The sequence below is a fragment of the Bos grunniens genome, chromosome X, assembly GCF_055505025.1.
Source record: "Bos grunniens cultivar Pamir isolate PY7600 chromosome X, Bosgru_T2T1.0, whole genome shotgun sequence".
In the NCBI taxonomy this organism is placed as follows: Eukaryota; Metazoa; Chordata; class Mammalia; order Artiodactyla; family Bovidae; genus Bos; species Bos grunniens.
In genome coordinates, this window is record NC_141194.1 from 146025476 (window position 1) to 146602191 (window position 576716).

Sequence of the window (576716 nt, forward strand, 5' to 3'; positions counted from 1 at the left end):
ATAAGCTTTGGCCACACATATGTCCACTTCTTTGCTCACCATCATCTTTTGCCTTTCCATGACTTCAAGGTCCACCCTCTTTCTCATTTCGGTATAATCTTTAGGATAAAGAAATGGCAAGTCATTCCAGTAATCTTGCCTGGTAAATTTTCCATGGACAGAGGAGCCAGTGGGCTACAGTCCATGGGGTCACAAAGAATCAGACATAACTGAGTGACTGAGTGCAGCCCACAGCATTATTATTATCATAATTTTTGTCAATTGTTTTGCTTCATTTTTAATATTCTTACCAATTGTATACTAGACCATTCATCTTTGTTCTGTTTTCCAATCTCTTTCCACATCCACATATTCATGTTTTAACACCACATTGTTTTAAAAGTGTTTTTTTTTAATACATTTTTATATAAGCAAGTATCTTCTCTCTATTTTTGTTCTTCAAAAATTTCCCAGCTGTCTCATATTTTAAATTTCCAGATGAATGTTAAAATCACTTTCTTACGTTTCAAAAATCCTCTTGGGATTTTGATCTGAAATGGCAATCCACTCCAGTACTATTGCCTGGAAAATCCCATGGACAGAAGAGCCTGGTAGGCTACAGTCCATGGGGTTGCAAAGAGTTGGACACGACTGAGCAATTTCACTTTCACTTTCTTTCACAGGTAAATTACATCTGAATTTTTGAAAACTTGGCATGTTTATATTGTTTAGTCTTCCTATCCAGGAACATGTTCTTCTATATTTACATAAATCTTGTATCTCTCCTAGTGAAGTTTTGTAATTTTCTTCAGCCAATTTTTAGTTTTTTGTTTCTGGGTATTTTGTATATTATGTTGTCATTTTAAGTGGTCTCATTTTCTAACTAGCTATTATCAGTACATGACTTCCCTGGTGGCTCACACTGTAAAGAATCTGCCTGCAATTTGGGAGACCCAGGTTTGATCCCTGGGTTGGGAAGAGCCCCTGGAGGAAGAGAATGGCTACCCACTCCAATATTCTTGGCTAGAAAATTCTATGGACAGAGGAGCCTGGAGGGCTACAGTCCATGGGGTCACAAAGAGTCAGACACAACTGAGCGACTAACACTTTCACTTTTTTTCCCCACTTATTATAGGTATATAAGAAAGCTCTTTAACCTGTTCACTGACTTTGCTTCCTGGAACTTTACTAAAGTCATTAGTTCTAAGATTTTTTATTTAGAATCTTTTAGATTTTCTGTGCAGATATTTCTTAGTGCATTCACTAGAATTTCTATACTACTATTAAATAATCATAGTGATGCAACACAATTGTTTTGTTCTTGATGTTGATTATGTCCCCAGAGTGTTGTTGTTACAGATGTTGGTTATTGTTTTGTTCTATCATAATATTAAGGGCCTATTCTTTTATGCCCAGGCTTTTAAAAAATTAACACTTGGTTTAATTAATCCAAAAATGGATGTTGAAATTTAGCAAATTAGTCTTTTGGACACCTGTTGAGATAGTCTTATATCATTTTCTTTTGACCTATGGAAATGATATATTAGAGATTTCCTGACGTTGTCCTCCTAATATTCTGAAATAAACTATATTTGATGACATTAGTTTTAAAATATTGTCCATATTTTATTTGCTTAGTGCTTTGTGTTAGGTTTTTTTTTTTCTTCTTCATTTTAAGAGTATCATTCTTTAAATCCTCTATGTTACACTTGGTAAGATTTTATGTCAGGGTTACATTAGCCTCAAAAAATGCATTTGTCATGATCTGACTTTTTAAATCACTGGTTATTTAAATACTTCATGAAAATCTGAAAAGAAAAACCAACAAATCAGTGTGGGAATTTGAATACAGCTTCCCGATAGAATATAAGCTGCAAGGAGAATTACTATCTGTTTTGTTCACTACTGTATCCGTACTGTTCTAGAACAGTGCCTGGTATTCAGTAAATGTTTGTTGAAAAAATAGAAAGTAATGAATAGTCTCCCTGGACATTTAATAGAGTTACTTGGAAGGTTTTTTTTTCTTCCTGATGTATCCTGTGTTTTGCTCTATAAAGCTCTTTCAGGGCATCACTTATGTGCGTGCACCCACACACACGCGCCCACACACACACACCGCTCCTCAAAAAAAAAAAAAAAAGGTTTATTATAAATAAACAACTCAAATATAAATATCAGTAGAAAAATCTGCATTGTACTTAAATTACCCACTGACATTAATAACAATTATCAACATTTTCCATTATTACAAGTTATAAAAAGGCTGCAAATTATATTTTAATGCAATTTTCAGGTTGGCATTTCAAAGTTTCAGTGACAAACATAACGAATTGTTAAAGTCTCAATTTGAGATGGACATTGTAGCTCATTCTCTTAGTAAAAAAGCTAAAAGCAATTCTTCTTCTAAGTCATTTAATACTTTCCAGAACAGATTACAGATCTAAAGGTCATTTAAAATAAGCTCTAAATGTCACTTAAAGGAAAACAATGTCACTGAAAATAAAATACCAGATTTAAGTATCATCATTCAGATTATATAATCTTTTTATTTTGCCTCTATTACAACATCAGGGGTGATATGGGGGTAGAGGAACAAAAAAATCTCAGGTTAGGGTTGATCATAACTATATTATCTTTATCCTTTCTCTTTTTAAGAAAAGAAATATGGTGTAGAAATTTTGACTCAATCTGATTAATTTTAAAGGGCATGTTCTCAGCAAAATTCTATGGCAATTTATGTGTAGTGAAGTCTGGATTATGCTGTCAGTGATCAATGATCTGTGGTATATTTAACATACCACTCATTTATTTGACCCTGGATTGTACAATGTGATTCCAAATGAAAGGAAGCTATAATTGAAAAGTACAAAGCAACCAGGAAAAAAAATGAAATGAAACAAACCTACCATGCCCTCTGTTGATGAAATGTGTGACTAGAGAATGTATGATTAGAGAGAAAATATTCAACATGTTTCTTAGTTCTTTTTTTTTTAAGTTTCTCTAAATTGTGTTCTAATTGAATTCCATAAAATAAGCATTTTATATTCTTCTGTTTTTACAGTATTCAGCACAAAATTATGTCAGTTAAAAGGAAAAAGTATCCATTTATAAATGGTTAATGCAGTAGGCCCAGTCACACAGCCTTGAATAGGTGTGATCTACTTGAAACTCGCTCTGGAAGAACAACAATTGGAAAGGAAGAACCATTTTTAGACAATTTCAATTAAGGCAAGGTGGAAAAGGTAGAAAGATGGAATTCTGAACAAGCCAGATTGCTGTCCTCCCTCTCCTTTTCCCTAATCTTCAAATATCAGCCAAGTCCTTATAAATGATGAAGTTCATGTGCATCTTATGGGTGCAAGGATGGGTTGGTATCCTGAGACAAAATCTAAATCTTCTCTAGAAGGTGTCAGAGAGATTGACAGACATTCTTCAATAACTCCTCATTTTCTTCTTCTCAGTAGCATAACCATAAATTTTGATTTGGCTCAGTACACAGAACAAAAACTATATTTCTTGGCCTCCTTTGTAGCTAGATTTGACCACTTATCTACATTCTGGCCCATAATGAAAGTGGTAGCATCATGTGCTGCTTAAAAGACAGGAGGCTCATCCTTCACATTTTCCACCAGCCTGGTAACAGAACAATTCGTCAATACAATTTGTCATACTGAGGATGACAAAGCAAAGGAGTATAACAAACCAGGGTTCCCAATACATTTATGAATCTCCCCTGCCCACACTGAATTGCTTGTCTTTTAATCAACTCTGTTTATTTAAGTTATTGTTACAATGAAATATTCTTCAACTTTAAAAAGAAAAGAAATTCTGACAAGGGCTACAACATGGATGAAGCTTAAAGACATACTTACATTCTGTAAGCAAGTCACAACACAACAAATATTGTGTAATTTCACTTATATGAGATACTTAGTATATTCAAATTCATAGAGACAGACAGTAGAATGGTAGTTTCCAGAGGATGAGTGGAGGGGTGAAAAGGAACTTAGTGTTTAATGAGGACAGATTTTCAGTTGGAAAAGATGAAAAAGTTTTGGAGATGGATGGTTGTACAACAATGCAAATTTACTTACTGCCACAGAAGTGTACACCTAAAATTGGTTAAAATGATAAATTCTATGTTTTATATACTTTACTACAAAAAAAATGCAAAAAAGTCAATGGTTAGCAACAATGTGTGTGATGAGAATATTTTCCAAAATCTCTGAAGTGCTCCCTTGGATATCAGTAGGATCAAAATTCAAAATTCTATTGTTGGAGACAATGTTACTGGGCTTCACTCAATTTTATTTGATGAAACAAGAAATTAAGTGTTAACCACAATTACATGCCTACAGTGACATGAGGGAATTTCTTACACATCTAGAGCTTCAATTGCTATTTACATGCAGATGCTTCATAAACCTATGTCTTCAATTATTTCACTGAGGTCAATTATTCATGTTTCAAAGTGTTAGGTTGGAAGTTAGACATGAGCAACCAGAGGAGGCCTGGCTGTAAGGGATGGAAGCCTATCTCTGAACTCCATCCAAGAAACACCCAGGAGAGCTCACAGATGCTACAAAATAACTATACTTTTCGACTCCTGCACATGCGCCCTAGGCACAAGTGGATACAAAATGACCACAGGGACTTCTCCAAGTAACTTTAGGCAGTTAGGATCTCATTAAGGGCTCATGAATATTCTACATCTAATTATTACAGAATTATGGGAAGACATAAATAATACAACTTGCTGTTATATAATTGTCAATTGGCCTTGAGCATACGCCCATTAGCATTCCCTTTCATTGATTGGTGGTGGGTGCAAGCCCTACTTTGCATCAGGCATAACCAAAAGGAGGAGACTGGAAGTATAGATGGGGGAAGCCAAGAGGGTTTGACAGGAAGGATCAGGGCAACTCTTTTGGCAGTGTTGGACTAAGAAAAGCTCTGTCTGCTTGAGTTGAATGTTCTACATCTTTTGGTTCATCACTCCAATTCTTTGTTGTGACAAAACAAGAACAAAGGGAAGAGAAATAAACCAACCTGACAAAAGTCATGTCACACTCAGCATGCCCAATACCAAATTCATGATCAGCATCCCCATACTTGGTTATTTGCCATGCATCTGATTGAGTAAGCCATAAAGCCAGGACCTTCACTCTCCTTTACATCTCACATCCTATTATATGCTCCTGTGCCATGATGTACCTCCTGTTATCAGTTATTTCATTAATACTTTTACATTATTTCTGTATTTGATTACTATTTCTCACACTAGAGTGCACATTCTGGGTGAGCAGAGACTTTAGTTTTGCTCATAATCGTATTCCCAGAATACAACACAGTGCCTGCCCTTTACATGCTCTACGGCTGCTGCTAAGTCACTTCAGTAGTGTCCGACTCTGTGCGACCCCATAGACGGCAGCCCAACAGGCTCCCCCGTCCCTGGGATTCTCCAGGCAAGAACACTGGAGTGGGTTGCCATTTCCTTCTCCAATGCATGAAAGTGAAAAGTGAAAGTGAAGTCGCTCAGTCATGCCCGACTCTTAGGGACCCCCATGGACTGCAGCCTACCAGGCTCCTCCATCCATGGGATTTTCCAGGCAAGAGTACTGGAGTGGGGTGCCATTGCCTTCTCTGGCCCTTTGCATGGGTGTTTAATAAATACATGTTAAATAAATCTTTAAAGTTGAACTCATAACTGGGAAAAAAGTTTGATATAAAAATGCATAAATGTAATTCCTCTCCTTCCTATCTTTATGAAGATGTGAGTTATTTCCCAAGCAGAGTTAGTGGGTTACAGTTTGACACTTATCTTGAGATTATACTGGCTATTGCTTTAGTACTGACTTTTAGTTCAGTGTCATCTTGTACATTTACCTGAATTTCTTGAACACTTCTAACTTGTACAATGATTTCTGTATCTGTCCCTTCTCATTAACTTATCCAAATATACTGTTCCATTCCTTGGGTGAAGAATAGTAAATATTTGTGGCTCACAAGTGTAGGTAGAAGTCCTGAGGATGGGGATGAGGATGAGGGAATGGGAGTTTATCTCAGAACTCAAACTCCGTGGATTCAAGCTGTGCTTTTGCTACTAGTTTCAAATGAGTTTACTTAACACCTGAATCTGTTTCTGCATTTCCTGAAGTAGACACACCATTAAAGATACCGATAGCACAAAATTATTGTGAGAACTATATGGAGAAATGGCCCTGGAATTACTTTTTAAACTGTACAGTGGCACAAACGTACATTATCCTGATGTGAATATAGTTAGAGTGAATCCTAAAATAGCAGCAGAGGTGGTAAGGACGTATTTGGCCACGACTCACAATATGTAGGTACTACTTTTACAGTGTATTTCTACCTTGCTTTTGAACTTGTTTTTGAAATGAATAATGAAGTGGTTGCAGCAAAGAAAAATTCTTAACAGAAAAAGGGGGGGGGAGCACTTCTAAAATCTAGCATTTAACCAGTCAATTTGGTGTTTTACTTCTACTGTGGTTCAGCTTCCCCAAAATCCCAAACTCTCCCACCATCTCTAACTATCCTAACTGTAATCAGGTGTGCGGTATGTGCTGCCTGGTTTCCCCTCAAGCTGGTGTTACGTCATCAGATTGTGACGTACCGCCCCCTGTGCGTGCTCAATTGTGAGGTCACACGCTCTCCGGTATATAAGGCTGGACGCTGCCTGGTATCCCACTTGCACCAGGCAGTGAGGGACGCTGAGCGTCCTGGCCCGTGGCTTCCCGGGCGGCTAGTGGCCCCCTGCTTCCCAACTGCCAGCTGTGTGCCTCAGTGCCCGAGAAGAGGGAAGAGATTTGAAGAGGCACCATGAGCTTCCTGTTCCTACTAGTGAGCAGCATTCTGTTTGCCTTCATGTTTGTCTTCTGGAAAACCTGGTTTCAGGTAAAGTGTGTAAGAGCAGTTGGAATTAGATGAAGCTCGACAAATACATGGCTTGGGGAGGGAGGTGTGTTTAAGAGAGTAGATAGTAAAGAAAGAGTAAGGCGGGGGTCACCCCATTCCTTTCTCCTTTGAAAGGGCTCAGATGTTGACTCTACCTCACACTTCTCCCATGTTGACCAGTAGTTCCACAGCTGTACTGTGTTGTGAAAAGCCCCAAGTCACTAGGTGATGGGGTCAGTTTTTCATCCACTTGAAAAGTACAGCAGAAAGTGTCCATCTGCCCCCTCCCATTTTAAGAAAGTGTAACTACTCTCTTCCTCTCTGGCTTTTACTACCCCCATGTAATTCTGTTTGCCTCTTCCTCCCTTGTATTTTCATTTTCAGTCATCTTTATGACAGCTTTTGGTGGGGGAGGGGGCATCACAGATAACTAAGGTCAAAATGTGGGTTTCCTGGTGATGTTTAAAGTTCCAAGTGAAGTGCTTTTAGATAAGAATGAAACAGGGTCCAAGTATAAGACCTACTGGAATGCCCAAGAAATGTAAGCCAAGGCTATGGCATTTTGGTATCAGAAGGCTACTTTTCATTTTTTTTTTTTCTCTCACTCTTTGGGAAAGACATATTTCCAAATAAGTATTCATTCAACAGATTTTTTTTTGTCTTTTTTTTAAATTTTATTTTATTTTTAAACTTTACATAATTGTATTAGCTTTGCCAAATATCAAAATGAATCAACAGATTTTTAATCTTGGGGGAGGTCAATCAGTTCATTTTGGTAAACCAAGACTAAGAATGTTATTATTTGGTGGTATTTGGACATTGCTAAAGTCAATAAACTACATATGTTTAATTTCCTTCCCTTACAGAGAAACACTGGTGAAATGTCATCAAATTCAACTTCTCTTGCACTAGTAAGATCATCCTCTTCTACTCAGTCAACTAAGAGCAATACTGATAAGAGTCTTTTGGTCAACAGTCTCTCTCGGGATATCTTAATTAATTTCCCACACTCAATAGCCATGCAGAGGCGAATATTGGTAAACCTCAGGATCGTGGACTACAAGCTGGCTGAACTGGAACAATTCCTAGTTACTAAGGGTTTAAATGGTGCATTAGTTAACCGGAAATCCACTGACAAGCCTACAGAAGTGTAATAACAATTGAGGCAATCATTAAAGGGACTTTGAGTGGATTCATTTGATTATATGTGTTTATACCAAATGAATTATTATTTAAAAGGGGAGGGGTGCCAAGTCAGATACAGAATCCAGACACTGTCAGTTTGCTTACATTTAGAGAGTTGATTATGTTGCTAACATATTTTACTGGAGAAGAAATGAAAGCACAATAGAGACAGAAACAGTTTGAGTTATTTTCTTTTTATTAGTTACAGTAAAAAGAATATAGTTGAGATATAGTGATTTTAATTTGAATTGTGAAAGTTTTTTTTTTTTTTTCTAGTGGTTTACAATACAATACTGTAAATGTCTCCAAGTTTGCATTAAAGTAAATGAGATTTGATGGAACTTTTTTCCATTATGCAGAATAGTCTAACACTATTGAATCTGTGTAATAATACTAAGAGCTATCATTGAGCACCCTAAAATGTGCCAGGGACTCTGTTAAGATCTGTGCTTTACATACTTGTAAAGATAGTCACAGAAACTCTTAACTACTCTTCATAGTCAGCTATTGAAGTAGACTACTTTTCCAGCACCACCTCTGCTACTAATTAGATATTTCATTAGAAGTGTGCCTAAATCTTCCCTGAATTGCAAGTCACCTGTAGAAGATTATATGCATTTTTTTTATTTGGGAAAAACCCACACCTCAAATAGCACCAAAATATAATGGTAGAATGTATATAATATAATATGGTTTAACATTAAAGTATTTATATGCTGTATTTAGCAATCTATTTTAAATATTTTATAAAATCTAGTAATCTGTTGACATTCACTAACAGCATTTGACCTACCCTCAAATAAAACCCTCAGAATATCTAACATAAGTTCATCTTATGTGTGTTAGTTGCTTAGTCGTGTCTGACTCTTTGCAACCCAATGGACCATAGCCCGCCAGGCTCCTCTGTCCATGGAATTCTCCAGGCAAGAATACTGGAGTGTGTAGCCATTCCCTTCTCCAGGGGATCTTCTTGACCCAGGGATTGAACCCAGTTCTCCTGCATTGCAGGCAGATGCTTTACCATCTGAACTACCAGGGAAGCCTCAAAGAAAATCCTCAAAATATCTAACACAAGTTCATCATATATATATATACATAATTCACTGAGATTCTTTAATTACAGGCCTACCTATCTACCTAACTTCATGCCCCCTGCCCCCAAAATAAGTTACCAGTATAAATTAAAGGAAAACCTTAATCCCTTACTCATTTAATCTTCAATCAAAAGGAAAAGGAATTTAAAATGTGTAGAATTTATAATGCTTAAATTTATTCTTTTATTCATCATTTGACAAGAACAAAAAGCAGTAGTATATGTGGTTCTTAAACATATTTTAAGAGTCACAGATTTCTTTTGATATTCTGATGAAAAATATGGACTCTTGCAGTAGAAAAAATGCATATACACATACATATAGAAAAATACTACATGTAATTTCAGCCTCATACAGTCTCTGAAGCCCATGTTAAGAACCTTAAGAATAACTGAAAAGTTTCTTACATAGTTTGGTAATCCTAGATTGTGATGTTAAACCAGTTGTAAATGATATATAATCAGTGTATAAATCTATTAATGATATGATGTTTTCATTATCTTTTGTAAAGAAATTGGCACATAGGACTTTCTAACTTGGGTGCCCTCATTCTTGACAAGTTTCACAAGTTTATCTCCCATAAGTATGTAAATAAGTTATCACCTGTAAATAGTAACTTATTCAAGTAAAACAAAATCATTCTACTTATCTATTAACTATATATTACAATCATAAGATCTTAGATTTGATTGAAGCCATTTCCTCATTAGTATTTTGTTCTATGTTCTATTTGAAATTAGACTTCAGGGTGTATAATGAACTACTTTAAATTTTGTGAAACACAGTAGAAATTAGATGGGTCATGTATTTATTCCAACCATAACCTACAGAACACATTTTATGGGGAAAGAAATAATCAAAGCTTCTGGATTCCATATTCTAGATTTATCACTTACTGGCCATAGTTTTCTGTCTTATTTCACTATTTGTAAATAAAGAATATAACTACTAAGTTCACCTTAAAAAAGTGAACTATGAAGGCATGAAGTTTTTAGACATGAATCAAAGATATTAAGCAATAGTCTTCATATACATAGTTCATTTTTTCCTTATATACATACATGTATGGCATTCCTAATTTTCAATTTTACCACTTTCTTTTAAATATATTTATTTTCCCCAGATTTATGGGAAAGAAACATTGTATGCTAAGAAATATAAGCAAATAGTATTTAAAAACTTTTATAATAGAAAATATAACTATTTTCTAAATAATCAGCTCAAAATAAAGCCTTCAGTATATTAGAAAAATATTGTAGTGATACAAAATTTTTATTGTGAAATAGAGGCAGCTATGTATGTGTGAACAGATAGATAAATCACATTGCTAAACATTAGTAGTTTCACATTTTTGTATTACATTCCTGTTGAAATTATAAAGCTCATAGATCTCATTCTGGTTTTCTGCTGTCACTAATATTAGATATTTCATGGTTAGTCTCTTTTTTAGAATCTGACATGTTTTCATATCTTTCCCCACGATGTTTTTCCAAGTATGGCCCCCAGTTAGCAGCTGGTCTGCAGCAGGTTGCAATGCGCTGAGAAGCAAAAAAAAAAAAAAAAAATTCATTATAGAGTGTTATGTCTTCTTGCTAACCAAAATGAAATAAGAACATAGAAAAGTAAAAACGTGATCATCTAAATTCTTAATTGTCTACAGAAAAAAATGATACTCAAATTTAACCGATTGTTAATAGAACTGTGTTAACTACAAAGCCAAAATAACTGAGTATGTAAATGAGCTAAAATGGAAGTGTGTGAACCCATTCAGGCAACAGTATCACTTCACGTACTTTCATTGAATTTCTATCCTGGCTTTAGAGTAAGGGTTAAGTTAGGATCTAAACCAGTGTATGACTGGAAAGTTTCAAGAATCAAAGGGAAAAGCCATTCATCTAGATCCACTAAACACTGACCTAAATCTTGAATCCAGTCTGACTTCTGAGCCTACCTAGACATTGTCCTACTGAGATATAATCAACTCCATTCCCTTAGGCCTCCATGAAAGAGGGATAACTCAGGGTCTAGATTTGGTTCAAGGTAATATACCAGACTTACTCCAGTTTTAACATGCTATTATAGTATGTATTATAACCAGATGAAGTTTTAAAAGTGAAAATTATAAAGGAAAAAGGTCAGTTGCTTTGTGTCATCTCAGTTCAATTCAGTCTCTCAATCATGTCCAACTCTTTTGCAACCCTGTGTACTGTAACCTGCCAGGCTCTTCTATCCATAGGATTCTCCAGGCAAGAATACTGGAGTGGGTTGCCACTTCCTTCTCCAGGGGATCTTCCCGACCCAGGGATAAAACCCGCATTTCATGTCTCCTGCGTTGGCAGGTGGGTTCTTTACCCCTAGCATCAAGATACCATAACTTTTATGTGCTAAGCATTTTAATAGGGCCTGAGGATATGACAGCAATCAAGACAAGACCCCTTCTTAAAGAAGCTTATAGTCTAGTACATGGAGACACAAAAATATACATCTAGTATAATACAATGTTATACACATAGTAACAGATAAATTGTATCAGGTGTAAAAGTTACCTGAGGGGAAGAGTGATTAATTTGATCTCATGTTCAAAATCTCATATTAACCTTCATTTTGATAATACTTTATATTATAAAGTATAAATAATATTAACATGCTTACTTGAAAGATGTTTCCTTTAGCTTGAATTATGTTTATGATAGCCATGACTGGAATCCAGATAATGCAGAAAGTAATCATACACCAGCCTAGAGCAACTCCCCAGTTAGGGTATGGAATTTGACCATACTTAGGTCTACGAAACTGTATCACTGACCAGATCAAGATTGACTGTGAAAGTAAAATATGAAAAGAAAATGGTAAAAATTAGACTTTATTGCATTAATGGTTTTAGTTGTACAAATTATTAGCAGTTGTATTCCATTCCTTAGAAATAACTTATCAAAAACAATTAAGATGAAAATACATTCAAGGTGACTAAGATAATCAGGTAACTAGCCAGAAAATCAAATTCTAAATGAACAATCTAAATAACTTGTATTTGTCTTACAAAAATTAGCATTGATACAGATACTTGTACAACACGTATTTCAGTAAAATACTTTACCATAAAGTATATCTGTTGAAAGTAAAATAGTATCTGAAATTTATATTATTGAACTTTCACTTATAATAGCATGATTTTATTCTGTGCTGTCTGGAGGAGGAAATATGGCAACCCACTCCAGTGTTCTTGTTTGGAGAATTCCATGGACAGAGGAGCCTGGTGGCCTATAGTCCATGGGGTCGCAAAGAGTCGGACATGACTGAAGTGACTTAGCATGCATGCATTCTGTCCTGTAAGCTAGCCAGCATATCAGTTAGTTCAATGAGAATGTAAGATACATTTTAGTGAACATGCCTTGTGCCTTGCTTAGCAGTAGTTTCTATTTATTTCCCACTACACAGAGTACCCCTTACTCCACACCCAAAACATACAGGCAATTCACACATGGGTACATAGTTACCAAAGCACTTTCTTATTGGAAAAAAAAAAAAAGATGTTTGGGTAACACAGTGAACCTTAAAGATTAAAACATTTTAAGGCCAAGTTTTTTAAAAAGTGTTTAAAAAAAAACCCTACTAGACTGTTGCAGCATTAAAACTAATTATATAGAAATCTGTAAAGCAAACAAAATGAAAAAAAATTCCTTTAATTTCATTATACTAAGTTTATTTCACAATTACCATAATTTCATGTAATTATAAGAGTGGATGAGGGATAGGAGTCTAATATGTATGACTTTATACAAAATAGATGGTAATGTATATCATTTAATATATAATACCTTTGCATTTTAAAGTAAATCCAGTTGTCAAACCTAGAAATCAATGAAATTAGCTGGCTAAAATGTCTAGTTAGATTTTCTAAGTTGAGAAAGGGCTTATTTTATTATGGAAACTTGTCAAATGAGGAAAACAATATTTAGTAGCACTGTCAAAGCCAAATATTAAAAACACCCTCTAAAATAAAGTGTAGATCAAATTAACATAATACCCTTTTCTAGGGAAATCATTGAAGCATGGAGGCAATGAGAACCAAAACTCATCCTCAATAAAGTTTCCCCCTGCCCCACCCCCACCATTATCTCTAGCCCATAGTAATTTTCTGTCCCATGAAGTGTTTACTTGGCATTCAGCCTTTTACTGTCCTGAACTGTTATTTAAATTTATTTTTTGCGTTCCTTCAGCTCCTGCTGCTGCTGCTGCTGCTAAGTCGCTTCAGTTGTTTCCAACTCTGAGAGACCCCATAGAGGGCAGCCCACCAGGCTTCTCTGTCCCTGGGATTCTCCAGTCAAGAATACTGGAGTGGGTTGCCATTTCCTTCTCCAATGCATGCATGTGTGCTAAGTCGCTTCCGTCATGTCTGACTCTGTGCGACCCCATGGACAGCAGCCCTCCAGGCTCCTCTGTCCCCGGGATTCTCTAGGCAAGAATCCTGGAGTGGGTTGCCATGTCCTTCTCCCTTCAGCTCCTAAATCACACTAATTTTTAACATAAACTATTGCCTCTATTGACGCACGTGAGTTTTTGTAATTTCAGATACTACTTCCCATAAAAATATGCATTAATAACTGAGTGTTGTTCCTTAGCAGTTAGTATATTTAGATTGAATTCCTTGAAGGCAGAGACTGGGTCTTAAACAGAGAGGTTAAGAACATTGTAGGTGGCTCAGCATATTTTTTACGGAATGAGCAAATGACTGGTTTTTAAAAATTTATTGTATTGATAATTTTTAAGTATCTTGTCCTAGGTACTTTTTAGGATACCTTTAAGTCTCAAATAGTAAATGTTTAAGCCTATGGCCTCATAAATAATGCAACAAAGAAGGGTACTGTAATTTTAGCAACTTGTAGGCACCAGTCATGAAAAGTTGAAAATCATTGATTGTAAAATGATATTAATTTTCTTTATTGTATTTAATGTAAATAATTCAAGTTTACCTTACAAGTGTTTAAATATATATATTATTGATACCAGATTCATGGCATGTTAATACTTACTATTAAAAGGATAGGCGTAATGACAAACCAGCAAGTTCTCCACCATAGCCAGAATATCCACCTTTTTGCTCCAATCATCATTTCTATATCGTCAATAAACCTGTTCCCTCCTAAAAACAGCAATAAAGAGTGCATTCAGCCCTTACTCATACTTTCATTCATTAATCATTCTGGCTCTAAGTTGTCTTTCTATGTCTAAACATTTTCCTATACTATAGCAATGAAGCATATAATACCTTTAACTACATTTTATTCATAATAAATTTTTGCCCAGTATATTATACTTAATTATTATAGTAAACATAATGAAAAGGAATAAAACTAAGTCATTTTAATCAAATGTGTAGATCATTCTGTAGTCACTATTTACCATAAATCCAGACGACTCCTATTATTTCCAGTATAGCTGCAATCAGAATGCCCCATCCAGCGCAGAAGTGGTCAATCAGATTAACCCAGTATATTCCAGCCTACCAAAAAAAAAAACGTCAGCTACTTTTAAATATAGTTTTAGTTACTTTTATGATTGATGAGGTACTCAGATTGAATCTACTAATTTGATTTTAATATATGCTCCTTGGTTTCACCTCTGCCAAAATGTAAAAGGGAATGTTTCAAATGTAAACACAAATGGGCCTTTACATATCTCAAACAGGCTGTACCTTTTATTCTATTATGAGTCCCTATTAAAAAAAATAAGCATTTAGAATAGTTGATTATAAAAATGAAAGGTAGTGTGCTCTTTCGTAGTTGCCAAGAAATATAGACTATATTACAGCCTACAAAAGTTAGAGCCTACAAAGTCTGTAACTTTATTGTAATTGGGGAAATTGTCCACTATTGGGCTCCCCCCACCAAATTATACATGCTATTGAAATTGTGTTATGATGGCGAAAGAATCTGGGTTAAAACTCAGAAAATCTTGAAGTCTATACTAAACATGCTCTTAAACCATGGCTTCCTCATTTAGATTATAAAGTACGTTCCAACTAATATTTTGTCTATGGAAAAATACTGTAGTATACCTGAGTCACACAGATGAGGCCAAGGAAAAACAAAACCAAGCAGCAACCCAAAGTTATGGGAGCCCTCATTTTCTTCATCACTTTGGGAAATAAATCTTGAATTGTCGTGGTAATCGTTTCTTCAGAAGGAAAAAAAAATGACATGTCAACTCATTTGCCAATAATTTTAATCATAGAAATCAACTTCTATTAATCAAATTTACAAATATATGTTGAGAATATACTCTGGGCCCAACTTCTTGCTTTTAAAAATCCATAGGGTCCTTTCTCTTGGCAGTCACCACTCATCAGTTCTGATTAAAAAAAATCAAATACAGCTCTATTTGTTGTTTTTAGTCTGTTTTATAAGGTTTTTCATTGGTAGCAATTATAAGGTAATAGTTTCCAAAGGGCTGAAGAAGTTTGAAAGAGGGTTATAGGGAAGGAAGAATTTTAGTAGAACTTTGAAATAAGGTGAATTCACACGGCTACAGAAAGGCCTTCTAGGTTTAAGAAGTAAATATGTTCATGAAACAGGGTACTGGCTAAAAGTAGAAGGATATATGAGTAAAGGATTAAGAAACATGTTTGAAATTTTTGGAGGGCTTTGAAAGTCAACTGGAGGAGGCTGGGCTTTATCCTATAAATTATTAAAATGTTTTATGTAACAGTGTGATATGACAAAAATGGTTTCTGAATTTTTAGTTGTGTACCCTAGGGCAGGAGGAGAAGAGGACGACAGAAGGTGAGATGGTTGGATGGCATCACTGACTCAATGGACATGGACTCTGGGAGTTGGTGATGGAAAGGGAGGCCTGGCGTGCTGCGGTTCATGGGGTCTCAAAGAGTCAGATAGGACTGAGCGACTGAATTGAACTGAACCCTAGGGAAAATTCCTGTGTGTAAAGAGAACCATATATAAGAGTCATTACTGCAGCAGTGCGTGTAACCACTACAATATTGTAATTAGCCTCCAATTAAATTAATTAAAAAAATTGGAAATAATCCAAATGCCCATAATTATGGTAGCAGATTGTGAATTAACTTGGTGACTCAGATGGTAAAGAATCTTCCTGCAATGCTGGAGATTCGGGTTCAATCCCTGGGTCGGGAAGAGCCCCTGGAGAAGTGAATGGCTACCCACTCCAGTATTCTTGCCTGGAGAATTCTATGGACAGAGGAGCCTGGCACGCTAAGTCCATGCACAGAGAGTAGCAAAGAGTTGGACATGATTGAGCAACTAACACATGTCTGTGTATCAACATGGATTCATAATACATATAGAAAGCAACTGTCAGAATGGTATGTATGCTATGAAACTTCACATTTATGTGAAAATTTAAAAATTTTATCTTATTTATGGATATATATATATATACAATGTACACAAATAACATATATAATCCATGGTGACAGTTGCTTTCTAGGAAGGAAGAAATGTGAATTGTATTAGGCAAAGAAACATAAAGGACTTCAAATTTATCTGTAACAGTTTATTTTTATTAAAAAATGTCTGAAGCAAACATAAAATATTAATGTCTGTTCCTTTCAAGTATCTGATACATGAGTACATTGTATTTTTCCATATTTAAAATTTAAGTTAAAAAGAATTTTCAGAAAGATCATTCTTAGAGTAAAAGCTAGACAGGGGCAACAAGGGTAAGAAAATGATGTTTTGAAATAGAGTAAAATATGAGAGGGATATGTTAACATTGGGAGTATTACTTACCAATGGAAGCGAACTGAGAGTCAAGACCCAAAGTCAAGAGCATGAAAAAAAATAATACGGACCAAAATGGCCCACCTGGGAGTTGAGCTAAAGCTTCTGGATAGGCAATGAATGCCAAATCAAAACCTAGGAAAAATTAATGGAATTTTAATTTAAGTTAAAGAAAATTAAAGAAATTCACATATTTGAACATTTTTCAAAGTAAGATACTAGAAAAATCTCAATTTGGCAATCCAATGGATAATATACAGTCTTTAGCAACTGTTTCACTATCACTTTTTAAAAGTGTTTATGTAGGTTGTTCTATAATATGATAATGTAAACGTGTTGTAAATTAAGCTAGTGAGATAAATTTTGTAAATGGTACATTTCTCACATAAGAAATCTTAACTACATCACTGATATTGGGCTGATTTTATTTTTTTTTAGTTAATGAAGAACAACTGTCTTAAACTCCAGTCAACTCTCTTTCCAATGTTTACCCAATATCACAATATGTAGTGTCATTTATTTTTTTCACTGTACATTTCACAGCTGTGTGGTGCCAACTTATTTTTTATTGAAGTATAATTGATTTACAACAATATTCTGTTAGTTTTGGTATACAACATAGTGATTCTGTATTTTTGCACATTATACTGCATTATAGGTTATTACAAGATAACAGGTATAATTTTAGTGCTATTTAAATTATTATATGGACACCTGCAAGATTGTATGTAATAAAACTATAAATTGAGTCTTATTTTCTATTTGATGTATGTTGCCTTTCGAGACACTTGTTAACATTTTTTAAATCATATTATGTGATACTTAGTTTAAGTATTTTAAGTGTCTCCAACCTCTCAGGGCACCGACCTAGGCGTCAGGAGAATTTGCTTCTAGCCTACGCTCTATCACTTCCTAATTTTTGATCTTCTGCAAGACATAACATTTCTATGCTCAGTCCCGTCCTCTGTAAATGAGGAGCTGAACACTACATGATCTCCAAAGTCCTTTCTAGTCCCAACATTCTATTCTCATTCATCAGTCTCTCCACCAAATGATACCAACAATAGGTAGAAATTTAGTAAGAAAAACTGACTTAAAAGAACCCTAGACTTCTGTTCCTAAGAGTCTTCAAAAGTGAAAGTGTTAGTTGCTCAGTTGTGTCTTTGCGACCCCATGGACTGTAGCCTGCCAGGCTCCTCTATCCACGGAATTCTCTGGGCAAGAATACTGGAGTGGGTAGCCAGTCCCTTCTCGAGAGGATCTTCCCCACCCAGGGATCGAACCTAGCTCTCTTGCATTGCAGGAGGATTCTTTACCGTCTGAGCCACCAAGCCGGATAATTAAGCATCTCTAGTTAATGTCTTTAAAGTTAAGACGTTCATTAATCAGATTCCTTTAAAGCTGGACACAGCTGTATACGCAAAGTCAGTTGGGTTTCAATCTATATGACATTTGTGCATTTTAAAAATTCAGATATAATAGTGTAATTGTACATGGATTAATTTTCATATATAGTTTCTCTCACATATTCATATATATATTAATACACACATGTATGTATATCTGTATGTATATTTATATACATACACGCAGATGAAGATAATGTAAAGTGCATAGCGTGATGCCTAATACTTGCAATTGTGCTGTAAGTAGTTCATATTAACAGTAGTTCATATTAAGCACTAAACAAAATTTGGAAAAAACTTTAAACAATTGTTCTGTAATATAGTCTTGTTTCTCAGATCATCTAAGAATTATTATATGATTAAAACAACCAAGTTATTTAAGATGAAATGAGAAAGAAAAAATACCCTAAATCTTGAGTGCTTTAATTGCTATAAAGTATATCAGTGTTTCTTAAATGAGCTATATACAAGCTATATATAGCATTACATACCTGATTTTACAACTTGTGTGACTTCCTTTCCAGATATATGAGCCATGTGTCCCAATATAGAAAAAATAGCAAATCCAGCGAACACACTAGTAAGGCAATTTGTCACACAAACTACAATGGCATCTGAGTAGCAGTTGTTATTGAACTTATTGTAAGATGATAAGGCAACCAGACCACCCCAGGCAACTGACAGAGAATAAAATATCTGTGTGGCAGCATCTTTCCAAACCTATAAAAGAAAATAATATTTTAAAACACTTAATTTTTCATTTGTATAAAATATTTCATATATACAAGTGAATAACTTATAAAAACAAAACAAACACCTAAATACCCACTACTGAGCTTAAGAAATAAAATGTTGCTAGGCTATTAAATCCTACCTGTGCTCCTTCCTGATTATATCACACTTCCAACTTCAGTGGTAACTGCTATCCTGACTACTGTGTTTATCATTTCTCTGGTTTTCTTCACATTTTTACTATCCTAAACAATATGGCATTTAGCCTTGCATGTTTTTAAGTTTATATAAAAGTTATCTTAATGCATGTTAACTAATACAACCTGCATTTTCCATTCAGTAGTATATGAGATTTATCCATTATCAATTTGAACCATATGAAATTTCAATTCAACTAAATATTGCCAAATTATTCTCTGAAGTGGTTGTATCAGTTTGCACTCCCACCAGATGGTATGAGAGTTCTCACTCCCCCACATCCTTGCTAACATCAGTCAAAATTTTGAATGCTGTCCAAACTAATGGCTGTGAAATGAGTGTTGATAACCTTAAATAATTTATAAGGCTTAGCATGTTTTTATTTGTTTATATTCTATAGTTTTTTTTTTTCCTGTGAAATACCTGTTCACATATTTTGCCAGTGTTTTAGTTGGGTTATTTGCCTTATTTGACCTCTAGGAATTCTTTATGTAGTCAGATTCTAATCCTTTATCTGTTATATGTCTTAATTTTTTCTCCCAATTTGTGGCTTTTTCCCCCCTCTTAACATTGTGTCCTTTGATGAACCAAAGATTTTGTTTTAATGTAGCTGAAGGTATCTATCTTTGCTTTTATGTATTGTCCTTGATTTCTCTGACTGAAAGAAAGAATCCTTAGCCCAAGGTCATAAAGCTACTATCCTATATTTTCTTCTAAAAGACTTAGTTTTGCTCATATCCTTAAGTTCAATTCACCTGAAATTGAATTTAACGCATATTAATATAGAAATCCAAATACATTGTTTTCTAAATGAAATATCAATTGAAGATAATTGATATTATCCATTATATTATTTGGATATCAATTGTATCAATTGGATAGTCCATCCCTTTCCCATTGATCTGTATCCCCACCTCTGCCACATATGGGGTTCAATCCCTGGGTTGGGAAGATCCCCTGGAGAAGGAAATGGCAACCCACTCCAGTATTCTTGCCTGGAGAATCCCATGGATGGAGGAGCTTGGTGGGCTACAGTCCACGGGGTCACAAAGAGTCAGACAGGACTGAGTGACTTCACTTTGACTTTCAATCATCCAGTTCTCTCATTCCATGTTTTGATTAGAGCCCCATCAGCTGGCCTTATCTCTTTAAGCAGTGCTCACACTCTTCATCTAATTCAACCCCTTCATCTTTCCCCCTTTCACAATTTACCCCTCCTATGTCTTTGCTAAAGGGCAATAATTAGTCTTAGAAACTAACCTAGGTAAATCCATCTTAATAGTGAAATTCTATAGATATAACAGTACTCTGAAGAAAAATCTAATTATGGAGACTTCAAATAATAGGGTTGGCATGTAAGTAGGCAAAAGTGTATTTTTAGTCTATCTGGAAATATGATTGGTTAATGGAAGGCAGGCCATGTTAACATGGTGGCTTAACAGTTCTAGCTCTGGAATCAAACAGAATGAAGTCTAAATCCAATACCTCTCACTTTCATTGAATTTGATTTATTTTAACATTTTCAAGCCTGTTTCATCTGTAAAATGGAGATGATGATGATAATAATAGTAGTAATAACTATGTGTCCTAAGAATGATGTGAGAATTAAATGAGATAACATATGCAAAGCAATTAATGGGATATTCAATGATAGCTATTATGTTTTTATGGAAAAGAAATATAAACTGATACTCAGTTTCATTTGTGGAAGTTAAAAACAATAATTTTCTCCTTGAAAGGTATGTAATCTATTTCCAATTTTAATAGAAATAAAGTTGTTAGGAGTAAATAAATATTTACTATGTCTTCAGAATATAGCTTGATATTAAGTGATTATTAGGAGAAGGCAATGGCAACCCACTCCAGTACTCTTGCCTGGGAAATCCCATGGACAGAGGAGCCTGGTAGGCTACAGTCCATGGGGTCGTGAAGAGTCGGACTTGACTGAGCAACTTCACTTTCACGCACTGCAGAAGAAAATGGCAACCCACTCCAGTATTATTGCCTGGAGAATCCCAGGGACGGGAGCCTAGTGGGCTGTCGTCTATGGGGTCGCACAGAGTTGGATACGACTGACATGACTTAGCAGTAGCAGCAGCAGATGATTATTATACTAAATTGCTTTTATAATGGCAGGAAGCCAGTAGAAAGTAAAATGGATGGATAAATAGATGGGTAGATAGATGCATAGACAGACAGCTAGATCATGGTTATTTCACTTATACATTTAACAATTGGTTATATTTAAGTGGTGACTCAGCAGTAAAGAATCTGCCTGCCAGTGCAGGATATGCAAGAGACTCGGGTTCCATCCCTGGGTTGGGAAGATCCCCTGGAGAAGGAAATGGCAACCCACTCCAGTATTCTTGCCTGGGAAATCCCATGGACAGAAGAGCCTGGAGGACTACAGTCTATGGGGTCACACAGAGTCAGACATGACTTAGTGACTAAACAACAAGATAAGAAAATCATGTGAGGAATAAGATGCACTCATTTCTTAGGGAGTTTTACATATCAGGTTGGCTAACACAAATGAACTTTTTGGCCAACCCATATTAAGAGATGAACAACATGCTTATGTTAGTCTCTCAGCTGCTTTGACTTGATACATTATGCATGCATATGTGAGTGGGGTGAAGGGGTCTGGAGGTGGTGTGGCAGCTCTCAGTTGTGTAAGAATGCTATGCATACCATGAATGATATAACTAGGCTGCCTAGTTCCAAACATACTTATCATCTCTATACCTACCCATCTCACAGCTATATAAAAGACTATTAGTTTAGGGATTGCTGCTGCTGCTGCTGCTAAGTCGCTTCAGTCGTGTCTGACTCTGTGCGACCCCATAGATGGCAGCCCACCAGGCTTCTCTGTCCCTGGGATTCTCCAGGCAAGAATACTGGAGTGGGTTGCCATTTCCTTCTCCAAGTTTAGGGATTAGGAAATCTTAATTCAAGATGCACAAACAGGCTATGTAAATTTAACTAAATGTGAATCTTCCTGGGTCTCAACTTTTATCACTCTAAAATGAAGGAGTTAGTAAAACAATCACTGGAGACCCCTCTAGCTATCAATTTGTGTGGTTCTCTACTCCCCTAGAGATATCAATAAAGAAAAGGAAAAATACATACTTGTGATTGCATGCTTAGAATATAAATTGGAGAGGAATAAAAAAACATCTAAGAAAAATTTTTCATTGCCAGCACTCCCAAAGAAGGGGTGAGGGCAGTGTTTGTGTTGGGATGGGGAGGTAGGAGAATTAAACTGTATGTTTCATACAGAACTTTAGGCTTAGCTCTGATGTTTTAAAGATAATAGAGACACCAAAACACAGACCAGTATAAAATAGTCACATAAAAATTTCAGGATAGTCTCATGGAGCTATAAAGCCTAGGTTTCTGAGGCTTTAAAAGCCACTTAGAGGAATATCAAAGGAGCTTTTCCACTGTGCTCAAAGATATGAGGTTTAAAGAAAATGGAGGGTCCATTTCTTAGGAAAAATGCTGCATTCTACAATTATTTAGTATTATCTAACAGAAATAATTAAAATACTTGTGTGCTCATTTATATAACAGTTTACCATTTCAAAGTATATTAACATATTTTATCTTGTTTAATAACCTAACAGAGAGAAGATGATGAATCCCAACTTCCATTTTATTTGTTTCTTATCCATCGTCAAAAATGGTCATCTAGTTGGGAAGAGATTAACAAACAAGGTTAAAAAATGTGAGGCCCGAGAAAAATGAAGAAATAAACAGTGGCCTTTGGATACATCAAAGTACGTTGATCTCCAACACATAAACAATAAAAGTTCATAGTTCTAAAATGATTTGGAGTCATCAATTTAGATCAATGATTTATTTTATTTTATTTTTTAACTGTACAATATTGTATCGGTTTTGGCATATATCAACATGAATCTGCCACCTAGATCAATGATTTAGAGTGATTTTTTGTGATTACTACTGAGTGAAAATGATTTGGACACACAGAAGGTAACCAAAGGCCAGAGACTGACCTCTCAATTTTCAAAAAGGTAAAGGATGGATTTCCATGACTAAAAATGGATAAATTTGACTTGGTTATCAGAAACATTCTACAAAAAATAATTAAATATCGATATTGTGAGTATTTAGAACATAGCAACTGCTGAAAGCATGAGTTCCACAAAGAATGCCATAGCAAGCTAAAAACTAATATCCATTTTGGCTAATACTACTAATATGATATTATAGTGTTTCTTGATTTTAATATAATATTGTGGGATTTTGCCTGACCAGAAGCTTAATGTATTCTAAGAATGTGACATGACTACTAAAAAAGTGAAAGTGTTATTAGCCTGTATCAATAGAAGGAAAGTCGATGGAGTGTACTTACTGGCAATGCCCTGTGCAGTTAAAATTGTAAAAGATTTTATGTACATATGATACACATAGCCATTATCTGAAGACAGACTAATATTAAAAGGGGTTACCAATTCATATTCACGGCACATGTTTATGTGTCTTGTATACAAATAACAGTTTTGTTTATGGAATTTTTCATTTCAAATTTATGTTTTAACTTCAGAATATTAACTTTTGAAGACAAAGTTTATATTAGACGATTAAGCCATCAACTGTAATCTTTAAATCTACTACACATTTATCTGATAAGTCACATGCATGCTAAATCACTTCAGTCGTGTCTCACTCTTTGCAACCTCATGAACTGTAGCCCACCAGGCTCCTCTGTCCATGGGATTCTTCAGGCAAGAATACTGGAGTGGGTTGCCCCTTCTCCAGGGGATCTTCCCTACCCAGGGACTGAACTCACGTCTCTTATGTCTCCTGTATTGGCGGGCAGGTTCATTACCACTAGTGCCACCTGGGAAGCCCTGGTCATCAATTTGTGGGTATTCATGCATGAAATATGCTTTTTCAGATTAAGAAGCCCCAAATCCTTTTGGTCAAATAGGATCAGTTTCAAAAAAATGACTTTGAAAATCCTGTTGCTAAAAATGACAGTCTCACTTCCAATAAGACACCTATTAGTGTCATGTTAAACACTTAAAATCAGGCATCCTAGTGGACAGAAACATTAATAAATTTAACTCCATATTCTTTTACAAGCTATTACATTACAAGACTCTAGGTAATCAAAGATTTTCAGTATTGACTTTATCTAAGGTTTACCTCCTTAGATAATGTGAAATCCAAATTGTCTTACCTCAGCATCCTTAAGTTTTGCAAAATTTGACTGTGCTCCAATATAGTATGAAATGCCTTTTGCTGCGCCTTCCAGAGTTGCCCCTCGAATCACCAGGATGAGTAGGACAACATAGGGGAAAAGAGCTGTAAAATACACCACCTACCAAGAACAACCAAAAGTTCTTATTTTTAAAACTCATGGTATATAATTATATACAAAGTTACTAGCCAGTTGAAATGTTTAGCCTATTAATGTCTGATAATACTAATACCAAAGTTGGCGTAATTTCCTCTTTCTCTGTTTACCACTCTTTGAATGATCCACTTTCAAAACACTCTGATGTATGTGGCAATGTTTCCCAGGTTTATGTTGTAAATAAACACTATTTCAGCAATGGTTATTTGAAATCCAGATGAAGTGCTTTCCTAAATGTATCCTAATAAATGTTGGTAATTTCATCTCTGGTTCCTCTGCCTTTTCCAAATTCAGCTTGTAAATCTAGAAGTTCAAACTACCAAACGGTTGCGTTCATTTCACATACTAGCAAGGTAATATTAAAAATCCTTCAAGCTATCCTTCAACCGTACATGAACCAAGGACTTCCAGATGTACAAGCTGGATTTAGAAAAGGCAGAGGAACCAGAAAAAAATTGCCAACATCTATTGCATAATAGTAAAAGCAAGGGAATTCAAGAAAAATTATCTGCTTCACTGACTACACTAAAGCCTTTGACTGTGTGGATCACATAAAATTGTGGAAAACTCTTAAAGAGATGAAATACTAGGCCACATTACCTGCCTCCTGATAAACCTGTATGCAGGTCAAGAAACAACAGCACCAGACATGGAACAACGGACTGGTTCAAAATTGGGAAAGGACTACATCAAGGCTGTATATTGTCACTCTGCTTATTTAACTTCTATGCAGGGTACATCATGCAAAATGCCAGGCTGGATGAAGTACAAGCTGGAATCAAGATTGACTGAAGAAATATCAACAACCTCAGATATGCAGATGATACCACTCTAATGGCAGAAAAGTGAAGAGGAACTGAACAGCCTCTTGAGGAAAGTGAAAGAGAAGTGTGAAAAAGCTGGCTTAAAACTCAACGTTCAAAAAATGAAGATCATGGCATCCAGTCCCATCACTTCATGGCAAATAGATGGGATAAAAGTGGAAACAGTGTCAGATTTTATCATCTTGGGCTCCAAAATCACTGTGGATGGTGCCTGCAGCCATGAAATTAAAAGATGTTTGCTCTTTGGAAGAAAAGCTATGACAAACGTAGACAGCGAATTCAAAAGCAGAGACGTCACTTTGCTGACAAAGGTCTGTATAGTCAAAGCTATGGTTTTTCCAGTACTCATGTATGGATGTGAGAGTTGAACCATAAAGAAAGCTGAACATGAAGAACTGATGATTTTGAATTGTGGACTTTTAAGAGTCCCTTGGACAGCAAGGAGATCAAACCAGTCAATCATAAAGGAAATCAACCCTGAATATTCATTGGAAGAACTGATACTGAAGCTGAAGCTCCAATATTTTGGTCACCTGATGCAAAAAGCCAACTCATTGGAAAAGACCCTGATGCTGGGAAAGATTGAGGGGAGGAGGTGAAGCGGGCAACAAAGGATAAAATGGTGGATGGCATCACTGACTCAATGGACATGAATTTGAGCAAATTCCAGGAGATAGTGAAGAACAGGGAAACCTGGTGTGCTGAAGTCAATGGGGTCACAAAAAGTCAGACACAACTTGGTGACTAAACAACAAATGTCTGATAGTGAAAATCACCTCTTGGTAAATTAGTGCATTAAGGTGGGAAGGAAAATGATTTTAAAGTAGTTTAAAAAGTAAACTTTTAACTGCAGTAGTTAGTCTATGCTCAATCCCAGAGAAGAAAGAAAATCTCCTAGTAGTTGTTCAAATCCTGTGAAAGCTTTTAAAGTGAGTACTGGACACTTGATATTATTATCCTTAAAGCTACCATTAAAAGTGTTTGAGAGCACACATATATACATGTGAACTGCTTGTATCCTAGATAACACATGGTTCCAGATGAACAGACTGCCTTTGAGGCTAGCTTTTCATTAATGTGGATAATTTCTTTGCTCCATAGATTTCCTATGTTTGGTAATATACCCAAGGAGATGATTTAAACAAACCATCCCAAGACCAGTAAAAATTAATTGCCTGGGTAAATGGAATTTCATGGATTTTTCAATATTAACATCAAAAATCAACCAAGGGTTTAAAAAATGTACAATCGCAACACTGTTTTGGAAAATTTCCACTGAATTTGTGATGTTCCTGGTATTTTTGTGATCTAACAGTATGTCCATTACAATGTAACAGTAACTGTGCTAGATATTGTACCAGGAACACAAAGATAGTATCCACAGTTATTCTTGTTCTGTGTCCTTATGAAAATTTCAGTCTGGTAGTTACAAACACACACATGTTTATTTTTCTGGGTATTGTACAGCTGCTCACAGAGAAAATTTCATGTTCTCTGATATTGCCACAGTGCTCTCTGAAAGTTTAAAAATAAAACAATGACATAGGAAATGTTTTTCAGAAGAGGACTTTCTGCTGAGAGAGGGTTCTGAGTCCATTTTGGCAAGCTTTAAGAGAACACTTGTATAGCTTTATTTTTTTCTTTCTCTCTCAGTGGAATAATGGGAATGCTGACACTCTTACCCTATATAACATATGTAACAGGGGTCTAGACTTTCCAAACCAAAAATTGTAACATATAATTCCACTCAACATGCTTCTTTATTATAATAGGATGGAAATTTTAAAAATATACTCCCAGAATGCTGTATCAGCTAGAAGGGTCCAAGTTTAGAGAACTCACACACATCTAGTACTAATTTTTGCTAGTTTTATTCTTAACAATAGCAGTGTTCTTATGTATTTTCTTAGAGTGAGGCTGCCTACTTAGAAAGCTTTTCACACATTCGAAGGCTCTCATGATAGAAAAGAACATGCATTTGATACTACTTGGCATTGAACTACAATGAAATTGGAAAACAGCAACATCACTGTCTAAGGTGTTTTCTAAATTACCTTTCCAGAAGACTTTATTCCTTTAAATAATGCTGCTCCGACTATGAGCCAAGCCAGAAGAAGACAAAGTGCTAAATACCAAACAATGACTCCAGTCTCATCCAGTCCACTTGACCGTTGGAGTGCCACTTTACTGAAAACACAGATGTCCTTTGATTAACACACAATCATTCATCTTAATACATTGAATTTTGTAATATCTTTCATACAGGGGAAGCTTCATGAGTATTTTACTAATAGTCATACTAATTCATATTTATTCATTTAATACTAATATTAATTAGTATTTATTAATGTTAATATGACATCAATGTCATATGAGCCTTTTACTGATACAGTTGTATGGAGGGGCAAAAATAATTCAGTGATAAGTCAGGCTCAAAACTTTCTGGTTAACTGCAGCCAATTCAAAATTTCAAATCATAGAATAAAAGATCCACTCATTCCTTTAGCTCCGATTTTCCCCTAAAATTTCAAAGCTCCTCTATGGAAAAAAATTAACATCAGATTATTTTACTCATTATGGTATTTTTTTTTCTCAAGTTAAAATGACAGAGAAGACATTTTAAATTGTATTAAATATTTTTGTATTCATCATAGTGTTAGTCACTCAGTCGTGTCTGACTCTTTGCAACCCCGTGGACTGTAACTCGCCAGACTCCTCTGTTCATGGGATTTCCCAGGCAAGAATACTGGAGTGGGTTGCCATGCCCTCCTCCAAGGGATGTTCCCGACCCAGGGATTGAACGTAGACCCAGGGATGAAACCCAAGTCTCCAGCATTGCAGGCAGATTCTTTACCACCTGACCCAGGGAAGCTCTAATTCATCATACTTGTTGTTATTATCAAAGCTAAATGGTCCCATTATTTATACCTTTTTCAAAGGCTTTCTGGAAAATTCCATGATTTCCACTAGGGACATATATAGATATAGGGTTTTACTTGTTAGCTTGATGTTTAGAACATTTCAGGGGCCAGATTTTAAAAGGGTCACACAGAGCAGTAACATGGAGATGAGGAAGATTTCATTACAGCAGTAGTCAAAGAAGTTATATAAGGGTAAAGGGCAGGTATACAGTAAGGAGATTAGAGATCATTTAAAATTAATAAAAGCAAATATAACCCCAAACATCTATTTTGTCATATAACGACAACTATAAACAAAATGAATAATGAAGAATTTCAGCCTTAAATAGCAATTCTGCCCCTAGTATTATTCATCACCCAACTGTTTATCATTAGAACTTGCTCATTATAGTCTAAAAATTGCATATTTTTCTTCAAAGCAATGCCCTAACTTATAGATAATAAGCACTATATAAATCATCACTGATGACCTTGTGCCCATTTAATAACTAACTTATGAATGACAATCTATTAGCTATGCGCTAATTTTGCAGGCTACTACTATTCACACAGGATAAACATTTGAGTCAAATGAAGTATAATTTGCTCTTATACGAGTTAAGGAGCTGATCAATTTTTTATTTTATTTATAAAAAACTTTACTAACATGTAGGATGTAGATAATGTAGATAATGTACTGTACTCACTTCCAATACTGTTCACTGGGAAGCTGTCCTGTCTGATAAACTTCAGTTCCATTGATGCAGGTAAGATTGTTGGCGTCTACCCAACTTTTATTCGCTTGAAAGATTTCATTTATGCTTATACTCACATTACAATGTGTCACTAAAATTAGAAAAAAAGAATACACACAGACATGTACTTAGTTTTAGACGAGTGCTTTCCTGGAAATAAATTTTAAATGGTGAAATACTTAAGGTACTGTCTAAATTCTTATTTAGTGAATGTGGAGTAGAAATTTCACAAATGGAATAAGCCATGCACACTCAGCAACTTAAATTTTCTCTACTACTAAGCTGAGGGTGAGTATGAAAATATCTGCCCTTTTAAACAGTATGTATTTTTATATTTACAGTTTATTTACAGTAACAACAGCTATAGAGTAATAGTCATTTCAATTGGGATTCAGTACTCTAGGGAAATTTTCATATGTGGACTTATTTAACCTATATAAATAAATGACACCTTTAAATTCCTAAGAAGTGTTAAATCTGTATCAATTTATTCTCCAATATACACAGCCAATCCCAGTGGTAATAGTCTACAATATTGATGCTACATTATTCCAAAGACTAGCAATACTCACCATCTCCTGAACACTACTATGTATCATAAACAGTGATTTTCTCTCTTACCACTTTCCCATTTTCTTCCTTGTCTACCACTGACAACCTAGGTCTGCAAGAAGTACTCCAAGTAGTGGTTTAGCTTTACTGGCTGCCCTCAGAAATTAACATATTGCATTAATCAACTTTCACATTATACATGACTTATTCTGATTTCATCAGTAACCTGTGGCTCACTTAAAGTTGAACCTAAATTTGTTAGGAAATGATTTAGGCCTTTAATCTTGTTAGAAAATATAAAAGAATGAATGATTCAGAGTTAACAATAAATAAATGAATTTTACCGAAAGGTGATCTGCTACAGTTTCCATCAGCCCAACTGATGGAACATTTTGACCATGGTAGTTCACGTTGAAAAGAAGCAAACAGGTAGTAAAGACTATAGGCAATTATGACATTATAATAGATTGTCACAAAAAGGGATATCAGGACCATTGTAATCCCCACACCTGGAAAAGAGAACAATTAAAAACATAAGTACTGTGGTGGATTCATTTTGATATTTGGCAAAACTAATACAATTATGTAAAGTTTAAAAATAAAATAAAATTAAAAAAATAAGTGAAATTTCTTTTGCTAATTCATACAGCTGCATTCTCAATTTCCACAAAATCTATTTTAAACTGAGAAAACTGTTTCAATGTTTTCTCTTTATTGGAGGCGTGGGAGACAGTACTGTTGTCTGAATAGCTTCTCAAAATTATTTTGATGATTGATTTTTTAGACAGATTTTGAGTTGATCAGGAAAAGGTGCTAAGATTAAAGATCTATATTAAGCCACTGAATTCACATAAAGAAAAGCCATGTTCTTTACTCATTCTTATTAAGTCTGTAAATTCTTGTCAGAGTGGGTACTATTAAAAAAAAAAAAATTTCAAAGCTCATATCCTGTCGATTCAGTGACCAATACTCCCATCTTCATCTATACCCCAGCATTTTGACAAGTAGAAGATAAAGCCTCTGAAAGAATTTCCTAAGGGGAAATGTACAGCATTTCTACAAGGTGTGTAAAGAAAATTCAGTAAATTGTAATTATCTGAATTTAAACTTCTGAAATTTCTTTAACTCTCTAGTTTGAAAATGCAGCTTAGCACACTGAATATCACTTCTATGCTAAGACTAACTTTTGAGGTAGCTTCCTTAATATTCCAGCATAATAGTCTCTTCACCTCACTATAAGTGTATTTTTGATGTTACATTGAAACTTTTACAGGTAGCTTTCAGCAGCTAGCACGTACCAAAAATGATATATAATCTTCAAACAGAAAGGCTGTTTAATGTTTAATAACAATCAAAGCATTTAAAAAAAAATGTTCCCAGTGTCCTATTCCATTAGGATCATCCAAGAAAAAAATAGTGACCTGCCCTTCAACTTTCCTGAATGAGGCATTGTAAAAGATAGGCAAAAGCAACATCACAGAGACCGCATACGGAGTAGAAGAAAAGGCAGAGCCATAAAGTTAACACACAAGACTGTTTGCCAAGAGAATTCAAAAGGTGAAAATAAAACAACTTCCTCATATCCTTCTTAACCCCAACAATATCTGCAGCCCAAGATAAAGAGAAATACATATTAACATTTGATTTCTAAATTTGATGGTGGCAAATAAAAAAAACAATGTATGTCTGTGACTTTGAAAGTTAGTTGCTCAGTTGTGTCCAATTCTTTGCTGCCTCATGGACTGTATAGCCCACCAGGCTCCTCTGTCCATGGATTTCCCAGGCAAGAATACTGGAGTGGGTGCCATTTCCTCCTCCAGGGGATTTTCCCGACCCAGGGATCAAACCTGTGTTTCCTGCATTGCAGGCAGTTTCTTTACTACCTGGGCCATCGTGTCCAAATGTTAAATGCTTTCATCCACACAGTGAGGACAGCTATACGCAGAAACAAACCCATAAGCATAACAAGGAAAACATTCTAATACCAACCTTGAAACAATGGAAGAAGCCTCCAAACTGCAACTGGACCTAGGCTAGAAAACTGCCCCATGGAGCACTCTAAGAAGAACAGAGGTAAGCCAGCCAGGGCTAGCATAATCACATATGGTATTAAGAAGGCACCTAGAAAAGGCAGAAAAAGAACCAAAGTACCATTATATGCCCAGATCTTGATGGCACTTTGACAACCAACACAACATTTTGAAAGCAGTCTGATAAGTGGAGTCAGAGAGAACTGAATCTGGGCTTCAAATCTGTAAGAAAGTTGTTGATTTTCTAAACCTTGGATTCCTCATCCATGAAATGGGGATGCTGGTATTACCTAATGAGGTTGTTGTGATTATTAAAAACAATAACCCATAAAAAGCAATTCAAAGACGTTGAATGATCATAGGCTTTGGAGACAGATAGACCGAGGTTTATATCCTGGCTTCATCATGTACTAGTTATGTGACCTGGGGCAGTTTATCTAACCTCTCAGTCTTGGGTTCCTCATAAATGGGAAGAGCAATGCCAAGTCATCAGTTTGTGGTAAGGATTTAATCACAGAGCCTATGTGAAAACACTTCACAAAATAGGCAGGCATATAGTATATGTTCAAAGCTAGTTTCCCGCCTCTCTCCTTAAAAACTAACAAAAACAATCTGCTTTTAAGACTTAGGGTTTAAATGTTAAATGTGGTTCAAAGTAGAAGCTATTGCAGTTAAGTTCATTATTCTCCAAATAGTCATGTGTCTTCACTCAATGTTAAAGAAACATTATTTTTGGTATAACAATCTTGAACCCTTGAGATGTACGCAGAATTAACATTCAATTTCATAAGGACTAATATTCCTACATTTAGATTATTCAGTCCCATTTTTGTTTGTTTTGTTGTTGTTGTTGTTGTTAAACCTTTTATTATTTTACATTTATCCTGTCTACTTTTAGGGAATACAATTCATTAAAACTTTGACCAGAATTTTGGTAGAAGCGGGTACAGAATATTAAATTTGTTGTTTAAGTATTCTAGAAGTCTTAAATTAACAATGTTTAATAAGAAAATGTGGAATAAGTGAGTAAACTAGACTTTGGGTTGGATTATGTACATTTTTTTCTTCATATACTTTTCCCATTATGATACTATAACACCATACCTGGGCATTACATTTTTTTCTAACCCTAAAAATATATTTTACTAAAAATAAGAAGACAATAAAGTACTTGTTACATGCAAGTCACTAGTCACCAGAACATAAGGACAAATATGTTTTTACAGATGTTGCAATGTACATACCATCATTACTATGACTAATAGAAGTTTAATTCCCACCAATGGTAAATATGAAGAAAAAGTAATACAAAATATCTGTTTGAAAAACAATATGCAATATTTTGCCAGCCCAGTGTAAACAGGTTTGTAGACACACACAAAAATCAATTTTCCTCAATGTTATCAATGGCTTTTCACCCATTATATTATTTCATTATTAATAACAACCATAACTGGTAGATTAGCAATACAAAGTTAACACTACTGACCTAGACCCTAAGGTAGTCTGATACTTCTCTTTCTTATAGTGTTAAAAAGCATCTAAAGATAAAAATGATTCCAGATTTTAGCAACAGTCTTTTAAGCCTGACCATAAGTTTAAATCTAATCTATTAACTTTTGACAAATTTGAATTTCGTGTTCCTGTTCTACCCTTGGGCAAAAAAGAGAAGCAACTGAGAGAGAGTAGATCATCCACTACTCAAATGATGTGATCTTTTAAAAATGAGAGCCAATATGATAAGCTAATTTTTAGAGGAAACAGTGAGAGAGGTAATAGCATACAATAAAATAATGCCATTTTGTTTCAGCTAAGTTTAAAAATTCTATATTAAACCTAGTTTGATATAGTTCCTAGAAATCTATAGTAAGTACTGGCCCTTTATGACATCAACTCCCAGGGTATTTCTTAATTTAAACCTGAACATTAGGGGCTGAAAAGGAACCTGAATGCTTTTCTCAACTACACTGACCTTAGGACATATGATTCCTGACTCATCTTCCAGCTCAAATGTATACTAAACTCTTGATTAAACACTGTTGGCTCTAGTTGGTAATTTATGTTGGTAATTTATGGACCAACACTTAAAGTGTTTCATAAACAGAGCTCCTTTCTTAAATCTTTGAAGGGCAATATGAATGTTTTAATATAACCAATTAATAAGGAATGTAAGATTGAAATATCGCCACACAAAATCCTATTGTACCAAGAAAAATAATTACAGTGGCATAGTTTCACTGGTATCCAATTTTGAAATATAAGGGAATGTCACCTCTACACTTCTAATAGGACTTGTAATTACAAGTAAATAAATATGGTGTAAGTGAAAAGTTGTTTCAACATTACTAGAGGATATTGCAATTCATTCTGTTTCCTTTTGGGTGTCACTTCAGAGTTATTTTTTTCTCCTTGTTCTAATTGAGTCTTCTTTAGTGATCTATGAGGTATAAACCATATTGTTTTACAGAAATTAAACACCTAGCCTTGAATTAAATTCTATTGCATTTTAGAAGGATCTTCTACCTGGTCAATCCAATTTGGAATATATGTAACTGATATTGCAGCTTAACGTACAAAACCTTTAATTACCTTTTAATCAACTCTTTCCAAACTTAAGTTTCCAAAATGTAATGCCTTATTTTATTTAAGCAAATGATTTATTTGAATTTCCTATTAGAATGACAATTCCCTGCCTTTTACTTAGATTCAGCAATAAATTAGGCAAAACACAACTTGAGTCTGAATACATTATTATAGGAACATGTATAAATTAAGAAGAGTAAGTCATATGAAGATTGTTTGGGATTTCAAATGAGAAATCAAAAGTGCTAAATACACAACTTTTATCAAGTTTATATCTGAAGATCTTATGAAACCAGCTTTCCAACTTGAGCTAGAAAACCATGGTCTAATAATAAAATGAAGTATGCTCATTTCCCATCCTCCCACTAACCCATATTATCATATACCTTTCCTTAGGTCTTAAATATCATCAGAGGCCATAGAGCACCTCCCTTAAAACTGAAGGGGAAATAAATTGGGGCAGCGGGTAGTACCTCCGCCATTGTTGTAGGTCAAATAGGGGAACCGCCACACGTTCCCCAGTCCCACTGCATATCCAACCATGGATAAAAGGTAATCTGATTTTTTGGACCAGTTACCACGCTCCTGATTCTCATCATTTTCATTAACATGAAGATTCTCGGGTGCAACCTCAGCATTCTAGAAAAAGAAAAATATCATCAGCTTATTTTTCTATTAAAAATTACACAGAAGCATAATTTCAAAAATTCATAGAGTGACAGTGAGAGAGAGAAAGACATACAGAGACAGGCAGACAGAGACAGAGAGAAACAAACCCTGAAAAACATAGCCAAAGAGAACGTTTTCCAGAGCTAGTGACACCTCTGTGCATGACTGCTTTTAAAATGAAAAAACCTCTGTAGGTGGATATTTTTACTAGTTCTTTGGGTTATGTCATCCAAATTTTAGTGAAAAGGTTACATGTGGCACCCAGTATAAAAGGCAAATGAAGATGGCCAAATAAAATTTCAAGTACAAATGTCTTAAAGATGAATTAGGTGAAATCAATACTCTTGAAATTGGAGGAGCTCTTTGACAAACAGGTTCAAATATAGTTTCTGCTTTTAAAAAAAATCATAGACTCTTTTTCATGCTGGCTAGTTTTGGTGTTTGGAGCTGTCAGGGAAGTTTGAGTTCCTTTCCAGAGTAAAACCAGTGCTTTTCTGAAAGCCACAAAATAATATTCAGACAAATTCTCATGTCCCATCAGGTGGAACAGCATTCTCTCCACTTCAGAGAAGAGGGAAGGGTTCCCTCAGGTCAGGTTATTTTCTTATTTCCCTCTAACCTATGGACACAGTTCAGAGAGGGACAGAACACAGAAAGTGGTGGGCATACCCAAGGCAGAAGATGAGGCGACCATAAGTCTTCTCGCTACCAGAGTAAGAGCTGTCCTGTTTCCTCTCCTCTATGGGGACATCTCAGTCACACTTGAAGGCAGTTGAACAGAAATGTGGTAAACGGAATAGCCAAAGAGAGCAAAAGCTGAGATTTGCCTCTCCTTAAGTTTTCCCTTCCCAAGCCCTCCACAGGTCCGCAGCTCACAGACTCCTACCTCCTTCCTTCTGCACTTGAAGAAGCTCAGACACTTCAACTTGTCCATGGTTCACTGGCTCCCTGGGCTGCTCTGCCTGTCTCTCAGTCTGGCCGAGCTTGACTGGTGACGGATACACACTCCCCAGTCACTAGCTGCCAGAGTGAGCCACCTTGCCCAGGGGTGGGACCATTTATGAAGGGAAGCTCCCTCCTCCCCCGCCTGGTTGCCCTGTCATGTCAATTACCGGAAGGGACTAAAGTGAGGCTCCGGTTTTTCCCCAGGTAAGCTGGCATGTAGCAATCCCCTGCCCCGGCCCCGGGAAAGGGCTGGGCTGTGAGAGAGTGGAGCAGTCGGAGCAGAGATGACTGATAGCCTTTGACTCAGAGCCTGGCAGCTGCCTTTGCAGTCTCTCCTCCTTTCCTGGGTTCCCTGCTTCCTTGTAACCTCTCAGTCTGGTCTCTGTCCTGGGGCCAAGTGCTGATCTCTACCAGTGCTTGAGGCAGAGAAGGACATGGTCTGTGGGGTTCATTCCATTCCCCAAGATTCTCCTTAACAGACTGTACTGTCCTGGGCTCTGGGATTTCCCAAAGTTTTGCCCCTCACTAGAAAGCACTTGATCCCCTGGGGCAAACACTGCTCCCAGAGAGGAAAGCTCGTGAATTGGGCACCTTGAAAAGCAGCCAGTTGAGATAAGATTACTCAGCTGGCTCTGCCTGAAAAGAGCAACTTTGAGCCTGTGTCTGAAGTGCCTTTCTCAGCCTTCAGGACAGTGTTGCCCTTTACAGGGAATGCTTTGTGTAAATTTCAAAGAGGCCAAACAAAAACAAATTATTGAGCAGGTTTATGGGAAATTCTAACCCTAACAAAGGACTCCACTCTGCAAGAAAGGCGAGGCTTGGAAAGTAAACTATGAGGAAGCATCCTGGTTGGGCCAGGGAGGAAAGTACTATTATAATGCTGTTTACCAAGGTAACACCTTTTCTTCAGAAAACTCAAAGGATTTAAACTCTATCATACCAGGCAAAAGATGGTGTCAGTTATATGAGGCACAGTATAAATCTCTGCACACGGATGAACCAGCCATGAGCCAAGTCCTGGGTCCAGCGTCCAGCTCCTCTGCTCTCCACCGGCTGACAAGAATCTTCCATTTGCAATAGAAATATGCCCTGGGGAATTTGAGCAGGTAAGGCAGAAGAAAGTCCATAAGGGAAGTGGGAAGGTAGTCAGGAGAAAATATCAGTAAGTTTCATCTAATTTTGTCTTGAATGAAGCACAGGTTGGTGTGTATGTCTGTGTGTGTTTGTGTCTGTGTGAGCATGCACATGCACGTGTATGTGGACCTATTAGTGTTATATGCCACTGGTATGACCTAAAGGCTAAAATGAAGGAATTGTATTAACCTGTTGCAGACATAAAAGAGAGGAGGGGAAGGAAGACTTATAAACCTCTTTATGAAAGGATGACCTGAAAAGCAAACCTAATAGCATTTACGAAACTATCAAAGTCACATATCAAAATTCTGTTTACATGGAGCACTGAAAATAGATGGTAACCAAAGTCACTGCAGATGGTGACTGCAGCCATGAAATTAAGAGAAGAAAAGCTATGACCAACATAGACAGCATATTAAAAAGCAGAGACATCACTTTGCTGACAAAGGTCCATCCAGTCAAAGCTATGGTTTTTCCCAGTAGTCATATATGGATGTGAGAGTGGGACTATAAAGAAAGCTGAGCACTGAAGAATTGATGCTTTTGAACTGTGGTGTTGGAGAAGACTCTTGAGAGTCCCTTGGACTGCAAGGAGATCCAACCAGTCCATTCTGAAGGAGATCAGCCCTGGGATTTCTTTGGAAGAAATGATGCTGAAGCTGAAACTCCAATACTTTGGCCACCTGATGTGAAGAACTGACTCATTGGAAAAGACCCTGATGCTGGGAAAGACTAAAGGCAAGAGGAGAAGGGGACAACAGAGGATGAGAGGGTTGGATGACACCACCGACTTGATGGACATGAGTTTGAGCAAGCTCTTGGAGTTGGTGATGAACAGGGAAGCCTGGCGTGCTGCAGTCCATGGAGTCACAAAAAGTCAGACACGACTGAGTGACTGACCTGAACTTATGGGAATAGTGATGACCTAGAGGGATGGGAGAGTCTCTCTGATGGCTCAGTGGGTAAAGAATCTGCTTGCAATGCAGGATTCACAGGAGATGCAGGTTTGATCCCTGGACTGGGAAGATCCCCTGGAGGAGGAAATGGCAACCCACTCCAGTCTTCTTGCCTGGAGAATCCCATGGACAGAGGAGACTGGTGGGCTACAGTTCATGGGGTTGCAAAGAGTCAGACATGAGTTAGTGACTAAACAGCAGCAACAGAGGGATGGGATGGGAGGGTGGGAAGGAGGGTCAAGAGGGAGGGGATGTATGTATACATATAGCTGATTCACTTTGCTGTACAGCAGAAACTAACACACTATTGTAAAGCAACTATACTTCAATAATAAAATTTAAGAAAAATTTTAAGAGACTAGGAATCTATCTATTTCAGGGATAAGTGGTAAGCAGGGGAAACAATCAGCAATTTTCCCTGCCTGTTATACAGTAGAGAAATTTCTAACAACTTGGAAAGTTTGAAAGTTAAAGTGTTAGTTACTCAGTCGTGTCTGACTCTGTGACCCCATGGAGTGTAGCCCTCCAGGTTCCTCTGTCCATGGAATTCTCCAGGCAAGAATACTGGAGTGGGTTGCCATATCCTTCACCAGGGGATCTTCCCAACCCAGGGATCCAACCTGGGTCTCCTAGATTGAAGGCAGATTCTTTACCATCTGAGCCACCAGAGTTTAGAGGCATAAAATTTAAGACAGAAGGTACTTTAAAGAATGTAGTCTTTGCTTATTTGCTTGCTTTAGGTATATTATCCCCATCGCTGTGCATGGCTTTCTGTGATATGCCTTCTTTCTAACTTTTCAGTATCATCTCTTGCCAGTCTCTGCCTCAAACTCGTGAGCTTGTGTGTCCTTTCCAGCATATGCACATAACATGTTACTCACCTCGGTGCCTTTGCTCATGCTGTTTCTTCTTCTGGAAATTCCTGCCTTCCTCACCTGGCTAACTACTACCCATTTTTTAAGACTCTGCTTAGGTATTACCTCCTCCAGATCTTTCCACAATAGTTGTGCCTCTATTACTAAAAACTAGGTTTAGATGCCTCTCCTCTGGATTTCTATGCTATTCAATACTCATTTTACATTGTGTAAAATTACTTGCCTCAAGTCCTTTAAACTGCAAACTTTCTGTGGGTAGGGAAACTGTCTTAATCATTCCTGTATTTCCGATACCTGGCACAAATCCTGACAGACACAGAACAGGCACTCAGGAAATGTTTATTAGGAAATTTTACTCAGAAAGGGCCATTTAGAACTTTGTGGTCAAAGAAGGGAAAGGAAAACTGGTCTAGAATCTATCCCCAAAAGATCACAAAATATCAGGGGCTCATTTTCTCTTTCTGGTAGTCTGACTTATTAACTGATGAACAAATTGTGTTTATGAATTTTTTAATTTATTTGGGACTTGAAAGAAGTATAGAAATTGAGTGGGTATGTTAGAGCAAGTTCGTGTGCCCAATGTAGAGTGAAGCCAAACTGAAACATCGAAGTTTGGACCAGAGAAAGGTTCATTGCAGGGCCAAGCGTGGAGACAGGTGGCTCACGCCCTAAAAAACCCTGAGCTCCCTGAAGGGTTTCGGCAAAGCATTTTTAAAGGACAGGGTACAAACGTGATCAGTTTGTGCCCAATTCTCTGATTGGCTGATGCTTAGGGAACAGGCAGTGTCACAGGGGTTGACACTGTCAGTCCTTAGGCTCCAGGAGGCCTGGCGCTACGTGCTCATGGTCGTCAAGTGGTTAACATCTTCCATTTGTTGGGGAGGGGGAGTTTTTTACCATCTGCAAAACAAGTCAAGAAATGTGCATCAAATACTGTTATCCAGGTACTTCAGAGAGGAGCTAAAGCAGAGGGTATGGGGGAGAACTCTGTCCAGGAAGCCTCCTTGGGTCCTGCTTGGTTACAAATCCCCCCTCATCTTTATACTCCTCAGTCTTGAGGAAACAAGGTCTGAACAAGAAAAAGAATAAAGGTTCAGATAAGTAGACCAATCATAAACTTGACAGAGGTGCCCATAGGGTCCCGGTCAGATACAATTCCAGCAGACACCGCTTTGAAAATGGCTGGTGGCATCAGAGTCTGACAGTTACTCCATTTTTGCTTCCAAACGCATTTCTCTCCTCAGTGGCCAAACGAAATGTCACCGTTACTGGTTTTAATGCTTTCCTAGATTTCATATCCTTGAGAAAATGCAATAATTTGAGCTCAGAAAATCTTCTGAACATATCTTACAATCTGAAAGCCTGCTCTGCCAGTTGTTCCCAGAGTATAGAGTACCTGATTCCTGATCTCCACCCTGAACTCCTTTCAGGGGGTGTTCAAAGTTAGCGGGAGCAGTGGCTCATGATTTAACCCTTGTAGAGGTAGATGGCAAGTGCCAATGTTTAGTTGGCAGAGCCCTTTCATCATAAATTTGACCATGGCTTTGAGGGCATTTCATCCCATGTGCTAGGAATGCTCATTCCCAGGTCTGGCGAATATTGCACTGATAGGCTACTCAATGTGCTATCACTGGACTAGGACTTATTAACAGTGCCAAAAGTCTCTGGACCTCTTGTCTTACTAGTTTCTTATGGTCCAGGAAAGTCAGTATTCCCTCTTGTTGCTTATTCCCATATCTAGAGTTACACTATTACAATCATTTATCTCATATGGGACTATATGTCATTTTATCAGAGGCTCAGTCACACATTTGTTAATGCAAGAAACAACTTTGTAAAACAGCCATTCACTGGTGGGTTAGGTCAGAATGTCCCTTGTGAACTGAACAGAGATATTTTTGTTTAACATTTAAGCATGGGGGAGAGTTCTCTGAGATGGCCCATCATGTATTCTTTAAACGATAGGCAATGTCCCTTTAGTGATCAACTGGTAGCAAAAGCAATAGAATACAAAGGATAAAGTAAAAGAAACAAATCCAATATGGAGTTAGATTTGTTATTGCCTATTACAATTCCCCACTGTCAATGTCCACTCTACAGTCTTGTGGGAAAGGGATAGCTCTGGTTACTTTCTGCTGAACAGGGTGATAAAAGGCGATTGTAGAAAGGAATTGATCAGCCTTGGGCAGTGAATATTCCTTAGAATCTTTAGTACATAGCACAATTCTCTTTCTTTCTTTATCTACAATTATTTGAACTGGATGAAACCTTCTATACTTAACTACTACCTAATTTGTAATTGGGCTTATATGTTTTTGCTTCCAGTTCCCATGATGTGCTTGTGAGTGCCTGCTCAGTAATGTCCAACACTTTGTGACCCTATGTACCGTAGCCCACCAGGTTGCTCTGTCTATGGGATTTCCCAGGCATGAATACTGGAATGCGTTGACACTGCCTCCTCCAGGGAATTTTCTCGTCTTAGAGATCGAACGTGCGTCTCTTGAGTCTCCTGCATTGGCAGGCGGATTCTTTACCACTGTGTCACCTGGGAATCCAGTTCCCATACCTATTTATTAATTTTAACTTTCTGTGTCATAACTATACTTAGTGGGGAGGATTTCCTTACATCTGGAAAAACACAGATTAAAAGCCAGTAATATTTCAGGCAAAACCAAAAAATTATAACCATATTCATCAGTTTACTCAGTTGTATATAATTAATCTTTTTTTACTAACAGTTTTACGAAATCGGTTTCCGTTAGATTTTTAAAGTATGTTATCTAGCTTAGCACTATGATTTAAGTTATCAGAAACTCGTTTTTGTTAAAACATCCTTTTTATGACTCTTCTTGAAGATGTGGCAGTTTTGCAAAACATCAGCTTAGCTGCTCATAAATGATAAAAGTCTTAAAAAGTTTTGAGGGTTTTTTAAATGTTATTACCACATCCCTTTTTCCTTTAGTTCCAAGCAACACAGATGTTTAGATAAGTTCCAGAGACCCCAGGTAGGTCATTTATATCTCACAGGCACAGGAAGAGAAATATCAATTCCTCCTCTAACTACTTATACAAAACCCAGCCATTTGGGGCTATTTTCAGGGAACTTTCTTTTTTTCCGGTTCCCAAATATCCCAAATACTGTTATTTGTTTAGTTTAAACAAACAATAACAGTAATAGACAAGAGCACATATCACCTGTTCACATTCTCATGCCTCATTTTCAGCAAAATCAGGATGAAAAAGGCGGATTTGGACTCAGTACTGAGACACTCGTTCACATATAAACACACACACCCAATAGCACCAACAGCAATACCGAAAGACCCACTTTGATATAATAACCAAGCCATAAGGGGCATTTGTTCTCCAGATCTTAGACAGTACTGAGGCATTTTCTTTCATTTAGGGAGCATAATTAAAGATCTCCTCAATTTACAAAAATACCCCAGGGAACTATAAGATGGAACAGAGCTCTGATCATCCATACTTAATTATCCATGGCCAGGAGAAAGCAATGGCAACCCACTCCAGTACTCTCGCCTGGAAAATCCCATAGACTGAGGAGCCTCATAGGCTGCAGTCCATGGGGTCGCTAAGAGTCAGACACGACTGAGAAACTTCACTTTCACCTTTCCTCTCATGCATTGCAGAAGGAAATGGCAACCCACTCCAGTGTTCTCGCCTGGAGAATCCCAGGGACAGGGGAGCCTAGTGGGCTGCCATCTATGGGGTCGCACAGAGTCGGACACGTCTGAAGTGACTTAGCAGCAACAGCAGTGTTATCAAATGTCAAGCAAACAATTCAAACCAGTTTCTCAGGGTCACACTTCCCTAGCCCCCCAAAAGAAGATTCCTATCCAATGCCCGATCAGTCCAAAAGAGGAGAACTCTTAACCAATGCATTATCAGAGATGAAGTTGAATGAATGACTGTGTGCATGCGTGCTTAGTCACTAAGTCATGTCCAACTCTTTATGACCCCATGGACTATAGCCCTCCAGGCTCCTCTGTCCATAGGATTTTCCAGGCAAAAGTACTAGAACAGATTGCCATTTCCTACTCCAGGGGATCTTCCTGACCCAGGGATCAAACCCGTGTCTCTCACGTCTCCTGCATTGGCAGGCAAATTCTTTATCACTTCACCACCTGGGAAGCCTTGTATGAATGACCAAGGCTAGTTCAAAAGGGAAAATCCCAACCAAAGCCATAGAGAAGGATATCCTGATAACCTGTTAATCACCAAAGCTCCGTTAATCACCAAAGGTGTCTAAACTGGTCAATGCAAACTCTAACAAACAACAGACATATGGTCCCACAAACTAGAGATCAGACAAGCCAAATTCCAGAAATTCCACTTCCATTCCAAAATGGAGGCTGCAGAGCTGCCTGGCTCCCAAAAGAGAATGGATCATGAGTGGCTCACCCCAAAATGATACACACAAAAAGACAAACAACAACTAAGCTACGTTCACACAGAAAATCAGAGGAGGTGTAGTCTAAAATTCCACTTCCATTCTCAGATGGAGGTCTCCAAACAATGGGTCCAGCTCTTGAAAGAGAGCAGACACAGTGGTTCTCTTCCCACAAGGGAAGCAGCCCAGATGGAGTGGAGACAATTCTGAGCCAGAGCAAGCTGGAGCGACTCACTCAACAACACTGAATGTGGACCATATCTCTGGATGTTTCTTGGCTCCAAACAGTCTTGTGCCATGGATGACAGTCCCTCTGAGATCTCTGAAGCAAAATGGGCTCCAACAGCTGCTGGGGGTTCAGGGAAGGGGCTGACCCAGGCCAGGGTTGATCTTCCCTGGGAACAGATTCCTAATTGTTAGTGCAAGTTCATGTGCCCAATGCACAATGGGTTCAAACAAATTGAAATGTCAGAGTTTGGAGCAGAGAAAGATTTATTTCAAAGCCAAGCAAGGATGCAGGTGGCTCATGCCCTAAAAAGTCCTGAGCTCCCCAAAGGTTTTTGGCAAAACATTTTTAAAAGCCAGGTTGGGGTGTGGGGGGTGTTGCAGGGAGATCTACTTATACAGAGTTCTCTGATTGATTGATAACAAGGGAACAGGGTGGTGTCACAGGGGTTAACATTATCAGTCCTTAGGCTATGTGCTCATGTTGCTGCTAAGTCGCTTTAGTCATGTCCAACTCTTTGTGGCCCCATGGATCGTAGCCCACCAGGCTCCTCTGTCCATGGGATTCTCTAGGCAAGAATACTGGAGTGGGTTGCCATTTCCTCCTCCAGAGCATCTTATTGAGCTAGGGATTAAACCTGTGTCTCCTGTAGTTCCTGCACTGCAGGAAGATTCTTTACCACTGTGCCACCTGGCAAGCCCCATGTGCTGATGTTTGTCAAGTGGTTAACATCTTCCATTTGGGTGGAGGGGTAGAGTTCACATCTGTAACTCAGGAAATGTGCATCAAATACTATCATCTAGGTACTTCAGAGAGGAGTTAAAACTGAGGACATGGGAGAAGGGCTGTCCTGGGAAGAGCCCATAGGGTCCTGCTTGGTTACAGGCACAAGAGAGAGAAAGCTATATAAACTGAGTCATACGGTAGGGATGGGAGACCATGAGATGACTCTGTTTGTGGGGGCAAGAAATAAAGTTGGAGAGAGAAAGCATGGCTATGCATGTGCCTTGAAATCCAGGCCTAAACCATGGTCTGGTAAGCAATAGTAAAGTGACTGTAAACTTGGAAATCACGCATAGCACATTCTATTTTTGTTGTGCAAAAATACCTCAAAATTATGACGAAGGACCTTCAAGCATCAAATTGTACAATGCTGGACTTTATGGGCCTTCTCCTCCAGTGTATGCACACCTCAGCCATGAATCTGCTTAGCTTAAAAAAAAAAAAAAGACACCATTTTAGAGATTTATTTAGAAATAACTCATCGGCAACTAAAAAACCAACTCCTAATTGTGATTTTGTCGAGGAAAAGAAACATTAAAATAAAAACTGATCCAATAGTTATGGCTCACATTCTTTCCCCTTCTTACTGAGATTAAATTTATGTCACTATTCATAGAAGTCCCTTCCATCTTATTTTGAGTCACTAAATATAAAAGAGATCATTATCTAAGGCTTTCTTCTAGCTATTTGGATGTGAAAATTTTGCACAAATCAGAAGGCAGTTGAACAATTTCACAAACTCAATTCTTACTGAGTAACCCCACTGTTTTCTACACCTCTTCTGAAAGAAGCCTCTTAAACTTCACCAGCTGAAATTGTAAGAGAAGGAATGCTACTAGTGTACCTACAGGAAAAAGAAATTAATATATTTTTTGGAAAAAGTCTCTCATAGTACATGTGTGTATATGAATTATCTCTTTAAAGTTAATAGTTTCAGACAACGACTTTATTAAAAGAATCTGACTCCATCCATAGTCAAAATATTAATAAATTATTTCTGAAAGTTTCCTTCAATCCTAGGAAGTAAAATATACTTAGGAAAGACAATCACATGGATTTCCTTGCTGCCAGGCAAAGAGATAATGATTCCCTAGCTATGTCAACTAGTGAATGGACAAAGAAAACACATACTAGTTTGCTACAGAATACTAGAGGATAGCATGCCAGAGACCCTTGAAAAAAATGAAAGCACCTGATGCATAATATCATACTGGTGCTTTCTAAACAGGAAAAGTGAATCTGCTAATTTTCATGATTTTTTAAACATTTGCTGTAGCATACTATACAGCTTTTCTTAAATATTATGTGTACAAATCATAGGTGTACAACTTGAAGAGTTTTCACAACTATAACAATCCCATGCACCAAGTTCAAGAAACAACCACGCCGGAACCCCAGAAGATCCCTCCTTACCTTCCTCCAGTTTAACTGCCATCTTGAATTTTAACACCATAAATTGGTTTTGCCAGTTTTTGAACTTTTCATAAGTGGAATATTATGGCAAGTACACTCTATGTTTGACTTCTTTTGGCTCATCATTTACATGTTTTGGAGACTCAGTTGTACCATAACACAGATCTGTAGTTCCTCTATTGTCATTCTGTTTAGCATTCCAATGTATGACTATACTATAATTTATCTGCTTTATTGATGGACATTTTGGACTGTTTCCAGATTGGGGCTGTTTTGAAGAGTGCAGTGATGAACTTTCCTGCAACATGTCTTCTATATGTATTTCTATTAGGTATAGAGCCAGATACATTCAGGATCACAAGGTATACCCTATTCAGCTACAGTGGCTGTTGCCAGTTTTCCAAAGTGATTTTTTGATTTACATTCCCACCAGCACTACTCATAGATTTTTAAATGCCACATTGAATAGAATGGGTTGTGGAAGGAACAGAAGGAAGATGGAAGGAAGAGGATGCCTGGTGGAAGAGAAGAAATAATTATTTACTGAGCGAGACACTGTGTTGAGTGATCTACACTTATGTCCCATTTAATTTTTATAGAAATCCTTTGAGGTAGAAACTAGTATAAGCCCCTTTTTACAAATGAAGAAACAGAGGCTTAAGAAGTTGTGTGACTGGCTCAGAGTTACACAACTAGTGAATGACAAGATATTGGAACCCAAACTATGTGATGCTAAATATTAGGTTGGCCAAAGTTTTCATTTGGGATTTGCCATAAGATAGTGCCAAAAAACAGAACGAACTTTTTGGCCAACCCAATACTATGTTCTCCAACAACCTTACTATGAGAACATGAAGACAAGAGGTTAGAGAATCTTTTGTTTGTGGAATTCCTGCTGCATAGGGCTTGCTACTCCACTAGCATTAATGGTGATACGGAATAATTAGGCATTATTTGACCCTCTGTAGGAGACAGGAAGAATAAAACAAAAGCAGGCCCTGGCAAGGGCTGCAAAAGAAATTTATAATTACTGATAAACTGGATAAGGCATGAGACTCTTGGAACAAGTCCACAGGGAACAGTTCATAATCTTGAAAACAAGATACGATCCTGGGGTTGGACTGGCATCTCAGAGTCACATGTTTTATGTGTCTGGTGGAAAATCTATAGATAAGAATATTAGTCTTAGTTACTGATTTGTTATTGATTACTGCTTCCTAATTACTCAATGGTTAATGATCATTTTGTTCTTTGGCCCTGAAGGCCACATGAGTTATAGCTTAACTTCCTGCTTATTCTTCCATTCACGCCTGAAAGTATAATAAAGCTGGCTTGGATTCAGTTCTGACACCTTCACCTTGGAGCAGTGCTGGTCCCCTGATCCTCGCTTTTCTCTGAATTCTTGTGTCTCATTTCTCATTCTCTTGCCATATCACGCTTTCGGAAACCCTGCTTGTCGAGCTGGTCTCGACAAGTGTCACCCAAACCGGGATCCGAAAGTGAATCCAGCCTCCGAGGCTAGCTCCTAGCGGCAGATAACGCAGGGAAATCCGGCCAGCTCAGAGGACGAGGAATGTACTTGGTAAGTACACCCCTGCAGATTTGTCAATCAGGGTAACAATGGGGCAAAATCCTTCTAAGCATAGTGACTATATGCAAGAGTTAAAAACTTTATTAAAAAGTTCAGGGGTTGAGGTTTCTCATTCCTCTTTTAAGAATTGTTTTCTGCCATTGAAAAATATTGCTACTGGCTAGATCCCGATAAAGGGACTTTGAGGCATGAGGAATGGCAAGAAGTTATGCGTTGCCTGTGCCATGCCTACAAACGCGGCGAAAAGATTCCTTTGTCTGTATGATCAGTACGGAATCTTATTAGTACAGCTTTTGAACCTCTGCAACCCAAAACCTTGGATTCAGGGAATTCTGTAGAACAAATACAAGCACAAATGGAGGAAATGAATTTATATGATAACATAGGTAATGAGGAAGAGAAATAATCCATAAAAATGAAAAATAAGAGCCAAAAGAATGATAGAAGTCAAGAACAGATCTTTCTCTCTGGACCAACTGCACCTTTGGTCGAGCCTCCTCCTTTCAATCCTGAAACCCCTTGGGATGATGGATTTGCTTTTAAACCACAGATAACTGTGCCTAATAAAATGATGCCTTTACAAAAGGGAGTTCGTATGGCACAATTGCAGGGGGATGAAGACGTTTTAGTTCTCCCTGTGACTGTAACTCAAATCCCACCAGATCCTCAATTCTCACAAGGAGGAATGCATTATGATTATAATGCCATACCATTTAAAACCATAAAAGAGATAATACAGGCATGTACCCAATATGGAACTAATTCTCCTTATACCATGGGACTAATTCAGGGACTTTCACAAGCTGAATGGTTAATTCTTTATGATTGGGAAATGATAGCCAGAACTTGCCTATCCACCTCAGAATTTTTACAATTAGGACCTGGTGGCAAGATGAGGCAAATCAACAAGCTCGCAGAAATGAGACAGCCAACCCGCCAGTTGATATAACATTTGATCAGTTAATGGGTAGTGGGGCACATTTTGGCATTCAAGCTCAGTTACAACTTGATGATCAATTATTCACTCAAGTGAGAATGATATGTTTAAAAGCCTGGGAGAGAATAAATCCACCCGGACAAGCCTCAATTTCGTTTACCCAAATTAAACAATCCGATGGGGAACCTTATGTAGATTTTATTGCCAGGCTACGTCCAAATTTAAATAAAACAGTCTCACAACCTGGTTTGAGAGATATACTGATGCAAGTTCTTGCTTTTGACGGTGCTAACTCATAATGTAAAAAGGTGATTCAGTCTCTCAAAGCACAGAATGCCCCTCTAGAAGAATATCTTAAAGTTTGCCAGGATATTGGGTCAGAAGCATATAAAATGCAACTTCTTGCTCAAGCATTGTCTAAGGCTAATAAAAACACAGATATGAGATGTCACCAATGTGGAAAATTAGGACACATTAAAATAGACTGTAAAGGAAGACGAAGGTAGTCAGTGATAAATTATACTATTGGCTCTGATGCCACTCCTATTTGTATTGGCTTTGGAAGTATATGTCTTAAAACAGGATATCAAAAGTGGCTGGCAGTTTTCAAAGAATCAAATGAGGATAAGACTTCCCTCTTTCTGTTAACTGCCCTTACTTTTTTAGAAAAAAGGAAACTTCCAGCATGATGAATCCACCTGACCTTCCTGATTGTGTTGCTGAAATTAGCCATGGTATTGAAAATTGTTTAAGATGGAAATTATGTAAATGATCAAAAGGTCACTTATTAAATGTTGCAGAAGGCTCCATTATCGACTGGGGACCCCAAGGAGCCCCTAAACTTATAGAATCTAAAGTGTCTTCCCCATGGGTATATAATGAAAAGACAATTAGTATATATAGTAGTCAACCCTTCATATGACATGGGGGTGGGATTAGCTCTTCCGTGCCTCGTCTAGATCATTATCCTATTCATGATGAATTATGGAAAATACCCATGGCATTAAAAGAACTAATTACTTGGAATGGACAATATACTGCATATATTTTAAGTGACCCAAAAGCTACCTTTAATTTTACAAAAAACTCTACCCACACTATTCAGACTTGTGTAAGAATTCCTTTTGTTTTTATGATTGGACAGCAAAATATGGTCCCGATTTGGGCTTAGTAACATGTATTAACCGTTCATTTTATAAATGTATACATAATACCATTCCTTTTGATGAAACTTGGCAGAGTATTTATGTTCTTAAAACCAGAACTGGCATATGGGTTCCAGTTGGTTTACAATGACCTTGGCAAGAAAGCCCTACATTATATGTTATTGAACAAATATTGAAAAATCTTAAACGTGTTAAACATTTTCTGGGATTACTAATTGCTGCCACCTTAGGCATTATTGCTATTACCACTACGGCAGCCATAGCTGGAATGGTTCTTCATAAATCTGTACAAACAGTTCATTTTGTACAAGAATGGCATAAAGATGCCGATGTCCTTTGGACGACTCAACAAAAAATTGATGGAAAGTTGGCCTCCCAAGTGGCCGACCTTCAACAATCTGTGATTTTATTAGGAGTTCAATTAGTCAGTTTACAAAAACAGGTGAGACTAAGATGTGATTGGAACTATACTTCCTTTTCTGTAATGGCTTTGATGACCCAGAGGGATGGCACGGGGAGGGAGGTGGGAGGGGGGTTCAGGATGGGGAACATGTGTACACCCGTGGTGGATTCATGTCAATGTATGGCAAAACCAATACAATATTGTAAAGTAAAAAATAAAATAAAATAAAAACAAATACAATAAGACGCAATTCAATTGGGATAGAGTTAAACAACACCTATTGAACCAAGGTAATATTTCTGTAGATATTCAAGATCTACAACAAGATATATTAAAAGCTTTTAATAAACATCTTGATGTAATTTCTGGATCAGATTTTCTTGATACTGTTGCTGATAATCTTTCTTCTCTTAATCCCTTAAAATAGATCAAGACATTTGGATACGGAATTGCTCTGGTTATGGGAGTGCTATTAATTATGTGTTTGTGTTTCTGTATAGTCTGGAGAAGAACAATCAAGAGACAATGAAGCCAACAACAGCAACTAGCATTTCTAACCATTTCTCATCACATGCAAAATCAAAAAGGGGGAGATGTAGGAGACAGGAAGAATAAAAGAAAAGCAGGCCCCAGAAAGGGCCGCAAAAGAAATTTATAATTACTGATAAACTGGATGCTATAAGGCATGAGACTCTTGGAACAAATCCAGAGGGAACAGTTCATAATCTTGAAAACAAGATACGATCCTGGGGTCGGACTAGCATCTCAGAGTCACATGTTTTATGTATCTGGTGGAAAATCTATAGATAAGAATATTAGTCTTAGTTACTGATTTGTTATTGATTACTGCTTCCTAATTACTCAATGGTTAATGATCATTTTGTTCTTTGGCCCTGAAGGCCACATGAGTTATAGCTTAACTTCCCGCTTATTCTTTCATTCACACCTGAAAGTATAATAAAGCTGGCTTGGATTCAGTTTTGGCACCTTCACCTTGAAGCGGTGTTGGTTCCCTGATCCTCGCTTTTCTCTGAATTCTTGTGTTTCATTTTTCATTCTCTCATCGTATTGCACTTTCAGAAACCCTGCTTGTAGAGCTGGTCTCGACAACCCTCCATATCCAGTAGAATAGTACACATAGGTGAAACTTTGTATAATTTCATCTTCAGCGAGATAGAATAAGCTTACCTGTATTCCCTCCTTGAAGGAGAAGTCACAGCTGAGACAACATCTGTGCTTCCTACCTAGTGGAGTCTCACGTTGTCAATTTGCAAGGGTCATCATTGAGAGATTCAGATTCAACTGACTCACAGTGAGGATGATTAATACTGGGTTCAGGGTGAGGGCTGGATTTCAGTAGTGAGAACTTTGAAACAAAGAGAGACACACATTTTTCTCTAAGGTACAACAAACAGATACGATTTAAAGCATCTAAAACACTTAGATACTCACTAACCATCCTATACAATGCAATTTTTCTTTAAAATATAATTTACCAAAGCACTTGAACCATACTGGACAATGGATCTAACATGGATTTAAAAAAATAAAATGAGAATGTGTCTCCCAGGACAGAGAGTATTTTTCTTCAGTATGCCAATATTCATTTTTTCTATAACCCTGAAAATTTGGTTCTGTACCCACCAGAGGTACTCTTTAAATTGTTAGTAATAATAAACACATTAATTTGACCTAGTTATCTGATACTATTATAATGATGCTTTAGAGGAGAGAAATATTTAGTCTTCACTCTTGATAATGGCACCCCACTCGAGCACTCTTGCCTGGAAAATCCCATGGATGGAGGAGCCTGGTAGGCTGCAGTCCATGGAGTCGCTAAGAGTTGGACACGACTGAGCGACTTCACTTTCACTTTTCACTTTCATGCATTGGAGAAGGAAATGGCAACCCACTCCAGTGTTCTTGCCTGGAGAATCCCAGGGACAGAGGGGTGTGGTAGGAGGCAGTCTATGGGGTTGCACAGAGTCGGACATGACTGAAGCGACTTAGCAACTTAGCAGCTTAATACACTGGTACCTTTCCTTTCAAAACCATTGCTGTAAAGCATGCTTACCACTAGTTTGCATTTACAGTAGTAAACTGTATCAAAACTATGTGCTGCAGCACTTAAATACTGAGTCATTTAGAAATCCAGGTGTCTAATCTTTTGCTTTCCCTTCTAAGGAAATCATTCACTTCACATGAACCATAGAATAATTGATCTTGTGAATTTCTTAAATAAAAGCAAGCATTAAAAAAATCATTTCTGTATGAAACCTAACTGAAATTCACCTACTAGGGGCCTTTAAGTAGATGAAATCAACTAAAGAATAGTTGCATTAATACTATCTATGTTGATGTATCTAGGATTTCTCAATATTTCTGAGAAATACTTCTCAATATTCAGGAATTCCTAATCTCTTATTCTCATTAAGAAAGATCAAATTGGGAGATGCCATTACTACATATTCCAGAGAACTGGAAAAAGAAAGGCCATGAACAAAACTGATCATGTGTATAAAGTATAGGATTTATTTTTTCTTGCTTGGCCGAAATCCTTCAATGTAAAAGTGATATGCAGTAGAATGTTGAATATGTAAACAAAATAATGCAATTCATTCTTCCTTCACCAGGCACAGCAGTGCTCTAGCTTTGTTTGCTAAAATTGACATCTGGAGGGCTATCTGAGGCCTCCTTCATCTATGCACTTTTGTTTATTGCTGAATCTCATGACAACTGATTTGTTTGTGTTTTTATACAGTCCAGCTCCATAATCAGTACTCTTACAGTTATTAACATCAGTGGGGTGCAGCAACTAGTCACTGGTGGTCAGGATTTCAGGCTGCCCATGATCCTGTGTTATTGGGATACTATTGTTTTCAGGCTTAGGAGTGGTGATACACCTGTCTTGTAATTACACAACACCAGCTAATGCCTCAGTGTGGGTTACTGACTGACTCATTTGTTTAGATCTTATGTGTCAAACTGAAATAAGTCAAGCAAAGAAAGACAAATATGACATAATATCACTTATATGTGGAATTTGAAACAAAAACAAACAAAACAAGCTCATGAATACAGAGAAGAAATTGATGGTTGCCAGGGGCATGGGTTGGGAAAGGTGGGCAAAATAGGTGGTCAAAAGTTATAAATGTTCAGCTATAACATGATTAAGTTCTGGGGATGTGATGTACAACATGGTGACTATAGTTAATAATACTGTATTGTACATTTGAAAGTTGCCAAGAGAGTAGATCTTAGAAGTACTCATCACAAGAAAAAAAATTGCCAGGTAACAGATGTTAGCTACACTTATTGTGGTGATCATTTTGCAAAAAATACAAATATGGATAATTTTGTTGTACACCTGAAACTAATATGTTTGTTGATTATACTTCAATTCTTAAAAAGTAAAGGACACATGAGGAAAAAGAAAAACAGTGCCTCAGGTATATCCCATAGTTCTGGGGTCAGTTTTAGGTATTAAAAGTTCAACCTAGTCCAACCCATTTTAAAATTTCAATTCATTATCTATTTACTTTTCATTTTCTTTCTTCCTCTAGTAATAGCCAGACTTCAGCTCAAGAGACTTGGAGTGGTGAGGAAAGACTACTGGCTCTTTTATTTTTTTCTTCTCTTTTTAGATTCCCTTTCTCAGATGGGAAGTACTCCTGATAAAATACATGTTCAGTTGTCACTGCTTCCCTGACTATGAATGACCAGTCATCAGTGACCTGTGCAAGGCACATATTCAAATTATGGGTGCATGTGAAGTCATCTAGAACCATGTGGACATGTGACTGATCTTTGCCCTAGTCTGTGACATCCAGTTGCAACCCCTGCCAAGCTCGGTAGTACACCCCAGAGCCTCTGGCTGTTGGGAACACCTTCATCAACAGGCTGTCTTCTTGGGTAGCATCCTAGCAAGATGACTCAACACTGGCTATCTTTGATGGCATCCATTTGACCAATGGGAAACCCATACATAATTTTTATGCCTCACTGGAAGTTCAGGCTGTTTCACTGACAGATCGTCTCTTTGCCCTGCCATCTCTTTTCTATTATTTTCTCCTGTTGCTCAGAGTCATAAGGGACAGACCAGAAGGTCTACTAGATAAGCAGAGGTGAAAACAAAAAACGACATGCCAGCATCCTCCTTTTACCAAGTCTTGCAGTTTCTGGCAAGCAGTTATCTTGGAGTCCTTTCCACCTTCATTTGGTAATGGAGTACCCATCTTCTTCCCCTTTAAGAAGAAAAAGCACTCACTGTGATAATAATTTTGCAATATATACAAATATTAAGTGTTTGTGTTGCGCATCTGAAACTAACATAATGTTATATTTCAATTATATCTCAAAAATAAAATTTAAAAAGAGGAAAATTAACACTCCACATGTATGAAGTGAAGTGAAGTTAAAGTCACTCAGTTATGTCTGACTTTTTGCAACTCCATGGACTCCATGGAATTCTCCAAGCCAGAATACTGGAGTGGGTAGCCATTCCCTTCTCAAGGGGATCTTCCCAACCCAGGGATCAAACCCAGGTTTCCCACATTGCAGGCAGATTCTTTACCAGCTGAGCCACAAGAGAAGCCCTCCACGTGTATAACTTTTTACGTATAACTTCACTTATCATCTTACCAATAACACTATGAAATAGGTAGCCAATGTATCATTGACCCATTTTACAAAAGAATCGAAAACACAAAGAAGTATATGATTGTCCCAAAATATGTTTTCAAAGACCCCCTGTGTGAGTGGCAGAGCCAGGAATGAACTCTGGTTCCCTGCTTCCCAGGCTTTTGCTCTTCGCTGGAGCCCCACTCTAAGCCTCACTGCAGGCACTCTGCTTTATCCTTGCAACTAAACTGACATGAAGATCTTTGGGACTTAACTAATGACATCTCCTTGCTCAGGTTGTTGCAAGACAGAGAGGCCTTATTCACAGTCCCATTGTAATATATTAAAGCAATGTTCTGGTAAAGGAAGGGCCATTTTGTATATATACATTGCTAGGTGCTTTGGGGGAAGCTGTGGTAAGGCGTCTTTCTTGGGAGAATGTTAGAGTTCAAGAAGACAATGAACAATCATGTGCTAAATGATCTAAGTACTTGGATAACTGGGTTAGCCAGGGAGAGTGTCACAGGAGATGTAGGATAAGCCTTGACTGAAAAGCTTAGGGTTTATGGGACAAGATAACAAATCAGGCAGCAATGAGCATAAAGCAGCATAATACAGGTCATACTAAAGCAAACAATTTTGTGTGGGGGAGGGGGAGTAGACGAAATGTTTGGCTCAAAGCAGTGGGATTACCATACTACAAGGTTCAAGAAGAAGGGACCTTGTCTTGTTCACCACTGGATCCCTGGTGCCTTGCAAAAGGCTTGGAGAATAGCAGGCTCAATAAATATTTGTTGCTTGCTGAGCCTAAGAATAGAGACGCTTGCATCTGGATTCCACCTTGTAGGTAAGAGGGAGCCTTTGGAGTTATCATCAGTAATAGAATCACTTGAGCATTTCACAAAGTGCCTCTAGAAATATTTCAAATTTTATTTTGTATCCAGGCTTCATCCTACATCCTTATCCTATCTAAGGAAATCTCAAAGTAGGTAAGGGCAAAAACAGCAGTCCCAGTCTGTGAAATGAGGCTGAGGAATGGTCAAAGTAGCATTCACTTTTCTTTATTTGGCTGACGTTAGAATCAAATTTATAGTAATATTTGTATAATTTCTTGTGGTTTGAAAAATGTAGATTTACATTTATTTGCACATTTAATAAGACTGTAAATTGGTATAAATTTCCAGAAGGCAGTTTGGCAACATGTATCAAAAATTTGAAAAATGTTCATATCTTTTGACCTGGTACTTCTTACTGCTAGAAATGTACTCTGAAAAAAAAAAAAATAGAAGGAATAGCTAAAAAAAAAGAAGTTAATGTACAACCATGAGAACCCAAGAGGAATTTATCTAACTCTGGAAGTATGCATTTACTTTTCAAAGGGTTGAAAAGTAATACCCCTTTTCAGTGAGACATCCCTGAGTTGCAAAGCTAAAGACAATATTCTTATCTTTCCCCAGGAGAGATTTATTTACATTCCAAAAAGTGTAATATGAAAACAGAATCTTCCAAAGGGATAAAAGTTTTTCTCCTTCCTTCAAGGATGGGAAAAGGACAGTGTGTACACAGGTATGCAGATTAATTTTTGTGGTGTTTTTCACGTTCAGCACATACCCCTTTGTGTATAGGTGACATCTAGTTCTAGTCACACTGCTCTAGGGGAAAGAATTAGGCCAAAGGAGACTCAGTACAACTATTATTATGTAAATATAGTAGTCTCTGCTCCAGAAATCTTATGGATGCATCAGATTGTTATGAATAAATATGACAATTGCAAACATAAAAAAAAAAGAAAACAAAGATATGAACAAAAATTTAGCATAATCAAGAAAAACTAGTAACACACTGAATAAACATTTTGTGAATGTTTCAGTTAATTTTATATTATTGAACCAAGAAAATTCCTGTTGTAGATAATTACATACAAAAAAAAAGCATGTACCCAAATAGACTGGAAAGTCTGGAAGAAATTATGCTAAAATATTAGGGATGGGGCCTCTCCAGTTGATGAGATAATAATTTATATTTCCAATTACCATGTGTATTTTTTATAATCAAAGAAAAACTATACTTTCTGAATTTGTTTTTAAAAATCTATCTTCTCATCCTTTCTGCAGAGGCAAAAAAAAAAAAGAAAGGGGACAGAGAAATGGAAGTAACAATAAATTTAATGTAATTGAGGAACATATCATAGGTATTTATGAACTATGCCTGGGTACCCTAAGCCCATTCTTGGAGTAATCCTGCAAATTACTTCTTAGCTTAACATTCTTGCCCCATATGACTATCCATGAAAATGAGAACAGAACAACAACAAAAATGGAGTTTAATCTTGATGGTTCTCTGCTTTCTGGTGTCCCAAGGAGGAAAAAGTGATATATGTAGCTCTAAGCCTAGATTCTCTTTGAATTCTAGTATAAACCTCTATTCTTCTGCTTCTTGCCCTTAAAGCTGGTATAAAATTTAAACAGAAAATGAAGGAAATGGACTCTAGCAGCTTTGACAGTGTTTACTCTACTTCCTCCCAACTTTGCAGTAATTGGGAGTATTAAGAAATATGACTACTAACCTCAAACAGGCAGTTCCCTGCTAGCTAACTTTCTGCTGACATCATCCAAGGTAATGCCAGGATAGCAGATATGAGGGGAGGGTGGTTCTTTTTTTTTTTTTTAAGCTCTGTGCGCTATGGCCCGTCAGCTTTCCTCTTTCTTTCTCTCTTGTCTCCTTCCTCTGCCCCATGTCCACTACTCACACGTGCTCAGTGAACCAGTTGGAGTGAAAACACTACTGACAGACGGTGGCAGTTTCAACTCATAAACCATTCACAGACTAGGTAAATTGCAGGTACACAGGTTTATTATTTAAATTAGCTCAACACTGCTTGCTTGTTAATTAGGCTCTGAAAGACGCTGTTGCTCTAGATTTTTCTCCAAAGTGGAACAGCTCACTTACTTGGCCTTCTTCTTTCCTCACAGACCAGCAGTCCCACCCCCAAGGCTGAGGTGAAACAGTGCCTTCTTTAAGTACTCCAAAATGGCATAGCATATATTATAATAAGTGAAAAATCACAGGGAGAAAATATAAGTGCACATTTCAGAAAATATACATTGAGCATAAAAGCAATATTTTGGGGGAAGTCATGTACACATTACTGTATTTAAAATCGATAACAAATGCCTATTGTATAGCACATGGAACTCTAGTCAATGTTACATGCCAGCCTGGATGGGAGTGGGGTTTGGGGGAGAATGGATACATGTATAGGTATAGCTGTCCCTTTGCTGTTCACCTGAAACTACCACAACATTGTTAATCAGGTATACCCCAATAAAAACAAAGAGTTTATAGTTAAATAAATAAATAAATATATATTTTTTAAAATCGCAAAATAAGAAAAGTATAAAGTAAAAACAAAAATCATTCATAATACCTCCACCCAGATACAATCACTGTTTTTGGGACATATATTTTGTATCTATGTAAATGTGTTTATATGTATATATGTATGTATACATAAACAAAATAAAATCAGTTTCATGTTGCTAAAAAAAGTTTTAAACACATTTTTTTTTTGCCCCTAGTATTATATTTTGAGCATCTTCTTGGGTCAACATTCAAAAAAACATGACTTCATTAGCATCTCTTTACAATGGGTATGACAATTTATTTGACCTACTGGTAATTTATAATTTTTCAAGTTTTCATTGCTATAAATAATGTTTAGATAATAATCTTTGTCTATAAACTATTAAGGATTATTTCCTCAGGATAGAAGTGTGATTTGAAATCAGAAGGAATGACTGTTTAAAGGTTTAAGACATATTTTAAAATTACCATCCAACTGAAAAACACATGAAAAGATGCTCAACATCACTCATTATCAGAGAAATGCAAATCAAAACCACTATGAGGTACCACTTCACACCAGTCAGAATGGCTGCAATCCAAAAGCCTACAAGCAATAAATGCTGGAGAAGGTGTGGAGAAAAGGGAACCCTCTTACACTATTGGTGGGAATGCAAACTAGTACAGCCACTATGGAGAACAGTGTGGAGATTCCTTAAAAAACTGGAAATAGAACTGCCTTATGATCCAGCAATCCCACTGCTGGGCATACACACCGAGGAAACCAGAAGGGAAAGAGACACGTGTACTCCAATGTTCATCACAGCACTCTTTGTAATAGCCAGGACATGGAAGCAACCTAGATGTCCATCAGCAGACGAATGGATAAGAAAGCTGTAGTACATATACACAATGGAGTATTACTCAGCCATTAAAAAGAATACATTTGAATCAGTTCTAATGAGGTGGATGAAACTGGAGCCTATTATACAGAGTGATGTAAGCCAGAAAGAAAAACACCAATACAGTATAATAACACATATATATGAGATTTAGAAAGATGCTAACAATAACCCTGTGTACGAGACAGCAAAAGAGACACTGATGTATAGAACAGTCTTATGGACTCTGTTGCAGAGGGAGAGGGTGGGGAGATTTGGGAGAATGGCATTGAAACATGTATAATATCATGTATGAAACGAGTTGCCAGTCCAGGTTCGATGCACGATACTGGATGCTTGGGGCTGGTGCACTGGGATGACCCAGAGGGATGGTATGGGGAGGGAGGAGGGAGGAGGGAGGAGGGTTCAGGATGGGGAACACATGTATACCTGTGGCGGATTCATTTTGATATTTGGCAAAACTAATACAATTTGTAAAGTTTAAAAATAAAATAAAAAAAAAAAATTTGTGCCAATTCACATAAACTCCAGAAGTATATCAGAGAACCTTGGCAATTCTTGGAAATATTTCAGTATGGTTTGAGAATCCTGACCCAGTCCCAGATATGCAAAGTTCTTATCTAATTATTTGCATCTCAGATTTACTGCAATTTGCTACCTATAAACAGAAAGACTCTCCATTGACCTTTATGAAAAATCACTTTTTAAAATGACCACGAAGTCAAATTAGTGGGTTTGCTATCTTATACCTCTTAGTCACATTTCTCTGTGAATTTCACTTACATCCTAAATCTCACCACAATGTAATAAAAATTATAGGACAAATATCCATGTGAAAATTTCACTGACTGATTTCAGATGACTGAACAAGCCACCAAATAAATGTAAATTGTAATTCCCTAATGTTTTGGGTAATTTTAATTAATGTCAGTCAATTTCTGTGAAAATTATATGAGAGAAGCCTTACATTTTATGAACAGTAACATGTGCCAGAAGTGTGTACTTCTCACCTTACATGAATAATCTCATTTAATTTTCACAAAACTCTTAGGTGAAGTTCTGATGAGGAAACATAGGCTTAGAGAGTATAACTAACTCTACTCCAACCACTAGAAAATAGCAGAACCACATATGAGGCCCTGGTATATTTGATAGTACAGCTAGAGCACTTTCCACTTCCCCACTTGACATTCTGAAAGGTAAACTGAAACAGAAATATCATCTCTGAAGATCAATAATTTTCATCTTTTTGCTATTTTTACATGTCTTTTACTATGTTTGATTCTATTTCCATCTAAAACCCTTCTACCATAAACTAGTACTACCCCAGGAATATTCTGAAAATGAATCAATAAGTGATTGCAGAGCCCATTAGAAGTCTAAATACAGCCACTCAATTTAACAACACATCTATATAAAGTATGTGACATTGAAGCTGCTGTAAAAATGACTTAAACCCAGTGGCTCCAATTTTAATGTTGTCTATTAGTTTATGTGTAGATGTACACTTTCTTATTTAACAATATTGGGAAAGAATATTTATCCTCAGATACCTTCATTGTATTCATCAGAGACAGACAGAATGAAAACAAAAATCACAGAAAACTATCCAACCTGATCACATGGACCACAGCCTTGTCTAACTCAATGAAACTATAAGCCATGCCATGTAGGGCCACCCAAGATGGATGGATCATGCTGGAGAGTTCTGACAAAACATGGTCCACTGGAGAAGGGAAAGGCAAACCACTTCAGTATTCTTGCCTTGAGAACCCCATTAACAGTATGAAAAGGCAAAAGGATATGACACTGAAAGATGAACTCCTCAGGTCAGTAGGTGCCCAATAAGCTACTGGAGAAGAGTGGAGAAATAACTCCAGAAAGAATGAAGAGATGGAGCCAAAGTGAAAACAACACCCAGTTGTGGATGTGACTAGTGATGGAAGTAAAATGCTGTCAAGAGCGATACCACATAGGAACCTGGAATGTTAGGTCTATGAATCAAGGTAAACTGGAAGTGGTCAAACAGTAGATGGCAAGAGTGAACATTGACATGTTAGGAGTCAGTGAAGTAAAATGAACTGGAATGGGTAAATTTAACTCAGATGACCATTATATCTACTACTGTGGGCAAAAATCCCTTAGAAGAAATGGAGTAGTTCTTATAGTCAAAAAAGAGTGAAAAATGCAGTACTTGGGTGCAATCTCAAAAACGACAGAATGACCTCTGTCCATTTCCAAGGAAACCATTCAATATCACAGTAATCCAAGTCTATGCCCCGACCAGTAACGCTGAAGAAGCTGAAGTTGAATGGTTCTATAAAGATCTACATGACCTTCTGGAACTAACACCAAAAAAGATGTCCTTTTCATCATAGGGGACTAGAATGAAAAAGTAGGAAGTCAGATACCTGGAGTAACAGGTAAGTTTGGCCTTGGAGTACAAAATGAAGTGGGCAAAAGCTAACAGTTTTGCCAAGAGAACGCAAACACACTCTTCCAGCAACACCAGAGACTCTACATATGGACATCACCAGATGGTCAATACTGAAATCAGATTGATTATATTATCTGCAGCTGAAGATGGAGAACCTCTATACAGTCAGCAAAAACAAGACTGGGAGCTGACTGTGCCTCAGATCACGAACTTCTAATTGCCAAATTCAGACTTAAATTGAAGAAAGTATGGAAAATCACTAGACCATTCAGGTATGACCTAAGTCAAATCACTTATTATTATACAGTGGAAGTGACAGTTTCAAAGGATTAGATCTGATAGACAGTGTGCCTGAAGAACTATGGATGGAGATTCATGACATTGTACAGGAGGCAGTGATCAAGACCATCCCCAAGAAAAAGAAATGCAAAAAGGCAAAATGGTTGTCTAAGGAGGCCTTAAAAATAGGTGAGAAAAGAATAGAAATTAAAGGCAAAGGAAAAAAGGAAAGATATACCCATCTGAATGCAGAGTTCCAAAGAATAGCCAGGAGAGATAAGAAAGCCTTCCTCAGTGATCAGTGATAGAATGGGAAAGACTAGAGATCTCGTCAAGAAAATTAGAGATACCAAGGGAACATTTCATGCAAAGATGGGCACAATAAAGGATAGAAACAGTATGGACATAACAGAAGCAGAAGATATGAAGAAGAGGTGGCAAGAATACACAGAAGAACTGTACAAAAAAGATCTTCACGACCCAGATAACCATGATAGTGTGACCACTCACCTACAGCCAGACATCCTGGAGTCCAAAGTCAAGTGGGCTTAGGAAGCATCACTACAAACAAAGCTAGTGGAGGTGATGGAATTCCAGCTGAGCTATTTCAAGTCCTAAAAGATTATGCTGTTAAAGGGCTGACTCAATATGCCAGCAAATTTGTAAAACTCAACAGTGGCCACAGGACTGGAAAAGGTCAGTTTTCATTCCCATCCCAAAGAAAAGCAATGTCAAAGAATGTTCAAACTACTGCACAATAGCACTCATCTCACACACTAGCAAAGGAATGCTCAAAATTCTCCAAGTGAGGCTTCAATAGTATGTGAACTGTGAACTTCCAGATGTTCAAGCTGGATTTAGAAAAGGCAAAGGAACCAGAAATCAAATTGCCAACATCTGTTGTATCATAGAAAAAGCAAGAGAGTTCCAGAAAAACATCTAGTTCTGCTTTATTGACTATGCCAAAGCTTTTGACTGTGTGGATCACAACAAACTGTGGAAAATTCTGAAAGAGATGGGAATACCAGACCACCTGACCTGCCTCCTGAGAAATCTGTATGCAGGTCAGGAAGCAACAGTTAGAACCAGACATGCAACAACAGACTGGTTCCAAATTGGGAAAGGAGTATGTCAAGGCTGTATATTGTCACCCTGCTTATTTAACTTCTATGCAGAGTATATCATGTGAAATTCCAGGCTGGATGAAGCACAGGCTGGAATCAAGATTGCTTGGAGAAATATCAATAACCTTAGAGATGCAGATGACACCACCCTTATAGAAGAAAGTGAAGAAGAACTAGAGAGCCTCTTGATGAAAGTGAAAGAGGAGAGTGAAAAAGTTGGCTTAAAACTCAGCATTCAGAAAACTAAGATCATGGCTTCCGGTCTCATCTCTTCATGGGAATTAGATGGGGAAACAATGGAAACAGTGACAGACTTTATTTTCTTGGGCTCCAAAATCACTGAAGATGGTGACTTCAGCCATGAAATTTAAAAAATGCTTGCTCCTTGGAAGAAAAATTATGACCAACCTAGAGAGCATATTAAAAAGCAGAGACATTACTTTGTTGACAAAGGTCCTTCTAGTCGAAGCTATGGTTTTTCCAGTAGTCATGTATGGATGTGAGAGTTGGGCCACAAAGAAAGCTGAGCAACAAAGAATTGATGCTTTTGAACTGTGGTTTTGCAGAAGTCTCTTGAAAGTCCTTTGGACTACAAGAAGATCAAACCAGTCAATCCTAAAGGAAATCAATCCTGAATATTCATTGGAAGGACTGATGCTGAAGCTGAAACTTGAATACTTTGGTCACCTGATGCGAAGAACTGAGTCATTGGAAAATACCCTGATGCTGGGAAAGATTGAAGGCAGGAGGAAAAGGGGACAACAGAGGATAGGATGGTTGGATGGCATTACCGACTCGATGGACATGAGTATGAGCATGCTCCGGGAGTTGATGATGGACAGGGGGCCTGGCATGCTGCAGTACCTGGGGTCACAATGTGTTGGACATGACTGAGTGACTGAACTGTACTGACCTTCATTGTAACTCTAGCTGACATCTACAAAATGCCACACAAATATCTGAGGGCAGAATTTGACTATCTTTACATCAGTATATAAGTTACTAAATATGAGGTCAGGACTAATCTAATGTGTGAATCAACTTCTTTCAGAGCATCTTGCTCCCTCCTCTTCCCTTAAAAGGAGTGGCTTGCTTTTCAAGTGTCTATTTCTAGTTCCTTTCAATAAGTTATTAACCACTTGTATGAGAATCCTATAAACATTTGGGAAACAATCTCTGAGACAATTCTTTTTGTCCACAGGAGCCATCGTGAGTACATTAAAACTGTTGGAATTTACAAGATAGCACCTAGTTACAGCACTGCTATTGTCCTAGATAAACTCATCCAACAAGCCTTGTAAGGCAATTTATGATTATCCTCCCAGTAAGTGTTTCTCAGACTCAACATTCCTGACATTTTGTGCCACATGGTTCTCTTTTGTTTGGAGGGATTCCTGTATTCATAGGATGTTCAGTGGCATGCGTGCATGTTAAGTCACTTCAGTCATCTCCGACTCTTTGCACTGGCCTCTATCCAGTAGGTGCCAGAAGCAACGCCTTCCCCCCAAGTTGTGATCATCAAAAATGTCTCCAGACACTGATTAGTGTGCCTGAGGGTGGAAGACCAGTTCAGTTCAGTCCCTCAGTCATGTCCGACTCTTTGTGACCCCATGAATCACAGCATGCCAGGTCTCCCTGTCCATCATCATCTCCCAGAGTTCACTCAGACTCACGTCCATCGAGTCTGTAATGCCATCCAGCCATCTCATCCTCTGTCATCCCCTTCTCCTCCTGCCCTCAATCCCTCCCAGCATCAGAGTCTTTTCCAATGAGTCAACTCTTCGCATGAGGTGGCCAAAGTACTGGAGTTTCAGCTTTAGCATCATTCCTTCCAAAGAACACCCAGGGCTGATCTCCTCTAGAATGGACTGGTTGGATCTCCTTGCAGTCCAAGGGACTCTCAAGAGTCTTCTCCAACACCACAGTTGAAAAGCATCAATTCTTCGGCGCTCAGCCTTCTTCACAGTCCAACTCTCGCATCCATACATGACCACTGGAAGGCCTTGACTAGATGGACCTTTGTTGGCAAAGTAATGTCTCTGCTTTTCAATATGCTATCTAGTTTGGTCATAACTTTTCTTCCAAGAAATAAGCGTCTTTTAATTTCATGGCTGTAGTCACCATATGCAGTGATTTTGGAGCCCAAAAAAATAAAGTCTGACACTGTTTCCACTGTTTCCCCATATATCTCCCATGAAGTGATGGGACCAGATGCCATGATCTTCGTTTGCTAAATGTTGAGCTTTATGCCAACTTTTTCACTCTCCTCTTTACTTTCATCAAGAGGCTTTTGAGTTCCTCTTCACTTTCTGCCATAAGGGTGGTGTCATCTGCATATCTGAGGTTATTGATATTTCTCTCGGCAATCTTGATTCCAGCTTGTGCTTCTTCCAGCCCAGTGTTTCTCATGATGTACTGATGAGAGTACAATCAGGGTGACAATATACAGCCTTGACGTACTCCTTTTCCCATTTGGAACCAGTCTGTTGTTCCATGTCCAGTTCAAACTGTTGTTCAGGGTGAAAGATAGTAGACAAAATCTTGCCAGTTGAAAACCACTGCTCTCACTACAGTGTCCCCAACTTCTTTGTAGCAAGGTGTTATTTCTGATTTCCACTCAAAGCTTGAGATTAAGGTAAAGAAGAAAGAAATGTCTATAGAGAGGAAAATGCTTGAGTTGGGCAAAGATGGTCAAGAGGTAGGGTATATCTGTAAGGACATAAAATATTAACCTCTTCCCTTCCCTACTTCCCATACTTCCCTCTTTCTTATTTTAAAGAAGAATCAAGAAAGGTATATTTGCACTATTAGATAGCACATATATTTGGGAACTATACTGGAATGGTTAAGAATGTGATTGCTTTAATAGTATGAATCTTTATGAAAATCCTAGCTCTGCCACTTCCAAGCTGAATGACTTTGGACAAGTTTCTTAAGCATCCTATGTCTCAGTGTCTTCATTTGTAAAATGGGGATAATAATATAGTACGTTTTCCACCAGACTGTTGTGATTCAATAATAGAAGGCAAATAAACTGCTATTAGGGAAAAACAAGGAAAACACCCCAAAAGGTAACTCCTTTTATGTAAACAACATAAAAAGGTTCTTGGAAAGTTGTTTAGGGGAATTCCTTGGGGGTCCAGTGGTTGACTCTGTGCTTCCACTACAGGCAGCAAGGGTTTGATCTCTGGTCAGGGAAATAAGATCCCGCATACCAAGGCCCTTCCCACAACAAAAAGAAAGAAAGTTGTTTGACAAATTCTTTTTCTACCTTGATGTTTTTTGTTTTGGAAATTAAAAAAAAGGTACTATATCTATTTTTAGAGCTAACATATAGAAAATTTCCTGAATAATTTCTCTGATAACCTTCTGGTTTAAATGGAATTTTAGCTTTCTTATTTTTAACAGGGAAATGATTTCTTAAATTTTTAATCCAAACCTGATAATTAAAGAATAGGCTAGAACAATGGTGGAACCACCAAAGCTGCCCAAAGGACCTGTACTTATGCACCCATGCACCCAGAACTAGAGAGCCCCAGCCACTCTGGAACCACTACAAGGATTATTAAAATCTTTTGAAGTAAGAGACAGTGCAGCAGAGGCTGGCTGGATTTTACCTAGTAAAATCATGTTAGACCTGTTTGGTTCATCTGTGATTGACTTGGCTTGTGACAAAACATTTAACTATGAGGCTAAAACTTTGACCTCTTCTAGATGACTAAGAAAAATGCAGCAATTAAATTGAAAACATCGAAGTCCAAGCTCATGTATCCCCCCTTAAATCATAACAAATTTAATATCTAAAGTCCAACTACAAAGTAGGCAGCTATGCATTTGAAGGGAAAATAAAGAAGAAAATTGATTTCAATATGCATAGAGATTTACTGGTCAGAAGTTGTGTCATAAATATCTCCTATATTTTTCAGCCCCTACCTTAGGTATCAAGTCTAAGATCCCTTAAGAGCCATGGAAATAATGTGAAAAATGTTCTGTTCTTGTCACCCTCCCTAAATCTCCTTTACATTTTAGCATCAATATTAACTCAACCAACTACATCAGTGCTTCAAGAAGTGTTTACTGGCAGAGAGATCTACACTGAGCCTTTGACAACTGCCTCTTGCACAGACCTTGAAACACAGAAGTTTCTTCTGTTGATGTCATAAAGAGAACCTGAGTTATTTCTGTAGCATTTGTCTCTCTTGGCAGACTGATTCAAATCTGTTCAACTTCCAAACATAGTATGCTGCTAAGTCGCTTCAGTCGTGTCCGACTCTGTGCGACCCCATAGAAGGCAGCCCACCAGGCTCCCCCGTCCCTAGGATTCTCCAGGCAAGAACACTGGAGTGGGTTGCCATTTCCTTCTCCAATGCATGAAAGTGAAAAGAAAAAAGTGAAGTCGCTCAGTCATGTCCGAATCTTAGCGACCCAATGGACTGCAGCCCACCAGGCTCCTCCGTCCATGGGATTTTCCAGGCTAGAGTACTGGAGTGGGGTGCCATACATAGTATAGACAGTATAAAAACTCAAGGTTTGGACTATACCTTCACAATGTCCCTGTATTTCTTTCTATATCACTCCCACACCCAATAAAGAAAAGTAAGCAGAAAATCAAAACCATCAATAATCCCATCAATCAAAATGTAACATTTTGGTAATAAATAATTTAAAACTTTTTCTATGGAGATAATGTATTAAAAAAAGGATCATTTGATGTTTTCTTTTAACAAGTATTTTTCCTTATATATTATTAATATATATACATATATATTATATATTTTGAAGAACAACATGCATGCATGTATGCTAAGTTGCTTCAGTTGTGTCCAACTCTGATCCTTAAGAACAATATACTTATAGAAAAATACACAAACTGTAAGTATACAGTTGCCTGATTTTTCACAAAGTGAACATGACCATGTAATCATCACCCAGGTAAAGAAATAAAATATTACTGGCTTCCCAGTGCCACACCACCCATGCCAAAAGTAAAACACTATCCTGTCTTCTTTCATGGTTCACTACTTTTATGTTTCTTAAATTTTTATAAGTGTAATTATAGACTATTCACTTGTTTTCGTATCTGGCTTCCTTCAGGCTGTATTAGAAGATTCATCCAAATGGTTGCATGTGGCAATAATCACCCTTATTATTGTACAGAAGTCCATTGTGTGAGTATACAACGTTATTTATTCATTCCATACTTGATGAACATTTGGAATGTTTCCAATTCTTGGTTCTTATGAATAATGCTGCTTCTGAGTATTCTTGTACATATATTTGATGTATTTACGTTCATGTTTCTCTTAACACACTTAAAAATGCAATTGCTCAGTCATAGGCTATATATTAGCCATTTTCCAAAGTTGTTGTGTAAGTTTACACTCCCACCAGCAGTTCATGGAATCCTAGTCATTTCACATCCTCACCAAAACTTATTATCTCTCTTTTCCATTTTAGCCATGCAAACAGATGCATATTTGTGTCTCACCCTGTTTTCAACTTGCAGTTCTTTGATATTGATGATATTTGATGATGCTGAGTAGCTTTTCATAAATTCACTGGTTATCCTTTTCTGTGAGGTGTCTAATCAAGTATTTTACCCTTTTGTCTATTGTGCTATCTGTCATTGTTAATGTGTAGAATTCTTTATATATTCTGGTTACACCAATTCTTTAGATATTCTGGTTACATCTCCCAATCTGTAGCTTGTTTTTTCATCCTTTTAATGATGATTTTCATTAACACCAATTTTACTGCATCTTTGGTAGTTTTTTGTGTCCTGTTTAAGAAATCTTTGCCCAAAGTCAGAAAGATATTGTCCTATTTTTGCTAGAAACTTTACTGCTTTATCTTTCTCATTTAGGTCGGCAGTCCATCTGGAATTGATTTGTATATGGTGATATACAGAGGTTAGAGTTCCTATTTTTTCTGTGTGTAATGAAATAAGCTATGAATCTAGCACCATTTTTTGAGGTCATCTTTCCCTGTTACACTGCAGTACCACTTTTGTCATACGTCAAGTAACTTTATATATATGCAAATCAGTTTCGAAACTCTCTATTCTGCTCCATTCTTCTATTTATCTAATTTTGTGCCAACATCATGCTATCTTAACTCTTTTTTTAATTTAAATTTATTTATTTTAATTAGAGCCTAATTGCTTTACAATATTGTATTGGTTTTGCCGTACATCAACATGAATCCGCCACAGGTGTACACATGCTCCCCATCCTGAACCCCCCTCCCGCCTCCCTCCCTGTACCATCCCTCTGGGTCATCCCAGTGCACCAGTCCCAAGCATCCTGTATCCTGCATTGAAACTGGACTGGCGATTCGTTTCTTATATGATATTATACCTGTTTCAATGCCATTCTCCCAAATCATCCCACCCTGTCCCTCTCCCACAGAGTCCAAAAGGCTGTTCTGTACATCAGTGTCTCTTTGCTGTCTTGCATACAGGGTTATCATAACCATCATTCTAAATTCCATATATATGCATTAGTATACTGTATTGGTGTTTTTCTTTCTGGCTTACTTCACTCTGTATAATAGGCTCCAGTTTCATCCACCTCATTAGAACTGATTCAAATGTATTCTTTTTAATGGCTGAGTAATACTCCATTGTGTATATGTACCACAGCTTTATTATCCATTCATCTGCTGATGGACATCTAGGTTGTTTCCATGTTCTGGCTATTATAAACAGTGCTGTGATGAACATTGGGGTACACATCTCTTTCAATTCTGGTTTCCTCGGTGTGTATGCTCAGGAGTATCTTAACTCTTGTAACTTTATAATATCTTGTTATCAGGCAGTCTATGTCCTCTATCTTTATTCTCTTTGTCTTGATTACTCTTGGTCATTTCTATTTTCATAAAAACTTTAGAATAAGCATTTCAATTTCCACAAAAACACCTGCTGCAGTTTTTGTTAAGACTGCTACAGAATTTATAGGTCAGTTTGGAAAAATTGTTACAATAGTGTCTTACAAACTATGTGCATGACATATACCTCCATTTATTTAGGTCTTTTTAATATCTCTTGGTGACTCTTTGTAGTTTACTATGCATTGATCTGTCATAGATTTTGTTTGATTTTTCCTAGATATGTGCTATTTTATGGTATTTTAAATATTCATTTTCTATGATTGTTTCTGGCATATAAACAGAGTTGTATGTTTGATCTTGTGGTATGACATTAATAATTCACTTATTAATTGCAATAGCTTGCTTACAGAGTCTTTTGGATTCTCTACATATACAATCTCATCTGTGAATATTGACAGTTTTATTTCTTTCTTTCCAGTCCTTACACCATTTTTTCCCTGTTTTGTTGCATTGGCTAAGACTTTTGGTACAATGTTAAATGTGCATCTGTGTCTCATCCACAATCTTGGTGTGTACTAGGGCAAGAGCCTTTCAATATTTTATGTTAAACATGTTTCCTGTAGGCTTTTGATATATCCTCCTTATCAGACTAAACAATTTCTCTTCTATTCCTAGTTTTCCATAGGTTTTATTATTTTTTTTAGTCTTGAATGGACTTTATCAAATGTTGTGTGAGATAAAATATTAATTTCATCTTGATTCTGTTGCTGCTAATTACATCCATTGATTTAAAAGTGTTAAACCACTTTTGCATTTCTGAAATAAAATTAACCTATTTAGGATATGGGCTACCCTGGTGGCTTAGGGGTAAAGAATCTACCTGCAGTGCAGGAGACACAGGTTCAATCCCTGGGTATAAAAGATCCCCTGGAGAAGGAAATAGCAACCCACTCCAGTATTCTTGCCTGGGAAATGCCATGGACAGAGGAGCCTGGTGGGCTACAGTCCATGGTGTCGCAAAGAGTTGGACATGACTTAGTGACTGAACACAACAATTTGGGATATATTATCTTTTTAAATATAACACTGTATTTTATTTGGTAATGTTAGGATTTTCAATAATAAAAAATTTTATATGTTGTGAGTATATGACCATGTCAATAAATATGGGTCTATTTTTATCCGTTTTAATGACTGAATTTGTTCCCATATTGATGTACCATAATGAAAGTTGTTTACAAAATTTTGCCATCATAAACAGCACTGTGCTTAACACCCTTGATCATACATATGTTACTCAAAGTTTTCCAAAGTACTAAGTAGCACTGCCTTTTTGGTGCTATTTGCACTCAGCAGTAATTTTATAAGTATCAATCATCAAGAGTTAGAACTCAGATTTCCTGCTTGCTTTCTATAGGTTTCTTGGATAGCAGAAGCTCCCTAAAGTATAATCTTGGGCTTGCTTGGCCCTGGCTAAAGATTGATATCTATTCAAAGGAAAAAAGACCTGGGAAGTGAAAAATCTAAACACCTTAGTATTAAAACATGGGAATATACTTTATGACACAATTCAATATGGTCTCAGAAAACTCAAGTAAGTAATGACAAGACCAAGGCTAATGACCTTAGAGACACTGGATTCACATATCAATTACCAGCTATGTAATCTTAGGCAAATTAGTGCTTGCTGTAACCAGGAGTTTCTTCACCAATAAAAGAGAAATATATTAATAGTAGAGGATTGTTAAAATATTTACTTATTTATAAGAAGCTCATACTACAGCATTATTTTACAGAGTTGGCATTCAGTAAATATCAGTTCTTTTAGTTTCTCTTTAGTTAAGAGGCTGTTTTAAAAAAGAAAAGGATTTGCTAGTTTTTCTTTGTAAAGGCTCAGGGGAAAAAAATCTCTTTTCCAACAGGATCTCCCCTTAAACTTTAAGACATGTAAATAAATAGAACACTTCTTATACTTGAAAACTGCTTGGTGAAAAAAAAAACTATACTATTAATGACATCATTTATTTTGTATCATCATCAAAATGCCCCTGTAAATGTCTTCTCTATATGACTTAAACTTGTCATGCAAGCCAGGGTGAAGTCTTAGTTCAGAGATGACTAATTAGGATCAGATTAGGTACTTCTTAGTTATGAAATAGTTGAGTCACACTCTCAGTCTACATCTTTTTATCTGAGGGTGGTGACATAAAATTTGCAGAAAGCACTTGGGGTATGATGCATTGGTTAATTATTTAAACTCACTGACACTTATGCCAGAGATACCTGATCCCTAAGTCTGTAATGCAATGACCAGATTGTGTTTCCACTCTTGGTTCTAGTTTTATCCTCTGGAGCTACTACAAGAGTTAGTGGAAATCTTATTTATGTGAAAGTCCTTCAACTATTTAAAGTCAGTACTTGGGGGAGGGATAAATTAGCAATATTGGATTAATAGATATAAACTACTATACAAAATATAGATAAGCAACAAGGACTTTATAGCACAGGGAAATATATTCACTATCTTGTCATAACCTATAATGGAAAAGAATCACAAACATATATATATATATATATATATATATATATATATATATATATATATATATATAGCTGAGGGCTTCCCAGGTGGTGTTAGTGGTAAAGAACCTACCCACCAATGCAGGAGATGCAAGAGATAAGGATTGAATCCCTGAGTCAGGAAGTTCCCCTGGAGGACAGCATGGCAGCCCACTCCAGTATTCTTGCCTGGAGAATCCCATGGACAGAGGAGCCTGGCAGGCTACAGTCCATAGGGCCACAAAGAATTGGGTCAGACACGATTAAGGTGACTGAGCACACATGCATATAGAGCTGAATCACTTTGGTGTATACTTTAAACTAACACAGTATTGTAAATCAACTATATTTCAATACAAGATAAAAAAAGGAACCTATGAAAATCTGAATAAAGTATTACTTACCTAACAATAATGTAAAAAATATAAAGTCAATGTTCATTTCTCAGTGCACTTTTCAATAAGGATTATTATATAAACCAGTTTATAAAAGAACAATAAATTTATAAAAGTACAAGCAGAATCAATTTTCCAGAAATAATTCATGATATCTGGTCCTACAGGATGGGACATTTCCAACATTTACCAAACAATCCAAATCAATACTCCTGTAAAATAAGTAATTAGTTTTAAAAAATCATGATAAAGTTGAACTTTTGTTTATATCTTTTTGTATAGTATCAACATTTGAATATCTGTACAATTTTAAAACTTCTTAATAAATGCTGACTTTTCAAAATGTTGAACTGACATTTCAGGGATAGGAAAGGAGAGGTTATAAATGCCCTTTTCTCTGTCTATGTTATTTTTGTTACAGAGTAAAGAATGATTCCCTGGTGGCTCAGATGGTAAAGAGTCTGCTTGCAATATGGGATACCCGGGTTCAATCCCTGGGTCAGGAAGATCCCCTGGAGAAGGAAATGGCAACCCACTCCAGTATTCTTGCCTGGAAAATCCCATGGACAGAGGAGCCTGGCAGGTTACAGTCCGTGGGGTTGCAAAGAGTTGGACACAACTGAGAGACTTCACTGCTGACAGCTGAAAGAACAGTCCAGGCTGTAAGAAAACTGCTGAAATACCATTGATGCTGGAAATTACTCTTCTCTAAGCCAAAAAATATCGGCGCTCCCTAGGTGGCATTCACTAGTGGTAAAGAACCCGACTGACAATGCAGGAGATGTGAGAGATGCAGGTTCGATCCCTGGGTTGGGAAGATACCCTAGAGTTAGGCACAGCAACCCACTCCAGTATTCTTGCCTGGAGAATCCCATGGACAGAGGAGCTGGGTGGGTTATGGTCCATAGGGTCACAAAGGAATATGACTGAAGCAACTTCTGGCACAGGCGCATAAGGCGAAGATGTTAGAGCTCAAATTTAGTTCAGTTCAGTCGCTCAGTCATGTCTGACTCTTTGCAACCCCATGGACTGCAGCACGCCAGGCTTCCCTGTCCATCACCAACTGCCAGAGTTTACTCAAACTCATGTCCATTGAGTCGGTGATGTCATCCAACCATCTCATCCTCTGTCATCCTTTCTCCTCCCACCTTCAATCTTTCCCAGTATCAGAGTCTTTTCAAATGAGTCAATCCTTTGCATCAGGTGGCCAAAGTATTGGAGTTTCAGCATCAGTCCTTCCAGTGAATACTCAGGATTGATCTCCTTTAGGATGGACTGGTTGGATCTCCTTGCAGTCCAAGGGACTCTCAAGAGTCTTCTCCAACACCACAGTTCAAAAGCATCAATTCTTCAGTGCTCAGCTTTCTTTATAGTCCAACTCTCACATCCCTACATGACTACCATAGCTTTGACTAGAGGTACATTTGTTGGCAAAGTAATGTCTCTGCTTTTTAATATGCGGTCTAGGTTGGTCATAACTTTTCTTCCCAGGAGCAAGTGTCTTTTAATTTCATGGCTGCAGTGACCATCTGCAGTGATTTTGGAGCCCACAAAAATAAAGTCTGTCACTTCATTGTTGCCATGGAGTGATGGGACCGGATGCCATGATCTTAAAGCTAAAAAGAGACCTTTAAAAACCACTGGTTCAGCCATCTCTCTTATCTTACTGGTGAGAAAGCCTAGCCACAGGGAAAGAAAAGGGATTTAAGGTTATTCGACCAGTCAGAGGTGGGACTGACTTTTCAATGTGAATTTAGTGCTATTTCTACCATTCTTTGTGGCTTTCTCTTGATAAGAAAAGTGGTATTATGAAATCCCTAAGAATTTGAAGGTTTTATATTTCAGTAAAGATACAGATAGCCAGACTTGACTTGTATGGTCTGGCTTTTGGTGACAACTATATGGTGGATCATCCTATAAGTAGCTTGGACTTCAAGATTCCTGGGTAAAGAACTGTAGGGAAGGACAGCATATATGAACTTTCACACCACTAGTCAAGCCTACTACAATGTTAACTCATGCATGCTTCCCTTTGCAAGGCTCCCTGGGGTATTAAAAACCACTTTCCCAGAGAGCTGACTTACAGATGTACTGGTTATTCTCCTTCTGCGCCACCTTCCCAAATTCCCTAAACTCCTTTCTCTGCCCCACATAGTTGTACTAGCAGTAGCTGTGTTCCCTTGTGACTCCAGTTCGTGCCTGGTGCTCCTCAACCCCCTCTGCAGATCCCAGCTCTCCCTGGCCTGAGGGGTGAGAGCTTCCCACTGTTAGTCACTGGGTACCTCACTATCCCTTCTTTGTTCCCTTAACCCTGTCTACACCTCTGATATAGACCTTTCATTACATTTTATTCAGAATCCAGACTGAGTATATGTTCCATTTCTTGCTGGAATCCCAACTGATACACAAACCTCTCTACCTCTTTTCCATAAAATACCTCAAATTGTAGTGAGGTTTTAGGTTGCATCCCTTAGGAAAATAAAAACAGGCACACTGTGACCCACACAGAGAGTTGGCCTCTTTTGTAGAAATCACTAGCTATCCCTATTTGCTAGTGGCAGAAAATAAACATCAAATATTAATTTTAAAAAATCTGTAAACAACAGACAGCACCAGTTCTGCACATTTTAACAACAGGCTTCCATTTTAAGAGGGTTTGATTATAATGCAACAATTTAAATGTCTCATCAAAACTCATTAAAGTACAATGCATCTGTGTAGCTACTTCCATCAAGAACCATTTTTAGACAATAACTGGCAAAATATTTTTTTAATGAAAAATAGCCATAATATTCCCCAAAGTGCTCCTACTTCTCTAGGAACTTTGGAGTATCTATTTCCCACATGCTTTAGTCTCATGGAGGGATAAGGAGAGACCTGAGTATCAACCCAAAGTTAATCAAGGCCAAAGAGAGAATAATTTACTTCTTCTGGACATTAGGAACTTAATATAGCTATTTTGCTACAAGAGCTAACAATTACACACCCGCATACAAACAAACATTCATCAAGTTCCATTAAGGATGTTCTACACACTTTTTCTCCACTCTGAAGCTTTTTGTTTTTTAGTGACATGTCTCAGCAAAAGCCCTTGTCACACAATCATGGACTTTCTGATTTGGATATTTTAGAGACCAGTCCTCTAATCAATTCATAGATACCCTCCACAAATCATGCCTGACACCCTCAACACCTTGTAATTGCTTCAAATCTTCTTCATGGGCTTTCTTCCAAAGCACTATAACAGTTTCTTAACCCATAAAGTCACTTTCCTGAGTTTAAAAAGCAAAAAAAAAAGCAAAAACCCCTTTAATACAAGGTCAGCCTGAACTAATGCTACAAATACATTTCTGAGTATATTCAAATTCCAGGGAATTAATACCTTCATTCATTAAACAAATATTTATTCAGTATTTTATAGACAAGGCAGTGTTCTAAGCATTGAAGACACAGCACAGTTAATAACACAGACAACAATCCTTGCCCTCACGGAACTTACATTCTAGGTGGGGGAAGACTGGCATAAAATAAAATGAACAAGCTATATCAGTCATTAAAATGTGATGAATCCTAGGAAGATAACATAGAGCAGGGGAGAGTCAGAGGGAAAGCCAAGAGGAGATAAAATTATAAAAGACAGAATGAACCAGGTAGATATCTCAGTGTTCTAAGTGAAGAGAATAGTCAGTGCCAAGATTCTAAAGCAAAGTTATTCCTGGGAAATCCAAAGAAAAGCATAGAGCAGTGGTCCCCAAACTTTTTGGCACCAGGGCCCAGTTTTGTGGAAGATCATTTTTCCATGAACCTGGGTATGTGGGAGATGGTTTTAGGATGACTCAAGTGCACATTTATTGTGCACTTTATTTCTATTATTGTTATATCAGCTCCCCCTCAGATCATCAGAGATAGATCCCAGAGGTTGGGGATCCCTAGCACAGAGTCCAGTGTGGCTGGGCAAAGTGAACAAGGGAAGGGAGTAGGGGAGATACAATTAAAGAAGTAGTGAAGTTGGAAGACATATATAAGGCATTGTAGACCATTGTAATGACTTTGACTTTCACTTTAAATGAGATGAGAAGCTACTAAAGGGTTGTGAGAAGTGACGTGGTCTGATTTAATGTTTTAAAAAGATCACTCAGGAAGTTGTGTGGAGAACAAGTTATATTGTATTATATGAGTTAAAATATTATTATAATAACTCAGCCAAGAGTTATTATAGTGGACCAGGGAGGCAGCAGTAGAAGCAGTGAGAAGTAGTCAGATTCTGGATGCATTTTAAGGGAAGAGTTGATATGATTTCTAACAGATTGGCTGTGAAATGTTTAGTGAAAGAAATAGGTTAACGCTTCATGACTAGAAAAATGGAGCTGCTATTAATTGAGATGGGAAAAATTGTGGGAGGAACAAGACTAGCAGAGGTAGGAATGGAAGATCATGAATTTGGTTTTTGATATGTTGACTCTGAGATGCCTATTGTATGTCCAAGTGGAGGCCTTGAGTAGGCCATTGGATATATTTGGGGTTGGAGTTTTGTGGAGAGATCTGGGACTGAGATAAACTTAGAAGCTAGCAAAAGATAAATGAAATTTAAAGCTATGATGAGGGATTAGATCACCAATAAAGTGAGAATAGAGGAGATAAAAGATATGAGGACAGAGCCACTGAAAAGTAGAGTATCACTTCAATGTTGAGAGACAGGATAGATGGGAAAGAACCAATAAGAAAAATGAAGTAGAAGCAACTTTTACAGGGAAATAATACCAGAAAAGGGTGGTGTTCTGGAAGCCCATGTAAAGAGTATTCCAAGGAAAGGTAGTGATCAGCTGATCGATGCTGCTGATAGCCAAGTGAGATGAATGATAAAAAAATGGCTATTGCTTTTCAGCTGTGGAGGTCATTAGCGTTCTGACGAGAATAATTTCAGTTCATGGTAGCAACAAAAACCTGATTAGAGTTGGTTTATAAGAGGAGGAGACCAAAAGAAATGGAAATAATGAATATTGGCAACTCTTTCCAAGACTGGAACTGACTCACTGGAAAAGATCCTGATGCTGGGAAAGATTGAAGGCAAAAGGTGAAGGGGATGCCAGGGAGGAGACGGTTGGATGGCATCACCAACTCAACGGACATGAGTTTGAGCAAACTCCGGGAGATAGTAGAGAACAGAGGAGCCTGGTGTTCTGCAGTCCGTGGGGTGACAAAGAGTCAGACATAACTTAGGACTGAATGACAACAGCAACAACAACAACATATACCTTGCTGTGCTTAGTCACTCAGTCGTGTTCAACTCTTTGCAATCCCATGGACTGGAGCCCGCCAGGCTCCTCTGTCCATGAGATTCTCTAGGCAGGAATACTGGAGTGGGTTGCCACTTTCTTCTCCAAGGGTTCTTTTCAACCCAGGGCTCAAACCCAGGTCTCCCACATTGCAGGCAGATTCTTTACCATCTGAGCCACCGGGGATACCTTGAGAAACTACTATTAAAAAGCTACACTTATACAAAGATAAAACAATAGATACATCAAAATGGAATTCTAAAAGTGTTGATGCAACACATAGGAAGATGGCGGGGGGGGGGGGGGGGGCAGACAGAGAAATGAAAACAAAGAGAAAAAAACAGAAAATAAAATGGCATATTTAAATCTTATCAAATCAATAATTGCATACATTGTAAAGACTAATGACACCAATTAGAAGACAAAGATTGGTAAAGTGGATTAAAAAAAGAACCAAATTTTATGCTGTTTATGAGAAACTCACTTCAAAGGCAATGTTATATGTGGGTTTAAATGAAAAGGATAGAAAAAGATATCTTACAAACATTAATCAAAGAAGCAAGATTGGTTATAATATCAAGGTAGAGTGTACTTAGGGGGCTTTCCAGATGATGCAGTGGTAAAGAATTCACCTGCCAATGCAGGAGATGCAGGTTTGATCTCTGGGTTGGGAAGATCCCCTGGAGAAAGAAAAGACAACCCACTCCATATTCTTGCCTGAAAAATCCCAAGGACAGAGGATCCTGGTGGGCTACAGTTCATGGGGTCACAAAGAATCAGACACAACTGAGAATGCACACATATGGGCACCAAGTGGCATTAAGTAGTACAAAGATCAGTTGATGTAATAAAGTTGCCTTGAGCAGTTACTATGCGTTGACCATTGTGCTAAACTGAGAGGCATACAACACTGAATAAGACAAAGGTCCATGCCCTCAAGCCCTGTTGTTGTTCAGTCACCCAACTGTGTCCAACTCTCTGTGACTCTATGTACTGCAGCATGCTAGACTTCCCTGTCCCTGACCATCTCCCAAAGTTTGCCCAAGTTCATGTCCATTGCCCTCAAGCCCTAAAGAATTGTAAAGCAGAAAACAGTAGAAAAATCCTAGTAGTTTCCAGTGTCTCTTTGACCTTGTCTCCTACCTTTCTTCACCTTTATCATTTCAATCCATTCCACTGGGATGGCCTGCTCAACTTCTGGGGCTTTGTTGTTTCTTATGGCTATAATTTTCACCCCTCAGATATCTCTGTGGTTCATTCCCTCACCTTTTTTATAGCTTTGCTCAAATATTACCTTACCCAAGAGGCTATCTATAATCAACTGATAGAAAGTAATATCCATCACTCGCTGTCTCTGTACTCTGCTTTTTCTCCACCACATTTAACATTTTATGAAATTTTATTCAGATGCTTGTTTAATTGTTTATTATGTGTCCCCTCCAATGAGAATGTAAACATGAGATAGATACTTTGTCTGTTTTGTTTATTACTGTGTCACCAGCATAAGCAACTATGCCTAGCACATAGTAGGAGAACAATGTTTGTTTAATGAATGATCATGCATGGGTGTGCTTAGTCTCTCAGTCATATCTGACTCTTTGAAAACCCATGGATTGTAGCCCACCAGGCTCTTCTGTCCATGGGATTTCTCAGGCAAGAATACTGGAGTGGGTTGCCATTTCCTTCTCCAGGGGAAGGATATTCCTGATCCAGGGATGAAACCCGCATCTCCTGTATCTCCTGAATTGCAGGAGGATTCTTTACCCATTGAGCTGATACTGTCAGTTTTTTCTAGGAACTATGCTAGGCAATCTAAACATATGAACTCATTTAATTTAATCTTCACTACAATCCTATGACGTAGGTAGTAGTCTCATTTTTTAGATGAAGAAACGGAAACTCAAGGATTAACTGAGTGTGATAGGCAAAATAATGCCTCCCTTCTGAAGATGTTCATATACTAATCTCTGCCATCTATGAATGTATTATGTTACATGGCAAGGAGGTATTAAGGATTACAGATGGAATTAGGTTGTTAAGCAACCTAATTTTGCCTTTAAATAGGGAGATATCTGGGTGGCTCCAATGTAAATAAGAGGGTCCTTAAAAGTGGAAGAGAGAAGGAGAATAAAAGGTCAAAGTGATATGTGAGAAGGACTCAACTTGCCATTGTTGGCTTTGCAGATGAAGGAAAAGGGCATAAACTAAGAAATATGGGCAGCTGGAAGGGAAATGGCACAGATCCTTCACCGCAGCCTACAGAAAGGAACAAAGCTCCACTCACATCTTAATCTTAGCTCAGGGACTCTGATGTCATACTTCTGTCTCCCAGAACTGTATAACAATATCTTTGTACTGTATTATGCCATGAAAGTGAAAGTAAGTGAAAGTTGCTCAGTCATGTCCAACTGTTTGCAACCACATGGACTAGAATTCTCCAGGCCAGAATACTGGAGGGAGTAGCCATTCCTTTCTCCAGGGGATCTCCCCAACCCAGGGATCGAACCCAGGTCTCCTGCATTGCAGGCAGATTCTTTACCAGCTGAGCCACAAGGGAAGCCCATTAAGCCATTAAATTAGTGGAAATTTGTTACTGCCAGAATAGAAAACAAATACACTAAGTTATGTAAAATCAATTAGTTTGTGAAAAAGACGTATTTTAAACTCATATATTTTACACTCTTTCAGATAGCACAAAATGCTATGAGAGTTCAGTGAAAATAGATCGCTTACAACCAGGGAATGAATATAGATTTCATGATAAAGTTAATATTTGAACTGGGCCAGAGTGGTGGAAACGGATCAATATGATGACAGTACTTTATGAATTAAAAACTGGGAATATGGTAGAGACATTTGAAATAGGCCTATTACAGAAAATCAGGGCTATGCAGCTGCTAAAATCATAATAAAGACTACTTTATAAAAAAAAAATTGAACTGGGCCTTGAAGGATTGGTAGGTCTTAAAATGATAAATATATCAAAACAGACCAGGAGGAGCCAAGATGGCGGAGGAGTAGGACGGGGAGAACACTTTCTCCCCCACAAATTCAACAAAAGAGCATTTAAACGTCAAGTAAATTCCACAAAACAACTTCTGAATGCCGGCAGAGGACATCAGGCACCCAGAAAAGCAACCCAACTCTTCGAAAGGAGGTAGGAAAAAATATTAAAGACAAAAAAAAGAGACAAAAGAGGGAGGGACGGAGCTCCGTCCCGGGAAGGGAATCTTAAAAAGAGAGAAGTTTCCAAACACCAGGAAACCTTCTCACTGCCGAATCTATGCCGAGCTTTGGAAGCACAGAGGGCAACATAACAGGGAGAAAAATAAATAAACAATTAAAACTCGCAGATTGCGAGCCCTACGGTAACTCCCCCAGCGGAGAAGCAGCTCAGATGCCTGCATCCGCCATTAGCAAGCGGGGGCTGGGCAGGGAGGCGCAGCGTGGGCTGCATCGCTGAGAGTAAGAATCTGGCCTGAATACCCTGAGCGCTATCTGAGCGAAATAATTTGGGCTAGCAAACCAGACTGTGGGATATCTACCACGCGAAAACCCAGTCCTAACCTAAGACACCGCCAGGCCCGCGCACGGAACAAAGGACTGAACAGAGATAGCCGGCTGCAGACCTTTCCCCTCCGGTGACAGGCAGCCAGAGCCGGAAGGGGGCAATCGCAGCCCCAGAGAGACGTTATCTATAAAACTGTAAGCGGGCTTCTTTGCTAACTAAAACTTCTTGGGGGTCTGGACGGTCAACATCTGCCTGAGAAGGTGCGCCGGTTTTACAACCAGAAAACCGAGTGGCGGGGAGGCGGTAAGTCGCAGCATTGGCGCTCGCCAAACACCTCATCACCTGAGCTGCTCGGACCTGGGAAGAGCACAAAACGCAGGCCCAACTGAGTCTGCGCCTCTGAGGACGACCCGAGTGCCTGAACCTGAGCGGCTTGGACCTGAGAGGTGCATGCAGCCCAGGGCCAGCCTCGGATTGTTCCCGGCGGAACAACCTAGAGTCCGAGCAGTGTGGACAGGGAGGCTACATGCGCCGTGAGCGGGGGCAGACCCAGGGTGGCTGAGGCACTGCGAGCCCACGCCAGTGTTATTTGTTTGCAGCATTCCTCCCTCCCTCCCCACAGCGCGACTGAACAAGTAAGCCTAAAAAAAAAAAAAAAAAAAGTGTCCTCCACTGTCCCCTTTGTGTCAGGGCGGAAACCAGATACTGAAGAGACTAGCAAACAGAAGAAGCTATAACAGAGGGAAACGCCTTGGAAGCTACAGGCAATAGACCAAAACCCTGTGGTTACTACGGACTACATAGGAAGGGGCCTATAGATCTTGAGAAATATAAGTCTGACCAAGGAACTAGCCAAAAATGAACTGAACCCACAACACCACCAAGAAAGTCCTAGATATATTTTTAGTATTTTTACGATCATTCTTTCTTTTTTTTTTTAATTAAAAAAAAAAAATTTAAGTCCTCTATTGTTCCTTTAATTTTCACTTTTATAACCTATTACTTTGTAAAAAAAAAAAAAAAAGACCCTATTTTTTTCTTCTTCAGCAAACTTCATATATATATTTTATAATTTTTTGACCTTGTTTTTTTTTTTTTTTTTTTTTCTTTTCTTTAACATTGTATTTTTGAAATTCTAAACTCTACTCTAGATTTTTAATTTTCGCTTTTTGGTATTTGTTATCAATTTTGTACCTATAGTTTATTTTTATATAATTTCTGTGACTTCTTTTTTTCTTCTTCTCTGTTTCTTTCTCTTCTTCTTCTATATAACATTGTATATCTGAATAATATCAATTTTGTACCTGTATTTTCTTTATAATTTTTGTGACATTGTTTGTTTTCGTTTGTCTGTTTTCTCTATTTTTCTTCTTCTTCTTTTTTTTTTTTTTTTAACATTGTATTTTTGAAATTCCAAACTCTACTCTAGATTTTTAATTTTTGCTTTTTGGTATTAGTTATCAATTTTGTACCTGTACTTTCTTTACAATTTTCGCGACCCTGTTTGTTTTTGTTTGTTCGTTTTTTATCTCTTTCTTTTCCTTCTTCTTTTCTTTAACATCGTATTTTTGAAATTCCAAACTCTACTCTAGATTTTTAATTCTTGCTTTTATGTATTTGTTACCAATTTTGTACCTTTAAGAACCCAATCTTCAGGACCCATTTTTCACTAGGGAGCAAGAATACTGGCTTGACTGCTCTCTCTCCCTTTAGACTCTCCTTTTTCTCCACCAGGTCGCCTGTGTCTCCTCCCTAACCCCTCTACTCTACCCAACTCTATGAATTTCTGTGTGTTCCAGACGGTGGAGAACACTTAGGGAACTGATTACTGGCTGGATCTGTCTCCCTCCTTTTCATTCCCCCCTTTTATCCTTCTGGCCACCTCTGTCACCTTCCTCCTTCTTCTCTTCTCTGTATGACTCCGTGAACATCTCTGAGTGGTCTAGTTGTGGAGTGCACATAAGGAAGTGACTACTGGCTACCCCACTCTCTCCATTATTGATTCACCTCATCTCATTTGGGTCACCTCTAACTCCCTCCTCCCTCTTCTCTTCTCCATGTAACCCTGTGAACCTCTCTGAGTGACCCGCATCATAGAGAAACTTTTCATCTTTAATGTAGATGTTTTATCAATGGTGCTGTATAGAAGGAGAAGTTTTGAAACTACTGTAAAAATAAGACCAATAACCGGAAGCAGGAGACTTAAGTCCAAACCCTGACTCCAGGGAACTCCTGACTCCAAGGAACATTAATTGACAGGAGCTCATCAAATGCCTCCATACCGACACTGAAACCAAGCACCACACAAGGGCCAATAAGTTCCAGGGCAAGACATACCAAGCAAATTCTCCAGCAACAAAGGAACACAGCCCTGAGCTTCAAGATACAGGCTGCCCAAAGTCACCCCAAAACTATAGACATCTCATAACTCACTACTGGACATTTCATTGCACTCCAGAGAGAAGAAATACAGCTCCACCCACCAGAACACCGACACAAGCTTCCCTAACCAGGAAACCTTGACAAGCCACCTGTACAAACCCACACACAGTGAGGAAACGCCACAATAAAGAGAACTCCACAAACTGCCAGGATACATAAAGGACACCCCAAACTCAGCAATTTAAACAAGATGAAGAGACAGAGGAATACTCAGCAGATAAAGGAACAGGATAAATGCCCACCAAACCAAACAAAAGAGGAAGAGATAGGGAATCTACCTGATAAAGAATTCCGAATAATGATAGTGAAATTGATCCAAAATCTTGAAACTAAAATGGAATCACAGATAAATAGCCTGGAGACAAGGATTGAGAAGATGCTAGAAAGGTTTAACAAGGACCTAGAAGAAATAAAAAAGAGTCAATATATAATGAATAATGCAATAAATGAAATTAAAAACACTCTGGAGGCAACAAATAGTAGAATAACAGAGGCAGAAGATAGGATTAGTGAATTAGAAGATAGAATGGTAGAAATAAATGAATCAGAGAGGATAAAAGAAAAACGAATTAAAAGAAATGAGGATAATCTCAGAGACCTCCAGGACAATATTAAACGCTACAACATTCGAATAATAGGGGTTCCAGAAGAAGAAGACAAAAAGAAAGACCATGAGAAAATACTTGAGGAGATAATAGTTGAAAACTTCCCTAAAATGGGGAAGGAAATAATCACCCAAGTCCAAGAAACCCAGAGAGTCCCAAACAGGATAAACCCAAGGAGAAACACCCCAAGACACATATTACTCAAATTAACAAAGATCAAACACAAAGAACAAATATTAAAAGCAGCAAGGGAAAAAACAACAAATAACACACAAGGGAATTCCCATAAGGATAACAGCTGATCTTTCAATAGAAACTCTTCAAGCCAGGAGGGAATGGCAAGACATACTTAAAATGATGAAAGAAAATAACCTACAGCCCAGATTATTGTACCCAGCAAGGATCTCATTCAAGTATGAAGGAGAAATCAAAAGCTTTTCAGACAAGCAAAAGCTGAGAGAATTCTGCACCACCAAACCAGCTCTCCAACAAATACTAAAGGATATTCTCTAGACAAGAAACACAAAAACGGTATATAAAATCGAACCCAAAACAATAAAGTAAATGGCAACGGGATCATACTTATCAGTAATTACCTTAAACGTAAATGGGTTGAATGCCCCAACTAAAAGACAAAGACTGGCTGAATGGATACAAAACCAAGACCCCTACATATGTTGTCTACAGGAGACCCACCTCAAAACAGGGGACACATACAGACTGAAAGTGAAGGGCTGGAAAAAGATTTTCCATGCAAATAGGGACCAAAAGAAAGCAGGAGTAGCAATACTCATATCAGATAAAATAGACTTTAAAACAAAGGCTGTGAAAAGAGACAAAGAAGGTCACTACATAATGATCAAAGGATCAATCCAAGAAGAAGATATAACAATTATAAATATATATGCACCCAACACGGGAGCACCACAGTACGTAAGACAAATGCTAACAAGTATGAAAGGAGAAATTAACAATAACACAATAATAGTGGGAGACTTTAATACCCCACTCACACCTATGGATAGATCAACTAAACAGAAAATTAACAAGGAAACACAAACTTTAAACGATACAATAGACCAGTTAGACCTAATTGATATATATAGGACATTTCATCCCAAAACAATGAATTTCACCTTTTTCTCAAGCGCACATGGAACCTTCTCCAGGATAGATCACATCCTGGGCCATAAAGCTAGCCTTGGTAAATTCAAAAAAAATGAAATCATTCCAAGCATTTTTTCTGACCACAATGCAGTAAGATTAGATCTCAATTACAGGAGAAAAACTATTAAAAATTCCAACATATGGAGGCTGAACAACACGCTGCTGAATAACCAACAAATCACAGAAGAAATCAAAAAAGAAATCAAAATTTGCATAGAAACGAATGAAAATGAAAACACAACAACCCAAAACCTGTGGGACACGGTAAAAGCAGTCCTAAGGGGAAAGTTCATAGCAATACAGGCACACCTCAAGAAACAAGAAAAAAGTCAAATAAATAACCTAACTCTACACCTAAAGCAACTAGAAAAGGAAGAAATGAAGAACCCCAGGGTTAGTAGAAGGAAAGAAATCTTAAAAATTAGAGCAGAAATAAATGCAAAAGAAACAAAAGAGACCATAGCAAAAATCAACAAAACCAAAAGCTGGTTCTTTGAAAGGATAAATAAAATTGACAAACCATTAGCCAGACTCATCAAGAAACAAAGGGAGAAAAATCAAATCAACAAAATTAGAAACGAAAATGGAGAGATCACAACAGACAACACAGAAATACAAAGGATCATAAGAGACTACTATCAACAATTATATGACAATAAAATGGACAACGTGGAAGAAATGGACAAATTCTTAGAAAAGTACAACTTTCCAAAACTAGACCAGGAAGAAATAGAAAATCTTAACAGACCCATCACAAGCATGGAAATTGAAACTGTAATCAAAAATCTTCCAGCAAACAAAAGCCCAGGTCCAGACGGCTTCACAGCTGAATTCTACCAAAAATTTAGAGAAGAGCTGACACCTATCCTGCTCAAACTCTTCCAAAAAATTGCAGAGGAAGGTAAACTTCCAAACTCATTCTATGAGGCCACCATCACCCTAATACCAAAACCTGACAAAGATGCCACAAAAAAAGAAAACTACAGGCCAGTATCACTGATGAACATAGATGCAAAAATCCTTAACAAAATTCTAGCAATCAGAATCCAACAACACATTAAAAAGATCATACACCATGACCAAGTGGGCTTTATCCCAGGGATGCAAGGATTCTTCAATATCCGCAAATCAATCAATGTAATACACCACATTAACAAATTGAAAAATAAAAACCATATGATTATCTCAATAGATGCAGAGAAAGCCTTTGACAAAATTCAACATCCATTTATGATAAAAAACTCTCCAGAAAGCAGGAATAGAAGGAACATACCTCAACATAATAAAAGCTATATATGACAAACCCACAGCAAACATTATCCTCAATGGTGAAAAATTGAAAGCATTTCCTCTAAAGTCAGGAACAAGACAAGGGTGCCCACTTTCACCATTACTATTCAACATAGTCTTGGAAGTTTTGGCCACAGCAATCAGAGCAGAAAAAGAAATAAAAGGAATCCAAATTGGAAAAGAAGAAGTAAAACTCTCACTATTTGCAGATGACATGATCCTCTACATAGAAAACCCTAAAGATTCCACCAGAAAATTACTAGAAATAATCAATGACTATAGTAAAGTTGCAGGATATAAAATCAACACACAGAAATCCCTTGCATTCCTATACACTAATAACGAGAAAACAGAGAGAGAAATTAAGGAAACAATTCCATTCACCATTGCAACGGAAAGAATAAAATACTTAGGAATATATCTACCTAAAGAAACTAAAGACCTATATATAAAAAACTATAAAACACTGGTGAAAGAAATCAAAGAGGACACTAATAGATGGAGAAATATACCATGTTCATGGATTGGAAGAATCAATATAGTGAAAATGAGTATACTACCCAAAGCAATTTATAGATTCAATGCAATCCCTATCAAGCTACCAACAGTATTCTTCACAGAGCTAGAACAAATAACTTCACAATTTGTATGGAAAAACAAAAAACCTCGAATAGCCAAAGTGATCTTGAGAAAGAAGAATGGAACTGGAGGAATCAACCTACCTGACTTCAGGCTCTACTACAAAGCCACAGTTATCAAGACAGTATGGTACTGGCACAAAGACAGATATATAGATCAATGGAATAAAATAGAAAGCCCAGAGATAAATCCACGCACATATGGACACCTTATCTTAGACAAAGGAGGCAAGAATATACAATGGATTAAAGACAATCTCTTTAACAAGTGGTGCTGGGAAATCTGGTCAACCACGTGTAAAAGAATGAAACTAGACCACTTTCTAACACCATACACAAAAATAAACTCAAAATGGATTAAAGATCTCAACGTAAGACCACAAACTATAAAACTCCTAGAGGAGAACATAGGCAAAACACTCTCTGACATACATCACAGCAGGATCCTCTATGACCCACCTCCCAGAATATTGGAAATAAAAGCAAAAATAAACAAATGGGACCTAATTAACCTTAAAAGCTTCTGCACATCAAAGGAAACTATTAGCAAGGTGAAAAGACAGCCTTCAGAATGGGAGAAAATAATAGCAAATGAAGCAACTGACAAAGAACTCATCTCAAAAATATACAAGCAACTCCTACAGCTCAACTCCAGAAAAATAAATGACCCAATCAAAAAATGGGCCAAAGAACTAAATAGACATTTCTCCAAAGAAGACATACAGATGGCTAACAAACACATGAAAAGATGCTCAACATCACTCATTATCAGAGAAATGCAAATCAAAACCACTATGAGGTACCATTTCACACCAGTCAGAATGGCTGCGATCCAAAAGTCTACAAATAATAAATGCTGGAAAGGGTGTGGAGAAAAGGGAACCCTCTTACACTGTTGGTGGGAATGCAAACTAGTACAGCCACTATGGAGAACAGTGTGGAGATTCCTTAAAAAACTGGAAATAGAACTGCCTTATGATCCAGCAATCGCACTGCTGGGCATACACACTGAGGAAACCAGAAGGGAAAGAGACACGTGTACCCCAATGTTCATCGCAGCACTGTTTATAATAGCCAGGACATGGAAGCAACCTAGATGTCCATCAGCAGATGAATGGATAAGAAAGCTGTGGTACATATACACAATGGAGTATTACTCAGCCATTAAAAAGAATACATTTGAATCAGTTCTAATGAGGTGGATGAAACTGGAGCCTATTATACAGAGTGAAGTAAGCCAGAAGGAAAAACAGAAATATAGTATACTAACGCATATATATGGAATTTAGAAAGATGGTAACAATAACCTGGTGTACGAGACAGCAAAAGAGACACTGATGTATAGAGCAGTCTTATGGACTCTGTGGGAGAGGGAGAGGGTGGGAAGATTTGGGAGAGTGACATTGAAACATGTAGAATATCATGTAAGAAACGAGTTGCCAGTCCAGGTTCGATGCACGATACTGGATGCTTGGGGCTGGTGCACTGGGACGACCCAGAGGGATGGTGTGGGGAGGGAGGAGGGAGGAGGGTTCAGGATGGGGAACACATGTATTGCTGTGGCAGATTCATTTTGATATTTGGCAAAACTAATACAATTATGTAAAGTTTAAAAATAAAATAAAATTAAAAAAAAAAAAAAACAGACCAATGTCCTTTAATCAAGAAATGAATAAACAATTGTTGTATATTCATACAATGAAATACAACCCAGCAATAAAAGAAGAAGCAATTACTGGACTCACAATAATGTATTGTAATGTATTGTAAAGACACTTTTTTGATGGAAAGAAATCAGACAAAACATGGTATACATCATGTGGTTTCAATTATATGAAGTTGGGAGGCCTGGCATGCTGCAATTCAAGGGGTCGCAAAGAGTTGGACACGACTGAGCGACTGAACTGAACTGAACAATAGGCAAAACTAATCTATATTGTTAGAAATCCAGAAGTAGTTTCAGAGTGGGGGGAGGGAACTAATTGCAGAGGGGCACAAAAGAACTTTCTGGAGTGATAAAAATGTTCTTATTTTGTGTGACAGTTATATGGATGTTTAGAATTTTCAAAATGGATAAAACTAAATACTTAAAATTTCATTTTATTGTATATTAATTATATATTTTAAAATATTTTTCAAAGAAAAAGCATGACCAATAGCTGAGAAGCTAGATATGTGGGTCAAATTTAGGAAATAAAAATTAGTACAGTTGGCTTAAAGAAGTTCTCAATCCCAGGTGCATGTTAGAATCACCTGGAGAGTTTTTACAAATTTACAAATCTCTGAGTCCAGAGATTGCAATTTAATCGGTTTGTCATGAGCCCCAAGCATCAGTAATTTTATAAACTCCCCAGACAGTTCTTACATGAAGTCAGATTTGAGAAGCAGGGGCTGAGAGCATGGATGATGTAAATAGACAAATTGTGAATGTCCTGGGATACATGCTAAGGAGTTTTAGTTTGCTTAGATGGAGATACAGATATACTTAAGCTTTTTAGACAGGAGGGAGCAAATAATTAGAGCTGCCCATTAGGAATATTCTTCTCATACCTGTGTCCTCTGGAGAGTAGACCCAGAGGTGGAGAGTTGAATTAGAAGGCTGGCCCAGTGATCCAGGCAAGAGATAATATGATACAGAAACAAATTGGTCGCTTTGGGAATGAAAGAAGAGCAGATGGATTTTTTTAGCCATTCAGCTAGTGAATTATTCATTTATCTAAATAGATGGATGAATAGATTAGATAGATGAATACATTCATTTGTGCAGATAATCAACATGAATTTATTGAGTGTTAATCCGTCAGCCTCTAGAAATAAAGTGGAGAAAAAGTCATACCCTGTCCACCTCAGGCTTACATTCTAATGAAAGGCACTAACATTTTAAATGTCAGAGGTATTTTGTTTATATGAGGGAGAGATCAAGAGTGGAAGAGAAAATTTAAGGAAGATTATGGAGGAAAGACTCTCTTCAGATAAAGAAGGGAAAGGAAAAGATATTTATTTTGTTTTGCTTTTACTTGTTTGTGGGGTCTGTGATATATCTAGATAGGAATCACTGCTAGATAATAGAAGATTTGGAGTTAGCTAGAATAGAGACATGGATGTTAGAGTTACCCAAAGCTGTGATGGTGATTAATAATTGTGAAAGTATAAGGAAGGAAGAGGAAAGGAACAAAGACTAAGTCCTCAGGGACACCTACCTCAAAGACTGCAATAGAAAACATCAAATAAAGAGCAATAAGTGGGAGAGTGTAGTGATATGGAAGTCAAGGTAGGGGATTAATGATGTAAAATGCTTGGATGACAATGATTATCTGGGTAATCCTGTTGAATACGAAATTAGGAACTCATTGACAAAGACGCTTCATTAAAATGGGTGGGGGTAGAATTAAGATTAGAAGGAATTGTGTGTGTGCTCAGTTGCTCATTTGTGTCAGACTCTTTGCAACCCCCTGGACTGTAGCCATCCAGGCTCCTCTGTCCACGGGATGGCATGCAGCATCCAAAACCATCCCTCAGCGTGGTACTGCTGAAGGCGAGGCTGGTCCCCATGACCCCCAGAGCCGAGCTTAGCCACTCTGACCTCAGCCTCATCCAGCAGCAGCAGCAACAGCAACAGCAGCGGGAGGAAGCTGAGTAAGAGAGGCCGGAGGTGCCCAGGATATCCTCTACAGCCACTGCTCCAGATGGAGAAGTCTTTAGGCTACCGTAAGAATAAGACTGAAATCCAGAGGCAGGAGGCTTAAGTTAAAAACCTGAGAACACCAGAGAACTCCTGACTCCAGGGAACATTAATCGATAAGAGCTCATCCAAAAGCCTTCATACCTACACTGAAACCAAACACCACACAAGAGCCAATAAGTTCCAGAACAAGACATACCACACAAATTCTCCAGCAACACAGGAACATAGCCCTGAGCTTCAATATACAGGCTGCCCAAAGTCACACCAAACCCACTGACATCTCAGAACTCACTACTGGACACTTCATTGCACTCCAGAGAGAAGAAATCCAGCTCCACCCACCAGAACACCAACACAAGCTTCCCTAACCAGGAATCCTTGACAAGCCACCCGTCCAAACCCACCCACAGTGAGGAAACCCCACAATAAAGAGGAACCACGAACTGCCAGAATACGGAAAGGCCACCCCAAACACAGCACTCTAAACAAGATGAAAAGGCAAAGAAATACTCAGCAGGTAAAGGAACAGGATAAGTGAAGTAGCTCGGTCGTGCCGACTCTTTGTGACCCCATGGACTGCAGCCCACCAATTGCCTCCGTCCATGGGATTCTCCAGGCAAAAATACTGGAGACGCTTGCCATTTCCCTCTCCAGGGCATCTTCCCCACCCAGGGATCGAACCCAGGTCTCCTGCATGGCAGGCAGACGCTTTAACCTCTGAGCCACCAGGGAAGCCCCAAAGGAACAGGATAAATGCCCACCAAACCAAACAAAAGAGGAAGAGATAGGGAATCTACCTGAGAAAGAATTCTTAATAATGATAGTGAAAATGATTCAAAATCTTGAAAACAAAATGGAGTTACAGATAAATAGCCTGGAGACAAGGATTGAGAAGATGCAAGAAAGGTTTAACAAGGACATAGAAGAAATAAAAAAGAGTCAATAAATAACAAATAATGCAATAAATGAGATCAAAAACACTCTGGAAGGAACCAACAGTAGAATAATAGGATAGAAGAGGCAGAAGATAGGATAAGTAAGGTAGAAGATAGAATGGTAACAATAAATGAAGCAGAGGGGAAAAAAGAAAAATGAATTAAAAGAAATGAGGACAACCTCAGAGACCTCTGGGACATGTTAAATGCCCCAACATTCAAATCATAGGAGTCCCAGAAGAAGAAGACAAAAAGAAAGGCCATTAGAAAATACTTGAGGAGATAGAGGTTGAAAACTTCCCTAAAATGGGGAAGGAAATAATCACCCAAGTCCAAGAAACCCAGAAAGTCCCAAACAGGATTAACCCAAGGTGAAACACCCCAAGACACATATTAATCAAATTAACAAAGATCAAACACAAAGAACAAATATTAAAAGCAGCAAGGGAAAAACAACAAATAACACACAAGGGGATTCCCATAAGGATAAAAGCTGATCTTTCAATAGAAACTCTTAAAAAAAAAAAAACTCTTCAGGCCAGAAGGGAATGGCAGGACATACTTAAAGTGATGAAAGAAAATAACGTACAGCCCAGATTACTATACCCAGCAAGGATCTCATTCAAATATGAAGGAGAAATCAAAAGCTTTACAGACAAGCAAAAGCTGAGAGAATTCAGCACCACCAAACCACATCTCCAACAAATGCTAAAGGATCTTCTCTAGATAGTAAACACAGAAAGTGTGTATAAACTCGAACACAAAACAACAAAGTAAATGGCAACAGGATCATACTTAGCAATAATTACCTTAAATGGGTTGAATGCCCCAACCAGAAGACAAAGACTGGTTGAATGGATACAAAAACAAGACCCCTATATATGCTATCTACAAGAGACCCACCTCGAAACAAGGGACATATACAGACTGAAAGTGAAGGGCTGGAAAAAGATATTCCACGCAAATAGAGACCAAAAGAAAGCAGGAGTAGCAATACTCATATCAGGTAAAATAGACTTTGAAACAAAGGCTGTGAAAAGAGACAAAGAAGGACACCACATAATGATCAAAGGATCAATCCAAGAAGAAGATATAACAATTCTAAATATATATGCATGAAACATAGGAGCACCACAATATGTAAGGCAAATGCTAACAAGTATGAAAGGGGAAATTAACAATAACACAATATAGTGGGAGACTTTAATACCCCACTCACATCTATGGATAGATCAACTAAACAGAAAATTAACAAGGAAACACAAACATTAAACAATACAATAGACCAGTTAGACCTAATTGATATCTATAGGACATTTCACCCCAAAACAATGAATTTCACCTTTTTCCCAAGCACACATGGAAACTTCTCCAGGATAGATCACATCCTGGGCCATAAATCTAGCTTGGTAAATTCAAAAAAATCGAAATCATTCCAAGTATCTTTTCTGACCACAATGCAATAAGATTAGATGTCAATTACAGGAGAAAAACTATTAAAAATTCCAACATATGGAGGCCGAACAACACGGTGCTGAATAAACAACAAATCACAGAAGAAATCAAAATTTGCATAGAAATGAATGAAAATGAAAACACAACAACCCCAAACCTTATGGAATACTGTAAAAGCAGTGCTAAGGGGAAAGTTCCTAGCAATACAGGCTTACCTCAAGAAACAAGAAAAAAGTCAAATAAATAACCTAACTCTACACCTAAAGCAACTAGAAAAGGAAGAAATGAAGAACCCCAGGGTTAGTAGAAGGAAAGAAATCTTAAAAATTAAGGCAGAAATATATGCAAAAGAAACAAAAGAGACCATAGCAAAAAATCAACAAAGATAAAAGCTGGTTCTTTGAGAAGATAAATAAAATTGACAAACCATTAGCCAGACTCATCAAGAAACAAAGGAAGAAGAAGCAAATCAATAAAATTAGAAATGAAAATGGAGGAATCACAACAAACCACACAGAAATACAAAGGATCATAAGAGACTACTATCAGCAACTACATGCCAATAAAATGGACAACCTGGAAGAAATGGACACATTCTTAGAAAAGTACAACTTTCCAAAACTGAACCATGAAGAAATAGAAAATCTTAACAGACACATCACAAGCACAAAAATCGAAACTGTAATCAGAAATCTTCCAGCAAACAAAAGCCCAGGTCCAGACGGCTTCACAGGTGAATTCTACCAAAGTTTAGAGAAGAGTGAACACCTATTTTACTCAACCTCTTCCAGAAAATTGCAGAGGAAGGTAAACTTCCAAACTCCTTCTATGAGGCCACCATCACCCTAATACCAAAACCAGACAAAGAGGCCACAAAAAAAGAAAACTATAGGCCAATACACTGATGAAAATAGATGCAAAATTCCTTAACAAAATTCTAGCAAACAGAATCCAACAACATATTGAAAAGATCATACATCATGATCAAGTGGGCTTTACCCAGGGATGCAAGGAATCTTCCCTATCCACAAATCAATCAATGTAATACACCACATTAACAAACTGAAAGACAAAATCCATACAATTATCTCAATAGATGCAGAGAAAGCCTTTGACAAAATTCAACATCTATTTATGATAAAAACCCTCCAGAAAGCAGGAATAGAAAGAACATACCTCAACATAATAAAAGGTATATATGACAAACCTACAGTAAATATTATCCACAGTGGTGAAAAATTGAAAGCATTTCCCCTAGTCAGGAACAAGACAAGGGTGTCCACTCTCACCACTACTATTCAACATAGTTTTGAAAGTTTTGGCCACAGAAATCAGAGCAGAAAAAGAAACAAAATGAGTCCAGATTGGAAAGGAAGAAGGAAACTCTCACTGTTTGCAGATGACATGATCCTCTATACAGAAAACCCTGAAGACTCCACCAGAAAATTACTAGAGCTAATCAATGAATATAGTAAAGTTGCAGGATATAAAATTAACACACACAAATCCCTTGCATTCCTATACACTAACAATGAGAAAACAGAAAGATAAATTAAGGAGACAATTCCATTCACCATTGCAATGAAAAGAATAAAATACTTAGGAATATATCTACCTAAAGAAACAAAAGACCTATATATAGAAAACTATAAAACACTGGTGAAAGAAATCAAAGAGGACACAAATAGATGGAGAAATATACCGTGTTCATGGATTGGAAGAATCAATATAGTGAAAATGAGTATACTACTCAAAGCAATCTATAGATTCAATGTGATCCCTATCAAGCTACCAACAGTATTTTTCACAGAACTAGAACAAATAATTTCACAATTGGTATGGAAATACAAAAAATCTCGAATAGCCAAAGCAATCTTGAGAAAGAAGAATGGAACTGGAGGAATCAACCTGCCTAAATTCAAGCTATACTACAAAGCCACAGTCATCAAGACAGTATGGTACTGGCACAAAGACAGAAATATAGATCAGTGGAACAAAATAGGAAGCCCAGAGATAAATCCATGCACTTATGGACACCTTATCTTTGACAAAGGAGGCAAGAATATACAATGGAGAAAAGACAATCTCTTTTACAAGTGGTGCTGGGAAAACTGGTCAACCACTTGTAAAAGAATGAAACTAGAATACTTTCTAACACCATACACAAAAATAAACTGAAGATGGATAAAAGATCTAAACATAAGATCAGAAACTATAAAACTCCTAGAGGAGAACATAGGCAAAACACTCTCCGACATAAATCACAGCAGGATCCTCTATGACCCACCTCCCAGAGTAATGGAAATAAAAGAAAAAGTAAACAAATGGGACCTAATTAAACTTAAACGCTTTTTCACAACGAAGGAAACTATAAGCAAGGTGAAAAGACAGCCTTCAGAATGGGAGAAAATAATAGCAAATGAAGCAACAGACAAAGAATTAATCTCAAAAATATACAAGCAACTCCTGCAGCTCAGTTCCGGAAAAATAAACGACCCAATCAAAAAATGGGCCAAAGAATTAAATAGACATTTCTCCAAAGAAGACATACAGATGGCTAACAAACATATGAAAAGATGCTAAACATCACTCATTATCAGAGAAATGCAAATCAAAACCACAATGAGGTACCATTTCACCCTGGTCAGAATGGCTGCTATCCAAAAGTCTACAAACAATACATGCTGGAGAGGGTGTGAAGAAAAGGGAACTCTCTTACACTGTTGGTGGGAATGCAAACTAGTACAGCCACTATGGAGAACAGTGTGGAGATTCCTTAAAAAACTTGAAATAGAACAGCCATATGACCCAGCAGTCCCACTGCTGGGCATCCACACCGAGGAAACCAGAAGGGAAAGAGACACGTGTACCCCAATGTTCATCACAGCACTGTTTATAATAGCCAGGACATGGAAGCAACCTAGATGTCCATCAGCAGATGAATGGATAAGAAAGCTGTGGTACATATACACAATGGAGTATTACTCAGCCATTAAAAAGAATACATTTGAATCAGTTCTAATGAGATGGATGAAACTGGAACCTATTATACAGAGTGAAGTAAACCAGAAAGAAAAACACCAATACAGTATATTAACGCATATATATGGAATTTAGAAAGATGGTAACGATAACCCTGTATGCAAGACAGCAAAAGAGACACAGATGTAAAGAACAGACTTTTGGACTCTGTGGGAGAGGGTGAGGGTGGGATGATTTGGGAGAATGGCACTGAATCATGTATATTATCATGTGAAATGGATCACCAGTCCAGGTTCGATGCATGGGACAGGGTGGTCAGGGCTGGTGCACTGGGATGACCCAGAGGGATGGGATGGGGAGGGAAGTGGGAGGGGCGTTCTGGATGGGGAACACATGTACACCCATGGCTGATTCATGTCAATATATGGCAAAATCACTACAATATTATAAAATAATTAGCCTCCAATTAAAATGAATAAATTTATTTAAAAATTAAGAAAAAACAAAAAAATAGTGAAATTCAGTATAGAAGAAGGAAAAAAAAAAATAAATCCCTCACAGACGGCCCAGCCTCTTGTTTCTGGAATGCCCTTGTTCCTTTTTCATTGGACCTTAAAACCTTCCAAGGCATGTCTTTGAATTTGCAAGACAGAGAAGTGAGCGATTAATGAAAAGGGAACATTCTATCAATGGTAAAATATCTATGTTCAAACTCCGACTGACACTTATTAGTGCATGAGTGTAGATATTTTACTATTAAAAATAATGTTGTGCAGGAGTGACATCAGCAAAATGGCAGTATAGGAAGTTTTGTTACTGAACCAAAGTTGGATCTGCTTGCCAGCATGCAATAAAGCCAATAAAGCCACTGACACTGAGTTGTGGTGAAGGAAAGTGCAGCGTTTATTGCAGGGCACCAAGCAAGGAATTTGGAGTTTCCCAGGTTGAGCTTGTGGTAAAGAATCTGTCTGCCAATGTAGGAGACATAAGAGATGTGAATTCAATCCTTGGGTCGGGAAGATACACTAGAGGAGGGCTCAACCCACTTCAGTTTTCTTGCCTGGAGAATCCGATGGACAGGGGAGCCTAATGGGCTATAATCCATAGGTTTGTCAAGAGTCGGACATGACTGAAGCAACTTGGCATACACGTAGGCAAACAAGGAGTTGAGAACAGCTAGTGTTGGAAGAGTCCAAACTCTCCAATGGGTTTTAGTAAAGCAGTTTTTAAAGACCAGGTGAGGGAAGGGGGTAACAGGACAAGAGATCATCTTGTGCAAAATTCTCTGGTTGATTGATAGTGAGGTACAGGGCAGTGTCATAGGGGTTAACATGATCAGTACTAAGGTTCCAATAGGTCTGGGTGCTATGTGGTCGTGGTCATGGTCATCAAGTAGTCAACTTCTATTTGGTGCAGGTTTTATTTAGCATCTGTAAAACAACTCAGGAAATATGCATCAGATACTATTATTTGGGTTTCCCTGAGAGCTCACTTGGTAGAGAATCCACCTACAATGCAGGAGACCCTGGTTCAATTCCTGGGTTGGGAAGATCCATTGGAGAAGGGATAGGCTACCCACTCCAGTATTCTTGGGCTTCCCTTGTGGCTCAGCCGGTAAAGAATCTGCCTGCAATGTGGGAGACTTGGGCTTGATCCCTGGGTTGGGAAGATCCCCTGAAGAAGGTACCAACTCCAGTATTCTGGTCTGGAGAATTCCATGGACTGTATAGTCCATGCGGTCACAAAGAGCTGGACACAGCTGAGTGACTTTCACTGACTCACTCACTATTATTTAGGTACTTCAGAGAGGGGCAAAAGCAGAGGACATGGGGGAAGGGCCTGCTCCCACTCAAGGCCCCACAGATTCCTGCTCAGTTAATTTCACCCAGGCACTGGGCAGCTCGGAGACCCCAGACAACTCCCTGACATCAGACCCCAAGCAGTCTCACATGAATCAGGAAACCTGCTCACTCTGGCATCTACCTACTCCTGCAGCCCCAAGCACCTCACATGACTCTGTTTACCTTTGACAGGGGAGCTTCCTGTGGGAACACATGCCCCTGCTACCCCTCCCTCAAGTCCAGGTAGCTCAGTGTAGAGAGAGAGACACCTTTCCCATCAGAGCAGGAGAGTAAGTGAGTGCTCAGTTTCACCGCAGACCCCAGAACAGACCACCTCAGCACCAGATCAACTCCCCTAGCCTCAGCAGCTCCCTGTGGGTTCCTGCTAACCTAAGCTCCTCCTGGCCCTGACACTTACAGGCTCCAATGGCCCCATGTGGGCCCAGCAACCCCAAACAATATCCTTGACACAGGTTTCTGGTGGGCTTCTGTGAATCCAGACCCTGGTTCACCCTGGTACTTACCTACTCCAATGGCCCCAGGTGACTTCCACAGCAGGGCTCCCTGTAGGCTCCCCAAAACTCAGACCCCTATCTTACCCCTGTAATTATTTGTTCCAGTGACCACAGATAGCTCCTGTGACAGCAGGCCCCTGGCAGGCTCACCCTACTAACTGCCTACTCCAGAGGCCCCATGGCCCCAGGAAGCTTTCACAGAAAGCTCCCTCCAGGCTCACAGGAATCCTGGCCCCTGGCTTAACACAGCCCCTACCTTCTCCACCAGCCCCAGGAACCTCCCATGGTTCCAGGCAGCTTACGTAGTAGGGCTCCCTCTAGCTCCTGGGAACACAGGTCCCTATCTAACCCTGGTGCCAATAGAATATTAACAGCCAAGTGGTATTAAGGACCCAGTTGAATGCATCATGTATTTTCATTAAGCCATGTTAGTATGGCCTTTACTTCAACAATCTTGGGATTCTTGATTGAGGTTAGAGCAAATGGTGGCTGCCCAGGTTTGGAGGTCAGCAAAGAAGTATGGGGTAACCTCAAGAGGGTCAAAAGTTATAGGGATTAAGTAAAGCACTGTTGAAATGGTTCCCCATGGGGTTCAATGGGCTCCCAGGTAGCTCAGCTGCTAAAGAATCTGCCTGTAATGCAGGAAACCCCAGTTTGATTCCTGGGTCAGGAAATTCCTCTGGAGAATGGATAGGCTACCCACTCCAGTATTCTTGGGCTTCCCTGGTGGCTCAGATGGTAAAGAATCTGCCTGCAATTTGGGAGACCTGGGTTCCATCCCAGGGTTAGGAAGATCCCCTGGAGAAGGGCATGGCAACCCACTGCAGTATTCTTGCATGGAGAATCCCCATGGATGGAGGAGCCTGGCAGGCTAAAGTCCATGAGGTTGCAAAGAGTTGGACATGACTGAGCGACTAAGCATAGTACAGCATAGCACATGGGGTCCGACTGAGGACAGTGTTAAAATAAAGTCAATCAGGATGAAGGGCTGGATAAACAGAGGATTAAAGTGACTGTAGACCATGATGAAGACAATAGTAAATAAGCACATTGAATGAATTCAGTAGATGGGAAAGAGGGGGTATGGGGAAAAGGTCATAGTGAGTTCTGATTCCTAAAGAGAAAATTTGTCTTCCTGTGTTTTCTATGGAATATGAATTCTAACATTTCCCAATACTCTATTGTACTTTATGAGAAAGAATAACTTTAGGTAATGTAAAAATCAATCCAGCCATATTAACTTTACTTTTTATTGTTGTTTTTAAGCTTTTTTATATTGGAGTATAGCTTATTAGCAATGCTGTGATAGTTTCACGTGTACAGCAGTGATTCAGTTGTACATATACATATATCTATTCTTTTTTGAATTCTTTTCACATTTAGGTTGTTATATAATATTGAGCAGAGTTCCCTGTACTACACAATAGGTCCTTATTGGTGATCCATTTTAAATATAGCAGTATGAACATGTCAATCCCAAATCCCCTAACTATCCCTTCCTTCCACCTTCCCCCTTGGTAACCATAGGTTCTTAATCTAAGTCTGTGAGTCTGTTTCTATTTTGTAAATAAGTTCATTTGTAAGCAAGGATATGTTTTCATAGTGCTACATAGATTTTTTCCCAAGATTCACTATACTTTCAGTTTTAAATCTATTTGTCTGATTATTTGATTACTCAGCACAAGCTAAACATTCAGTAAACATTTAGTGAGTAAACAAATTAATGTGATCTTTGAAAACAATATGAGCTAAAACAAATCCATTTCACTGAATTGTTTTCAGCAATAAATAAAATAGACTTTCTTATACAATAGAGAATTATACTGTTTAAATTATCTACCTAGAACTCCTTTTTGAGAAATGTCTTCAAAGCTTATGATGTAAGTCTTTTTTAATTTGTTTATTCTTTGAGGGTAGAATTGAATTTGGGCAATGGTGAAAGTTATCCATTACCTATTGTGCCTTATCGAAGCCCAGAGTATTAGAAAGGTGACTAAACAAGCAGAGTAACACCATTTGGGTCCCAAACTAAGTCATGGTCTTAACACGAGACTGACATTCCTGCGTGACTTATAAGGTGCTTCTGAAGACAATTAGCAAAGGAGTTATATACATGATTAAACAATCTCATGAGGCTGTCCAAGTTCCTGGTACACTTTTAAAAGTTGTATTTAACGTTACTTATAATACACTTATCTGCTTCATTTGGGATCTGGGAGTTAAATGAATGGTGAACATTAGAATGTATGGCAGATCTCTTTATTTTGTTGCTTGATTTGGAAAACTATAGTTTCTCCTATATTACCATCATCAATTACCCTTGTTCCTGACCCTGTATACTTTGAACTCTTCTAGCCTAGGAACAATGATAGAATCATAATAATAGTGCCAAAGCATGGCTCTGCCTTGGCTCATTCTGGTAGAAGTGACAACCCCTTACCCCGTTAAGATATCTTTCAAATATCTCTGGAAATGTACAGGGAGTATTTCCTATGTACCCTATAGCTACCCTATGGCATTCATGATGTCCCTTCCCCTTATCCTCCTTGTCTGCTCTAACTCTCCTTGACCTGTTGCCACTAATGCCAAAAAGGTACAGCTATGGTGCTGATGCTCAACAAAGGGACCACTGGTGCTGATGCTTGACAGGGACACTGCTTTCTGTTCTGGTGTCTATCCATATCTACATCAAGTCTGCCACTGTTCACTTTGGAGGGTGCTTACATCTACAGGGGCACTGGCTCTTGCTGCTGCTGAAATCACTTGCTTGGTCCTCTGTCTCTGTAGGAGCTTCTGGCACCATGATTGGTGACACAGAGCATTCTCATCTATCCAAGAGATTGTAATGAAAACAGCCCTTTTAGCTTTTATTCAATGTCATTTCAGCCTTTCAGACTAAGTCTCAGGCAGAAGTCCAAATGGCTGGGCCAGAGGACAACCAGCATTTATAGTGCATGGACTGAATTCAGAAAACAATGCATGGACCAAGTTCAGAAAACCATCTCTTCTCAAACCATGGCCCACTGTGCTTTTAACCAAGCAAGTGTGCATCTCACTTCTTTTCAGTTAAAGTGAATTACAACTTTTGGAGACGATGGGTATGTTTACAGGAGAGATCATGGTGACAGTATCATCAGTATATACTTATCTCCAAACTCATCAAGTTGCATACAATACATCAGATCAGATCAGTCGCTCAGTCGTGACCAACTCTTTGTGACCCCATGAATGGCAGCACGCCAGGCCTCCCTGTTCATCACCAACTCCCGGAGTTCACTCAGACTCACGTCCATCGAGTCAGTGATGCCATCCAGCCATCTCATCCTCTGTCATCCCCTTCTCCTCCTGCCCACAGTCCCTCCCAGCATCAGAGTCTTTTCCAATGAGTCAACTCTTTGCATGAGGTGGACAAAGTACTGGACTTTCAGCTTTAGCATCATTCCTTCCAAAGAAATCCCAGGGCTGATCTCCTTCAGAATGGACTGGTTGGATCTCCTTGCACTCCAAGGGACTCTCAAGAGTCTTCTCCAACACCACAGTTCAAAAGCATCAGTTCTTCAGCGCTCAGCCTTCTTCACAGTCCAACTCTCACATCCATACAATACATATGTACAGTTTTTTGTATGTTAATCATATAATCAATAAAGTGGTTTAGAAATAAAATAAATTAAAATGTATAATATCCATTCTATCCCAGAGTTCCTTTCAAATAAGCCCCCTGGTGCACACATTTTTAAAATTAATTTATTTATTTTAATTGGAGGCTAATTACTTTACAATATTGTAGTGGTTTTTGCCATACATTGACATGAATCAGCCATGGGTGTACATGTGTTCCCCATCCTGAACCCCCCTCCCATCTCCCTCCCCATCCCATCCCTCAGGGTCATCCCAGTGCACCAGCTCTGAGCACCCTGTCTCAAGCATTGAACCTGGACTGGAGATCTGTTTCACATAGATAATCTATATGTTTCAATGCTATTCTCTCAAGTCATCCCAGCCTCACCCTCTCCCACAGAGTCCAAAAGTCTGTTCTTTACATCTGTGTCTCTTTTGCTGTCTTGCATATAGGGTCATCATTACCATCTTTCTAAATTCCATATATATGTATTAATATACTGTATTGGTATTTTTCTTTCTGACTTACTTCACTCTGTATAATAGGCTCCAGTTTCATCCACCTCATTAGAACTGATTCAAATGTATTATTTTTAAAGGCTAAGTAATATTCCATTGAGTATATGTACCACAGCTTTCTTATCCATTCGTCTGCTGATGGACATCTAGGTTGCTTCCATGTCCTGGCTATTATAAACAGTGCTGCAATGAACATTGGGGTACACGTGTCTCTTTCCCTTCTGGCTTCCTCAGTGTGTATGCCCAACAGTGGGATTGCTGGGTCGTATGGCAGTTCTATTTCCAGTTTTTTAAGGAATCTCCACACTGTTCTTCATAGTGGGGTAAGCACATTTTATCTGATGATATGCTCAGATGTGTTATACATGAATTCTCAGGGAAAAAATGTTTCTGCTATTAATACACATCTACAATCACATGGGGCATCAAAATATTATTTAAAATACATGACAGGAGAAGGGAAAGCATCTGATTAGTGAAATTTTATGAGCTATATATCCTTTCAAAATAAAACTTCAGTTTGAGGATAAGGGTGTTAATATATACAGCATACATAAATGCTATTACGCTCTGGGGCCAAGGGAATAATTGGTAGATTATGTAGAGGTGATAAAATCAAGGCAACAAAACAAATAAAAGTGCGTTTATATAAATCCACTAAAACTCTCCTTTACTGTTCTCAGCTTTTATCTATTTAATAATACTTATTCATTATAAAAGAATTAAGTAATCTATATTTAATGTGTTATATTGAATAACCCTTGTTATGGCCGTGCTTACATAAAATCTACATATAATAATACTAATAATAATAGCTAATATTTAACTAGCCAACACAAATAACTTTTAAGAATTATATGTAGATTATTTTGCCCGATTCTTATAAACCTTTGAGATAGGTTCTATGATCACTCCCACGTTACATACGAGGAAACTAAGGCTTAGAACAAACAAGCAAGCTTCACAAGGACACAAAGCTGGCGAACAAAGAAACCAGGAATCAAACCCAGACAGTCAGACCACAAAGCCTATGTTTGTAACAGCTTCCTCTTAAAGCTGATGGGGACTACTGACATCTGAGGTGCAAGAGCAAAAGGTGATGCACTTTTACCCTGATGGACTAGAATAGATGATTTCCAGGCTCCCACTGACCTGCTATGGTGGATTATCTTGTTATGGATTGATGCTCCCACTGAAGTCAACTAGAAAAGACCATTTCTTGGGGGCATTTGAGAGGTGCCAAAGACAACTGGAACTTGAGGGAGCAAGACCTCAGAAAATGGAAACAGAGAGGTGAACCAACAAGCAGCTTTTCCCTTCAGTATATTTGCCAATTTGGGGTGTAGTTGAGAGACTGACAGGGCAGAGGGCTGTGATTAAGAGTCAGAGAAGTCAACAGACCTTTTGGCAAACTTAAAAAACTAGAAGAAGAAAAATGGATTTGGGGCTGTCAAGGGAACCAGGACTTTAAAGATCAACATTCCAGATAGAAGAGAGACAAAGAAAAGTGGCCTGACATTCTGTTCTTTTCCATCTTGAGAATTTGCTGAATTCATCACCTGTGCAGGACAGCAAGCTAGGTAAGAAGTAGAAAGCTTCCAAAAAGTGGAGCCAAGTTTTCAAGTAATTTCTTAGTTTTGCATTCCCACAAAGGAGAAGAGGCCTTAGTAATCAGAGCTGCTCTTGGTTGAGACCCATAGGGAGCTGCACTCCCGGCCTCTAGGGGTGAAACAGAGATAGACAGACTCAAAAAAAAAAAAAAAAAAAAAAATTACCCTGCAACCAAGTTCAGTCCCTGAAAGTGATCTGCCCTGAAATAGTCTGAGCACTAGAGATTAGGGTGAACCTGCTCTAGAGGAAGATGTCATCCAGAACCTCAACAATTTCTCACATACAATATCCAAGCTACTTTTCATTCATAATGTTCAGCAATTTCTCAAGCATAAAGACTAACATTCAATCTGGTAGCAGAGAAATCATCTCTTATCAAAAGACATAAATTCAGGAAAGGATGAAGAACAATGGAAAGATTCATATCTTGGAATGAATGGGAAGATTCATGTCATTTCTTAAATATAAATTAATATTGACTATATAAAAAGTTAATAGTAAAGTTTTGTGTAGTCAAAATATGTGTATAGTTAAGAAGCATCACAACAATATGAAAGACTGAAAGTGAATGAGCTTAAGTTACTATCAGGGCATGACATTATCAAGAAAGGGGTAAAAGTACTAATTTGTATTAAATTATATGAAGTCAACAATTCATGTGGAGAGGCTGTTGTTGTTTAGTTGCCAAGTCGTCTCCAACACTTTTGCAACCCCTGCCTGGCTTCTCTGTCCATGGGATTTCGCAGGCAAGAATACTGGAGTGGGTTGCCATTTCCTCTTCCAGGGGATCTTCCCAAGCCAGGGATTGAACCCAAATCTCCTGCATTGGCAGGTGGGTTCTTTACCACTGAACCACCTGGAAAGCCCAATATCTAAGGCAGTGGTTCTCAAATTTTTGGTCTCAGGGTTCCTTTACACTCCCAAAATCTATTAAAAGCCCCAGTGAGCTTTTGTTTTATGAGTTATATTTGTTGACACTTACCATATTAAAAATTAAAACTGATGTTCCTGTCTTCTATATTCTTGCACTTTTTGTCTACTTGTTTTATTGTTTATTGAGTAAGTTATCTCCTATTATGAAAGTAAAGTATTTTTTTTCAGTTCCTCCAGGTTTTTGTTCTATATATTCTGAAGCAATGAGTATAAGTTGGGACAACTCTTGGAAAACTGATTGGCATTATTTACTAAACAAGGATAATGTACATCTTATGACCCATCAATTTCACCCTCTGGTATTTACCCAACAGAAATGCATATATATGTGCAATCAAACATATATTTTTCATAATAGAAATATATAGTTTCTCATTTAAATAATCCGAAGTCTGAAACAGCCCAAATATCTAGCAACAATATAATGGATAAGTGTGGTGTATTCATACAATGGAAAATTATTCAGCAATGAAAATTATAAACTCATATTACACAAAACAAAGTGTATGAATCTAACAAACTTTATGTTGTATTAAAGGAGAACACACACACAAAAAAAAATATTCTATGGTTCTATTTATATAAAGCTCAAAATCTTGCAAATGTAATCTAAAATCATGGAAGTGCAAATAATGCTTAATTTTGGAGGTGGATAATAACTGGAAGAGGGTGTGAGGGAGGCTCTGGTGCTCTGGTAATGTTTTATGTCTTAAATTTGGTCATGATTACCTAGGTATGTTTACAGTGAAAGCTCATCAAGCTGTACACATATAATCTGTGTATTCTTTTGTATGTTTATTATACTTTGATACAAAAGTTTAGGGGAAAAAAAAAAAAAAAAGCCCTTTATCTCCATCCCAGACTGCTTTCCTCAGCTCTAGACGTCTCCACTAGGATGTTTCTTGGGTGATTCTTAACACATTCAAACCTGTATCCAGGAGGTTCCCTGGTGGCTCAGCAGTGGGGAATCTGCCTGCCAATGCAGGAGATGTGAGTTTGATCCCTGATCCAGGAAGATCCCACATGCTGCAAAGAACTGGGCTCATGTGACACAACTATTCAGCCTGTGTTCTGGAGCCTGGGAATCGCAACTAATGAGCTCAGGTGCCACAACTACTGAAGCCTGCACACCCTAGAGCTGGTGCTCTGCAATAAAAGAAGCCACTGCAATGAGAAGCCTGTACGCTGCAACTACAGAAAGCCCACACAGCAACGAAGATCCAGCACAGCCAAAAATAAATAATTTTTAAAAAATACCTGTGCCCCTCTGTTGGGGGCCAGAGTGAGGTACTCCGCCCGTGACAAAGGTCATGAGGAAGGAGGCTCGACATACGCAAAGGCGGGATCGAGCCTCAGGAGTCCCCCTGGAACTCCTCGAGCATCTACCCCCATAACCAGAGCCTGCCTACTTTACTACTTTGTGCTCACCTACACCTCTGACTTTACGGGGGGCTGTCCCCCACCACCTCTTTCGGAGAAGGAGTTAACCTAGAGCTCCAGTCAATAAAAACTCTTGGGTGTGACAAGAGTGTTTTAACCTACAAACTCCTCTGAAGGTTCTCTGGCCTGCCTGACAGGCTTGTCCGGCCACATGTGATCACTCACAGCCTCCCAACTGTGAGAGGCACAAGATGCTTTAAACCTTCTAAAAACAGGTTCCTTAGAAAAGTTAGAAAACTATTAGTATAAGTATAATGGGCTGATTAGAAATTGTGTTGGTGAAGGGTTTTTCATTTGTTGAGCCAATGTTTGTTGCTAAGTCTCCACATCCCCTGCCCTTACACACATTAATGAATATATAGAATTAACCTTTGATATTAATCACATTAGACCTTAGGCTAAGTAAATTCTTTCCTTAACTAAAACCCACTACACCCTCACCCTGTAGGAGTGTAACTTTACTTGGGTGGCGTCTGTTTTGAGAATAATCAGCCCTGGAGAAATAAGTGTCCTGATTGACTGACCGCTGTCACAAGGAGAGGGTCGTAAATTGTCAGCAGGCCCCCCTGGCCAGAAGATGATGTAACACCCCTAAGACCTCTGTATACATTTGTGTGAAGCACCTGACTTTAATAAAAGTCAGGACTGCTGTCCCCACGTGACTTTTGCATAACATCTCAGTGTATAAAAGTAGACCATGGAAAATAAAGAATTGGGATCAGTTTCTCGAAATACTGGTCTCCCCATGTCGCTCTCTCTCTCACTCTGGTTGAGTCTCCATCTGGAGCGCGGAACCCACTATGCTTACTAATTATGCCTGGGCTTCTAAGATCCGACCGGGGAGGCCTCAGTGTCTCCTCTCCTTCGGGAGAACGGAAGGACGCCTGCGGCCTACGTAAGTGGTGCAAACTTCTTGTCTTGAAGTTTTATTGGTCTCCCGCGTAAACCAAGCTACTCAGCCTCTTTTCTCCACTGAATTTTCCTACTGAGCTATCCTTATTCTATTACTCTTTATATCTTTAATTAATATCTAATTGAAGCTATTGTATCCTGATCCTCGCCTATGCCGTCTCTCCTTCGAATACCCTGGATCAGCCGGGGCTGGTCCCCGGCACCCCTCATTTTCCCTTCTTTCAAATCTGTCCCTACTAGGATATTGCTAACCCAAATGAATGGCATCCCTTCCAGCCTATTTACCTAAGACAGAAACATGGGAATCAGTTGACTCTCCTCTCTCATAACACCCTAGGCTGTGTCACTCAGTTTCTCAACAAATACTTCTCACATCTTATCTCTTGTATCTATCTAAAGTCCACTCCTCATTTCCATTCCCAATTCTCAGCATTTCTCATTTAGACTTTCAAAAGCTTCGTAAAGTGATCTCTGGGCCTCCAAGTATGTGGTCTTACTAATTCACTCTTTGCTTTTAGCACACGTGACATTTCTAGGACACAAATTTGGTCATGCCATTTTCTTACCTAAAATCCTTCAACAACTCTCCATTGCTTTCAGCACAATGATAAAACACCATACCATTGCTGAAAAGTACAACCTGTCCCCAGCCTAACTTCCCAGCCTCACCTTGCTTGACTGTTCCTGATCCCTCCTGCCAACCCAGAACTCTCAAGTCACTTTACCATAGAAACTTTGCCCTTTAGTGGTAGTGAACTATGATATGTTTCCCCAAATTCACTCTTCTTTCTTCTTTTCTCTTCTATACCCTTCAAATTTTTCTTAAGTTGAACTGAAACACCACCTCTCAAAAAACTCAACACCATTCTCCCTTCTTAAAAACCACCACAATATTGTAAAGTAATAATCCTCCAATTTAAAAAATTAATTTTTAAAAGTTATGAAGCATTCTTGATCAATAATTAAAAAAGCCCACCCCCACTTGAATCTAATTAAGATTCTAGCTATACCTGTCAACTTACAGAAAACACAGATAGCTGAGGGACATGAGGATGAAATCAGTACAACAGAGAATGTGGGAAACTCCAAAGAATAAGCTAATCAGCTCCTTCAACAGATAAGTTCCAAGAACAAAAAAGGAATTGGAAAAAGAACTCACAGGTTAGACTTAGAAAAGATACAAATAATCATATATAGATCTTAGTGTCAGAATTAAAAGAAACAAATCATTATACAATTTTGACATTTGAATGCTTATTAAATATTTGATGACATTAAGGAAATACTGTTAATTTCTCAGGTGCACTAACTGGTTCTATTTATTTTAAAAATTCCTACATTTTAGAAAATCATACTGAAATATTTACAGATGAAATGACATGATGTCTGAGTTTTGATTCAAAATAATAAGGGAGTGAGCCAGTGGGTAGGTATTAATGATACAAGATTAGCCATGAATTGATCATTGTTGAAGTTGGTTCCAAATAGGAAAAGGAATTCGTCAAGGCTGTATATTGTCACCCTGTTTATTTAACTTATATGCAGAGTACATCATGAGAAACGCTGGACTGGAGGAAACACAAGCTGGAATCAAGATTGCCGGGAGAAATATCAATAACCTCAGATATGCAGATGACACCACCCTTATGGCAGAAAGTGAAGAGGAACTAAAGAGCCTCTTGATGAAAGTGAAAGTGGAGAGTAAAAAAGTTGGCTTAAAGCTCAACATTCGGAAAATGAAGATCATGGCATCTGGTCCCATTATTTCATGGGAAATAGATGGGGAAACAGTGGAAACAGTGTCAGACTTTATTTTTCCGTGCTCCACAATCACTGCAGATGGTGACTGCAGCCATGAAATTAAAAGACGCTTACTCCTTGGAAGGAAAGTTATGACCAACCTAGATAGTATATTCAAAAGCAGAGACATTACTTTGCCAACAAAGGTTCGTCTAGTCAAGGCTATGGTTTTTCCAGTGGTCATGTATGGATGTGAGAGTTGGACTGTGAAGAAGGCTGAATGCCGAAGAATTGATGCTTTTGAACTGTGGTGTTGGAGAAGATTCTTGAGAGTCCCTTGGACTGCAAGGAGATGCAACCAGTCCATTCTGAAGGAGATCAGCCCTGGGATTTCTTTGGAAGGAATGATGCTAAAGCTAAAACTCCAGTACTTTGGCCACCTCATGTGAAGAGCTGACTCGTTGGAAAAGACTCTGATTCTGGGAGGGATTGAGGGCAAGAGGAGAAGGGGACGACAGAGGATGAGATGGCTGGATGGCATCACTGACTCGATGGACGTGAGTCTGGGTGAACTCCGGGAGTTGGTGGTGGACAGGGAGGCCTGGCGTACTGCGATTCATGGGGTCACAAAGAGTCGGACACGACTGAGTGACTGATATGATCTGATATGATCTGAAGTTGAGTAATGGGTACCTGGGAGATCTTAATACTATTATCTCTGCTTTTGCATGTGTTTGATATCATCCATTATAAAGTTTTTAAAACAACAATATCTAAAGAAAATTTGATAGAGAACCTAGCTTTTCACTAATACATTTGGTTATTTGTGTTATCATAGACTTTTAATGCTTTTTGGATACTTTTCTTCAATCAAGACTGAAGCCAATAGACTTCAAGTGCTAGTGGGTTATTTTTAGCTCTGCAGGCCCAAGAACTTGTCAGTGAATATGTAAGCAGCCCCTGAAAGCTAACAGATAGTTTGACTTCACCAAGACATATTTTAACTCAACCTTTACATCTGGTGCCCCCATGCTGCACTAACCTCCAACCCAAGTGTACCTCTTAAATCTTTTCATCACACAATGCCTTGCCTAATGCTGATTCTTTTCTTAAATTCCCCTTCAGTAACCCCACAGAAAACTCCATGAACAAGATAGCATCTAAAGAGAGATCACAAGAGGTCAGCAAGCCTGCACACAGTGAAATATGACAAAGACTCTGACCCCCTCCCCAAATGATTAACTGACACTAGCTTCCCCCTTTTCCCTTTAAAAACTTTCTTGGTTGAGCAGAGTCTTTGGAGTTGGTTCTGGAACATAAGTCTGCCTTCTCCTGAGGTTGTCAGCCTCCTGTAAAAAACAACCTCTCCTCTCCCAACCAACACTTGTCTTTCAAGTGGTGAGCAGGCAAAACCTGAGTTCAGTAACAGATTCAGAATTTCATCCCAACTCATCTCAAGTCTCTGGTCTTTAGCAGAGAGGTTTTGATCTTACAAGTATTGGTGTAAATTATTTTAGTGAGTTGTGTAGTTCTTTAGTAGCAGGTGGACAAAATGTTTAGATAGGGATTTCTACTGATGTACATGTATGGAATCAATTAAGAGTCAGTTCTTGTTGTGGGAGAATGATAATTAAGACATTATCCTAACTCCTCTGGCAGCTTATACTATAGTAATGAAAACAAAAACTATACACAAATCATCAGAAAACAAAGCTGCTAGTATGGAAAATGTACCAGATCAGAGGAAGGAGAGACTCAAGGCAGGAAGATCACCTCAAGGAAAACTCTTATACAATAATACAGGTAAAGTATAATGAGGAGCTGATGGCCAGGACAGTGGTAGTAATGGAGAGGAGGGATAAGTTCAGGGCAGGGATGTGCCCTCCCTAGATGTCATCTTCTTTGAGCCTTGGTGATAGTGGCTTTTCTCAACCCTCTGACTCACATCCTTTAGTCTCCTTAGTTCCTGTTTCAATCCAGGGTCCTTGAGTGTGTATAGCCAACATCAGGATAAACCCCAACAGTGCTCATGTTGCTTTGCTAAAATGTGTCAAGATGCAGAAACTGTCCAGACACTAAGGCATGACATCTCTTAGGGGACACTGAAGATGGTGTGCCCCACATTAGGTGTAAAAGGCATCCCCTCGAGGAGCTGTGGGTACCATTAGGGGAGGGGGCAGGGAGGGGGCCTATAACAATCATGTCCTCGTGATCCCTAAGAGAATATCAACACTAGAAAGCCATTGAAGTGAAACATCATATTAACAAATTGAATAAAAATCATATGGTCATCTCAATAGATGCAGAAAAAGCTTTTGACAAAATTCATCACACATTTATGAGTCATTGAAATAACAGCTGCCACTGACCCCCCTCCCCCAATTCCATGCAATTCACTGCCTAATAAAGTATGAAGTAATGCTGAGCAATGTGGTGTCACACTGACATTTTGTCCATTTATAGAACCTTCCAAGTTCCTCACCACTTCAAGCCATTTCAACATATCACTCTAACTAAAAAGCTTTTCTGCAAGCTCTTTGTCTCTCTCACATTCTCATTTTTCAGGTCTCAGATTAGAAGTCACAGCCTCAACAGAGGCCTCATCTCATATAACTCTAAACCAGGTGCTCTAAACCAGGTGCCCCTAATCACTTTCTATCCAAACATCCTTTTACAGTATACTTTTTAGCAGCAATCACCTTCTAAAATTAGCCTATTCCTATTTTTTATTGTCCTTTTTGTTTCTCTCCCCCATCAAAACACCAGCTTCCCAAAGGCAAAGAAATCATGCCAACCTTGTTTTTTTTATTTTATCTGCATTGCCTTTAGTGTTCAATAAATACTTATTAAATGACTGAGTCAATATTTAGGTTTTTTGATTAACCTTTGCAACTTAATGGGAGCCACCACCAATCCTTCCTTTGACTAGCTTCTTAACAATGGCTCAATCAATAAGGTATTAAATGTTTGCTTCTAATCATGATGAGATCTGTGGGTTTTTTGCATTAACAGTCTTGCTCTTCAAAATGTCTACTAAATTCACAGTCCTATAGTCTTCTGAATTCTTATGAAATAAACCTTTGGTTGAGCTATATATCAGTGCTTGTTCTAGCCAACGGTATCCAAAAGTGCTTTGACTATCATTACCAATTGGGAATATTAAAGAATATATAGAATATAAAGACATAGAGAGTTTATATTCTAAATTCTCCATAGGTCCAGCACATAGCTCAGTAACAAAATAAATACATTTCAGAGGCATTCAAAGTCAGTAATTCAACAAGCTCATGTTTTCTCTCTGCTCAGCCTACTCTGCAACTTTGCCATCTGGCTTCTAAGATTTAATCATCAACAAAACACCTCAAAGGAGGTTTTAAACTTAATTACTATTTGCGTTTTGATTAAAGAACTATAGTTAAGAAGTTAAAAAACAGAGAGGAGTCGTAAATAATAACTGGTCACACCATCCCAAAGCAACTAGTAAAGCTCCTCTAGTGTGTTTCAGGCTTCAGCAGTTCCTCTGTTTCCAATGAAATAGAGAAGGACAGAAACGTGAAACCCTGCTGGCATAACACTGAACCTCACAATACATGATTTTCCTGACAGCCCCATTTACTTCTTAAGAGGCTACTCATTGTTTTTAACATTCTTTCCCCCTAGTGTACCCTTGGAAATTCCTGTTGCCGGGGACATAGAGTCAATCTATTGTTCACCAGCTCAACAGTCCAGCCTTAGTGTTTTGAGTTTGGATCTAAGATCAAATAAAGCAGCCCTCCATTGCACATCCTCAGGGGCCCAGAAAAGGCAGGTATCCTGGAATCAAATTGAGATAACATTGAAATTTGTTTCAAAAAGTATAAAGTAATAACAAAGTAATTTGTTTTTGTAACATACACATAGATTCTTCTAGGTAATACTCAAGATAGGCTGGCAGGTATTAGTATTAGATACATTATAAGTCAAACCAGAGAAGAATTTAGGTCAAATATATGTACTTGGGTTTTATGTTCTATTCCAGTTACAGAATTACAGAAATCAAAGATCAGCTCATTACCTCACAAAGGTGATCTGTGGCCCAGCAGCACTGGCACCACTCTGTACCTTGTTTTAAATGTAGTTACAGACCCCACTCCACACCTACTACATGAAAGTTCCATGTGTCCCACCTAACCTAGTGGATATAGAGGTCATCTTTAGAAGCACCTAGTTCTTCTCAAACTTTAATGGATATAACTACATGAGAATTTGTAAAAATTCAATTACTGATTCTTCTGTAGGACTGGCATAGAAAGTGGCATCTCCTGTAGGAGCCACTATTAAATATTCAAGAATGTCTTTTATGTTAGCTAACACTATAGAATAAAAGCACCTTCATGTTGATGCCTCTCAGAGAAGTACCTTTTCTTTAGCCCTGGAGTACACTTGCTGTTAGACTTTCTGATGGCTCAGATGGTAAAGAATCTGCCTGCAATGCAGGAGACCCGGGTTCAATCCCTGGGTCAGGAAGTTCTCCTGGAGAATGGAATGGCAACCCACTCTATTTTTCTTGCCTTGAGAATTCCAAGGACAGAGGACATGACTGAGCAAATAACACTTTCACTTTTGGGGCTTCCCTGTTGGGATGTGCTTGAGACAAACACCCAAGAAATCTCCCAGTGACCATTCTTGATGAGCGAATTTGGACTGACAAGTAGACAGATACATTGACTAAAAAAAAAAAAAAAAAACAGTAAAAGTCACTCAGTTGTGTTCAACTCTGCGACCCCATGGACTATATAGTCCATGGAATTCTCCAGGATAGAATACTGAAAAAACAAATGCATGACCTAAAAGTTGAGAAATAATTTTTATTTGGTGGACAAAACTGAGGACTTAAGCATGGAAGATGTTGTTTTTCAGTCGCTTAGTCCTGTCAGACTCTTTGCGACCCCATGGACTGCAGGAAGCCAGGATTCCTTGTCCTTCACCATCTCCTGGAGCTTGCTCAAACTCATGTCCATTGAGTCGGTAATACCATCCAATCATCTTGTCCTTTGTCATCTCCTTCTCATCCTGCCTTCAATCTTTCCCAGCATCAGGGTCTTTTTTAATGAGTCGGCTCTTCATATCAGGTGGCCAAAGTATTGGAACTTCAGCTTCAGCATCAGTGCTTCCAATGAATATTCAGGACTGATTTCCTTTAGGATTGACTGGTTGGAGCTCCTTGCAGTCCAAGGGATTCTTAAGAGTCTTCTCTAACACTACAGCTCAAAAACATCAATTCTTTGGTGCTCAGCTTTCCTTATAGTACAACTCTCACATCCATTCATGACTACTGGAAAAATTACAGCTTTGACTACACAGACCTTTGTTGGCCAAGTAATGTCTCTACTTTTTAATACACTGTGTAGGTTTGTCATAGCTTTTATTTCAAGGAGCAAGCATCTTTCAGTTTCATGGCTGCAGGCACCATCTGCAGTGATTTTGGAGCCCAAGAAAATAAAGTCTGTCACTGTTTCCATTGTTTCCTCATCTATTTGCCGTGAAGTGAAGGCACTGGATGCCAAGATCTTCATTTTCCGAATGCTGAGTTTTAAGCCAGTTTTTTCACTCTCCTCTTTCACTTTCATCAAGAGGCGCTTTAGTTCCTTTTTGCTTTCTGCCATAAGGGTGGTGTCATCTGCATATCTGAGGTTATTGATATTTCTCCTGGTAATCTTGATTCCAGCTTGTGCTTCATCCAGCCCAGCATTTCACATGATGTACTTCGCATATAAATTCAGGACTGTGAAAAGCTGGATACTGGCTGCAGATAGCTAAAGTGGATATCAAAGAAGTGATTTCAGTAAGCCCAGACTCTTGCATCTTCCCATACATAGAAAAGTGCTAAATACATTAACTTAAAATGTCTGGTTTTCTTGAAATAACAGTAATCTTTGGAAGTTCCAACCACCTGGTTTTCCTATATATCCTGACTCCTCCAGTATCTCTTTTAAACAGTTCCTCAGAGCTATCTAGGGGCTCAGAGCTATCTGAAGAACTGTTTGGAAGAAGTAATAGAGGAGCCAATATATATAGAAAAACCTGGTGGTTGAAACTTCCAAAGATTACTGTTAATTCAAAAAAAAACCAGACATTTCAAGTTTATATATTTAGCACTTTTCTATGAATGGGAAGATGCAAGAGTCTGGGCTTACTGAAATCATTTCTTTGATACACTCCTTAGCTATCGGGGGCCAGTATCCAGCTTTTCTCAGTCCTGAATCCCTCAGGGTGACAGTTGGGGGTGGTTGCAAGTGGCTGATGGCTTGGTGGCAGGTGGCCTGTTTGTTTCCATCCTGAGTTCCCTCAAGGCTCACCATGGGGGCAGCTATAGTTGCTGTAGATGGCTTGATGACTGCAACATCCTTTGTTTGCTGATATGGCAGGCAGCTTTCTTTTACACCTAGTCCACATATAGGTGTAATTTTGAGCATCTCTAAAATATCCCAAGTAATATACAATTCTCTATCCATTAAGTTTATTCATAGTTTTACCAACAGGAGTTCAAGTGTAATTAGCTGATGGACCACTGACTGGAGCTCAAACCCTTAACATCGTCATGATTTTTACTATATTCTAACTGCTCTTTTAATTTCCTTTATCATAGAAATGCTTGGAAGAGTTCCCAAAAGATTTAAGAACACTGGATAGCAAGGAAAAACATATAATATTCTATATGGATAAAGTGCGCTGACAGCAGGAGCAATTTGAGACCTAACCATTCAAAATTTAGAATTAAATGTTCTCCTAACCCAGCTAGCCACAGTGTCACACTGGCTAGATCAGAAGTCAGTAGCAAAACAAGCCCAGTAGGCAGCAAGAGAAGCCTAATTATTTGGTTCATGTACTGAGGTTAGAAAACGAAAGGCTGTGAATTTCCCTAAATATCTCCATTCAAACTAACAGCCTTCAGCAAATGACATCAATTCATGTGATAGATTTTTTGGCATCTATCAGAGCAACACAAATACACATCTAAGCAGCCAGTATATGCAGATAGTTACAGATTTTACTATCTCCAAGATTAAGTTCATTCTTTATTGTGATTGTATTGTGGTCATATCCTAAACTTATAAACCATAGCTATATCAGAGGAACGTTGTAAAAATTTTTGTGGTGCTGGTTGCATGACTCTTGAATATACTAAAATCCATTGAATGGTATACTTTAAATATGTGAATTATGTCTCAATAAAACATCTTCAATAATTCATCTATATACAAACTGCCACAATTTAAAAATTCGTAAATAAGTCTTTTTTAAGCCACATTTTGAAGGCCATTGAGGATAAAAATATTATGTCTTATCCCTTATTTCAGAGATTATTAAAATATGTTAAAATTAACTTTGAGAAAACTCATTAAAATGTAAAATCTATAGAAGACCCTTTAAGATTTATATCCCCAGAAATAAGTAACAAGGTTTGACACAGCTCAGCTGAAACCAACCCACAGATCAGAGATTTCTGTCAGACTTTTGGAAGTTATTTTTATAGATCATAGAATATTGGAGCTTAAAGGGACCTTAAAGAAAGTCCAATCCAATCCTCTCATTTTCCAATGAAAAAAAAACATAAAGCATAAAGGAGAAAAAAAGAGCAGTGATGGGCTTCCCTGGTAACTCCGTGTAAAGAATCTGCCTGTCAATGTAGGAGATACAGGTTTGATCCCTGGTCCAGGAAGGTCCCACATGCAGCAGGGCAGCTAAGCCCATGCACTGCAATTATTAAGCCTGTGCTCCAGAGCCCAGGAACTGCAACTTCTGAGCCCATGTGCTGCAATTACTAAAGCCTGTGTGCCCTGCAGCCCCTGCTCCACAACAACAGAAGCCAGCACACCACAAATATAGATTAACCCCCACTTGCCACAACTAGAGAAAACCCCGCACAGCAAAGAAGATCCAGGACAGCCAATAAATAAATAAAATTATAAAAAAGAGTAGCTACTCATTAAAATAGACTCTTAAATTCATGACAGAATAATAGTAAAACACAGGCTTCCTTATTTCCAATCTGAGGTTCCCTCTAGGGAGTTGGATCCCAGCCACAAAGGGAAGCTTCCAGCATGCTATGGTCATGAAATTGAACCAAAGATCTGGTCCCTGCCCACATCTCCAAACGTATCTCCTGTCATTCTTCTCTTGCTCATCATTCTCCAACCCTATGACCACCGTTCTTTTCCTCTCACACACTATAGGACTTTTTTTTTCCACTTGCTATTTCTTCTGCCTAGAAAGCTCTTCCTCCAAATGCATCTTTGTATGACTGGCTGGTATCTATCCCACAGATCTGTTTAAGTGACAATTCTTTAGAGAGGACTTTTCTTAATACCCTATTTCCAGTAGTCACTAGCCTGTCTTCCTCCATCATAGCACTGGCCTAGTTCCATTACTTGTTCTTCTGCTCCTTGTCATGTTACATTTGTTTGTGCTTTTAAAAAAATAATAATACAGATCTCCCCCCACTAGATTGTAGCTTTATCAGAGCAGTTCCTGGCACACTGTAGCTGCTTAATATATACATGTCAAAGGAAGAACTAAATCTCTGAAGTACTTCTTGAGGAGACTCCCTATTGCCTGATGTCTAAATTCTTAAATGCCCTATTTTGATTTCCCAGGAACCAGGAAAAGCCTAGACAGAATGGGAGTCATGAACAGGAGAGCTAGACTAAGGTCTCCAGGAATAAAAAAGATTCAGAGAGGTAAGTAAACTAAGCTAAAGTCCTTAGAGACTCAAGCTTGATATGTAATGATCAGTTGAGGTTGACAAGTCTAAAGGGCAGGGACAGCATCAAAAAATGTGAAACACAGTCAAGAATCAGTAATAGTGGCACAGGAATGGAATGGCAGGCAAGTCCAGAGACACACATGTTAGTTCCTATGTGAATGTTGATAAATAGGACTTAACTTTATTGGTTTGCGGGCATGTGATGTGTGAGTGTGTAGGACTGAATTAAAGCTACAGGGTCAGGGCTAAAATGAACCATAATTTTAGAAGATTCATTTTCCTTCCCCAACTTCCATGGTGGATTGGCAGTGTGAGATTCTGTTAAAGTTAAGGGCACCAATTAGGGTCACTTCTTACCTTTGGTAGCAGTTTTACTATAAAAGTCCTTGGAGGAGAGATACCATATTTTATTCACATACTATGTACATAGTAGATGTTGAATAGATAGTTGCTAATTGAATAAACAATTGAATGAAAGGATTGTTCAAACAAATGAATGTTCAGCAGGACCACCCATGGCAACATTCTAAAATGTGCACGGGCACTCATTATCAGAGAAATGCAAATCAAAACCACAATGAGGTACCATTTCATGCCAGTCAGAGTGGCTGCTATCCAGAAGTGTACAAGCAATAAATGCTGGAGAGGGTGTGGAGAAAAAGGAACCCTCTTACACTGTTGGTGGGAATGCAAACTAGTACAGCCACTATGGAGAACAGTGTGGAGATTCCTTAAAAAACTGGAAATAGAACTGCCTTATGACCCAGCAATCCCGCTGCTGGGCATACACATCGAGGAAACCAGAATTGAAAGAGACACGTGTACCCCAATGTTCATCGCAGCACTGTTTATAATAGCCAGGACATGCAAGCAACCTAGATGTCCATCAGCAGATGAATGGATAAGAAAGCTGTGGTACATATACACAATGGACTATTACTCAGCCATTGAAAGGAATACATTTGAATCAGTTCTAATGAGGTGGATGAAACTGGAGCCTATTACACAGAGTGAAGTAAGTCAGAAAGAAAAACACCAATACAGTATACTAATGCATATATTTGGAATTTAGAAAGATGGTAACGATAACCCTATATGCGAGACAGCAAAAGAGACACAGATGTATAGAACAGTCTTATGGACTCTGTGGGAGAGGGAGAGGGTAGGGTGATTTGGGAGAATGGCATTGAAACATGTATAATATCATATAAGAAACGAATTGCCAGTCCAGGTTCGATGCAGGATACAGGATGCTTGGTACTGGTGCACTGGGATGACCCAGAGGGATGGTATGGGGAGGGAGGTGGGAGGGGGGTTCAGGGTGGGGAACATGTGTATATCCGTGGCAGATTCATGTTGATGTATGGCAAAATCAATACAGTATTGTAAAGTAATTAGCCTCCAATTAAAATAAATAAATTTAAATTAAAAAATAAATACATTAAAAATTTAAAAAAATAAATAAAATGTGCATGGGAAAGATGTAGAGTATAAGTTGACTCAACCTTCAGAAAGATTTTTCCTTTTTCAAAGGTTAAGTTATACTCTGTATTATATTTGAACACTGTATACTAGCTGTAACTCACTTCTTGGTCTGCATCATCCTTGAGTGTCTGCCCTCCTTTTCCATCTGAACCTTCTTCAATCTTTCTCTCTGGTTTTCTAAGAGGGTGTGGCACTTCCTGACTTTGAAGTATGTTGTTTCCTGGAGAAGGCATAGAGGACTATCTATAAGTTATCCGTAGACTTAACTAAGTTATGAAAATAAATATCAATTGTCCCAAAGGACACTGAATATGAAATTTAAAATAACACATAGCCCGCCAAAGGTCTATCTGTGTTATAATGGTGAATATTCTCTCTTTCTCTTTCCCTCTCCCTTTCCATCTCTCTCTTTCTTTTTTTTTTTACTTAGATATTTCTTGATTTTATTAGCATGCTTTCATCTCTCTCTTTCAATTCTGAAGCTCTGAAAGAGAAGTATCTAACAAAAAAGGACTATCCTTTGGAAGTGGTGATAGAGTTAGCTTGTTTTTACCTACTCTTAGCACTGGAGGAAATATGAACCTACTTACTTCAACCTGTTTTCTTAAGATAGCTCAAGTGTGATTCTTTTTTTTCCCTGTCTCCAAAGTCTACTGGTTACAGACACTGATCAAACAGCCCCTGTCATCCTTGAGGGCCATTAAAAGGAGCAGTCCCCTGTGGTAATGGTGTGGAGAAGTATGTTAGCATATAAGGAAGGAGAAGGAAAGAATACATATTTATTGAGCAGCTACTATGAGAAAGTCTCACGTGTATTATCTCATTTAATCTCTACAAATACTCACTGCCATAGGTACCTCTATTATTTCCATTTGCCAGATGAGAAAGTTCATTTGGAATTTTTCAGCCAAGATAGAATAATAAGGATGGGATTTACCTTCTCACTTAAAACAATCATAAAAACAAAACCAGACAAAATCCATGAAACGGTTTTTGAAACACTGGTTATCAATCAGTGAAGGGCAGTGATAACTAGGATAGGAAACGTATAAGCTGATCCCTATAATTGCCCCCAACTTACTATCTTCAGATATTTTCTGAACTATGGCATAGAGAACGGGAACTGAGGCAAAGGCAGTAAACTTCTTTGGTTAAACATGTATAGCTGTAAGTCTTATGACAGTAATACAGCCCTAGAGTCCATAGGATAGACCACTAGGGAGGAGAGAGCTGGAGAGAAAGCACTGGAGATCGGCAAAGGACCATCATTAAGTATTCAGCACAGTAATTACTGGTACATGTGTGAGGAAACTAACCAAGTCTGGAAAAGAACCATCTGAAAAAAATTAGAAAAAACTGTCTCGTGCTTACACAGGGTTGGAAATAATCCCTATCTCCACTATCCAGACTGGAAAAACTCATAACTCATGAGCACTGGGCAGAGTATACAGAAGGGTCATTCTTCAGTAGTGGGAAATTAGTAGCCCTAGACTGAACACTTCTCCAGATCTACCCAACAAAATCATCAAAGCAAGACCCAAATAGATAAAAATATTCCCAGGTAAATTAACTGCATCATAGGAAAAGGCTCAGGAATATTTATAGAGATACAACAATATCCAGCAGTCATCAAGGTGAAATCACAATGTCTGGCATCAAATCAAAGATTAACAGCCATGTCAAGAGGCAAGGAAACACGAGCCATAACGAGGAGAAGAGACAACTGAAACTGACTCAGACATGACACCAATGCTAGAATTAGCAGAGGACATGGAAACCCGCCTAGCTGGGTTTAGTACGTTCAGAAAGTTATGTAGATGCATTTGCTGTTGTTCAGAAGCTCTAATTTGCTTAAAGAGATCTCTAGTCTTTCCCATTCTATTGTTTTCCTCTATTTTTTTTTTTTTTTTTTGCATTGTTCACTAAGAAGGCTTTCTTACCTTTCCTTGCTATTCTCTGGAACTCTGCATTCAGATGGATATATCTTTCCTTTTCTCCTTTGCCTTTCACTTATCTTCTTTCCTCAGATGTTTGTAAGGCCTCCTTCAACAACCATTTTGCCTTTTTGCATTTCTTTTTCTTGGGGATGGTTTTGAACTCTGCCTCCTATTCAGTGTTATGAACCTCCATCCATAGTTCTTCAGGCACTCTGAGAACTTCATCTATTTGTTCAAGCTCACAGTATTCTATCCAGTATCCAAGCCCAGATCTTATTTCAAAGACTCTGCTCTTAGCATCACATTATACTAGGGTACCTTTTGTTAACTGTTTTTTCAGAGATTTGTAATTGAACACTGTCAGGAAGAAAATCACACACACACACACACACACACACACACACACGAGTCCAAAGAATACCAAGTTAGGGGTAATAGGAGAGATTTTCTTTCTAACCTTGACTTTGCTTCTGTTTACGCATAAAAACATGAGTGCATTAGTGATCCACTCTAGGCCACAGTGATGCTTCCACCAAATTAGGTCTTGGATGCAGAATCTGAAATGAAAGGATACAAATAAACTTATTTACAAAACAGAAACAGATTCACAGACTTAGAGAATGAATTTATGGTTACCAGGGGGGAAGAATTGGGGGAAGGGATAGTTAGGTAGATTGGGATTAACACATACACACTGCTATATTTAAAATGAATAACTGAAAAGGACTTACTGTAGACAACTCTGCTCAATGTTTTGTGGCAGCCTGGTTGGAAAGGGAGTTTGGAGGAGAATGGGTGCATGTATATGTATGGCTGAATCCATTTGCTATCCACCTGAAAGTATCACATTGTTAATGGCTGTTTGTTGTTTAGTCACTATGTCGTGCCCCACTCTTGTATAACTCCATGGACTGTAAGTCACCAGGCTCTTCTGTCCATGGGATTTCTCAGCAAGAACACTGGAGTCCACTGCCATTTCCTCTCAAGAGGACCTTTCCGACCAAGGGACTGACCCACGCCTCCTGCACTGCAGGCAGATTCTTTTTTTTTAATTTATTTAATTAATTTATTTTAATTGGAGGATACTTACAATATTGTGGTGGTTTTTGCAATACATCGATATGAATCAGCCATGGGTGTACATGTGTCCCCCCATCCTGAACCCCACTCCCACTTCCATCCCCATCCCATTCCTCTGGGTTGTCCCAGAGCACTGGCTTTGAGTGCCCTGCTTCAAGCACCAAACTTGTACTGGTCATCTATTTCACATATGGTAATATACATGTTTCAATGCTATTCTCTCAAATCATCCCACCCTCCCCTTCTCCCATAGAATCCAAAAGTCTGTTCTTTACATTTGTGTCTCTTTTGCTGCCTTGCATATAGGATTGTCATTACCATCTTTCTAAATTTCATATATATGTGTTAATATACTATATTGGTGTTTCTCTTTCTGACTTACTTCACTCTTCACTCCAGTTTCATCCACTTCATAAGAACTGACTCAAATGTGTTCTTTTTTATAGCTGAGTAATATTCCATTTGGAGAAGGAAATGGCAATCCACTCCAGGACTATTGCCTGGAAAATCCCATGGACAGAGAAGCCTGGTAGGCTACAGTCCATGGGGTCGCAAAGAGTCGGACACGACTGAGCGACTTCACTATTCACTAATATTCCATTGTGTATATGTACCACAACTTCTTTATCCATTAGTCTGCCAGTGGACATCTGGGTTGCTTCCATGTCCTAGCTATTGTAAACAGTGTGCACGTGGATTCTTTACTGCTGAACTACCAGGGAATCCGTGTTAATTGACTATACTTCAATATAAAATAAAAGTTTAATATTAACATAGGATCTTGGGAAATATCTTTCCAACAATATATGTGTACTCATTGCCACAGCCAGTATTTGACCCTCATCTAAGACCTGCCTTCCCTGTAAGCCAGGTCTTGGCACCAGATACCAACAAGACGATGCAGGAGACTATACTGACTGTACAACATAAGAGGTTCTTAGGAAACTGGAATACTGGAAGACGGGGTGTGAGCTGGTGAAGCCCTGGAGGGATGCACAGGTCTGGAGATGGAGCTGGAAAAGGCGAAGCTTATGACCTTGGAAAGGGTCCCACTCAGGTTTTACTGGGGCGATGCTAAATTCTGCCATGCAGCAGGCCTTCAGCAGCTGAGATGATGACGCATTTGAAGTTCATTTCCTGACTCCCAGCCAGTCTCAGATGTGGATCAATGATCTCCCAGCTCCCTTCCAGTCCCAACAGACCTTTGGGAATTAGGCTGGCGATGTTGCAATATCCTTGGAGAAAATTCAGCTACACATTGAATAACAGGCTTGAAATATGTCACTACATTAGACTGGGGCCATTTGAGTATTTTTCTGGATATGTGTACAACAGACATCAGCATATTCATTCAGCTAAATACATGTTTGCCTTAGGCAGAGACACAGAGAATATTTTCAAGGTTTTTGCACAGAAAGTGCTGTTCAAACATAATATTTTGAAAAATCATTAGTCCTGCCTAATAGATTCAAGTTTCTGATCCAGGGACTATTTTTATTATCTGTTGAACAGTACACACTTTTGTTTCTTAGGTCTGTGAACAAGCCACAATATCTTCTCTAAATCAAGTCTTACCTGTCTATAGCTGCCTCTAACTTTCTGTCATGGCTTCTCAAAGGTATCTATTGTTACCTGTTCCTGCTTTGGGGCCTTTCATCTTCCAACTCTCCCAGAAAAAATAAAAAGCAGCCTAATCTACTGTCTTTCCTAGTTTTCCCCAGGTTAATTGGGTGATAGGTAGGGAGGAGAAGAAATAAAGTATTCATGGAACCACAAGTGCAAATCATAGAAGCCTGGAGTAACAGCACTGTAAAAAGACCTTAGACCTTTATCTAGTCCACCCCCCTCATTTTCTAGATGAAGACTTAAATAAGCCACGTTGAGAGTCTCACAGTGAATCTGTAGTTGATCTAGGACTGGAATTTAAGTTTCTGAACATGTCAAAAATATATACTGGTTTTTGTCCACTTCATTTTCATAAATGATAGTACATTTTCATTACCTTTTAGTAATTATTTTAGTGCTGTTCATTCAGACAGGCTGAGAAAGGTTTGAGTAGTCAGACCTCTGTGCATACGTGGTTGTCAGAACACAAAACTCATAATTACAAGCAACCTATAGTTTGTTCCCGAGGTTTATTAAGACTAGAGAACTAGCAAGAAGACCCTGAGATGTGAATGTCAGTTGGTCAACATATCCTATTTTGGAAAAAATAAAGATGATCTGCTCCAGAAAGAGGTATATACCTCCAGTAAAGGTAATACCACATTTTTTTCAAAATAAAATCAGTGTTTTGGAATGGCCATACTTTACTTTCCACCATTCACAGTTGACATTCCCATTCCCCAAAATACTAGGCAAAAGTTATTAGGAAAGGTAATGCAGAAGAAGTCTTATTTTGTGATTTTATGCTTTGGGTAACTTATGCGTGGCATATACATACATATATGTTTCTGTGTATGTTGAGCAGGAATTAAGAAAACAATGTGGTCTACAAAACACTGTCATTTATATAAATTTTAAAATACATGTGCATAAAATAAAAATAGGCATTTTACAAAAAAATAAAACTATACATATCAAATGCATTAGAATGACTGCCAATGGTAAGAGAAGGATAATAGAAGTGGAGAATGGAGGTAAGAATGGAATAGACAGATGACAGATAGATGATGATAGATTGATAGATACCAAAAAAGAGCAGGGCCTTGCAGGGACCAGTGGGGATGGTGTTCTGTAACTGAGGCATGGATGAAGTCAGCTCTCAGCCTTTGAAGTCTAACAAATCAAAACAAAACTACACAACCTCTTTCTGAATCTCAGTCTGGGAAAGAGAACCAGTGAGGAACATTCTATTGTTCCTTCTGTATAAACAGATGATAAGTTTCAGAGACAAAATTGAAATGACTTACATGGTAGGTGTATTTGCATAATTCTGAAACTAGTTATTGCCTAGATTGTATATGAGCAAGTTACATTCCACCTGAGCACAACTCCAGTGTCTCTCACCAATGTACAAATGGCAATGATGCTTTTGTTAAAATTTATAAAATTAAATCTTTAACCAGCTACATATGTATATTTAATTTGATTGGGAAAGGTTAGAAGCTTTCTTTGGTTTTGCCAATTTATGTTTTAGCTAACTTTAGTCTAATTTGGTCATTTGGGTTATTGTTTTCATTTTTCTTTTCTTCTAGTTAAGTGTTTGGCCACACTGCTGGTCCATATTGCATCAATAACATGTTTCATTTTGAAGTTGTTAAACAGAGAACACATTTCCATTACAAGCATGTAATGGTATAAATTTCCATTCTAGGTCCTGAAACACATCAGAAAAGGTCTCCTCATACTTTGTTAATTAAAAAAGTAAACAGGTCCTTAGTAGAGACAGTCCTCTTCCTTCCCCAGCTTCCCAGCAATGCAGTCTTCTTGGCTAGCTCTCTTTAGTTAAGAGAAGAGAGAGAAGAAACAGGTTGAGAAGGGGGGCCCATTCTGGCTACATTTGTGTTTTTAATTAGATTTCTTATGGACTGTAAACAAAGAAAGTATTAATATACAATAAGAAAAGGAAGTATACCATGTGGTATGGTAGTTGTTAAGCACTGGGGCTTTGACATTAAAAACTCTGGACCTGAATCCAGCTCTATCGCTGAGTGACTCTGGGAAAGTTAGCTAACCTCTCAGAACCACTGTACCAGTAAGACGGGTAAAGTGCCTATAATATTCTGGTAATATTACCTATCTTGTTAAGGCTGTTATAAGGAGTCAGATGTTCATCTAAAGCATAGATTGTGAAACACATGAAAGCACTCAATATATGGTAGCTCCTACTAAGTAAATAGTAGCAGTAGTAGTAGTTAGATTGAGACAGTGATAATAGTATAGTAAAAGTCTCTGCCATAAACTGCCAAGTAGAGTTCAAAATTCAGTCTCAAAAATTGTAAGGTTGCATTATCAAAAAGTTAAATGTAGTGACTTGGTGATCTGGAAGAGTGAGCTTGCATCCATTTTCAAAAGTCCAGTTGCACTAATAAAATCCATCTGGCTCCTGGATACAGCTTGGCATCTCTTAATGGAGGTTGTCCATTCAATTTCAATACCTTTATTTGTCCCTCAGTGTCCCTATGCACACCTCAGAAAGATAACCCACCCCTATTTGAGAAGAGACTAGAGTGGAGTATGGGAGCCAATCATGAATTGAGTTATATTCATGGTTATCATGAGATTTTGCTGCAGTAATAGAAAAAGTAAGATATTTTATAGAGTCACAGATGTAGAGAACAGATTTATGACTACCAAAGGCAGGAGTGTGGGGTGAATTGGGGGATTGGGATTGACAAATATACATTACAATATATAAAGTGGATGGCTAATATGAGAGCCTGCTGTATAGCACAGGGAACTCTGCTCAATGTTCTGTAGTGACCTGGGTGGGAGGGAAATCTGGAAAGAAGTAGATGTATATACATGTGGCTGATTTACTTTGCTGTGCAGTGGGAGCTAGCATGGCACTGTCAAGCAATTATACTCCAATAAAAATTAATTTAAAAAGTAAAATATTTAACTGCTTTATTTTCATATTATGCACTGTTTATTCAACGTGGGTAAATATTACTTTTCCTATTATATATTAAAATTACGTGTCTACTATATCCATTTATGCCAGTGTTGTATTTGGTTTATTGGTTTTGAGAGGGCAAGGATACTTCCATTACTTTTGGTTTATATAGCTGATCACAGACTGCCCTTAAGTAATGGTGGCAATGCTTTTCAGTGCTGTCAAGATGGCTCTTAAGAAATAATACTGTTCCTTTCTCATAGTTGGTATCAGAGGCTACAGTTTAAAAGATATCTGTAGTTTTATAATGCTTATAGGATATTTGGAGTAAGACTTTCTTATCTCCCAGTCACCAACACAAGATTTGCCAAGTTTATTAAGATGTTTTTCATCACCTTGGCTGGTCACATGGGTCAGAACAGAACAGAAGCAAATCAATCCCATGCTGTAACAGGGAAACCCCTGTAGACGTCCAGAGACAAGAAGATGCCTAATATGCTGGTCTACAGTTTTGAGGTAAGATAACTAGATCTCGAGTTTTATTTTATAAGCTCCAATGCATTCTCAGGAATACTGGAGTGGGTTGTCATTTCCTCCTCCAGGAGATCTTCCCAACCCAGGGGTTGAAGCTGCATCTCCTGCATTGGCAAGTGGACTCTTTACCACCGCACAACCTGGTGCTGGTGCTGGTCAGCTCTTGCAGTGAAGTCGGGCACTCATTTCACTGCTTCTCCCAGAGGGATGGTGTCTCTCTCTGCCCTGGGCCACTCAGGATTGGGCCAGGAGAGGCAGGAGTAGTGAGAATCTATGTTTCCTTCCTCAGTGTATCTTTTCCTATTTCTGTGCTTCAGAAATTACTACCCAGAAATGGTAATCCCTTACCCAGAATCCTTCACTCTTGAGAAGCTAGTCTTGTTCACAGCTGTTCAAATGGATGTTTCTAGGCTGAAGGGGAATGAGCTCTAGAAATTCCTATACTGATGTCACTTGACAATTGAATTTTCTTTTCCATTTTCATGACAATGAATGAGTAAATTCTAAGGAGTGGAGACCCACATTTCATTCTTCTTTTCATGCCCCGTAGCATTATTTCATGCCCATTTTTGCTGTTCTTTAAAGTCCTTATCGAATTTGTTACAGCATTGCTTCTGTTTTATGTTTTAGTTTTTTGGCTGAGAGGCATGTGGGATCTTCACTGCCGACCAGGGATTGAACCCACACCCCCTGCATTGGAAGGCAAAGTCTTCAACCACTGGACCACCAGGGAAGTCACTTTATTTGTTGTTAATAAAGTTGTATATGACATCCCCAGCATGCAGTATTTACCTCCCATACCAACTTTGGATCATTGATTATTTCTATGATAAAGCAGGCACATAAGTAGCACTAGATATGATTTATATTAAATGACTTTGAAAACATCAAATACAAGCTCATATTATCACTAGAATGGAACTCCAAGTTTTGAGCAAAGGAAATTATTGCAAGAAATCTGGATACAGTCATCATAATAAAACTTTAAATTCTCTTATGAGGCCTGAGGGAAGCAGTTCAAAAATGGGCAAGTCGAAAATACCCAGAGCTCACAGCAAATAGGTGGAGTACTTTTAGTGAGGCCTACCTGAGGAGGTAAGGGCAGGTCAAAGGCTATAAATAAGCCTACTCAGGGTTGAATAGCGTTTGGCTTCCACTGACATAGCTCTACTTTTAGGGCCTCATTTCCCTTCAAGCATTTACCACTCTTCAGTTCAGTTCAGTTCAGTTCAGTTGTTCAGTTGTGTCCAACTCTTTGCAACCCCATGAATAGCAACACGCCAGGCCTCCCTGTCCATCACCACCTCCCAGAGTTCACTCAAACTCACGTCCATCAAGTTGGTGATGCCATCCAGCCATCTCATCCTCTGTCGTCCCCTTTTCTCCTGCCCCCAATCCCTCCCAGCAACAGATTCTTTTCCAATGAGTCAACTCTTTGTATGAGGTGGCCAAAGTACTGGAGTTTTAGCTTTAGCATCATTCCTTCCAAAGAATACCCAGGGCTGATCTCCTTCAGAATGGACTGGTTGGATCTCCTTGCAGTCCAAGGGACTCTCAAGAGTCCTCTCCAACACCACAGTTCAAAAGCATCAATTCTTTGGCACTCAGCCTTCTTCACAGTCCAACTCTCACATCCATACATGACCACAGGAAAAACCATAGCCTTGACTAGACGGACCTTTGTTGGCAAAGTAATGTCTCTGCTTTTCAATATTCAATCTAGGTTGGTCAAAACTTTCCTTCCAAGGAGTAAGCATCTTTTAATTTCATGGTTGTAATCACCATCTGCAGTGATTTTGGAGCCCCAAAAAATAAAGTCCGACACTGTTTCCACTGTTTCTCCATCTACTTGCCATGAAGTGATGGGACCAGATGCCATGATCTTCGTTTTCTGAATGTTGAGCTTTAAGCCAACTTTTCTCTCTCCTCTTTCACTTTCATCAAGAGGATTTTTAGTTCCTCTTCACTTTCTGCCATAAGGGTGGTGTCATCTGCATATCTGAGATTATTTGATTGTCATCTGCATATCTGAGATTATTGATCCCGGCAATCTTGATTCCAGCTTGTGCTTCTTCCAGCCCAATGTTTCTCATGATGTACTCTGCATATAAGTTAAATAAGCAGGGTGACAATATACAGCCTCGACGTACTCCTTTTCCTATTTGGAACCAGTCTGTTGTTCCATGTCCAGTTCTAACTCTTGCTTCCTGACCTACATACAGGTTTCTCAAGAGGCAGGTCAGGTGATCTGGTATTCCCATCTCTTTCAGAATTTTCCACCATTTATTGTGATCCACACAGTCAAAGGCTTTGGCATAGTCAATAAAGCAGAAATAGATGGTTTTCTGGAACTCTCTTGCTTTTTCGATGATCCAGGGGATGTTGAAAATTTGATCTCTGGTTCCTCTGCCTTTTCTAAAACCAGCTTGAACATCTGGAAGTTCATGGTTCACGTATTGCTGAAGCCTGGCTTGGAGAATTTTGAGAATTACTTTACTAGCGTGTGAAATGAGTACACTTGTGTTTTAGTTTGAGCATTGTTTGGCATTGTCTTTCTTTGGGATTGGAATGAAAACTGACCTCTTCCAGTCTTGTGGCCACTGCTGAGTTTTCCAAATTTGCTGGCAAATTGAGTGCAGCACTTTCACAGCATCATCTTTCAGGATTTGAAATAGCTCAACTGGAATTCCATCACCTCCACTAGCTTTGTTCATAGTGATGCTTTCTAAGGCCCACTTGACTTCACATTCCAGGATGTCTGGCTCTAGGTGAGTGATCACACCATCATGATTATCTGAGTCGTGAAGCTCTTTTTTTGTACAGTTCTTCTGTGTATTCTTGCCATGTCTTTTAATATCTTCTGCTTCTGTTAGGTCCATACCATTTCTGTGCTTTATCGAGCCCATCTTTGCATGAAATGTTGCCTTGGTATCTCTAATTTTCTTGAAGAGATCTCTAGTCTTTCCCATTCTGTTGTTTTCCTCTATTTCTTTGCATTGATTGCTGAGGAAGGCTTTCTTATTTCCTTGCTATTCTTTGGAACTCTGCATTCAGATGCTTATATCTTTCCTTTTCTCCTTTGCTTTTTGCTTCTCTTCATTTCAAAGATATTTGTAAGGCCTCCCCAGACAGCCATTTTGCTTTTTTGCATTTCTTTTCCATGGGGATGGTCTTGATCCCTGTCTCCTGTACAATGTCATGAACCTCCGTACATAGTTCATCAGGGACTCTATCTATCAGATCTAGTCCCTTAAATCTATTTCTTGCTTCCACTGTATAATCATAAGGGATTTGATTTAGGTCATACCTGAATGGTCTAGTGGTTTTCCCTACTTTCTTCAATTTAAGACTGAATTTGGCAATAAGGAGCTCATGATCTGTGCCACAGTCAGCTCCCAGTCTTGCTTTTGCTGACTGTATAGAGCTTCCTCTGTCTTTGGCTGCAAAGAATATAATCAATCTGATTTCGGTGTTGACCATCTGGTGATGTCCATGTGTAGAGTCTTCTTTTGTGTTGTTGGAAGAGGGTGTTTGCTATGACCAGTGCATTCTCTTGGCAAAATTCTATTAGCCTTTGCCCTGATTCATTCCGTATTCCAAGGCCAAATTTGCCTGTTACTCCAGGTATTTCTTGACTTCCTACTTTTGCATTCCAGTCCCCTATAATGAAAAGAACATATTTTTTGAGTGTTAGTTCTAAAAGTTCTTGTAGGTCTTCATAGAACCATTCAACTTCAGCTTCTTCAGCATTGCTGGTTGGGGCATAGACTTGGATTACTGTGATATTGAAGGGTTTGCCTTGGAAACGAACAGAGATCATTCTGTTGTTTTTGAGATTGCATCCAAGTACTGCATTTCGGACTCTTCTCTTGACCATGATGGCTACTCCATTTCTTCTAAGGGATTCCTGCCCGCAGTAGTAGATACAATCGTCATCTGAGTTAAATTCACCCACTCCAGTCCATTTTAGTTCGCTGATTCCTAGAATGTTGACGTTCACTCTTGCCATCTCCTGTTTGACCACTTCCAATTTGCCTTGATTTATGGACCTAACATTCCAGGTTCCTATGCAATATTTCTCTTTACAGCATCAGACCTGTGTCTAACACTAGTCACATCCACAACTTGGTATTGTTTTCTCCTTGGCTCCATCCCTTCATTCTTTCTGGAGTTATTTCTCCACTGATCTCCAGTAGCATATTGGGCACCTACTGACCTGGGGAGTTCCTCTTTCAGTATCCTATCATTTTGCCTTTTCATACTATTCATGAGGTTCTCAAGGCAAGAATACTGAAGTGGTTTGCCATTCCCTTATGTTGCTCCAAATCTCTCCTAATAGAGAGAAAATCTATGTGATTAACTCAACCACACTGATAAATAGGCAGATACCGACCCATTAATTCTTTATGTATTCATTCATTCAAAAATATGTATTAAGTACCTACTATGTAAGACACTGCTAGGCTCAGGGTAGTTCCCCTCTCACAAAGGAATCTACCAATACCTGCCTATTAAAATTTTATCCAAAGTTCAAGGTTATGTGAAATGCTTTCCTAATTCTCCCAACTATGAATTTCTTCGGAGTACCCAAATACCTCTCTTTTCTTTGATTTATAACTTGGCAAACTCTCTTTGGCTCCCCTACAAGATTCCAACACAGAAAACATCATGAACAAAGTCACAGTGGTAGACTTATGCATTGGATGGCTATGGGAAGATGAATAGACCATTTGGGCTGCAGCAGAGGCTTTCTGGTAGGAAGTAAAAGAGGATGTTTGCAAGGGATTCAGGTCAGCATCCTCACATGAGCTTTGAACAAAGCTTTGAAGATTAGTAGTTTTGCAATAATCAAATTTAATAGATGGTAGGTGCTCCAAAGAGAGGCAATGACAAAGGCTTATAGTTCAGAAATAAATAGGACATGATTAAGGAAGAGCAAATAATCCTGTTTGGCTGGAAAGAAAGGTACACATGTAAGGGAGTAACAGAAAATGAGCTCAGAGAATAGGAGGAGGTTCCAATGTGGAGAAGTTTGAAATTTTGGCTGGAGATTTGGAGGCTAATTTGGGTAGCATCACTTAGGGGCACAGAAAAGAATTTCCCCTCATCATTTCTTGTGACCTAAGGCATCAGTGGTATCTGTGGGAACATAAATGGATGTGATTGCTGGTAGTATGAAGTCAATGTAAACAGAGATGAAAACTGTGAGCCTGATGCCATTCGACATCTATTAGCACTAGATCTAGGGAGTAATCCTTATAACATAAGGCAGTTTTATGAACAATAGGAGGAAGTACATTGTTACACAGCAGGAAGTATGCATATGGGACCTCTTACTGAAAGATGATATACAAAGAAACAGAAAATAAACAGAGACTCATGAGTGACAGATCTGTAACAGATAGCTGGATTCTGAAAGTGGCATTTCAGGGGAACAGAATATGTCACTTTGGCAGAAGTACAAGAAGGATATTCTGACCCTCCTTGGTCTCCCTGAAAGCATATGAAGGTACCTTCCCTATAACAGGAGGGTAGAAGATATCCTTACTGCCAGAGATAGGGAACTGCATGAGAAGGCTCTATGAACAAATTTTTTTTACTTCCTTGTTAATTTATTATTCCAATCCCAAACTTCACCTTATCAATTCTTCACAAATTTATTGCTTTCTTTGTCTAAAAGGTATAAAAGTTGTCTACTTTTGTCACTTTCTTTAAGCCTCATATCTTTGGGGATCGCACACATATAAAACTAAATTAAATTTCTTTTTTCTCTTGTTAATCTATCTTGAAAAGTGAAAGTGTTAGTTGCTCAGTTGTGTCTGACTCTATAGCCTGCAAGGCTCCCCTATCCATGGGATTCTCTAGGCAAGAATACTGAAGTTGGTTGTCATTTCCTTCTCCAGTGGATCTTTCTAACTCAGGGATCAAACCTGGGTCTCCTGCAATGCAGGAAGATCTTTTACTGCCTGAGCTACCGGGGAAGCCCGTTAATCTGTCTTATGTCAATGTAATTATTAGACCAGCCATAGTACCTAGAAGGGAAGAAGAGGAAAGTTTTCCTTCCCAACAGCATAAGACAGAAAGCCACCATATTTTCCCACACAATCTCATGGCATCATTCTGCTATGTAAACAGTATGGAAGTTCCTCAAAAAAATTAAAAATAGAAGTACCATATGATCCAGTAATTTTATTTCTGGGTATATGTCAAAAAGAATTGAAAATAAGATCTTGAAGATATATTTGCACTCCCACATTCATTGCAGTATTAGCTACAATAGTCAAAAAGTGGAAGCAACCCAAATGTCCACTGACGAATGGATAGAGAAAATGGGGTATATACTATGAAACATTATTCAGCCTTAAAAAAGAAAGAAATCTTATCATATGCCACAATATAGATGAAGCTTGAATACATTATGTTAAGTGAAACAAGCCCATCACAAAAAGACAAATACTGCATGATTCCACTGATAAAAGGTATCTAAAGCAGTCAACCTCTTAGAAACAAAAAATATAATGATGGTTGTCAGGGAGTAAAGAAAGAAGGGAATGGGGAGTTGCTATTTAACAGATATAGTTTCAGTTTTGCACAGTAAAAAAGTTCTAGAGATGTGTTGCCCAACAAATCATATAGTTAACACAAGTGTACACTTAAAAACGGTCAAGATGGTAAATTTTGTTGTGTTTTTTTAATCACAAAATAACAACAACAAAATATGTGAGGAAAGGGATATTATTGAAAGACCAGTGTTGAAATTGCCATAAATTAGTTCCTAAGAAAACCATTCCCTATATGGTCTCACATACATGTGAATTCTAAAAAATCAACCAACCAAACAAACAAAACCAAGCTCACAGATACAGAGAATGATTGGTGACTGCCAGAGGGCAGGGAGTAGGAAGTGGGTGAAAAGGGTGAAGGGGGTCAAAAGGCACAAACTCTTCAGGTATAAAAATAAATGTCATGGCTATATAATGGACAGCATGGTGACTGTAATCAGTCATACTGTATTACGTATTTGAAAGTGGTTTAGAGAGTAGATTTAATGGGCCAACCCTTACTGGTCCCCAACATTAAGAGTCAAACAAGTTAGCTCTAATTTACCTCAGCTTTCAGTTATATACTTATTGAGTGCAGCACTCAATATGTCAGCGAATTTGGAAAGCTCAGTAGTGGCCACAGGACTGGAAAAGGTCAGTTTTCATTCCAATCCCAAAGAAAGGCAATGCCAAAGAGTGCTCAAACTACCACACAATTCTTCTCATCTCACATGCTAGCAAAGTAATGCTCAAAATTCTCCGAGTGAGGCTTCAACAGTATGTGAACTGTGAACTTCCAGATGTTCAAGCTGGGTTTAGAAAAGGCAGACGAACCAGAGATCAAGTTGCCAACATCCATTGGATCATCAAAAAACCAAGAGAGTTCCAGAAAAACATCTATTTCTCTTTTATTGACTATGCCAAAGCCTTTGACTGTGTGGATCACAACAAATTGTGGAAAATTCTTCACAATATGGGAATACCAGACCACCTGATCCACCTCCTGAGAAATCTGTATGCAGGTCAGAAAGCAACAGAACTGGACATGGAACAACAGACTGGTTTCAAATAGGGAAAGGAGTATGTCAAGACTGTATATTGTCACCTTGCTTATTTAACTTATATGAAGAGTACATCATGAGAAATGCTGGGCTGGATGAAGCACAAGCTGGAATCAAGATTGCCAGGAGAAATATTAATAACCTTAGATATGCAGATGACACCACCCTTATGGCAGAAAGCAAAGAAGAACTAAAGAGCCTCTTAATGAAAGTGAAAGAGGAAAGTGAAAAAGGTGGCTTAAAACTCAACATTCAGAAAACTAAGATCATGGCATCTGGTCACATCACTTCATGGCAAATAGATGGGGAAACAGTGACAGACTTTATTTTTTGGGGGCTCCAAAATCACTGCAGATGGTGACTGCAGCCATGAAATTAAAAGAGGCTTGCTCCTTGGAAGAAAAGCTATGACCAACCTAGACAGCATATTGAAAAGCAGAGACATTACTTTGCCAACAAAGGTCCATTCAATCAAAGCTATGGTTTTTCCAGTAGTCATGTATGGATGTGAGAGCTGGACTATAAAGAAAGCTGAGCACTGAAGAATTGATGCTTTTGAACTGTGGTGTTGGAGAAGACTCTTGAGAGTCCCTTGGACTGCAAGGAGATCCAACCAGTCCATCCTAAAGGAAATCAGTCCTGAATATTCATTGGAAGGAGTGATGCTGAAGCTGAAACTCCAATAATTTGGCCACCTGATGCGAAGAATTGACTCATATGAAAAGACCTTGATGCTGGGAAAGATTGAACGCAGGAGGAGAAAGGGATGACAGATGATGAGACGGTTGGATGGCATCACTGAGTCAATGGACATGAGTTTGAATAAACTCCGGGAGTTGGTGATGGACAGGGAGGCCTGGTGTGCTGCAGTCCATGGGGTCAAAAAGAGTCAGACATGAGTGAGCAACTGAATTGAACTCAGTTTTACACTTACGGGGCTAGAAAAATTTACACTGAGATATCTGAACAACAGTTATCTCGGACAGTTAGGCCAAGGGGCCTGACCTCCTTGGCTTAAACCCTACTCTGGGGATCCCAGAACTTTTTATAAAAAGTAGGTAAAATAGAGAACAAAAAGAAAAAAAAAAAAAGCCTTTTAAAACCCCTCTTCTAAGACCAAAACTTGTTGATGAGATCCTAATAAAAACTAAAGATATAAAAGTTGATGGAGTTGTGATAAAGGTATATAAAATTGGCATATTTAAATAGGCTTTATGGGCTTCCCAGGTGGGGGTAGTGGTAAAGAACCTGCCTGCCAATACAGGAGACATAACTAATGTGGGTTTGATCTTTGGGTCAGGAAGATGCCCTGGAGGAGGGCATGGCAAACCACTTCAGTATTCTTGCCTGGACAGAGGAGCCTGGAAGGTTACAGTCCATAGGGTTGCAGAGAGTCAGATACGACTGAAGCGACTTAGAACTCATCCAAGAGAGAAGATACTAACAGTGCTCGCACAGGGGGAAAAAAGTGGGAAAAAAAAATGTAATTATGTATTGTGATCGATGTTAACTAGCCTTTCTGTGGTGATCATTTCACAATATGTATACAAACAATGAATCATTATGTTGCACACCTGAAACTCATATAATGTTATATGCCCATTACACCTTAAAAACAAAAACAAAAACAAAAACAAATAAATAAGTCCACAAACCACACCTCACTCCACACCTTGACAGCCTCTGGCCTCCTTTTTCCTTTTTGATCAAGAATCTCTAACGTACCCCAAACAGTAACATAAACCTCAGTTGAATCAGAAACCAGATCTATAGGGAGCTCCAGGGAGACAGAGTCTGAAGCCCACTCTTTCTGTGAGAGGCAGAGTAAAGATGAAACCATAGAAGATGAAAATAGTAGGGGTTCTCAAGCCCAAACAATAGAAATCCATAATCCAGGATTTTCTGTACCCTGTGTACTCTGTGAAATGGAGGTAAAATTTTTTAACCTATTAATAGTGATCTTTGCTGAAATAAACTCCAAAAACAAAGAAAAGAAAAATTATTCCCAAACTTCAGAGATTTAACTATATTTAGTAATAAGTGATTGGTTTCCCAGGTGGCAGGAATGGTAGATAACTCGCCTGCCAATACAGGAGATGTAAGAGACATAAGAGATGCAAGTTTGATCCCTGAGTCAGGAAGATCCCCTGAAGGAGGGCATGGCAACCCACTCCAGTATTCTTGCCTGGAGAATCCCATGGAGAGAGGAGCCTGATGGGCTACAGTCCATGGGGTGGCAGAGAGTTGAATGCTACTGAAGTGACTTAGTGTGCACGCACACAGTAATAAGTGATTAGAGTAAGTCATAGTCTCACAATTGTTTCCAGGACCAGTATGCTACCTTGAAATTTAAAATAGCCAGTCAAGTTGGCTAGATGAATGTTATATAGAATACTTCTGAAAACAGAGAGAAAAAATTACCTGAGAGTAAGACACTGAAAATGTTTGTCTTTTTTTTTTTTTTAATTAAACCTATTTCAGTATATATTGCTTTGGAATCATAGGTAGTTTTGGCACTACCTAATTTTATTTGGTCTGCAAGTTCCTTTCTAGAGATAAAATCCCTAGTGAAACTCAATTTTTACATTGTAATAAAACCTGTCTTTGCTAGGAACATTAGATGATTTTTTTTGCCCTCTTATGGCTCATAATATTTTATATTGAGTTTTTCTTTTTTTTAATTGGTTGGAAAAAAATTATTTTTACAACTGAGGAGAAAGGCAGCACATTTTTTATTCCCTCATATTGGAAATACACAAATATTTGGGTTTTTTTCCATGTATACTACAGTGTTATATTTCAATTTCTATCAATATACTCTACAGTGTGCCACCACCAAAGCAGAAAGGCAAAACAGGTAAAGGGGGTCAGCTGGATGGTTACACTGACTTTTATATGTATTTTGAAAAATCTGTTTAAGATATATCTTGAATTTGGGGATTAAACTTAGAAACATCTCTTTAACTTTCACAGATTGAAAATAAAAACTTGTTCTAGGCAAGATTTCAATGTCTTTTCTCTGTCCATCAGTAATTTTCTATAATAAAGTTTGAATGTATAATAGTAGCAAATAACTCTTTTCTCAATCTGACTTGGCATACAAAGCAATATAGCTAATAGTAGATATGCTTCTGCAAAATATGCACACAAGACTGACCAAGAATTCTGGAGATGTGTTGTATTCAGGACACACCAGCCTAACACTTTCATAGCTCCCTTGTCCCTGTTGAAGTACTGCATGTATGTAGCAGTCATTGAGATTTGCTGTATCCTAGGGTTTACGGACTGAGTTATAGTTTTGATATATGCCTAAAGTGACCCTTAAACCAAGACTGCATCTGGACACAAATGCAAATAAATGAAGGTACATTCAGGCAGTAGCTATGCATTTTGACATTTGCCAAATAGGTTTCAAAGAGCCACTCATTCTTGCCTGCTGTATTACAATTTGGCCTCTCTGAAGCTAATTGGAGAAATAGTATAGAAAATCTAAGGCCAGGCCCTTTGTGTTGAGAAAGTCTATTTTAATTTCCACGGCAATGGTAACTCTAAAATGAGGCAAAAACATTGTTTGAATTGGATCTTGTCAAAAACTCATCACAATCTGAAATACATGTGCGCTTACTTGACATAGAAGCACGGACCGCTTTGTACATACAAGGCTTGGTATGAGAGATCCTTAAGCATTCAGAGGCAGAGTGGAGCAGTCATTATGAACATAGTGATGTGTACTCATGGAGACTTGAGCCACTTCCTATATATGTGACCTTGGGAAGTGTGTATGACCTCTCTGAAATACACTGTTTCTTTTGTATTAACTATGTATGTGAGGCAATAATAATATCTATCTGATAAAGCTGTTGTAGAGATGTCAAATGAAATATGCAAGGTGCCCAAAACAGTAGCTAAAAAGTGGTAGAAATTTAATAAACAGTAGCTTAAACCATTTCGAAATGGCAGCGTGACCAACATACTGGGAAAGAAACTTAAGTGAGAAGAAATAGCTGTACGTTACTCCTTTATATTTGATGAAATATTTTATCATAGGTTCAAATTAAACAGACTTACTGAGATAACTCTGGCTATTAAAATGCAATCTCTTTCAGTAATCAGGAAAAAAAGTATATTTCACTCCTTAGGCAAGTGCAAGAGTCTTATAAACTTATTTTTAGTTCAGTGGATGACTCAGCAGCACTGATTTATTTGAAATTCAGTCCAAACAAATTGACATCTGAACTGTCTATATAAAGCATCATTAGAACACATACTCAGTGAAACAATGAGGTGGGGCAAAGTTCCATCTTATAACATGTTAAAGATTGATATTTGCACACATTTCAGCTACTCACCTTACTTCAGTTTTAATCCTCCCTTCAAAGAAGATGGTGTGGACCATCTGCAAAGGAGCCCACTAGAGCATTTGTTTAGAGGAAAAGTACCAGGTCTGAAGTTACAGAAGGTGGAGTCAAATGAGGGTATCTTACGTAAGATATTCAGGAGTAGAAACAACCAGAAAATGACTTTGAACCAGAGTTCTTTAAAAGTTCTGAGACTGAATCAGAAACATGCAAGACTGGTGAGTACAAAGGACTAAGAACTTGGGAAAATGCCAAAGATCAGTAGCCAGAAAAAGAATGGAACAAAATAGGAGAGGGTCACGAGTGAACTGAGGAAAAAAGAAAAGGCCATTATTGTGGGGGTGGGGGGTGGGGGAAACCTATCAAAATGCCATACTTGATGAGATATGTTGACTTAATGATATAACATTGTGGTAGATGGTGCTTCAGGTGGCACTAGAGGTAAAGAACCTTCCTGCTAATGCAGGAGACATAAGAGATGCAGGTTTGATCCCTGGTTCAGGAAGATCCCCTGGAGGAGGGCATGGCAACCCACTCCAGTATTCTTGCCTGGAGAACCCCTGTGGACAGAGGAGTCTGGATGGTTACAGCCCACAGGGTTGCAAAGAGTCAAACACAACTGAGCTACTTAGAACGCATGCACAGATGCCTTCAGAGAAGTTTATGCTCTTAAGATCATTGAAGGACTTTGGCCAGAATGCCACACTTAGGCATGTGGTTAGCTCAACTAGTTAGAGTGAGTTAACATAAGGTTTGACTTTTACCTAGCCAATAAATGGTCTTCTTCAGTTGCTGCTATTAATTGAGCACATATTATATGACAGGAAAATGATATACATTACCCCGTGTGGTCCTTGCAACAGCCTATGTGATAGGTACTAGTACTGCTAGCATTTTAGAGATAAAGAAACTAAGGATCAGAGAAGTTAAATAACTTGCCCCAAATCAGCAGGCAGGAAATGATCTCAGGATTTGAGCCCTGGTTTATCTGACTTCAAAGCCCATGCTTTTAGCTATTATGTATGGTTAGTTTTTAATTCACAGAATCCGAGCATAGCCCAGGGTGAGCTGTCTTACAAATATGTATCACTAGCCATAGCAGGATCTGAATGTGGGTGGCCCAGAGCAAATCCATCACCACCCAAGGGAAAAAACACAACAATTAAGGCCAGGTCCTAATGATGACCTTCTTCTTGGGTACATGTCCTTTTGGCTGCCTAATTTCACAACAGAATGCAAATACTAAATTGTCATTTAAAGATCTATTTAATTGGTAATTTGAAATAGCTACCACCCAATATATATTAAAGCTAAGTGAAAAAAAAAAAACATATTTGTGAAGGTTTATATGTGTTTTTGTAAAGGCATTTGTGTTTTTGTTTTCTTTTGTTTTTGTTTCATTATTCAATATCTTTTTAACAGGAAATTAGAGAGATACTTCTCCCTGGTCTTAAGTATCAGTAATAGTAGTGTTTCTTCAGGGAACACTCATTAGCTTTTGCTTGTTTATTTTTGTTTTATTGCAAGTAGGTGATGGTGGGGCTTTGTGGACAAATATTCCAATGGCTTTAAATCCTGACTACACATTAGAACTACCTGGGTAGATTTTCAAAAATATAAATATTTGGACCCAATCCCCAAAGATTCTGATGCACTATGTCTAATTTGGTCCTAAGAATCAACATTGTAGGTCTCTCCAGGTGATTCTAATCCATAACCAAAGTTGAGAGCCATGATGCTGCTTATCAAGTTTAGATGCTCCTTCTTTGAGAAAATGCTTGGAAGACATAGTCAGAGCCATGGTCCCCTCATAGCCAGCATGTTAGGGCTTTGAGGTATGCATAATTTTTTTTTAGTCTCATTCCTAGCTCCATTTTATGTCTCATCTTTGTTTTTTTCTCTTTTAGTTTCTCACCTACTAACCAGAGGGGTTTTTGTAATAAAAATATCTCAATATTCTAGATTTCAATGTAAATTACATTTTTAGAACACGTTAATGTTTACAATCAAAATAATGTATTGAAAACTTTGATGTTTACAGGTTATAAAATATGGTTTAAGGAAGTTACCATGTTCACTCTCAGTTTTTGCAGAATTTTAAGGATGCAAAATTCTACTCTGCCCTCGCCTTTTCATTATTGATGTTCCAAGTAATAAAAATAAATCTAAATACTACTGGCTCAATTCACTCCTGATTCATTTTCCCATGTTTCAATAGCACATAAAGAGCCAGTATATTGTTAAAATAAAGCATGCCATATTAGACTACACACTGGTAACTATGTAGCTCTGTGATCTTTGACAAGTCAGTTAACATCTCTGTTTTTTTTTTTTAACCCTAAGGAAAAAAAACATGGAAAGTGGTGAGAACTGGATTAAATTCCTTTTCTTTTTACCAGTTACAAAATCTGTGAGTATTAGACCCAATTTTGCATTTTGGATTTTTTATCATTTTTCTATTAAATTACAGTTAGTGGAATCAGAGCATCTATAATGATAACTTTATTGCTACTAGACTTATCACACAATAATATGCATGGTTACATTTTTAAGGACTTCCCAGATGGCACCGGTGGTAAAAAAACCCACCTGCCAATGCATGAGACATAAGAGACATGGGTTCAGTCCCTGGGTTGGGAAGACCCCCTGGAGGAGGGCCTGGCAATGCACTTCAATATTCTTACCTGGAGAATCCCATGGACAGAAGAGCCTGGCAGGCTACAGTCCATAGGGTCCCAAAGAGTCAGACATGACTGAAGTGACTAAGCATGCAGCACACACATTTTTAAATAATTTGTGAAAATTCAAAACAAATGTTTATTTTATTGAGTAAATGAATTAGTCAGAAGAGAGTTTAATATTAAAAGTATATCAGGGGCTTCCCTGGTGGTCCAGTTGTTAAGAATCTGCCTTGCAATTCAGGAGACATCAGTTCGATCCATGGTCCAGGAAGATCCCACATGCCGTGGAGCAACTAAGCATGTGTACCACAACTACTAAGCCCTCACTCTAGAGCCCCACCAACTAACTAACTAAAACGCCACTAACTAAAACACAGGTGATTCTAATATCCACAAATTGTCTTTTGCATCCTTTGGTAACAAGAGAAGCCCACACATCACAATGAAGAGTAGCCCCTGCTTGCCTCAACTAGAGAGAGCCGTGTGCAGCAATGTTGACTCAATCACAACCAAAAACAAATAAATAAATGAATCTTTTTTTTTTAATATATCAGAGTACTGAAAAAGCAGAAAGTATCACTGAGATATCACATACATAGTAGCTTCAAAGGAGCAGAGATATCTCCTAGGGTTGGGGCAACTATTAAGTCAGGTGGGCTTAACTGGGGATTCCTTGATCAGAAAACTCTTTAGCAGTATTTTGAAAGGGCAAATCCTGATCAGACAGCAGGATAGGGTGATTTTTATCATATGAAGCAAATATTATTTGAAGCAAAGCCATCTCCTGTTTTCCATCTCCATTGCTACCACCCTAGCTGAAGTCACTGTCACTCCATGCCTGAACTGACTGAATAGGCTCCTACCTGGTATCTCTCTTGGCACATTTACCCACAAACAAATCACCCTCTGTTTGTGATCCAAAAAGATAATTTAAAAAATCAGATTATGTAGCTTTGCTGTTTGCAATTCTTAAAAATGACTTACCTCTTCACTCAAAAAGCTAACTTCAAATTCTCTTCCATGGCCTACAAGTGCCTATTTGATCCCACTTGTGTCTAGCTCTCTCACCTAATTTCATGGTGCGTTCTCTGCATTCCAGCCACGTTGACCCTTTAGCTCCTCAGATCTCTCATAATTCATTCTGCTACACAGTCTTTGTACATGTTGTGCCTGCTTTATGGGATGATTACTTTTCTTTCTTTTATCTAGTTAACACTTACCTGTCCTTCAGATCTTAAGTCTAAAGTCTCCTCCTCAGAGAGGCCTTCCCAAATTAGGTTGAGTTCCCCTCCTATGGGCTCTCAGGACACCAAAGAACTCTTTCCTCACTGTTTATACACTTATTTGACTAAATCTGTCTTTCCCATTAGACTATAACCTCCTTGGGGACTGAACCAGATCCATGTTGTTCACTACTATATATCCTGCATGTAGCACATGGGAGGTGATCAACACAGCTACAATATTTTTTAATGAATAAATTAATAGATTGCTTTAAGGACACAGGCTGGGTCTTATTCCCCACTGCCTAGTGCAGTGCTTACATTTCATATATACTCAATAAAGGTTTGTTAGAACATAAATGGGCCTGAAACCAAAGAAAGTTAGATTTTTTTTTCCCCCTAGTCATCCAATTGTCTGTCAGGGGTCATCATAAACGTGTTTTTAGAAGGCTCTTCATTTGATTTTGTTGGGGTGAGTGAATGATTCCTTAGCAGAGCAATTCTTACATGCAAATTTTGAAGCTATGAGATGAGCAAGAAATTCTAGTGTCTAAAAGCCTGCTCAAACATTCTCCTCTCTAACTCATAACCAGATTTTATTTCTGTGACCAGTAGCACAAATGAAAATGCTCACAGTACAAGGCAAAAAGAAAAAGATTGTGACGATATGTTTTTCCAATAAGAAGCAGAGAGATGACATGCTACTTACTTATAAATTCATTGATAGTTACTTTTTTCACATAAAAGCCAAAAGGCCAATTTATGATTTTACATTTATTTGTCAGCAAGACCACCACATTGTTGAATCCAATTTCATTGTACCTTCAAGGAGATGCAAAGTTCTTTGTCATTTGAAAAAGACAATGCAGACAGTATTAATACCAGAATTACCTGACTGCTCAAATATTTTTATGTGTAAACCCAATTAAGTTTGGATCATTAAAAGTGATCACAACAAAATTAATCCACACTAGTGATAATACTCACCTTTAATTGAATGCTTACTCTATGCTAGGAACTGAATAAGTGTTTTGGATTTATCAGTCCTATGGGATAAGTATATTTATTTAGCTTCATTTTTACATAAAGGAAACAGAAAGCTTAGAGATGTTAAAATACTTCCTGGAGTCCCAGTTAGAATCGGTTCTCTAGTTACAAACACAGAGAGACAGTGTTACTGCTAGTTAGTTTACTAGTCATGTGCTCCTGTCTTTTTCAGTAATTTGACTCCTGCCTCACCCGCCTTCCCTCAATTATCCTAACCCATGAAACAATGCTTATTTTGCCTCTCCTTGTCACTGCTTTGGGAATCTACTTCCCATACGAATGACTATAGCAAATAATTATTCTGAACCACTCAGAGACGTGATCTCAGCATGGATAGATTTTAATTTCATGTTTTTGCCCTGATAAGGCAGCAGATTACATGTAATATTTGTGTCTCTTTCATAGTAAACACTTAGGAAAGGAAAGCAAATAAGGCTTTGTGGTTCAATGGAAAGAGCTCATGTCTGGGATTCTAGTCCCCAAGCCCCACAAACTAGGTATATTATCTTAGGCAAACTACATAAACTCTCAGCATCTTCAGATTTGAATAAGTTAAATTTCTTCTCACTCTAAACCACTCTAGGTATATGATTTTTCTTTTTGCCTGTAACTGAAGTCCATCTTTAAAATTAAAGGAAGAGATATGAAATAAAGTCATTGTCATCCTACTCTGGGCATTGAAAAAGAGAATTACCAATCCTTTTTTTCCATGGCCATTTACACAGCTCAATGAAGAACTAAAATTCAGAAACAATAAAATCTCAGTATAATAATAATAATCCCTTCTGCCTTTGTAAAACATGGCATGATTTGCCCCAATGACTTGGTAAGCATAAGAGGATGGGACTCATATACCAGCACATCACCAAGTACGTAGAAGTTTATTAATAAAATTTTGTTGAACTATAGGACTTCCCTGGTGGTTCAGTGGTTAAGACTCTGCACTTCCACTGCAGGGTGTGAAGAAAAGTTACACGGCTCAAACAGCCTGGAGTTAAAACTTCCCTCCAGGCCCTCCTCACCATTCTACTGCAAAACAAAGAACTCTCTCACCCGAAGAAAAAATGGGCATTAAGGTTGATTACGCTCAGCTCCCAGCTTGTCCCAGCCTCTGGCCGATCTCCAGAATTTCTTGCCCCAGCTGTTTAAGAGATAACTAACCCGAACAACCTTGGAGAAGAACAGGCCCCCTTAAGACAGTAGATTTCCACATATATGCCTATATGCTGATGCTGCTTCTAAGTCGCTTCTGTCGTGTCCGACTCTGTGCGACCCCATAGACAGCAGCCAACCAGGCTCCCCCATCCCTGGGATTTTCCAGGCAAGAGTACTGGAGTGGGGTGCCATTGCCTTCTCCGATATGCCTATATATACTTACTCTTTTCTGAGTTAGTGTAGCACTCAGTAATCTGACTGCTGCCCCTGCTTGCCTCATTAAAGGTGATCTGTTCCTGTAAAGTGCTGGTATTGTTCTTTTTCTGAACCTCCCCTTCTCTAACTCCCTTACCCTACAATTTTTGGTGTCGAAACCCAGGAGGTTGAGGTTCCTTCTCATTCTCCATGGCCAGCTCTTCGGAGCATGGAAGCCTGCTGAGCTCACTTTCCTGCCCCGGCTTTGAACACCTCTTTGAGAGGACGTTCTGTGCCTTTGTGAGTGTTACAAGTCCTATGTAAGGGCTTTATTGGTTTCCCATGTAACCTGAGGAATACTGGTCTCTCTCTCTCTCTTCCTCTTTTCTCTACACTTTCTTTTCTGTGAGACCCACCAACTCCAGGACAGAGGCCTTTTGCCATTCGACCTCCCTCCATCCACCATGAATTCATGCCTGACCCAGTAGCCCAGGTAAGCTCAGACAGTACTCTAGGGTGCCATAGACTATCGTCCTTTCCAGGTTCCCAGGGAACCCTCCAGCCAAAAGGCCTCTTGGGAGGTGCTTGGGGGACATCCCTCCCTTCTTCAGAGTTTCTATCTTTGCCCGGTCAAAAGATTAGGTGACAATCTTTGCTCTCAACCAGACAGTCGCTTGCCATTTGCTATGGGGTCAAGCCAATCTGTCCCACAGAACTCTCCCTTGGCCTCCATAAAATGAAACCTCAAACCTCTACTCTTGACCGATCTCAAGGTTCATAAATTCGAGTTGCTTTGCACTCAAATTTGGCCTCAATACAAACTGGATAACCAAAACTGCTGGCCTAAGTTTGGGACTTTCGATTTCAATATTTTATCAGATCTCACAAACTTCCTCAAATGGAATGGCAAATGGTTGGAGGTCCCCTATATTCAAGTCTTCTAGGACCTTAGAAGCTGTCCTTCTCTCTGCAAGGACTGTTCTACCTATCAAATCCTCCTCTGCTCTCTCTCCCCCTCCATTACAAAAGAATCCAAATCTAAAGCCCCTAAAAAACCCCCTAAACCTTCAGCCCCCAATTTTGACCCAGCAGATGTGCCTCCTCCCTACCGCCCTGGAGAGAAAGCTTCCAGAGACAAGACCCCATTCTCTAAAACAGGAAGCGATGACTCCAAAACCCCCAAAAGAGATTTCCATCCCACCTCCATCAGCCAAAACAAACACATATTCCCTCTCAGAGAGTTAGTGGGACCAGAGGGCCCTACACGGATTCATGTGCCTTTCTCAATTTCTGATATGAGCCAAATTGAAGAAAAATTGGGATCTTTTTCAGCAAATCCTACTAGATATAGAAAATAATTCCTCTGCCTTACATAAGCATATCATTTAACCTGAAATGATCTGTATTACATCCTAAATGTCACTTTAACCCCTGATAGAAAGGAACGGATATAGCAGGCAGCCCAGACTCATGCTGATCAACTCCATAACCAAAATAGGACTAATCCAGTGGCTGATTATGCAGCCCCTTTAACTGAGCCACAGTGGACATATCAAGCAGGCAATGCTGGCATCCAGTACCTGCATCATATGATTACCTGTTTATTAGAAGGAATGCTAAAAAGCTCTTACATTCATGTTAACTATGATAACATTAGGGAAGTGACTCAAGAAAAAGATGAAAACCCTGTCCTTTTTCTTTCACAGCTTACTGAGGCAGTCCAAAAATACACTAATCTAGATATTTCCACCCCTGCCAGACTTCTGTACCTACACATCCAGTTCATAAGCCAGTTATCCTCTGATATTTGCCAAAAACTACGCAAGTTAGAGAAGGGCCCTGAAACCCCTCAGCAAGATCTCCTAGAAATAGCCTTTAAAGTTTTCAACAATAGGGAGGAAGAAGCAGAAAAAGAAAAGGAAACAAAGGACAAATATGCTTTTTTCACTGCAGCTATCCAAGGAAGAAATTCAACTCCTTTGGTCCATCAACCCTGGCCCACCTGTATGGGACCTAACCCTCCAGGCCCCTGCTTCAGATGTAACCAAATGGGACACTGGGCTAATAAGTCCTGCCCAAACCCCCAGCCGCCCACCAAACCCTGCCCCACTTGCAAACAATGGGGCCACTGGAAAATGGATTGTCCTCAGACACTACCCACCAAATCTCAGGGTCCACCCCAGGCCCAACAACAATGGGCCAGGAACCAGACTCAGGGGGGCCCTGGCACCCCAGACCATGGTTCTTTGGATGAGGTGAGAGATGATCCAATTGTGCCTGAGTTATTCCAATGGTGGAGCCCAAGCTCCAGATCCCAAGTCTGCCCCATACAGACGGACTCAGAACTTTGGGTAATTGGCATGGTGGCCAGACACAAAGTCTCATTCCTAATAGACATTGGAGCAGCCTTTTCACTTTTAACCTCTTTTAAGGGCCCTCTCCAACCTTCAGAAGTGGCCATTGAAGGGATCTCAGGCATCCTTTTTTATCCCAAAATAACTTCTCTTCTCCCTTGTTCCTTTGGTAAGGCAACACTAACACATTCCTTTATAGTACTTCCTCAATGCCCAATTGCATTGATGGGACATGATCTTCTGGCTAAGCTACAAACTTCTATAAACCTCCCATTCTTAGATCCCATATCAATTCTTTGCATCCAAATGGCACCCAAACCCTTGACCAGCCCTCACTCCCAAAACCTGCCCCCTGACCTTCCCCCAATAGATCCTCAGGTCTGGGACACAAAAGTCCTGTCGGTAGCCTGACACCATTTCCCAGTACAGGTCTTTCTTAAAAATCCCACTCAGGTCATAACCCAACTCAATATACCCTGACCACAGAATCCTGACAAGGACTTAAACCAATAGTCTCCCGACTGCTCAAAGTCAGCCTCTTCTGGCCTATCTGTTCTCCACATAATACTCTTATACTGGCAGTCAAAAGGGACCCCACTCCTGGAGTCTAGTTCAAGATCTTTGCAAGATCAATGAGGCGATAATACTCGTATACCCCATGGTCACTAATCCCTACACCCTTCTCTCTCATATCCCCCCTGGCAGACTCTACTTCACGGTATTGGACCTCAAAGATGCTTTCTTTACTATACCTCTACACCACTCTTCACAGCCCCTATTTGCCTTCACCTGGACGGATCCAGACACATATCAATTTCAACAATTTACTTGGACCGTTTTACCACAAGGGTTTAGAGATAGCCGTCATTTGTTCAGTAAAGCCCTTCAAAGGGACCTACAAACTTTAGACCTAGGCTCTACTATCTTACTCCAATATGTAGATGATTTATTGTTATATAGTTCCTCTCACCACAACTGCCTAGTCCACACTGCGATAGTATTAAATGCCCTAGGCAACTGGGGTTACAGAGTCTCGCTCTTCAAAGCACAAATTGCTTCCACCACTGTCAATTACATGGGATTGCTTCTCACTCCCAAATCCAAAATAATTACAGCTCAGAGACTTCGAGCCTTGACACAGACTCCCAGGCCCCAAACCAAGAGGGAACTTCCTTCTCTATTAGATCTATTAAACTTCTTCTGAATATGGGTCCCAAATTTTGCCCTCCATGCAAAACCTCTCTACCAAGCTACTCGTGGAAACTTAGATAAACCTTTATTGGCTTCTACCTCTCTCCACAGCCCAATAGAGACTCTTATCAAACATTTACTACAGGCCCCTTCTCTTTACTTACCTGATTACACCAAGCCTTTTTTCCTTTTTGTACATTCTCGACAAGGACATGCTTTAGGGATTCTGTTCCAAAAAAAGGGGGGACATATGGGGGCCTCTAGCTTACTTATCTAAGCAACTTGATCTCATCATGCTCAGATGGCCACCTGTCTCCAGGCCTTAGCTGCAACTACCCTGTTAATACCTGAAGCCCAAAAACTAACCTGAAATGCTCCTCTAAATGTATGCTCACCTTATTCCTTCAAAGATTTACTCTCTCATCGGGCTTTCTTTTCTCTGTCCCCTGCTCAACTACAGAACTTCCACGCACACCTCCTAGACCCATGCCTTTCTTTTATGCCTTGTAAACCTCCTAAACCTGCTAGCTTACTCCCTACACCAGATCTAGAAGAAGAACACCTATCTCATGACTGTGTTCAGACCTTAGATATGACACTTAATCCCTTTGAACATTTAACCAGATCAGCCCCTTACTGACCCCAAAGTCCCATCCTGGTTCATAGATGGCAGTGCCCAGAAACAAGCCCCATTTGGGGCTGGGTACACTATAGTTCAGGGACAGCTCAACAAAGTTATCCCCCCTTGCCTCATCAAGTCACCCACACTCTCAGTTCACACATCCTCACAACAGACTGAACTGATAGCTCTTACACAAGCTTTGACCCTAGTCAAAGACCAAAAGATAAACATTTACACTGACTCCAAATATGTCTATAATATATTACATTCTAACATTATAATCTGGAGGGAGAGGGGGATTCCTGACTCAGAAGGGCATACCTATTCTCAATGTTTCTTTCATTTCTGAACTCCTCCATGTGGCTCAGCTCCCAAAAACAAGCTGCTGTAATACATTGCTGGGGACATCAGTGACATAGTCCTATCTCCTTTTATATAGCAGATCACGAAGCAAAGCAGCAGGCCACCTCTATTAGTCCTGTCTTTACTATAGCCCAAATTGACAAGCCTAACATCTGCACATTACTTTCATATTTACATTCCTTTTCCACCCCTCTACAAAAGTACTTAAGGCTTTCCTTCAGAACTTTATTGAACTGACTAAGGATGATGCAACTTATTTAAATAATCTTACCCAAACTTGTACCAATTGTCATCAGACAAATCCTAATTCTAACATCCGCCCCCCTCCTTTCCCCACCCACCAAATTTATAGACATCTTCCCTCACAAGACTAGCAGGTAGATTTCACCCACATGCCACCCGCAAAAAGGGTTAAATTTCTCCTAGCCTTTGTAGATAAATTTTCTGGATGGATTGAAGCTTTTCTGACTACTAACAAATGACCCCCTACTGTGGCTTGCCTTATTCTTACTGAAATCCTCTCCAGGTTTGGAATGCCTTCCTTGCTTCAGTCTGACAATGGGCCCGAGTTCACATCCCAAATCACCCAAAATATTGCATGAGTCCTTCAAGTTCCTTGGAGGTTTCACATTCCTTATCATCCCTGGTCTTCTGGAAAGGTTGAGAGAGCCAACTGAGTCCTAAAAGAAACGCTGACCAAATTAATGATCGAACTTCATCAAGACTGGACTAAACTCTTCCCTTTAGCCCTCTTAAAAGTCCTGGCCTTACCAACAAACCCCTTAAGTATCAGTCCATTTGAGGCCATGTATGGGAGGCCAATAATACCTTTGGGTCTCCCCCACTCCCAGGACGGTCCCAAACGGCCATCTCACCTTCCTTTTCCTTTACTTGTCCAGACACAAGATGCCATTTGGCAGCATATGGATGACTTACTTCCTCGACCACACCCCAATCTTTCATACCCATCCCTTAAAATAGGAGACAAAGTTTATATGACAACTCAGTTCCACTCAGATCTAACCCTAAAATGGCAAGGTCCCTACATGGTAAGTCTGCTGACCCCTACCGCTGCAAAATTAAAAGAAATCACCTCTTGAGTACACATCACTCAGTTAAAAAAGGTTATGCAGCCCAATGATGAAAATGCTTGCCAGACTAATACTTATCAAGTTTCTCACACAAGCCCTACAACTCTAAAGTTCTCACAGCTTCCACTGGCCCCAACTGGTGACAGATGAGCCTGTCGGTTTCACAGCTGCAATTATTCCTGGAACAACTTCTGGCAGAAATCTGGGTCTCAAGTCCTCAAAGATTCACGTTTGAATACGTTGAAGATTACATTCCACCCTGTGGCTACAGGGAACCTTTTATAACTTTTACCCCTTCGAAATCCAATTCTTTTCCATAGCAGTCTATCTTATTCTCACTTCCCCAAATGTTTAACATCTTCTTATCCTCCCTACTCAGAGAAGGCAATGGCAACCCACTCCAGTACTCTTGCCTGGAAAATCCCATGGACGGAGGAGCCTGGTGGGCTGCAGTCCACAGGGTCACTGGGAGTCGGACACGACTGAGCAACTTCACTTTCACTTTTCATTTTTATGCATTGGAGAAAGAGATGGCAACCGACTCCAGTGTTCTTGCCTGGAGAATCCCAGGGATGCGGGAGTCTGGTGGGCTGCCATCTATGGGGTTGCACAGAGTTGGACACGACTGAAGCGACTTAGCAGCAGCAGCAGCAGCATCCTCCCTTCCTCCTCTGACTCACGAACTCCTTCAAAATCCTAACCTCAACTATCTATTCCGGGCCCTTAATTTAACCCATAACCTTCTCAATGCTTCTAACAGACAATTGGTTAAAGACTGCTGGATATGTCTATCTGTGGATTCAGCCCTTCCCACATCCATCCTCTACTGGACCACAGGGATTCATCCAAGACCGAACCCAAGCCATTTCCTGAGGCCAAGTCAAGACTGCTCTTTTGCTTGAGACCCTGAAGGCTAGAATAGAAAATAAACACTATGGGCCTTAGACTTTCTTCCTCCCAGACCACAAACCCCTGACCATCATTTATCAGTAAGAAAAAGCCCTGAATATTAATAATTCTCACCTCTCTTTCTCTTTTTATATATATTCCTTAGGATCTGGAATGAAGGAAAGTTACACAGCTCAAGATAGCCTGGAGTTAAAACTCCCCTCCAGGTCCTCCTCACGATTCTATGCAAAACAAAGAACTTTCTCACCTGAAGAAAAAAAATGGACTTGAAGAAACAAATGGACTTTAAGGTTGATTATGCCTAGCTCCCAGCTGGTCCCAGCCTCTGGCTGATATCCAGAATTTCTTGCCCTAGCCATTTAAGAGATAACTAACCCGAAAAACCTTGGAGAAGAACAGGCCCCCTGAAGACAGTAGATTTCCACATATATGCCTATATATACTTACTCTTTTCTTGGGTTAGTGTAGCACTCACTAATCTGACTGCTGCCCCTTCTTGCCTCATTAAAGGTGATCTGTTCCTGTAAAGTGCTGGTTTCATTCTTTTTCTGAACCTCACCTTCTCTTTTACCCTACAGGGAGCACAGGTATGATCCCCAGTCAGGGAACTAAGATCCTGCATGCCATGCAGTGTAGTAAAAAAAAGATTGCTGTACTAATAAACAGATTGCCGGCAGAAATGTCAATAACCTCAGATGTGCAGATGACACCACCCTTACTGCAGAAAACAAAGAAGAACTAAAGAGCCTCTTGATGAAAGTGAAAGAAGAGAGTGAAAATGTTGGCTTAAAACTCAACATTCAGAAAACTAAGATCATGGCATCTGGTCCCATCACTTCATGGCAAATAGATGGGGAAACAATGGAAACAGTGACAGACTTTATTTTGGGGGGCTCCAAAATCACTACAGATGATGACTGCAGCCATGAAATTAAAAGACATTTGCTTTTTGGAAGAAAAGCTATGACCAACCTAGACAGCATATTAAAAAGCTGAGACATTACTTTGCTGACAAAGGTCCATCTATTCAAAGCTATAGTTTTGCCATTAGTCATGTATGAATGTGAGAGTTGGACTAAAAAGTAAGCTGAGCACCAAAGAATATATGCTTTTGAACTGTGGTGTAGGAGAAGACTCTTGAGAGTCCCTTGGACTGCAAGGAGATCCAACCAGTCCATCCTAAAGGAAATCAGTCCTGAATATTCATTGGAAGGACTGATGCTGAAGCTCCAATACTTTGGCCACTTGATGTGAAGAACTGACTCATTGGAAAACACCCTGATGCTGGGAAAGATTGAAGGCAGGAGGAGAAGGGGACAACAGAGGATGAGATGGCTGGATGGCATCACTGAGTCGATGGACATGAGTTTGAGCAAGCTCTGGGAATTTGTGATGGACAGGGAGGCCTGGTGTGCTACAATCCATGGGGTTTCAAACAGTTGGATATGACTGAGCAACTGAACTGAACCGAATAAACAGATACTGCTATATTCCCCTAGCACATGTCTCACTCATCTCTGCTGGATCCAAATGTCATATATTCTCCAAATCCAAATTTAGTAGCCATTAGACTAGACCATTCAGGTATGACCTAAATCAAACCCCTTATGATTATACAGTGGAAGTGAGAAATAGATTTAAGGGACTAGATCAGATAGACAGAGTGCCTGATGAACTATGGACGAAGGTTCATGACATTGTACAGGAGACAGGGATCAAGACCATCCCCAAGAAAACAAAATGCAAAAAAGCAAAATGGCTGTCTGGGGAGGCCTTACAAATATCTTTGAAAAGAAGAGAAGCAAAAAACAAAGGAGAAAAGGAAAGATATAAGCATCTGAATGCAGAGTTCCAAAGAATAGCAAGGAAATAAGAAAGCCTTCCTCAGCGATCAATGCAAAGAAATAGAGGAAAACAACAGAATGGGAAAGACTAGAGATCTCTTCAAGAAAATTAGAGATACCAAGGGAACATTTCATGCAAAGATGGGCTCGATAAAGGACAGAAATGGTATGGACCTAACAGAAGCAGAAGATATTAAGAAAAGGAGGCAAGAATACACAGAAGAACTGTACAAAAAAGAGCTTCATGACCCAGATAATCACGATGGTGTGATCACTCACCTAGAGCCAGACATCCTGGAATGTGAAGTCAAGTGGGCCTTAGGAAGCATCATTATGAACAAAGCTAGTGGAGGTGATGGAATTCCAGTTGATCTATTTCAAATCCTGAAAGATGATGCTGTGAAAGTGCTGCACTCAATATGCCAACAAATGGGAAAACTCAGCAGTGGCCATGGGACTGGAAAAGGTCAGTTTTCATTCCAATCCCAAAGAAAGGCAATGCCAAAGAATGCTCAAACTACTGCACAATTGCACTCATCTCACAAGCTAGTAAAGTAATGCTCAAAATTCTCCAAGCCAGGATTCAGCAATATGTGAACCGTGAACTTCCAGATGTTCAAGCTGGTTTTAGAAAAGGCAAGGAAACCAGAGATCAAATTGACAACATCCACTGGATCATTAAAAAAGGAAAAGAGTTCCAGAAAAAAACATCTATTTCTGCTTTATTGACTATGCCAAAGCCTTTGACTGTGTGGATCACAATAAACTGTGGAATATTCTGAAAGAGATGAGAATACCAGACCACCTGACCTGCCTCTTGAGAAACCTGTATACAGGTCAGGAAGCAACAGTTAGAACTGTACATGGAACAGCAGAATGGTTCCAAATAGGAAAAGGAGTACGTCAAGGCTGTATATTGTCACCCCACTTATTTAACTTATATGCAGAGTACATCATGAGAAACGCTGGTCTGGAAGAAGCACAAGCTGGAATCAAGGTTGCTGGGAGAAATATCAATAACCTCAGATATGCAGATGACACCACCCTTATGGCAGAAAGTGAAGAGGAACTCAAAAGCCTCTTGATGAAAGTGAAAGAGAAGAGTGAAAAAATTGGCTTAAAACTCAACATTCAGAAAATGAAGATCATGGCATCTGGTCCCATTGCTTCATGGGAAATAGATGGGTAAACAGTGGAAACAGCGTCAGACTTTATTTTTTGGGGCTCCAGAATCACTGCAGATGGCGACTGCAGCCATGAAATTAAAAGACGCTTACTCCTTGGAAGGAAAGTTATGACCAACCTAGATAGCATATTCAAAAGCAGAGACATTACTTTTCCAACAAAGGTCCATTTAGTCAAGGCTATGGTTTTTCCAACTGTCATGTATGGATGCGAGAGTTGGACTGTGAAGAAAGCTGAGCACTGAAGAATTGATGCTTTTGAACTGTGGTGTTGGAGAAGACTCTTGAGAGTCCCTTGGACTGCAAGGAGATCCAACCATTCCATTCTAAAGGAGATCAGTCCTGGATGTTCATTGGAAGGACTGATGCTGAAGCTGAAACTCCAATACTTTGGCCACCTCATGTGAAGAGTTGACTCATCAGAAAAGACCCTGATGCTGGGAGCGATTGGGGGCAGGAGGAGAAGGGGATGACAGAAGACGAGATGGCTGGATGGCATCACTGACTCAATGTACATGAATTTGGGTGAACTCCTGGAGTTGGTGATGGACAGGGAGGCCTGGCGTGCTGCGATTCATGGGGTCACATAGAGTTGGACACAACTGAGCGACTGAACTGAACTGATCTGAGACTCTGTTTGAAGGACCACAATCAATCAGAATATCTGCATACTTCTGACAACTGTCGATGTCTCTATTTGAGACAAAGGTTCATTAAGCCATGGTTTATTCTAATTAGGCATGTGAAGTGAAGTGAAGTGAAAGTCAGTCAACTGTGTCTAACTCTTTGCGACCCCATGGACTTATACAGTCTATGGTATTCTTCAGGCCAGAATATTGGAGTGGGTAGCCTTTCTGTTTTCCAGGGAATCTTCCCAACCCAGGGATTGAACTCAGGTTTCCTGCACTGCGGGCAGATTCTTTACCAACTGAGCCACAAGGGAAGCCCCTAATTAGGCATGCCTAATTAGGTATGATCTAGCCTTAATAAACAAAGCATAAATGAGCCTGAGTAAACACAATATAATCTCCATGAAAATACCAATGGCTGTTTTGTTCAGCATTATATCCCCATTACTTAGCACAGTATCTGGAACACAGTAGATTACCAGTAAATATTTATTGGGTGATTTTGTGGAATACAGAAACATCATTTGTCTCCTCATTGATCATCAACATTGATTGGATCTGTATAGGTAAGGAGCCTACTAGAATCAATCAAATAAGAGAAGTACTTTTCACTTTTAGAAATTTGTACACAGACATTCTATACTACAGAGCAGAATCAATGAACTTTTTCTATCAAGAGCCAGAAAGTAAATATTTTAAGCTTTGTGGGTCATACAGTATCTGTCTCAACAACTTAACTCTGCCACTGTAGCACTGAAACAGCCATAGATAATTCATAACAAATGGGTGTAGATGTGTTCTAATAAAACTTTATTTATAAGAACAGAAGAGCATCTGCAGGTTGACCTGTGGGCAGTAGCTTGCTGATCCCTAGTAGAGAGGAATTCACATCATAACTGTAACTTTGCAATCTAATTTCCAGACCAGCAGTTCTCAATATTTTGGTCTCAGAACCTCCTTATACTCTTAAAAATTGAGTATTCCAAAAAGCGTTTTAGTTTATTTGGGTTATACCTATCAATATTTGCATATTAGAGAGTAAAATTGTAAAATTAAAGTAATATATTTATTTTTGTTCACTTAAACAACAATAATATACAGCATGCATAATTAGTATGTATTTTCTTGAAATGTGATTATATTTTCAGAACTTTAAGAAATGGCAGAATGGCACTATTTCACATTTTTTACTTTATAGAAGACAGCAGGATTCTCATATCTGACTTTGAATTCAATCAATTGTTTGGCTGAAGTATATGAAGAAAATACAACCTTACACAGATATTTAGGTAGAATGGGAAAGAGTGCAGATCCCTAGAAGAGAACTCAGGGACCTTCCCTCCTAGGCCTCCTCAGACCATAGTCTGAAAGCTGCTATTTCATAGGCAAATAAGTGTCTTTGAGTGTGATTGTATCTTGATTACAGTAATGCTTCTTATGAGAAGTCTATTTTTCCTACTTGCACCTGACCTCTCAACCCCCTTCCATCACTACAACACTAATATTGGCACATCTCACTTATTAATAATACTTCAAGAGTTTTTACCCAAAGTAAAATTGGCCTTCTGAGATGACCTGGTGGAAAGCAAAAAAGCATAAATCCATAAACAAGTCTCCAAACCAATAGCAGTCAAGGTTTTTGATTAACATACAGGGATAGAAAAAGAGCTAAACAGTTAGCTAGAGACCAGAAAAGCCTGGCATGGGGTGGTGGGGAAGAATGGGGAGAAAATCAGCATTTATTGCTAGCACTATGATTTGTTTTATAATGTGAGATCATAACAACCACAAGAGAGAGGTATTATTATCCCAATTTTTCAGAGAAGGGAATGATATTCAGAAAGGTTACCTGCCTTGACCAAAGTTATACAGTTCTTAAGGGCAGAACCTATTTTCATTCTTCTATATCACACTGGCCCAGATATTCAGTCAATGTTTGGAAAACAGATAAGCCATGTCTTAGAAGTTAGAAAGTTTAGAAACATTTGTAATTTCAGGTGATTTGGGAGTGGTGGCAGAGAGGGGTCTTCTAATTGCTAAGTCACTGTCAACAAGACAAATGGGCGAATTATATCAAGATATAAGCACTCACAACATGGACCCTCACTTGTACAGTGAGGACATTGGTTCAGCTGATTACTCATATTTTCTTCCCATTTTAATATTATATAAGTTGGTAAATCATAAATCTGATGTATACATAACTCCTTATATAGGCCCCACTAAAGTAAGAGCCAATATCTGGGCCTGACTCTACAGCTATAAACTATGATATGGATACAGTGGTTTAGAAAACGAGAGATAAGAACTATCATTTACTGAGTGCCTAGGATATGCCAGGCACTATGCTAGGTACTGCTTTCTGCTGTTGACTTACTAGGGAAGAAGAAATGTAGCTATCCACCCACCACTAATCCAGTTGCTTGTCAGCAAGAGTTTACTTAACACGTAGGTTCACAGAATTTTGAATAGGTGCTAAGGAGGTTGAAGAGTAGAAACATAAAAAATGAAAGTGTCAGTGATGACTCCCTACCTGTTTTTATGCTAATTATGAATACCATTTGTACTTGATGAAGAAACTTTTTCAATGTCCATTTGAGATGGACTAGAAAGGCACTATTTTATTGGCAGAAATAATACAATAGGTGAAAAATTAATTAATTCAGACATGAGCTAGAAAGAAGAAAATGAAAAAAGTATCAATAAATAGGGACAAGAAAAGGTTAAATTCACCAATGCTCTGAGGAAGAGGTGGAGACACCTCCCTGAGAACCAGATAGAGAACACGCCCACTCAGAGTACTGAAAGCCACCCTGCATTTGTCATTCAGAGTAAATATAGGACTTGTACCTATATAATCAATATGAATTAGCATATTTCCCCAGTGTTCGGAAAGAGAAAGAGTACAACAGAATTAAGATGAAACTTCTCCATAGGTCAAACAAGGAGGGAAAGTAACAGAAATTAGAAAAGTTATATTCTAGCTTTGGCTCTGCCCCTAGAAGTTCTATAAACTTAGAAAAATCACATCCCCCTTTTGAGGGCTCACTTTCCTCATCAATAAAATGATTTCACACATAATTTTCTATGTATAATTGTGTGATAGCTTCTAAAAGGAGGTTAGATTCCACAAAACATGCCACATACATATAATGTGTGCCTATTCTATTTTACTGAATCTAAGAAAACATTGATTCTAAGATATGCTATCATTCTACATGGCACTAAGAAAGAAAGGAAACTGTCAATAGTAATTATAAGATACCATCAATTGTAAGTTCCATCTTGATGTTAGAGCTTCTCAGATGTGAAAAATATACATTTCAAAATCAATGAACTATGGCAATTCATGCCAAAAAAATTCTTGATTCGGTAGTGAACTAACTTCCTATCCGTAATCGTCAGATGATATGCTATTGCTGAAAACTCTATTGAAGTTAAAAAAAAAAAAGAGAGAGAGAGAACTTAGCAGCAACAGTTTTTGTTCACCACACTGTACCTTAAACAGAGGCTCCTAAAACTGTGAGTTGGCATAGAGGGCACACTGGTAAGGAAAGGGAGGAAAGAAGAAATAAACATGGCACTGCCCTGGGCCATTTGTAAGGCTAATATTTTCTATTCCTAAATATAACGCTGAGAAGTCTTTGTTATTATAACACTATTGGATATTTTTGGAAAAGAATGGGATTTCAATTCAGAAAGAGCTGGATTCAAATACACGCTCTACCATTTGCAGTGTGATCTTGGATAAACCACTTAACTTTTTGAATCCCAGTTGCTTCATTTGTAAAAAAGAGGAAAACTAATACTTACCATGAAGACTAATTGTAAGGATTAAAGACAATATGTGTAAAGCATCTGGCCCTTTAGTATTCAACAAATACTGGCTATTTCTATTACAGATGAGATACAGGCAATATGGGATCAAATGACTATGAATCTAAGATCACATTCTAATGAATGGGCAGATCATGACCTAAACTGTGTCTGTCAGGCTTTCCCCAGGCCATGCTATAAAAGCTAAGAGATTCCAGCATGCCTGGGCCTTGATGTGGCATAACATAACATAACAGGCGTAACATAATGCCTGCTATGGAGTGGTTCACAATGGAAATATGGACATAAAAGGAATGTGTGAAACAGAGAGAACAATAATTCAGTGATCTGAGCAGCTCAATCCTCCCAACGTTTGAGTTTTCTTAGCAGAAGAAAATTTTAAGCCCAGCACAGAAAGAAATAACAATCTGGATTTGAAGAGAAGATAAGGAAGTGTTTCAAGCAAAAGCATAGAGTCAAGAATTAGGCAAACTCTTATGATCCCCAGCTAGGATGGAGCGTTTCCAACCATTTTCAGTCATGTCAAGTATCTCTTGAGGCTCTTGCTTGACTGATCACAGTCCTCCAAAAGTAACATGCTATTGTGTAAAAAAGCACTGAATGATTGTAGTACTAATTCTTCCCTTCATTAGTTACAAAAACCTGTTGAAGTTCTCTGAGTCCCAGTCTCTTTACCAGTAAATATGAATACTCACAACTCCTCCTCCTATTTCATGCTATTAACATAAGCATCAAATGAGACAAATTATGAAGTACTATATAAACATCAGAAATTATTATTAGGATGGCTTTAAAAAATAGGATTATCTGTTCACATCAAATCTTCCATAAAAAGGAAACCTACAAAACTTTAGGAAAGGTATTCCAAAACCCAGGAATTTGAAGGAAAAAAATTGCCTCTTCAAAATATATTGCCTCTTTCAGGAGGGACTTCAAATGCTACTTTTGTGAAATGGACTGACCAACTGAGAAGAGTCTATTCCAGGATGTACCAAAGAATTCATGGTCCCACTTAAAGTACTATATTCTGTCCTTAACAACAAAAAATCCCAATAGTTGTCTTACAGGGAACATCTCAGTTTTACTACCTTGAGAGAATCTTACTTGGTACAAGTTTTAAAACACTGATGAATTGTGTCTGAAGCCTCTCTGATTCATGTTCATCTGGTCAACATGCTTTTTCTCTAGTTCTACTCCCAAACTTAAGCTTAAGATCTGAGTAGTGCTTAAAGGTAAACACACTGTGGATATTTGAAATAACTGAAGATGAAATGTCAACACATGCTATATATGATAAAATCTAGAAAACAATAGAAAGAGAAAAGGAGCTTCAGGAAGGAAGGACTGGTAAGAAGGAAGAAAGAAGACAAAGTATCAAAGCAATGAAAGATTTAAATTTACCTATTATAAAATAAAGATCACAATGGATTAAAATTCAAAATAAGATGGTGTCAAAACTATGAATAAATAATTATTAGATGAAAGTACTTACTGTGTTCTAAGCAGTAGGCGAAACACTGTATGCACACTAAACCATATAACCTGCATTAACAGTCTATGAGTTGGGCTCAATTGAATGATGAAGCATGAAAAGATTATGTAACTTGCTCAAGGCCACAATTAGTAAATGGTAGAGTTGGATTTTTAAATCACATCTGTCAAATGCACAAGAAATAAACAAGGATAAATAATATAAATAGGAACAATAATAAGGTGATTTATTAGATACTGAACATTGTGCCTTATACAATAACAGAGCAACTTCCTTCTGATGGATTAGGCTATGATAATTTCCCCAAAGCACAAAATATACAGATCACATTCATTAACCTCAATGCAATAAAAGTAGAAATAAACAAAAATTAAAGAAAATTGAATTATGAAAATAAGAAATGCACTTCTAAATAACTTATTGTTCAAAGAAGAATAATAAAAGATACTATAATTATGCCAATGATTTAGAAAACTAATTATCAGTGATTTAGAAATCCAGTCACTTAGAAAACAACAATATATCAAAAGTATGGAATATTCCAATAGCTGTACTCAAATAATTCATTGCTATAAACACTCTTCTTAATAAATATAAAGCATGAAAACATACATTACTTCAAATCTAACTAAAAAACTTGCAAAGGAAAAAACAGGTCCAAGAAAAACAGAAATGAAGAATTAGTAAAGATTAAATCTGAAACTTATGATTTAGAGAACAGAAGAAGTAATAAGTAGTACAAGAGGTAGTTCTATTCCAAGAAAATATATAAACCTTTGGGTAATTTAGTCAAGTGTAATATAGAGAAGTAACAAATATATGAAGAAATGGAAAAAGGTAATATAAACATAGCTATGGACGCAATTCAAAATTAAAAGATAATCTAGAAAAAATGATAATAAATGCATAAGGAGAAATACTTAACATTTTACTGAAAGCATAAAAACATTTTAATAAATAAATGCATAAATAAATTTAAACACATATCTTAAATCTTGTTTAGGGATAGGAAAAGTAAATCCTAAAATTAATCTATCAGTCAGTCAGTCAGTTCAGTCACTCAGTCGTGTAATCTATACTTTTAACATAATCTCAATAAAAATTCTGAAGGATATATTTGGAACCAGCTAAGCTGATTCTCAGCATCAAACAAAAAAATAAGCACATGAAGATATCCAGGACAATATCCAAGCTGATACCCACAAGGGTGATGGCTAGCCTTACCAGATACATTCAAAAGTATTATAAAGCTCAAGTAGTTAAAATGTTTTTACACCACGAATGAAGATACAGATACAGTAATGAAACCCAAAAGAGAGTTCAAAAATAAATGCTAATGACTTGAGAATTTATCATAGGATATAATATTTAAAATCAGTGTGTAAATGGTAGAATGTAAAATTATTTTGGAAAAACTGACTAGTGCTTTGGGGGAAAATACAGCTCTATTTTTAACAAAAGAACCTGATCCTTTTTGCCTGCTAGTCTCCAGCACCACAGCTGGTGTCTATGAATTCTTCCACTCCATAGCAATGGGCTATCACAAGCCACCAAAAATGCACTGTAAATTATAAATTTTGTGGGATGGTCAAAGAACGGCCATAAAGAATCATGCCTAAGGAGCCACCCTGATTTAACTTGGATAGTAGATGTTGTGACTAAGTGGTTATATCAGTAAGGATTCTTCTGAGAGAACCTACATATATTATATGCCCTCTTCAAGCTGAAGACCCAGGAAAGCCAGAAGTGTAGTTCAACTGGAGTTCAAAGGCCAGAGACCTGGAGCTCTAATGTCACAGGGCAGGATTATAGATGAACTTAGCAGCAGCAGCAGCAGCAGGCAAAGAGCAAATTCCCTCTTCCTCCATAACTATTCTGGCCCTCAACTGATTGAAATGATGCCTACCAACTTTGGAGAGGGCAATCTTCTTTACTTCAGTCTAGGAATCCAAATACTAATCTCTTCTGCAAACACCCTCAGAGGCACATCCAGAAATAATGACTTTCCAGCTGTCTGGGCATCCCTTAGCCTAGTCAAGTTGACATATAAAATTAACTATCTCAAAGGCGGACTAGGGCTTTCTTCTATAATCTGTTTATGTCCCTTGTAGCACTTAAGCCAGTAGTGGGCACATAATAGAGCATTCATAGTTTAACTGCATCTAAATTGAGGTTTACTTTCATCATTCGACTGAATGTGAAAATGAAGAAAATTGCATTTATAACCAAAACTAGTTAGGAAAACTTGATAAAAACAGCAAGTGGCTATTTGAATTCTCTATTTGTTGAATCACCAAAAAAACAAACAAACAAACATATTTATAAGGACAAACTTCTTTTCAGCAGAGAAATATGGAAATAGAGTTTACATATTTAAGTGGTATCAGGAAGAATTGGATTAGAGGGAAGGGGGGATGATTTGGGAGAATGGCATTGAAACATGTATAATATCATATAAGAAATGAATAGCCAGTCCAGGTTTGATGCAGGATACAGGATGCCTGGGGCTGGTGCACTGGAATGACCCAGAGGGATGGTATGGGGAGGGAGGTGGGAGGGGGGTTCAGGATTGGGAACACGTGTACACCCGTGGCAGATTCATGTTGATGTATGGCAAAACCAATACAATATTGTAAAGTAATTAGCCTCTAATTAAAATAAATAAACTTAAATTAAAAAAAAAACAATAAAAATAAAAACTGAACTTAGCATAAAAAAAAGAGAGAGAGAATCATTTAGCTTCCTTCAAACTTTGTTTTTATTTCATTTTCACCAAACAGCTTTGGACTACATATAAGCACTCATAGGGAGAAAATATGCTGGAGAAAAATGCTGGCTTCGAGCATTTCAGGAACTGTGATAGTTATTTATCACTGTGAAATAATAATACTACAAATGATTATTAATTTAGTCAGCCAGATGACAGATGCTTACTTAACTCACAATATAGTTAATCATGTTTCAGGTTGTAGGAAGTAGGGAATCATGTGACATTTGATAGGAAAATGGTAATAAGCTGAAAGAACAAATGATCTCTTCCAATCCTCTTAAAGTGAAAAGTTAAAGTGAAGTCACTCAGTCATGTCCGACTCTTTGTGACCCCATGGACTGTAGCCTACCAGGCTTCCTCTGTCCATGGGATTCTCCAGGCAAGAATACTGGAGTGGGTTACCATTTCCCTTAAGATTGTAGGAAGTAGGGAATCATGTGACATTTGATAGGAAAATGGTGATAAACTGAAAGAACAAATGATCTCTTCCAATCCTCTTAAAGTGAAAAGTTAAAAGTGAAATCACTCAGTCATGTCTGACTCTTTGTGACCCCCTGGACTGTAGCCTACTAGGCTTCCTCTGTCCATGGGATTCTCCAGGCAAGAATACTGGGATGGGTTACCATTTCTTTCTCCAAGGGATCTTCCCGAGCCAGGGATCGAACCCAGGTCTCCCGCATGGGAGGCAGACGCTTTAACCTCTGAGCCACCAGGGAAACCCAGCCCTCTTACGGCATTTCCTAATATTTATCCTTTTAGACACCCTGCCTTACTGTGTCACACCCATGTTCTCTCTCCAGCACCGAACCAAAACCAGCTACTTCCCTCTACTCTAATAAAACAGAGCAGCTAGTCTTAGGCAGTTAATCAGGAACAATGTATATTATTTAACAGATTCACATGAAGTGTGAATCATTCCCCCAGAAGTATCTTCCTTTTCAAAACGTATGTCCTACATCCCTAATTTAGACAGTATGACAAATTAAAGTGCAAGTAGCAATGCATTAGGAAGAAAGAGACAGAATCTAGGGCAGGAAACCAACCACAGGTAGGCTGGGCTTCCCTGACAATTAGCCCTCGTGCCTGTTCTCCTAAACTGTCCTGCTCTTCACAGCTCAACCTGAACAACTCCTAAAAGTTCTAGGATTCTTTGCAATGTATCTTGATGAATAAATGACATCAAGACTCCATCCGTGGTGTAGAAAGTCAAGACACAGAATCCTGTTCTTTACATGTGTGTTTTGTAAGCTGGTTATTTCAAAGTCTGGGTTCACATGCATTTGTGCTAAGAGCTGCTGCCCTAGTATTAGGAATGGTCTTTCTTACTTACAAATTTTGTGAGCATCTTCTTTGGCCCAATGAGTATTTTGATTTCCTACTGATGAGGTTTCATTTATACATTGTATAAAAGAAATACGCTACTAAAACTAAAGCAAACAAATAATCAGTAAGAATAGTATATCTGTATTGAAAACAAACTTGTGGTTACCAAAGGGGAAACACAGTGTGGGGAAGGTGGGGGGATAAATCAGGAGCTTGGAATAAACATACACATACTACTATGTATAAGATAGATAACCAACAAGGAAGTCTATTCAATATTCTGTTATAACTCATATGAGAAAAGAATCTAAAAAAGAATGAATATATGCATATGTTAATATATAACTGAATCACTACGCTGTACACCTGAAACTAATACAACAATGTAAATCAACTACACGCCAATAAAATTTTTTTAAAAACTGAAGAAAAAATCAGTACATCCGCAATGCAGGAAAGCTAGCTGAACCAATTCCTTTCTTATTGCCTGCATGAAAATGGGGGTGGAAAAAATCAGAGAGCTATGATATTTTGGTATCAATAGCAGTTTATTTCTTTGGAAACTGGGAAGCAGGGGTCAAGGAAGGATAAAGCCACACTTCCATTCTCTTGGGTAACTTGTGTTTTATTGATGCCACTGTCCCCAGATTTCTGATATCCTAGCCTCTTCACTATTGCTATTTCTCACAACACACTTCCAATCCTCAGTGACTGCTAAGCAAAAGAGGGGGTGATCTGGACCATACAGACAGCACATCATCAATTAAAAGTCATCTGAAACTGGAAAATATTTGGTTGCCAAATCTCTGAGAAGCACATCCTATTAGGACTTTAATAATTCATTTATTGAATAAATCCTATTTTAACTTCCCTAAAAGGTAGTTTTAGCTTGTCTTCAAAAGCCAGTATACTTCTGAACATGTAACTTCATTTGTATTTCTATTTAACTGAGTCCAATTAAGCTTTTTTTTTTCCTTCAGTCAGTTCCTACAACAATCAAATATAGCTTGAAAAAATCCACTTTGAAGAACTACTTTTTAAATGAAAACTTGGTCAGGAAGAGGCACTTATACTATATTGATTTAAAAAATAATTACAAAATAAAATTTTACCACCAAAGATTAACAAGCTCAGTTTAACAGAACTGTTCAAATAACCTCTGACAAACAAATCAGCATATCAGGACTGTAAAGCATGGCCATTAATTTTTAAATATAACATAATGTTTCTTCCAGCCAAACGTATGCCATTGATAAATTCCTATAGTATAATCTAGATTACCACTAAGCAAGTTTCTCTTTCTCTATCCCTCTACACACACACACACACACACACACACACACACAATGCACACACACCTGTGTGATACTGAAAATTCATGTTCAAAGTCACAAGTAATTTCCTGCTGAGTTTGAGAGAATTTAATGCCATGTTGCTTATAACAAAAGTAGTTTCAGACCACAGTGGGCAATCAGGGCCTTCTTTTCCATTTCTGAAGGTGAATATTTCTCTCTAACTTTTCAAAGTGTATTCTTAAAGTATTATGTCTTCCTGTCCATCAGCTTTTTCAAGTAAAGAGAGCACAATTCAGTGAGGAGTTACTTTTTTATATCTGAGACTGCCTTTTGTCTGATTCTAATTTAATCTGAATTAATTTATATGAAAGTCAGGCAAGCAGACATTGTGTGGTGTGAACTATTTCAAAAAGAGGGCAGTGAGGAAATAGATTTAACAAGTCAATAATCACAGAGATGTAAAAGTTGACATGGAATAAGGCTGAGAAAACTTCTAGTTGACTTTGAATTATTTCCAAGGCCTCCTTGTATCATACAACAATACTATCACATGACAGGATTTTCTTGAAAGCAACACTGCATTTATTGCAACGTGTCCCTTTCCAAAAACAAAACACATTAACTGCATAAGCCCATAAGAATGAGAGGAAATATGGTCAATCATATAGCAAACATCCCAAAGAAAATTCCAAAGAAAGGCAATGCCAAAGAATGTTCAAACTACTGCACAAATGCACTCATCTCACACGCTAGCAAAGTAATGCTCAAAATTCTCCAAGCCAGGCTTCAATAGTACATGAACCGTGGAGTTCCAGATGTTCAAGCTGGATTTAGAAAAGTCAGAGGAACCAGAGATCAAATTGCCAACATCCATTAGATCATTGAAAAAGCAAGAGAATTCCAGAAAAACATCTACTTCTGCATTATTTATTTATTTGACTATGCCAAAGCCTTTGACTTTGTGGATTACAACAAACTGTGGAAAATTCTTCACAAGATGGGAATAACAGACTACCTGACATGCCTCCTGAGAAATCTGTATGCAGGTTAGGAAGCAACAGAACTGGACATGGAACAACAGACTGGCTCCAAATTGGGAAAGGCTATGTATTGTCACACTGCTTATTTAACTTATCTGCATTGTACATCCTGTGAGATAACGGGCTGGATGAAGCACAAGCTGGAATCAAGATTGCCGGGAGAAATATCAATAACCTCAGACACACAGATGATACCACCCTTACAGCAGAAAGTGAAGAAGAGCTAAAGAGCCTCTTGATCAAAGTGAAAGAAGAGAATGAAAAAGTTGGCTTAAAACTCAACATTCAGAAAACTAAGATCACGGCATCAAGTCGGATCTTCATGGCAAATAGATGGGGAAACAATGAAAACAGTGACAGACTTTATTTTTGGGGGCTCCAAAATCATTGCAGATGTTGACTGCAGCCATGAAATTAAAAGACATTTACTCCTTGAAAGAAAAGCTCTGACCAACCTAGATAGCATATTAAAAAGCTGAGACATTACTTTGCCAACAAAGGTCCACCCAGTCAAAGCTATGGTTTTTCTATGGCAAAACCAATACAATATTGTAAAGTTAAAAAATAAAATAAAATTAAAAAAAAAAAAAGCTGAGTGCCAAAGAATTGATGCTTTTGAACTGTGTTGTTGGAGAAGACTCTTGAGAGTCCCTTGGACTGCAAGGAGATCAAACCAGTCAATCCTAAAGAAAATCAGTCCTGAATATTCATTGAAGGACTGATGCTGAAGCTGAAACTCCAGTGCTTTGGCCACCTGATGCAAAGTACTGAGTCATTAGAAAAGACCCTGATGCTGGGAAAGATTGAAGGCAGGAGGAGAAGGGGACGACAGAGGATGAGATGGTTGGATGGCATCACCAACTCGATGGACATGAGTTTGAGCAGGCTCTAGAAGTTGGTGATGGACAGGGAAGCCTGGTGTGCAGCAGTCCATGGGGTCACAAAGAGTTGGACATGACTGAGCCACTGAACTGAACTGAACTGATAGCAAACATTTTCTCTTCCAACGAAGCTAGACTTTCATTAAGAAATAAGTCCTGTTTGTTTAGTTGTGGATCAAAATTAATAGTCTGTAGCAATCTAAAAAAGGGCAACAGATCTTATTAATAGTTAAAGAAAGATGGGTTATTTGTTATGTTGGACCCTTGAGACAAAATCTGAGATAATAGAGCTCCAGGTTCCCACGATCATCACATTTATTCTTTCTTTGCGTCTGGAGCAGCATTTCTCAAACTGATATTTAGTGGCACTATGCTTAAAAGTGTGTTAGTCACTCAGTGGTGTCTAACTCTTTGTGACCCCATGGACTATAGCCCGCCAGGCTCCTCTGTCCATGGGATTCTCCAAGCAAGAATACTGAAGTGGGTTGCCCTCCTCCAGGGGATCTTCCCAGGGATTGAACCCATGTCAACATTGGCAGGTAAATTTTTTACTGTGTGAGCCACCAGAGAAGCCCTTAAAAAATGTGTTCTCTGGTCACCTATGGTTGCTGTCTTCTACACATTCTATTTCCCATTGGAGATACACCATGAATAACAGCATATTTAAATTTCTAAGAATTCTTCCAGTAAAGAAATGTGCTTAGCCTAGCATTTGCCAAGCTTATTTGACAACAGAAGTAATTTTTATTTTCTTGGAGCACCAATTAACGTCTCATAGAATTATTATTTCAAGAAAGACCTTCATAGAGGATGTTGTGATGCCTTCAAGTCATCCACTCAAGGACTTCTTAACGACTGAAGGACTTATTCCCTAGTTTCTGGGAATGCCTCTGGCTGACTGCCCTCAGCTGCCAGTCATCTCCAGAAATTACTTTTAGCTGAAGAGACTGCCTCTTCTAAGTTCATAATCCCTTCCCAGGGACCAAATGGAGTAAAAAATGGGTCAAGACAGAAGCATAAATCTCATCACGTATGCCAAGTCTCTTCAGTTGGGTCTGACTTTTTGTGACCCTATGGACCATAGCCTGCCAGGCTCCTCTGCCCATGGCATTTTCCAGGCAAGAATACTGGAGTGGGTTTCCATGCCCTCCTCCAGGGGATCTTCCCGACCCAGGGATTGAACTCACATCTATTATTCCTCCTGCATTGGCAGACGAATTCTTTACCACAAGTGCCACCTGGGAAGCCCAAAAGCTCCCCATAATTTGGGACAACTCCAAAAGACTGTCCCAGTTTCAGAGCCCATCTTGGGGTTGGCCGAGGCCTTTGCTGAGCCTGTTTCACAGCCCAAGTTTTCTCTATCTGCCCACTCTGGTTTTCTTCCCTTCTCCTCCCCTCCCTTGCACAGTTGTTGGTCTTGATAACATGGCTTAATAAACTTCTGAAACTCTGAGTTTGCTTGTGGAAGAACCCAACCTACAAAACATTTTAGGATATTTAATCTAATAAAGACTGCAAGGAAAGAAGGAATGTATGCCAAACCATTTGTGGAAGAGAATATTCCAGGGTTGGAAAGATTTATAGAAAACCTAAAGTGAACAATGAACCTCCAATTATTTTAAGAAGCACAGGCTTGGAGTGCCAGCTGAAGAAGGATAGGCTATATGAGAAATCTATGAAGACAGCTGGTTTTGAGGAAACAAAGATTCTGGCCACCTCAAAAGAGAGAAAAGCTTGAAATGCTTTTGAAAAGTCAAAATGCTAATGAAAAGTCATAAGTCTTCATTATTATCATCTGAATTACTGGCTTCTTAACAAGTTTTCCTCCCTCTAATCCTGCCCTCTTTCTACCCATTCACCCCTAGGAGCCAGAGCGATGCTTTTAAAATGTAAATACGATCATGCCACATCCCTAATTAAAGCCCTTCAATTGTGTGCATTGCTCTCAAAGTTTTTAGGCTGACACAGAAGGCCCTTTGTGATTGAACCTCTTGAGTCACTCTGACTCAGTAATCCATATACCTGCTCTACTGAACTTTGGTTCCTTGAAATGAAATGCTCTAGAATGAGTCTGGGTCTCTGCCTATGCTATTACCTTTGCTCGGACCCCTTCTGGCCATTCCTATTTACTCATCATTTAGATCCCAGCTTAAGAGTCATCTCCTTTAGGAGGTTTTCCATGACCACCTGGATCAAGCCAGAGTTCAGTGCCCGTCATGCTCCTATGCCGCTCTGCACTTCCCCTGATTTCGCACGCAGCATAATGTAATTGACTGTTTAATGACATGCTCCTCCTTCCAGTAGATCGTAAGGTCATCAGTGATAGGGACTATATCTTACTCATGGAACCTGCTCAATGGTGATTAGCACATAGTAGTTACTCAATAATTATGGGGAAAAACATACTAATAAATATCTAGCTGCCTAGCATTTCTTGACTCTAAAACAGTAATGCAGAGCCTCCCTAATGGCTCAGTGGGTAAAGAATCTGCCTGCAATGCAGGAGACGCAAGAGACACGGGTTCAATTCTTGGGTAGGGAAAATCCCCTGGAAGGGAAATGGCAACCCACTTTGGTATTCTTGCCTTGGAAATCCTAAGGACAGAGGATCCCTGTGGGCTACAGTCCAAAGGGTTGCAAAGAGATGGACATGATTGATGACTAAGAACAGACATTGTGACAAAGGCCAAATGAATGTCAAATCCCCATCTTTCCTTAATAAAAGTAATGTTTAGAGATTATAAAAAAACTAGTGTCTTTCTCTGTAGTCACTCCTGGCTTAATAATCTATGTTCCAGCTCAACTAAATTATTGAGTAGATATATTTGGGAATACTATCTATTTATGTAGCTAGCTAGCTAGCTACCTAAAATACAATGTATTAAGCATTAAGTATATATTAGACACAATTCCTACCTCTAGGAAACCTGCAATTTTGTTGAGAAAAAAACTAGAGAATATATCACTAAGCTTTTTTGTTCAAATGAGCAGTTTCTGAATTGGGTGTCATGATCAGTAGTCAAATGTATCACACATAACTTATTACTAACAAAAACTATCAAAATACAAAAATTTTATTAAATAAGAGCAATTTCAAATTATTGCTTTAATATCTCTCATGATTTGCAATCCAATAGGCTTTCTTGAGTGGAAGAGGAGGAAGTTAATGCTAGTTCATTAATAACTATACCTAGTAGCAGCAGCAGCAGCAGCAGTCCTAACTGAATCCATAGAACTTTGTCTTACAAGTGAATCCATCCATGTGTGATACATGGTGAGAACCTCTGGTTTAGACTGTTAATGCAATACAACTTCATAGACTACAGAAATCAGTTTGGACTAGAGGCATGTAGGAAGGCTACAGGTAAGATGTCTGGTCTATTGAGAATCTAGCCAGTCCAAAGGTTGGCCACAGCAGTAAGTTGATACGTGTAACTTGTGTAAGTCCGTATCTGTGTGTTTGAAATAGGGAATGGTTTGGTACAATCTCACTAAATTTTAACATAGATTTCTTTATATACAATGAGATATCTAGTGGGACTTTTCATATCGCCCTGGCATAGGCAATGAAGCTTCAAAGATGGAAAACAGGCTCTAAACACTTGCACATTCTTAGGAGACCCAACAACAGCTGGGGCCAGAAACTCTCATAAAGACTTACAAAAAGTGGAAAAGCTGACCATAAAACCATTAACCACTGCCCCAAGCCTCTACTCCTTGGTCAATCCATAAAAGACCAGGAGGGTGGGAGACAAGAGTGAATTAGAGTTGTCAAGACTGCCAGTTTACAATGAAAAGTCTTTTCCCTTTCTTCACTATGTGGGAAAGGGCAAGAGTTACTCCCTCCCAAAGTCAAGTGGAGAGAAGAGCCAAGAAAATAAGGGCTCCCTGCAAGAAAGTGAAGCTGTTATCTCATTTCCTAGCTGGATACTTGCTAAGCTATAAACTACAGGCCCATCTCTGTGCTTCTATAAGTATAGGGTAGACCTTGGTGAAGGAATTCTTGGCAGAGCTTGATGTATTTCCTTATTAATTGAAGTATAGATGAGCATACAGGGGTTGGCTGCTTATCTGAAGGTGACAGGGTTTCATAAGTAGCTTGTGCAGAGGGATAAGAAAACACCATGATACAGTCTTCCAAGGAAGAGATTAGACCTTAATGCTTGAGGACATGGAAGAGGACTTCAGCTGTGCCCATGGTTCATCATGAGGAAAATAGAGATTACAGGAGACAGAAAGCCAGAGAAGAAATTAAGGATGTGGACCATAAGCAAGACATTTTTAAGAGGCCGCTCCTCAGTAAAGGAAGCTAAAGTGAAGCTGAACACTGCCCCTTCCCAAGAAAACGATACCAACTATCTATGTAGATCAGTGGCCACCAGTAGGAGATTGAACCAGATAAAACCAGAGTGAACCCAGAGAAGCCTCTTTGTCAACAACAGATGACTACTTTAAGGAGAAACCAGCCATCTCTCCTATTTCTCTTCTCAAACCCAATGCTAAAAGAGTTTAGACCTTAGAAAAGAAAGGGATACCAAGTCACCTCTAGCCCTGCCCTCCCCTCAAACCACATCATGCCTCTTTCTACTCCTTAAGTCTTCCAAACACAAGGCTAGCCAACAATTCAGTTTAGTTCAGTTCAGACGCTCAGTGGTGTCCAACTCTTTGTGACCCCATGAACTGCAGCATGCCAGGCCTCCCTGTCCATCATCAACACCTGAAGAACACCCAAACCCATGTCCATCAAGTCATTGATGCCATCCAACCATCTCATCCTCTGTCATCCTCTTCTCCTCCTGCCCTCAATCTTTCCCAGCATCAGGGTCCTTTCAAATGAATCAGCTCTCTGCATCAGGTGGCCAAAGTACTGGAGTTTCAGCTTTAACATCAGTCCCTCCAAAGAACACCCGGGACTGATCTCCTTTAGGATGGACTAGTTGGATCTCCTTGCAGTCCAAGGGACTTTGAAGAGTCTTCTCCAACACCACAGTTCAAAAGCATCAATTCTTTGGCACTCAGCTTTCTTTATAGTCCGACACTCACATCCATACATGACCACTTGGAAAACCATAGCCTTCACTAGATGGACATTTGTTGGCAAAGTAATATCTCTGCTTTTTAATATGCTGTCTAGGTTGGTCATACTTTCCTTCCAAGGAGCAAGTGTCTTTTAATTTCATGGCTCCAGCCACCATCTGCAGTGATTTTGGAGCCCAGGAAAATAAAGTCAGCCACTATTTCCCCATCTATTTGCCATGAAGTGATGGGACCAGATGCCATGATCTTCGTTTTCTGAATGTTGAGCTTTAAGCCAACTTTTTCACTCTCCTCTTTCACTTTCATCAAGAGGCCCTTTAGTTCCTCTTCACTTTCTGCCATAAGGGTGGTGTCATCTGCATATCTGAGGTTATTGATATTTCTTCCAGCAATCTTGATGCCAGCTTGTGCTTCATCCAGCCCAGCATTTCTCATGATGTACTCTGCATATAAGTTAAATACAGCCTTGATGTACTCCTGTTCCTATTTGGAATCAGTCTGTTGTTCCATGTTCAGTTCTAACTGTTGCTTCCTGACCTGCACATAGGTTTCTCAAAAGGCAGGTCAGGTGGTCTGGTATTCCCATCTCTTTCAGAATTTTCCACAGTTTATTGTGATCTACACAGTCAAAGGCTTTGGCATAGTCAATAAAGTAGAAATAGATCATTTTTTGGAACTCTCTTGCTTTTTTGATGATCCAGCAGACGTTGGCAATTTGATCTCTGGTTCTTCTGCCTTTTCTCAAACCAGCTTGAACATCTGCAAGTTCACAGCTCACATATTGCTGAAGCCTGGCTTGGAGAATTTTGACCATTACTTTACTAGCGTGTGAGATGAGTGCAATTGTGTCGTAGTTTGAGCATTCTTTGGCATTGCCATTCTTTGGGATTGGAATGAAAACTGACCTTTTCCAGTACTGTGGCCACTGCTGAGGTTTCCAAATTTGCTGGCAAATTGAGTGCAGCACTTTCATAACATCATCTTTCAGGATTTGACATAGCTCAACTGGAATTCCATCACCTCCACTAGCTTTGTTCGTAGTGATGCTTTCTAAGGCCCACTTGACTTCACATTCCAGGATGTCTGGCTCTAGGTGAGTGATCACACCATCGTGGTTATCTGGGTCATGAAGCTCTTTTTTGTACAGTTCTTCTGTGTATTCTTGCCACCTTTTCTTAATATCTTCTGCTTCTGTTAGGTCCATACCATTTCTGCCCTTTATTGGTCTACTTAGCCATAACTAAATAGTATCTCACAGAAATACATATGAAATTAGATAATAAAACCTTCCAAAGGAAATGCTATATGTAACAAAATGTTTGGCACAGATAAAAAAGTATTTTAACTTGTTTTTCAGATCTCTAGTATTAACTGAACATGTCAACCTACTTATATTTTTAACATACTAGATTAGAGTCATTGGATTTTTGTATCAAATGGTTCTTTCACTTAACTTTGGCCTGACACGATTACTGAACCAAAAATAATAATAGTAAGTAGGGGCAATGGAGAGATTTTGTTGGAAACTGTTTTCCCAAATCTCTTCTCAAAACTCTCCAGTGTGGGTGAGTGGAATACTATGATGAGGAAGGACTGAATACACAGATAAAACTTCTGGTTTTATAATAAGTCCAATTTATTTTGGGGCTCCTCGACTGCAGAGGTGAGACTCTGGGAATTTGTCAAGCTAAATGGATCCAAATCACAGCTTGAAAAGAATATATAGTCTCTCTGAAAACTAATTGTTACAATTAGAAACTTTGTTCTCTGAGCATCTCTGATCTCTGCATGTCTAACTCCTGACTCTTATCCGTCTATTATTACTGAACTTGGCATTAACGAGCCTTTTGTTTTGCGTGCTGATTTGGGCTCCTCCCTGTTTCATGGATTTAGATCAACACTGATTTCATTCCTGAGTTCAAGTTCTTTGACTCATCATCTCCTCTCCTGTTTCCATTTCAGTATGAACACTATCTGATAACCCCAGGTTCCTCAATCTCAAGTTCAATGGTACTCAACTGTGGCTGTATATTAGATTTAAATATCTATCAATGCCTGGGCCCTAGTCCAGGTACTCCAATTTAAGTGGGTCTGAGATGGGGCCAGACATTAATAATTTTAATGGCTCCCCAACTGGCTCTAATCTGCAGCCAGGTTTGAAAATTACTATTCTAGCATCTGTTTCTGTCCAAAATAACTAGACCCTACTTAGGGAACTACTCTATTTCTGTCTCCTGGCACCAGGCCCCACTGCCTGCAATGGTCCCATGAAACTCAGTAAATGTAGGTGTTAACAAGAATCAATTAGTCTAAGATAGTAACCCACTGATTTAACAAACATACAATGCATATCTACTCTTTTCTAAATAGAGAAAACTAGAATATAGTTCCTTTCCTCCAGAGCCACGCATGTTAGTGGAGGAGGCCATAATGAAATAAATATATAAGTGCTTTAATAGAGGTATGAATCAAATGCTATGGCAATACAAAAAAGGAAGTAATTATCTCTTTGTAAAGGTTTGGAAGACTTCCTGAAGCATATTTGATTCTCGAGGAGTTAGCAGAAGTTTACCAAAAAGGCAAGGGAAGATAATGAGAATCCAAGCAGAGAGGACAAACTAAGCAAAAACACAAAGAAAAGATATTTTATATAAATATACATAGATAGTTTAAATTTTTCACTGAAAAGTAGCATGAATTTTAAGAAAACTCATAGACTTTGGGAGTATTTTATATGCATATTTAAAGAAAATCAAAACAATATCCAGTGTCTGCAAAGTACTTTATCTTTTTTGTTAAGAAAGAAAACTGAGTGTTAGTCACTCTGTTGTTTCAAATTCTTTACCACCTCATGAACTGTAGCCCGCCAGGCTCCTCTGTCCATGGGATTCTCCAGGCAAGAATACTGGAGTGGGTTACCATTCTCTTCCCCAGGGAATCTTCCTGACAGTGATTGAACCTGGGTCTCCTGCATTGCAGGCAGATTCTTTACAGTCTGAGCATCACTTTTGTACACAAGACTAAATCACCTTGATAATCCAACAAAAGAGAAAGACTAATAAAACTATAATAGCAAAAAAAAAAAAAAAAAAGAATGATCACTTTAGCTTGTTTGCAAATTCTGACTTTTGGGCAATGCGAACACTTATAATGCCCTTTAGATTGGTTGATCTTTCTTTATGACTGATTGATAACCAAACTGGTGCATTTCTTCTTGGTTCTTTCTCAGATCTGAGTGATTTATACTTGGGATTGGTTGACCCCAGCACCCACCTAAAGATAAAATCTTCTGCCTTTTAAGGTGCAAGACTCAGGACTCTAACATTGTTGAATATTCAAAATGCTTGTTTTGTAGCAAACTGTTCAAACTTTTTCATAATATATTGGCTGGTTTGACTATAGAAATATGTTACTAGCACTTGTGTTGTTTTGTGACTTGGTCTTAATTTCTGGGAACCCCATGCAATACATTGTTACAAAATTTGAAAGGCATCTCAGACAACAGCAAGATATGTACCTTATATGCTTTCATTTGTCTTCTTAAAATCAAAATCCCTACCAAACTTTTCCTGTTCTTTATCTTCTAACTAAGCTTAGTACTTTATGACATTCAAAAATCCCAATGAAGATTGGAAAGAGAGGTTTTTACAAGTCAGAAATGACCTCAACAGGTCTTGTGTTATGTTAATGAAAGATAGCAAATCTAGGGAGAAGAGGAACTTCTTTCATGATCCTTGAGTTAGGGTATGCTTGAGCAGAAATAATACCTAGACTGATATCCAAACAAAGTCAAGATTATCCAGAAATATGCTTTAGAGTCACAAAGAGTTAATGACATATATATATATATATATATATATATATATAGAGAGAGAGAGAGAGAGAGAGAGAGAGAGAGAGAGAGAAAAGCAAAAATAGTATTACAGGAATAAATAAGGGTGTGGCTAATAGAAACAGGAGATTATCACAATGAAAGATGAACTTGACCGGCTTTTAAGTAAAATTATCACCTAGGTTTAAAACATACTGATGTAACTAACAATGAGAAAACAGAAAGAAAAATTAAGGAAACAATTCCATTCACCATTGCAATGAAAAGAATAAAATACTTAGGAATATATTTACCTAAAGAAACAAAAGACCTATATATAGAAAACTATAAAACACTGATGAAGGAAATCAAAGAGGACACAAATGGAGAAATATACTATGTTCATGGATTGGAAGAATCAATATAGTGAAAATGAGTATACGACCCAAAGCAATCTATAGATTCAACACAATGCCTATCAAGCTACCAACGGTATTTTTCATAGAGCTAGAACAAATAATTTCACAATTTGTATGGAAATCCAAAAAACCTTAAATAGTCAAAGCAATCTTGAGAAAGAAGAATGGAACTGGAGGAATCAACCTGCCTGACTTCAGGATATACTACAAAGCCACAGTCATCAAGACAGTATGGTACTGGCACAAAGACAGAAATATAGATCAATGGAACAAAATAGAAAGCCCAGAGATAAATCCACACACCTATGGACACCTTGTTTTTGACAAAGGAGGCAAGAATATACAATGGAGAAAAGACAATCTCTTTAAATAACAAGTGGTGCTGGGAAAACTGGTCAACCACTTGTAAAAGAATGAAACTAGGACACTTTCTAACACCATACACAAAAATAAAGTCAAAATGGATTAAAGATCTAAACATAAGACCAGAAACTATAAAACTCCTAGAGGAAAACATAGGCAAAACACTCTCCGACATAAATCACAGCAGGATCCTCTATGACCCACCTTCAGAGTAATGGAAATAAAAGCAAAAAGAAACAAATGGGACCTAATTAAACTTAAAAGCTTTTGCACAAAGAAGGAAACTATAAGCAAAGTGAAAAGACAACCTTCAGAATGGGAGAAAATAATAGCAAATGAAGCAACTGACAAACAACTAATCTCAAAAATATACAAGCAACTCCTACAGCTCAACTCCAGAAAAATAAATGACCCAATCAAAAAATGGGCCAAAGAACTGAACAGACATTTATCCAAAGAAGACATACAGATGGCTGACAAACACATGAAAAGATGCTCAACATCACTCATTACCAGAGAAATGCAAATCAAAACCACATGAGGTACAATTTCATACCAGTCAGAATGGCTGCTATCTAAAAGTCTACAAGCAATAAATGCTGGAGAGAGTGTGGAGAAAAGGGAACCCTCTTACACTGTTGGTGGAAATGCAAACTAGTACAGCCACTATGGAGAACAGTGTGGAGATTCCTTAAAAAAACTGGAAATAGAACTGCCATATGACACAGCAATCCCACTGCTGGGCATACACACTGAGGAAATCAGAATTGAAAGAGACACGTGTACCCACAATGTTCATCACAGCATTGTTTATAATAGCCAGGACATGGAAGCAACTTAGATATCCATCAGCAGACGAATGGATAAGAAAGCTGTGGTAATATACTCAATGGAGTATTACTCAGCCATTAAAAAGAATACATTTGAATCAGTTCTAGTGAGGTGGATGAAACTGGAGCCTATTATACAGAGTGAAGTAAGCCAGAAATAAAAACACCAATACAGTATACTAACACATTAAATGGAATTTAGAAAGATGGTAATGATAACCCTGTATGCAAGACAGCAAAAGAGACACAGATGTACAGAACAGTCTTTCGGACTCTGTGGGAAATGGTGAGTGTGGGATGATCTGAGAGAATAGCATTGAAATGTGTATATTATCATATGTGAAACAGATTTCCAGTCCAGGTTCGATGCATGAGACAGGGTGCTCAGGGCTGGTGCACTGGGATAACCCAGAGGGATGGGATGGGGAGGGAGGTGGAATGGAGGCTCAGGATGGGGAACACATGTATACCCATGGCTGATTCATGTCAATGTATGGCAACATCACTACAATATTGTAAAGTAATTAGCCTCCAATTAAAATAAATAAAATTAAATAATAATAATAAATGTAAAAATTTTTTAAAAAAGATTATTGAAAAAAACAAAAAAAGATATTGATGTAGATAGGCCAATGAAACTGATTACCTTCAGTCTCTTCTTCCTAAATGTCTACCGGACCTTCACTTTGCTTTTATTATATTTCAGTTTTCCAATAAATTTCAATAGTTAACCACCACTGAACCTATTTAAACAAAATTATTAATAGCATCATTGTTGGTATGCCATGTAATAAGATATGTTCAACCTTTTTCCCCACAGGTGTAACAAAGGCTATGTTTCCTTTCCTCCTTACATAAATTTGAACAATAAATAAAGAAAAGTGATGTCTCAAATGTCAAATTAAACTTGAAATGCTCTCATATAACTCCTGTATAGAATTTCCAACACAATAGGGTGATGTCCCATGATTCTTCGTATATTCATTAACCTGTTTTTACTTATCTGTAACAATACTGGTAGAATTAATAATTACATTTTTTCTCTTTTCTACAGAATTTAGTAATATGTTTCAAAAATAAAGGAATATGAAATTGTAACCTCCTCAGGCTCAGCTTTAATAACACTGGTTTATTTAAACTGCCAAAGCTGTGGAAGGTGTGGACAAGTATTTTTCCAGTTACCAATAAACCAATACTAAGAACTTGTTTTACATATAGTTTTATAACCTTTATAAAGTTTTAGTAAATAATTTACCACAATAATTTAGTAAATAATTTAGGACTACTCAACTAGCCCTTTAAGTTGAAAAGGCCAGTGTTTTTGTCCATTTTATAAAGGTAACTAAGCCCACAAACATTAAATACCTTCCTGAACCTGAAATTTTGTTATTTTTAGCTGCAAGTCCAAATGTTCCTAATGAACAGAAAGGCTTGAATAATATTAAGTTAGATAATCCACACAAGAACTTTAGCACAATTCTTGATCTGTAATACATACAATAAAAGCTGCCACTGATTACATCTACTACTTACATAGTTTTTTACTAAATTAATGATTTTGTCACTAGGATCCAAAAGCTGGTATTTCAGGACAAGTTTGAGAAAAATAAAAAAGCTTACTAAGGATCTGACTGGGCAATGCCCAACATCTGAATGGAGAAGTTTGCCCAAACCCTATCTATCATAAGATCAGGGTAAAAATCCATGCACCAAATAATCCCATAGTGGAGTCAAAAATCTTTCCTCAATGATCATGGTATTTCTAGGAATCAATCCTAAGAGGGGAAAAAATCCAAAATAAAGGGAAAATTTTATGCACAATAATGCTCATTATATTTTTATACAAGCAAAATGTTTGGGAAAAGCTAAATACATAAGACAAAAGGCCCATTGTGCAGGCATTAAAGTCAAATTAAAAAGAATATACAACATGGGGAAGTTACTACTTACTATGCTAGAATTTTTTAAAACTGTATATTAAATTATATTCCCTGTATAATCTCATTTAAATATAAGATACATAGAAAAGGAAATATGCCAAATTATTCATTATGGTTATTTATGAAGTTTTAGAACATGCATAGCTTTCATTTTTTATACTTTCAAAATTTTGCAAATTTCCCCCAAGGCACAGAGAAAAATAAATGCTAGTTCTTAAATAAATGAATAAGGCTAGTGATCATCCTGTTTCCTGTTACAAACATGGCTTTGCATGTTCTGTCTCCATGATATTGTTGTTTAGTCACTAAGTCATGTCCGACTCTTTGCAACCCCAGAGACTGTAGCCCGTCAGGGTCCTCTGTCCATGGGATTTCCTAGAGAAGAATTCTGGAGTGGGTTTCCATTCCCTTTTCCAGGGGATCTTCCTGACCCAGGGATTGAACCCATGAGTCTTGCATCTCCTTTATTGGCAGGTGGATTCTTTAACACTGAGCCACCAGGGAAGCCCTGTCTCCATGATACAAACACCTATTTGAGTGATTCTCCCAGTTTCCTGATGCCAGAATCACATTTGCTATCACTATTGACCAAGACAAACTCTTTGGGCTTTATTGAGGAGTCATGGAGTTCAAAGTAAAATATGGCTCCATTCTGAATATTACAAAAAAATATATAGAATATTCAGAAACTTGGCTAACTTTCTTTAAATTTTTAATACAACTGTCTGGTGATGTTCAGATTTGCATCAACCATGTGAATTTTAGGGCTGTGGTGCTAAGCGCACAGATGGTCTCTCAGTTGTCTGCTTCCTGATTGCTCCCAATCAAAATCTGCTTCCATTAACCGCGAAAGCAGAGCTGATAACCTGCTGTTTAGCCTATTGAGATAAGAAGAGGAAGAAGCTGTGATCATGTCCTATGCACACTAGTGCTCTTCAGTTAGTGCTATCGGACTCCAGAGTAGGTAAATTAAATGGAACCAATCACAGACATTGGAGGAAATTGCCTTCAGTTGTTATTTTATAGTGCTCTCTCTTGTCTTCAAGGTCTGTGAATAAGGTTAATTCAAATCTTAAAATAAAGTTCAGGAGGATGCCAGCTTATCAAACAGCTCCCAGAGAAACCTTGGCAATTAAAAACTAGCACAGTTCAGTCTGTATTACTATCTAGCTGCGCCCCACACCTTTCCAGTATTAGTCTCCCTAAAGCAGGAGAAAGAAACTCCTTCATATCTATGTACTTGCTAGATCTTCTGGAGAAAAATATCAGCCTTTGGGGAATGAATTAAAGGAGTATTTTTGCATTTGTTAATGTGTGAAAGTTGGGAGGCAGGAAGAAAATTGGGTGCTTAGGTTTAGCTGGTATAGCTCAAGAAAGGATGAAAATGGATCACTGGAACCCAAGGAAAGGGAGGGGTGGATGATAAGTAAAGAAAAATGGAACAGAGGATGGGGCAAATGTAGCATATAGAGTATCTGAGTGTAGTTAGCAGAGCAGCTGGAAAAGAATCCTGTGGATCTAGAGAATGTTGCTGCTCGGGAGCCTGAGCGTTCTCAGCCATTCTAATTTACTCTGTCTAGTGTGGCTGAAAGGAGACTAGAACGCCAGTCAAACTTGCAGATGAAGGCAAATTAAAAGGCGAAACAAGGATGAGAAATGGAACTTCTCACTCAGTGAACCCAAGAAGGATGTTGGCTGCAATTAGATGAGAATTGGGTCATTTGCTTTATCTAAAGTATCTTTCTTCAAGGATGGCTAACGAGTGATTACACTCACTGGCATGTTTCATCTGCCTTCCTAAAGCTGACATCACAAGGGCCCTTTCTTTACCTGTAGCAAAACTGTTTTGTTGTATTGCTCTGACTGGCCAACAAATGATATCGCTCATGACTCAGTGCTGAGGAGAGAAACCACGCCTTGAAAGTGTCTTCTGATGGTTGCAGTGGGTGTGTTCATGGCACAGGCTAGCAGCTGGAACAATTTGCCACTTTGTGGATCAGAGGCTAGGAGGTGTGGAACCATAGATCTCATTCTGTGCAGAGTATTTATAGTGTCTTTTTCATCTGAAATAGTTGCCCTCTTTCTTACAGTAACCACATCCAATTTTAGAAGCTATCAATCGTCTGCTATTTCTCCCCACAGAATTGTAATGAAATAATGTGGAACTCTTATAGTAGATGAAGTCTCACCATGCTAAAAAAAAAGGTAAAGTCTGATTCATAGAAGTTAGTTAAATTAAACCTAAACCTGGATTTGATATTTCTACCAGAATCAGACACCTCTGATTCAAGGGCTTCCCTGGCGGCTCAGTCAGTAAAGAGTCTGCCTGAAATGTGGGAGAGCTGTGTTCAATCCCTGGGTTGGGAAGATCCCCTGGAGAAGGAAATGGCAACCCATTCCAGTATTCTTGCCTGGAGAATTCCAAGGACAGAGGAGCCTGGAGGGCTACATTCCATGAAGTCACAAAGAGTCGGACATGACTGAATGACTGACACTTTCACTTCTACTTCCAGACACCTCTATTTTGGAGAAACAGCAATATCCACTCTGTTCCTAATAAGCAGTGTGATTTGACCATATCACTTGGCTTTTTTATTAATTAATAATATTAATATATGAATAACATGATAATTAGTATTAGTAATATTAATAGATCTGTTTCCCTATCTTTAAAATGAGGGGATATGAATAGATGAGGTATGATTCTATGAGTAATAGATAAGGTATGAATACATGAATGAGTGAATAGTGTGAAATAGCAAAATGACATTCTGACTCTTTTTTTATGAAGACTTGTGACAAAACTAAGTAAAACTGAGGGCTTTCAGTCAATCTGGCTCTTTCTTTAGAGCACATAACCTATGGGAGGATATTACTATCCATGATGTGACCCTTGCTTCATCTCATGCTGCTTCCAAACGTCACTGTATATTCAGTCATACAGATCTAACTACAGGACACAGATACAATGTGCTCATGAGAGGGGCTTACCCTAAAATTTATGGCTTAGAGGAGCAGAAGAAACTATGGGATCCCTGTGGGCAGGCTCACTCCCAAGAAAAAGAAAAAAGGAACTAGACTATATATGCCCAGTTTCTATTGGATGGTTGGGCTGGAATGAAGGTAGGGTCAGTTGAGTCTTACTTCTGGATCCTCTGTTCAAAATCAATTGATGTGAGTTTTCAACAACATGACTTCTGTTTGCCCACTTATTTCAACTTTTACTAAATATTTCTTTTCAGGTCTAAGTGTCTATATTCCTTAAAGCTACATATCCTTGTGAGTAAAGGGAACTGTTTGCAAAGCCAGAAAGTAAGGAGAAAGGAATAAAGCATAAAAATCATTACAGCTTTTCTGTTCCAGGACCCACACTGAGTAGGGAGGCTGTATTCCAGCAGTCTGGCCCTGGACAGAATTTGCATTAGCAACTGGGAGATGGTGTAGGGAGATTTGTGGTCACAAAGCAGTTTGTTGAGGTAGTTCTGAGTCTAGTTTTTAGTATTTTTTCTAGTGAGTCAAGTGACTGTTTATTCAGTCCCTTCCTGTTGGGAGTGCATCTAGAATACTGCTGGCTTCGATTACACTCATTTCTGGAAGGGACTTTAGATATAGTATAATTTGACATTCTCAGTTGTCATAATTATGTATCTACTTGTTAATCACTGTTTCTCCAGCCCCATGTACAGTGCCTGGCACACAGTATGTCCTCAGTATCTGTTGAATTTGCAAGTCAGGAAACTGACTTCTAGGATGATTAGGTACAAGACTAGCTACTAGCAGATTTGGGGGCCAGAACCCAAGCAACCAGCTACCTAATAGTTCCAATCTGTTTTCTAGTGAAGGAATTAAACTAAATACAGTGAACCATCTTCACTTAAAATAAAGAATTTCACAATTTCTTAAGACCTTTTAAAATTATTTGTGTGTTTTTAAACCCTTATAAGCATGGTGGCTTAGAATGTAAGCCATAGTTTGGATATGGACAGAAATCCAATGATAACACTTGTTACTCCTTCCAATTCTGGAAGCAGGCTGTCTAGGTAGAAATCTGGGCTTAGCCACTGAACCAGTCCTGTGACCTTGTTCAAGTTACTTAAATACTCTGGCTGAATTTCTTCATCTGTAAAATGGAAGAATAGCACCTACCTCATAGGGTTGAGGTAAGGATTAAAATAATAAACAAGTGTAAAGTGCCTAGAACTATGTATGATACACAATAAATGTAAGCTATTATTATTGTTCTTGCTATTATTGTTGAAAACTCAATCTATAGGACTTTGACAACTTCACATTTATTTATTAATCTTACCTTTTTGACATTTGAGGAGGACAATGATATAAGTGAGCTTCTTCAGACTCATTTTTGACTGAAAGGTTCAGAGACTACACTTCAGTACTGAAGTTACTGGATTTGCTTCACCAGCCAAGGCATATTAAGCAACCTCTCATTAGATTATGTGTATGAATCAGATCTTGGAAAGTGAGATGTAATAGCTAGAGCTTGTCCAATTGATAAAAATCCCATGTTTTATGTCTCCTTCATTACTGACAGAAACTCAAAAAAGGGAAGGAGATTCACAACCCCACCTTTTCGTTTGATATTTGAGGCAGGGGATTTGTGTGACAGTCAACCACACCCAACAGTGACAAGTGCTGAAGTAATTCTGGCAGGTTCTCAATGTCAAACCTTAAATGAAAAATTAGCTTTCCTTTGCCTGACTAGAAAAAAAAGTGAGAAAATTCTAGGAGATTGAGAAGTTACAGCAGGGTTTAAGACACATGCTTTTAAAGAAATAACTAAAATTAAGGTGAAGAGGAACTGTTTTGCACTTACCTGACTCCAATACCTGAATGACTGAAGGCTAAATGGAAGGAATCTCCAGTCAACTTCATCTTTTTCATGACAGGTCCCACAATTCTCAGAAAGACTTTGAAATAATCACAACTGGAATGTAAGAAACAGGGTGGCTTTGTCCCACTTAAAAATCCCTTGAGTGCATTTAAATTTCAACACCTGATCCTGCTGCTATGTTGTTTAGCACTGTGTTGAGAAGTAATTACTTCCTGGAAGAAGGTATGGCTCAATCTCTCACATTCTCATATATATGACAAACTTTCCTGTTCAGGCATAGCTATTCTTCTCTGAACTGAAAACAGAAACTTCTCAGAGAATGACCAGACAAGGAGGCTAAGTCACTCTACTGATATCATTATTTCCCTTTAAAAGAAATAAATGTGAAATGTTATACCTTTTCCAAGTCAAATGTTCTAGGCTCTATTCTTCAAGAGTCTTTCCCTAAGAGTGATAGGGGCTACTGAGTCTGGGGGCAAGAACATCAGACAGAAGAAGAACACAATTCAAGTCTTGGTTCTTCTATTTACTAGATATTTGACCTCAAGCAGATAATTTGCTTTATTTTCTGCCCCACCTGCCTCAAAATGAAAGAGTTGTTTTGGAATAATTGTTAAGCTCCTTTCAAGTCCATTATAAAATGACTGATTGCACTAAACCATTGTAACTACACCCCTGGGTGTCTAAAACTTTAAAAAAGGACATTAAGAGAGTGACATCTTCAGATCTCTGTGTTAGACTGTGAAGGGGGAAGAGACTTGCTTGTAATGGTACATCTTTAGCACCTATCAAATCCCTAAATCTAGAAAGCTATTTAGATGGAGAGGCAACACAGTATAGTGGAAAGCACAGGGGATTTAGAATTAGACGGCCTAGCTTTGGACTTTGGTTCATTCATTTAGCATCTTATAAGGCTATGGTTTTTCCTGTGTTCATGTATGGATGTGAGAGTTGGACTGTGAAGAAAGCTGAGTGCCGAAGAATTGATGCTTTTGAACTGTGGTGTTGGAGAAGACTCTTGAGAGTCCCTTGGACTGCAAGGAGATCCAACCAGTCCATTCTGAAGGAGATCAGCCCTGGGTGTTCTTTGGAAGAAATGATGCTAAAGCTAAAACTCCAGTACTCTGGCCACCTCATGCGAAGAGTTGACGCATTGGAAAAGACCCTGATGCTGGGAGGGATTGGGGGCAGAAGGAGAAGGGGATGACAGAGGATAAAATGGCTGGATGGCAGCACCGACTCGATGGTCATGAGTTTGGGTGAACTCTGGGAGTTGGTGATGGACAGGGAGGCCTGGCGTGCTGCAATTCATGGGGTTGCAAAGAGTCGGACACAACTGAGCGACTGAACTAGACTGAACTGAATTTTTATGAAGTATCAACAATGATCATAATAATAATAATACTTGGAAATAAAATTTGCTAAAGCATAAGAAAGCAGAGAGTTATCTGCTTCTATTTATGAAGGAGTGACTAGTACCAAACCTGCCCTTCTCCTATTTAAAAAACTATTAAGATTGAACATAATATAAAGCAAGTGTTTTAAGGCATTGAACAATATGCAGTACAGGATTTTGATCACTAAGAAAAGAAAAACATATAAGGTAAGCCCCAAATTCATGTCATTTCTCTGCTTTGGGACAATTTGTAGAACAAGACACAGGGAAATAAACACCAAGCAGATCATAAAAGCCCTGCTGGGCTGAGTGAGCAGATATTGGAGTTCAGGGAAGGATACCAGAGGGGAGGGAACTATGCAGTAGGGTTCACAAGTGACTCTATTGGGGTTCTCATAATTTATTGGCTAAGAGTTGGGATGCAGGGCACAATTGTGCAAGACCTAGCAGCAAAAGGCTGTTATGGCGTTAACAGTGGAATTCTAGAGGTTGCACAGTACTGAAAAACATTGGAATTCCACTACAAGCTGAGTGGAAAGACATCAACAAAATTTCCAGCATTCAACTAAGATAACAGAAAGGCCATACATTAGGAAAAGTATCATGTTATAGGGTAGAGGCTACTCTACATTCACCCTAACAAAGTCTATAACCAAGCCCCCACAAAAGCAATGAGAACTTCCAATAAAGGAAGACAGAATAGATAATCAGTCCCGAACAGTATATAATCTTAAATGTCTAGCAACACATTCAAGATGTTTTTCAACAGGCAAAGAAGAAAATTTGCTCCTAAATCAAGAAAAAAAATCAATATAAAACAACCCTAAGATGGTCCATATTTTGGAATTAACATACAGGAGTTTTAAAGCTGCTGTTAAAATATATTCAAAGATATAAAGGAAAATATGGTTTGAATAAAAGAACAGTTTAAATAAGAAAACAGAATCAGTCTCATCAGAGAAATGAAAACAATATAGAAGAACCACATTAAAATTCTAGAATCTAAAGTATATGAAATGAAACCAGTCATTAGAAGACCTTGAAAGCAAACTGGAGTTAGCAGAAGGGATCTGTGAGTTTGAAGAGAAATTCATAGTAATTATCCAATCTGAAAAACAGAGAGAAAAATATTGAAAAGCAATTAAGTGCCTTAGTAACCTGTGAGATAATACAAAGTTCTCAATACATGTAATTGGATCCCCAGAGGCAAGAAAAGAATGAGGCAGAAAGACTTTTGAAGAAACAATGTTCAAACTTTATTAAATTTGGTGGAAAAAAACAACCTGAATATCCAGGAGCTCAGCAACTATAATGAAAACCACGTCCAGGCACATCTTAGTCAAATAGCTAAAAATCAAAGATAAAAATCCTTAAAAACAGCTGGAGAATAATAATATATTGCAACAGGGGAATAGCAATGCAATATGAGGTCAATTGATAGTAAAACTAATTGTGTTCCTATATACTAACAATAAGCAATTAAAAATAAATTTCATAAGCAATTCCATTTAATATGTATAAAAACACTTAAGGACAAAATTTCCAAAATATGTACTAGACTTGTATGCTGAAAACTATAAATCATTTCTGAAAGAAAGTTGAAAAAAAAAAAAAGAAACTAAATGTAGAGAGATACCATACTCATGAGAGAAGACTTAATTTTGTAAAGATGTCAATTCTCCCCCAAATTGATTTATAGATTCAGTGCAATTTCAGTCAAAAGTTTAACAAAACTCTTTATATAAATGGGCACATTATATTACCGTTTATATGAAAATACAAAGAACCTAAAATAGCCAAAACAATCCTATAAAGGAAAAGCAAATTCAGAAGGCTTATTCCTAATCCATATCAAGACATATAAACTATAACTATAAAGATACAGTTAATCAAGGCAGTGTGGTATTGGTGAAAACATATTCTTCACATAAAATCAGTGGAATAGAATAGAGTCCAAAAATAGACCCATTCATGAATGCTCAATTGAGTCTTAACAAAGGTTTCAAAGTTATTTGATGTGTGAATAATAGTTTTTTCAGCAAATAGAACTGGATCAATCAGATATCCAAATGGGGGAAGAAAATGAAACTTTACTTCACACCATACACACAAATTAACTTGAAATGTATCATATACTTGAATATAAAATATGATACATATATATGGGTGGCCAAAAAGTTAGTTTGGGTTTTTCCATACTCAAAAGAGCTTTTTGGCCAACTCAATATATATCTAAGTACTGGCATCCAGAATATATAAAGGACTCTTCAAACTCAATATTAAGAAGACAAGCAAACTAATAAAAGAAAGGGATGCTAAAGATTTTGAACACCAAAAGATATATGGAAGACCAAGTAGCTCATGAAAAGATGCTCAACATCTTTAGTCTTCAAAGAAATGTAAATTAAAGCTAAAAAGAGATCAAATGAATGCTCATTAGAATAGCTAAAATTTAAAAGAGTGATAATATTAGATGCTGATGAGAATGTGAAGAAACTGGAACTCTCATACATTGTAGACATTCCTTATGAATGTCTTCGAAAAAATTTTTGCCATTTCTTATCAGTTTAAATGTACATCTGCCCAATAACCCTGGTAACTCTATATTTAGATATTTTGTGTAGCATCACAAAAGATTTTCATTTGTCCATAGCAGTTTTATTTGTAATAGCTAAAAACTTGGAAGCAACCCAAATGTTGATCACAGATAAACTGTAGCATATTCTACAAAGAAACATAAATTGGAAAGCAATAAAAACAAAGAACGACATATTAAAATGAATAGAAATAAAAAATGGACAAATTACTGATGTGTGCAATAGCATGGATGAATTTCCAAATACCAGATTAAAGAAATTAATACTGTATGATTTCATGCATATAAAGCTCTAAAGAGGGCTTCCCAGGTGGTACAGTGGTAAAGAATCTGCCTGCCAGTGCAGGAGACACAGGAGAGAGGAATTCAATCTCTGGGTCAGGAAGATCCCCTGAAGTAGGAAATTGCAACCCGCTCCAATATTCTCGCATAGAGTTGGACATGACTGAGCGACTAAGTATATATGCACACAAAGTTCTTAAAATGGGCAAACTATATTCTAATACTGCCGGAAGGTAGGGGTTACAATGGGAATTTTGACTTCAAAAGGGTAGGAGGGAACTTTCCAGGATTATGTTTTTTTTTTTTTTTCCTTCAATCATGCTGCCTGGCTTGTGGGATCTTAGTTCCCCAACCAGGAATAGAACCCAGGCCCCCCAACTGTGAAAGCGTTGAGATTTCCCAATGTTCCATTTTGTATTTCAAGAGAAGTGATGTTCAGTTCAGTTCAGTCACCCAGTCGTGTCCGACTCTTTGCGACCCCATGAATCACAGCATGCCAGGCCTCCCTGTCCATCACCAACTCCCGGAGTTGACTCAGACTCATGTCCATCGAGTCAGTGATGCCATCCAGCCATCTCATCCTCTGTCGTCCCCTTCTCGTCCTGCCCCCAATCCCTCCCAGCATCAGGGTCTTTTCCAATGAGTCAACTCTTGGCATCAGGTGGCCAAAGTACTGGAGTTTCAGCTTCAGCATCATTCCCTCCAAAGAAATCCCACTAAGGTGTATATATTTGTCAAAAGTAATTAAGCTGCACATGTTATTTTATTTTTTAAAATTAATGTATTTATTTTAATTGGACGCTAACTACTTTACAATATTGTAGTGATTTTTGCCATACATTGACATGAATCAGCCATGGGCATACATGTGTTTCCCATTCTGACCCTCCCTCCCACCTCCCTCCCCATCCCATCCCTCAGGGTCATCCCAGTGCACCAGCCCCGAGCACCCTGTCTCATGCATGGAACCTGGACTGGTGATTCGTTTCACATAAGATAATATATATGTTTCAACACTACCCTCTGAAATCATCCCACTCTTATCTTCTCCCACAAGACTGTTCTTTACATCAGTGTCTCTTTTGCTGTCTCGCATATAGGGTTATCATTACCATTTTTCTAAATTCCATATATATGTGTTAGTATACTATATTGGTGTTTTTATTTCTGACTTACTTCACTCTGTATAATAGGCTCAAGTTTCATCCACCTCATTAGAACTGATTCAAATGTATTCTTTTTAATGGCCGATTAACACTCCATTGAGTATATGTACCACAGCTTTCTTATCCATTCGTCTGCTGATGGATATCTAGGTTGCTTCCATGTCCTGGCTATTATAAACAGTGCTGCAATGAACATTGAGGTACACATGTCTCTTTCAATTCTGGTTTCCTCGGTGTGTATGCTCAGCAGTGGGATTGTTGGGTCATATGGCAGTTCTATTTCCAGTTTTTTAAGGAATCTCAACCCTGTTCTCCATACTGGCTGTACTAGTTTGCATTCCCACCAACAGTGTTAAAAGGGTTCCCTTTTCTCCACACCCTCTCCAGCATTTATTGTTTGTAGACTTTTTAATAGCAGCCATTATGGCTGGCATATAAACTGCACATTTTAAATGGGTGCATTTTATTTGATGTAAATTCTACCTCAATAAAGTTGATTTTTAAAAAAAGAATTCTAGGTTTGAGAAATGTGTACTCCACCTTCCCTGGAGCAGCATGAACACGTTTTCAGGCTGCAAGGTGATAGCTTTATTTGTAAACAAATGTCAGTTTTTACCTTGATGCCAAAAATGAAGCAGTATGCCCTTGAGGCACGTGATGGATGCGGTGTATGTGTGTCAGTCAGAAAAGGAGCAAAAGATACTAAGGAAACAGAGGGAGGGGGAAAAAAGAAAAGAAAAGAGCAGGACGGGGTAGTAAAATCATGAAGAAGGAATTTATGCATCCCAGACAAGATCATGGACCTGGAAAAGGTTATGCCAGCACATGATTCACTAAGAAGATTCTCTGAGGGTGTGTCTATGAGAAACAGAAGATCAGGAAGAAGTGGCTTGCACTGATGCACAGACCTTGCTACAGAATGCCTTGAATATGGAGTCTGGAGCCATTTGACCAAATGTGTGCTCAGTAACTGCCCCTGAAACCAGTTGAATTTGTATAAACCATTTAAATAGGCACCTGAAATGCAAGAACCCATGTATCTCTCCTTGAGATAAATCATGATGACTTTTACTAACTCAGGGCTTGAGGAGAATCCCACTGATATCTCTGACCTAGTGAGGAGAGAGGGCTGCTGTTTGAACATAAATATGTTTTGTTCAGAAACAAAAATACAGCAGAAATCTTTCCCCATTTAACCACTGGCTGCTGCTTTGACCCAATGTAAATTACAAACCTCCTCCAGCCTAAACAAATAAAAAACCAGTCACCCTCTGATTATTCCAGCTGATTTATCCTATCTTGCAAAGGATACTTTCTCTTGGCTCCCAGATCTCTGCTGAGTTCTCTGGTAAATTCCTTATCAACACCGGCATGAGATGAAAAGCAAGACATCAAAGTCCTATTGATCACTTATTAGCTAGTTCTTTACAGTGTCTCTAGGGATTTTGGAAGGGGTATTAAAATATGATGAGGAAAGAGACTGAAATGTCTGATTTCAAGTGAGATTTGGGGATCTTTTGACTTTCTATTACACTCAAACTCCCTGGCCCCTATTTCTACATATAATTGGCAGTTTCACTGAATGAGTTTTTTATGACTATGGTTGATATTTGACAACATAGCAATAGGGGCAGTGTAAGCCATGGGAAAGACATTAGCTGGAGACAAGCTGACTTGTGTTCAAAACTCTGACTCTGCCACTCTGCCATTCACACCAGCTATATGATCTAAAATAAGTCAATTGATGTCTCTGAATCTCAGTTTTGTCACCTCTAATATGGGGAAAATAATACTTAGCTTAGAGAGTTCTTACAATGATTAAATGAAGTAGCATGAAATGCATGAAACACTGTAACAGGGTAAGCACTTGGCCTTGTGAGCTATGGTTATTTATGAGTTCTTACCTTTGTTGACTTCTTAGAAGCCTTTTATCCTATTATCCTATCCACTCTTCCTGAAATTCCAGACTCTCTTATCTAAATCATTTATTACAGTGCCTTATAAATAAGCCTTCAATAAATGGTACTTACTACTAAATATTATTATTAAATTGGATTTCTGAATATGTAGTACAAAACTGACATTAAGATATCAAGTGGCTTAGAGACACCTCATCTGACCATGTTTTTTTTTCAAATGGGAATGTGGAAATCTCAAATATTTCTTTGAAGACTAGAGTCTTGGCCCAAAAGGGGATTTTCTCTGTACTTGGACTGCATAATTCTGTTTGAGCTTTGGTGACGGTCAGGAAAAGGGTTCTATCCCGGCTTTTTATCTCAGAGCAAGTTTCCAGTTAATCCCTGTTGATCTTTCCTGTGACTCATATTATCTCTTCATTGACGTCTTACTTTTTGCTTACCTAATCATGTTTTGACCAGCTCCTTCCCTCTCCAGCATAGCCTTCAACAGCTTATCTTCCTCCCCAGCAACAGAAACAACTCTCTCTACATCAGATGGTATTTTTCATCCCTTTTAAATTGCCCTTATCTAACATCATTCTTGTTCAAATCCTACACAAAGTTCAAGTCTCTTGTAAATTGTGGATCATGCTAGGTTCCACAGAGATTGTGGCAGATGAAATGTTTCAAAATTTCCTGTCCACAAAAAGCCTATGGTTTCTTTAGGGGAATGGGACAAACATTAAAAATGAATTTCATAGACAAGAACTAATTTAATTTAACATCTGTGTACAGAATACTTTACTGGGCCCCCGAGGTGAGTAGTCTAGGAGCCCCGGTTGCCTACTCTCCTGGTGAGGAGACAGAATGGACACAGCAAAGAAAAGGCCAAGCAATATGACTTACATAGTGTCAAATGCAGAGAAGTCTTAAAATGAATCAGAATTGTAGGAACAATCACCAAGGGTGACTGATCAGAGAATACTTCTTGGAGGAAGTGGAACCTGATTTGAACTCAAAGAAGGATATAGTTTAGGGAAATGGCAGAGAGGAGGGCGTGTAGGGAATTCCAGACTAGGGAGCAGTGTGAACAAAGGCGTGGTGTCAGGAATGTTGTGGGTAGTTTAGAGACAATGAGTGCTCAGTTGAGCAGCAGCTGAGAGGTAAGATTTTACATGGCCTTGAATGCAAATCTAAGGAGCTTATATTTGATCCTGTGTTTAACAGAGCCCCTTGGGCTTCCCTGGTGGCTCAGAGGATAAAGCATCTGCCTGCAATGCAGGAAGCCCAGGTTCGATTCCTGTATTGGGAAGATCACCTGGAGAAGGAAATAGCAACCCACTCCAGTACACTTGCCTGGAAAATCCCATGGACAGAGAAGCCTGGTAGACCTACAGTCCACGGGGTCGTAAAGAGTCGGACACTACTGAGCGACTTCACTTCCACTTTAACAGAGCCCCAGGGCTTTTCAGAAGACATCAGTTCAGTTTAGTTCAGTCTCTCAGTCGTGTCTGACTCTTTGCGACCCCATGAATCACAGAACGCCAGGCCTCCCTATCCATCACCAACTCCCGGAGTTCACTCAAACTCATGTCCACTGAGTCGGTGATGCCATCCAGCCATCTCATCCTCTGTTGTCCCCTTCTTCCCCTGCCCCCAATCCCTCCCAGGATCAGGATCTTTTCCAATGAGTCAACTCTTCAAATGAGGTGGCCAAAGTACTGAAGTTTCAGCTTCAGCATCAGTCCTTCCAAAGAACACCCAGGACTGATTTTCTTTAGAATGGACTGGTTGGATCTCCTTGCAGTCCAAGGGACTCTCAAGAGTCTTCTCCAACACCACAGTTCAAAAGCATCAACTCTTTGGTGCTCAGCTTTCTTCACAGTCCAACTCTCACATCCATACATGACCACTGGGAAAACCATAGCCTTGACTAGACGAACCTTTGTTGGCAAGGTAATATCTCTGCTTTTCAATATGCTATCTAGGTTGGTCATAACTTTTCTTCCAAGGAGTAAGCATCTTTTAATTTCATGGCTGCAATCACCATCTGCAGTGATTTTGGAGCCCCCCAAAAATAAAGTCTGACACTGTTTCCCCATCTATTTCCCATGAAGTGATGGGACCAGATGCCATGATCTTCATTTTCTGAATGTTGAGCTTTAAGCCAACTTTTTCACTCTCCTCTTTCACTTTCATCAAGAGGCTCTTTAGTTCCTCTTCACTTTCTGCCATAAGGGTGGTGTCATCTGCATATCTGAGGTTACTGATATTTCTCCCGGCAATCTTGATTCCAGCTTGTGCTTCTTCCAGACCAGCGTTTCTCATGATGTACTCTGCATATAAGCTAAATAAGCAGGGTGACAACATACAGCCTTGACGAACTCCTTTTCCTATTTGGAACCAGTCTGTTGTTCCATGTCCAGTTCTAACTGTTGCTTCCTGACCTGCATATAGGTTTCTCAAAAGGCAGGTCAGGTGGCCTGGTATTCCCATCTCTTTCAGAACTTTCCACAGTTTATTGTGATCCACACAGTCAAAGGATTTGGCATAGTCAATAAAGCAGAACTAGATGTTTTTTCTGGAACTCTCTTGCCTTTTCCATGATCCAGTGGATGTTGGCAATTTGATATCTGGTTCCTCTGCCTTTTCTAAAACCAGCTTGAACATCTGGAAATTCACCATTCACATATTGCTGAAGCCTGGCTTGGAGAATTTTGAGCATTACTTTACTAGCATATGAGATGAGTGCAATTGTGTGGTAGTTTGAGCATTCTTTGGCATTGCCTTTCTTTGGTATTGGAATGAAAACTGACCTTTTCCAGTCCTGTGGCCACTGCTGAGTTTTCCAAATTTGCTGGCATATTGAGTGCAGCACTTTCACAGCATTATCTTTCAGGATTTGAAATAGCTCAACTGAAATTCCATCACCTCCACTAGCTTTGTTTGTAGTGATACTTCCTAATTATCTGCATATCTGAGGTTGTTGATATTTCTCCTGGCAAAAGTGGTCCACTGGAGAAGGGAATTACAAACCACTTCAGTATTCTTGCCCATGAACAGTATGAAGTTAAATACAAGATTTCCATGCAAACCCTGGGACCCTGTAGCAAGAAAACATCTGATTAAATATGAAGGAAGCTTTCAAGCAAAGGAACAGGTGTACTACTTTGTCTGGTAGAATTTGAATTTAGGGCATTTGTCATCATTGAAGTGATGTAGGTGGAAAATATGTTTGTATAACTTATTTTAGCTGCCCCATTTCCTATTTCTAAGAGATCTTCTATCTCTTCCTCTATTGTGCTTCTGATATCTTTCCTAAGACACTATTGGAGAAAGGGAGAGGTAGACTGAGAAATGTTTTAAGAAGTAGATTTCAAAGTGTGATTTTTAGGCTGATAAAATAAGAAGAAGTTAATTATCTGGGATATAGCCCTAATGTCTTAGGGCTGATAACCATTGGGAGCACATTTCCACCTAAATCTTAGAAATCATTTTCAGTCATAGTGTTTTGTTTTGTTTTGTTTTTTTAAATCCTATAAGCATTCAAGAGAGAGTGAGTCTCAGAGGAGGAGGTGGGTCTTTTTCAAGCCTTGCAATGAGAACAGTGATTCTTGGTGAGGAACACATTCAAATTGTGGATTCATAAAGAGGAAGCGAAACCATAATGAAATTCAGATTAGAAGGAAGTGCCCAAGGCCCAGATGAGATAAGGAGGATGGTAATGTTTATCTTATTTGGATCAACAATAGTAAGCATGTGCTGGACAAGGTGCCAAACCCTTTATATGTGTTACCTCATTTAATCAACACAAATTTATGGGATAAGTACTATTATTTCACTAATTTTACAGATGAGAAAATTGTTTCAAATATCTAATAATTTTCCCAAAGTCACCCATCTAATAAGCAAAAAAAAAAAAAGAAAGAAAGAAACATAGACCTGTGTAGCCCTGTTTAACCAGTTTAGTATACTGTCTTGAGTTGATCTACCTCTTCTGGGTTCCAGAGTGTTCATAAGCAGGAGAGTAAAATGACCATATTTGGTTATATCTCAGTCCCTAAGCTCAGGTTACTATAATTTGGAGAATAAGAAGTACTGAGACTTTTGAGACAGACTCCAATTCCTGTCTTTAAATCTTCCCTTTCTATTGGTATGTCCAAAAGCTTGGTTGGGTTTTTCCATAAGATGTTATGGAAAGAAAAACCTGAACAAACTTTTTAGCCGACCCAATAGATGTTTGTTCAGGTACAACCACCATGCTTCAAGAGGAAGACTTGAAGAATATGGGTCCTATGAAGGATGCTGTGGAAGCTGGTCAGAATGATGAGGGGACCCAGTGGCATATCTTTTGAGAGACAGGTGAAGAATTGTGAGATGATTAGTTTGAGAAGAAAAGTCTATTGACACATGATAACTTACTGTCTTTAAATAGTTTATAGACTGCCACATGGAAGCATATGGCTTTAGAGGGGAAATGTGGGAACAATGGAAAGATGTTAGGGGAAGAAAAATTTTGGATCAACAGAAAACTTCATAAATGTGACAGAGTTTCATTACATTATTTTGTGCCTTGGACCCTTTTACAAATCTGGAAAGGCCTATGAACTCTTCTCAAAGGAATGTTTTTAAGTGCATAAAATAGAATGCATAAGATTATACGGGGAAACAAATTATATTGAAAAATTATTATTAAAGTCTTAAAAAATGGAAGATATAGGCAATGGTTTTAAAGTGTGTTGAAAATATCTGTGTTTTTTTGGTAACTGATAACACTGGTAGGGTTTGTTGCCTATAAAACTCAGCAGTGGCTGGTGGAAAAGATCAGTTTTCATTCCAATCCCAAAGAAAGGCAATGCCAAAGAATATTCAAACTACCACACAATTGCACTAATTTTACTTGATAGCAAGGTTATGTTCAACTTCAACAGTATGTGAACCGAGGACTTCCAGATGTACAAGCTGGGTTTAGAAAAGGCAGAGGAACCAGAGATCAAATTACCAACATCCGATGGATCATAGAAAAAGAAGAGAACTCCAGAGAAACATCTACTGCTTCATGGACTACTCTAAAGCCTTTGACTATGCGGAACACAAAAAACTGTGGAAAATTCTGAAAGAGATGGGAATACCAGACCACTTTACCTGCCTCCTGAGAAACCTGTATACAGGTCAAGAAGCAACAGTTAAAAGAGACACGTAACAATGCACTGTTTCCAAATTGGGAAAGGAGTACGTCAAGGCTGTATATTGTCACCCTGCTCATTTAACTTATATGCAGAGTACATCATGCAAAATGCCAGGCTGGATGAACCACAAGCTGGAATCAAGACTGCAGGGAGAAATACCAATAACCTCAGGTATGCAGATGACATCCCCCTTATTGCAGAAAGCTAAGAGGAACCAAAGAGCCTCTGGATGAAAGTGAAAGAGGAGAGTGAAAAAGCTGACTTAGAATTCGACATTCAAAAAACTAAGATCATGGTATCCAGACCCATCACTTATGGCAAATAGATTGTGAAACAATGGAAACAGTAACACACTTAATTTTCTTGGGCTCAAAGGTCACTGCAGACAGTGACTGCAGCCATGAAATTAAAAGATGCTTGCTCCTTGGAAGAAAAGCTATGACAAACCTAGACAGCATATTCAAAAGCAGAGACTTCACTTTGCCAACAAAAGTACATCTAGTCAAAGCTGTTGTTCTTTCATGAGTCATGTACAGATGTGAGAGTTGGACCATAAAGAAGGCTGAGGACCAAAGAATTGATGCTTTCAAAACAGTGGTGCTGGAGAAGACTCTTGAGAGTCCCTTGGACAACAAAGAGATAAAATCTTTTTTTATCTTAAAGGATAAAAAATCTTAAAGGAAATCAACACTATTCATTGGAAGGACTGATGCTAAAGCTGAAGCTCCAATATTTTGGTCACCTGATGGGAAGAGCTGACTCATTGGAAAAGACCCAGATGCTAGGAAAGATTGAGGGCAGGAGAAGGGGATGACAGAGGATGAGATGGTTGGATGGCATCACTGACTCAATGGACATGGGTTTGAGCAAACACCAGGAGATAGTGAAGGACAGGGAAGCCTGGCGTGGTGCAGTCCATGAGGTTGCAAAGAGTCAGACACAACCCAGCGACTGAAAAACAACAAACATACTTTTCAGATTCTTTTTCATTATAGATTATTACAAAATACTGAATATAGTTTCTTGTGCTATACAATAAGTCTTTGTTGTTTATATATAGTAACTGCTGCTGCTGCTAAGTCGCGTCAGTCGTGTCCGACTCTGTGCGACCCCATAGACGGCAGCCCACAAGGCTCCCCCGTCCCTGGGATTCTCCAGGCAAGAACACTGGAGTGGGTTGCCATTTCCTTCTCCAATGCATGAAAGTGAAAAGTGAAAGTGAAGTCGTTCAGTCATGTCTCACTCTTAGCGACCCGATGGACTGTAGCTTACCAGGCTCCTCCGTCCATGGGATTCTCCAGGCAAGAGTACTGGAGTCGGGTGCCATTGCCTTCTCCGATACATAGCAACAGGTATCTGTTAATCCTAGATTCCTAATTTATCCCTCCCCACCTCCTTTCCCCTTTGATAACCATAAATTTGTTTACTATGTCTGTGAGTCTTAGCGACTGAACAACCTGTATTCTATGGGTTTTTCCTTTGGTTACTTCCACATCTAGGGTTTGCTCTTCCAAATGGAACAGCCAGAATCATTTCATTCTTTCCTCAGGTTGTAGGTTTTCTCCAATATCTAACCCAGTGCTGAGGGAATCTTCCACATTGGGTAAAACTTCTAATAGCTCCAAAAATTAATCAACCAAAAACTGAATGTCCCTCTGAGCTCAGTGAGGTAACCAAGCCTCAGCTCAGTGGGGAGGTGAGGGTGGATGGGAGTGGCATGGGTGACAAATGCTAAGTGTAAGAAAGTCCCTAATCTCCAAAATGCTGCGGCTTCATTAGGTAAAGAAATAAGGCAAATTCAAAAAATAAACAGTATACATATTATAAGCAGTTTCCTTTCTAACTTGAGTTCTCTTTCTGTGGATTTTCTCTTCAAGTCCTAAACATGGGTCAAATTCTAATGCAAGTGAGTATACTTCCATCTTTTTCCATCCAGGTTCTTTCTGCTTTCTACCTTTCTCCTTCTTTTTCTCTCCTTCTCTCTCACTGTTGTTCTTGCTCTCACTCACACTCACACTTTTTTTCTCTCTCTCTCTCTCTCTCTCCTCCTTCTTCTAACCTCAGCTCACCCAAGTAACAGGTTTCTCTGCTATATCTTAAAATAAAAATCTATGGTGCACATTCCTCCAAATTTTTCTCATTCCCTTACTGGGTAAAACTTATCCCCCTTACTATGTAAAACCTAGTGAGCTAGTCTGAAGAAAGCAAATTGCAGGATTTAAAATCTTACTACTGTATTTTAGGAGCTATATGTCTTTTTAAATGGCCTTATTAATTGAAACAAATGAATCTGATACTTTTAGAGAAGACTTATTGGAGCCTTACAAATTCCATTATTGAGGGACTTCCTCCTCTGATAGAATGATTCCAATATCCTTGTTGAGGTTGTGTCTTACTTGAGGATTATTACCCCAGGCTATGTCTAGTCTTCCATACAGGGCTGCATCATTAAGTACAATGTAAGATTGGGCTAACCTAGGCATTTATCCATAAACCTTTGGACCCATTAAACGCTAAATAAATGGGTGTTAGATGTAGAATAAATGACATGAGCTATTGCGTATAAGCAAAAAAGCCTTTAGGAAATACAACTAACAGTGTACATTAAGCAGAGCATTGAAGGAAGGGGAACCTTGGAAGTTGTATGTTGTCCAGTGAGGTTCAGGAGGCATTTGGAATGTCTCTTTCAGTCTCCCAGGAATGGCTTCTTGAATAAGGTAGGCCTGTCAGGAGCTATAGACTTAAAGATTGAATAGCCCTGGGAACATTCCAGGCATATGGTACAGCTTGGGAAGAAGGCTCAAGGGTGAAAGTAACATATTTAGGTTTGAAAAAATAAAAGAAGCATTTTGCCAAACATGTTTTTCCCCTCAGTGTTCAAAGTAAAAAAAGGAAATGCAATCCATATGGTTTGGACTCCTTTATGCTCAATTATGAAGAGTTTCAAGACATTTCTAACCCCTTAAGTTTTTAGGCCCTTTTTCTCCCTGAAGAACAGGAAGTCTTATTTTTCCTAGCTTAAGGGAACTTGAAAACTAAATGATTTGTGTTGAAATTAAATATGAGAGTTCATGAGTTTAAATTCTGACAGGTTTGGTATAATCTGATGTCCAAACTGCTGCCAGTGATGTTTTTTCTATTCAGAACCCTTAGTCTGATATCTTTCAGAGAAATTCTGATTTGATTTCTGCTTTTAACTGGAGGAGAACATACTTTGAAATAACAAAATGCAGGGGGTTCAGAATGTATAATGGGGTGACTGATGGCTTCAGCCCAGTTGTACATTTGAACAAATTGCCTCCATATGCTAACATAGCCCTGTTTTTTTTCATTTCTTACATCAGCAAGGAAAAAACATGTCAGAATATACTAGTAAATGAGAATACCATTTGATCTTTAAATCTCATATAATCAGTTTAGTCCAAGAGAATTCTTCCACATAGAACTAACATTTTTACTGACTTTTACATGCCCCAACTTTAAAACATTCATTTTGTTCATCACTAAGAATTGCCTTATACAATGATATATATAGTTCATTGTTTCTGCTATAGGTTATATGAAGGGTACTCATTTAAGAAGGTAATACAGAGGGAAAGGCCAATTAAAGTGAAGATTGAGACCAATAATGGGACCACAAAGACAATATTTAGGTCTCTGACTTAAATCCAGTGTTCTTTGTTTTATTCTACAAGACACTTGCAATGACAATTTGTTCCAGGTGTTTTGAGGGGTGACATAGTGAAAAAAGTTGCTTTGTTTTTGCCACAATACTCAACTTCAATGATGAGCTTCAGCTGTACCACTCTACCCTGCCCTTCAAGCTGATCCTTAAATGAATGACAAGATAAGCTGATCCCTAAGTGAATGACTAGATGAGATTCATAAATGAATCCCTAAATGAATGACTAGAATGACATTCAGGATTCTAGTTTGCTCCTACATCTCTTCAGTTTCTATCTTGTTATGATACTTTTTAGGGTGGAATCTGAAGTCGGTAAGAGTTAACCAACCTAGAGAAGTTGCGACCAAAGGAAATATGGTAGCCTAATCCTGCTGTATGAAACAACTATTGTAAAAACTATACTTTCATACTTTTCCCTGGCTCCTCAGTTATTCCCACATTCAAATAAAGAACTTTAATCTTAAGTTTCAAGTCCCTTGAATTAATATGGTCCAATTGTTCCAAATGAGACCACTTTTTTTTTTCCTTCCCCACTAGAGCAGCTGGGTCCACCTCTTCTGTTTGATATCATTCCACCTGTCTAGAAATACACAGGATGCTGATATGTAGGTCTCCTAGCACCCAAATACTATCAATTGCCATAGTTCACCATGACTGTTATCTGCTTACATCGACTGAAGGGGCTGTTTTCTTAGAATCACAGTGCTGCATTTTTAGTGAGCCTGGAGTTTAGGGAGGGAAAGTCGGGTACAGTAGGTTCTGGTTGCGATCAAAGACAGAATGTCCAGAATTAAAATAAGGGTAGCTAGACTGATGACTTTTCACTTTACCAAAGTGAATTGTAATATATGATGTGACTAGAAACACATTAAGCATTGTTAAAAAAATCATTTAATTCATTAAATCATAGGAACAACCCTTTGAGGTGGATCCTGTTATTAATCTCTAATTTAACAATGAGGAAATGGAAACTCAGAGAGGTTCAGTCACCTGTGCAAGGTTGCATGGTTAGTAAGGTATTAATATGGGAATTAAGCCCAGGTCGTCCAGTGTTCTTTGTTTTATTCTACAAGATACCTGCAATGACAATTTGTCCCAGGTGTTTTGAGGGGTGACAGTGAAAAAAGTTAGCTTTATTCTTATTTCAATTCCCTTCCTTCAGGACATGGTTCTCTTTTGCTCAGTGTAAGGTTTTCCTTTCTTTAGTTAAATATTCCACTTTTTAAAGATGTTTACATTTTTGAAATGCATTCCAAGAGTTGTATATTTAACTATCTCATCACTTAGTTGTGGACAGAATTTAGCTTAAAAAGATCAAGTTGCTTAAGAGAAAAATAAATGAGTAGCAACAACCACAAGTCCTAAAGATCTTTATGGAACATGTCATTCTAAGAGTCCTCATAGTGTATCTCAATGAGAAATAAACTAGAAAAAGAAATGCACGAGAGGACCTGTGGAACCTGACATCTCTTTCTTTCAGATCCCAGATCTGCAGACCACCACCGTCCTGCTTGATATCAGTGAAGCCCTTGAAAGGAGGGAAGGGGCAATAAACTTCAGACAGGGTTCTCAAGGGTGATCTAGTTCAACCCATTCTTTTAAAATAGATGAGGGAGTGTGTTTTAATGATTAAAATACAGGCTCTCCAATCAGATTCACATTTAAGTCCAGTCTCCAGCACTTCCAAGTTATACAGCCTTGAACAAGTTACTTAAACTCTCTCAGCTGTAGTTTCTTCATATACAGAATAAGGATAATAACAGTAACTGATTTATAGGATATTTGTGAGTATTGAATAAGAAAATATGTGCATATATGTGTGTGATTATATATATGAAGAAGTAAAATGGTCATGGTTGAGATTAAATAGAGGCAGAGCCAACAGTCACCCAGGCATCTCCTGTTATAAGTGATTAGTATAGGAGCAGGCCTACAGGAAATAATATATTGAGGGAAAAAAACTGAAGGTATAAAACAAAGAAAAGGAGTTTTCTTTGATTCCACATTGCTGAGGGTGTTATTCCAATTGCTGTTTATGTACAGAAACTTAAGAAGAAACTTGACAGCATATTTATATTCATCTCTTCTCAAGAAAGGGCCACACCTAACATTCAGCCCAGAAGCCTGAGGATAGTTGAACAACTGGTTATTTTGCTGCAACTCTGAGGTCAGCGTAGTTCAGAAAGAGTTGTGCAAGTTAGGAAATATAATTATTATTCATTTAAATAACATTTCTGAATATCTACTATGTGTGTAGGGCTGATGGCACTAGGTATGTCAGGAGAGGAGGGGGATCAACCATAGTCCTGACATTCAAGAAACTCACAGGTTGTAGAGATAGATTATAGACAGATATTTATACATGTAATAAGAAAAGTACTATAATACAGGTATGTGCAAAAGAGAGAACAAATAATAACGGACAGTAAGTTAGGGAAGGAGTCACTGAGAAGGTGAGATTGGAGAGCTCAAAAGAAGGTAGAAAGACAATCCAGGCAGAAGGAGCATGTGCAAAAGCACTGTGACCAAAACAACAACAACAACAACAAATAGTGGGTATGCACTTGTGGGTCTGTAAGGATTTGAGGAAGGTTGGAGGTTAGAGTGTAAGAGGGTAGAAGATGGGAGTAGGTAACAGTAGGAGCTGAAACTGGAAAAGCTAGGAAGGAGACAGATCATGAAGAGTTCTTTTTCTAAAGCATGCCAAGAGGGCTCTGCAGTATCCTACAGACACAGAAGAGTTTTAATATGGGTGGGACATTATCAAATCTGTGTTTTTAGATAGATCGTTCTGCCTGTAGTATACAGAATAGATTGAAAATAGCAGAGGACTGACCCAGGGAAACCAATTAGGAGGATGTTGCAATAATGCAGATGTGAGATGATGATGATCTGGACTAAGGTACTAGCAGTGTACGTGTGGAAAAGCATAAAACATTGCCTAGGTGCAAAGTTTCTTATCTTATCAGAAATGCCAAAGGTGAGAGGTAGTAGGGAAGTAGTCTCAAGGAAGCACACCAGGAAAGTCTCAAAGCCGTACTTGTGAATGCAGATCACATCTGTTTTGTCTAACCTCCCCTGACTAAACAGAACAAGTTCATTACTGGGGCCTCAACCTGTTTTGTTTATCAAACATGATTAATAGTGTAATTCTTCCCCAAAGTATACATACTTCAGGTTACAAAACTCAAAAGAAAAACAAGACAGGATTAACATAGCATTGGTCCTCACTTACCTTTGACACAGTGTAAGCCATTGTGTTCAGCACCTCACCAATATGGCTTACACAGCAGAGCTAAAGGTATAGACTTTCTTTTCTAGAAATGTGACTTTCTAAAGGTCACATTCTTCCCTTGGGAAGCTCCTTCCATTCCTATTTATATCAAGAGTGATGGGTGCAAAGTGAGTCAATACACCAGTATTTCCTGAATGCCTCTTAGGTATACCCAGCCCTACATCAGTACTGACAGAAGTTAAGGGGTGTATGAGGGTGTGGGTGGAGGGTATAGAACCATTAGATAGATTCCTTGCCCTCAAGAAGCTCACACTCTAATTGGGAAAACATATCTAATGCACAAAAAGTACCCCCACAACAAGGGAGTGAAAAGCTCTATGACATAAACTGGAAATGTCTTAGTAGCCTAGGGAAGGTTAAGCTCAGTGTGGGCTGACCAACCTAAAGAAGGCTTCTTGGAGGAGACAAGATGTACATGAGTTTCAAGGGTGAAGGAGATCTGAATTGGCAAAGAAAGGGAGGTTTTACCCTGCAGGGGTGGTGACAGGAGAGGACACACATGGGGGGGGGGGGGGCAGTGGTAACATACCAGAATAACAGTAGAGTTTATTTCCTTCAATAACACCTTCACTTAAAGCAGGATAAGTTCTTTCTGGATTTTTTATTGTAGCTTTAAGAGGGAAAGCACAAACATGGGAAAGAAGAGATAGAAAAAAACATCCTGTGACATTTTCCCAGAATGGATTCTGTGATGACTCTCTTCCCTCACTGCTGCCAGTACAAAACACAGATAGACTTGTAGGGAAGGCAGGAAGCAGAAAGAGAGAATGAATTAGCATCTACTGAGTGCCTCTATTTCCTGATTTTTTCTTAGTTTGTCCCTCCCAGAGCTACACAGTTCTCTTGCTGTGTGCACACTGGACTTGCCCTCAAAAGAGCTTAGTTCAAGAGTTAACTCTGCCACTTAGAACTTGTGTAAACATTAATCACAACTTTTCTGAACCTCAATTTCCATATATACATACATATATATATATATATATATATATAGCAGCAAAACTATCTACCTGACTCAATCTATAAGATTGTTACAAAAATTGCATGAGAAAACTGATATGAGAATAGTTTGCAGAGTGTAAAAAATATACAAATATGTATCTTATTGTGTACTTCATAGAAACTGAGTACACATTTGATTCTGCCACTTACTTCCTGTGCAAACTTCAGATAGAGCTTTCCTCTGACATTTTCCACATGGCTGTAAAGATGAGAGCATAATGTAATGTGCATGCTCGTGCTCAGTTGTGTCCGACTCTGTGACTACATAGATTGTAGGCTGTCAGGCTTCTCTGTCCTTGGAATTTTCCAGGCAAGAATACTGGAGTAGGTTGCCATTTCCTACTCCGGGAGATCTTTCCAATCCGGGGATTGAACCCACATCTCTTGTGTCTCCTGCATTGGCAGGCAGGTTCTTTTCCACTGTGCCACCTGTAAAAATGAGAGACCCTACCAAAATGCATCCATCCACTCATCCATAAGTGCTCATTGATTATACTCTCTGCCAGGCACTGTGCTGAAAGTTAGGTATAAAAAGATTATCTGCCTTTTCAAGGAACTGCCAATTTAGCTGGAAATACAGGCTAAGAAATCAATAAACATAATAGAATAAGACTTGCTTTTTGGGCAGGTATATATGCAGAGAATGCAGTGAAGTTTAGAAAAGTCAGCTCCAACAATGAGTGAAGGAGTCAGAGAAAGAGTCACAAAGTCTAAGTTTTAACCAAGGTTTGACAGAGGAGAAAAGATTTTCCTAGGGGCCAAAAAGTAGAGTGGGAGAGCTTAGCTAGCTATAGTGTATAGGAAAAGGAGAGCCTGGGACAAAGATGAAATTCCAATATTTAAGAGATAGGCTGAAATAAAAGAGACTGTAAAGTAGACTAAGAAGAAAGTAGGACATAAATAAAAAGCAGTATCATGACACCCAAAAAGAAGGGGAGTGGTCAAGACTGTTCAAGGCTATCAAGAGTCCAAATGAGACTAGAAAAATATCCACTGAATTTTGTGACAAGGGGATCTTTAGTGACCTTGGCAAGATCCATATTTAGTAGGGTTAGGAAGTAAACAGGAATCGAGGAAGTAGAGATTATAGGTGGAGAATACTGTTATTCTAGAAACTTTGCTTATAAAAATAGCTAAAGAAAACAAACAAACAAAAAGAGACCTAATTAAACTTAAAAGTTTTTGCACAGCAAAGAAAACTATAAACAAGATGAAAAGACAACCCTCAGAATGGGACAAAATAATTTCAAATGAAGCAACAGACAAAAGATTAATCCCCGTAATATATAAGCAGCTTATACAGCTCAATATCAGAGAAGCAAACAATCCAATCAAAATATGGGCAGAAGACCTAAAAAGAAATTTCTCCAAAGTAGACATACAGATGTCCAACAAACACATGAAAAGATGCTCAACATCACTCATCACTAGAGAAATGCAAATCAAAACTACAATGAGGTATCACCTCACACCAATCAGAATGGCCATCATCAAAAATCTACAAACAATAAATGCTGGAGAGGATGGGGGGAAAAGGGAATCCTCCTGCACTGTTGGTGAGAATGTACACTGATAGAGTCACTATCGAGAACAGTATGGAAATTCCTTTTAAAACTAGGAAAAAAAAAAAAAAAACAAACAAACTACCATATGACCCAGAAATCCCACTGTTGGGCATATATCCTGAGAAAACCACAATTCAAAAAGACACATGTACCAAATGTTCATTACAGCACTATTTACAATGGCCAGGACATGGAAACAACCTAGATGTTCATTGACAGATGAATGGATGAAGAAGACGTGGTACATATACACAATGCAATATTACTCAACCATAAAAGGAATGACTTTGAGTCCATTGTAGTGAGGTGGATGAATCTAGAGCCTGTTATTCAGAGTGAAATGTCAGAAAGAGAAAAACAAATATTGTATATTAATACATATATATGGAATCTAGAAAAATAGTACTGATGAGTTATTTCCAGGGAAGGAATGGAGATGCAGACATAGAGAACAGACTTGTGGACACAGAGGGGGAAGGAGATGATGGGACAAATTGAGAAAGTAGTGTTAACATATATACACTATAATGTGCAAAACAGATAGCTAGTGGGAAGCTACTGTATAGCACATAGAGTCCAGTGTGGTGCTCTGTGATGACCTAGAGGGGTGGGATGTGGGGAGAAGAGGGGGTTCATGAAGGAGGGGATATATATATAAAATCATGGCTGATTCATTATTGTACAACAAAACCCAACGCAACATTGTAAAGCAATTTTCTTCCAATTAAAAAATAAATTCAAAAAATAGCTAAAGATAGGAAGTAATGGAGGGGAGAAATATCAATAACCTCAGATATGCAGATTACACCACCCTTACGGCAGAAAGTGAAGAAGAACTAAAGAGCCTCTTGACAAAGTGAAAGAGGAGAGTGAAAAAGTTGGCTTAAAACTCAACACTCAGAAAACTAAGATCATGGCATCTGGTCCCATCACTTCATGGCAAATAGATGGGGAAACAATGGAAACAGTGTCAGACTTTTTATTTTGGGGGGCTCCAAAATCACTGCAGATGGTGACTGCAGTCATGAAATTAAAAGATGCTTACCCCTTGGAAGGAAAGTTATGACCAACCTAGACAGCATATTAAAAAGCACAGACAGTACTTTGCCAACAAAGGTCCGTCTAGTCAAGGCTATGGTTTTTCCAATAATCATGTATGGATGTGAGAGTTGGACTATAAAGAAAGCTGAGCACCGAAGAACTGATGCTTTTGAACTGTGGTGTTGGAGAAGACTCTTCAGAGTCCCTTGGACTGCAAGGAAATCCAACCAGTCCATCCTAAAGGAAATCAGTCCTAAGTGTTCATTGGAAGGACTGATGTTGAAGCTGAAAGTCCAATACTTTGGCCACCTGATGCAGAGAGCTGACTCATTTGAAAAGACCCTGATGCTGGGAAAGATTGAGGGCAGGAGGAGAAGGGGATGACAGAGAATGAGATGGTTGGATGGCATCACCAAATTAATGGATGTGAGTTTGGGTAAACTCAGGGAGTTGGTAATGGACAGGGAGGCCTGGAGTCCTGCAGTCCACGGGGTTGCAAAGAGTCAGACACGACTGAGCGACTGAACTGAACTGAATGGAAGGGAATGTATGATCCAGGGACATGTTTGTTTCTTTATTATTTTATTTTTTTAGGTCACAGAGATTTGAGCATTATATCTTGAAGGGGAATATCAAATGGGGAGAGTAGTTGAGGATATAGGAAAAACAAAAGACAACTGATAGATTAAAATTCAAAGGAGACAAAGGGGTAAGTAAGAATGCAGTGAGTAACATTTTTGATAAGAGTAGAGATACCACTTCACCTGAAGTGGTCGGAAGAAAGTGAAGCTGAGTCTAAAATAATTGTATAACACCTACCATGTATAAGGGCCTTTGCATATACTATGTCCTCTGCTTGAGATGCTCTTTTCCCCTATGACTAGGCCAGATCCCTACTTATCATTCTGACTTCATGTCAACTGTCTGTCATTTCTGCAGTCTTCCACTTCCCAGAGACAAGGCTAGGTCCACCTATTGCTCTCGAGGCACTGTTGTCTTCCCCTTCATAGCGCTTTTGACAGTTTGTGCATTCATTGATGAGATCATTTGGATGTCTGTTTTATCCATTAGACTGTAAGCTCCATGGAGGAATGAAGTCGAGCCTTCTTTGGGTAATTTCATTATCTCTAGTAAGTAGTACACAGTGCCCAGCATAGAGCAGATATGTAATAAATATATGAATCATTTTAAATGCATACAATTAATTGTACTAGGTGCTGACAAAATAGAAAACCTCTATTTTGTTTCCTACAAGGGGCAGTTTCTATAAGGGAACTTTGATCTAGGAGAGAAGATAAGTCACATATTTAAATGTTTGTAAGGCAGAGAGACCATTTGGTTCAAATAACACTCCTTCCATAAAGTGGGACACTCATCCTACCCAGAATCAATCACTCCTTCCTCTTGATTTTCATTGCACTTTTCTCATACTGATAGTCTAGTACTATCTTTGGTTTACAATTCATTAGCTTAGTTCTTCAGTCTTCCCATCCATTCTGTACATTCTTCTTCTGTTTAAATCAAGAGTCAGGCTCAGCTGCTTTCAACTGAGAATCCTAATACATGTGATAATTTCCCTTAATCGTTAAGCCATTAGACTCAGAATCTTTTCAAAACTAGATTTTCTCTCTAGTTGTTTTTTTAAATCAAATGCAATTTTGAAACACATTTGATAGAAATTTTAAAATTTGATCAAACAAATGGATTTTTGCCTTTGCTTTTGCTTATTCAGTGGCAGATTAGATTTCTGGTGGATATTCAGGTAATTGAATACAGTGTACTTAAAACAGCTGGCTGGCTGGCATAGTTACAATGGTTTAAGATTATGCTGTGTCATGACAGATTTGGCCATTTCTTTTCTTTTCTCTTTTCTCTAAAATAAAGATACCACTAGACCTCAAAACACAAGTGCATCTATACTTCTATGTATTTTTTCTCAGTTCAAATGAGTTATAATCACCTATAAGGGCACAAATTCTAGCATTCTTTGAGGCAATTAGTGAAAGCAACAGAGAAGAAGCTGCTAGGAATTTTCAAAGTATATGAAAAGTGTTAGTCACTCAGTCATGTCTGACTCTTTGTGACCCCAGTGACTGTAGCCTGCCAGGCTCCTCTGTCCATGGGATTCTCCAGGCAAGAATACTGGAGGGGTAGCCATTCCCTTCTCCAGGGGATCTTCCCCACCCAGGGATTGAACTGTATTGCAGGCAGATTCTTTACCATCTAAGCCACGAGGGAAGCCCTAGGAATCTTGAAAGGTCTATCCAAAACCCTGGAATCCAGAAAAGGCGTTACCATGCTTCTGAGAAATATTTTAGGATATTTTGGGAAGCACTGGGCTAGAAGTTGGGAATTTATAACATTTGGCTGGAAGGCCTAAGTGTAACATGATATTTAGTACCTATTGTCTTTGGCAAAATCTTGACAGTACTTTGTCATTGCCAACAATTTCCTTAGTCTTTGAGTCAAATTTGGCGGACATCACAGAGTCATTTAGTCTGATAGGATCTGGTCTGCTGCTTGGAAGACTAGGTTAATGGTGTCTAGGGGGAGTATTTTCACCAAAATTGCCAGAAAATAGTATATAACATTATACCTGATTATTGCCAATAAACTGTAGCTGGTAAAGCTAGGAATTTCTAATTTCATCTAAGCTATGGAAAAAAATTCCCCATCTTACATTCCATGTTTTTAACCTGACCAAAAACAAACAACAAAAAAAGAGCATAGGCTCTGAAGTCAGACACACTTGGGTTTAAATTCTACTTCATCACTTAGTAGTCACCTTCAAGTAAGTCACTTTCTCTCTTTAATCCAAATGGGAATCATGCCACCTTCCTCAAGAGATTTTTGTAAATAATCCATGAAAAGTCTCTGGAACATAATATCTAACTCATAGAATATACTCTTCAAATATTACTGTTCTTTACTTCTTTTGAAAAATGGGGGTGTAATTTAAAACTTTATTTTGCTTTCATATAGAAATTAATTATATTTTGGGAGCAACTTATTGTATCCCCAAATTATCTTTGGGGAAGTATACTCATATTTCCTATGGTGGCATATAATGCATATGACTTTACATTCTAAAAAATCATAACATGAGGACTTCCGATTTTTACAATTAAAAACAGTATAGACAAGACAGAAATTAAAAACGCATAGTATATTACTTGTGCTACTTTGTCAACATACAACCAGATCACAGGTTATGTGGTTACACTTGCAGAGGGGAGGCCAACCCCTATCCAGTTCTGTCTAAGACTGGGTGAGTATATTTGCCTAATTCTGGGAATCAGTGAGCAGGCCCCCTGGATACTGAGCCTAAAGACTAATCCTCAAATTGGAACTTCCCAGTAAAGGTGATATTGCATATCCATATTAGTCTTTGTTTTGTTTCTCAAAATGTTCATAACCTGGGGTAGAAGAAAGTTGGTATTTACTGCATGCCTTTTCTCCCTTTCCCTGGAAAGTACATCATGTAAGAAAATTGTTTTTCCTAGATATTAATTAAAAAAAAAAACAACACTAACTGAATGTCATATAGATCTGAAGTAGCATGTTAACATTTGCTCTTTTAACATGTGTTGTAACATTATATCTACTACTTTTCTCCACATTTATTAGTAGGAAATTGTGATTTGAGGCTTGAATGTTCTTCACAAACAATGACTAATGCTAACTCTTTACTTAGTGAATTCTGGGGAAAAAGCCAAATCAATGAAACAGCTGAGGAAAGACTGGTATACAAGAAAAATTAATGTTCACAATTTGGAAAGAGTCTAGAATAGCATATGATATCTGGCATCTAAAAAAAACCCTCCATTTCATGATTAAAGGAACATATTTTGAACCATAACCAAACACAAATGCAGCATTAAATAGAATTCAGATGGTCACCTCTCAACCTTAAAGGGAGCAAAAGGCAGTGGTTTACTTTTTTTAATTACTGGTAAAATAAAGATAATCAATGGGATGGGAGTGTTTTAAAATGTTTCCTGAGTTCTGTAGTACTGGGCATTAAACTAGTTAACAAGGACTACTTGGTATTTTACAAAGGCCAAAGCCCAAGATTAAATTCCTAAATCATCATGTTCTGATATTTTCAACAGAAATATACTTGTTTTTATTTCTTGGATTGCAGACTATGGATAGGACCCAATAGGAGTGACTATAAAGTAATATTCTTGTCTCTAATAAACATGGCAGAACTAATATGATCATATTGCCTCTTTAAAGTAGCACTTTGTGGATTTATTTCAGCGATGCTGCTGTTCAACAAAGTATGCTCAGATTCCTCTTTTAAACTGATGAATAATTACAGCAGAGTGTACAAATCTTAAGTATATAGATTAATTTAATGTACATATGTGTACATCCATGGAAGCACCACTGAAATCAAGATGTAGAGCATTTCAAGAAACTCAGAAGTCTCCTTTATGCTAACTACCAGTCAGAACACTTCCCCCACACACAAAAAAACATTTTTCTAAGCAGTATCAACATAGACTAGTTTTGACAGTTTTTGAACTTTTCATAAGTAAAAGCACACATTATATACTCTTGGGTATCTTGTCTTTTTCTCAGCATCATGTTTTTAAAGTAACTGATGCTTGAGACTTCCCTGGCAGTCCAGTACTTAAGACTCTGTGCTCCCACTGAAGGGGGTGTGGGTTCAAAACCTTGTCAGGGAACTAAGATCCTGCATGCCTTGCAGCAAGGCCAAAAACAATTTTTTTAATTAATCCATGTTCTTGTTTAGTTTATTGCTATGTAATATTATAATGTGTGTGGCTATACCTCAGTTTATGTATATATGCTATTACTGAAGGATATTTGGATTATTTCTTTTGTAGAGTGATTATGAATCACTATGCATGTTATTCCACATTTTCTTGTGGACATAAGCATTCCTCATACAAAAGTGGAATTGTTAGGTTATAGAAAAGTATTTAGCTTTTTAAGAAAAACACTACCAACCCAAAAGAACTAAAAGCAGAATCTTGTACAGATATTTGTACACCCATGTTCATAGCAACATTAATCGCCAAGTGTCAAAGAGTGTAAGTAACTCAACTGTCCATGGACAGAGAAAAGAATAAACGAAATCTGGTACATATATACAGTGGAATCTCAGTCAGCCTTAAAAAGAAATTCTGACATGCCACAACACTGATGAAACTTAAGGATATTATGCTAAATGAAATGAGGTAGTCACAAAAAGACAAATAGTGTATAATTCCACTTATGTGATATAGCTAGAGTAATTAACTTCATAGAGATAGAAAGTAGAATGTTAGCTAGAGGCTGGGGGAGAGGGAGGAATAAGGAGTTGCTATTTAATGGATGCAGAGTTTCAGTTTTGCAAGATTAAAAGAGTTCTGGAGATGGATGTTGGAAATAGTGGTACAGCAATGTGAACGTACTTAATGCCACTGAACTGTACATTTAAAAATGATTAAAATGGTAAATTTTATGTTATGTATATTTTACCATAATTTTTAAACATTTTAAATACTACAAAATATTTTTCAAAAGTGATTATAATAGTTTATACTTCCACTAGCAATGTGTAAGAATCCAATTATTCCACATTCTCACCAAGGTGGTATTATTCATCCAATTTAATTTTTATCCATAATACTGTATACCAATATTTTGTTGTGGTCCTATTTTGCAGTTCAGTCCTTGGGTTGGGAAGATGCCCTGGAGGAGGGCATGGCAACCCACTCCAGTGATTCTTGCCTGGAGAATCCCTTGGACAGAGGAGCTTGGTGGGTTACAGTCCATAGGGTTACAAAGAGTTGGACATGACCAAAGTGACTTAGCATGCACCCAGTGACCAATGATGTTGTTGTTGTTCAGGTGCTCAGTCATGTCCGACTCTTTGCGACCCCCTGGACTGAAGCATATCAGGCTTCCCTGTTCACCACCTCCTGGAACTTGTTCAAACTCATGTCCATTGAGTTGGTGATGCCCACCCAACCATCTTATCCTCTGTCGTTCCCTTCTCCTCCTGCCTTCACTCTTTCCAGCATCTGGGTCTTTTCTAATAAGTCAGCATTTCACATTAGGGGGCCAAAGTATTGGAGCTTCAGCTTCAGCATCAGTCCTTCCAATGAATATTCAGGATTGATTTCCTTTAGGATTGACTGGTTTGAGCATCCTCTAATATGTTTATTGCTTATTTTGATACTTTCTTTTATCAAGTGTCTGTTTAGTTCTTTTGCCCCCATATTTCTTTTGGTTAGTCCTTTTTCTTTCTGATTTGTAGAAGTTATTTATACATTCCAAATAAAAATCTTTTGCCAGGTTGATAGATTATAAATATTTTCTCTTACACTGTAGCTTGCCTCAATTAATGGTATCAGTTGGTGAACAGTTTCTACAGCATATTCTTTTGGATTTCCTCATGGGAAAATATTCATATACTTGGAGGGGGGCTTTGATCCCTAGAAAAAAATATTTTAATCTTCAAAGCTGAGATGATGATGATGACGACATTACAACCTCCGCCCCAAGTCTAATTAAGATGATATAAGGACTGTGAGCTCAACACACAGATAAGGGTGGAATTAAGTTCTCATTATAAGTAGCAGACTTAGAAACTCCTTTGGCAGAAACTAATCTTTCATGTGTAACTTGTTTATATATCTTGGTTTCCTCCTTGGAGCTGAGAGGGACCTTTAAAGATGCATGACTACGTCAAATAGCAATAAATTTGATGAAGAGTATTAATAAAGTAATCTAGCCATGTATTACCATTTGGAGTTTAATATTATTCAAGAACATGAAATAACATCTGGGTGTGGGTATATGTGCATGCAACTGCAAGAGAAAAAGGGAGAAGGAGCAAATGTCCCTGAAGACAATGCAAAAGGACAAGTTCTAAAAAAAAAAAAAAAAAGACAAGTTCTAAAAATAATTTGGATGATGCCACAACTACTGAACTAGGTATAAATTTTCCAAATGAGATAGCATCATTTGGATGTATGTCTCATTACTTTTTAGTCATAAATACAGTTGGACAAATATCCACTAGCGCCTACTAGACATGGATGAATGGACAATGGTGACCTTTGCGAGGGGAATTCCCTCACCTCTTGACTACCTCACCATTGAAAAGACATTTCGATCCTCAACCAGAAACTGAGTGAAACAACTGCCTGATCCTAAAAGGAAACTAGGCATAGTTCTAGCATCTGAAATGACACACTTATTGACTGCTAAAAATTCTAAGAGTCATCTTGGAAGTTCATGGGTTGACTCAAGTTCAGACTTGAGTTAATACCAAAAAAATTATCTTCCTGTTTTATTTTTATTTTTTTGCTTATTCATTTAATGAGTGAAATCATAAAGTAAGGATAAAATAGATTGTTTTACATTATATAGAGAAATGGGACTGTTTATGGCAAACACAAAAACAAGCATCTGTGAAAAGCCCAGGAATCAATCATTGTGATTGAGACAAAACCTACATATGCACTGTCAATAAGAGCAAACGTAAACCTCTTTTGGAACATTTATTGTTCACCATGCACTGGGGTAAGTTCTTTATATTAATTATCTCACATTAGCCTTCAATAACACTATGAGTTCAACACTATGATCACCTACAATTTATAGCTGAAAGAACTGAAATATATGGAGGTTAGGTAACTTACCTGAATAAGTTACATGAATAGAGTATTACACAGCCAGAACTTAAACCTGATCTATCTCATCTCAGAACTACAATGTTCTATTGCCTCCACCATTGAAACCTACCTAACTTGAGTTGGACACGACTTAGTGACTAAGTCACCAACCTGAGTACAAGCACAACATAGAGATATTGAGGGTTTGGTTCCAGACCACAGATCACTGTAATAAAGCAGAAATTCAATAAAACACAGCACAAATTATACTGTAATCTATTAAGTGTGTAGCCATTATGGTCAACAAAAGAGTCCAAAATGCAGTACTTGGATGCAATCTCAAAAACGACAGAATGATCTCTGTTCGTTTCCAAGGCAAACCATTCAATATCACAGTAATCCAAGTCTATGCCCCAACCAGCAACGCTGAAGAAGCTGAAGTTGAACGGTTCTATGAAGACCTACAAGACCTTTTAGAACTAACACCCCCCAAAAATGTCCTTTTCATTATAGGGGACTGGAATGCAAAAGTAGGAAGTCAAGAAACACCTGGAGTAACAGGCAAATTTAGCCTTGGAATATGGAATAAAGCAGGGCAAAGACTAATAGAGTTTTGCCAAGAAAATGCACTGGTCATAGCAAACACCCTCTTTCAACAACACAAAAGAAGACTCTACACATGGACATCACCAGATGGTCAACACCGAAATCAGATTGATTATATTCTTTGCAGCCAAAGATGGAGAAGCTCTATACAGTCAACAAAAACAAGACCAGGAGCTGACTGTGGCTCAGACCATGAACTCCTTATTGCCAAATTCAGACTTATATTGAAGAAAGTAGGGAAAACCATTAGACCATTCAGGTATGACCTAAATCAAATCCCTTATGATTATACAGTGGAAGTGAGAAATAGATTTAAGGGCCTAGATCTGATAGATACAGTGCCTGATGAACTTTGGAATGAGGTTCGTGACATTGTACAGGAGACAGGGATCAAGACCATCCCCATGGAAAAGAAATGCAAAAAAGCAAAATGGCTGTCTGGGGAGGCCTTACGAATAGCTGTGAAAAGAAGAGAAGTGAAAAGCAAAGGAGAAAAGGAAAGATATAAACATCTGAATGCAGAATTCCAAAGAACAGCAAGAAGAGATAAGAAAGCCTTCTTCAGTGATCAATGCAAAGAAATAGAGGAAAACAACAGAATGGGAAAGACTAGGGATCTCTTCAAGAAAATCAGAGATACCAAAGGAACATTTCATGCAAAGATGAGCTTGATAAAGGACAGAAATGGTATGGACCTAATAGAAGCAGAAGATATTAAGAAGAGATGGCAAGAACACACAGAAGAACTGTACAAAAAAGATCTTCACGACCCAGATAATCATGATGGTGTGATCACTGTCCTAGAGCCAGACATCCTGGAATGTGAAGCCAAAATGCATCACTATGAACAAAGCTAGTGGAGGTGATGGAATTCCAATTGAGCTATTCCAAATCCTGAAAGATGATGCTGTGAAAGTGCTGCACTCAATATGCCAGCAAATTTGGAAAACTCAGCAGTGGCAACAGGACTGGAAAAGGTCAGTTTTCATTCCAATCCCAAAGAAAGGCAATGCCAAAGAATGCTCAAACTACCACACAATTGCACTTATCTCACACGCTAGTAAAGTAATGCTCAAAATTCTCCAAGTCAGGCTTCAGTAATATGTGACCGTGAACCTCCTGATGTTCAAGCTGGTTTTAGAAAAGGCAGAGGGTGGGGAGCACGTGTATACCTGAAATTTAAAAAAAAAAAAAATTAAAAAAAAATAAAATAAATAAATATTGGAGACTAAAAAAAAAAAAAAAAGAAAGAAAAGGCAGAGGAACCAGAAATCAAATTGCCAACATCTGCTGGATCATGGAAAAAGCAAGAGTGTTCCAGAAAAACATCTATTTCTGCTTTATTGTCTATGCCAAAGCCTTTGACTGTGTGGATCACAATAAACTGCGGAAAATTCTGAAAGAGATGGGAATACCAGACCACCTGATCTGCCTCTTGATAAATTTGTATGCAGGTCAGGAAGCAACAGTTAGAACTGGACATGGAACAACAGACTGGTTCCAAATAGGAAAAGGAGTACGTCAAGGCTGTATATTGTCACCCTGTTCATTTAACTTATATGCAGAGTACATCATGAGAAACACTGGACTGGAAGAAACAAGCTGAATTCAAGATTGCGGGGAGAAATATCAATAACCTCAGATATGCAGATGACACCACCCTCATGGCAGAAAGTGAAGAGGAACTAAAAATCCTCTTGATGAAAGTGAAAGTGGAGAGTAAAAAAGTTGGCTTAAAGCTCAACATTCAGAAAACGAAGATCATGGCATCTGGTCCCATCACTTCATGGGAAATAGATGGGGAAACAGTGGAAACAGTGTCAGACTTTATTTTGGGGGGCTCCAAAATCACTGCAGATGGTGACTGCAGCCATGAAATTAAAAGACACTTACTCCTTGGAAGGAAAGTTATGACCAACCTAGATAGCATATTCAAAAGCAGAGACATTACTTTTCCAACAAAGGTTCGTCTAGTCAAGGCTATGGTTTTTCCTGTGGTCATATATGGATGTGAGAGTTGGACTGTGAAGAAGGCTGAGTGCCGAAGAATTGATGCTTTTGAACTGTGGTGTTGGAGAAGACTCTTGAAAGTCCCTTGGACTGCAAAGAGATCCAACCAGTCCATTCTAGAGGAGATCAGCCCTGGGATTTCTTTGGAAGGAATGATGCTAAAGCTGAAACTCCAGTACTTTGGCCACCTCATGCGAAGAGTTGACTGATTGGAAAAGACTCTGATGCTGGGCGCGATTCAGAGCAAGAGGAGAAGGGGATGACAGAGGATGAGATGGCTGGATGGCATCGCTGACTCGATGGACATGAGTCTCAGTGAACTCCGGGAGTTGGTGATAGACAGCGAGGCCTGTCGTGCTGCGATTCATGGGGTCGCAAAGAGTCAGACACGACTGAGTGACTGATATGATCTTATCTGATTAAGTGTGCAGTATCATTATGTCTAAAAAAACAATGTAAATCCTTTAATGTTAAAATATTTTATTGCTAAAAACTGTGAACCATCATCTGAGCCTTCAGCAAGTCACAATATTTCTGCTGGTGGAGGGGCTTGCCTCACTGTTGGTGGCTACTGACTGCTCAGTGTGGTGGTTGCTGAAGGTTGGGGTGGCTGTGACAATTTCTTAAAGTAAGACAAAAATGAAGTTTGCTGCATCACTTGACTCTTCCTTTCATGAACAGTTTCTCTGTAGTATGTAATGCTGTTTACTAGCATTTTACCCACAGCATAACTTGTTTAAAAATTGGACTCAATCCTCTCAAACCCTGCTGCTACTTTATAAACTAAGGTTATCTATGATTCTAAATCTTTTGCTGTCATTTCAACAGTCTTTACAGCATCTTCACCAGGAGTTGATTCCATCTCCAGAAACCACTTTCTTTGCTCATCTGTAAGAAGCAATTCCTCATCCATTAAAGTTTTATCAGAAGATTGCAGAAATTCAAGTCACATCTTCAGGCTCCACTTCTAATTTTACTTCTCTCAGTATTTCCACAATATCTTCATTCCTTAGTCCAACATGAAAACTCACACTTAAAACCAAATTTAGGAGTCAACTATCTTTGTACCTTCCTTATCTTACCTGGTTTCCAAAGTTCTCTGGTCAGACGTCTAGTATAACATTAATAACATTTTATTTTTGCTGTTGTTCATGAATGCTGTCTCTCTCCACTAAGCTCCAAGTTATTAGTGGAAAAAAGTCATCATTTTACTCCTGTCTGTATCTATAGCAACTCGCCTTCTGCCAGATACATAATAGATAGTAACTGTCTACTGAATTGATCTAAATGGAAGTCTATATGGGAGATATGATCTGATTTATATTTTGATTTTGATTTATCATTCTGTCAAGGATAATATTACTAGTTCATTTTCACCTTTGGTGTTATTAAATTCAACTAGTTTATTATTTTTAAATGTGGTAAAATATATAATTTAAAATTTACTATTTTAACTGCACATTTCAATAGTGTTAAGTATATTCATGTTGTCATGCAACCAATGTCTAGAAGTTTTCATCATGCAAAATCAAAATTCTTTGCACATTAAAAACAGCTCCCCATTCTCCTCTCCCCTAGCCATTAGCAACTATCATTCTACATTCTGTTTCTATGAATTTGACTACTGTAGCTACCTCATATAAGTGAAAAAATACAATATTTGTCTTTTTGTGACTCCATCAATTTATCTTTAAACCCCAAAAGTGTTACATAACCAATGGGCATCAGAAGAGTAAAACTTTAAAGTGGAATATTCACATTTTAATTATTTGATTCACTCACAGAGGAGTTTCTCCTTTTAGGATATCTCCAAGCTTATCAGAATTCTCTATTTCCTGTATTTGAAAAAAAGCTAATGTGCATTTTCTTATGGTACAAGTTTTCAGATCCCTTGGAGAAAAGACAAGATAGCTGTTGATTGCCTAGGAGAAAAAATTCCAGTTAAGGACAGTAAGCTCTTTAGTGTATGCTATACAGTGGGAAAAAATAAACAAGTGTCAGAAAAGACAGTAAGCAAATTAAAGAAATTCCAGAAACATGACAGCGACCATTCTAGGGGAAAATGGGATCTGTTTCATTCACCTTCGACAATTTTTTGGATAAATGAAAAGTTAAATTTATGATTTGTCTAGAGTTGTCCTGGGGGAAAGAATAACAATGGGAAATTTGTGATGTTGAAAATTTCATAATTTAATGCCATAAATGACTATCTGTACACAATATCAAATCATCTAAATTAAAATGACAGATTCAAGCCATCTTTCAAATATTGTCTAATTTTTTTTGTATTGCTCAAGTCTCATCTTGTTCACAGTAAAATCCAGTCCTTATGATAGCCTGCAAGGCTCTATATGATCAGGCTCCTGTTAACCCACTGACCTTATTTCCTGTCATTCATTTCATCATTCATTCACTGTTCAGCCTTCACTAGTCACGGTGACAGAAACACTCAAAATAAACCTCAGGGCCTGTCCTTTTCTCTACCTTGAAAGCTTTACCACAAGGCATTTTCATGGTTTACTCTTTTACTTCATTTGTCTTTATAGTCTTTGAAAATGTCCCTTCTTCAAAAAGTTTCCCTAGACCACCTTGGCAATAGCACCCCACTCCAGTACTCTTGCCTGGAGAATCCCATGGATGGAGGAGCCTGTTAGGCTACAGTCCATGGAGTCGCTAAGAGTCGGACACAACTGAGCAACTTCAGTTTCACTTTTTACTTTCATGCATTGGAGAAGGAAATGGCAACCCACTCCAGTATTCTTGCCTGGAGAATCCCAGGGACAGAGGAGCCTGTTGGGCTGCAGTCTATGGGGTCGCACAGAATCGGACATGACTGACGTGACTTAGCAGCAGCAGCAGACCACCTTTTAAAATTAGTACCCCACCTCTGTCACTTTCTATCCCTTTACTTGATTTTACTTTTCTTCATAAAATCTATCATTGTCCAATACATTTCAGTATTTTTTTGTTGTCTGTCACTCCTTACTAGGATGAAAACTCTATGAGGTCCATTAGAGTTGTCTAATTTGTTTATGTTATATTCTAACACCTAACATAGTGCCTGACAAAGAGCAGATATTACAGCAGATATTAAACTATAACATTGAACTGATAGCTTAAACTTCCATTTGCCAAGTCATTATGCAGTAGGTAGAAACTCAGTCTCCATGCTGTAGGTGAATAAACATTAGATTCTGTCCTCTAATTAGCTAAAAATACAAAATCTCTGTGACCTTTCCTTATTTGAATTCAGGTGTTCTCCATGTATAGTTCCTGAACCCACAAAATCTGCAGCATTGGGAAACTTGTTAGTAGTAGTTCCCAAATGAATTAGAAATTTGGGGGCTGGTGCTCAGCAATCTGTATTTTAGAAAGTCCTCTAGGTAATGCTTAGAGAACTATCAGTCTGATTCAAGTCCTTTTGCACAGTGGAATTTCTAAGGGTAGCTAGAAGGAAGTTTTCTTAAGGGTAAAAAACAAAAGAGAATAAATGCATAAAATCTAAGTCCACAAAAGGCAAGACTAGAATGATAGCTGCTGCCTTTTCTAGAGTTTGTTTTATTTAATATTAACAGAGCTTTTTTTTTTTTTTTTGTATGCCTTATTAGATCTGGGTTAATATGGCTTTTGTGGATGCCACTTAAAAGGACCCTTATACCTGCCTCCTCACAATGAACCTAAGTATTTACCGTTGAGACTAAGTTTGGGCTTTCTCTTTGTAGATGTCTAAAACCTCTTGATTCTAAATGATTTTTATTTTCTTCAGAAACATGAAAAATACTTCAAGGATATAACCTGGTATTCTGGATAATGACATGTGAGTTCAGAGGTCACCATTTTCAAAATGACATATTGCAACTTGATAAGTCTGAATGTAAAGGCTAAGATCTCACTAGACATAACTGTAAATAGAAATGGTAGGCATCCTGAAAGCAGGTGCATGTCTACATCAAGGACCATTCCAGCAGGAAAAAGTGCCAATAGCTTTGAAAACTCTCCCATTGGTTTTGACTTTTTTTTTTTTTTTAAGATTGTTAAGATATTTGAATAAAATAAAGTTTGAAAGAACTTGAAAAAGTATATAGTACCATATAAGTAAAAATAATCCAAAGCATAGCTAACCATTCATTGGATACCTTTCTGTGCTGGGCTCTATGCAGAGCATTTTACATACACTATCACAGTTTCTCAGTAATCCTCCAAGGTAGGTATTATTACCTTCATTTAACAAATGACGTTAGGTAACTGCCCAAGGCCATATAATTAATAAATAGTACAGGTGAAATATGAACAAAGATCTGTCATATTTAAAATCCTATGCTGCTAACCTCATTGACTCAGCACCACTTTAACTGCATCGATAACTTATCCACATGCATACATTTAGATAAATTTCAAATATAGCACACTCTCATTGTAGAAATTAAAATATAAAAGAAGCATTTAAACCAAACAGTTAAACTTCCCTTTGCCATTAATTCAATTGCAATTCCACTTTTATTCATATTTAAAATGGGCAAAATTCTGTGTCTGCCTCAACAGGAATATTTTCCTACTGAAAGTTAAACAGATATGTTCTGAAAGCATCTATTTTAATAGCTCCCCTGGGAAAAAAAGAGGTCTGTTTTAATTACAATAAATGAAATAGTTGTTACATTTTTTAAACATGATTCAGTGAGGTGCAATGCAATTTTTAAAGCAAACATTTGGACTATTAAGATAGTACCAACTGAACTGGTTACTTGCAAAACAAATGATTTCGTTAGTTGAGCTGTCAGTGTGGACACATCCCAACCTCTGCCTTCCCATTGAGCGAGGATTCCTCCTGTCAGGTCTATCGTGACAAAGTAGTCAGAAGCCTGGCAGTCCATCCAGACTGCTTCATTCTTCAGCAAGGCAAGTGTATTTATTTAACAACTCTTCAGCAGTAGCAGTTTTCTTTTTCAGTCTGCTGAAAAAAGATTCTCCAGTTGTCTTTAATGAAAGCTGACTGATCCTAATTTGGAGGATTCTCATCCATGAGGTATCTACAAGTACCACATGTCAACCTGAACAATCTATTTCCATACCCACTACACTGATACTGCCCTTTAGGACTTACAGTAACATAACAGAGAATGAATTGGGTGAAATCTTGTCTTCTTTCTTCATTCATTTGGGCAATTCCTGTTCAGTTAAGTTCCAAGTTAGGATTCCCTGGAGGCTCAACTGTAAAGAACCTACCTACCTAGCAGGAGATGTGGGTTTGATCCCTGGGTTGGGAAGATCCCATGGAGGAGGAAATGGCAACCCACTCCAGTATTCTTGCCTGGTAAATCCCATGGACAGAGGAGCCTGGTGGACTACAGTGCATGGAGTCAACATGACTTAGGAACTAAACAACAAGTTCAAAGCTGGCTCAGTGATATTTAATTATTCTTATTGCTTTTGTGTGCCAATTAGAAGAGAAACATAGCATGCTGCCACCATCAACTTTTCCCTGCAGTCAGCAAAATGCAAGGCAGTAAATGACTGACTCAGTTCACACAATCTGGGCCCTGAACTTTCATTCAGTTTTAGTGCCCGACTTTCAAAAAGTTGGCTCCAAAACCCAATATGCTCTTATTGAGCCATCCTGTTGCCAGGCTATTCAGAGTTTCTGGATGATCCCATCTTGATCCTTCTTTTCCATAGTCAACAGGATTCTAATTCCTAGCAGAATCAATATTCTGGCTAAATATCATCTGAGCACATATTCACCTGTTCATGCCATTTGCTAAAGCTGCATATGGATTGCTTTATTCCAATGTGAAGAGAAGCAGTCCCAGAATCCTAGGAGTAAAACCTAATCACCTGAGTCTTAGTGAGGGACTTAAGAGACAACTTTATCTTACAGCCACACCCACCAAGATTTCTACAGATACTTAAGACAGAAAGGACTTAGTACAAATAGAGAAAGGGAAATACTTAGACCATGCTTATTGTGTAGTCCATTAACAATTAGGAGCAAATGGGCAGATATCAATTTCCTAAGAAGGACAGAAGTTTTAGACTCAGTAGCATAGATGGAAGTCCAACAGAGGCACTCCACCCAGTAGGCTTTCTACTGATTCCTCATCCCCTTAGTTTCTCCTCCCTCTTACCCTGAGATTTTCCAGTGGTAGACACTCTCCCCTGTGCACTTCAAAACTGCTACAACCATCTCGAAGAATCCAGATCCAAACATTAATTGAAATTCTACAAGGTATACATATGTAATGTGCTACAATAGAATGGATGGCATAATAAGATAGATGTCAGAGATGGTATTTGGATAAAGACTTTGAATCTGTGTAAAATATGAAATAATCATATTTCCACAAGAAACAAACTGAAGGGGACACAGGTGGCTTCAGCATATCAGACATACACTGATGCTCAAAACATGATAAGAAAAAACAAGTAATCCCCCCAACAAACAAAGCAAGGCTTTCTTGACCATCTCTGTGAGCTGATCAGGGAAAAGTAATGAAAACTGCATAAAGGTTAATGGAGTACCATTCAGGGAGTCCCAGTGAGCCTGCTACTCAAGGTTTAGGGAAAGGTGCTATGTGTATTCAAGTGTGGGTCAGCTGTGAGCACCTGCCACAATTGTGCTTTTATAAGACAAGATTGAGGTGAGGAAAATCCCAATATCAGTGGTCAGGAAGTTAGCAGTGAATGGTAGCCTTGAGAAAGTGCATGGTCTCTATGGCTATTCCTTGATATAATAGGATATGGAAAGATAAAGGTGGAAAAAGTGTTTGTTTTGAAAAGATACTCTACTACATCTAGGACAAGGTGCCTCACTGATACCATAAGCAAAAAGACTTGTGAATACAAAGGAACTTTGTTGTTAGATATTACCCCAGGCCTGGTTGTCTGCCAGTATCAACAAAGTGAGGTATAGGTGTGGTCTGTAAAGTTGGGAAAAGACAGAGAGGACTAGGAGGAAGAGAAAAAACAAAAGTTACAGAAGAATGACCATTTGTTCCACTACTGACTTGGACAGGAAAGAAAAATAAGCAGCTATATTCTACAAGATGTATGGCTTTGGCCAAGGCTTTAACTTCTTCAAGCCTCATTTTCTCAAAAACAGAGAGATTATCTCACGTTACCCAAATAGTACTTTTAGAAGGATTATTTACAGCCCTCTATGAAAACACTGCCCCTGCAAATGTATAGTACATTTGTTCCTTCTGGAATCCATGAGGTCATACTTTCAACTATTTCTGTAACTAGATAGGAAGGAAGTGGATCATTGTGATGTAGATTGTCCCTCCTCCCCACACCCTCTACACATACACAGAAACACACAGAACTATGCTTGGGTTGGAAGTAGTTACTGGATATGCAAACCACAAAGTTTGCAGAGGCATACAGTGCTCAGCTTGGTTCTGACACCTTCTATTTATGTGCTGTTTTTTACTTTTTGCACTGTTTGTATCATGACTGAGAGCAGTCTAAAGGTGACTGGAAAGTAATTAGAGCTGTTTAGGTCATTTGCCTGGAAAGCATGGATACAAAAGAGACCCAAGACAGGACAATTAAAAGATGGAAACATAATTCCTAGAGAAAGAAATATTTTCAGAATGATATAAGATTCCATTTGGACCCCTGCTTCCATGCTCTGCACCCCATTTCTCTTTTCTTAATGTCTTGTATACCCCTGACATCTACGCAAGAACTGGACAAAGGGTCAAGACAGCCTACTTCCAAACTTGCTGAGGAGTCACTGGGCCAAAGACTCACACAGCTGCCACATTCCTCTTTTTCTTGCAAAACAAAATGTGAATAACTGCAAGTGGCAGAGGTAATAGTGTGAAAATAATTATGTTTCTAGTAAATTGTTTAGAACCTCCAGCAACTAAAAATTATTGGTAGGAACTGACTTGTAAAATATTTCACAAATGCACTGTATTAGGATATGGTCTTTGAACTTGGTGACCAGTCTGTGGACATCCTGTCTGCATCACATATTTTAACTTGGTAGCATGTTTCATGTCCCCAATAGTATATGGGCTGCTTGAGGCCAATATTTAAATAATTCATCTTTGTATTGTCTTCAGTGTCTAGCATAGTGATGTATACAAAGTAGGTAGCCAATCAGTATTTATTTCATCCCTCTTCTACAGCTGAATAGGTTGAGTAATATTTAGATCTGTACAAAAGTAACTGCAGTTTTGCCTTGTCGACCTTTGCCTTTTGACGCTGGAATATGCTTATAAATAAATGTGGTTATGTTATACATCACTTTAATGTGCATTTCTCACTGTATGTTTTGTTGCTATTGACATTACTTGCTATTTATCTTATATTTACTTTACACTAGGGAAATGATGTTAGACAAAAAGCAATTTGAGCTATTTTCTTATTTGAGTTCAAAATGGGTTGGAAAGCGATAGAGACAATGCACAACACCAACAATGCATTTGGCCCAAGAACAACTAACAAGTGTACAGTGTACTGGTGGTTTCAAGAAGTTTTGCAAAGGAGACAAGAGACTTGAAAATGAGGAGAACAGTGGCTGGCCATTAGAAATTGGCAGTGACCAATTGAGAGGATCACCAAAACTGATCCTCTGCAAACTACATGAGAAGTTGCCAAAGAACTTAACATCAACCATTCTATGGTCATTAAGCACTTGAAGCAAATTGGAAAGGTGAAAAAGCTCGACAAGTAGGTGCCTCATGAGCTTAGTGAAAATGAAAAAAACAACACTTTGAAGTGTCATCTTCTCTTATTCTACACAACAACAACGCACCATTTCTCAATCAGATTGTAACCTGTGATGAAAGGTGGATTTTATATGACAACCAGCAGTAACCAGCTCATTGCTGGACCAAGAAGAAGCTCCAAAGCACTTCCCAAAGCCAAACTTGCACCAAAAAAAGATCATGGTCATTAGTTGGTGGTCCACTGCTGGTCTGATGTATTACAGCTTTCTGAATCTCAGTGAAACCATTACATCTGAGAAGTATGCTCACCAAGTCGATGAGATGTACCACAAACTGCAATGCCTACAGCCGGCATTGGTCAACAGAAAGGAACCAATTCTTCTTTGTGACAATGCCTAACCACACAACCAACAATACAAAACTTGAATGAATTGGGCTACAAAGGTTTACTTCATCCGTCATATTCACTTGACCTCTTGACAACTGACTTGTTCAGTCACTAAGTCATGTCCCAACTCTGCAATCCCATGGACTGCAGCACACCAGGCTTCCCTGTCCTTCACTCTCTCCTGGAGTTTACTCAAACTCGTGTCCATTGACTCAGTGATGCCATCCAACCATCTCATCTTCTGTCACCCTCTTCTCTTGCCCTCAATCTTTCCCAGCATCTTTTCCAGTGAGTCAGTAGTTCGCATCAGGTGGCCAAAGCACTGGAGCTTCAGCTTCAGCATCAGTCCTTCCAAGAATATTTAGGGTTGATTTCCTTTAGGATGGACTGGTTTGATCTCCTTGCTGTCCAAGGGACTCTCAAGAGTTTTCTCCAACACCACAGTTGAAAAGCATTAATTCTTTGGTGCTCAGCCTTCTTTATGGTCCAATTCTCACATCTGTGCATGACTACTGCAAGAACCACAGTTTTGACTATATAGAGCTTTGTCAGCAAAGTGACATCTCTGCTTCTGAATACGCTATCTAGGTTTGTCATAGCTGCTCTTCCAAGAAGCAAGCGTCTTTTCATTTCATGGCCGCAGTCACTGTCTGCGGCTATTTTGGAGCCCAAGAAAGAAAATCTCAGTTTCCACTTTTCCCCCATCTATTTTCCATGAAGTGATGGGGCCGGTTGCCATGACCTTTGTTTTTTGAATGTTGAGATTTAAGCCAGCTTTTTCACTCTCTTCTTTCACCTTCATCAAGTGGCTCTTTAGTTCCTCTTCACTCTCTGTCATTAAAGATATCATCTGCATATCTGAGGTTGTTGATATTTCTTCCAGCAATCTATTTTAAAATTAATCATTTTATTTTAATTGGTGGCTAATTGTTTTACAATATTGTGGTTTTTGCCATACATAGACATGAGTCAGCCATAGGAGTACATGTGTCCCTCCATCCCACCTCCCTCCCCACCCTATCCCTCTGGGTTGTCCTAGAGCACCAGCTGTGGGTGCCCTGCTTCATGCATCAAATTTGTACTGGTCATCTATTTCACATATGGTAATATACATGTTTCAATGCTATTCTCTCAAATCATCCCACCCTCCCCTTCTCCCACGTAGTCCAAAAGTCTGTTCTTTACATCTGTGTCTCTTTGGCTGTCTTGCATATAGGGTCATCATTACCATCTGTCTAAATTCCATATATATGCATTAACACACTGTATTGGTGTCTCTCTTTCTGGCTTACTTCACTCTGGCTCCAGTTTCATCCAGCTCATTATAACTGACTGAAATGTGTTCCTTTTTTATAGCTAGGTAATATTCCATTGTGTATATATACCACAATTTCCTTATCCATTCATCTGCTGATGGACGTCTAGGTTGCTTCCATGTCTTAGCTATTGTAAACAGTGCTGCAATGAACATTGGGGTACATGTGTCTCTTTCAATTCTGGTTTCCTTGATGTGTATTCCAGGCAGTGGGATGGCAGTTCTATTTCCAGTTTTTTTTAAGGAGTCTCCACCCTGTTCTCCATAGTGGCTGTACTAGTTTGCATTCCCACCAACAGTGTATGGGGGTTCCCTTTTCTCCACACACTCTCCAGCATTTATTCTTTGTAGACTTTTTGTTGGTAGCCATTCTGACCGGCATGAGATGGTACCTCATTGTGGCTTTGATTCACATTTTCTGATTATAAGTGATGTTGAGCATCTTTTCATGTGTTTGCTAGCCATCTGTATGTCTTCTTTGGAGAAATGTCTGTTTAATTCTCAGTCCCATTTTTTGATTGGGTCATTTTTATTTCTGGTATTGAGCTGCATGAGTTGCTTGTATATTTTGGAGATTAATTCTTTGTCAGTTGCTTCATTTGCTATTATTTTCTTTCATTCTGAATGCTGCCTTTTCATGTTGCTTATAGTTTCCTTCATTGTGCAAAAGTTTTTAAGTTTTATTAGGTCCCATTTGTTATATTTTTTGTTGTTATTTCCATTACTCTGGGAGGTGGATCATAGAGGATCTTGTTGTGATTTATGTCAGAGAGTGTTCTGCCTATGCTTTAATATAAGAGTTTTATAGTTTCTGGTCTTACTATCCTGGAAGTCTTGATTTCAGCATGTGAGACATCCAACCAACTACCACCTCTTTAAGCATCTTGACAACTTTGCAGGAAAAAAAAGTTTGTGTGTGGGAAAGCTCTTTCACAACCAACAGGAGGCAGAAAATGCTTTCCAAGTGTTTGTGAAATCCTGAAACATGGATTTTTACACTACAGGAATAAACAAACATTTCTTATTGGCAAAAATGTGTTGATTGTAATGGCTCCTATTTTGATTAATAAAGATGTGTTTGAGCCTAGTTATAATGATTTAAAATTCACTGTCCAAAACTGCAATTATGTTTGCACCAACTTAAAAGAAACTGTCTTAAGATTTGCACTATGAAAGTTTTCTTGCTTACACCCTGGTAACCATCCCCTAAAGTGGAACAGAGAGTACTGACAAGTGGAAAGCAATTATAAATGAATCAGAAATAAAATCTTTTTCTTTTAAATGAATGCTTTTTCTGGAAATTTTCTGCCTTTTGGTAGGTTGGGGAACATTCTTCTATATCAGATGGAACTACAGCACATTATGACTGTAGACTCCAAGTTGTATAGGTGACTTTTATTACTCTACCCTGAAGAGCAGTTATTACAATGCTATGCTATGCTAAGTCACTTCAGTCGTGTCCGACTCTGTGTGACCCCATAGATGGAAGCCCACCAGGCTCCCTTGTCCCTGGGATTCTCCAGGCAAGAACACTGGAGTGGGTTGCCATTTCCTTCTCCAATGCATGAAAGTGAAAAGTGAAAGTGAAATCGCTCAGTTGTGTCCGACTCCTAGCGACCCCATGGACTGCAGCCCACCAGGCTTCTCCATCAATGGGATTTTCCAGGCAAGAGTACTGGAGTGGGGTGCCATTGCCTTCTCTGAGTTATTACAATAGTAGGTTTAAAATGGAGTTTTGAGTTTTCTTAAAAGTAACAAGACCATAAATGCTGCCCTAAATTAGCTTATTTTGTTTTCTAAAAAACCCATGCAGCTCCACAGATAAGCTTATTTCTAGGTCCTCAGCAGGATGTCTATTTAAGATAATGTCTGTTTAAGATATTTTCCATCAATGGAAGTATATGTTGATTTCATAATTATTAGTTTAAGTTTCTCTTGGGAGTAGTTATAACTCTGAAGGTTGAAAGATCCTTATTAAAAAACTTTAAAAAAAAAAACCCTTCTATTTCTAAAAATGCTTTCCTTTTCCATTTTGGAAATAATTCGAACACTAGCCATCATGTTTCAGAAAGAAATGATTTTTTAGAAGCGTTTAGGTGTATGTAACAATGTAAATATTTTTTATTAACACAGATTGTTTACCACAGCTGGAGATTCATGGACAAAAAACAATAAAAAAAACTATTGGAAAATTTCCTTCACATTTCAATTAGTCTGTATCCATCTTGAAAAACTAAGGGCAGGCATTGGAAGAAGAGATGGTTACGAATGTAGATTGCTGATATTAACAGGAGACTTTCAATAAAAACGGACACCAATACGAGTTGATAAATGAGGTTAAACTGTTACATATGTGCTACCTCATTTGAGCATCTGAGGGAGGGGCTTGGATAAATGCACTTCTATGAGACAGCTCTTCAGAGGTAAAAATGGTAGCAAAGCAGCTCAACATGATATATGTCCCTCAAACTGTTGGAGAATAATTTATCTGTTTTTGACCAATTTATTTGTTAGATACTGATTGTTTCATTATTTCAAGTATAACTCATAGGGGTTAATGGAGATTATCTATTTTTTAGTCACCAGTTCCTTAGATAACAGACACCAATATCTCATAGCATGCAACAAATTAAACTAATTTGACATCCCCTAGAACTATTTCCTTTCAACACTTGAAAATCACTATGGTAAGCACTGGGGATAGCCTCTCCCTCCATATAAGTGACAGTGAAACTATACTGGGAGGAAGTGAGAGAAAAAACACCAGAGGAAGAAACATATTACAATAATTCCAAGACCAATTATTAATATAAAATTTAACCAGTAATCAAAAAACTGCCAACAAACAAAAGTACAGGACCAGAATGCTTCACAGGTGAATTTTACCAAACATTTAAAGAAGACTTTAAAATGAAATTAGAAGACGCTTGCTCCTTGGAAGAAAAGCTATGATCAACCAGGGCTGGTGCACTGGGATGACCCAGAGGGATGGTATGGGGAGGGAGAAGAGAGGAGGGTTCAGGATGGGGAACACATATATACCTGTGGTGGATTCATTTTGATATTTGGCAAAACCAATACAATATTGTAAAGTTTAAAAATAAAATAAAATAAAAAAATAAAATCATAAAAATAAACAAATAAAAAGGAGAGACATTACTTTGTTGACAAAGGTCCATCTGGTCAAAGCTATGGTTTTTCCAGTAGTCATGTGTGGATGTGAGAGTTGGACCATAAAGAAAGCTGAGCACCAAAGAATTGATGCTTTTGAGCTGTGGTATTGGAGAAGACTCTTGAGAGTCCCTTGGACTGCAAGGAGATCAAACCACTCAATACTAAAGGAAATCAGTCCTTAATACTCACTGGAAGGATTGATGCTGAAGCTGAAGCTCCAATACTTTGGCCACCTGATATGAAGAACTGACTCAATGGATAAGAAAGACCCTGATGCTGGGAAAGATTGAAGGCAGAAGGAGAAGGCACAACAGAGGATGAGACGGTTGGATGGCAACACTGACTCAATGGACATGAGTTTGAGCAAGCTCTGGGAGTTGGTGATGGGCGGGGAAGCCTGGTGTGCTGCAGTCCATGGGGTCATAAAGAGTCAGACACAACTAAGCAACTGAACTGAACTGAACTGAAAGAAGACTTAATACTTATCCTTCTCAAACTACCCTAAAAAATTGAAGAGAAAGGAAGGCTTCCAAACTCATTTTGTGAGGTCAGCATTACCATGATACTAAAACCAGACAAAGATAAACAAAAAAGAAAAAATTACAGGTGAAGATTCCTGAACTTAGATGCTAAAAATCCTCAACAAAATACTGGCAAACCAAATTCAAGAATACATTAAAAGGATCAAACATCTTGATCAAGTAGAATTTTTCCCAAGGATGTGGGGATGGTTCAATATCCACAGATCAGTCAATCTGATTCACCACATTAACAAAATGAAGGATAAAAATTATATGATCATCTCAATAGATGCAGAAAAGCATTTAATAAAATCCAACATCTATTAGCAATAAAAACTGTTAACAAAGTGGGTATGTATCTCAACATAATAAAGGCCATACACCCTGGAGAAGGGAATGGCTACCCACTCCAGTATTCTTGCCTGGAGAATTCCATGGACAGAAGAGCCTGGCAAGCTACAGTCTATGGGGTCACAAAGAGTCAGACAAGGTTGAATAACTAACACTTTCACAATACACCTACACCTAACATCACACTCAATGGTGGAAAGCTGAAAGCATTTCCTTTAAGATCAGGAACAAGAGAAGTATGCCCACTCTCATCACTTTTTTTCAAAATAATATTATAAGTCCTAGACACAGCAATAAGAGAAGAAAAAGAAATAAAAGGAATTCAAATTAGAAACAAAGAAGTAAAATTGACACTATTTACAGATGACATGATACTATATATAGAAACCCTATGAACTCCACCAAAAAACTATTATAACTAATAAATAAATTCAGTAAAGTTTCAGGATACAAACAATATATAGAAATATATAGTGTTTCTATATACTAATAACAATCAGAAGAGGAATTAAGAAAACAATCCCATTTACAATTGCATCATAAAGAATACAATACCTAAGAATAAATTTAACCAATGAGGTGAAAGATCTGCACTCTGAAAACTGCTGCTGCTGCTGCTGAGTCGCTTCAGTCATATCCAACTCTGTGCGACCCCATAGACAGCAGCCCACCAGGCTCCTCTGTCCCTGGGATTCTCCAGGCAAGAATACAGGAGTGGGTTGCCATTACTCTGAAAACTATAAGACATCAATGAAAGAATTGAAGACAACATAAATAAATGGAAAGATATATCATGTTCATGAATTGGAATAATTAATGTTAAAATACCCATCTTACCCAAAGCAATCTATAATTCAAATCAATTCCTATCAAAATGCCAATGAAATTTTTCACATAACTAGAAAAAAAATCATAAAATTTGTATGGAAGCATAAAAGATACTGAATAGCCAAAGCAATCTTGAGAAAGAAGAACAAAGCTGGAGGTAAAATTATACTACAAAACCATAATAATCAAAACACATATGGTACTAGCATAGAAACAAATGCATAGATCAATGGAGGAAAATAGAAAGTCCAAATAAACCCAAGCTTATGTAGTCAATTAATGTTTAAATAAGCCCATGTTTACACAGTCAGTTAATTTTTGACAAATGATGCAAGAATATAGAATGGGGAAAAGATAGCCTCTTTAATAAATGGTGGTGGAAAAACTGGACAACTACATGCAAAGAATCAGACTGCACTATTTTCTTTCACCATATAAAAATAAACTCAAAATAGATTAAAGAATTAAATGTAAGATCTGAAACCATAAAACTCTTAGGAGAAAAAATACGCAATATGATCTTTGACATTCAGTTCAGTTCAGTCGCTCAGTTGTGTCTGACTCTTTGCAACCCCATGAATCGCAGCACGCCAGGCCTCCCTGTCCATCACCAACTCCCAGAGTTCACTCAAACTCACTTCCATCGAGTCGGTGATGCCATCCTGCCATCTCATCCTCTGTCGTCCCCTTTTCCTCCTGCCCCAAATCCCTCCCAGCATCAGAGTCTTTTCCAATGAGTCAACTCTTTGCAAGAGGTGGCCAAAGTACTGGAGTTTCAGCTTTAGCATCATTCCTTCCAAAGAAATCCCAGGGCTGATCTCCTTCAGAATGGACTGGTTGGATCTCCTTGCCATCCAAGGGACACTCAAGAGTCTTCTCCAACACCACAGTTCAAAAGCATCAATTCTTTGGCCCTCAGCTTTCTTCAAAGTCCAACTCTCACATCCATACATGACCACTGGAAAAAACATAGCCTTGACTAGACGGACCTATGTTGGCAAGGTAATGTCTCTGCTTTTCAATATGCTATCTAGGTTGGTCATAACTTTCCTTCCAAGGAGTAAGCGTCTTTTAATTTCATGGCTGCAGTCACCATATGCAGTGATTTTGGAGCCCCAAAAAATAAAGTCTGACACTCTTTCCACTGTTTCCCCATCTATTTCCCATGAAGTGATGGGACCAGATGACATGATCTTCATTTTCTGAATGTTGAGCTTTAAGCCAACCTTTTCACTCTCCTCTTTCACTTTCATCAAGAGGCTTTTTAGTTCCTCTTCACTTTCTGCCATAAGGGTGGTGTCATCTGCATATCTGAGGTTATTGATATTTCTCCCGGCAATCTTGATTCCAGCTTGTGCGTCTTCCAGCCCAGCATTTCTCATGATGTTCTCTGCATATAAGTTAAATAAGCAGGGGGTGACCGTATACAGCCCTGACATACTCCTTTTCCTATTTGGATCTTTGACATTAGTCTTATGAAAAATTTTTGTGTCACCTCAGGCAAGGGCAACAAAAGCTAAGTTAAACAAATCTACAACAAATTAAAAAGCTTTTGCACAGTGAAGGAAACTATCAACAAAACTCCTTACTGAATGGGAGAAAATGTTTGCTAATGATATATCTGATACGGGGCTAATATCCAAATTATACAAAGAAATTTCAAAACTCAATATCCAAAAAACAATCCAAGTAAAAAAAGAGCAGAGGACCTGAGTAGACTTTTCTCCAAAGAAGACCTACTGACAGCCAACAGACACATGAAATGATGATCATCATCACTAATCTTCAGGGAACTGCAAATCAAAACCACAGGGAGATATTGCCTCACACTGGTGAGAATAGCTATTATCAAAAAAACAACAAAAAACAAGTGTTGGCAAAGATGTGGAGAAAAGCAAACCCCTATGCACTCCTGGTGGGAATGAAAATTGGTTCAGCTACTATAGGAGGTTGGTGAAAATTGGTACAGCTACTATAGCAAACATATTAGAGGTTTCTCAAAAAATTAAAAATATAACTACCATATGATACAGGAATTCTACTTCTGGATATTTTTCAAAAGAATACAAAAACACTAATTTGAAAAGATACATGCATTTCTGTGTTCATTGAAACATTATTTACAATAGCCATGAAATGGAAGTAACCTAAATGTCCATCACTAGATGAATGGATAAAGAAGATGCAGTATATTCTCTCTCTCTTTATATATATATATATATATATATATATATATATATATATATATTGGAGAAGGCAATGGCACCCCACTCCAGTACTCTTGCCTGGAAAATCCCATGGACAGAGGAGCCTGGTAGGCTGCAGTCCATGGGATCACTAGGAGTCAGACACGACTGAGTGACTTCACTTTCACTTTGATGCATTGGAGAAGGAAACAGCAACCCACTCCAGTGTTCTTGCCTGGAGAATCCCAGGGGTGGGGGAGCCTGGTGGGCTGCCGTCTATGGGGTCGCACAGAGTTGGACACGACTGAAGCGACTTAGCGGCAGCAGTAGCAGCATATATATATATATATATATGAATACACACACACACACACACCTATCATGGGGCATAGGTATGAATTCGTTGCACTGCAAACTGATAAGATTAGCCTCAGTCATTGCCTAAACTGGTATATTGCTTTTAAGTAATCGAAGAGCTGGCATCACTTATTAGAACAGGATAAGAGACCTCATCTTTCCCATGGTAATATATAAGGAATTTAAGAAGAATTACCTGTTCTTTAGCTAGAAGCATTGATTAAAATCCTGGTTTCCCTATCATACAATATCTACAATTGTATGGTATTGTATGGTAAGACATTAGCCATATGATCTTGAGAAAGTTACACACCTCTCTGAATCTCAGATTCCTTGGCTATAAAATGTGACTAGTAACTGTGACAATTACATATGATACTGTATGTGAAAGTTCCTACCACAAGGCTTAAAAGAGTCAACAAATACTGAATACCTTCCATTACTACCGATTCCCACCCCCCCCAACCCATCCCATTATATGACTGGAACAAGACACAGTCCAAGAGACAATACTGGACCAGCACCTCAGCAAAGCTAACCACATTACGAAACAGCATACCTCACCATTGGAGAGCAGGACTCCCCATATTAACAGAACTCTGTAAATTCCAATATGGAGAAAACTTCCTTCCTGGAAGTATTACAGGAGAAACTGCTGCTTATAGAACAGGTTATGGGACTTCCAGGTACTTACAACTAAACTCTTTCACTTGGCATCATTATGACGAAAGGGCTTATCAGTTGAAAGCAGTTGGTTTCCCAGTACCAAGACTAATCACTCTACCAGTAGGCAGCTAACTCAAGAAGCAACCTGGGTCTCTCATATGAGGCCTCTTGAAGACATAAATCATTGATAGCAAAGACTAATAAAGACCTTATTTCACATTTGGCACCATTTAAAATGTTTTAGTTATATTAAAGGCTAATCATTTTACATTTGAGAAAAATTAAGGCTCATAGACATTAAATAACTTAAGCTTACACAGAGATGGGATATAAATCCTGGCAGGATGGCTCCAGGGTCCACACTTCTAAATTTTCTACTGTACTGTCTATGCTACTATGACCTTCTGTAACTGAGCACTCTGCCAGGTAAGCCACATGTTTAGCATAGAAAAGTAAAATAGACTTGTTACCCATAAGAACTTTATAATCTAAAAGATAAAATTTCAAAAGACATAGATATACCATAGCTCCAGACACTGCCTAAAGGGAATGGTTTGGGCAGCAGATGTAATAGGAATTCAGAGGAAATGAGAAAGGATTTCATAGAGAAGGCTGAGCTTAAAGAGCAGTGTTTTGCGCCTGATAGACTTTTTTAAAATGGCTTTCCTCTCGTGGTATGGCTCTTTTAATGATTACTGTGGTTTACTGAACAGTTGATTCAACAACCAAGATGAGTTGATTTGCTGGAATGATTAATTTGCTGTAATGAAGCTTGGTTCCCTCATCTAAACTATACATTTCCATTCTTCTCCAAGACTGCAGCATAGCTTTTGGTATAGTTTGTGCTTTCTACGTTTGAGTTGACTTTAATAAGCCTTATCCAGGACTTTTTGGCTAATAATCAATACCATTCTACCAATAACTTTAAAAATCTATAACCCTCCAAATCTTGGCTCTCTATATATTAATATTTGATGGCAGGTTCCTATGTACCATGGTTTTTCCAAATGTGTATACTGACAGAGCAAAATTTGAAATTCAATTTGTACCTGATTAGCGATAAAAAGGATTTCTGCACAACACTGCCTACCTACCTTTGCCATATTCAAATGACAATTGCTTAACTGCCATCTTGTGGCAAACAACACACACTGTTAAAAAAAATTCAACATTTCACAGTAAGAGTCAAGATTTCCAATTTAATGTCCTCTTAATGGATGGTTCTGTATCTCTTTCACCTGTCCTTAGGATTGGATGGTTCTATATCCCTTTCATCTGTCCTTAAGATAAACATTTTCTATTTTTTCTGGTCTGAGGTCTGTTGTATGCCAGAGTAACCTCAACATCTATACTTCAGTAGTTCTTTTATGACACCAATTTTGTTCTCTATTAAAAAAAGACCTTCCACTGGTTGGATAAATGCTTATAAATGCAAAAGAATTTAATATTGCCCTTTTTTTGAGACAAACTATGAAGAAGTAGTGGAATCTGAGACCATTATCCACACCCCCTCTCACACACAGGGTTTTTTAAATAGCATTGTGTACTTCATGCTGAAAGACCACCAATTAGTGACAGTAAATGAAATCTACCTTCACATTTTACTTCCAGTGATTTTATTTTCACTGTTCCTAAAGTTGTTCAACTCAATTTTTGAGCTTTTTAAATACGTGTTGAGAACAGCCTGATTTCCACCTCTCACAAACTTTGATTTGCCCTTGGGTCTAATTATTTATTCCAACCTTTAAGTTAGTGCTTACATATTTAGATCTTAGATATACCTCTGGCTAGAGAATGTATGAAGAAGAATATGCTTCAGAATCCAGTTTGTTTTGTTGAGTTGCTGTGCAACCAAGGAAGGCAATATGCATTCATAATTAAATGTACTCTTTGTGGGCTCAGATTATTTAGATCTATATCCTGAATCCCGGCTTTCTCTTTACTAGCTGTTTGACCTTGGGCTTAACATTTTCATGCTTTCTATTCCATAAATGTGAAATGGGGATCATAATGACATCTACCTCATAGGGCTATTGAGAGGATTAAATGAGTTAACACAGATTAAAGTTCTTTGAGTGGTTCCAGAGAGTGAGTATTCAAAAAAAATGAGTTATTATGACTTGTTATTGACTGCTTATTGTTAGACATTGCTGCTGCTGCTGCTGAGTCACTTCAGTTGTGTCCGACTCTGTGCCACCCCATGGACAGCAATCCACCAGGCTCCCCCGTCCCTGGGATTCTCCAGGCAAGAACACTGGAGTGGGTTGCCATTTCCTTCTCCAATGCATGAAAGTGAAAAGTGAAAGGAAAGTCACTCAGTCATGTCCGACTCTTCACGACCCCATGGACTGCAGCCTACCAGGCTCCTCCATCCATGGGATTTTCCAGGCAAGAGTACTGGGGTGGGGTGTCATTGCCTTCTCCAGTTAGACATTGCATATTTTAAATAACATTTTTATGCCTTTTCGTCTCTCTTAAGTCAGGTCATTCTGCTGATGTCTGACTCTCAATGTTCAATCATCTTGGCCTTTTAATTGGTATAGCAATTGTTTACTGAGTCCCTAATATGTGGTCACACATAATTCTAAGCACTGGAGCTATAAGAGTGAAAAGGACAGGCAATGTCCTGGCTCAGCTCACAACTGAAATGGTATTGGATGATAAATAGATAAATTTATGAACAGCATAACTTCAGGAAGTAACTTGTACTAGAAAAAGTAGGACAGGGTGATATAATAAGTAAATTAAAAGAAGGAAAGTTATGACAAACCTAGATAGCATATTGAAAAGCAGAGACATTACTTTGCCAACAAAGGTCTGTCTAGTCAAGGTTATGGTTTTTCCAGTGGTCATGTATGGATGTGAGAGTTGGACTGTGAAGAAAGCTGAGCACCAAAGAATTGATGCTTTTGAATTGTGGTGTTGGAAAAGACTCTTGGGAGTCCCTTGGACTGCAAGGAGATCCAACCAGTCCATTCTAAAGGAGATCAGCCCTGCATGTTCTTTGGAAGGAATGATGCTAAAGCTGAAACTCCAGTACTTTGGCCACCTCACTCGAAGAGTTGACTCATTGGAAAAGACTCTGATGCTGGGAGGGACTGTGGGCAGGAGGAAAAGGGGATGACAGAGGATGAGATGGCTGGATGGCATCACCGACTCGATGGACGTGAGTTTGAGTGAACTCTGGGAGTTGGTGATGGACAGGGAGGCCTGGCATGCTGCAATTCATGGGGTCGCAAAGAGTCGGACACGACTGAGCAACTGAACTGAACTGAACTGAAGGGAATCAGAAAATATATAGACTCCAAAATAATCCAGATTATCTACAAAGTCAAAGGAATAAACAAGTCATAGGAAATGAGATTAGAGAAGGAGGTAGGGATCAGATAACACTGGACTTCGTAGAGCATGTTAAGGACTTTCGATTTTATTCTAAGTGCAATGGAAATCCATTGGAGGGTTTTAAAGCAGAGAGTTACCTGATCCACTGTATGTTTGCTTTTGAAAATATCATATTTTTTGTTCCATCATTTTAAAAGCTGACAAGACTTATCTTCAGAGAATGAAGCATATATATAAGTAAAAATAAATGTCAGAGATGACAAGAGTCCCTTCCTCAAGATGAGTTGCATTTACACCCATAAGTTCCTTGAGATACCTCTTTATAACAAATTCTCCCTTTTGTCCTTAAGATATTTCTCAATGTTTTATGCTGATTTCCAACCAGCCAAAATATTTCTAATTACTTCACTCTGCTACCTCTAAACTTGCAAAATTCATTCTCTCTGCCTGTCTCAAAATACTGATTTTACCTTTATTTCCCTTAAAAACATTTCACTGAAAAAAAATATGGTCTTTTAATGTCCTACAAGTTCAAAGCATCTGAACCTACAGTCCTTTTTTTTTTTTTTTTCCTTCCTTTTGATTGCACTGCATGGCTTGCAAGATCCTGACCAGGGATTGCACCCGAGCCACAGTAGAGAAAGCGTCAAGTCCTTCCAGAATCTACAGTCTTTTGATGACACTCCTGTGTATTCTTCTGTCTTTTTCTGTGACAGAACTAAGAACCAAATGATTAACAAATATAGGGCACACTGGGATGCTGCAGACTGTGGGAAACTGATAAAATGTCAAGTAATGGGAATAGACCCTGCCACACAGAAGAAACGTGCCCTCCAAGTAAATAAAATCACAGTCATGTGGCATGGATGAGCTGCTGACACAGTGATATTAATGGATAAAACAACTTCTCAAATGTAAGAGTACAACCACAAGGTGTTAAGGAGTGTGATATTCAAAGATTTAAGCTGGCAGGTAGCACCAAGGAAAGTCTGGTAGCTGGTAACAGGGCTTCAGTCACAGGGATATAGCTTGGGGTCAGAATGGACAAGAACAAGGCAGGGTCTCCATCCCTCAAGATTTGGTAGCTTATCAGAAAAGTTTTAGGGAACAGGTAGAGACCCAGTTACTTGCACTAGGATAAAAAGTTGGAAAAGAACTACAATCAAGTTTGCCTTAATATTAAATTCCTCATGTCTTATATAACAGCTTGATGTACTTGTCCCAAAGCAGGAGATATGCATGTATCTACAATTGGTAGGGGGCTGAGACCAAAGACCCAAAATGTAGCACAACTTACTATATTGCCTTCATTTATGAATTGAATATTTATGGAGAGAGCAGCTTCAAGCAGTGAATACTTAATCTATTTGTAGCTTGAACTACTATTCTCCTTGGTAAGGGTCAATTTTTTGAGATGCAGGTCTATTCCCTAACAACTCAAGTGAGACCAAAAAATAGCTTCTCAGAGGCACTAAACACTTCCCATTTGATAATGTTTTTCGTCTCGAGTCATGGAAACTAATGCCTTTATAGAAAAGCAAGAACGGAGGTCTGTGTGCACAGGGAATCAGGCAGGTCACTGAACACATTGCTGGCCAAACAGCTAACTGCATAATAAAGTAGTTCAGAGAAACATCACTGAGAAATTGCATTTTTATACCCTATCTTCCTCGATCTAAAGGGACCGGAGGCAAAGTGAAACCAATACATGGCCTCAAACAAAAAGCAAAATCTAATGTTAGCTTGCAAGTCTCAAATTAATGTTTATACTTACCTCCTCTCAAAATGCTGCTGCTTCAGTCAAGCAAGTAAACTTTTATGACCTTAGTGGAGCTTTCTAGTTTAAGATTAAAGGAAAAATGTATGTTTCAAATGAGTTATTGACTTTCTAGACCAGAGCAAATCTTTCTGATCTCACAATGGTTGGGCTTCTTTCCTAGGTCTTTGCAAAAGGGACTGAAATTTGCTATGAACTGCTGTTTTTTATTTTCAACTATGCCTAATGCAAAAAATCACTGAAGTGCCCAAACAAATATTACAAATGTCAGAACAGATTCTATATTCTCCATTACCCTACAATTGGAGAGAGTCACACAGAGATGGTGAAGTAATCTAAACCACATCGCCTTGAAAAGCTAAATGTAAACTGTTGACTAGGTGAATACTGCAGAAGTTTGAGGACTCTCACTTTTGGTGTCAGGTCAACACTTCCAAGGAATCTTTGCTTAGTGACTCTTCCATTAAAAAGCTTTATTAATCACATAAAGGCTGCTTCCTTGATTTCAGTATTGTATTTCCATCATACTCGTTCTGAAATCACTAGGAATGAATACATTGATGCGGAATGCTTCTAGAGATGACACATTACAGTTTAAATTAGAGCCAACCCAAATGCATGAACATTGCTTGGAGATCCTATTACATACACCATCTCCCATTCCACTGAGGCATTATTCCAAACCCTAACTGTCCTCCAGAGGGCCTGTAATCAGCGCTGGCTCCATAATTTGCAGGACCCAGTGCAAGATGAAAATGCGGGACCATTTATTCAAAAAGGAGATAAAAGCATTTTTCTTTGTTCTGCAGTTTCTGTCTCAACTTCTCAAGATGTTCTTTTTATTTTTAATTTTTATTGGAATATAGTCATCTAACAATGTTGTGTTAGTTTCTGCTGTACAGTAAAATGAATCAGTTGTAGGTATATATTTATGTCCTCTTTTTTAGATTTCCTTCCTATACAGGTCACCACAGAGCATTTAGTAGAGTTTCCTGTGCTACACAGTAGGTTCTCATTAGAGATGTTCTTTTAATTACTATAGAATGCAGCACTCCCTTAGGTACAGAGATACTCCCAGGACACTCACAGCAGTATGAGTGTAGACAATCATAGTTGCCCAGTGCCCTGCCCCACTGCTTAAGGAATGGGATGTGCACACCTGACCCCCACCCTTCAACATGCCATACCCATGCCTTTGTCAGTGATGGAGGGTGGCAGCAGAAACTGGGCAGGGGAGTGGACAGGAAAGGATCAGACCTGGGGAGGCAACTGGAGGCAAACCATGCCCGGTCTGAGTTACTTCTGTTCCAGTGCTCCAAAATCAGAGCAATGCCCCACTTTCCAATTGGAATTTGCTTACAAAATAAATTCAAAAGTAAAATGATCGAGAATTTCAAGACAGCAATCACAGAGTACAAAACTCTAAGTGCAGAACCCCCTTCTAAGTAGAGGCCCCATGTGACTGCACAGGTCACTCTGCAATAAAACTGGCTTTGGCCCTAATACACTTTTGCCCCACCACAGAGAAAATAGAGGTATTTAAGCATGGATTTCTTCACTTTCTCAATCTGCCATCAACAAAGATAGCAGTATCCTATACCCATCCTTTTCTTCTCACCATTTCATCAAGTGGCATATGCTTCCTTCTCGTGAAACCTAATTCATTTAGATGTGCTCTATGTCCCATCCAATTATCATTTTCTCCTATATTTTCCTCTATCAAAAGTATTTACTTTCCTAATTTTCAAATCTTCCTCCTTCTTGGCTCTTTTCCTCCAGGTTATAAGTATGTTTAATCATTACCACACCTTTAAAACCCTCTACTGACCCTGAATATCCTTCTAACTATCCTATTTCTTTAACTTTCTGCAGTCAGGGCTCTAGAAAAAATAATTTATCTTGAAAATGTACCCCAAATCTGGCCTCCTTTAACCATCTCCGTTATTCCCCTAGTCTAAGCCAGAATCATCTCTTTCCTAAATTACTGCAATACCCTGCCAATTAGTCTACTTGCTTCCAATTCTTGCCTTTCTAGAATCCATTCTTCACAAAGCAATCACAGTGATTTTTTTTTTTCCAAATATAAGTCAGGTCCTATTAATCTTCCACTCTAACCCCAAGGCAGAAACCATCTATGGGGTGCTTTTTATACATACAACCTTCTAAGTTTTCGGTAGTCTTATTAATCAATTTTTTTCTTTGTGATTTATTCTATTAGTTTATACTCAGAAAGTTCCTTCTCAGGTGTAGTTAAATAAATATTCACCTTTTTCCTTGGTTTAAAATTTTTTCCTTCATATTCAAGTATTTAATTATATATTTAAATTATATATTTAATTATAAACTGATTTTTCAAATATTTAAACAATTGTACCAGCAACACTTACTGAATAATACTTCCATTGCCCCTATTAAATCATAAGGTCATATTGGTCATATTCTAAATTCTTTATAAAATCAAGGGTTTTGTTGTTGTTGGTAATGGTAGTGGTAATGGTGGGGGTTGTTTTTCTGCTAGACTATTTCTTTCCATTGATGCAAATACTGATTCTTATACCTGTTCCACATCTTCTCAGCCACTAGGGTTTGAAGTGAGGCAGGAGGGAGAATGGGGTGAAATTAAAAAATGTGATGTGACAAGGTCTCTCTTCCTTTTAAGAATTTCCTTGGCTCATCTCTCTGTTTATTCCTCCAGATGATCCTTAGAATCTTTTCATACCATTCCAATATAAATTCTTCAGGAGGTTGGAATAAAAATTGCATTGGGCTCATAAATTATTTTGAAAATAATTTAGTAATCTAAAACTATTCACTGTTGCTGTCCAGAATTATAGCCTGCTTGGGCATTTGTCTTCTTTTATAGCTGTCTTTTTTTTTTTCCCCCACAAAAATCTCAATCCTTGTGGGGTAAACTTAATTTTAGGTTTTTAGTTTTTTGTTTTTCTAATCCTGGAAAACAAACTTTCTTGGTAATATTTTCTAATGAGGTTTTGGAATTTAAGTGCAAGCTATTAATTTTATATGTGTGTTTGTGCTCACTCAGTTGTGTCTGACTCTTTGCAACCCCATGGACTACAGCCTGCCAGGCTCCAACATCCATGGAATTCTCAAGAATACTGGAATGGGTTGACATTTCCTACTCCAGGGGATCTTCCTCACCCATGGATTGAACCCACATCTCCTGTATTAGCAGTTAGACTCTACCACTAATGCCACCTGGGAAGCCCCCTACATGTATATATGTCCACCTTATTCTTATTCATTCTTATTCTAATAATTTTTTTAATTTTATTTTATTTTTAAACTTTACATAATTGTATTTTTTTCAGAGAACAATGACATAATCTATGAATAATTAAAATGCTGTCTGCTTATTTTCAATAGCTTTACTTGTCATTTCTGTTTTAGGTGTATTGTTCTTACTAGAGCTTCCATAATGTGATGATAAAATAATAACAATAATAAAAATAAATGATAATAATAATAACAGCAGTAGCAGGGATAGAAGGCATTCTTATATTGTTTCTGATGTTAATGACTTTAGTATTTTACCTTCTGAATCATTGCAGCAAAACAATCTGACCTTCAGTCAGTTCATTTCAGTCGCTCAGTTGTGTCCAACTCTTTGCGACCCCATAAACCGCAGCACACAAGGCCGCCTTGTCCATTACCAGCTCCCGGAGTCCACCCAAACCCATGTCCATTAAGTCAGTGATGCCATCCAACCATGACATCCTCTGTCGTCCCCTTCTCCTCCTGCCCTCAATCTTTCCCAACATCAGGGTCTTTTCAAGTGAGTCAGCTCTTCACATTAGGTGGCCAAAATACTGGAGTTTCAGCTTCAACATCAGTCTTTCCAATGAACACCCAAGACTGATGTCCTTTAGGATGGACTGGTCGGATGTCCTTGCAGTCCCTGGGACTCTCAAGAGTCTTGACCAACATCTCAGTTAAAAAGCATCAATTCTTCAGTGCTCAGCTTTCTTCATAGTCCAACTCTCACATCCATACATGACCACTGGAAAAACCATAGCCTTGACTAGACGAACGTTTGTTGTCAAAGTAATGTCTCTGCTTTTTAATATGCTATCTAGCTTGGTCACAACTTTCCTTCCAAGGAGTAAGCGTCTTTTAATTTCATGGCTACAATCACCATCTGCAGTGATTTTGGAGCCAAAAAGAAATAAAGTCTGACACTGTTTACCCATCTATTTCCCATGAAGTGGTGGGACCAGATGCCACGATCTTAGTTTTCTGAATGTTGAGCTCTAAGTTAACTTTTTAACTCTCCTCTTTCACTTTCATCAAGAGGCTTTTTAGTTCCTCTTCACTTTCTGTCATAAGGGTGGTGTCATCTGCATATCTGAGGTTATTGATATTTCTTCCAGCAATCTTGATTCCAGCTTGTGCTTCATCCAGCCCAGCATTTCTCATGATGTACTCTGCATATAAGTTAAATAAGCAGGGTGACAATATACAGCCTTGACGTACTCCTTTTCCTATTTGGAACCAGTCTGTTGTTTCATGTCCAGTTCTTTTACTATTAACATATATTTATCATAAAGGTACCGATCTATTAACAAATGATGGGAATATAGTACACATTTTTCTCAGACAATAACTTTTTATTGTTATATACTATACAAACTATAAAATTTACTTTAATTGGAAAATCTGGTTGCTTTTAGTATATTTACATAGCCATGCAACAGTAACACTACCTAATTTCTGAACATTTTCATTACCCTCATAAGAATTTTCATACACACTGGCAGTCTTTACCAATTAGCCCCTCATCCCAACCCTGGAATTCATTAATCTACTTGCTATCTCTATGGATTTTCCTATTCTGGACATTTTATATAAGTGGAATTATACAATATGAGGCCTTTTGTTTCCAACTTCTTTCACTTAGCATACTTACAAGGTTCATCAATGTTGTAGAATGTATTAATATTAGTGCTGCATACATTTTTATTGCTGAGTAATACTCTACCATATGGTTTTACAAAATTTTCTTCATCCGTTCATTCTTTGATGGATACTTGGCCTTAGAAAGCATCACTACAAACAGACCTAGTGGAGGTGATGGAATTCCAGTTGAGCCATTTCAAATCCTGAAAGATGATGCTGTGAAAGTGCTGCACTCCATATGCCAGCACATTTGGAAAACTCAGCAGTGGCCACAGGACTGGAAAAGGTCAGTTTTCACTCCAATCCCAAAGAAAGGCAATACCAGAGAATGCTCAAACTACCACACAATTGCACTCATCTCACACGCTAGTAAAGTAATGCTCAAAATTCTCCAAGCTAGGCTTCAGCAATACGTGAACCGTGAACTTCCAGATGTTCAAGCTGGTTCTAGAAAAGGCAGAGGAACCAGAGATCAAATTGCCAACATCCACTGGATCATGGAAAAAGCAAGAGAGTTCCATTGACTATGCCAAAGCCTTTGATTGTGTGGATCACAATAAACTGTGGAAAATTCTGAAAGAGATGGGAATACCAGACCACCTGACCTGCCTCTTGAGAAACCTATATGCAGGTCAGGAAGCAACAGTTAGAACTGGACATGAAACAACAGACTGGTTCCAAATAGGAAAAGGAGTATGTCAAGGCTGTATGTTGTCACCCTGCTTATTTAACTTCTATGCAGAGAACATCATGAGAAATGCTGGGCTGGAAGAAGCACAAGCTGAAATCAAGATTGCGGGGAGAAATATCAATAACCTCAGATATGCAGATGACACCACCCTTATGGCAGAAAGTGAAGAGGAACTCAAAAGCCTCTTGATGAAAGTGAAAGAGGAGAGTGAAAAAGTTGGCTTAAAGCTCAACATTCAGAAAACTAAGATCATGGCACCCGGTCCCATCACTTCATGGGAAATAGATGGGGAAACAGTGGCAGACTTTATATTTTTGGGCTCCAAAATCACTGCAGATGGTGACTGCAGTCATGAAATTAAAAGATGCTTACTCCTTGGAAGGAAAATTATGACCAACCTAGAATAGCATATTAAAAAGCAGAGACATCACTTTGCCAACAAAGGTCAGTTTAGTCAAGGCTATGTTTTTTCCAGTAGTCATGTATGGATGTGAGAGTTGGACTGTGAAGAAAGCTGAGCGCCAAAGAATTGATGCTTTTGAATTGTGGTGTTGGAGAAGACTCCTGAGAGTCCCTTGGACTACAAGGAGATCCAACCAGTCTATTCTAAAGGAGATCAGTCCTGGGTGTTCTTTGGAAGAAATGATGCTGAAGCTGAAACTCCAGTACTTTGGCCACCTCATGCGAAGAGTTGACTCATTGGAAAAGACTCTGATGCTGGGAGGGATTGGGGGCAGGAGGAAAAGGAGACAACAGAGGATGAGTGGCTGGATGGTATCAATGGCTGGATGGCATCACTGACTCGATTGACATGGGTTTGGTTGAACTCTGGGAGTTGGTGATGGATAGGGAGGCCTGGCGTGCTGCAATTCATGGGGTCACAAAGAGTCGGACACGACTGCGTGACTGAACTGAACTGAACTGAGTTGTTTCCACATTTTGTTGATTATGAATAACGCTTCTATCAACATTCATATACAAGGTTTTGTGTAACTATATTTTCAATTCTCTTGAGTATATTACTTAGGAAGTTTTTTTTTTTTATTTGTTTCTTTAGGGACTTAGTGTATTTCTCAAGATTTTATAAGATCATATTCCTGTAAGTAGAAATAGTTTTACTCATTTCTTTATGATCTGAGTACCTTTTATTTCTTTTTCTTGCCCAATTTTCCTTGTTAATTCACCACTAAAATAGAGGTGGTGGGAGTGGACATCCTTGTCTTCTTCCTGATATTGTGGCATTGTCGGGGGGCACTCTCAGTCTTTGGTCAAGTATGATGTTAGCTGTGGGAATTTTGTAAATGCCTTTTATCAGGTTCAGGGAGTTCCCTTATATTCCTAGTTTTTATCATGAAAAGATAGAATATTTTTGTCAGGTGGCTTTTTCTATGTAATGGGATGCTTGTGGGTTTTTTATTTTTTTTTATTCTATTGATATGATATACTCTACTGATTTGGCATATTAAACCAACAATTCAACCAAACAACCATGGTTTAGATAAATCCTCACTGGTCAAGTATACAAGCTTCATATAATATATATAATCATATAATATATAACTATATAAATAAATTATTATATATAAATATATAACATATGATTATATAGTATACACAATACATATAATCCTTATATGTTTCTGGATTCTGTTTACTAGCATATTACTGAGAATTTTTGTGTCTATATTCATAAGGAATATTGGTTTACAATTTTCTTTTCATGTGATTTCCCTGTCTAGGTAATCTGGTCTTATAGAATGAACTGGCACATATTTCCTATTCTTCTGCTTTTAGAAAAGTTTGTGAAGGATTGCTTCACAATTAATAATGTTAATTGTTCCTTAAATATTTGGTAGGAATCACCAGTGAATCCCTCTGGTCCTGAGTTTTTCTTTGTGGGAAGCTTTGATTACCAGCTCAGTTACTGTACTTGATATATACATATACATTTTCTATTTTTTCTTGAGTCATTTTCAATATTTTGTATTTAAGAAAATGTCCATTTCATCAGTTATCTAATTTGTTGGCATACAACTGTTTAGTATTCCCTTATAATCTTTTTTATTTCTGAAAGGTTGACAGAAATTTCCTATTTCATTCCTGGTTTAAGTCATTTGAGTATTTTTATTTTTCTTGGTCACTCTATCTAAAGTTCTGTCAATATTGTTGATTTTTCATTCAAATTTTGGTTTCCCTGATTTCTCTCATTTTTAAATTCTCTATTTCCTTTATTTCCATTCATACTCTTCCTTTTGCTTATTTTGGATTTAGTTTGTTCTTCTTTTTCTAGTTTATAAAGGTGAAAGCTAAGGTTAATAATTTGAAGCAAATTTCCATCTAGTATACATATTTAATTTTTCACTCACCTCAAATTAATTTCTAATGTCACTTATGATTTCTACCTCAAAATAATTTCTAATGTCACTTAGGATTTCTACTATGATCCACTGGTTACTTTAAAGTGTGCTATTTAATTTTCACATATTTGTGAATTTCCCAGAATTTTTTCATTGATTTCTAATTTCACTCCATTATGATTGGAGAACATTATATCATATCAAAAATTGAATTTAACTGTGATTTTTCTATGGACCTACAGGGCAAGATTTGTTGATGGTGGTCTGTTACTTATTTACTGATATTTCTGAACTAGTTCTGAAAAGTCTATTATTTTTCATATGCAGCCACCGAGCTCTCTGCTTGGTTAGCTTAGTGGTCAGCTAATGATTAGACAAAGATTTCATTAAGCATTTGAACCAATAAATCTCCCAGTCTTTGCCAGGGGCTCTGTGTGCATGTTAAGGGAAAACATCGACTCAGGCTGCTGTATTTTTCATTTCCTGTTTATGCAGAACCTCAAGATCAGCCAGAGTTGAAAGCTTAGTGCCTTCTCAGACCTTTCCTGAGCATGTGCACAGTTGCACAGGGCCTTGGGCATGCACACAGGCTTCTAAATTTCCAGGACTGTGTCAAAGCTTTTCAAAGCCCTTATACTCCAGTGTTCTTGCCTGGAGAATCCCAGCGATGGGGGAGCCTCGTGCGCTGCTGTCTATGGGGTCGCACAGAGTCGGACACAATTGAAGCGACTTAGCAGCAGCAGCAGCAGCAGCAGCATAGACCTCATTCCCCAGCTTTTCTTTTTAAACTTCATGGTTAGTCTATTGTTTGGCTCAACTGTTATCCACAACCTCAGGCAGCTGCAAAGTTAATTACTTCCGTGTAATTGGTTTCAGGAATTATCCCTGAGGAAAAGGCTTCTCACACTGGGTTAGCTCTGGGTCAGGTCAAATGAAGATAAGTCTTAAAACTGAGGTTATCTATGGAACTGACAGACAAGTCAAATAATAGCAATTTGCCGAAAGTGGGGGTTTGAAAGTTCCAACCCCATTCTGACTGCTCCAGTGGCTGCTGAGCTGTTGGTTTTCACCATGATTGTGGGCTTTGGGGTTTAGAGGCTAACAATGGAGACTGGGAGAGGAATTTAAGAACAGGGCATGTTAGTATGCCACAAGGTTTACTGTTCTTACCAAGATCCAGCTATTTTTCTTGAATAAACACAGTACAGAATGACCCAAACATGTGATTTATATCCAGAGTCCTGAAAAAGTTGATTCTGACAATTTGTTGTCAGTGTTCTCATTTTATCATGGTGGAGAGGATTTTCAGAGTTTCTTTGTCTGCAATTCCCACTGACATCACTCTACTTGTTTTACTTTTTGAAAGAACAATCTTAACCTAAATTTTATTTTTTTTAAATATATGTCATAAATATTCATGAAATATCATTAGAAAATAAAGTGGAAAAATTTTAAATCACCCAAAGCATTACCTTCTATTTTTAATATTTGATGTATATAAGAGATGTCAAAAGTATTTCATCTCAAGTGCCAATTTTAGTTAATTTATAATAACTACATTGAAAATGGTATCAACAAAGTTTTTGAGACTGCACCTAGGCTTGTGTGCATGCATGCTCAGTCATTCAGTCATGTCCGACTCTTTGCAACCCCATGGACTGTAGCCTGCCAGACTCCTATGTCAGCGGGATTTTCCAGGCAAGAATACTGGAATGGGTTGCCATTTCCTTCTCCAGGGATCTTCCCGCCCAGGGATCAAACCTATGTCTCCTGCATACCCTGCATTTGCAGGCTGATTCTTTACCTCTGAGCCACCTGGGAAGCCACCTAGGCTTGTATGAACAGCTTGATTAGTTTTGTTTGCCATGAATGTGAAACAAGAAGGGGCAGAAAGGTGCTACATATTTGTTATCTTTGGCAAATATATTCAATTATTTGCCCGGTGTGAATGCATAATGATTTCCCCCCAATAATGAAATATTATGATGTGCATGTTACCTTCTTTTTACACATATCTTCTTTTTCACTTAGTAATATATAGTGACTATTTGTGTCAATTAATATCTATATCTGCATTTTTTAAACATAGTGATTAATTTTGCTTATCTTTTGTTATTCAATTTGCTTTCAAATTTACCTTCAAAAATAGCACTGTGAAAAAAAATAAATAAAATAAAAATAGCACTGTGATGAAAAGCTTGCATGCAACCTTTGTACATTAGATAAATCATTTCCTTCAGACAAACTTATAGAACTGAAATTGCTGGTTTATAATGTATTATAATTTTAAAATTTTTATTTATATTATTCAATGTCATTCCATAAAATTTGTAGCGATTTATAATTCTACCAGCAGCATATTAAATAACTGATACCCTAAAACTTTATCATTGTATGGCATCATTATTATAATTTTTCTCATATGTTAACACAAAGTGATTATTTTATTTCCTTATTTTTCATTCCTTTATTAATGATCTTGATCTTTTAAAAAACTTTTTGTTATATTCATCTTCCCTTTTGGAAGGGCCTATTTTGATGTACTGGAAGATTAACCTTTTTCTAATAGTCTTGAAACTATACTAACTATATTATATATTTAAAAAATTTATCTTGTATATGTGAAAACACATTTTTCAACTTGAAAAGTTTTGCTCTTAGAATTTAACAGTAAATTAAAATTGCTCTGGAATGAAAAATAATTTCTTATAAACTCTCAAGGTATACATTTGAATAATCCTGGGACTCTTTTTATTTCCCATTTGTCTACATGTAGCTTGTTATAACTTAAACAGAATTTATTATTATTCAAAATTATTTTATTTCTGACCAAAATAAAAGCCTCACAGAGATTTTTAAGCTATTACTACCACATTGTTGGACTGATGATCATCAATGTCTTTTTTTCTCCCCAAAGGTACAGTAGTCTCTAATTTTAGAACTTTATAATTCATAAAGAGTATTTTTGTCTATTATCTTCTCACCTCAAAAGGTTAATATGATAATTATCTCCTACCTAAATGTTTTAATTCAATAGTAATCCATGAAAATAAGCTTAATTTAAAATAAAAGGCATAAAGGGAGGAATATAGCAAAAAAGTAGAAATGAATCAACAATTTCCCAAACTTACTTTTTCCCCACTAGAAAATAAGCTCTATTGCAAGGATTTTTTTTCTGTTTTGTTTCATTAGTGTTTCCCAAGTGACTAGAAAAGTGCCTGGTATTTAAAAAGCTACTCCATCAACATTTGTTGAATACTTTAACAAATAAATGAAATAATAAATATTTAGGCACAATTACAGTTTGCCTTCTTCCTTACTTTACATAGGTATGTGTAAGTATACAGTTTTCCTCTTATTTTTGCCATCACACTAAACAAATTGTTTTACAATTTAATATTTTATCCATAAATTATAACTTGAACATCGCTCCACTAAACTTTGATCTACCTTATTTTTCTAAGAGCTGCATGTTACTCCATAGTGAACATGGATCACTATCCACTGAACCATTCTCTATTGACATAAATTTCCCACACAATGTTTTGTTATCTAAAAATTATGCAAGGAACATTCCTCTGTGTATGTATCACATTTCTACAGGATAGATTCATCCCTATGCGAAATTTTGCATCAATGTAGCCCAAATAGCTCTTCAAAAGTTTTACTAATTTACTCTGCCACAAACAGGGCTGATATTCCATTGTTGTATACTTGTGGAGTGCATTGCCTAATGTCCATCATTGGTCTGAGCCAGTGTCATATCAATTATTAATTTATTCAGCATCATCCCTGCTCCCCACAAAAAAATGATACAAAAGTTCCTTTCCCCCACAACACTTAATCACACCCATTTGTAATGTCACAATCTTTTAAGTTTTTAAATCCAGTGGGAGAAAAATAAGACCCATCATTGATTCAATTTGATTGATTCAATTATTGATACCTCCAATTTGATTGATTCAATTATTGATACCCCAAGTCCAAGATAAGAGAAACGCTAGTAAGAGAGTAGGCGCTGAGAGAGGGCATCAGAGGGCAGACAGATGGAAACCACAATCACAGGAAGCTAGCCAATCTGATGACATGGACCACAGCTTTGTCTAACTCAATGAAACCAAGCCATGCCATGTAGGGCCACACAAGATGGACAGGTCATGGTGGAGATCTGACAAAATGTGGTCCAATGGAGAAGGGAATGGCAAACCACTTCAGTATGCTTCCCTTGAGAACCCCATGAACAGTATGAAAAGGCAAAATGATAGGATACTGAAAGGGGAACACCCTGGGTTGGTAGGTGCCCAATATGCTACTGGAGATCAGTGGAGAAATAACTCCAGAAAGAATGAAGGGATGGAGCAAAAGCAAAAACAATACCCATTTGTGGATGTGACTGGTGACAGAAGCAAGTTCTGATGCTGTAAAGAGCAATATTGCATAGGAACCTGGAACATTAGGTCCATGAATTAAGGCAAATTGGAAGTGGTCAAACAGGAGATGGCAAGAGTGAACGTTGACATTCTAGGAATCAGTGAACTAAAATGGACTGGAATGGGTGAATTTGACTCAGATGATCATTATATCTACTACTGTGGGCAGGAATCCCTTAGAAGAAATAGAGTAGTCATCATAGTCAACAAAATGGTCCAAAATGCCATACCTGGATACAATCTCAAAAACGACAGAATGATCTCTGTTCGTTTCCAAAGCAAATCATTCAATATCACGGTAATCGAAGTCTATGTCCCAACCAGTAACGCTGAAGAAGGTGAAGTTGAACAATTCTATGAAGACCTACAAGACCTTTTAGAACTGCTGCTACTGCTAAGTCACTTCAGTCGTGTCCAACTCTGTGCGACCCCATAGACGGCAGCCCACCAGGCTCCTCTGCCCCTCGGATTCTCCAGGCAAGAACACTGGAGTGGGTTGCCATTTCCTTCTCCAATGCATGAAAGTGAAAAGTGAAAGTGAAGGTGCTCAGTTGTGTCCGACTCCTAGCGACCCCATGGACTGCAGCCTACCAGGCTCCTCTGTCCATGGGATTTTCCAGGCAAGAGTTCTGGAGTGAGGTGCCATTGCCTTCTCCCTTTTAGAACTAACACCCCCCCAAAAGTGTCCTTTTCATTATAGGGGACTGGAATGCAAAAGTAGGAAACCAAGAAACACCTGGCTGCTGCTGCTGCTGCTAAGTCGTTTCAGTCATGTCCGACTCTGTGCGACCCCATAGACGGCAGACCACCAGGCTCCCCCGTCCCTGGGATTCTCCAGGCAAGAGTACTGGAGTGGGTTACCAGTTCCTTCTCCAATACATGAAAGTGAAAAGTGAAAGTGAAGTCGCTCAGTTGTGTCTGACTCTTCATGACCCTATGGACTACAGCCTACCAGGCTCTTCCGCCCAGGGGGTTTTCCAGGCAAGAATACTGGAGTGGGGGGCCATTGCCTTCTCCCAGAAACACCTGGAGCAACAGGCAAATTTGGCCTTGGAATACAGAATGAAGCAGGGCAAAAGCTAATAGAGTTTGGCCAAGAGAACGCACTGGTCATAGCAAACACCCTCTTCCAACAACACAAGAGAAGACTCTACACATGGACATCACCAGATGGCCAACACTGAAATCAGATTGATTTTATTCTTTGCAGCCAAAGATGGAGAAGCTCTATACAGTCAGCAAAAACAAGACTGGGAGCTGAACTGTGGCTCAGATTATGAACTCCTTATTGCCAAATTCAGACTTAAAATGAATAAAGTAGGGAAAACCACTAGACCATTCAGGTATGACCTAAGTCAAATCCCTTATGATTATACACTGGAAGTGAGAAACAGATTTAAGGGACTAGATCTGATACACAGAGTGCGTGATGAATTATGGACGGAGGTTCGTCACATTGTACAGGAGACAGGGAGCAAGATCATCCCCAAGAAAACAAAATGCAAAAAAGCAAAATGGCTGAATGAGGAGGGCTTACAAATAGCTGTAAAAAGAAGAGAAGCAAAAAGCAAAGGAGAGAAGAAAAGATATACCCATTTGAATGCAGAGTTCCAAAGAATAGCAAGGAGAGATAAGAAAGCCTTCTTCAGTGATTAGTGCAAAGAAATAAAGGAAAATAATAGATTGGGAAAGACTAGAGATCTCTTCAAGAAAATTAGAGATACCAAGGGAAACTTTCATGCAAATATGGGCTCAATAAAGGACAAAAATGGCATGGACCTAACAGAAGCAGAAGATATTAAGAAGAGGTGGCAAGAATACATAGAAAAACTGTACAAAAAAAGATCTTCATTACCCAGATAATCACGGTGGTGTGCTCACTGACCTAGAGCCAGACATCTTGGAATGTGAAGTCAAGTGGGCCTTAAGAAGCATCACTATGAACAAAGGTAGTGGAGGTGGTAGAATTCCAGTTGAGCTATTTCAAATCCTGAAAGATGTTGCTGTGAAAGTGCTGTACTCAATATGCCAGCAAATTTGGAAAACTCAGCAGTGGCCACAGGACTGGAAAAATCAGTTTTCATTCCAATCCCAAAGAAAGGCAATGCCAAAGAATGCTCAAACTACCGCACAAAAGCTGAGTGCAGAAGAATTGATGCTTTTGAACTATGGTGTTGGGGGAGACTCTTGGAGTCCCTTGGACTGCAAGGACATCCAACTAGTCCATCCTAAAGGAGATCAGTCCTGGGTGTTCATTGGAAGGACTAATGCTGGAGCTGAAACTCCAATACTTTGGCCACCTGATGCGAAAAACTGTCTAATTTGAAAAGACCCTGATGCTGGGAAAGACTGGGGGCGGGAGGAGAAGTGGACAACAGAGGATGGCATGGTTGGATGGCATCATAGACTCAATGGACATGAGTTTGGGTAAACTCTGGGAGTTGGTGATGGACAGGGAGGCCTGGAGTGCTGCGGTTCATGGGGTCACAAAGAGTTGAACATGACTGAGCGACAGAACTGAACTCAACTGAACACATGGTAGCAAAGTAATGCTCAAATTCTCCAAGCCAGGCTTCAGCAATACGTAAACTGTGCACTTCCAGATGTTCAAGCTGGTTTTAAAAAAGGCGGAGGAACCAGAGATCAAATTGCCAACATCTGCTGGATCATCAAAAAAGCAAGAGAGTTCCAGAAAAACATCTATTTCTGCTTTATTGACTATGCCAAAGCCTTTGACTGTGTGGATCACAATAAACTGTGGAAAATTCTGAAAGAGATGGGAATAACAAACCATCTGACCTGCCTCTTGAGAAATCTGTATGCAGGTCAGGAAGGAACAGTTAGGTCTGGACATGGAACAACAGACTGGTTCCAAATAGGAAAAGGAGTATGTCAAGGCTGTGTATTGTCACCCTGCTTATTTAACTTATATGCAGAGAACATCATGAGAAATGCTGGACTGGATGAAGCAAAAGCTGGAATCAAGATTGCCAGGAGAAATATCAATAACCTAAGATATGCAGATGACATCACCCTTATGGCAGAAAGTGAAGAAGAACTAAAGAGCCTCTTGATGAAAGTGAAAGAGAGTGAAAAAGTTGGCTTAAAGCTCAACATTCAGACAACTAATATCATTGGCTTCCTGTCCCATCACTTCATGGGAAATAGATGAGGAAACAGTGGAAAGAGTGTCAGACTTTATTTTTCAGGGCTCTAAAATCACGGCAGATGGTGACTGCAGCCATGAAATTAAAAGATGCTCACCCCTTGGAAGGAAAGTTATGACCAACCTAGACAGCATATTAAAAAGCAGAGACATTACTTTGTCAACAAAGGTCCATCTAGTCAAGGCTATGGTTTTTCCAGTAGTCATGTATGGATGTGAGAGTTGGACTGTAAAGAAAGCTGAGCAGTGAAGAATTGATGCTTTTGAACTGTGTTGTTGGAGAAGACTCTTGAGAGGCCCTTGGACTGCAAGAAGATCCAACCAGTCCATCCTAAAGGAGATCAGTCCTGGGTGTTCACTGGAAATACTGATGTTGAAGCTGAAACTCCAATACTTTGGCCACCTGCTGTGAAGAGCTGACTCATTTGAAAAAACCCTGATGCTGGGAAAGCTTGAGGGCAGAAGGAGAAGGTGACGACAGAGGATGACATGGTTGGGTCGCATCACCGACTCAATGGCCATGAGTTTGGGTAAACTCCAGGAGTCGGTGATGGACAGGGAGGCCTGGTGTGCTGCAGTGCATGGCGTCACAGAGTTGGACACAACTGAGCGACTGTACTGAACTGATTGATTCAATTTTCATTTACTTGATTACATATTAAGTTAAACATTAACTTTTAATGTATTTATTGGTCATTTGTACTAGTTTTCCTATAAAATGCCTTTGATTGCTTTTCCATTGGGTTATTTACTGTTTCTTGATTTGTAGAAGTTCTTGAGATATTATAGATATTAATCACTTTCTATTATATGCATTATAAATATTTTGTCACATTTTTGTGAGCCTATTTCTGGTGTTTCTTGCCATATAGGAAATTTTGTGATTTGGGTGACTTCTGTCCTGTTGGACTTTCCAGGTGGCACTAGTGGTAAAGAACCCACCTGCCAGTGAAGGAGATGCAAGAGACATGGGTTCAGTCCCTGGGTCAGGAAGATCCCCTGAGAAGGGAAGGGCAACTCACTCTAGTATTCTTGCCTGGAGAATCCCATGGACAGAGGAGCTTAGTGGGCTATAGTGTATAGGGTCACAAGGAGTCAGACACAACTGTATTCCATTGCATTGCATTGTCCTGTCGGGAGGCACTTCACCATGTCAAAGTTATAGCGTATAACTCAATAACTGTGTACAAAATTCATATTCTTTGGCTACATATCAAATTATAGGTTTCAAGTTATTTCCTTTGAAATTTTGAAGATCTTGCTTCACCATTTTATAGATTTAATGTTGCAAGATTAGCTGAATTTTGTTCCTTTCTAAGTATTTTGTTTCTCTTTGGAAATATGTTTATAATGTTGACATTCAGAAATTTCACTAAAGTATGTTTTGATAAAAGTCTTTAGTTATTCTTACTCTGTATTTTGTGGGCCCTTTCAAGGTAAATCTTTCAGGCTTAAATAATCTCATAAAATTTATCTTACCAGGTGGCTCAGATGGTAAAGCATCTAGCTGCAATGCAGGAGACCAGGGTTTGATCTCTGGGTCAGGAAAATCCCCTGGAGAAGAAAATGACAACACACTCCAGTACTCTTGCCTGGAAAATCCCACGGACGAAGGAGCCTGGTAGGCTACAGTCCATGGGGTTGCAAAGAGTCAGACATGACTAAGTGACTTCACTTTTACTTTCTTTTCATTTCTTTAATCATTTTTTTTCCATTCTGGCATTCCTTTTAAATAGACGTTGGAACTTCCAATTCTAATCTCTATGTCTTTTAACTTTTTCTAAAACTTTTTCTTCTCCTTGACCCTTCTTCTTCTGAAAGAATCCAAATATTAATTCTCCTAATCTAGAAATTAATTTTCAGTTGTATCAATTCTGTGATTCTGTTTATCAATGATGGAGTCATGTTTAGCTGTTTGCTTAATACATAATATTTTGAATATAGTACACAAATAAGGTTAAAAATAAAAAATTTAAGGGTACATTGAAAAAATAAGATGCTCAACCACTCATTTCTCTGAGATACCCATTTACTCATCACAGGGTGAATACTGTGACCAGTTCTTTGCATCAATTTCCAGAGATATTCTCTCTATATAGAATGTTCATGCATACGTGTGCATTCAAATACATTGACTATATATACAAAATTTACAAACAAATAGTAACAAACTATTCATCAGCTTAAGTTCATGAGGATTTTGTTTATTTTTTGAACAGTTTATCCCAAAGATTATCCTATATTAGCTCTCAAAACTGCCTTATCATTTCTAACAGCTATAATGTCTTACATTGTGTGAATATAACATAATTTATAGCAAAATTCCATTTAAATATTTATCTTTGATATTTTGCCTTTATAAACAATACTTAAATAGTATTGTTTCATAAATTGCATTGCTCACATGTACCAATATAAACTTGGATAAATTCCCAGAACTGAAATTACTATGAGAAAATTTACGTACATTATTGCCAAATATTATCCATGAGAGTTGCACCAAATGACCATCCAGGCTCCAATGTATGACAATCTCTATTTCTATTACCTTTACCAACAAAGTATTCACTTATAAAATTGATAGGTTAAACTTTATACTGCATTTTAAATTTACATTCTCTTAGGAGTGAAAATATTGTCTTAAACAATATATATTCTCTCTGCGTACCACCTTTCTCACTACATCAGAGCTTCTCCCATCATTTCTTTACAGAATACAAAGTGTAATATATTTCCATAAAGTACACATAAGTGTCAGTCAGCCAGTTCAGTCACTCAGTAGTGTCTGACTCTTTGCGACCCCATGGACTACAGCATGCCAGGCTTCCTTGTCCATCAACAACTCCCAGAGCTTACTCAAATTCATGTCCACTGAGTTGGTGATGCCATCTAACCATCTCATCCTCTGTTATTCCCTTTTCTTCCTGCCCTCAATCTTTCCCAGCATCAGGGTCTTTTCTTATGAGTCAGTTCTTCACATCATGTGGTCAAAGTATTGGAATTTCAGCTGCAGCATCAGTCCTTCCAGTGAATATTCAGGACTGATTTCCTCTAGGATGGACTGGTTAGATCTCCTTGCTGTCCAAGGGACTCTCAAGAGTCTTCACCAACACCACAGTTCAAAAGCATCAATTCTTTGGCGCTCAGATTTCTTTATAGTTCAACTCTCACATCTATACATGACTACTAGAAAAACCATAGCTTTGACTAGATGGACCTTTGTTTGCAAAGTAATGTCTCTGCTTTTTAATATGTTGTCTAGGTTGGTCATAGCTTTTCTTCCAAGGAGACAGAATCTTTTAATTTCATGGCTGCAGTCACCATCTGCAGTGATTTTCAGTTCAGTTCAGTTCAGTCGCTCAGTCATGTCTGACTCTTTGCGATCCCATGAATCACAGCACACCAGGCCTACCTGTCCCTCACCAACTTCCGGAGTTCACTCAAACTCATGTCCATCGAGTCGGTGATGCCATCCAGCCATCTCATCCTCTGTCGTTCCCTTCTCTTCCTGCCCTCAATCCCTCCCAGCATCAGAGTCTTTTCCAATGAGTCAAGTCTTCACATGAGGTGGCCTAAATATTGGAGTTTCAGCTTTAGCATTAGTCCTGTCAATGAACACCCAGGACTGATTTACTTTAAGGTGGACTGGTTGGATCTCCTTGCAGTCCAAGGGACTCTCAAGAGTCTTCTCCAACACCACAGTTCAAAAGCATCAATTCTTCAGGGCTCAGCTTTCTTCACAGTGCAACTCTCACATCCATACATGATCACTGAAAAAACCATAGCCTTGACTAGACGGACCTTTGTTGACAAAGTAATGTCTCTGCTTTTGAATATGCTATCTAGCTTGGTCATAACTTTCCTTCCAAGGAGTAAGTGTCTTTTAATTTCATGGCTGCAGTCAGCATCTGCAGTGATTTTGGAGCCCCAAAAAATAAAGCCTGACACTGTTTCCACTATTTCCCCATCTATTTGCCATGAAGTGATGAGACCAGATGCCATGATCTTAGTTTTCTGAATGTTGAGCTTTAAGCCAACTTTTTCACTCTCCTCATTCACTTTCATCAAGAGGCTTTTGAGTTCCTCTTCACTTCTTGCCATAAGGGTGGTGTCATTGGCATATCTGAGGTTATTGATACTTCTCCCGGCAATCTTGATTCCAGCTTTTGCTTCATCCAGCCCAGCATTTCTCATGATGTACTCTGCATAGAAGTTAAATAAGCAGGGTGACAATACACAGCCTTGACGTACTCCTTTTCCTATTTGGAACCAGTCTGTTGTTCCATGTCCAGTTCTAACTGTTGCTTCCTGACCTGCATATAGGTTTCTCAAGAGGCAGGTCAGGTGGTCTGGTATTCCCATTTCTTGTACACCACAATAATTTTAAACAAACTAAACACATCTTTGTAACTAGCCTCCTGCTCAGGAATCATGCTATCCTCACATGTGGCCCAGAAGCACCACTCATGCTCCCTCTGAGCTCCCCTGTGTGTGTGCTAAGTCACTTCAGTCATGTCTACCTCTTTGAGATCCCATGAAATGTAGCCTGCCAGGCTCCTCTGTCCATGGGATTCTCCAGGCAAGAATACTGGAATGGGTTGCCATGCCCTCCTCCAGGGGATCTTCCCCCAGAGATCAAAACCACGTCTCTTACGTCTCCTGCATTGACACGTGAGTTCTTTACCACTAGTGCCACCTAGGAAACCATCTGAGTCCCCCTACTAACATTAAACTATCATTCTGACTTCTTCTTCTTTTTTTTTAAATAATATTGTTTTTTTATCATTTGTCCACTTACTTTTGGCTGTATTGAGTCTTTGCTACCACATAGGCTTTTTCTCTAGGAAATGGCTACCCACTCCAGTATTCTTGCCTGGAGAATTCCATGGACAGAGGACCCCAGTCCATGGGGTCACAGTTATTCATGACTGAGCGACTAACACTTTCACTTTTTTACTTTTGTGGTGCAGGGACCCTCTCATTGCAGTGGCCTCTTGTGTTGCAGAGCACAGGCTCAAGGGCACATGGGCCTCAGCAGTTCTGGGCTCCAAGGCTCCAGAGCACACACTCAATAGTTGTGGTGCAAAGGCCCAGCTGCCCCACTCCACATGAGATTCTCCCAGGGATGGAACCTGCATCTCCTGCACCCACAGGCAGACTCTCCACCAGCGAACTACCAGGAAAGCCCTCCTTCTGACTTCTAACACCATAGTTTATTGTACTTTATCATAATGGAATTATACAGTATATACTCTTTTGAATCTGGTTTCTTTCACATAACAATATGTTTATTAAGGTCATTCTTTATTGTTGTATGCAGCTATTGCCAAGCTTTTCCAAAACAGTTGTACAAATGCATCTCCCAGCAGAAAAATATGAGCATTCCAGTTACTCCAAATCTTTGATAAAACTTTTTTTGTGTCCTTTTTATTTTACTCATTCTGGTGTATGTATAATGGTTTCACAATATCATTTAATCTGCATTTTTCAATTGGCTAATAAACTTGAGAACCTTTTCATATTTTTATTGACCTTAGCTATCTTCCATCATGAAGTGTCTGTTTAAAGTATTTTGCACGTTTTTAACTTGAGTTCAATGTCTCTACTCTTAGTGATTTCTAGAAGTTCTTCACATATTTTGGATATGTATAACTTAAGAAATATACATAAATTAAAAAGTTTTAAAGATACTGTCTCTTACTCTGGCTTGTTTTTCCCCTCTCAATTGTGTTTTTTGAAGAACAAATTTTCACAATTAAAATGAGGTTGAATTTGTCATTGTCATTTTTTTATTTTATAGTTATAATTTTTTGTGTCAAATAATTTTAATATTTTAAACATTTAATTCAAATTGTAATTTGTCTTTTTATTTTATCTGTGGTATGTTTTTGTGGCCAAGCATACTTTTATAAAATTTATATAGTGAAATTTGTCTATTAAAAAAAAAATAACTTCTGGACTTTAAGACATGCTTGGAAATGTCATCCCCACATGAAGATTATCAGAAAAAAATTTTGATGTTATATTCTAATACTCTTAGATTTTTATTTTTATGTTTAAATATTTTATTCCTTTGGAATATATTTTATTCTACGGGATATATTTTATACTAAGGAATCTAATGTGATTTTCTTCCTGAAGGTGATCCATTGTTCCAAAGCCATTTATTAAATAATCAAATTTTCTCCAATGTTATAAATCACAAATTTTAATATATTACATTCTTGCATTTATTTAACTGTTTACTAACTCTCTAATTTGTTCCAGTAACCTACTTATCGATTCCTGACCCAAAACAACATTGTTTAATAACTGTATTTATTCATTATTAAACTGTTTTCCAGTACATTCCTCGATATTTTTGCACATTTATTTTTCACCATGAAATTTATTATCATATTATTCTATGAATTAATAAAGACTATGGGTTTTTTCAACTTGCAATCTATTAAATCAATGATATCTATAATTTTATTTACAATATTTGGCATTTCAAAGGTGTTAGGATTTGTACATTATTTTTTCTACATTTCATATTTATGGGATTCTATTTATTATTTTAAAAATTTATTTGTACATGCCTTCCAGTGTTTCCAAAACATTTAAGGTGACTTACTATTAAGGATAGACAATAGAAGCTGTATGAGGTAAATTATACTTACGTTGCTTCAAACATGTAATTGAACACATTATTTATAAAGTATATTATTCATAATAATATTGTGAGATATTTTAAGTATTACTTAAGACAAGAGAAGCTCAAGGAGGTTACAAAATTTTCCCAAGGTCACACAGCTAGTGAATGAATTGAATCCATAAACATGTTCCAAGTTCTATCTCTCTTTACTACTATGCTGCTTTCCACATACTACATACCTCTACAAAAATTAAAGTTCAAAATCCATTTGGTGGAAATAGAATAGGAAGAAAATAATGTAGAATAGGAAGAAAATTGTATAGGTGAGTGATATAAAATAAGTCCTATTTGTCAATGATGCACAAAGAAAAAACAATAATTTACTAGGGGAGATAAACTATTTACTGGCACCAAATTCTAAGAGGTTTTAAGAGTCTAGTGTCCTCTACCTCTAACATTCTAGAATTTAGAAAACATACTGGTCTTCAAATGCTTTCTGACTTAATAAACTACCATTGGAAATTATTTGTAGCTCAGATTTTTATCAAATACTCTGAAGAAAATGCACTTGTGGAGTATGTTCCAGTATCACTTTTGGACAATAATGATCTAGACATTGGTATGACTTTTATTTTGTATCCATGTATACAAAAAAAAATTTCTTGAGAAATTTGTATGCAGGTCAGGAAGCAACAGTTAGAACTGGACATGGAACAACAGACTGGTTCCAAATAGGAAAAGGAGTACGTCAAGGCTGTATATTGTCACCCTGCTTATTTAACTTCTATGCAGAGTACATCATGAGAAATGCTGGGCTGGAAGAAGCACAAGCTGGAATCAAGATTGCCGGGAGAAGTATCAATAACCTCAGATATGCAGATGACACCACCCTTATGGCAGAAAGTGAAGAGGAACTCAAAAGCCTCTTGATGAAAGTGAAAGAGGAGAGTGAAAAAGTTGGCTTAAAGCTCAACATTCAGAAAACTAAGATCATGGCATCTGGTCCCATCACTTCATGGGAAATACATGGGGAAACAGTGGAAACAGTGTCAGACTTTATTTTTTGGGGCTCCAAAATCACTGCAGATGCTGACTGCAGCCATGAAATTAAAAGACTCTTACTCCTTGGAAGGAAAGTTATGACCAACCTAGATAGCATATTTAAAAGCAGAGACATTACTTTGCCAACAAAGGTCCGGTTAGTCAAGGCTATAGTTTTCCCAGTGGTCATGTATGGATGTGAGAGTTGGACTGTGAAGAATGCTGAGCCCTGAAGAATTGATGCTTTTGAACTGTGGTGTTGGAGAAGACTCTTGAGAGTCCCTTGGACTGCAAGGAGATCCAACCAGTCCATTCTGAAGGAGATCAGCCCTCGGATTTCTTTGGAAGGAATGTTGCCAAAGCTGAAGCTCCAGTACTTTGGCCACCTCATGCGAAGGGTTGACTCACTGGAAAAGACTCTGATGCTGGAAGGGATTGGGGGCAAGAGGAGAAGGGGACGACAGAGGATGAGATGGCTGGATGGCATCACTGACTCGATGGACGTGAGTCTGAGTGAACTCCGGGAGTTGGGGATGGACAGGGAGGCCTGGTGTGCTGCAATTCATGGGGTCGCAAAGAGTCGGACACAACTGAGCAACTGAACTGAACTGAACTGATACATTTATTTTTTTAAAATTACAGAAATTGGTGTCATTTTTAAAAGAGAAGACCTATTAAACAATCTCTGGTAAACCAAACCTAAGTATCATTTTGAGAGTGCCAAGAAAGTACACTGATAAAAGTCAGAAATAGGAATCCAGCCATTATTTCTTTGGAGTTCCCAAGCTCAAATATGTAAGTTGTGTTCCTGACTCCTCTGAACCCATTCCTCCACCATATGCATGATTTCATGAGTCAATTAACTATAAATGTATTGTCAACATGTATTTTTTTTAATGATCAATTATTAACTTCATTTTTAGTCCCTCTCCTCCACATAGAGAAGTGGAGGCAGGGCTGAAAATTCCAAACTTCTAATCATGACTTTGTCTTCCTTGTGGCCAGTGACCATCCCAAAGCCATCCAGGAGCCCTCTTAGAGTTACCTCATTAGAACATAAGGGCTCTTATTACTTAGGAATTTATTGCAGTTTTAGGAACTCTGTGTCAAGGACTACAAATAAAGACCAAATGTAAATATTTCTCATTATCAACCACAGTATCACAACATAGAAATGCTTATTTTCTTAATTTTCCTTCCTTCTTACACAAATGAAGCAGACAATATGTGCTCAATTGCACCTTCCTTTTTAAAAATTTTTATTTTATATGTATCTGGTGTCCCAATCTTTGTGGCTGATCCCCAGGGGATGCTTCTTGACTACCTGGCTCTGGAGGACAGGGGAGCTTGCATTCTTAGTCCCATGGGGTTTTAATAATCACTGTCACCAGAAAGAAGCTTGTATCTCTGTCTGGTGCCCTGATTTTTACAACTGCTTCCAGATTTTCACCTCTACATCCCCTGGCTTTGGTTGGTCTCACCAAACTGTAACTAACAGACAGAGAATTCTTTTTTTTTTTTTTTCTTTTTTAAATTTTATTTTATTTAACTTTACAATATTGTATTGGTTTTGCCAGACAGAGAATTCTTAAGCAGTTACCACACTCAGGGATCAGCAAGGAGCAACAGACTCAGGAGCTCAGTCTTTCTGTGATGAGCCTATAAGCTAATCATCATGGCTGCAGCCCAAAGGGCAGGCTTCACCAATTAAACAGGCATCTAGAAGATAACTGTACTCCTTTCCAGAAACCTTGGAAGGCAGGCACTATCTTCACAGTTTCTTTGTCACGCTCTAGAGCACTAGTGTCTCCTAGAGGGGAACTTTACATGTGGATAGTGCCCTGATTTTTACATCTGGTGCCTCAGTTTTTGCAGCTGCCATCCAGAAGAAGCCCCTTGATCACTTGGCTTCAGTTTCCATTGGACTTGGATTCCTGGGTCCCACAGACTGTGGTAGTCTAAGAGACAATTCTTGGCAAGCTACCAGTGCCAGGGCACTGACTAGACAGCAGACTGAGGCACACTTTTCAGTCTATGAAAGGGGTCTCACTGCTTGTCCAGGAGCATCAGCCTGAAGGACAGGCTTCAGGTTTGGCACACATCTAGTGGACTATGGAGCTGCTCTCAAGAAACGTAGACTATTGGACACCATCTTGGTGTTCACCCTCTGCCTTGTTCCAACTCACCAGAGTCTCACAGAAAGGAGCTTATACACTTGTCTGGAGCCCCAGTTTTTGTGACTGTCACTCAACTGATACCTCCTGATCACCTGGCCAGCAGGGTTTATGCTTGTGGTCCCACAGGACTGAAGAGCTTTGCGTAATATTAAATGCTGCTGCCTGAGGGTCTGGCTTCAAAACAGCCTAAATCTAAGTACTGAGATTCTTCCCTTAGAGATATTGATAAGTCTTGGTCCATCTTCAACTACTAGGAACTGTTAAAAATATAATAGGCTGCTTGGCCAAGCACAAAGGAGACACAACAAAGAGTTGGCACAGGGCTGACCAACAAGGTTCACGTCCTACATGAGGCCACTCCCTCAAGACTGAGAGAAATGGTTGTTTCACCTACTATATAGAAGCTAACAAAGTGAGTCAAGCAAAATGAAGAGACATAAATGTTTCGAATGAAATAACAAGACAAAACCTCAGGGGGGGGGACCCTTAAAAAATGGAGATAAGTATATTTACCTGATAAAGGTTCATAGCAATGGTCATAAAGATGCTTACTAAACTGAGAAGAATAATGGATGAACAAGTGAAAACTTCAACAAAAAGAGGAAAAGTATAGAAAGTAACAAATAGAACTCACAGAGATGAAGAATCAGTCCATTCAGTTCAGTCGCTCAGTCGTGTCCAACTCTTTGCAACCCCATGGACTGCAGCATGCCAGGCTTCCCTGCCCATCACCAACTCCCGGAGCTAATTCAAACTCATGTCCATCGAGTTGGTGATGCCATCCAACCATCTCATCCTCTGTCATCTCCTTCTCCTCCCACCTTCAAACTTTCCCAGCATCAGGGTTTTTTCCAATAAGTCAGTTCTTCACATCAGGTGGCCAAATTATTGCAGTTTCAGCTTCAGCATCAGTCCTTCCAGTGAATATTCAGAACTGATTTCCTTTAGGATGGACTGATGGGATCTCCTTGCTGTTCAGGGGACTCTCAAGAGTCTTCTCCAACACAGTTCAAAAGCATCAATTCTTCAGTGCTCAGCTTTCTTTATAGTTCAACTCTTATATCCATACATGACTACTAGAACAACCATAGTTTTGACTAGATGGACCTTTGTTTGCAAAGTAATGTCTCTGCTTTTTAATATATTGTCTAGGCTGGTCACAGTTTTTCTTCTAAGGAGCAAATGTCTTTTAATTTCATGGCTGCAGACACCATCTGCAGTGATTTTTGAAACCCCCAAAAATAGTCTGTCACTGTTTCCATTGTTTCCCCATCTATTTGCCATGAAGTGATGGGACCAGATGCCATGATCTTTTTCTGAATGTTGAGTTTTAAGTCAACTTTTCCACTCTCCTCTTTCACTTGCATCAAGAGGCTCTAGTTTTTCTTTGCTTTCTGCCATAAGGATGGTGCCATCTGCATATCTGAGGTTATTGGTATTTCTCCCTGCAATCTTGATTCCAGCTTGTGCTTCATCCATCTTGGCATTTTCCATGATGTACTCTGCATATAAGTTAAGTAAGCAGGGTGACAATGTACAGCCTTGACATACTCCTTTGTTGATTTGGAAACAGTCCATTATTCCATGTCCAGTTTTAACTGTTGCTGCTTGACCTGCATACAGGTTTCTCAGGAGACAGGTAAACTAGTCTGGTATTTCCATCTCTTTAAGAAGTTTCCACAGTTTGCTGTGATCCACAAAGTCAAAGGCTTTGGCATAGTCAATAAGGCAGAAGTAGATGTTTTTCTGGAACTCTCTTGCTTTTTCAATGATCCAATGGATGTTGGCAATTTTATCTCTGGTTGCTCTGCCTTCTCTAAATCAAGCTTGAACATCTGGAAGTTCACAGTTCACATACTGTTGAAGCCTGGCTTGGAAAATTTTGAACATTACTTTGCTAGTGTGTGAGATGAGTACATTGTGCGGTAGTTTGAGCATTTTTTGGCATTGTGGTTCTTTGGGATTAGAATGAAAACTGACCTTTTCCAGCCCTGTGGCCACTGCTGAGTTTTCCAAATTTGCTGGCATATTGAGTGCAGCACTTTCACAACATCATCTTTTAGGATTTGAAATAGCTCAGCTGGAATTCCATAACCTCCACTAGCTTTGTTCATAGTGATGCTTCCTAAGGCCCACTTGAATTTATATTCCAGGATGTCTGTTTCTAGCTGAATGATCACACCACCATGATTATCAGGGTAATAAAGATCTTTTTTGTATAGTTCTTCTCTGTATGACTTCCCTGGTGACTCAGATGGTAAAGTGTCTGCCTACAATGTGGGAGACCCAGGTTTAATCCCTCAGTTGGGTAGATCTCCTGGAGAAGGAAATGGCAACCCACTCCAGTATTTTTGCATGGAAAGTCCCATGGATGGAAGAACCTGTGTAGGCTACAGTCCATGGGGTCCCAAAGAGTTGGACACAACTGAGAGACTTCATTTTCATTTTTTCTGTGTATTCTTGCCACGTCCTCTTAATATCTTCTGCTTCTGTTAGGGCCATACCATTTCTGTCCTTTATTGTGCCCATCTTTACAGGAAATGTTCCCTTGGTATCTCTAATTTTCTTGAAGAGATCTCTAGTCTTTCCCATTCTATTGCTTTCCTCTATTTCTTTGCATTTATCACTGAGGAAGGCTTTCTTATCTCTCCTTGCTATTCTTTGGAATTCTACATTCAAATGGGCATTTCTTTCCTTTTCTCCTTTGCCTTTTCTTCTCTTCTTTTCACAGCTATTTGTAAAGCATCAGACAGCCACTTAGCCTTTTTGCATTTCTTTTTTTCAGGATGGTCTTCATCACTGCCTCCTGTACAATGTCATGAACATTGTCAAGAATCCATAGTTCTTCAGGCACTCTGTCTATCAGATCTAATCCCTTGAATCTATTTGTCACTTCCACTGTATAATTGTAAGGGATTTGATTCAGGTCATACCTGAATGGTCTAGTGGTTTTCCCTACTTTCTTCAATTTCAGTCTGAATTTGGCAATCCGGTCTTGTTTTTGCTGACTGTATAGAGCTTCTCTACCTTGGGCTGCAAAGAACATAATCAATCTGATTTCAGTATTGACCATCTGGTAATGTCTATGTGTAGAGTCTTCTCTTGTGTTGTTGAAAGAGGGTGTTTGCTATGACCAGTGCATTCTCTTGGCAAAACTCTGTTAGCCTTTGCCCTGCTTCATTCCGTACTCCAAGGCCAAATTTGCCTATTGGTCCAGGTGTTTCTTGACTTTCTACTTTTGCATTCCAGTCCCTATAATGAAAAGGACATCTTTTTTGGGTGTTAGTTCTAGAAGGTCTTGTAGGTCTTCATAGAACTGTTCAACTTCAGCTTCAGTATTACTGGTGGGGACATAGACTCGGATTACTGTAATATTGAATAATTTGCCTTGGAAATGAACAGAGATCATCCTGTTGTTTTTGAGACTGCTTTTCGAACTCTTTTGTTGACTATGATGGCTACTCCATTTCCTCTGAGGGATTCTTGCCCACAGTAGTAGACACAATGGTCATCTGAGTTAAATTCACCCATTCCAGTCCATTTTAGCTTGCTGATTCCTAAAATACCAACTTCTTGCCATCTCCTGTTTGACCACTTCCAATTTGCCTTGATTCATGGACCTAACATTCCATGTTGCTATGCAATACTACTCTTTACAGCATTGGACTTTACTTTCATCACCAGTCACACCCATAACTGAGTGTTGTTTTTGCTGTAACTCCAACTCTTCATTCTTTCTGGGGTGATTTCTCCACTGATCTCCAGTAGCATATTGGGCATGAAGAATACATTAACTTAAAAATACACTAGAGGAGTTGACCAGCAGATTAGATGAAGTAGAAGAAAGAATTAGTTGACTTAAAGACAAGGCAGTGGAACTCACCATATCGGAGCAACAAAAAGAAAAAAGAATTTAAAAAGTAAAGATAGGTTAAGGGGCTTATAGGACAGCATCAAACTGATTAACATTCACATTATAGGGATCCCAGAAGAAGAAGAGAAAGAAGAAGGAACAAAAATCTTATTTGAAGACATAATGGCGGAAAACTTGCCTAACCAGGGAAGGAAACATATCCAAATCCCAGGAATCCCAAAGAATTCAAAAAAGATGAACCAAAAGAGACCCACTCTAAGACACATTATAATTAAAATGCCAAAAGTTAAAGAGATAATATTAAAAGCAGCATGAGAAAAACAATTTGTTATGTACAAAGGAACCCCCACAAGAGTATCAGTGGATTTTTTCAGCAGAAACTTTCAGGCCTGAAGAAAGTATCACCATATATTCAGAGTGCTGAAAGGTAAAAACTTCCATTTTTTATAAGGGAATTTATAATTTATAAAATCCAATGTTTCCCTATTTATAAGAATACCCTATTTAGCAAAGTTACCTTTCAGAATGAAGGACAAAGTATTTTCCAGACAGTATTTCTGAACAAGTATTTCTAAAGGATTTCATCACCACTAAACTAGTCTTACAGAACATGATAAAGGGACTTCTTTATGCTGAAAAGAAAGATTAATAACAAGAAAACATATGAAAGAATAAACCTCACTGAAAAGGTAGATATATAGTAAAATAATGGATTAATCAGTTATAAAGCTAGTATGAAGGTTAAAAGAAAAGAGAAGTAAGAAACTATTGTTACAATAGATATAACTATTGTTATTAGTTAATGATATACAAGATGAAAAGATATAAAATGTGACATCAAATCCATAAAGCATGCGGGTGGAGGTAAAAATGTTGAGCTTTAAATGGGACCAACTTAAGTTGTTACTAAGTTAAAATAGACTGCTATAGCTATAAGTTGTCATGTTGCTGCTAAGTCACTTCAGTCGTGTCTGACTCTGTGTGACCCCATAGACAGCAGGGATTCTCCAGGCAAGAAAACTGGAGTGGGTTGCCATTTCCTTCTCCAACGCATGAAAGTGAAAAGTGAAAGTGAATTCGCTCAGTCGTGTCTGACCCTCAGCGACCCCATGGACTGCAGCCTACCAGGCTCCTCCATCCATGGGATTTTCCAGGCAAGAGTACTGGAATGGGGTGCCATTGCCTTCTCCATAAGTTGTCATAGGTACCCCCTTTTTGTTTCTAAGGTGGGCAAGATATGGTGATAAGTGCTTTACATACACTATGTCACTGTATTCTTACAAGATTAGTATTATTTTTTCAATGGATGAGGTAACTAAGTTTCAGGGAGATTTAGTAACTTGCCGAAATCCTCCACTCTGATACCATTACTCTTACCAACACTACAATTCTGCCTCCCCAAATATCCAGCCATTTACCGTTCTGCATTGGTACTTTCTATGAAGACATTTAGGTATCCAAGCTTTCCAAGAAGATGCTATTTCAGGATAATATAAGTAGAGTTAATATAATAAACTATTATAAGCTATAACAAGCTATTTTTAATTATGGAGGCATGTCATATTTGAAAAGATTTTAGGATAGAAAAATGAGGAGAATCAAAAGTACAAGAAAGGAGAACAGTATGAACTTTATAGACTGCCAATCATTCAACAAATGATTGAGAACTTGGTAGAGCATTGCACTAATAATAAGGTGGAAAAAAACCTCAGTTTCAGGAGAGCAGTCAGAGGACATTGTGATATGGAGCTTGTCCAATGCCAATTTTAGATTGAAAGGATCTAAAAACAAAAGAAGAGTAGTGCCTTGAAGTATATCTTGGAAGTTAGGTCTGATTTCTATTTAAGAAAATATTGAAGCTAAAAAATAATACAAATGAACTTATTTACAAAACAGAAACAACAGACATACAGTCATAGAAAACTTATGGTTACCAAAGGGAAAAGAGAGAATGGATAAGTTGGGAGTATGGGATTAACAGATATGCACTACCATATATAAAATAAATAAACAACAAAGATTTGCTGGATAGCACAGGGAACTATATTCAACGTCTTGTAAAACCGTACAATGGAAAAAAAAAATCTGAAAAAGAATATACATACATAGTCACATGTATAGCCAAGTCACTTTGCTATACATTTGAAACTAACACAATATTGTGAATCAACTATTCCAATTAAAAAATATTAGTGAGATGGAAACTGAAAGTAAAATTTGAGATCTTCGTAGTGTATCTCCTGCATCTCACACATAAGAACAACCAAAATCTGTAACCTCTTACCTAAGATTCATCAAGCTTTATCTTAAAAGCAAACTGATCCAAAATATAATATTTCAAGACAGTAAAGCTCTTTAGCTACTGGACTTTCATAAATATCAGCCGTATAAAAATCATAGCCACTGATGAAAATTTGATAAAAACTATTGACTTTCTCCCAAGAAAATTATATATTATCTACACATATTTAAATTTTTATAAGTAATTTCAGCAATTTCAAAACCATTTTTCAGTCTACCCATGGAACTTATAAGAGCATTTGAAATTTTTAAAAGAAGATCCACTTTATCAGAGGATATTCCAGAGCCCATGGTGTGCAGATATTAGTTCTGGGATTTGGGGAAATCTGTTTATTTGGAAGTTACTGCATGGACACAGAGCTCTTTTAATCTTAACAGGGGGATATAACTTACTGATTTCCAAGCAGTCTCAAGCTCAGAAAGATAAACTTTGATTAGTGAGCCATGTCTTCTAAGATGGTGAGCAGGGGCCCACAAATGGCTCCAACTAGATTTCAACATATATTCTAGAATTTTCATATACTGAGAAATTCCTTAGAGGAAGTTCTGTGATGACGATGTTAACAGACTCCCTGTAACCATAGTGGGCAGTCACTACGAAAGGCATGTAGGACCTAGTATTTCCGAAGACAAACAGAATCTGTAACCTCTTATTTTAGGAAAGAATATCCCACAGAGACATAAAGTAGAATAAGGAGAACACCATTAATATGTAGGGCTGTTGAATGAATATCCCCTTTTTTGGATGAAGGTGGGTTATGACATTTTAAGATTAAGATTAAAGTATTATGGCAGAGTGTTTTTAGAGTCTCAGAAGGACAGTTAAAAATATGAATCTAAAATTTGGAATACAGCTTGATGTTGTACATATAGTTTTGTGAGTCATTCATTATCTAATTATCTTTTCCCAGTCAGCCATTTCTCCTTCTTTGTTTCCTATCCTTGTTAATGGTATCACCATTTATCTGTTGGCCCAGACTAAAAATATGGGTGTCTTTTAACACTTTCTTTTCAGTTATCATCTGCATGAAGCAGGGCACTCAAAGCCAATCCTCTTGGACAACCCAGAGGGATGCGGTGTGGAGGGATGTGGGAGCCAGGCTCATGATGGGGGGACACATGTGCACCCATGGCTGATTCACGTCGATGTATGGCAAAACTGTCACAATATTGTAAAGCAATTATCCTCCAATTAAAATAAATAACTTAATTTAAAAACTCATCATCTACTTCTACCACATTTGAAGGATCATCAGTTGCTTTATACTTGTATCACTACCTTAGTTCAGGCCATCATCAGTCCAGACTGTTACAACAGCCCTCTCACAGATCTCCTAGAAGTCAAACTCTCTCTGCTACAGGTGAGCCTCACCATAAGAGCCAGTTATCTTCTTAATTTATGCTATTTCATTACAGAAAAGGTCTGTTTTTCTTGTAGATTCTTTTTTAATTTTAATTTTTACTATTTTTATTGAAGTACAGTTGATTCACACAAAGTCTGTTGTTCTGATGAAAGGCAATACTGCATGATCCATCTTTGAGGTCAAATAACTAGAAATTCTACAGGTTATATTTTCTTCTAAGAGATTCACATAACATATTTTTATATTCAAGGCTCTGAAACTTCCTGCTCTTGCCATTCAATCCAGCATTTTCCACATGTATTTGCCCACAGAATCTTTTCACAGAAATTTATTAAAACTCTCTCAAGTTAATGTTAGCTGAAACACATTTTGGAAAATGCTTACCTATGGGCTAAAATGCAAAATAGCTTGGACTATGAGGCCACTTGAAGTTTGATCCCCACACATTGTTACATTCTTTTCTGTATTCAGGAAACTATAAGTTAGTCAGATTTTAAAATAATTTATAGCCTCACTCCTCCATTCTTTCTCTAGCTACATCAAACTTTTTACCATTTGTACCTACTGAAGATTATCATTATTTTCATTATTACTACATTTACTACAGTAACAATTTTGAAAGAAATAATATAATGGGTATCAATTTAGTTTACACGTCTCTTATGTTCCTACTTAGGGCTGCCCTGGTAGCTCAGATGGCAAAGAATCTGCCTGCAAAGCAGGAGACATGGGTTCAATCCCTGGGCCGGGAAGATGCCCTGGAGAAGGGAATGGCTACCCACTCCAATATTCTTACCTGGAGAAGCCCATGGACAAAGGAGCCTGGTGGGCTACAGTACATGGGGTTGTAAAGAGTCAGACACGACTGAACAACTAAGCACAAGGCTGTATATTGTCACCCTGCTTATTTGATTTATATGCAGAGTACATCATGTCAAATGCCAGGCTGGATGAAGCACAAGCTAGAATCAAGACTTCTGGGAGAAGTATCAATAACCTCAGATATGCAGATGACACCATCCTTATGGCAGAAAGCAAAGAGGAACTAAAGAGCATCTTGATGAAGGTGAAAGAGGAGAATGAAAAAGCTGGTTTAAAACTCAACATTCAAAAAACTAAAATCATGGCATCTGGTCCCATCACTACATGGCAAATAGATGGGGAAACAATGGAAACAGTGACAGACTTTATTTTCTTGGGCCCCCAAATTATTGCAGATGGTGACTGCAGCCACGAAATTAAAAAGATGCTTGCTTCTTGGAAGAAAAGAAATGACAAACCTAGAGAGCATATTAAAAAGACATTTTTTTTCTTTTAATAAAAGCAGTAGAGACATTACTTTGCTCACAAAGTTCCATCTAGTCAAAGTTGCCGGGAGCCAGCACGGGAGTTCTCACCCATGACAAAGGTCATGCGGAGAGGCCTGATATGCAAAGGCGAGTCAGGACTCGAGGGGCCCCCCCCGGACCTGCCTGAGCATCTACCCCCAAACCAGAATCTGTCTGTTTTACTATTTTACAACTTTCACCAACTCCTCTGACATTAACGGGGGGCTATCCCGATCACCTTTCTCTGAAGGAAATCAACTTAGAGCTCTAGTTAATTAGCCTCCTGGGATAATAGGAGTGTTTCAATCCAAACCCCTCAGATGGCTCTCTAACTTGCCTGACAGGTTTACCCGGACTCCTACAGCTACGCATATTGATTGTTTACAGTCTCCCGACCCTGAGAGGCATAGGAAGCTTAAGATATTCAAATAGTATAGAGCCTCTTGGAGAGTTAGAAATTGTTAGAATAGAACTAGTAGAAGATTTCATTGTTGAGCCAATGCTTGCCGCCAAGTTTCCACATCCCCTGTATTGTATCCTTGGAAGTGTATTAATTAATATAGTTGGTATATAGAAAAAATAATAGTGGCCTTGGTGTTAACAACTTTAGACCCTTAAGGTAATAAATTCTTTCCTTTATTGTAAGCCCACTGCACCTTTGCCCTATAGGAATGCAACTTTATCTAACACCTTCAGAGGATGGCGCCAAACTTTAAAATAATTATTCTTAGAGAAAATAAGTCTTATGGTTGACAAACCTTTATCAGCGTCATAAAATGTTAACAGGCCTTCTGGCCAGAAGATGATGTAAATCACCTAAACCATTTGTATACGATAAGTTTGCAGAAAAGAAAGCCTGGTCTCGATAAGGATCAAAGACTGCTGACTTTGCACAATTTTATACCCCCTATTATCCTGTATGCACAACTTAAGGTATATAAGCTCCCTTTGAAAATAAAACTACAGGCCTTACTCATCAGGCTTGGTCTCCCTGTGTCATTCTTTCTTGCTTCCTTTTCTCTCCTTTTCTTTTCTGTTCTTCCTTCAGGACATATAATGGAAGCACAGGGGTCCTCTGAGACCACTTACTTGCCTGGGCTTCTAAGACCCACTCAAGAAGGTGCTTAAGGTGGGGCACCTTCAGCGATTCGAGAGGGTGCCTGCAGCCTCTGTGGTCAGAGCAAACCTGATGTCATGGGTTTTATTGACTTTCCACGTAAACCAGTTATAATGAGCCTCTAATCTCTCTGCTTTGCTATCCTTTTCACCAACGCCGTCCTCCCGAGGGAATCCCTGGATCCAACCGGGGCTGGACCCCGGTACAAAGCAATGGTTTGTCTAGTAGTCATGTATGGATGTGAGAGTTGGACTATAAAGAAGCCTGGGTGCCAAAGACTTGCTGCTTTTGAACTATGGTGTTGAAGAAGATGCTTGAGAGTCCCTTAGTGCAAGGAGATCAAACCAGTCCATCCGAAAGGAAATCAATCTTTGAATATTCATCGAAGGACTGATGTTGAAGCTGAAGCTCCAATACTTTGGCCACCTGAGGCAAAGAGCCGACTCATTAGAAAAGACCCTGATACTGGAAAGATTGAAGGCAGGATGAGAAGGGGATGACAGAGGACAAGATAGTTGGATGGCATCACCAACTCAATGGACATGAGTTTGAGCAAGATCTGGGAGATGGTGAAGGACAGGGAAGCCTGGCGTGCTGCAGTCTATGGGGTCGCAAGGAGTCGGGCACAACTGAGTGACTGAACAACAACAAAACACAGTAACAAAAACTATGATATAGCATAAAGATAGACATACAGACCAGTAGAATAGAAAAGCCCAAAAATAATGCCTCACATATATGGTCAAATGGTTTTGACAAAGATTCCAAGAGCATTCAATGGGGAAAGGACAAGCTTTTCAACAAATTAACTTCCTCCACCTGGTGGGGATTTCAATATCTATAAGATAGCTCACAGGATATGGCTCAGAATATTATCTATAGACCATGAAGAGGAACTAAAGGTCCTTGCCTATGCTTAATGACTAAACTATTATTAGTCTTGTTGGACTATTTTCCTTTGTTTCTGCATCTTCTTACTTCTCTGATTATTGAGAGATGGGAAAACTGGTTATCCATATGAAAAAGAATTAATTTGGACCCTTACCTTATATTGAAATAGAGTAGGGCCCTATTGTCCTTCTGCCCCTCCACCATGTCCTCTACCTGCCTTTTGTCTGTGAAAACTTTTAGCTGAAGAATAATCAGAGAAGTGACAAGATGCAGAAAAAAGGGAAGTAGTCCAACAAGATTAAATAATAATAGTTTAGTCACTAAACATAGTCAAGGACCTTTAGTTCCCCTTTGAGGGCTACAGATAATATTCTGAGCCATATCCTGTCAGCTCTTTTATAGATACTGAAATCACCACCAGGTGGAAGAAGGATAACTACATGCTGACCAAACTGTAGCCATGACACAAGCTGCCACAATTCAGAGAACTAGCCTCAAAGAAATGGGAACAAACCAACCTTGGAACTGAAGATTCAGTTCAGTTCAGTTCAGTCTCTCAGTCGTGTCCGACTCTTTGCAACCCCATGAATCGCAGCACGGCAGGCCACCCTGTCCATCACCAACTCCCGGAGTTCACTCAGACTCACGTCCATCGAGTCAGTAATGCCATCCAGCCATCTCATCCTCTGTTGTCCCCTTCTTTTCCTGCAACCAATCTCTCCCAGCATTAGAGTCTTTTCCAATGAGTCAATGCTTCGCATGAGGTGGCCAAAGTACTGGAGTTTCAGCTTCAGCATCATTCCTTCCAAAGAAATCCCAGGGCTGATCTCCTTCAGAATGGACTGGTTGGATCTCCTTGCAGCCCAAGGGACTCTCAAGAGTCTTCTCCAACATCACATTTTAAAAGCATCAATTTTTCAGCGCTCAGCCTTCTTCACAGTCCAACTCTCACATTCATACATGACCACAGGAAAAACCATAGCCTTGACTAGACGGACCTTTGTTGGCAAAGTAATGTGTCTGCTTTTTAATATGCTATCTAGGTTGGTCATAACTTTCCTTTCAAGGAGTAAGTGTCTTTTAATTTCATGGCTGCAGTCATCATCTGCAGTGATTTTGGAGCCCAAAAAAATAAAGTCTGACACTGTTTCCCCATCTATTTCCCAAGAAGTGATGGGGCCAGATGGCATGATCTTTGTTTTCTGAATGTTGAGCTTTAAGCCAACTTTTTCACTCTCCACTTTCACTTTCATCAAGAGGCTTTTTAGTTCCTCTTCACTTTCTGCCATAAGGGTGGTGTCATCTGCATATCTGAGGTTATTGATATTTCTCCTGGCAATCTTGATTCCAGTTTGTGTTTCTTCCAGTCCAGCGTTTCTCATGATGTACTCTGCATAGAAGTTAAATAAGCAGGGTGACAATATACAGCCTTGACGTACTCCTTTTCCTATTTGGAACCAGTCTGTTGTTCCATGTCCAGTTCTAACTGTTGCTTCCTGACCTGCATACAGATTTCTCAGTAGGCAGGTCAGGTGGTCTGGTATTCCCATCTCTTTCAGAATTTTCCACAGTTTATTGTGATCCACACAGTCAAAGGCTTTGGCATAGTCAATAAAGCAGAAACTGAAGATTACTGTACTTAAAACAATCAAGATGACACTGGTCAGACCACTGCAGGACCAAATTCAAAATGACTGTCAGAGCTGACTATGATGTTTTTGCCTGTAGTCCCCTCCCTCCTTCTATCAAAGGCCTTCCCAATGATTATCAGTGAGGTGGAGTCAGCCTTTGTACAGGAGTCTGCCTTTCCCCATCCCCACTGGTTTCCAGCATCCAAAATAAAGCAAACTTTCCTTTCCACTAGCCTTACCTCTATATTGACTTTTGAGTGGCAAGTAGTCAGACCCCCACTCTCAGTAACAAATACTATACATAAAAATCAACTCACTATGGATGAAAGATCTAAATGTAACAGCTAAAACTATAGAACTCTTGGATAAAAACATAGGGAAATGCTTTATGACCTTGGATTTGATAATGATTTCTTGGATATGACACCAAAAGCACAGATAACAAAGAAAAAAAGAAATAAATTGGACTTAATCAGACCAAAAGTTTCTGCACATCAAAGAACATCATCAACTAAATGTAAAGATAACCCACTTATCTGGATTGGAAGAAATTATTTACAAAACATGTCTGGAAGGGATTCATATTCATAATATATAAAGAAGTTCTACAACTAAGCAATAAAAAGTCAAACAACCCAATGTAAACATAGGTGAAGGAGTTGAGTGGTCATTTCTCCAAAGATGTACAGATAGACAGTAAGTCCATGAAAAGATCTTCAACATCACTAATCATCAGGAAAATGCTAATCAAAACCACAATGAGATATCACTTATACCCATTAGGATGGTTATTATCATAAAGATAGAAAATGCCAAGTGTTGGTAAGAATGGAGTGAAATTATAATGCTTGTGCATTGTTGACAGAAATGCTAAAATGTATAAAACAGTATTGTGGTTCCTCAAAAAATCAAAAACAGAATTACCATATAATTAAGCAATTTCATTTCTGTGTATATACCCCAAAGAATTGAAATTGGGGATTTGAAGATGTTTGCACAAATGCATTCATAGTAACATTATTCACAATAGCCAGAAAGTGGAAACAATGCAATCCTTTCCAGTCTAATGGAAACCTTCATCAATGGATGAATGGATAAACAAAACATGGTATATACATACAATGGGGTAGGAATTTCCTCTAAAAAGGGAAGGAAATTTTGACTAGTATTACAACATGGATAGACATTTTGCTATGTGAAATAAGCCAGACACAAAAGGACAAATATAGTATGAGTCTATATATTATGCACCTAGAGTAGTCAAATTCATAGAGATAAGAAGTAGAATAGTGGTTGCTAGGGATTAGGTGGAAAGAGAAGTGGACAGTTAATATTCAATGGATATAAAATTTCAATTTGTGAAGATGAAAGTTCTGGATATGGATGGTGGTGATGGTTGAACATCAGTGTAAATATACTCAATATCACTAAACTGTACAGTTAAAATGTTTAAAATGGTAAATTTCATGTTATGTGTATTTTACCAGAATAAAAACCCATTATACAAACATAATCAAAGAGTAAAAAATGTTTAAGTTCAGAAAAGGTGCATAAAAATCATTTTACAAAGTTTAGCACACATTCATATAAATACTCCGTTATTTGGGAATAGAAGGGATCTTCCTCACCATGATAAAATACATAAATAAACAAAAATTAAACAGAAAAGCAAACTCCAAACTCTTTAGCTAACATCTTGCCTAATCTTGAAAGACTGACTGTTTTCCCCTTAAGACTGGGAACAGTGCAAGTACGTATTCTCTTACCACCCCTATTCAATATTGTACTTGATGTCCTCGCTGGTAGAATAAGGCAAGAAAAACATAAAAGATGTACAATTAAAAAGTATACTCTTTTTTGTGGGACTGCTTTTTATTTTTATTTTATTTTATTTTATTTTTTTACAAGGAAGCTGGTCAGAGAGTGGCTTTATTCCCCAAACACTTTATAAAACTGGGAACATGAAGAGGGCTGGGGAGGGCCAGGAGGGACATGACCCCATCTAAGACCCTTGTTTGCAAGGAAGGCCTGGCTATAATCCAAGACGCTCTTTGACAAAGACACATGTTTTTTTTAAATTAATGTATTTATTTTAATTGGAAGCTTATTACTTTACAATATTGTGATTTTTGCCATACATTGATATAAAACAATGAGAAGAAAAAAATATATACTCTTACTATTTCAGAAAACAGGATTAAATACATAGAAATTTTCATAGAATACTTTTTAAAAACTCTACTGGAAATCACAAGCAAATTTAGCAAGGAAGTTCAATACAGGATCAACACACAAAATCAATTATATTTCTATAAATAGAAACAAGCATTGAAAAAATGAAATTTTAAAAACTATTCAAATTTGCATCAAAAATCATGATATATATAAGATAAATTTAACAAAATATGTTCCAAATCTATGCATTGAAAGCTATAGTACAACTACAGTTAATGCTGGAGGGAAGGCAGTTGTTTTCCCACAATTTGTAAGTTTTGTTCTAGGCATCAAATCTGGTTTCAGCTGGTGCAGCTGATAGACTAAGTCATGCCCTGACTATACTTAGGTTTCTTTGGTAAATGTTTGTATTGTGACTGATAAATTTTTACATTGTTTAAGGGCCAGCAACCTTAATATTGATTAAAAATAAAATAGCATACACCCATCTCAGATGGAAGAAGTGTTCCAATGGACATTTGTAGATTTCTCTGTTAGCATCAGTTTGGGCCATGCATGAACTTGTCAGAAGGGGATAGGGCTCATGATTTAGCCTAGTAGAAGTGATCTACAAAATATTCCCTAGGTGGATAGGTCACAAAACTCAAATACCAAAAAGAGAGATTAAGAGTTCAAGAGAGTGAGAAAGAGAGAAAGCACTGGATTATATCAGGAGACTTGCTAAGGTAGGACAAGATATATGATCTAAAGTCCAGAAGGAGACAGAGATTGTTGCAACAGCTACTCTTTTTTGAGTGCCTTCACTGTTGCAGAAACATTAGCCTTAAGAATGAGATATTATTATTCCCATTCAATTAATGGGGAAATTACAACATAGATGGGTTACATACCTTATCCAGGGGCTTGGGCTTCCCAGGTAGTGCTAGTGGTAAAGAATCTGCCCACCAATGCAGGAGACTCAAGAGATTTGGGTTCGATTCCTGGGTTTGGAAGATCCCCTGGAGTAGGAAGTGCAACCCACTCCAATATTCTGACCCGGAAAATTCCATGGACAGAGGAGGCTAGTGGGCTATCGTCCACGGGGCTGCAAAGAGTCGGACACGACTGTGCTCATACCTTATCCAAGATGATACAGCTAATAAACGGTAGGTCTGGAATCTGAACCTCATCTTCTTTAAAGCCAAATTATTGCCCCCTTTAATAAATAGGACTTTTAAATTTCAATTCCATCAGACAAACTATTTGCTTTCTGTTCTATTTTATATTATTTTCTGGCTGTAGGTGGCCTTGGGACAGCTGGTATTGATTTGACTTTGAAAGAAGCAAAATGTATCCAGGTAAATTCTTATCTGAATGGGACAAGGATAGAAATTTGGGGATTAACTCATGGTAAATCTGTTTGCTTTTATTCGGAATGTACAGATGCATTCCTGTCAGCAGATGGCTTACGTGTTTACAACTGTTAATGTAAACACTAGATTTCTAGTCTCATTTTGTTAAACAGAGCAAGGGCTGAAGTGTTTACCTCAAGTAAATTGAGCTTTTTTTTTTTTCAGTGTTCTAAAAAAAAAAAATTCAAATATGTTATTTTATAAAACTGACACCCAGAAACCAATAGAATCTTGGAGCTGAAAGAAACCTTAAGAGATGAAAGGTGACCCAGTTTAGTCCTTGCATCCCAGCATCAAGTTAGATTAATTTTTACTGGGGTGAGGCGAGGTTTATATTGCACCTATTCTTCATGTAAAGCTATTTATATTTAAATGATTCTTATTCTTTAGGAATGTTCAAACTAGACAGGATCCAAGGAGATTGCCTAACCTAATGAAATTATTTCATTTTACAGATGAGGAAACTGAAACCACACCTACAGGAAGACCACACCTATTGCTGAATTATGGTATGGGGTTTTTCCTTCTGGGTATAACACTAGCAAGATAAACTAAAGTCATGTCAAGGAAATTTCAACTCTAAACCCAGGAAATCAGAAAGTGTTCCTTCTCTGCTTCTCCAGGAGGGAGAATGGGGTTAGAACAAAGGAGAGAGAGAGAGAGACAGAGACAGAGAGGCTGTGTGTATGTCTGTATGTGTGTGTGCATGTGCCCCAAAGGGCAGGCACATGTACTTAGATGTGTGCTTGGGTGTTAGAGACTGCTAAAGTATAAGCACTATTGACTCTGATAAAGAAATACCATGTACTTGAGCATTTGACTTAGACTGAAAAAGACTTTCTGCCAAGAAAGGCTCTCTAGTAGTTTTTGGCTAGTGGCAAATGAAAGACAGATCAGATCAGATCAGATCAGATGAGATCAGTCGCTCAGTCGTGTGTGACTTTTTGCAACCCCGTGAATAGCAGCATGCCAGGCCTCCCTGTCCATCACCAACTCCCGGAGTTCACTCAGACTCACATCCATCGAGTCAGTGATGCCATCCAGCCATCTCATCCTCTGTCGTCCCCTTCTCCTCTTGCCCCCAATCCCTCCCAGCATTAGAGTCTTTTCCAATCAGTCAACTCTTCGCATGAGGTGGCCAAAGTACTGGAGCTTCAGCTTCAGCATCATTCCTTCCAAAGAAATCCCAGGGCTGATCTCCTTCAGAATGGACTGGTTGGATCTCCTTGCAGCCCAAGGGACTCTCAAGAGTCTTCTCCAACACCACAGTTCAAAAGCATCAATTCTTTGGTGCTCAGCCTTCTTCACAGTCCAACTCTCACATTCATACATGACTACAGGAAAAACCATAGCCTTGACTAGACGGACCTTTGTTGGCAAAGTAATGTCTCTGCTTTTCAATATGCTATCTAGGTTGGTCATAACTTTCCTTCCAAGGAGTAAGCGTCTTTTAATTTCATGGCTGCAGTCACCATCTGCAGTGATTTTGCAGCCCAGAAAAATAAAGTCTGACACTGTTTCCACTGTTTCCCCATCTATTTCCCAAGAAGTGATGGGACCAGATGCCATGATCTTAGTTTTCTGAATGTTGAGCTTTAAGCCAACTTTTCCACTCTCCACTTTCACTTTCATCAAGAGGCTTTTTAGTTCCTCCTCACATTCTGCCATAAGGGTGGTGTCATCTGCATATCTGAGGTTATTGATATTTCTCCTGGCAATCTTGATTCCAGCTTGTGTTTCTTCCAGTCCAGTGTTTCTCATGATGTACTCTGCATAGAAGTTAAATAAACAGGGTGACAATATACAGCCTTGACATACTCCTTTTCCTATTTGGAACCAGTCTGTTGTTCCATGTCCAGTTCTAACTGTTGCTTCCTGACCTGCATATAGGTTTCTCAAGAGGCAGGTCAGGTGGTCTGGTATTCCCATCTCTTTCAGAATTTTCCACACTTTATTGTGATCCACACAGTCAAAGGCTTTGGCATAGTCAATAAAGCAGAAATAGATGCTTTTCTGGAACTCTCTTGCGTTTTCCATGATCCAACGGAGGTTGGCAATTTGACCTCTGCTTCCTCTGCCTTTTCTAAAACCAGCTTGAACATCAGGAAGTTCACGGTTCACATATTGCTGAAGCCTGGCTTGGAGAATTTTGAGCATTACTTTACTAGCATGTGAGATGAGTGCAATTGTGCGGTAGTTTGAGCATTCTTTGGCATTGCCTTTCTTTGGGATTGGAATGAAAACTGACCTTTTCAGGATCACTCTTATTCCAGAGCCACCAACAATTCATACCAGTCATGGTTACCAGCATAAACTCCAGAGGTGAGGAGGTCAGAATTCTTTCACATGGATTGATGGGGAGTTTGCCTAGAAGAAAATACATGCTTCCAAATACCTTCTACATCTGGATCCCAGACTGTAAGTACTTGGCAGTCCAACTGCTTTAAAAAATGTTGCAGCATTGTTAGGTAACCTGCCTAACACTAAGGATATGTTGAAGTGGTACATAGTTTGGAATATTCCACATATGCATAAGTATGTAAGTCTTGAAATGCTGTTTTTCTTGTCCTTAATCTGGCAGAGAAGTGTAAACATACAATCAGATGTTTAATCATGGTTCATATTTAGCATATTTATTCATCTTTGTTTTTATTATATTTTCTGAGAAAGTACCATTTAAAAGGTATACTGCTTAATGTAATAGTCTAGTTGCCCGGAAAATTTTGTATATAGAGATATCTCTAATGTACTATATTTTCAATGTGTACATCTTTTTACATATTGTAATTATATTTTTCATTGGGGATTGCTCTGGTTCAGTGGCAGTAAAAGTCTGGAACATTGTGTTGAGAAGGATTCTGAAGTTTCATCAGGGTTCTCAGTGGGAAAGAGTACCCTGAGTGGTTAGTGTTTTTGGTATCAGTGTGAAAAGGGAGAATAGTGAAAAATACCATGTATCTAATACACTTGAAAAATTAATTTTTTAATAGGCACTATAGAAACATAGTGGGCTTCCCAGGTGGCACAGCGGTAAAGTACATGCCTGTCAATGCAGAAGATGCAAGAGATGTGGGTTTGATCCCAGGGTTGGGAAGATCCCCTGGAGGAGGAAATGGCAACCCACTCTGGTATTCTTGCCTGGAAAGTTCCAAGGACAGAGGAGCCTGGTGGTCTATAGTCCATGGGGTTGCAAAGAGTCAGATATGACTGAGCACAGCACAGGAGCAGCATAGGAACATAGTAAACCATAGAAATAGCAGAGAAAAATACATGACAAATTATATTCTTTTCCATTCTTCTCCCTCTGTCCCCTTATGCCACTTCTTAGAGGGAACTATTGTTGAATTTCTTTCAGAGATATTCTATGCTTTTAAAAGCATTTCTGATAAATATCTAGTTTTTATACAAATTTTAGCAAAGACATGTATTTTCTACACCATTCATTTTTAATATGGCAAATGTTATATTATATATATTTTAAACAAAATTTTTAAAAATAATAATATAGCACACTGCAAAACACTGAATTGTACCCTTTACATGCATGAATTATATAGTATGTGAGTTATTCATATGGTTGGATTAATATCTGCCATATTTTCATTGTTTTCTATTAGTTGCCTTTTTCCTATTTTTTTTTTATCTTTCAAACTTTTTCTGCCTTTGTAGTTTTAATGGCACACTTTGTAAATATAATTCTGTTTCCCTCCTTTCTTGACATATCAGTTATATTTCTTTCTTTATTTATTTTAGTGGTTGCCGTAGGGTTTGTAATATTCACTTACACTTAATTCAAGTCTACCTCAAATAACATTATACCACTTCACTGGTAGTATAAGTACCTTGTGATAACAAAATAATCATAATTCCTTCCTCCTATGCCTTGTATCGAGAGAAGGCAATGGCACCCCACTCCAGTACTCTTGCCTGGAAAATCCCATGGATGGAGGAGCCTGGTAGGCTGCAGTCCATGGGGTTGCAAAGAGTCGGACATGACTGAGCAACTTCACTTTCACTTTTCACTTTCATGCATTGGAGAAGGAAATGGCAACCCACTCTTGCCTGGAAAACCTCAGGCACGGGGGAGCCTGGTGAGCTGCCATCTACAGGGTCGCACAGAGTCGGACATGACTGAAGCGACTTAGCAGCAGCAGCAGTAGCATGCCTTGTATCATCGCTGTCAATCATTTCACTGATATATAACTACATACACATATACATATATAACATATATATATATATATAAGATACATAATTACCTACATTGTTGTTATTTTTATTTTGAATAAGCTGCTATCTGCAAAATAAATTAAAAATAAAAATAAAAGTTTTTATTTTACCTTCCTTAATTTCTTCTCCAATACTCTTTCTTTCTTTACATAGATTTGAGATTTTGGCTTACATCATTTTCCTTCTCTCTGAAGAACTTCTTTTAACATTTAATGCAAAACAAGTTTTCTGGTAGTAAATTCCCCTCAAATTTGGTTTATCTGAAAAAATCATTTCTCCTTCACTTTTGAAGAATAATTTCACAAGGTACAGAATTGTAAGTTGGTGGGGTTTTTTTCCCTCTCAACAGTTTAAATATTTTTATCTACTCTCTCCATTGTTTGTATGTATGAGGAGAAATTGGATGTAATTCTTATTCTTGTTTCTCTATAGGTAAAGGGTTTTTCCCTCTGACTTGTTTCAAGATTGTTTTTTTAATCTTTGAATTTTATATGCTTAGCTGTGGTTGGGTTTTTTTTTTGTTTGTTTGTTTGTATTTGTTCTATTTTTTTTTCCCAAATATCCTACTCAGCGTTCTCTGAGCTTCTTGGTTCTGTGGTTTGGTGTTGGACATTAATTTGGCAGGATATTCTAAGTCCTATTCCTTCAAATATTTCTTCTCTCTTTCCTTCTCTCTTTCTGACCCTTCTGCTATTTCTATTTTGCATAATTTTTACCTGTTGTAGTTGTCACACTATTATTGGATATTATGTTCTGATGTTTTTTCAATCTTTTTTCTCTTTGCTTTTCAGCTTTGGAAATTTCTACTGACATATCCTCGAGCTCAGAAATTCTTTTCTCTCCTATGTCTACTCTATTAATGAGTCCATCAAAGGCATTCTTCATTTTGTTATAGTGTTTGTTATTTTTAGCATTGTTTTTCAGTTTTTTTTTTAGAATTTCCATCTTTCTGCTTACATTACCCATCTATTCTTGCATGTTGTATACTTTGTACTAGAGCCCTTATCATATTAATCATAGTTGGTTAAAATTCCCAGTCTGATAATTCTAATATTCCTGAATATCTGAGTATAGCACTGATGCTTGCTGTCTCTTCAAACTATGGCGTGTTTTGTTTTGTTTTTGCTTTTTCATATGCCTTATAATTTTTTTTTGTTGAAATCTGGACATAACATACTGTGCAAAAGGAACTCTGAGAAGTAGACTTTTAGTGATGTAGTGGTAAGGGGGGTGGGCAGGAAGAATTCTATAGTCCTTTGATTAAGTTTCAGTTTTTTAGTGAACCAGTGTTCATGGGCTATAAACTTTATAGGTGTTTCTCAGTTTTATCCTCACCTTAGGAGGGTCCGAACAGCTAGAGATGACTGGCGTGGATATTTTAGGACTTCCCTGGTAGCTCAGATGGTAAAGCATTTGTCTACAATGCGGGAGACCTAGGTTCAATCCCTGGGTAGGGAAGATTCCTTGGAGAAGGAAACGGCAACCCACTCCAGTACTCTTGCCTAGAAAATCCCATGGATGGAGGAGCATGGTGCAGGCTACTGGCCATAGGGTCACAAAGAGTCGGGCATGACTGAGCGACTTCACTTCACTTCACTTCTGATAAAACTCCAGGAGGTTAGGTTCACATAAAATAAATTTTCTTGATAACTGGCCTTGTAAGAAGAAGAAAATGCTCTGGTATGTTTTATAATGATTACATCTTTTCTTCTCCTGAAAGAAGCACAAGGGAATTTTTCTCTGATATTTGCTCTGAGAACATAGTTGAGCTCCTAGAGGTAAAACTTACCAAAGTTTGGGGAACTTGCCAATGACTTGCCCCTCACTGGAGTTTTTAACTCTCAGATGTTTTCACACTAAGCCTCCAGCAATTCATCAATTACAGTTCAGGTTTTCCTGCCTCTGGTACTAGTTCTCATATGGGTTTCTGCTGATGGATTTTTGCTCCAGTAAGTTATGATTCTCTTTATCTGCCTGTTTACCTCTCCAATTTGGGGGGGGAGTGGCTTTCCCTCACTTCTCTGACATATCTAATGAAAGTTGTCAATTTTTCACTTTATACAGCTTTTTACTTGTTGTTATGAGGAAGTAACAACTTCCAAGCTCTTTACATGCTAGACGAGAAACCAGAAATATCTGTACCATGTATTTTTTTAGTTAATAATTGATCTTGGAAATTATTTCATATTATAATACAGCACTTGGCTTTTTCAACAGGGGCACAGCATTATAAGAATTATAAGAATATCTTATCATTTAACACACCCCTATAAATGAATACTTAGGTTCTCTTCATTTTTTTGTTATAAACAATGCTATAGTGAATATCCTTTATACCAATATGCAAATGGATCCATAGGATATGTTGTTGGTACAAAGAATGTAGACATCATTGCTAAATCTTCCTTTATAGAAATTGTATCAGTTTGGACTCTTACCAACAATGTATGGAAATGCCCAATTCTGTATATTCTCATCAATATAGTATATTATCAAACATTCTAAAAAATCTCAAACAGTATAGGCAAGAAATGGTATCTCAGTGTAGTTCTGTTTTGTGATTCTCTAATAATGAGTGAATTTAACCATTTTTAATATTTAATTGCCTTTTTTCCTTTTCTGTGAACTCTCTGTTCCTGTCTTTCCCCCAAATTTCTACTGGTCTATTTATCTTTTTATTATTGATTTCTAGGAGCTCTTTACATATTAAGGAAAATAGCCCTTTGTCATGTGTATTGTACAATTCCATTTTCCTAGTACGTAATTGTCTTTTAACTTTTTAATGGTATTTTCTTGCCATGTAGAATTTTTATAATATTTAGGTGGCTAAATTTATTAATTTTTCATTTGATGTTTCTGGATTTTGCATTACACTTGGAAAGGCCTTTACTTACTGTTTTTGTACTTTTGTTTTTTCTGTTTAAACTTTTGGTTCATCTGGAATTTATTTTGGTTAAACTTGGGAGTTAGGGATCCAACTTGATTTACTATTATTTTCTCTGTTGGCTACCCAATTTTGAGTTGTGCTTCTTTAATAAAATACTTATTTTCTTATTTCCTCATAGCTTTTTGGTAATAGCATTTTAATATATCATATTGTAATAGAAATATCATATATTTTGAAACTGTTAGTAGTTTTCAATTGTGTTATTATATATTATGCCACAATGGCATTCTTCATGTACATTTTCTTATTTCTGACAAATTGTTTCTCTGAGATACATTGATAAGAGTGAAATAATTAAGTGTTGCTAAGTATAGTCATGGGCTTCCCTGGTGGCTCAGCAGTAAAGATTCTACCTTCAATGCAGGAGCTACAGGTTTGACCTCCGTGTTGGGAAGATACCCTGGAGAAGGAACTAATAATGCACTTACTTGGAATATCCCATGGATAAAGGTGCTTGGCAGGCTACAGTCCATGGAGTGACAAAAGAGTCAGACACGACATAGCAACTAAAAAATAACAAAAGTATGGTCATATTGCTTTTCCAAAAGTGTGGCAGTTATTAATCCTGCCATTGAGTAATAAAATCTCATGAGTTTAGAGTGGGTTTTCTTTTACAATTAAGCTGAAAAAAAAATGAAAATCTAAGCTTGCTTTAATTGGCATTTATTTGATTATTAGAGGGTATGAACACTTTTTTGTGTGTTCATTTATTCTTTCACTTAGTGGAAAGACCATGGGCTTTGGGGCCAAACAAATCTGGCTTTAAATTTTAACTCTGCCACTTCCTAGTGTAGGTATGTCATATTAAAAAATGTGTATAATACCTGCTGTGTAATGCTTTTTTGATGGTCATACATGCGACATATAAAAAAAACTAACTTGTGAACTGGTTTAATGAATAACAGCTATTATTATTATTTCCCTTTGTGTGAGTTGTCTATCATATTCTTTGTCAAAAATAACATTGTGCAGAAATATTAAAGAAGCTGGATGAACACTAGAATAGGAACTGGAGACTTATTAGCCATAAAGTTTAGTCACTAAGTAGTGTCTGACTCTTGCAGCCCCATGGATTGTAGCCTGCCAGGCTCCTCTGTCCACGGGATTCTCTAGGCAAGAATACTGGAATGGGTTGCCATTTCCTTCTCCATATTAGCCATAATACCCTGACAAAATCACAGTTAAAAGCCTTTGATGGTGTGGATCACAATAAACTGTGGAAAATTTTGAAGGAGATGGGAATACCAGACCACCAGACCTGCCTCTTGAGAAACCTGTATGCAGGTCAGGAAGCAACAGTTAGAACTGGACATGGAACAACAGACTGGTTCCAAATAGGAAAAGGAGTACGTCAAGGCTGTATATTGTCACCCTGCTTATTTAACTTCTATGCAGAGTACATCATGAGAAATGCTGGGCTGGAGGAAGCACAAGCTAGAATCAAGATTGCTGGGAGAAATATCAATAACCTCAGATATGCAGATGATAGCACCCTTATGGCAGAAAGTGAAGAAGAACTAAAGAGCCTTTTGATGAAAGTGAAAAAGGAGAGTGAAAAATTTGGCTTAAAGCTCAACATTCAGAAAAACAAAGATCATGGCATCTGGTCTCATCACTTCATGGCAAACAGATGGGGAAACAGTGGAAACAGCGGCTGACTTTATTTTGGGGGGCTCCAAAATCACTGCAGATGGTGATTGCAGCCATGAAATTAAAAGATGCTTACTCCTTGGAAGGAAAGTTGGTCATAACTAGACATAGTTGACCAACCTAGACAGCATATTAAAAAGCAGAGACATTACTTTGCCAACAAAGGTCCATCTAGTCAAGGCTATGGTTTTTCCAGTAGTCATGTATGGATATGAGAGTTGGACTATAAAGAAAGCTGAGCACTGAAGAATTGATGCTTTTGAACTGTGGTGTTGGAGGTGACTCTTGAGAGTCCCTTGGACTCTAAGGAGATCCAACCAATCCATCCTAAAGGATATCAGTCCTGGGTGTTCATTGGAAATACTGATTTTGAAGCTGAAGCTCCAATACTTTGGCCACCTGATGCAAAGAACTGACTCATTTGAAAAGACCCTGATGCTGGGAAAGATTGAGGGCAGGAGGAGAAGGGGATGACTGCCGGGAGCCGGCATATTGCATATTGAGTGCATATTGCATATTGAGTGCAGCACTTTTCAGGATCTGGAATAGCTCAACTGGAATTCTATCACTGCCGGTAGCCAGCGTGAGGAACTCCACCCATGACAAAGGTCATGAGGAAGGAGGCTTGGCATACGCAAAGGCGGGATCAAGCCTCAGGAGTCTCCCTGGAAATTCTCGAGCAATCTACCCCCAAAACCAGAGTCTGCCTACTTTCTGCTTTGTGCTTTCACCTACACCTCTGACTTTACGGGGGGCTGTCCCCCACTACCTCTCTGAAAAAAGTTAGCTTACAGCTCCAGTTAATAATTCCTGGGTGTGACAGTGTTTAACCTACAAACTCCTTTGGAAATCCTCTAGCCTGCCTGAATAGGTTTTTCCGGCCACATGTGATTGTTCAGAGCCTCCCAACTGTGAGAGGCAGGAGATGTTCTAAACTGTCTAAACACAGATTCTTTTGAGTAGTTAAAAGATTGATTAGAAATTGTATTGGTGAAGGGATTTTCACTTGTTGGGCCAATGCTTGCTGCTAAGTCTCCATATCCCTTACCTGCTGTGTCCCTGGCAGTGTATTGATTAATATAATTGGTGTAAGTAGTAGCTTTAATGTTTGTAACCTGGGACCCTTGAGTTAATTCTTTTTCTTGTTGTAGCCCACCACACCTTTGCTCTGTAGGAATGCAACTTTATCTAATGCTTTTTGGAGGCTGGCGCCTGACTTTAGAATAATCACCTTTAGAGAAAAAGGCCTCCGGGCCAGAAGATGATGCAAATCACCTAAACTTTTGCATATGATAAGTTTGCAGGAAGAAAGCCTGGCTTACTGCATGACTCTACCCCTTCCCCCATTATCCTCTATGCATAACTTAAGGTATAAAAACTACTTTGGAAAATAAAGTGTGGGCCTTGTTCACCGAAACTTGGTCTCACCATGTCGTTCTTTCTCTTACCTTCTGGCTGAATTATTCAGCCTCTTTTCTCCACTGAATTTCCTCACTGAGCTATCCTTATTTCAGCCTCTTTTCTCCACTGAGCTATCCTCATTCTATTACTCTTTATATCCTTAATTAACGTTTAATTAAGCAGTTGTTTCCTGATCCTCGCCGACGCCGTCCCCGCTTCGAATACCCTGGATCAGCCGGGGCTGGTCCCCGGCAGATGACAGAGTATGAGATGGTTGGATGGCATCACCGACTCAATGAACATGGGTTTGGGTGGACTCTGGCAGTTGGTGATGAATAGGGAGGCCTGGCGTGCTGCGTTTCATGGGATCGCAAAGAGTCAGACATGACTTAGAGACTGAACTGAACTGAAATACTCTTGAGTGTTAATTTCCATGTAAAAACTGAGATAATTTCTATCTTGCCCACTTTGCTTTTGTGAATTTTGAATAAGATAACAGATGTGACAGAAGTTGGAAAACATTAATTAAAAATTACTGTATTTTTACTGTTACTATTATGATGAAGAAAAGTCGATGTTCAAAATCCCTATGGCTAAAACTGGCATCCAAAATCTACCACCTCTTTCCTTAATGGTCCGAATTATGAGATGCTATCAGTGTAGACTATGGTTCTCTTAGAGAATTCTCCATATCAGCAGCAATTTAAAGGGGGTAAGGGAGCAGGCTTTTACTTTTGACATAAGGTATCGCTAGAGAAAGAACACATATCTGAAGCAATTTAGCACACTTACAGGAAATTAAAATTTGCATATATTTATGGAGAATAACTCATAATAGGCCAAGATTGTCTCAAGGGAAATTCTTAATCCCTGGACCTTTAGAAGTCAAGATCACAAAACCTTTTGATGTCTTAGTACAGTGGACTGGAAGAAACATAGCAATGACTCATTAGATAGGAATATATCCATAAAGCAAACTGGCTACAGTTAAACTGAGCAAAGATAGTGGAGCATGAGGGCCAAGAATGTAATTTCTTGAGGCAAGCAGACTTGAATGCCAATCTTGTGTTTTTCACTTATCAGTTGAGTGACATTGGCCAAATTGTCCCAGTTTCCCCAAAGTGTTGTTATGAGGGTTATATGAGAAATATGGTGCTTGTACTGTGCTTACTTGGTACAGTTCCTACAACAGTAAGTACCAAAGAAATGGTAGCTATTATTAAACAGTTATTATTAGCAGTATTATTAATATCTCAATAATTAGCATATTCAAAAATTTTGCATGTGTTTGTGTGAATAGAAGTAACCATGATTGTTACTTCTTTTACTGAATAACAGCCCAGAGCAATACTCTTTCAAAGAAGCCTCATAAATGCAAAGTCTCAAAACTTCAGATGTTAGAACTAGATCAGTCTAGACAGGAAAAATAAATTGTTTCTCTCAAACTTTATAGAGGTACCTTCACACAGGTTGAAAATACAGGAGAAAATAAAAGTTAGTTATAAGTGGACATTTGGTTAGAAATATGCTGAACTTGTGGTAATTCAGAAAAATTATGAGGAGATTTGAAAGGCCTGTTACAGTAATTAGCTTAATAGAGTCATCAATAGATAACGTATATCAGAATTAAGTGGTTGGTTGTGTTTACAAAAAAAATTCAGATGCACACTAAAATCAATTTATTTCCAGAGGTTAACACTGCTTTTCTATAGACTGCAGCATAATACGGAGAAGGCAATGGTACCCTACTCCAGTACTCTTACCTGGAAAATCCCATGGATGGAGGAGCCTGGTGGGCTGCAGTCCATGGGGTTGCTAAGAGTTGGACACAAATGAGCGACTTCACTTTCACTTCTCACTTTCATGCACTGGAGAAGGAAATGGCAACCCACTCTATTGTTCTTGCCTGGAGAATCCCAGGGATGAGGGAGCCTGGTGGGCAGCATAACAAGAAAAACTGTCAGACGTTTTTAGGAAGGGACAGCACGTGGGTTATTAACCTAACCAATCTTTTGTTCAAACCAAACAAATTCTGCATATGCCATGACTGTAGGGTTTGTTTTTTTTTTCAAACTTTTCTTTTATGATAAATTTCAAGTCATATTTGAAGTTGGTGAAGAACATAGGGTGTATGTGGACTTTTACAGCAAATATCCTAACAGGTTGCATAGCTCTCATTTCTTTCACACTCATTTATCCTGCAGATTATTGTCTTGCCATTTCTTTCTTTTTTTTTTTTGCCATTTCTTTTTAAAAAGGACCCAATCATGCTAATTTTCTGTTTAAAACTTACTCATTATCAGTAGATTAAATCTAAACTGCCTAGTATGGCTAGGAAGGTGCGTTACAAAGCTTTGACATATATCCTTTTTAAGTTCCTTTCTTACCTTTTCTCTGCCTGATAGAAATTACTCTCTGAAAGTTTTGCCAAAAGAAAATTAATGTTCCTTCTACACCTTCCATGCATGTTGATTGCTGATATTTTTATTAAAATCCTTCAGTCAATTTAGACTTGCTTCTATGGGCTGAAACATTCTTGGTCATTTTTGTATCACACTCTAGAACTTAGCATGTTGTCTAAACTTATTAATTTAAAAAATGCCCAATAAATGCTTTTTGAAAGAATGAATGAGTTGGTGGAGGTCATTGGCTTTTATATTCAACATCAGATAAAATAGATATTGTAGCTTAGAAATTATTTGGTTGAATTCTGCCTTGGGCCATATATATTAAGCAATTTTCCTTAGTATAAAAAATTAAGAATTTTGACAAACAGGTCGTAATATAAGGTTTTATTTTATTTATCAGTATTTGCAAAATTAAAATCCAGTTTTAATATTGTATTTGGTATGACATTTTCTAAAATTTGAATAGCACAAATAAAACTCTGTGCCCTATACCTGATTAATTTATTTAGCAAAAGAGAGCTTCAGATTGCATTTTAATTATATAACTTTAAATAGACTTTGAAATGTTAAAATATCAAAGCCAATGATGACAAACATTTGCCATAAAAGGTGGTATTATTCTGAACCTAGGAACAACAACAGTGAAAACCAATAGGAAAGAAATCTTTAGATCTACTCCAGTTATAAAACAAAATCCATATATGGGATACATTTTAGAATGAAGAGATGTCAGAAATCTATGTATAACTGAAATGACAATTTTCCATCTGGTCCTTTGCTTCATACTAATGAAAAGTACTTATTATTAAAAAGCAATTTTTTTAAGTGACAGTTGTTCATTCAACATTTATTGAGCTTCTATTTTGAGTCAAATTTGGCTCTAGGACCTAAGTTTACATCAGTGAACCAAATAGGCAAAGTTTTTATTAATAGAGATTATTTTCTTGTATAAGAAAAAAGTAAGTAAACAAATATGATTACATATGTGTGTATGCATGTATGTGTGTGTGTGTGTGAATTCTATGTCAGATTCCCTGGTGGCTCAGATGGTAAAGAATCTGCCCGCAGTGCAGAAGACCCAGGTTCAATAACTGGGTCGGGAAGATTCCCTGGAGAAGGGAATGGCAACCCAGTCCAGCATTCTTGCTTGGAGAATTCCATGGACAGAGAAGCTTGGCAGGCTACAGTCCATGGGTTTGCAAAGAGTCAGACTCGATTGAGCAACTAACACTTACTTACTTATGCGTGTGTGTGTGTGTATGTGAATGCTATGTCAGATGGTGATAGGGACTGTAATGTTCCAGTGGCAAAGACTCCACACACTCAATGCAGGGGGGCCCAGATTCAATAGTTGGTCAGGGAACTAGACCCACATACCACAACAACAACAATGAAAAAGATACTGCATGCTACAATGAAGATACTGCATGCAGCAACTAAGATCCAGTATAGCCAAATAAATAAATAATTTTTTAAAAAAGCAGGGTATGGAAGGACGAATGGGAAAGTTTCTGTAGTAAGATGACATTTGAGCAGAGATGTAAGAGAAGTGAGGGAGTAGGTCACCTGGTTCTCTGGAGAAAGAGAATGTCTCATAGTAGGGATAACACTTGTGGCAATCTTGAGTGCAAAATACACTTGGGGACTAGGTATTAAAATACCAAGGAAGTCAGTGTGACTGGGTGGAATAAACTGGCAGAAAGATGTAGGTGCTGAGGTCTTAGAAGTAATGATGATGATGATGCATATAAGAGTTGGGGGTGGGGGGTGCAGATTATATCATGTGAGGCCTTGTAAGCCATGTTGAGAGAGGAGAAGTCATTGGGAAGTTTTGAACAGAGTGATATGATCTGACATTTATTTAGATATTGTCTACATAAGCTGTGCCTTTCATTCTAAATTCTTCATTAGTCATTACTAGGCTACACTTTAGTTTATTACTTTGTTTAGAGGTCAAAGCACATGACCAGAAACAGTTTAGGCAGTTTTAGACAATCATTAATAATAATAGTAATGAATATGGTTAATAATAATAGTTATTAACTTTAAACATCATCATAGCAGCAACAACAGCAAAAATGCACATGAATGTTACCACATAGGTACCTGCTCTGTGTACTCTGCACATATGTTGTTTCTTAGGATCCTCACAAATACCTATGAGGAAGTACTGTTATTCTGTCTATGTTATATTTGTAGAAACAAGAACATAAGTCGCTTAATCTCCAGAAAACATTTTATTTATGCTGCCATCTGCCTTATGCAAAACTACATTTATCTTGTTTTGGTATAAAATGACAACACAGAATAATATAGTGCACAACTATTTGACTTGCTTTTGAGGAGTAATAACAGTAGTTTAATCAAAATAGTAAATATTAATTGAATATACTATATTCTATATAGTGTGTGTATATATATGTGTGTGTGTGTGTGTGTGTATATATATATACACACATATATATATATACACACACTATATTCTAGGTACCATACTAAATGTTATATATATATTACTTCATTTAATCCTTACAATATCCCAGACAAGGAAACTGGAACTCAGGGATGCAAAGTAAGTTATCCAAGGTAACGCAGCTAGTGGTTCACAACAAACTGTGGAAATTTCTTAAAGAGATGGGAATACCAGACCACCTTTTCTAACTCCTGAGAAACCTGGTCAAGAATCAAAAGTTAGAAGCAGACAGACATGGAACAACATACTGGTTCAAAATTGAGAAAGGAGTTCATTAAGGCTGTATATTGTCACCCTGCTTATTTAATTTCTATGCAGGGTACATCATGTGAAATGCTGGGCTGCATGAATCCAAAGCTGGAATCAAGATTGCAGGGAGAAATTTCAGCAACCTCAGATATGAAGATGATGCCACTCTAATGGCAGAAAATTAAGAGGAACTAAGGAGCCTCCTGATGGCAGAGAAAGACAAGAATAAAAAAGCTGGCTTAAAATTCAACATTCATAAAACTGAGATTATGGCATCCTGTCCCATCATTTCATGCAAATAGATGAAGAAAAAATAGAAACGGTGGTAGATTTTATTTTCGCGGGCTCCAAAATCACTGCAGATGGTGACTGCAACCATAAAATTAAAAGACGCTTGCTCCTTGGAAGAAAAGCTATGATGAACCTAGACAGTGTATTAAAAAGCAGAGACATCACTTTCCCGACAAAGGTCCCTCTAGTTAAAGCTATGGTTTTTCCAATAGTCATGTATGGATATGAGATTTGGACCATAAAGAAAGCTGAGCACTGAAAAATTGATGCTTTTGAGCTGTGGTGTTGGAGAATATTTTTCAGAATCCCTTGGACAGCAAGGAGATCCAAACAGTCCATCCTAAAGGAAATCAGCCCTGAATATTCATTGGAAGTACTGATGCTGAAGCTGAAGCTCCAATATTTTGGCCAACTGATACAAAGAGCCCACTCACTGAAAAAGACCCTGATGCTGGGAAAGATTGAGGGTAGGAGGAGAAGGGGCTGACAGAAGATGAGATGGTTGAATGGTCTCATCAACACAGCTGCTGCTGCTGTGTCGCTTTAGTCGTGTCCGAATCTTTGCGACCCCATAGAGGGCAGCCCACCAGGCTTCCCGTCCCTGGGATTCTCCAGGCAACAACACTGGAGTGGGTTGCCATTTCCTTCTCCAATGCATGAAAGTGAAAAGTGAAAGGGAAGTCAGTCGTGTCTGACTCTAGCGACCCCATGGACTGCAGCCTACCAGGCTCCTCCATCCATGGGATTTTCTAGGGAAAAGTACCAGAGTGGGATGCCATTGCCTTCTCCTCAACACAGCTAGTAAATGGTAAAACAAGGATCAAATCTAGGTTCATCTTACTCCAGGGCTTGTGTTTTCACTATTGTACTATATGACAAAATGTGGGTGAAAATAGATTGATGCATTCAAAATCTTTTAAAAGTGTATATGATATAACATATTTCAAAACCCTCTTTATTCAATTTATTTTTAATCTGTGAACATAGAGTCATCAGCAGTTGTGTGTTCATTTGGAATGTCCTATAAATGTAAAGCACACAGTACTGTTCCTTCTAGATCAGCCTCTGTGATAGTCACTTTATTACCTTGATCTGTCCACATGATCCATATGCTGTTTATCTAACCATTTGAACTGTCTGGTCCTTGAGATCAGTGATGGCCATGGTGTGCCTATCACTTTGAATATGTAACGTGGAAAAATACATTTGTCATTTCAGTCTAACACAAGTTACAAAAATAGTAAAAAGGACACAATGCAAAGATAAATTGCTGAAAGAGAGGAAGCGGAAGGGCAATGAAAAGGAAGTGGATGACAGAGAGGGAGAGGAAAGGATTGGACTCTGCCAGTGATAAGTGGCAATATAGAACCAGCATCAGTCTCCCAATACCCACCAGTCTACTGTGCATTCTGAAAGATTCTGCTTTCACTTCCCTCTCCTAGTAGAAAACACTCCAGAGGACAGGTGAACCTCATTTTTTTTCCTCCTTGCTCATCTCCTTATCCTAAGAAATCCTTCTAAGTCTTATTCATATTCACAAAGTCAGAAAGAACAAAAATTGTTAAAAAACATTTATTCTTTGTAATAAATTAGATGGGAAGTTCCTGAAACCAGGAGGCAAGTTTTATTTATCTCTGAGGTTCCAATACTTGGCCTAAGCACTAGTACATGCTAGGCCTTGAGGAAATGTTTGTTGAAAGAATGAGTATTTTAAATTCAATACTGTAAAGTAAATAAATAAATAAAATTTAAAAAAAAGAAAGAAAGAATGAGTATTTTAATGAGGCACAGACTATAAAATTGGTGTGGATAATGTAACAGTATCCTACATGAGCACGCAGAGGGTTAACATTATAAAATATTGAATCCAACTTTTCCAGTACTGACCCTATTTGGCCCAGTTGGCTGGTGGAGGAGATCATCGTTTCATCCCTTCATTCTCCCTTCCAAAGAGAGAAGAACTCTAGCTTCTGTACTTGAACCTCCAAACAAGCACAGAACTACGATAATTAATCTACTGGCCCAAATCACTGAAATATTCTCAAAGATCCACTTTTCAATAGCTGAAGCAATGAACTTGGATGTTCCTCACTTGCCTTCTCATCTGTCCTTTCTGCCTAGAATCACTGTCTTGTGCAGAGGAAAGGCATTATTAGGTTGTTTTAGGTGTTTAGTCACTAAGTCATGTCCAACTCTTTACAACTACCTATCCCAATATTTAATGGAGCTCACATTTCTCTTTGACTCTATTAGTATCTTAGGATACCAAGTCGTACATAGGAGTGCCTGTTGGGTCTGTAACTTCTCAGAGTATTTGGCAAAATTTCAAGGGGAAAAATATTAATAGAAACTTTTAGAAATTTTCAACCTGATTAAAAAACAAATTCATTTGGAAAGTATAGGACAAATTGTATCTGCACTGTTCTTTTATTTTATATATTTTACAGTTTTAGATTTCTTTTAAAAGCTTTTCCAATACTCTGAAGAGATTTGTATAGTCAATTAAATTATATAAACAAAGCAGTTCAAGATCTTTTCACTTTACTGACTTCATCTTAGCTACAGGCATTTACTTGAAGATTCTGGAAATAAAAATCTTCCTTTTACAACATTTTACTTGTGAGATTTGCCCTGAGTGTTATCATATTTACCAATTATTTGCTTTGTTGGGCTATTCTGCTTTGAAAACATTTTTCTAACTGACTTTGACCCAGAGACTCCAAGAAGGCTTGAAAGTTCTCCTTGAGTTGGGGAAATGAATTCATCTAGTGCCTCATGTTTAACAGAATGGTATAGGAGAAATAATGGCTGGGCTTTGAGCATCAGTTCTATCATTTACTAGCTGTTTGAACTTGGGCAAGTTATTTAACCTCTTTGTATTTCAGTCTCCTAATTTATCCTCATTTATAAAACGAGGATGATAAAGGTCTTTCAGATCATTGAGAAGTTCATGGGAAAATCGTGTCTAGTACCCAGAACCGTGCCTGGCACCATTTCCTGTACTCTATTCACGTAGTTTAATGTCAGCACCTCCCTAACAACCCCAGGGGACTTCATGTCTGGGGAAGTGAAAACTGACTTCTCTACATAAAAAGGTCAGGAACCTTCAGATGGAATCAACCCTGGAACTATGTAAATAATGTTTGTTTTTTGCATTAATGCCAAACCTTCTGACTAGGAGTTCAGAACAAATAACTCAACAAAAATGTATACAGTTAATGGGAAGTAAACTTAAACGAACAGTACTAAATGTTCACTGAATCAGTGTTTACTGCAATCTGTGGGGATTAATGTGATTGGAAATAACTAAACTACAATGAAAATAGTAATGTAATTTGTTCTTGAAGTTCATTCATTTACATATTGATTTGTTATCTCTTCTTCTAGACAATGTCTTTTGGAATCTCTAGGCTACAGCTCACTTTTTTAAGCTTAAAATAAAAGGAGAATAGAGGCAGGGAGGGAGGAATGGGGAGCTACTACTAATGGACATCATGTTTCTTTCAGAGGTAATGAAAGTCTACTGAAATTATATAGTGGTAATAGTTGCACAACTTTGTGAATATACTAAAAACCACTGAATTGTATGTTTTAAAAGGATAAATTTTATGGTGTGTGAATTATATCTCAATTTTTTAAAAATAAAGCTGAATAATTCAATTTTGACCTATATAAAACAGGACCAATATAAAACATGGGTGTTAATACTGTAATAATGTGCCATAACATAACTGTACAGAAATCTATCAACTTCTAAATATCTGAAAATGAACTGTTTTCTTTGGGGACACATTGAAAATTATTTATAATAATAATTCTACTTTCAGTTATAGATTTTAAAAATCTGTGTTGAACATCATGAATCTAAATATCTGTGTGTGTGTGCTAAGTCACATCAGTCCTGTCTGACTCTTTGCAACCCTATGGACTGTAGCCCACCAGGTTCCTCTGTCCATGGGATTTTCCAGGCAAGAATAGTGGAGTGGGTTGCCATGCCCTTCTCCAGGAGATCTTCTGGACCCAAGGATGGAACCTGTGTCTCTTATGTCTCCTGCATTGGCAGGCGAGTTCTTTACCACTAGCACCACCTGTAGGACTGGGAATTCCCTGGTGATCCAGTAGTTAGAACTCTGCACTTCCACAGCAGGGGACATGGGTTTGATCCCCGGTCAGGGAACTAAGATCCCCCAAGCCAAAAAAATAAACAAACAAACAAATAAAAAAACCCACAGATATCTGTAAGATAAATGTCTAAAAGCTCAAGCAGTCTCAGAATTTCCAATAATAAGTCTGTTTTTCACTTCTTTGGAATTAAGATCCCAGAACCGCCCCCCATACTTCCTGTCATCTTCCTCTATCTTTCAGTCTTAAATCATTTTATGCCTAAAAAGCAAAATATATCCAAAGATGTACATTATTTTATTGTTTTTCTGTCCTTTTAGGGGCCTGGAGGAGAGGTTGGGGTAAATGAGTCCCTCAAACAAAGCCAAATATCCATTTGTTTTTATTATTTTCTGTGAACTGATGGCCAGTTTTGGAGAGATATTATTCTACCTTTCCCCCCTATCTTTGTTGTAGACAAACATCAGGGCATTGCTTCCCCTCCTGCTGCAACCCTCACCATCCTCCAACTTTGACAGTTTGTCTAATTAATCAATCAAGAGCTTTAATGTTTTCTAGGCTGCCTAGAGCAGGGACATGAATATAGCTTCATCAGTAATAGTAATATTTAAAATAATGTATCAATAGAATTGGGTGGCTATAAGAAATTAGGGTTTAGAGAGGAAAAAGTAAGGGAGAGAATGGTTTGGGGGAATCATCAGTCTGCTTCTAGAATGATAATGCCTGCTATAGAATTTCCCAGAGCAGAAGTAAAATATCCTCCAGTTACCAGTTTTCCTGGTCTGATTTGTGTAGTCACCAAGCCTGATTTCCCTTCATTACTGATATTGTGAAGGAGATAGAGAGAGTGCTTTAGATAAGGAACACAAGCCTTATGGTCATTGCAAAGTAGTATATCCCTATTATAAATGAATAAGTTAGAAGTCAAGGTGGTACATTAGTTTTCTAAGAATTTTTTTGGCACAAGTTTATTGCTGAGAGACTGGGTATCCTGAGAAAATTCAGTTTCTGGACCTCAAGCCTGAGGACTATACTTTAAACTTAATGATTTGTTGATCTACTCCCCTATGAGAGATCCAACCAGGCAACATTTCCCCAGAACATCTTTGTTATCTAACAGTGGTATTTAAAACTTTATAAGAAAACTGGTTGGTTTGTTCAATTTAACTAACTGGTCATTTTGGATAATTTAGTCAAATTAATTGTAGGAGAGAAAAAAAATTACCCACTTAGGTTCAGTGGCTATGACAGAAAATTTCACTGATAAAAGATTAAGTAGAAAAAAAAAAAAGCAGAGTTTATGAACATACACATTCTGCATTTGAGTCGGAGAACTCAGTCATGAGTAACTCAACTCAAAGGAGTCATCAGAGGGCTTATATATCATCTTAACAAAGAACAATAAAATTGCAGAGCAGTGACAAGACAAAGGAAAGGGGGTTTAGATTTTGAGTGGCAAACTGTGGGAAAATAAATACAGTTGATTCTTGAACAACACAAGTTTGAAATGCAAGGGTCCAGTTACATGCAGATTTTTTTCAATAAATTATATTACTGTATATGACTCCCTGTTGGTTGAATCTGCCGACGTGGAACTACAGGTATGGAGGACCCAATGTAAAGTTACACACGGATTTCCAACTGCCCAGGAATTGATGCCCTATTCCCTGCCTTGTTCAAGGGTCAACTCTATATGGGGGAAACTAATGGAAAATAAAAATTATTTAGTAAGACTTGTTATGTAGATTCTTCTTGGTATCCACCTCTGGGCTGATAGAGTCTGAAGTTTTCTCCTATTCATTAAGAATTCTGCTCTTCCTGGTAAAAGAAATAGAGACATATTTACAAATTTATGTCCCACTTTTAGGCAGATGGGGGAAGACAGAGAGCTTTTCTTGTATCTGCTTCTTTTCAGTCTTTAGCTCAAAATAATCCTTATGCCAAAGTGGCATATTTTGGAATGCATATTGTGATACCCTACATAATCAATTTACTCAGATAAGTAGGAGAAAATGTCATATCAGTTAGTTGATATTTTGAATATGAACAAAACTATATGTTCATTTGTAATTGTTTATCTTTCCAACAGTTGGGTTACATACATTGAGATGCTATTTGGTAGATTTAGGGTGTCTTTTGTGAGATCCTGCTCTGAACATGATGCTCAGGCCTGCAGATGCCTTTGAGGCAAAGGGAAATTGGAACTCTTCCCTCTCCTTATGTTTTTGTGATCAGGTTCAACTGGAAGCAACTGGCCTCAGGAATGTACTGAGTCAGACATCTATTCATTTCACTGCATGGATTCCACCTTGTTAGCTGATTTAATAGTCCTCTTACTCTCTGTGATGCCTAGGCAGTCAGTTAATATGATACAATCACTCATATTGGCCATTTTACTGAATTTTTTAGGCTGGTTTATACAAAATGGTCAATATGATGGCTATTTCTGATCCTTATTGTTTTTTTCTCACTTGCATTCATCCTGACATTCTTGTTCTCATTATACTGAAAGCTAAAGAGAGGCACAAAAATAATCTGCAAAGACGTTAACGACAAGGCAATCTTCTTAACTCTCCCCTTTCAGGGACTCTCAGGTTTGGAAAAGTCCAGTGGTAATTAAAGTAAAGCTTCGCTATGGTAACTGAATTGAAAAAAGATTAGTGTTAAGTATATATGTGGGTAATGAGGTGTGATTTGTATTTGTGTGTGTGTGTGTGTTGAAGTTGGGAAAAGTGGAAGTGCTACTGTTGAAGGAAGGGGGACCCTTTTCAAGGCCCGAGAGTGGGCTCTTGTCTAATACTTGGAAGTGAACTGTCTAAGGAGACACATGTGCTGGCAAAGCAAGAGATTTTATTGGGAAAGGGCACCCAGGCAGAGAGCAGTAGGGTAAGGGAAAGCAGAAGGACTGCTCTGCCACATGGCCCACAGTCTTGGGTTTTATGGTGATAGGGTTAGTTTCTGGGTTATCTTTGGCCAATCATTGTGACTCAGTCCTTTCTGGTGGTGCACTCATTGCTCAGCAAAAATGGATGCCAGCGATAAGGATTCTGGGAGGTGGTCAGACATGTGGGATCTTCCTTTCACTTTTTCTGAACTCTTCCGATTAGTAGTGGCTTATTAGTTCCATGTTCCTTACTAGGACCTCCTGTCATAAAGTAACTCATGCAAATGGTTACTATGGTGCCTGGCCAGGGTGGGCGGTTTCAGTCAGTGTGCTTCCCAGAACACTACTGTTCTGGATAGGGACTCAGAGAGGTAGCTGGGGTGGAGGAAAATTAAAATAAACGAAAAACAAACTAAAAAAGAAGGCCAGTATATATTTAATCATTTTATGGTCTGCACCTCTAATCCTCACCTTTATAACTAGGGCACGTATATCCAGACCTGTACTTTATAGTTTCTTTTTTCCTTCAAAACCTAATCTGTGTGTGTGAGTGAGGATAAGAGAGACAGACAAGTTTTTTTTTCCGAGATTTTTAGCAGAGGAGAAATTCCTCTGGAGAACTTCCTCCTTTTTTTTAAAACCTGACCCATTAAATTTTAGTGTTAAGTAATCTCACAATAAATGAAAAGTATTCACTAGAAAGATGTTAATTCAATGTGATTTACCATTGTTTAATTCTGCTAGCCAAGCTGCACGTGTCCTGAAGAGCTACGTAATTTCTTCAAATGACCTGGGGCTTTAAAGTCAATCTTCCAGCAGAAAAAATTACTCTCTGCCCCCAGGAGAGTGATTTTTTGTGTGTTGTACTGTTCTCCTGACTGACATTTATTTGACTCTCAAGTGTATTTACATTGTTGGTTTAACTTGGAGTTCTTTACTGAATCAATAATATGCTATGTTTTTCACTTCAAGTGGTATCAATATTATTATTCCATTGCTTTTTCTTTTCTTTTTGCTTTTTTTCTCCCTTATCTCTCTGTAGTTACATAGTTTTGCTTTGACCTGCGAAAATTTTTACTCCTAAAATTATAAAGAAACAGAGTAAATGTTCTTTAAATCTTCTGGGAAATGCGTGCCTCTTTAAACTTTATTTATGTCAGAACTTACTGTAATGAAGGACAAAAGCTCTAGACAAGGTCTCCTACTCCTCGGGGGTGTTCAAGGCTAGGTCTCCCGGAGGCGAGTCTGCAGTTTGTTCTCAAAAGCTTATAGCTCACCTCCTGGCTATTTCTTTAAAAGGGGCATGAGAGGGGCCTAGAAATAGAGCAGGGTGGGAATCTGACCCATCGTGACCACTCAGGAGGCCCTGGCCTGGAAAATTTCCCTGTACGTGGTAAAAACAAACATTTGAAATGGAGGGAGAAACCAGGCTTAAACAAAGAGTGAAACCAGTTCCCATTTAAACTCTCCTGCCGATAACCATATGTGCCCCCTCATTTGTTTTCCAAACATCAGTTTTCCATCATTTGGACAGAGCCTCAACCTGAATCTGTCCAGAACATAGGAAGCAAATATTTTGAGATTTCATAAAATGCTGTGTCTGTATATGAGGAGCATTTGCTCCATGTTCAAACAGTCTACTGAAATAGTATTGTGCAAACTTTTGAATCATACTATATTTTTCAGGCAATGGTGACCTCTTCTTGCTGATCCCATCTGTCTGTGTACTATAGTATCAACTTCAAAATGAATGGAAAAACAGACAAATGTCAAAAGCCATCTGTTTTGTTTCATGTCATTTGTAATTTGTCTTCTGTAACCCACCCTCCCTTTGCTGTGTTACTTCTGTGGGACCTTTACTTAGGTCCCCAGCAACCTCCTCAGAGTCTGCCTGCCCTCTTACTTCTCCTGCAGCCTGCAGCCTGGCTAAGTGCACTCTTACTGCTCCCAGAAAAAAAAAAAAAAAACGATCAGTAGAAATAACTGGAATCCTTTATACTCATGTAAGTGTCCTGGGTTCTCTGGTTTTCTGTACTCACTGCAGTTAACTAGTCATACATTTTGCCTACCTGTGGCCTCCATTTTGGGAAGAAAATGAAAAATATTTTCTCCCATGCAACAATCCTTCAAACTCTTCCCCCCTTCTTCAGTGCTTTTGTAACAGCTTATAAATGGCCAGCAAGGACTTTTTTGTAAATGTTGCATGTTTTCTTTTTGCCAGGACAAGGGTGAGATTAAAGGGCCAGCTAATACTGCCTGCTGTACTGTGGCAGTTAAGACTGTGAGTACTGACATTAGAGTGCCTTGGTTTCAAATCAAATGTCCCCATTTAATACCTATGTGATTTCAGAAAAGCTATTTAAATTCTGTGAGCCTTACTGTACTGATTTTTTTTTAAATGGAGGTAATAGTAATAGCTTATAATAGTACCTAGTGTGTGCTAGGCACAATTTTTAAGCACTCTAAACATAACAACTCATTTAATTCTTATAACTCCATGATGTAGGTAATTAACATCATCCCCATTTCTCAGATGAGAAAACTGAGACACAAAGAAGGAAAGTAACTTGGCCATAGTCATGGAATTACTAAGTGGTATAGCTGAGCTTGTGAACCAGGTAATTGGAACCCAGAGGCCATGTACATACACTGGTATGCTCTATTGTCTATCTATGAAAGTATTGAGTATAAAGCACTTAGCACAGTGTTTGGCAAATGGGATTTATTGTCAACTGGTATAATCACTACCATCACATGTATTTATCTTTCTTTTGTCACTGTTGCTTCTTCTATACTTATTGTGTAAGGCTAACCACCCTCAACCCCACAAAAAGAAAAACAACACTAATCTGGGCTACAATAGCTGCCTAATCCTTCTGATGTTGTATACTTTGTATTTAAACCACAAATATGATAGAGACCCATGAAAGGAGACAATGCTTATTAATATTTCTTTTAGAAGACATGAGAATTATTTCCTTCCTGTCACTATCTCTCCAGCAAAAGCCAACAAAAACTGCTTAACACAAAGGAGAAATTTTAGAAATGTTAGACTTCAAGTAAAGTTGCTGCTGTTCTTTTATTAAACCGGGGTAAAATTTTTCAAAAAGTAATGAAAGTTGTAAAAGATGCTGGTGGAATTTAACTCAACTACTAGAATAAATTCCCTAACCTCCACTCCTTAACTCACTTTAGAATGCCGGTATTGGGGTAAAAGAAAGAGAAAATTCTGCAAATAATTATATTCTTCTTTTAAAGTAAGCCACTGACTTCAAAATTCTCTAACACATTTGTGGAAACTTCATTTTTTTTGTTTGAGATTTATTTGAATGAGCTGTTATGATTGGAGACAGTAAGAATTTCAGATTAATGTTTTGCAGCCAAAAAAAAAAAAAAAAACCCACTGGAAAGCTGGCAAGTGTTCATAAGTCAGACCTAGAATTATGTAGGTTGAAGGCTCCCAGTGGACAGACGGAATATATAAGAAGGAAACCAGAGATCTGGTGCTATTACGTCCCTGACTCTAAGGGAACTAATAAGCACAAAATTAAAAGCATTCTTCAGCCTGAATTTTTAAGGTAGGTCTGCACAATTTATACATACTCTATTTGGAAAGTAAAACATACATTAAATGAAAATTTTTTTATGGATGTGCTTTCCCTTTTTCCTGTATTTTAACACTGTATTTTGCAAAATTCCTAAATTATTAAATTACTGTTTCTTTTACAGGGGTGCACTTAAGAACGAAGCAAGCTGATTTATGATAACTAAGTTTTAAACTCGAACAACGAGTAAGTCTTCAAGTGAGTTTATTTTAGATTCTTTCATGTTAATTTGTTAAGTCAAGATTATGAAAGAGTAAAGCTCTAAACAAAAGTGATGTTTGTTGTTTATTAAGAGATTCTTTGCTGATTACATTTTCACTGAGTAGTTTATTTATATGTGTTTTGAAACTATCCAAAGGAATAGTCTTTCCCTTACTGTGTTATCTTCAGCTAACTTTTTTTTTGTTTTAAAATAATGTTGCTATTAAAAATAACAGTATCACAAAAATCTGAATACTGGTTATAATATTCAATAGCCAAGTAGCACTGTTACTACTTAGCTGTTAAACTAAAAAAAAAAAATAATAATAATAAGCAAAGGAAAAAGTGATACAATTATATTATGACTAATCATTGATGTTCAATTTTTATTTCATTGAGCAACACAATTTTTTCTACTTGACCGTAAATCCAATTTTGGTATTTTTTAGTTTTCTGTTCCTAATTAAAATAAGTAGCTTTTCTTTTATATGGATTAAACTTAAATATCCATATGTAAAAGTAATAGTCTCTATTAAAATGTGATGGGGGTTTTAAAAATATGCACATATTCCATAAATACCTCTTAATTATATTATTATTGTGAAAACAATGGAAAAGTAGAACTATAGGAATTATTTTTAATTAGTAAAAACCAGCCATAACCCACTATCCCAATATGTTCCTTTTGCATATTTTCTCTAAGTCTTTTGTACACTTACTTATTTTTTCCATAGTTTATTTTACTTATTTCTCCATAGCTGGAATGATTTGTATATAATTAGTTACTTGAAAAAGGCATTTCTCTATGCAATAGTAGGCAGTGGTGTAGTTTCTAGAAAGTATACAGAGTGAGATATGTGCTCATGTGTTTTTGAAATGGTAATTTTTCTTGTTTCTTTTTATTTGTTTCACATATTTCTTATTCTGGCTAACCTTTTGAAATATTAATTTTCTTTAACCTTTTTGACAATAGAAAAGAAGGGCAAAAAGTAGTTTTGCTTAGAATTTTCAGTCTAGATGCCAGAATGTCTTAATTTCTTAGTATTACTGAGAGAATTCTCTTCTCTTCTTCAAGAAGTAAAGTCCATTCTTATTTCATAAGGCATGCTTCTGTTTCCCAATATTTTCTATAATAACCTACATTTTTTGCTTTCAACAAACTTTTATAATGCTAACAACTTGATAATATCCTAAATTCTGTATGTGTTCTACAAGTTCTTTTTTTTCCCTCAGAAGGTGTAAAAATTAGGAGCTGCTGACATTTCAATCAACATGAAGACCAACTTCTCCCTTGCCACCATCAGCAAAAACATTACCAGCAGTCTTCACGTTGGACTTGTGAACATTTCTGGCAATGAATCTACCTTTAATTGCTCACATAAGCCATCGGATAAGCATTTAGATGCAATTCCTGTTCTCTATTACATTATTTTTGCAGTTGGATTTCTTGTCAATACTATTGTGGTTACACTGTTTTGTTGTCAAAAGGGTCCTAAGAAGGTTTCCAGCATTTACATCTTCAACCTAGCTGTGGCTGACTTACTTCTTTTGGCTACTCTTCCTCTCTGGGCAACCTATTATTCTCATAGATATGACTGGCTCTTTGGACCTGTAATGTGCAAACTTTTTGGTTCTTTCCTGACCCTGAACATGTTTGCAAGCATTTTTTTTATCACCTGCATGAGTGTTGATAGGTACCAATCTGTCATTTACCCCTTTCTGTCTCAAAGAAGAAATCCCTGGCAAGCATCTTATATAGTTCCCCTTGTTTGGTGTATGGCTTGTCTGTCCTCATTGCCAACGTTTTATTTCCGGGATGTCAGAACCATTGAATATTTAGGGGTGAATGCTTGCATAATGGCTTTCCCACCTGAGAAGTATGCCCAATGGTCAGCTGGGATTGCCTTAATGAAAAATATCCTTGGTTTTATTATCCCTTTAATATTCATAGCAACATGTTATTTCGGAATCAGAAAACATCTACTGAAGACCAATAGCTATGGGAAAAATAGAATAACTCGTGACCAAGTTCTGAAGATGGCAGCTGCTGTTGTTCTGGCGTTCATCATTTGTTGGCTTCCCTTCCATGTTCTGACCTTCCTGGATGCTCTAGCCTGGATGGGTGTCATTAATAGCTGTGAAGTTATAGCAGTCATTGACCTGGCACTTCCTTTTGCCATTCTCCTGGGATTCACCAACAGCTGCATTAATCCCTTTCTGTATTGTTTTGTTGGGAATAGGTTCCAGCAGAAGCTCCGCCGTGTGTTTAGGGTTCCAATTACTTGGCTCCAAGGCAAGAGAGAGAATGGGTCATGTGGAAAAAGCAGTTCCTTTAGAGAAATGGAGACCTTTGTGTCTTAAACGTAACAGTGGAATACAGGTTATCAATATGGCTACTTGGCTTAAAAGATCTCCCTGAATTATCTTTTAATGGCTTTAGTAAAATAACAATTTTTCCCCTTAATGTAATCTTTTCTCAGACTTCTAGAACAGGAAACCAAATGTACCTCTTAAGTTTTATCCTCCAGTGATTTTCAAAAATTGCCTCCTTTTTTTCCCTTCCTTGTCTATCAGTACGAGATGTCACTGGGGAGATATATCTATAATCTAGAAGTAACTGGGAATTTATCTCAAATTATAATTAATAATAAATTGTGAATGATGATTTGGGGTTTCAGATTTCTCTTTGAGAAGTTCTGGAGTCTTTGTTGATTTTTATATCTATTTTTATCAAGCTTTTATCTTGAACCAAGGCCAGTCTTTTAATTCATTGCATTATTTACAAGATAGTATGCTAAAAGGAATGAGCACTTCTACTTTATATTATGAATAATAATCTTTTTATATTTCACTTTAGCATGAATTTATATTTAAGATATAGCTACATATTGAGTAGGGCTAGGAATATAGTATAGATTACATGTACTCCTACATTTAACTTGTATTTATAATCATAAAAAGTGAAATGTGTAATAACATAGATCTCCAATAAACAAATATTTGAGTGTTCACTAAAGTCTGAATAAACTTTTTAAATTTCTATTCATTTTAACTGTTTGAAGGTTTCTATGTCCTCTGATACTTTTTCAAAAACAATAACTAAGAACTACTTAGTGTATAAAATGTAAAGGTCATTTTTTACATCCTTGACCTTTTGGATATGGTGCTTTGATTGATATATAGGAAGTTGACCTGAGTTTTATTATTGATGCTTTGGTTGTGGGTTGCTTCCCAAAATATTTGGGTGGCTGCTTTAACTCTTTAATTTGTAATAAACCCTTAACTAGTATAGGAAAAACTTATCTCAGAATGGAATTTTGATACTCAAGGAGGACAAAGAGATCCAGCAAATGACAAGTTTGGTGTCACACAACAAACCTACCTGTCAGGGCAATGCAACATGGCTTAGAAAATATAGACCATGGGGTATACTTAAATTACACCTGTGGATACTGTTTGTTCCAGAATTTATAGGATTCTGTGGGACTCTTCTATACCAGTGACTGGTGCATAGATCTCTCAACACTATTAGAACTCCTAACTTTGAGAAATACCTGAAACTGAGTTACCTAATTTAGAGCATGAATCCTAATTTTAGAAGTTAGAGATTTCATTCTGCACCAGACCCATATTTTACCAGGTTATCTAGGACCTTCCTAGACCAGTACTGACCTCTAAGATAGAAGTAAAGTTTCAGAAGCTTGGCGTCTCCACCAGATTTCAGGGATATAGATCCAACAATACTCTTGATCTACTTTCTGGGAAAGTTCTTATTTCATGTCATCTATTATTATCAATAAAAACAAATAGTTAAATGCATAACCAACTATGACTTCATATTTTAAATAACTTTGTAAAACATAAATAAAAGTTTTAATTGGAAGATCATGTGCACTTTACTTTTTTGTTGTAACTACCTCAAGTTATAGATTCTTACCTTCTCTTGTATCCTTATCTTCCTTACAATCCCCGCTGATACTTCTTAGTTTTACCTTCGATCATTCCTTATCTGGCTTCTTGCTATACTCTTCTAGTCTCCCTCTCTTGTGTCTTCAGCCATAATCACTTATTAATTATCAAAGGAAAGCCCAGATTTCTTGCTATGGTCTACAAGACCACAAGAAATCTGATTCTTCCTTGCCTGTCTGACTTTTTTTTCCCCTCTGCCATCTCTTTTTTAAAAATTTTATTTTATTATTTAACTTTACAATATTATATTGGTTTTGCCATATATCACCATGAATCCACCACAGGTATACACGTGTTCCCCATCCTGAACCCTCCTCCCTCCTCCCTCCCCGTACCATCCCTCTGGGTCGTCCCAGTGCACCAGCCCCAAGCATCAAGTATCGTGCATTGAACCTGGACTGGCGACTCATTTCATATATGATATTATACATGTTTCAGTGCCATTCTCCCAAATCATTCCACCCTCTCCCTCTCCCACAGAGTCCAAAATACTGTTCTATACATCAGTGTCTCTTTTGCTGTCTCGTATACAGGATTATTGTTACCATCTTTCTAAATTCCATATATATGTGTTAGTATTCTGTATTGGTGTTTTTCTTTCTGGCTTACTTCACTCTGTATAATAGGCTCCAGTTTCATCCACCTCACTAGAACTGATTCAAATGTATTCTTTTTAATGGCTGAGTAATATTCCATTGTGTATATGTACCACAGCTTTCTTATCCATTCATCTGCTGATGGACTTCTAGGTTGCTTCCATGTCCTGGCTATTGTAAACAGTGCTGCAATGAACATTGGGGTACATGTGTCTCTTTCCCTTCTGGTTTCCTTAGTGTGTATGCCCAGCAGTGGGATTGCTGGGTCATAAGGCAGTTCTATTTCCAGTTTTTTTTAAGGAATCTCCACACTGTTCTCCATAGTGGCTGTACTAGTTTGCATTCCCACCAACAGTGTAAGAGGGTTCCCTTTTCTCCACACCCTCTCCAGCATTTATTGCTTATAGACTTTTGGATCGCAGCCATTCTGACTGGCATGAAATGGTACCTCATAGTGGTTTTGATTTGCACTTCTCTGATAATGAGTGATGTTGAGCATCTTTTCATGTGTTTGTTAGCCATCTGTATGTCTTCTTTGGAGAAATGTCTATTTAGTTCTTTGGTCCATTTTTTGATTGCATCATTTATTTTTCTGGAATTGAGCTGTAGGAGTTGCTTGTATATTTTTGAGATTAGTTGTTTGTCAGTACTTTGATTTGCTATTATTTTCTCCCATTCTGAAGGCTGTCTTTTCACCTTGCTTATAGCTTCCTTTGTTGTGCAGAAGCTTTTAAGTTTAATTAGGCCCCATTTGGTTATTTTTGCTTTTATTTCCAATATTCTGGGAGGTGGGTCATAGAGGATCCTGCTGTGATTGATATATGTCGGAGAGTGTTTTGCCTATGTTCTCCTCTAGGAGTTTTATAGTTTCTGGTCTTACGTTTAGATCTTTAATCCATTTTGAATTTATTTTTGTGTATGGTGTTAGAAAGTGTTCTAGTTTCATTCTTTTACAAGTGGTTGACCGGTTTTCCCAGCACCACTTGTTAAAGAGCCATCTCTTCTTATACTGTATGTTCAAGCATCACAAAAGGACTCAAACTGCTTTTTTTTTTTTTCAAGCCTACTGCTCTCTCATGCCTGTCTGCTTTTGCCCACACCACTCTGTTTCCTGAACACCCCTCCAATCATCCCTGATCCTCAGGGTGTCTCACTCAACTGATGAACACCTACACAGCTTCCAATATTCAGCTCCTATCAGTTCCTATCCCACAATAACAATTATGATACTAATTATACTACAAACCTCCCTCCCCTGGGTGTTCCCTTAATTAAAAGAATTATTTACCTAATCCTTGGGATTTTAAGACTGGCCTCCACTTCCTTGTTAGTGAAAGTGTTAGTCACTCAGTCCTGTCTGACTCTTTGTGACGCCATGGTCCTCTGTTCATGGAATTTTCCAGGCAAGGATACTGGAGTGGGTTGTCATTTCCTTTTTGAGGGGATCTTCCCAACTCAGGGATTGAACCCTGGTCTCCAGCATTGCAGGCAAATTCTTTACCGACTGGGCAACCAGAGGAACCCAGTATTGATTCCTAAGTAATTCTCTTGGACTACAGTGGTCTTTCCTGGGACTAAGAAGAAATGTCATTTGAGAAGATGGTGCATGAATATGTGAACTCTGCAGGAATATACAAAGGTATAAATGTCTTCTTTTCTCTTTGATAATATAAATTTCATGTTAAGTTTCTCAGATAGCAAAAGAAACTGTATTCTTCTCATTTTGGTTGTCCCATTTCCAAGTATTACCTAATTCACTTTATTTTCCATGGTTCCACCTTTATTCATCTCACCCACATAATGCCCAAGAACCACATAGTAATAACAATAATAGCTATTACTATTAGGTGAGCACTATATGATATATACTTTTATATGTATTTTACTTGTATTATCTCATTTTATTCCCAAAATGATTCAATTATTCTCATTTTACAAATAAGGACACTGAGGTACAGATGAGTTCATATTAATCTTTAAGTTTGTCTCTGATCAATGATCTGGGTAATCCTAACAGATGTATTTAGTAGTTTCAGTGAATCTTAGGCTACAAGCTGATATTTCAGAGACAGTCCTGCTCAGACTTTCAACTTTCTCCAAACCACACTGCTTACATATCCGTGACAACAGCAATAAAAGAGTACTGGGCAGGTAGTATATTAGCACCTATGAAGAAAAAGAGAGAAAGCTAATGGATAAGGCTTTCTGCCTGGTTCTCCACTACCCTTTTCTCATGCTTCATGCTCTACAGAACTACATGAAGTAACCACTACTCCCTGCTGCCCCCTCTACCTCCACACAGAAAGCAAGGCCCTCAAACATTTATTTTGAGGGACAAAAATGTTGACATGAATGCTAGTTTTGTGAAATAAGATTATATAGGATTACCAGAGAAATTCATCCCTTGCAATTTGCAAAATGAATATATATTTTTATTATGAAAAGTCAAGTATTAATTACAGTAAGTCCCCTACATATGAACCTTGAAGTTGCGAACTTTAAAAAATGCGAATGTGTGTTCACACATCCAATCACATAATTTAGTTCACATGTCTGGCATACATGGTCATGTGCATGCTTGTCTACAGTGATTGTACTTTTGTGTACTTTACTATACACTACTGTATAGAGTACAATAGTATAGTATCTTTATTTTGAACCCAGGATGTCCAGAAGCAAGTGTAAAGGCAGCAGTGATGTAGCTGGTACTACTATACTCTTCAAGGTACTGCACTGTAAGATGAAAATGTTTTCTTTATTTTGTATGTGTTTTTTATGTATTATTTTTATGAAAAATATTATAAACCTATTGCAGTACAGTACTGTATAGCCAATTGTGTTAGGTGCATATCTAGGCTAACTCTGTTGGATTTATGAACAAATTGGACTTACAAACATGTTCTTAGAATTCATACATAGGTAGGGGATTTACTGTATTTCTACATTTCATAACCCTAAATTAGATCTAAGTAAAATGTTTTGGAAAAATTCCTTTTTTTCTGATCTTTTGATGTCTGTATCAAAATGAGAGGATAATCTAAAGGAAAGCACATTCTATTTTGATTTCTTTTCCCTACAGGGATCTGAGAATAGAAAATTGTTTGGTGGCTTCATCTATCAATAAAAGAAAAATCTAAACTGGGCAAGCTGAATTAATCACAGGAGGTAACTGAAACAAGAAAGGATTGAGATAATAAGAAAAATAAAGCACTTAATTATTTTGTTAATTCCTATATGAATTATATCAACCATGATGTTTCACATAAAATAACAGAAATTCATATGCTATCAAACACAAAAAAATTACTTTTCCTGCAAAAAAAAAAACAAAAAAAAAACAGTGGCCTACAGCTGGATGGACTAGCCTTCTAGACCTTGATGCCCACTTGCACAAAGGATTAATATCCTCAGAATAAGAATTCTTTCTTTTTGAAATTCTTTCTTTTAGAAAGAGAGTTCTTTTTAAAATTAATAATAATTTATATGTATTTCTTACTAAGAATCAATACTTCCTCATTGTTGAAAATTTTAACTGTATAGATAATTAGCCACAGACAAAATCACTGTTAGTAGCACTGAAATCGTTCACCTCAGGTTGGGACTTGAACCCACATGGCTGGGACTCAAATCTGGTCAAAACCCAGTTTGGGACTCTAACCCATGTACCCAGGAGTCAAACCTGGCCAAAACTCATGGTCTTTCAAATTGAAATAACACACTTGGTTTCAGGACCTAATGAAGCTCAGGTTCTTGATGTCTTATCACAGAAAGAATTCAGTGAGACAAATAGGTAAGAAGTGGATTTATTTAGAGAGAAACACACTCCACATAGAAGAGTATGGGCTGTCACAGAGGGCAAGAGTAACCTTGAAATGTGGTGTGGTTAGCTTTTATGGGCTAGGCAATTTCATGAGCTAATGATTGGGAGGATTATTCTAATTATATTGGGGCCAAATTAAACTTAAAAGCTTTTGCACAGCAAGATAAAACAACAACAATACAACCTACTGAATGGGAGAAAATATTGGCAAATCAGATGACCAAGAAGGGGTTAATATCCAAAATATATAAACAGATCATACAAGTCAATATCAAAAAACAACCCAACTTAAAAAATGGGCAGAATACCTGGATAAACATTTTTCCAAAAAAGAAACACAGATGTCCAACAGGCACATGAAAAGATATTCAACATAACTCATCATCAGGGAAATGCAAATCAAAACCACGATGAGCTATGACCTTACACCTGTCAGAAGGGCTATCATCAAAAAATCCACAAATAAATGTTGACAAGGATTTGGAGAAAAGGTAACAATTGTCCACTGTTGGTGAGGATGTAAATTGGTACAGTTACTATGGAAAACAGTATGGAGTTTCCTCAAAAAATTAAAAATAGAATTACCATATGATCTAGCAATTCCATTCCTGGGTATGTAGCAAAAGAAAACAAAAACACTAATTGGAAAATATACATGCACCTCAATGTTCATTGCAACATTATTTACAATAGCTGAGATATAGAAGCAGATGAAGTAACCATCAACAGATGAATGGATAAAGATGTGGTGGTATAGATACACACACAGGAATATTACTCAGCCAAAAGAACTAATGAAATTTTGCCATTTGCAACAACATGGATGGACCTAGAGAGTGTTATGCTGTAAAAACTCATACAGAGAAAAACAAATACTGTACGTTATCATTTATATGTTGAGTCTAAAAAATAAAACAAATGAATGAATATAACAAAACAAAAATAGACTCACAGAGAACAAACTAGTGGTTACCAGTGGGGAGAAGGGCAACATAGGGGTAGGGGATTAAGAGATACAAACTACTATGCACAAAATAAATAAGTTTCAAGTATATATTGTAGAGAACGGAGAGCATAGCCAATACTTAATGATAACTTTAAATACTATATTGTTGTTTTGTTCAGTCACTCAATCGTTTCCAACTCTTTGCAACCACATGGACTGCAGCACGCCAGGCTTTCCTGTCCTTCACAGTGATCTCCCTCTCAAACTCATGTCCATTGAGTCAGTGATGCCATCCAACCACCTCATCCTCTGTCGTCCCCTTCTCCTCCTGCCTTCAATCTTTCCCAGCATCAGGGTCTTTTCCCATGAGTTGGCTCTTTTCATCAGGTGACCAAAGTATTGGAACTTCAGCCTCAGCATCAGTCCCGCCAATGAATATTCAGGATTGATTTCCTTTAGAATTGACTGGTTTGATCTCCTTGAAGTCCAAAAGACTCTCAAGAGTCTTCTCCAACACCACAATTCAAAAGTATCAGTTCTTCAGCACTCAGCCTTCTTTATGGTCCAACTCTCACAAGCATACATGACTACTGGAAAAATCATAACTTTGACTATAGGGACTTTTGCCAGCAAAGTAATGTCTCTGCTTTTGAATATGTTGTCTAGGTTTATATAAATTTTGAATTAGTATGTTGTATTCATAAAACTAATATTAATATAATATTGTAAACCAACTACACCTCAATTTTAAAAAGACAAAAAGCAAAAAAAAAAAAAAAAAAAAAAAAAAGGAAAGGAAGGAAGTTTTAGCCAGAACAATTAGGCATGAAAAAGACATAAATGGCATGCATGCTAAAAAAGGAAGAGGTAAAACTATCACTATTTGCAATGATAATATGAAAACCTTGCTGCTGCTGCTGAGTCACTTCAGTCGTGTCAAACTCTGTGCGACCCCATAGATGGCAGCCCACCAGGCTCCCCTGTCCCTGGGATTCTCCAGGCAAGAACACTGGAGTGGGTTGCCGTTTCCTTCTCCAATGCATGAAAGTGAAAAGTGAAAGTGAAGTCACTCAGTCGTGTCCGACCCTCAGCGACCCCATGGACTTCAGCCTTCCAGACTCCTCCATCTATGTGGGATTTTCCAGGCAAGATTACTGGAGTGGGGTGCCATTGCCTTCTCTGATGAATATCTTAGATCCCATTAAAAAAAAATGTTATAACTAAGAAACAAATTCACCAACATTACGGATACAAAATCAATATGCAAAAGGTTTGTTCAGTTGCTCAGTCATGTCCAACTCTTTGCAATCCCATGAATGGCAGCACGCCAGGCTTCCCTGTCCTTCACTATCTCCCAGGGTTTGTTCAAACTCGTCTATTGAGTAGGTGATGCCATCCAACCATCTCATCCTCTGTTGTCCCTTTCTCCTCTTGCCCTTAATCTTTCCCAGCATAAGGGTCTTTTCCACTGAGTCAGCTCTTTACATCAGGTAGCCAAAGTACTGGAGCTTCAGCTTAAACACCAGTCCTTCCAGTGAATATTCAGGGTTGATTTTCTCTATGATTGACTGGTTTGATCTCCTTGCTGAATATCCGAGGGACACTCAAGATCATGAGCTCCTTATTGCAAAATTCAGACTTAAATTGAAGAAACTAGGCCACTCAGCTATGACCTAAATAAAATCCATTATGCAAAAAGCTGTTGTGCCTTTTTACACTAATAACACGTTATCAGACAGAGAAACTAAGAAAACAATCCCATTTACAATTGCATCAAGAAGAATAAACACCTAGGAATAAATTTAACCAAAAGGTAAAAGACCTGTATGTTGAAAACTACAAAATATTAATGAAATAAACTGAAGATACAAGTGAATGGAAATATATTCTGTGCTCATGGATCAGAAGAATTGATATTGTTAAAATGTGCATATTACCCAAGGCAATCTACAGATTCACTACAATCCCTACCTGTGGTGGATTCATTTTGATATTTGGCAAAACTAACACAATTATGTAAAGTTTAAAAATAAAATAAAATTTAAAAAAAACTCCAATGATATATTTCAAAGAAATAGAACACAAATTATAAAATTTATATGGAAGAACAAAAGACCTTAAACAGCCAAAGCAATCTTGAGAAAGGAGAATAAAGCTGGAGGCAACATCTTTCTTGATTTCAAGCTATATTATAAAGCTATAGTAATTTAAAAAGTACAGTGTTGGCATGAAACAGACACATAGATCAATAGAACAGACTATAGAGCCCAGAAATACCATTGTGCATATATGCATGTATGTCAATTAATTCATAATGAAGGAGACAAGAATATATAATGGGGAAAGGATAGACTTTTCAATAAATGTTGTTGGGAAAACTGGACAGCCACATGCAAAAGAATTAATTTAGACCACTATTTTATACCATACACAAAAATTAACCCAAAATGGATTAGTAAGACCCATAAGACCTGAAATTATAAACTACTTAGAAGAAAAATTTAGGTAGTAACTCCTAATCTTGGTGACAATTGTTTTTGAATCTGATACCAAAAGCAAAAGTAACAAAAGCAAAAATACTACATCATACTAAAAAGCCTCTGCACAGAGAGGGAAACAATCAACAAAATTAAAAGGGAACCTACTGAATAGGAAAAAATATCTGCAAATCATATGATCAACAATCAGTTAATATACAAAATATATAAAGAACTCATACATTCAATACCAAAAAGTAACAATCTGATTTAGAAATGGGCAGAAATTTTGAAGAGCCGTCTTTCCAAACAAGGGATACAGATGGCCAACAGGTAAATGAAAAGATGCTCAACATCATTAATTATTAGGGAAATGCAAATCAAAATCATAATGAGATAACACCCACACTTGTCAGAACGGCTAATATAAAAAAGATAACAAATAAGAAGTGTTGCCAAGCATGTGGAAAAAAAAAAAAAAAAGGAACACTTAAAGCCTTTTGGTGAAAATGTAAATTGGTATAGTCACTATGAAAAGTAGTATGGATATGTCTTAAAAAATTAAAAATAGAACTACTATATGGTCCAGCAGTTCTGATAATTTACCTGAAGAAAACAAAAACATTTAACTCAAAAAAATATATGCCATGTTCACTGCAGTATTATTCATAGTAGCCAAGATATGAAAATAATGTAAGTATTCATCCATAGATGAATGTATAAAGAAAATGTGGTATATACAGACAAAGGAATAATATTCAGCCATAAAAAAGAAACCTTACCATTTGTGACAATGTGGATGGACCTTGAGGGCATTATGCTAAGTGAAATGTCAGACAGAGAAACACAAATATACATGCTTTCTTTTATATGTGGAATCTAAAAACAAACAAACAAGTTCATAGATACAGAGAACAAATTGTGTTGCCACAGGTGAGGGGTAGGGGTGTGAGAAATAAAATTTTAAAAAGATAAATAAATAAAATAAACATGTTATAGAAGAACATATATCAGCAAGGGAAAATGTTCAAAATATACTTGGAGAAAAATATCTGACTACAAAATAGTATGCACAAAATAAACCATTTTGTTAAAGAAAATGGACACCAAAAAAAGAAAGTTTAGAAGAACACACATTAAAATATTAAAGTATCTGAGAGGCAGTCCTAAGATGGCAGAGGAATAGGACAGGGAGACCACTTTCTCCCCTACAAATTCATCAAAAGAACATTTGAACGCTGAGTAAATTCCGCAAAACAACTTCTGAATGCCGGCAGAGGACATCAGGCACCCAGAAAAGCAGCCCATTGTTTTTGAAAGGAGGTAGGAAAAAATATAAAAGACAAAAAGAGAGACAAAAGAGGTAGGGATGGAGCTCCATCTTGGGAAGGGAGTCTTAAAAAAGAAAGAAATTTCCAAACACCAGGAAACACTCTCATTGCCAAGTCTGTGGTGAACCTTGGAACCACAGAGGGCAACATAACTGGGAGGAAAAATAAATAAATAATTAAAACCCACAGATTACATGCCCAATGGTAACTCCCCCAACAGAGAAGCAGTGCAGACGCCTGCACCTGCCACTAGCAAGCTGGGGCTGGGCAGGGAGGCGCAGGCTGCACGGCTTAGAGTAAGGACCTGGCCTGAATGCCCTGAGGGCAATCTGAGGGAAGTAACTTGGGCTAGCAAACCAGATAGTGGGACAGCTACCACGTGAAAAGCCCTAACCTAAGACACCGCCAGGCCTGCTCACAGAACAAAGGACTGACTAAAGCTACGTGAAAAGCCCTAACCTAAGACACCATCAGGCCCGCTCACAGAACAAAGCACTGAGCAGAGAGAGCTGGCTGCAGACCATCCCCCTCCAGTGACAGGCAGCCAGAGCCAGAAGGGGGCAATAGAGGCCCCAGAGAGGCATTATCTACCAAACTGCAAGCAGGCTAATTGCTAATCTTAATTGCTAATTAAGATTTCTTGAGATGCTGGACTGTCAACATCCACCTGAGAAGGTGTGTGTGTTGTACACCCAGAAAACTGAGTGGCAGGGATGAGGGAGGTGATAAGTTGCAGTGACTGCACTCTTCAAACACCTGATCACCTGAGCTGCTCAGATCTGGGAAGGGCATAAAACGCAGGCCCAACTGAGTCTGCATGTCTGAGGACTACCCGAGTACCTGAAATTGAGCAGACTAGACCTGGGAAGTGCATACAACCCAGGGCCAGCCTCAGACAGTTCCTGGCAGAGCAACCTAGAGCCTAAGCAGGGTAGACAGGGAAAGCACACACGTCATGAGTGGGGGCAAACCCAGTGTTGCTGAGACACTGCGAGAACATGCCAGTGTTATTTGTTTGCAGCGTCACTCCCTCCCCACAGCATGACTGAACAAGTGAGCCTAAAAAAGTGTCCACCACTGCCCCCTTGTGTCAGGGCAGAAATTAGACACTGATCAGATCAGATCAGATCAGTTGCTGAGTCCTGTCAGACTCTGCGACCCCATGAATCACAGCACGCCGGCCTCCCTGTCCATCACCAACTCCTGGAGTTCACTCAGACTCACGCCCATCGAGTCAGTGATGCCATCTAGCCATCTCATCCTCTTTCGTCCCCTTCTCCTCTTGCCCCCAATCCCTCCCAGCATCAGAGTCTTTTCCAATGAGTCAACTCTTCGCATGAGATGGCCAAAGTACTGGAGTTTCAGCTTTAGCATCATTCCTTCCAAAGAAATCCCAGGGCTGATCTCCTTCAGAATGGACTGGTTGGATCTCCTTGCAGTCCCAGGGACTCTCAAGAGTCTTCTCCAACACCACAGTTCAAAATCATCAATTCTTGAGCACTCAGCCTTCTTCACAGTCCAACTCTCACATCCATACATGACCACAGGAAAAACCATAGCCTTCACTAGATGAACCTCTGTTGGCAAAGTAATGTTTCTGCTTTTGAATATGCTATCTAGGTTGATCATAACTTTCCTTCCAAGGAGTAAGCGTCTTTTAATTTCATGGCTGCAGTCACCATATGCAGTGATTTTGGAGCCCAGAAAAATAAAGTCTGACACTGTTTCCACTGTTTCCCCATCTATTTCCCATGAAGTGATGGGACCAGATGCCATGATTTTCGTTTTCTGAATGTTGAGCTTTAAGCCAACTTTTTCACTCACCACTTTCACTTTCATCAAGAGGCTTTTGGGTTCCTCTTCACTTTCTGCCATAAGGGTGCTGTCATCTGCATATCTGAGGTTATTGATATTTCTCCCGGCAATCTTGATTCCAGCTTGTGTTTCTTCCAGTCCAGTGTTTCTCATGATGTTCTCTGCATATAAGTTAAATAAACAGGATGGCAATATACAGCCTTGACGTACTCCTTTTCCTATTTGGAACCAGTCTGTTGTTCCATGTCCAGTTCTAACTGTTGCTTCCTGACCTGCATACAAATTTCTCAAGAGGCAGGTCAGGTGGTCTGGTATTCCCATCTCTTTCAGAATTTTCCACACTTTATTGTGATCCACACAGTCAAAGGCTTTGGCATAGTTAATAAAGAAGAAATAGATGTTTTTCTGGAACTCTCTTGCTTTTTCCATGAACCAGCAGATGTTGGCAATTTGATCTCTGGTTCCACTGCCTTTTCTAAAACCAGCTTGAACATCAGGAAGTTCACGGTTCACATATTGCTGAAGCCTGGCTTGGAGAATTTTGAGCATTACTTCACTAGCGTGTGAGATGAGTGCAATTGTGTGGTAGTTTGAGCATTATTTGGCATTGCCTTTCTTTGGCATTGGAATGAAAACTGATATTTTCTAGTCCTGTGGCCACTGTTGAGTTTTCCAAATTTGCTGGCATATTAAGTGCAGCACTTGCACAGCATCAACTGGAATTCTATCACCTCCACTAGCTTTGTTCGTAGTGATGCTTTCTAAGGCCCACTTGACTTCACATTCCAGGATGCCTGGCTCTAGGTCAGTGATCTAGATTATCTGAGTGATTATCTGAGTCATGAAGCTCTTTTTTATACAGTTCTTCTGTGTATTCTTGCCACCTCTTTTAATATCTTCTGCTTCTGTTAGGTCCATACCATTTCTGTCCTTTATCGAGCCCATCTTTGCATGAAATGTTCCTTTGGTATCTCTGATTTTCTTGAAGAGATCTCTAGTCTTTCCCATTCTGTTGTTTTCCTCTATTTCTTTGCATTGATCGCTGAGGAAGGCTTTCTTCTCTCTTCTTGCTATTCTTTGGAACTCTGCATTCAGATGTTTATATCTTTCCTTTTCTCCTTTGCTTTTTGCTTCTCTTCTTTTCACAGCTACTTGTAAGGCCTCCCCAGACAGCCATTTTGCTTTTTCGCATTTCTTTTCCACAGGGAAAGTCTTGATCCCTGTCTCCTGTACAATGTCACGAACCTCATTCCATAGTTCATCAGGCACTCTATCTATAAGATCTAGGCCCTTAAATCTATTTCTCACTTCCACTGTATAATCATAAGAGATTTGATTTAGGTCATACCTGAATGGTCTAGTCGTTTTCCCTACTTTCTTCAATTTAAGTTTGAATTTGGCACTGAAGAGACAAGCAAATAGAATAAGCTAAAACAGAGGGAACCTCCTTGGAAGTGACAGGTGCAATAGATTAAAACCCTGTAGTCAGTATCAACTGCTGCTGCTGCTAAGTCGCTTCAGTCGTGTCTGACTCTATGCCACCCCGTAGACAGCAGCCCTCCAGGCTCTGCCGTCCCTGAGCTTCTCCAGGCAAGAACACTGGAGTGGGTTGCAATTTCCTTCTCCAGTGCATAAAAGTGAAAAGTGAAAGTGAAGTTGCTCAGTCGTGTTTGACTCTTAGTGACTCCATGGACTGCAGCCTACCAGGCTCCTAAGTCCATGGGATTTTCCAGGCAAGAGTACTGGAGTGGGTTGCCATTGCCTTCTCTGACTACCGACTAGGAGAGTGAAAAAGTTGGCTTAAAGCTCAACATTCAGAAAACGAAGATCATGGCATCTGGTTCCATCACTTCATGGGAAATAGATGGGGAAACAGTAGAAACAATGTCAGACTTTATTTTTGGGGGCTCCAAAATCACTGCAGATGGTGATTGCAGCCATGAAATTAAAAGACGCTTACTCCTTGGAAGGAAAGTTATGACCAACCCAGATAGCATATTCAAAAGCAGAGACATTACTTTGCCAACAAAGTTCCATCTACTCAAGGCTATGGTTTTTCCAGTAGTCATGTATGGATGTGAGAGTTGGACTGTGAAGAAAGCTGAGCACCGAAGAATTGATGCTTTTGAACTGTGGTGTTGGAAAAGACTCTTGTGAGTCCCTTGGACTGCAAGGAGATCCAAGTCCACTGTAAAGGAGATCAGTCCTGGGTGTTCTTTGGAAGGAATCATGCTAAAGCTGAAACTCCAGTAGTTTGGCCACCTCCTGTGAAGATTTGACTCATTGGAAAAGACTCTGATGCTGGGAGAGATTGGGGGCAGGAGGAAAAGTGGAAAACAGAGGATGAGATGGCTGGATGGCATCACCGACTTGATGAACGTGAGTTTGAGTGGACTCTGGAAGTTGGTGATGGACAGGGAGGCCTGGCGTGCTGCAATTCATGGGGCCGCAAAGATTCGGACACAACTGAGTGACTGAACTGAACTGAACTGAACATAGGAAGGGGCCTATAGTTCTTGAGAAATATAAGCTGGATCAAGGAACTATCCAAAAATGAACTGACCCCACACTGCCCACAACAACACTAGAGAAAGTCCTAGATATATTTTTACTATTTTTACTATCATTCTTTATTTTTTTTTAATTTTTTAAAAAATTTTAAGTCTTTTATTACTCCTTTAATTTTCATTTTTATAACCTACTATTATTTTACAAAAAAAGACCCTATTTTTAAAGCAAACATATATATATATATATATATATAAAATAATTTTTGTGACTTTTTTTTTCTTTTCTTTAATATTGTATTTTTGAAAATCCAACCTTCACCCTAGATTTTTAATCTTTGCTTTTTGGTATTTGTTATCAATTTTGTACCTTTAAGAACCCAATCTTCAGTACCCATTTTTACTTGTGAGTGAGATTACTGGCTTGACTGCTCTCTCGTCCTTAAGACTCTCCTTTTTCTCCACCAGGTTGCCTCTATCTCTTCCCCACTCCCCTTCTATTCTCTACCCAACTCTGTGAATCTCTTTGTGTGTTCCAGACAGTGGAGAACACTTAGAGAACTGATTACTGGCTGGATCTGTCTCTCTCCTTTTGATTCCCCCGTTTATCCTCCTGGCTACCTCTGTCTCCCTCCTCCCTCTTCTCTTCTCTCTATAACTCCATGAACATCTCTGAGTGGTCCAGACTGTGAACAGCACATACGGAATTGATTACTGGCTAGACTGCTTTCTCCCCTTTTGATTCCCCCTCTTTTCCTCCTGGTCACCTCTATCTCTCTCCTCCCTCTTCTCTTCTCCATGTAACTCTGTGAACCTCTCTGGGTGTCCCTCACTGTGGAGAAACTTTTCATCTTTAACCTAAATGTTTTATCAATGGTGCTGTATAGATGGAGAAGTCTTGAGGCTACTGTAAAAATAACACTGAAAACCAGAAGCAGGAAGCTTAAGTCCAAATCCTGCGAACACCAGAGAACTCCTGACTCCAGGAAACATTAATCGACAGGAGCTCATCAAACGACTCCATACCTACACTGAAACCAAGCACCTCCCAAGGGCCAACAAGTTCCAGAGCAAGAATACCACGCAAATTCTCCAGCCACACAGGAACACAGCCCTGAGCTTCAAAATATAGGCTGTCCAAAGTCATTCCAAACCCTGTGACATCTCATAACTCATTACTGCACACCTTATTGCACTCCAGAGAGAAGAAATCCAGCTCCACCCACCAAAACACCGACACAAGCTTCTCTAACAAGGAAACCTTGACAAGTCACCCATACAAGCCCACCCACAGCGAGGAAACTCCACAATAAAGAGAAATCCACAAACTGCCACCCCAAACACAGCAATATAAACAAGATGAAGAGACAGAGGAATACCCAGCAGGTAAAGGAACAGGATAAATTCCCACCAAACCAAACAAAAGAGGAAGAGATAGGGAATTTACCTGATAAAGAATTCCTAATAATGATAGTGAAAATGGTCAAAAATCTTGAAAACAAAATGGAATCACAGATAAATAGCCTGGAAACAAGGATTGAGAAGATGCAAGAAAGGTATAACAAGGATCTAGAAGAAGTAAAAAAGAGTCAATATATAATGAATAATGTAATAAATGAGATCAAAAACACTCTGGAGGGAACAAATAGTAGAATAATGGAAGAAGAAGGTAGGATTAGTGAGGTAGAAGATAGAATGGTAGAAATAAATGAATCAGAGAGGAAAAAAGAAATGAATTAAAAGAAATGAGGACAACCTCAGATACCTCTGGGACAATGTTAAACACCCCAACATTTGAATCATCGGAGTCTCAGAAAAAGAAGACAAAAAGAAAGACCATGAGAAAATACTTGAGGAGATAATAGTTGAAAACTTCCCTAAAATGGGGAAGGAAATAATCACTTAAGTCCAAGAAACTCAGAGTCCCAAACAGGATAAACCCAAGGTGAAACACCCAAAGACACATATTAATCAAATTCACAAAGATCAAACACAAAGAACAAATATTAAAAGAAGCAAGGGAAAAACAACAAATAACATACAAGGGGATTCCCATAAGGATAACAGCTGATCTTTCAATAGAAACTCTTCAGGCCAGAAGGGAATGGCAGGACATACTTCAGGTGATAAAAGAAAATAACCTACATCCCAGATTACTGTACCCAGCAAGGATCTCATTCAAATATGAAGGAGAAATCAAAAGCTTTACAGACAAGCAAAAGCTGAGAGAATTCAGCACCACCAAACCAGATCTCCAACAAATGCTAAAGGATCTTCGCTAGACAGGAAACACAAAAAAGGGTGTATAAACTCGAACCCAAAACAATAAAGTAAATGGCTACAGGATCATACTTATCAGTAATTACCTTAAACGTAAATGGGTTGAATGCTCCAACTAAAAGACAAAGACTGGCTGAATGGATACAAAAACAAGACCCATATATATGTTGTCTACAAGAGACCCACCTCAAAACAAAGGACACATACAGACTGAAAGTGAAGGGCTGGAAAAAGATATTCCATGCAAATAGAAACCAAAAATAAGCAGGAGTAGCAATACTCATATCAGATAAAATAGACTTTAAAACAAAAGCTGTGAAAAGAGACAAAGGACACTACATAATGATCAAAGGATCAATCCAAGAAGAACATATAACAATTATAAATACATATGAACCCAACATAGGAGCACTGCAAAATGTAAGACAAGTGCTAACAAGTATGAAAGGGGAAATTAACAATAACACAATAATAGTGGGAGACTTTAATACCCCACTCACACCTATGGATAGATCAACTAAACAGAAAATTAACAAGGAAATACAAATTTTAAATGATACCACAGACCAGTTAGACCTAATTGATATAATTCCACCCCAAAACAATGAATTCACCTTTTTGTGAAGCGTACACAAAACCTTCTCCAGGATAGATCACATCCTGGGCCATAAATCTAGCCTTAGTAAATTCAAGAAAATTTAAATCATTTCAAGCGTCTTTTCTGACCATAATGCAGTAAGATTAGATCTCAATTACAGGAGAAAAACTATTAAAAATTCCAACATATTTGAGGCTGAACAACACGCTGCTGAATAACCAACAAACCACAGAAGAAATCAAAAAAGAAATCAATATATGCATAGAAATGAATGAAAATGAATATACAACAACCTCAAACCTGTGGGACACTGTAAAAGCAGTGCTAAAGGGAAGGTTCATAGCAATGCAGGCATAACTCAAGAAACAAGAAAAAAAGGCAAATAAATAACCTAACTCTACACCTAAAGCAACTAGAAAAGGGACAAATGAAGAACCCTAGGGTTAGCAGAAGGAAAGAAATCTTAAAAATTAGGGCAGAAATAAATGCAAAAGAAACAAAAGAGACCATAACAAAAATCAACAAAGCCAAAAGCTTATTCTTTGGGAGGATAAATAAAATTGACAAACCATTAGCCAGACTCATCAAGAAACAAAGGGAGAAAAATCAAATCAATAAAATTAGAAATGAAAATGGAGAGATCTCAACAGACAACACAGAAATACAAAGGATCATAAGAGACTACTATTAGCAATTATATGCAAATAAAATGGACAACTTGGAAGAAATGGACAAATTCTTAGAAAAGTACAGCTTTCCAAAACTGAACCAGGAAGAAATAGAAAATCTCAACAGACCAATCTCAAGCACGGAAATTGAAACTGTAATCAAAAATCTTCCAGCAAACAAAAGCCCAGGTCCAGACGGCTTCACAGCTGAATTCTACCAAAAATTTAGAGAAGAGCTAACATCTATCCTATTCAAACCCTTCCAGAAAATTGCAGAGGAAGGTCAACTTCCAAACGCATTCTATGAAGCTACCATCACCCTAATACCAAAACCTGACAAAGATGTCACACAAAAAAGAAAAAAGAAAACCACAGGCCAATATCACTGATAAACATAGATGCAAAAATCCTTAACAAAATTCTAGCAATCAGAATCCAACAACACATTAAAAAGATCATACATCATGACCAAGTGGGCTTTATCCCAGGGATGCAAGGATTCTTCAATATCCTCAAATCAATCAGTGTAATACACCACATTAACAAATTGAAAAATAAAAGCCATATGATTATCTCAATAGATGCAGAGAAAGCCTTTGACAAAATTCAACATCCATTCATGATAAAAACTCTCCAAAAGCAGGAATAGAAGGAACATACCTCAACATAATAAAACTTATATATGACAAATCCACAGCAAACATTATCCTCAATGGTGAAAAATTGAAAGCATTTTCCCTAAAGTCAGGAACAAGACAAGGGTGCCTACTTTCACCACTACTATTCAACATAGCTTTGGAAGTTTTGGCCACAGCAATCAGAGAAGAAAAAGAAATAAAAGGAATCCAAATTGGAAAAGAAGAAGTAAAACTCTCACTGTTTGCAGATGACATGACGCTGAACATAGAAAACCCTAAAGACTCCACCAGAAAATTACTAGAGCTAATCAATGAATATAGTAAAGTTGCAGGATACAAAATCAACACACAGAAATCCCTTGCATTCCTATACACTAATAATGAGAAAATTGAAAGAGAAATTAGGGGAAAAATTCCATTCACCATTGCAATGAAAATAATAAAATACTTAGGAATATATCTACCAAAAGAAACTAAAAACCTATATATAGAAAACTATAAAACACTGGTGAAAGAAATCAAAGAGGACACTAATAGATGGAGAAATATACCGGGTTAATGGATAGCAAGAATCAATATAGTGAAAATGAATATACTACCCAAAGCAATCCATAGATTCAATGCAATCCCTATCAAACTACCAATGGTATTTTTCACAGAGCTAGAACAAATAATTTCACAATTTGTATGGAAATACAAAAAACCTCAAATAGCCAAAGCAATCTTGAGAAAGAAGAATGGAACTGGAGGAATCAACCTGCCTGACTTCAGGCTCTACTACAAAGCCGCAGACATCAAGACAGTTTGGTACTGGAATAAAGACAGAAATATAGATCAGTGGATCAGAATAGAAAGCCTGGAGATGAATCCACCCACCTATGGACACCTTATCTTTGACAAAGGAGGCAAGAATATACAATGGAGAAAAGACAACCTCTTTAACAAGTGGTCCTGGGAAAACTGGTCAACCACTTGTAAAAGAATGAAACTAGAACAGTTTTTAACACCATACACAAAAAGAAACTCAAAATGGATTAAAGATCTAAATGTAAGACCAGAAACTATAAAACTCCAAGAGGAGAACATAAGCAAAACACTCTCCGATATACATCACAGCAGGATCCTCTATGACCCACCTCCCAGAATATTGGAAATAAAAGCAAAAATAAACAAATGGAACCTAATTAAACTTAAAAGCTTCTGCACAACAAAGGAAACTATAAGCAAGGTGAAAAGACAGCCTTCAGAATGGGAGAAAATAATAGCAAATGAAGCAACTGACAAAGAATTAATCTCAAAAATACACAAGCAACTCCTGCAGCTCCATTCCAGAAAAATAAACGACCCAATCAAAAAATGGGCCAAAGAATTAAACAGACATTTCTCCAAAGAAGACATACAGATGGCTAATAAACACATGAAAAGATGCTAAACATCACTCATTATCAGAGAAGTGCAAATCAAAACCAAAATGAGGTACCATTTCACCCTGGTCAGAATGGCTGCTATCCAAAAGTCTACAAGTAATAAATGCTACACAGGGTGTGGAGAAAAGGGAACCCTCTTACACTGTTGGTGGGAATGCAAACTAGTACAGCCACTATGGAGAACAGGGTGGAGATTCCTTAAAAAACTGGAAATAGAACTGCCATATGACCCAGCAATCCCACTGCTGGGCATACACACCGAGGAAACCAGAATTGAAAGAGACACGCGTACCCCAATGTTCATTGCAGCACTGTTTACAATAGCCAGGACATGGAAGCAACCTAGAAGTCCATCAGCAGATGAATGGATAAGAAAGCTGTGGTACATATACACAATGGAGTATTACTCAGCCATTAAAAAAAATACATTTGAATCAGTTCTAGTGAGGTGGATGAAACTGGAGCCTATTATACAGAGTGAAGTAAGCCAGAAAGAAAAACATCAATACAGTATATTAACGCATATATATGGAATTTAGGAAGATGGTAACTATAACCCTGTATGCAAGACAGCAAAAGAGACACAGATGTATAGAACAGTCTTTTGGACTCTGTGGGAAAGGGCAAGGGTGGAATGATTTTGGAGAATGGCATTAAAACATACATAATATCATATGTGAAATGAATCGCCAGTCCAGATTTGAAGCATGATACAGGATGCTCGGGGCTGGTGCACTGGGATGACCCAGAGGGATGGTATGGGGAGGGAGGTGGGTTCAGGGTGGGGAACACGTGTATACCCGTGGTGGATTCATGTTGATGTATGGCAAAACCAATATAACATTGTAAAGTAATTAGCCTCCAATTAAAGCAAATAAATTTATATTAAAATAAAATAAAAACAAAAACCAAAAAAAGTATCTGAGAAGAGTGGGATTACAGGCAATTTTTTTCTACTTCTGGATTTGCCAAGTTTCTGCATTGAACATTTCTTAGTTTTATAGTTCTTTAAAAAGATTTATTTTTTTAATGAAAAATCACTTTCAGAGTAATAATGCAAATAATTTATTATTTTCAAAGCTATTATTAGTAAAGATAATGGAACATCTTTATCATGGAACACTTTGTAACAGCTTCAAAATCACTACAGATGATGACTGCAGCCATTAAATTAAAAGATGTTTGCTCTTTGGAAGAAAAGCTATGACAAACCTCAGTTCAGTTCGGGTCAGTCACTCAGTCGTGTCTGACTGTTTGTGACCCCATGAACCTTAGCACGCCAGGCCTCCCTGTCCATCACCAACTACCGGAGTCCTCCCAAAACCATGTCCATTGAGTCAGTGATTCCATCCAACCATCTCATCCTCTGTCGTCCCATTCTTCTCTTGCCCTCAATCTTTCCCAGCATCAGGGTCTTTTTAAATGAGTCAGCTCTTCTCATCAGGTGGCTAAAGTATTGGACTTGCAGCTTCAAAATCAGTTCTACAAATGAACACCCAGTGCTGATCTCTTTTAGGATGGACTGGTTGGATCTCCTTGCAGTCCAAGGGACTCACAAGAGTCTTCTCCAACACCACCGTTCAAAAGCATCAATTCTTTGGTGCTCAGCTTTCTTTATAGTCCAACTCTCACATCCATACATGACCACTGGAAAAACCATAGCCTTGCCTACATGGACCTTTGTGGACAAAGTAATGTCTCTGCTTTTTAATATGCTGTCTAGGTTGGTCATAACTTTCCTTCCAAGGAGTAAGTGTCTTTTAATTTCATGGCTGCAATCACCATCTGCAGTGATTTTGGAGCCCCCAAAAATAAAGTCAGCCACTGTTTCCACTGTTTCCTCATCTATTTGCCATGAAGTGATGGGACTGGATACCATGATCTTAGCTTTCTGAATATTGAGCTTTAAGCCAACTTTTTCACTCTCCTCTTTCACTTTCATCAAGAGGCTCTTTAGTTCTTCTTCACTTTCTGCCATAAGTGAGGTGTCATCTATATATCTGAGGTTATTGATATTTCTCCCAGCAATCTTGATTCTAGCTTGTGCTTCATCCAGCCCAGCATCTCATGATGTACTCTGCATATAAGTTAAATAAGCAGGGTGACAATATACAGCCTTGACGTACTCCTTTTCCTATTTGGAACTAGTTTTTTGTTCCATATCCAGTTCTGACTGTTGCTTCCTGACCTGCATACAGGTTTCTCAAGAGGCAGGTCAGGTGGTTTGGTATTTCCATCTCTTTCAGGAACAAGAGATCAAATTGCTAACACCCGCTGGATCATTGAAAAAGCTAGAGAGTTCCAGAAAAAAACATCTATTTCTGCTTTATTAACTATGCCAAATCCTTTGACTGTGGATCACAATAAACTGTGGAAAATTCTGAAAGAGATGACAAACCTAGACAGCATATTAAAAAGCAGAGACATTACTTTGTCAACAAGGTCTGTTTATTCAAAGCTATGTTTTTTATTTTCCAGTAGTCATGTATGGATGTGAGAGTTGGACCATAAAGAAAACTGAGCACCAAAGAATTTATGCTTTTGAACGGTGGTGTTGCAGAAGCCTCTTGAGAGTCCCTTGAATTGCAAGGAGATCAAACCTGTCAATCCTAAAGGAAATTAGTCCTGACTATTCATTGGAAGGACTGATGCTGAAGCTCAACCTCCAATACTTTGGCCACCTGATGTGAAGAACGGACTCATTTGAAAAGACCCTGATACTGGGCAAGATTTAAGGTGGGCGGAGAAGGGGATAACAGAGGATGAGAGATGGTTGGATGGCATCACTGACTCGATGGACATGAGTTTGAGCAAGCTCCGGGAGTTGCTGATGGACAGCTGACATGCTGCAGTCCATGGGGTTGCAAAGAGTCGGACATGACTGAGTGACTGAACTGAACTGAATGGAAGATTTTTTTTACCATAGAAGATTCTCAATTAAAAAAAGAGAGAGAGAGAGAGAGGAGGTACCTTTCTTCTCTTTTCTTTTGGGCAATCAGATCAAAATACAACTATGTTAATCTACTGCTGCTGCTGCTAAGTCACTTCAGTCGTGTCCCACTCTGTGCAACCCCATAGATGGCAGCCCACCAGGCTCTTCTGTACCTGGGATTCTCCAGGCAAGAATACTGGAGTGGGCTGCCATTTCCTTCTCCAATGCATGAAAGTGAAAAGTGAAAGTGAAGTCGCTCAGTCGTGTCCGACTCTTTGCGACCGCATGGACTGTAGCCTACCAGGCTCTTCCATCCATGGGATTTTCCAGGCAAGAGTACTGGAGTGGGTTGCCATTTCTTGTTAATCTACTAACTAAGTGTAAATGTATTTTTCAACATGTGTAAGATGATTTGTCAATTTGCGTTATTGAATATGAATTTGGGGGACTCTGAAAGGTTCTAAAAAGGGAGTAATATAATTACAGAGATTTTGCTTGTGAATCAGAAGGTTATCTACTAAAAACAATTTCAAGAAGGAATAAGCAATTCTGGAATTATATAACTTAGTGGTGTTAATTATAGAACAATTCTAGGTTAATATCATGCCTAAAATAAATTACTGCTTTAAGGTTTTAGCATTAGAATCCCCAAAGCCTCAAAAATGGAGCTCTTTTTCATTAATACCTTTTTATTAATAACAATAATAATAATAACTATTTTTTATTCAGAGTTTATAGTAAGGCATGTACTGAGCTAAAGTGCTCTGCATGAAATATTTCCTGTAATTTTCATAGGAGTTATGTGAAGTATGTATGATCTACATATTACATGTTCCTTCAGGTTATCAAAGGCTAGGATTAAAACAGAGTAGTATTGGCAGTTTTGACTATATTTCTTTGATGCATCACTACTTACTCACTTTTGCACGATCTCCAGTCCTGAAAATATCAATATTTGTCATTATTTCTAATAATAAAAGTTTTATTATGTGCCATGTATTATTCTAAGTACTTTATATTTGTTATATCCTCATTATTGGGGCTTCCCTGGTGGCTCACCAGTAAAGAATTTGGCTGCCAGTGCAGGAGACATGGGTTTGATTCCTGGGTCAGGAAGATCCTCTGGAGAAGCAAATGGCAACTGGCTCCAGTATTCTTGCCTGGGATATCCTATGGGCAGAGGAGCCTGGACAGCTACAGTCGAAGGGGTCGCAAAGTGTTGGACATGACTGAGCAACTGAGCACACAATCCTTGCTATTACCTTAGGAGCATTTATTCCATTGACATTTAAGTAATTATTGATATGTTGGTACTTATGCCATTTTACTTACTACTTGTTTTCTGGTTGTTTTGCAGTTCTTTTCTATTCATTTCTTTTTTTTTTTTTCTTCCCTCGTGGTTTGATGATTTTCTTTAGCAGTATGCTTGTGTTCCTTTCTTTTTAGTTTTTGTGTATCTATTGTCAGTTTTTGATTTGTGATTACCATGAGTTTCATATATTAATATGTTAACCCATAATTATATCTACTTGATTTAAACTGATAGTCATGAAAGTTCAAACACATTTCTAAAGAGCTACAATTTTTATTCCCCTCCCCCACATTTTGTATTTTGATGTTATATTTTAAATGTTCATGCTTAGCCCTGTGCTGTTTATTGTAGTTATAGTTGCTTTTCCAATATTTTGTCTGTAATCTACATTCTGTCTTATCTAAAATTATTTTTAATAAAGGTATGTACATTTTTTAGACATTGTGCTATTGCATATTGCATACTTAATAGACTACAGTATAGTATAGACATAACTTTTATGTGCACTCGAAGACAAAAAAAATTGTGTGGTTCACTTTATTGCAAAAGTCACTTTATTGCAGTGGTGTGGAACTAAACTCACAGTATCTCTAAGGTATGCCTGTATGTATATATTAGGTAGTGTTAGAATCTGTTTGGCAATACAAGAGATTAATAAAACAGAGTCCCTTTCCTCTAGGGGTCATAATAACTTGAGACATTTTAAAAAGTAAACTACAAAGCAATTTGTGGTGTACATATGTAAAAATTGCTAGTTTTGAGTTAGGAGAGAGAAATCACTTCCTCCTATGAGATCTTAAGAAGAATTACAGTAAATTTCTTATCTAATATGGACTTTGAAAATGGATAAGATTTCAACAGGTAGACATGAAATGGAAGGATACCCTAAGTGGATGAAAATGCCCCAGTCATGTCATTGGAGTACTACTATTACAGTGGAAGAGTGCAGAGTTTACTTGGAGAAGTATACATAGTATAGTCTTTGGAGAAATCATGAATGATAGGTCACAAGGTAGTAGGATAGGAATTGTGGGAATTGTGTCTTTTGTCTATCACTCTGTACCCATCATATTGCCTGGTAAAGATTAGCACCCAATAATTAAAGGACAGGAAATATGAATTTGGATAAAGGCAAAAAATGTTGGATCTCAGAATAGTTAAAACAGATTGATTTTCAAGCACATGAAAAGAAAGCTGTATTCATGAGGAACCAGCATGGATTTACCAATAATTAATTCTATTAAATTTTACTTCATTTTTTATTTTATTTTTTTTTACTCGACAATATTGTATTGGTTTTGCCATATATCAACATGAAACCGCCACGGGTGTACATGTGTTCCCATCCTGAAACCCCTCTCCCACCTCCCTCACCATACCATCTCACCGGGTCATCCCAGTGCAGCAGCCCCAAGCCTTCTGTATCCTGCATGGAACCTGGACTGGTGATTCATTTCTTATATGATATTATACATGTTTTAATACCATTCTCCCAAATCATCCCCCCCGCCTCACAGAGTCCAAAAGACTGTTCTATACATCTGTGTCTCTTTTGCTGTCTCACATACAGGGTTGTCATTACCATCTTTCTAAATTCCATATATATGCATTAGTATACTGTACTGGTGTTTTTCTTTCTGGCTTACTTCACTCTGTATAATAGGCTCCAGTTTCATCCACCTCATTAGAACTGATTCAAATGTATACTTTTTAATGGCTGAGTAATACTCCATTGTGTATATGTACCACAGCTTTCTTATCCATTCATCTGCTGATGGACATCTAGGTTGCTTCCATGTCCTGGCTATTATAAACAGTGCTGCAATAAACATTGGGGTACATGTGTCTCTTTCAATTCTGGTTTCTCCAATTATTTTATTTTAAAAAAATGAAAAGTTATAAAAATTTGAAAGAATAAGTCAATGAACCCATTTATACTTCACTTAGAATCTCCAAGTATTAACATACTGCCACATTTGCTATCTGTGTGTGTGTGTGTGTGTGTGTTATATATATATATATATATATATATATATATATTTCTTTTTTCTGAACCTTTTGAAAGTGAATATCAGATACTACTTGCATTTAAAATAAGGTTACTAAACTAGTATTAATAAACATAAAGTATCTGGGATTTCCAAGGCATTTGGCAAATTATTTTATATATTCCTGAATGAAATGGGAAAATGTGAGTTAAAAGATATGATGAGGTGAGCTCAAAGTTAAAATAATATCCTGAAGATTATTGATTAATACATGGATTTCATCCTTGAGGAAGGTCACTAGCACTGTACTATCAGTTCACTTCAGTTCAGTTCATTCACGCAGTTGTGTCCAACTCTGCGACCCCATGAATCACAGCATGCCAGGCCTCCATGTCCATCAACAACTCCCAGAGTTCAATCGAACTCATGTCCATTGAGTCGGTGATGCCATCCAGCCATCTCATCCTCTGTCATCCCCTTCTCCTCCTGCCCCCAATCCCTCCCAGCATCAGGGTCTTTTCCAATGAGTCAACTCTTCACATGAGGTGGCCAATGTATTGGAGTTTCAGCTTCAACATCAGTCTTTCCAATGAACACCCAGGACTGATCTCCTTTAGGATGGACTGGTTGGATCTCCTTGCAGTCCAAGGGACGCTCAAGGGTCTTCTCCAACACCACAGTTCAAAAGCATCAATTCTTTGGTGCTCAGCTTTCTTCACAGTCCAACTCTCACAGCCATACATGACCACTGGAATAACCATAGCCTTGACTAGATGGACCTTTGTTGGCAAAGTAACGTCTCTGCATTTTACTATGCTATCTAGCTTGGTCATAACTTTCCTTCCAAGGAGTAAGCGTCTTTTAATTTCATGGCTGCAATCACCATCTGCAGTGATTTTGGAGCCTAAAAAATAAAGTCTGACACTGTTTCCACTTTTTCCCCATCTATTTCCCATGAAGTGATGGGACCAGATGCCATGATCTTCGTTTTCTGAATGTTGAGCTTTAAGCCAACTTTTTCACTCTCCTCTTTCACTTTCATCAAGAGGCTTTTTAGTTCCTCTTCACTTTCTACCTTAAGGGTGGTGTCATCTGCATATCTGAGGTTATTGATATTTTTTCCCAGCAATCTTGATTCCAGCTTGTGCTTCTTCCAGCCCAGCATTTCTCTGCATATAAGTTAAATATGCATATATGTACTCTGCATATAAGTTAAATAAGCAAGGTGACAGTATACAGTCTTGACATATTCCTTTTCCTATTTGGAACCAGTGTGTTGTTCCATGTCCAGTTCTAACTGTTGCTTCCTGACCTGCATATAGGTTTCTCAAGAGACAAGTCAGGTGGTCTGGTATTCAGCCTTAGAACATAAAAATTCTAATGTGTGAGCTCTTCCTGTGAGATTTAGTAAGAGATGTTTGAAAGAGACCTATATTTTATAAAACGAATCCTTATATTTTAAGACTTTTAGGCATGTTACTTCCTACACATAAGATTAAAATATATTAGTAGAGGACCAGACATTAATGTCTGGAGGACACTAGGATGATTATCATGGACTCATACAGCAAGAGTCTTTCCTTCTGTGTCATGATTTATCTCCTTAATAAGATAAATATAATATAATTGGGTTTTTTTTTTTTTATCTTTTCTTAAGGACCATGCTGTTTCTGAAGATCTGACTACAGTTTGAAAACCCTTTAATCTGTATTAAGTCTTTGTAAATTATAAGATAATAATCAGATGACTTCAATGCTGGTGTGGGTGGGAGGTTATCAAGACCTTTCACATGGACTCTGTATGGACTGGGAGGCTGATTTTCCCATTAATCCATCGTCTAGAGTCAGCTATATAAATCAGAAACGGACAAGGAAAAAAATCTTCTAAATTTAATACTTTTAAAAAACAGTTTATGGAACAAATCTGGAACAAATTGGGCACTTATCTGTATGCATCAGGTCAGCAGTATTGAATTACAGCTTGCCTTTCCTTGCCAGGGTAAAGGAAAGTAAACTACAGTGGGAATAGATTGTGTAAACAAAACAAAACAAAATCTTAAATCTATAATGGTATTGAAAAGGAGAAATTATGTTAACAAGAATACATAAAGGTAGTTTTCATTCACAGATAACTTTCCAATATTCTTTATAAAAAAGCTGAGAGAACTATTACACTAGCTTATGAAGACTATGATAATAACCAACACCTACCAAATGCTACCAAACAGTAAAGCGTCTGCCTACAATGTGGGAGATCCGAGTTCAATCGCTGGGTTGGGAAGATCCTCTGGAGGAGGAAATGGCAACCCACTCCAGTACTCTTGCCTGAAAAATCCCGTGGATGGAGGAGCGTGGTAGGCTACAGTCCATGAGGTTGTAAAGAGTCGGACACAACTGAGAGACTTAACTTTCACTTTCTTTTCACCAAATGCTTAATAGTTGCCAGATACTCTTATAATTACTTTAGATCTGGGGTTTTTAACCTAGGCTGCAAATTTGAATCATATGAAGAGCTACAAAATTCCAGATAATGAGGCCTTGAGGGAAAGCAATTAAATTAGAATGTTTGAGGGTGGTTTAGCCCAAGCATTAGCAGAGTCCAAAACTCATCATATTGATATTGATTGCAATATTCACCTAAGGTTGAGAATGACTGCTTCAGCTACATCAACTTATTTAATCCTCAGAATAGCACTGTGATGTTGGGTATTATCATCACTACCAACACGATCTCTAAATTACAAGTGAGAAAACTGTGTCAGAGAGATGTGAAGTTAATATCCCAAGGCCATCACCTCATAAGTGACAGAACTAGGATTTGAATCCAGGCAGTTTGATTATTGTGCTGTTATTATATTATTGTCACCCAAATTAAAAACTACAGATTAACCAAATTTCTGTCAACCTCCAAAGTACCAATTATAAATGTTGCCTTCAGTTCAGTTCAGTTGCTCAGTTGTGTCCAACTCATTGCAACCCCATGAATTGCAGCATGCCAGGCCTCCCTGTCCATCACCAAATCCCGGAGTTCACTCAGACTCACCTCCATCGAGTCAGTGATGTCATCCAGCCATCTCATCCTTTGTCATCCCTTTCTCCTCCTGCCCCCAATACCTCCCAGCACCAGAGTCTTTTCCACTGAGTCAACTCTTCGCATGAGGTGGCCAAAGTATTGGAGTTTCAGCTTCAGCACCATTCCTTCCAAAGAAATCCCAGGGCTGATCTCCTTCAGAATGGACTGGTTGGATCTCCTTGCAGTCCAAGGAACTCTCAAGAGTGTTCTCCAACACCACAGTTCAAAAGCATCAATTCTTTGGCACTCAGCTTTCTTCACAGTCCAACTCTCACATCCATACATGACAACTAGAAAAACCATAGCCTTGACTAGACGAACCTTTGTTGGCAAAGTAATGTCTCTGCTTTTAAATATGCTATCTAAGTTGGTTATAACTTTCCTTCCAAGGAATAAGCGTCTTTTAATTTCATGGCTGCAATCACCATCTTTCATGCAAAGATGGGCTCGATAAAGGACAGAAATGGTATGGACCTAACAGAAGCAGAAGATATTAAGATAAGGTGGCAAGAATACACAGAAGAACTGTATAAAAAAGATCTTCACGACCAAGATAATCACGATGGTGTGATCACTCACCTAGAGCCAGACATCCTGGAAGGTGAAGTCAAGTGGGCCTTAGAAAGCATCATTACGAACAAAGCTAGTGGAGGTGAGGGAATTCCAGTTGAGCTATTTCAAATCCTGAAAAATGATGCTGTGCAAGTGCTGCACTTAATATGACAGCAAATTTTGAAAACTCAGCAGTGGCCACAGGACTTGAAAAGGTCAGTTTTCATTCCAATTCCAAAGAAAGGTAATGCCAAAGAATGCTCAAACTACTGCACAATTGCACTCATCTCACACGCTAGTAAAGTAATGCTCAAAATTCTCCAAGCCAGGCTTCAGCAATACGTGAACCATGAACTTCCAGATGTTCAAGCTGGTTTTAGAAAAGGCAGAGGAACCAGAGATCAAATTGCAAGCATCCGCTGGATGATGGAAAAAGCAAGAGAGTTCCATAAAAACATCTATTTCTGCTTTATTGACTATGTCAAAGCCTTTGACTGTGTGGCTCACAATAAACAGTGGAAAATTCTGAAAGAGACGGGAATACCAGACCACCTGACCTGCCTCTTGAGAAATTTGTATGCAGGTCAGGAAGCAACAGTTAGAACTGGACATGGAACAACAGAATGGTTCCAAATAGGAAAAGGAGTACGTCAAGGCTGTATATTGTCACCCTGCTTATTTACTTATATGCAGAGTACATCATGAGAAATGCTGGGCTGGAAGAAGCACAAGCTGGAATCAAATTGCTGGGAAAAAATATCAATAACCTCATATATGCAGTTGACACCAACCTTATGGCAGAAAGTGAAGAAGAACTAAAAAGTCTCTTGATGAAAGTGAAAGAGGAGAGTGAAAAAGTTGGCTTAAAGCTCAACATTCAGAAAATGAAGATCATGGCAACTCATCCCATCACTTCATGGGAAATAGATGGGGAAACAGTGGAAACAGTGTCAGACTTTATATTTTTGGGCTCCAAAATCACTGCAGATGGTGATTGCAGCCACGAAATTAAAATGTTGCCCTAGGATCCCTTAAATAATTTTAATTTGTTTGGATGAAATGTAGATAAATGTAAAGTAGAAAAATAACGTCTTATGAGAATATTAATTCCTCTTTGTCAGTATTATAGTACAACCAAATTATCTGGTTTCTAATACATATCTATTGTCATTGAGAAATGTCAGGTCCTAATTCTTTAATATAGTCTCAAACTGAGTCCTATAGAGTTCCTATTTTTAAAACACCTCCTACTGGGAGAAATATCAATAACCTCAGATACACAGATGACACCACCCTAATGGCAGAAATCAAAGAACTAAAGAGCCTCTTGATGAAAGTGAAAAGAGGAGAGTAAAAATGTTGGCTTAAAGCTCAACATTCAGAAAAGTAAGATCATGGCAACTCATCCCATCACTTCATGGCAAATAGATGGGGAAACAGTGGAAACAGTGTCAGACTTTATTTTGGGGGGGCTCCAAAATCACTGCAGATGGTGACTGCAGCCATGAAATTAAAAGATGCTTGCTCCTTGGAAGAAAAGTTATGACCAACCTGACAGCATATTAAAAAGCAGAGACATTACTCTGTCAACAAAAGTTCATATAGTCAAAGCTATGGTTTTTCCAGTAGTCATGTATGGATGTGAGAGTTGGACTATAAAAAAAGCTGAGCGCCAAAGAATTGATGCTTTGAATGGTGGTGTTGGAGAAGACTCTTGAGAGTCCCTTGGATTGCAAGGAGATCCAACCAATCAGTCCTAAAGGAGATCAGAACTGGGTGTTCATTTGTAGAACTAATTTTGAAGCTGCAAGTTCAATACTTTGGCCACCTGATGAGAAGAGCTGACTCATTTAAAAAGACCCTGATGCTGGGAAAGATTGAGGGCAGGAGGAGAAGAGGACGACAGATGATGAGATGGTTGGATGGCATCACCGACTCAATGAACATGGTTTTGGGTGGACTCCGGCAGTTGGTAATGGAAAGGGAGGCCTGGTGTGCTGCAATTCATGGGGTCGCAAAGAGTCAGACACGACTGAGCAACTGAACTGAACTGAACTTCTAAATAGTCTATCTTGTGGCATTTAATTAAGTGAATAGATGAATTATTATGGCCTGTGCTGTTATTCCCTTGAAAAATTACCTTATCTTTGGTGTTTAAAGATTCCATATTTACTTATTTGATATTTTCTTCATTGAAAGATGCTTGAAAAATTTTGAATCAGGGTTACAGATAACTAATCAGACATACTATTTATATCAATGACTTGCGTGAAGGTATACATGGATTAATATGAATCACGTGAACTTACAAGGCTTACCTAAAGTGGTGTACAACAAAATCAGAACTAAAAACTGCCAGGGTCCAGCCCCGCTGGATCCAGGGAATTCGAAGCGGGGATGGCGTCGGCGAGAATCAGGAAACAATTGCTTAATTAAACGTTAATTAAGGATATAAAGAGTAATAGAATGAGGATAGCTCAGTGAGGAAATTTCAGTGAAGAAAAGAGGCTGAATAATTCAGCCAGAAGGTAAGAGAAAGAACGACATGGTGAGACCAAGTTTCGGTGAACAAGGCCCACACTTTATTTTCCAAAGTAGTTTTTATACCTTAAGTTATGCATAGAGGATAATGGGGGAAGGGGTAGAGTCATGCAGCAAGCCAGGCTTTCTTCCTGCAAACTCATCATATGCAAAAGCTTAGGTGATTTGCATCATCTTCTGGCCTGGAGGCCTGTTAACATTTTAAGACCCTTTCTTCAGAAAACTTATTTTTCTTTAAAGGTGATTGGTCAGGAGCCACCCTCCAAAAGCATTAGATAAAGTTGCATTCCTACAGCGCAAAGGTGTGGTGGGCTATAACAAGAAAAAGAATTAACTCAAGGGTCCCAGGTTACAAACATTAAAGCTACTACTTACACCAATTATATTAATCAAAACACTGCCAGGGACACAGCAGGTAAGGGATATGGAAACTTGGCAGCAAACATTGGCCCAACAAGTGAAAATCCCTTCACCAATACAATTTCTAATCAATCTTTTAACTACTCAAAAGAATCTGTGTTTAGACAGTTTAGAACATCTCCTGCCTCTCACAGTTGGGAGGCTCTGAACAATCACATGTGGCCGGAAAAACCTATTCAGGCAGGCTAGAGGATTTCCAAAGGAGTTTGTAGGTTAAACACTGTCACACCCAGGAATTATTAACTGGAACTGTAAGCTAACTCTTTTTTCAGAGAGAGGTAATGGGGGACAGCCCCCCGTAAAGTCAGAGGTGTAGGTGAAAGCACAAAGCAGAAAATAGGCAGACTCTGGTTTTGGGGCTAGATGCTTGAGAATTTCCAGGGGGACTCCTGAAGCCTGATCCCGCCTTTGCGTATGCCGAGCCTCCTTCCTCATGACCTTTGTCATGGGCGGAGTTCCTCACCCTGGCTCCCAGCAGTGATAGAATTCCAGTTGAGCTATTCCAGATCCTGAAAGATGATGCTGTGGAAAGTGCTGCACTCCATATGCAATATGCAATATGCCGGCTCCCGGCAAAACACAATATTCGAGCAATGTAGTGAAATAACAATTATGTTGAGCATCTGTTTTAAAAAGAATAGAGACAATTTTAACACTGCATCAATTCACTCTATATTTGCTCAGAACTGGTTTAGAAAGTCCCTTCTCGTATTGAACATCCTTGTCACTTTTATCCACTGGTCTTAGTTTTTCTTATGCAACCACACAGGAAAATAGCAAATGACTTGGCAAGACATCAAATCACACCACATGACTTCAAACATTTGAATATATCTGTCATCTCAGGGAAGCAATAGATTGCAATAATTAAAAACCTAAGTTCATGGTACAGATATACAGGGTTCGAGTCTGAGTAGGATGACCAACCATCCCAGTGTGCCCAAGAATAGAGGTTTCCTGGGATACAGTACTTTTGGTACTAAACTTGAGGAAGTCTCAGCAAACTGAGATGAACTGGTCATCCTAAATCTGAGACTATTTATTAGCTGTATGAATTTGAGCAAGTTATTAGACCTCACATTTTCTTCCTTTGCAAAATAAAGATAATACCTTTCTCTTCTTCACAAGGTAACTGATATAAAGATAAAAGGAGTTAACACATACAGAGCACAGTACTTAGTAATAGTAGTGATAGCAGTAGTAGAAGGTAGTTACACACGATGGGGAGATGGTCATGTGATGAAATTCTAAAGATGTTAGTTGTCTACAAAATTAATATGAGAGAACACTGTGACATGGCTACCGAAAAATAAAAACCCAAATCAATATTCAGTTCAGTTCAGTCACTCAGTCATGTCCGACTCTTTGCAACCCCATGAATTGTAGCATGCCAGGCCTCCCTGTCCATCACCAACTCCCATAGTTCACTCAAACTCAAGTCCATCGAGTCGGTGATACCATCCAGCCATCTCATCCTCTGTCGTCTCCTTCTCCTCCTTCACCCAATCCCTCCCAGCATCAGAGTCTTTTCCAATGAGTCAACTCTTCGCATGAGGTGGCCAAAGTACTGGAGTTTCAGCTTTAGCATCATTCCTTCCAAAGAGTCTACATTAATAGAGCTACAGTATTAAGAATGACCCTGGAGGAGGGCATGACAATCCACTACAGTATTCTTGCCTGGAGAATCCCATGGTCAGAGGAGCCTGGTGGGCTACAGTCCATAAATGAAGGAGCTGATTATCCTGTTCTACTGTTTTGATCAGCCAAGATCAAGAATAATGTGATTAATTCTAATGTCCAGTGGAGAGAACTAGAATGACAACTAGTTTTGTAATCATATCACTTGAGGTAAAAAGAAATTGGGGTATTAGCTTGGAGAAAACAAGACTTGGAGGCAAAATGAAAGAAATCTCCAAATTTGAGAAAGAATTTCTGTTATAATTAGGATAGAGTTATTGACAGGGTCAGTTAAATTTTGAAATGATTTGAAAGCAGCTGAGAGATGCTGAGGGAGGTGCTTAGAAATTGAAAAAGGTAAGACTCAAGAGACAGACTATAGAGATGTGATATATTCTCTGCTGCCATATTTACTTGGGAACAATTGTCAACTCTGAGTGCAGGGAGAAGGTTACAAATCCATTTTAAATCCTGGTGCAAACAAGAGGGCCACTGCAGGGGGGCATGGAAATCAGCATCACTTTTGGCAGAGATTTGGAGATGAGAGCTCAAGCACATAGTCAAAATTCTCCTCAAAATATGTGCTACATACTGGGGATGCATGGGACAGAAGGGTGAAATCACAAGCAGAATGCCTCTGAAAATCAGAGCAGTTTCTCCAGCAGTCACATTAGACAAAGATTAGAGTTTCATGGATTAAAAAAGATAGGCTATGGAATCACTAACCAGAAGATATCTGATATATCTATATTAATATCAGATGGCTTCCCTGGTGGCTCAGATGGTAAAAGTGTCTGCCTACAATGCGGGAGACCTGGGTTTGATTCCTGGGTCGGGAAGATCCCTGGAGAAGAAAATGGGAACCCACTCTAGTACTCTTGCCTGGAATATCCCACGGACAGAGGAGCCTGATAGGCTACAGTCCATGGGGTCTCAAAGAGTTGGACACAACTGAGCGACTTCACTTCACTTCACTATTAATATCAGAGAAGCAGATTTAAAATTTTCATTATACAGAAATGATCAATCAAAAAGTAAAATATCAAAATTGTAAATCTGTTAGAACCTAGGCAGTGAAGAATTAACTTTACCCAAATAGAGTTCTGATCATTGCCCTTAGCTACTTTGAGGTTATCTCTAGGTCCCTGGAATGTTCTTCCTGGTAGGAAGGCCTTTGTTTGCCTGTGGGCTTTGGCCACCAGACAGTCTAACAGTGTGATTTCTGATCGGGGTTATAAGTCACACTGTATTGGTTCTGACCTGTGGAGGAACTGGAGACTAAAGATGGGGTCCTGGAGAATAAAGATCAGCCATTCAGGAAGTATGTTATCAAGCCCCATTACAAACCCCAGACAGCAAAAGCTCAGGTCAGCTTCCCTAGTTGGCAGTATTCTTTTAATATTGTCATACAGTGGTGCCAGGAGGTTAATACACCTCTGAGGAAGATGGAAGCTTCACATATGGAACACTCCCAGACTTCACTATATGCATATCTTTGGCTGGTTTTAATTTGTATCTGTTTGCTAACTGTAACCATAAGTATAGTCTTTTCTGTAATCGTAAGGATAGCATTTTCCCAAGCTCTGTGAGTTAATCTAGTGAGTTATTGAACCTGAGAATGATCATGTGAACCCTGAATTTGTAGCCTTCAGGGGTCCTGAAATTAAGCTGGTGTCTGGTGTCAGGGCAATCTTTGGGAACTGTTCCATCACATTGTGTAGGTTTTCCTAATTCTTTACACACCCAATAACCAATTTCTGAAATACAAAAAGCAAACTTTGATAAAATCAAGAAGAAAAATTGACCATCATCATTGTTGAATATTTTGAATACTATATCTCTCAAAATAGTTCATGGTACAAGGAGGGAAAAGATCTGTAAAGACACAGAAAACCTAAAAAGCACAATAACACACTTTATATATAAATTTTATGTGAAAAATAAATCAATTTAACTTGTACTACATACAAACTACAATAGACTATGAATTGTTTTAAAGTACATATGGACTATTTTCCCAAATTGAACCAGCAAATGAAAAATGTTTGAAATCGTTCAGAATATGTTCTTTGAACGTAGTGGAATTAAACTAAAGACAATAAAAAGTTCAACTAGAATACTACAAAATGTTTGGAAAGTAAGGAATACAATTCCTAATATCTTGTGGGTCAAAAGAAGAAATTAGAATGGAAAACAAAATATTTTGAGACCACGGCTAATAAAAATATGGCCAAAAGTTTGAGATACCAAACTAAAGCAGTGTTTAGAAAGAAATATTTAGCTTCAGATGTGTATCTTAGAAAAAAAGAAAAGCTAAACTTCAGTTATCTAAGTTACCATCTCAAGATAGCAGAACAAAACAGCAAATCAATCATAAAAGAAAAAGAAGGAAATAAATAATAAAGATAAGAACAGGGTTGAATAAAATAGAAAAAGTAAATGCAATAAAGGAAATAAGCAAAGTGTAAAGTTCTATCTTTAAAGGATTAATAAATTAATATATTTTACTAAGACTTGAGGGGGGAGAAAAAAGAGAAACAACAAATTACCACTGTCAGGAAAAGACTGGGAGAAATGGGTACAGATATCAAACATCAAAAGTATAATAAGGGGACACTTCTACTTCCAGAATTCCAACAAAAAAAAAATAATTGGTGAAAAGTATTTTTTTTAAATAACCATATAAACTCTCTGGAAATTGTCCTAAGGATACACATCAAATGAAAAATTTATTCAAGAAACTACTAAATGTTCACAAGAACAGTGACAGTCTGTGGCACTTGAGCCACAACTCACTCCCTTCCTCCCTATCCCCAGATATGCTTGACAAGAAGCTCTACGCCAGAAATTTCCACTATATTTGAGAGGACACTTAAGCTTAATTTCCCTATTGTTTTTCAGTCAATAAGTCATGTCTGACTCTTTGCAACCCCATGAACTGAAGCATGCCAGGCTTCCCTGTCCTTCACTGTCTCCCAGAGTTTGCTCAAACTCATGTCCATTGAATCGGTGATGCCATCCAACCAACTCAACCTCTGTCATCCCCTTCTCCTCTTTCCCTCAATCTTTCCCAGCATCAGGGTCTTTTCCAATGAGTCAGTTCTTCACATCTGGTGGCCAAAGTATCAGAGCTTCAGCATCAGTCTTCCCAATGAATATTCAGGGTTGATTTCCTTTAGGATTGACTGGTTTGATGTCCTTGCTGCCCAAGGGACTCTCAAAAGTCTTCTCCAGCACCACAGTTTGAAAGCATAAACTCTTTGCTGCTCAGCCTTCTTTTCCATAGGTTGTTGTGATCCACACAGTCAAAGGCTTTAGCATACTCAATGAAGAAGAGCTAGATGTTTTTCTGGAATTGCCTTTCTTTCTCTATAGTCCAACAAATGTTGGCAATTTGATTTACTGCCTTAGTTCCTCTGCCTTTTCTAAACCCAGCTTGTACTGATGGAAGTTTTCAGTTCACGTACTGCTGAAACCTAGCTTGAAGGATTTTGAGCATAACCTTGCTAGCTTGTGAAATGAGTGCAATTATATGGTAGTTTGGACATTCTTTGGCATTGACCTTCTCTGGGATCAGAATGAAAACTGACCTTTTCCAGTCCTGTGGCCACTGCTGAATTTTCCAAATTGGTGGCATACTGAGTGCAGTATTTTAATAACATCATCTTTCAGGATTTTAAACAGCTCAGCTGGAATTCCATCACCTCCTGTAGCTTTGTTTGTAGTACTGCTTCCTAAGGCCCACTTGATTTCACACTCTAGGATATCTGTCTCTAAGTGAGTGACCACGCCATCATGGTTATCCAGGTCATTAAGACTTTTTGGTATAGTTCTGTTTGTATTCTTGCTATCTCTTTTTAGTCTCTTGTTTCTGTTAGGTCCTCACCATTTCTTCCTTTATCGTGCCCATCCTTGCATGAAATGTTCCCTTGATATCTCCAATTTTCTTGAAGAGATTTCTATTCTTTACTACTCTATCATTTTCCATTATTTCTTTGCATTGTTCACTTTAAGAAGACTTTCTTATTTCTCCTTGCTATTCTCTGGAACTCTGCATTCAGATGGGTATATCTTTCCCTTTCTCCCTTGCCTTTTGCTTCTCTTCTTTTCTCAGTTATTTGCAAAGCCTCCTCAGACAAACACACTCCCTTCTTGCATTTCTTTTTCTTTGGGATGGTTTTGGTCACTGCCTCCTATAAAGTGTTATGAACTTCTGTCTATAGTTCTTGAAAAGGTAAAGTGTCTCAAATCATTAATCTAGAAAAAGAACCCCAGATTCAACCCAAAGCAAGCAGATGTTGAAGTGCAGAAATTGAAGAAGTTAACAAAGGAACAAATGAAGACAGAAAGTCAAGTAAACTGAAAGCTGGCTCTTTGAAAAGATCAATAAAATTGATAAATGACTATCTTTACCAACTAAGAAAAAATGAGACAAGATACAAATTGATGACAAGAACTGATAGAGGAACTATCACTCTGAGTCTGATAAACATTAAAAGGATAATAAGATAATATTATAAGCAAGATGAAAATCATAAGTTGAACACATAAATGAAATTGACAAATTCTATGAAAGTGACATACTACCAAAACTTCTTTAGAAATAAATACATTGAATATTCCTATTTCTATTAAGAAAATTGAATTTCATAATTTTAAACATTAAAACAAACAAATCTTCAGGCCAGAATGCATTCACATGTGACTTCCAGTGAATCTTTAAATCAAATCACAATAAGATACCATTCTACATCCACTGGAATGGTTGTAATTAAATGGTAAAAACACAATAACAAGTTAAGTGCTGGTGAGGATACAGATCAAAGAGAACTCTCATACATTGCTGGTGGGAACGTAAAATAGTATACAGTCAGCACTCCATATTGCCAAGGTAAAACCCACTGACTAAAAGGTCCAAGTGTACTACATCATTTTATATAAGGGACTAGAGTAGCTCTAGATTTTGGTATCTACATGCATCCTGGAACCAATTCCCCATGGATATCAGATGGATGACTATAATCACCAGATAGTTTGGTAGTTTCATGAGCCACCTATTACACTCCAAGATATTTACCCAAGAGACATGAAAACTTATGTTCACACACACACACAAAAAAACCCTTACATGAATATTTATAACAGTCTTATTCATATTCACCAAAACTGAAATAAATCCAAATGTCCTTTGAGTGACAAATGGACTATGAAACTGTGGTATATCCATATACTGGAATACCACTCAGTAGTAAATAGTAGCAAAATATTGATACAGCAACAGGAATGAAAGCTAAACTCACTGCAGTAAGTGAAAGAAACTGGATTCATGTGGTTATATATAGTATGGCTTCATTTATATGACATCTTGTGTTAGTTACTCAGTTGTGTCTGACTCTGTGACCCCATGGCGTGTTTGTTGCCCGCCAGGCTCCTTTGTCCATGTGACTTTCCATGCAAGAATACCAGAGTGGGTTGCCATTTCCTGGAAAGGAAATGCTATAAGGACAGAATGATTAGTGTTAGGGAAAAGTATATGGGTTATGGAACTGTTCCTTAGCTTGGTTGTGGTGGTAAGAACATAACTCTTTTCAATACTCAGATCTTTAGACAAAATGGAGCAAACTTTACTGTGTATGATATTTTAAATAAAATTTTAAAAAGAGAAGATGGTGAAGGAATAGGATGGGGAGATCACTTTCTCCCCCACAAATTCATTGAAAAATCATTTGAATGCTGAACAAATTCCACGAAACAACTGCTGAATGCTGGTGGAGGACACCAGGCACCCAGAAAGGCAGCCCATTCTCTTCAAAAGGAGGTAGGACAAAATATAAAAGACAAAAAGAGAGAAAAGAGTTAGGGACGGAGACCCGTCCTGGGGAGGGAGTCGTGAAGGAGGAGAAGTTTCCAAACACCAGGAAACCCTCTCATTGGCAGGTCTGTGGGGAGTTTTGGAATCTCAGAGGGCAACATAACCAGGAGGAAAGAAAAAAAAAAACCCACAGTTTACGCACCTAACCACAACTCCCAGCAGAGAAGTAGCTAGCCCAGATGCTCGTGTCTGCCAGCAGTGAGTGGGGGCTGAACAGGGAGGCATGGGCTGCATGCTTAGGATAAGGAACAGGCCTGAATGCCCTGAGGACAATCTGAGGGAGCTAATGTGAGATAGCAATCCAAACTGGGATAGCCAGAGAGAGAAGAAAAAAAAAGAGAGAGAGAACTTTCCCGTGAAAAGCTCTAAGGCACAACCTGGCCCGTTCACAGAACAAAGGATTGAGTAAACACCAGAGGAGAGCTAGCTGACTGTGGACTGGCCCCTTCCCCTTCCAGAGGCAGAGAGGCAGGCGGGTGGCAGCCAGAGCCGGAAGGCAAGGGGCAATCTTGGCCCTAGAGATGGCATCATCCAACAAACTGTGAGCAGGCTCCCAGTTGCTAATCAAGTCTTCCTGGGATCCTGGACGGTTGACATCTGCCACGAGGGTTGCAGTCAGAAATCAGCTCCCCAGAGGAGACACACAGCACACCTGAGATGGCACTCTTGTGTTGCACCCAAGAAACTGAGCGGCTGGGACCAGGGAGGTGATAATATGCACCACCCACCTGGGGAGAGTGTGCTTATCAAGCACCTGCTCACCTGAGCTACTCAGACCTGGGAAGGGCACAAAACGCAGGCCCAACTGAGTCTGGGCCTTTGTGGAGTACCCGAGAACCTGAACCCGAGTGGCTTAGACCTGGGAAGTGCATGCAACCCAGGGCCTGCTTTAGACAATTCCCCTGCAGAGCAACCAGGAGCCTGAGCAGTGTAGACTGGGAAAGCACACATGCGTGAGTGGGGGCAAACCCAGTATGGCCCAGACATTGCCATCACTCCCCACACACACCAGTGACATTTGTTTGCAGTGTTCCTCCCTCTCCACAGCACAATTGAACAAGTGAGCCTAAATAAATGACTACCTTTGCCCCCTTGTGGCAGGGTGGAAATTAGACACTGAAGAGACTTGCAAACAGAGGAAGCCAAAATAAACAAAGAAGAGGGAACTGCTTTGGTAGTGACAGCTACAACAGATTAAAACTGTAGTTAGCATTGACTACATTAGAATGGGCCTATAGACCTTGAGAAGAAATATAAGCTGGAACAAGGAACTATCTAAAACTGAACTGACCCCACAATGCCCACAACAGCTCCAGAGAAATTCCTAGATATATTTTATTATTACCATTTTAAAATTTTTGTTATTTTTAAGTTCTTTATTACTCCTTTAATTTTCATTTTTATAACCTACTATTACCTTGCAAAAAAAGACCCTATTTTTAAAGCAAATTTCATATATATATATATATATATTTTATAATTTTTGCGATTTTGTTTTGTTTTTTTAATATTGTATTTTTGAGCATCTAACCTGTACTCTAGATTTTTAATCTTTGCTTTTTTGGTATTTCTTATCAATTTTGTACGTTTAAGAATCCAATTTTCATTACCCATTTTTACTTAGGAGTGTGACTACTGGCTTGATTGCTCTCTCCCATTTTGACTCTCCTTTTTCTCCCCCAGATCACCTCTATCTCCTCCCTCCCCCTTCACTTCTCTACTTAACTCTGTGAATTTTTTTGGGTTTTCTTGGCTGTGGAGAACACTTAGGGAACTGATTACTGGCTAGACTGGTCTCTCTCCTTTTGACTCCCCCTCCTCTCCCTGAGCAACTTTCACTTCACTTCACTTCCTCTCCTCCTGGTCACCTCTATCTCTGTCCTCCCTCTTCTCTTCTCTATGTAACTCCGTGAACCTCTCTGAGTATTCCAGACTGTGGAGAGCACATAGGAAATTGATTACTGGCTAGACTGCTGTCTCCCCTTTTGATTCCCCCTCTTTTCCTCCTGGTCACCTCTATCTCCCTCCTCCCTCTTCTTTTCTCCATGTAACTCTGTGAAACTCTCTGGGTGTCCCTCACTAAGGAGAATCTTTTCACCATTAACTTAGATGTATTATCATCAGTGTTGTATTGATAGCGAAGTCTTGAGGCTACTGTAAGAATAAGACTGAAAGCCAGGGGCAGGAGACTTAAATCCAAAACTTGAGAACACCAGAAACTCCTGACTTCAGGGAACATTAATTGACAAGGGCTCATCCAAAAGCCTCCATACCTACACTGAAACCAAGCTCCACCCAAGAGCCAACAAGTTTCAGAGCAAGACATACCAAGCTAATTATCAGGAAAAAAAACCCTGAACATTAAAATACAGGCGGCCAAAAGTCACACCAAACCCATAGACACCTCAAAACTCACCACTGTACACTTCATTGCACTCTAGAGAGAAAAGATCTACCTCCACCCACCAGAACACCGACACAAGCTTCCATAACCAGGAAACCTTAAAAAGTCACTCATCCAACACAACCCACTGGGAGGAACCTCCACAATAAAGAGGAACCACAAACTTCCAGTATACAGAAAGGCCACCCCAAACACAGCAATCTAAATAAGATGAAAAGGCAGGGAAATATTCAGCAGGAATAAGGAACATGATAAATGTCCACCAAACCAAACAAAAGAGGAAGAGATAGGGAGTCTACCTAAAAAAGAATTCAGAATAATTATAGTAAAAATGATCCAAAATGTGGAAAACAAAATGGAATTACAGATAAATAGTCTGGAGACAAGGATTGAGAAGATGCAAGAAAAGTTTAACAAGGACCTAGAAGAAATAAAAAAGAGCCAATCAATAATGAATAATGCAATAACTGAGATCAAAAGCACTCTGGAGGGAACCAACAATAGAATAACTGAGGCAGAAGATAGGATAAATAAGGTGGAAGATAGAATGGTGGAAATAAATGAAGCAGAGAGGAAAAAAGAATTAAAAGAAATGAGGACAACCTCAGAGACCTCTGGGACAATGTTAAATCCTCCAACATTCAATTCATAGGAGTCCCAGAAGAAGAGGACAAAAAGAAAGGCCATGAGAAAATACTTGAGGAGATAATAGTTGAAAATTCCCCCTAAAATGGGGAAGGAAATAGCCACCCAAGTCCAAGAAACCCAGAGAGTCCCAAACAGGATAAAGCCAAGGTGAAACACCCAAAGACACATATTAATCAAATTAACAAAAAACAAATATTAAAAGCAGCAAGGGAAAAACAACAAATAACACACAAGGGAATTCCCATAAGGATAACAGCTGATCTTTCATAGAAACTCTTCAGGCCAGAAGGGAATGGCAGGATATACTTAAAGTGATGAAAGAGAAAAACCTACAGCCCAGATTACTGTACCCAGCAAGGATCTCATCCAAATATAAAGGAGAAATCAAAAGCTTTACAGACAAGCAAAAGGTGAGAGAATTCTGCACCACCAAACCAGCTCTTCAACAAATGCTAAAGGATTTTCTCTAGACAGGAAACATGGAAAAGGTTTATAAACTCGAACCCAAAAGAATAAAGTAAATGGAATGGGATCATACATATCAATAATTACCTTAAATGTAAATGGGTTGAAAGCTCCAACCAAAAGACAAAGACTGGCTGAATGGATACAAAAACAAGACCCTATATGTGCTGTCTACAAGAGACCTGCCTCAAAACAAAGGACACATACAGACTGAAAGTGAAGGGCTGGAAAAAGATATTTCACGCAAATGGAGACCAAAAGAAAGCAGGAGTAGCAATACTCATATCAGATAAAATAGACTTTGAAATAAAGGCCATGAAAAGAGACAAAGAAGGACACTACATAATGATCAAAGGAACAATCCAAGGAGAAGATATAACAATTATAAATATATATGCACCCAACATAGGAGCACTGCAATATGTAAGATAAATGCTAACAAGTATGAAAGAGGAAATTAACAATAACACAATAATAGTTGGAGACTTTAATACCCCACTCACACCTATGGATAGATCAACTAAACAGAAAATTAGCAAGGAAACACAAACTTTAAATGATACAATGGACCAGTTAGACCTAATTGATATCTATAAGACATTTCACCCAAAACAATGAATTTCATCTTTTTCTCAAGTGCACACAAAACCTTCTCCAGGATAGATCACATCCTGGGCCATACATCTAGCCTTAGTAAATTCAAAAAAAATTGAAATCATCTCAAGCATCTTTTCTGATCACAGTGTGGTAAGATTAGATGTCAACTACAGGAAAAAATAAAACTATTAAAAATACAAACATGTGGAGGCTAAACAGCATGCTTCTGAATAACCAACAAATCACAGAAGAAATCAAAAAAGAAATCAATATATTCATAGAAATGAATGAAAATGAAAACACAACAACCCCAAACCTATGGGATTCAGTAAAAGCGGTGCTAAGGGGAAGGCTCATAGCAATACAACCTTTCTCCAAGAAACAGGAGAAAAATCAAATAAATAACCTAACTCTACACCTGAAGCAACTATAAAAAGAAATGAAGAAGCCCAGGGTTAGTAGAAGGAAAGAAATCATAAAAATTAAGGCAGAAATAAATGAAAAAGAAACAAAGGAGACCATAGCAAAAATCAACAAAGCTAAAAGCTGGTTCTTTGAGAAGATATATAAAATAGACAAACCATTAGCCAGACTCATCAGGAAAAAAAAGGAGAAGAATCAAATCAACAAAATTAGAAATGAAAATGGAGAAATCACAATAGACAGCACAGAAATACAAAGGATCATAAGAGACTACTATCAGCAACTAGATGCCAATAAAATGGACAACTTGGAAGAAATGGACAAATTCTTAGAAAAGTATAACTTTCCAAAACTGAACCAGGAAGAAATAGAAAATCTTAACAGACCCATCAAAAGCAAGTTTTAAAAATAAGAACAGAACCAGCAACTATGTCCACATTTTGCTTGAGATGATTGATAATATGAAAATAACCAACATAACACGTTTGCTCTGAAAGGAATAGAGAAAATCTCCCAGCAGAAAAGGCAAAAAAGAAAATTATTATTGTATAATAACACCTTGACAACGTGATAACTTTGGTTGCTTGCCTGCAGAAAAGGGAACTAGGTAGCTGGTATAGTGGTAATGAGAATATTTCACTATATACTCTTTTGTGACTTGAATTATAAGAACGTATTCTCATACTCTTTTCTCAGTCATGTCTGACTCTACAGCCCCATGGACTATAGCCTGCCAAGCTCCTCTGTCCATGAAATTTTCAGTCAAGAATACCTGCACTTCCCAGATAGCACTAGTGGTAAAGAACCCACCTGCCAATGCAGGAGACTCAAGAGACTTGTCTTCTATCCCTGGGTCAGGAAGATGCCCTAGAGAAAGGAATGGCAACACTCCAGTATTCTTGCCCAGAGAATCCCATGGACTGAGGAGCCTGGTGGGCTACAGTCTATGGGTCACAAAGATTTGGACACAGCTGAAATGACTTAGCATGCAGCATGCAAAACTTCAAAAAATAAACAGCAAAAGCAAAGTGGTAGAATTCCACACTGTTGTGGAATAAATTAAAACATGCTAATATCCTCATCTTACATAGAGAAAAGTGATAAAAAACTTTTTTATTTTTTTAAAAAACCTTTTATTCTAATAATCATATTTGGGACTTTCCTAGTGGTTAGGAATCCACCTTGCAATTCAGAGGACAAGAGTTCAATCCTTGGTCAGGGAATTAAGATCCCACATGCTGAGGAGCAACTAAACCTGCATGCCACAACTACTGAGCCCCTGCAATCAGGAGCATGTGTGCCACAACTAGGTCTATGTGCCACAAAGAAAGATCCCACATGCCTCTACTAAGACACAATGCAGCCAAATTAAAAAGAAATTTAATGTTGACACTTAAGAATTACAGACACAAATATGGTGTTAGTGTTTTAAAAAAGAATAAGCACTATTATACATAATAACATAAAAGAAACAAAGAAAAAGATTAAGCACATAATAAACTAAGATTTTTTAAATAAAGAGAAGCATTAAATAAAGCAAAATTTAAGAAGCAAAACTAAAAACAAATAATAATTATTAAAATAAAAGCAATTATTTAAACTCCTTTACTCAGTTTTCATTCCAATCCCAAAGAAAGGCAATGCCAAAGAATGCTCAAACTACCGCACAATTGCACTCATCTCACATGCTAGTAAAGTAATGCTAAAAATTCTCCAAGCCAGGCTTAAGCAATATGAGAACAGTGAACTTCCTGATGTTCAAGCTGGTTTTAGAAAAGGCAGAGGAACCAGAGATCAAATTGCCAACATCCGTTGGATCATGGAAAAAGCAAGAGAGTTCCAGAAAGGCATCTATTTCTGCTTTATTAACTATGCCAAAGCCTTTGACTGTGTGGATCACAATAAACTGTGGAAAATTCTGAAAGAGATGGGAATACCAGACCACCTGACCTGCCTCTTGAGAAATTTGTATGCAGGTCAGGAAGCAACAGTTAGAACTGGACATGGAACAACAGACTGGTTCCAAATAGGAAAAGGAGTACGTCAAGGCTGTATACTGTCACCCTGTTTATTTAACTTCTATGCAGAGTACATCATGAGAAACGCTGGACTGGAAGAAACACAAGCTGGAATCAAGATTGCTGGGAGAAATATCAATAACCTCTGATATGCAGATGACACCACCCTTATGGCAGAAAGTGAAGAGGCACCAAAAATCCTCTTGATGAAAGTGAAAGTGGAGAGTGAAAAAGTTGGCTTAAAGCTCAACATTCAGAAAACTAAGATCATGGCATCTGGTCCCATCACTTCATGGGAAATAGACGGGGAAACAGTGGAAACAGTGTCAGACTTTATTTTTCTGGGCTCCAAAATCACTGCAGATGGTGACTGCAGCCATGAAATTAAAAGACGCTTACTCCATGGAAGGAAAGTTATGACCAACCTAGATAGCATATTCAAAAGCAGGGACATTACTTTGCCAACAAAGGATCGTCTAGTCAAGGCTATGATTTTTCCTGTGGTCATGTATGGATGTGAGAGTTGGACTGTGAAGAAAGCTGAGTGCCGAAGAATTGATGCTTTTGAACTGTGGTGTTGGAGAAGATTCCTGAGAGTCCCTTGGACTGCAAGGAGATCCAACCAGCCCATTCTGAAGGAGATCAGCCCTGGAATTTCTTTGGAAGGAATGATTCTAAAGCTGAAACTCCAGTACTTTGGCCACCTCATGCGAAGAGTTGACTCATTGGAAAAGACTCTGATGCTGGGAGGGATTGGGGGCAGGAGCAGAAGGGGACGACAGAGGATGAGATGGCTGGATGGCATCACTGACTCGATGGACATGAGTCTGGGTGAACTCCGGGAGTTGGTCATGGACAGGGAGGCCTGGCGTGCTGCAATTCATGGGGTCGCAAAGAGTCGGACACAACTGAGTGACTGATCTGATCTGATCTGATTGAAGTTGAAGAAACTCAGGTTGGGCTTCCCTGGTGGCTCAGTGGTAAAGAATCCTCCTGCCAAAGCAGGGGACACCAATTCAATCCCTGGTCTGGGAAGAACCCACATGCCAAGTCCATAGGGTCCATGGAGCAAATAAGCCCATGTGCCACAAATATTGAGCCTGTTCTCTAGGGTCCAGGAGTCACAACTACTGAGCCTACACACTGCAACTCTTAAAGCCCAAACACTCTAGAGCCTGTGGTCCACAACAAAAGAAGCCACTGCAATGAGAAGCTCATGAACCACAACTAGACAGTAGCCCTTGCTTGCCACAACTAGAGAAAAATCCACACAGCAATGAAGACCCAGCACAGCCAAATAAACAAATAAAATTATATATATATGAATCTCAGATTGGAACAAAACCATAAACCCAATGCGAAGATTTATAAGATATATACATGCATTAGGATAAAATTGTATCTACATCTACATCTTTATCTACATCTCCATCTATATCTAATCAACAACCATACATTTATAAAGATGAACCAGGAATACACAAACGAGCCAAATGAAACCTTTATCATATACTAAACTATGTTTAGGGAATGTGGAGAGTTTTCTGTTCTGCATCATTTATATGGATGCTTATTCTAATACCAGTACCACATATATCATTGTAGTTTTGGAAATTCTAATTGGAATTATATTAAGTATATACATCTATATCTCTGGCATCAGAGCAATACTATCTTCTCATTCAGAAATATAGAACCTCTGCTTAGTCATGTTTCTTTTAACATAACATTTGTGAAGTCTAATAGCTTTCTTCATAAAGATTCCTGAGCATTACTTGCTATAATTTTGCTTTTGTGAATAGGCTTATTTCCCATTATGTGTACAAATTTATTATTGTAGGCATATAATCAAACTTAAATTTTTCCCTATATTTTGCAATTGGAAACTCTACTAAATTCTCTTATTTTTTCTGATGACTCAGTTCAGTTCAGTTCAGTCGCTCAGTCATGTCCGACTCTTCATGACCCCATGAATCGCAGCATGCCAGGCCTCCCTGTCCATCACCAACTCCCAGAGTTCACTCAGACTCACGTCCATCGAGTCAGTGATGCCATCCAGCCATCTCATCCTCTGTCGTCCCCTTCTCCTCCTGCCCCCAATCCCTCCCAGCACCAGAGTCTTTTCCAGTGAATCAACTCTTTGCATGAGGTGGCCAAAGAACTGGAGTTTCAGCTTCAGCATCATTCCCTCCAAAGAAATCCCAGGGTTGATCTCCTTCAGAATGGACTGGTTGGATCTCTTTGCAGTCCAAGGGACTCTCAGGAATCTTCTCCAACACCACAGTTCAAAAGCATCAATTCTTCGGCACTCAGCTTTCTTCACAGTCCAACTCTCACATCCACACATGACCACTGGAAAAACCATAGCCTTGACTAGACGACTCTTAGGTTTACTAGGGAGCAATTTTATAATTGTAAATAGTGATGATTTTGTGTTCTTCTTAATAATATGTATATTTTCTTCTCCTTTTGTCACACTAAGTAGAATTTCCAGAATAATGAGAAAAAAAATGATGGTATTGATAGATTTTAATAGAAATGTGTTTTTCACCATCAGATAAAAATTTAGATATTGACTAGAGAAAGTTTTATCATATTATGAAAGTATAATTGTATTCTTAGCTAAGAGTTTAGTTATTTGCTTGTTTAAATTCAGGAATAGATGTAAAATTTTAATTGACTATATTTTAATATTTTGTAAAATTATAACGGATTTTATTAATAGTGTTACCAACTCTGAAACACCAATGCCCTTTGTAAATGTAATCTGCTTAGTCATAGTGTGTTATATCCTCAAAATAACCCTGGAAACCATCTGATAAATCACTTGGGATTTTTCCATATATATTCATAAATAAGATCGGTATGTTGTTTTGTTCTACTATCTTTCTCAGATATCACTAACAGAGTTATGCTAACTTTGTAAGTAGAAATTAAGAAGCTTTAAATCTCATATGTAACCCTGTAATTGCCTGTTTAGAACAAGAATTATTTTTTCCATGGAAGTTTGGGAGGGGTACAGGAAAACAAAACCTGTTTTAGTCTTTTATGTCAGTGGCCCCCAATCTTTTTGGCACCAAGGACAGGTTTCGTGGAAGACAGTTTTTCCACAGCTGGGTAAGGGGATGGAAGACGGAAGGTTCAGCTCACTTGCCTGCTGCTCACCTCCTGCTATGCAGCCAGCATGGTTACTAACAGTCGCGGCCGGGGGGTTAGGGAATGCTGTTTTATGTACATCATTACTTGACAGCTTTCCAGTATCTTCAGTGTACTCTTCTTGTGTTCATGTTTTTCAGTATTATTGAGCAAACATTGATCATTTCTATCTTCTAACAAAATTTTCAATTACATCAAAATTTTCAATTTTTTTTTAAATGCTGGGGAAAAAATGCCAGGCTGGATGAAGTACAAGCTGGAATCAAGATTGCAGGAGAATATCAATAACCTCAGATACACAGATGACACCACCCTTATGGCAGAAAGCAAAGAGGAAATAAAGAGCCTCTTGATGAAGTTGAAAAAGGAGAGTGAAAAAGCTGGCTTAAAACTCAACATTCAAAAAACTAAGATCATGGCATCTGGTCCCATCACTTCATGGCAAATAGATGGGGAAACAATGGAAACAATGACAGACTTTATTTTCTTGGGCTCCAAAATCACTGCAGTCATGGTGACTGCAGTCATGAAATTAAAAGATGCTTGCTCCTTAAAACCTATGACCAACCTAGACAGCATATTAAAAAGCAGAGACAATACTTTACCGACAAAGGTCTATATAGTCAAAGCTATGGTTTTTCCAGTAGTCATGTATGGATGTGAGAGTTGGACCATAAAGAAAGCTGAGCGCCAAAGAATTGATGCTTTTGAACAGTGGTGTTGGAGAAGACTCTTGAGAGTACCTTAGACTGCAAGGAGATCCAACCAGTCCATCCTAAAGGAAATCTGTCCTGAATATTCATTGGAAGGACTGATGCTGAAGCTCAAGCTTCAATACTTTGGCCTCCTGATGAGAAGAGCGGACTCACTGGAAAAGACCCTGATGTTGGGAAAGACTGAAAGCAGGAGGAGAAGGGGAAGACAGAGGATGAGATGGTTGGATGGCATCACTGACTCAATAGACTGGACTAGTTAGAGGAAGCTCTGGGAGTTGGTAATGGACAGGGAAGCCTGGTGTGCTGCAGTCCATGGGTCTTGCAAAGAGTTGGAGACAACTGAGTAACTGAACTGAACTGAATAATTCCTAATCTTACTAGTTCGTTTATTTTTTGACTTGATCTGCTTAAACTTTGTCTGTATGAGTATGTGTGTGTGATTCCATGAAAATGATTTTGGATTTTTAAAATCAATCCTACAACACTTTTTTTTTTTTTTTTAATTTTAACATCCTTTTCATCTACATACATTTCTACATTCCATACATTTTTGTTCTAATATCATGAGTTGAGTGCTTTATTCATTTATTTTCTTTCTTATGCTTCCTGAATCATAATTATAAATTTATGAGTTAGAATATGCATATATAACATATAGAGCTTAAGAAAAATAAGGATATCTAACATAGAAATATATATAACACTGAGAGAAATAGAGGTTATTGGTATAAATATAGAGATATAGATACCATTCATGTGTATACATATTAACATATAATACTGCAGATTTTCTATGGTGATATCTATAAATATTTGGAAGGATCATCATCAAATTCATAAACGTAGTCATCTCTAGGGAGGAAGAATGGGCTCAAATTTTAGGATTATGTCAAAGGGACTTTAACCTTACCTTTAATGTTTGAATTTTGCACTACATGTATGATTAAAAATTAATTTTAATATTAAAAAGTTATATATGACCATTAAATTTTTTAAATTTTAACAAAAATCCAACACCTTTTATGATAAAAACATTCACAGAATTAGAAATAGAAGGGAATTTCCTAAACCTTATAAAGGGTATCTGTGAAAAACCACAGTTTATATCACATGTGCATGCTAAGTATCATCAGTCATGTCCAACTCTTTTCAACCCTGTGAACTGTAGCCCACCAGGCTCCTCTGTCCATGGGATTCTCTAGGCAAGAATACTGGAGTGGGTTGCCCTGCCCTCCTCCAGGAGATTTTCCCAACCCAGGGATGGAACCTGCACCTCTAGATCTCCTGCATTGGCAGGTGAGTTCTTTAGCATTAGCGCCATCTGGGAAGCCCAGCCCATGTTATAGTCAAAGGTAAAAGACTGAAGTCAAATAAATTCAAAGTAATAACAGTATTTCCGCTTACAAAATTAACATGTTTTTAAAGTATAATATCTAAACTTGCAAGGGTGAGGGATACACAGACACTTTAATGCCTTGCTGGGGTAATGGAAATTAATACAATTTTTCTCTTCTAATTATATCAGTTATAATAATCATAGAACTTGACCCATCAATTACATTTCTGGAATTACTCTAAGGATAGAATTATAAACTTGTACAAAGATATATGTGGGCTTCCCTGGTGGTTCAGACAGTAAAGAATCTGCCTGCAATGCGGGAAACATGGGCTTCATCCCTGGGTTGGGAAGATCCCCTGGATGAAGGCATGGCAACCCACTACAGTATTATTGCCTGGAATATCCCCATGGACAGAGGAGCCTGGAGGGAGGGCTACAGTCCATGGAGTCACAAAGAGTCAGACACAACTAAACGACTACTTATAGCACAGCACAAAGATATATGTACCCAGATATTTATGATAGTATTATTTATAATCATAAAATTTAGAAACCACCAAATATCTAAAATTATAAATTAAATATAGTACGCTTATATGATGTAGCAATATGTAGTCATTAGAAAACAATGTTTCTGAAGACTTTTTAATGACATGTAAAAATATTTATGATGTATTCAGTGAAAAATTAGGTTATTAAATAGTATGTTTATTATCCAAATTTTTTTAAGAGAGGAAGAGAGACAACACATACTTGTTAATACTTATTATCTTTAGAATTAGATATTAATCTTATTTTATTCTGTTTATGTTTTATAAATTGTACACAATGAACATGTATTAACTTTCCAATGAAAACAAACATGTCAGTTCTAAAAATCAGGTTCACAAAGAAGAACCAAAACAAAAGTCTTGAAAATGTTCATAGTTTTTGAGCCAACTGATACAACAACAATTCAACATCTAGAAATGTGTTCCAATCAGAATTTAGGACCTGTTTATCTAATCAGAGAAGACCACAATGATTTAGGTCCAAAGTTGATTGTCACAGTATATTTTATCACAGAGAAATTTAGAAAATTAAGTTCTAACAATATAATATCGATTAAATTAATTATGGTCTTCTTGTTAAATGTCAAGAAAATTTTAAATTTTATTTATTTTTAATTGGAGGATAATTGCTTTACAATGTTGTGTTGGTTTCTGCTATATATCAACATGAAACAGCCATAAGTATACATATGTCCCCTCCCTCTTGAACCTCCCTCCCACCTCCCACCCCATTCCACCCCTCTAGGTTGTCACAGAGCACCAGATTTGAGCTCCCTATGTCAGCTGTGGAAAATATTTAATGTCATTGAAAAATATCCCTCTCATATTATTAAGTGAAAAATTAGGTTATGAACAGTATGTAGAGAACAAAATCATTTTTGTAAAAAAAGTCCACATTCAATAAAGTTAAGTGTGTGTTCAGTCATGTCTGACTCTGCGACCCCATGGAATATAGCCTGCCATTTCCTACTCCAGGGGTTCTTCACAATCCAAAAATCAGACCTGTGTCTCTTGCATTGCCTACATTGGCAGGTGGATTCTTTACCACTAGTGCCGCCTGAGATGCCCCCTTAAAAGTTGGTTGGCAAACTATATATAAATGCAGAATGTTTTCAAGCTAAAACCATACTGCATTGGGAATGTAGGAATAAATCAATCTTCCAGACCTGGCTGACACATAATAAGCACTCTGGAGTTATCAAATTAGATTTTCTTCCATTTTGGTTCCCCCAGCTCCATGTGCTATTACTTACAGACAACTACTGTTGGAAATTTCTTCAGAGGATTTAAGGGCAAGAGTTGGGGGCAGCATTCTCTGAAGAGGTTTACCATGTAAGGGACTCATTTATCATGGAATAAGGATTTCAGAGGGCAAGTTAAAAAATATTGGAGTGAGGTCAGCTATGGAAAGTAGAGTGAAGGTAAGAAGCACAGCATAATGAAAAAGACCTAGATATTTGCATTTAGAACAATGATGACTAGTAAGAATGAAATTCATGATGGGGCTGACTCATTCAAGTTGTAAGTTTTAAAAGGAAAAAGGCTGTCAAAAACCTAATGAGGGTATATTGTCAACTCTGAAAAGCATTCAAATGGGAAGTTGCAAAATTCTGGATTTTCCTCACTGTTAAGTGGCAGGCAGGATCATACTGACTTTAAACACAACCTTAGTGTGTAAGAGGCCTCAGTTAAAACCTAGTGGAATTGTAGAAGCTTGGAACATCTGAAAAAGAGATTAAGGATGAGATCCTAAAACATAGGAAGATATATAAGAGAAAACAATGTCACAAAGGACAAAGAAGAATTTCAAGAGAAGAGTGCTCAACTCTGTCAAAAACTACAGAAGTTAAGTAGGATTTAGGCTAAAATTAAGCCACTAAAATAAAAACATCAAAACAGTTTAGTCATATAAAAGTTTAGAACTCCAAAAATCTACTTAAATGGTGAATTCAGAAGATACTAAAATCAGAGAGATGTGTTTTGTATTGCTTTTATGGTTTTCCTATCTTTTGAACCAAAGGCTTATCCAAAAGTGTACATGCAGTTGTCAGACTTATTTAGAGGTCTGAAATTATTTGTATTTTTAAGTGTGCTTAGTCTCAGTTTTTCAATGAAGGTCAAATAAAAATCAGGTACTGATAAGGTTGAATTGTCCCATCTTATAAGCAAGCCTTTGCCTGAAATTTTACTTTGGTAAGTCAGAAGGTCTTCCTTTGCATAGACCTAGGTCTCCTTTCTAAAGAAGAGAGGGTCATCCTGAGTATATTCCTCCCATGGTCATTTATTTTCTCTCAAGCCAACTGGATACTTCTCTGTCAGAGTGCTCCATATTTCTATCCAATGGAATTATAAACATATTTTAGGGATAAAGCAGATGTTTCTTTGTATGAATGCAGATGTTACTTTAAATCAATGTGCTTGTAACAATTATAACTTTCATCCCCGTTCTTAAATTCTAGATTACAATTACTGAAAGTCCCATCAGAGGTTACTTTATTCCTTTTATCATGCCCTTTCAACTTCTGCTTTTAATTTTACCATGCAGATGAGATAACATATGAAGAAAGATTATGAGGAATCAACCAGCCTGCACAAAATAGAAAATGACACAGAATCTAACATTCTGCCTCAATGATTCAATGAAATTAATTCCCCCTTTTTTACCTTTAAAAACTGCCATGGGGCTTCCCTGGTAGTCCGGTGGTAAAGAATCTACCTGCCAATGCAGGAGACACTGGTTCAATTGCTGGCCCAGGAAGATTCCACATGCCATGTGGCAACTAAGCCTGTGTGCCACAACTGCTGAGTCCTCAAGCTCTAGAGTCCTTGCACCACCACAGTGAGAAGCTCGTGCACCACAACAAAGAGTACCCCCATCTCGCCACAACTAGAGAAAGCCCTCGTGCAGTAATGAAGACCCAGCAGAGCCAAAAATAAATAAATAAAAACTGTAATGATTGAGCAGAATCTTCAGAGCTGGTTTTGGGACAAGAGCCCACTTTCTACTCAGATTGCTGGCTTTCTGATTAAAGCAACTTTCCTTTCTACCAACACTTGTCTCCTGACTATTTGCTTTTGAGCGACAAGCTGCTGAACCTGAGTTCAGTAACAATATCACTCATGTTTTGAAATTTGAACAAACTATTTTCTCAATTACAAATGCCTTTTCCCCAGACCTTTAACTAATTAATTCATATTGTTTATTAAGTCAATCTGGAAATAATTTTTCATGAAAACACTCTCTGTCTCTGCCTCTCTCTCTGTTTATCTCTGTATCTTTTTCTCCCTCCCTTCTTTTCAATAACCTCAGATATGCAGATGACACCACCTTTATGGCAGAAAGTGAAGAGGAATTAAAAAGCCTCTTAATGAAAGTGAAAGTGGAGAGTGAAAAAGTTGGCTTAAAGCTCAACATTCAGAAAACGAAGATCATGGCATCCGGTTCCATCATTTCATGGGAAATAGATGGGGAAACAGTGGAAACAGTGTCAGACTTTATTTTTCTGGGCTCCAAAATCAATACAGATGGTGACCGCAGCCATGAAATTAAAAGACACTTACTCCTTGGAAGGAAAGTTATGACCAACCTAGATAGCATATTCAAAAGCAGAGACATTACTTTGCCAAAAAAGGTTCGTCTAGTCAAGGCTATGGTTTTTCCTGTGGTCATGTATGGATGTGAGAGTTGGACTGTGAAGAAGGCTGAGCACCGAAGAATTGATGCTTTTGAACTGTGGTTTTGGAGAAGACTCTTGAGAGTCCCTTGGACTGCAAGGAGATCCAACCAGTCCATTCTGAAGGAGATCAGCCCTGGGATTTCTTTGGAAGGAATGATTCTAAAGCTGAAACTCCAGTACTTTGTCCACCTCATGCGAAGAGTTGACTCATTGGAAAAGACTCTGATGCTGGGAGGGACTGGGGGCAAGAGGAGAAGGGGGCGACAGAGGATGAGATGGCTGGATGGCATCACTGACTTGATGGACGTGAGTCTGAGTGAACTCCAGGAGTTGGTGATGGACAGGGAGGCCTGGCGTGCTGCGATTCATGGGGTCGCAAAGAGTCAGACACGACTGAGCGACTGATCTGATCTGATCTGATCTTTTCTCCAACCTTGAGTTAGGCAGTTCTACATTGCATTCCCATGTGCTCTTATTGCATGTATAATTCTGCATTAGAATTTTTAAACAACCCTGTTGAGGTATTATTTACAGACAATACAATACGTATTTTAAATATAGAGTTTGATGAGTTTTGACAAGTGTATACATCTGTGTAATCACCACCTCAATCAGGATATAAAACATTTCCATTACCCAAGAAAACTCTTTCATGATCATGTCTCTTGCAGTCAATCCCGCCCACATAAGCAGACATTAATTTTATTTCTATAAACATAATTCATTTTTATAATTCTAGACCTTCATGTAAGTGAAATCACAGTGTGTGCTTTTTTTGAGGTTGGCTCCTTTTGCTTATTATGATGTTTTTAAAACATCCATATTGCTGCATGACTGATAGTTCATTTCTTAATTGCTTCAGGGTATTCCAATTACAGTTGTGCAATGCTTTGTTTATCCATTTACCTATTGATAAAAGTTTGGGTTGTTTCCGGTTTAAGGCTATTATGAAAAAAAAAAAAGCTGCTATCAACGTTTGCACACAAATCTTTATGTGGATATGTATCTTCACTTCTTTTGGGTAAATAAGTAGGAATAGAATTGCTCAGTCATATGGTACCTATATATTTGATTTTATTAAACAAACAAAAAAAAAACCTGCTAAACTATTTTACAAAGTTTGTTCCATTGTACATTTCCACCAGAAGAGGAGGAGTGCCCCAACTGCTCTATATCCCAAACAACACTTGGTATGATCAAATTTTTAACTTTTATCATTCTAATGAGTGTGAAGTATTATCTCATTACAGTTTTAATTTTCATTTCCTTGATGACTAACAATGTTCAACATCTTTTCATTTGCATTGGGATTTCTTTCTCTCCATGTTTGGAAAATTTAGCACATAATCTCTGAGAGAATCTGATTTTTTAATCAAAAATCCATGTGTGAATCCCAGGGCTGCCATTTGAAGTAATTTGATCTCAGGCCACTATTCAATCAGTCTAAGCTACTGTCAATTTATCTATGAAATGGGTATAACACTATCTCACAGCTAGATCTCACAGGTAGATAATATATATGTGGTATCTAGAACAATGCCTGTTATATAGTAGACCTTAATAAATGGTAAGTATGATTACTACTGCCAAAGCCATAAACCCTTACCAGTCTTCCTTCTCAAGCAATGGTCAAAGCTAAAGAAAGCTACTGTAATCATGTTGTTATAGCTCAGGGATTTCCTCTACAGTTTTTAAACTTCAAATTTTTAATTATTTCCTCAGTTTCTATCCTACTGTCTCACTAAAATGTATGTTCCATAAGGGAACTAATACATCTGTATCATAAACCTCTGTATCCTCAACAATTAGAACAATGCAATAAATACTTGCTGAAAGAAGAAAAGAATGAACATCTGCATCCACCTTTTCTTTCTCACTTCTATGTATTGACACACACATTGGTTGATCTGTCTGGTTCTCGATTTTAATTTCTCCAGGAGGCATAAGATGCTTTCTTTTGTAATTGCTCATGGGCAAGTCCTTCCTCACTGCCACCCAGCTTAGAAACTCTAAAATCACTGCATCCTGGCCTAAATCAACCTTTTAGACTCATTCTTATCTGGAAGAAGGCAGGATTTGTAGCCACAATTCTTTGATCACCTGGTTCACAGTAGCTTTTGCTCATTCCTATCACTGGGCTCCTGACCTACAGAATTCCAACCACATGCTGTAGTAAAGTCATGAGCATAATTGGCTTCAATACAATATGGAATTGTGTTTTAAAAAAGAAAGAAAGGAAAATGTGGGCTGTAGCATGGAATGAACCTATGATAGAGACCAAACTCTACCACTTATTTGCTATGTGACTTTTGGCAAGTTACTTAATTTCTCTCAGCAAATGTCTCTTTAGTGTACATAAAATAATGAGATATTATATATCTGATTAGCTTACTTCCCAGATCATAAGTAAGCTTTCAATAAATGTCAGGGATGATTTATTTGAGTGAAAACTGAACTGAGATTTGAAAGATGAATAGAAGTTAACTAAGAAAAGAGTAGAGGAAGTATACCATAGGCAGAGGGAACAGTAGGTGCAACAATAAGTATGGGGTAACTCTTCACCAGTGGTACTCTTCTACAAGTGCAATGTTTTGCAACAAGTAATTGTGTTACATATCCTAATAGAGTTTCTTCAGATTGAAATGATAGTAGCCATAGGGATACCTGGCAACTTTGTGAAATAAGTACTAATCCAACACATCTAAACTAGGAGTATTAGACATTTACTAAGAAAGTCAACAGAAACTAGTCCCATGAGAATACATTAATAGAGTTCGACTTGGTGATACTTTAAAGAAGCTGAAGCTATCCACTGCAAATTGCCTGTGTTTCTTCTTAGTTCTCTGCTTCTTTTGGCCAAAGACTCACAATTATTTCCTGAAAAACTCACTCTCCATTCATATTAGAAATCTGTAACCACTACAAACAATATCTCCCAGCAGACACAAACATTCTTGCCATCTTTAGGCCAGGGCTCCTGGGATCTTGGTGATATATTATCATATATGAAGGTTAAAGAATTTCTCTGAATTGGATGTATGATCACAAAATCAGTCTGGTGCCAGAACCAACATATTTGCCAATAGGTCTATTCCACAGGCCTGATTTTCCAAGGCCCTTCACTAATATATAGATACCAACTGTTCATAAGAACCATTACCATGCCATGGTAAGATCATCTTCTTTCAGTATCATCTAGATTATAATGAGGCTACTATTTGAGAATGATAGCACTTTGGGTGATTTCTAACCTCCGGTATAGCATTCTTAGTGGTCTTCATAAAATTAGATCTCTGAAGTGTCTATAACTTTGCCAGTATCTAGAAAGGTGGCAAGTGGAAAATGGTGTTCCATGTACTCGTTGATAATCTGAATGTCCTATATTGCCATTTAATCTGTGCAAAGCCTCAATCTTCTTCCAGAAATTAATAAAAGTGTTCTTGTACAAGCAGGAGTTCCACCAAAAGAAGTGAACTCCTGAAGATTTTTACATAGTTTGACTCTCTGAAGGTAGGAAAACCTTGCTCAGAGTACCAAACATCAGTTTGTAAAATGAATCAGTGATATAAGGATGGATGAATACATGTATGGATGGATAGGTAAATGAATGGAAACAAAGGAAAAATAATCAAGCTATAACTATAACATGAAAATTTTGTTATCTATAAACTATATCTCGTTATTTTTTAGCACTTACTATATGCAGGCACTACTGTAAGTACTTTATGAGTATGATTTCATTTAATCCTCATGACCACAAAATAAATGAAATGCTATTACTAGTTATATAGATAAGGAAAATGAGACATAAAGAGACAAGCAATTTTCTCAAAGTCACTTGGATTATTAAGTGGCAGAACTGGCACATGATCACAGGCATTTTGGCTCCAGATCTTAATTTCTTAACTTCTAGTACAACCTCCTCTAGTCTATAATACATTTTCAAGAATATATTATTTTAGTAAGAAGAGACAGTGTATTGAAATATGACCACATGATAAGGTGAAAGAGGTACAGTCTCAAATTTGGGGGAAAAGTATTAACAGAAGCGAAGAAAAGATTTAAAACAAAATTATACCTTGAGAAAACCATAATTCAAAAAGACACATGTAAAAAAAAAAAAGACACACGTATCCTGAGTGTTCGCTGAAGCACTATTTACAATAGACAGGACATGGAAGCAACCTAGATGTCCATCAACAGATAAATGGATAAAGAATATGTGGTAAATATATACAATGGAATATTACTTGGCTATAAAAAGGAACAGATTTAGTCAGTTCTAGTAAGTTGCATGGAGAAGGAAATGGCAACCCACTCCAGTGTTCTTGCCTGGAGAATCTCAGGGACGGGGAAGCCTGGTGGGCTGCCATTGATGGGGTCACACAGAGTCGGACATGACTGAAGCGACTTAGCAGCAGCAGCAGTAAGTTGCATGAATCTAGAGCCTATTATACAGAGTGAAGTATTAGTCTGGTGCAAAAGTAACTGGTTTTTGCATTGTTGAAATTTGCTATTTGATATTGGAATGAAGCAAGATGTTAGTCGCTCTTTCATGTCCAACTCTTTGCAACCCCATGGATTATAACCTACCAGGCTCCTCTGCCCATGGAGTTCTCCAGGCAAGAATACTAGAATGGGTTGCCATTCCCTTCTCCAGGGGATTTTCCCAACTCAGGGATCAAACCTGGGTCTCCTGAATTGTAAGTAGATACTTTACTGCTGAGCCACCAGGGAAGCCACTGATATTGGAATACATTCTAAATAAATGTGGATATGTTATATATCACTGTAATGTGCATTTTGCATTTTATGTTTTTTTGCTAATTACTTATTACTTACCATTTATTTTATATTTATTTTAGACTATGGAAACGATGTTAGTTGCTGTTGTTCAGTCGCTAAGACGTGTCCAACTCTTTGCGACCCCACTGACTGCAGCACTCAATATGTTAGCAAATTTGGAAAACTCAGTAGTGGCCACAGGAAATGATGTTAGATAAAAAAAAAATTTGAGAGATTTTCTTATTTGAGTTCAAAATGGGTTGTAAAGCAGTGGAGGCAACTTGCAACATCAACATCGCATTTGGCCCAGGAACTGCTAACAAACGTATATTGCATTGGTGGTTCAAGAAGTTTTGCAAAGGAGACAAGAGTCTTGAAGGTGAGGAGGGGCACAGTGCCTAGCCATGGGAAGTTGACAACAACAATTGAGAGTGATCATCGAAATTGATCCTCTTACAACTACAGGAGAATTTGCTGAGGAACTCAATGTTGACCATTCTGTGGTCATTTGGCATTTGAAGCAAATTGAAAACAAAAACGTTTGATAAGCGGGTGCCTCATGAGCTGACTGAAAAAAAAAAAAACACATCATTTTCAAGTGTCATCTTCTCTTATTCTATACAACAACATGCCATTTCTCAACTGGATTGTGATGTGAGACAAAAAATGGATTTTATACGAAAACTGGCAATGACCAGCTCAGTGGATGGACTGAGAAGAAGCTCCAAAACACTTCCCAAAGCCAAACTTGCACCAAAAAAAGGTCATGGTCACTGTTTGGTGGTCTGCTCCCAGTCTGACACCCTACAGCTTTCTGAATCCTAGTGAAACCCTTACATCTGAGAAGTGTGCTCAGCAAATCGATGAGATGCACCAAAAACTGCAATGCCTACATACGGCACTGGTCAACAGAAAGGGCCCAATTCTTCTCCATGACTAAACTCCAACCACATGTCACACAACCAATGCTTCAAAAGTTGAAAGAATTGGGCTACAAAGTTTTAACTCATTTGCCATATTCATCTGTCCTCTCACCAACTGACAACCACCTCTTCAAGCATCTCAACAACTTTTTGGAGGGAAAATGCTTCTAAAACCAGCAGGAGGCAAACAATGCTTTCCAAGAGTTTGCCAAACCCCAAAGCACAGATTTCTATGTTGTAAGAATAAGCAAACTTATTTCTTGTTGGCAAAAATGTGTTGATTGTAATGGTTCCTATTTTGATTAATAAAGATGTGTTTGAGTCTAGTTATAACAATTTAAAATTCATGGTTCAAAGCTGTAATTACGTTTGCACCAACCTAATAAGTCAGAAAAAGAAAAACAAATATGGTAATGCATATATATGGAATCTATAAAAATGGTACTGATAAACTAATTTTCAGGGCAGGAATGGAGGCACAGACATAGAGGACAGACTTGTGGACACAGCAGGGAAAGGAGAGGGGGGATGAATTGAGAAAGTAACACTGACTTATATACACCAATGATGTAGAAGATAGATGAGCTCCAGGTTAGACATTTACAACTAACCTCCTGTTTGCATTTCCCTTCTCTTGATAGGTGAACTCCAGTTGAGGCATTTACAATCAGCGTGTATGCTCCCCAAAATGGAAGTAACAACAGAAACAGCATAAACAACCAGTGTTTTTCTCTTGTAAACACCTTAAGGTAATAGTCACAGCAAGGACAAAGAGGAGCAAAATCTTGTTTGAGTAAAGAATTAAGAGATCTACACGCCTCCCTCTTTGGGGACAAGGGAGACACTATACATGTGCAGAAGGGCTCCTTGTGGGTCAAAAGTCAGGGGATAACACCAGGTCATAATGAGTCTTGCTCCCCTCAGAAGCCTTCACTTCAAGGGGTGCGTGTGCACCCAAGGTGAGGATCCCGGGGTTTGTCGGGTGTGGAAAAAGAAATCAGATAATTAGCCTGAAGAAAGACAAAGGACTGGAAGAACTGACCTATATAAATGACTTAACCATCTCTTTACTGGGCTCCTCTTCATTGGGGGGATGCCCACACCCTTTATTTCTGGGTGTGGATATTTGCCTTGCTTCTATCTCAACTAAACAAATTGTTTCTCTATGTGCTCTCCCATGTGTTGTTGTGCTATGTCTAATAATAAACTTTGTACCTGCATTTACAGTTTCTGCCTCCATGATAAATGCATTTTTCACTGGGGGCAAAGATCCAGGGAAAATTAGCTTCTAGCTTCTAGCCCTTGCTGGTTTGGTGGCTAGGATTCCTGGTTTTCATCCAGGCTTCCCAGGTTCAACTCCTTGGCAGGGAATTAAGATCTTGCTTCATGCCACAACGTACTGCTGCCTCACCAAGATCACTACCATGTATAAAATAGATAGTGGTGTTAGGTAGGTAAAATAGGGAAAAGGAGTCCAAAATGGCGGTGGCTAAAAGACAAAGAAGGGAAAAGCCCGTGAAAATAGAACAAAAGAAGGTCCAAGGACTGGAGTGAGGACCTCAGGTAAAACAAACAACACTCCTGGCTGGCCCAATTTACATAGGACAGGCCCAGGGAGAGATAAACACATAAATAGAGGAGCCAAAGCGCTCTCTCTCTCTCTCTCTCTCTCTCTCTCTCTCTCCTGCGTGCTGGGGCAGTCTTCTCCTCGCGTCTTTGGATCGACGTACCCTCACACCTCGAAAATAGATTTTCCTGCTATCTTCTAAATAAAATAGAGCTGTAACACTGATTTGTCTAAGAGCTATAACATGGTCCTTTTGAGACCTGAGAGCTATAATATGGTCTATCCAAGATCCGATAGCTGTGACATGCTGAGGGGGCTTTAATGTCCATCACTACAAATCTTTGTTGTGATGAGACAAAGAGCCGAGGAACATACACTCGTGTGACATCTATGGTGCTGTGACTCGGGTTTAACCTGCCTGAAACAACCTCCACGCGGAAGAGGCCAGGCACAGCAGGAGCCAAACTCAGCAAAGCTCCCGCGGTAGAAGCAGAACGCGAAGAAAACCCAGCACAGGGGAAAGCCCATTGTGCTGGAAACCAGACAGCAAAAAACGAACTCAGCAGACAGCTCACGCGGCCCAGTCTCAGATTCCAGAAGACCTCCGGTTAAGGTAAGAGGTCCTCACTCCTATGGCTGGAGGGACATGCCTAACAAAATCTTAATTCCTTTACAATCTCTTGTTTCTTGTTTCCTTGAACCTCCTGCAAACATGCGGGAGGCAGGGGGCACAATTGAGGGACTCTGGAGAGGCTACTCCTCAGCATGTCCCAAAGGCACTATCTGCTGAGTCCCAGTAGCTGTTACACAAGCCGGTGGGGGTTCTTCTGTCCTTTCTCTTCTCTGTGCCAAGGATCAGACCAATGAAACTGAGCACCAGTCAGATATTTAGCAAGTTTTCCGGCGGGCTATGAAGGGGATTCCTTGGCACGTTTTTCCCACTGCTTTTTCCTCCTGTCCTTCAGCTCTCTTTCCAGGTCGGGACTTGAGCCCGACCAAAACCCAGGATGCCCAGCTTCAGGACGTAATAAAGCTCAGGCTCTAAGGTCTCATTGCAAAGTCATTGAGAGTCAAAGCGATAGATAAGAGGTAGAGAAGCACCCACTCTACAGGGTACTGGCCATGGAATGAGGCCTGGCTAGGTTTTGCTAGAGGGGGTGAATTCATATGCTAATGAGTAAGAGGATCATCCCAGCCATTGGGGAACCACCCACTCCTTCATCTTTTGACAGTGTCTTGGAGCTGTCCTGCCACCTCTGGGTGTGTCTGTTGACTTATAGATTGGGGATTAAGGTTTACTTGAATTTGACTTCTTATCTTGGACTCAGTTGATTTTAATCAGTTTACATTACACCCTTGTGCTATGTCATTCTTTCAAAGGTTGTGCTCTGCCTCCTTCCCTCCTGTTTCATGCTCTTTTCCTGAGCCCCCTTCCAGACCCACAAGGTTGCCTCTACAATCTTCTGGAGAGACAACCAGAAAATAGCTGGCCTTGGGAGGGAAATACTCTATAATATCCAACCCCCTGATCCTACCAAGTACTGGTCACACTGGAGATCTTGGGGATGCCCAACTCCAGTCCAGGGGTCCCAGGAGGTCATCACGCCTTGACCTGCCTAGGGAGGGATCTGGTCCTCAAAAGGTTGTCACGCCTCAACCTGCTCGGGGATCCACCAGTCCCAGGGGTCCCAGGAGGTCATCACGCCTCGACCTGCAGGGGATTCGATCTCTAGGAGGCTGTCACACATCAGCCTGCCTGGGGATCTGCACCCTCACCCGGGGATGCTTGGCTCTCAGGTTGCAACAGTACTAGGTAAGATGAGCTTACATATGTATTCCTATCCATGGTGGGCAAACTAGCAATGAGTTACAAACCCCTTAATTCTACCCAGCACTGGTCACACTGGAGACCTTGAGGACACCCAAACTCCAGTCCGGGGGTCCCAGGAGGTTGTCACGCCTCGACCTGCCCAGGGACCCAATTCTTGGGAGGCCGTCACACCTCGACCTACCCAGGGATTCGATCTCTAGGAGGCTGTTACGCCTCAGCCTGCCTGGGGATCTGCACCCTGACGCAAGGACACATGGCTCTCAGGTTGCAACAGTTCTGGGTAGGATAAGCTTCAGAAAGACTCAGGCCTAATTAAGTCCACCCATGGAAACATAAGGAAGCCTATTACTTGTGGGACTGTGCCAAGTCTCATCAATAACTCAGGAGCCCAATAAAAACCCCATTGCCTTTCTGGAAAGGCTAAAAGAGGCACTAAAAAAGGTTACCAATCTGGACTTAGACTCTTACGAGGGGCACGTGATTTTAAAGGACAAATTCCTGTCCCATTGTGCATCAGATATCAGAATTAAGTTACAACAGCTACAACAGCAGGACCCTGCTGCCTCTTTAGATGAGATGGTCCAGACAGCCACCAATACCTTTTATAACAGAGAACAGGAGAAGGAGGCCAAGGCCCAGGAGAGGGAGAGAAAAAGAGACAAGGCATGCCAAGATGCTGGCCGCCCTCCAGAGAAGCCTTATGGAAAACCCCGAGTCCTTGAAAGACAAGGCACGAGACAAATGCCTGATCTGTAGACAGGCGGGGCATTGGGCCAAAGAGTGTCCAAACTGTGACTAGTCTCCTAGAACAGCTTGCCACAAATGCCGTCAACTGGGACATTGGGCGGCACTCTGCCCTCAAGACCCAAGAGCCTCAAGGTCAAGCGCCAAGCCTACCCTCACGATGGTTCAAGAAGACTGAAACAGCCCGCTCCAGCCAGTCCGTCTGTCACAGATAACCATTACAGGGCTGGACCAAGGGTGTGACTGGATGTGGCAGGTAGGTCCGAGAATTTCTTGCTTGACACAGGGGCTACCTACTCTGTCTTGATCTCCTGCTCTGGAGCCTTCTCCTCCCAAACCTGTACCATTTTGGATGCTACAGGAAAAGCAATTACTAAAAGATTCACCTGAGCACTTCTTTGTTGCTGGGATGGACAAATATTTTCCCACCAGTTTCTGGTGGTCCCTGAGTGTCCTATGCCCTTATTGGGAAGAGATATACTCACTAAACTGGGGACCACCCTTGTGATGGGAAGTTTTTCAGCCCCTAGAGCTCTACAGCTCCTGGTTACTACTGAAGAACCCATTACACCTTCAATAGAAGGGACCAAAAACTATGGGAAAACAAAATTAACCCCCAGGTGTGGGACCAGGGGATTCCTGGACGAGCCCACCAAGCTGAACCGGTCATCATTGTCCTCCGAGATCCCACTCGGTTTCCTGACTGGAAACAATATGCTCTCAAAAGAGAGGCTTGAGACAGACTAAAGCCTTTAATAAATAAATTCCTTGCTTGTGGGCTATTGGTCCCCACCAGTTCACCATGTAACACCCCAATCCTCTCAGTAAAAAAAAGATAAAACCTGGCAAATGGTCCAAGATCTCCAGATCATAAAAGAAGCTGTAGTCACCCTCCATCCCACAGTACCCAATCCCTATGTAATCTTGGGAGAAATCCCACCCAGTGCCAAGTGGTTTACAGTCTTGGATCTCAAAGATACATTTTTTTTACATACCACTGGCTAAAGAATCCCAATACCTTTTTGCCTTTGAGTGGGAAGCCCCAGGAGAAAAACACCAACAGATGACTTGGACAGTATTACCTCAGGGGTTCAGAGATAGCCCCCACCTGTTTGGACAGGCCCTTAGCCGGGATCTCCTAGATATGGACTGGGACCTAATGGGAAAATATTACAATATGTAGATGACCTACTAATCTGCTCTCCAGATGAGAAAAGTGCCCAACAACATGCAATTCGGGTTCTAAACTTCTTGGCAGAAAGGGGATATAAAGTCTCCTGTGCTAAGGCACAGATGGTCAAGACAAAGGTCACTTACCTGGGAGTTCAGATTACACACGGGTCCAGGAGGCTGTCCTCTGATCGGGTACAAGGAATCCTCCAGTTGCCCTCCCCCACGACTCGAAAACAATTGTGAGCTTTCCTGGGACTAACTGGTTATCGTAAAATCTGGATACCCAACTATGGTCTAATTGCCCAGCCCTTATATGAAAGCTTAAAGGGACGAGATGATTCAATCCCACGGATGTGGGGAACTCCTTAAAAGAAGGCAGAGGCTACACTAAAACAGGCCTTAACTCAGGCACGAGACTTGAGGTTGCCAGACCCACCCCCCCCCCAAAAAAAAAAAATTCCAACTTTATGTCCATGAAAGAGAGGGAATAGGCTTGGGAGTGTTAACTCAAAGGTTGGGATATGAGCCCCAGCCTGTAGCTTACTTATCGAAGAAGCTTGATCCAACTACCTGAGGTTGGCCCCCCTGCCTTCGAAATCTTGCAGCTATTGCAATCATGATAGAAGATGCTTTAAAACTCTCCTTTGGAGGCAAACTAACTATTTAAACCAGCCACCAAGTAAAACAACTCCTAAATGGGAGAGGCCATTTATGGAGGTCTGATCAAAGAATCCTCAGATATCAAGTAATGCTGATGGAAAAGACAGGCCTCACTATATCCCCTTGTGAGGTTCTCAACCCAGCCACCCTCCTCCCTACCCCCGAGGGCTCTCTCCCCTTTCACTCTTGTCTAGAAACCTTGGACCACTGGACAAAACCCCGAGAGGGATTGTCAGAAGATCCTCTGACCAATCCTGAGGAAATCTGCTACACTGATGGAAGCAGCTTTTTCTTGGATGAAAAAAGAAGATCTGGGTATGCAGGAGTCTCCAATTTTGAGACCATAGAGGCTAAGCCTCTGCCACCAGGTACTTCAGCCCAATTAGCTGAGCTCATAGCCCTGACTCGAGCTTTAGAGCTGGGAGAAGGAAAAAGAATAGCCATTTACACTGACTCCAAGTATGCCTTTCTGGTGCTACATGCACATGTGGCTATTTGGAAAGAAAGGGGCCACTTGACCACCCGAGGGTCCCCAATCAAATATGGTGATCAGATTCTTCGACTCTTGGAGGCAGTCCATCTGCCCAATGAGGTTTCAGTCTCCCACTGTCAAGGACACCAAAAAGGAAACCCAGAAGTGGCACAAGGGAACCAAGCAGCTGATCAGGCAGCTAGGAGAGCAGCATTACAGAACCATGACCTAATAGGGATTGCCACCTTAGTTCCACAGACTAATTTGCCAGAAACCCCTTCATATACTAAAGGTGAGACTCTTAAAGCTAAAAGCGAAGGCTTTCAAGGAGATCATATGGGGTGGTTCCAAAAGGAGGGACTCCTTTCTCTTCCTGGGAATCTCCAAAAGAATTGGTTAACTCCTTACATGCCACTACTCATTTAGGAGAAAAGGCCCTACAAAGATTACTAGAAAGGTCCTTCAGAGGAACAGGCTTCCAAACAACTATAAGACAGGCGGTCTCCTCTTGTCCCACTTGCCAATTAAACAACCCCCAAGGAGCTCGAAGACCCCAGCTGGCCCAGCCCGTCCAATGACGTTGGGCCTACCCAGGTGAGGACTGGCAGATGGACTTCACCCAGATGCCACTTTCTCAAGGGTATAAATATCTATTAGTTATGATAGATACATTCATAAGATAGATTGAAGGCTTTCCCACCCGGACTTAGAAGGCTGAGGAGGTGGTAAAAAACTGCTCCATTAAATCATTCCAAGATTTGGTCTGCCCAGGTCATTACAAAGTGACAATGGGACATCATTTACTTATAAGGTCACCCAAGGGGTCTCGAAAGCATTGGGCATTACTTATTATCTCCATTGTGCCTGGAGGCCTCAATCTTCAGGAAAAGTAGAAAGAGCCAATCAATTCTCAAAATCAGCGATAAAAAAGATAACCCAAGAGACCTCCCTGGGATGGAAGGAGGCTTTACCAATAGCTCTCCTCCACACCCGCATTGCTCCTAAGGAACAGGTTGGCCTTAGTCCTTATGAGATGCTATATGGGAGACCTTTTGTTTATGTCATTGACCTCTTCCTAGATCCAGAGGTTCAGACCCTCCAGTCTTATACCATGGCCATTGGGCAATTCCAACAGGATATACGCTTGTGGGGTATGAACCAGGACCCAAAGGGTTCTAAAGAGTCACCACTGTATGCTCCAGGAACTCAAGTCCTAATTAAAGTCTGGAAAGATGGGTCCCCAAAGGCTCAACTCCAGCCCACATGGAAGGGCCCCTACCCTGTAATACTTTCTACCCCCACAGCAGTCAAGGTACCAAGACATGACTCCTGGATTCACTACTCATGAGTCAAGCCATAAAAGAAAACAGAAGAAGACTCTCAGTATACCTGTGAGCCCCTGGGAGATCTCAGATACCTATTCAGGACTACCAATGAGTGCCATTCTAATGAACACCCCCAAAGTCTGGTTTCTGAAGATAAAATTTCTCAGGATAACTCTAAAGAGTCAACATAGCTTGACAGAGATTATACTCCAAAACAGACAGGAGATAGATCTTCTGATCCCTGAACAAGGAGGGACTTGAGCCATCCTGGCCATGTGAATTTAAAATTGACTAATGCCCCTACTAGTCCTTGTTATGCTATATTGATGATGCTTATGATTATTTCATGTACTGTCAATTGTCTAACCTGTTTTGTCTCTGCCCAGGTCAACCAGCTACAACATACAGTGCCAGTTCAACAAAGATATAAAACTACAGCCGACCACGGAAAATATCCCACACCCTTAGATGAACACCGCTATAAGGACTCTGAAGCTTGAGACTAACAAGAGGGGGAGGCCCAATACCCCTCACTGTCCCAGTTCAGCAGGAAGTAGCCAAAAAGACCTTGACGCCCCTATTCCCAAAGAATTGGGCCTCCCATCTCTTGAGGGGGGAATGTTAGGTAGGTAGAATAGGGAAAAGGAGTCCAAAATGGCGGTGGCTAAAAGACAAAGAAGGGAAAAGCCCACAAAAATAGAATAAAAGAAGGTCCGAGGACTGGAGTGAGGACCTCAGGTAAAACAAACAACACTCCTGGCTGGCCCAATTTACATAAGACAGGCCCAGGGAGAGATAAACATATAAATAGAGGAGCCAAAGCTAGCTCTCTCTCTCTCTCTCTCTCTCTCTCTCTCTCTCCCCCTCTCCCTCCCTCCCTCCCGCGCGCTGGGGCACTCTTTTCCTCGCGTCTTTGGATCGACGTGCCCTCACACCTCGTAAATAGATTTTCCTGCTATCTTCTAAATAAAATAGAGCTGTAACACTGAGCTGTAACACTGATTTGTCTAAGAGCTATAACATGGTCCTTTTGAGACCTGAGAGCTATAACATGGTCTATCCAAGACCCGATAGCTGTGACACACCGAGGGGGCTTTAGTGTCCGTCACTCCAAATCTTTGTTGTGACGAGACAAAGAGCCGAGGAACATACACTCACTTGACAATGGGAAACAGCTGTATAGCACAGGGTACTCAGTTCAGTGCCGTGTGATAACCTAGAGGGGTAAGATGGTGGGGGGGTGGGAAGGAGGGGATATATATATATACTTATAGTTGATTCATATTGTTGTACAGCAGAAACCAGCACAACATTGTAAAGCAATTATCCTCCAATAAAAAATAAATAAATAAAACAAAATTATCCCTATGAAAGAAATGGTATTTAATGATGTTCAGGGGCTCAGACTTTGGGATCCTTAAAAAACAGATACTAATTCAAATTCCAGATCTGGTACTGTTAGGGGAAGCACACTAACTGAAACCGCCCACCCTGGCCAGGCACTATAGTAACCATTTGCATGAGTTGTTTTATGACAGGAGGTTCTGGTAAGGAACATGGAACTAATAAGCCTCCACCAACCGGAAGAGTTCAGGAAAGGTCCAAAGGAAACACCACATGTCTGACCACCTCCCAGAATCATCCTCTCTGGCATCCATCTTGGCTGAACAAGGTGTGCACCACCAGGAAGGACTCTGAGTCAGAATGATCGGCTAAAGACAACCTGGAAACTCATCCCATCACCATAAAACCGAGACTGCAAGCCATATGACACAGCAGTTCTCCTGGGTTCCCTTACCCTTCTGCTCTCTGCCCAGGCTCCCTTTCCTAATAAAAGCCCTTGCTTTGTCAGCACATGTGTCTCCTCGGACAATTCATTTCCGAGTGTTAGACAAGAACCCAGTTTTGGGCCCTGGAAGGGGTCCCTCTTCCTGCAACAGTACTAATTAAGCCTTGCAACTTTGAGCAAACTAGCAGACTTCTCTGTGCTTCAGTTTCCTTAACTGTTAAATATGGGTAACATTATAACTCACATTAAATGGCAACTGAAAAGATTAGATAATGCAAATAAAGCCTATAACACAGTGTCTAGGGCCCAGCAAGAACTCAATCATGTTAGCTATATTATTATCATTATTATTACTATTCTATTTTCTCAATTGTACAATAAAAATGGAAGTGGCAAATTATTTTGACATTTCATAATATCTATAATATTTGGCATGGTGCTGACATTATCTTAAAATTCAGGCCAAATGAAAATTAATTCAACCCCAAGGAAGACAAGGAGCAAACTAATCATAATATCTAATAAGAAACACTGGAGAGAAGCACAGTTAAACAGAGAAATCGTGGATGTTTCTGCTTATACGGCTTCAGGTGCCACAGAAAATCAGCAAATCCATGACACACCAGGCAGCAAGGCAGTATGTGTCAGGCAGGCAGCCAGAGATAGAGAACAGGATCCAAAGCCAGAAACAGGGATGGGTGGAGGGCAGGTCACGAGCAGATCAAGCAGCCTCTTAGGAACAAGTGTGAGCATGATCTGGACAAGCAGTTAGTCAAAGAAAAACAGGCAAATTGAAAGCCCTACGGGGTCAAGCAAGTAATCTACTTCAGGATCCTAAGGAAAGAGGGGAGCCCAAGGGCGAGGTGGTGGGATGGGGGGAAACTAGAGGGTGATGGGATAAGGGTAGATGCTGAAAACCAAAAGCAGAACGGGAACAAATTTCAAATGGAGAATGCAGCCGCATTGCGTCAGAATCAAGTGGACTTTGGCAGCTAAGAAAGTTCACTGTTCCAGCTTCAGCTGTTCTCCTTCCCCTGCTGCCACGGGAATCTGGCCTGGGGGCTTGCAGCAGAGGCAATGGAAACAGCTGGCTAAGTGAAGAGTGAGCTGAAAACAGTGCCTGCAAAGAAAGAGCATGTTTTGCTTATAAAGGAAATCAGAAATGTGCTAACGGGGGTATTTAAATATGAATGAGGTATTTAGGTACTTAAATACCCAAAAGAAAATCATTCCATAGCAAGAATGCCTAAACTTAAAAAGATTTAATAGATACAAGCACACACTTCAGTAAATGAGTTAATAAACCATATAGCTAAACATGTCTGGCATTTTCGATTCATGCCTCTGTCTAGAAGCCTCCCAGTCATCTCCCACTCTTTCTAAGGGCAGAGAGCTGTTTAACAACCCTTTAGTGTTTCAGGCAGCAACAGGCTCTCAACTATTAATAGCAAAGCTACCAGAAGCCAGATATACCTGGGAACAGATGAAAGGTTTCATTTGTTCAACTTTTAACATTATACCAGTTCCCACTCAGGACCTCTGAGCACACTACTGGAAATTTTTTAAACATACAGTTACTGGTGTAAAGAGGTTTCTGAAAACATACAAAGAACACATTCAACAAGAAAGTCCACCTGAAAATTCTGTGAGGGTGAAACTGGATTGAAACATTACAGCATGCCTGTTCTTTTTACAAAAACCAAAGCAAGTTCAAAGACTCAGAAACTTTCTTGAAAATGATAGAAACGTTACGGCAAATTAGGTTTCATCTTGCATGCCAAATCCAACCAATTGGTAGTTGCTTCATGAAGCCCTTTATACCTGATCAAATTAGTGATGTCTGCCATAGCCCAGGGAAGAGGAAGGAGATAGTCACCGTTGTTAACAAGTTGGTCTTACTTTGAGGCTCAGGCCATCTGGGTATACTGATTTCTATCCTAGAGGTGCATTCTGGCAGCTTATGGGCTGCATTCCCACTGAAGATACGCTTTGGCCCTCACAGTATTTTTTTTTTTTTAATTAGTTGCTGATATTTTAAAATGGGAGATTTCATATTTGTAAAGGATTAGAATTTTCCTTTAAAAATGGAAATTTCTAGCAATTTTAGACCTATCTTCCCAAATGGCAACTGTCACCTGTTTCTGAGTAGTGGCTGCTTCCTTTAGATGGAATGTCCTCTCTTAAATTTGCCTTCTTTAACTCATTGACATTTACCATCTGGCCTCTGAAGGATATGTGTTTTTGACTCCTTGCTCTATTCCTCTGTGCTACTATAATTTAATCAAGCTTCTCCACTTTAATGGAGGACTTTGAGGTTCATCATTTATTTTTCCACTTCAATCCTGTCATTAACGAGGATGACTTTAACTCCTTGGTCTCACAGTTGCTGGACTTGCTCAGCTTCAGTAAATCCAACCTTCATTTTGGCAATCAACTCTTCAGCAACAGAAATGCCCTAACTGAAACCGAGCAGGACCCTGGGGGCTCCAGGCACAATAATCTGTGTCCCGTATTTCTTGACTATGGGTAACAGGCTTCTTGCAGCCTCCATGACCTTCCCTGAGTTCCAAAGAGCAGGTTCAAACAGTTGCTAATCAGGGAAGGGAGGGGATGCAGAGACAAGGAAGGAGCAGTCAAGAAACAGTAGTGCAGTCCTGGGGCAGGTCCTGGTTTACCCTCAAGGGACATACATAACAATATTTTTGAGCTATTCTGCAGTTGGGAGATGTTAACTATATGCTGCCCACAAGCACATAGAACCCTGACTGGTTGGAACCAGAAAATTGATGAGGTTGACTCCCACTTATCTCACCACCAACCAATCAAAAGAACATCCACGAGCTCATCACACCCTCTCTGAACCCTGACTATAAAACTTCTTACTACCTCCTCCAGGTCAGAAGACACAGTTTTGAGGACATTAGCCTACTGTGGCTCCCTCTGCCTGGCAAAGGAATAAAGCTATTCTTTTCAACTTCAACCAAATCTCTGTCTCCAAAGTTCAGTTCAGTACCAGAATACAGAGGCCAAATTTTAGCTACACTACCTTTGGAGAAGACTCTTGTGAGTCCCTTAGACTGCAAGGAGATCAAACCAGTCAATCCTAAAGGAAATCAATCCTGAATATTCATTGGAAGGACTGATGCTGAAGCTGAAGCTCCAATACTTTGGCCACCTGATGTGAAGAGCCACTCATTAGAAAAGACTCTGATGCTGGGAAAGATTGAAGGCAGGAGGAGATGGGAACGACAGAGGATGAGATAGTTGTGTTAGGTAGGTAGAATAGGGAAAAGGAGTCCAAAATGGCGGTGGCCAAAAGACAAGGAAGGTCAAAGAAAGGTCCTAGGACCAGAGTGAAGATTTCAGGCAGAACAAACAGCACTCCTGGCTAAGCCCAATTTGCATAGGGCAGGCCCAGGTGGAGGAAAAAACATATAAAAGGAGGAGCCAAAGCACTTTCTCATGAACTCTCTCTCTCTCTCTCTCTCTCTCTCTCTCTCTCTCGCCCGCTCGCTCGTGCGTGTGCTGTTTCTCTCTCTCTCTCTCTCTCTCTCACTTTCTCTCTCTCTCTGGCTATCTTCTAAATAAAAGAGCTTTAACACTGATTTGCCTAAGAGCTATAACATAGTTTGTCCAAGACCTGAGAGCTGTGATGCGCCGAGGGCTTTAATGTCCATCGCTACCCAGCACTGGTCACATTGGAGATCTTGGGGACGCCCAAACTCCAGTCCAGGAGGTCCCAGGAGGTCATCACACTTTGACCTGCCCAGGGATCCGTCTTCAAAAGGTTGTCACGCCTCAACCTGCTTGGGGATCTGCCAGTCCCAGGGGTCCCAAGAGGTCGTCACGCCTCGACATGCCCAGGTACCCAATTCTCAGGAGGCCATCATGCCTCAACCTGCCCAGGGATTCGATCTCTAGGAGGCTGTCATGCCTCAGCCTGCCTGGGGATCTGCACCCTGACCTGGGGACGCCTGGCTCTCAGGTTGCAACAGTTCTGGGTAGGATAAGCTTCAGAAAGACTCACCCCTAAGGAACTCCACGCATGAAAATCAAAAGAGGTCTTTTTCTTTTTTCCCTGTCACGACTGTCTTTCAGATGGGAAATAACCAATCCACTTCCCGGCAGACGCCCTTAAGATGCATCCTTGATAACTGGAAGCTGTTTGACCCTCTAGCTCTAAGGAGAAGTCGTTTGAAATTCTTTTGTGCCACTGCGTGGCCACAGTATCCACTGAGGGATGAGGAACACTGGCCTGAGGATGGAACTTTAAATTATAATACCATCCTGCAATTAGAATTATTCTGCAAAAGACAAGGGAAATGGATAGAGATCCCCTATGTCCAAATTTTCTTCCAACTAAGAGATATGAAGGAACTCTGTCTTAAGTATGGGATTGTAGTACGCCCTAAAAGTAAGCCCACTAGGTAAATGGTGTTAGGCACAGACAACCAAGGAAAGGAACCCCTTGTGAAGGCTCACCTCCCACAGCTCCCGAGTTGCCTGGTGCTCCTTCCTCGTACCCAAATGTGCCCCCATATCCGGGAGCACCCCATCCACAAAAGCCAGCTCGAGTATGTCCCTTAGTTGAAACTGGAGGAGAATTTGGACCAACCCGGGTCCATAAGCCCTTCTCCCTCTTAGAACTAAGGCAGATCAAACAAGACCTGGGAAGCTATACAGATGACCAAGGCAAATATATAGATACATTCCAACATATTACCTTGGCCTTTGACTTGATGTGGAAAGACATCATGGTCATATTTAGTCAAACTTTATCTGATCCTGAACATACCAGGGTCTTAATGGAAGCCTGGAGGTATGCAACAGGGCTCCACATGTCCAGTGATAGATACCCAGTAGGGGAAACTGCAGTCCCCTCCTCCGATCCTAATTGGAATTATAATGACCCTGAGCACATCTGGGAAAGAGATCATTTTCTAATCTGTGTGAAGGCAGGACTGAAAGCAGCCCCCCAAAAAAAGTAATTAGCTATGCCCGGGTCTCAGCAATAACTCAGGAGCCCAATGAAAACCCCAGTGCTTTTCTGGAGAGGCTAAAAGAGGCACTCCAAAAGTTTACCAACCTGGACTTAGACACTTATGAGGGACGGGTGATTTTAAAGGACAAATTCCTGTCCCAATGTGTATCATATATCAGAATTAAGTTACAGCAGCTACAACAGCAGGACCCTGCTGCCTCTTTAGATGAGATGGTCCAGACAGCCACCAATACCTTTTATAACAGAGAACAGAAGGAGGCCAAGGCCCAGGAGAGGGAGAGAAAAAGAGACAAGGCATGCCCAGATGCTGGCTGCCCTCCAGAGAAGCCTGATGGAAAACCCCGAGTCCTTGAAAGACAAGGCACGAGACAAATGCCTGATCTGTAGACAGGCGGGGCATTGGGCCAAAGAGTGTCCAAACTGTGACTAGTCTCCTAGAACAGCTTGCCACAAATGCCGTCAACTGGGACATTGGGCGGCACTCTGCCCTCAAGACCCAAGAGCCTCAAGGTCAAGCACCAAGCCTACCCTCACGATGGTTCAAGAGGACTGAAACAGCCTGCTCCAGCCAGTCCGTCTGTCACAGATAACCATCACAGGGCTGGAGCCAAGAGTGCGACTGGATGTGGCAGGTAGGTCCGAGAATTTCTTGCTTGACACAGGGGCTACCTACTCTGTCTTGATCTCCTGCTCTGGAGCCTTCTCCTCTCAAACCTGTACCATTTTGGATGCTACAGGAAAAGCAATTACTAAAAGATTCACCTGAGCACTTCTTTGTTGCTGGGATGGACAAATATTTTCCCACCAGTTTCTGGTGATCCCTGAGTGTCCTATGCCCTTATTGGGAAGAGATATACTCACTAAACTGGGGACCACTCTTGTGATGGGAAGTTTTTCAGCCCCTAGAGCTCTACAGCTCCTGGTTACTACTGAAGAACCCATTACACCTTCAATAGAAGGGACCAAAAACTATGGGAAGACAAAATTAACCCCCAGGTGTGGGACCAGGGGATTCCTGGACGAGCCCACCAAGCTGAACCAGTCATCATTGTCCTCCGAGATCCCACTCGGTTTCTTGACTGGAAACAATATGCTCTCAAAAGAGAAGCTCGGGACAGACTAAAGCCTTTGATAAATAAATTCCTTGCTTGTGGGCTATTGGTCCCCAACAGTTTGCCATGTAACACCCCAATCCTCTCAGTAAAGAAAAAAGACAGAACTAAGCGAATGGTTCAAAATCTCCGGATCATAAATGAAGCTGTAGTCCCCCTCCATCCTAGAGTACCCAATCCTTATGTAATCTTGGGAGAAATCCCACCCAGTGCCAAGTGGTTTACAGTCTTGGATCTCAAAGATATATTTTTTTACATACCACTGGCTAAAGAATCCCAATACCTTTTTGCCTTTGAGTGGGAAGCCCCAGGAGAAAAACACCAACAGATGACTTGGACAGTATTACCTCAGGGGTTCAGAGATAGCCCCCACCTGTTTGGACAGGCCCTTAGCCGGGATCTCCTAGATATGGACTAGGACCTAATGGGAAAATATTACAATATGTACTAATCCACTCTCCAGATGAGAAAAGTGCCCAACAACATGCAATTCGGGTTCTAAACTTCTTGGCAGAAAGGGGATATAAAGTCTCCTGTGCTAAGGCACAGATGGTCAAGACAAAGGTCACTTACCTGGGAGTTCAGATTACACACGGGTCCAGGAGGCTGTCCTCTGATCGGGTACAAGGAATCCTCCAGTTGCCCTCCCCCACGACTCGAAAACAATTGTGAGCTTTCCTGGGACTAACTGGTTATTGTAAAATCTGGATACCCAACTACGGTCTAATTGCCCAGTCCTTATATGAAAGCTTAAAGGGACGAGATGATTCAATCCCACGGATGTGGGGAACTCCTTAAAAGAAGGCAGAGGCTACACTAAAACAGGCCTTAACTCAGGCACCAGACTTGAGGTTGCCAGACCCACCCCCCCCCAAAAAAAAAAATTCCAACTTTATGTCCATGAAAGAGAGGGAATAGGCTTGGGAGTGTTAGCTCAAAGGTTGGGATCTGAGCCCCAGCCTGTAGCTTACTTATCGAAGAAGCTTGATCCAACTACCGAGACTGGCCCCCCTGTCTTCGAAATCTTGCAGCTATTGCAATCATGATAGAAGATGCTTTAAAACTCTCCTTTGGGGGCAAACTAACTATTTAAACCAGCCACCAAGTAAAACAACTCCTAAATGGGAGAGGCCATTTATGGATGTCTGATCAAAGAATCCTCAGATATCAAGTAATGCTGATGGAAAAGACAGGCCTCACTATATCCCCTTGTGAGGTTCTTAACCCAGCCACCCTCCTCCCTACCCCCGAGGGCTCTCTCCCCTTTCACTCTTGTCTAGAAACCTTGGACCACTGGACAAAACCCCGAGAGGGATTGTCAGAAGATCCTCTGACCAATCCTGAGGAAATCTGCTACACTGATGGAAGCAGCTTTGTCTTGGACGGAAGAAGAAGCGCCGGGTATGCAATCATCTCCAATTTTGAGACTATAGAGGCTAAGCCTCTGCCACCAGGTACTTCAGCCCAATTAGCTGAGCTCATAGCCCTGACTCGAGCTTTAGAGCTGGGAGAAGGAAAAAGAATAGCCATTTACACTGACTCCAAGTATGCCTTTCTGGTGCTACATGCACATGCGGCTGTTTGGAAAGAAAGGGGCCACTTGACCACCCGAGTGTCCCCAATCAAATATGGTGATCAGATTCTTCGACTCTTGGAGGCAGCCCATCTGCCCACTGAGGTTTCAGTCTCCCACTGTCAAGGACACCAAAAAGTGAACACAGAAGTGGCACGAGGGAACCAAGCAGCTGATCAGGCAGCTAGGAGAGCAGCATTACAGAACCATGACCTAATAGGGATTGCCACCTTAGTTCCACAGACTAATTTGTCAGAAACCCCTTCATATACTAAAGGTGAGACTCTTAAAGCTAAGAGCGAGAGCTTTCAAGAAGATCATATGGGATGGTTCCAAAAAGAGAGAGTCCTTTTTCTGCCTGGGAACCTCCAATGGAATTTGGTTAACTCCTTACATGCCACTACTCATTTAGGAGAAAAGGCCCTACAAAGATTACTAGAAAGGTCCTTCAGAGGAACAGGCTTCCAAACAACTATAAGACAGGCGGTCTCCTCTTGTCCCACTTGCCAATTAAACAACCCCCAAGGAGCTCGAAGACCCCAGCTGGCCCAGCCTGTCCAACGACATGGGGCCTACCCAGGAGAGGACTGGCAGATGGACTTCACCCAGATGCCAGTTTCTCAAGGGTATAAATATCTATTAGTTATGATAGATACATTCACAGGATGGATTGAAGTCTTTCCCACCCAGACAGAGAAGGCTGAGGAGGTGGTAAAAAACTGCTCCATTAAATCATTCCAAGATTTGGTCTGCCCAGGTCATTACAAAGTGACAATGGGACATCATTTACTTCTAAGGTCACCCAAGGGGCCTCAAAAGCGTTGGGCATTACTTATTAACTCCGTTGTGCCTGGAGGCCTCAATCTTCAGGAAAAGTAGAAAGAGCTTATCAATTCTTAAAATCAGCAATAAAAAAGATAACCCAAGAGACCTCCCTGGGATGGAAGGAGGCTTTACCAATAGCTCTCCTCCACACCCGCATTGCCCCTAAGGAACAGGTTGGCCTTAGTCCTTATGAGATGCTACATGGGAGACCTTTTGTTTATGTCATTGACCTCTTCCTAGATCCAGAGGTTCAGACCCTCCAGTCTTATACCATGGCCATTGGGCAATTCCAATAGGATATACACTTGTGGGGTATGATCCAGGACCCAAAAGATTCTAAAGAGTCACCACTATATGCTCCAGGGACTCAAGTCCTAATTAAAGTCTGGAAAGATGGGTCCCCAAAGGCTCAACTCCAGCCCACATGGAAAGGCCCCTACCCTGTAATATTTTCTACTCCCACAGCAGTCAAGGTACCAGGACGTGACTCCTGGATTCACTACTCACAAGTCAAGCCGTGGAATAAAACAGAAGAGGACACTCGATACACCTGTGAGCTCCTGGGAGATCTCAGATACCTATTCAGAACTACCAATGAGTGTCATTCTAATGAACACCCCCAAAATCTGGTTTCTGGGGATAAAATTTCTCAGGATAACTCTAAAGAGCTAACACAGCTTGACAGAGACTGTGCTCCAAAATAGACAGGAGATAGATCCTCTGATCCCTGTACAAGGAGGGACCTGAGCCATCCTGGCCATGTGAATTTAAAATTGACCAATGTTCCTACTAGTCATTTTTATGATTATTCCATGTACTGTCAATTGTCTAAGCTGTTTTGTCTCTGCCCAAGTCAACCAGCTACAACATCCTAGTGCCAGTTCAACAAAGATATAAAACTATAGCCGACCACGGAAAATATCACACACCCTTGGACACCACTATAAGGACTCTGAGGATTGAGACTAGCAAGAGGGGGAGGCCCTATACCCCTTGCCATCCCAGTTCAGCAGGAAGTAGCCAGAAAGACCTTGACACCCCTATTCCCAAAGAATTGGGCCTCCCATCTCTTGAGGGGGGAATGTTAGGTAGGTAGAATAGGGAAAAGGAGTCCAAAATGGCGGTGGCTAAAAGACAAGGAAGGTCAAAGGAAGGTCTGAGGACCAGAGTAAAGGCTTCAGGCAGAAGAAACAGCACTCCTGGCTAAGCCCAATTTGCATAGGGCAGGCCCAGGTGGAGGAAAAAAACATATAAAAGGAGGAGCCAAAGTGCTTTCTCACGAACTCTCTCTCCCTCGTGCGTGCGCTCTCTCTCTCTCTCTCACTCTCTCTCTCTCTCTCTGGCTATCTTCTAAATAAAATAGAGCTCTAACACTGATTTGCCTAAGAGCTATAACACAGTTTGTCCAAGACCTGAGAGCTGTGACGTGCCAAGGGCTTTAATGTCCGTCGCTCCAAATCTTTGTTGTGATGAGACAAAGAACCGAGGAACATACTCTCAAGTGACAGTTGGATGGCACCACCAACTCAATGGACATGAGTTTGAGCACATTCAGGAAATGATGAAGGACAGGGAAGCCAGTTGTGCTGCAGTACATGAGGTCGCAAAGGGATGGACATGACTGAGCAACTGAACAACAACAAACCTTCAAAAATGCTCAATTTCAAGATTCAAGTTTTTTGTTTTTGTGTTTCCTTTGTTTTACCATAACTTCATGTCAGTACAGATGTTTCTGTCTTTATTTCCAAGAAATGTGCCATTATTTGTCACCCAGATGGATTTGGAAAATATGAAACAGGTAATTTTTCATATTCTCCACATCTATCAGCCCCTTTCTGGATCTACTTTTGTTCCTATGGCCCATCATGTCAGTGCTTCTCTTAAAAATATTTTCATTTCCTTTGTTGCTTTGTCCTTCTCTCATACCTGGTTCACCAAACCTCATCCCTGGATCAATCCAATCACTTAGCTTCTCTAGGGTAATGAACACTACTGGATAAAATCACCCTAAAAATTCCTGATCTTCAGTCTCAATGAGGCTTAAGTCCCTAAATATTACCTTCTCCTACTCCCCTAAATATCTACATCAAAGACTTGCTACTGTCCTCAAACTATAGTCTATTTTTGCTTGCATTGCTTTGAGAGGCAACTTGTGTTTTCTACTTGCTGAGAAAATCAAGGCCATCATATGAGAGAAGTTCCATAGTTTGCTCCTCTACCACCTACAAATATACTAGATGGCTGTCATTTAACACTTTTGAAAGCACAGCTTTTGTTCATTAATTAAATATTGTCATTACCCAGGATTCCAATGTCAGCTCTATGTTCTTCTCATATACTTTCCCTTGTTTTCCCATGCACTTATATAAAATTTACCTATAAGGAGTGGCATCCAACCAATACCTCTCTCTCAAGCTCAAAACCCACATATCCAAGTGTCTTAGATATCTCTATTTGGATAATCTAAAGACACTGAGAATTCCACATGTCTCAAATTGAACTCCTCTTTCTCCAGTTCTGACTTCTCTCTCCATTAATGACATCAATACCCACTCAGTCTCTCAAGCCAAAGATGTATGAGTCATTGTGAAGGTCCATCCTTCTCTTCCTCATCCAAGTCCTAGTATTCCAGATCTTAAATGTAAGCAGTACAAGAGAGAAACAGTGAAGACACCATCTTGGCAATAAGAGAAACAAGATAACCTTGTGAAACCTGATTGTAGTTTGGCCCTGGGGAATCCATTCTCCCATAGAACTCCTACTTGAAATTCCTGAAATACAAATCTGATCATATCACTTCTCATCAATGACTTCGCATAGGTTTCAGAATAAAGCTAAAGCAGTAATTTAGAGTGCAGGCCCTTCATGAACCAGTCCTTACCAACACAGCTAGCTCTACTTCTTGCCTTTTCTCCACGTGCCCTCTATGCATTAGCCATATGGAACTGCTTGCACTTTCCTGAATGTATTGCACTGTTTCATATCTGTACTTTCACTCATGCTGTTCTCTCTGCTTAGAATTAGCCCACATTCCTAATCTTTTTTTCCCCCTTGTCTGCTGGCTAACTCTAAACTTTTCCTTGAAAACATAACTCAAATACAAACTCCTCCAAGAAGAATTCCCTGACCCTTGAAGGGGAGGAGAAATTGCCACCCTAAAATATGTCTCTTTATCCTAAGGATTGTTTTAGGCTGATTATGCTTAAGAAATGGGCTTCCTTGGTGGCTCAGGTGGTAAACAATTTGCCTGCAGTGCAGGAGACCTGGGTTTGATCCCTGGGTCAGGAATATCCCTTGGAGGAGGAAATGGCACCCCACTCCAGTATCTTGCCTGGAGAATTCCATGGACAGAGAAACCTAGTGGGCTACAGTCCATGGGGCTGCAAAGAGTCGGATTCGACTAAGAGGCTAACACTTTTTAAGAAACCATAGACATTGGAGAAGCTCTGAAAACTGAGTAGAAGTTATCCTTTTGTAAGAGATATTTACATTTATAAGGGAAATCGACATTTGTAGGAGTGTCTCCTCGTCTGTCCTTAAAGAAGAGTGGGATGACTAAATCTCTGGAAATTCTTATCAATGGAGAAGGTCATGACCTAAATATTCATGACAACCTTACTCTTGTTTACCGTGTTTTTCCCAAGAGTCTGCTGAGACTGGCTCCCCTACTCCCCAGCATTTTTTGTTTTTAGCTGGAGATGGTATTTACTGTGATGATTTGGGCCATTTCAGGGAGTTAGTTTTCTTGGATATCTCCCATGTATATAAGAGGTACAAATGCTATTAAACTTTGTTGTTTTTCTTCTGATAATTTTTATTTCAGGGAGGTCTCAGTCAAAAATCTAGAAGGGTACAGGGAAAATTATTTTTCCTCCTCCTTTTCTGTACCCTCAGTACTCTGTGTATATGTTTATTACAGCACCTTAGTACACTGACTTATGAATACTGATTTACTTGTATGATTCTTCTATCAAACAGTAAAGGCCCAAAGGCAGGGAATTTTTTATTGATATTTCTGCATCTCTACTGCTTAGTACATTATTTAGTACATCAGTTCAGTTCAGTCGCTCAATCATGTCCAACTCTTTGCGACCCCATGAATCTCAGCACACCAGGCCTCCCTGTCCATCACCAAAGAGTTTACCCAAACTCACATCCATCGAGTTGGTGATGCCATCCAGCCATCTCATCCTCTGTCATCCCCTTCTCCACCTGCCCCCAATCCCTCCCAGCATCAGGATCTTTTCCAATGAGTTAACACTTCACATGAGGTGGCCAAAGTATTGGAGTTTCAGCTTCAACATCAGTCCTTCCAATGAACACCCAGGACTGATCTCCAGAGTTTCAGCTTCAACATCAGTCCTTCCAATGAACACCCAGGACTGATCTCCTTTAGGATGGACTGGTTGGATCTCCTTGCAGTCCATGGGACTCTCAAGAGTCTTCTCCAACACCACAGTTCAAAAGCATCAATTCTTCGGTGCTCAGCTTTCTTCACAGTTCAACTCTCACATCCATACATGACCACAGGAAAAACCATAACCTTGACTAGATGGACCTTTGTTGGCAAAGTGATGTCTCTGCTTTTTAATATGCTATCTAGTTTGGTCATAATTTTCCTTCCAAGGAGTAAGCGTCTTTTAATTTCATGGCTGCAATCACCATCTGCAGTGATTTTGGAGCCCAAAAATATAAAGTCTGACACTGTTTCCCCATCTATTTCCCAGGAAGTGATGGGACCAGATGCTATGATCTTAGTTTTCTGAATGTTGAGCTTTAAGCCAACTTTTTCACTCTCCTCTTTCACTTTCATCAAGAGGCTTTTTAGTTCCTCTTCACTTTCTGCCATTAGGGTGGTGTCATCTGCATATCTGAGGTTATTGATATTTCTCCCAGCAATCTTGATTCCAGCTTGTGCTTCTTCCAGCCCAGCGTTTCTCATGATGTACTCTGCATATAAGTTAAATAAGCAGGATGGCAATATACAGCCTTGACGTACTCCTTTTCCTATTTGGAACCAGTCTGTTGTTCCATGTCCAGTTCTAACTGTTGCTTCCTGACCTGCATATAGGTTTCTCAAGAGGCAGGTCAGGTGGTCTGGTATTCCTATCTCTTTCAGAATTTTCCACAGTTTATTGTGATCCACACATTTAGTACTATGTATTTAGTACATAGTAGATGCTTAATTAAAAGGGTCTTCCCTAGTGGCTCAGTGGGTAAAGAGTCTGCCTGCAGTGTAGGAGACCCGGGTTCAATCCCTGGGTCAGGAAGATATCCTGGAAAAGGAAATGGCAACCCACTCCAGTATTCTTGCCTGGAGAATTCCATGGACAGAGGAGCCTAGAGGGCTATGGTCCATGGGGTCACAAAGAGTCAGACATGACTCAGTGACTAACATTTTCACTTTTCAGATGCTTAATTTTTTATAAATAAAAATGAAAAAAACATGAATGGAAAGGTAATTAGTGAATAGAAGAGACTAGAAATGTATGTATCTATGATTTCTTATTACACTAACATCAAACTTATATTTTAATCAGGGACTTTTGTTTCAGTTATATACATGTGAGAGGTAATGGGGGATTTATAAGAATTTATACCTATGGTCACCTTTGTGTTACTTTATCATGAGTGAAGTTAGACTGTACTTTGTATAACTGAAGTGCTACATGACTAGATGCTGATGGGTCCATTTAGGGTAAGTAGGCTACAATATGGGCTTCCCAGGTGGCACTAGCAGTAAAGAACCTGCCTGCCAATGCAGGAGACTTTTTGAAAGACTCAGGTTTGAGCCCTGGGTTGGGAAGATCCCCTAGAGGAGAGCACAGAAACCCACTCAAGTATTCTTGCCTGGAGAACCCCATGGATAGAGGAGCCTGGCAGGCTGTGGCCCATAGGGTCGCACAGAGTCGGGCATGACAGCATGCATGCATGCATGCATGCTACATTATGTCACCAAGAATTTCTCTTTCATTTGCCAATCCTCTGCTGCTGCTGCTAAGTCACTTCAGTCGTGTCCAACTCTGTGTGACCCCCATAGACGGCAGCCACCAGGCTCCCCCATCCCTGGGGTTCTCCAGGCAAGAACACTGGAGTGGGTTGCCATTTCCTTCTCCAATGCAGGAAAGTGAAAAGTGAAAGTCAAGTCACTCAGTCGTGTCCGACTCTTAGCGCCAGTCCTCTACCATCTTACAGAGAAAGTCAAGGCAAACTGTGCCCCAGTCACCATGCTTCCAGGAGGCTTCTGCCACCACTCTGCCTGCCTTGCCTCATCTTATTCATTCTTGCTGCTATTTATACTTGCCACTTTAATAGAATGAGTCAATCAGGATCCCCAAGCAATATGAGAACAGTTTCCCAGAAGAGCAAAATGATTGTTAAATCACAAGCTCTGCTAATCAAAATCACTTCTAAACTCACTCAAAGCCTCCTTTTGTGCCTGGAACAAATTTAAATAGTTGTGCTTCTTCTCCCTTTACTACACACTCCCCCCATATCTTATCTCCAAAATCAACACCTTATTGCCAATGAATAGCCTAATTCAGACCTCTCCTTTTCTTTTCAAGGAATGGGTAAGGAGGTAGACTCTGCTCCTTTCCTGCCTGTTCTAAGGCTGGTGTGCACTGTCCAGTTATGCTATAAGCCCTGCCCAGAGTGAGAATGTGGTATCTGTCTAGGGAGGGACATTTACCATTGTTATGTAGCCAGAAATAATAAAAAGGTTCTGGACTATTCCTCTTGCAACACAGGTGAATCTCATTGGCCCACAGTAGGCACAAGCCACCTGTCACACATTGACAAAAATCCACTTGAGTGATTCAACCCTTCAAAATGTTCTAGCTTATCATTTCTGCATTATCTTGGGTGTGGCTTGCCTTCCTACAACTATTTATGTTAAAAAAAAAATTAGGCATCCTGCTGCCAAAATTGTCATATCTATTATTTTCCATAAGCCACATGAACATTTTTACCAGTACTTTTGAAAGCCAGTACATTCATCTACCTGACTCCTCATTACAATCTTTCATTAGCCCACACTGTGATATTCTTTTACTCTAAGTTAATATCCATAAGATTTCAAAAGTTGCATCTGAGCAAAAATTCCGTTTGCATATCTTCATATTAATATTTTAAATGCTCTATTTAAATAAATCAAATTAACCACTCTAGTAACCATGAAATCTCTCTTTTTGGCATTTTCAAATCTCTGTTCCAAAACTTTTGATTTAGTCCCTATTCAGATATTATAAATCCCCATGAATCTTCAAAATTCTCAAATATCACCAGTCTCTTCACAAAGCCAATTAATTATATTGAAGCCATAGGGAAACATTTTTTTACAAATATCTGTAAATATTCTCTCAAATGTTCCTGAATATAGTTAGATATAGATAGATAATTCAAGCTGAAATATGCAGCCTATTAAAGCTTAATGCTTTCCATGTTAAATTTAGGCCATGACCAAATCACCAAACTTACTAATTGGATTTTCTGTCATTTGATCAAACTAGAGAGTTCAAATCTTAAAGCTAACTAAATTGTCAGAATTCGTTTCCTTTTTAGCAATTTGATTGATGTGAGAAATTTAAATCTGAACAGAGAGTTCTGAAAATCCCCCATTTAATGTTTTCCCATCTAATAAAAATCGCATGTCTCTTTCTTCAGGCAGAAGTAATGAAAGTGGCCTTCCAAGTTATCTGATCCCCAAATTTACCTAAGCAGAGATATGTGCTTTTTCAAAGCTCCAGTTACTAGAACTGGCTGGACTGTGTCAGTGGAAAGAAGACATAGGAGCGGAACTGTCCTGAGCTATTATTTCATGTCAACCACTGGGTCTGGCTCAGGACTTGATCAGCACCCTGCTGCCTTTCTAACTAGCAATTTAAGATGAATAGGAGGGGACTACCCTGGCTGGTGAGTGGTTAGGGCTCATCACTCTCATTACCAAGGGCCTGGGTTTGAACCCTGGTTGGGGAACTAACATCCCACAGGCTACATGGTATGGAAAATAAATAAATAAACAAACGAAAACACATCTTAGAAAAAGATGAGTAGGAAGGCATCCCTATAACCATGGCTTCCATTCTACCTGCTGCTTTTGACAGCTTATTTATTATTGCCTTCATCTGGCATGTTCGGCATTAGGGTTGGGACCTGACAAACTATTTCCTGAATGCAGATGACCAACTTCAGTTAAGTGTGACAAATATTTTATAAATTATATATTTCTTTCAAGAATCACTATGGAAACATTGTGTAATTGAGATGTTAGACTGAGCGATTAAGCGTTTTCTGAGGGTGAAAGAGGTAAGAGTAGTGGGATTCAACTACTTAGATGATTCTCAGGGCTAGGGTAGGATAGGGAAGTCTAATAATACAGTAAGTTCCCTACATATGAACTGTCAAGTTTTGAACTTTCAAAGATGTGAACATGCATTTGCATGTCCTATCATGTAAGTTAGTTCATGCGTCTGGTATACATTGTCACATGCTTGCATCCTCTACATGTGGTTGTGCTTTTGTGTACTTTACTGTATACTACTGTATAGAGTACAGTAGTACAGTATCCTTATTTCAAGCCCAGGATGTCCAGAAAGAAGCAAGCATAAGAGCAGCAGTGATGTAGCTGGTACAGTACTACCCAGACATCACTGATTGATTTTTTCAAGTGGGTAGATGGAATCGAATCCAGCAATGAACCAGAACCTCTGTGCCATTGATGTTAGACATAAGTGAAACTTCAGCTTGCCCTCCAACTCCTATTGCTGATGATCTTTCAGCTCTACCATCTCCCATCTCCTCTCCCTCTTCATTCTTTGTGCCTGTTCACTCAGTGGCAGCCCCCATATGCCAGGTGTTTTACTGTACTACTGTTCTTTTCGGGCTTCCCTGATAGTTCAGTTGGTAAAGAATCTGCCTGCAATGCAGGAGACCCTGGTTCAATTCCTGGGTTGGGAAACGCTGGAGAAGGGATAGGCTACCCACTCCAGTATTCCTGGGCTTCCCTTGTGGCTCAGCTGGTAAAGAATCTGCCTGCAATGTGGGAGACCTGGGTTTGATCCCTGAGTTTGGAAGACCCCCCTGGAGAAGGGAAAGGGTAATACCCACTCCAGTATTCTGGCCTGGAGAATTCCATGGGGTCGAAAAGAGTTTGACACAACTGAGCAACTTTCACTTTCACTGTACTTTTCAAGATACTGAACTGTAAGGTTTAAAATGTTTTATTTTAAAAAAATATTACTGTGAAAATAAACCACCCCCACCCCTATAATTTTATTTTGACAATAAGATGCTTTGTTGGGTAAAGAAACTTAAACTATTGTAAAACTATCAATGAGTAATTTAGTAACTCTTTATAAATGTTGGTTGGGCTTCCCTCGTGGCTCAGTCAGCAAAGAATCCGCCTGCAATGCAGAAGACATGGGTTCAATTACTGGTCCACGAAGGTCTTCTGGAGAAGGAAATGGCAATCCACTCCAGTATTCTTGCATGGTGAATCCCTTGGACAGAGGAGCCTGGGGGGCTACAGTCCATGGGGTCGCAAAGAGTTGGACATGACTTAGAGACTAAACAACAACAGTAAATGTTGGTTCCCAAGACTCAGTTATAGCATAAACATCTGCAGGAGTATATGTATAAATGGACCCAGGATTCCCATACATATAAATGGACCCAGAGCTAAAGGTATATAATTTAACCCTGGGTTGATTTTGGGGCTGCTAAACACTAGTGCTTGAATAACTGCATAAATCATGAGTCAAATGAGGCATTTCTCTCTAGTCAATTATTAAAACAAAAAATTTAAGAGAGGCCTTGAGAGCATATGCTGGCTTCATACTATCCCAGAAAGGAAAGCTAGAACCACCCTGAGAAGAGTACAGCCAGAGCAAAGAAAAGTGGGGCAAGGCTCTGGACATAGCCACCAATTGTAGGGCAGGATATAATACTCCCAGAAAAAAACAAAAAGGGCATGGTAGTCTTAGAGACTCTGAGTTTGGAGCAAATCAAACTCTGTCCCTTTCTGCACTCCCCCTTCTCAAGCACATCCCGATTAGACTGACCAGTTAAACATCAAGGCCAATCCAAGGGAAAAGCGATATCTCCATCTGAACCCTATATAAATATGGAGATGGCACGAATGACTAGTAGCCTCACAAATTTTGGAGGAGGCTTACAAATCTGCATCTATCACAAGCACTCCCAGATGATCCAAATGCAGGGGGTCCCCAGGCCATGCTTTAAGAAGCACTGCCTCAGAGAATAATAAAATAATAATAATCATAGAATCCTAGAAATAGAAGGTCCCCAGAGACTCCCAAATCACTTCCAACAGTCAGAGTCAGACAAAAAAAAAAAAAAAAATGATGTGGGCCACCCTTGGGAGGCAGTAAACAGCCTGTTACTGAAGGTGTTCCAGCAGAAACTCAATAACTACTTAGCAAGAAAATTGTAATGGGATTTCACATATCACATAGGGAAGTTAGGCTGTGTGATCTTTAGGAAAATTTCATGTCTGAGATTATATTATTTCTAGCTCTGGGAAAAGTCAGAAATCCCATTCTCAGAAGCAGAAATAATACTATCTCCCAACCTATCAGATTATGGGGGTGATTATTTTTTTTAAAAAATTAAACTAAAATTATCCCAAATGTTCTGAAAAATATTCTGAAAAACTATGTACTGAGAGTCTAGACAAAAGAGGTTGCTTGGTCTAATTTAAAGGAGCAATAGAAAAAAAGTTACTATGGATGAGGACATCTGACCTATACCTGACAAGTTATAGTGCTTGATACTAGTCATCACCTGCTTTCATCATGTGGCAGAGGTTAGAAAACAGAATGGGAATGAGATAGACAATAAGTAGGAATAAGAGCAGGGAGAAATAACACCAGCCTACAAAGTAAATCACTGATGAAGAAGATACTCCATATACAATATCTGTTTGAGAAGGGGCTGAAGGAGCTGTAGCACAACACTCACATTTAATTCAAGCCATGTGTGTATATGAGCACTTCTAACTCAGGGCAAGATTCCTGGGGGCCACAGTAATTGCAATAGTTTTAAGCCCTTCCTAGTATTCAAGAGTAGAGGGAAAGTGTAAAGAGGTTGTAAACTAGCATTTATAGAGCACTTTCTATATTCTGGGACTTCTTTGACATATCCATACAACAGCCCTGTAGAATAGATAGCATGTTTATGCCCTTTGTACACATGAGAAAACTGTCTGAGACACAATTACTAAATGGCAGGATTTGAACTCATGACTCTCTGACTCTAAAATCCATGCTTCAACCACCACCTCAGTGTCTCTTACATTTAATGTGCACATTAAAATCACCTGAGGAGCTTTTTAAAACTGCCACTGCCCAGACCTCACTCCTAGAGACTCTGATTCAATTGTCTATCTAAGAAGAGACTGGACATGGGCATCAATATATTTTTCTTAACATACATAGAGGAAATGCATAAAACAAATGTACAGCTGTATGAATCAGTGGTCCATTTCCTTTTTTTTTTTTTTTTGCTATGTAGTAGTTTAGATGTATGTATGTACCACAAGACTTTATTTCTTTTTGGTGGGTTACTTCTTGTTCCCCAACCAGGGAAAGCACAGAGTCCTAACCACTGGACCACCAGGGAATTCCCTCACAATACTTTATACCACTCACTGGTTGATGTACAGTTTGGGGCAAATAAGAATAAAGCTACTAAGAACATTCTCACGTGTGCCTTTTAATGAACATAGGCCCGTATTGCTAGGCTTGAAACCATCCAGCAAAGCAATAGCGCCCTCAAGAGGATAAAAACTGATCTTGGGGAGGCAAAAGAAACCTTAAGATGTTAAAAGTGGTTTGTGGCCCTCTATAAGGGCCCAATACATAATAAACCAATATAGACTATGTCTGGAGTATCATGTTGGGGTGGGTATGATAACGACAAAGGATTTAAAAGGATTCTTGGGGCATAACGAAAAATAGGTTGGGAAACATTGTTTTATATTTAAGAGTGAAACTGCATTGTATGTATATGTTCAATTTTATATATACTATCAAAGAATTTTCCAAAATGGTTATATTTTTAAAGCACCAGATGAGATTCTAATGTATACCCAGGTGTGGCCTCAACTATACCTATTTGTCACTGCCTGTTCTGAATAAGGAAAGAACAAGAAAAAAGCATTCTCCAAAAGTGAAGTGATTGTTATTCAACAATATTTTTAACGTGCTATATTGACAAGACTATTTTTAAGTCTTGAGATACAGAGAAGGGAGTCAAGTACTGTCTTAAAAAAAAAAAAACTGCTCACTCCCCTACCAGCTAACATCACATCCACTTCCATACAAGCCCATCCTTTGGTACCCTCCCTTTGATGGTAGAAACAAGGCAAGACTTCCCTGTGGGTCCAGTGGTTAAGACTTTACCATTCAATGCAGGGAGTGCGGGTTCGATCTCTGCAGGGAGCTAAGATCCCACATGCCTCCCAGCCAAAAAACAAAAAAACGTAAAACAGCAATATTGTAACAAATTCAATAAGATTTTAAAATAGTCCACATCAAAAAAAGAAAGAAAGAAATCTTTTTAAAAAACAAACAAGGAAGGCTTCTGAAACTCTGCCTTCCCAGCTGGGCTTATTTTTATCACCTGAAGCTGGGCCTTTCCTCCAGCATCTGCCCCATTCCATATATTTCAGGTTCCAGCCTCACCTAAGCATAAATTTTCTGTGTCCCAAGGTGTCTTATGGGTAAAGGGTGAAGGCTCCCTTGTACTTCCTGAGTCTCAGACCAATTTTGTATGTGAAATTCTGTTTCCTTAAATGAATTGTAATTTATACTCTTAATTTGAAGGTCATGAATGTTTCTTTTGGACCTTCCTATGTTCTTTATTTTCTAGACATGGCTACACCTAGACAATCAAATAATATCCTCTAATAAAGAAAAAATCATTTCATAATTATAAACTATTTAAAAAAGACTCAGTCTTAGCTTTCCCACTGTGTTTTAGATTACTAAATTTCGACAGATATTGAACTAAAATATTTCAAACTGAAGCATTTGGGTGGTAGTAACTGTATGGAATGGCACCCCACTCCAAAAATCCCATGGATGGAGGAGCCTGGTAGGCTGCAGTCCATGGGGTCGCTAAGAGTCAGACACGACTGAGCGACTTCACTTTCACTTTTCACTTTCATGCATTGGAGAAGGAAATGGCAACCCACTCCAGTATTCTTGCCTGGAGAATCCCAGGAACCGGGGAGCCCGTTGGGCTGCCGTCTATGGGGTCGCACAGAGTCGGACACGACTGAAGCGACTTAGCAGCAGCAGCAGCAGCAGCAACTGTATGGATGTGAAAGTTGGACTGTGAAGAAAGCTGAGTGCCTAAGAATTGATGCTTTTCAACTGTGGTGTTGGAGAAGACTCTTGAGAGTCCCTTGGACGGCAAGGAGATCCAACCAGTCCATTCTGAAGGAGATCAGCCCTGGGTGTTCTTTGGAAAGGCTGATGTTAAAGCTGAAACTCCGATACTTTGGCCACCTCATGCGAAGAATTGACTCATTGGAAAAGACTCTGATGCTGGGAGGGATTGGGGGCAGGAGGAGAAGGGGACGACAGAGGATGAAATGGCTGGATGGCATAACCGACTCGATGGACATGAATTTGGGTGAACTCTGGGAGTTGGTGATGGACAGGGAGGGCTGGCGTGCTGCAATTCATGGGGTCGCAAAGAGTCGGACATGACTGAGCGACTGAACTGAACTGAACTGAACTGAATCGGAAAAAAGCAACTTTCTTTCACCATTGGCTGCCTCACTAAATCCAAGCTCCTACAGCAATAACTCTGTGTGTGTGTGTGTGTGTGTGTGTGTTATATGTGGAGAAAGGGGCCTCTGTAGCTCAGGAAGCCAGAAAGCACTATCATTGCTACAAGTTGAGCAGGACTCTAGTCATTAGCTCTGGTGACTAATGAACATATGAAGGAATGTAAACTTTGTTAGTTTCCATTAGGTCCTCAGGCACAGATTAATCCTCTCAAGCATATCTAGACTTTCAGAGCCTCTGGACCAAGTAGAAAGATCAAGATTTCCTGGAAAGAAAATATTAGGAAGGATGGAAAAACCAGGCCCACTTTGAAAAATTGCATTTTTTTCAATTGAGTAAAAGTGAAGCATGATCTCCCTCTAGTGACCTAAACGAGAGAAGCCACCAGACTATTTCGAGTTCCTTTATTTTTTTCCTTTTCAACAACTTAAGTGTAAAAATGTTCATACATATCCTTAGCAAACTAAACACATACACACAGCATATGTATATGTATCTCTTTTGTTTCTTTATGACTAGACTACAAGACTGGAGCAAAATTAGAACATAGACAAATTATGGATGCTGTGGATACCACCTACATATGCACTAATTGCTTACTGCTGTATAATATAGCCAGCCTTAAAAAATATTAAAACCTTGGGAACTTGACAATTCAGTGTTTGGTAAAATTGTGCCTGAAAGAAGAGAAAATCTGAGTTTCTAGCTATTGGACTGAATGAATTTAGTTTTTATGAAATGCCTGGAATCAGATTATACTACAGAGTTTCTTTTTGTTTCCAATGAATGCTTTCTATTGGACAGTCTTTTCCTCTCCATGTTGTTTTAAAAGTTAAGATTTTTGAAATGTTCTATGGTATTTGCCATTAACTTAAGAATCATGCACATGTCTATTTTTCTTGTTTAACGGTATTAACGCCTGTATGTGTGTGTGTATATGTTTGTTCAGTCACGTCTGACTCTTTGAGACTCCATGGACTGTAGCCTGCCAGGCTCCTCTGTCCATGAGATTTTCCAGGCAACAATACTGGAGTGGGTTACCATTTCCTAGTCCAGGGGATCATCCTGACCCAGGGATCAAACCCAAGTCTCCTGCCTGTGTCTCCTGCATTGGCAGGCAGCTTCTTTACCACTTGAGCCACCTGGGAAGCCCATTAACTATAACTTATCCCAAATAAAATGAGAAATTCAGGATGCTGTCAAATTAATTTTGTCACATCTCATCTCCATTATGTTACCATTGTCTATAATTTTAGTTATAGGCTATGATGAATATACATTTTTCCTTCTCTAGTACTTGAATTATGCTTATTTTATTTTTAAGACATAAATAAACCTAGCAAATAAATTTGATTATATTAACTTGCTATATTTCTAGATCTATCATTTGAATTTTTTCTATTCTCATTTAAAGACTTTTTTTGATTAAGTTTCCAATATGGATTCTTGTGTAGCAGACCCTGTAAGGCCTAGTATCCCAAAGAATATTTTTATCATTCCTTCACATTTGAATAACAGTTTAGGTAGGTAAAAATTCTAGGCCCGAAGATCTTTTCCTGAATATTAAACAATGATAGCTCCATTGCCTTCTTGCATCCAGAATACTATTGAAAAGTTGGATAGCAATCTAACTTTAATTCCTTTATTGTTGATCTATTTTTTCTTTCTGAATCATTTTTAGGATTGTTGGCTTTTTTTAACTAACACAATTTATGTTTTTAGAGCAGTTTTAGTTTTACTTAAAACTTGAGTGGGAAGTACAGAATTCTCATCTACCTCAATACACCCCATCTACACACATACATTCAGGTACCCCATTATTAATGTTTTGTAATAGTGGGGTTCATTTGTTATAACTGTTGAAGCAATATTGAAGCATTACAATTCATAGTTTACATTATTGTTCACTCTCTTATTGTACATTCTCCTGATTTTGACAAATGTATATTATTGCTTTTGTTTTCCTTGTCTGAGGCTGCTGCTGCTAAGTTGCTTCAGTCATGTCCGACTCTGTACAATCCCATAGACAGCAGCTCACCAGGCTCCTCTGTCCCTGGGATTCTCCAGGCAAGAATACTGGAGTGGGTTGGCATTTCCTTCTCCAATTTGTCTGAGGAGACATATGCAAAAAAATGTTATCAAAACCTATGTCAAAGAGTTTACTGCCTATGTTTCTTCTAGAAGTTTTATGGTTTCTGGTCTTATATTCAAGCCTTTAATCCATTTTGAATATATATTTGTGCATGGTATGAGAGAATAATCCAACTTGATTATTTTGTATGTAGCTATCCAATTTTCCCAACACCATTTACTGAAGAGGCCATCTTTTCTTCATTGTATATTCTTGCCTTTGTCACAGATTAATTTCCATATAAGTGTGGGTTAATTTTTTAGATCTCTCTTCTGTTCCATTAGTTTATATTTGCTTTTGTGCCAGTACCATATAGTTTTGATTACTATAGCTTGTAGTATAGTTTGAAGTAGGAAGTGTGATACCTCCAGCTTTGCTCTTTCTCAAGATTGTTTTGGCTATTTGGGGTCTTTTATGTTTCCATATAAATTTTAGAATTATTTGAGTTCTGTGAAAAATTGGTATTTTAATAGAGACTGCATTGAATCTGTTGATTGCCTTGGGTAGTACAGTAATTTTAACAATATTTATTCTTCCAATCATGAACAAGGTATATTTTTCCATCTTCAATTTCTTTCATCAGTGTCTTACAGGCTTCCAAGTACAGATCTTTTACTTCCTTCATTAGATTTATTCAAAGGTATTTTATTCTTCTTCACATGATTTTAAACAGGATTCTTTTAATTTCACTTCCTGATAGTTCATTGTTAGTACATAGAAATGCAACAAATTTCTGTATATTGATTTTTTATCCTGCAACATTAATTTATTGACGTATTCTATGTAGTACATGATATGTAAAGTGTCATGCCACACGCCTCTTGTTCTTTCCAATTTGGATTCCTTTTACTTCTTTTCCTTGTCTAATAGCTGTGACTAGGACTTCTGTGTGTTGAAGTGTTAATTACTCAGTCATGTCTGACTCTCTGTGACCCCATGGAATGTAGCCCACCAGGCTCCTCTGTCCACGGAATTCTCCAGGCAGGAATACGGAAGTGGGTTGCTATTTCCTTCTCCAGGGGGTGTCTTCCCAACCCAGGGATTGAACCTGGGTCTTCCACATTGCAGTCAGACTCTACTGATTGAGCTACCAGAGAAGCAAAACTTTACCAAAAAATTAACAAATATTCCAGATATAGTAAAGCAGAGTTAGGCTAAGAAAGGGCCACCAGATAGGGTCATTTGGAGTTCATTGTTGAGTTTTCACATAACCTTTCAGTAGAATGGTAGAAACAGACCAGTTCAAGCAACAAATGCCTATTGAGGATCCACTATTTTAAGATACTGTCTTCACATTCTGACTATTCTTTTCAAACATAAGCTGTCTTAAGGAGAATACTTAATTGTAAACTGTAGACTACTTAATAAAGACTTTAGGTATATATGAAAGTTTTACTCAAAGAGAATGCAAGTGGGAATATAACATTGATAGGTCTTGAAATGATGGTAGTCAAGATTACAGAAGACTACAAAAGCCTTTTGGATCATTAAAAATAATTGAAAATTTTCTTCATCAAAGGAAATGTGGTTCTAATGGTTAATTTTATGTGTCTACATGACCAAGCAACAGGGCACCCAGATATTTGGTCAAACATTATTCTGGGTGTTTCTGTGAGGGTGTTATTGGATGAATGAGATTAACATTTGAATTGGTAGACTGAGTAAAACTGATTGTTCTCCCTAATGTGGGTGGGCCTAATCCAATCAGTTGAAGGTCTGATTACAACAAAAATACTGATCCTCCAATAAGAAAATTCTTCCTCTCTAACTGCCTTTGAACTGGGACATCATCTTTTTTCACACATTAGAACTTGAACTGAAACACTGGCTCTTCCTGGGTCTCAAGAGTGTTGGTCTTCCAACTATAAACCATTGGCTTCATTGTTCTCATCCCTTTGAATTCAGACTAGAACTATGGCAAAGGCTTTCCTGAGTCTCCAGCTTGCCATCTCACCCTGCAGATCTTGGGACTTCCCTGCCATGATAATCATGTGAGTCAATTCATATATATATAGATATACATACATTCTATTGATTCTGTTTCTCTGAAGAACTAAGAATAACACAAAAGTGCGCCTAAGTTTTCAAATTAAAATGAAAATTTTCTATAAAAAAGTTTAACAAAATATTTAGGCAACTTAAAAAAAAAAAAAAGAAAACTAATGCTTAAGTCTTTCCACACATGGAAATACTCTGCCTTGGGGAAATCAAATTTGTAAAGTTATTTAAACTAAAATGTTAATATACCAGAAAGTCTGTTACTGGTCACATATTCCTTCCATTTAACAGATACTTTTGTACCACATCTTGATATGATACAATATACATATAGTTTCATTCAGTTCAGTTCAGTTCAGTTGCTCAGTTGTGTCCAACTCTTTGTGACCTCATGGACTGCAGCATGCCAGGCTTTCCTGTCCATCACCAACTCCCAGAGCTTCCTCAAACTCATGTCCATCAAGTCAGTGATGCCATCCAACCATCTCATCCTCTGCTGTCCCCTTCTCCTCCTGCCTTCAATCTTTCCCAGCATCAGGGTCTTTTCCAATGAGTCAGTTCTTCGCAACAGGTGGGCAAAGTATTGAACTTTCAGCTTCAGCATCAGTCCTTCCAATGAATATTCAGGACTGATTTCCTTTAGGATTGACTGGTTGGATCTCCTTGCAGTCCAAGGGACTCTCAAGAGTCTTCTCCAACACCACAGTTCAAAAGCATCAATTCTTCGGTGCTCAGCTTTCTTTATAGTACAACTCTCACACCCATACATGACTACTGGAAAAACCATAGCTTTGACTAAATGGACCTTTGTTGGCAAAGTAATGTCTCTGCTTTTTAGTATGATGTCTAGGTTTGTCATAACTTTTCTTCCAAGGAGCAAGCGTCTTTCAGTTAGATTCAATTTGCTGGAATTCTGTTCCAAGTTTTTTTTTTTAATCTATTCTTCCTTTTTTTGGCATCTTGGTAGTTTCATAAATATAATTTTATTTATTTGCTCTGCTGGATCTTCACTGCAGTGTGGGCTTTTTTCTAGTTGCAGCAAGCTGGGGCTACTCTCTAATTGCAGTGCACAGGTTTCTCATTGTTGTGGCTTCTTATGCTGCAGAGCACAGGCTCTAGGGCACATGGGCTTCAGTAGTTGTAGCACGTGGACTCCGTAGTTGCAGCTCCCAGGCCCTAGAGAACAGGCTCAATAGTTGTGGTGCATGGGCTTAGCTGCTCTGTGGCATGTGGGATCTTCCCAGATCAGGGATCGAATGCATGTCTCCTGCATTGGCAGGTGGATTCTCTACCACTGAATCATGAGGGAAGCCCTGGCATCTTGTTTTCAGCTTATGTTAGGTTCTTCATTTGTCTGGAATAATCATCACCATAAACACACACTTCATAACATAATTTTCTGAAAGTATTAAACAATATTACATATGAACTAAATAGAACATTCTTTTCTTCTTTAATTCCTAGCCCCTCACTCAAGATTATTTTCATGACAATTTAAAACCCCTATGTGAAGATGGGGCTAATGCTGGTGGTGGTAGTGGTAGTAATGAAGAAACATACCCTAACTCAAGACAGACAAAACCATTTTTACCCCTGGAAAAGAAAAATTATAAATCTTTTTTTAAGTGGATAGGCCATATTTTTCTTCAAGTATCATGGACATTTTTATTGTTTGCTGTTGAAAATTAGATCTCAATAATTTATGCTGTTTTTTTAATGTTGTATACCACATATTTAAGTTTAATAAATTAGAAAATGAAGGCTAAAGGTAAGCCATCAGTTCAACTACTTAAATATATTTCACCTTAAAAAGAGATCACACTTCTAGAACATTCAAATTGATATGCATTAATACAAATTATAATCTTTCTACTTTGTTCTTAATTTTCTAGCATTCTAAAAGATATACACCACAAAATCAGACAGTAGAATGATATTTGCCATAACAGCATTCTCCTTGAGATGGCATACTAAAACACTTGTGTAAAATGTTATGAGATGGAATGTGAGAGGTACAGTGCTAAGCCAGAGAGATCAGCTAAATGGTCAATATTCTTTTGCAATGTCCTCCCAAAGCTCCTATCTCATTAAAGCCTCTAAACAAGTCTAAACAAGCCTGCATACTTAGCATGACCACTTCTTAAGTTCAGCTAAAGAAGGACCATATTCATCTTATTTCATTTTTGTTGCTATGTCACCTCAAGTCACTTTAGAAGGCTGGATGCATATCATAAGAATTCTACTTGTGTTTCTAAAAATGATAGACCTTGTCTAGAATTGTCTTTAGTTTATGTAGAACAAAAATTACCTTAACTGTTAGTAAATATTCATTCTTAGAGTATATTTGAACTTTAGAAATTATAAAAGGCATTCAGATTCAAGTCTGAAGAGAGAGTTGGTGAGCAATACAGGGTCAAACCTGAAATACTAAATACTTAATAATTGTTTTATCCATTCATACTTGAATTCTTGGAAAATGTGCCACAGTGGATAATCCAAATCTTTTCTAGTTTCATTAAATTTCAAACCTTCCCCAGAGCTTTCATGATCAATGATCTGATTTCCTAGTCCACTGGGAAGATGTCAGCTTGTTCAACTTCACTTCGGTTGAGTCCAGCGCTCTGTGAACCTATGGACCATAGTCAGGCACCTCTGCCCATGGGATTCCCCAGGCAAGAATACTGGAGTGGGTTGCTGTGCTCTCCTCCAGGGAATCTTTCCAACCCAGGGATCAAACCTGCGTCTCTTAGGTTTACCTGCACTGGCAGGCAGGTTCTTTACCACAAGCGTCACCCTGTTCAACTTTACTACTATTAATGTCATGATTTCTCTGAATCCACATTCCCAGCTCCCCTCCTGAAATTAGCTTCTCCCTTGGGCCTCTTGAGCATAGTGCCTACACAAGCACACTGTCCACAATTTTCTAATGTAAACGTTTCATTGCTACCTTTGCAGAGAAGCACACAATCATTCTGCTTGCAATTTAAAACTAACCACACATAGAATCACACAAGCCTAAAATATGTAAGTGGGAAGAGGTCTTCTTAGAAATCCACTAATCTTGTCCTCCACATTTAATGATGAAGAAGCTAAGATCTAAGGAGTGTGACTTACTTAAAGCCAAGTCAATTAGTAACATTGCTGAGATCAGATCTTACTGCTTATCATTCTGTAACTATTACTATTGCTACTTCTTTTGCTTTTTACTGCTTCTTTAAATGATTCAGAAAAATAAAGGGATACAAATAGTCTCTGGGAGAACATAGATGGTTTCACTCTAAATATTGGTGAAAAGAATAAAGCATCAAACACTGTAATAATTTTGTTATTATTTTTAAGTGCTCCTTTCCCCAAAATATATCCTTACAGAAAGCTTTGACAGACACAGCCACAATTTGCTCCAGTCTTTGTGACTGGTCAAATTAATGTGCTACTTAAAATAAGAACAATAGATACATAAAGGTCTATTAATCTGAAAGCTTGCATTTTTTATCACCAATAAAACTGACAGCTTCATGCAAACATATGATGCTCAAGTTGTTAGAATTTATGCTCATGACAGAAAAATCAAAGACATTTCTTCAGAAACCCTTAAGTAACTTTTGTGGGGCTCTGTAATGTCTTGAGTGATAGAGGAAAAGTGATAATTTAATCTCCATGAAGAGTAAAATTTGAAGAAATAGCAAGATTAAAGCACTTTAGTCAGACAGATGAAAGCTAGAGTTTTTGGCTTCTGCTTCAATCCCTTTCCCTTCCACCAACAGGAAAGAAATACTATATTAAAGATTCATAGTATGTAGAAAGAAAAGGCATGACACTTTCAGTAGGATCTAGTATAACTGTAGCTATGCTTTCATGAAACAAGTAAAAGACAGTCTAGGTATTTACAAAGCTGGCAAATGCTCAAAAGCATTTGTGTAAGACATTAACATTTAAAAGAAAAGACAACCTCAAATTTCATCAAGCCTTATGAATTAGGAATATCATTTTGAAATATGCAGTAGAAAATCCGAAGAAGCTGAATGAGCTCACTCTAAGAAGAGGGTGTGGGGGGACTTGGCTTTCATCGCTATCAAGAAGAAGACCACAGAACATAGAACTAGACAGCCATCTCGCGGATCTCCAAGGATCTACCCACTGTAAGCAAGTGAAAGCTGAAGGAATGCAATAGGGATGTATTGAGGTTGATTGCTTCTAATCATATCCTTTCGACAACCTACTTTTATTTCATTTCATTATTACTTTAATATGGCTAGTGTTTGTATTTTATAAGTATTGAAGGTGAAGAGGAAGGTATATACATTACAGTAAGTTTAATTTACAGGGAAAAGAAATTTCAGAGGTTATGTTTTGCTTCCAGAAGTATAAAATACTGCATAACTGAAACAATATTTAAAAGGTCTTGCAAAAGAGAAAGGAGAAGAGGTGTGATAAAATTTAGACTATTTTAATCTAACATTTAATAATTCTTATCATTTTTTAAAATGTTTATTTCCTTCAAATTTTGACTAGTCCACACAAGAATTCATTAAAATTAAACAAAAGTGATTAGAAATTATAACATTAAATCCTACCCCTTAGGTGGCTGCCACCATCCTATAATTATTCTATGCAGGGTATCATTTGTTTTACTGTGGTAAAGTATATTGATGGGAGTTTAGGACATGATATCCTAAAATACGATACACTGACAATATTGAATATTTTAAGTTGAAGAGGTTTGAGAAAAGGTAGAAACAAAATGGCCTCTTTGACCACCTCTCTGACATGCTTTTCTCCCCTGAAACAGGAAATAAAACCTTTATGTGACAAGTACCCTTCTTATATTTAGAGGAAGTGTTAGTCACTCAGTTGTGTCTGACTCTCTGTGACCCATGGACTGTAGACTCCTCTGTCCAGGAGGAATTCTCCAGGCAAGAATACTGGAGTGGGTAGCCAATCCCTTCTCCAGAGGATCTTCCCAAACCAGGGATCGAATCTGGGTCTCCTGAATTGCAGGTGGATTCTTTACCATCTGAGCCACCAGGGAAGCCCAAACCTGAAGGAAAGGAGCATCTTTATCCCAATTAGAAGGGACACCAAGAAGAATCCAAACAAAGAACCCTTGTTCTTGATGAAACAACCCCCATTTACTAGAGTTACCTCATTTTCCTTAATCTATCATATTCCTCCATGATTTTCCATTCTTTCTCACACCTAGCATAAACTACACAAATCTAACCATATCCTCAGGTCTTCATTTTCTTATGAAGACTCCCATCTCACATAAACCTTCTGCCAAATAAATCTGTATGCTTTTCTCCTGTCCATCTGTCTTTATCAGTTTCATTTTCAGACCTAGCCAGGGACCTTAAGAAGGTTGAAAAAAAAACTTTTGTTTTCCTACAATACATAACATAAAATTGACTGTTTTGTAGATGATCATGTTATGTTTATTGCCATTAAAGAGAAATTGGCCTATTCCACACACAAATCATAAGCCACCACATACTCTTTCCTTAGCCAACTTGTTGAACTCAACTTTAGGCTTGTTGAGGACCATAAGCAAGCATCCATAAATATATTTTAAGCACATTTTTACCATTTTTAAATGATTAAGTATTTTTCAACTTTTATGAATACAAAATTCTATAAAATTTCTTTTAAGATTTGTTATGGGTAGAAATATGCCAGGGACTCCAAATTTACTAGGATTAACATTCAAAATACCTAAAATGAAAGCATTGATAGGAGAATATATCATAACACTCATTAATATGAGAATCCTACAGAAGATTTTACTTGAGTAATATTTGATCTGGGGCGTAAAGTATCAAAAACATAAGAAAGAAATTTCTTAGACATATTCAAATAAACCAGGGTCAAGTTTTTTCCCAACATATGTAATTTTCATAATAATAAAGTATCCCTAGTTCAGCATGAAACAAAGAACTAGAGAACCTCTCTGTAGGAAAATTTAGTTCTCTTTACATTTATACCAAGGGAAGCAAAAAGTTTTAGGGGTGTTTGGATGTGTTTATTATTCTTAGGGTGGCAGTCACATCTCAGGTGAAACATGTCAATAGTTATCAAATTGTACAATTCAAACAGGACACTTTATCTTCTGTCAATTATACTCCTACTAATAAAGCCCAAAAGGAACAAATCTGTGTGTCCAGGGCAAAGTAACCAAGAAGGAAAGAGGTTGAGTAATCAGGGCAAAGAGTAGCCAAATCTTGTTCATTGCTGACCATGCTTGGTAAATGTTTTCATTCTCATTTCAGTGAGAAATTATTGGAGAGTTCCAGGCATGGGTCGGATATGACTTGAATTATGGAAGGCACTAAAATGACAGATGTGTGAAACTGGAAAAGACAGTGACCTCCCTAAGTCCAGGTGCTCTTAAGACAGGGCCATAGGTCCTTAAACTTCCTAAAGTAGCTGCTAATTGTATACATATGTACGGATACACATTTTTAAAAATTAATTTCCATACTATTCATCAGCTTCTCAAAAAGGAATTTGACAACAAAACGCAGGAATTTTTCATTTACTTACTCGTAAATTAGGTGAAGATATCAAAACCTGGAGAAGTAAAAGGATTTGTTCAAAACTGAGGTCACAGGTTGATAAGGTCATAAGGGGTTTATGAAGCTGACCACCTTCTCTCTCCTCCCCTCATCTCTCCCTGCCCCAACTGCTGATTCACAGAACATAGATGTCATATAAAGCTAGGATACAGCATATGAAGTCAAAGTCTTCTGAATGCTCACCCTCACCCACATCAACAGGAGAGTGTGCCAATGATACGGTCCATAAGAGGTGATAGGCCAGTACAACTACTGGAAAACAGTCCCTTATGAGTCCCCCATTAAACTAGTATAACTTTCTAAATCACCTGTGTGTGTATTACTATTAGAATCACAAACAGTACATCACAAATAATAACCTATTCCTCTTTCAATAATACTGAGCATGCCCTAAGCTATAAATCAGAAGAATAATACAGAACAGGCATTTGACAATTCTAGTTTCTTCCTATAGGAAAAGGAAAAGTGAAGTTGCTCAGTCGTGTTTGACTCTTTGCAACCCCATTGACTGTAGCCTATCAGGCTCCTCCGGCCATGGAATTTTCCAGGCAAAAGTACTGGAGTGGATTGCCATTTCCTTCTCCAGGGGATCTTCCCAACCCAGGGATCGAACCCAGGTCTCCCACACTGCAGGCAGACGTTTTACTGTCTGAGCCACCAGGGAAGCCCTGTTTCTTCCTATAAGGAAACAACAAATGAATTTTTGCTGTATCCATCCTAATAGAGATTTCAATAATGTATAAACAATGCTTCTTAACTAGGAGGCACTACAGAAAAGTACATTTTACATGGGAAATTTCACATCATCCTTCAGAGATTCCAACATAGAATGACAGGTTCTTTCTTCAGCAACCCAGGGAACAAACAGTTTAACCTCAAATTTCTTACTAGCTCTAGGATTTGTGAAACTATCAGGTTATTTTGATAGCTTTAAAAGGTCTCAGATTACTGAAATAACCCTGCCTTTTTCAGTCTAAGCATTAAGAATGCACCACCATGGAACCAGTATAAATTGGATTAAAACACTTCAGAAAGTCATCTTTGGAAAAAGCATGGGAATAAAACAAAAGGTACACCTGGGAGTTCGCTTCCATACCTATCAGATGTGTGAAATTGGCTACAGTAAAATAATGGCCTTTTCTGGGCTTTGAGTTTAAACTGAGTTCAAGGGTGTTGGAACTTACAAATAGGCTGATATTTGAACCATACAGGTAGAAAGAATTTTTCTGATCATTACAATGAACAATTATAGCGACTAAGTATACATGAATACCCCTGGAGAAGGAAATGGCAAGCCACTCCAGTATTCTTGCCTGGAGAATCCCATGGACAGGGGAGCCTGGTGGGCTATACAGTCCATGGGGTCACAAAGAGTCAGACACGACTGAAGTAACTTAGCACATACATGAACACACTACTAACCAGACACTAACAGAGGAAATTTGGTTAGAGACTTACCTTGAGAGGAGCCTACTGTACAGAAGGGGGAAACAGGATCAAAGCACAACTGAGGCCTGTATTCCATACCTATCAGAAGTGTGAAGTCAGTGTCCGCTCTTCGTCTGTGCTTGCACTCTGGGTCCAAACCAAGGCAATGTATAAGCTGTTGATCAAGCCCTTTGATTTTCTTAACTGCACCTGAAAAGAAAGAAAATACTGTTGAATGCCTTTGCAACAGATACAAATTCATTTCCCTGAGTAGGAATTCAGCAAGAAAAACATAAGAAACAAAACAAAAACATACCAGTATTCTAGTTCCGTTAAAAAAAAAATCCAACCAGAAACTACTTACCCTTAGGAGAAATAAGCCTAAATGTACAGATGGTCTGGACTTTACACTACAAACCCATTGTGATATAACCCACTGTGACCATTTAGTCACTCCATAGACTAATTTTCTGGGATTGAGGTTTGTCGTCATACTGATGAACCTTTCTGCTTACCTAAACTATTGGCCCTGAGGTTCCTGAAATGAATAACCTGTTAGTCCTGCATCCACAGATACACAAACATTCTCCTGCTTATAACTTATTGATTCCCATGAGAGATGAGTGTCCTCACACAAGGGACAAATGACTGGGGTTTGTGCAGCACTCTCAGTCACTTAGCTAGAAACAAGTTACAAAACTGGAAGAAGTCACTTAAGTAAGATGCTCTGTAGAGACCAATCTCTATACCTGTTTCAAAAGGATCCATATTACAGGAGTATACACTTTGTGTGCATGGCTAGAACCTGGATTCATTTAAAGTGGCAAAGGTCTTCAACCATACCCTAATTATGTGAATCATCAAGGTAATTCAGGCCCTAACCCTGACCAATAACAAACTGACAGAATACATAACAGCTCCTCTTGCTTCAAAACTGGAGGGTAAATGACTATTTGTATTCATAACTATCTAAATGATCTAACAGCATAACTTCATAAGCGGCACACAGGATATGATCCTCACAGGATGATGCCCCAGATTTCCACAGGGACATCCCCACACCACCTGGTCACTTCCTCAGGACTTTATGTCCCCTTCTCAGGGAGGCCCTGGCCAGACAACCTACCTGCAAGTGCAGGTCCCTCCCCCTCCTCATGCCCAATTCCCCTTCTCTGCTTTTCTGTGGTGACAGCAGATGTCATTATCTATCAGAATACACCTGTATCTCATTGAACTTACTTTTCAGTATCCCCCACTAGAATGTGAGCCCCATGCGAAGAGGGATTTATGTCTCTTTTGTGTCTGTATTTCCAGCATGAGGAAGAGTAGCTGGCCCATAGTAGGTGCTCAGCATATGATGAAGGTTACCTTTGGCCACCAGCCCTAAAAGTTCATGGTATTCTCAGAGCTGACCCTGTTAAATGTACAGTATGTATCCTCCAGAACTTCTCCATATTTACATTCTCACACAGGGATCATTAGAAATAGATACTCGACACTATAATTAAGCAGTTGAATAATTCTACACTATTTAAAAATCACCTGTTTCCAGTCCTAACTGGAGATACAGCCAACTACATCTTGGTAATGAAACCAGAATCAACTCCTTCAGGTTGGTATTTTCACCCATATTACTCAATAGCATACTCAAAACACAATGACTTATCAGTTTTGTTTGCATAGTTGCTTTTGGATAGTTTTAGCTCTTTATCATGAATCATTTCAAACAAAGAATATACGAATTCTATATGTCAGTCAAGCAGTTTTAACAATCAACATTTTGTCAAGTTTTTTTTTTTTTCCCCCCAGCATATTCCAAAGCATATTCCAGGTATTTTATGATACCATGTCTAAACCTAAAGAAGTTATTTCCTCCACATGTGGTGGTGGTGGCTTAGTCACTAAGTTGTGTCTGACTCTTATGACCCCACGGACTGTAGCCTGCCAGTCTCCTCTCTCCATGGGATTCTCTAGACAAGAATACTGGAGTGGGTTGCCATTTCCTTTTCCAGGTAATGTTCCCAACCCAGGAATTGAACCAGGGTCTCCTGCATTGCAGGCATATTCTTTACCAACTACGAGGGAAGCCCTTCCTCCACATACTCTACTGTAACATAAATTACAACAAATAGGACTTTAAAATATATAACCAAAATACTATTACTACATCTAAGAAAAATTACAATTATTCCCTAATGCAACTATCCATGTCCAATATAGCTATTTGACCTAAATATCTCTCTTAAATTTGATTTGTTCTTAGGATCTGAACAGGTAACTTACATAGCACTAACTGAAATAGGACTTAGTCTTTTTTTTCACCAATAACAGCCCCTGCTCCTCTTTTTTTGCTATCCTTTTGATGAAAAGACTGAATTATTTGTCCCGTAGAATTACTCACATTCTGTATTTATATGCATCCTGTCCTGAACAGGTTCCATTAGAAACAGAACATCCTGTAGTGAGATCTATGAACTTGGTTAAATTCAGGCTCAGTTATTTTAGCAAGAACATTTTAGATGTGATGCTTCGTACCCCTATTGTATCATATCTGAACAGCCACGTTGTATCCCACACTTTGATGTAAAAGTTGACCAGTGGGTTGTAGTATTCTAACCTTAATTCACCCACATTATAAAATTTCCCATCGATCTTTTACTGAAATTTTATTAAATGTACACATTGATTTACTATTTAAATTTTTGATATGCTCGTCACATACCATATGGACTTCCCTGGTGGCTCAGATGGTAAAGCGTCTGCCTACAATGCAGGAGGCCTGGGTTCAATCCCTGGGTCGGGAAGATCCCCTGGAGAAGGAAATGGCAACCCATTCCAGTATTCTTGCCTGGAAAATCCCATGGATGGAAGAGCCTGGTAGGCTACAGTCCATGGGGTCGCTAGGAGTCAGACACGACTAAGTGACTTCACTTTCACTTTCACATACCATATAATTCACAATATTAAAATGTACTGGTTACTGATTTTTAGTATTTTCAGAAAATTGTGGATCCATGACCACAATAAATTTTAGGACATTTTAAAGTCTATGGGTGGGTGGGTTAGTCACTTAGTCGTGTCCGACTCTTCGCAACCCCAGGAACTGTAGCCCATCAGGCTCCTCTATCCGTGGGATTCTCCAGGCAAGAATACTGGAGTGGATTGCCAGTCGCTTCTCCAGAGGATATTCCCAACCCAGAAATCGAACCCAGGTCTCCTGCATTGCAGGCAGACTCTTTACCATCTGAGCTACAGGGAAGATCTTGGCCAGGGTGAAAGTGAAAGTGAAGTCACTCAGTCGTGTCCGACTCTTTGTGACCCCATGGACTGTAGCCTACCAGGCTCCTCCGTCCATGGGATTTTCCAGGCAAGAATACTGGAGTGGGTTGCCATATATAGACTTATATAATAAGTCTATACTTATTATCAATGACTGCCTATTCTCCTGATGGGACTGATAACCCACCAAATGGTACAGAGATTAAGTTCAAATTGAAAACATCTGAGCTACAAGAGAGGCAGTGAAGTGAAAGTTGCTCAGTTGTGTCTGACTCTTTCTGACCCCATGGACTATATAGTCCATGGAATCCTCTAGGCCAGAATGGAATGCGTAGCCTTTCCCTTCTCCAACCCAGGGATTTAACCAGACCTCCCACATTGCAGGCAGATTCTTTACCAGCTGAGCCACAAGGGAAGCCCAAGAATACTGGAATGGGTAGACTATCCCTTCTCCAGCAGATCTTCCCAACCCAGAAATTGAACCGGGGTCTCCTGCATTACATTCAGATTCTTTACAAACTGAGCTATCAGGAAGCCCTTGAGAGAGGCAGAAATAAGTCATTTCTGAACTTGCCTTATCTGACTAAAGCTGAACTTTGTAGGAGACAGCTGCTACAACCCCACCCACATTGCCAGGAGGTGGGAGTAGGGGGTGGGGATGTGTGTCTCTAATCAGGGAGGCCTGAACTTGGATATTGGTTTAGTGGTTTAATTGCTAAGTCCTGTCTGACTCTTTGTGACCCCATGGATTGTAGCCTGCCAGGCTCCTCTATCCATGGGATTCTCCAGGCAAGAATCTGGAGTGTGTTGCCATCTCCTTCTCCAAGGGATCTTCCTGACGCAGGGATCAGACTCAGGTTTCTTGCATTGAAGGTGGAGTCTTTACTGACTGAGCCACCAGGGAACATTTCAAGATTGCATAAATAAGCCTCATCAGATGCTTCCATCCTTTAAAGTTCTAATCCACCAAACCCCTTGAAAAGTTGGTATATAAACCCCTATCTCTAGCCTATTAGGGAGCCTCTTCACTTGAAAGTTCCTACATAGTTAATAAATGTTCCTCCTATTAATTTACTGTTAATTAATTTTCAGGCCCTAAGCCAGTTGAGTCTAAGATGGTAGAGAAAATGTTTTCTTCCCAACAGTCCCTCTCACAAGCCCCTGAAAACCACAAGTTGATTTTTTAATTTCTGTAGATGTGTCTGTTCTGGATATTTTAAGTGAATGAGATCTTACAAAATGTGTTCTTTGCTGTCTAGCTTTTTTCATCTATCATTCATATTTCACTATGTATCACTACTTCATTTCATATTATAGCTAAATAAAAATCCATGGTAGGGGTATATAGCACATTTTGCATAAAATTCAACAGTCAGTGGACATGTGGGTTGTTTCCATTTTGGCTTTGTGAATAATGCAGCCATAAACATTCACGTACAAGTTTCTGTTTGAACGTTTGTTTTAAATTCTCAGGGATATATATCTAGGAATGAAATTGCTGTTGATGTGGTCACTCGAGGTTGAAATTTTGGTGGAAGTACCAAACTACTTTCTATAGTGTACCCACCATTTTACATTCTCATATGGCGGCGTATGAGGGTTTCAATTTCTGCATATCCTTATTTCACTAATTTTCATCTTTAAAATTAGAGCTGCCCTGGATATAAAATTAACACACAGAAATCCCTTGCATTCCTATACACTAACAATGAGAAAACAGAAAGAGAAATTAAGGAAACAATTACATTCACCATTGCAATGAAAAGAATAAAATATTTAGCAATAAATCTACCTAAAGAAACAAAAGAACTACATATACAAAACTATAAAACACTGATGAAAGAAATCAAACATGACACAAAGATGGGGAAATATACCATGTTCATGGATCAGAAAAATCAATATAATGAAAATGAGTATCCTACCCAAAGCAATCTATAGATTCAGTGCAATTCCTATCAAGCTACCAATGGTATTTTTCAGAGAACTAGAACAAATAATTTCACAATTTGTATGGAAATACAAAAAACCTCGAAAAGCCAAAGCAATCTTGAGAAAGAAGAATGGAACTGGCGGAATCAACCTGCCTGGCTTCAGAATATACGACAAAGCTACAGTTATCAAGACAGTATGGTATGACACAAAGACAGAAATATAGATCAATGGAACAAAATAGAAAGCCCAGAGATAAATACATGCACCGATGGACACTATCTTTGACAAAGGAGGCAAGAGTATACAATGGAGAAAAGACAATCTCTTTAACAAGTGGTGCTGGGAAAACTGGTCAGTTCAATTCAGTTCAGTTGCTCAGTCGTGTCCGACTCTTTGCGACCCCATGAATCACAGCACGCCAGGCCTCCCTGTCCATCACCAACTCCCAGAGTTCACTCAGACTCACGTCCATCGAGTCAGTGATGCCATCCAGCCATCTCATCCTCTGTCGTCCCCTTCTCCACCTGCCCCCAATCCCTCCCAGCATCAGAGTCTTTTCCAATGAGTCAACTCTTCGCATGAGGTGGCCAAAGTACTGGAGTTTCAGCTTTAGCATCATTCCTTCCAAAGAAATCCCAGCGCTGGTCTCCTTCAGAATGGACTGGTTGGATCTCCTTGCAGTCCAAGGGACTCTCAAGAGTCTTCTCCAACACCACAGTTCAAAAGCATCAACTAGTCGGTGCTCAGCTTTCGTCACAGTCCAACTCTCACATCCATACATGACCACTGGAAAAACCATAGCCTTGACTAGACGGACCTTTGTTGGCAAAGTAATATCTCTGCTTTTCAGTATGCTATCTAGGTTGGTCATAACTTTTCTTCCAAGGAGTAAGCGTCTTTAATTTCATGGCTGCAATCACCATCTGCAGTGATTTTGGAGCCCAAAAAAATAAAGTCTGACACTGTTTCCATGGTTTTCCCATCTATTTCCCATGAAGTGATGGGACCAGATGCCATGATCTTTGTTTTCTGAATGTTGAGTTTCAAGCCAACTTTTTCACTCTCCTCTTTCACCTTCATCAAGAGGCTTTTTAGTTCCTCTTCACTTTCTGCCATAAGATTGGTGTCATCTGCATATCTGAGGTTATTGATATTTCTCCCCACAATCCTGATTCCCACTTGTGCTTCTTCCATCCCAGCATTTCTCATGATGTACTCTGCATATAAGTAAATAAGCAGGGTGACAATATACAGCCTTAACGTACTCCTTCTCCTATTTGGAACCAGTCTGTTGTTCCATGTCCAGTTCTAACTGTTGCTTCCTGACCTGCATACAAATTTCTCAAGAGGCAGGTCAGGTGGTCTGGGATTCCCATCTCTTTCAGAATTTTCCACAGTTTATTGTGATCCACACAGTCAAAGGCTTTGGCATAGTCAATAAAGCAGAAATAGATGTTTTTCTGGAACTCTTTTGCTGTTTTGATGATCCAGCAGATATTGGCAATTTGGTTTCTGGTTCCTCTGCCTTTTCTAAAACCAGCTTGAACATCTGGAAGTTCATGGTTCACATATTGCTGAAGCCTGGCTTGGAGAATTTTGAGCATTACTTTACTAGCGTGTGAGATGAGTGCAATTGTGCGGTAGTTTGAGCATTCTTTGGCATTGCCTTTCTCAGGGATTGGAATGAAAACTGACCTTTCAACCACTTGTAAAAGAATGAAACTAGAACAGTTTCTAACACCATACACAAAAATAAACTCAAAATGGATTAAAGATCTAAACGTAAGACCAGAAACCATAAAACTGTTGGAGGAAAACACAAGCAAATCACCCTCTGACATAAATCACAGCAGGATCCTCTATGATCCACCTCCCAGAGTAATGGAAATAAAAGCAAAAATAAACAAATGGGACCTAATTAAACTTAAAAGCTTTTGCACAACGAAGGAAACTATAAGCAAAGTGAAAAGACAGCCTTCAGAATGGGAGAAAATAATAGCAAATGAAGCAACTGACAAAGAATTAATCTCAAAAATATACAAACAGCTCCTGCAGCTCAATTCCAGAAAAATAAACGACCCAATCAAAAAATGGGCCAAAGAACTAAACAGACATTTCTCCAAAGAAGACATACAGATGGCTAACAAACACATGAAAGGATGTTCAACATCACTCATTATCAGAGAAGTGCAAATCAAAACCAGAATGAGGTACCGTCTCAAGCCAGTCAGAATGGCTGCTATCAAAAAGTCTACAAACAATAAACGCCAGAGAGGGTGTGGAGAAAAGGAACCCTCTTACACTCCTGGTGGGAATGCAAACTAGTACAGCCACTATGGAGAACAGGGTGGAGATTCCTTAAAAAACTGGAAATAGAACTGCCATACGACCCAGCAATGCCACTGCTGGGCATCCACACCAAGGAAACCAAAATTGAAAGAGACATGTGTGTCCGAATGTTCATCACAGCACTGTTTACAATAGCCAGGACATGGAAGCAACCTAGATGTGCATCAGCAGATGAATGGATAAGGAAATTGTGATACATATACACAATGGAATATTACTCAACCATCAAAAAGAATGCATTTGAATCAGTTCTAATGAGGTGGATGAAACTGGAGCCTATTATACAGAGTGAAGTAAGTCAGAAAGAAAAACACCAATACAGTATACTAATGCATATATATGGAATTTAGAAAGATGGTAAAGATGGCCCTATATGCGAGACAGCAAAAGGGACACAGATGTACAGAACAGTCTTTTGGACTTTGTGGGAGAAGGTGAGGATGAGATGATTTGAGAGCGTAGTGTTGAAATGTCTATATTATCATATGTGAAGGGGATCACTGTTCCAAGTTCGAGGCATGAGACAAGGTGCTCAGGGCTGGTGCACTGGGGTGACCCTGGGGGATGAGATGGGGAGGGAGGTGGGAGGAGGGTTCTAGATGGGGAACACATGTGCACCCATGCCTGATTCATGTCGATGTTTCATAAAAACCACTACAGTATTTTAAAGTCATTAGCCTCTAATTAAAATAAATAAATTAATTTTCTAAAAAAATAATAACATGAAAGAAGCCTGAAAAAAATAATTAGAGCTGCCCTGGTAGATGTGAAGTTGTATCTCTTGGGGTTTTCATGTTGATTTCTCCAATGATTATTGATGTTGAACATCTTCTCTTGTGCTCAGTGGCCATTTGCATGGAGAGAGCAGTGGATCTGCACCATGAGAGCCTCCCCCTCCATGTGTGAACCAGGTGGCAAAGCCACGTAGCCTCTTTGGACCTCAATTTCCAGGCACAGTGAGTAGTTATTTAATCTGTTCATGCAGGGAAGGGACACAGAAAAAAAGAATTTGACTTGGATCTCCATGTGGAGAAACAGCCACTTCTACCTAGAGTGAAGGAAAAGAAACTCATGGAGGAATCCAGAGGGGCAGCTAAGATCCAGAGCCCAGAGGCTGGTCAGGTAATTCCACCTGGAGAGGACGTGGACACTCCCTTCCCTTTCCACCCTCAACAAGGTACGTAAATTGAAGCAGGGCATGAACCCCTCCCTTCACTCCTTAGGAGTTGAAAGTGGCTGGATTTTGTGAAATTTCCTTTGTTGACCTGAAACGCAAGGAGGCAGCTGACTGGACAGAACTAAGCACCTCAGGGTCCTCATTGTCTTCCTTTCTGCCCTGGAAATTCCCACCACCTCTGCCCAAAAACAGGGAATGGGGGCATAAAGGGGCCAAGAGTCAGATCCTGAGTTAAGATTGGTACTAGCCAGAGAGCAAGTGGTCTTGGGGGCCCTGAGCCTGTGCAGGTCCTGTGTGGGGAGCAGAATGGGGGCAGGAAATCCTGAGGCATTAGGGGTAGGCAGCAGGTCAGTTGTGCTGCCCGGCAGTCGGTGCAGAGCTCATGGGTTTACTTCAATTGTTTCTTTGAAGGGTGGTTACACTGGGGAATAGATCTGGGTAGGGATAAGTTCAGTTCTCCCTTGAAAAACTTCTGTATTTGTGAAGATGTTTTTCCTTAAAGAATAATCAAGCTTGAATTACATTTGTCGATGGAAATAACCAGCTAATAAGACCATCTTCACAGTCTTGATCCTTTTAGCCACCAAAATGCTGCAGGTTACTCAAGCTCCAAGATACCATTGTTTCTAAAGACAATCTTTATTTGTATTAATCTCCCGCTTTCTAAGCTCCACTAAGCCCTCTCTAAGGAACAAGGTACCAGGTGGACACAGTTCAGTTCAGTTCAGTCGCTCAGTTGTGTCCGACTCAGGTGGACACAAGCCCCGATTTAATATCTGTCATCTCTGAGTGGAGGCATTATCTGTTACCTTCCTTTTTTCATCTGGGCTACTTGTGTTTCCTCTGCCTTGCTTAAGTCACTTCAGTCGTGTGGGACTCTGTGCAACCCCATGGACTGTAGCCCGTCAGGCTCCTCTGTCCATGGGATTCTTCAGACAAGGAGGCTGGAGGCTGGAGTGGGTTGCCATTTCCTTCTCCAGGGGATCTTCCCAACTCAGGGATCGAACCCCCGTCTCCTGCACTGCAGGCGAATTCTATACCGCTGAGCCACCGGGGAAGCCCATGTTCTCCTTTAATTGAAAGTTATTTCGCTAGAGGAGAATGTAACTTTCCTCCACAGGAAAAATTAGTCAAGGCACCCGTCAGGCAGGAATAACCTGTTTGTCGCTGCGACTCTCAGACACATAACATCCCCCGCATCTAGCCGGTGTGGACACCACCTGAGATAACCCCAGGAAAAGGTGCTTAAGAGGTAGAGGCTCCCTAACAGGCCCTTGACAAAGAGCAGGAAGTGACCGGGCACAAGGAGCGTCTCCTCTTGGGGCTCTGCCTCTCACTTGAGGAGGGATAATTCAAGTAATAATAACCTCAAGCATATGACGTATACAAACTTGTAACATCGTTTGATATTGTACTTACTTAAACTTTTTTCCTCTAGTTTTGCGACTGTCGAATGGTAAAATTTCCTTTTTTCCATTCCTTCACTTTCGTCGCTGGCGGCATGAACCCTACAAGGGAGACAAGTGGGCTCGCGTGAGGTTTCCTGTCACCTTTCCAATCTCACCTCTCGCAGTCTCACTCCTGGGACCAACTGAGGCTGTCTCAGCCCTCCCCTGGGCGGGGCCAATAGCGAGGAACCGGATTCCCAACCCCTCCTTCGTCGGCGCCCCCACCTCCAGTGCGTCTCCAAGGAGACGCCCACGACGCGGGGCGAGGATCAACCCCTCCCACCTCAGCACTCTACCTCCCTTGCGTCTCCGAGGAGACGCCCACGACGGTGGGCCGGGGCGGCGAGTGGGGAATGGGGTCGTATTGGCGGGGTAACGCGGGCGACGCTTTACGGCAATGGTGAGCAGGGTCGCAGTCGAACCTCGCCAGCTATCGCGCGAAGCTCAGAGAGAACCGGTTTTTTTCCCGCTGGAGCGTGGCCTCAGCCACGTTGCTCCACTCAGTCTCCTTTGTGTCCTTTCCCTGGGGCAACGCGGGGTGACGCGGGGCCGGGACCAGCACCCCTTCTGGCCGGAGGGACCCTCCCCATCCTCTAACGTCTGAGCAGCCTGTACCCTGCGTGCAAGGTGGGCCAGTGTTGGCTGCAACCCGGCCGGCCTGGGGGAAGCGGAGACGGGCAGGGAGGCGCCGCGTGGGCCGGGCCGTGGTTTGGCGTTTAGCCTGGGCTGGGTGAGCGTGGGCACGGGGATTGTATTGCCGTCTGTGTTCTGTGCCCTCGCGACAGTAGGGAGAGGGTCCAAGTAGAGCCCCTCGGGCCTCCCGGCCGGTGGGCCTGGAAGCGGTTCCCAGTGAGCAGAGGGCGGGGCGGGCCGGAGGAGTGTGGGAGGCTCGCCAGCTGCTTCTCCCTTCCTTCCCATTTACGTGGCCGCCCTGGAGTCCCCTTCATCGAGTGAGATTGACGTGCTGCCCACGGGGACTGGGCATCTCGGGATGCATCCTTAGAGAAGTAACATTTCCTTTCATGAGTTTTTGAACCTTAAAAAAAAAAATCGTTGCTCCATTCTTACGTATCACTGAACCACGTGGAAGAATGTGCTGTGCTTAGTCGCTCAGTCGTGTCCGACTCTTTGCGACCCCATGGACTGTGCCCGCTAGGCTCCTCTCCATGGGATTCTACAGGCAAGAATAGTGGGTTGCCATGCCTTTCTCCAGGGGATCTTCCCAACCCAGGGATCGAACCGGGTCTGCCGCATTGCAGGCAGATTCTTTACCGACTGAGCCACCAGGGAAGGAGGGCAATCGAAATAAAAGGGACAGGGATTTTCATGTAAAGGACTGTGCATTGTTTACAGTGGGATTATAAGCATTTCATGGGTAAAAAGGTTTGGGGGCCACTTGAGACAATTCTAGAGGTGAGGTAATGTCCAGTAATACAGGGGGAACATGGACCTGGATCCCCTCGCTGGTTGCGGATGGTGACGCCCAACTCAGGGGCCAGTTTCTTCCCACCGCGAGTAGGTCTGGATACCCTGTGTCATACGGTACAGGAAGGGCCTCACGGGATTCTATGGGGCATGGGACCCAGACTCTCTTTGCCAGTAGCAAAAGTAAACAAAAACTCAACTCCAAGCCGGATATAAAGTGTACGTGCATTTGTCTGGGTCTGGGACCAAGCCTTCATCAGGCAAAATTCCACATCCTGTCTGCTGGATGTTCACCCCTAACAGGGTGGCCACCTCTTCTCGTTATGACTTTGTGCATGGTGGCGAGGCACTGCACCTCCACCGGGGCAATAGATCCTGGATCCCCAGTAGCGCTGAGACCCCAGGGTCTACACTGGGGGACCTTGCTCTTGCAGGACAGGTGAGGATCCCCTGGTCAGAGGCCCTGGGGCAGTAGTTTCAGCTCCTTGGTATCCTTGGTGGGCCTGCTAGCCCATACTCAACACCACTGCCTGTCCCTTCCACACCTGCTCTAGAGGGGTGCACCGTGGCCAGGTTCTCCCAGAATCCTCTGTGTGCTCCAAACCCTCCCTTCTTCCCATCACAGGCCTTCCCCAGCAGGATCCAGAGGCAGGACCAGGAGTTCAGTTCACTTCAGTCGCTCTTTGAGACCCCATGAACTGTAGCACACCAGGCCTCCCTGTCCATCACCAACTCCTGGAGACTGCCCAAACTTATGTCCATCGAGCTGGTAATGCCATCCAACCATCACATCCTCTGTTGTCCCCTTCTCCTGCCTTCATATTTATCAGCATCAAGGTCTTTTCCAATGAGTCAGTTCTTCGAATCAAGTGGCCAAAGTACTAGAGTTTCAGCTTCAGCATCAGTCCTTCCAATGAATATTCAGGACTCATTTCCTGTAATATTGACCAAAGGACTAGGAGGCCAGGCTCAAAAAGTTTCCACTTGATGACACTCTTGCCTCAGAAATGCTATCCACACTCTGGAGCCTGGCCTCTCCCTCTACCCTTTGCAGGTGAAAAAAGGCCCATGGGGGCCAAGAGTCTTCCAAGCCGTCCACTGGAGTGTTGTGGGAAATGTCTCCTCCTCTGCTCTGCAGTAAGAATGCACAGATAAGGAAAAGCAAAGGAAGCCATCCATCTCTGGGTCCATGTCCATAGAACTCTAAGAGATTCTGAGTTCACATGGCCGGATCCCCATTTCCTGGTGACTGGGATGTGATGTATTCTGTCACTTTGTTATTACTGGTCAGGGTTAGGGCCAGAATTAATCTTGATGATTTACATAAGTAGCGGCTTGTTGAAGACCTATGCTACTTGGAATAAATCCAGGTTCTAGCCAGACATACAAAGGCTGTGTTCCTGTAATATGGATCCTTATGGAATAGGTATAGAGATTATTCCCTACACAACATTCTTACTTAGGTGGCTCCATCAAGTTTTCTAACTTCTTTCTAGCTAGGTGACTGAGAGTGCTGAACAAACCCCAAACTGTCATTTCTCCCTTGTGCCAGGACATTCATCCCTCATGGTAATCAAAAAGTTGAATGTGGGAGAACGTTTGTATATCTGTGAATATAGGGCTAACAGGTTATTTATTTCAGGAACCTCAGGGCCAATAGTTTAGGTAAGCAGAAAGGCTCATCATTGTGTTAAACCACAAGCTTCAGTCCCAGCAAATTACTGTATGGTGTAACTCAATGGTAACAGTGGGTTACATCACAGATGGTTTGCACTACAAAGTCCAAGCCATCTGTATGTTTAGGCTTATTTCTTTTAAGAATAGGTAGTGACTGGCTGGATTTTTTTGTTTTTAATGGAACTAGAAAAAGACTGAAGTGTTTTTTGTCTTATCATATTTTTCATGCTGAATTCTTACTGAAGGAAAGTAATTTGCATTGAGGCAAAGGTATTCAACAGTATTTTCTTCCCTTTGCAGGTCGTGGTAAGATAATCAAAGGGCACGATCAACAGCTCATATATTGCCTTGCTGTGGACTCAGAGCGCAAGGACAGACGAAGACCAGACACTGACTTTACATTTTTGATAGGTAGGTAATACAGCCCTCAGTTGCACTTTGATTCCTTGACCCACTTCTGTACAGTAGGCTTCTCTCTCAAGGAACAACTCTCACAGAAATTCCTTGCGTCAGTGTCTGGTACTAGCACGTTCAGGTATACTTAATTGCTACAGTTGTTCACCGTAATGATCAGAAGAGTTCTGCCTGGGGGATGCAAATATCAACAACCTTGATCCAAGAACCTTGAATTCAGTTTAAACTCAAACCCCAGAAAGACCAGTATTTTACTGGAGCCAATTTCACAGCTCTGATAGGTGTGGAATAGAACTCCCAGGTGTACTTTGTGTTTTACTCCTTTGTCTTCTGCAAATATTAGTTTCAGAACTGTTTTAATCGAGTGTATACTGGTGCCATGGAGGTGTGTTCTTAATGCTAAGACTGAGCAAAGGAAGCGTTATTTCAGTAACCTGAGACCTCTTAAACCTATCAAACCAGCCTTCCTGCATAAGGGCAAGGATCCCCAGGCAAGAGGCTCTGGGGCAGGAGATTCAGCACCTTGTTCCTGAACATGGCCACTGCCAACACCACGCCCCCGAGAGCCTGACAGCCAGGGGCTCCTTGGTGGGGAAGCCAGGCCCCGGAACACCACTACCTGTTGCTCCCACACCTGCTCTGGTGAGGTGGCAGGCCACCAGGTTCGCCCAGGATCTTCGGAGTGCTGGAAACCCTCACTTCCTCCCGTCACAGGCCTTCCCCTGGCAGGATCCACAGGAAGGCCCTTCACGCCATGCTCAAAAGGTTTCCGCTTGATGGCACTGTTGCTCCAGAAATGCCAACCACTCTCTGGAGCTGGGCCTCTCCCTCCACCCTTTGCGTGTTGAAAAAGCCCTACGGTAGCCAAAAACACCTTCCAAACCCTCCCAGCTGGGTTGGCTCCACTGGAGTATTTGGGGAAGAGGTGTTTCCTCTTTGGGGGACTCTCCTGGGCAGTAAGTCCCTAAGGAAAAGGACATCCAGAGGAGCCGTCCAGCTCTGGGTCCAGGTCCACAGCAGTCTCTGAGACTCTAAGCCATGTGGCCTGGCCACTGCTTCCTTAGGGGACCGGGATGTGATGGATTCTCTCACTTTGTTGTTACTGATCAGGGTTAGGACCAGAATTACCTTGATGATTCACGTATTAGGGTTTGGTTGAAAACCCTTGCCACTTGGAATAAATCCAGGTTCTAGCCAAGCATCATAGTGTGTGCTCCTGTAATAATGGATCCTTCTGGAACAGGTGTAGAGATTGGTCCACACAGAGCATTCTTACTTAAGTGGCTCCGTCCACTTTGGTAACTTGTTTCTAGCTAGGTGACTGAGAGTGCTGAACAAACCCTAGATGTATGTCGTGTGTACCTTGTGCCAGGACACTCATCCCGCATGGATGCGGGAATCAGTAGGTGGTAAGCGGAAGAATGTTTGTGTATCTGTGGAGGCAGGGCTAACAGATTATTCATTTCACACACCTCAGGGCCAGTAGTTTAGGTAAGCAGGAAAGGTCATCAGCATGTTAAACCACAACCTCAGTCCCAGCAAGTGACTGTACGGGTGACTAAATGGTCACAGTGAGTTACATCACAGTGGGTTTGCAGTATAAAGTCCAGACCATCTGGATGTTTAGGCTGACTTCTAAGGGTACGTAGTGCGGTTTGATCATGTTTTTTTGTTTGTTTTCTGTTAATGGAACTAGGAGGTGCCTGGCATCTGTTTTGTTTTGTTTCTTATATTTTTCAAACTGAATTCTTACTGAAGGATGTTAATCTGCATCTGTGGCAGAGGAATTCAACGGTATTTTCTTTCCTTTCCAGGTCGCGCCTTGCTAAAATAATAAGAGTGTGATCAACAGCTCCTACGTTGCCTTGGTGTGGAGCCAGCATTGAGGCATAGACAAAGAACAGACACTGATTTCACACTTCTCGTAGGTACATAATACAGCCCTGAGTGGTGCTTTGGTTCTGTTACCCGCTTCTGTACAGTAGGCACCTCTCTCAAGGCAGGTCCCTCACCGAATTTCTCGGGTTACTGTCTGATGAGTAGCGTGTTCAGATAGACTTAGTCGCTACAGCTGTATCATCATAATGATCAGAAAAGTTTTCCCTGCTTGATTCAACTAAAACTGGAGCCCGGCAAGGGCCATTATTTTCCTGGAGCTGATTTCACGCGTCTGATGGGTGTGGAAGAGAACTCCCCGGTGTACTTTGTGTTTTATTCCTTTGCCTTTCAGAAAGATGATTTTCCAAAGTGTTTTAATCCAGTTTATACTGGTTCTGTGGAGGTGCATCCTTAATGCTAAGACTGAGCAAAGGCAGGGTTAGTTCAGCGACCTGAGTCCTTCTGAACCTATCAAAAGTAGCCTTCCTGCAGGATGGGCCAGGTGGCCAGGGGCAGGAGCTTCAGTGCCTTGTTTCTGAACATGGCCGCTGCTGAGGCCACGCCCCCAAGGGCCTGACAGCCAGGGGCTCCTTGGTGGGGAAGCCAGGCCCCGGAACACCACCACCTGTTGCTCCCACACCTGCTCTGGTGAGGTGGCAGGCTGCCAGGTTTGCCCAGGATCTTCGGAGTGCTGGCAACCCTCACTTCCTCCCATCACAGGCCTTTCCCTGGCAGGATCCACAGGAAGGGCCTGCATGCCATGCTGAAAACGCTTCCCCTTCATGGAATTGATTTCCCAGAAATGCTATTGCCCTCTCCTGCTGGGCCACTCCCTCCGCCCTATGTTGGTGAAAAAAGGCTCTAGTTGTGCCCAAGCGCCTTTTAAGTGCTGTAACGGGGCGTCACTCTAATGGATTGTTGAAGAAAGAGGTGTCTCCTCCTTAGGGGGCTTCTCTTTGGCAGTAAGGTCATACCTTTGTGGATATCTAAAGCATCCTGTCCACCTGTAGTCCATGTTCATAGCAATCTAGGAGATTCTGAGTCCACATGGCCTGGACCCTACGTTTTCTGGCGATCACTATGTGATATGTTCTGTCAGGTTATTATTGATCAAGTTTGAAGCCAGAATTCCCTTGATGCTGTAATAATTAGGCTTTGGTTGAAGGCCTTTGCCACTTGGAATAAATCCAGGTTGTAACCACACATACAAAGTGTGCGCTTGTGTTATATGAATCCTTTTGGAATAGGTGTAGAGATGCTGTAACTATCATCACTATAAATGTCTGCATAGTTTTAGGAAATTTTTAAATATACTATATATTCAATAAGTGCCCATTTTTACCTCCCGAGGTTTCTGACAGTCTTAATTTCAAAGAGGTGTTGGTTATTTTTACGAAAGTACCCCTGTGGAGGTGTGGGTGGAGGACTCTTGGTGGTAGTCGTAGCAAGGTGAAATATGCCCCTGACTTCATGGAAAAAATGACATCAACCCCAAATGTTAATGAAGTTGTTAATCAAGACAAACTCATTCATTGCCAGTAGGGATACAAAATATTCTAACCACTCTATGTAATAAATGAAAACTTAATGTGGTCTATTTTGAAGGGTAGCTATCTCTGAGGAAAAAAGAAAATTTACTAGCACTCAAACAAAGGGAAAGTGGGATGCTCAGGGTTTCGTGCTGGCTCCTTCTGTTGGTGAATTCAAAACATAAGAACAGTAGTAAATGTGAGCAAAAGTGAAAACAAGTTGTTAGGAAAGGGCCAGCCCATAATGAAGGAAATATACTTAGGCAACCTCTGGAAAGAATATTTATCTACCCCATAGTACTCAGCCAATGAGAAACTGGGGAAGGGACTTGTGTGCTAGAAAATAAATTGCTTGTTGTAACTGCCCTGGGTGTGCCTGCCCACCAGACACCTCATCTCGCAAGACCTTCACTAAAGCCTTGCTTCCCACTGCACCTTGTGTCTCCAAGTCCATTCTTTTGGTTTGGGCCAGTGGGCTTTATTTCCCACACTTTGGAAGTTTGGCAATCACACAGAAACATGTACACAAATGTTTATAGTTTTTTTTCATAATTTCCAAACCTTGTAAGCAACCAAGATGTCCTTGAGTCGGTGAATAGATGAACAAATATAGTGTGGAATAAAAGAAAGGAGCTATCAAGCTGCAAACGTACTTGGAAGAATCCTAAATGCACATTACTAAGTGTAAGAAGCCAACCTGGGGGAAAAAAAAAAAAAACATTTACTGATAAGGTTCCAACTGTATGACATTCAAGAAAAAGCAAAAACTAGGGACAGTTAAAAGATAAGTGGTTATCAAGGATTCCACAGAGGGATGGAGAGATGAATAGGTGGAACACAGGATTTTTTTTTTTTTTAGGAAAATAAGAGTCTATCTAATGTACTACAATGGTGGACACATATCATTATGTATTTGTCAAAACCCATAGAAGTGTGATACTAATATTGAACCCCAATGTACACTAGAGTTCATTACAAACTAGAGTTGTAACAAATGTGTAACACTGTCAGAAGCTGTTAAGAGGGGAAGCTGGAGTGAGGAGTAGGCAAACAGTCATATTCTCTGTACTTTCCACTCATTTTTCTGTAAACCTAAAACTACTAAAAATGTATTAAATTTTTCATTTCTTAACTGTATAACCTTGAAAAGAGGTTGCACTGTACAAAATACAAACTGGAATCTTTTCACAACCTTAATTGAGCATCCAAAATGAGATGCTCCCCAGAAGCTGAGTGTTGAATGATACACGCTTTATGATGATGAACGGAAACACTTGTATAGAAGGTTACGAGAGTGAAGGTGAGAAGGTAAAATACGGGTGCTAGGTAAGAGACACCCATCTGAATAGGGTTAAGAGTGTGCCACCCAAACCTGCCTCTTTGTGATGTTTTCAGGTGAAGGCCCAACACATGAAAAGCTCCAAAAACAGCACAAGCTTTCCTTCTACAAAGGAAATTTCATTTATAAGGGAAATTTTCATTTGTAAAACGTGTCTCTCCTTTAAAAGGAAGAGGAACTCTTATTTAACTTTGACTTCTAACACTATGTGGGTGTACAACTATGATGATCTCTATACATATATCTTGCAATGTGATTACCACAATAAGATTAGGTAATATTACCTTACATAGTTAGCTAAGATTTGCTGTTAGCGACTTTCAAGTGTACAAAAAATTCACTGTGCTTTACATTAAATCTACAGCACCTATTAATCCATCTCTTATCAGAAGAAATTTGCATTTTATGACCATTTTCACGTACTTTCCCTGTCCCTAGCAGATCCCACATATAAAGAAGTATATTATTTGTCTTTGACTTATTTCACATAGCATAACACCTTCAAGATTTATCCATGTTGCTGCAAGTAGTAGAATTCCTTCTTTTCTGTGACTGAAGAGTAATTCATTGTGTGTGTGTGTGTGTGTACCACATTGTCTTTGCTATTTTGTTGGAGGGGGGCACCACACAACTTGTGGGATCTTAGTTTTCTGACCAAGGATTGAACCTAGGCCCTTGGCAGTGAAAATGCAGAGTCCTAAACACTGGACTATTGGGGAAGTCCCTATATCACATTTTCTTTATCCATTCTCCCCACAGTAGACACCTATGTTGTTTCTGTGTTTTGGCTATTGTAAATAATGCTGCAATGAACATGGGAGTACAGGTATCTGTTCAAGATAATAGTTTCTTTTCTTTCAGATATATATCCAGAAGTGGAATTAGGGGTTACTGATGAATACTCCCATATTTACTTGAGCAGTACATATGTTAATAAACTTCTATTCGTTTTTCTCTTCATAATTGTCTTTGGCCAGTCAAATTTATAGGGTTCTGGGTGTAGAACCCAGGATTTTTTTCCTCTTTTAAAAGGGACATTGATCTGGTGAATCCTGTCCCAGTTTTAATCACTCCTCTAAATAGGTTCAAACAAGCCAGAATACTTATACTGAACACAGCTTAAGTCTAGCTACGTATAGATAATATTTCCATCTTCTTTGCCCTTTCTTGCAAATGTCACCTCAAGTCAGACATTTTAGAAAGCTATGTATATATGCATCGTTTATTTCTACAAATGATATACACTGCTAACTATATTTGTCTTTAGAGTCTGTGAAGTAAAAAGTATTCTTGGCTAAATATTCATTCTCAGAGCATATTTGAACATGAGAAGTCCATTTTGAACCTAAATAAGAAAATTGTTTGAATTCTCCTTTTGTCTAACATTTTCCTAGACTGAAATAAATAAATATAAAATGTTGTAATATATATGTTGTATATAAATGTTGTAATAATATAATATGTTGTTCCACATAAATATAAAATAAACATAAGTCATTAGCACAAAAAAGCAAGAAATGTACATTAAAATGATGTATAACATACCCACATTTATTAAGCAATGTGTGCCAATATTAAAGGGCAAAGTTCAACAATGCAAAAGTGCAAATATTTTTGCACCAACCTAATATTACAATTACAAATAATAACCTATTCTTCTTTCATATTACTGAGCCTACCCTGTGTTATAACCAGAATAATAATACAGAACAGGCATTTGACAGAAATAGTTTTCTTCCTACAAAGAAACAACAAATGAGTTTCTGCTGGAACCTTCTCAACAGAAATTTCAATAAGGTATAAACAAAGTTTCTTAACTAGAAGGGGCTATATAACAAAGTCCATTTCACATGCAAAGTTTCGTATCGTTCTTCAGAGATTCCAGCATAGAAAGACAGAAGATTTTTCCTTTAGCACCCCAGGGGATAAACAAGATCACCTCAAAATCCTTCCTAGCTCTAGGGTTTCTGAAAATACCATGCTATTTTGATAGATTTAAAAGGTTTCAGGTTACTGAAGTAACCCTGCCTTTGCTCACTCAGTTCAGTTCAGTCGCTCAGTCATGTCCGGCTCTTTGCAACCCCATGAACCCAGCACGCCAGGTATTAGAGTTTCAGCTTCAACATCAGTCCTTCCAATGAACACCCAGGACTGATCTCCTTTAGGATGGACTGGTTGGATCTCCTTGCAGTCTAAGCGACTCTCAAGAGTCTTCTCCAACACCACAGTTCAAAAGCATCAATTCTTCAGCGCTCAGCTTTCTTTATAGTCCAACTCCCACATCCATACATGACCACTGGAAAAACTATAGCCTTAACCAGATGGACCTTTGTTGACAAAGTAATGTCTCTGCTTTTTATTTTTTTATTATTATTTTTTTTTATGCTGTCTAGGTTGGTCATAACTTTCCTTCCAAGGAGTACACGTCTTTTAATTTCATGGCTGCAATCACCATCTGCAGTGATTTTGGAGCCCAGAAAAATAAAGTTAACCACTGCTTCCACTATTTCCCCATCTATTTGCCATGAAGTGATGGGATCGGATGCCATGATCTTAGTTTTCTGAATGTTGAGCTTTAAGCCAACTTTTTCACTCTCTTCTTTCACTTTTATCAAGAGGCTCTTTAGTTCTTCACTTTCTGCCATAAGGGTGGTTTCATCTGCATATCTGAGGTTATTACTATTTCTCCTGGCAATTTTGTTTCCAGCCTGTGCTTCTTCCAGCCCAGCGTTTCTCATGATGTACTCTGCATAGAAGTTTAATAAGCAGGGTGACAATATACAGCCTTGACGTACTCCTTTTCCTATTTGGAACCAGTCTGTTGTTCCATGTCCAGTTCTAACTGTTGCTTCCTGACCTGCATATAGGTTTCTCAAGAGGCAGGTCAGGTGGTCTGGTATTCCCATCTCTTTCAGAATTTTCCACAGTTTATTGTGATCCACACAGTCAAAGCCTTTGCTCACTAATAGCATTAATAACGCATTTCCATGGCACCAGTATAAATTCGTTTAAAACACTTAGGAAACTCATCTTTGTAAAAGGGAAAGGAGTAAAACACAAAGTACACATGGGAGTTCTGTTGCATATCTATCAGATGTGTGAAGTTAGATCCAGTAAATTAATGTCCTTTCTGGGCTTGGGTTTTAAACTGAGTTCAGGGGTGTTGGAACTTACAAATAGGTTGATATGTGAATCACACAGGCAGAACTCTTCTCATCACTACAATGAACAACTATAGTAACTAAGTATACCTGAAAGATTGAAGGCAGGAGGAGAAGGGGACAACAGAGGATGAGATGATTGAATAGCATCACAAACACAATGGACAGGAGTTGTTTGAGCAAGCTCTGAGAGATAGAGAAGGATAGGGAAGCCTGGTGGGCTGCAGTCCATCCGGTCACAAAGAGTTGGACAGGACTGAGCAGAAGTACCAGAACACACTACTATCCAGACACTGACCAGAGGAAATTCGGTGAGAGACCTGCCTTGAGAGAGGAGCCTACTGTACAGAAGGGACAACAGAATCAAAACACAACTGAGGGCTGTATTACATAACCATCAGAAGTGTGAAGTCAGTGTCTGCTCTTCATTTCTGTTTGTACTTTGGGACCACACCAAGGCTAAATGAGCTGTTGATCATGCCCTTTGCTTTTCTGACTGAACCTAAAAAGAAAGAAAATACTGTTGAATACATTTGCCACAGGTGCAAATTAACTTCCCTCCGAAGGAATTCAGCAAGAAAAGCAAGAAATAAAATAATGCACCAGTCTTTTAGTTCCATTAAAAGAAAAATCCAGCCAGTCACTACCTATCCTTAGGAGAAATAAGCCTAAAGGTACAGATGGGCTGGACTTTATACTGCAAAGCTATTGTGATGTAGTTACTTCAAAGAATAACCTCTTCCTGCAAGACTCCAGTAGAGCCAACCCTCTTGTAGGGCCTGGTAGGCTCTTGGGCCTCCAAGCGCCTTTTTTGACCCACAAAGGGTGGAGGGAGAGAGAATGCTAGAGATAATGGTAGCATTTCTGGAGCAACAGTGCCATCAAGCGGATGTGTTTTGAACATGGCCTCCCACCCCTGCCTGGGGTCCTGCTGGGAAAGGCCTGTGAGGGATGGAAAGGAGGTATCAGAACACTCAGAGGATTCTGGGCAAACCTCCCTGTGGGACATGCCTCCAGAACAGGTGTGGAAGGAATAGGTCATCCTGCCTGGGCCCAGGATTGCACACCAAGGAATCTATGACTGTCAAACCACTGGGGGCATGGCCTTGGCAGTCACCATGTTCAAGAACGAGGAGCTGAAGCTCCACTTCCTAGTATTATAAGTCCCCACTTTCTGAGACTACGTGACCTAAATGATCCACACTTTTCAAGGAGCAAGCTGAGTTACAGAGGCAGAAGGAGCAGGAGGTTGTGTAAAATTTTAACTTTTCCTTTTAACACTACTTAGGAGAAATAAGCCTAAATGCACAGATAGTCTTGACTTTGTACTGCAAAGCTATTGTGATGTAACCCACTGTGACCATTTAGTCACTTCATAGAGTACTTTGCTGGGACTGAGGCTTGTGCTCAAACACTGATGAGCCTTTCTGCTTACCTAACTACTGGCCTTGAGGTTACTAAAATAAATAACCTGTTAGCCCTGCATCCACAGATACAGAAACTTTCTCCCAGTTTACTGAGAACTGAGAACTTCCAAATGTTCAAGCTGGATTTAGAAAAGACAGAGGAACCAGAGATCAAATTGCCAACATCCGCTGGATCATCGAAAAAGCAAGAGAGTTCCAGAAAAGCTTCTACTTTTGCTTTATTGACTACGCCAAGGCCTTTGACTGTGTGGATCACAACAAACTGTGGAAAATTCTTAAAGAGATGGGAATACCAGACCACCTTACCTGCCTCCTGAGAAATCTGTATGCAGATCAAGAAGCAACAGTTAGAACTATACATAGAATACAGACTGGTTCCAAATCAGAAAAGGAGTACATCAAGGCTGTATATTGTCACCCTGCTTATTTAACTTACATGCAGAGTACATCATGTGAAATGCCAGGCTGGATGAAGTATAAGCTGGAGTCAAGATTGCCAGGACAAATATCAGTAACCTCAGATATGCAGATGATACCACCCTTATGGCAGAAAGCGAATAAGAACTAAAGAGCTTCTTGAGGAAAGTGAAAGAGGAAAGTGAAAAAAGTTGGCTTAAAACTCAACATTCAGAAAACTAAGGTCATGGCATCCAGTCACATCACGTCATGGCAAATAGATGGGGGAAACAATGGAAACAGTGACAGACTATTTTTTTGGGCTCCAAAATCACTGCAGATGGTGACTGCAGCAATTAAATTAAAAGACGCTTGTTCCTGGGAAGAAAAGCTATGACCAACCTAGACGGCATATTAAAAAGCAGAGACATTACTTTGCCAACAAAGGTCCATCTAGTCAAAGCTATGGTTTTTCCAGTAGTCATGTATGGATGTGGGAGTTGCACTATAAAGAAAGCTAAGTGCCAAATAATTGATGCTTTTGAACTGTGGTATTGGAGAAGACTCTTGAGAGTCCCTTGGACTGCAAGGAGATCCAACCAGTCCATCCTAAAGGAAATCAGTCCTGAATATTCATTGGAAGGACTGATGCTGAACCTGAAACTCCAATACTTTGGCCACCTGATGTGAAGAACAGACTCACTGGAAAAGACCTTGATGCTGGGAAAGCTTGAAGGCAGGAGGAGAAGGGGATGACAGAGAATGAGATGGTTGGATGGCATCACCAATGTGATGGACATGAGTTTAAGCAAGCTCCAGGAGTTGATGATGGACAGCGAAGTCTGGCATGCTGCAGTCCATGGGGTCGCAAAGAGTTGGACACAACTGAGCAACTGAACTGAACTGATGAGGGATGAGTGCCCTCGCACAAGGGACATGTGATGGTTTGGGGTTTGTTCAGCACTCTCATTCAGTCACCTAGCTAGAAACAAGTTCCAAAACTAGATGGAGTCACTTAAGTAAGAATGCTCTGTAGGGACCAATCTTTACTCATATTCCAAAAGGATCCATTATTACAGGAGCAACACTTTGTGTGCATGGCTGGAACCTGGATTTGTTTGAAGTGGCAAGGGTCTTCAACCAATCCCTAGTAGGTGAATCATCAAGGTACTTCTGGCCATAACCCTGACCAATAATAACAAAGTTGACAATACATCACATCCTGGTTCCCAGGAAAGAGGGGCCTGGCCACATGACTCAGAAAATCCTGGAGTGCTGTGGACATGTAACCAGAGATGGAGGGCTCCTCTGAATGTCCTTTTCAGTATGTTATTACTGCCAAGAAGACCCCAAAGGAGGACACAGCTCTTCTCCCAACACTTCACTGGAGCTAACATAGTTTGGAGGGTTTGAAAGGTTCTTTGGCCACCATGGGCCTTTTTTGATACACAAAGGGTGGAGAGAGAGGCCCAGCTCCAGAGGGTGATTGGCATTTCTGGCACAAGAGTGCCATCAAGCAGAAGCTTTTGGAGCATGGCGTCAGTCCCTTCCTGTGGATCCTACTGAGGAAGACCTGTGAGGAGAGGAAGGGAGGGTTTGGGTCACTCAGAGGATTGTGGGCAAATCTGGCTACCTGGCACTCCACCAGAGTAGGTGTGGAAGCAACAGGTAGTGGTGTTCTGGGGCCTCGCTTGCCCACCAAGGAGCCCCTGGCTGCCAGGCCTTCAGGGGCGTGGCCTCGATAGTGGCCATGTTCAGGAACAAGGAGTTGAAGCTCCTGCCCCAGGGCCTCTGGCTAGGGAATCCTTGCCCTTCATGCAAGAAGTCTACTTTGATAGCTTTAAAAGGTCTCAGGTTACTGAAGTAACCTTGCCTTTGCTCAGTGTTAGCATTAACAACACACCTCCATGGCACCAGTATAAACTCCACTAAAACACTTCAGAAAATCATCTTTGTAAAAGGCAAAGGAGTAAAACACAAAACACCTGGGAGTTTTTTTTTTTTTTTTTTTCCCCGTACCTATCAGACGTCTGAAATCTGCACCAGTAAAATACTGGTCTTTTCTCGGCTTTGAGTTTTAACTGAGTTCAGGGCTGTTGGAACTTACGAATAGTTTGATATCTGAACCCCACAGGTAGAACTCCTCTGATCATTAATATGAACAACTATAGTGACTAAGTATATCTGAAAACGCAACTAACCAGACACTAACCCAAGGAAATTGGGTGAGACACTTGCCTTGAGAGAGGAGCCTACTCTACAGAAGGAGGAAACAATCAAAGCACAACTGAGGACTGTATGACATACCTGTCAGAACTGTGAGGTCAGTGTCTGCTCTTCGTCTGTGCTTGCTCTCTGGGTCCACACCAATATAATGTACGAGCTGTTGATCACATGCTTTGATTTTATTACCAAACTGGTTCCTGAAAAGGAAAGAAAATACTGTTGAATACCTTTGCCCACTGATGCAGATCAATATCCTTCATGAAACATGAAGAACATGAAAAACATAAGAACCAAAACATAACAACACACCAATCTTCTTGTTTCATTAAAAAAAAAAAAAAAAGATCCAGCCACACTACCTACCCTTAGGAGAAGTAAATGTACAGATGGCCTGGACTTTATACTGTAAAGCCATTGTGATGTAACCCACTGTGACCATTTAATCATTTCCTAGAGTACTTTGCTGGGTTTGAGGGTTGTGGTTTAACACAATGAGCCTTTTTGCTTACCTGAAATAGTGGCCCTGAAGTTCCTGAAATAAATAACCTGTTAGCCCTGCATCCACAGATACACATTCTCCCACTTTTAATTTATTGATTCCCATGAGGGATGAATGTCCTGGTAAAAGGGACAAATGACAGTTTGGGGTTTGTTCAGCACTCTCAGTCACGTAGCTAGAAACAAGTTAGAAAACATGACAGAGCCACTTAAGAGTCTCTGTAGGGACCAATCTCTACACATATTCCAAAAGGATCCATATTACAGGAGCACACCCTTTGTATGCATGGCTAGAACCTGGATTCATTCCAAAAAGCATAGGTCTTCAATGAACCACTAATTATGTAAATCATCAAGGGAATTCTGGCCCTAATCCTGACCAATAATAACAAAGTGACAGACTCCATCACATCCCACTCTCCAAGAAATGGGGATCAGGCCATGTGGACTCAGAATCTCCTAGAGTGCTGTGGACATGGACCCAGAGATGGATGGCTTCCTTTGCACATCCTTTTGTTGTAGCCAAATGCTCCGGGAAGCAAAGTCATTCAGAAGGACAATGTGGATAGCAGAGTGCAGTTTATCACAATGGCAGGTCTGAGGCAGAGTTTCCTTTTTAGCCAGGGACCCCGACCAATTTTTGTGAAAACCTTATATACCCTAAGTGTACGTGCACAAGCCCACATCCCCAAATTCCTCAGTCCTACTCTGCAAAATGTTAAAGGGAGATACAATCAAGTTACAGTCATATTTCATAATCAGAAGGGTCAGCTGGTTATATATTGTAGCCTACACCAGTGGGTGCCATAAAGATTACAAAGGTGACTGAATACATAGGGGCTTATTACATTCTTTCTGGCGACAGGAAATCTTGGTATGGAATCTGGTGTTTATCAGTTTGGGAGGCCTGTTCGGCTGCACCTATGTTGTCTCCGTGGCTATCAGGCACATAGTCCAGAGTTCACCAAGAATGCAGGAGGGAGTTTCCTTCTCAAGATGGAGTCAGTGTGGCCTGTTCCTTTCCTCTTTCACCTTTAGCTATGTTCTTACTCTCAAGGAGCAGCCCCCAAAGGAGGAGACACCTCTTTTCACAAAATTCCTGTGGACCACTTGGAAGACTCTTGGGCCTCCATGGGCCATTTTTTCACCTGCAAAGTACGGAGGGAGAGGCCATGCTCCAGAGGGTGGATGGCATTTCTGCAGCAACAGTGCCATTGAAGAGGAAAGGTTAAAATTTTACATAACCTCCTACTCCTGCCTCTGTAACTCAGCTTGCTCCTTGCAAAGTCTGGATCACATAGGTCTCAGAAAGTGGGGACTCACAGTACTAGGAACTGAAGCTTATCTCACTCACCCTTGTCCTGCTGTTTGCAATCACCCAGCCCCTGCAAACCCACAAACCCGCTTAATCATGCCTGTCCATGTATACGAACTCTGTAACCCCTTTGTTTGGGGCTCAGAGCTTGGAATGTTAACTCCTCTGGGTCCACCGGCATAATAAACCTGAGTTCTCCAACTCTGCAAGTGTGGTGCTTGGTTTTTTGAGTACTTGTTTCTGCAACACCATCAAGCGGAAGATTTTTGAGCCTGGCCTCCAGGCCCTGGCTGTGGATCCTGCTGGGGAAGGCCTTTGAGGGGAGCAAGGGGGTGTTTGGAGTGTTCAGAGGATTCTGGGCAAACCTGGCTGCCGGGCACCCCTCCAGAGCAGGTGTGGAAGCAACAGGCAGTGGTGTTCTGGGGCCTGGCTCGCCCATGGAGGAGCCCACGGCTGCTAGACCCTTGGGGGCTTGAGCTCAGCAGCTGCCATATTCAGGAACAAGGAGCAGATGCTCCAGCCCAGGGCCTGTGGCCAGGGGATCCTCGACCATCCTGCAGGAGGGAGGTACACCAGTGGGGTCCCTGAGGTCTCAGGGCCACTGGCGACCCAGGAACTGTTGCCCAGGCAGAGGCACTGTGCCTGGCCACCATGGACAAGGCCAAAAGGGGAAGAGGTGGCCACCCTGTCAGGGACAAACATCCAGCAGACAAGATGCGGAATTTTGCCTGATGAAGGCTTGGTCCCAGACCAAGACAAATGCATGTGCACTTTATGTCCGGGTTGGAGTTGAGTTTTTGTGTACATTTGCTTGTGCCAAAGAGTCTGGGTCCCATGCCCCACAGGATCCCGTGAAATCCTTCCTCTGCCTTAAGACACAGGGTATCCAGACCCACTCATGGTGGGATGAAACTGGCCCCAGAGCGTATGCTGAAGCTGAGTTGGGCGAAACCATCTGCAGCCAGCGAGGGGATCCAGGACTATTTTCCTTGGCGTTCTATTTCAGAAATGGAACTGTGCTGCCAGGTGAACCCCTATGCCTCACCCCCACCGCCCCACCGTGGAGGACCCAGGTCCTTTTCTTGGGGAGGACTGCTGTAATTTTTCACGAGGGGTCCATGTTCTGCATGTGCAGACATTGGTCCTGGGCACAGGGGCACAAGGAGACCACCTGTGCTAGCTGACCCATCAGACCCTATAGGTTGGTCAGGGACCAGTCCTAAGGGAGGCTCTGCCCACATAACCTCACCTGACAACATTTCGGGCAATTCAGTAGTGTGAAAGAAGGGGCATGGGGTGGGATTCAGCACCCTTCGAGGAGGGGTGAAAGCGAGGGGGTATGTTTGGAAGAGGTAGTGTTCCTGCATGGAAATTTCCTTCCAGTTGGAAGCCATCCCCCCTCAGCCCTGTCCCTTACCACAAAACCACCCCACCCCCTATCCCTCAGGCAGGTTAGAGCCAAGTAAAGGACAGGCATGAGCCACCCCAGAGCTTGCTCCAGAAGTGGCATTTTGGTTCAGCTGGTGACTAGAAGGCAGAGCCCAGTGCCTGGCAGGATGCACCAGACTCCTGGCCTTGGCAGACAAGCTGGAAGAGTAGTGGTCTTGAAAGAGAGGGAAGCAGGAGGCGTTTCTCTCAGTCCAATAGGGGTGAGTTTCAGGCAGCTTCTTCAGACCTCTTCTTCTTGATGTCCTGCCTGGGCTGCGGGTGCAAGCACAGGGTTGAGACCTGGAGAGCCAGAGCTGAATGGAAGGTAGGGCCTGCCCTCCTCTCGTTGCTGAACTGAGGCTCAGGACCTTTTGAGGAGAAGGCTGAAGCCTGCAAAGACGTGACCCGGGGATCCACTTGGCTGGGCTCTTCTCTGCTCTCTGGGACATGGCTCTGGGAGACCTGGGGACAAGAATGGCCAGAGCCAGAATGCTAGGCACCCTGGAAGATGACATTGCACCTGCCAATGAGATTCTTCGGCTTAGGACAAGGGCGCCTTCTGCGGTGCCTCCTGTATCCGGCGAGTACTGTTCCCTTTGGAGGCTGACTGGGAGCTATCCTTGGGCCTCGGGTTCCTTTGGCACTGGGTAGCCAGGATCCACATGTCATCTGCATTGGACAGAAGGTCACTAGGCCTGCCTCCGCCCCTGATGGCAGCGGAACTCCAGTTGTCCAGGGTGGTCTCTGCCTGGGCCATATAGCGGCCCAGAGAGAGGCTTCTGGGGCTCTGGGCCCACCCAGGCCCATCCTGCTCTGGCTCCCAGGGGAAGGGGCCTGTGGGCCAATGTCTGCAGCCCTGCACTGGGTTCCTTCAGAGCAGCTTCCTCTGGTCCCGCCCAGACATGGTGGCCACCAGGGTCCATGGAGACTGCACTTCCTGTACCCCACAGGGCAGTCACCCTGGCCGTGCCCCTTGTCCTGGTGGCGTCCCTGGAGCTTCCACAGCCCCACCCAGCCCTGGGGCCTGCTTCTCACACCTCCCTTGCAGAGCTTTGCACTTCCTGGAGGCCACTGTCCCTTGTCCCTTCAATCCCTTAAAATTCCTACACAGGAAGGGACAGTTCAGGGTTCACAGATTTGGTGGACCCGCTGTCCTGTTGATGCCAGCAGTGCACCAGAAATGGCCACCTGCCCTTCCCCTTCCCTCTCCCTAAGATGTTTCCCTCTGCCATTTGCTAAGGAAAAAAAAGAAATGTCAAGCCCTGTCTAACCTGGCCAAAGAGAGATGGCTCAACAGCGTGGCCACTACAGAGGGGCGTGCCTCAATGTCTGTCGCTCCAGTCTGCGGGCCTGGTCTCCATGGGGTCCTTTCAGTCTGCTCTCATCACAAAAGAGCAAAGACTCCCCATGCAGGCACCCAGCAGTGGACCTGCAGCAGTGTCTTTAGCACCTACATCTGCCTAAGACTTCGGGAAACATGCTGAGTGTGGGCAGACAGATCGAGTCACACCTGGCCAGTGGCTGGAGAGCCCCATTCTCATGGGTCACAGAGGGACACAAAGGATGGCAGCCCAGAGGCACTGGATGGGTGTCAACAGTTGATGTCAACTTTCTCTGGTCGGATGATGGATGGGTGGCCACCAAGGACCTGGCTCTTCTCCTACAGGGGCTCAGGGGGATTCAGGTGTGGATGGTGGCACACACGGGTCAGTCCAGAGCGGCACTGGGCATTGCAAAACAGCAGTTTCCACTAGTCCCGCCCAGACACGGTAGCCACCAGGGTCCAATGACTTCACCTCTGGCTATGTGTTACGTGGTAGCACAGTTGGTTATTTTCCTGGAGCCTGGAATTTTCCCAATTTCGGCTGCTCTTGGCCTAAACTTCACCAGGCCGGGCCAAGCTTGGACCCTGGGGGTGTGGAGGCAGAGCTGGTCCGTTGTCCTGCCTGGGACTCTGACTTCATTCTGCATAGTTTCTAAAAGAGAGTACAGTGTGCATGGGATGTGAGGATGAGTTCCTCACAATGGCAGCAGTGCACAAAAATGCCATCCTGCCCTTCTCCACCCCACCCCCCAATCCCTAAGACGTGTCCCTTTGCCCTATGCAAGGGGGAAAAAAACCTGTCCAACCCTTGTCCAAATTGACTCCAACGTGGCAGCTTACTGTCTTGGCCACATTTGGGGAGCCTTTCCATAGGTCAATGAGTGGAGCCTCATCCCTTTTGGGTCCTCGGCCTGCCTTGCTGACAAGAAAAGCAAAGGATCCTCATCCAGGAAGGTAGCAGTAGATCTGAACCTATCCCCTTTCCGTACCTGTGCCTTTAGCACTGGGGCAATGCAAGAGACCTCAGGAGACGTACCATGCATGGTCCTACCCCGTTTACTACTGCAGCTGAGGTACTGTCTCTAGAGTCACAGCAATGCCAGCCTGACGGTCGTACACACGGTCCATCCAGACAAGGTAGGTTCATGTCGGAGACAGCAAAGGACCCAGAGTTGCTGCAGGGCCACTCTGTTTACCACTGTTTAACACAGTGCCAGAGATTAAACACAAACTCCTCTAAATGAGTGCCAAAAGCCCCATCCTTAGGTAATGCAAGGTTCTAGCATTTCCTGTTTGAAAATATTTTGTGTTTCCCCCCTCAATCCACCCCTAATCACTAACGTAGAGTCTATGTATCATAAAAGAACAGATAATATTAATGGAAGTCTTTTAAGAAGAAAATCACCAGTATTTGGTAATTTGTTTCAATAGAGAAGATTTTTACCCCTTTTTCTCGGCAATGCAAAGGAAGGGTAACGCAAATATATCAAGGTTATTTTGTTTGGACCTTTTAATGTCTGGGTCTTAGTCTCCAGAGTTTCTTAGCCCATCTTGTGATGTATTGAGTAGGATGTCTCTATGCTTTCATTATACATTTATTGAGATATTCATCCTCTTCTGGAATCACTGGATCAAAGTCTATTATCAATACTTCTTGTCCATAATAATCAACTGAGTGCCTAATTCCTTGTTTCCAACTGATTTCAAGATCCTCCTGTTTGGAAAGACATCTGGGACCTCAAGCAGGTGGTCTATATGGTGTATTTTTATATGCCCAGGTGTTAACTTTGGTCAAAAAGGCACACCTTGTTTACAGCCTTGGGTAGGAAGTTTATGTGGCTCCAGACTTCTTTAAAATCATTGATTAGAACACGATACTATACCATTCAGTAAAACTGAGAAAGTTAATAAAATTGCTAACAATTAAGTGCCTTATGGATGATTTTTATAAGCCAATTTCATAAATAAATATCCAGCTAGTAACGTTTACAGGGTTCCAAGTGACCAATGACAAAAGAGTATATGCTTATATAATAATAATAATGTAAAAACACAATACAAAAATTTACAGGAGGAAAACTTTAAAATTCCTGTAAGACAGAAAAGTAGACTCAAACAAGAATAAAGATGTACTATATTCTCAAATAAAGACACTTAGGCTCAAGAACATATTGATTCATCAGTAAATCAAGCAATCCATTCGAATCTCAAAGAAAATCTAAAGGCTTTTCAAAACTTAGTTATTTTCCATTGTTCACAGGCAAAATAAGTAGGCAGGGATATCCAAGAGAGTTATGGCAATGAATAGCCATGTTGTGTGAGAACTACTCATACCATACGTGAAAATATATAGTAGAACACAAAGTTCAAGAACAGACCTGAAAACATACCAGAATTGAGTATACAATGAGGCAGCCTCCCAAATCAATGAGGACAGTCAGCTGTGGAACAAAGTGATACCCATTTAGAATAGGCTCATAGTGCCACACCTCTTACAATAAACCAGGATAAGCTGTACAGGGATCTAAGAATTAAACGGACAATACACAGAACCATACAACTATTTGCAGAAATAATGGGCAACATTCCTTTATAGCTGTGGAGCAAGAAAAGCCTATTCTACGTATGACTCAAAAATCCGTTAAAAAAAAAAAAAGATAAATGTGAACACATAAAATTTACCATGCTAACAATAACAAAAGCATACTCTAAGTTAGAAAAGCACTGACAAATGGGAAAAAAATTTAACTCACTTCAGTAGTCTTTCTAACATATAGAGAACTAGCTTCTAGATATCCGTTTAGAGACAGTAACAACCAAGAGAAAAAGAATTAATAGTTCACAAAAAAGAGTCACAAAAGGCTCTTAAATATATAAAAATATTCCCCAGCCACATATATGAATATTTATTATATAACATGTTAATATAAAGGAAATACAAACAAAAACTACACTATGGTATAATTTCATACAAAGTATGAATTCCCAACCAAGACCTGCCCTTTCGGATGGGCCTGTATTACCTGACAATCCCTCACCTCTAGAACTATCTCAAGTGGCCCCAAAACCCCTTTACCCATGCAATGCTTATAATCCCACTGTAAACAATGTACAGTCCTTTACATGAAAATCCCTGACCCTTTTATTTCGATTGCCCTCTCTTCCCTAGTGGCTCAGTCGGTAAAGAATCTGCCTGCAATGCGGGAGACCCAGGTTCCATCTCTGGGTTGGGAAGATAACCTGCAGGAGGGCATGACAACCCACTGCAGTATTCTTGCCTGTAGAATCCCCTGGACAGAGGAGCCTAACGGGCACAGTCCATGGGGTCGCAAAGAGTCGGACACGACTGAGCGACTAAGCACAGCACATTCTTCCACGTGGTTCAGTGATACGTAAAAATGGAGCTACATTTTTTTCTTTTTTTTTAGGTCAAAAACTCATGAAAGGAAATGCTACTTCTCTAGGGATGCATCCCGAGATGCCCAGTCCCCGTGGGCAGCACGTCAATCTCACTCGATGAAGAGGACTCCAGGGCGGCCACGTAAATGGGAAGGAAGGGAGAAGCAGCTGGCGAGCCTCCCACACTCCTCCGGCCCGCCCCGCCCACTGCCCATTGGGAACCGCTTCCAGGCCCATCGACCAGGAGGCCCGAGGGGCTCTACTTGGACCCTCTCCCTACTGTCGCGAGGGCACAGAACACAGACGGCAATACAATCCCCGTGCCCACGCTCACCCAGCCCAGGCTAAACGCCAAACCACAGCCCGGCCCACGCGGCACCCCCCTGCCCGTCTCCGCTTCCCCCGGCCGGCCGGGTTGCAGCCAACACTGGCCCACCTTGCACGCAGGGTACAGGCTGCTCAGACGTTAGAGGATGGGGAGGGTCCCTCCGGCCAGAAAGGGTGCCGGTCTGGCCCCGCGTCACCCCGCGTTGCCCCAGGGAAAGGACACGAAGGAGGCTGAGGGGACCAACGTGGCTTATGCCATGCTTCAGCGGGAAAGACCCGGTCCCCTCAGTTCCGCGCCGGTCCCCTCAGTTCCGCGCCGGAGCCAGCGAGGCTCGACTGCGACCCCCCCACCCCCACCCCTGCCGTAAAGCGTCGCCTGCGTTGTCCCGCGAATACGACCCCCGCCCCCGCCCCGTTGTGGGCGTCTCCTCTGGAGGTAGGGCGCTTAAGAGAGAGGGCAAGGGAATCTGGGTTCCTCGCTGTTGGCCCCGCCCAGGGGAGGGCTGAGACAGCCTCTAGCAGGAACCGCGAGTGCAAGAGGTGAGACTGGGGAAGTGCTAGGACACCTTGCGAGAGCCATCTTGTCCCCCTTGTAGGGTCCCTGCCTCCAACAACAGAAGTGAATGAACGGTAAAACAGAAATGTTACTGTTCTGAAGAAGTAATTCATAGGGCCTGGACTCCATCTTAGGCCTGTTCATGCTGATCATGCTTGGCCACCTTTCCAATGGACTCTGAACTCTGTGTTTAGTGCCTATGAAAACAACAACGGAAGGATAAGACCCCCTCCAGACAGGGGAACCTTGAAGATCGTATCTAGGTTACTCATCGCCTAAGAGAAAACATACACTAATCACCCTTTCTTCCAGACAGGCCATAAACTTTTCCATATCAATCAGAGTGTAACCTCGGGTTTATTGATTATTGGCTAATTGTTTGACTGTTTGAGCACGTGAGCACATAGCACGTGAATGATGGGGTTATTGGGATTGTATTTTCCTTGGTTTATGTAAGTCTCAAGGAATTTGGAGTGGTGGGTTCAGACACGTACACATGGGGTATAAAAGAGTTTCACAAATGCTGGTCGGGGTCCTTGGCTAAGAGGAGACCCTGCCTTGGGCGCACTTATGTAATAAACTGCACTCCACTATCTGCATTGTCCTTCTGAGTGAGTTTGTTTCCCCGAATGCGTGGCTACAACAGTTTAACGGTGTCAAAACTATTTAGAGAAAAAAGTTTAAATAAGTACACTTTCAGACGATTTTATAAGTTTGTATCCTTCATCAGTTGCTCAGTCCACAGCAGCATGCTAGGTTTGCCGGTCCTTCACCATCTCCTAGAGTTTGCTCAAGCTCAACTGCATTGAGTCGGTGTTGCCATCCAACCATCTCATTGTCTATGGTCCCTTTCTCCTCCCACCTTCAATCTTTCCCAGCATGAGGGTCTTTTCCAGTGAGTCACCTCTTCGCATCAGGTGACCAAAGTATTGGAGCTTTTCAGCATCATTCCTTCCAATGAATATTCAGGACTGATTCCTTTAGGATTGACTGGTTTGATCTCCTTGCAGTCCTAGGAACTCTAAACAGTCTTCTCCAACATGGTAGTTCAAAAGCATCTATTCTTCTATTGTCGGCTTTCTTTATGGTCCAACTCTCACATCCCTACATGACTACTGGAAAAACCATAGCTTTGACTAGACGGACTTTTGTCTGCAAAGTAATGTCTCTGCTTTTTAATATGCTGTCTACGTTGGTCATAACTTTTCTTCCAAGAAGCAAGCATATTTTCATTTCATGGCTGCAGTCACCATCTGCAGTGATTTTGGAGCCCCCAAAAATAAAGTCTGTCACTGTTTGCATTTTTCCCCATCTACTTGCCATGAAGTAATGTGACTAGATGCCATGATCTTTGTCTTTTCAGTGTTGAGTTTTAAGCCAGTCTTTTCACTTTCCTCTTTTACCTTCATCAAGAGGCTCTTTAGTTCCTCTTTGCTTTCTACCATAAGGATGGTGTCATCTGCATATCTGAGGTTATTGATATTTCTCCCAGCAAACTTGATTCCAGCTTGGGATTCATCCCAAGTACAGGTATTTCACATGATGTACTCTGCATATAAGTTAAATAAGCGGGGTGACAATATCCAGCCTTGACATACTCCTTTCCCAATTTGGAACCAGTTTATTGTTCCACATCTGGTTCTATTGCTTATTGACCTGCATACAAATTTCTCAGGAGGCAGGTAAGGTGGTCTGGTATTCCCATCTCTTTAAGAATTTTCCACAGTTTGTTGTGATCCACACAGTCAAAGGCTTTAGTGAAGTCAGTGAAAGAGAAGTAGATGCTTTTCTTGAATTCTCTTACTTTTTCTATGATCCAATGGATGTTGGAAATTTGATCTCTGGTTCCTCTACCTTTTCTAAATCCAGATTGAACATCTGTAAGTTTTTGGTTCACGTACTGTTGAAGCCTAGCATGGTGGAGTTTGAGCATTAATTTTCTAGCGTGTGAGATGAGTATAATTGTGCAGTAGTTTGAACATTCTTTGGCATTGCCCTTCATTAGGAATGGAATGAAAACTGACCTTTTCAAGTCCTGTGGCCACTGCTGAGTTTTCCAAATTTGCTGGCATATTGAGTGCAGCACTTTCACAGCATCATCTTTTAGGATTTGAAATAGCTCAGCTGGAATTCCATCACCTTCATTAACTTTGTTCATAGTGATGCTTCCTAAGGCCCACTTGACCTCACACTCCAGGATGTCTGACTTTAGGTGAGTTATCACATTATTGTGGTTATCCAGGTCATTAAAATCTTTTTTGAATCATTCTACTGTGTATTCTTCCCACCTTTCTGCTTTAGTTAGATCCGTACCATTGCTGTCCTTTATTGTGTCCCTCTTTGTATTTTATTTTATCCTTCATATAGTTGAGGTTATTATTACTTAAATTACTCTGACCTTAGGTGAGAGGCAGTGTCCCAAGAGCAGAAACTCCTTGGCCTCTGTCACCTCCCACTCTTTGTCATGGGCCTGCTAGGGAGCTGCTGCCTCTTAAGCGGGTTTTCCTAGCGTTTTCTCAGGTGGTGTCCACATCGCCTTGGTTGGGGGGGACATCCTGGGTCCTAAAGAGTCACAGTGACAAACATGTTTCTCCTGCCTGAAGGGTGCCTTGTCTAATTTTTTCCTGTAGAAGAAAAGAACATTCTCCTCTAGTGAAATAACATTCAAATAAAGGAGACATGGGCTTCCCCGTGGCTCACCAGTAAAGAATCCACTTGCAAATCAGAAGATCGGGGTTCCTTCCCTGGGTATGGAAGATCCCCTGGAGAAGGAAATGGCAACCCACTCCAGTATTCTTGCCTGAAGAATCCCATGGACAGAGGAGCCTAGCGGACTACAGTCCATGATGTCGCAAAGAGTCAGATACAACTGAAATAACTTAGTAGACAGAGGAGACACGTGTAGCACAAACAAGAAAAGGAAGATAACAGATAATGCCTCCACTCAGAGATGGCAGATGTTAAATCTGGCCTTGTGTCCACTGGATACCTCTGTGTCCACCTCTGTTCCTTACAGAGGTGTTAGTGGAGCTTAGAAAGTGGGAGATTGATACAAATAAAGATTGTCTCTAGGAGCATGAGTAACATTCAGCATTTTAGTGGTTAAAATGATCAAGACTATAAAGATGTTTTTATTAACTGATTATTTCCATTGACAAATGTAATTCAAGCTTGATTACTTTTTAAGAAGAAACATCATCACAAATGCAGTTTTTCAAGGGAGAACTGAAGTCACCCCTACCCAGATCTATTCCCCAGTGTAACCACCCTTCAAAGAAACAATTGAAGTAAACCTGTGGGCTCTGCACCCACTGCAGGGCAGCACAACTGGCTTGCTGCCTGCCCCTAATGCCTCAGGATTTCCTGCCCCCATTCTGCTCCCCACACAGGACCTGCACAGGCTCAGGGCCCCCAAGATCACCTGCTGTCTGACTAGTCCCAATCTTGGCTCAGAATCTCTCAGCCCTTTTTCTCCCCATTCTGTTTTTTTGGGCAGAGGTGGTGGGAATTTCCAGAGCAGAAAGGAGAAGGACAATGAGGACCCTCAGGTGCTTAGTTTTGCCCAGGCAGTTGCCTCCATGCATTTTAGGTCAACACAGGAAATTACACAAAACCCTGCAGCCTTCAACTCCTAAGGAGTGAAGGGAGGGTTCATGCCCTGCTACAATTTTCCCACCTTGTTGAGGGTGGAAAGGGAAGGGAGTGTCCATGTCCTCTCCAGGTGGAAGTACCTGACCAGCCCCTGGGCTCTGGATCTCAGCTGCCCTCTAGATTCCTCCATGAGTTTCTTTTCCTTCACTCTAGTTAGTAGTGGCTATTTCTCCAGACTTTATTTTTCTGGGCTAAAATCACTGCAGATGGTGACTGCAACCATGAAATTAAAAGACGCTTACTCCTTGGAAGGAAAGTTATGACCAACCTACATAGCATATTCAAAAGCAGAGACATTACTTTACCAACAAAGGTTCGTCTAGTCAAGGGTATGGTTTTTCCTGTGGTCATGTATGGCTGTGAGAGTTGGACTGTGAAGAAGGGTGAGTGCCGAAGAATTGATGCTTTTGAACTGTGGTGTTGGAGAAGACTCTTGAGAGTCCCTTGGACTGCAAGGAGATCCAACCAGTCCATTCTGAAGGAGATCAGCCCTGGGATTTCTTTGGAAGGAATGATGCTAAAGCTGAAACTCCAGTACTTTGTCCACCTCATGCGAAGAGTTGACTCATTGGAAAAGACTCTGATGCTGGGAGGGATTGGGGGCAGGTGGAGAAGGGGACGACAGAGGATGAGATGGCTGGATGGCATCACTGACTCGATGGACGTGAGTCTGAGTGAACTCTGGGAGTTGGTGATGGACAGGGAGGCCTGGCGTGCTGTGATTCATGGGGTCGCAAAGAGTCGGACACGACTGAGCAACTGATCTGATCTGATTTCTCCACACAGAGATCCAAGTCAAAGTGTTTTTTTCTGTGTCTCTTCCCTGCATGAACACAGACTTAATAACTACTCATTGTGCCTGGAAATTGAGGTCCAAAGAGGCTACATGGTTTTGCCACCTGGTTCATGGTGGGGCTCTCATGGTGCAGATCCACTGCTCTCTGCATGCAAATGGCCACTGAGTGCAAGAGCAGATGTTCAACATCAGTAGTCATTAGAGAAATCAACATGAAAATCCAAAGAGATACCACTTTACATCTACCAGGGCAGCTCTAATTTGAAAAATGAAAATAAGAAGTGTAATAAGGATATTCAGAAATTGAACTCCTCATACACTTCTGGTGAGAATGTAAAATGATGGGGAGACTCTAGAAAGTAGTTTGGCACTTCCACCAAAATTTCGACCTAGAGTGACCACATGAGCAGCACTTCCACTCCTAGACGTATATCCCAGAGAATTGAAATCAAATATTCAAAAAAAGTTGTTCATGAATGTTTATGGAAGCATTATTCAAAGCCAAAAGGGAGGAAAAAACCCAGATGTCCATTGACTTTTGAGTTTTTATGCAAACTATGCTATCCCCCTACCATGGATTTTTATTTAACTATAATATGAAACAAAGCAGTGATACATGCTGAAATACAGATTAATCTTGGAAACGTGATACATGAGAAAAGCTAGATACCAAAGAACACACATTGTAAGATCTCATTCACTTAAACTATCCAGAACAGGGAAATCTACAGAGATAAAACATCAACTCATGGTTGTCAGAGGCTTGTGAGAAGGGAATGTTGGGAAGAAACCATTTTCTCTACCTTTTTAGGTTCATCTGGCTGCTGCTGCTGCCAAGTCGCTTCAGTTGTGTCCGACTCTGTGAGACCCCATAGACGGCAGCCCACCAGGCTCCCCCATCCCTGGGATTCTCCAGGCAAGAACACTGGAGTGGGTTGTCATTTCCTGCCGGAGCCAGCCGGCAAAGTCGATCAGGTCCCGAGAACGTGCACGACGGGGCTAAGAAAGAAACTAAAGCAAGAGACTACAAAGATGGGGTCGAGAGGTTCAGACACGTCACAACGAAGGGACGCAGTCTGACACCAACTTTATTCAACATCTCATATTTATACAGAAAAGCGTGAGAAAGACAAGACAGTTGACATTTTTTCTTGGTTGGCCTATACATCTTACAAACAGTCACAAGAAATCTTGAGAGCATGGGAATGGCTCCCTGTTATTATTTCTTACACCAGATAACATTTCTCTGTGCATGAGAAGTTTGCACAGAACTCCAGGTGCCTGCAGTAAATAAGCGCCTAATCTCTGGGATGGCGGGACAGAGAGCTATGTTTGCAAGCAAACCCTCAAGGACTGAGGCAGCTCCCAGAGCTGTGTCCTTCGGACAAAGGACCCCGTTCTCACGGGCAGCTCCCCGCATCTCCCCCTTTCTTTTTATATAGGCACACGCTTATATTCCTTTAACTGCAGACCATTTCCATAGATGGAAGCCTTTATGATCCATAGATCATCAATCAGTTTTTTAATTAAACAAGGTGCAAGAAATAAAACAGTTAAAATTATTAAGAATAGTCCTCCCATGGCTGCTCCCAAGTACCAAATACTATTGACAGTAGGTACATGTCGAAAAAGTTCTTTAACAAAAGACTCAGCTCTTTTTGCAACATCCAAATCAGGTCTGGGTGCATTTTCAATGTTCATTATTTCCTGATGTAGATGCAGCAAATCTAAGGAAATATTTTCATTATGCCAAATACCTTCTAAATGAGCTTTCACCTTATCCCAAGCAGTTATACTACCATTATATTTTTTGGGAGTAACACAGATCCATCGAAAATCAGCATGACATTGTACTCGTAATCTCAACTTTATACTTTGAACCTCTTCACCTAAATATTTTACAACATCATAAAGGGCATTCAATCGATCCTCTAGCTTTTTGTCAATATCTTCTTGAGTCCCCAGGGCAACGGATGCATTTTGTGCCAGATTATTAACAAAAGTTGCAGTTTGCACTGATTGTGCCAAGGACAGGGCTGCAGTAATCGAGGAAGCAATAAGAGTTACCAAAGCTACAAATCCCAGAATTATTAACCCTATTCCCCTGCGATAACGCATTAAAGCACCCTCTACTTCTCTCCAAAGTTCAAGTCCCTTTCATCATACCAAGACCCATTAATCTTTACAGGAACCATAACAAAAGCAGGCTGTCTTAAGACTAGAACCCTAGTTTGATTAGTAATTCCCCTAACACAGTTAGTCAAAGTACAATTGTTACAAGTTACATTATAATTTTGTAACCCAGGTTGTATTTTTACAGATCCTACTAGTAAAGCATAAGGGTGAGGCACACATGCACGAGGGTATCTCATGGTGAGATTCCACAAATGACCGTGTCTCACTTTCGATCCCACCTGAAGGTAGGAACCCTCACATCCAAGGGCGGCAGCTAGTTTCCAGATTTCTGTTTGGAACACTTTAGAGCCACCCAAGTTCCAAATACGGGATGCAAAGTTCCTATTATCTTGAGCTCCAGGGTTTCGGGCCAAGTCTGGAGACCAGTCCCACAATGACTCATTTGTCCCAAATATGTTATAAACCATAGCAGTTCCATCTCGACACAGTTTCCATGGTGCAGCAGTGACTCTTCCCCTTGTTCCAAAGTCGCAGAAAGGAATATCTAAAGGACCAGTTCCATTACGACGTTGAGGAATTCCAGACTCTTTCGTTACTCCAGGAATATACAGGCTCCAACCATTGTCAAAATCAGCATATCCGGACTCCCCAACAAAAAGACATCCTGTTGAATTAAAATATCTAGACAGACAAATAGGTAAGCGATCAAACACTCCATGATAAGAGAAATTAACTTGATTAGGAATAATATGTTTATCTGAAAAACCACCCAAAGCCACAGTATCATTAGTGTATAAGGGAATAGACCGACCCTCCCAGCCCATGGGTTGGAGAAGGGGAGGATCAGGAAAATAAGCCCAGTAAGCACTTGAATATTCTTCAGAGTGTGCAGTGTTAATCTGATTTAAGATAATTAATAAGGTTATCAGGAAGCTTAAAGGCGATATCAGATCGCCCTGCACCGCAACACGATTCTGTGCCTCTCGCATCAATGCCTGAAGTTGTTGCCGAGATGGTAATTCATCATGCTCTTGAATTGTCAATCTCCTCATCTGATTTGCTAGAGACTGTCTCCGCCGTGCGTACCAACCTTTCCGGCAGCCAGCGCGGCGCTTCGGCATCCTGTGGGAAAACACAAACATGCCCTCGTCCCCAGATTAGTACTGGATCTGGTCCATACCATTTTCCCACAAGTGGATCTTTCCAAAAGACTTTAGGTCTTATTGTTTGTGCATCAAAGTTCCAAAATTGCTGTGCTGCTGAACGGCCACTTATATCCAATTGTAAAAAATTTAGAACAAATAAAGCATAGTTTAGAGAGTTGGAGGGGGTATTGGGATACAATTCCCCCTTCTTTAGTTTTTGCAATTGATGTTTGAGAGTTTGATGTGCCCATTCAATAATTTCTTGACCTTGAGGATTATAAGGGATACCTGTTTTATGTGAGATAGACAATTGCGTACAAAATAATTGAAAAATTTTTTCAGTGTATCCTGGACCATTGTCTGTTTTTATGGTTTTAGGGGTTCCCATAACAGCAAAACATTTAACCCAATGAGCTATACAATGTTTGCTAGCTTCTCCGGATTGTAAAGAGGCATGTAAAAAGCCGGAGAAGGTGTCAATAGTAACATGAACAAATTTTTGTTTACCAAATTCAGGAATATGGGTAACATCCATTTGCCATATATCGTTTGGCAACAATCCTCGAGGATTAACTCCATAGTGGGGGACGCTAAAAAATTGAGGACATGTTTGACATTGCTTAACAATCTGTCTGGCAGCTTCTCGAGTAATGCCAAATTGAAGTCTTAAGCTATTGCTGTTTTGATGGTGTAAGCTGTGGGAAGTTTTTGCCATTTGTTCCAGTGAAGGAAATATCATACGTGTAGCTTCATCAGCCAAAGCATTGCCTCGTGCTAAAGGTCCAGGAAGTCCAGAGTGAGCACGAATATGACCAAAATAGCATTTATTAACTCTGGAGCAAATTAAATGTTGTATATCACGAAAAAGAGTTTGGATAGTAGAATTCAGGGTACCAATAAATGGAACAGTCTCAATAGTGTTTAAGGCTCTTATGATATATTGACTGTCAGAATATAAATTAAATGGAGCAGAAATTTGTAATAAAGCCTGAAAAACGGCAAATAGTTCTACTTCTTGAGCAGACTTATAATTAGTATGCCAGGTGGTAGTATTGTCCTGTATAATCAAACTAGCTATTCCATTAGAAGAGCCATCAGTAAATACAGTTAGGGCGTCAGCAAGGGGCTGAGAAACAACGATTTTTGGGAAGAGAAATTGGTGATAATGAGCAAATTGCAAAATTTTATCTGAGGGATAATGATTATCAAGCTGTCCACTAAAACCAGCTAAGGCAATAATCCTTGTAATGCCGTGGCCAAAGTTATGCCTTGAACGTATGAAGGGCCGATATCAGCACAAATCCATATATAGTCAGATAAGCCTCCCTTTTTCCTGTAAGGTCTCAGGGCAGCTTGACAAGCCGAATTGGCATTCTCATAAGCAAGCTGTTTAGTCAACACCATCCCCGCCTGCTCATCCCCTATCATTTTACCAATTGTCTCAAGCAGGTGGGCAACAAAATCCTGATATGGCTCATCTGGCCCCTGGCGAATTTTAGATAAATCTTCAGTCTTTTTATCAGAATTTGGAAGCTTTTTCCATGCTTGTAGAGCTGCAGCACTAATCTGAGGGTAGGCTCCAGGTAAATAATTAAGTTGACTATTAGTGTCTCGATATTTTCCCTCTCCCACCATCATTTCATAAGTGGTGTTCAGTCCCTGTTGCCGATTGATATCGGCTGTGATCCCACATTGCTCAGCAAACTCAGATTTCCATAGTAAATAATCTCTTCCAGATAAACAAGCTCGAGCAACCTGTTTCCAATCATTAGGTGGCAGATTTTGATTTCTTAAAGCCTCTATAATAGCCTGAGTAAACGGCGCAGTCAGGCCATATTGTGCACAAGTCATTTTTAACTCTTTCAGTTGCTTAAAGGGCAGCGGCTCATAATACCTCTGCTGTTGAGCATTTTCAAACACTGGATAGATTCCTGAAAACCCGGGAATATGTTCTCCTTCTTTATTAGCTCGCTTAATTGCTTGTTGAAGAGGAGATAATAATATCTCACTTTTAATTTTTATGTTTTCACCGGGCAAAGAAGCAGGGATAGATATAAGCTCTCGCGGTTCTACGAAAGGCGGAGGTGGATTGAGTCCAGCAAGAACCGAGGGAGGATATGCTGGAGGCGCAGGCTGGCTGGAGTGGGAGTCTCCCTGTTCATCCTTTTTTACTGCTATAACAATCTTCTGAATTAAATTCTCCAGCTGTTCTTTAGAAAGCCCTGAATGCTTTAATTCCCCTTTTCCTGAGGGGGATTCCATGTTAACCATCATCTCCCAAGGCATATCCTTTCTATGGTACTGAGCCGCTTGTTCATTTAACTCTTTCTGTTCATCAGAGCTTAACACATCATCACTCCCTCCAGCCTTATAAGCTGTTCCCTCAGGCACAGCATAAAGCGGCTCAGGTGGAGGGGCAGAAGGCTCTGTAACTTTGGGTCCTGTGGAATCCCTGAGAGCCATTTGAATTTTATGTCCCTCATGTTCAGGATCCAGGCAGTCTCTTATGAGAGTCCACAAAGAAAAAGCATCCACAGGAACACGATTGGGACCATGTAAGGAATAATATGTCTGCAATTGTTTTCCTACCTTTTTCCAAGTTTCCAGACTAACTGTTCCTTCCTCTGGAAACCAAGGACAAACCTCTTCTATAAAAAGTAAAAACTTTTCTAGCTGTAACTTATTTACATGAATTCCCCTACCTTTTAACATAGTTTTCAACATATGTACAAATAACTGGCGGCTATTGCCTTGTCCCATGATTTATTACTCTCGACAATCACCCTCCCTGCCCTTTACTTTTAATTACTTAGGAATTCCTCTTTACTTACCTCAATCTTGGCGGGCAGCGGCCGTCGTCGCACTCCGATTCTCGAGTCCCTGTTTGGGTGCCACCTGCCGGAGCCAGCCAGCAAAGTCGATCAGGTCCCGAGAACGTGCACGGCGGGGCTAAGAAAGAAACTAAAGCAAGAGACTACAAAGATGGGGTCGAGAGGTTCAGACACGTCACCACAAAGGGACGCAGTCTGACACCAACTTTATTCAACATCTCATATTTATACAGAAAAGCGTGAGAAAGACAAGACAGTTGACATTTTTTCTTGGTTGGCCTATACATCTTACAAACAGTCACAAGAAATCTTGAGAGCATGGGAATGGCTCCCTGTTATTATTTCTTACACCAGATAACATTTCTCTGTGCATGAGAAGTTTGCACAGAACTCCAGGTGCCTGCAGTAAATAAGCGCCTAATCTCTGGGGTGGCGGGACAGAGAGCTATGTTTGCAAGCAAACCCTCAAGGACTGAGGCAGTTCCCAGAGCTGTGTCCTTCGGACAAAGGACCCCGTTCTCACTGGCAGCTCCCCGCAATTTCCTACTCCAATGCATGAAAGTGAAAAGTGAAAGTGAAGTCGCTCAGTCGTGTCCGACTCTTAGCGACCCCATGGACTGCAGCCTATCAGGCTCCTCCATCCATGGGATTTTCCAGGCAAAAGTACTGGAGTGGGGTGCCATTGCCTTCTCCTAGGGGCCTTAAAATTAATTAACAGTAAATTAACAGGAGAAAGGTTTACTAACTATGTAGGAACTTTCAGATGAAGAGGCTCCCTAAAGGGCTAGAGATAGGGGTTTATATATCAACTTTTCCAGGGGCTTGGTGGATTAGAACTTCAGAGGATGAAAGCATCTGATGAGGCTTATTTATGCAGTCTTTTGAAATGTTCCCTGGTAGCTTAGTTGGTAAAGACTTCACTTGCAGTGCAAGACCTGAGTCTGATCCCTGGGTCAGGAAGATCCCCTGGAGAAGGAGATGGCAACCCACTCCAGTATTCTTGCCTACAGAATGCAATGGACAGAAGAGCCTGGCAGGCAACAGTCCATGGAGTCACAAAGAGTTGGAAGGACTTAGCAACTAAACCACTAAACCAATGTCCAAGTTCAGGCCTCCCTGATCAGAGACATACATTCCACCCCCACCCCCACCTCCTGGCAATGCGGGTGAGGTTGTAACAGCTGTCTCTTAGAAAGTTCAGCTTTAGTCAGATAAGGCAAGTTCAGAAATGATTTATTTCTGCCTTTCTTGTAGCTCAGATGTTTTCAATTTGAACTTCTCTTTGTACCATTCAGGTGGGTTATCAGTCCCATCAGGAGAATAGGCAGTCGTTGATAATAAGTATAGACTTTCTTTGGGGGTGCTGAAAATGTCCTAAAATTTATTGAGGTCATGGATCCACAATTTTCTGAATATACTAAAAATCAGTAACCAGTACATTTTAATATTGTCAATTACATGGTATGTGAAGAGCATATCAAAAATTTAAATAGTAAGCCAGCACATACATTTAATAAAATTTCAGTAAAAGGTCGATGGAAAATTTTATAATGTGGGTGAATTAAGGTTAGAATACTACAACTCACTGATCAGCCTTTACATTAAAGTGTGGGTTACAACGTGGGTGTTCAGATATGATACAATAGGGGTACGAAGCATCACATCTAAAATGTTCTTGCTAAAATAACTGAGCCTGCATCTAGCCAAGTTCATAGATTTCACTAAGGAATGTTCTGTTTCTAATGGACCTGTTCAGGACAGGATACTGCTAAGTCACTTCAGTCATGTCTGACTCTGTGCGACCCCATAGACGGCAGCTCACCAGGCTCCGCTGTCCCTGGGATTCTCCAGGCAAGAACACTGGAGTGGGTTACCATTTCCTTCTCCAATGCATGAAAGTGAAAAGTGAAAGTGAAGTCGTTCAGTTGTATCCAACTCTTAGCAACTCCATGGACTGCAGCCTACCAGGCTCCTCCATCCATGGGATTTTCCAGGCAAGAGTACTGGAATGGGGTGCCATTGCCTTCTCCTCAGGACAGGATGCATATAGATAAATACAGAATGTGAGTAATTCTACGGGACAAATAATCCAATCTTTTCATCAAAAGAATAGCAAAAAAAAAGAAGAGCAGGGGCTGTTATAGGTGAAAAGAGGACTAAGTCCTATTTCAATTAGTGCTATGTAAGTTTCCTGTTCAGATCCTAATAAGAACAAATCTAATTTAAGAGAGATATTTAGATCAAATAGGGATATTGGACATGGATGGCTTCATGTGGCTCTAGGGAATAATTGTAATTTTTCTTAGATGTAGTAATAGTATTTTGGTTATATATTTTAAAGTCATATTTGTTATAGTTTATGTTACAGTAGAGTATGTGGAGGAAATAACTTCTTTAGGTATACACATGGTATAGTAAAATACCAGGAATATGCTTTGGAATATGTTAGAAAAAAAAAAAAAACCTTGAAGACATGTTGATTGTTAAAACTGCTTAACTGACATAGAATTCTTGTTATGTTGTTGTATAGGCTTTGTTTGAAATGATTCATGATAAAGAGCTAAAACTGTCCAAAAGCAACTATGCAATCAAAACTGATAAGTCACAGCATTCTGAGTATGCTATTGAGTAATATGGGTGAAAATACCAACCTGAAAGAGTTGATTCTGGTTGCATTACAAAGATGTAGTTGGTTGTATCTCCAGTTAGGACTGGAAACAGGTGATTTTTAAATAGTGTAGAATTATTCAACTGCTTAATTATAGTATAGGGTATCTATTTCTAATGATCCCTGTGTGAGAATGTAAATATGGAGACGAAGTTCTGGAGGATACATACTGTACATTTAACAGGGTCAGCTCTGAGAATGGCATGAACTGGGGCTGGTGGCCAAAGGTAATCTTCATCATTTGCTGAACACCTACTATGGGCCAGCTACTCTTCTTCATACTAGAAATACAGATATGAAAGAGACATAAATCTCTGCTCACATGGGGCTCACGTTCTAGTGGGGGAGACTGAAAAGTAAGCCCAATGAGATTCAGGTATACCCTGATAGATAATGATGCCTGATGTCACCACAGAAAAGCAGAGCAGGGGAACTGGGCAGGGGGAGAGGGAGGGGGAGGGACCTGCATTTGCAAGCAGGTTGTTTGACCAAGGCCTCCCTGAGAAGGGGACATAAAGGCCTGAGGATGTGACCAGGTGGTGTGGGGATGTCCCTGTGGAAATCTGGGGCATCATCCTGTGAGGATCATATCCTGTGTGCCGCTTATGAAGTTATGCTGTTAGATCATTTAGATAGTTACTAATCAAATAGTCATTTACCCTCCAGTTTTGAAGCAAGAGGATCTGTGATGTATTCTGTTAGTTTGTTATTGGTCAGGGTTAGGGCCTGAATTACCTTGATGATTCACATATTAGGGTTTGGTTGAAGACCATTGCCACTTTGAATAAATCCAGGTTTTTGTCATGTGTACAAAGAGTGTGCTCCTGTAATATGGATTCTTTTGGAATAGGTATACAGATTGGTCCCTACAGAGCATCTGACTTAAGTGGCTCCATAGTGTTTTGTAACTTGTTTCTAGCTACGTGACTGAGAGTGCTGAGCAAACCCTCAACTGTCATTTGTCCCTTGAATGTCTCCAGAACACTCATCCCTCATGGGAATCAATAAGTTATAAGTGTGAGAATGTTTGTGTATCTGTGGATGCAAAGCTAATAGGTTATTTATTTCAGGAACCTCAGGGCCAGTATTTAAGTAAGCAGAAGGCTCATCACTATGTTTCACCATAAACCTCAATCCCAGCAAACTACTCTATGAAGTTACTAAATGGTCACAGTGTTACAACACAATGTCTTTGCAGTATAAAGTCCAGACCATCTGTCCATTTAGGCTTATTTCTTCTCAGGGTAAGTAGTGGCTGGCTGGATTTTTTTTTTTTTTGGAACTAGAAGACTGGTGTGTTTTTGTTTTGCTTTTTATGTTTTTCTTGCTGAATTCCTACTGAGGGAAATTAATTTGCATCTGTGGCAAAGGTATTCAACCATATTTTCTTTCTTTTCAGGTGCAGTTAAGAGAATCAAAGGGCGTTGCCTTGGTGTGGGCCCAGAGTGTAAACACAGACAAAGAGCAGACACTGACTTCACACTTCTGATAGGTATGTAATACAGGCCTCAATTGTGCTTTGTTTCCCCCTTCTGTACACTAGGCTCCTCTCTCAAGGCAGGTCTCTCACCGAATTTCCTTGAGTTATTGTCTTGTTAGTAGTGTGTTCAGGTGTGTTCAGTCGCTATAGTTGTTCATCGTAATGGTCAGAAGAGTTCTGCCTGTGGGATTCAAATATCAACCTATTTGTATGTTCCAACAGCACTGAACTCCTTTTAAACTCAAAGTCCAGAAAATGCCAGTATTTTACTGGAGCTGATTTGACACATCTGATAGGTATGGAATAGAACTCCCAGGCTTACTTAGTGTTTTACTCCTTTGCGTTTTACAAAGATGAGTTTCTGAAGATTTTAATAGATTTTATACTGATTCCAGGGAGGTGGGTTCTTAATGCTAAGACTGTGCAAAAGCAGGGTTATTTCAGAAACCTGAGACATTTTAAAATTATCAAAATATCCTGATATTTTCACAAACCCCAGAGCTAGGAAAGAATTTGAGGTGATCATGTTTGTCCTCTCAGTTTCTGAAGGAAGGACCTTTTTTCTTTCTATGCTGGAATCCCTGAAGACTATGTGTAACCTCCCATGTGAAACGTACTTTGCTATAGGGCCTCATAGTTAAGAAGCTTTGTTTATTTGTTAAAATCTCTATTGGGAAGGATCCAGCAGAAACTCATTTGTCGTTTCTTTACAGGAAGAAAACTAGAGCTGTCAAATGCCTGTTCTATCTTATTCTTCCAGTTTATAGCTTAAGGCATGCACAGTAATACTGAAAGAGTAATAGGTTATTATTTATGATGTCCTGTTTGTGATTTTAGTAGTAACACACACAGGTGATTTAGAAATTTATACTAGTTTGATGGGGGAGTCACAAGGGACTGTTTTCCAGTAGTTGTACTGGCCAGTCACCTCTTATGGACCATATCATTGGCACACTCTCCTGTTGATGTGGGTGAATGGATAAGAGTTCAGCAGACATTGAATTTGTGTGCTGTATCCTAGCTTTCTATGACATTTATGTTCTTTGAATCAGCAGTTGGAGCAGGTAGAGATGAGGGGAGAAGAGAGAGGGTGGTCAGCATCATAAACCCCTTATGGCCTCATCAACCTCTGACCTCAAATTTTGAACAAATCCTTTTATTTCTCCAGGTTTCTATATCTTCACCTAATTTATGAGTAAATTAATGAAAAGTTTCTACATTTAAAAAAATTAATTAATTTATTTTAATGGGAGGATTATTACTTTACAATATTGTGGTGGTTTTTGCCATACATAGACATGAATCAGCCATTGGTACACATGTGTCCCCCCATACTGAACCTCCTCCCACCTCCCTCCCCATCCTATCCCTCTGGCTTGTCCCAGAGCACTGGCTTTGAGTGCCCTGCTTCACACATCAAACTTACACTGGTCATCTATTTTACATATGGTAATATACATGTTTCAATGCTATTCTCTCAAATCATCCCACCCTCGCCTTTTCCCACATAGTCCAAAAGTCTGTTCTTTACATCTGTGTCTCTTTTTTGCCTTGCATATAGGATTGTTGTTACCATCTTTCTAAATTCCATATATATGTATTAATATACTGTATTGGTGTTTTTCTTTCTGACTGAATTCTCTCTGTATAATAGGCTCCAGTTTTAGCCAGCTCATTAGAACTGACTCAAATGTGTTCTTTTAATTATAGCTGAATAATATTTCAATGTGTATATATACCACAATTTCTTTATCCATGCATCTGCCAGTGGACATCTAGGTTGCTTCCATGTCCTAGCTATTGTAAACAGTGCTCCGATGAACATTGGGGTACATGTGTCTCTTTCAATTCTGGTTTCCTCAGTGTGTATGCCCAGCAGTGGGATTGCTAGGTCATATGGCAGTTCTGTTTCAAGTTTCTTAAGGAATCTCCACCCTGTTCTCCATCATGGCTGTACCAGTTTGCATTCCCACCAACAGTGTAAGAGGGTTCCCTTTTCTCCAACCCTCTCCAGCATTTATTGTTTGTAGACTTTTTGATGGTGGCCATTCTGACTGGCATGAGATTTTACCTCTTTGTGGTTTTTATTTGCATTTCTAATAATGAGTGATGTTGAGCATCCTTTCATGTGTCTATTAGCCATCTGTATGTCTTCTTTGGAGAAATGTCTGTTTAGTTCTTTGGCCCACTTTTTGATTGGGTTCATTTTTCTGGTATTGAGCTGCATGAGCTGCTTATATATTTTGGAAATTAATTCTTTGTCAGTTGTTTCATTTGCTATTATTTTCTCTGATTCTGAAAGCTGTCTTTTCACCTTGCTTATAGTTTCCTTTGTTGTGCAAAAACTTTTAATTTTTTAGGTTCCATTTGTTTATTTTTGTTTTTATTTCCATTACTCTGGGAGGTGAGTCATAGAGGATCTTTCTGTGATTTATGTCAGAGGGTGTTCTGCCTATGTTTTCCTCTAAGATTTTTATAGTTTCTGGTCTTACATTTAGATCTTTAATCCATTTAGAGTTAATATTTTGTGTATGGTGTTAGAAAGTGTTCTATTTTCATTCTTTTACATGCAGTTGCTAATGTCTTTCTTTTTTTAATTTATTTTAATTGGAGGCTAATTACTTTACAATATTGTAGTGGTTTTGCCATACATTGACATGAATCAGCCATGGGTTTACATGTGTTCCTCATCCTGAACCCCCCTCCCACCTCGCTCCCCATCCCATCCTTCTGGGTCATCCCAGTGCACCAGCCCTGAGCACCCTGTCTCATACATCAAACGTGGACTGGTGATCTGTTTCACATATGATAATATACATGTTTCGATGCTATTCTCTCAGATCATCCCACTCTCGCTTTCTCCCACAGAGTCCAAAAGACTGTTCTATACATTTGTGTCTCTTTTGCTGTCTCGCATATAAGGTCATCATTACCATCTTGTTAAATTCCATATATATGCATTAGTATACTGTGTTGGTGTTTTCTTTCTGGCTTACTTCACTCTGTATCATAAGCTCCAGTTTCAAACACCTAATTAGAACTGATTCAATTGTATTCTCTTTAATGGCTGAGTATTCCATTGTGTATATGTACCACAGCTTTCTTTTCCATTCGTCTGCCGATGGACATCTAGGTTGCTGCCATGCCCTGGCTATTGTTAACAGTGCTGCGATGAACACTGGGGTTCATGTGTCTCTTTCAATTCTGGCTTCCTCGGTGTGTATCCCCAGCAGTGGGATTGCTGGGTCATATGGCAGTCCTATTTCCAGTTTGTTAAGGAATCTCCACACTGTTCTCCATAGTGGCTGTACTAGTTTGCATTCCCACCAACAATGTAAGATGGTTCCCTTTTCTTCACACCCTCTCCAGCATTTATTGCTTGTAGATTTTTGGATAACACCCATTCTGACTGACGTGAGATGGTACCTTATTGTGGTTTTGATTTGCATTTCTCTGAGAATGAGTGATGTTGAGCATCTTTTCATATGTTTGTTAGCCATTTGTATGTCTTCTTTGGAGAAATGTCTGTTTAGTTCTTTGGCCCATTTTTTGATTGGGTAATTTATTTTTCTAGAATTGAGCTGAAGGAGTTCCTTGTATATTTTTGAGATTAAGTCTTTGTCAGTTGTGTCATTTGCTATTATTTTCTCCCATTCTAAAGGCTGTCTTTTCACCTTGCTTATAGTTTCCTTCGTTGTGCAAAAGCTTTTAAGTTTAATTAGGTCCCATTTGTTTATCTTTGCTTTCATTTCCATTACTCTTGGAGGTGAGTCATAGAGCATCCTGCTGCGATTTATGTCGGAGAGTGTTTTGTCTATGTTTTCCTCTAGGAGTTTTATAGTTTCTGGTCTTATGTTTAGATCTTTAATCCATTTTGAGTTTATTTTTGTGTATGGTGTTAGAAAGTGCTCTAATTTCATTCTTTTACAGTGGTTGACCAGTTTTCCCAGCACCACTTGTTAAAGAGATTGTCTTTAATCCATTGTATATTCTTGCCTACTTTGTCAAAGATAAGGTGTCCATAGGTGCATGGATTTATCTCTGGGCTTTCTATTTTATTCCAATGATCTATATTTCTGTCTTTGTCCCAGTACCATACTGTCTTGATGACTGTAACTTTGTAGTGTAACCTGAAGTCAGGCAGGTTGATTCCTCCAATTCCACTCTTCTTTCTCAAGATTGCTTTGGCTATTCGAGGTTTGTTGTATTTCCATACAAATTGTGAAATTATTTGTTTTAGTTCTCTGAAAAATACCATTGGTAGCTTGATAGGGATTGCATTGAATCTATAGATTGCTTTGGGTAGTATACTCATTTTCACTATATTGATTCTTCCAATCCATGAACATGGTGTATTTCTCCATCTATTTGTGTCCTCTTTGATTTCTTTCATCAGTGTCTTATAGTTTTCTATATATAGGTCTTTAGTTTCTTTAGGTAGATATATTCCTAAGTATTTTATTCTTTTCATTGCAATGGTGAATGGAATTGTTTCCTTAATTTCTCTTTCTGTTTTCTCATTGCTAGTGTATAGGAATGCAAGGGATTTCTGTGTGTTGATTTTATATCCTGCAACTGTACTATATTCATTGATTAGCTCTAGTAATTTTCTGGTGGAGTCTTTAGGGTTTTCTATGTATAGGATCATGTCATCTGCAAACAGTGAGAGTTTTACTTCTTCTTTTACAATCTGGATTCCTTTTATTTCTTTTTCTGCTCTGATTGCTGTGGCCAAAACTTCCAAAACTATGTTGAATAGTAGTAGTGAGAGTGGGCACCCTTGTCTTGTTCCTTACTTTAGGGGAAATGCTTTCAATTTTTCACCATTGAGGATAATGTTTGCTGTGGGTTTGTCATATATAGCTTTTATTATGTTGAGGTATGTTCCTTCTATTCCTGCTTTCTGGAGGGTTTTTTATCATAAATGGATGTTGAATTTTGTCAAAGGCTTTCTCTGCATCTATTGAGATAATCATATGGTTTTTATATTTCAATTTGTTAATGTGTTGTATTACATTGATTGATTTGCAGATATTTAAGAATCCTTGCGAGAAGGCAATGGCAACCCACTCCAGTACTCTTGCCTGGCAAATCCCATGGACAGGGGAGCCTGGTAGGCTGCAGTCACTAGGAGTTGGATACAACTGAGCGACTTCACTTTCACTTTTCACTTTCATGCATTGGAGAAGGAAATGGCAACCCACTCCAGTGTTCTTGCTTGGAGAATCCCAGGGATGGGGAAGCCTGGTGGGCTGCCGTCTATGGGGTCGCACAGAGTCAGACACGACTGAAGCGACTTAGCAGCAGCAGCAGCAGCAAGAATCCTTGCATCCCTGGGATAAAGCCCACTTGGTCATGATGTGTGATCTTTTCAATATGTTGTTGGATTCTATTTGCTAGAATTTTGTTAAGGATTTTTGCATCTCTGTTCATCAGTGATATTGGCCTGTAGTTTTCTTTTTTTGTGGCATCTTTGTCTGGTTTTGGTACTCAGGTGATGGTGGCCTCAGAGAATGAGTTTGGAAGTTTACCTTCGTCTGCAATTTTCTGGAAGAGTTTGAGTAATATAGGTGTTAGCTCTTCTCTAAATTTTTGCTAGAATTCAGCTGTGAAGTGGTATGGTCCTGGGCTTTTGTTTGCTGGAAGATTTCTGATTACAGTTTCGATTTCCATGCTTGTGATGGGTCTGTTAAGATTTTCTATTTCTTCCTGGTTCAGTTTTGGAAAGTTATACTTTATAAGAATTTGTCCATTTCTTCCAAGTTGTCCATTTTATTGACATATAGTTTCTGACAGTAGTCTCTTATGATCCTTTGTATTTCTGTGTTGTCTGTTTCACGTTGTCCCAGAGGTACCTGAAGTTGTTCTCATTTCTTTTAATTCTTTTTTCCTCTCTGCTTCATTTATTTCCACCATTGTATCTTCTACCTCACTTATCCTATCTTCTGCCTCCATTATTCTACCATTGGTTCCATCCAGAGTGTTTTTGATCTCATTTATTGCATTAATCATTATATATTGACTCTTTATATAGAGGGAGGAAGGAGATAGAGGTGACCAGGAGGAGAAAAGTGGGAATCAAAAGGAGAGAGATAGATCTAGGCAGTACTCTGTTTCCTAAGTGTTCTCCACAGCCTGTAACACATACAGAGATTCACAGAGTTGGGTAGAGGAGATAAGGGGGAGGGAGAAGATAGAGTTGACCTGGGGGAGAAAAAGGAGAATCAAAAGGGGGAGAGAATAATCAAGCCAGTAATCACATTGTACGTAAATATGGGTATGGAATATTGGATTTTTAAGTGTACAAATTGGAGAATGACATGACAACCCACTCCAGTGTTCTTGCCTGGAGAATCCCAGGGATGGGGGAGCCTGGTGGGCTGCTGTCTATGGGGTCACACAAAGTTGGACACGACTGAAGTGACTTAGCAGCAGCAGCAGCAGCAAATGTACAAAATTGATAACAAATACCAAAAAGCAAAAATTAAAAATCTAGAGTAGAGGTTAGACTCTCAAAACCACAATATTAAAAAACAAACAAACAAAATAACAAAAAAGTATAAGAAACATATATTAAGTTTTCTTTAAAAATAGGGTCTTTTTTTTTTTTGCAAGGTAATAAAGGAATAATAGAGGACTTAAAGAAAAAAGAAAAAAAATTAATTAAAAAATGATAATAGTAAAGATATATCTAGGAATTTCCCTGGAGCTGTTGCAGGCAGCTTGGGGTCAGTTCAGTTTCAGATAGTTCCTTGTTCCAGCTTATACTTCTCAAGATCTATAGGCCCCTTCCAATGTAGTCGATATTAACTACAGGGATTTTAATCTGTTGCACCTGTCACTTCCAAAGCGGTTCCCTCTGTTTATTTGGTTTCTGTTTGTAGGTCTCTTCAGTGTCTAATTTCCGCCCTGACACAAGGGGGCGAAGGTTGTCTCTTGTTTAGGCTCATTTGCTCAGTTGTGCTGTGAGGAGGGAGGAACACTGCAAACAAATTTCACTGGCGTGTGTGGGGAGTGCTTGCAGTGTCTTGGCCACACTGGGTTTGCTCCTGCTCATGGCGTGTATGCTTTCCCAATCTACACTGCTCAGGTTCCAGGTTGCTCTGCAGGGAACGGGCCCTGGGTTGCGTGCACTTTCCAGGTCTAAGCTGCTCCCGTTCAGGTTCTCCACAAAGGCGAAGACTCAGTTGGGCCTGCCTTTTATGCCCTTCCCAGGTCTGAGCAGCTCAGGCAACCAGGTGCTTGGCGAGCTCACTCTCTCCAGGTGGTGAGTGCATCTTATCACCTCCCCAGTCCCAGCCGCTCAGTTTCCTGGGTCGCAGCAAGCGTGCCCGTCTCCAGTGTGCCATGTGTCTCTTCTGGGAAGCTGATCTCTGGTTGCAACCCTCCAGGCTGATATCAACCTTCCAGAATCCCAGGAAGTCTTGGTTAGAAACTGGAAGCCTATTCGCAGTTTGGTAGGGGATGCCATCTCTGGGGCTGAGTTTGCCCCTTTCTGGCTCTGGCTGGCACCCGCCTGCCCCCTGCCTCTGGCGGGGGATGGGCCAGTCCACAGCCTGCTAGCTCTCCTCTGGTATTCGCTCAGTCCTTTGTTCTGTAAGTGGGCCGGCAGTGCCTTAGGTTAGGGCTTTTCATAGGAAGGTTCTGGCTCTCTCTTTTTCTTTTCCTCTCTCTGGCTATCCCACAGTTTGGGCTGCTATCTCATGTTAGCTCCCTTAGATTGTCTTGTGTGCATTCAGGCCCGGTCCTTACCCTAAGCAATGCAGCCTGCGCCTCCCTGTTGAGCCCCTGCTTGCTGGTGGCGGACACGAGCATCTGGGCTACTTCTCCTCTGGGAGTTACTGTTAGGCACGTATTCTGTGGGTTTTATTTAGTTAGTTAGTTAGTTTCCCTCCCAGTTATGTTGCCCTCTGAGATTCCAAAACTCCCCACAGACCCGATGGTGAGAGGGTTTCCTGGTGTTTGGAAACTTCTCCTCTTTTACAACTCCCTCCCAGGATGGGTGTCCATCCCTAACTTTTTTGTCTCTCTTTTTATCTTTTATATTTTTTCCTATCTCCTTTTGAAGACAATGGATGCCTTCCTGGGTGCCTGGTGTCCTCTGCCAGCATTCAGAAGTTGTTTTGTGGAATTTGCTCAGCGTTCAAATATTCTTTTGATGAATTTTTGGGGGAGAAAGTGGAGAATAGGTCTCCCTGTCCTATTCCTCTGCCATCTTAGGACTGTCTCCCATCCTCTAGCTTTATTAACAGCAGTGCTTCCTAAGGCCCTCTTGACCTCACACTCCAGAATGTCTGTCTCTGGGTTACTGAACACACCATCAAAAAATCCAGTTCATTAGGATCTTTTTTGTACAGTTCTTCCATGTATTCTTTCCATCTCTTCTTGATCTCTTCAGCGTTTACTAGGTCTCTGTCATTGCTGTCCATTACTGTGCCCATCTTTTCCTGAAATGTTTCCTTGACATTTTCGATTTTCATGAAGAGATCTGTATTCTTTATTTTCATGAAGAGATCTCTATTCTTTCTCTTTCTGTTATTTTCTTCTTGTTTTATACACTATTCATCAAGAAAGGCCTTTTTGTGTCTCTTTGATCTTCTTTGGAACTCTGCATTTAGTTGGATGTACCTTTCCCTCTCTCCCTTGGCTTTTGCTTCTCTTCTTTCTTCAGGTTTTTGAAAGCCTCCTGAGATAACCCCTTTGCCTTTTTGCTTTTCTTTTTATTTGGGACAGCTTTTTTTGCTGCCTCCTGTACAGTGTTATGAACCTCCATCCATAGTTCTTCAGGCACACTGTTAACTAGATCTAATCCCTTGAAACTATTTGTTACCTCCACTGCATATTCATAGGGGATTGGATTTCACAGCTACCTGGCAGTCCTAGTGGTTTTCCCAGCTTTCATTAGTTTAAGCCTGAATTTTGCTATGAGAAGCTGATGACCATATCCACAGTCAGTTCCAGGTCTTGTTTTTCCTGACTGCATACAGCTTCTCCATCTTTGGCTACAATTTGGATACCAATTTGACTTTGGTGTTGATCAGTTGGTAATGTCCATGTGTGAAGTTGTCTCTTGTGCTGTTCAGAAGGGGTATGTGCTATGACGAGTGCATTGTCTTGGCAGAATTTAGTTAGCTTTTGCCCTGCTTCATTTTCTTCTCCAGTGCCGAACTTGCCTGTTACTCCAGGTATCTTTTGACTTCCTACTTTGGCATACCAATCCCCACTGATGAATAGAACATCTATTTTTTTATGTTAATTCTAGGAGGTTTTCTATGTCTTCATAGGACTGATCAGCTTCGGGTTCTTCAGCATCTGTGGTAGGGGTATGGACTTGAATTACTGTGTTGTTGAATAGCTTGCCTTGGAAACAGCCCAAGATCTCTCCATCATTTTGGAGGCTGCACCCAAGTAGTTCTTATGGGGAATCTTTTGTTGATTATGAGGGCTATTTCATTTCTTCTATGGGATTCTTGCCACCGTAGTCAATATAATGGTCATCTGAATTAAATTCACCCATTCCTGTCCAGTTTAGTTCACTGTTACCCAGGATGTTGATGATTATTCTCACTGCCGTTAGAGTGAGTATAAAGATGAAGAATGCTAATAAGTTAATATAGATATGGAAAGTCCTATTCTAGTTACTAAGAAAATAAAATTTAAAATATAGCATTAGAGCAAACGAAATACTACACTGAGAACATTCATTTATAAATAAAGGGCAATAAAGATAAAAAGGACAAAAATTAGAAGTTTTGAAAAAGCAAAAATAAAATGGCAGTCATAAATTTGATCATATAAATAATGATACAATAGATGAATTGAACAATCTAATCAAAAAGCAAACATTTTTAGACTCAATAAAAATCAAAGATCCAGCTATAGGCTATCTATGGGAGAGATAATTTAGAGTCAAAGATATAGATTTTAAGTGAAATGACTGAAAACTATATATCAGGCCAACATCAACCAAAGAGGTAATTGGCTTTACTGTACTAATGTCAACCAAAAATGGTTTTTATTAAAAACTGTTACTAGGGATAAAGAAGGATATTTATAATGATAAACAGGGGAGTCTATTAGAAAGACACTTAACAAGACAACTGAAAAATGCATGGAGGAAAAAAAAGAACTGATAGAAATGGAGAGAAATAGACAATTCAAAAATAATTGCTAGACTTTACTGATCCACTTTCAATAAGGGATAGAAAGTCTAGGCAGAAGATTAACTATGAAGTAGAGAACTTGAATGATAATATAAACCATCTGAACCTAACAGACATGTATAGAGCAATTTATCCAGTACAGGATATGCATTCTTCTTAAGAGTGCAAGGAACATTCTCCAGGATCCCCTATATGTTAGGACATAAGACAAATCTAAATAAATTTTGAAGGACTCAAACCACATCAAGTACATCCTCTGAATATAATGAAATTAGAAAACAAAGCATTTTGAGAGACAGATTAATATGTGGACGTTAAGCAGCATACTCCTAAATAATCAGTGGGTCAAAGAAAGAACCACAAGTAGAAAATATACTTGACCCTTGAACAATGCGGGACTTAGGGCACCAACCTCTTCTGCAGTCGAAAACTCGTGTATAACTTATAGTCGGTCCTCCATCTATGTGGTTCTTCCACACCTGCGATTTCACCTCTGCAGATTCAACCAGCTGCAGATGGTGTAGTGCTGTAGTATTTACCACTGAAAAATAATCTTTGTATAAGTGGGCCTGCACAGTTAATACTCCTGTTGTTCAAGGATCAACTTTACTTTGAGAAGAATGAAAGCAAAAACAAACCACACCTAAGTTAGGGGATGTAGCGAGCCAAAGTCAAATAGGCAGCCATAGTAAACAATAAATATTAGAGCAAAATAAATGAAAGAGAGAATAGAAGAACCACAGAGGTACTCAACAAATGAAAATTTTGTTATTTAAAAAGGTAAAAAAAATAACACAACTTTAGCCATATTGTTCAAGGGAGTAAGAAGAATCAAACTACTAAAATTAGGAATAAAAAAGGAAAACTTACTACCAACTTTAGAGAAATAAATATAGTTGTAAAGGAATACCATGGCACTAAATAGAAAATATAGATGAAATGGACAGTTTTCTAGAAATACACAAATGACTGAAAATGACTCAAGAAGAAAATGAAAATCTGGAGCAAAGAGATAGAATTAATCATTTTTAAACTTCTTGCCCAACCTACCTCACAAAACTCCCTCCCTCACCCCCCACATCCTATCTAGACCTAAATAGCCGCTCTGGTGAATTCTACTGAATATTTAAACCAAAAGTCATGCCAATTCACCACACATGAATTGTAAATGTATTTATAGAATTGGAAAGGAACATTTCACAGCTAATTTTATGAGGCAGTATTACTCAGATGCTAAAACTAGAGGCCAATTATTTTGTAGAGTGCTCCTGAATTTTGGTTCATCCAGTATTTGCTCATAATGAACTTCAGTTTTGCATCTTTGACAGGAAAATGACAGAAATTATGCTGTGTTCTTATCATCTCATTCTATTAGTTGGTTCATGACTTTAAGGTGTCCCAATATTGATAATATTCATTGGTATCACTTGATTAAAGTGGTTGCTGTCAAGCTTCTCCACTGTCAAGTTACTCTCCCCTATCCTGTAATTAAAACCTTTTTTTTTTTTTTTTGTATCATAAAGTATAGAAATATTTTATTTTTCAACAGATGGGGAAACAGTGGAAACAGTGGCTGACTTTATTTTTCTGGGCTCCAAAATCACTGCAGATGGTGATTGCAGCCATGAATTTAAAAGATGCTTACTTCTTGGAAGACCAACCTAGACAGCATATTCAAAAGCAGAGACGTTACTTTGTCAACAAAGGTCCATCTAGTCAAGGCTGTGGTTTTTCCAGTGGTCATGTATGGATGTGAGAGTTGGACTATAGAGAAAGCTCAGTGCTGAAGAATTAATGCTTTTGAACTGTGGTCTTGGAGAAGACTCTTTAGAGTCCCTTGGACTGCACAGAGATCTAGCCAGTCCATCCTAAAGGAGATCAGTCCTGGGTGTTCATTGGAAGGACTGATGTTGAAGCTGAAACTCGAGTACTTTGGCCACCTCATGAGAAGAGCTGACTCATTTGCAAAGACCCTGATGCTAGGAAAGATTGAGGGCAGGAGGAGAAGGGGACGACAGAGGATGAAATGATTGGATGGCATCACCGACTCAGTGGACATGGGTTTGGGTGGACTCTGGAAGTTGGTGATGGACAGGGAGGCCTGGTGCACTGCAGTTCATGGGGTCACAAAGAGTCGGACACGACTAAGCATCTGAACTGAATTGAAACTTTAGATTTATTAATTTATTTATATCTATTTAATTAATAGTCTCTTATTTTACTAAATGAATCATGACCTGTCTCTATCATTATTTATTTTGAAGTTCGAATTGTTCCAACCTTGGCCAGTGGGAACCTCCTTAAGCTGGCCTCTGTCCTTTTGACATATCCCCATCATTCTTTGAACAATTTAATGTTTTAGTATGAGATACTGTTCATACTGTCCATGGGGTTCTCAAAGCAAGAATACTGAAGTTGTTTGCCATTCCCTTCTCCAGTGGACCACGTTTGGTCAGAACTCTCCACCATGACCCATCCATCTTGGGTGGCCCTACAAGACACGGCTCATTGTTTCACTGAGTTAGACAAGGCTGTGGCCCATGTGATCAGATTGGTGAGTTTTCTGTGATTGTAGTTTTCAGTCTGTCTGCCCTCTGATGGAGAAAGGTAAGAGGCTTATGGAAGCTTCCTGATGGGAGAGACTGACCCAGGGGGAAACTGGGTCTTGTTCTGATGGGCAGGGCCATGCTCAGTAAATCTATAATCCAATTTTCTGTTGATGGTTGGGGCTGTGTTCCCTCCCTGTTATTACCTGGGGCGAAACTATCATGGAAGTAATAAAGATAATGGTGACCTCCTTCAAAGGGTCCCATGCATGCACTGCTTCACTCAGTGCCCCCAACCCTGAAGCAGGCCACCACCAACCCAGTCCTCCACCAGAGACTCCTGGACACTCAAGGACAAGTCTGGGTCAGTCTCTTGTGGGGTCACTGCTTCTTTCTTCTGGGTCCTGACGTGCACAAAGTTCTGTTTGTGCCCTCCAAGAGTCTATTTACCCAGTCCTGTGTAAGTTCTGGCAGCTTTATGTTGAGGCTATAGGTGACCTCCTCCAAGAGAGTTTATGCCATACCCAAGTCTGCTGAACTCAGCCATACCCAAGTCTGTTGCACCCAGAACCCCTGCCCTTGTGGCAGTCCACTGCTGACCCATACCTCCACAGGAGACACTCAAACACAGCTCTGTCCCAGTCTCCGTGGGAACTCTGGCTGCTTGTGCACACAAGGTTTGTTTGAGCCCTCTGAGCTTCTCTGACAGGTATATTGCAAAGGAACCTGGAATGTTAGGTCTATGAAGCAAGGCAAATTGAAAGTGGTCAAACAGGAGAAGATGGAAAGAGTGAACATCAATATTTTAGGAATCAACGAACCAAAATGGACTGTAATGGGTGAATTAAACTCAGATGATCATTATATCTACTACTGTGGACAAAAATCCCTTAGAAGAATCAGAGTAGCCATCACAGTCAACAAAAGAGTCTGCAATGCAGTATTTGGATGCAGTCTCAACAATGACAGAATGATCTCTGTTCGTTTCCAATGCAAACCATTCAGTATCAAAGTAATTCAAGTCTATGGCCCAACCAGTAATTCTGAAGAAGCTGAAGTTGAATGGTTTTATGAAGACCTACAAGACCTTCTAGAACCAGCACCCAAAAAAGATGTGTTTTTCATTATGGGGACTGGAATGTAAAAGTGGGAAGTCAAGAAATTCCTGGAGTAACAGGAAAATTTGGCCTTGGAGTACAGAATGAAGCAGGGTAAAGGCTAACAGAGTTTTGCCAGAAGAACGCACTGGTAATAGCAAACACCCTCTTCCAACAACACAAGAGAAGACACTACACATGGACATCACCACATGGTCAGTACCGAAATCAGATTGATTATATTCTTTGCAGCCAAAAATGGAGAAGCTCTATACAGTCAGCAAAAACAAGACTGGGAGCTGACTGTGGCTCAGATCATGAACTCCTTATAGCCAAATTCAGACTTAAATTGAAGAAAGTAGGGAAAACCACTAGACCATTCAGGTATGACCTTAATTGAATACATTGTGATTATACAGTGGAAGTAAGAAATGGATTCAAGGGATTAGAATGATAGAGTGCCTGAATAACTGTGGATGGAAGTTTGTGACATTGTACAGGAGGCAAGGATCAAGACTGTCCCCAAGAAAAGGAAATGCAAAAAGGTGAAATGGTTGTCTGAGGAGGATTAACAAATAGCTGTGAAAAGAATAGACGTGAAAGGCAAAGGAGAAAAGGAAAGATATACTCATTTCTTCCTCAGTGATCAATGCAAAGAAATAGAGGAAAAGAATAAAATGGGAAAGACTAGAGATCTCTTCAAGAAAATCTGAGATACCAAGGGAACATTTCATGCAAAGATGGGCTCAATAAAGGACAGAAATGGCATGGACCTAACAGACGCAGAAGATATGAAGAAGAGATGGCAAGAATACACAGGAGAACTATACAAAAAACATCTTCATGAACCAGATAATCACGATGGTGTGATCACTCACCTAGAGCCAGACATCCTGGAATTCGAAGTCAAGTGGGCCTTAGAAAGCATCATGATGAACAAAGCTAGTGGAGGTGATGTATTCCAGTTGGGCTATTTCAAATCCTAAAATATGATGCTGTGAAAGTGCTTCACTCAATATATTTTCTTCAATTATATAAATGGATTCATTTGAATCTCAATGGAGAAGAGGCACAGACTATTAAAAACTTGAATAATGAGCATATAGTTTTTCAAAACTACATGAAGAAGACACATAATAAAATCAAGATTCTCATAAAATACATATACGGTTGTAGTAAAACTTCAGGGTAAATGTACAGTTGCAATGGCAACTGGTACTAATACAGATTTGGTTAACATCTAGTAAGTATATAATAGAATCAAAACAAACCAACAAAAGGGGGAGGGGAGAAGTTCATGCTGAACTTAAACTTTTGTGTGGAGGCACTACACATTAGTGCACAAAGCAATACTCAGGAAAAGAAAGTGTTGTCAGTGTTGTTCAATTAAAAATAAATATTTTCCAATATACATGATTTCAACTTATCAGTCCTTTATGAAAAAATAATTAGAAGACTAATTAAGCAAAGTAATCAGTGATGGTATAAACAACAGCAGAATTCTGGCGAGCAGAAGATCTATTTAAACCACAGATTAAAGATAAAACACCTGAAGAAATAGGCTGCAATGGAAATGTGGAAATAAGATAACTTTTTAGAGTAGACTGGTGAAATTAAACAGTGAGATACCACTACATACTTATTAAAATGGTCAAATAGAAAAATCTGACAAAATCAATTACTGGCAAAGATGAGGAACAACAGGAACTCTCATTCATTGTTAGTGGGAATGCAAAATGGTAGAGTCACTTTGGAAGCAATTTCTTACAGAGCTAAACATTGTCATACCACATGATCTAACAGTTATGCTCCTAGAGAGTTCACCAATTGATTTGATAGCTAATGCCAACATAAAAACATGCACATGAATTTTATAACAGCTTAATTTATATTCTCTTTCTCTCTCTCACACACACACACATACACACACAAATTGGAAGCAACCAAAGTGTATTTTGGCCTTCCCTAATTGCTCAGATGATAAAGTGTCTGCCTACAATGTGGGAGTCCTTGGTTTGATCCCTGGGTCAGGAAGATCCTCTGGAGAAGGAAATGGCAACCCACTCCAGTACTCTTGTCTGGAAAATCCTATAGATGGAGGAGCATGGTAGGCTATAGTCCATGGGGTCGCAGAGTCAGACATGACTGAACGACTTCACTTACTTAGAGTGGCCTTTAATATACGACTGGATAAACAAACTACGGTACATCAACATAACAATATTACTCAAGAATGAAAAGAAATGAGCTATCAAATCACAGAGATGGATGAAACCAAAATGAATGTTATTAAGTAAAATAAGCTCATCTGTAAAAGGTTATACACTGCATGCTGCCAATTATATGACATTCTGGAAAGGGTAAAACTGTAGAGCAAATAAAAAATATCAGAGGCTTTTTTTCTCTTGCTTCAGAAGTTTTATTATTTTGTATAAGGTATGTCAACGCTTTACAATTCTTCACCTACTTTGACGCACAAATCCACTCAATTGGATTCTTGGTTGCCCCAGAGCTCGTATACTGTAATGTTGTTGTGTGCATCTACAGGAACATCGACATTGGAAGGATTGAGGTAACTCCCGTTTGCCATGGTGAGTTTCAGATTCTGCATACTGGACACAAATTTTACAAGGTCCATCACGAGCAGGATTAAGGTTTGGAACATGTAGTCTTTGTTGGGAGTTGCCTTTTCCTTTTTCCTTCTGGGAGAGCCATATGAAGTGCCCTGATGGGCAGGAGGATTCTGCACATTACTCTAGCCACTTTCTCCTGCCAACTTCACTGTCAGGTACATCAGAACAATGAGGAAAATCCAGAGCAACGTGATCTCAAGCCAGTCTTGGGCATGCTCTGGTAGATTCTGCCGAATTAAAAACTGTCCTCTGCACAGAACCTTCCCCTGGAGTTCTTCAGCTTTCTCTCTCAGAGAAGTAAAAGTTAAGGTGGAGACATGGGTAACACCCATGGATAAGCACAGGAACCATTTGAGGGACCACATGGTGAGCCAAGAGGAAAAGGCCCCTGGTGCTCTGGTCTGCCCAGGCACTTGGAGACTGAGGACTAGCCAAGGCTGAGCCCTTGCTGATGTCACAAGAGGGCCCCGCCCCAGACAGAACCCATGTGGCCATTGTGATGACTTCAGGACACAGCATAAGGAGGCTTGCAGAGGTTAACTGGGAGTAGGGCTTAAAGAGAAATGGCAATATTTCTAGCGGGCAATTGAAAAAGAGGTGGGGAATGACAGAATGCCGTCTCCTTGCCTGTGTATTCTTTCTGAACCTGGTGCTCTACTGGGAGGGTGAGTTCATCTTCTATATTTATTTTTCCATTTGTTAAATCCAGACACTGGGTCAGCAGAGCAGACTTGTGGGCATTTGCCCCTGTGGAGCAGAGGGCCAAGTGGGAAAGAAAGATAGTAAACGAGAGGCCACACACAAGGAGCCACTGATGTGTTTTCTGTGGCCTACACTGTTCCTAAAAATGACTGTGCTAAATCGCTAAATTGTGTCTGGCTTTCTGAGACCCCACGGACTGTGCCCACCAGGCTTCTCTGTCCCTGGGATTTCCCAGGCAAGAATACTGGAGTGGGTTGCCATTTCCTTCTCTTCAGGCATAAAGGATGTTTTAGGGGAGTGGAACTATTCTGTATGATGTTATGATAAATACATAACACTGCATATTTGTCAAAACCTGTAGAATCTTACAGCACCAAAAGTGAATCAATGTATGTATATTAAAAAAAATTTTTTACATCAAGAATGGAATACAGAATTTGACTAAACAATCTGATTATATTGCAAATATATACGACCACCTCACTAAGATCTCCTGACTTAAGTAACTTTGGAAATGACCTGGAGTTTGTAAGACTGAATGCCAAGATAAAAGCACTTGATCTAGTTGTTAGTGTTATCTCTCGTAGGATTACAAGTTAACAATCTTGATATTGTTACACATGCATACTTGAATTAACAGTTAAATAGATGGCACATGAGAATACATACATATATTTCTTTGTTCTGTTAGCTGAAAGGGTCAAAGAGAAATGATACTCCCAAAATACGAAAGAAACAATGATGTAGAAATAAGCACAGATCTTGGTTCCTAATACTATTTTCCAAGAAAAGAAACCAGGCTTCTTGGAGAAATTACTGATTGTAGGGCTCAGAGAAGAAATATAGAAGAGGAGTCCAGGGGTTCTTATTGTATCAAAAATGAAGTGCTAAAAAAAATTCCCTGGAATAATGGGGTTATGTCAAAGAAGACAGGAATGAGCTTCCAAATGGCCAAAACTAGAACAGGATGACCATAATTAATTAAGTCATCCTTTGGGATTATACCCCAAAGTATAAAGCAACTATTCATAAAGCATTTCAGTGAGATCTATCAAGACAGGCATCCATGACAGGGGAGCATGGTGCCATAGTGGGCCTGATGAGAGGGTAGGGGTGAAGAGGATATGCATGCAGACAGAGTATCCTAGTACAGGGAGTCAGAACTCAAATAGGGTGAAATGATAAAATCCACAAGAACAGGGAAGGGAGGTGTATAGTATGAGACGTGAAAACTTGAGCAGGGAAAACAGGATATCCATGCTAGGACGTTTCATGGCTATTCAGTGCCAAAGTGGGATTAAGAGGCCTTCACAGAGCAGAGAAGCCTGCCACAAGAGTCAGTTTAGTCCAGAGGATATTAAATAGGAGGCTGGCCAGGCATGCAGAGTAAAATTCTAAGTACAGAAAAGAGAAAATCCATATGGAGGAGGCAGATCTGTGTGTATAGAAAGTCAGAGGCCAAGCAAAAGGAGAAGGGCATGGAAGTGGGGCAGCCCTATCTGGGCAGTTAGATGCTGAGTGGAACATGGGGAGTAAGGGGTGACCCAGTGCCAAGTATCAAAACCCAAGCAGGGTAAAGGGGGCATATGTATAAAAGAGTTGCCTGGAGTTGGTGCCAGAGTCTGAATATGTTGAGAAAGGCATTCACATGCGTTGGGGAGAATCCAGCATTTTGTGATATCCGAGTCAGAGCTATATAGGGAGGATACAGACACACACAGGCATGCACACACACATGTACATTTTCCAGACTCTGTCAAATGAGAGGAACTGGGAAATAATGAGTACATGCAAGTCTCATATACTGGATTCTAAACTCCATTTTCCACTAAAAAATATTGGGACTTCCTGCAGAAACTGTTCATTCCATGAATTGGTCAGGGAAAATACAAGGCATTCATAGAATATCTTGTACCAAAAGGATCAATTGTTCAAAGAATGATGGGGAGATGTCTGTCAAAAGGACAGAGAGCCCAGTTTAAGGAGGTTCTCACTATCTGAGGCTGGAACAATATGAATATCAAAATAAATAATGATAGTGACAAGTCATGATACCTTTAGTAAAATAAGAGACTATTAATCAAATAGATTTAATTAAATTAATAAATCTAAAGTTTGGTGAGGAATAAAATATTTATATACTCTAAGATAGAAAAGAATGTTTTAATTACAACATAGGGGAGAGTAACTTGACAGTGGAGAAGCTTGACAGCAACCACTTTAATCAAGTGATCCAAGGGAACATCATCAATATTGGGATACATTGAAATCATGAACCACCTGATAGAATGAGATAATATGAACACAGTATCATTTCCACCATTTTCCTGTCAAACACAAAAAACATGATATTCATCATGAGCAAATACTGGATGGAGCAAAGTTAAAGAGAATTCTTCAAAATAACTAGTCTCTAGTTTTAGCATTTGAGTTATACTGCCTCATAGAATAAGCTGGGAAATGTCCCTTTCCACTTCTATGGATACATTTTGAATGCATGTGTGGCCAATTGGCATGACTTTTGGTTTAAATATAAGGTAGAATTCAGCAATGAGGCTATCTGTGTCTAGTTATGGTAGGGGGACTTTTGTGAGGTGGTTGGGCTAGATGTTTAAAAATACTAATTCTATCACTTTGCTATTCAAATTTTCATTTTCTTCTTGAGTCAATTTCTGTCATTTGTGTATTTCTAGAAATTTATCCATTTCAACTAAATTTTCTAATTAGTGCCATGGTATTCCTTTACAATGATATTTATTTCTCTAAAGTTGGTAATATGTTTTCCTTTTTTACTACTCATTTTAGTAATTTGAGTTTTCTTCCTCCCTTGATCAATATAGCTAAAGTTGTGACAAAATTTTGACCTTTCTAAATAACAAAATTTTCATTTGTTGAGTACCTCTGTCATTTTTCTATTCTCTATTTCCTTTATTTGCTTTAATGTTTATTGTTTCCTATGGAGAAGGCAATGGCAAGCCACTCCAGTACTCTTGCCTAGAAAATCCCATGGATGGAGGAGCCTGGTGGGCTACAGTCCATGGGGTCGCCAGGAGTTGGTCGCGACTGAGCGACTTCACTTTCACTTTTCACTTTCACACAATGGAGAAGGAAATGGCAACCCACTCCAGTGTTCTTGCCTGGAGAATCCCAGGGACGACAGAGCCTGGTGGGCTGCTGTCTATGGGGTCACACAGAGTCGGACACGACTGAAGCGACTTAGTAGTAGTAGTAGTATGGCTGCCTATTTGTATTTAGTTTGCTACATCCCCTAGCTTAGGTGTGATGTATTTTTTCTTTCATTCCCCTCAAAGTAATTCAAGTCAATATGCCTACAACAGATGCCAAAGTAGCTCAAGCTGATCAGTAATATGAAGACCTAGAAGACCTCCTAGAACTAACACATAAAAACAGATGTATCCGTCAGTGGGGATCGGTATTCCAAAGTAGGAAGTCAAGAGATACCTAGAATAACAGGCAAGTTTGCCCTGGAGAACAAAATGAAGCAGGGCAAAGGCTGAGTTCTGCCAAGAGAATGCACTCATCACAGCAAATACCCTTTCTGAACAGCACAAAGGACGAGTTAACACATGGACATCACCAAATGGTCAATACTGAAATCAAACTGATTACATTCTTGGTAGCCCAAGATGGAAAAGCTGTATGCAGTCAGAAAAAATAAGACCTGGAGCTGACTGTCTCTGCACATTAGCTTTTCATAGCAAAATTCAGGCTTAAACTAAAGAAAGCTGGGAAAACCATTAACAGAGCCAGGTGCAACTGAAATCCAATCCCCTATGAATCTGTTAGTGGAGGTGACAAATAGATTCGAGGGATTAGGTCTAGTTAATTCCGAGTACATCATAAGAAACGCTGGGCTGGAAGAAGCACAAGCTGGAATCAACATTGCTGGGAGAAATATCAATAACCTCAGATATGCAGATGACACCACCCTCATGGCAGAAAGTGAAGAGGAACCAAAAAACCTCTTGATGAAAGTGAAAGTGGAGAGTGAAAAAGTTGGCTTAAAGCTCAACATTCAGAAAACGAAGATCATGGCATCTGGTCGCATCACTTCGTGGGAAATAGATGGGGAAACAGTGGAAACAGTGTCAGACTTTATTTTTTGGGGCTCCAAAATCACTGTGGATGGTGACTGCAGCCATGAAATTAAGAGCCGCTTACTCCTTGGAAGAAAAGTTATGACCAACCTAGATAGCATATTAAAAAGCAGAGACATTACTTTGCCAACAAAGATCTGTCTAGTCAAGGCTATGGTTTTTCCAGTGGTCATGTATGGATGTGAGAGTTGGACTGTGAAGAAAGCTGAGCACCAAAGAATTGATGCTTTTGAACTGTGGTGTTGGAGAAGACTCCTGAGAGTCCCTTGGACTGCAAGGAGATCCAACCAGTCCATTCTGAAGGAGATCAGCCCTGGGTATCCTTGGAGGGAATGATGCTAAAGCTGAAGCTCCAGTACTTGGCCACCTCATGTGAAGAGTTGACTCATTGGAAAAGACCCTGATGCTGGGAGGGATTGGGGGCAGGAGGAGAAGGGGATGACAAAGGATGAGATGGTTGGATGGCATCACCGACTCGAAGGACGTGAGTTTGAGTGAACTCTGGGAGTTGGTGATGGACAAGGAGGCCTGGCGTGCTGCAATTCATGGGGTCACAAAGAGTCAGACACGACTGAGCAACTGAACTGAACTGAACGTTGTGCCTGAAGAACTATGGATGGAGGACTGTAATGCTGTACAGGAGGCAGTGAATAAAGCCATTCTAAAGAAAATGAAAGGCAAGAAGGCAAAGTGATTATCTCAGGATGCTTTAAAATAGCAGAAGAAAGAAGAGAAGCAAAAACCAAGGGACAAAGGGAAAGGTGCATCCAACTATAGCCAGTATTCCAATAAGAGCACCTTAGAGACATGAAGACCTTCATCAATGAACAGTGCATAAAACTAGAAGAAAACAACAGAAGGAGAAAGAATAGAGATCTCTTCATGAAAACTGGAAATATCAAAGGAACATTTTGGCCATCAGTTCAGTTCAGTTCAGATGCTCAGTTGTGTTGGACTCTTTGTGAATTCATTAATCACAGCACACCAGGTCTCCCTGTCCATCACCAACTTCCGGAGTTCACTCAAATTCATGTCCATTGAGTTGGTGATACCATCCAGCCATCTCATTCTCTGTCATCCTCTTCTCTTCCTTCCCCCAATCCCTCCCAGCATCAGAGTCTTTTCCAATGAGTCAACTCTTCCCATGACTTGGCCAAAGTACTGGAGTTTCAGCTTCAGCATCAGTCCTTCCAATGAACACCCAGGACTGATCTCCTTTAGGATGGACTGGTTGGATCTCCTTGCAGTCCAAGGGACTCTCAGTCTTCTCCAACACCACAGTTCAAAACCATCAGTTCTTTGGCACTCAGCTTTCTTCACAGTCCAACTATCACATCCATACCTGACCACTGGAAAAACCATAGCCTTCACTAGATGGACCTTTTTTGGCAAGGTAATGTCTCTGCTTTTCAACATGCTATCTAAGTTGGCCATAACTTTTCTTCCAAGGAGTAAGTGGCTTTTAATTTCATGGCTGCAGTCACCATCCGCAGTGATTTTGGAGCCCCAAAAAATAAAGTCTGACACTGTTTCCACTGTTTCCTCATCTATTTCCCATGAAGTGATGTGACCAGATGCCATGATCTTCATTTTCTGAATGTTGAGCTTTAAGCCAACTTTTCACTCTCTTGCTTTCATCAAAAGGCTTTTTAGTTCCTCTTCACTTTCTGCCATAGGGTGGTATCATCTGCATATCTGAGGTTATTGATATTTCTCTCGGCAATGTTGATTCCAGCTTGTGCTTCTTCCAGCCCAGCGTTTCTCATGATGTACTCTGCATAGAAGTTAAATAAGCAGGGTGACAATATACATCCTTGACATTGTCCTTTTCCTATTTGAAACCAGTCGGTTGTTCCATGTACAGTTCTAATTGTTGCTTCTTAACCTGCATATAGGTTTCTCAAGAGGCAGGTCAGGTGGTCTGGTATTTCCATCTGTTTCAGAATTTTCCACAGTTTATTGTGATCCACACAAAGTCTTTAGATGAGCACAATAAAGGACAGCAATGGTAGAGACCTAACAGATGCTGAAGTGATCAAGAAGAGATGGAAAGAATACACGGAAGAACTGTATGAAAAAGATCCTAATGAACCTGATTATTATGATGGTTTGGTCAGTCACCCAGAGCCGGCCATTGTGGAGTGTGAAGTCAAGAGGACCTTAGGAAGCACTATTGTTAATAAAGCTAGAGAATGAGATGGAATTCCAGTGGAACTATGCAGTTCCCAAAAGGACTATGCCATCATGTTGTTGCATTTAATGTGTCAGCAAATTTGGAAGACCTAGCAGTGTCCATAGAACTGCAAAAGGTCAATCCTCATCCCAATTCCCAAGAAGGGTAGTAATGAAGAATGTGCTAACAATCTGATGATTAAAAAACTTGAATAATGAGCATATAGTTTATCAAAACCATATGAAGAAGACACATAATAAAGTCAAGATTCTGATAACATACATATATGCTTGTAAGTAAAACTTCAGGGTAAGTAAACAAGTTCAACTGCAACTGGTACTAATACAGATTTGGTTAACATCTCGTAAGTATATAAGAAAATCAAAATAGACAATATAAGGCACGTTGCCTGACATCTCCTTACTTCCAGTTTTGAGCTGTGTGATCTTATGCAAGTTGCCTGACTTCTCTGTGCCTCCACTTTTGAACTTTCTGATCTTAGACAAGTTTGCTAACTTCTCTGAGCTTCCACTTCTGTGCTCTATGACCTTACACAAGTTGCCTGAAAACTACTTCTTCCCCTTCTCAGCTCTATGATCTTAGGCAAGTTACCTCACCTCTCTGTGCTTCCATATCTGTGCTGTGTTCAGTTAAGTGCAGTATCTCTTTGTGACCCCAGGGACTGCAGCACGCCTGGCTTCCCTGTCCATCACCAACTCAAACTCCTGTACATTGAGTCAGTGATGCCATCCAACCTACTCATCCTCTGTCGTCACCTTGGCCTCCTGCCTTCAATATTTTCCAGCATGTGGGTCTTTACCAATAAGTCAGTTCTTCATATCATGTGGCCAAAGTAAGGGAACTTCAGCTTCAGTATCAGTCCTTTCAATGAATATTCAGGATTTATTTCCTTTAGGATGTACTGGTTTGATCTCCTTGCAGTCCAAGCAACTCTCAAGAGTCTTCTCTTAACAACACAGTTCAAAATCATCAATTCTTTGGCGATCAGCTTTCTTTTAGATCTGACTCTCACATCCATCCATGACTACTGGAGAAACCATAGCTTTGATTTGACCTTTGTCAGCAAAGTAGTGTCTCTACTTTTTCACATGTTGTCCTGCTTTGTCATAGCTTTTCTTCCAAGGAGCAACTGTCTTTTAATTTCCTAGCTGCAGTCACCATCTGCAGTCATTTTGGAGCCCAAGAAAATAAAGACTGTCACTCTTTCCACTGTCTCTCCATTTGTTATGAAGTGATTGAACTGAATGCCACTGTGTTCGCATTTTGAATGTTGAGTTTTAAGCCAGCTTTTTCACTCTCCTCTTTCACATTTATCAAGAGGCCCTTTAGTTCCTCTTCACTTGCTGCCATAAGGGTGGTGTCATCTTCATATCTGAGGTTATTGATATTTCTTCTGGCAATCTCAATACCACCTTGTGCTTCATCAACCTGGTGCTTCACATGCAGAAATCTGCATATAAGTTAAATGAGCAGGGTGACCATATACAGCTTGTGGTATTCTTTCCAATTTGGAACCAGTCTGTAGTTCTATGTCTGCTTTTAACTGTTGCTTCTTGACAACCATACAGATTTTTCAGGAGGAAAGTAAGGTGGTCTGGTATTCCCATCTCTTTAAGAAAGTTCCACAGTTTGTAGTGATCCACACAGTCAAAGGCTTTGATGTAGTCCATAAAGCGGAAGTAGATGTTTTTCTGGAACTCTCTTGCTTTTTCTGTGATCCAATGGATGTTGGCAATTTGATCTCTGGTTCGTCTACCTTTGATAAATCCAGCTTGGACATCTGAAAGTTTTCTGATGTACTGATGAAGCCCAGCTTGGAGAATTTTGAGCATTCCTTTCCTAGTGTGTGAGATGAGTGCCTTTGTGCGGTAGTTTGAACATTCTTTGGCATTGCCTTTCTTTGGGATTGCAATGAAAACTGACCTTTTCCAGTCCTGTGGCCACTGCTGAGGTTTCCAAATTTGCTGGCATATTGAGTGCAGCACTTTGACAGCAACATCCTTTAGAATTTGAAATAGCTCAGCTGGAATACCATCAGCTCCACTAGCTTTGTTCACAGTGATGCTTCCTCAGGCCCATGTGACTTTGCATTCCAGGATGTCTGGCTCTAGGTGAGTGATCACACCATCATGATTACCTGGGTCATTAAGATCTTTTCTGTATAGTTCTTCTGTGTATTCTTGACACCTCTTCTTAATATCTTCTGCCTCTGTTAGGTCCATACCATTTGTATCCTTTATTGTGCCCATCTTTGCATGAAAATTTCCCTTGGTATCACTAATTTTCTTGAAGAGATCTCGAGTCTTTCCCAATCTACTGTTTATCCTCTGTTTCTTTGACTTGATCTCTGAGGAGGCTTTCTTATCTCTCCTTGCTATTCTCTGGGACTCTTCATTAAGGTGGGTATATCTTTCCTTTTCTCCTTTACCTTTCACTTGTATTCATTTCTCATTTATTGTAAGGCCTCCTCAGACAAACATTTTGCCTTTTTATGTTTCTTTTTCTTGAGGATGGTCTTGATCACTGCCTCTTAGTTAACGTCAGGAACCTCGGTTCATAGTTCTTCAGGCATGCTGCCTATCAGATATGATCCCTTGAATCTATCTGTCACTTCCACTGTTAAATCATAAGGGATTTGATGTAGGTCATACTTGAATCATCTAATGGTTTCCCCTACTTTCTTCAGTTTAAGTCTGAATTTGGCAATTAGGAGTTCATGGTCTGAGCCAGGCTCAGCTCTTGGTCTTCTTTCTGCTGACTGTACAGCTTCTCCATATTTAGCTGCAAGGAACATATTCAATCTGATTTTGGTATTGACAATCTGATTATGTCCATGTCAAGTGTCATCTCTGGTGTTGTTGGAATAGTTTGTTTGCTGTGACCAGTGTATTCTCATGTCAAAACTCTGTTAGCTTTTACCCTGCTTTTCATATTGTACTTGAAGGCCAAACTTGCCTGTTATGGCAGGTATCTCTTGACTTCCTGCTTTTGCATTCCAGTCTCCTATGATGAAAAGGACATCTTTTTAGGTGTTAGTTCTAGAAGGTCTTGTAGGTCATCATAGAACCATTAAGCTTCAGCTTCTTCAGCATTAGTTGTTGGGGCATAGACTTGGATTACTGCAATATTGAATGGTTTCCCTTGGAAATGAACAGAGATTGTTTTGTCATTTTTGAGCTTGTACCCATCCCATCGGAGGCAAGTAGCCTAACCTATCTGTGCTTCCATATCTCAGCTGTGTGATCTTAGGCAGGTTGCCTGACCTCCCTGTGTGTTCACTTCTGAGCTCTGTGATCTTAGGCAAGTTGCCTATATGCACTGTTCTTATATATCTGAGCTGTGTGAACTTAGGCAGATTGCCCGAACTCTCTGTGCTTCTGCATCTGAGCTGTGTGATCTTAGGTAATTTTGCTAACCTCTCTGCTTATTCTTCTGAACTGTGTGAACTTAGATAAGTTGCCTGATCTCTCTGTGCTTCAACTTCTGAACTGTGTTCTTTGTCAAGTTGCCTGACATCTCCTTACTTCCACTTATGAGCTCTGTGATCTTAGGGACGTTGCCTGACCTCTCTGTGCTTTACTTATTACCTGTGTGGTCTTAGGCAAGTTACCTAACCTCTCTGTGCTTCCATTTCTGAGCTTTGTGATCCTAGGTAAGTTCCTTGACCTCTCTGTGATTCCCCTTATGAGCTGTGTGATCTTCGGCAAGTTGCCTGACCTTTCTTTGTTTCTACTTCTGAGCTGTGTGATGTTACACATGTTTCCTGAACTCTATCTGCTTCCACATAAGCTGTATATTCTTAAGCAAGTTGCCTGATCTCTCTGCGATTCCACATCTAAGTTGTGTGGTCTTGTTCAAATTGCCTGACCACTCAGTGCTTCCACTTCTGAGCTATTTGATTTTAGAGAAGTTGCCTGACCTCTCTGTGCTTCCCTTTCTGACCTGTGTTGTCTTAGGAAAGTTTTAGAACTTCTCTGTGCCTCCATATTTAACCTGTGTGACATTAGCAAGTTGCCTGAGACCGCTGTTGCTTTGTCTTCTGAGCAGTTCGATCTTAGGGAAGTTGCCTGAACTCCCTGTGCTTCTACCTTTGAGCTGTATGATCTTAGGACAGTAGCTTAACCTCTCTGTGTTTCCATATCTGAGCTCTGTGACTCGAGGCAAGCTGCATAACTTCTCCGTGCTTCCACTTCTGATCTGTGATCTTAGGGAAGTTGCCTGAACTCTCTGTGCTTCTACTTCTTGGCATTGTAATTTTAATCAAATTGCCTGATCTCTCTCAGCTTCCACTTTGGAGCTATATTGTCTTAGGTGAGTTTCCTAACTCTATATGCTTCCATATGTATCACCTTAGCTAGTTTCCTTCCTTTTCTGTGCTTCCCTGTCTCAGCTGTGTGATCTTAGGCAAGTTTGCTAACCTCTCTGTGCTTCCAGTTCCGGGCTGCTTGATCTTAGGGAAGTTGCCTAAAGTCTCTGTGCTTCCACCTTTGAGGTGTGTGGTCTTAGGACAGTAGCCTAACCTCTCTGTGCTTCCATATCTGATCTGTGTGACCCCAGGCAAGATACATAACCTCTCTGTTGTTCCCCTTAAGAGCTGTGTACTATTATTCAAGTTGCCTGTCCTCTCTGTACTTCTAGGTCTGAGCTGTTTGATCTCAGGATGTTGCCAGAATCTCTGTGCTTCCAGTACTGAACTCTGTGAACTTAGGTAAGTTGCCTAACCTCTCTGTGCTTCCACAGCTGAGCTGCGTGATCTAGGGAAGTTGCCTTACACCTCTGTGCTTCTATATGTGAACTCTGTGACACGAGGCACATTGCCTAACCTCCCTATGCTTACACTTCTGAGCTAGCGGTCTTGGGGAAGTACCAAAACTGTTTGTGCATCCATATCCGAGCTGTGTGACCATAGAAATTTGCTTAGCCACTAGGTGCTTCCACACATTTCAGCTGTTTGATCTTAACATAAGTTGGCTAATCACTTTGTGCTTCCACTTCTGAGGTGTATGATCTCAGGCAAGATGCCTGACATCTCCTTGCATCCACTTATGAACTGTGTGTTCTTAGGCAACATGGTGCTTGTCAAGGAGAGAGACGAGGGTGACCTGGCCTAGGGAACTCACTGTGCTAATGGAGAGAAGGAACAGGATCTTACTTAGACTTCGGAGGCAGAGAGGTGATGATGATTGAGAGTGTGGTGAGAGAGAGGCAGCAGGCAAGGATGACTTTAAGCATCTCTGGCCTAAGCAGCTGGGGAGAAGGCTGCCTTGCACTGAGTCAGGCAACAGTAAAGGAGGTGTGGCTGTGTGGGGAGTGGCAGGGATGGGTGCAGTTTGGACACGTTGAATACTCCTTGCCTGTGGGACTCAATCTGCTTCCTAAGGCCCACTTGACTTCACATTCCAGGATGTCTGGCTCTAGGTGAGTGATCACACCATCGTCATCATCTGGGTCATGAAGATATTTTTTGTTTAGTTCTTCTGTGTATTCTTGCCACCTCTTCTTAATATCCTCTGGTTCTGTTAGGTCCCTACCATTTCTGTGCTTTATTGAGCCTGTCTTTGCATGAAATGTTCCCTTGGTATCTCTAATTTTCTTGAAGAGATCTCTGTTGTTGCTGCTGCTAAGTCGCTTCAGTTGTGTCTGACTCTAGGCAACCCCATAGACGGCAGCCCACCAGGCTCCTCTGTCCCTGGGATTCTCCAGGCAAGAACACTTGGGTGGGTTTCCATTTCCTTCTCCAATGCATGTAAGTGAAAAGTGAAAGTGAAGTCGCTCAGTCGTGTCCGACTCTTCGCCACTCCATGGACTGCAGCCTGTCAGGCTCCTCCACCCATGGGATTTTCCAGGCAACAGTGCTGGAGTGAGTTGCCATTGCCTTCTCTGGAAGAGCTCTCTAGTCTTTCCTAATCTATTATTTTCCTCTATATCTTTGCAGTGATCATTGAGGAAGGCTTTCTTATCTCTCCTTCCTATTCTTTGTAATTCTGCATTCAAATGGGTATATCTTTCCTTTTCTCCTTTGTTTTTCGCTTATCTTCTTTTCACAGCTATTTGTAAGGCCTCTTTAGACAGCCATTTTGCTTTTTTTGCATTTTTTTTCTTGGGGATGGTCTTGATCCCTGTCTCCTATACAATGTCACGAACCTCCTTCCATAGTGCATCAGGCACTCTATCTATCAGATCTAGTCCCTTAAATCTATTTCCCACTTCCTCTGTGTAATCGTAAGGGATTTGATTTAGGTCATAACTGAATGGTCTAGTGGTTTTCCATACTTTCTTCAATTTAAGTCTGAATTTGGCAATAAGGAGTTCATGATCTGAGCCACAGTCAGCTCCCGGTCTTGTTTTTGCTGACTGTATAGAGCTTCTCCATCTTTGGCTGCAAAGAATATAATCAATCTGATTTCGGTGTTGATGATCTGGTGATGTCCATGTGTAGAGTCTTCTCTTGTGTTGTTGGAAGAGGGTGTTTGCTATGACCAGTGAGTTCTCTTGGCAAAACTCTATGAGCCTTTGCCCTGCTTCATTCTGTACTCCAAGGCCAAATGTGCCTGTTACTCCAGGTGTTTCTTGACTTCCTACTTTTGCATTCCAGACCCCTATAATGAAAAGATATCTTTTTTGGGTGTTAGTTCTAAAAGGTCTTGTAGGTCTTCATAGAACCGTTCAACTTCAGCTTCTTCAGCATTACTGGTCAGGGGTATTGAAATTAGAGCAGGCATTCTTTCCTATGTGTGTGAGTCAGACCCTGATGTGACATAGAAATAAGTACATACTTTTAATAGGCTCATTGAGCCCTGTGTTCCTGAGCAATGCCTTTGAAAAAAATTATCTCATGAATGGACAAGAGGCAGTGTATAGTAATTTAAAAAGAAAAGTATCTGGTTGTCTGGTTTTCTGGAGTACAGCTGATCCTGGACAGTTGACTTCTGCTGAGGTCAGAAATTTGGGTATATGATTCATTAGGGGTCTCCATTTGTGTTTCAATTGTTGTTGATTAGTCCCTAGGTCATGTCCCACTCTTTAGCAACCCCATGGACTGTACCTACCAGGCTTCTCTGTCCATGGGATTTCCAGCCAGAATACTGGAGTGGGTTGCCATTTCTTTTTCCAGGGGATCTTCACGACCCAGGGATCAAACCCCAGTCTCCTGCATTAGCAGGTACATTCTTTACCACTGAGCCACCAGGGAAGCCCTTGTATTTCCAATACAATTGCCTTATATTTGACATACCTCTTTTGGGTGTATTACATATGTCTGTGTGCCTGTGTGTTAGACTTGCTTTACTTGTTTGTTTTGTCAAAAACAGAAAAGTGAAGGGGCTTTCCTTGCTTAAGTCTCTCAGGGAACCAGCAACTGAGAAAATGTATAAAAAAGAAAGGATTTCCTTAACTTAAGGGAAAGAATTTCCACAACTCCCTATGAAAGGGGTTTAGCCTCCTGTCTAGAACATATTGACATTCAATGAGCTCTTTTATGAGTGGTCATTTTAGGAAAGCAGTGCTTCTACTGTTCTTACTTGCTTATTGGCTACATTTAAAAGTATGCTTGAGATTGTGTAAAATAGGTAAGTAAAACTACAGATCTCAGTGATCCATTGTCTTTACCCTGTATGTGGGCGCAGTACAAACCCAGTGTAAACCATCAGTTTCAGTGGGGCCAATGTGCCCTGCGAGGAAATTTTGTTTATACAGTGGAGAGACTAGATATGCTAACAGGAAATTTATATTTTGTTTTGCAGATAAATTATCTAAAAAAGGGGGATGTAGAGCCAAGGGAATGTATAAGGTGGTGATTGTGAGTTAAAATAGGTGACAACATTAAGAGAGTGAGAGAGAGAGGTGTAATGAATAGTGCAGATGTAATGAATTTTAACAGACATAGATGAAAAATGGTCAGGACCACTACCAAGCAGTGTGACCTTGAGTAAGATGCTCACCCTCTCTGATCCTCGGTTCCCTTGTCTGAAATGAGGACAATAATAGTATATGTTATCCCACCCGCAGGCGAATCCCATTCCTCACCGTCTGATCCCAGGCTTTGCTGGCTCCCGAGGCCAAGGCTCTCATCACACTTGTTGCCCCATTGACTTCAGTCTGGCTCCCTGCCCACTGTGAGCCCCTTGAGGACCCTTTTCCCACATGAAACATTCCTGTGGGCAAAAAGTCTGGAACACATCAGTCTGGGAGTCTGGTGCCCCACAGGTGCTCAGAACACGTTTACCATCTTATGAGTGATGATAGGTGAGGTACACAGAGCAATGCAGCTGTTGTTATGCTGTCAATTTGTTTGTTGCAAACAACATATAGGAAACGAGTGGCTAGAGAAAACCGATCGGCTCAGTTTTCTGTTGGTCCAGGGCTGTTTGTGTCTTTTATCCCCAGATTATCCTTATTGTACCAGAGTAACACCCACCTTTCCTCTTCCTAGTGTGTAACCATTGTAGCAGCCATTGCTCAATTGAATTGTCAGTGAGTGAACCCTGAAAATCCTTGGCACAATGTTTTGTTCCTTTGAGTGGGTGAGGGACATCCTGTCTTCTATCCCTACTCTGACAGGAGTGTCTAGTGTTCATCTCTTCCCACTTGGCTTGCCCTTTATTCTGTGTTTTGGACAATCCTTTGCCTCCTGAGACTGAGGTGTTTCCTAGGTTATGGCTGCTTTCAGCACTGTGCTGAGGGCATTGATGACCAGGTGGGTGCTGGGGGGATACTTGTTGGTTGAATACAGCTCCGAGAGCCGGGCTACTTTATTTCACAGGTGAGAAGTGCAGCTTCCACTCAGGCTGCCATCAGCAGGATGGACAATTTGAACCTGCTGATGAGTGTCCTTGGGAAAGTCCATAGGAGCTCTGTCACTCTACTCTCCTCATCTTCCTCTTGCTTCCATAGCTGCTTGTACTCCTTACCCTCCCCTGTGCCCTGCTTTGTGCTCCCACTGCTCTCCATGTACATGAACTCTATTCCTGAGCCTGAGCTGTCTCCTAACTTCATGTTGTGTGACTGTCAGTTACCTTTCTGATCAGGCCACTTTGAAGAGTTTTCTCTTCACTCGCAGCCCAAGGTGGATGCCCAAATACAGTAAGCATCGTGGGTCTCCTTTTATTCTTCTTCCTTCGTTTTTCCCTTTTTTATTTTTCCTTTTTTTCCTTTTATGAGGAAACAATATGGTGTAGTGGGTAAGGACACTACCTCTGATTCCGACAACCTTGCTTTCAACCCAGTTCTGCCACTTGTTATCATATCATCTTGAGAAATTAAATTGGCCCACTTGTCTCCTGGAATCTCAGCGTGTATCATAATGAATACAGTGGGGCCAGTGTCCGTCTTGGAAGGTGCCTATGCATGTTAGCACTGTGTGTAAAGGGCCTGGCTCCCGACTGTCCTTCAGCAAATGTTTTCTGAGCACCTGCCATATACCAGAGTACTATTTGAGGAGTTTGTGACAGGACAAAACGGACCAAGTCTCTCATTTCATAGACCTGATTGTCAGTAAGTAAATCAAGTGTGGCAGGCATTATGAAGAAAGGTAATGCTAGATCAGGGGAAAGGGTGTGGGAAGGTCTGATGTTACTATTTTATTCAAGATAATGAGGGAAAGTCTCCCTGAAAGATGGCAATTAAACAGAGATGTGGAGGAAGTGAGTGAACAAGCCATGGGCTTACTGTTGGGAGCCGGGTTAGGCATTACTGACAAAACAGAGGCACAGCCCCAGACCCCTCTCCTCATTCCATAGGCACGGTCCTGGGATGAAGGAGTTAGGCCTTATGATTCTGACTTGTCTTTTCCTCTCCTTGGCTGAGTTGACTGAAAAGAAATATTAAGGAGCTTATTGTTCTTAAGACGAGCATGAGAAGGCACAAAGCCTTCTGCAGCTGTGCTCAGAAAATAATTCATAAAGTTAATCACTGACATTTGTTCAGGGACTTTTACAAAAGAGTGTTCCAGGATGAGCACATAGGCCGCAGCTGGAGGCCAAGGGAGACATTGCTATCTGAAACCCATTTGTGAGGAAAATGTTTATGGCAAAGGAGTTACTGAATTTAGGGCTTAGAAATAATTAAAATATTTAGAAGTTAAAGATTTAAGGAATGTTGTAAAGTTAGCATATTTTACTAAAGCTTATAGAAGTTAGGAATTTTTAGAGACACTATAGCTAGAAGCCTTTTTAAGAGATAGTAAGTTCAGGATGTTAGGGGCAAACAGAATTTAGGAAGATAAGTAGTAAACTGAGGAATGTAGCATGAGTTACAATGTAATCACAAGTTAACTACAGGACACATTAGAGGAGGTAAATAATAGATGATAAGGCTGATTCTGAGAGAATCACTGAAGCAGGAACTCTGAAGAGCAACAATGATTTATGGAGATAATAAATCTGGGTCAGTGGGAACTGAAAATATCAAACCTCTGATCTAATGCTTTTGTAAAAGTATAAAAGAGAATCATAAGCTTGAAATAAATAAGCAGTCCAAAAGAAAACTGAGAGGCTGTCTCATTGCCGACACCTTCCATCTCTTCAGATTGAATCCCTGTCAGCTGCTGGAGCTGGACTCCGGCAGCTTACCTACGGGAAGAGCATTCCAGGCAGAAGGAACAATAATAACAGGAAATAAGTGGTCACTGGACTGTTATAAAACCTGAGTATATAAAGTTTTAAAAACCTTATAGAGGGAAATTTAAAGGCTGAGATCCCGCATCACATAGGTTTTTGTTTTTGTTTTTGTTTTTGTTTTGCATTCTTTTTATCAAGTCTAATTCTCCTGTATCAAATTCTGAAAATCTGAACCTGATGAAGACATGAAAATGTTAATTATCAGACTTTAATCAGTAATGCTTTATTTCTTGTGTAGTTTTCACATTGCAAGTTTTAGTCTGTTTCTTATTTTTTCCACTAATATTCATGATTTTTGTGAATTTTTCATCAAGGGTGATGGTATGGATATTTTCTGAGGTAAATCATGAGGAGATCTTCAGCCATGTTTTTTGGATGTAGAGTCTGAGGATGGGGCACAGGTGCTAGAGAGTGGAGTTGGGATGGAAGGGGAAAAGGGTGGGGGCAAGGACAGGGGGATGTGAGTACAAGCACAAACAGAAGTGAAGAGAGGCAAAAAGATAAGCTCACCCTTCTGAACCGTGGTTAGCTCTCCATACGTACCTGTATAATAAAGTCTTTGAGTACTCATCACAACACTATGAGGTAAGCATTTTTAATGCTATCATCCCTTTTGGCAGCTGAGGAAGCAGAAACGTGAAGCGTTTAATGGGTGAATGAATTTGCCCAAAGTCACCTCCTTGGAAGAGCTGAGACAGATTGGTGCCCAGGCCAGAGAGGAACAGTGACGTGTTGTATCTGACCCCTAGTCTGGAATACATTGCAGTGTCTAGTGTACTCTGGATCAAAAGGCAGATCAACATGTCTATTTGCAGGAAACTTTACTGTGTATGGATCTATGTATGGATTGAACACAGTGTCTCCTAAATGCATGAAAGACCATGGGGTGTCATGTCAGCATGCACACATCACAGAGAACAGTTCCTGGTCCAAATGAACATCTCAACATGTGTTCCCTCTAACCAACATTAGTGGAGCACCATAATTATTATGGAAAGTAGCGTAACCATAGTATAATATAATGATAAACAGAACAACAGATACAGAATCATGAAGACATTAACTACCCTATCTCAATACGTTTTAAAAATAAAGAGAACAGAACCTGGAAGGCAACAGACCACATATTAAGTTTGTTTGTTTGTTTGTTTTTTAGTCTTTCTCTGAAGTGTGACATTCTAGATAATTTCCAAATAACCTTTTTTTGGCTTTTTAAAAAGTATTTATCATTGATTGCTTATTATTTACAGTATTGGTTTTATTTCTGTCACACATCAACCTGAATTAAGCGTGTGTACATAAGCCCCTTCCTTCTTGAACCCCTCCCACTTCCCTTTAATTCCCACCCCTCTAGGTTATTACAGAGCCCCCATTTGAGTTCCCTGAGTCATACAGCAAATTCCCGTTGGCTATCTATTTGCATATTTTAGTATAAATGCATCCATGCTACTTTCTCCGTTTATCTCACCCACTCCCTCTTCTCCCCTACCTTTGTGCATAAGTCTGTTCTCTATGTCTGCGTATCCACTGCTGCTCTGTGAACAGGTTTATCAGTACCATCCTTCTAGATTCCATATATATGCATTAATACACAGTATTAGTATTTCTCATTCTAACTTTCTTCACTCTGTATAATAGGCTCTGGGTTCATCCACCTCCTTAGAACTGACTCAGATGCATTCCTTTCTTCTATGGCTGAGTAGCAGTCCATTGTATATATGCACCACAGCTTGTTTATCTATTCCCCTGACAATGGACATCTAGCTTGCTTTCATGTCTTGGCTTCTGTAAATAGTGCTGCAATGAACACTGGGGTATGTGTGTCTGATTTGGCTTTGGTTTTTGAAGGGTATATGCCTAATAGTGGGATTGCTAGGTCATATAATGGTTTTTAGGACTATGGAATGAGGTTCGTGACATTGTCCAGGAGACAGGGATCAAGACCATACCCATGGAAAAGAAATGCAAAAAAGCAAAATGGCTGTCTGGGGAGGCCTTACATATAGCTGTGAAAAGAAGAGAAGTGAAAAGCAAAGGAAAAAAGGAAAGATATAAGCATCTGAATGCAGAGTTCCAAAGAATAGCAAGAAGAGATAAGAAAGCCTTCCTCATCGATCAATGCAAAGAAATAGAGGAAAACAACAGAATAGGAAAGACTAGAGATTACTTCAAGAAAATTAGAGATACCAAGGGAACATTTCATACAAAGATGGGCTCAATAAAGGACAGAAATGGTATGGACCTAACAGAAGCTGAAGATACTAAGAAGAGGTGGCAAGAATACACAGAACTGTACAAAAAAGATCTTCACCACCCAGATAATCACGATGGTGTGATCACTCATCTAGAGCCAGACATTCTGGAATGTGAAGTCAAGTGGGCCTTAGAAAGCAACACTACAAACAAAGCTAGTGGAGGTGATGGAATTCCAGTTGAGCTATTTCAAATCCTGAAAGATGATGCTGTGAAAGTGCTGCACTCAATATGCCAGCAAATTTGGAAAACTCAATAGTGGCCACAGGACTGGAAAAGTCAGTTTTCATTCCAATCCCAAAGAAAGGCGATGCCAAAGAATGCTCAAACTACCGCACTATTGCACTCATCTCACATGCTAGTAAAGTAATGCTCAAAATCCTCCAAGCCAGGCTTCAGCAATACGTGAACCATGAACTTCCTGATGTTCAAGCTGGTTTTAGAAAAGGCAGAGGAACCAGAGATCAAATTATCAACATCTGCTGGATCATGGAAAAAGCAAGAGAGTTCCAGAAAAATATCTATTTCTCCTTTATTGACTATGCCAAAGCCTTTGACTGTGTGGATCATAATAAACTGTGGAAAATTCTGAAAGAGATGGGAATACCAGACCACCTGATCTGCCTTTTGAGAAATCTGTATGCAGGTCAGGAAACAACAGTTAGAACTGGACATGGAACAACAGACTGGTTTCAAATAGGAAAAGAAGTATGTCAAGGCTGTATATTGTCACCCTGCTTATTTAACTTATACGCAGAATACATCATGAGAAACTCTGGGCTGGAAGAAGCACAAGCTGGAATCAAGACTGCTGGGAGAAATATCAATAACCTCAGATATGCAAATGACACTACCCGTATGGCAGAAAGTGAAGAGGAACTCAAAAGCCTCTTGATGAAAGTGAAAATGGAGAGTGAAAAGTTGGCTTAAAGGTCAATATTCAGAAAACGAAGATCATGGCATCTGGTCCCATCACTTCATGGGAAATAGATGGGAAAACAGTGGAAACAGTGTCAGACTTTATTTTTTGGGGCTCCAAAATCACTGCAGATGGTGATTTCAGCCATGAAATTAAAAGACGCTTACTCCTTGGAAGGAAAGTTATGACCAACCTGGATAGCATATTGAAAAGCAGAGACATTACTTTGCCAACAAAGGTCCATCTAGTCAAGGCTATGGTTTTCCTGTGGTCATGTATGGATGTGAGAGTTGGACTGTGAAGAAGGCTGAGCGCCGAAGAATTGTTGCTTTTGAACTGTGGTGTTGGAAAGACTCTTGGGAGTCCCTTGGCCTGCAAGGAGATTGAACCAGTCCATTATGAAGGAGATCAGCCCTGGGATTTCTTTGGAGGGAATGATGCTGAAGCTGAAACTCCAGTACTTTGACCACCTCATGCGAAGAGTTGACTCATTGGAAAAGACTCTGATGCTGGGAGGGATTGGGGGCAGGAGCAGAAGGGGACGACAGAGGATGAGATGGCTGGATGGCATCACTGGCTCAATGGACGTGAGTCTGAGTGAACTCCGGGAGTTGGTAATAGACAGGGAGGCCTGGCGTGCTGCGATTCATAGGGTCGCGACTGAACTGAACTGAACTGATGACGGTTTTATTCCTAGTTTTTTTTATTTTTTTAAGGAATTACCATACTGTCTTCCATAGTGGCTATATCAATTTACATTCCAGCAGCGTAGGAGGGTTCCCTTTTACCCACTCCCTCTCCAGCACTTGTTTCTTGTGTATTGTTTGATGATGACCATTCTGTCTGGTGTGAGGTGATATCACATTTTAATTTTGATTTGCATTTTTGTAATAATGAGCTTCCCTGCTGCCTCAGACTGTATAAAGTCTTCCTACAGTTCAGGAGACCCAGGTTCAATCCCTGGGTCAGGAAGATCCCCTGGAGAAGGAAATGGCAACCCACTCCAGTATGCTTGCTGGAAAATTCCATGGACAGAGGAACCTGACAGGCTACTGTCCATGGGTTTGCAAAAAGTTGGACACGACTGACCAACTAACACTCTAAATAATGAGTGATGGCAAACATCTCTTCATGTGTTTATTAGCCATCTCTATGTCTTCTTTGGAGAAATATCTGTTTAGAACTTTTGCCCACTTTTTGACTGGGTTGTTTGTTTCTCTGGTATTGACTTATATGAGCTGTTTGTATGTTTTGGAAATTAATACTTTGTCAGTTGTTTTATTTGCTATTATTTCCTCCCATTCTGAGGGTGGTCTTTTCACCTTGTTTTTAGTTTCCTTTGCTATGCAAAAACTTTTAAATTTAAATAGCACCCACTTATTTAGTTTTGTTTTTATTTCCTTTATTCTAGGAGGTTTGTCATAAAGGATCTTGCTATGACTTATGTCATACAGTGTTCTGCCTGTGTTTTCTTCCAAGAGTTTTATAGTTTCTGGTCTTACATTTGGGTCTTTAGTCCGTTTTGAATTTATCTTTGTGTATGGTGTTAGGAAGTGTTCTAATTTCATTCTTTTGCACTTAGTTGTCCAGTTCTTCCAGCACCACTTATTGAAAGTGCTGTCTTGTTCCCATTGTATATTCTTGCCTCCTTAGTCAAAGTTAAGGTGCCCATAAGTGTGTGGGTTTTTATCTGGGCTTTCTATATTGTACCATTGGCCTATACTTCTGTTTTTGTGCCTGTAACATACTATCTTAATAACTGTATCTTTGTAGTATAATCTGAAATCAGGTAAGTTTATTCCTCCAGCTCCATTCTTCTTTCCCAAGATTACTTTGTCTATTCAGTGTCTTTTGTGTTTCCATATGAACTGTGGTATTTTTTGTTCTAGTTCTGTGGAAAATGCCATTAGTAATTTGATAGGGATCACATTGAATTTGTAGATTGCGTTTGGTAGTATAGTCATTTTCACAATATTGATTCTTTCTACCCAGGAACCTGGAATATCTCTCTGTTTATGTCATCTTTGATTTTTTTAATCAAATTATAATTTTCTGTATACAGTTCTTTTGTCTCCCTAGGTAAGTTTATTCCTAGATGTTTTATTCTTTTTGTTGCAGTGGTCAATGGAATTGATTCCTTAATTTCTCTTTCTGATTTTTCATTGTCAGTATATAGGAATGCAAATGATTTCTGTGTATTGATTTTTTTATCCTGCAACTTTGCTAAATTCACTGATTAACTCTAGTAATTTTCTGATAGCATCCTGGTTTTCTATGTACAACATCACATCATCTGCAAACAGTGAGTGCTATACTACTTCTCTTCTGATCTGGATTCCTTTTATTTCTTTTTCTTCTATGAGAGTTGTAGCTAGGACTTCCAAAACTAGACTGAATAACAGTAGTGAAAGTGGACACCCTTGTCTTGTTCCTGATCTTAGGGGGCATGCTTTCAGTTTTTCACCATTGAAAATAATATTTGTTGTGGGCTTAATATATGTGGCCTTTACTATGTTGAGGTAGGTTCCTTCTATGCCCATTCTTGAAGAGTTTTAATCAGTGCCAATGGCCCCTCAGACTGAGGGGTCCACAGGTAATGATTTTAGAGCCCCACACCACTTGATTTATGCTGGGTGACTCTGCAAACCCTCCAACCCCTCTTATGGATAAAAACACATACAACAGCACAGCAGAAATTGTGAGCTTGTCTTTGTCTCCTGAGGTAATTGCAGATCTGTGGACTCACTACCCAGAGTTGTCACTGGCCATCCTTTGCTCATTCTTGTCCTGGACAGGGGCTCGCAGAGATGCGTGGACCAGTCTCCCCTAGTCTGTGGACGTTTCCTGCCTCCTCTACTTGTTTTTAGACATCTCATCTTCTTTCACCTTCATCTCCGTGTCAGCAGGGGCCTGGGCCCATGCACATGCACGCAAACATAGGTGACACAAGTAACAACTGTACACATGCATGTGCAAGACACAGGGACACAAACAGGGAAGAAGTGTGTCAGTACCCAAAGAACCAGTAGTTCATATGAAATACAGTGCTTTCATATTTCTTATAGGAAAATCTCCATTCTGATCTTCATATGTGAAATATACAGAATTCCAACTTCCATGAAAGAGTGTTCAAGCCTAGATTTTGATATAAGAAATACAAAGAATTCCATGTTTCATGAAAAAACAGTGGTGCACATATTTTCATTTGTAAAATAAAGATAACTCCAATACCATATTGGTTCTCCATATCTGAAGAAAACTAAAGCCATGATTTTCATCTGTGAAATATAGAGATTTCCATATTTAATGTAAGGAAGTCACCACCCAGATTTTCATATATGAAGTTTAGAAATACCATATTTCATGTAGGAAACTCAACATACAGATTTTCATAAAGTGAAATACAAAAAGTTCAATATTTCATGATATAAATTCAGCAGTGACATTTTCATATGCAAAATATAGAGAATTCCATTTTTAACTGAGTCAAATTTCACCCTGATTTTCACATGTTAAATATAGAGAATTCTATATTTTAGGTAGTAATATTGGTGCACAGATTTTTATATTGAAAATATACACAATTCCAGATTGCACGTGGGTAAATTAGCACCCAGTTTTTCATGTGTGACATACATCATGTTCAGTACTTCCTACAGAAAACTTTGAGCAAAGATTTTCATATATGATATACAGAATATTTCATATTTTATGGTAAATGGGTGGCCAGGTTTCAAATGTGATATATAGAGAATTCCACATTTCATGTTGGAAAATTGGCAGCCATATTTTCATATATGAAATATAAAGTTCAGTGTTTTATTGTATGAATATCTGGGATGAGATTTCTTTATATGAAACATGAAAAATTTCTTATGTATGAAAATCTATTCACTGATTAATATATGTGAAAAGTAGAGATGTCATATTTCATGTAGGTCAAGTTTTCCCCAGTGTTATATAATATGAAATATAGACAGTTACATATTTATGTAATGAAATCTTAATTGAGATTTTCACATATAAAAATACAGTATCCCATGTATCAGTATAGTAGAAAAACCTTTCTTCCAATTATCATCTGTAAAATATACAGAAGTGCATATTTCATTTAGGAAAACTAATGTGATGTCCACATGCAAAACACGAAATTCCCCATTTACATTTGAAAATCTATGTCTATAAAACCCATGCTAATATTTTAATATGTGAAGTTTAGGGCATTTATTATTTAGTGTAGGAAAATGAATGTCTATATTTTCAAATGCTAAACAGAGAATTCCATATACCATGTAGGAAAATGTGCAACCAATATTTATAAATGCAATAGGAAAAATTCAACATGTTATTTGTGAAATATAGAGAAATACATATATTGTAGAACACACAGTATCCATATTTTCATATCTGAAATATAAATTTGTCTATATTTAAATCAAGGAAATCTGTGCTCAGATCTCTTATATGAAATGTTAAGAGTACCACACATCATGTAAGACAACCTCTATCTAGATTTTCATTTGTGAAATGTACACATTTTGTATTTGTGGAATGCATATTTGCTTCTGGAATGTCATATTTGAACTATAGAGAATTGCATATCTCTTGTCAGAAAATTTAATTGAGAAATTCATTTATGAAAGTAGAGTTCCATAATTCAGCAGGAAAATGTATGCTCAAATTTTCCTATGTGAATAATTCAGGATTCTCTATTCATGCAGGAAAATATGTGCACATATATCCATATGTGAAACATGCAATATTCCATATATCATGACCAAACATATACAGCTAAATTTTCAAACATGAAACACGGATTTCATACTTCATGTAGAAAAATCTGCACCCATATTTTCATGTGTGAAATATAGACAATTACATGGTTCCTGTAGGAAAGTCATCATTCATGCTTTTCTATATGAAATACAGAGAATCCCATATTTTAAGCTGGAAATCTGCACTAATACTTTAATACAAGAAATGTACAGAATTTCATATTTCATGTAGAAAATCTAGACCTAGATTTTCAAATGTGAAATATAAAGAATGCCATCTTTCATAAAGTTAACCTGTCCTCATATTTTGATAAGGGAAATATAGAGAATTCCATATTTCATGTGGGAAAGTCTAGACCAAGATATTCCTATGTGACATGTAGCAAATTGCACATATTATGGAGCAAAATCAGGGTTCACATGCATATAGGAAATAGAAGGATTATGTATTTCATAGAAGCATATCTAAGGTAAGATTTCCATATTTGAAACATAGAAAATTCCATCAGATCAGATCAGATCAGTCTCTCAGTCATGTCCGACTCTTTGCGACCCCATGAATCACAGCACGCCAGGCCTCCCTGTCCATCACCAACTCCCAGAGTTCACCCAGACTCACGTCCATCGAGTCAGTGATGCCATCCAGCCATCTCATCCTCTATCGTCCCCTTCTCCTCTTGCCCCCAATCCCTCCCAGCATCAGAGTCTTTTCCAATGAGTCAAGTCTTCGCATGAGGTGGCCAAAGTACTGGAGTTTCAGCTTTATCATCATTCCTTCCAAAGAAATCCCAGGGCTGATCTCCTTCAGAATGGACTGGTTGGATCTCCTTGCAGTCCAAGGGACTCTTAAGAGTCATATTTCATATAAAAAAATCTGAACTCAAATTTTCGTACCTAAGATATACACTGTTCATATGTCATGTAAGAAAACCTGTACCCTGGTTTTCATATGAGAAATGAGCAAAAATCCATATTTCATCTCAAAAATTCCTCATCTTGTTTTTACTTGGGAAATATAGAGAGTTCCATATATTTTCTAAAATATCTGGATTTAGATTTCCACATAGGAAACATGAAAAATTTCATATGCAATGCCTGAATATCTGTACACTGATTTCTATATGTGAAATATAGAGATTTCATAGTTCATGTAGTAAAATCTGTTCCCAGATATCTATATGTGAAATTAGAATTACATATTCTATGTCAAAAAATCATAATTAAGGTTTTCTTATATGAAATATGCAGAATCCCATATAGCAATATAGCAGAAAATCTACACTTATCATCTGTAAGATATATATGATTTCATACTTCATTTAGGATAAACTGCACTCAGATTTCCACATGTGAATTGTACAGAATTACATATTTTCACAGTTGAAAATCTAGGCCCACAAAACCCATGCTAATATTTTAATATGAGTTCTATAGAGAATTTAACATTTAATGTAGATTAATGAATGTCTATATTTTCGAAAGTTAAACACAGAGAATTCCATATATCATGTGCAGAGTTGTAATTACATTGATTGTAATAAGTGTAAAATAAAACATTCAATATTTAAGCAGGAAAACCTTTTTCCAGATTTTCATATAGCATATTGCATGTTTCATGTAGGAAAACCTGTGTCTAGATTTTCAAATGGGAAATATAAAGAGTTACATATTTAATTTAGAAACATCAGCACCCATACTTTAATATGTGAAATATAGAGTATCCCAAAACAAGGAAATCTGTGTCCATATTTCTTTATGTGAAATATAAAAGATGCCAACTTTCATGTAGGAAAATCTGTACCTAGATGATCATTTATGAAATGTACAAATTTTCTACTTCAGTAATGAAAATTTGCCTTAGTGTTTCATATTGGACTTATGGAGAATTATATACTTTATGTCCAAAAATCTTAACTGAGATTTTCATTTAAAAAATGCATAATACTCATACTTTATTCAGGAAAATATATGCTCAAATTTTCCTATATGAAATATACAGCATTCCATATTTATGTAGGAAAAAGAGTGCAGAGATATCCAGATGTGAAACATACAATAGTCCATCTATCATGACCAAAAATATACAGCTAGATTTCCAAACATAAATACAGATTTCAAATTTAATGTAGAAAAATATACACCCATAACTCATATGTGAGAGAGAAAATTGCACATTTCATGCAGGAAAATCATCATTCAGGTTTATATATGCAAAAGCAGGGCATTAAAAACCAGTGCTCTGGAACAACCCATAGGAATAGGGTGGAAAGGGAGGTGAGTGGGGCTTAAGGATGTGTGGGCACTCGTATACCTATGGCTCGTTAATGTTGATATATGGCAATAACCATCTCAATATTGTTCAGTAATTATCCTCCAGTTAAAACAAATAAATTACTTTGAATTAGAAAAAAGAAAAAAGAAATAAGTAGAAGGAACTCTACTCAGTGCTCTGTGGTGACCTAAATGGGAAGGCAATCCAAAAATGAAGGGATCTATGTATGCCTATAATAGAGTCACTTTGATGTACAACAGAAACTAATATAAGATGGTAAAGCAACTCTATTCCAATAAAAATTGTTTTTAAAATATTACAATTCAACTATACCTCCAGCAGTGAATGAATACACAGTTCCCCCATTTGCAATATATATGTCCTAGGGGACATTATGCTTTTTAAGTATAATATTTCAGTTAGAGGAAGATAAAAACTGTATCATCCCATGATATTGTTAGTTAATTTACCTGAGTTATATAAACAAAGTAGAATGTGATTATCTGGGGCTAGTGGAAATAGACCATGATGGTCTAAGTTACCAACTTTCTGTCAAATGTTGAATAATCTCACCAAGGAAGATACCATAATAGGGGCAAGAGGGGCATGGAGCTGCCATCCTTAGCTAAAGATCATAGAGGTTAGAAGACCAAGTCCACCAATAGTCAGCCTCTCAGCAGTGTAGTAAAACACATATTTCAGCCTTCACCCAGGGCCCTCCAGGTGCTCTGGCCTTGGTCTTGGTAGCAAGGTATGGAGCCTGGGGACAGGCTAAAGGCCGAGTCTTGCAGAGGTCCAGAGACCTTTCTAAAGCCACTTACTGGCCTGGTCCAGGGTTCAGAGCAATAGGCAACCTACCTCTGCCATCCCCACCTACATGACCTAATGCTTGTGGCAATCTGATTGGGTCAGAGTCTACAGGACCCAGTTCCCGCCCTCCCCACCCCCCCAGTTAGGGTAGACTGAGAAGATTGAGGGCAGCTGTGGGGTCGGCACCTGGCTCCCTCATTTAAGGAGGCTGGGCAGGGTATAGGGACCTTGGTAAGAGGAGGGCCCAGAGACTGAGAGCTGCCTCTTCAGCTGTGACTGGCCACGGGTGGGAGGACCAAGGCAGGGTGCTGGATGAATGCTCTCAGGCAGGATAGTCAGATTGCCCAGGAACCCCCTCCTCCTAACCAGGACCTTGGAATGTGAAAGTCAAGCTTGGAATCTTACCTTTCAGCATACAGAATAATATTTGTATTGCTAGAGGTTTACAGGAACACAGTTATCTCACCATGACTTTTCTTCAAGAACAAAATATCTGACAGCAAGAAGATTGTCACAGATAATCACATCCCTCCAACAAGTTTTGTTTAAGTGGACATTCTTGAAAGCTTTTGGGAAGTTCAGGATTTTTTATTTTATTTTTAAACTTTACAATATTGTATTAGTTTTGCCAAATATCAAAATGAATCCGCCACAGGTATACCTGTGTTCCCCATCCTGAACCCTCCTCCCTCCTCCTTCCCCATACCCTCAGGCATAAGCCACGCATCTACTTGCATGACCCTGCAGAAAATGCTCTCTTCTTTAAACTCCAATGTTCTGATATAACCCATGGGTACAACAGTTCAGTTCAGTTCAGTTTCTCAGTCATGTCTGACTCTCTGCGACCCCATGCACTGAAGCACCCCAGGCCTCCCTTTCCATCACCAGCTCCTGGAGTTTACCCAAATTCATGTCCTTTGAGTCAGTGATGCCATCCAACCATCTCATCTTCTGTCATCCCCTTCTCCTCCAGCTTTCAATCTTTCCCAGCGTCAGGGTCTTTTCCAATGAGCCAGCTCTTCTCATCAGGTGGCCAAAGTATTGGTGTTTCAGCTTCAACACCAGTCCTTCCAATGAACACTCAGGACTGATCTCCTTTAGGATGGACTGGTTGGATCTCCTTGCAGTCCAAGGGACCCTCAAGAGTCTCCTCTAACACCACAGTTCAAAAGTATCAATTCTTCAGTGCTCAGCTTTCTTTATAGTCAAACTCACATCCATACACGATTACTAGAAAAAACCATAGCCTTGACTAGACAGACCTTTTTTGGCAAAACAATGTTTCTGCTCTTTAATATGCTGTCTAGGTTGGTCATAGCTTTCCTTCCAAGGAGTAAGCATCTTAATTTCCTGGCTGAAGTCACCATCTACAGTGATTTTGGAGCCCCCACCCCCCCCAAAAAAAAAAAAAAAACTCTGCCACTGTTTCCACTGTTTCCCCATCTATTTGCCATGAAGTGAAGGGACCAGATGCCATGATCTTAGAATGTTGAGCATTAAGCCAACTTTTTCCTCTCCTCTTTCACTTTCATTAAGAGGCTCTTTAGTTCTGCACATTCTGCCATACAGGTGGTGTCATCTGCATATCTGAGGTGATTGATATTTCTCCTGGCAATCTTGATTCCAGCTTGTGTTTCTTCCAGTCCAGCGTTTCTCATGATGTACTCTGCATATAAGTTAAATAGGCAGGGTGACAATATACAGCCTTGATGTACTCCTTTTCCTATTTGGAACCAGTCTGTTGTTCCACATCCAGTTCTAACTGTTGCTTCCTGACTTGCATACAGATTTGTCAGGAGGCAGGTCAGGTGGTCCGGGATTCCCATCTCTTTCAGAATTTGCCACAGTTTGTTGTGTTCCACAGGTCAAAGGCTTTGACATAGTCAATAAAGCAGAAATAGATGTTTTTCTGGGACCCTCTTGGTTTTTCGATGGTCCAGTGGATGTTGCCAATTTGTTATCTGTCTCCTCTGCCTTTTCTAAAACCAGCTTCAACATCTGGAATTTCATAGTTCACGGATTGTTGAAGTCTGACTTGGATATTTCTGAGCACTGCTTTACTAGTGTGTGAGTTGAGTGCAATTGTATGGTAGTTTGAGCATTCTTTGACATTGCCTTTCTTTGGGATTGGAAGGAAAACTGACCTTTTCCAGTCCTGTGGCCACTGCTGAGTTTTCCAAATTTGCTGGCATATTCAGTGAACTGCTTTCACAGCATCATCTTTTAGGATTTGAAATAGCTCCACTGGAATTCCATCACCTCCACTAGCTTTATTCATGGTGATGCTTCCTAAGGCCCACTTGACTTCACATTCCAGGATGTTTGGCTCTAGGTAAGTGATCACACCATCGTGAAGATTTGGGTTGTGAAGATTGTTTTTGTACAGTTCTTCTGTGTATTCTTGCCACCTCTTCTTAATATCTTCTGCTTCTGTTAGGTCTATACCATTTCTTTCCTTTATTGAGCCCATCTTTGCATGAAATATTCCATTGGTATCTCTAATTTTCTTGAATAGATCTCTAGTCTTTCCCATTCTATTGTTTTCCTCTATTTCTTTGCACTGATCACTGAGGAAGGCTTTCTTATCTCTCCTTGATATTCTTTGGAAGTCTGCATTTAAATGGGTATATCTTTCCTTTTGTCCTTTGCTTTTTTCTTCTCTTCTTTTCATAGCTATTTATAAGCCCTCCTCAGACAGCCATTTTGATTTTTGCATTTAATTTTCTTGGGGATGATTTTGATCTCTCTCTCCTGGACAATGTCACGAACCCCCATCTATAGTTCTTCAGGCACTCTGTCTATCAGATGTAACCCCTTGAATCTGTTTGTCACTTTCACTGTTTAATCATAAGGGATTTTATTTAGGTCATTCCCATATAGTCTAGTGGTTTTCCCTACTTTCTTCAATTTAAGTCTCAATTTGGCAATAAGGAGTTCATGATCTGAGCCACAGTCAACTCCTGGTCTTGTTTTTACTGACTCTATAGCGCGTCTCCATCTTGGCTGCAAAGAACATAACCAATCTGATTTTGGTGTTGACAATCTGGTGATGTCCATGTGTAGAGTCTTCTCTTATGTTGTTGGAAGAGGGTGTTTGCTATGACCAGTGCATTCTCTTGCAAAAACTATATTAGCCTTTGCCCTGCTTCATTCTCTACTCCAAGGCCAAATGTGCCTGTTACTCCAGGTGTTTCTTGACTGTCTACTTTTGCATTCCAGGCCCCTATAATGAAAAGGGGAACTTTCTTGGGTGTTAGTTCTGAAAGGTCTTGTAGGTCTTCATAGAATCGTTCAATTTAAGCTTCTTCAGCATTACTGGTTGGGGCATAGACTTGAATTCCTGTGATATTGAATGGTTTGCCTTGAAAATGAACAGAGGTCCTTCTGACATTTTTGAGATTGCATCCAAGTTCTGTATTTTGGAATCTTGTCTTGACTATAATGGCTACTCCATTTCTTCTAAGGGATTCTTGCCCACAGTAGTAGATATCATGGTCATCTGAGTTAAATTCACCCATTCCAATCCATTTTAGTTCTCTGATTCCTAAAATATTGATGTTCACCTTGCCATCTCCTATTTGACCACTTCCAAATTTGCTTTGATTCATGGACCTAACATTCCAGGTTGCTAGGCAATATTGCTCTTTACAGCATTAGACCTTACTTCCCTCACCAGTCATATCCAAAACTGGGTATTGTTTTGCTTTGGCTTCGACTCTTCATTCTTTCTGGAGTTTTTTCTCCACTGATATCTCCAGTAGTATTTCGGGCACTTATCAACCTGGGGAGTTCATCTTTCAGTGTCCTAGCTTTTTGCCTTTTCATACCGTTCATAGTGTTCTCAGGGAAGAATACTGAAGTGATTTGCCCATGGGTACATGGGTATTTGTTCATAGTAGCATTTTATCTCCCAACTGTTAATAGTAGCATCTTATCTCTCAATTCTGTGGAGGTTAACAGACCATCTGAGCATATTCCTCATCCACAGCCACATTCAGTCATAAAATTATGTGTTTATCCTTCTCTCTAGAAACAAATTATAAAACAGTGATGGTTACCCCAATTATTATGTAAATTTAGGACAAAATAACTCTGATGAATGTTTTAATCGGGTCTTTTTGAGGACTGCTTCTTATTTTGAAAATTTTGTAATAAACTGTGCTTGCTAGGATCATTTAAGTCTCCTTGTCATTTCCGAATCTTTGCAACCCCATGGGCTGCAGCATGCTAGGCTTCCCTGTAATTCTTCATCTCCTGGAGCTTGCTCAAATTCATGTCCACTGAGTCAGTGATGTCATTCAACCATCTCATCCTCTATCATCCCTTTCTTCTCCTGCCTTCCATCTTTCCCAGCATCAGTGTCATTTATAAGCAGTCGGTTCTTTGCATCAGTTGGCGAAAGTATTGGAACTTCAGCCTCAGCATCAGTCCTCCCAATGACTTTCAGAAATGATTTCCTTTAAAATGATTGGTTTTTATCACCTTTATGTTCAAGAGACTCTCAAAAGTCTTCTGCAACACCACAGTTCAAAAGCATCAATTCTTTGGCACTCAGCATTCCTTATGGTCCAACTCTCACATCCATACATGACTGCTGCAAAAACCGTAGTTTTGACTGTACGGAAATGGGTCTGCTTTATAATATGCTGTTTAGGTGTGCCATAGGATTTCTTTGAAACAACAAAACTATTTTAATTTCATGGCTGCAGTCACCTTCTGCAGTGATTTGGGAGCACAAGAAAATAAAGTCTGTCACTGTTTCCTTTGCATCCACATCTATTGGCAGGAAGTGATGTGACCAAATGCTGTGATCTTAGTGTTTTTAATGTTAAGTTTTAAGTCAGCTTTTTTCAGTCTCCTTTTTCACTTTCAAACAGAGTTAATTCCTCTTTGCTTTCTGCCATTAGATTGTTGTTATCTGCATATCTGAGGTTATTGGTATTTCTTCCTGCAGTCCTGATTCTAGCTTGTGTGTCATCCAGTCCTGCATTTCCCATGATGTAATCTGCATGTAAGTTAATTAAGCAAGGTGACAATATTCAGGCTTGACGTACTCCTTTCCCAATTTGAACCAGTGCGTTGTTCCATGGTTGGTTCTAACTGTTGCTTCTTAACCTGCATACAGATGTCTCAGGAGTCAGGTAATGTGGTCTGGTATTTCCATCTCTTTAAGAATTTGCCACTGTTTGTTGCGACCCACACAGTCAAAGGCTTTAGCGTAGTCAACATTTTGCTAGGAAACATACTTATAATATCTCTTTTCTCTTTGCAGTCTTTTAGTAGTTTGCTTATCATGTGCATCACATTATGGTTTAATACTTATTCAATAATACAAATGTTTCCAATCCATTCTGTCTTTGTGGAGAGGATTTCTGGATTGGTAAGAAATTTTGAATTTTGTTTTCATCTGTATTACTCTTAAAGAACCCATTTTTTCTTAAGCAGCTGCTTTTTGGGTTCAGGCAAGCTAGTTAGTGGGGTGAACTTTGGGATACAGATGAATATTTAGCAGGACCAAGTTGAGAGAAGAAAATGAATGTTAAGATAAATTGCATCCTCTCAAAATTTGTATGCTGAAGACATAACTCTCTGTTCATTATATTTAGTCAAAATGTGAGTAGATTGTCTTTTCTTCTGACCCTATTTGGAAATAGGGCCTCTAAATAGGTAGTTGGGTTAATACGACTGATTCTTTATAAGAAAAGGAGATCAGTCACAGAAAACACAGAGACATTACTGTGTGAAGACAAAGCCAGAAAATTCTGGACTGACACAATCCAGAACAGAACAAATCTCCTGACCCTTTGATTATTGATTTGATCCCCAGAAGCTTGAAAAAACATTTTTAAAGTTATCTGGTATGTTTCTCATTGTTCTGGCAAACCTAGAAAACCAATACACCCACTTCCTCTTGAAAAGAGGCTTTCAGTTTCAAATGAGGCCTCCTTTTCTTACCTAGGTTCTCATGGAAAGGAAACTGGAATCTCTAACACATAAACTGATGACCCTCACAGATACTTAACACTCCCTGAGAGTTTTCACAGTTTCTTTAGAGATTCAACTGGGCTAGAAATTATTCCTGTTTCATGGGTAAAGTTGGCCTAGGAAGTACTAGAATGAGCATCATTTACAGTAAGTGGTAGGAGAAAATAAGTCTATCATGAAGGCAGCCCCACCTTGAAAAATAGATACAGTCCTCTCCTTTCATCTGTTAGAGGCAAAGGGAAGTGACCAAAGCAGTCTACCTATTGCTTTAGTAATGTCACGGAGTCATGATGTCATGGCAACCATGCCTCCATAAATCTCCCCTAACCAAGACACTAGGCTCTGGTAGCCATGGGGAAGCCTAGAGAATCACAAGCCCTCCCAAACCGTTGAAACCATGTGGGCTTTTCCCCTAGAGTTTGCCAGGTGTGTTAGTGTTACCTTCTCCATGGCAGAATTTGTGGTCTATGTGCTCCACACTTATCAGCAGTCCTCCGGTTTCCTGAGAACCCCAAGAGACCACCATTCCTACTTGCAAAGTACATATCTTAAAAGAAAAAAAAAAAAAAAGGAATGCAATCCAGTACAAATTGAAGGGCTCCAACCCATGGAGATATACAGGCTCCTCAATCCCAACAAGGGCTGTATGAGCAGCAAAACAACAGTTCCAGGCAACCTCAGCATTAACACCTACAGCCATGCCAGAGCTATGTCACAAGTTCTGTAATTAAAGACTGCAGACTTTATGTCCTCTACAGACTGGAGAAATTATGCCAACAAGATCTCTCCACTTCCATCTTAGCCAAGCCTAGAAGACAGAGTCTGTAGTGAAGCACATCAGGACAAATGCATGATCAACTGAGAATATTTGTATGTAAGAGTACCAGATACAGCGTATTGTAGAGAAGATGTGCACCAAGAGTGAAATCATGTAAAAGTCTTTTGTGCCACTTTCAGAGAGAAACTGTTCATCTTCCAGATGATGCAGTCGATAGGATTCAAATCACTATTAATATTCAAATCAGCCACAAGGCAATGCAAGGTCCCTCTATGGAACTTCATAAAGAACTTCCCATGCAAGCCTGTATGAAGCCTCTAATTTCCATTCCTCAAATGATTTCATTCAATCAGCAGACAGTTTGAAATATGGAGAATGGGCAGGCACTAGTGGAAGATGATGAAGACTGCAAGAACAGAGCATCTTTCCAGGGGAGTGAACACAGAATCCTACAGGTTGGTAATAAGATGAAGGAAAGATTGACTGGAGAATGAAAGGGAGATTTCAGAGCTAAGATCTGGCTTTTTGGGGTGGTGGGAGCTGCTCCAGACCTGCCTGCAAGCCTTGGGGACATATTTCAAAATGTAATAAACTATGTGGTCTCTGGCCTCAATGAGCTTTGACAATCTTAATGCCTCAGCATACTAGACTAGACCAACTGCAGTGCAACGGCTTAGAAATTCAGGAGCTATTATTTGGGGGAAGGGGAGCAGTGACTTAACAGAGAGTTGCTCAGTCACACTTGTTCTAACAGTGTGAATAGTTAATAGAGCTGGGTTCGGGATTCACCTATATATAGACTGTTTGTTGGGGGCCAGAGTGAGGTACTCCGCCCGTGACAAAGGTCATGAGGAAGGAGGCTCGACATACACAAAGGCCGGATCGAGCCTCAGGAGTCCCCCTGGAAATCCTCAAGCATCTACCCCCATTACCAGAGCCTGCCTACTTTACTACTTTGTGCTCTTACCTACATCTCTGACTTTACGGGGGGCTGTCCCCCACCACCTCTTTCGGAGAAGGAGTTAACCTAGAGCTCCAGTCAATAAAAACTCTTGGGTGTGACAAGAGTGTTTTAACCTACAAACTCCTCTGAAGGTTCTCTAGCCTGCCTGACAGGCTCGTCGGGCCACATGTGATTGCTCACAGCCTCCCAACCATGAGAGGCACGAGATGCTTTAAACCCTCTAAAAACAGGTTCTTTAGAGAAGTTAGAAAACTATAAGTATAGTGGGCTAATTAGAAATTGTGTTGGTGAAGGGTTTTTCATTTGTTGAGCCAATGTTTGTTGCTAAGTCTCCATATCCCCTGCCCTTACACACATTAATGAATATATAGAAGGAATAAGTATTAACCTTTGATATTAATCACGTTAGACCTTAGGCTAAGTAAATTCTTTCCTTAACTAAAACCCACTACACCCTCACCCTGTAGGAATGTAACTTTATTTGGGTGGCGTCTGTTTTGAGAATAATCAGCCCTGGAGAAATAAGTGTCCTGATTGACTGACCGCTGTCACAAGGAGAGGGTCGTAAATTGTCAGCAGGCCCCCCTGGCCAGAAGATGATGTAACACCCCTAAGACCTCTGTATACATTTGTGTGAAGCACCTGACTTTGATAAAAGTCAGGACTGCTGACCCCGCATGACTTTTGCATAACATCTCAGTGTATAAAAGTAGACCATGGAAAATAAAGAATTGGGATGAGTGTCTCGAAATACTGGTCTCCCCATGTCGCTGTCTCTCCCACTCTGGCTGAGTCTCCATCTGGAGCGCGGAACCCACCATGCTTACTAATTATGCCTGGGCTTCTAAGATCCGACCGGGGAGGCCTCAGTGTCTCCTCTCCTTCGGGAGAACGGAAGGACGCCTGTGGCCTACGTAAGTGGTGCAAGCTTCTTGTCTTGAAGTTTTATTGGTCTCCCGTGTAAACCAAGCCACTCAGCCTCTTTTCTCCACTGAATTTTCCTACTGAGCTATCCTCATTCTATCACTCTTTATATCCTTAATTAACGTTTAATTAAGCAATTGTTTCCTGATCTTCGCCTACGCCGTCTCTCCTTCGAATACCCTGGATCAGCCGGGGCTGGTCCCCGGCAACTGTTCTCTTAAGCATATTTCATTTTTGAGATCATAACGAGATAACCACGTATCTGGGATTTCATTTTCTTTCTCGTTGCCTACTTCTCTACTCATACTACCAGAAGATAGCACTAACTTGGAAGTTACATGTTTGTATTAGGACTTTCCTCTCACTTTTCCAACTGTACCAATTGTGCTAAATGACTTCCTACCACTAAAGATGGCCCAGTTTATCGTAATTCCTCCTGCCATACAAGAGTATCTCAAAAAAAGAAAAGGCAGATAGAATGCAAAAGCACAGACGAGCCAAGTTTCTGAGGACTGTTTAAATAAAGAAAGGCCATGGGAAAGCAGGCCATGAGTTGGCTGGCTGACATAGCAGTGTTGTTATAGAATCTGTGGCATCAGAGATAAGTGGCACTCAAAGATGCAGAACAGCCGTGTTTATTCAGCACCAGTGTGGGCTCAGTGGAGTCCCTCCAAAAACTGAGTGTCCCGTCTTTGTTCTGGGTATCTTTTATACACCGTAAATTTCCCGCTCAAACAGCTCAGATCCCTCCCTTCTCCAGGTAGCCCTAGTTCCTGAGGAGAGGAGGTAACGAGCAAGCAAGAGATCAGATGCGGAAGCGGTGATTAATGAGCAGCAGCTGTTAACACAAGATAAAGGAAGGGAAAGCAAAAGGTTGTTACTTTAATCGGGGGCTTTGATCTGGCTTCTATCTCATTCCCCACTTTTGATGTTCAGGGTGCATTTGTAGCTGTCAGAGAACATTATCATCCAGAACTGGCTGGTAGCCCTTTAAAAGCAACAGCTAGGTGGCTGTTCTCCATTCGACAACTGTTTCTACAAATGAACTCTGTTATGTTTTTGATTAGGACGGGTATGAAGCAAGGAATAAGCAGACATCAGTGAGTATGACTATGACAATCCCAATCATTGTCTTAACCAGAAACATTGTCTGAACCAGAACATGGGCAATCTTCCCGATATTTTTAGCTATGTCTGTCAGAACTTTTCCACTGTCATCTATTTGGATACAACAGTCACTTTGGTTGAATTTCCCACAAGCTCTTCCTTCCTCCACTGTTTGATATTGATAGATAACAGTCCTCATCTGGGATTGTTGCTGTGACAATTCCAATGCAGTTGCAATTTCGTTAGTTATAATCTCAAATACCTCCTGCAGTCGGATTGTTTGGTTGAGCATGTAAATGGGGGTCCTGTACCACCAACTCCCATGTTTGCCCCAGTTTTGTTTTCCCCCTAGCTCAAGGAATCATTTTTCTCTGTGTCTCAGGTTGTCGTAAATTGGGAACACCAGCGTATCCCCTGATGTTGGGTAAGAGGAAGAAACCAGACTGAATTATTCTTATGGTGCAGGTTCCTCCACATCTGGATGGGAACGCTGAGTAAGCCCTTCTCCCACAATTCCAAAAAGTCCCCCTCAGGGCTACCATAAGTCTGGGTTTGTGGAGTACAGATGCTTCCAATATGGGCTAATGCCTGGGATTGCAAGAAAGGGATTTGTATCAGGTTGATTTCCTGTACAGTCTTGCTCTAGAATCCCAGAAGTGGAGTTGAAGGGAGTGCAAGTGTGATTTCCATTCCCTCCTTTTTGGAGAGCCCAATACTAGGTTGGGGCCCCTGGCCACAATGGAAGTTTCTTACAGGTATCATTATAGACCAGGGCTCTTCTGTATTTTGTTTCTCCGACCCAGGTATAATGTATCCCTTCTTGGCTTAGGCATTCTTTGACTACTGTTTTCTTGGACAGGGTCCAACTCTGAATAGGACCCCCTGCCCTCCTGCTAATTGTTCGACTCCATCAACAGCAGAAAGACATCTGATCCAATACACTTGCAGGGCCATGTTTTAAACATCAGAGAACCTCCACAAACCCAGCAGCTAGTGACATTTAATTCCAGGGCCAACTCCTTGGCTAGATGGATAAAGGGATTATTACTAATAGAGGGCATTTCTAACTTGTATTTGAGGGAGGCTCAAAGCTGGTTGTACAGTCCAGAGCACCCTGTCTTTGGATCTGATGCCAATGGGTCTGGCTTGGTTATTTGGGCCTTTAACCGTTTGACCACCTCTTGGGCTGGTTCTTTCCTAGCCTGGTCTTGCCCCCTCCTCCCCCAACATCTGACATCCCAAAATGAGTCTGTAGAGCCCAGCCAGCCATCTGTTTTGGGGTGCCATAGCACATTAGGCCATTCACTGTGTGGGCTCTAATTTCTCCCTCCCAGTAATTCTTCCCTTCCCTAGTGCATTGGAAAGCTGAACTATATCATGTGGATGGTTTGTATCTATAGTCAGTGAATCCTTGGACCCATTTACCCTCATGGTAGAAAGACACCATACATTCAGAACAATCTTCCTGGCTCTCAGATGAGGAGGGGATTTTACAACTTAACAGAATTGTAAGGCAAAAATATGCTGTTTTCATACTTAAGTTGCTCACACTAGGAGGATACTCAAAAAAAAAAAAAAAAAAAACCAAGAACTATGAAGAAGTAGGCAAAGCAGAGAGAGAGTTTTTGGATTCAAGTCCACTCTTGGGGAGAGAGTAAAGCCCTATTCCAAATAAGATGAATAGGGGGAGTCCTAGACCAATTAATAACCAATACATCTGCTTTTTGTTGGTCCTATTGGTTCCTCAAGCTTCAGCCGTGCTTTTATTGACCAGCTTCCAGTGTGGTCAGGGTGGGGCTTTGGGGGTGGGTTTTTCCTTCTCCACAAGGTCAGGCACAGGGGTTCCTCCAGACTAAGGGTCATTTCCCACTTCTCTTGGCTATCAGTCAGACTTGCAGGTTTGACTCTGGAATAATGGATCCAAGCGTCTATTCCTGCCACCTTGAGATCAGTGGGGTAGTTAAGTTTAAAGAATAGGGCCCTTTCCACATGGGTTTAAAGGCTCTTTTTTGCAATCCTTTACCCATACTCGGTCCCCTCGTTGGTGAGGATGTACTGTTATGCCTAAGGAAATGGGTAGTCTATCAATTATCCATGTATGTATTTGAGAGATTGTGTGTCCTAACCCTTGTAGCTGCCTATATAAGTCCAAGTTCCCCAGTTCTCTGGTGTCTCCCCTTAAGTTGATTAGCGAGGGTGGTCATCCATACAGGATTTCAAATGGCAAAAAAACCTATCCCTGCCCAGGGCAAACTCCTCACTTTTAAGAGGGCCGCAGGCAACATGCCTACCAAAGATAAGCTGGTCTCCTGGCATAGTTTTGCTAGGGTTTGTTTGAGGGTTTGATTCACGCATTCCACTTTCCCTGAGCTCTTGGGATGGTAGGTAGTATGCAATTTCCACTGGATTTTCAAAGCCTTTGCCACCTGTTATTCTGTGTCAGCTACAAATGCCAGTCCATTGTCTGACCCTATGGTCAGAGGCATTCCATATCTGGGGACAACGTCTTTCAGGAGTGCCTTGGTTACTTGTCTTGCTTTTTCAGTTCCGGTAGGAAAGGCTTCCACCCAGCCTGAAAAGGTACAGATAAAAATTACAAGGTATCTAAATCCTTGATTTGGAGTGATTTCAGTGAAACCTGCTTCCATATCCTCAAAGGAGGATAGTCCACAATGTTTTGTCCCTGCCAACCTACTAGGCCTCTGGCGAGGATTATTTTGTAAACAGATTACACATCGCTGGGAGACAGAACAGAGTGCGGGGAGGTGAGCAACAAAATAGTATGGGCCTAGCAAAGTCTCTAAGGCAGTCTTGCCCATATGGGTCAGTTCATGTTTCTGGTGCAACAGCTTTAGGCAAGTTGTGCCAGAACATAGACTTGTGGTCTTGTGTGAGCCACCATCCCATCTTGGCCTTGGTTCCCCCTTCTGTTTTATCCATTTTTCCTCCTTGGGAGAGGACCTGGGGGCAGCTGGTATCTCCAGGGCTAGCAGGACTTTCGATTTGTCTGGAGGCTGTGTTCCCTTTGGCCACTGGGTCACCTCCCTTCTGGTGACATGTGCTGTGGACAACTGCCACTTCCTTTGGTTCCCATACTACTTCCAGAAGTTTCAGGATTTTGACTTGGGTTTTGAAGCCTTTCCATCTTGCTGTAAGGAGTCCTCTTTCCTTGTATAAAGCTCGGCGGACATGTACAGTAGCAAAAGCATACCACAAGTCTGTATCGGTATTGACTCGCTGCTCTCAGCTGAGTTCAAGGGCCCTGATTAATGCCTATATCTCCACTCTCTGTGCTGACCATCCTTGAGGAAGCACCTCTCCTTCCTTCACTTCAGATTCAGACACTACAGCATACCCAGCCATCTTCTTTCTGTTTTCCATGTAGCTGCTACCATCAGTATATAGGACCAGGTCTGGGTTGTGGACTGGCTTGTCAGTCAGGTCTGGTCTGTTAGAAAATACTTCATCTAGTAATTCCAAGCAATCATGTTCCAAGGGCCCTGCTTCTTTTGGTAGAAAGATAGCTGGTTTTAGAGTTCATACAACTTGCAGTTGTACCGTGGATATTCTCAAAGTAAGCCTTGATACTGAGTTATCTGTGCATGTGTGAGCCAGTGGTGGCCTCTGCTATCCATTAGGGTTACAACTGAGTCTATGGCCTTAACATTGAGGTTTTGCCCCAACATTAATTTGTCAGCTTCGCTCACTAGTAAGGTAGTGGCTGCTATTGCTTGGAGGTAGGGTGGCCATCTATTTAGACAAGTGGCCACTGGCCTTTGCCAAAGCCTGAATTTTTGGGTCAAGACTCCCAAGGCCATTTTGTACTTTTCATGACCACAGAGATTGAACACTCTGGTTATATTGGGGAGCTCTAGGGCGGAGGCATCAGAGACTTTGGCCTTAATTGTTTGAAATGCCACCTCTTGGCTCCCATTCAAAGGCAGCGTTCTCTTCTCCTTTCAGGGCCTCATATAGGGGTCTGGCCAGGTCCAACATCCAGGGATCCATATTCTGCAGAATCCTGCCGCTTCCAGGAGCTCGTGGACCTTCTCACGAGTGGTAGGGGCAGCATTGGCACAAACTTCTTGTTTCCTTTCAGTTCCCAGCATTTGCTGGCCCCAGATGATGTTAAAACCTAAATATTTCACTTGTCTTTTACAGATTTGTGCATTTTTCTTTCATACACGGTACCCAGCTTCCATTAACAAGGAGACGAGGACCTTTGTTCCTTCTAGGCATCCAGCCTGTGTTGTGCTCAATGACCTATTTCAGCAAGACACAGTCTAACTCCTGTCCAGGAAATTTCACGAAGTCAGTGGCCAAAGCTCCGCTGAATAGAGTAGGGGAGTTCTCGAAACCCTGAGGAGTCCTCGTCCAAGAGAGCTGTTCCTTGTCTCCCATGTGTGGGTTTTCCCATTCAGGGGCAAATAGTGGTTGGCTGACAGGTGCAAGCTGGAGGCAGAAGAAGGCATCTTTCAAGTGCGAGCAAGTAAACCATTCAGCTGTGGAAGGGATCAGTCCTAGTAGGGTGTGCAGTTTAGGCACTGCCGGATGCAGAGTAATTGTTGCCTCATTTACAGCTCTTAAGTTCTGAACCGAGTGGTAGCCATGTGTCCCTGGCTTCTTCACGGGTAGTAGTGGGGTGTTCCAGAGTGACTGGCCTTTAATCAGAAGTCCGTGTTGGAGTAGTCAATATAAATGAGCCTGGATTCCCAGGCAGGCCTACTGGGGAATCGGATACTGTTATAGTTTTACAGGCTGAACTCCCGGTTTCAGAACAGTCAGGATGGGAGCAAGGGGATTTGCCAGGCCCAGAGCATTTTCCTTGGCTGAAACTGGTGGGTACTCAGTCTCTGATTCTGGAGGAATGGTCCCTTCTCTTGGAAGGGAGGAATACAGGCACCATTCTTCTCACCTTATAGCAAGAGTCATAATCAAGGAGGAGGGTGGGCCTGCTAGCTTTAGGAGAGGTTACCCATCAGCAGAAAATGAAATCTGGGCCCCCATCTTAGCAAGCAGGTCTCTTCCCAACAAGGCAATAGGGCAGTTGGGCAAGGGGAGGAACTCGTGCTCTACCTCATGGCCCCCAGTCGGCATTGCCAAGGACTTCAAAATGGCCTGCCGGTCTGGGTGCCTGTGGGTCTGGGCGCCTGTGCCCCCAGTGATGTGATAGTTTCTTTTCCAGATAAGGGGGCTATATCCTGGGTGACCACGGAATGCTCAGCACCAGTGTCCAACATAAAGTCCATTGGATGGCCCCCTACTTGAATTCTGACCATGGGCTCTCAGGGACCCAGTTGGAGAGAGTCCATTCCCCTCTAGTTGGATTCTGCTTGAGCTAGCCTGATCAGATTAGTGGCTTGGGTTGATACCAGCTCAGTGGGCTGTTGCTTTGGTTTTCTTCTCAGGGCGACTGGGGTACTCATTTCTCCAGTGTCCCTTTTCCTTGCAACAGGCAAACTGATCGTGGCTGAGGGGGATTGTTCTTGTTGGATCTGGACCCCTTGCCTTACAGTGTGGTCCCAACAACACTGCACGCTTTGACAGGGCCGCTGCCAAGGGTGCAACATTTTGCTTCATCCACTTTTTGCTGTTTAGCTGTGATTGACAAAGACTTTGTTGGCAAAGCAGTTCTGTGGCATTTTTACCTGCAAACCTTTTAACTTCTGTAATTTTTTTTTTTTCAGATGTCTGATTGGCCCTGTCCCTCAAAAGCTGAGTTTATCATCCATTGATTTTCAGTAGTTTCAGGATCAAAAGGGGTGAAAACCCAGAAGGCCTCACACAGCCTTTTGTAGAAATTGTCCAAGCTTTTATCTGGTTCATGTAGCACCTCAGTGGTCTTAGCCATGTTAGCAGGCTTCTTAGCCTCATCTTTTACCCCCTGTAGGAGAGAGGACCTGTGGATATCTCTCCAACTGGTTTCTTCCCCCCTCCATATTGGGGTACCAGTGAGGCTCTTCCTCTGGGATGTTCTCCCAAGCCCAGTTCTCCACATCTAATTGGCCCCCTGGGGCATTGGGCTGGAGCCTTTTGCTAGCCTTTGTCATGACTCATCCTCATTCCTCAGTATTGAATAGGGTGAGGAGATATTGCAGGCAGTCTTCCCAGGTGGGGCAGTGGGTCTGGAAGATGGATTCTAAGAGATTAATCACCGCTTGGGGCTTTTCAGAGTATGAGGGGGTGTGCTGTTTCCAGTTAAAGAGATCAGTCATGGAAAAAGGCTGGCAGTAAAAAACGGCTCAATAGAGCAGAAACTGTGAGCTTGTTTATGTCTCTTGAAGTAATTGTAGATTTGTGGAACCACTGTCTGGAGATATCACTGGCCATCCTTTGCTCATTCTTGTTTTGGACAGGGGTGACACAAAGATACACTGACCAGTCTCCGTGAGCCTGTGGATGCCTCGTACCTCCTCTTCTTATTCCTCCAAGTCTCATGTTCTGTCACCTTCAACTCTGCGTCTGATGTGAGCCAGACACATGCACACACACAGAAAGACATGCAAACACAGGCAACATAAGCATACCTGTGTAAACACACACGAGGAAGGCACAATGACACAAACACAAACAGGGAACACAGGTGTTTCAGTAACTGAAGAAGCCAGTGTCCAGCAATATGGGAGATGGTGTCAGTAGGCACCGTGTCCTGCCCTTTTGGGATCCCTGTCCATTTCTTCCCCCAGCTGTTCACCAACCAGCCTTAAGTTGTCTCTGGCTTTGTGGTGGTGGTGAGAGGTGATTCCGTGGATGTGTAAATTCACAGAAGACCCCAAAGTCAGCACAACAGTGCCAAGGCACAGTGGAGAGAAACCCATTCCAACTCGTGGTGGTTTCCAGGAGGAAGCTTGGGACTTAAGTGCCCAGGGGAATCTCAAACTCAGTGAGCAGCAGGAGGCTTTGGGGTGGCTTTATCTGGGGAAAGATGATTATGACAAAGATGCTTGATTCACCCTGACTCTATCAGAATCACTTAGGACTCTCATCTTGTAATCACAGCTTCTTTGAGTGAGACTTGGACACACCAAAGTCCCCAAGCCTCCAGTTTCAACTTGTCACTTGCTACCAGTATGACCCAAATCCAGGCTCCACATCCAGCCTGCATGAGCCCAAGCATCCTCATTTGGGAAAGGAGAGTGTCCCAGCCTCTACATGGCTGTCCCTTCAGGGACCACCTTTGATCCCCTCACAACCTGTGTTTCTGTCAGTAACCTCTCATGGCAGAATCTACCTCTATGGGAAGTACTGCAGGAGGTCGAGCCACAGGTCTTCGCCTGGCAACATGAACAAGGTCAGCATGGAGCTCACCTGGACCCGAATGCTTCATGAACAGCGAAGAACTCCAACACAAATCGTCAATTCTGCAGAGGCCCAGAGTAACCCCATCTCAGAAATTCTGTTTGATCCTGGGCTGTTGTGATCCAACAACCAGTTGAGGAAGTTAAGGCTGCTGGTTTCCAGCCTGCAGCTTGGAGCTCCCCTTTTATAAACCCAGAACTAGTGGACTGGAGTGGAGTAACACAGCATGTATCCTGGAGGAAGACAAGGGAGGCAGGGAAGGATCATGCAGGAGGAGCATCCACTCTCTTCCCCACCCACCCACACCACCCTGGGAGGCAGGTTGTTGTACCAATGATGTCAAGGTAGTACTCCTTAACGATGACTGTGTTCATGAAGTAGAGTTTGCTCTGAAAAGAAACTTAGCAGCATGCAGCAGGACCAGGGATACCTCAGTTCCTGCACCTGACAGGACCAGGAGGAGGGGAAATGTGCAAGTTTCTAGGGTCCATAGCTTGCCTGCAGGACAGGCATCAACAGCTTCTGCTTCTCCACTCCAAGTGCTCACACCATATAAGATGATCCCCCACTTCCCTGCCCAGCTCCCCTATCCACCTTTCCTCATTCTCCCTCGCTGTCCTTCAAATTGATCATGTAGCTAAGCAAGACTTCAACTTGTTCACTGATCATGATGGATAGTTGGCGGTTGTTCACAATCTGCTGCAGGTCAAAGAGCCAGTCATGCCACATGCAGGGCCAGGTAGAGCCACAAGCAACAGGTCTAGTCTGGGAGGGAACAAGTGAAAGGGTAAGAGGCAGGAAGGCTAGGAGCCTGGAAACGGAGAAAATAGGCTGCAAGTGTCAGACATTTTTATCCCTCTCTTAAGCAGCAGGAGGAAACAAACTACCCGTGTCAGATATTTTTTTCCCCTTCTCTATACAAAATTAAAAGGAGGCTTCTTTTAAAATTCTGTGTTGGCATGAAGACACCTGGTTCCACCTGAACTTAACTTTTCTCAAACCTTGAGCCAACCAAAGCGTTTTTCTTATGGAAATGTTTTTCTTAAGCTATGCTAATGAACTATTTATTTACCCTAGACTTCGTCTTTCTTCAAGTCCATTCCACCTAAGACTCAGAACGGAGAATGCCTCAACAAACCAGTATGTTTTGCTCATTCATTTCTTGTCCTAATCTATGTTATTAAAACTATGTATTTGCTTGGAAACCTGCCTTTCTTCAAGATTCTTGTCAATCATTTTATGGCACAGGATGACTCACCTTGTGCCAATGTTATCTCAAGATACATGTTGTGGGTGAGGGGTCTCGTGCCACTCTCTGAGTGTTGAGACATTTCCTTGCTCTAATTAGCAGCCTGCTAGTGGGTATATAATGGTCATCTGAGTTAAATTCACCCATTCCAGTCCATTTTAGTTTGCTGATTCCTAGAATGTCGATGTTCACTCTTGCCATCTCTTGTTTGACCACTTCCAATTTGCCTTGATTCATGGACCTGACATTCCAGGTTCCTATGCAATATTGCTCTTTACAGCATTGGACCTTGCTTCTATCACCAGTAACATCCACAACTGGGTACTGTTTTTGCTTTGGCTCCATACTTTCATTCTTTCTGGAGTTATTTCTCCACTGATCTCCAGTAACATATTGGGCACCTTCATGGAATCTGGTCCCATCACTTCATGGGAAATAGATGGGGAAACAGTGAAAACAGTGTCAGACTTTGTTTTTTGGGGCTCCAAAATCACTGCAGATGGTGACTGCAGCCATGAAATTAAAAGACGCTTACTCCTTGGAAGAAAAGTTATGACCAACCTAGATAGCATATTGAAAAGCAGAGACATTACTTTGCCAACAAAGGTCTGTCTAGTCAAGGCTATGGTTTTTCCAGTGGCCATGTATGGATGTGAGAGTTGGACTGTGAAGAAAGCTGAGCACCGAAGAATTGATGCTTTTGAACTGTGGTGTTGGAGAAGACTCTTGAGAGTCCCTTGGACTGCAAGGAGATCCAACCAGTCCATTCTGAAGGAGATCAGCCCTGGGATTTCTTTGGAAGGAATGATGCTAAAGCTGAAACTCCAGTACTTTGGCCACCTCATGTGAAGAGTTGACTCATTGGAAAAGACTCTGATGCTGGGAGGGATTAGGGGCATGAGGAGAATGGGACAACAAAGGATGAGATGGCTGGATGGCATCACTGACTCGATGGACATGAGTCTGAGTGAACTCTAGGAGCTGGTGATGGACAGGGAGGCCGGGCGTGCTGTGATTCATGGGGTCGAAAAGAGTCGGACATGACTGAGTGACTGAACTGAAGTGAACTGGACTGAGTGGGTATATAACTTCCTGCTAAAGACTAGCGGGGGGGGGGGGGCACTCTTTCTGCCCCCTTTTGATGTGTATGTCAGAATCTTTCTCTATCTCTTTTATACTTTAATAAAACTTGATTACACAAAAGCTGTGAGTGATCAGACCTTGTCAGTGGCCCCAGATTGAATTCCTCTCCTCCCCAGGCCAAGAATCCCAGTGTCTTTCACGGGTCAGCAACAGCCTTTCACAGGGACACTGGAACAGACATCTGCAAGCACTCTGGGCACTCACACTTGCCTGCCCGCCCCACCGATGTCCCCAACCAGTGCCACAACATCAAACATGCTCACGGCTCTTGGTCCCTGTGGTCTTTGGCGTCTGAAGTTGTCTGCATTCGCCACAGGAGGGTCTGTTTCTGACCAGTTTTGATCTGTGACTGGCTGGTGTGTGCTTAGTAGCAGCATATCACTGCTTAAAACGTCAGGAACTGCAGTCCCTTTGACACATCTTGTCTGCGGGCAAGCATGTGTGTTATATATGGGCATTTGTGTGTGTCTTTCTGTATGTGTGTGTGTGTGTGTGTGTGTCTTTAACAAGAAAGCAGGTCTCTGACCTGCTCCCTGTCTTCACAAGGATGTGTGTGGTGTCATCTGGCACTCACAGCATACCAGACAGCAGCCCCTTCCATCTCCACCTTGGGTGTGGAAAACCTCCTGCTTCTGCACTGCACTAGTGGGAACAACTACAGGGGTTCTGACTGACCGGGAGGGGTTGTGGGACTCACACTGTCTATGTTACTTCCTGGGATTTTCCACAAATACAGTAATAATTCTCTGGGAATGTTACTCTGGCCTAATGTTTCAGGTCACTTCTGATATAGAATCCCCACCCCCGGGTACTGCTCCTCTTCAGATGCAGGCCAAAAGGTGTCACCCAAAGCCACGGTTCAGACACCTACAGGTGTTTTGGCCATGTCTGAATTCTGCTGCTGCTGTATCTTTGGACCTCCACACCCCCAGCACCCAGTTCCCTCAGTCACCACTCACATTGACTGTGTCCTTATCCCCACTCCTATTCCTGCTCCTGGTCCTTCTCCTCCTCCTGAGCAGCTGACTCCGAGGAATAGCAGTCAGGATAGGTTTTGGGACCCAGAAGCCTGCGGTGCCCTGGAAGATGGCACATCTCTGAGCCAAGTGACCCTCCTCTGACGGTTGTTCCACCTGATACGAACATAGGCCCTGTGGTCTTTCACATTCCCAGAGCTAAACTCACTGTCTGAAGGGCCGCCAGTGACTCCAGGCCCTTCAGCATCGGCCGGTATATCACTTGGGTCTCCTGGCCTTGCACGTTCCTGGCTCTGCTCCTCCTGCTTCTCCTCTGGCTCCTGCGAGGACAACTGCTCCTGTTCCACATCCGCCACCAACTCCACCTCCACCTCTTCTGTGCTGTCTTCTTCCACCAGCAGCCAGACCTCTTGCCCGATTCCCACCATCTCTCCCTCTTCCAGGGCCACACCTTCCTTTCTTTGCCTCCACACTGAAGAGAGCCGCCTCCTTGTTTGGTGCACCACCTGGTGCCTACAAGGTCCCTGACACACCCACCATGAGGGCAGGACCCAGGACCTCCGTCCCCTGAAAACTTGGCCTCACAGCTAAGAAGTTCCAGAGCCCTGGGGTGCGCCTGCCATCCTCTGGAAGCGTCTCACTCTGGACGTGGCCCTGGCTGTGGCTCGAGCTGGTGCAGCTGTGAAGGGGTTGGACATGACAGCACAGCAGGTGGCCTGCACAGCTGATGCAACTGCTGCCATCACCCAGTGGCTATAGCTGCCTCCTTCTGGGATGCCCTGAGACTGAAGAATGTGGTGGTAGACCACCTGGAGCAAGCTGCGCAGGCCATCAGATTGCCCAGGCTAAAGGGCCCTCGAGGCTACTGGAGCTGTGAACCACTCCCAGGCTGCTGGGCCCAATCTCAGCCATTGGCAGAGAGGGTAGTGGGCATCACGCTCCACGGACAGGCCCCTAGCCCAAAGGGAGTCACCTCTGGCCTACCCCCAACCCCTTACCCCAGGCCCAACCCCGCCCACCTCCCACACCCTCACCCCACGGCTGCCAGGGCTCCAGTGAGTAACATGATGCCTCTGTTTCGCTGAGTGTCCGTCTCCAGGCCATTGCCTGTCTTCCATCTGGCAAAACCCAGGTGCAAGCTGCGACTTCCTTGGCTTCCAGAAATTCAAAGCATGAATTCCCACTTCCATATCCGAAAAGGACACTCCTGTGTCCCACATGACCTTTAATCTCTGGATGCTCTCCCAAAGTGTCCCATGAAAGGCAGGGGGGCAATGTGGCTGAATAGTTTCCTTCATTGAGCAGAGGCCAATGTGGTCTGGATGATAGGAGAGTGGTACAAACTCAGTTTGATACAGTTGAGCTCCTTTGCTCAGGGGCACCAGGGCCACAGGGTACAGAGCTCTCTGTGTCTCTGTCTCTGCTTCTGGCACGCACTGTTTCTCTGTCCATCTTTGTGTGTAGTAGGGGCTTGTGCCTGTGTGTCTCTGTCTCTCTGACTGGTGCTGCTGCCCTCTGCCACTCTCTGGACACCAGCACTCATAAAAGACACTTAACCTAGGCATAAAGCCAAATCTATTCACCTGTGTGAGTTGCACCCATGAGAGATCTGACTTTGTCAGTTCACACAGCTGGGGAATGCTTTCTCAAATTTAGAGGCAAATACAGGCGATCTCTGGTGAACCACAGAAGGAGACAGACGTCCCTCCCTCCCTCACCTGGTGGACATGAACACTGCACAGGATTATGGTGGCTTGGCCACATTTTGGACAGGGGGAGAAATAGGACATGCTATTGCTGGCATAAGGTGACTGCCTGAAACATGCTTGAATGCGTCAGTGAGAAGTTAGGGACAGGTCTCCATTAAGGGCGATGACACACCAGTGCCAGAGGCATTGAAGTCTGCCCATTTAGCGTATACAGGCCCTTTCAAAGTGGTGCTGTTTTTGTTCAGCCTCCACATTGAGAACACACTGCAGCCTACCCTGTCTACCCAGCCCTGTGGGGTTGGGAGCAGCGAAGAATCAACTGAAGCAATCCTTTGCATAGTCCTGATATCCAAGCGTTCTGTGAAGAGTATAGTGATGTTTTAAACTGGCAAACTCTGCAGGTAGCAGCTGCTTATGCTGCAGTCCCATCAGTCAACCAAAGCTTACATAAAAAGCAAGGTACACTCATGCCCCTGGTCATTTTGGGGAAAGAATGCTGCTACAGTTGAGAAGGACAGAAAGATCTTTGTAGCTGGGTGTCCAAGGGGCTGTAGCCCCGCCCACCTTCTGAGCCTGGGAATCCACCCCATTCTGTTTCATGGCTCCTTTCCATCGTCACTGACTTCCCACTGGTCCTTTCTACCTGCCTCTCCTTTCGGCAAGGGATCCAGGGTACAGCAGCACACTCAGAAAAAGGAAGAAATTCACGTCAGGACATCTTTAAACGAGCAATGTGGTGTCTTCCTCATGACGGTTATTCACTGATGCCTGGAGCCTAAATACAGCAGGCTCTGAACTGGAACCTGTCTCTCACTGTCCCAGGGTCCCTTCATGCAAACAGCCTGCCATCCTTGCTTCATCCCTCTTCCCTCCCTCACAGACAGACACTGGCAGTGGGGCACTCACACACCCCCCACACCTGCGCTTTCCTCACCTTTCTGCACTGCCAGGCAGCTGGAAGTGCCCGTCGGATTCCACACTCACACTCTGTCTCTGCTAGGATGCCTGGGGGTTCACTCTGAGAGCCTAGCTTAGCATGTCATTTGTCTCACATGGTGCCAATATGTAACACCCTTAGAGAGGGAGTGTGCTGGCTGACAGGCTGATCCTAGGCAGCACTAGCCCAGGACTTTCCCAAATCTCCTTCTCACATGTGTGGAACAATCTGCTGTGAAGCTGGCTCTCATTCCATCCTCCTCCTTCCACTCTGTTCCTTTTTCCAAAGGACCTTGGCCGCTTCAAAATCGGGGGTCCTGTCCTAGCCTCGTCCAGTATTTCCACAGGGTAGCCAATGCACCACAGACTGAGGGATCCACAGACAGTGGTTTTAAATCCCCACATCACTTGATTTATTTCCTCTGGGTGACTCCTCAAAACCCCCCACCACTGCTTACTGATACAAACACACAACACAGCAGAAATTGTGAGCTTGGTTATGCCTCTTGATGTAACTGCAGATTTGAAGAGTCCCTGTCCAGAGCTGTCACCTGTCATTCTTTCCTCATTCCTGTCCTGGACAGGGGCATCACAGAGATGCATGGACCAGTCTCCCCTAGTCTGTGAATGCCTCGTGCCTCCTCTTCTGGTTGCTCCACATCTCAGGACTATCTCATCATCACATGAGGTGATGTCACCTTCATCTCTGTGTCTGCAGTGGGCAGGACCCATACGCATGCACACACACACACACACACATATGCAACACAAGCACACACGTGTAAGGGACAGGGACACAAATGCAAACAGGGAACATGTGGCAGTACATGAAGAACCACTTTTTCCATACAAAATATAGAGATTTCCATATTTCTTATAGGAAAATCTCCATTCTGATCTTCAAATGTGAACTATACCGAAGTCCAACTTCCATGAAGGAGCATTAGCACCTAGTTTTGATATAGGGAATACAGAGAATTCCATATTTCATGGTGGAAAATCGTTGTCTTGATATATGTATGAGAAATGCAAAGAATTCCATATTTCATGAAGAAACAGTGGTGCCGATATTTTCCCTTGTGAAATAGGGGCAGTACCAATACCATACTGGATCTCCATACCTTAAGAAAAGCAATGCCTAGATGCTCATGTGTGAAATGTAGAGTATCCCATATTTAATGTAAGAAAATCACTACCCAGGTTTTCATCTAGGAAGTATAAAGAATTCCATGTTTCATGTAAAAAACTTGGCATACAGATTTTAATAAAGTGAAATACAAAAAAATTCAACATTTCATGTAGTAAAACCAGGATTGAGATTTTCATATGTAACATATAGAGAATTATATTTTTAATAGAGTGAAAATGTCACAATGATTTTCGTTTCTGAAATATACAGAATTCCATATTTTATGTGGTAAAATTGGTACACAGAATTTGATAGATATCTTAAGCATACGGAATTCCAGATTGCATGTGGGGAAATTGGCGCTCAGGTTTTCCTATGTGATACACATAGTGTTCAGTACTTCCTCTAGGAAAATTTGAGCAGAGATGTTCATGTGTGATACATAGAAAATGGATGGCCCTATTTCAAATATGTTACATAGAGAATTCCATATTTCATATGGGAATATTGGCACTCATATTTTCATATATGAAGCATAAAGATTTCTTTTATTTTTGTACAAATATCTGGGCTGAGATTTCCTTATATTAAATGTGAAAAGTCTCATATGACATGTATGAAAATCTGTTCACAGGTTTCTATTTGTGAAGTGTAGAAATGTCCTCATTCATGTAGGAAAATCAGTTCCCTGATTTTTATAACATGAAATATATAAAATTACATACTTATGTCAGAAAATCTCAATTAAGATTTTCATATATGAAATATACAGAATCCCATATGTCAATATAGCAGAAAAGTCTTTGTTCCAATTATCATCTGTAAAACATGTGATTCCATATTTCATTTAAGAAAATCTGCACACTGATTGGCATGTGTGAAACATACAGAATTCCGTGTTCCACATTTGAAAATCTATGCCCACAAAACCCATGCTAATATTTTCATATGTTTTTTAGAGAGAATTTAATATCTAATGTAGGAAAATGAATGTCCACATATTCAAAGGTTTAACATGGAGAATTCCATATATTGTGTAGGAAAATGTGCTCACAGATATTCATAAATGTAACATAAAGAAGTCAATATTTCCATCGGGAAACCTTTTTCCAGATTTTCATAGAGTGCATTCCATATATCATGCAGGAAAATCTGTGCCTAGATTTTCAAATGTGAACTATAGAGAATTACATATATTTAGTGCAGCAGTAACAGCACTCATATATTCATATGTGAAATAGTAGAGTATTGCATATGTAGATCAAGGAAATCTGCACCCAAATGTCTTTGTGTGAAGTATAAAAATACCAAATTTCAGGTAAGATACTGTGTACCTAGATTTTCATTTTTGAAATGTACAAAGTTTCTGTTTCATGAGTGAAAATTTGCATCATGTTTTCATATTTGAACTATTGAGAATATACTTCATGTCAGAAGATCTTAATGGAGATTTTCATATGGAAAATATATAAAATCCCATACTTCAAGCAGGAAAATGTATGCTCAAATTGTCCTATGTGAGATATACACAATTCCATATTCATGTAGGAAAACGTGTGCACAGACATCCAGATGTGTAACATCCCATAAGCCATGTATCATGACCAAAAATATACAACTAGATTTTCAAAAGTGAAATGCAGATTTTGTATTTCACATAGAAAACTCTGCACCCATATTTTCATATGTGAAACATACAGAAGTACATATTTCATGCAGGAAAATCATCCTTCACGCGTACATATGCATGAAGCAGAGCATCCAAAGCCAGTGATCTGGAAGAACCCAGAGGAATAGGGTGGGGAGGGATGTGGCGTGGGCTTAAGGATGTGTTGGACACATGTGTACCTGTGGCTCACTAAGCTTGATGTATGGCAAAAACCGTCACAATGTTGTAAAGTAATCATCCTCCAGTTAAAATAAAGAAATCAATTTAAGTTACTGACAAAATAAGAAAGAAAAGCACAAGGAACTCTACCCAGTGCTCTGTGGTGACACACATGGGAAGAGAATCCAACATGAAGGGATCTATGTAAGTATATAATTGATTCACACTGATGTACAGCAGAAACTAATACAACAATGTAAAGGAACTATACTCAAATAAAAAATTGATTTAAAAATATTGCAATGCAACTATACCTCCAGCAGTGAATAAATAAATGGTTTCCCCATGTGCAATGTCTTTAGGGACATTATGCTAAGTAAAATATTTCAGCCGGAGGAAGACAAAAACTTTATCATCACGTGATATTGTTAGTTAAAATACCTGAGTTATAGAAACAGAGAGTTGAATGCGGTTATCGAGGGCTGGTGGAAATGGAGCATGGTGGTCCAAGGTACCAACTTTAGTCATACGTTGAATAATCTCACCAAAGATGATACTATAAGAGGGCAGGAGGAATATGGAGCTGCACACTTAGCTCAGGTCCATTAGTGGATTTCAAAATCCAGCTCCACCGGAGTCAGCCTCTCAGAAGAGTTTAGTTAAAGATATATTGCAGGCTGTGCCCAGGGCCCTCCAGGTCCTCTGGCCTTGGGCTGAGGAGCAAGCCAGGGCACCTGAGGACAGGCTAAAGGCGGTGTCTTGCAGTGGCCCAGAGCTGCTTGCTAGAGCCACTCACTGGCCTGGCCCCAGGTTCAGAGCAATAGCCAAGCTCTCCCATCCCCACCTCCATGACCGAACGGTTGTGGCTTCTGCATGGGTCAGTTTACAGGACCCAGTCCCCACCCACTGGGTAGACTGAGGAGACTGAGGGCCAGCTGCATGCTGGAAACCTGGCTCCCTCACTGAAGATGGTTGGGCAAGGTATGGGGACCTTGGTAAGAGGAGGGCCCAGAGACTGAGAGCTGCCTCTTCAGCTGGGACTGGCCACTGGTGGGAGGATCAAGACTGGGTGCTGGATGAATGCTCCCAGTCAGGATTACCAGCCTGCCCAGGGACCTCCTCCTCCTAAAAGTGACCTAGGAGTGTGAAAGTCAAGCTTGGAAGCATTTTTTTTTTCAACATGGGAGATAATATTTGTTTCACTAGAGGCTTACATGGGAGAAGGCAATGGCACCCCAATCCAGTACTCTTGCCTGGAAAACCCTATGGACGGAGGAGCCTGCTAGGCTGCAGTCCATGGGGTCACTAAGAGTGGGACACGACTGAGTGACTTCACTTTCACCTTTCACTTTCATGCATTAGAGAAGGAAATGCCAACCCATTCCAGTGTTCTTGCATGGAGAATCCCAGGAAGGGGGGAGCCTGGTGGGCTGCCATCTATGGGGTCGCACAGAGTCGGACACCGCTGAAGCGACTTATTTCAGGATCTGACAGGGAGACGTTCGCAGCAGTTAACCACACCTCTCCCTCACCTCTCCCAGAAGTTCGTTTTGCTGAAAACTCTTGGGGGAGTTCAGGATTTTTAAAGCCATATGCCTCCCATCTCCTTTCATAGCCCTGCAATAAAACCTTCTCCGCTTTAAGCTCCAATGTTCTGATATCACTTGGCCTAACTATATTGGGTACATGGGTATTCATTAACACTGGCCCCTAAAGACTCATTTCTGTAGAGGGTAACTCTCTGAGAGAATGCCTCATTCCAAAACCACATTCAGTCATTAAATTATGTGCAATTAAACATTCTTCCATGGAAAGCAAGTTACCAAAACTGATGGCTACAACAAATTACCAGGTGAATTTAGGACAAAATAACTGTGGCAAATGTTGTCATCAGGTCTTATTTGAGGACTACATATTATTTTGAAAACTTTGTAATGACTGTACTTAATAGGATCCTTTCAGTCGCTCAGTCATGTCTAATTTTTTTGTGACCCATGTGTTTTTTGTGACCCATGCACGCCAGGCTTTCCTGTCCTTCTCTATCTCCCGGAGCTTGCTGAAATTCATGTCCATTGAGTTGGTGATGCCAATCCAACTTTAACTCAGTGTTGGACGTAAACAGGATGCACATTTTACTAATGATAACATATTAAATAGAAAAAAATATTCATCAGGCACAGTACCAGACACTCGAAAACAAGTGTCTTAGGATTTCTCTTCTCTTGAAAATCAAAAGCATATGAACAGGTTGATTAAAATATCTTCCCCCCAAAGAGAACTAGCATATTCTCTTTGCTGACACGAAAACAAGACTGTGGATAACTGAACTATAACAAGACTGTAAGTTGAGCTAGTTAAAACAGAACATTAGATTTTCTGTAAATCTATGTTCTATTGAGGTGCTTGCTAATTTATCTTCTCTGTTTATAGACTATATGCAAGAACATTTGGGCTTTCATAGTTGCAAAATACACTGAGAGAAAATTAATTTTGCTATCAAATAGCAAACTGTTTCGTTACTGTTCTTTTGGAAATACATTTTCTTCAATAACTATACTGGCATATTTTGATTGCTCTCTGTTTCAAACATTATATAAATGGATTCATTTGAATCTCAATGAAGAAGAGGCACAGACTGTTAAAAACAGAAATAATGAGCATATAGTTTATCAAAAAAACATGAACAACACACATAATAAAGTGAAGATTCATATAAAATACACATACGCTTGTAATAAAATTTCATGATAAATGCAAAACTGCAACTGCAACTGGTATGAATACAGATCTGCTTATCTTCTAGTAAGTATAGAAGAGAATCAAAACAAACCAAAAAAAGAAAAAAAAAAAAAAAAACGGGGAGAAATTCATGCTGAACTTAAAGTTTTGTGTGGAAGCACTAAACAATAGTGGACAAAGCAATACTCAAGAAAAGAAAATGTGCTCAGTGTTGTTCAATTAAAAATATTTTGTTTTCTAATATGCATGATTTCAACGTATGAGTCCTTCGTGAAAAAATTATTTGGGGAATAATTAAGGAAAGTAATCACTGATGGCATAAACAGGCAGAAGTTTTGCTGAGCAGAAGATCTTTTTAAACCTCAGGTCAAAGGTAAAACACCTGAAGAATTTATGGGAATAAAACACAATGGAATTATAGAAATAAGATAACTTTTCAGAGTAGACTGGTGAAATTAGAACAATGAGATACAACTACAGACTTATTGGAATGGTCAAATACAAAATCTGAAAAACCATTTACCAGCAAAGATGAGGGACAACAGGAACTCTCATTCGTTGATAGTGGGAATGCAATTTGGAAGCAATATCTTACAGTGCTAAATGTTGTCATACCACATGATTTAATAATTATGCTCCTAGATAGTTCAGCAAATGATTTGATAGCTACTGCCCACGCAAAAACATGTACATGAGTTTTATTACAGCTTAACTCATACTCTGTCTCTCTCTCTCTCTCTCTGTCTCGCACACAAATTGGAAGCAATCAAAGTGTCCTTTAATAGAATGGATAAACAAACTATGGTCCATCAACATAACAGAATATTATTCAAGAATAAAATGAAATGAGCTATCAAATCGCAAAAAGAAATGGATGAAACCTGAATGAGTGTTATTAAGTAAAATAAGCTAGTCTGGAAAAGATTATACACTGCATGTTGCCAATTATATGACATTCTGGAAAAGGTAAAACTACAGAGCGAGTAAAAAATATCAGAGGCTTTTTCCTTTTGCTTCAGAACAGTTTTACTAGTTTGGATACGGTATGTCAACGCTCAACAATTCCTCTCCTACTTTGACTCACAAATCCGCTCAGTCAGATTCTTCATTGCCCTGGAGCTCATAGATCTGCAGGAACCTCCTCACTGAGGGGGTTGAGGTTACCACCAGTCGACGTGGTGAGTTTCAGATTCCGCACACTGGACACAAATTTCACAAGGTACGTCTCGAGCAGGGTTAAGGTATGGAACGTGTAGTCTTCTTCAGAGGAATACTTTTCCTTTTTCCTTCTGAGAGAGCCAAATGAACGGCTCTGACGGCCTGCAGGAGTCTGCACTTAACTCTCACCACTCTCTCCTGCCAACTTCATTGTCACGTACATCAGCACAATGAAGAAAAGCCAGAACAACGTGCTCTCAAGCCGGTCTCAGGCATGCTCTTGTAGATTCTGCCGAATTAAAAAGTGCCCTCTGCAGAGTATCTTCCCTTGGATTTCTTCCGCTTTCTCTCTCAGAGTAGTAAGCATTAAGACGTAGACACAGGTAACACCCATGGAAATGCACAGGAACGATTTGAGGGACCACATGGTGAGCCGAGAGGAAATGGCTCCTGGTGTGCTGGTCTGCCGTGGCACCTGGAGACTGAGGACCAGCCAGGGCTGGGCCCTTGCTGATGTCACAGAGGGCCCTGCCCCAGCCAGAACCCATGGACGGAGGATAAGGAGGCTTGCAGGGGTCAACAGGTAGTAGGGCTTAAAGGAAGATGGCAACATTTCCAGCGGGTAGTTGCAAAAGAGTTGAGGGGTGACAGAATGCCACCTCCTCGCCAGTGTATTCTTTCTGAACCTGGTGTTCTACCGGGAGGATAGGTCCATCTTTCATTTTTATTTTTCCTTGTTAAATCCAGACACTGGGTGAGCAGAGCAGACCCATGGGCATGTGGCCCTGTGGAGCAGAGGGCCAAGTGGGAAAGAATGATAGTAAAGGAGAGGCCACACACTAGGAGCCACTGATGTGTTTTGTGTGGCCTTCACTGTTCCTAAAAATGACTATGCTCAGTTGCCAAGTTGTGAGTGACTCATTGAGACCCCATGGACTGTAGCCCTTCAGGCTCCTCTGTCCCTGGGATTTCCCAGGCAAGAATACAGGAGTGGGCTGCCAATTTCTTCTCCAGGCATAGAGGATGTTTCAGGGCAGGGAAACTTTTCTGTAGGATGTTATGGTAAATAGATGACACTGCCTATTTGTCAAAAGCCTTAGAATCTTACAGCACATAAAGTGAATCAATGGATGCATATTTAAAAAAAAAAAAAAGATTTAACATCAAAAATGGAATACAAAACTTGACTAAACAATCTAGTTATATTATTGCAAATGTTTAAAACTACCTCAATCAGATTCCCTGACTTAAGTAACTTTGGAAATGAATGGAGTTTGCAAGACTGAAAGCAAAAGATAAAAACACTGTAATCTAGTTGATAGTGTCCTTTCTCGTAGGGGTACAGGTTAACAATCTTGACACAGTTACACATGCATATGTGAATTAAACTGTGAAATAGATGGCACATGAGTACACATACATGTATTTCTCTGTTTTGTGAGCTGAAAGACTCTAAGAGAAATGATACTCCCCAAATCTGAAAGAAACAATGATGTGGAAATAAGCACAGATTTTGATTCCCAATACTTTTTCCAAGCAAAGGAACCAGGCTTCTAGGAGAAATTGCTGATTATAGTGCTCAGAGAAGAAATATAGAAGAGGAGTTGGGGGAGCTTATCGTATCAGAAGGGAAGTGGAAAAAAAAAAAAAAAAAAAGGCCCACAGTAATGGCCTTATGTCAAAGAAGACAGTAATGAGCTTCTGATGGCAAAAACTAGAACAGAATGAGCAATGCAGTAAATTAAGTAAGTCATCCTTTGGAATTATACCCCAAAGTATAAAGCAACTATTCAAAAAGCAGTCCAGTGAGGTCTCTCAAGACAGGCATCCAAGACAGGGGGTCATGGTGCCATAGTGGGCCAGATGAGATGGTAGGGGTGAAGAGGATATCCGTGTAGACAACGTAGCCTAGTATGAGGTGTCAGAACTCAAATAGGGTGAAACGATAAGATCCACAAGAACAGGGAAGGGAGGTGTGTAGTATGATATGTGAGAACTTGAACAGGGAAAAAAGGATATCCATCCCAGGACGTATCATGGGCAGTCAGTGCCAAAGTGGGATTAAAAGGCCTTCACAGAGCAGAGAAGCCTGACACATGAGTCAGTTTAGTGCAGAGGATATCAAATAGGAGGCTTGCCAGGCATGCAGAGTAAAAACCTAAGTCCAGAGAAGTGGAAATCCACATGGAGGAGGCAGATTTGTGTAGAAGATCAGAAGCTAAGCACGAGGAGGAGGGCATCCATGCATGGAAGTGGGCAGCCCTGTGTGGGCAGTTAGAGGCTGAGTGGAACAAGGGGAGTAACTGAACGTGGGGGTATCGCATTGCAGAGTATCAAAGCCCAAGCAGGGTAAGGGGAGTAGGTTTATAAAACGGTTGCCTGGAGTGGGTGTCAGAGTCTGAATATGTTGAGAAAGGCACATGGGTTGGGGACAATCCAGAGTTTTGTGATATCAGAGCCAGAGCTATGCAGGGAGGATACTCACACAAAGGCATGCACATGCACATGTACACTTCCCAGACTCTGTGCAATGAGAGGATCTGGGAAATAATGAGTCTCATATATTGGATTCTAAATTCCATTTTCCACTAAAACTTTTTGGGATTTCTGGGAGAAATTGTTAATTCCATGGCAAGGTCAGGGAAAGTACAAGATGAGCCTGGAATACCTTGTACCAAAAGCATCAAATTGTTCAAAGAATGATGGGAAGATGTCGAAAGGACAGAGAGCCTGGCTTAAGGAAGTTCCCACTGTCCGAGGCTGGAACAATATGAACATCAATATAAACAATGATAGTGACAAGTCATGATTCCCTTAGTAAAATAAGAGGCTATTGATCAAATAGATTTAATTAAATTAATAAATCTAAATTGTGGTGAGGAATTATATATACCCTTTAAAACACAAAAGAATGTTTCAATTACAAGATAGGAGAGAGTAACTTGACAGCGGAGAAGCTTGACAGCAACCACTTTAATCAAGTGATCCAAGTGAACGTCATCAATATTGGGACACACTGAAATCATGAACCACTTGATAAAATGAGATGATATGAACACAGTATCATTTCCGTCATTTTCCTGTCAACGATGCAAAACATGATATTCTTCATGAGCGAACACTGGATGGAGCAAAGTTGAGGAGAATTTTATAAAATAACTGGCCTCTAGTATGGGCATTCGAGTAATACTGCCTCACAAAATGAGCTGGGAAATGTTCCTTTCCACTTCTATGGATACATTTAGAAAGTATGTGTGGAGAATTGGCATGACTTTTAGTTTAAATATTTGGTAGAATTCAGCAGTGAGGCTATCTGGGTCCAGGTATGGTCGGGGGACTTTTGTGAGGTGGGTTGGGCAAGAAGTTTAAAAATGAATAATTCTATCTCTTTGCTATTCAGGTTTTCAGTTTCTTCTTGAGTCAATCTCAGGCATTTGTGTATTTCTAGAAATTTGTCCATTTCATCTAAATTTTCTAAATAGTGCCATGGTATTCCTTTACAATTATGTTTATTCCTCTAAAGTTGGTAGTAATTTTTCCTTTTCTATTCCTAATTTTAGTGATTTGAGTCTTCTTCCTCCCTTGAACAATATCGCAAAAGTTGTGTCAACTTACTGACCTTTCTAAACAATGAAATTTTCATTTGTTGAGTACCTCTGTGGTTTTTCTATTCTCTATTTCATTTATTATGCTGCAATATTGATTGTTTACTATGGCTGTCTATTTGAGTTTGGTTTGCTACATCCCCTACCTTTCATTCTTCTCAAAGTGAAAAAGCAAGAGAGTTCCAGTAAAATATCTACTTCTCTTTTATTGACTCTGCCAAAGTCTCTGACTGTGTGGACCACAACAAACTGGAAAATTCTTGATGAGATGGGAATACCAGACCACCTGACCTGCCTCTTGAGAAATCTGTATGCAGGTCAGGAAGAAACAGTTAGAACTGGACATGGAACAACAGACTGGTTCCAAATAGGAAAAGGAGTATGTCAAGGCTGTTATTGTCACCCTGCTTATTTAACTATATATATGCAGAGTACATCATGAGAAACTCTGGGCTGGACGAAGCACAAGCTGGAATCAAGATTGCCGGGAGAACTATCAATAACCTCAGATATGCAGATGACACCACCCTTATGGCAGAAAGCAAAGAACTAAAGAGCCTCTTGATGAAAGTGAAAGTCAATGTTCATTGCAGCACTGTTTATAATAGCCAGGACATGGAAGCAACCTGGATGTCCATCAGCAGATGAATGGATAAGAAAGCTATGGTACATATACACAATGGAGCATTACTCAGCCATTAAAAAGAATACATTTGAATCAGTTCTAATGAGGTGGATGAAACTGGAGCCTATTATACAGAGTGAAGTAAGCCAGAAGGAAAAACACCAATACAGTATACTAATGCATATATATGGAATTTAGAAAGATGGTAACAATAACCCTGTGTACGAGACAGCAAAAGAGACACTGATGTACAGGACAGTCTTATGGACTCTGTGGGAGAGGGAGAGGGTGGGAAGATTTGGGAGAATGGCATTGAAACATGTGAAATATCATGTATGAAACGAGTTGCCATCCAGGTTCGATGCACGATACTGGATGCTTGGGGCTAGTGCACTGGTACGACCCAGAGGGATGGTATGGGGAGGGAGGAGGGAGGAGGGTTCAGGATGGGGAACACATGTATACCTGTGGTGGATTCATTTTGATATTTGGCAAAACTAATACAATCATGTAAAGTTTAAAAATAAAATAAAATTAAAAAACCTCAACATTCAGGAAACTAAGATCATGGTATCTAGTCCCATCACTTCATGGCAAATCGATGGGGAAACAGTGGAAACAGTGACAGACTTTATTTTCCTGGGCTCCAAAATCACTGCACATGGTGACTGCAGCCATGAAATGAAAAGACACTTGTTCCTTGGAAGAAAAGTTATGATGAACATAGACAGCATATTAAAAAGCAGAGACATTACTTTGCCAACAAAGGTCCATCTAGTCAAAGCTATGGTTTTTCCAGTAGTCACGTATGGAAGTGAGTGTTGGACTATAGAGAAAGCTGAGCACTGAAGAATTGATGCTTTTGAACTGTGGTGTTGGAGAAGACTCTTCAGAGTCCATTGGACTGCAAGAAGATCCAACCAGTTCATCCTAAAGGAAATCAGTCCCAAATATTCATTGGAAGGACTGATGGTGAAGCTGAAACTTCAATACTTGGGCCACCTGTTTTGAAGAACTGACTCATTTAAAAAGACCCTGATACTGGGAAAGATTGAAGGCATGAGGAGAAGGGGATGACAGAGGATGAGATGGTTGGATGGCATCACCAACTCAATGGAAGTGAGTTTGAGGAAACTCCGGGAGTTGGCGATGGACAGGGAGGCCTGTCATGCTGCAGTCCATAGGGTCGCAAAGAGTCAGGCGTGACTGAGTGACTAACGCTTACTTACTTACATTAATCTGGGGCTTTTTTTTTTTTTTTTTTTTTTTTACTATTTCCTTTTTGATACAATAAAATCCACCCAACTCCTCTTCTATAGTTCCTCTCTGAGCCCTACAATCAGTAATTTCTCCAAGAAGCCCGGCTCCCTTTATTGGAAAAGAGTATTGGGAACCAAGATCTGTGCTTATTTCTACGTCATTGTTTCTTTCAGATTTTCAGAGTATCATTTCTCTTAGACCCTTTCAGCTAACAGGACAAAGAAATATATGTATGTAAGTTATGACCAACCTAGATATAGCATATTGAAAAGCAGAGACATTACGTTGCCAACAAAGGTCCGTCTAGTCAAGGCTATGGTTTTTCCAGTGGTCATGTATGGATGCGAGAGTTGGACTTTGAAGAAAGCTGAGTGCCGAAGAATTGATGCTTTTGAACTGTGGTGTCGGAGAAGACTCTTGAGAGTCCCTTGGACTACAAGGAGATCCAACCAGTCCATTCTGAAGGAGATCAGCCCTGGGATTTCTTTAGAAGGAATGATGCTAAAGCTGAAACTCCAGTACTTTGGCCACCTCATGCGAAGACTTGACTCATTGGAAAAGACTCTGATGCTGGGAGGGATTGGGGGCAGGAGGAGAAGGGGACGACAGAGGATGAGATGGCTGGATGGCATCACTGACTTGGTGGACGTGAGTCTGGGTGAACTCTGGGGGTTGGTGATGGACAGGGAGGCCTGGCGTGCTGTGATTCTTGGGGTCACAAAGAGTCGGACATGACTGAGTGACTGGACTGAACTGAACTGAACTGATACTCAAGTGCCATCTATTTACCAGTTCAATTCAGTTATGCATGTGTAAGACTATCAGGATGGTTAACCTGTAACCCAAGAGAAAAACCACTATCAACTAGATTACAGTGCTTTTATCTTTGGTTTCAATCTTGCAAACTACATTCATTTCCAAAGTTACGTCAGCGGATCTTAGTTAGGTGGCTTCATACATTTGTAATATAATTAAATTGATTAGTCAAATTCTGCATTCCATTCTTGATGTCAAAATGTGTGTTTTTTTTCTTTTTTTTAGATATGCATACACTGATTCACTTTTTGTGTTGTAAGGGTTTACAGGTTTTGACAAATACATAGTGCCATGTATTTACCATAACATCATACCGAATAGTTCCACTGTCCTTAAACATCTACTATGCCTGGATAGGAAATGGCAACCCACTCCAGTGTTCTTGCCTGGGAAATCCCAGGGACAGAGGAGCCTGGTGGGCTACAGTGCATGGGGTCTCATAGAGCCAGACACGAGTTAGACTGTGACTGAGCACAGTCATTTTTAGGAACAGTGTTGGCCACAGAAAGCACATCAGTGGCTCTTAGTTTGTGGCCTCTTGTTTAATATATTTTTCCCACTAGGCTTTCTGTTCCACAGCGGCACATGCTCAGTGGTCTGCTCTGCTCAACCCAGTGTCTGGATTCCTCAAGTGGAGTAATGAAAATAGAAGACAGAACCACCCTCCCAGTAGAGCATCAGGTTCAGAAAGAATACACTAGCAAAGAGACGGCATTTTGTCACTCCCACCTCTTTTTCAATTGCCCGCTGGAAATGTCCCCATTTCCCTTTAAGCCCTACTCCCAGTTGCCCCCGAAAGCCTCCTTACCCTCTGCCCTGAAGTCATCACAATGGCCACATGGGTTCTGGCTGGGGTGGGGCCCACTTTGGCATCACCAAGGGCCCAGCCCTGGCTGGTCCTCAGTCTCCAGGTGCCAGGGCAGACCAGAGCACCAGGGGCCATTTCCTCTCAGCTCACCGTGTGGTCTGTCAAATGGTTCCTGTGCTTCTTCATAGTTGTGTTACCTGTGTCCATGCTTTAGTGTTTACTTCTCTGAGAGAGAAAGCTGAAGAATTCCAGGGGAAGAAGCTCTGCAGAGGACACTTTCCAATGAGGCAGAATCTACCAGAGCATGCCCAAGACTGGCTTGAGATCACGTTTTCTGGCTTTTCTTCATTGTGCTGATGTACCTGACAGTGAAGTTGGCAGGAGAGAGTGGTGGGAGTAGTGTGCAGACTCCTCTTGCCCGTCAGGCTGGTTCATTTGGCTTTCAGGGGAAGAAAAAGAAAGAGGTTTCCCCCAACAAAGAGTGTACGTTCGATACCTTAACCCTGCTGGAGATGGACCTGTTGAAATTTGTGTCCAGAGTGTGGAATCTGAAACTCGCCATGGCAACCAGTGGTAACCTCAACCCTCCCAATGTCAAGGTTCCTGCAGATGCACCCGATAACATTTCAGTACATGAGCCCTGGGCCAACGAAGACTCCGACTGAGTGGATTTGTGTGTCAAATTAGGAGAGGAATTTTTGAGCCTTGACATACCTTATGCAAACTAATAAAACTATTCTGAAGCAAAAGAAAAAAAAGCCTCTGATATTTTTTATTCACTCTACAGTTTTACCTTTCCCAAAGTGTTGTACAATTGGCAGCAGGCTGTGTATAATCTTTTCCAGACTAGCTATTTTACTTAATAACATTCATTCAGGTTTCATTCATTTCTTTTTGTGATATGATAGCTGACTTCTTTTTATTCTTGAGTAATATTCTGTTATCTTGATGAATCATAGTTTCTTTATTCAGTAGTCTATTTAAGGATACTTTGGTTACTTCCAATTTGTGTGTGTCTGTGTATGTGTGAGAGAAAGAGAGATATTATGAATTAAGCTGTTATAAAATTCATGTGCATGTTTTTGTGTGGGCATTAACAAATCATTTCCTGAACAGTCTAGGAATGTAATTGATAGATCATGTGGTATAACAATGCTTAGCTCTGTAAGAAATTGCTTCCAAAGTGACTCTACCATTTTGCAATCCCACTAACAACGAATGAGAGTTCCTGTTGTTCCTCATCTTTGCCAGTAATTGGTTTGTCAGATTTTTGTGTTTGACCTTTCCAATAAGTGTGTAGTGGTATCTCATTGTTTTAATTTCACCAGTTTACCCTAAAAAGTTATCTTATTTCCATATTTCCATTGCAGCATTTCCATAGTGTTTTAATACCATCAATTCTTCAGAAGTTTTATCTTTAATCTGAGGTTTAAATAGATCTTCTGCTCAGCAAAACTTCTGGTGCTATTTATACTGTCAGTGATTACTTTGCTTAAGTAGGCCTAATAATTTTTCATGAAGGACTCATAACTTGAAATCATGTTTATTGGAAAATATGCATTTTTAGTTGAACAACACTGACCACATATTCTTTTCCTGAGTATGACTTTGTCCACTAATGTTGAGTGCCTCCACACAAAAGTTTAAGTTCAGCATGAACTTCCCCTCCCCATTTTTTTCAGTTTGTTTAGATTCTCTTATATGCTTGCTAGATGTTATCCAAATCTGGATTGGTACCAGTTGCAGTTGTAGTGGTACATTTACCCTGAAATTTTATTTGTATTTTATCAGATTTGTATTTTATCAGAAGCAAATATGTATTTTATCAGAATCTGAGCTTTATTATGTGTCTACTTCATATAGTTTTGAGAAACTACATGCTCATTATTCAAGTTTCTAATAATCTGTGCCCCTTCTCCATTGAGATCCTAATGAGCCCATATATAATGATAGAACTAGAGAAGAATCATAAAATATGTTGGTATAGTTATTGAAGAAATTATATTTTCAAAACAGCAATAACTAAACTGTTATTGGTAACAATTAATTTTCTCTCAGTGTTTTTTTTTTGTAATTTTGAAAGTCCAAATGCCCTTCCATATAGTCTATAAACAGAGAATATAAATTAGCAAGCACCTCGATTGAACATCAATTTATAGAATATCAAATGATCAGTTTTAACTAGTTTCACTTAGCGTCTTGTTTTAGTTCAGTTATAAACATTCTTGTTTTTCTGTCAGTAAAGAGAATTTGCTAAGTCTCTTGGAGGGAAGATTATTTTACTCAATTTTTTCCTATGCTTTTGATTTTCAAGAGAAAAGAAATCTTAAGACACTTGTTTTTGAATGTCTGGTACTGTGCCTAATGAATATTTTTCGAATTAATATTTTATCATTAGTAAAATGCACATTCTGTTTACTTCCAACACTGACTTAAAGTGGCTCATGAGAAAAGACATGTTTCAGTTAAATATGTATGGGATTGACATGTACACACTGCTGTATTTAAAATTCATAACCAACAGGGACCTACATTATAGCACAGGGAACTCTGCTGAATACTCTGTAAGAACATAAATGGGAAAATAATTTTAAAAAGAAAAGATATATGTATACCTGAATCACTTTGCTGTCAACATAAGCTATCACAACAGTGCTGACCAATTGTACTCCTATATAAAATAGAACATCAAAAAAGGAAAATAAACTTTCACTGAAGAAAAATAGCAATATACATTAATAAATGTTGAGAATGAGGCAAATGATTCTTGTACTTCACGGAACACTAGCTTTATCAATATCAATATTAGTTGTTATTTCAAATGGAAGGAAATTAACTCAACATTGCTCTTTCACATGAAGGCATATATATATACGCAGCTTACTTTAAGTTGTTACTATAGATTGGCCTAGTACAAAGTGAGCCTGAAGTAGACTGGTGGACTTACTCATTAGAGCACTGAAAATCATCCCACCACCAGCGCAAAAGACAGCTCAATGGCAAGCCACTACTACTTGAGTTTTTTTTTTTTTTTTCCTTTTTTCATGTCATGTGAATCTCCTCCCATGAAATATTTAACCTCTCAAACATAAGGAAAAGAAATGAAAGATAAGGTCACAAGAAAGGACAGAAATGGTATGGACCTAAAAGAAGCTGAAGATATTAAGGACAGGTGACAAGAATACACAGAAGAACTATACAGAAAAGATCTTAATGACCCAGATAACCACGATGGTGTGATCACTCACCTACAGCCAGACACCCTGGAAGGCAAAGTCAAGTGGGTCTGAGAAAGCATCACTCGAACAAAGCCAGTGGATGTGATGTGATTCCAGTTGAGCTATTTCAAATCCGAAAAGATGATGCTGTGAAAGTGCTGCACTCAATATGCCAGCAAATTTGGAAAACTCAGCAGTGGCCACTGGACTGGAAAAGGTCAGTTTTCATTTCAATCCCAAAGAAAGGCAAGGCCAAAGAACATTCAAACCGCACAATGGCACTCATCTCACTCGCTAGCAAAGGAATGCTCCAAATTCTCCAAGCTAGGCTTCAACAGTACATGAACCAAGAACTCCCAGATATTCCAGCTGGATTAAGGAAAGGCAGAGGAACCAGAGATCAAATTGCCAACATCCATTGGATCATAGAAAAAGCAAGAGAGTTCCAGAAAAAAAACTTCTACTTTATTGACTACACCAAAGTCTTTGAGTGTGTGGATCACAACAAACTGTGGAACATACTTAAAGAGATGTGAATACCACACCACCTTACCTGCCTCCTGAGAAATCTGTGTGTGGGTCAAGAAACAACAGATAGAACTAGACCTGTGACAGCAGGCCAGTTATAAACAGGGAAAGGAGTAGGACAGGGCTGTTTATGGTCACCTTTTCATTTAACTTATATGCAGAGTACATCCAGGGAATCCCCGGGCTGGATGAAGCACAAGGTGGAATTGAGATTGCTGGGAGACATACCAATAACCTCAGATATGCAGAGGACACCACCCTTATGGCGGTAAGTGAAGAAAAACTAAAGAGCCTCTTGATGAAAGTGAAAGAGAAGAGTGAAAAAGCTGGCTTAAAACTCCACATTCAAAAAATGAACATCATGGCATCCGGTCCCATCACTTTTTGGCAAATAGAGGGATAAACAATGGAAATAGTATCAGGCTTTATTTTCTTAGGCTCCAAAATGACTGCAGATGGTGACTACAGCCAGGAAATTAAAAGATTTCCTGCTGGAAAGAAAAGCTTCTTGCTGGAAGAAAAGCTCTGACAAATCTAGACAGCATATGAAAAAGCTTTGCTTTGTTTTGACATTACTTTGCTGACAAAGGTCCCTCTAGCCAAAGCTGTGGTTTTTCCAGTGGTCATGTATGGATGTAAGAGTTGGATGGTAAAGAAAGCTGAGCACCGAAGAAATGATGCTTTTGAACTGGGGTATTGGAGAAGACTCATGACAGTCTCTTGAATTCAAGGAGATGAAACCAGTCCATCCTAAAGGAAATCAGTCCCAAATATTCATTGGAAGGACTTATGGTGGAGCTGAAGCTCCAATACTTTGGCCACCTGATGTGAAAAACTGATTCATTGGAAAAGAGGTGAATGCTGGGAAAGTTTGATTGCAGGAAGCCAAGGTGACGACAGAGGATAAGTAAGTTGGATGGCATCAATGACTTGATGTACAGGAGTTTGAGCAAGCTCCAGGAGTTGTTGATAGACGGGGAAGCCAGCAGAGACTTTAGGCAAGTTCCCTAAGATCAAAGATATCAGAAGTGGAAGCACAGAGAGGCCAGACAACTTGTCCAAGATCATAAGCACATAAACACAGAGAAGTCTGGCAACTTGACAAAGAACACAGTTCAGAAGTGGAATACAGAGAGATCTGACAACTTACCTAAGTTCACACAGCTTAGAAGTGGAAGGAGAGAGGTTAGCAATCTTGCCTAAGATCACACAGCTCACATGCAGAAGCACAGAGAGTTTAGGCAAATTGTCTAAGCTCACACGGCTGAAATATCAAAGAACAGCATATACAGGCATCTTGCCTAAGATCATAGAGCTCAGAAGTGAAAGCAGAGAGAGGTCAGGCAACCTGCCTGAAATCACACAGCTGAGATATGGAAGCACAGATAGGTTAGGCTACTTGCCTCCAATGGGATGGTGCAATATCAAAAATGCCAAAAAAAAAAAAAAAAAATTCTCTGTTCGTTTCCAAGGGAAATCATTCAATATCACAGTAATCCAAGTCTATGCCCCAACCAATAACACCAAAGAATCTGAAGTTGAATGATTCTATGATGACCTACAAGACCTTCTAGATTGGAAACAAAAACAAAAAAAAAGTCCTTTTCATCACTGGGGACTGGAATGCAAAAGCAGGAAGTCAAGAAATACCTGTCATAAGAAGCAAGTTCGGCCTTGGAGTCTGCACACTACTCTCACCACTCTCTCCTGCCAACTTCACTGTCAGGTACATCAGCACAATGAAGAAAAGCCAGAAAACGTGATCTCAAGCCAGTCTTGGGCATGCTCTGGTAGATTCTGCCACATTGGAAAGTGTCCTCTGCAGAGCTTCTTCCCCTGGAATTCTTCAGCTTTCTCTCTCAGAGAAGTAAACACTAAAGCATGGACACAGGTAACACAACTATGAAGAAGCACAGGAACCATTTGACAGACCACACGGTGAGCTGAGAGGAAATGGCCCCTGGTGCTCTGGTCTGCCCTGGCACCTGGAGACTGAGGACCAGCCAGGGCTGGGCCCTTGGTGATGCCAAAGTGGGCCCCACCCCAGCCAGAACCCATGTGGCCATTGTGATGACTTCAGGGCAGAGGGTAAGGAGGCTTTCGGGGGCAACTGGGAGTAGGGCTTAAAGGGAAATGGGGACATTTCCAGCGGGCAATTGAAAAAGAGGTGGGAGTGACAAAATGCCGTCTCTTTGCTAGTGTATTCTTTCTGAACCTGATGCTCTACTGGGAGGGTGGTTCTGTCTTCTATTTTCATTACTCCACTTGAGGAATCCAGACACTGGGTTGAGCAGAGCAGACCACTGAGCATGTGCCGCTGTGGAACAGAAAGCCTAGTGGGAAAAATATATTAAACAAGAGGCCACAAACTAAGAGCCACTGATGTGCTTTCTGTGGCCAACACTGTTCCTAAAAATGACTGTGCTCAGTCACAGTCTAACTCGTGTCTGGCTCTATGAGACCCCATGCACTGTAGCCCACCAGGCTCCTCTGTCCCTGGGATTTCCCAGGCAAGAACACTGGAGTGGGTTGCCATTTCCTATCCAGGCATAGTAGATGTTTAAGGACAGTGGAACTATTCGGTATGATGTTATGGTAAATACATGGCACTATGTATTTGTCAAAACCTGTAAACCCTTACAACACAAAAAGTGAATCAGTGTATGCATATCTAAAAAAAAGAAAAAAAACACACATTTTGACATCAAGAATGGAATGCAGAATTTGACTAATCAATTTAATTATATTACAAATGTATGAAGCCACCTAACTAAGATCCGCTGACGTAACTTTGGAAATGAATGTAGTTTGCAAGATTGAAACCAAAGATAAAAGCACTGTAATCTAGTTGATAGTGGTTTTTCTCTTGGGTTACAGGTTAACCATCCTGATAGTCTTACACATGCATAACTGAATTGAACTGGTAAATAGATGGCACTTGAGTATCAGTTCAGTTCAGTTCAGTCCAGTCACTCAGTCATGTCCGACTCTTTGTGACCCCAAGAATCACAGCACGCCAGGCCTCCCTGTCCATCACCAACCCCCAGAGTTCACCCAGACTCACGTCCACCAAGTCAGTGATGCCATCCAGCCATCTCATCCTCTGTCGTCCCCTTCTCCTCCTGCCCCCAATCCCTCCCAGCATCAGAGTCTTTTCCAATGAGTCAAGTCTTCGCATGAGGTGGCCAAAGTACTGGAGTTTCAGCTTTAGCATCATTCCTTCCAAAGAAATCCCAGGGCTGATCTCCTTCAGAATGGACTGGTTGGATCTCCTTGTAGTCCAAGGGACTCTCAAGAGTCTTCTCCGACACCACAGTTCAAAAGCATCAATTCTTCGGCACTCAGCTTTCTTCAAAGTCCAACTCTCGCATCCATACATGACCACTGGAAAAACCATAGCCTTGACTAGACGGACCTTTGTTGGCAACGTAATGTCTCTGCTTTTCAATATGCTATATCTAGGTTGGTCATAACTTACATACATATATTTCTTTGTCCTGTTAGCTGAAAGGGTCTAAGAGAAATGATACTCTGAAAATCTGAAAGAAACAATGACGTAGAAATAAGCACAGATCTTGGTTCCCAATACTCTTTTCCAATAAAGGGAGCCGGGCTTCTTGGAGAAATTACTGATTGTAGGGCTCAGAGAGGAACTATAGAAGAGGAGTTGGGTGGATTTTATTGTATCAAAAAGGAAATAGTAAAAAAAAAAAAAAAAGCCCCAGATTAATGTAAGTAAGTAAGCGTTAGTCACTCAGTCACGCCTGACTCTTTGCGACCCTATGGACTGCAGCATGACAGGCCTCCCTGTCCATCGCCAACTCCCGGAGTTTCCTCAAACTCACTTCCATTGAGTTGGTGATGCCATCCAACCATCTCATCCTCTGTCATCCCCTTCTCCTCATGCCTTCAATCTTTCCCAGTATCAGGGTCTTTTTAAATGAGTCAGTTCTTCAAAACAGGTGGCCCAAGTATTGAAGTTTCAGCTTCACCATCAGTCCTTCCAATGAATATTTGGGACTGATTTCCTTTAGGATGAACTGGTTGGATCTTCTTGCAGTCCAATGGACTCTGAAGAGTCTTCTCCAACACCACAGTTCAAAAGCATCAATTCTTCAGTGCTCAGCTTTCTCTATAGTCCAACACTCACTTCCATACGTGACTACTGGAAAAACCATAGCTTTGACTAGATGGACCTTTGTTGGCAAAGTAATGTCTCTGCTTTTTAATATGCTGTCTATGTTCATCATAACTTTTCTTCCAAGGAACAAGTGTCTTTTCATTTCATGGCTGCAGTCACCATGTGCAGTGATTTTGGAGCCCAGGAAAATAAAGTCTGTCACTGTTTCCACTGTTTCCCCATCGATTTGCCATGAAGTGATGGGACTAGATACCATGATCTTAGTTTCCTGAATGTTGAGGTTTTTTAATTTTATTTTATTTTTAAACTTTACATGATTGTATTAGTTTTGCCAAATATCAAAATGAATCCACCACAGGTATACATGTGTTCCCCATCCTGAACCCTCCTCCCTCCTCCCTCCCCATACCATCCCTCTGGGTCGTACCAGTGCACTAGCCCCAAGCATCCAGTATCGTGCATCGAACCTGGATGGCAACTCGTTTCATACATGATATTTCACATGTTTCAATGCCATTCTCCCAAATCTTCCCACCCTCTCCCTCTCCCACAGAGTCCATAAGACTGTCCTGTACATCAGTGTCTCTTTTGCTGTCTCGTACACAGGGTTATTGTTACCATCTTTCTAAATTCCATATATATGCATTAGTATACTGTATTGGTGTTTTTCCTTCTGGCTTACTTCACTCTGTATAATAGGCTCCAGTTTCATCCACCTCATTAGAACTGATTCAAATGTATTCTTTTTAATGGCTGAGTAATGCTCCATTGTGTATATGTACCATAGCTTTCTTATCCATTCATCTGCTGATGGACATCCAGGTTGCTTCCATGTCCTGGCTATTATAAACAGTGCTGCAATGAACATTGACTTTCACTTTCATCAAGAGGCTCTTTAGTTCTTTGCTTTCTGCCATAAGGGTGGTGTCATCTGCATATCTGAGGTTATTGATAGTTCTCCCGGCAATCTTGATTCCAGCTTGTGCTTCGTCCAGCCCAGAGTTTCTCATGATGTACTCTGCATATATATAGTTAAATAAGCAGGGTGACAATAACAGCCTTGACATACTCCTTTTCCTATTTGGAACCAGTCTGTTGTTCCATGTCCAGTTCTAACTGTTTCTTCCTGACCTGCATACAGATTTCTCAAGAGGCAGGTCAGGTGGTCTGGTATTCCCATCTCATCAAGAATTTTCCAGTTTGTTGTGGTCCACACAGTCAGAGACTTTGGCAGAGTCAATAAAAGAGAAGTAGATATTTTACTGGAACTCTCTTGCTTTTTCACTTTGAGAAGAATGAAAGGTAGGGGATGTAGCAAACCAAACTCAAATAGACAGCCATAGTAAACAATCAATATTGCAGCATAATAAATGAAATAGAGAATAGAAAAACCACAGAGGTACTCAACAAATGAAAATTTCATTGTTTAGAAAGGTCAGTAAGTTGACACAACTTTTGCGATATTGTTCAAGGGAGGAAGAAGACTCAAATCACTAAAATTAGGAATAGAAAAGGAAAAATTACTACCAACTTTAGAGGAATAAACATAATTGTAAAGGAATACCATGGCACTATTTAGAAAATTTAGATGAAATGGACAAATTTCTAGAAATACACAAATGCCTGAGATTGACTCAAGAAGAAACTGAAAACCTGAATAGCAAAGAGATAGAATTATTCATTTTTAAACTTCTTGCCCAACCCACCTCACAAAAGTCCCCCGACCATACCTGGACCCAGATAGCCTCACTGCTGAATTCTACCAAATATTTAAACTAAAAGTCATGCCAATTCTCCACACATACTTTCTAAATGTATCCATAGAAGTGGAAAGGAACATTTCCCAGCTCATTTTGTGAGGCAGTATTACTCGAATGCCCATACTAGAGGCCAGTTATTTTATAAAATTCTCCTCAACTTTGCTCCATCCAGTGTTCGCTCATGAAGAATATCATGTTTTGCATCGTTGACAGGAAAATGACGGAAATGATACTGTGTTCATATCATCTCATTTTATCAAGTGGTTCATGATTTCAGTGTGTCCCAATATTGATGACGTTCACTTGGATCACTTGATTAAAGTGGTTGCTGTCAAGCTTCTCCGCTGTCAAGTTACTCTCTCCTATCTTGTAATTGAAACATTCTTTTGTGTTTTAAAGGGTATATATAATTCCTCACCACAATTTAGATTTATTAATTTAATTAAATCTATTTGATCAATAGCCTCTTATTTTACTAAGGGAATCATGACTTGTCACTATCATTGTTTATATTGATGTTCATATTGTTCCAGCCTCGGACAGTGGGAACTTCCTTAAGCCAGGCTCTCTGTCCTTTCGACATCTTCCCATCATTCTTTGAACAATTTGATGCTTTTGGTACAAGGTATTCCAGGCTCATCTTGTACTTTCCCTGACCTTGCCATGGAATTAACAATTTCTCCCAGAAATCCCAAAAAGTTTTAGTGGAAAATGGAATTTAGAATCCAATATATGAGACTCATTATTTCCCAGATCCTCTCATTGCACAGAGTCTGGGAAGTGTACATGTGCATGTGCATGCCTTTGTGTGAGTATCCTCCCTGCATAGCTCTGGCTCTGATATCACAAAACTCTGGATTGTCCCCAACCCATGTGCCTTTCTCAACATATTCAGACTCTGACACCCACTCCAGGCAACCGTTTTATAAACCTACTCCCCTTACCCTGCTTGGGCTTTGATACTCTGCAATGCGATACCCCCACGTTCAGTTACTCCCCTTGTTCCACTCAGCCTCTAACTGCCCACACAGGGCTGCCCACTTCCATGCATGGATGCCCTCCTCCTCGTGCTTAGCTTCTGATCTTCTACACAAATCTGCCTCCTCCATGTGGATTTCCACTTCTCTGGACTTAGGTTTTTACTCTGCATGCCTGGCAAGCCTCCTATTTGATATCCTCTGCACTAAACTGACTCATGTGTCAGGCTTCTCTGCTCTGTGAAGGCCTTTTAATCCCACTTTGGCACTGACTGCCCATGATACGTCCTGGGATGGATATCCTTTTTTCCCTGTTCAAGTTCTCACATATCATACTACACACCTCCCTTCCCTGTTCTTGTGGATCTTATCGTTTCACCCTATTTGAGTTCTGACACCTCATACTAGGCTACGTTGTCTACACGGATATCCTCTTCACCCCTACCATCTCATCTGGCCCACTATGGCACCATGACCCCCTGTCTTGGATGCCTGTCTTGAGAGACCTCACTGGACTGCTTTTTGAATAGTTGCTTTATACTTTGGGGTATAATTCCAAAGGATGACTTACTTAATTTACTGCATTGCTCATTCTGTTCTAGTTTTTGCCATCAGAAGCTCATTACTGTCTTCTTTGACATAAGGCCATTACTGTGGGCCTTTTTTTTTTTTTTTTTTCCACTTCCCTTCTGATACGATAAGCTCCCCCAACTCCTCTTCTATATTTCTTCTCTGAGCACTATAATCAGCAATTTCTCCTAGAAGCCTGGTTCCTTTGCTTGGAAAAAGTATTGGGAATCAAAATCTGTGCTTATTTCCACATCATTGTTTCTTTCAGATTTGGGGAGTATCATTTCTCTTAGAGTCTTTCAGCTCACAAAACAGAGAAATACATGTATGTGTACTCATGTGCCATCTATTTCACAGTTTAATTCACATATGCATGTGTAACTGTGTCAAGATTGTTAACCTGTACCCCTACGAGAAAGGACACTATCAACTAGATTACAGTGTTTTTATCTTTTGCTTTCAGTCTTGCAAACTCCATTCATTTCCAAAGTTACTTAAGTCAGGGAATCTGATTGAGGTAGTTTTAAACATTTGCAATAATATAACTAGATTGTTTAGTCAAGTTTTGTATTCCATTTTTGATGTTAAATCTTTTTTTTTTTTTTAAATATGCATCCATTGATTCACTTTATGTGCTGTAAGATTCTAAGGCTTTTGACAAATAGGCAGTGTCATCTATTTACCATAACATCCTACAGAAAAGTTTCCCTGCCCTGAAACATCCTCTATGCCTGGAGAAGAAATTGGCAGCCCACTCCTGTATTCTTGCCTGGGAAATCCCAGGGACAGAGGAGCCTGAAGGGCTACAGTCCATGGGGTCTCAATGAGTCACTCACAACTTGGCAACTGAGCATAGTCATTTTTAGGAACAGTGAAGGCCACACAAAACACATCAGTGGCTCCTAGTGTGTGGCCTCTCCTTTACTATCATTCTTTCCCACTTGGCCCTCTGCTCCACAGGGCCACATGCCCATGGGTCTGCTCTGCTCACCCAGTGTCTGGATTTAACAAGGAAAAATAAAAATGAAAGATGGACCTATCCTCCCGGTAGAACACCAGGTTCAGAAAGAATACACTGGCGAGGAGGTGGCATTCTGTCACCCCTCAACTCTTTTGCAACTACCCGCTGGAAATGTTGCCATCTTCCTTTAAGCCCTACTACCTGTTGACCCCTGCAAGCCTCCTTATCCTCCGTCCATGGGTTCTGGCTGGGGCAGGGCCCTCTGTGACATCAGCAAGGGCCCAGCCCTGGCTGGTCCTCAGTCTCCAGGTGCCACGGCAGACCAGCACACCAGGAGCCATTTCCTCTCGGCTCACCATGTGGTCCCTCAAATCGTTCCTGTGCATTTCCATGGGTGTTACCTGTGTCTACGTCTTAATGCTTACTACTCTGAGAGAGAAAGCGGAAGAAATCCAAGGGAAGATACTCTGCAGAGGGCACTTTTTAATTCGGCAGAATCTACAAGAGCATGCCTGAGACCGGCTTGAGAGCACGTTGTTCTGGCTTTTCTTCATTGTGCTGATGTACGTGACAATGAAGTTGGCAGGAGAGAGTGGTGAGAGTTAAGTGCAGACTCCTGCAGGCCGTCAGAGCCGTTCATTTGGCTCTCTCAGAAGGAAAAAGGAAAAGTATTCCTCTGAAGAAGACTACACGTTCCATACCTTAACCCTGCTCGAGACGTACCTTGTGAAATTTGTGTCCAGTGTGCGGAATCTGAAACTCACCACGTCGACTGGTGGTAACCTCAACCCCCTCAGTGAGGAGGTTCCTGCAGATCTATGAGCTCCAGGGCAATGAAGAATCTGACTGAGCGGATTTGTGAGTCAAAGTAGGAGAGGAATTGTTGAGCGTTGACATACCGTATCCAAACTAGTAAAACTGTTCTGAAGCAAAAGGAAAAAGCCTCTGATATTTTTTACTCGCTCTGTAGTTTTACCTTTTCCAGAATGTCATATAATTGGCAACATGCAGTGTATAATCTTTTCCAGACTAGCTTATTTTACTTAATAACACTCATTCAGGTTTCATCCATTTCTTTTTGCGATTTGATAGCTCATTTCATTTTATTCTTGAATAATATTCTGTTATGTTGATGGACCATAGTTTGTTTATCCATTCTATTAAAGGACACTTTGATTGCTTCCAATTTGTGTGCGAGACAGAGAGAGAGAGAGAGAGACAGAGTATGAGTTAAGCTGTAATAAAACTCATGTACATGTTTTTGCGTGGGCAGTAGCTATCAAATCATTTGCTGAACTATCTAGGAGCATAATTATTAAATCATGTGGTATGACAACATTTAGCACTGTAAGATATTGCTTCCAAATTGCATTCCCACTATCAACGAATGAGAGTTCCTGTTGTCCCTCATCTTTGCTGGTAAATGGTTTTTCAGATTTTGTATTTGACCATTCCAATAAGTCTGTAGTTGTATCTCATTGTTCTAATTTCACCAGTCTACTCTGAAAAGTTATCTTATTTCTATAATTCCATTGTGTTTTATTCCCATAAATTCTTCAGGTGTTTTACCTTTGACCTGAGGTTTAAAAAGATCTTCTGCTCAGCAAAACTTCTGCCTGTTTATGCCATCAGTGATTACTTTCCTTAATTATTCCCCAAATAATTTTTTCACGAAGGACTCATACGTTGAAATCATGCATATTAGAAAACAAAATATTTTTAATTGAACAACACTGAGCACATTTTCTTTTCTTGAGTATTGCTTTGTCCACTATTGTTTAGTGCTTCCACACAAAACTTTAAGTTCAGCATGAATTTCTCCCCGTTTTTTTTTTTTTTTTTCTTTTTTTGGTTTGTTTTGATTCTCTTCTATACTTACTAGAAGATAAGCAGATCTGTATTCATACCAGTTGCAGTTGCAGTTTTGCATTTATCATGAAATTTTATTACAAGCGTATGTGTATTTTATATGAATCTTCACTTTATTATGTGTGTTGTTCATGTTTTTTTGATAAACTATATGCTCATTATTTCTGTTTTTAACAGTCTGTGCCTCTTCTTCATTGAGATTCAAATGAATCCATTTATATAATGTTTGAAACAGAGAGCAATCAAAATATGCCAGTATAGTTATTGAAGAAAATGTATTTCCAAAAGAACAGTAACGAAACAGTTTGCTATTTGATAGCAAAATTAATTTTCTCTCAGTGTATTTTGCAACTATGAAAGCCCAAATGTTCTTGCATATAGTCTATAAACAGAGAAGATAAATTAGCAAGCACCTCAATAGAACATAGATTTACAGAAAATCTAATGTTCTGTTTTAACTAGCTCAACTTACAGTCTTGTTATAGTTCAGTTATCCACAGTCTTGTTTTCGTGTCAGCAAAGAGAATATGCTAGTTCTCTTTGGGGGGAAGATATTTTAATCAACCTGTTCATATGCTTTTGATTTTCAAGAGAAGAGAAATCCTAAGACACTTGTTTTCGAGTGTCTGGTACTGTGCCTGATGAATATTTTTTTCTATTTAATATGTTATCATTAGTAAAATGTGCATCCTGTTTACGTCCAACACTGAGTTAAAGTTGGATTGGCATCACCAACTCAATGGACATGAATTTCAGCAAGCTCCGGGAGATAGAGAAGGACAGGAAAGCCTGGCGTGCATGGGTCACAAAAAACACATGGGTCACAAAAAAATTAGACATGACTGAGCGACTGAAAGGATCCTATTAAGTACAGTCATTACAAAGTTTTCAAAATAATATGTAGTCCTCAAATAAGACCTGATGACAACATTTGCCACAGTTATTTTGTCCTAAATTCACCTGGTAATTTGTTGTAGCCATCAGTTTTGGTAACTTGCTTTCCATGGAAGAATGTTTAATTGCACATAATTTAATGACTGAATGTGGTTTTGGAATGAGGCATTCTCTCAGAGAGTTACCCTCTACAGAAATGAGTCTTTAGGGGCCAGTGTTAATGAATACCCATGTACCCAATATAGTTAGGCCAAGTGATATCAGAACATTGGAGCTTAAAGCGGAGAAGGTTTTATTGCAGGGCTATGAAAGGAGATGGGAGGCATATGGCTTTAAAAATCCTGAACTCCCCCAAGAGTTTTCAGCAAAACGAACTTCTGGGAGAGGTGAGGGAGAGGTGTGGTTAACTGCTGCGAACGTCTCCCTGTCAGATCCTGAAATAAGTCGCTTCAGCGGTGTCCGACTCTGTGCGACCCCATAGATGGCAGCCCACCAGGCTCCCCCCTTCCTGGGATTCTCCATGCAAGAACACTGGAATGGGTTGGCATTTCCTTCTCTAATGCATGAAAGTGAAAGGTGAAAGTGAAGTCACTCAGTCGTGTCCCACTCTTAGTGACCCCATGGACTGCAGCCTAGCAGGCTCCTCCGTCCATAGGGTTTTCCAGGCAAGAGTACTGGATTGGGGTGCCATTGCCTTCTCCCATGTAAGCCTCTAGTGAAACAAATATTATCTCCCATGTTGAAAAAAAAAATGCTTCCAAGCTTGACTTTCACACTCCTAGGTCACTTTTAGGAGGAGGAGGTCCCTGGGCAGGCTGGTAATCCTGACTGGGAGCATTCATCCAGCACCCAGTCTTGATCCTCCCACCAGTGGCCAGTCCCAGCTGAAGAGGCAGCTCTCAGTCTCTGGGCCCTCCTCTTACCAAGGTCCCCATACCTTGCCCAACCATCTTCAGTGAGGGAGCCAGGTTTCCAGCATGCAGCTGGCCCTCAGTCTCCTCAGTCTACCCAGTGGGTGGGGACTGGGTCCTGTAAACTGACCCATGCAGAAGCCACAACCGTTCGGTCATGGAGGTGGGGATGGGAGAGCTTGGCTATTGCTCTGAACCTGGGGCCAGGCCAGTGAGTGGCTCTAGCAAGCAGCTCTGGGCCACTGCAAGACACCGCCTTTAGCCTGTCCTCAGGTGCCCTGGCTTGCTCCTCAGCCCAAGGCCAGAGGACCTGGAGGGCCCTGGGCACAGCCTGCAATATATCTTTAACTAAACTCTTCTGAGAGGCTGACTCCGGTGGAGCTGGATTTTGAAATCCACTAATGGACCTGAGCTAAGTGTGCAGCTCCATATTCCTCCTGCCCTCTTATAGTATCATCTTTGGTGAGATTATTCAACGTATGACTAAAGTTGGTACCTTGGACCACCATGCTCCATTTCCACCAGCCCTCGATAACCGCATTCAACTCTCTGTTTCTATAACTCAGGTATTTTAACTAACAATATCACGTGATGATAAAGTTTTTGTCTTCCTCCGGCTGAAATATTTTACTTAGCATAATGTCCCTAAAGACATTGCACATGGGGAAACCATTTATTTATTCACTGCTGGAGGTATAGTTGCATTGCAATATTTTTAAATCAATTTTTTATTTGAGTATAGTTCCTTTACATTGTTGTATTAGTTTCTGCTGTACATCAGTGTGAATCAATTATATACTTACATAGATCCCTTCATGTTGGATTCTCTTCCCATGTGTGTCACCACAGAGCACTGGGTAGAGTTCCTTGTGCTTTTCTTTCTTATTTTGTCAGTAACTTAAATTGATTTCTTTATTTTAACTGGAGGATGATTACTTTACAACATTGTGACGGTTTTTGCCATACATCAAGCTTAGTGAGCCACAGGTACACATGTGTCCAACACATCCTTAAGCCCACGCCACATCCCTCCCCACCCTATTCCTCTGGGTTCTTCCAGATCACTGGCTTTGGATGCTCTGCTTCATGCATATGTACGCGTGAAGGATGATTTTCCTGCATGAAATATGTACTTCTGTATGTTTCACATATGAAAATATGGGTGCAGAGTTTTCTATGTGAAATACAAAATCTGCATTTCACTTTTGAAAATCTAGTTGTATATTTTTGGTCATGATACATGGCTTATGGGATGTTACACATCTGGATGTCTGTGCACACGTTTTCCTACATGAATATGGAATTGTGTATATCTCACATAGGACAATTTGAGCATACATTTTCCTGCTTGAAGTATGGGATTTTATATATTTTCCATATGAAAATCTCCATTAAGATCTTCTGACATGAAGTATATTCTCAATAGTTCAAATATGAAAACATGATGCAAATTTTCACTCATGAAACAGAAACTTTGTACATTTCAAAAATGAAAATCTAGGTACACAGTATCTTACCTGAAATTTGGTATTTTTATACTTCACACAAAGACATTTGGGTGCAGATTTCCTTGATCTACATATGCAATACTCTACTATTTCACATATGAATATATGAGTGCTGTTACTGCTGCACTAAATATATGTAATTCTCTATAGTTCACATTTGAAAATCTAGGCACAGATTTTCCTGCATGATATATGGAATGCACTCTATGAAAATCTGGAAAAAGGTTTCCCGATGGAAATATTGACTTCTTTATGTTACATTTATGAATATCTGTGAGCACATTTTCCTACACAATATATGGAATTCTCCATGTTAAACCTTTGAATATGTGGACATTCATTTTCCTACATTAGATATTAAATTCTCTCTAAAAAACATATGAAAATATTAGCATGGGTTTTGTGGGCATAGATTTTCAAATGTGGAACACGGAATTCTGTATGTTTCACACATGCCAATCAGTGTGCAGATTTTCTTAAATGAAATATGGAATCACATGTTTTACAGATGATAATTGGAACAAAGACTTTTCTGCTATATTGACATATGGGATTCTGTATATTTCATATATGAAAATCTTAATTGAGATTTTCTGACATAAGTATGTAATTTTATATATTTCATGTTATAAAAATCAGGGAACTGATTTTCCTACATGAATGAGGACATTTCTACACTTCACAAATAGAAACCTGTGAACAGATTTTCATACATGTCATATGAGACTTTTCACATTTAATATAAGGAAATCTCAGCCCAGATATTTGTACAAAAATAAAAGAAATCTTTATGCTTCATATATGAAAATATGAGTGCCAATATTCCCATATGAAATATGGAATTCTCTATGTAACATATTTGAAATAGGGCCATCCATTTTCTATGTATCACACATGAACATCTCTGCTCAAATTTTCCTAGAGGAAGTACTGAACACTATGTGTATCACATAGGAAAACCTGAGCGCCAATTTCCCCACATGCAATCTGGAATTCCGTATGCTTAAGATATCTATCAAATTCTGTGTACCAATTTTACCACATAAAATATGGAATTCTGTATATTTCAGAAACGAAAATCATTGTGACATTTTCACTCTATTAAAAATATAATTCTCTATATGTTACATATGAAAATCTCAATCCTGGTTTTACTACATGAAATGTTGAATTTTTTTGTATTTCACTTTATTAAAATCTGTATGCCAAGTTTTTTACATGAAACATGGAATTCTTTATACTTCCTAGATGAAAACCTGGGTAGTGATTTTCTTACATTAAATATGGGATACTCTACATTTCACACATGAGCATCTAGGCATTGCTTTTCTTAAGGTATGGAGATCCAGTATGGTATTGGTACTGCCCCTATTTCACAAGGGAAAATATCGGCACCACTGTTTCTTCATGAAATATGGAATTCTTTGCATTTCTCATACATATATCAAGACAACGATTTTCCACCATGAAATATGGAATTCTCTGTATTCCCTATATCAAAACTAGGTGCTAATGCTCCTTCATGGAAGTTGGACTTTGGTATAGTTCACATTTGAAGATCAGAATGGAGATTTTCCTATAAGAAATATGGAAATCTCTATATTTTGTATGGAAAAAGTGGTTCTTCATGTACTGCCACATGTTCCCTGTTTGCATTTGTGTCCCTGTCCCTTACACGTGTGTGCTTGTGTTGCATATGTGTGTGTGTGTGTGTGTGTGCATGCGTATGGGTCCTGCCCACTGCAGACACAGAGATGAAGGTGACATCACCTCATGTGATGATGAGATAGTCCTGAGATGTGGAGCAACCAGAAGAGGAGGCACGAGGCATTCACAGACTAGGGGAGACTGGTCCATGCATCTCTGTGATGCCCCTGTCCAGGACAGGAATGAGGAAAGAATGACAGGTGACAGCTCTGGACAGGGACTCTTCAAATCTGCAGTTACATCAAGAGGCATAACCAAGCTCACAATTTCTGCTGTGTTGTGTGTTTGTATCAGTAAGCAGTGGTGGGGGGTTTTGAGGAGTCACCCAGAGGAAATAAATCAAGTGATGTGGGGATTTAAAACCACTGTCTGTGGATCCCTCAGTCTGTGGTGCATTGGCTACCCTGTGGAAATACTGGACGAGGCTAGGACAGGACCCCCGATTTTGAAGCGGCCAAGGTCCTTTGGAAAAAGGAACAGAGTGGAAGGAGGAGGATGGAATGAGAGCCAGCTTCACAGCAGATTGTTCCACACATGTGAGAAGGAGATTTGGGAAAGTCCTGGGCTAGTGCTGCCTAGGATCAGCCTGTCAGCCAGCACACTCCCTCTCTAAGGGTGTTACATATTGGCACCATGTGAGACAAATGACATGCTAAGCTAGGCTCTCAGAGTGAACCCCCAGGCATCCTAGCAGAGACAGAGTGTGAGTGTGGAATCCGACGGGCACTTCCAGCTGCCTGGCAGTGCAGAAAGGTGAGGAAAGCGCAGGTGTGGGGGGTGTGTGAGTGCCCCACTGCCAGTGTCTGTCTGTGAGGGAGGGAAGAGGGATGAAGCAAGGATGGCAGGCTGTTTGCATGAAGGGACCCTGGGACAGTGAGAGACAGGTTCCAGTTCAGAGCCTGCTGTATTTAGGCTCCAGGCATCAGTGAATAACCGTCATGAGGAAGACACCACATTGCTCGTTTAAAGATGTCCTGACGTGAATTTCTTCCTTTTTCTGAGTGTGCTGCTGTACCCTGGATCCCTTGCCGAAAGGAGAGGCAGGTAGAAAGGACCAGTGGGAAGTCAGTGACGATGGAAAGGAGCCATGAAACAGAATGGGGTGGATTCCCAGGCTCAGAAGGTGGGCGGGGCTACAGCCCCTTGGACACCCAGCTACAAAGATCTTTCTGTCCTTCTCAACTGTAGCAGCATTCTTTCCCCCAAAATGACCAGGGGCATGAGTGTACCTTGCTTTTTATGTAAGCTTTGGTTGACTGATGGGACTGCAGCATAAGCAGCTGCTACCTGCAGAGTTTGCCAGTTTAAAACATCACTATACTCTTCACAGAACGCTTGGATATCAGGACTATGCAAAGGATTGCTTCAGTTGATTCTTCGCTGCTCCCAACCCCACAGGGCTGGGTAGACAGGGTAGGCTGCAGTGTGTTCTCAATGTGGAGGCTGAACAAAAACAGCACCACTTTGAAAGGGCCTGTATACGCTAAATGGGCAGACTTCAATGCCTCTGGCACTGGTGTGTCATCGCCCTTAATGGAGACCTGTCCCTAACTTCTCACTGACGCATTCAAGCATGTTTCAGGCAGTCACCTTATGCCAGCAATAGCATGTCCTATTTCTCCCCCTGTCCAAAATGTGGCCAAGCCACCATAATCCTGTGCAGTGTTCATGTCCACCAGGTGAGGGAGGGAGGGACGTCTGTCTCCTTCTGTGGTTCACCAGAGATCGCCTGTATTTGCCTCTAAATTTGAGAAAGCATTCCCCAGCTGTGTGAACTGACAAAGTCAGATCTCTCATGGGTGCAACTCACACAGGTGAATAGATTTGGCTTTATGCCTAGGTTAAGTGTCTTTTATGAGTGCTGGTGTCCAGAGAGTGGCAGAGGGCAGCAGCACCAGTCAGAGAGACAGAGACACACAGGCACAAGCCCCTACTACACACAAAGATGGACAGAGAAACAGTGCGTGCCAGAAGCAGAGACAGAGACACAGAGAGCTCTGTACCCTGTGGCCCTGGTGCCCCTGAGCAAAGGAGCTCAACTGTATCAAACTGAGTTTGTACCACTCTCCTATCATCCAGACCACATTGGCCTCTGCTCAATGAAGGAAACTATTCAGCCACATTGCCCCCCTGCCTTTCATGGGACACTTTGGGAGAGCATCCAGAGATTAAAGGTCATGTGGGACACAGGAGTGTCCTTTTCGGATATGGAAGTGGGAATTCATGCTTTGAATTTCTGGAAGCCAAGGAAGTCGCAGCTTGCACCTGGGTTTTGCCAGATGGAAGACAGGCAATGGCCTGGAGACGGACACTCAGCGAAACAGAGGCATCATGTTACTCACTGGAGCCCTGGCAGCCGTGGGGTGAGGGTGTGGGAGGTGGGCGGGGTTGGGCCTGGGGTAAGGGGTTGGGGGTAGGCCAGAGGTGACTCCCTTTGGGCTAGGGGCCTGTCCGTGGAGCGTGATGCCCACTACCCTCTCTGCCAATGGCTGAGATTGGGCCCAGCAGCCTGGGAGTGGTTCACAGCTCCAGTAGCCTCGAGGGCCCTTTAGCCTGGGCAATCTGATGGCCTGCGCAGCTTGCTCCAGGTGGTCTACCACCACATTCTTCAGTCTCAGGGCATCCCAGAAGGAGGCAGCTATAGCCACTGGGTGATGGCAGCAGTTGCATCAGCTGTGCAGGCCACCTGCTGTGCTGTCATGTCCAACCCCTTCACAGCTGCACCAGCTCGAGCCACAGCCAGGGCCACGTCCAGAGTGAGACGCTTCCAGAGGATGGCAGGCGCACCCCAGGGCTCTGGAACTTCTTAGCTGTGAGGCCAAGTTTTCAGGGGACGGAGGTCCTGGGTCCTGCCCTCATGGTGGGTGTGTCAGGGACCTTGTAGGCACCAGGTGGTGCACCAAACAAGGAGGCGGCTCTCTTCAGTGTGGAGGCAAAGAAAGGAAGGTGTGGCCCTGGAAGAGGGAGAGATGGTGGGAATCGGGCAAGAGGTCTGGCTGCTGGTGGAAGAAGACAGCACAGAAGAGGTGGAGGTGGAGTTGGTGGCGGATGTGGAACAGGAGCAGTTGTCCTCGCAGGAGCCAGAGGAGAAGCAGGAGGAGCAGAGCCAGGAACGTGCAAGGCCAGGAGACCCAAGTGATATACCGGCCGATGCTGAAGGGCCTGGAGTCACTGGCGGCCCTTCAGACAGTGAGTTTAGCTCTGGGAATGTGAAAGACCACAGGGCCTATGTTCGTATCAGGTGGAACAACCGTCAGAGGAGGGTCACTTGGCTCAGAGATGTGCCATCTTCCAGGGCACCGCAGGCTTCTGGGTCCCAAAACCTATCCTGACTGCTATTCCTCGGAGTCAGCTGCTCAGGAGGAGGAGAAGGACCAGGAGCAGGAATAGGAGTGGGGATAAGGACACAGTCAATGTGAGTGGTGACTGAGGGAACTGGGTGCTGGGGGTGTGGAGGTCCAAAGATACAGCAGCAGCAGAATTCAGACATGGCCAAAACACCTGTAGGTGTCTGAACCGTGGCTTTGGGTGACACCTTTTGGCCTGCATCTGAAGAGGAGCAGTACCCGGGGGTGGGGATTCTATATCAGAAGTGACCTGAAACATTAGGCCAGAGTAACATTCCCAGAGAATTATTACTGTATTTGTGGAAAATCCCAGGAAGTAACATAGACAGTGTGAGTCCCACAACCCCTCCCGGTCAGTCAGAACCCCTGTAGTTGTTCCCACTAGTGCAGTGCAGAAGCAGGAGGTTTTCCACACCCAAGGTGGAGATGGAAGGGGCTGCTGTCTGGTATGCTGTGAGTGCCAGATGACACCACACACATCCTTGTGAAGACAGGGAGCAGGTCAGAGACCTGCTTTCTTGTTAAAGACACACACACACACACACACACATACAGAAAGACACACACAAATGCCCATATATAACACACATGCTTGCCCGCAGACAAGATGTGTCAAAGGGACTGCAGTTCCTGACGTTTTAAGCAGTGATATGCTGCTACTAAGCACACACCAGCCAGTCACAGATCAAAACTGGTCAGAAACAGACCCTCCTGTGGCGAATGCAGACAACTTCAGACGCCAAAGACCACAGGGACCAAGAGCCGTGAGCATGTTTGATGTTGTGGCACTGGTTGGGGACATCGGTGGGGCGGGCAGGCAAGTGTGAGTGCCCAGAGTGCTTGCAGATGTCTGTTCCAGTGTCCCTGTGAAAGGCTGTTGCTGACCCGTGAAAGACACTGGGATTCTTGGCCTGGGGAGGAGAGGAATTCAATCTGGGGCCACTGACAAGGTCTGATCACTCACAGCTTTTGTGTAATCAAGTTTTATTAAAGTATAAAAGAGATAGAGAAAGATTCTGACATACACATCAAAAGGGGGCAGAAAGAGTGCCCCCCCCCCCCCCGCTAGTCTTTAGCAGGAAGTTATATACCCACTCAGTCCAGTTCACTTCAGTTCAGTCACTCAGTCATGTCCGACTCTTTTCGACCCCATGAATCACAGCACGCCCGGCCTCCCTGTCCATCACCAGCTCCTAGAGTTCACTCAGACTCATGTCCATCGAGTCAGTGATGCCATCCAGCCATCTCATCCTTTGTTGTCCCATTCTCCTCATGCCCCTAATCCCTCCCAGCATCAGAGTCTTTTCCAATGAGTCAACTCTTCACATGAGGTGGCCAAAGTACTGGAGTTTCAGCTTTAGCATCATTCCTTCCAAAGAAATCCCAGGGCTGATCTCCTTCAGAATGGACTGGTTGGATCTCCTTGCAGTCCAAGGGACTCTCAAGAGTCTTCTCCAACACCACAGTTCAAAAGCATCAATTCTTCGGTGCTCAGCTTTCTTCACAGTCCAACTCTCACATCCATACATGGCCACTGGAAAAACCATAGCCTTGACTAGACAGACCTTTGTTGGCAAAGTAATGTCTCTGCTTTTCAATATGCTATCTAGGTTGGTCATAACTTTTCTTCCAAGGAGTAAGCGTCTTTTAATTTCATGGCTGCAGTCACCATCTGCAGTGATTTTGGAGCCCCAAAAAACAAAGTCTGACACTGTTTTCACTGTTTCCCCATCTATTTCCCATGAAGTGATGGGACCAGATTCCATGAAGGTGCCCAATATGTTACTGGAGATCAGTGGAGAAATAACTCCAGAAAGAATGAAAGTATGGAGCCAAAGCAAAAACAGTACCCAGTTGTGGATGTTACTGGTGATAGAAGCAAGGTCCAATGCTGTAAAGAGCAATATTGCATAGGAACCTGGAATGTCAGGTCCATGAATCAAGGCAAATTGGAAGTGGTCAAACAAGAGATGGCAAGAGTGAACATCGACATTCTAGGAATCAGCAAACTAAAATGGACTGGAATGGGTGAATTTAACTCAGATGACCATTATATACCCACTAGCAGGCTGCTAATTAGAGCAAGGAAATGTCTCAACACTCAGAGAGTGGCACGAGACCCCTCACCCACAACATGTATCTTGAGATAACATTGGCACAAGGTGAGTCATCCTGTGCCATAAAATGATTGACAAGAATCTTGAAGAAAGGCAGGTTTCCAAGCAAATACATAGTTTTAATAACATAGATTAGGACAAGAAATGAATGAGCAAAACATACTGGTTTGTTGAGGCATTCTCCGTTCTGAGTCTTAGGTGGAATGGACTTGAAGAAAGACGAAGTCTAGGGTAAATAAATAGTTCATTAGCATAGCTTAAGAAAAACATTTCCATAAGAAAAACGCTTTGGTTGGCTCAAGGTTTGAGAAAAGTTAAGTTCAGGTGGAACCAGGTGTCTTCATGCCAACACAGAATTTTAAAAGAAGCCTCCTTTTAATTTTGTATAGAGAAGGGGAAAAAAATATCTGACACGGGTAGTTTGTTTCCTCCTGCTGCTTAAGAGAGGGATAAAAATGTCTGACACTTGCAGCCTATTTTCTCCGTTTCCAGGCTCCTAGCCTTCCTGCCTCTTACCCTTTCACTTGTTCCCTCCCAGACTAGACCTGTTGCTTGTGGCTCTACCTGGCCCTGCATGTGGCATGACTGGCTCTTTGACCTGCAGCAGATTGTGAACAACCGCCAACTATCCATCATGATCAGTGAACAAGTTGAAGTCTTGCTTAGCTACATGATCAATTTGAAGGACAGCGAGGGAGAATGAGGAAAGGTGGATAGGGGAG

At 39.7% G+C, this 576716-nt stretch overlaps 5 protein-coding genes, 1 long non-coding RNA gene, 1 other non-coding gene and 2 pseudogenes across 16 annotated transcripts; 6 read left to right on the plus strand and 3 right to left on the minus strand.

Moving 5' to 3' along the window:
- Nucleotides 1-6689: 6689 nt before the first annotated feature.
- Nucleotides 6690-8089, plus strand: CT83 (cancer/testis antigen 83). The gene is made up of 2 exons (XM_086387233.1): nt 6690-6897; nt 7764-8089. Exons 1-2 carry the CDS (start codon nt 6823-6825, stop codon nt 8049-8051), a joined length of 363 nt encoding a protein of 120 aa, XP_086243359.1. The 5' UTR covers nt 6690-6822; the 3' UTR covers nt 8052-8089.
- A 171-nt stretch (nt 8090-8260) lies between these two features.
- Nucleotides 8261-454335, minus strand: SLC6A14 (solute carrier family 6 member 14). Of its 8 annotated transcripts, XM_086387224.1 has the most exons (24): nt 454196-454335; nt 452751-452801; nt 445877-445992; nt 430295-430383; nt 420235-420345; nt 296510-296678; nt 122035-122134; nt 53972-54052; nt 50997-51174; nt 44624-44727; nt 36854-37002; nt 34773-34938; nt 31676-31807; nt 30031-30195; nt 29087-29225; nt 27534-27666; nt 24479-24619; nt 18831-19059; nt 16943-17068; nt 15235-15353; nt 14580-14679; nt 14210-14319; nt 11829-11996; nt 8261-10714 (listed from the first exon to the last, which is right to left on the minus strand). In XM_086387224.1, exons 12-24 carry the CDS (start codon nt 34840-34842, stop codon nt 10568-10570), a joined length of 1779 nt encoding a protein of 592 aa, XP_086243350.1. In that variant the 5' UTR covers nt 34843-34938; nt 36854-37002; nt 44624-44727; nt 50997-51174; nt 53972-54052; nt 122035-122134; nt 296510-296678; nt 420235-420345; nt 430295-430383; nt 445877-445992; nt 452751-452801; nt 454196-454335; the 3' UTR covers nt 8261-10567. The 8 variants fall into 8 exon arrangements, with proteins under 8 accessions (XP_086243350.1, XP_086243349.1, XP_086243354.1 ...); XM_086387223.1 differs by lacking the exon at nt 452751-452801 and having other exon boundaries at nt 454196-454334; XM_086387228.1 differs by lacking the exons at nt 445877-445992; nt 452751-452801; nt 454196-454335 and adding an exon at nt 430620-430730.
- On the plus strand, nt 36892-37307 carry LOC147341594 (uncharacterized). The gene is made up of 2 exons (XR_015158770.1): nt 36892-37019; nt 37246-37307. It is a non-coding gene; the product is annotated as an uncharacterized LOC147341594 (long non-coding RNA).
- TRNAG-GCC (transfer RNA glycine (anticodon GCC)) lies at nt 91569-91640 on the minus strand. Its single transcript has one exon. It is a non-coding gene; the product is annotated as a tRNA-Gly (tRNA).
- Nucleotides 310576-314019, plus strand: AGTR2 (angiotensin II receptor type 2). Of its 2 annotated transcripts, none has more exons than XM_086387232.1 (3): nt 310576-310751; nt 310903-310964; nt 312213-314019. In XM_086387232.1, the coding sequence occupies exon 3, from the start codon at nt 312252-312254 to the stop codon at nt 313338-313340; it is 1089 nt and encodes a 362-aa protein (XP_086243358.1). In that variant the 5' UTR covers nt 310576-310751; nt 310903-310964; nt 312213-312251; the 3' UTR covers nt 313341-314019. The 2 variants fall into 2 exon arrangements, with proteins under 2 accessions (XP_086243358.1, XP_086243357.1); XM_086387231.1 differs by having other exon boundaries at nt 310594-310751; nt 310903-310976.
- On the plus strand, nt 428770-447809 carry LOC147341597 (uncharacterized). Its single transcript, XM_086387170.1, has 4 exons — nt 428770-428875; nt 430472-430723; nt 433726-433836; nt 447351-447809. The coding sequence occupies exons 1-4, from the start codon at nt 428770-428772 to the stop codon at nt 447509-447511; spliced, it is 630 nt and encodes a 209-aa protein (XP_086243296.1). The 3' UTR covers nt 447512-447809.
- On the plus strand, nt 453507-455235 carry LOC147341598 (uncharacterized; annotated as a pseudogene). Its single transcript, XR_015158769.1, has one exon. The product of XR_015158769.1 is annotated as an uncharacterized LOC147341598 (transcript).
- A 4887-nt stretch (nt 455236-460122) lies between these two features.
- LOC147341599 (endogenous retrovirus group K member 113 Env polyprotein-like) lies at nt 460123-468642 on the minus strand. The gene is made up of 4 exons (XM_086387171.1): nt 468605-468642; nt 468045-468150; nt 465202-465344; nt 460123-462347 (listed from the first exon to the last, which is right to left on the minus strand). The coding sequence occupies exons 1-4, from the start codon at nt 468640-468642 to the stop codon at nt 461219-461221; spliced, it is 1416 nt and encodes a 471-aa protein (XP_086243297.1). The 3' UTR covers nt 460123-461218.
- An 83200-nt stretch (nt 468643-551842) lies between these two features.
- Nucleotides 551843-552151, plus strand: LOC147341600 (protein FAM209 pseudogene; annotated as a pseudogene).
- Nucleotides 552152-576716: the final 24565 nt, after the last annotated feature.

Bases quoted from the DNA above. Each gene is read 5' to 3' on its own strand.
- CT83 (XM_086387233.1), top strand. From the start codon at position 6,823: ATGAGCTTCCTGTTCCTACTAGTGAGCAGCATTCTGTTTGCCTTCATG. The intron at 6,898-7,763 runs GTAAAGTGTGTA...CTTCCCTTACAG, and splicing joins TCTGGAAAACCTGGTTTCAG to AGAAACACTGGTGAAATGTC.
- SLC6A14 (XM_086387222.1), bottom strand. From the start codon at position 35,902: ATGGACAAGTTGAAGTGTCTGAGCTTCTTCAAGTGCAGAAGGAAGGAG. The intron at 15,354-16,942 runs GTAAGTAATACT...TTCCTTCTGAAG, and splicing joins CTCTCAGTTCGCTTCCATTG to AAACGATTACCACGACAATT. The intron at 10,715-11,828 runs GTAAGCATGTTA...TTTGCTTCTCAG, and splicing joins CTAAAGGAAACATCTTTCAA to CGCATTGCAACCTGCTGCAG.
- AGTR2 (XM_086387232.1), top strand. From the start codon at position 312,252: ATGAAGACCAACTTCTCCCTTGCCACCATCAGCAAAAACATTACCAGC.
- LOC147341597 (XM_086387170.1), top strand. From the start codon at position 428,770: ATGGAGGAATCCAGAGGGGCAGCTAAGATCCAGAGCCCAGAGGCTGGT. The intron at 428,876-430,471 runs GTACGTAAATTG...GGACCAACTGAG, and splicing joins CCCTTTCCACCCTCAACAAG to GCTGTCTCAGCCCTCCCCTG. The intron at 433,837-447,350 runs GTAGGTAATACA...CTTACTCTCAAG, and splicing joins TGACTTTACATTTTTGATAG to GAGCAGCCCCCAAAGGAGGA.
- LOC147341599 (XM_086387171.1), bottom strand. From the start codon at position 468,642: ATGGTCTTCAACCAAACCCTAATATGTGAATCATCAAG. The intron at 468,151-468,604 runs GTAATTCAGGCC...CTGTATTTCTAG, and splicing joins CTAATATGTGAATCATCAAG to TATGAAGAAGAGTAGCTGGC. The intron at 465,345-468,044 runs GTACAGTATGTA...CCATCTTTGTAG, and splicing joins CAGAGCTGACCCTGTTAAAT to TCTCTTGCTTTAGTTTCTTT.